The 544,525-nt window shown below is 44.8% G+C and overlaps 1 protein-coding gene across 1 annotated transcript; it reads left to right on the top strand.

Annotated features, from left to right (window-relative positions):
- The first annotated feature begins 90,153 nt into the window (after positions 1-90,153).
- Positions 90,154-440,107, top strand: LOC138645862 (uncharacterized). The gene is made up of 14 exons (XM_069735368.1): positions 90,154-90,224; positions 110,448-110,469; positions 114,366-114,434; positions 145,423-145,553; positions 149,293-149,395; positions 351,772-351,887; positions 373,043-373,121; positions 377,347-377,490; positions 394,097-394,139; positions 420,557-420,621; positions 431,675-431,785; positions 433,968-434,055; positions 435,843-435,924; positions 439,647-440,107. Exons 1-14 carry the CDS (start codon positions 90,160-90,162, stop codon positions 439,765-439,767), a joined length of 1,239 nt encoding a protein of 412 aa, XP_069591469.1. The 5' UTR covers positions 90,154-90,159; the 3' UTR covers positions 439,768-440,107.
- The last annotated feature ends 104,418 nt before the right edge of the window (positions 440,108-544,525 follow it).

The raw sequence follows: 544,525 nt of genomic DNA, 5'->3' as shown, positions 1-544,525 counted from the left end.
GGTATGTGCGTTACATTGCGTTTTTACTACTTAAAAACGAGTCCGTTAGACGGACACACCTAGCGCAATGTGAACCCAGCCTAAGCCAAAACCAGGAGTGGATGATAAATGCAGAAGTGGTGACATGTTTCTATTATACTTTTCCTCTAATTGTTCCACTCCTGGTTTTGGCTTACAAATACTGATGTAAAATACTGACCAAATTCTGCTAGTGTGACGGCAGCCTAAGAGGTAACTATCCATGAATTTTTTTTAATTAAGTGAACCGCTATAGCAGAAGACTCAGGAGTACCCCACTTCTGGCACAAAGAAATTAAAAAGCTAGACTGCAGACTGCCAAAATGTGCATGAGAAAGTCAAAATCCTTCTGGGAAAGCAACTTGTGAACAAATGAGACCATGATTGAGCTTCTGGTAAAGCACATCATTCTACTGTTTACCAAAAACACAAAGAGGCTTACAAAGAAAATAAAACAGTACCTGCAGTCAAATATGGTGGAGGTTAAAATGTATTTTGGTGTGATTTTGGTGTCTCTGGCACTGGCTGTCTTGACTGTGTGCAAGGCATCATGAAATCTAAATATTATTAAAGTATTTTGGGTCGCAATGTTGCGCTCAGTGTCAGAAAGCTGGGTTTGCGTCCTAGGTCTCATGGGTGTTCCAGAGGGACAATGTCCCCAAACACACTTCAAGAAGCACCCAGAATGGATGGAAAGTTCTGGAGAGTGCTGTAGAATTCTGAAGCGGCCAGCAATGAATCCAGATTTAAATCCCATTGAAAACCTGTGGAAAGATCATAACATTGTTGTTGTAAGAAGGCACCCTTCAAGTATTAGAGACCTAGAGCAGTTTGCAAAGGAAGAGTGGTCCAAAATTCCAGTTTAGAGATGTCAGAAGCTTGTTGATGGTTATAGGAAGCGACTGACTGCACTTATTTATTCCACAGATCGTGCAACTAAATATTAGATTGAGAATGCCAACAATTTTGTCCGGCCCATTTTGGGAGTTTTTGTGCGAAATGTTATCCAATTTGTTATTTTTCTCTTTCTTTGTGTAGTTCCAATACACACAAAGGAAATAAACATGTGTATAATAAAACATGTGCAATTGGAATAATTTTCTGGTAGAAATACTTCATTTTCTGGAACAATTTCAGTGGTGCCAATACTTTTGGCCATGACTGTGTGACATTTTTCTGATTGCTGAGCACTGTATAACCCAACACACACTACTGATTTACAGCTTTCTGTGAACACTGTGCATAGGCAGAAAGCTGCCAATCATTGCTGGGGGCAGGATTATACAGAGTTCATGAACATGGAGGAGTATGTGGCAACAGGTTTACTAGTCTACAATGATAAGATTCTACTGATAAAACTGTGATTTTATCAAAACTATAGCAAGCAAGCTACCCAGTAATTGACACATCTCTAGAATCAGAGTGTCTGCCTTAACATTATCCTGCTCACAGATTATGTGGCATAACCTGGTGACAAAACCCTTTAAATAAAATGAGTGTGGTTAATTATACCATTAAATAATTCTGGTCAAATATTACTTAAATGCTGTTATTTATGACCGCACCCCAATTTATATATTGTGTGCAGAATTATTAGGCAAGTTGTATTTTGATCACATGATACTTTTTATACATGTTGTCCTACACCAAGCTGTTCAGGCTTGAGAGCCAATTAAGTAAATCAGGTGATGTGCATCACTGTAATGAGGAGGGGTGTTGTCTAATGACATCAAAACCCTAAGGTGTGCCTAATTATTAGGCAACTTCCTTTCCTTTGGCAAAATGGGTCAGAAGAGAGATTGGACGGGCTCTGAAAAGTCCAAAAATTGTGAGATATCTTGCAGAGGGATGCAGCAGTCTTGAAATTGCCAAACTTTTGAAGCGTGATCACTAGTGTTGAGCGATACCGTCCGATACTTGAAAGTATCGGTATCGGATAGTATCGGCCGATACCCGAAAAGTATCGGATATCGCCGATACCGATATCCGATACCAATACAAGTCAATGGGACACCAAGTATCGGAAGGTATCCTGATGGTTCCCAGGGTCTGAAGGAGAGGAAACTCTCCTTCAGGCCCTGGGATCCATATTAATGTGTAAAATAAAGAATTAAAATAAAAAATATTGATATATTCACCTCTCCGGCGGCCCCTGGACATCACCACGGGTAACCGGCAGGCTTCTTTGTTTAAAATGCGCGCGTTTAGGACCTGAGGAATGACGTCGCGGCTTCTGATTGGTTGCGTGCCGCCCATGTGACCGCCACGCGACCAATCAGAAGCCGCAACATCATTCCTCAGGTCCTAAATTCCTAGAATGAGGAGTTTAGTGCCTGAGAATGACGTCACGGCTTCTGATTGGTCGCGTGGCGGTCACATGGGCGGCACGCGACCAATCAGAAGCCGCGACGTCATTCCTCAGGTCCTAAACGCGCTCATTCTAGGAATTTAGGACCTGAGGAATGACATCGCGGCTTCTGATTGGTCGCGTGGCGGTCACATGAGCGGCACGCGACCAATCAGAAGCCGCGACGTCATTCCTCAGGTCCTAAACGCGCGCATTTTAAACAAAGAAGCCTGCCGGTTACCCGTGGTGATGTCCAGGGGCCGCCGGAGAGGTGAATATATCAATATTTTTTATTTTAATTCTTTATTTTACACCTCACTATGGATCCGATACCGATACCACAAAAGTATCGGATCTCGGTATCGGAATTCCGATACCGCAAGTATCGGCCGATACCCGATACTTGCGGTATCGGAATGCTCAACACTAGTGATCACTAAACAATCAAGCGTTTCATGGCAAATAGCCAACAGGGTTGCAAGCAGCGTGTTGGGCAAAAAGGCGCAAAATAATCGCCCATGAATTGAGGAAAATCAAGCGTGAAGCTGCCAAGTTGCCATTTGCTACCAGTTTTGCCTTATTTCAGAGCTGCAATGTTACTGGAGTAACAAAAAGCACAAGGTGTGCGATACTCAGGGACATGGCCAAGGTAAGGAAGGCTGAAAAATGACCACCTTTGAACAAGAAACATAAGATAAAACGTCAAGACTGGGCCAGGAAATATCTTAAGGCTGACTTTACAAAGGTTTTATGGACTGATGAAATGAGAGTGACTCTTGATGGGCCAGATGGATGGGCCAGAGGCTGGATCAGTAAAGTGCAGAGAGCTCCACTCCGACTCAGATGCCAGCAAGGTGGAGGTGGGGGTACTGGTATGGGCTGGTATCATCAAAGATGAATTTGTGGGACCTTTTCGGGTTGAAGATGGAGTGCAGCTCAACTCCCAGACCTACTGCCAGTTTCTGGAAGACAACTTCTTCAAGCAGTGGTACAGGAAGAAGTCTGTATCGTTCAAGAAAAACATGATTTTCATGCAGGACAATGCTCCATCACATGCCTCCAACTACTCCACAGCGTGGCTGGCCAGTATAGGTCTCAAAGAAGAAAAAATAATGACATGACCCCCTTGTTCACCTGATCTGAGCCCCATAGAGAACGTGTGGTCCCTCATAAAATATGAGATCTACAGGGAGGGAAAACAGTCCACCTCTCGGAACAGTGTCTGGGAGGCTGTGGTGGCTGCTGCATGCAATGATGGTCGTAAACAGATCAAGCAACTGACAGAATCTATGGATGGAAGGCTGTTGAGTGTCATCATAAAGAAAGGTGGCTATATTGGTCACTCATTTTTGGGGGTTTTGTTTTTGCATGTCAGAAATGTTTATTTCTAAATTTTGGGCAGTTATATTGGTTTACCTGGTGAAAATAAACAAGAGAGATGGGAATATATTTGGTTTTTATTTAGTTGCCTAATAATTCTGCACAGTAATAGTTACCTGCACAAACAGATATCCTCCTAAGATAGCCAAATGTAAAAAAAAAACCACTTCAACTTTCAAAAATATTAAGCTTTGATATTTATGAGTCTTTTGAGTTGAATGAGAACATAGTTGTTGTCCAAGATTTATTAGAAGCTGGCGCACTCTGATATTAAGTATTCATATAAGAAAAAATGGGGGTGCGAACCCAAGTGGCAAAGATAATATTAAAACAAACAGAAAAAGGCGCCACTAAAATATATTCGCACACCACCAATAATATATATAGAAAAGGAACAACTTTATTGGAAGCATAGTTAAAAACAGTTAAAACCAATACAATCACCAGCTGCCTCCCCCCCACACATGAGGCCTGTACACCACTACATATGCTGCAGATATAACACCAAAATAATAGCAAATACAAAGAATATCACTATTAGGACACACTGTAAAGGATCCAAATATACACTGATATAAGGTAATAACCACAAATAAGGAACATCAAAGCTCCGTTATATATACATGAATGGTACTTTGAACCCCTAACTGATGCATAAATTAAAGCCAAAAATTGGCACACCATTAGGGAACAGAGTAAAGAATGAAGCGAATGTAATCCATGCCACCTTCTGATAAAGGCAGGAAGCAAAGTGGTCTCAAGGGGAGAAGGTACCCCAAACAGAGCAGTGTGCCGCCCAATCACCCAATAATCACCTGTAATAGGGAGGGTGAAAACAGCAGCCAAAAGTAGCAGCCAAGAGTGTGACAGGCCCGGGAGGCAGCTGCTGTTTTCACCCTCCCTATTACAGGTGATTATTGGGTGATTGGGCGGCACACTGCTCTGTTTGGGGTACCTTCTCCCCTTGAGACCACTTTGCTTCCTGCCTTTATCAGAAGGTGGCATGGATTACATCCGCTTCATTCTTTACTCTGTTCCCTAATGGTGTGCCAATTTTTGGCTTTAATTTATGCATCAGTTAGGGGTTCAAAGGACCATTCATGTATATATAACGGAGCTTTGATGTTCCTTATTTGTGGTTATTACCTTATATCAGTGTATATTTTGATCCTTTACAGTGTGTCCTAATAGTGATATTCTTTGTATTTGCTATTATTTTGATGTTATATCTGCAGCATATGTAGTGGTGTACAGGCCTCATGTGTGGGGGGGAGGCAGCTGGTGATTGTATTGGTTTTAACTGTTTTTAACTATGCTTCCAATAAAGTTGTTCCTTTTTTATATATATTATTGGTGGTGTGCGAATATGTTTTAGTGGCGCCTTTTTCTGTTTGTTTTAAGAACATAGTTGTTGATCAATAATAAAAATAATCCTCTAAAATACAACTTGCCTAATAATTCTTGACACAATGTATGATTCTCCAAGTATCTAATTTACATTTTACTTCAGGAGTCAGACTTACTACAAATTTGCAAATCCTGGTTATGCTATGGTAATGCACCAGTTTTGAGTGGAGCTTATAGTATGTTGATTCTTTATTGCTCTATTATCATTTGCAGTGGCTTGTAAAAGTATATTAACCCCCTTGACATTTTCATGTTTCACTAAATCGCAACCTGTGAATTTCACTGTTTTTTTAAGGTTTGCATCAGTTCATGTGAAGAACATGTCTACAACTGCGAACATTTGGTTTTCTTTTTATTGTGAAACAAACAACAAATAGGACAAGATAACTCAAAACTTCAACGTGCATAATTATTCACTCCTCCTAAAGTCAATACTTTATAGAACCTCCTTTTGCCTCAATTACAGCTGCAAGACACTTTGTGTTTTCCACATCTTGCCACTGGGATGTTTGCCCATTCCTCAAGGCAAAACTGCTCCAGCTCCTTCAAGTTAGATTTTTTTTTCTGGTGAACAGCAATCTTCAAGTCTGATCACAGATTCTCAATTGGATAAAAGTCTAGGCTATGGCTAGGCCACTGCAAAACATTTATACATTTTCCCTTAAACTACTTGACTGTTGCTTTAGCAGTATGCTGTGAGTCATTATCTTGTTGGAAGGTGAACCTCCATCCCAATCTCAAATCACTGAGACTGAAACAGGTTTTGCTCAAGAATTTTCTGTATTTCACACTATCCATCATACCCTTGAGTCCCACCTTTTCCCCTGCCCCTGCTGCCGAAAAGCATCCCCACAGCATGATGTTGCCACGACCATGTTTAACTGTCGGGATGTGTTATTGGGGTGATGAGCTGTGTTGGTTTGGCCCCAGACATAGTGTTTACCTTGATGGCCAAATGATCAATTTTAAATTCTCAAATTTTCAATCTGATGACAGCACCTTCCTCCATACATTTAGGGAGTCATTTACATGTCTTTTGGCAAACTCAAAACAAGACTTACAATTATTATGTGTAAGGGTACCGTCACACTATACGATTTACCTACGATCACGACCAGCGATATGACCTGGCCGTGATCGTAGGTAAATCGTAGTGTGGTCGCTGGGGAGCTGTCACACAGACAGCTCTCCAGCGACCAACGATGCCGAGGTCCCTGGGTAACCAGGGTAAACATCGGGTAACTAAGCGCAGGACCGCGCTTATTTACCCGATGTTTACCCTGGTTACAAGCGTTAAACTAAAAAAAACAAACAGCACATACTTACATTCTGGTGTCCGTCAGGTCCCTTGCAGTCTGCTTCCCGCACTCAGTGACTGCCGGCCGTAAAGTGAAAGTGAAAGCACAGCCGCTGTGCTCTGCTTTCACTTTACGGCCGGCAGTCACAGTGCGGGAAGCAGAGATGGCAAGGGACCTGATGGACACCAGAATGTAAGTATGTGCTGTTTGTTTTTTTTTAGTTTAACGCTTGTAACCAGGGTAAACATCGGGTAATTAAGCGCGGTCCTGCGCTTAGTTACCCGATGTTTACCCTGGTTACAAGCGAACGCATCGCTGGATCGCATCGCTAGATCGCTAGATCGGTGTCACACACACCGATCTAGCGATGACAGCGGGAGATCCAGCGATGAAAGAAAGTTCCATACGATCTGCTACGACGTACGATTCTCAGCAGGATCCCTGATCGCTGCTGCGTGTCAGACACAGCGATATCGTAACGATATCGCTGGAACGTCACGAATCATACCGTCGTAGCGATCGAAATGTTATAGTGTGACGGTACCCTAAGTAATGGCTTTTTCTGCCCACTCTTCCATAAAGACACCTCTAGAGACTGTACTGCTTATTAAGTTGTATGGAAAGATACTCCAGTTTCTTCTTGGAAACTCTGCAGCTCATTTATGGTTACCGTTGATATCCATGCTGCCTCTCTGGTTAATGCCTTCCTTGCCTGGGTTGAGAGTTTTGGTGGGCGGCCCTCTCTTAGTAGGTTCATTGTGGTTCCATGTTCCTTCCATTTGATGATAATGGATTTGATGGTGTTCTGGGAGGATCATCAGAGATTGGGATTTTTTTTATAACCCAATACTGACTTGTGCTTCTCATCAACTTTGTCCCTGACTTGTTTGGAGATCTCCTTGGTCTTCATGGTGTTGTTTGGCTAGTGGTCCCTCTTGGTTAATGGTGTTGCAGCCTCTGTGGCCTTTCAGAAAAGGTAAAGTGTATATACTGACAGACCATGTGACACTTAGGCTACGTTCACATTAGCGTTGCGCCGCCGTGCGTCGGCGACGCAACGCGCGACGCACGCTAAAACGCACGCAAACGCGCGCAAAAACGCGCGCGTTTTGCGACGCGTGCGTCGTTTTCCGACGAAAATCGGACGCACAGAAAATGCTACATGTAGCGTTTCCTTGCGTCCGACACTAGCGTCGGAAACGACGCACGTGGCGAAAAACGCCACCAAGACGACGCACGCGTCCCCTATGTTAAACATAGGGGCGCGTCGCCGCTGCGTCGCCGCTGCGTCGCCGGCGCAACAGCGACGCACATTGGCGGAACGCCAATGTGAACGTAGCCTTAGATTTCACACAGGTGGTCTTCCTTTCTCTAAGCAAGTGACTTATGAAGGGAATTTCTTGCACCAGGTATTTTTAGGGACTTCATCACAAAAGGGGTGAATACATTTGCACATGCTAATTTTTAGTTATTTAATTCCATAAATTTATTTTTTACATATATTTTTGCCATTCAACTTCACCAACTTAAACAAACCTTATAAGCCAATCATTATACTTATTTTTTCCTCAAAAATATCGAGAATATACTTTTTTTTCTACAGTTTTTATAATAATATAATTTGCAAATATATGTTACATGTTCATTATTTAATACCTCTGAGGGTTAACTATCAGTAACAGGTGTTGTGGTCTTCACTCACCTTTTAACCAGAAGTTTTGCAAATTTGACTTATGACTAAGAGCCTAGTTCTGAGGCTTGAAGCACTTAAACCTCAAGGGTGATTTTTGTACTATGAATTTTAGCGTGACCAAAAATTTTTGTCTGCTTTTAATGTTGGAAAAGTGCCAGAATGCCATTGCTGAACCTATCTAAAATGAGGCCGTAGCACTGTCCAAGCACCATTAACCTATTATTATTGGGCTGAAACACTTTTCTTTCCAATTTTTTATAGAAGAACTTTAGCATGGGGGCACCATTAGACATTTAGCACTGGACTACTATTATTTTAAGATATACCCTGTCTTGTCTTGATGCCCTGGTCATGGGGACTAATGTTACACTACTCTTCGTAGGACCAACTTGGTTATTTTCTTGACACTGTTGTACATTGAGATTTTACTGTATATGCAGTTCTCATTTATGGAAACTTTCAGAAATACAGTATCTTGGGCAACAGATGACCATTAGTGTTGAGTATTCCGATACCGCAAGTATCAGGTTTCGGCCAATATTTGCGGTATCGGAATTCCGATACCGAGTTCCGATACTTTCAGTATATCGGTTACCGGAATCGGAAGTTCCTATAATTCAAAGAGCCAGAGTTCAGCCAATGAGGAATCATTAGAAGTGTGGGCACATCCTGTTCTGCATGTTAGGCATGTAACTACTGGCATGGCTGTGATTGGCTGCTGAAATGATGTCATGATGCACTATAAAAGTCGCCGCCGTCATTTTGGGTTCACTCTGCTGTGAATTCAGTTAGGGACAGGACGCTGTGTTCTGACTGAGGGCCAGTTTTGAGATAGCGATTTGCTTCATTGTGCTTTACCCAGGCTAATTTAGCAACCGCTGTGTGGGAACCTTGTTTTTGCCTTGCAGCGCTGTTCACAGCTGTCTGCAAGGTCTCTGTGTGAGTGCAGCTCACGCTGCTGTTTGTTCTACATCCACCGATGGTTGTAGTCAGCTCAGCGTGCGTTACTGCCTCATACTGCAGCACATTTTTCCTGTTTTTCTCCTATTAGTGGATTTCCATCTGTATCCTGCTAGATTGTGGAAAAACACTATATAGGTTTACAAAGAGGAGCTTTTTTTGGCCTTGCAGCGCCATTCACAGCTGTCTGCACGGTCTGTGTGTGAGTGCAGCTCACTCTGTAGTCTGTTCTGCCGCCACGCCGGTTGTAGTCAGCTCAGGGTGCATCACTGCCTCATACTGTTCCATTGTCCTTTTTTCAAGTAGTGCTGCCTGCTGCACATTTTTTCAAATTTATCCTATTAGTGGGTTTACATCCGTATCCTGCTAGATTGTGGAAAAACAGTATATAGGAATAGATAGAGGAGCTTTTTTTTGGCCTTGCAGTGCCGTTCACCGCTGTCTGCACGGTCTGTGTGTAAGTGCAGCTCACTCTGTAGTCTGTTCTGCCACCACAGCCAGTTGTAGTCAGCTCAGGGTGCATCACTGCCTCATACTGTTCCATGGTCCTTTTTTCAATTAGTGCTGCCTGCTGCACATTTTTTCAAATTTATAATATTAGTGGGTTTCCATCCGTATCCTGCTAGATTGTGGAAAAAAACTATATAGGAGTACATAGAGGAGCTTTTTTTTGGCCTTGCAGCGATTGTTCACGGCTGTCTGCACGGTCTGTGTGTGAGTGCAGCTCACTCTGCAGTCTATTCTGCGAAAAAAACAAAAAGTTAATAAAGTTCACCAAACACTCTACTTTACAGTTGTGTAGGCCACATTAGCTCATATTAAAGTCTAGTCCACACTTTAGAAAATTAGTGTTTCTTATACCTCTTAGGAGCTGTTCAGGAATAAGCACACTAAGCCCTTAGTACTTTTCTACCTATCTTTATCAGTCTACCAAAATGAAGAAGGCAGGGAGTAAGGCACGTGGTCGTGGAGCAGGGAGAGGACGTGGGGATTCTGTGCCTGCTGCAGGCACCGGTGACTCATCATCCCCCAGTTTCTGCAGGGAACAGTCCTTCATGCGCAGCTTTGTAGGAGATCGCCGTACCCCGCTGCTGCGGGATGAACAAATTGAAGCCATTGTCGGATTGGTGGCAGCTAACGCATCGACTTCGATTATTGCCACATCCTCTCAGGCACAGAGCACTGAAGAGCACCCATCTGTCTCTTCACCATCTGCCAAATTGCCCAGGCAGTCAGAGAGTCCAGGACAGGAGCCATCTCTACTTCTGTTCTCTGAATCTTTTGGCTTGGAAAGAGGAGGCCAGCCAAGCAGCATTCGAGAAATGGAAGAAGAGGCAGTGTGCAGTGATGCCCAACAGCTTTGACACTCTGAATCTGAAAAGGTGGGTGGGCCAGTGCCTCCGGTCAGCACACCTCAGTACGCATCTGATGATGAGACCCAGGAGAAGCAGTTGGTGGAAGAGGGTAGTGTAGATGATGAGGTCCTTGACCCATCATAGTGTGAGGTACAGGAAGGTGGTGGGAGCAGCTCTGAGGAAGAGATTCCCCGAACGGCCCAAAGAGGGAGAGGGAGGGGGAAGACTGCGTTGCCTGTAGCCTCCACTTTGGCTTCCATTAGGGGCATGCCTCTTCCAAAAGCCAAAACGGGTGCTCCCAAGACTTGCAGTGCCTGGTCCTTTTTTGACATAGCTGCAGATGACATTTGCTTTGTCAAATGCAAGCTGTGTCATCAGAAAGTCAAAAGAGGGAAAAGTGTCAGCAACCTCAATAACACAAATAAGTGGAAACATGTGCGGACCAAGCACGTGGTGGAGATACAAAAACATACTGAAGACCCAGGCCAACCAAAAAGCGGCACCTAGCACCTCTTCAACTCGTGTTTTAGCCATTCCCCCAAGCTCACACACAGCTGGTTCGGCTTCCTCACAGGATCGCCATGGAAGAACCTCTGGCACTGTTGTCCAGAGACCCAGTGTAATTCCATCCACAGCACCATGTTCCCAGTCATCCTCACACTCCCAGCCCAGTCTACAGCCATCGGTAACACAGGCATGGGAGAAAAGGCAGCCATTCTCGGCAAACCACCCCCGAGCACAGGCTCTGAATGCTGGCATTGCAAAACTACTGTCCCTTGAAATGCTGTCATTCAGGCTGGTGAAGACTGACAACTTCCGTAACTTAATGGCATTGGCAATCCCACAATACAACGTGCCCAGCCACTTTTATTTCAGCAGGCAAGCCGTCCCTGCCCTGCAAAAGCATGTGGAAGGAAACATTAAGCATGCGCTACTAAACGCCATCAGTAGCAACTTCCACCTTACCACCGATGCGTGGACCAGTCACCATGGACAGGGACGATACCTTTCCCTCACTGCCCATTGGGTCAATGTTGTGGAGCCGGGTACAAATCATGTGAGTGGTGCTGTACGTGTTCTGCCAACTCCAAGGATTGCAGGAATCCAGTCTGTACACATTGCCTCCTCCTCATACTACAGTTCCTCTGAATCATCGCTGCAGGAGCTGTCACGGTCTACCTCCACCTTGACCCATGAACACTTACCTGTTATGACCGATATGAGCATAGCCATGGCCAAATGTCAACAGGCCGTACTAAAATTAATTTCTTTGGGGAATCGAAGCCACACAGTGCAGGAGCTCTGGAATGCCATCAAGCAGGAGAGCGACGTGTGGTTTGTGCCAGCGAATCTCCGGCCAGGCATGGTAGTGTGTGACAATGGCCGAAATCTAGTGGCAGCTCTGGGCCTAGGCAACCTCACTCACATACTATGTCTGGCACATGTGCTCAACTTGGTCGTGCAGAGTTTTTTGAGGGACTATCCGGATCTTGATGCACTGCTGCACAAGGTCCACCTAGATTGCGCTTACTTACGGCATTCCAGCATTTCAAGATTGCGCCTTGCAGCTCTGCAGCGCCTGATTCTGCCTTCCAGAATATCGCATCATATGTGACCTACCCACCAGGTGGAATTCAATGTTGCATATGTTGGAGCAATTGTGTGAGCAGCAGCCAGCAGTAATGGAGTACTAGCTGAATCAGGCGCAAAGAAGTCGCACTGCGCACCGTTCAGACTTCACAACCACTGAGTGGGCCACTATGAAGGACATATGCCAGGTTTTGCATGCCTTCGATGATTCCACGTGAAAGGCGAGTGCAGATGATGCACTAGTCAGCATGACTGTCCCCCTTATCTGCCTGTTTGAAAGAACACTATAAGCGCTAAGGGATGAGGTTGTGGAAGAGGTGGAGGATGAGGAGTCACAAATGCCATCTGCTTCTGGACAGTCTGCGCGACGTGGTTCCTCACAAAGGCCTAAGCAGGGGACACTTTGTGAGGAGGATGAGAAGGAGGCAATGGAGGAGGTAGACATCTGTCCAGAGGAGGGAGTTACACAATGCTCCAGTAGTCAGTATGTAGGGCGAGGGTGGGGTGATGCAGAGCAGGCAGAGATCACGCCTCAAGCAGGGGACAGCGTTTCTTGGCCAGTTGGCAGTCTGCAGCACATGGTTGATTTCATGCTGCAGTGCCTGAGAAACGACCGCCGCATCGCCCACTTTCTCAACACGGCTGATTATTGGGCGTACACCCTCCTAGATCCACGCTACCGGGACAACTTACAAAGCCTCATAACACCGTTGAACTGGGAGTGTAAAATTCGGGAGTACTAAGACACACTGGTGCATTCCATCATTTTCTCCAGTCCAACTGAGAGCAGAGCTGTTAGTGGAGGAAGCTCAGCACAAACAGGGAGCAGAAGCAGTGCCTCAGGACAGAGCAAGACCAGTATGACCCAACTGTGGCAAACTTTTGTGTGCCTGCCACAAATGTCTACACTAGGGTTGAGCGACTTTTCTTTTTATAGGATCGGGTCGGGTTTCACGAAACCCGACTTTTTCAAAAGTCGGGTCGAGTGAAATCAGCCGATCCTATAGAAAAGTCGGGGTCGGGGTCGGCCGAAACACGAAACCCAATGCAGTGCATTGGGTTTCTAATGGTTCCCAGGGTCTGAAGGAGAGGAAACTCTCCTTCAGGCCCTGGGATCCATATTTAAGTGTAAAATAAAGAATCAAAATAACAAATATTGATATACTTACCCTCGGACGCGCCCTGGTTCTCGCCAGCAGCCTTCCTTCCTAAGAATGAGCGCCTGAAGGACCTTCGATGATGTCGTGGCTTGTGATTGGTCACGTGAGCGGTCACATGGGCGTCACACGACCAATCACAAGCCGCAATGTCATCTAAGGCCCTTCAGGCGCTGATTCTTAGGAAGGAAGGCTGCGGGTTAGAACCAGGGCGCGTCCGAGGGTGAGTATATACCTATTAGGAATATACTCACCCTCGGACGCACCCTCGGATGCTTCCTTCCTAAGAATTAACGCCTGAAGGACCTTAGATGATGTCGCGGCTTGTGATTGGTCGTGTGACCGCCCATGTGACCGCTCACGCGACCAATCACAAGCCGCGACATCATCGAAGGCCCTTCAGGCGCTCATTCTTAGGAAGGAAGGCTGCCGGCGAGAACCAGGGCACGTCCGAGGGTGAGTATATCAATATTTTTTTATTTTTATTCTTTATTTTACACTTAAATATGAATTCCGATACCGATTCCCGATATCTTAGACATATCGGAACTCGGTATCGATATTCCGATTCCAGATCAGAGGATCGCCGACCTTATGGCCGACCCCACACAGGGGTCAGGTCGGGTTTCATGAAACCCGACTTTGCCAAAAGTCGGCGACTTCTGAATCTGGCCGACCCGTTTCGTTCAACCCTAGTCTACACCATCACAGCTCCAGTCAGCAGGGGGCAACGTTTCCGTCAGATGGTGACAGACTACATGTCTTGCCCTCTCAGTGTACTCCTTGGAATAAGCAATGAAATAGGGCGCACTACCAAAATATAAACCTAATGTAAAAAATATATCCATAAATACGGGGTGCAAGCGAGTGAGAAAACGACTAAATTTAACCAGCAGAAAGAAAAGTATCACTCCAGTTATGCACACCACGTATAAAAAATGAAAACATAATGTAGGAAAAAACACAAGATTTTATTGACACACAACATAATAAAACATACCGTATATACTCGAGTATAAGCCGACCCGAGTATAAGCCGACCCCCCTAATTTTGCCACAAAAAACTGGGAAAACCTATTGACTCGAGTATAAGCCTAGGGTGGAAATGCAGCATTTACCAGTGAATTTCAAAAATAAAAATAGATCATTATTGCCCCATAGCTGTGCCATATAGTGCTCTGCACCGTTCATATTGCCCCATATCTGTGCCCTGTATGCTCTGCACCGTTCAAACTGCCCCATATAGTGCTCTGCACCGTTCATACTGCCCCCATATCTGTGCCCCATATAGTGCTCTGCACCGTTCATACTGCCCCCATATCTGTGCCCCATATAGTGCTCTGCACCGTTCATACTGCCCCCATTTCTGTGCCCCATAGATGCTCTGCACCGTTCATACTGCCCCCATATCTGTGCCCCATAGATGCTCTGCACCGTTCATGCTGCCCCCATAGATGCTCTGCACCATTCATACTGCCCCATAGATGCTCTGCACCGTTCATACTGCCCCCATAGATGCTCCGCACCGTTCATACTGCCCCCATAGATGCTCTGCACCGTTCATACTGCCCCCATAGATGCTCTGCACCGTTCATACTGCCCCCATAGATGCTCTGCACCGTTCATACTGCCCCCATAGATGCTCTGCACCGTTCATACTGCCCCCATAGATGCTCTGCACCGTTCAAACTGCCCCCATAGATGCTCTGCACCGTTCATACTGCCCCCTTAGATGCTCTGCACCATTCATACTGCCCCCATAGATGCTCTGCACCGTTTATACTGCCCCCATAGATGCTCTGCACCGTTCATACTGCCCCCATAGATGCTCTGCACCGTTCATACTGCCCCCATAGATACTCTGCACCGTTCATACTGCCCCCATAGATGCTCTGCACCGTTCATACTGCCCCCATAGATGCTCTGCACTGTTCATACTGCCACCATAGATGCTCTGCACCGTTCATACTGCCCCCATAGATGCTCCACATAAATCTGTGCCGCTGCTGCAATAAAAAAAAAAAAGAAAAGCCATACTCACCTCTCTTGATTGCAGCTCCCGGCGTCTCATTCCGGCTTCCGGTCCCGGCGTCTCTGCTCTGACTGATCAGGCAGAGGGCGCCGCGCACACTATATGCGTCATCGCGCCCTCTGACCTGAACAGTCAGAGCGGAACGGAGCGACGCCGGGAAGATGGAGCGGCGCCCGGCGGCTGGAACGGGGACAGGTAAATATGACATACTTACCTGGTCCCGACGTCCGGCTCCCTCTGCCGTCCCACGGTCTCCGGGTGCCGCAGCTTCTTTCTCTATCAGCGGTCACCGTTACCGCTGATTAGAGAAATGAATAGGCAGCTCCACCCCTATGGGAGGTGGAGCCGCCTATTCATTTTTCTAATGAGCGGTCCCACGTGACCGCTGAAGAGGGGAAGAAGCTGCAGCACAGAAGACCCGTGGGATGGCAGGGGGAGCGCCAGGATCGCTGGGACTAGGTAAGTATACCTCAGCGCCCTCACCCCCTCACCCGCCGCCCCTGCCACCCACCTTGACTCGAGTATAAGCCGAGAGGGGCATTTTCAGTCCAAAAATTTGGGCTGAAAATCTCGGCTTATACTCGAGTATATACGGTACTTAAAAACAGAAAAGCAAGGCCCTGTCCATAACACTCAGTAAATACAGAGTACAATGATATATATAACCCATAATAAACATACTGATAACCAATGCTTTAAGCCTGCCTGTACCCTAGGACTAGATGCAGATCATACGTGGCCAGCTCACAGGACAAACTAACCAACCAAGGCGGATGTATACAAAATCCTAAGTGGCCAGTAAACACCCAAATAGTGCATTTAGCCCAGACGGCTCATGGGACAAAAATATCTACCCTAAGCCAGTAAGGCAACAGAATCCCAAAATAACAGTGGGAAAAAAAAGCCCTGGAACCGCAAGGAAAAACCTCAGAGCACTAGAAGAAGGGGTTACCCAAGTGGTGATCAAAACGGAGTCCATGGGCAGCCAGGCAAGCAAGCAAGCAGGACAGGGACCAGGGCAGCCCCACGCGTATCGCCCTTCAAGAGAGGGCTTCGTCAGGGCGTCCTGTGGACCTTCTGCTGCCTATCTGAGTTCCAGCACTATTACCTGGTCCTTAGGAAGACAATCTTGAATAGGTCCCCCTGGATCCAGTACCGTCAGCTGGTTCCAGGCAGAGCCTTTGGCTTAGGTGCCTCCTTCTGGGTATCCGAGTTCCACCAACGTCAGGTGGTCCTTGGTAGTGCTTTTTTGCACGGGTACCTCCTGCTTAGTAACCGAGTTCCAGTACCGTCAGCTGGTCCTCGATAGTTCCATTGGCTCTTGTACCTTCGGCTACCATTCCGGGTTCTAGTACCATCAGCTGGTTCTCGGCAGTGTCTTTGGCTCTTGTACCTTCTGCTCCCCATCCTAGTTCCAGTACCGTCAGCTGGTTCCGGGCAGAGCCTTTTGCTTAGGTGCCTCCTTCTGGGCATCCGAGTTCCACCAACATCAGGTGGTCCTTGGTAGTGCTTTCAGGCACGGTATCCTGCTTAGTAACCGGGTTCCAGTAACGTCAGCTGGTACTTGGTAGTTCCATTGGCTCTTGTACCTTCGGGTAGCCATCCGGGTTCTAGTACCGTCAGCTGGTTCTCGGCAGTTCCTCAGCCTTCTTGTACCTTCTGCTACATTTCCAGGTTCAAGACCCTAAAGACAACAACCCTGAAGACCACCTCGAAGAAGACGAAGACCCCAGAGACGATGACCCTTGAGGCGAGGACCCTGGAGATGACGACCCTGAAGACCACCCCGAAGAAGACGACGACCCAGGAAACGATGACCCTGGAGACGACGACCCTTGAGACAATGACTCTGAAGACCGAGAAGCAGAAGAACAAGAAGCTGCAGAACAAAGAGCAGAAGAACATTAAGCATAAGACTAAAAATCAGAGCAAAAGATATTATCTAAATTATAAGCAGAAGAAGACTAAGCAGTGTATGGGGGTGAGTCCGTTCCTCCTCGTGGTGCCCCTGGAAAAAGCCTGCTTCTGCAGGCCAAGCTGAACGCGGACAAATCCTGTTGTAACTCTTTTGTGACAGGCAGAACGGAAGGTGTAATCTTCAAACTTTTAGAGATAACAACTACAGGAATGTCTGTCACAAATAAGAACATGATGAAGAAGAAGAATATGAAGAAGATGAAGAAGTAGAATATGTAGAAGAATAATAGTTGAATAAAAAGAATATGAAGAATGTAAAAAAAAAGAATAGGAAGAAGGTGAAGAAGAAGATGAATAAGGTGAAAAAGAAGTTGATGAAAAACATGCTGCTGCTGAGGATGATGAAGAAGAAAGTGTGGGAGAAGTAAAAAAGAAGGTGAAGAGCATGGAATTAGTGAAACATAAATATCTGACAAAATATAAAAAACTCTTAACATAGTCAATATCTTTGTAACTCCGAACGTCTGAAAAAAAGATTTAATTCCAGCTATTCCATTTGATTGGGCTAAACCTCTAGGCACTTAATGTCTCCTCCACCTCCCCCAATACATACTACATTATTCTTAGTTGTTTGCCTTTATGTAGAATTTAGCTACAAGGAAATAAAGGGTTTATTTTAATTCCGATATTTTTGTCCCATTGACTTGCATTGGTATCGGGTATCGGTATCGGCAATATCCAATATTTTTTGAATATCGGCCGATCCAATCCGACACCGATATTTCCGAATATCGGAAGGTATCGCTCAACACACTAATGACCATGTATCTCTTTGAGGCACAGCTCAGACTCTTGGATCAATGTACAATTTGTAATTGAGTCCTATCCATCATGTAACCATTTATAATTCTTGTGTCTTCTTATGTGAGATAGGAATCTTCAGGAACTTTTAGGTACCAGGGTTTAGCAGCGACTGCTACCTTTTCACCCTTTATTGCTAAGCTCCTTATTCTGCCTCAGATCACAATTTCTCCAGTTTGATCTTTCTACTAGAATTCATAAAGCAAAGCTACTTAAGAGCAGATACCAACAAAAATAGTGCTCGATTCATTAACATCCAATGCACAACTAAGTTGTCTTGTTGCATTAGCCTCTAAGACGTCCAAATGATGATTCTTCCGAAGACTTGTCTGAACTTTTTGAACACCTGGTGAATTCAAGATTTCTTTTTACTTCAAAAAATATTTGTTCTTCAACTTTTTCCTTTTTTACTTTCATGCAAGTATGTTTTATGTCAGAACCTGTATGATGCACATCGTACAACTTATTGTATACATTCAGATATTTCTATAGTGGGTATTCATAGAAGTATCAGCTAGGTTCCATATGAGAGGCAGAAAATAATGTTGCTGAAATAATGATCCGTCCAAAACATGTTATAAGAATCTTTCTGAACACCAAATGAGAGAGGATGAGATCCTTGTTTCGAGCTCCAAGCAGCTGCTGTCGGCCCTTGAACTGCGCAGTAGTCCTCTCTGATAATGGAAGCTGATATTATACCAAGGACAATCCAAGCTCTGAATAAAGCTAATGTTCTCTAATTACACCCCAAAGTGCTATCGCTCGGCAGACTGTGCCAGATACCCACAGCTGCAGGTGCCAGCCTCTAACACAATCAGCCAGATAAAGCTTCCTAATTACACTCAACATTACGTTGCTGCTAATGGGATGCCATTGACTCACATCACTTGTTCTGTGTTTCCCTGCTTTGTTTCTCGGGTTTATGCTGCTTGCATGTGAGCATCGCCAGCTCGTATCCTGCTCCCACACAAAGAGACTTAGTTCCGCAAATCTAGTAGGGCATGAAACACAACTGAAGATAGGCTTAGGCCACCTGGAACCAGTTCACCCCTAAAAAGAAAATCCTTGTTATTTAACCTATACCGAAAAAGAGTGTTTCAAATGTCTAATCAGATTAATCTAAAATTTACTGTAAAATTAATTGGTATAGTTTATTGTATTCCCATAATCACTGTGGGGTATCAATAGGGTTTATGAAAATAGAAATCACAGCCATGTGATTCACAGCCATGATCCACCACCTAACAGAATATTAGTGCGCTGCGGTCAATTTCCATATGTTGGATGCTAAGAATATACTTGTGTCAGACCCAGATATAGACTAGGCTAATGATGAATATTTCACCTTCATATGTCAATTAAGTTTTACTCAGTGTCATATTAACCCATTATCTTCCAATGTCCTTTTTTTGGGACGCCTAATCTTTAGCGTCCTGAAACTAAGATTTTATAATTTTAATAATTAGGTCCAATTTTTTGTGTTGTGTTTGTAAAATGAATGTTTGTTTCTGATTCATTAGGACCCAAATCATTAAAAATCTGTCATAAAAAAATGAAAATTGCTAATTTGGCAAGTAATGGGTTAATAAATTAGATCACTATAAACAAAATGGTGGACACTTAATCACTTTTGCTCTAATATCTGCTGGTTACTGTAATACTGTCATTGAAATTATAGTGATTCTCAAGCTCAGCTAATAAAACGGCTATGGATAACTAATTCAAAGCCACCATATTTGGTGCCCTGTTTTTGTTCCCTATTGCTGAAGTTTCCAATTACTGGGACTGCTTCCTCTTTGGGATTAAAATGGCCCAATAAAACAAACGCAAGGGTGATGTCTGCAGATTACAATATTTTGTGTGCAAAATCAGCTTTCCTGCTTTTTATTCCAACAACAGATTAAATCTATATATATAAGAGGCATCGTGATTACTCGCTAATCCCACCCCCTGCACAGAAGCTCTGCCTCCCACCACATTACCACAAACAATCCCGCCTCCACCACATCATTGCACATAATCCTGCCCCCCACCACATCACCACACATAATCCCGCCCCCCACCCCATTACCACACACAATCCCGCCCCCCACCCCATTACCACACACAATCCCGCCCCCCACCCCATCACCACACACAGTCCCGCCCCCCACCACATCACCACACATTATCTCGCCCCCCACCCCATAACCACACACAATCCTGCCCCCCACCCCATTACCACACATAATCCCGCCCCCTACTCCATCACCACACACAATCCTGCCCCCCACCCCATTACCACATATAATCCTTCCCCCACCACATCACCACATGCAATCCTGCCCCCCACCCCATCACCACACATAATCCCGCCCCCCACCATATTACCACACATAATCCCACCCCCACCTCATTACCATGCATAATCCTACCCCTACCACATTGCCACACAGTCCCGCCCCCACCACATTACCATGCATAATCCCGCCCCCTACCACATTACCACACATAGTCCCACCCCCTACCACATCACCACACATAATCCCGCCCCCCCACCACATTACCACACATAATCCCGCGTCCCACCACATTACCACACATAATCCTGCCCCACCACATCATCACACATAATCCCGCCCCCACTACATCACCACACATAATCCCGCCCCCCTACCATATTACCACACATAATCCCGCCCCCACCACATTATCACACATAATCCCCCCCACCACATTACCACACATAATCCTGCCCCCCACTACATTACCACACACAATCCCGTCCCCACACATTAAATTGTACCTGGTAGAAGTCAAGGAAAGATCTTTGAAAATGACGAAAATGACTATACATTTAATTGTGTTTACAGAGAAATTTTAACTTAATTTATGTTTCATTATGAAATTTGGTTAGATGCTGGAATGAATAAAAAACGCACATCTTACTGAATCCTGTTTGTATTTTACTTTACACTGGGAATAAAAAGTATTATTAGTATTATTCATATTTTTAATGATTATTATTGTTATTAACTTCATTTTAAGTTAATTTACCACCTGCATAAGCGCTATTGAATGTTGTCATTATTTTCTTTAGTTTAATCACCAGCAGCGTTAATTAGATGGCAATGAGCGTGCCGAGCGTTAGCTGGCTGGAAACAGCTAGTCTCTAGATAAAATGGCAAAGACTGCCTCTTTAAACACTCATGATGTAGCGACCTCTAGTGACAATAGTGGTGGTCTCTCTTCTCACCTCACTTGCTACCTGCAGCAGGCCTCCAAATCTGACTAGCATGTCCTAACAGAATAGTCCATGTTGAAAGAGTTAATATCGGCACTTAACCAAAAAACATTCTTCCACATACACTGAGGTGGTGCTCAGCAAGATAGCAAAATAAACTTATTTCCAAAAGAAGAGAGAGAATGAATATGTGGCACTCACCCATATAAAAAAATTCAGCACCGAGCAAATGCTTCTTCCTAGACTGAGGGAATGCCACATATCGATTCTCTCTCTGTCAAACAGAATGATGCCAATGCAAACTAATCCAAGCTGATGTGACTGCAATATTTTCATATGAAAGAGTGCAACAACATACTAGGTGTGCTAGTATTCAAGATTTTCTAAAAATTCCATAATCTGTAAAATAGTTATGAAATCTTGAAAACATGACATGTTGCTGGCCCTTGAGGACTGGAGTTGGGAAACACCGAAATAGCATGCACTTATATAACTTTGGTATTTAGAGCGAGAATTGGCCAATCGGTGTGCTCACCAGCCATGACAAGGTGCACCTTTCTCTCAGGTAGGATACAACACTTATGAAAGACAGCCTTCACCTGATGGGGGAGTGTTTTGCCAATCATGGAGGCAGTCACTACCTCCAATTGCATCCTAATTGATTGAAGCAAATGTGAACAAGTACATGCTGCTCTGACTACAATATCTACATACCAATGAATACACCAGCACACTGGGTATGCAGGGATATCTGCAAACTTTGAATATAGGAATTTAAAACTGCACTACCGTCATATAGACTGTACTTATAAAATTAATGTATGCAGCACAAAATTTAGCCGATAGATGTGTGCCCATCAGCCACAACAAGGAGCACCTTTCTTTCATGAGACTCTAGCCCTTTTAACCAGACATTTCACTACCAGGCCACAGCCAGCAAATTTAAAGGTAACCGGTCATGTGAAAAATGCTATTAACCTGCAGATATGTGGTGAATCTGGGGGCTACTACCGTTCTCAACCTGCCCAGTGGCAGCATTTTGAGCCCTGCTGCCTGGAGGACATTAACTTTATTCCTCAAGGCAGTTTTGGGTTTCAACAATGGGGGTGGCGCCGGCGCGCGTTCAGTGAATGCTCTGTACATAGAGATCAACGGCTGTAACAGCGCCCCTTGCACTGACTGGCAAACGGCTCATCATTAATGCTATTTTCTCTTGGAAACTGGGCTCAAAGTGTCAGCACCACAAGGTGTGAGATATGACGGAGTGTGTGATAGAGCAGGTAGGGACAGCAGGCTGGTGGACAACCCAAAAGAATATCCAAGGAGAATATCTCCAGATAGGCAACTCATCACCCCAACCACAAACATTGCTTGACCCTAAAACCAAACTCCAATTCTACACTTGCTTTTGGGATATTCCTCCATTGACCTTCAGCTAATTTAATGGTAATCCCGTGGCTGTTTTGCCTCTTGCCGAACCACTCTGGGGTCAGCTATGGTGAGAAATGCCCCAGAGTCACTAAAAACAAGGTCTCTAAGACTGTCCAGCCCAACCTCCTGTAAGTGTTTTCTTTGATGATTAGAGGAACTTGTGGATGTGGCCCACATGCCATAAACCCCTAGTTGTTGAACATGGGTGTCTGAGTCATTAGGAAAGTCAACTTGGAGGAGTGACATCTCTTCATCCATTTTATTTGGCTGTAAATAATTAATAGGTTCATTTGGCACAGGGTCTTTCCTCATTGATCAAAGGGGCAGGTATCTTGCAGATACCTAGACTGCCAACATCTGCGCTGCATCACGATCCATCCTATTTGCAGTCTGGGGCAGGAGGTAAGGGAACCTGGAGGCTGGTTTTGAGGATGAGTCTCTGCTTATATCACCCACTTGCAATTAGATGGTGACTTATAAACACTTAAGGTACCGTCACATTAAGCGACGCTGCAGCGATATAGACAGTGATATAGATCGCTGCAGCGTCGCTGTTTAGGTCGCTAGGAGACGTCAAACACGGCAACAGCAGAACGATGCAGGAGCGATCCAGTGACGTACTTATCGTTCTCGCTGGTTGTTCGCTCCATGAAAAAACATTGCTGGCATCGTTGCTTTTGCTGTCAAACATGACTAATCACGCCGACCTAATGACCAAATAAAGTTCCGGACTTCTAGCTCCGACCAGCGATGTCACAGTGGGATCCTGATCTCTGCTGCGTGTCAAACACAACGAGATCGCTATCCAGGACGCTGCAACATCACGGATCGCTGTCGTTCTCGTTGTAAAGTTGCTCAGTGTGAAGGTACCTTTAGGTATGCTAAGGAAGGAAGCAGGTGAATGCAAATCACTTGACCACAGATTATTGGATCAGCAGCTGTCTCACATGAAAAAACACATTAATATATTGCCCTTTGTGGCACCCCAGGGCTATCCCTCGTCATCCAACTACTTTGCCAGTAATACTGCATAGTGCTCAGCGCCAAGCGCTGTCTTTTTCATTCACACTTTTGTTGCTCCCAATTGCTTGTACTACATTCAACCCCCATCTAATGCATCAACAGTTACCACAGTATAGCATTAGGTAGCAAATATTAACATTGAAATAGCATGAAAATACGGAGATATGCCAATCTTGCAAAGCCAACATTGGCTAGAGTCAATTCGACATGGACATTGGACTGAACTTTCAAATTGTGTGCTCTCTTTCTAACTTAGTAAGAGAGTCGTGAATCTTATTTCAACCACCTTACAATATGACTTCATGTACTCTAAACTAATAAAGACACAAAACCCAAAAGTTAATTCTGATATAAAGTAGACCTGTAAGTAAATTCAGACCACAAACTGGACCTCCAAATAAATACAGATCTCAGAGTAGGTCTCTAAATTAAGACTGTGAAAAAATAATAGACACTACATCTTTCACGAGCCAGTGTCAGCACACCACCTCCAAGGATCGGCACATATGGCCTCTTCATTGCTTAAACAGGCTTTGCTGCTGAACTGTACGGATGGCCTTTGCCTTGTAATACAGATGTGTCCGCATGTCACTGTGTCAATGCAAAAAATGAATTCTTCATTAGTGCCTTACTGATTAAACATTGGTAGCCTTTCCTTAAAATAGGCTAATAATGTTTAAGTCCAAGAAATGCATATTTAAATGAAGAAAATATATCGTAAGAAACGCTGAACTTTTGCAAAAGTGTAAAACCCCTGCTTGAAAAGCCAAAGTATACAGGAGTCATTCAACTCTACTCACTTCTGCATCAAGAAATGAGCGGGGCTGGTGACTTCACATCTGCAGATATCTGCCGGGTCGAGTGCACAAGCGGGAATTATGTGCACTTATTTTACGCATTAGAGTAGGACGTATATCCAGTGTTGAAGTGAGTGGAACTGAATTTCGCCTTTTATTTTACATGGCCCAAACAGAAGCAATGGAAAGAGTTACAGACTTTTCATTGACAAAAATGTTATTTAGAAAGTATGCAGAACTCTATCACACTTGAACTTCTCTAGCCTCCTTGGCTTTTTGCCTGTTAGATGTTCTTTGAAGAGGTTTGAGATCCTCTAAATTAAAGCAAGTGCCTATCGATTTGTTTTCCTGGTTTATTTTTACCTCAAACAGCAAAATGCACACTTCTGTTGTTTCCTGCTATCAGGAACTACATTTCAAAGTTCTATAAGAGTAGTTTTCTATTCTTATTAAAGTCTCCAAGCTAAAAACAATATAAAATTTCATTGCCTGATATACTCCCTTGCCTTACCCGTTACCTCTCCACTCACTCCCTCCTAGACCTTTCACAGTCCGGTTTCTGCCCCCTACATTCGACTAAAGCTGCACTCATCAAAGTGACCAATGACCTTCTGACAGCAGAACGTAATGGTGACCACTCTCTGCTCATTCTTCTCGATCTTTCTGCAGCTTTCGACACTGTTGACCACCCTCTCCTACTCTCTAGGCTACAGTCATTAGGCATTAAGGACACTGCTCTCTCCTAGTTCTCTTCCTACCTTTCTGACCGCTCCTTCAGTGTTCTGTTCTCTGGCTCCACTTCCTCTCCTCTTCCTCTCACTGTCGGGGTACCTCAGGGCTCAGTCCTTGGCCCCCTTCTATTCTCCCTCTACACAGCCCCAATTGGACAGACCATCAGCAGATTTGGCTTTCAGTACCATCTTTATGCCGATGACACACAACTATACACGTCATCCCATGGCCTTACCCCCGCTGTACTACAGAACGCCACTGACTGTCTGTCTGCAGTCTCTAACATCATGTCCGCTCTCTATTTGAAACTCAACCTCTCCAAAACTGAACTTCTTCTGCTCCCGCCGTCCACTAACCTCCCTAAATCTGACATTTCCTTCTCCGTGGGTGGCACCATAATAACAACCCAGCAGCAGGCGCGCTGTCTGGGTGTTACCTTTGACTCCGATCTCTCCTTCACATCCCATATACAATCTATTGCCCGCTTGTGCCGCTTTACACCTAAGGAAGATCTCTAGAATCCGCCCTTTTCTCACCATGGAAACAACAAAAACCCTCACTGTCGCCCTGATCCACTCCCACCTGGACTACTGTAATGCTCTATTAATTGGCCTCCCCCTCACACGACTTTCCCCTCTCCAGTCCATCCTTAATGCAGCAGCCAGGGTCGTCCATCTGGCTAATCGTTACTCGGACGCTTCCGCTCTTCGCCAGTCATTACACTGGCTGCCCATTCATTACAGGATACAATTCAAAGTACTTGTTCTCACCCACAAAGCTCTCCACAATGCGGCACCCCCATACATCTCCTCCCTCATTTCTGTCTATCGGCCTAACCAACCACTGCGCTCTGCAAATGACTTTCGACTAACCTCTGCACTAATCCGTACCTCCCACTCCCGACTCCAAGACTTCTCCCGTGCTGCGCCAATCCTCTGGAATGCTTTACCCCAAGATATTAGGACCATCCACAATTTGCATAGTTTTAGGCGCTCGCTCATAACACATTTGTTCAGAGCGGCCTACCACATTCACTAATCAAAGTCATTTTATGTTTGTGTGTAGCCCATTCACTATCTCCATCTATCCCCCACCCCCTGAAGATGGCTGGACCATCATTGTAAATACATCATTGTAAATACACACCTGTGCTTTGTATCTCCCCCACCTCATTGTAGATTGTAAGCTCTCACGAGCAGGGTCGTCTTATTTCAGTTTAATTATTGTATTGTTAACATTGTTACTTATGACTGTTGTGTTTGAAACTGTTAAACTGTAAAGCGCTGCGGAGTATGTTGGCGCTATATAAATAAAGATTATTATTATTGCCAGCTTTATCCCTTGAAAATCCTTTTCCCCAGCAACTATCTAACCCTTTTCCAGTGAAGCCTCTTCTCACCTTCCTGACTAGGCAAAATTTTTCAAATGACTTGTTACTTTATGTGGAAATAACACTGGAATGTTTTTACATATCTCAGTGATTGTGAGACTGTTTTTTCATGACACATTGTACTTTATGTTCTTGATAAATTTAGGTCAATGTGATGGGCGTTTACTTATGAAAATATCGGAAATTTGCTGAAAAGTTTTGAAAAATGTTACATTTTAGAAATGTGAGGTTTTATGTCCTTAAAATGCAAAATGGGTAAAAGATAACATTTACCATATATAAATTTTATTTTTGCATATTTGTTTTATTTTTAAAATTTAGCAGCAATTTTCCATTTTTTTAACTAAATTTACAAAGCCTATTTTTTGGGGACCACTTCACTTTTGAAGCGACTTTTTGGAACTTATTTCTCAGAAAAACTCCAAGCAAGACCCAATTTTAAAAACCGCATCTCTCAGTGTAATGAGAACTCCATTTCTGCAGTTGTTCTTTATGCCTTCAGGTTTTTCATAAGAATCAACGTAAAGTGAAATGAAAAACATTAAAAAATGTCTTTTTTTCCACAACAATGTTACTTTAGCGCTACATTTCTCATTTCAACAGGTTATCATGAGAAAATGGGATATATAATTTGTTGGTCAATTTCTCCAGAAAATACTGATGAAACCTATATGTGGTTGGAAGCTATTGTTTGGGCACAGCGCAGGGCTCGGAAGGGATGGGGCACTATTTGACGTTTGGAGTGCAATTTTCGCTGAAATAGACTGTAGATGCCATATTGCATTTTAAGAGCCCCTGAAGAGTCAAAATAGCAGAAACCCTCAAAACTTGATCTCATTTTAGAAACTAAATCCCTCAAGAATTATTATAGTAATGTGGTAAGCATTTTGGTTCCAGGGTACTTCACAATGGTTTTTTTTATAACATTGGGATGTCAAAATAAACATTTATTTTTTTCTATGAAAATGTGGCTTTAACCAGCAAATTCTCATTTTCATAAGGGTAACAGGAGAAAATGGACCCCCAAATATGTTTTACAATTTCTTCTGAGTACACATATACTTCATAAGAGGTTGGCAATTACTGTTTGGGTACACAGCAGGGTTCTGTAGAAAAAGTAGCGCTATTTGACTTTTGGCTCTCAATTTTGGCTGGTTAAGGACTCCATCTCATATTTGAAGATTCCCTGAGGTGCCAACACAAAACATAAACCCAAAAATAAGTGACATCAGTTTGGATATTTACCCCTTTAAGCATTCATATAGGGTGTGGTGAGCATCTTGAACTCACAGATGCCTCACAGAATTTGATAATATTGGCCCAGGAAAATGAAAAAAACATACAGTATTTATTCCACTAAGATTTTGGCTTAGCCCCAAGTTTTTCATTTTTTGAAGGGAAATGGAAAAAGTAGACTGCTGAATATTTATTACAATTTCTCCTGAGCACACGGATACCCCAAATGTTGATGGAATCTACTTTATTGGCAAACGGCAGCGTTCAGAGGTGAAGAAGTGCTATCTGACGTTTGGCTAGAATTAGTGTTGAGCATTCCGATACCGCAAGTATCGGGTATCGGCCGATACTTGCGGTATCGGAATTCCGATACCGAGATCCGATACTTTTGTGGTATCGGGTATCGGTATCGGATACATAGAGATGTGTAAAATAAAGAATTAAAATAAAAAATATTGATATATTTACCTCTCCGGCGGCCCCTGGACTCAGCGCGGGTAACCGGCAGGCTTCGTTGTTCAAAATCAGCGCTTTTAGGACCTGAGAATCACGTCCCGGCTTCTGATTGGTCGCGGGCCGCCCATGTGACCGCCACGCGACCAATCACAAGCCGCGACGTCACCGCAAGCTATTAACGCGCTCATTTTTAAAAATGAGCGCGTTAATGGCTTTCAAAGACGTAGCGGCTTGTGATTGGTCGCGTGGCCGCGACCAATCACAAGCCGCGACGTCACCGCAAGCTATTAACGCGCTCATTTTTAAAAATGAGCGCGTTAATGACTTTCAAAGACGTAGCGGCCTGTGATTGGTCGCGGCCACGCGACCAATCACAAGCCGCGACGTCACCGCAAGCTATTAACGCGCTAATTTTTAAAAATGAGCGCGTTAATAGCTTGCGGTGACGTCGCGGCTTGTGATTGGTCGCGTGGCGGTCACATGGGCGGCCCGCAAAAAATCAGAAGCCGGGACGTGATTCTCAGGTCCTAAAAGCGCTGATTTTGAACAAAGAAGCCTGCCGGTTACCCGCGCTGAGTTCAGGGGCCGCCGGAGAGGTAAATATATCAATATTTTTTATTTTGATTCTTTATTTTACACATCCCTATGGATCCCAGGGCCTGAAGGAGAGTTTCCTCTCCTTCAGACCCTGGGAACCATGAGAATACCTTCCGATACTTGATGTCCCATTGACTTGTATTGGTATCGGATATCGGTATCGGCGATATCCGATATTTTTCGGGTATCGGCCGATACTATCCGATACCGATACTTTCAAGTATCGGACGGTATCGCTCAACACTAGCTAGAATATATTGCGGATGCCATGTTGCATTTTTTTTCCTGAGGTGCCAAAACAGCAAAAATGTTTAACAAATTAGTCTCAAGGAACCCACCTAAGGGTGCAATAACCATTTTGGAGGTTACAGGTGCTTCACAAAAGTTCATAAGGCTGAAACTAGAAAAATGAAAATTTCATTTTCTCCACAAGAATGTAGATTTAGTCCCAAATGTCTTATTTTAATAAGATATTAAAACCAAATGGGAAAAAGAGTGGTAATTCCCAGCTGCCCTAGAGTGAAGACTAGGGTGTACGTTCTCTGGATCTTTATTCATTCATACAACACGTTTTGAAGTCTGGTTGACTTCTTCATCAGGTATAGTATATTATACAGAGCCACCTACCTTATATATGGGAGGGAAGAAACTTCTACACATCTTAAGACAATATATAATTAAAGCTAACAATTTACAGTATAAAAGTCACATATGTAAAATTTGCAGCAAAGAACCATTTGTTGTATTTAAAACTTAATTATGTTGAGTATGTAACATGTCTTAAAAATGTTATATAAAAGATAAAAAAAAAAACTATTTAAAAGAATTGCTGGCAATGACTCTGGCTGTTGCTGCTCAAGCTTAGCTCCTGACCATGAGATAACGATACATCATAATATGAGAACCCTTTCCCGATCTTAGCTCGATAGTTACTGTTTTAAAAAGACACATGTCCATCAAGTCCAATCAGGAGATAGGAAAGGATAAAGGGTAGGGTTATATATACAGTGGGGCAAAAAAGTATTTAGTCAGTCAGCAATAGTGCAAGTTCCACCACTTAAAAAGATGAGAGGCGTCTGTAATTTACATCATAGGTAGACCTCAACTATGGGAGACAAACTGAGAAAAAAAAATCCAGAAAATCACATTGTCTGTTTTTTTAACAATTTATTTGCATATTATGGTGGGAAATAAGTATTTGGTCAGAAACAAACAATCAAGATTTCTGGCTCTCACAGACCTGTAACTTCTTCTTTAAGAGTCTCCTCTTTCCTCCACTCATTACCTGTAGTAATGGCACCTGTTTAAACTTGTTATCAGTATAAAAAGACACCTGTGCACACCCTCAAACAGTCTGACTCCAAACTCCACTATGGTGAAGACCAAGGAGCTGTCAAAGGACACCAGAAACAAAATTGTAGCCCTGCACCAGGCTGGGAAGATTGAATCTGCAATAGCCAACCAGCTTGGAGTGAAGAAATCAACAGTGGGAGCAATAATTAGAAAATGGAAGACATACAAGACCACTGATAATCTCCCTCGATCTGGGGCTCCACGCAAAATCCCACCCCGTGGGGTCAGAATGATCACAAGAACGGTGAGCAAAAATCCCAGAACCACGCGGGGGGACCTAGTGAATGAACTGCAGAGAGCTGGGACCAATGTAACAAGGCCTACCATAAGTAACACACTACGCCACCATGGACTCAGATCCTGCAGTGCCAGACGTGTCCCACTGCTTAAGCCAGTACATGTCTGGGCCCGTCTGAAGTTTGCTAGAGAGCATTTGGATGATCCAGAGGAGTTTTGGGAGAATGTCCTATGGTCTGATGAAACCAAACTGGAACTGTTTGGTAGAAACACAACTTGTCGTGTTTGGAGGAAAAAGAATACTGAGTTGCATCCATCAAACACCATACCTACTGTAAAGCATGGTGGTGGAAACATCATGCTTTGGGGCTGTTTCTCTGCAAAGGGGCCAGGACGACTGATCCGGGTGCATGAAAGAATGAATGGGGCCATGTATCGTGAGATTTTGAGTGCAAACCTCCTTCCATCAGCAAGGGCATTGAAGATGAAACGTGGCTGGGTCTTTCAACATGACAATGATCCAAAGCACACCGCCAGGGCAACGAAGGAGTGGCTTCGTAAGAAGCATTTCAAGGTCCTGGAGTGGCCTAGCCAGTCTCCAGATCTCAATCCTATAGAAAACCTTTGGAGGGAGTTGAAAGTCCGTGTTGCCAAGCGAAAAGCCAAAAACATCACTGTTCTAGAGGAGATCTGCATGGAGGAATGGGCCAACATACCAACAACAGTGTGTGGCAACCTTGTGAAGACTTACAGAAAACATTTGACCTCTGTCATTGCCAACAAAGGATATATTACAAAGTATTGAGATGAAATTTTGTTTCTGACCAAATACTTATTTTCCACCATAATATGCAAATAAATTGTTAAAAAAACAGACAATGTGATTTTCTGGATTTTTTTTTCTCAGTTTGTCTCCCATAGTTGAGGTCTACCTATGATGTAAATTACAGACGCCTCTCATCTTTTTAAGTGGTGGAACTTGCACTATTGCTGACTGACTAAATACTTTTTTGCCCCACTGTACAATCAAAATGCATGATCCAGTTTGCCCTATAAGAGATAATTTTTCCCTCCCTATTCTAACTGTTGATCTACTGAACTAAACTTTCAAAAACTAACTGTACACAGTTATGTGAACTGAACTATATGTTCCTGATATGTGTGTATTAATGCTTTGTAATGGGGTGGTATAAAATCCCTTTCATACTTCTTTCAATGCATGACAATATCCGGATAACCTAAGAAACTGCTGACTGACACAATCAGTAGTCTGGTCTACAAGTACACCCAGATCCTTCTCTTCAAGTGACTCCTCTAATTTGTCTCCCCGAGAGGATATGAAAAGTCAAATGTTGGTAAGGTATTAAGATTAAATTAAAAAGACTCATTAAATCAAAAATTTAACTGCATTCTAAGAAGCTTTGTAGTGACTGCTTAGACCTAATTCTTTTACAAAAAGTACTCAGCTAGCGCACAATCTATTATTGGACCAGTCATCAAAATACCAGACACTATTTGCAGTAATCAGGAAAATATAAAGAATAATTGTACATTAGGGGTGTGAATTCTAAATTACATATTGATGCAAAAAGCAGGACTGTATAGTGGTTTACTCTGCAAAATATGTTAACAAATTTGGCTTTGCTACACGTAGTATTTATATATATATATATATATATATATATATATATATATATACAGTGGGGCAAAAAAGTATTTAGTCAGTCAGCAATAGTGCAAGTTCCACCACTTAAAAAGATGAGAGGCGTCTGTAATTTACATCATAGGTAGACCTCAACTATGGGAGACAAACTGAGAAAAAAAAATCCAGAAAATCACATTGTCTGTTTTTTTAACAATTTATTTGCATATTATGGTGGAAAATAAGTATTTGGTCAGAAACAAACAATCACGATTTCTGGCTCTCACAGACCTGTAACTTCTTCTTTAAGAGTCTCCTCTTTCCTCCACTCATTACCTGTAGTGATGGCACCTGTTTAAACTTGTTATCAGTATAAAAAGACACCTGTGCACACCCTCAAACAGTCTGACTCCAAACTCCACTATGGTGAAGACCAAAGAGCTGTCAAAGGACACCAGAAACAAAATTGTAGCCCTGCACCAGGCTGGGAAGACTGAATCTGCAATAGCCAACCAGCTTGGAGTGAAGAAATCAACAGTGGGAGCAATAATTAGAAAATGGAAGACATACAAGACCACTGATAATCTCCCTCGATCTGGGGCTCCACGCAAAATCCCACCCCGTGGGGTCAGAATGATCACAAGAACGGTGAGCAAAAATCCCAGAACCACGCGGGGGGACCTAGTGAATGAACTGCAGAGAGCTGGGACCAATGTAACAAGGCCTACCATAAGTAACACACTACGCCACCATGGACTCCTGCAGTGCCAGACGTGTCCCACTGCTTAAGCCAGTACATGTCCGGGCCCGTCTGAAGTTTGCTAGAGAGCTTTTGGATGATCCAGAGGAGTTTTGGGGGAATGTCCTATGGTCTGATGAACCAAACTGGAACTGTTTGGTCGAAACACAACTTGTCGTGTTTGGAGGAAAAAGAATACTGAGTTGCATCCATCAAACACCATACCTACTGTAAAGCATGGTGGTGGAAACATCATGCTTTGGGGCTGTTTCTCTGCAAAGGGGCCAGGACGACTGATCCGGGTACATGAAAGAATGAATGGGGCCATGTATCATGAGATTTTGAGTGCAAACCTCCTTCCATCAGCAAGGGTATTGAAGATGAAACGTGGCTGATTCTTTGAACATGACAATGATCCAAAGCACACCGCCAGGGCAACAAAGGAGTGGCTTCGTAAGAAGCATTTCAAGGTTCTGGAGTGGCCTAGCCAGTCTCCAGATCTCAACCCTATAGAAAACCTTTGCAGGGAGTTGAAAGTCCGTGTTGCCAAGCGAAAAGCCAAAAACATCACTGCTCTAGAGGAGATCTGCATGGAGGAATGGGCCAACATACCAACAACAGTGTGTGGCAACCTTGTGAAGACTTACAGAAAACGTTTGACCTCTGTCATTGCCAACAAAGGATATATTACAAAGTATTGAGATGAAATTTTGTTTCTGACCAAATACTTATTTTCCACCATAATATGCAAATAAATTGTTAAAAAAACAGACAATGTGATTTTCTGGATTTTTTTTTCTCAGTTTGTCTCCCATAGTTGAGGTCTACCTATGATGTAAATTACAAACGCCTCTCATCTTTTTAAGTGGTGGAACTTGCACTATTGCTGACTGACTAAATACTTTTTTGCCCCACTGTATATATATATATATATATATATATATATATATAGTGTGTACAAGCTCTTTACAGTAGTTGTCTTTGGTCTGTACCATTGAAGTTTCTTTACATACTATCTGTACTTTTCTATTATTTGTATGTAATTGGGACTTAAGGTCCTTACATCAAAGTACATACTTAGGTGGGTACTATGGAAAGCAGAACAGAATATGAGGTTCTCCGTGGCAGGTACACTGTTTTGGTGCATCTGCATTCAACATACAGTTATAGAGGCTCTAGAATAAAGTGCTGCTGATACAACAAGGCTTGTATCGTACACCCTCTGTGTACTGCCAAACAAGCTTCATTGGGCAAAACCTCTGTACAGCATCCAGTGAAGCAAGCCACAAATTATTTTCTGTCAAATTTGGAATTCCCCCCAAAAACCTTCTGTATAGCTCTCTGAATATCAGAGGCATACAAAGGTACAATGATGGCTTTATGTAGCTTTACACCAGCTCTATTACACTCCATTTCCTTGTAAAAGGGGGAGTCTTCTATTAATCTCAAATAAATGTGGCCAATTGGCCATACACATTAGATGACTGTTGACCAACTTTAAATTTTTAAGGGAGATAAATGGTGTAGAGGTTTGTACATACTTGGCTGCAGTTGAGGTAATCACCTTTGACATAAATGGAGTCTGTTGGTCTGTCATTAGGCAACCACTTTCTAAAAAAGATATGGACCATCTCTAGGGTGATACACTTGGTGGAGGAATTATGTAGTGGAACGGCCTCCGGATACCGTGTAGCATAGTCCAATACCACTAAGATATGCTGGTGCATTCTGACAGACTTGACCAGGATTGCCACTAGATCCATGGCTATGCGATCAAATGGAACCTCAATGATGGGCAATGGCACTAAAGGGTTACGGAAGTGAGCAACCGGGGAGGTCAGCTGGCAGGTGGGACATGACCTACAGAAACTCACAATATTATGGTGAAAACCAGACCAGTAGAACCTCTGGAGAATCCGTTCCTGTTTTTTTTTTTACCCCTAGATGACCACCTAACACATGGGTATGGGCCATATCTAATACATTGTGTTTGTACGGCCCTAATACTAGTAGCTTCTCTATTACACCCCCTCTCAGCTTGGTGATCATATATATTAATTCCCCATTCACGGCAAAACATGAGTATCGGGTGTCAGCTCCAGGCTCTTGAGCAACACCATTAAGTACAATCACGTTATCAAGCACCCCTTTTAAAGTTAAGTCTATAAGTTGGGCTGCTCCAAAGTTTCTCACGGACACCTCCAGCTCAGGGATGATGGCCTCTGGAGATTCTGCCTCATCCTCATCACCAACAAGAACAAAAAACTGAAACCTGTCAGCTGTGGCCTGCAACAAGGTTTCTTGAGGAGCAACCTGGCTGTTGAGCAGGCAACCAGATGACCTCCTTTTGCCCCACAAGTCCCCAAATAATGCAAAGTCCATCCCTATTATAATAAGGTGCAATAGGTCCTTCACTACACCCACCTCATTGGACTTGATGCCACAGTTTGTGTTTATGACAACTCAAGCCACAAGGTAGTCTTTAGCGTCTTCATAGATACAGGGGAGAATAGAACTATCTGAGGACTTGAGAAACAAAACTGTTGAAAAATATCAACAATATCAAGGTTACAAGTCCACCTCTAGAGATCTTGATGTTCTTTTGTCCATAGTGCACAAGATAATCAAGAAGTTTACAATCCATAGCTCTGTAGCTAATCTTCCTGGATGTAGATGGTAAAGAAAAATTGATGAAAGGTTGCAACGAATAAACAGCCCTAGTCAAATTCCAAAGAAATTCAAGTAGCTCTGCAGGCTCAAGGTGCATCAGTGTCAGCACGAAGTATCCGTCGACATTTGAATGAAAGGAATCACTATGGCAGTAGACCCAGGATGACCCCATTGTTTATACAGAGGCATAAAAAAGCAATACAGCAGTTTGCTAAAATGTATGTGAGTAAGCAAAAATCCTTTGGGGAAAGCGTCTTGTGCATAGATGAGAACAAAATAGAGCTTTTTGGTAAAGCACATCATTCTACACTTTACCGAAAACCGAATGATGCTTAAAAAATAAATTACACAGTACCCGCAGTCAAATATGATGGAGGTTCAAAGATGTTTTGAGGTTGTTTTGCTGCCTTGGGTGCATCAGGAAATCTGAAGATTACCAAAGGATTTTGCGCTGTAGTGTAGTTTACAGTGTCATAAATATAGGTTTGCGTCCTAGATCATGGGTCTCAAGCGGGACAATGACCCCAATCATACCTCAAGAAGCACCTAGAAGTGGTTGGAAACAAAGTGCTAGAGCATTCTGAAGTGGCCGGCAATGAGTCCATATCTAAATCCCATTGAATATCTGTGGAGAGATCTTAAAATTGCTGTTGGGAGCAGGCACTCTTCCAATATGAGAGACCTGGAGCAGTAAAAGAACAGTGGTCCATGATTTCGTTTGGGAGATATAAGAAGCTTGTTGATAGTTATAGAAAGTGACTGATTGCAGCTATTTATGCCAAACTAGATTGTGGCCCAATTCTAACACATCGGGTATTCTAGAATATGTATGTATGTATATAGCAGCCACATAGTATATAGCACAGGCCATGTAGTATATAGGAGTACTACGTGACCTGTGGTATATACCATTTGGCTGCTATATACATACATATTGTAGAATACCCGATGTGTTAATATAGGCCACGCAGTAAATAACACAGCCAACGTAGTATATAACACTGCCCACACAGTATATAGCAGCCACGCATTATATAGCAGCCACGCAGTATATAACACAGCCCACGTAGTATGTAACACTGACCACTTAATATATAACACAGACCATGTAATATATAGCACAGCCCACATAGTATCTAACAGTGGCCATGTAGTATATAGCACGCAGTATAGAACACAGCCACGTAGTATATAACACTGCCCACATAGTATATAACAGCCATATAGTATATATCGCAGCCCACGCAGTATAGAACACAGCCCACATAGTATCTAACACTGGCCAGGTAGTATATAGCAGCCACGCGGTATCTAACACAGCCCACGTAGTATTTAGCAGTGTGGGCACCAAATACCTGTCACCCGCCGGGATCCAGCATAGATCCAGCAAACCTCTGGCGATGGGCATGGCTGCCGTCATCTTTCGTTCCCAGGATGCATTGCGAAATTACCCAGATCACTTAGCGGTCTCGGAAGGTGAGAATAGCAAGTTTTTTGCTTTCTTTTTATTATTTTTAACATTAGATCTTTTTACTATTGATGCTGCATAGGCAGCATCAATAGTAAAAACTTGGTCACACAGGGTTAATAGCGGCGGTAACGGAGTGAGTTACCTGCGGCATTACGCGGTCTGTTACCGCTGGCATTAACCCTGTGTGAACGGTAACTGGAGGGGAAGTATGGAGCGGGCACTGACTGCGGGGAGTATGGAGCAGGCGCCTGGCACTGACTGCAGTGGAGTAGTGTGGGAGTAATTGGACTGTGGCCGTCGCTGATTGGTCGCGGCAGTTATGACAGGCAGCTGGCGAGACCAATCAGCGAATTGGATTTCCATGACAGACAGAGGCCGCGACCAATGAATATCCGTGACAGACAGACAGACAGAAGGACAGACAGAAAGACGGAAGTGACCCTTAGACAATTATATAGTAGATATTAAGTTGAGGGTGCCAACAATTTTGTCAGGACCATTCTTGGAGTTTTGTGTGAAATTATGTCCATTTTGATTCTTTTTCTCTGGTTTTTTTTGTGTTGTTCCAATGCACATAATGGAAATAAACATGTGTATAACAAAACATGTGTAATTGTAATAATTTTTCTGGGAGAAATACTATGATTTCTGGAACAATTTCAGTCACACACGATCCATGTACTGCAGTCTAAAAGCGGACTGGATTCCACGGACTTCTCTGAGTCGTAAAATGCTCTACAAAATTTGTGGGATATACTGATAAATTAGCTTAAAGCTATTCATTTGTGATTCCAAAGAACCTTTCAGGAAATAATCTCTCCATGATGCCTAAGGGTACCGTCACACTATACCATTTCAATCGCTACGACGGTACGATTCGTGACGTTCCAGCGATATCGTTACGATATCGCTGTGTCTGACACGCAGCAGCGATCAGGGATCCTGCTGAGAATCGTACGTCGTAGCAGATCGTTTAGAACTTTCTTTCATCGCTGGATCTCCCGCTGTCATCGCTAGATCGGTGTGTGTGACACCGATCTAGCGATCTAGCGATGCGATCCAGCGATGCGTTCGCTTGTAACCAGGGTAAACATCGGGTTACTAAGCGCAGGGCCGCGCTTAGTAACCCGATGTTTACCCTGGTTACAAGCGTAAAACTAAAAAAAAACAAACAGCACATACTTACATTCTGGTGTCCGTCAGGTCCCTTGCCGTCTGCTTCCCGCACTGTGACTGCCGGCCGTAAAGTGAAAGCAGAGCACAGCGGCTGTGCTTTCACTTTCACTTTACGGCCGGCAGTCAGTGAGTGCGGGTAGCAGACGGCAAGGGACCTGACGGACACCAGAATGTAAGTATGTGCTGTTTGTTTTTTTTTAGTTTTACGCTTGTAACCAGGGTAAACATCGGGTTACTAAGCGCGGTCCTGCGCTTAGTAACCCGATGTTTACCCTGGTTACCCAGGGACCTCGGCATCGTTGGTCGCTGGAGAGCTGTCTGTGTGACAGCTCCCCAGCGACCACACTACGATTTACCTACGATCACGGCCAGGTCGTATCGCTGGTCGTGATCGTAGGTAAATCGTATAGTGTGACGGTACCCTTAGCGATACTTAAATTGCATGTGTTTTTTTTACAGTAGAAAGAATCAAAATTTCAATAGATTCTAATATTAAATAAATCAAGACATTTTCAATCTCAGCATTTTTAATGCCACATTAGTAAGTCCGATCGTGCTTGATCTGTTAAGTCTAAACCAGAGGTAATTACTCTGGAAAAACAACTTATTGAAAAGAAAGACAGTAGGAAGGAGGCAGCGAGATAGAGGAGAGGCGGGGCGGCCTGTGTTTCTCCTTATCTGCACAAGAAGACTGGAAGTGTGCTATGCTATCTACAATCATGAGAGAAAAAAATCCTATTAACATTAATTGGAGGATTTTAGCTCCTCAAAGAAACGGTAATTGAATTGCATTGTCTTCTAAGTGATTAGGATTAATTGCTTCCGCCGTATCACTTTTCTGTTCATTATCTTCTGTAAGTGGGACAATTTTCTTGTTTCCCAGAGTTCATCCATCTAATACAAACCCTCCTGCTGGCCATGTGCCGTCTGCCAAGGCAACAGTAACTGTGTCTGTCCAAGGCCTGCGGGAGACTCACTAGTGGTTCTGTATAGTGCTGCCAGTTACTTACTGGGGAATAGGGTCTGCCATTAGAGTGGCTGGTTTGTTTTTAGAGGCACTGTTATTGAGGAATTGTGTATTTTCTCCCTTTCAGCATCATCTTTAAATAAGGGGTTAGCTAAAAAGATTGAAAAACTGATATTTCATAACTACTTAGTGTAAATAACAGAGATGAGCAAATCAGACGAAATTTGAATTTCGCAAATTTGCCTGAATTTTGGTAGCAAAATTTGATTAAAATCAAAGTGTCCTGGTTGCCACTAAAATATGCTTATTATACTCTGAGGTCTTTTCAGACCCCAGAACTTAACAAATGGAGGGCTTAAAAAATATTATACATGATCAGTCTTCTGTCCCACTATCACCGCTCCCCGCACTGTCATACTTTGGCCACCATTAGACAGTTGAGGAGCGAGGTGACAATAAGATTTTATTTTATTTTTTTACCTACTTTCTGACTCTAAAAAGAATACATAAATATGGTGACTGCCTGATTTGAACAAATCAACATTTTAGATAAATTTGCAGCAAGTTTAGTTTGCTTAGAACAGATTAACTCATCTCTAGTGAACATGCAAACACGGGATGAAATGCTCTGTGCACATCAATGTAATAAGAGTCCATATAAAATAGAGACCTCTGCTTTCTCCTACTAAAGAACATTTGTTATTCTTTGGTAGTATTGAATGTGTATGCGGAGAAGGACAAGATGGATGTTAGTTGGATAGGAAACTTATCAAGAAAGGGCAAAAGAATGAATAACAAACTGACAAGGTGATATTGGTCTCTGTGTTGTTGTTTTTGCTGTAGCTGTGGAAGTTCAGATTCCTGGTGCTGTTTTCTATGCTGCTGTGGAGCTTGGCAGCACAGCCTGAAGCTGAGTATTGCCCCTTTTTCTCAGTCTGTCTTGTGTTTGTCTCTTCCCCTGTGTTTTAATATCCACAGTGGTGAGGCTACCATCCTTGCTGGCCAGTGCACTAGCCAGGGTACATTGTGGAGACAATCGGGGACAAGACACGTGATGGCGGGGGGAAGAAGTGAGGAGGACCCACTTAGGGCATTAGGGGAGTTTAGTGACAGGCACAAGTTGGTGTCAGGAGGTGTCCATTCCATTGCTCCCTACCTTCAGGGCCTCCTCTCCCTTTTTCCATCCCATTCATCCCGTCATAGTTGTATGTTGTGTCATCCGCTAGACTTACCCATGTCCAAGTGAGTCTTTAGTAATATTTAATTATTGTAAATATGATTGGTGTGATGGGCAAAACTTTTTATTCAATTGTATTAAAAAATATGTTGAAAAAAAGTTGCAGACATTATTAATGAACTTTTTCAAAATCTGCCATCAACAATCTCCTGTATTAGTGTTGAGTAGACATTGGATTGATCAATCTTTTCATAATATTACTCTATTGTGTATTGGCGATTAGCTAATTAAAGGAGCACTCCAGGCAAAAATGATAAACTGCTTTATGCCTGGTGCAGTGCCTGAGGTGACAATGCGTGACTTAAGGATTCAAAGAACACCAGAGAATCCCGGTGCTGTGCTCCCTCTCTTAGGACCTGTACTAGGCACAATAAAGTTTTGCCTGCAGTGTTCCTTCATCTCCAGTTTATGATCAGAACCGACCATTTTCAGTAAAAATATGCACAATCTGTAGAACATTTAAAACACTGATGTATTGATCACATATTATATTGATTTTTGTCTCTTTAAATGCAATGCTTATTTGTAGATTTGTTTTGCACCTGACAAACTATCACCCATTTTCCCTCTACCTCCTTCTGGGTGTTGTATATGTTAGACCAGATGTTAGATAATCGAAGCTAATTATCTTTACATCTGGGTTTCATGGAGATTGATTTCCTAGCATTTCCACCTCAACCAATTCTCTTTGTTCGCTTTTTTTTTTTTTTTTGCCGTACATCTTTTCTTTCCTTGTATTTTGTTCATTTCAAGAGCATTCTAAGTGAGAAATTCAAATAATCTGTAGAAAAAGGCCAAGTTTGAAATAAATTTTTGGTTTACTAACTGTGTCCTTGGTGTTAAAGGGACTTTGTCAGCTCATCCTATCCTTTCCAAACCAATTACGTGTGTGTAAGAACACATGTGAATCCATTTCTTTATTATCAAAAAACGTTTTGCTCTGTTAAAGAGACATTTACTTCCTAAGTAATATGCAAATTAGGCTTCAAGTGTTCTGGGAGGGACAAAGCACTTCCACTACTTCAGCACCTAGCTCCATTCTCAGTAATAGGGCAGGTGTACACTACTGTAGATTCTCTCATCCTATTATGCAAATAACATTGATTAAACTCTGATCAGAACGTCAGAATAGTGCGATCTAATTCTCTCGTATGAGGAGAAAATGTAGAAAATAAATTCTACATCTTTTCTATTTGATGTCATTCAAGTGCAGTACAATGTTTTCCACGGACTCATTGACTAGCCAAGTGCAATCTGAATATCGAATCAAACTCGAGCATGCAGCGATTTTTTTCCTTGGATAGTTTCTGTCCAAGGAAAAAATAGAACATGTGCATGACCCCACAGACTAACATTGGTTTTGGTGTGATCTGATATTTTGTTGAATTGCACTCACACCGAAAATGTGCTCATCTGCACAGGCCCAACTCCACAATTTTATAGGGGTACTGCATTATAAATAGAAAAATAATATATATAATATGTTTTACCTACGCTATATGCTAAAGGCACATCATTCAAACAATCTCAGCATGTGTTTACCTGTTAGGTGAGGGACGTAATCAAATTGCTCAATGAAAAATGTGTACAATTCTCAGACCAGATCGAGTGGAAATAGAAACTGTGATTAAAAAAGAGAAGAAAAGGTGGTCTCAGTTAATGCTTTCTTTTTAAAATATAGCTAGGATACTACAGTGACACTTCCTTATGCTCCAGGAAGTGCCGTGACGCTGCTTGTTAAAAAACTATCTAAAAAAAATAATATAGAGATACAATCCTGTGATTAGGAGGTGTCTTAACTAATATAACACCAGTGGACTACCCAAACTGAGCCCAGGTAGTATACCAAGCAGGTGAGTATATTTGGATGTGGACGTTCTGATTAAATATGTAGTCTCAGTTGGATACCTGTAATATCAATAAGTGCTTAACAATTGTCCATAGTTCCTAGGAAGTAGTATTGCAGGTTACTTAGCTTTAGGAAGATGTTGCTGGTGGCTTCCCGGCGGCTTATGCGAGCACCATCCCGGTCGGTGACGAGTGCTCGCGCGGCCTATGCGTGAAGATCCTAATGCGATGCTTTGCAGGACCTGCGGTGACGTTCGGGTTACATGATCATCAGTCATGTGGTGCCCCTGAAGATACTACGGATCGCAGTGGGAGCCAAAAAAACAATTTACCTGCAGCTGCTCATATCCATTCGCACTAGCGCCGCTTCTTCATATACCCCCTACTGCATTATAAATAGAGGCTATTTATAGGGTCATTGCAGTCTAGAGGGGCGCTGCATACTGTCAAATTTTTTCAAGTTCAAAATTATGTTGTTCCAGAAAAAAATATGTAAAACTTAAAAAAATACAAAGGAGGAAGTGGAAAAGCTTATTTGGCAAAAATGGCCTTAGGATCATTGTTCATATTGTCAGGTTGTTTTGTCAGTCTAAATCTTCCTACAAGGTGACATTACAACATAGCAAATCCCCTTTGGCAGTTCTTAGAGCCTTAAGGTACCGTCACACTAAGCGACGCTGCAGCGATACCGACAATGATGATGATCGCTGCAGCGTCGCTGTTTGGTCGCTGGAGAGCTGTCACACAGACAGCTCTCCAGCGACCAACGATCCCAAAGTCCCCGGGTAACCAGGGTAAACATCGGGTTGCTAAGCGCAGGGCCGCGCTTAGTAACCCGATGTTTACCCTGGTTACCGTTGTAAATGTAAAAAAACAAACACTACATACTTACATTCCCGGTATCTGGTCATGTCCCTCGCCGTCAGCTTCCCGCACTGACTAAGCGCCGGCCGTAAAGTACAGCGGTGACGTCACCGCTGTGCTTTACGGCTGGCCGGCGCTCACCAGTCAGTGCGGGAAGCTGACGGCGAGGGACCTGACCAGACACCCGGTATGTAAATATGTAGTGTTTGTTTTTTTACATTTACAACGGTAACCAGGGTAAACATCGGGTTACTAAGAGCGGCCCTGCGCTTAGTAACCCGATGTTTACCCTGGTTACCAGTGAAGACATCGCTGAATCAGCGTCACACACATGTCAGCGGGAGATCCAGCGACAAAATAAAGTGCTGGACTTTCCCCAGCGACCAACGATCTCCCAGCAGGGGCCTGATCGTTGGTCGCTGTCACACACAACGATTTCGTTAACGATATCGTTGCTACATCACAAAAAGCAACGATATCGTTAACGATATCGATATGTGTGACGGTACCTTTACTCACAAAACCCCAACCTCCTTGTTCCCCTATATGCCCCCTTGCTGCTTAATTTATCATTTGGTCTTTATTTACGTGTGCAATTATTTAGCAGTTGAGTCCATACAATGATTCTCTGCACTTGGAAAACTCTGTTAATATACTAGTAAACTAATAGACTTCTTGTCCTTCAGTGCTGTGCACAGAATACTCAGTTTATTGTATGAGATGCAGATATGGAGGGATTTGGACTGTCTTACCCTGTTCATGCCATCTGAATACCATCATGCAGTTTTATATGTGATAGTAACGTGTGTCTAATGTAATATATTATGGTGATGTACAGTATAAGGTAGTAATGCGTAATGTAAATATAGCATACTAGCTATTGAACCCGTTCTGCGCCCGGGTGGCGAGCATTTATATTGGTATATGGTCCCCATTCTGTCATGTGCTGCTCCCATCCTGCGCCCCCATTTTAATCAGTGATGGCAACAGACACTGTGGTGGTATTGAGTTGAAAGTGGCTGCCTTGCTCCACAGACGTGTGTTATATATTCTTTAGAAAGTTACTTGGTAGCTTTGCTGACGTATTGTATAGTGTAGATATTCTTACACATGCTCCTGATATCTGTAACAAAATCATTAATGTGGGCGGAAATGCCACGACATCATGAGAGGGCGGGATTGTGACGCAGTAATCGGCGCATGCGCAGTCCGCGCAGCAGTGTCTCTTCAGATGTATGTAACTAATGTCAGGAGGGCGGGATCGTGTCCACCGTGTCCCCACGGCCCCTGATTCCAGCCCATAAATGTCCCCCTGCTCCCTGAATCGGCGCCTGTGCAGTCTGCGCTTTCCGGCACCATTTTCTTGAAGACACACTGCAGTATCCAAGAAAATGGCGCCAGAAAGTGCGGACTGTGCAGGCGCTGATTCTGGGAGCAGAGGGACATTCATGCCCTGGAATCAGGGGGCCTAAGTAAGTAATTGCTGTGGCATGAACTGCCACAACGTCATGAGGGAGGGATCGTGTCCACTGTGTCCCCACGCCCCTTGATTCCAGCTCATAAATGTCCCCCTGCTCCCGGAATCGGCGCATGCACAGTCCATGCTTTCCAGCGCCATTTTCTGGAAGACACACTGTAGTATGTATTCAATAAAGCAGGGGGACATTCATGCGCCGGAATCAGGAGGCGTAAGTAATTGCTGTGGCATGATCTGCTGCAACGTCATTAAGGCGGGATCGTGTCCACCGTGTCCCCATGCCCCCTGATTCTGGGAGCAGGGGGACATTTATGGGCCGGAATCAGGGGGTGTGGGGACACTGTGGAGGTGGAAACTAAGTGATATGGGCGGGATTGTGACACAAATTTTAGCGCCAGCGTAGTCTGCACTTTCTGGCGCCATTTTTTCTTGAATACGGACACTGTGTCTATAATCTAACGTTAGGAGCGTCACGCTTGTGCAGTCTATAAAGGCTTCGGACAGAGTGACGCTCCTACCATTATATTATAGATGGATAAGCTTAGAACAGCATGGAATATTGCATAAGGATAATAGGTTGGCATGTAAGTTAGGAAGTGGTTAAGATTAGGATTAACTCTGTGGATTGGCACTGGTGCTGATAGGAAGGGGTACTTCCTGGTTATAGAGAGTTCAGTGTCAGCTAGTGAAATGTATAGTGGAGTTTAAGTTCAGATAGGGTGAGTTGCTAGAGGCAGTATCCGCCAAACTTTCAAGGCAGTGGGAAGCAAAATGGAGGTCCCTGAGGGACAATCCAACAGAATCTAGAGCCTAGGACTTGGGCCAGGTACCACATGCAGCCCTGCTCTTCTGACATCACAAGGTCGGTGGTCGTGGACCAACGTGTGGGGGGCGAGTGGTCAGTACTGGGTGCACTGCCAGAGTGGACAATGAATCCCTGAGGCTGATGCAGACAGCGGGCTGGGGGACAAATGGATGGCAAGACAAAGAGGAGTTGTACTAAGGAGGAAGGAAATGCAAATAGCTGTGCCATATCCCACTTGTGCCCACTTTATGAACTTGGACTGTTTAGTAAAATTTTGACTGTTACAAAAAACTTGGTGTCCCATGCATTGTGTGTGGCGGCTCCAGAGGACGTGAATGTTGTGCACCCCTCACACTACAGCACACTGGAACTCACCTTGTCTATAAAGTACCAGAGCACAACCAAACAGCAACTCTGTCGCAACTACCGCTCTCGGAAATTTACAGATACACACACAAGTAAGAGCTGACAGGCAGAAACCACAAGCAGGAGTCATGAAAGATAACCTAGAACAGCAACTGAGACTCTACAGTTTAAGGGGACAGCGGTTTTATATTACTGATGCATCACTGGCTACCCTAGACAAGCAAGAGCAATGTGATGAGACTCATAAATAGAATGGGAAGACTAAATGAAGATGGCAAACAACTAAAATGAGACATCAACGAAAACAGGTTACTTTACACAAAGCATAAAAATAAGCGTCACCATTATATGTCAAGAAAAAAAATTGCTCCCAAAGGTGTCCAAATCCTAAAATGTACCTATTAAGATCATTTAAGAAATTACAAAACTTTCTTGTCTTCTTCTTAGGTTTCTTCACACAAGGCATACACACAAGCCTCTATATTGCACAGTACTTTAATAGCTAAATCATGGACCATATTTGTTGGATTCTAAGAAGCACTTTTATTCCCCAAAATTTTGAGGGAAAATCGGGGTGTATCTTATAATCTGTATGGGGGGGGGGGGCAGCTGCTGCGAAGCAGGGTCCCAGTAGGCTTTGTTGTCAGCGGCAAGAGTAGTGCATGCCCCAGGATGGGAGTGGAGGGTGTTCATTGGTACGAGACTGCATGGGCTCTGGGTTTTCTTAAAATGTAATTTTCCCTCCTTTGCACCTCAGTGAACTTCGGGAAAATGGCTGCCTTCAGCAGCGCATTCTCTATCATGAGAAGGTGTCTTCCATTCTCAATTGGCAATGTCCAGATGGCATTGAGGCTATACAGCGGTTCCAAGGATTTGCCAATTATTACCGCCAGTTTATTCTTTATTACGTGGCCCGGAGGGTTCTCATATGTGTCCAGCTAACAAGAGCGTCAAGGCAGATATCCACTCTAGGATCTTTCAATCTCTTGACCAAGGGGAAGAACCCCTGCATATTATTAAACCCTCCAGGATGGTGACTGTGGCTCCGGTGAACTTGTCTAGGATTCCTCCCTGGAAGACTTTAGTGCTGAAATCTGATAAGAAGCGAATTCTGCAGTGAGAGCACGCTTCAAATTTGGATTGTCATGCCGGTCAGAGAAAAACTACTCAACTCATTTCTCATCATTATTGATGGCCTATGATGAGAAAGAATATTCTTGAATATGTTTCTGCCTGCCCTTCCTGTGCTTGTAACAAGACCCCCCAAGTATCTCCTGTTCGGGCATCATCTTCTTCTTCCTCCTCTTCCTTCAGCTCCGTTGCAGCACACTGCAAAGAACTTTATTACAGATTTGCATGTGACCTCTGGTTGCTCCTTGATTTGGGTCATGGTAGACCGCTTCTTGAAAATGGCTCACTTTTCTCCATTGTCTGGTCCTCTGTCTACTGCCAAGGTCGCTGAGAGGTTTATATACAGTACTGATCAATGCCATTAGCACCCCTTCATTTTTTTCATAGACTGTACAATATCTTCAGAAATAAATGAAAATGTACCAAAGTTATACACAGTATATACGGCTCTGGCAAAAATTAAGAGACCACACATCAAAACCCTGTCATGGGCAGCCCAATCTTCAGACCTAAACCCCATTCAAAACCTCTGGAATGTAATAAAGAGGATGATGGATAGTCACAAGCCATCAAACAAGAAATGCTTAAAGCTGTGATTAAAAATCACGGTTATTCCAAAAAATATTGATTTTTGAACTTTTCCTGAGTTAAAACATTAGTATTGTTGTTTCTAAATGATTATGAACTTGTTTTCTTTGCGTTATTTGAGGTCTGAAAGCACTGGATTTTTTTTTTTCAATTTTTACCATTTCTCCTTTTCCGAAAAAAATACAAAATGTATTGCATGGAAATTTGGAGACATGTTGTCAGAAGTTTATAGACTAAAAGAACAATTTGCATTTTACTCAAAAATATGATGATAGCCTCCAAATGTTTCTTGTAGCCATCAATAAACTTCTTGCACTTCTCAGCTGGCATTTTCTCCCACTCTTCCTTTGCAGTTTGTCCAAGCTCTTGAATGTTTGAAGGGTTATTTTTGCCAATGGCAGATTTCAGGTCACCTCAAAGATTTTCAATGGGATTGAAGTAAAAACTCATTGCTGGCCATTTTAAAGTAGTCTATTTTTTCTTTGTCAGCCATTCCTGTAAACTTTTGGATTTGTGCTTTGGGTGATTGTCTTGCTGGAGGACCCATGATCTTCGATTCAAACCAAATTTTCTTAGAAAGGGTAGAATATTTAATTCTAAAATCTTTTGATAATTCTCTGATTTCATGATTCCTGTGATATGGTCAGGGCCACCATTACCAGATGCAGCATTATGGATCTTCCGCCATGCTTAACTGTTGATAGGGTGATCTTTTCCTTACAAGCTTCATTGTGTTATATGTAAACAAACTGTTGATTTGCATTGCAAATATATTCTATTTTATTCATTATTAATATTATTTTATTTTATTTCATCAGTCCACAGAACATTTTACCAGAAGGATTGTGGTTTGTTAAGATACTTTTTGGCAAAGATCAGTTGTTCCTTTTTATGTCTTTTCTTCAACAATGATTTCCGCCTTGGCCTTTTCCCATAAAGTTCTGCTTGGTTTAGTGTGTGGCATATGGCACTTGTTGAAAACAAGACCCCAGAGAGTTAAAGGTTGGACTTCAGGTCTTTGAATGTTTGTTTTTTTACACCATTTGCACCAATTTTCAAAGACATCTCTTGTCAATTTTCCTCTTTCCCCCACATCCGGAAAGGTCACGCGACCACGACGTCACAGAGGTCCCTTGCAGTGTGCAATACATCCTTGTGAATGGAAGCCGCTTCATGCATCGCGGAGAGTCGGGAGAACTCCGGGGGCCGTCGGAAGGTAAGTATATCCATATTTTTTATCTTTATTCTTTTTTTTACACGAATATGGATCCCAGGGCCTGAAGGAGAGTCTCCTTACCTCCAGACCCTGTGAACCATCCGGGACCGCTCCCTTCACACGCCGTATAAGACAACACTCAGTGTATAGGATGACCCCAGAAAAGTTGTGGGTCATCTTATATGCCCAGTTGTCTTATACGCTGAGAAATACGGTAGTTTATAGGGAAAGTTTGTCCCCTGGCCCAGTATAGTGTTAGGGGCATAGTGTCCATAATTGGCCACTAGAGTGGGGCACTATAGTATATAGTTAGAGAAGGAGGGGCACGGTGGGAATAAGAATAGTTAAGCTTCCTGGTTTTAGTCGGTTGGGACCTGGGCGCCCGTGTAGCTCACAGGGCTGCCTGGCCAGAAGTAGCACAGAAGCGCTGCGGATGTGGCTGATAGAAATCTGTCCCTATAAAGAGAGAAGACAGGTCAGCACGGGTAGTACACATAAGATGTGGCAGATCTTTGCCTTGGTGGCAGTTCTTGGAACCGGGGCAAAGCGGTGTAGGACTCCCCCATGTGAGGCAAGAATTCAGGATGGATCAGATTCTGTGGGACTGGAAGATACTGTCCGACCTGGGGCTGAGAATAGTGAAGGAAAGGACAGAGAACAGAGAAAGGACAGAAAGGAAGAAATCAACCGGGGAGTGGCACATCCAAGAGACGGCAGCACCACAGGTAATACCTGCTCCAGGCCCATTACTTTCTAATATGGACTATTAAATTTCATGTGTTAACATTTGTGGCCTGTATCTACTCTGCAGGTACCTGCACCTACTCATATGTTACCAGCACAACTGTTGGTGGCCTCACATTTGCACCTTATATTTATATATATTTATATCTTGGCTGCACTTTTTAGCACTGGTTGCACTTTATGCCGGTGTATTTAAAAATTACACATATTTTTCAAGGCATTTGTTATCCCTTTTTATAGTGCACCTTAGCCCATTCAGTATCTCAGGCCATTTCTTAAAGGTGCACTGCCATGTATGATATATTGCACCTTGTTTCTTTTCTTTTGTGCAATTTATTTTCTTTTTGGTGTACATAATTTTCAGTTCTGTAGGGTTATATATATACATATTTAAATCTGTACCACTCTTTCATCATATTGTAGCAGGACTGTTTATTGCCCCGTCTTCTTGGTATTGTGCCTTCTTTTTGGTTTTCTTTCCCCCCTACCATTTGGTGTACTTACTTAAAAAATAAATTTATTTAAATTTATCATTTGGGCATTAGTTCGGTTTTTGTGTTCTTTTTTCTTTTGCATATTTTCTTCCGATTTATCCTCTATTTCGTCCATTATGGGATACATATAAACCATATATGCAAATTGTATATTTTATATCTACTATTACACTAAGAGCATTAGGAATTTACGTATACCTTGCCTTGAGTCTTTATTTAATTCTATTTGCTGTGTTTCGCACAGGTGTTTTTCTCTCCGGCTATGGACTTCAAAGCCAAGGAACAATCCTGGCTGGGCCGTATTAATCAACTATTTGGTAGTGGTGGGTCTGATTCCAATGGCCCTGGTGGCCTAGGATCTACTGATTTTAATACTTCTATTAAGAGATTGTTACACAAACGTACGCGTTTGTGGTGGCACAAAGCGTTTCTACAGAATTACATCACTAAAGACCTAATTCCTAGGGGTCTAAGGGTCAAAGTGATACCCTCGCTCCCTATAGAAGATGATGAATTCATAAAATGTTGGGAGGATGTTTGTAACAATACATCTAAAAAGTTCATGGAATTTTTAATCAATTTAAATACCAAGAGTATCCAGTCCATTGACCAACAATTGGAGAATACGTACACTTTAGCAAAAACTCAATTATCAACAGATGATTTCCAATTAATTAATCTGGCCATGGATAAGGAGTTGGACATTTGGGTAAAAGAAATCCAGGACAATCATGCTAGTAAACTATCCCGGGATCAAAAAGACGTTCAAATGAATAGAGTATATAGATGGAAAAGACCTTCTACCCTCGATCCTCCTCGTACTCGGATCACATCTATATCATCCACTCCGTCGTTGAGTGAGTACTCCGACGCTTCAGCTTCATCATCAACATCGTATAAGGATACGTCTAAACGTAAATGACATTTGCGCAATACACCCTACAACACAATTTTGACTACTCAGATGACAACTGTTTAAAGGTAATTAACCTTAGTACCCATTCCTTGTCCCAAATCGATCTCAATGTATTACATAAAGGTCTTTCATTTTGCCCTGATTCTCAATTTGATCCGTTTTCTGCAATAAAGGACTTGCACATTTTTGCAAGATCCATTATGTTCAAAAAGTATTTTCATGATGAGGCTACTTATGAATTATTCCCTATAGACTCAGAACAAACGGCATTACAAGCCCTAAACGAATTGGCTCAAGAGAACTCTTTACCAGAAGGAGGTAAGATTCCACCGTGTATCGCACCACGCTCAAAGAAATTTCCCCCTTTCATTATTTGTTCGAACATTGACTTGTTCATCAAAATTGTCAGTGAAAAATTAAAAAAGATTCCCCGTCATATTGTCAATGGGAACTTAAATTTTGAAGAACGTAAAAGCCTTAGGAAATTGAGTAGTTTACCTGGGGTCGTAATAAAACAGGCAGACATAGGGGGCAATATCGTCATCTGGCCATCCACTATGTATGAAGCAGAGGCTTTCAGACAGTTAAAAAATAAAACCTGTTACAAAAAACTCACCTTCAACCCGCTGTCTACCTTTATATCAGAGTTAAATTCCATTTTGAATAAGGCCAATAGTGAAGGTATTATATCTATTGAACTCTGCCAAGCCCTCATTGTCAAGGAACCATGTATACCCACATTGTACCTACTTCCAAAGGTGCATAAAGACCCTGAGTCACCTCCTGGTAGACCTATCGTCTCCGGCAATCGTAATTAAGTAGAGAATGTGGGCAAATTTATTGATTGCAAACTTCAACCTCTTGTGGAATGTCTACCTTCTTTCACACGTGATACAGGGGATTTTTTGAAAAAAATCGACGGTCTACACATCGAAGATGATACGATTCTAGTCATGTGTGACGTTGAATCCCTATATACCAGTATAAAACACACAGACGGCATACATGCAATGAAATGGTTTCCTACTACATCTGACTACCCTGCCACTGTGAATGATTTCATTATTGAAATTTTGGAATTCAGTCTGAAACACAATTTTTTTATTTTTAAAGAGTCCCTCTACCTACAGCTCCAGGGTACCGCAATGGGCGCAACATATGCGCCTGCATATGCAAATCTATTTCTGGGGCTGTAGGAGAGGGACCTATTTATGTCAGACAGTCATCAATATATGTGCCGTGTCCTATTTTGGACAGGGTACATTGATGACATTTTTTTCATTTGACAAGGGAACATTGAATTGCTGGATTCATTTATTTCTCACCTCAATGACAATAATTTGAATATCCAGTTGACATATCATCATCACAAATCTCAAATTGAATACTTGGATGTAATAGTAAAACGGGATAGTGATAACATTCTGCAAACCGATATATTTCGGAAATAGACCTCTACCAATTCACTATTACATGCCTCATCTGCCCATCCAAAATCCTTAATCAAATCGATCCCGGTAGGTCAATTCTTAAGACTTAGATGCCTATGTTCCACGGACAAGGATTTTGAAATTCGGGCACAAGAATTGAAATCTAGATTTTTGGATCGTGGCTATAGTCATCGTAACATAAAAAGAGCTTATAATAGAGCCAAACATTCATCTAGAAATGATCTTCTCTATTCAATCCCCAAACCATCTAACATCATGAATGTACGCTTTATTACTGACTACCACTCAGAAAATCAAAAAATGAGACAAGTATTAGAGAAGGCGTGGCCTATCCTACTTGCGGATGAAACACTCTCTAAATATCATAATGAGCAACCCAGCATTACATTCCGTCGATCAAAAATATTAGAGATACATTGGTAAGAAGTCATTATGAGAGTAGTCCTAAAACTTTTCTTTCACAGATCAAACCAAGGAAAGGATCCTTTCAATGCGGTCATTGTAACGCATGCCCCAATATAGAAAAAACCGATACATTCAGCGACTCTTCAGGGACGAAACAGTTCACTATTAGACATTTCATCAATTATGAAACTAAGGCAGTGGTGTATTACGCCACATGCCCTTGCCCAAAAATTTATGTTGGCCTTACCACCCGCCAATTTAAGGTGAGGGTACGAGAACATGTCAATGGCATAATTGCCGCACAGAATAATGAAATTGATCCGTGTACCCTTAAAACCATTCCAAAACATTTCAGGCAGTTCCATAATTGTGATCCATCTGGCTTAAAATTTAGAGGCATCGATAAAATCAATCCATCCATGCGCGGAGGTAATGTTAGCCAGAAGCTGGCGCGAATGGAATCTAGATGGATCTGGTCACTTAATACAATACAACCCCATGGTCTAAATGAAAATATTAGCTTTGTTCCATTCTTATAAATAAATATTTATTATTTTTGATACCTTGTTCCACCATGTTATTCTACGCAGAGTTTTATGTGTAACTTATTTAGATGTATTCTTATATATATTTTTTAATTGTTGTTTTTATTAATAAACTTTATTCTTTTTAGCTGTTTTTAAAGATTTTAAGGTAGCACTTATTGTGTGTATGTATGTATATATATATATATATATACATACTTGTTATGGTTTTGGTGTTCTACTTTTTTTCACAGGCATGTTCCTACGCTATTTATTATTTATTGCCTCATACTTACGGTATTTATTATTGTTTCAGTTATCTTTTAGTCACCACTCACCTAAAATTCCATTGTAAAAGGTCCGACATGCAGGGCAGTTTTCGTCATCGAAGATCATGGCCATATTCGCCCATTCGTATATCCTCATTACGGTTGGAGAAGACAATCGGCGGATTTTTCCCGGCTCTCTGTGATGAAAAAAGAAAAGGAAGAAAAATATATGGACTATTGAAATTATTCACTTATTGCACTACTGTAGTCTTATTTGCTATTTTTGTGCATCAACAATAATATATAATATGTTTTTGTATATATTTTTGTGTATATATTTTTTCTATATATACATACATGCATATATTTATATTTTCTTTACATTTTTATTTTTATTTTTATTCATTTATTTATTATTTATTTATTTATCTCAATTTACTTATTATTTATTCATTTTTTATTCATTTATTTTTTATCATTACTATTCTTCATTTTTAATTATTTATTATTTTTTTTATCATTTTTCATCTTTTTATTTATTTATTTATTTATTTATTTATATTTAATTATTATTATTATTTTTTTTTTATTTAGTTATTTTTTATTTATTATTTTTTATTCTAATTAGTTGTTATTTTTTACTATTTCTTTAGTATGGTTTTCTATTATTTATTGTTGTTGCCACAGCTTTTATATCACGATATATACATATATTTTTTCATGTATTTTTTCATCTATTTTTTCATTATTTTTATTTTTTCTCTTGTCTCACATGACCCCGACCCCGACTAATATATATCTTTATATATATCACTATTGTATATGTCCATTATGCACTCCTTTGTGACATTCATCCTGTTTTTTTATACATTTGTATTCATGGTTTTTCATTCTTTTTGGTTTTTCACTTACACATGTTTATAGTCATTTACACACATTCCTGGCATTTCTTCTTTTTGCCCCACTCTTTATTCACATATACATACACATACACATTCTTACACTTTTATAATTATATCTATCCATATTCTTATTTTATTCCATGCTTATATCTATCCATATTCTTATTTTATTCCATGCTTTTATTACCATTTTCTTTTCTTATTTAATTGCTAGTTCTCATATTAGTTTTCTCTCAATTACCCAGATTTACAGCATGCCCGCTTTGTTATATTATCTCCAGGACCTTTTGCTTGTCATTTTCCTTTACTTTTTAGGACCTGCGGGTCCCATGTCCTTTTTCAACCAATGATGGTGGGCGGGGTGGTACGCGCATTGCTGTTGGTTCCCTGGCGTCCTTGCTTTCCGGCTCCATGTCCCTCGGCGCTGCATCATATGTACGCGGCGTCGGGGATCACATGGGCTGGCGGCGGGGGTTGCCATGGAGATTTCTAACAGCGGTGCGCGTCGCCACACACCCACGCCCTCTGTTCATTGGCGTGCTTCACCTATTTATACCTCTCCTCTGCTGGATGACGCCACCCCCTGACGAAGGCTGATGCCGAAACGCGCGTCGGGGAGTGGCACATCCAAGAGACGGCAGCACCACAGGTAATACCTGCTCCAGGCCCATTACTTTCTAATATGGACTATTAAATTTCATGTGTTAACATTTGTGGCCTGTATCTACTCTGCAGGTACCTGCACCTACTCATATGTTACCAGCACAACTGTTGGTGGCCTCACATTTGCACCTTATATTTATATATATTTATATCTTGGCTGCACTTTTTAGCACTGGTTGCACTTTATGCCGGGGTATTTAAAAATTACACATATTTTTCATGGCATTTGTTATCCCTTTTTATAGTGCACCTTAGCCTATTCAGTATCTCAGGCCATTTCTTAAAGGTGCACTGCCATGTATGATATATTGCACCTTGTTTCTTTTCTTTTGTGCAATTTATTTTCTTTTTGGTGTACATAATTTTCAGTTCTGTAGGGTTATATATATACATCGCTTCACATTTGATTTTTCTCAAATCTTTGGCAGTTATTGTGTGCTTTTATTTCTACATCCACGCCACGCCATCGACTGGAATGGGCAATTGATTGGCAGCCATTAACTTTATCATGGGGCCGCACTCAGGCCGTCCTGCTTCCGGAAAATGTTGCTGAAAATAAGTTTCTGGCATCGTAGTCACCTGTGAGCCTGTGTCTACCAGGCAACGCACTGCATGACCATCTATTACAGTCCAGACCAAAGGGCACTTTGACACTAGATTTATGGGACTGTTATGATTAGGTAATTCAGTACCACAATGGACATAGAAGTCAGAGCACATACAGTGACCTGACAATAACCCAAAAACATAGAACGAGCTCTGAGACGTGGGAACTCTGCTGACCGCAATCCCTAATCCTCTCCAACCACACTAGAGGCAGCCGTGGATTGCGCCTAACGCTCCCTATGCAACTCAGCACAGCCTGGAAACTAGCTAGCCTGAAGATAGAAAATAAGCCTACCTTGCCTCAGAGAAATACCCCAAAGGAAAAGGCAGCCCCCCACATATAATGACTGTGAGTTAAGATGAAAAGACAAACGTAGAGATGAAATAGATTTAGCAAAGTGAGGCCCGACTTTCTGAACAGAGCGAGGATAGGAAAGGTAACTTTGCGGTCAACACAAAACCCTACAAACAACCACGCAAAGGGGGCAAAAAGACCCTCCGTACCGACTAACGGCACGGAGGTACACCCTCTGCGTCCCAGAGCTTCCAGCAAGCAAGAAAAAACAAATACGCAAGCTGAACAGAAAAAACAGCAAACAAAAATAATACAAGAGCAACTTAGCTATGCAGAGCAGCAGGCCACAGGAACGATCCAGGAGGAAGCAAGTCCAATACTAGAACATTGACTGGAGGCCAGGATCAAAGCACTAGGTGGAGTTAAATAGAGCAGCACCTAACGACTTCACCACATCACCTGAGGAAGGAAACTCAGAAGCCGCAGTACCACTCTCCTCCACCAACGGAAGCTCATAGAGATAATCAGCCGAAGTACCACTTGTGACCACAGGAGGGAGCCCTGCCACAGAATTCACAACAGTACCCCCCCTTGAGGAGGGGTCACCGAACCCTCACCAGAGCCCCCAGGACGACCAGGATGAGCCATATGAAAGGCACGAACAAGATCGGCAGCATGGACATCAGAGGCAAAGACCCAGGAATTATCTTCCTGAGCATAACCCTTCCACTTAACCAGATACTGGAGTTTCCGTCTTGAAACACGAGAATCCAAAATCTTCTCCACAATATATTCCAACTCCCCCTCCACCAAAACCGGGGCAGGAGGATCAACAGATGGAACCATAGGTGCCACGTATCTCCGCAACAATGACCTATGGAATACGTTATGGATGGAAAAAGAATCTGGAAGGGTCAAACGAAAAGACACAGGATTAAGAACCTCAGAAATCTTATACGGACCAATGAAACGAGGTTTAAACTTAGGAGAGGAAACCTTCATAGGAATATGACGAGAAGACAACCAAACCAAATCCCCAACACGAAGTCGGGGACCCACACAGCATCTGCGATTAGCGAAACGTTGAGCCTTCTCCTGGGACAAGGTCAAATTGTCCACTACATGAGTCCAAATCTGCTGCAACCTGTCCACCACAGTATCCACACCAGGACAGTCCGAAGACTCAACCTGCCCTGAAGAGAAACGAGGATGGAACCCAGAGTTGCAGAAAAACGGCGAAACCAAGGTAGCCGAGCTGGCCCGATTATTAAGGGCGAACTCAGCCAAAGGCAAAAAGGACACCCAGTCATCCTGATCAGCAGAAACAAAGCATCTCAGATATGTTTCCAAGGTCTGATTGGTTCGTTCGGTCTGGCCATTAGTCTGAGGATGGAAAGCCGAGGAAAAAGACAAATGAATGCCCATCCTTGCACAAAAGGCTCGCCAAAACCTCGAAACAAACTGGGAACCTCTGTCAGAAACGATATTCTCTGGAATGCCATGTAAACGAACCACATGCTGGAAGAACAATGGCACCAAATCAGAGGAGGAAGGTAATTTAGACAAGGGCACCAAATGGACCATCTTAGAGAAGCGATCACAAACCACCCAAATGACTGACATCTTTTGAGAGACGGGAAGATCTGAAATAAAATCCATAGAGATATGTGTCCAAGGCCTGTTCGGGACCGGCAAGGGCAAAAGCAACCCACTGGCACGAGAACAGCAGGGCTTAGCCCGAGCACAAATCCCACAGGATTGCACAAAAGAACGCACATCCCGCGACAGAGATGGCCACCAAAAGGATCTAGCCACTAACTCTCTGGTACCAAAGATTCCAGGATGACCAGCCAACACCGAACAATGAACCTCAGAGATAACTTTATTCATCCACCTATCAGGGACAAACAGTTTCTCCGCTGGGCAATGATCAGGTTTATTAGCCTGAAATTTTTCCAGCACCCGCCGCAAATCAGAGGAGATGGCAGACACAATTACTCCCTCTTTGAGAATACACGCCGGCTCAGATAAACCCGGAGAGTCGGGCACAAAACTCCTAGACAGGGCATCCGCCTTCACATTTTTAGAGCCCGGAAGGTACGAAACCACAAAGTCAAAACGGGCAAAAAACAGCGACCAACGAGCCTGTCTAGGATTCAACCGCTTGGCAGACTCGAGATAAGTCAAGTTCTTATGATCAGTCAAGACCACCACGCGATGCTTAGCTCCTTCAAGCCAATGACGCCACTCCTCGAATGCCCACTTCATGGCCAGCAACTTTCGATTGCCAACATCATAATTTCGCTCAGCAGGCGAAAACTTCCTGGAAAAGAAGGCGCATGGTTTCATCACCGAGCAATCAGAACTTCTCTGCGACAAAACAGCCCCCGCTCCAATCTCAGAAGCATCAACCTCGACCTGGAATGGAAGCGAAACATCTGGTTGACACAACACAGGGGCAGAAGAAAAACGACGCTTCAACTCTTGAAAAGCTTCCACAGCAGCAGAAGACCAATTGACCACATCAGCACCCTTCTTGGTTAAATCGGTCAATGGTTTAGCAATACTAGAAAAATTGCAGATGAAGCGACGATAAAAATTAGCAAAGCCCAGGAACTTTTGCAGACTTTTCAGAGATGTCGGCTGAGTCCAATCATGGATGGCCTGGACCTTAACAGGGTCCATCTCGATAGTAGAAGGGGAAAAAATGAACCCCAAAAATGAAACCTTCTGAACACCAAAGAGACACTTTGATCCCTTCACAAACAAAGAATTAGCACGCAGGACCTGAAACACCGTTCTGACCTGCTTCACATGAGACTCCCAATCATCCGAGAAGACCAAAATATCATCCAAGTATACAATCAGGAATTTATCCAGGTACTCTCGGATGATGTCATGCATAAAGGACTGAAACACTGATGGAGCATTGGCAAGTCCGAATGGCATTACTAGGTACTCAAAATGGCCCTCGGGCGTATTAAATGCAGTTTTCCATTCATCGCCTCGCTTAATACGCACAAGATTATACGCACCACGAAAATCTATCTTAGTGAACCAACTAGCCCCCTTAATCCGAGCAAATAAATCGGATAACAGCGGCAAGGGGTACTGAAATTTAACCGTGATCTTATTTAGAAGGCGGTAATCTATACAAGGTCTCAGCGAACCATCCTTCTTGGCCACAAAAAAGAACCCCGCTCCCAATGGCGACGATGACGGGCGAATATGCCCCTTCTCCAAGGACTCCTTCACGTAACTCCGCATAGCGGCGTGCTCAGGCACAGATAAATTAAACAGTCGACCTTTTGGGAATTTACTACCAGGAATCAAATCGATAGCACAATCACAATCCCTATGCGGAGGTAGGGTATCGGACTTGGGCTCATCAAATACTTCCCGGTAATCAGACAAGAACTCTGGAACCTCAGAAGGGGTGGATGACGAAATAGACAGAAATGGGAAATCACCATGTACCCCCTGACAACCTCAGCTGGACACAGACATGGATTTCCAATCTAATACTGGATTATGGACTTGTAGCCATGGCAACCCCAACATGACCACATCATGCAGATTATGCAACACCAGAAAGCGAATAATCTCCTGATGTGCAGGAGCCATGCACATGGTCAGCTGGGTCCAGTACTGAGGCTTATTCTTGGCCAAAAGCGTAGCATCAATTCCTCTCAATGGAATAGGACACTGCAAGGGCTCCAAGAAAAACCCACAACGCCTAGCATACTCCAAGTCCATCAAATTCAGGGCAGCGCCTGAATCCACAAATGCCATAACAGAATAAGATGACAAAGAGCAGATCAAGGTAACGGACAAAAGAAATTTTGACTGTACCGTACCAATGGTGGCAGACCTAGCGAACCGCTTAGTGCGCTTAGGACAATCAGAGATGGCATGAGTGGAATCACCACAGTAGAAACACAGCCCATTCTGACGTCTGTGTTCTTGCCGTTCAACTCTGGTCAAAGTCCTATCGCACTGCATAGGCTCAGGTTTATGCTCAGATAATACCGCCAAATGGTGCACAGATTTACGCTCACGCAAGCGTCGATCGATCTGAATGGCCAAAGACATAGACTCATTCAGACCAGCAGGCATAGGAAATCCCACCATGACATCCTTAAGGGCTTCAGAGAGACCCTTTCTAAAAATCGCTGCGAGCGCACCTTCATTCCATTGAGTTAGTACGGACCACTTTCTAAATTTCTGACAATATACCTCTATCTCATCCTGACCCTGACATAGAGCCAGCAAATTTTTCTCTGCCTGATCCACCGAATTAGGTTCATCGTACAGCAATCCGAGCGCCAGGAAAAACGCATCAATATTACATAATGCAGGATCTCCTGGCGCAAGAGAAAATGCCCAGTCCTGAGGGTCGCCACGTAAAAAAGAAATAATGATCCTAACTTGTTGTACTGGGTCACCAGAGGAGCGAGGTTTCAAAGCCAGAAATAGTTTACAATTATTTTTGAAACTCAGAAATTTAGTTCTATCTCCAAAAAACAAATCAGGAATAGGAATTCTTGGTTCTAACATAGAATTCTGAACCACAAAGTCTTGAATATTTTGTACTCTTGCCGTGAGCTGATCCACACATGAAGACAGACCTTTAATGTCCATCGCTACACCTGTGTCCTGAACCACCCAAATGTCTAGGGAAAAAAAAAGGCAAAACACAGTGCAGAGAAAAAAAAATTGTCTCAGAACTTCTTTTTTCCCTCTATTGAGAATCATTAGTACTTTGGGCCTCCAGTGCTGTTATGATTAGGTAATTCAGTACCACAATGGACATAGAAGTCAGAGCACATACAGTGACCTGACAATAACCCAAAAACATAGAACGAGCTCTGAGATGTGGGAACTCTGCTGACCGCAATCCCTAATCCTCTCCAACCACACTAGAGGCAGCCGTGGATTGCGCCTAACGCTCCCTATGCAACTCGGCACAGCCTGAGAAACTAGCTAGCCTGAAGATAGAAAATAAGCCTACCTTGCCTCAGAGAAATACCCCAAAGGAAAAGGCAGCCCCCCACATATAATGACTGTGAGTTAAGATGAAAAGACAAACGTAGAGATGAAATAGATTTAGCAAAGTGAGGCCCGACTTTCTGAACAGAGCGAGGATAGGAAAGGTAACTTTGCGGTCAACACAAAACCCTACAAACAACCACGCAAAGGGGGCAAAAAGACCCTCCGTACCGACTAACAGCACGGAGGTACACCCTCTGCGTCCCAGAGCTTCCAGCAAGCAAGAAAAAAAAAATACGCAAGCTGGACAGAAAAAACAGCAAACAAAAATAATACAAGAGCAACTTAGCTATGCAGAGCAGCAGGCCACAGGAATGATCCAGGAGGAAGCAAGTCCAATACTAGAACATTGACTGGAGGCCAGGATCAAAGCACTAGGTGGAGTTAAATAGAGCAGCACCTAAAGACTTCACCACATCACCTGAGGAAGGAAACTCAGAAGCCGCAGTACCACTCTCCTCCACCAACGGAAGCTCATAGAGAGAATCAGCCGAAGTACCACTTGTGACCACAGGAGGGAGCCCTGCCACAGAATTCACAACATGGGACTTCCACTACTCCTTCGTACCTATTGTGGCTCCGGAGCCTTCTAGTTAACAGACGTCAGGGTAAAATCCTTCCCTGGTGTGTACACTCCCGCGCTATGTGTCCATTCTCGCCACAATTAAAACAAGTGAGGGATCTCGGCTGCCGAAACATCCAGGTATCACGGCGGGACTCTGGGCTTTCCTTAGCTCCTGGTGGATTTGCGGTATCCTCCATCTTCTTTTTGACATCAGTCAGTTATCCCTTAATATTCAGAAGCTCTCTTCTCAATTCTTCCACCCACTGGGGTTCAGTGATTGTAGTCATGGACACCTCCGCGCTCCAAAACTTCCCGACGGGACTGTCACCCTCTGCTCCTGTTCACGCATGCGCGCTTCACTTCCGATCTCTGAGAAAGTCATACAAAGGTTTACCCACACATGCTCCCGCATTCGTCAGTGCGTCCCGCAAGCCAGTCACTAAAAGGACATGCAGCATTATGTCCAAAGGGCCTATACCAATATCATCTTTTCTAACAATCGTAGTATGTAACTCCTGCAGTTCGTTCATATATTGTGTCACAGTCTCCCCCTCCCTCTGCATTCGGCTAAAGAGACATGTCTTCAGTTCCCCCAGGTCTGTGGGGGCTCCATGGGGGGCCATAACATAACTGAGTCCCTGGCTTCTCCATCTAATGCCATGATAGCCACCTCAGTTTCTAATGCAGGGGTCATGGGGTGCATTCTCATCATACCCCTTATGCGTTCAGTCCAGCTCCTCAAACATGGTGCTATTTCCCATAAACTTTGGTAAATTGCTCAACATTGTCCCCAGGGAAATACTGGACCTGGGGCCACCCCCAACTGCTTGATCTGCTGCCTCCATGCTGTTAGACTGCATCCTGCCCACTGCGCCAAAAGTAATGTATTAGCAGGAACGAGGGTTGCAGTGACAGGCAGGAAACAGAGCAAGAGTTAATGGATTCTTTATAATTAACCAATTCAGCATTTACTCTCTACACAGGGAGAATGGGGAAACAATATGTAAACAACACAAAAACGATAACGACAGCAGGGTTATAGCAGAGGGTCAAGTGACAAGTTAACTTATCAGTCTCTGGTTCCTGGACTGTGGAGAGTGGAAAATCCCACGATGGCGCCGTAGGTGGAGCGAGCAAGGGGCCACAGCGTTGGGGATCCTGACTGCCACTTATTGGGTAAGGACTATGGGCGCACTTGTGTTCAATAGTGAGCTTTGAATGCTGTTTTCCGGAGCCTTTGCGCATGGCCCGGAGTACCTGGTATAGTATTTGACATGTATTATGGAAGCATTACAGAGCCTTGTTCCTAGGCCCATTTACTAGTTGCACTATGCACTTTAAGATAGTATTTTTTGGCATCGGATGTATCCACGCTGTGTGTTTGTTCCATCTGGTCGCTACCTTCATCCCTCCTTTTCTCTTATATTCTGTATATTTAAATGTGATTTGTTCATATTATAGTTAGGTTGTTTTTGTGTATATCAGTAAAAATTGTTAACATTTATGGACATGAACTCCAATTTTTCGTTATTATTGGAGCGAGCAAGTTTGTAGCACTGCTGGTGAAGTGCATAGTACAGGAGAGTAGACTGCAGTCTCACTCCTGTACTCAGCGTGCACCGCGGGATCGGTACTGCACGGTACATCTACAGTTGTCAGAGGCACAGTCGGGTAAGCACTCTCGGGGTCAGAGGGCGGCATGTAAATTTTCCTTTCGGAAACAAGGTCTGTCTGAGCAGGGACCGTAGTCAGATCATGCGGCCCTGTCAATTAGCGTCCGTCAGCGGAGAGGGAGTCAACCTTCTCTTGTCGCACATGCTGGGTACCCCCCAAAAGCCCCGTTCTCTCGCACTCAGTCCCTTTTATACCCGATCTGCCCCATCAGTCAGATGCCAAGGTCTGCTCCAGTCAGGAAGTCTTTTCCCCGGCAACAATGGTGACAGCCCCGACAGTTTCGGCCCGGACCCACAAGAGAGACCACTAGCTCGATCCATCTTGCTACAAATATAGGGCCCTCCCCAGCATAATAAGACCAGCTCACAGCTGTCTGCTTTCCCTTGGCTGGTTATTAAAACTAGGGGTGAACCCACGTCCTTTTTTTCAATGTACTTATTTATTAACAAGTACAGTTAAAGGCACTGCTACCTTCCTCCACTTGGACCTTCAGCTCCTGGTTCAAGATTATTATTTTTTTATTCTTTGTTATTTTAAGTAATTTCCCTATGCAGATTTGTTTGCAGGGCAATTGTCCTGCTCAAATCCTTATTTGGTTTCCTTTTGCAGCTTTTTACTATGACTATTGTAGTTATTTATAGTACCAAAGTTCTGGTCCCCATTGGATTCTATGGGATTTGGGTTCATGGTCAAGTTCAAGTGAAGTTCTGTTCTGGTACTCGAACAAACTTTGGACTAAAGTACGGCTGAACCAGATGAACCCTAGAGATGATGGTTGCTACTGATGAGATTCTATGTAGATGAAGTGGTAGGAGGATGGAGAAGTTCTTGCATGTAGCTCCTTTCTTCCTCTTCCATCCACATAGAATCTCATTAGCAGCAACCATAATCTCCTATCTCAGTAATAGGAAAGTCTCTATTCACTGATGACAGATTTTACCAGGGAATTTAAAATTTGTAAAAAAGAATGATCAGTCCAGGAACACGGTACCAAGATATATTTCTTTCCAGTCCAGGAAGAGAACTAATTGGATTTCTCTGACAAGAAATATTACAAAGTTTCTTATTTTCATGTGTGCCACTGATTTATGAAATAAAAATTAAAATGACAGTTACTTTAAATAAAAATACCGTACTCTATATCAACAAATCCTAAGCATGGCTTCCCATAATTTTATGAGGTGTTCACCAGAGGACAACATTTCAGCCTCAAACAAAAGAGGTGTAATGTAAAATGACTGCAAGATTACACTATAAAGGTTCTTTTTGCTTTCTATAACCATGGATACACACAGGTCTGCATAGGAGCTATAGACAATAAACGGCAGGATTTTTTTTACAAGCCATAAAAATAATTGGTTGCACAACAGGGTTACCCTATTGTGTAAATAAGCTCCAAATTTTCTGTACGACTAATGTCTTTCTTCTTGTTTTAAATCCTATTGATGTGGTTAAAAGTCCCTGTCTACCCCACCTTAACAAGATTTCCATTTATTCAGTTCTTCCTGTAAATTGATAAGGTGATATTATAACTTGGTACAGATGGGAAAAATGCTCCCTCAGTATATTAATGTGGACTAAAGGCAATTGCCTAATCACTTCTGTCAGAATCTATTCAGATGAGTCGTTATTAATCTATTAGGAGCCAACAGGGCTCTACAGACCTTCGCAATGGAAAGTAATTACTTTGACTTCACAAGGAACAGATTCTTTGTGGCACTTAGTATTTACAGTTACATTGCAATGCCATTTTACACACTGTGTACAGTACTTGTATGTAGCGTCTTTATTTGTATGTAATGTATATGTATGTAAATTGCCACAGGTACAGATTGGACTCCAGTGCAGATATTTAGAGAAGACACATCCTAATAAAAAAGTTGATACATCTATGTCTGATCTCATAGAATATGATGATGAGTCTTATTGCACAGTGTATAGGAAACAATATCACTTCATCATTCACTTACATGAGAGTTCACATCGCGGCAGTAATTCACACCCAATGCTATCATTGGCCGGGAGAAAATGTATTGAATTGCAGGGAGCTTTGTAGACATCAAATGATGTGAATGAATCATAAAAATAAATGATTTTGATCTTAGGATGGGAGAATTAATGAGTCCTTATTTCTCTGCTGAAGAAGAAATAGACGTGAGCACTACTTTAAGGGTGCACAGGTAGGTTCCCACACCATGTGTAATACAAAAAGAACCTGGCACTCAACTCCGCATTTTTATTGTAGTACAAAAACGTTTCGGTCTGAGAGACCTTCCTCAGTTGCATACTTAAAGTTAGAGGCGGGAATACTGCTCCTTGGTCACAGTGTGTCATACAGCACCTGTTCTTAGGTGGCTTTTACGTAAGTATAACCTTCCAGACTGATAGTAAGGAATGGAAGGTCGTAAGTGGCTTAGCTTGCTGTGGGTCCTGTTAACGACGCGGAATCTACCGCTTGTCGGTCAGGTGAGAAGTATGTTATGACAGGAATAGGTGCTGTATGACACACTCTGACCAAGGAGCAATATTCCGAGCCTCTAACTTTAAGTACGCAACTGAGGAAGGTCTCTCAGACCGAAACGTTTTTGTACTACATTAAAAATGCGGAGTTGTTCACACTTAAGTTGAGTGCCAGGTTCTTTTTGTATTACTTATTTCTCTGCTGTCATTGTTTGTCTCTTATCATTCGTGGTTTGCCACCAAGTGTTCCACCATATTTCTTGTGCTATCACAATCTTATTGAGTTATTGTTTGAATGTAACACGTATACAAATCTCTAATTAAGGCGTTCAAATTACCAAAACAGGATAAAAACATGTTTAAAAATTTGCTGCGCTGCTGGAAAAAGACTCTTGCTTTGATATTCTTTGATCAGATTTTTATCCTTTTTTGGTAACTTCCATCTGGCAGACTTTTCCCCCAGCCATGGGGCTGTGGCAGCTGGCTATTTAAGCCGTTGTAGTGGTTGTGTCTTGAGATAACCACCCAAGGTTTGCAAAACTATTTTTACAATCTCCAGTGACACTAGTGTCTGCTCAATGTGACGCGTGTCACTACTTACAGTCTTGCCGTGAGGCAAGACAGTCAAGACGTCCGGGGTCATTAGCAAGGGTGCTCATTATAGACAAAGGGAAAAGAAAAAAGCATTGTCAGACTCAGACCACAGTCCAAGGTCAGAGTATCAGGAATGTAGCGAATCAAGAAAAAGGAGTAATTCAAGCAGATGGTCAGAAGTATAATATTTTCCTCCAAGACCTGGTTCCTGTCAGGTTCACCATAAATTAACCTTAATGCAGTAAAATGGCATTAACCAAAAACTGTTCTGGTGCTTGTGGAGAAAAGAGAATGCTCAAGTTTGAGGGCTTCCTCGCAGTAGTAACATGATTATTTTCACCCACTGGGACTCATCCCCTGAAGACTGGGGTTTAAAGATGCAAAATAACCTACAGCTATCCCTGAACACCCTGAACTGATCTTTCTCCCAACTATTCATCAGAAGGTACAGCTGTCATAGCTACTGCCGGCAGTGGAGGATTCTAAGTAGCATCCATCATGCTACAAAACTGACCCTGGAGCTGAGACTGTGACACTTCAAATTTCTGATACTCCCTGGCCAAATCCTGAACCACCTGGGTCAGATTTGTCACCAGATTGCAAAATGTGCAAATTATATCAATACTGATAGGAGATAGAGAAAAAAAATTATTTGGTCCAAATGGAATGTGACTCTAGTCATTACTCAATGAGACACTAGTCACTACTCACGGACTTCCAGTGAGGCAGGACAATTAAGAGGTCTGGGGTCAGTACTAAGGCTGCTTTCGCACATCAGGTTTTTGCCATAAGTCACAATCCGTTGAATGTTGAAAAACCTGGATCCGTCGCAGATTGCGAAAAACTGATGCCGTTTTTTTGACGGATCTAACTAGCTGATCCGGCTAATTGGATCCCCAAAAAATCAGAGCATGCTCAGTTAAAAAAATGGAATCCGTCTCCGGATTCTGTCATTTGATGGATCTGGCGCCATAGGGTTCCATTCTAGCAAACGAGTTAGTTGCTAACAAGTGTCTTTATACTTGCAGATCCAAACAGGGACCAGGCCAGCCAGCAAGGACCAGGCCAGCCAGCAGGGAGCAGGCCAGCATCAAAACTCCTGATGTAAGTATTAAAGGACACAAAGCTTTACATATAATTTGTATAGTTGCTAACAAGTGTCTTTATACTTGCAGATGTAAAAACAGCCATTATGTCTTCTTCTGGGAGCCCTCCTTCACAGCGTCGGTGAATTGAGGTAATTGAAAAATTTATTTTTTTATTTTTGTTCTAGGTAAAATTTTTGGTTAACACTATATGCACTAATTATGTTTTCACAGGAAGCTGAAGCAGCAGAGGGCCTCCCAGAAAGAGACCGGGTGGGTAGAGAAATGCCCAGAGCGGCAGAGTGTATGCTTTTCAGAAGCAGTCCCTACAGACATCACAGTGCACCCAACACATAAAAAACACATCATCATACATCAAAGTACACACAAAACATATGCCTACATCCAACATAATGTTTTTTTTCTAGTCTGCTGCACATTCTGGCCATCGCCGTCAATGTCCTCCCAGCACCCCCCAGGGTCGGCGTCGTGATCGCCGCTGCGGTCAGCCTACAGTAAGTAACCTTATTTTTTTATTATATGTGGATTTCAGTTTAATTTTTTCTGTTTTGTTTATTTTTAACAGTCTTCACAGCGTGCTCCCGACTCGGATGGAGATGAGTGGGGTCTGGAGGGGGACCGCCTCATCGAAGAAGTACGCGAGCGGGAGCTGCTGTGGAAGATAGCTGACCGCAGCCATGCTGATCAATTCATCACCTGTCGGCTCTAGGAGCAAGTATGTTTTATAGTTGTGGACAATTGGGAGGACCTTGAACCTCGGCAGCAGACTCAAGCGCATAGGTATACACATTTCAGGAATTTAGGTTGCAGGACGGAATGTGTTATAACCAAAATGTGTTTTTTCACTTTCCAGGTGAAAGGGTAATGAAGCCGTGGCAGTCACTCAGGGATCGCTTCAAGAGGGAGTCCAACAAGGAGATGCAAGCCCCGAGTGGATCAGGAGAACTCAGGAGCCACTACAAGTACGCAAGAACCCTGTCGTTCCTTCAGCTGACGATGGTGAGCAGAAGGTAAATATTCCACAACCCATTTATGAAGTCACAATGTTTACATATCTAACCTTATTTTTGAGTTTCAGCCAGGGCTATGCAATATCAATATATTAATTTTTTGTTTTCTTTTCCTTGACAGCACCGTCTGCAGCACTGGGGAGCCTGCTGCTGAGGTGGACCCCTCTGGAGCGATCTGACAGGAGTCCGCCACCCGGGACCATGTAGATAGACCCGATCCCTCTGACACTTCGTCTGACCCTTCCCTCACTTCTGGTCCCTCAGCCCCATCCACCAGCGCTGGAGCATCATGTTAGACTTCGTCACATGAAGCTGCTGGTGACGAGTTAGCTTTCCCTTTACTCCATCCCTCTGACACTGCCGCCACCTCTAGAACACCTGTAGGTTTTGGGAGGCAGCACCCGAGTTCTTGCATCTGAATGCGAATGCAGCCTTCCAGAACTCGATCAAATTTTTGGCCGAGCAAATGACTGCTGGGTTCAACATGTTGAACAAAAGCATCCTTGAACTCGGCAGTCACCTGGATAGGATGCATTCAGGTGCAAGTAGGTCGCTGAATGATATTTTTTTTCTGGCAGTCCTCACACGCTTGGAATATCTAACTCCTGACCAGCAGATGCATGTAATTCAAGGCTGTTGTTTTGCTCTAGCGCAGGCCACCTCCCAAGCCCCTCCACCTACCCTGGTAGATGGACTGCGTTACACCATGGCATAACGCGATGTAACGTAGTCCATTAATGCTGCCATTAACCCCAATTATCAGGCGCATCGCCAACGCATGCCATAATCGGCATGCGCTAGCAATGTGCCGTCATCCTGTGACGGACCCTTGGACGCAAGCTGCAGCGTTTCCGGGTCTGTCACTGCTAGCACAGATAGAGCATCTGTGCTAGCACGATCGCATAACGTGATCTTTTTCGGCACTTGCGTTAACGCAGTCCATTTAACGCATGCGTTGAACGGATTGCACTAACGCAATGTGAACCTAGCCTTAGACCTCTTTCACACTTCTGTCTTTCTTTTTCCATTACAATGGTTCGTTTTGTGAAAAAAACGGATCCAGCAAATGTTTCTGCTGGATCCGTTTTTTTCTCATAGACTTGTATTAGCCATGGATTGTGATGGATGGCCTTCCGTTTCATCCGTCGTGCTCTGGATCCGTTGTAAAATTGCTGTCCGTCGGGCGGAGACAACGCACAGAGGAACATTTTTTCTGTATGTTGGAAAATCGCTCAGCGACGGATCCTGCGCTGTCCGTCATTGGCTATAATGGAAGCCTATGGACGCAGGATCTGTCGCTGACTGTCAAAAGCAGGAATCCAGCGATGGATGCTGTCTTTTGAAACTGAGCATCCGTCAGGGAAATTCTTTCTCACTCTCTTTCTCTCTTTTTACTATTGATACTGCCTATGCAGCATCAATAGTAAAAAGATATAATGTTAAAAATAATTTTAAAAAATTAAAATCGTGATATTCTTACCTTCCGGCATCCCCGCAGCTTTCCCGTGGCCTTCCCAATGCTCGCGATGCTGCCGGAAGCTCACGTTCCCAAGAATGCCTTGTGAAATGACCTGATGATGTAGCGGCCTCGTGAGACCACTACGTCATCACAGGTCATTGCTCGCAAGGCATTACTGGGAACGTGAGCTGCCAGCAGCATCACAAGCATTGGGAAGGCCAAGGGAAGGCAGCGGGGATGCCGGAAGGTAAGAATATCACAATTGTTTTTTATTATTATTCTTAACCTGAGTTGTGTTGTGTATACGTTTTCACAGCGGAAAAATGCGACGAAGACGCATACACAACGTGTGCACATAGCCTCGACGGATCCGTCAAAAAAACGGACCCAGTGCACCCGTTTTTTACAATCTGCACATGATCCGTCTTTTCAACATTTTGACAGATTATGACAGATTGTAAAAAACGGAAGTGTGAAAGAGGCCTCAGAGGGCTTGAAATGGACACAGGGAAAATACAAAAGAGTAGTCAGGCCACAGTCTGAAGTCAGAATATCAAGCAGTGGATAAAGAAAAAGGGGTAAGATAAACAGATGATGGCCAAAGGTAAATCCAAGGTCACCAATAGAGATCAGAATACAACTTGCAGAGCACAAGAGCATAGAGCAAACACACACCACTTGAGCAAAGCTACAATTGGCAATAGTCTGGCCATTGTCAGAGTACTAAATAGTCCTGCAATCACCAAGAATGGATGAAATTTGGAGGAAATCCCACAGACCCAGCCAGATAGGACACCTGAGTTGTCGTTCACAATACTCCTACCTCAGCCTCAGATTGGGCGGTTGAGCTGTCACTCACAATCCAGACAGCTCAGCAAGCCCTTGATCCAATATGGTGGCAAAACTGTAATTCACAGTTTCCATAGGACACTGTCACTGGTGGAAACAGTAAGGCATTGAAATGTCACATCCTTTTTAGCCCCTTTCCTGACTGGAAGGCTTTTCTTTAGGCCAGGATCACACATGCGAGAAACACGTCCGTGTCTCGCATGTGAAATCCAAGCTCTGGCGCTGGCAGTTCGGAGCGGAGCGTGCGGCCGCATAGGAACACATGGAGCCGCACGCTCCGCTCCCAAGTGCCGGCGCCAGAGCTTGGATTTCACATGCAAGACACGGACGTGTTTCTCGCATGTGTGATCCCGGCCTTATTGTGTTTTTGTCTTTCCTAACCCTTGTTCCAAAATCTATGCTTTTATTTATTTTTCAATCATCATAGCCCTATGAGGTTTTTTTTTACAGGGCGAGCTGTATTTTTCAATTATACCATTCATTTTGTCATATAGTGTACTGAAAAAAATGGGAATAAAATACTAATTGAGGAAAAATTGTGAAAAAAGACAATTCCACCATCGTTTTTTTTTTGCTTTAAAATCTGCAGCATATTATTTCTTTCAGTGTTTTTGCAGTGTTTTTCACCTATTCAAATGAATGAGACAAAATCATAAAAAATGCACATATTTTATGCATCTTTTCCTGCCAACACTCCTGTATTTGTAGCAGATTTTTCTGTTGCAAACACTGAACCTGTGCACATACCCTGATATGAGTTGCCATGACTGTAGAATATAAAAAAAAATCTTATTGTAGTTTGATCGTGCAATTAAAGAAGATCTTTCACCAGTTTTATCATGTTAATCTGTCTACACCATAAAGTGACAGCTGCTTTTTATCTTTTAATTTCTCATCTCTGCTGTAGAGATATTAGCATGTACAGGTTAGGTAATAATTTGCAATTTACAAGATTGATTTGTCATAATTTACTATTTGTGATAAGCACAACTGGGTGTTACCAGAGATTCTTCTTCAGGGGAAATGTGTTTTTGCATGAGGTTAATTAATCAAAAGCAGGAGGCATCATGGAGAAAAAAGAGCATGCCCTACTATCAGCCATAGTAGCTGCAGAGATCAGGGCTGGGGGCAAGGCGTGTTCTTCTTACACCTGCATGACATTTCCTGCATAAGATTGGTCAACATCACATAGGGAACAAAGTACACTCCCCCAGAGCAGACTCTCTGGTAACACCCAGTAATGCTTGTCATAAACTATTACCTAAACTGGACAAGCTAATATCTCTGCAGTGGAATGGGGCAATTAAAAAAATAAAAGCTACGTTTTACTCATCTATTTCATGTTGTGGAAGGTTTAACATGATCAAACTGATGCTAGGTCTTCTTTAAGTGTTATTAACTGATTACCTTCTATATGCCTCTTACTGTATGCAAATTGCCAAGAACAGGGTGTAGATGGAAGAAAGTAAAACACGACTAAAATAAAACTACACAGCATTTATTTGGTCTTTAATAGTGATGAGCGAACGAGCTTGGATAAGGTGTTATCTGAGCATGCTCGTTGCTAACAGAGTGGCTTCGGTGTGCTCGAATAATTTGTTCGACTCCCTGCAGCTTCATGTCTTGCTGCTGTTCGACAGCCACAACACATGCAGGGATTGGCTAACAAACAGGTAATCCCTGCATGTGTTGAGGCTGTCAGACAGCTATGAAACATGCAGTCGCAGGGACTCAAACATAGTATTCAAGCACGCGGAAGACACTCTGTTAGCACTGAGCATGCTCAGATAACACCTTATCCAAGCTCGTTCGCTTATCACTAGTCTTTAACTAGGAAAAGATCTGAATAGAAGCAATATATAATAATGTAAGCTATTTTTTAAAGGGATCTGTCACCAAGTTTTTGCTATGTAATCTGAGAGCACCATTATGTAGTGGAAGAAAGCCTAATTTCAGACTATGTTACTTGCTGGGCTGTGTTTTCCTGTTTCAATCAGTGTTTTATCAGCAACGGATTATCACTACAGGACTAGCTGCCTTATGCCTCATAGTCCAACCATGACCCCAACACTGATTATCAGTTTTATGTCACTATACAATGTCCACAGAAAGCTGCCAATCAGTGGTGTGGGTGGGGTTATACAGGGCTCAGCATTCTGAGCTCTGCAAAATCTGCAGCAGAGAAAACTGTGATTCATTACAATTGCCACACCCATTAAACTAAGTAATACATCACTGGAGTCAGCACCACTGTCTCTTCCTCAGATTGCATAGCAAAAATCAGCTGAAAAATTAATCAAGCCAATTTGCAAATCTGCTTGTTATAAGTGGATTAATTATAATAATAGTAAACTAATTTGTAGTGATGTATTTTCACCTTGATAATAGTCTTTTCCTTTTGACCAGTATCAAAAACCTAAACCATTTGCTATGTACAATGTAAACCATAACATGCATAAATAAAGGCTAATTAGTGATGAGCAAAATTTCTTGGATGACGTGTCATCTGAGCATGCTCGTGTGTTAACCTAGTGTGTTCGGCGTGCTTGAAAAATATTTTTGAGTCCTCGGGGCTGCATGTCTCGCGGCTGTCCGACATCCACAATATATGTAGGGATTGCCTAACAAATGAGCAATGCTTACATGTGTTTTGGCTCTTGACCAGTCATGAGACATGCAGCCGCCGGGACTCGAACATATTTTTCGAGCACGCCGAAGACACTCGGTTAACATACGAGCATGCTCAAATAACACCTTATCCGAGCATGTTCACTCAACACTAATGCTAATCTCTTACCATCCCGTGAAAGATTTTTTCTTCTTCACGTACCTCAAACTCTAGAACATGTCCGGTCTTTTCAACTCTCAGCTGGAAAAGAAATATTGAGCTTATTCGAAAAGTAGCAAATCTATCAAAAGTCAAATAAAAGTTTGACATAAACCTTTTCTTACCTTTCGTATTCTATTAGATTCTGCACAGCTAAAGAATTCATTGCGGCCTTGGTTGTATTAATACACTGAAAGGATTGAGCGCTGAATGGATTTTCCAAGATCAGATGTTCTCTTACTGCCCACACAGGTGACTTAATAACTGAGACGGCTTGAGCAAATATAACCTCTACCAGGTAAAGTATGCAGTGCAGCAATTTTTCCTTTTTTTGATAATATTAGAGCCCTACTTGTACAGTAAGTAACGAGAATTAATGCTCTTATGCACTTTTTACTTCTGGTTCACATATTGGCATCTTCACAATATTTGAAAACATCGCATAGGAGTCTCTGTAATTTCATTTCATTTGATATTTATAGAGGAACTGTTATAAGACAGACTTTTTGCTGTGAAGGGAATAAACGCTACCGAGGAAAATTGTGCTTATGCTGTAAATTACGCCTCTAACCAATTACTAACCACAAATGATCCACAGGGACCCTTACCTGGGATTTATTCATTGTATGGTAGAAATGAACTCGAATTATTATTCTTTAGCTCAGTATGATTATAGCAATATCAAACTTATATAGTTTATTATTTTATTGGTTAAAACAATTATGAATTTTGTAAAAATAAATAAACGATTTGTTACCGCCATTTTCTTAGACCTATACATTTTGGTTTATTTTGGCAATGGCGCTGTGCGAGGGCATTTTTTTTTTGGCATAGTAAGTTGGCGTTGCTGTCAATCCCATTTTGAGATACAGTACAGAGCAAAAGTTTGGACACACCTTCTCATTTAAAGATTTTTCTGTATTTTCATGACTATCAAAATTGTACATTCACACTGAAGGCATCAAAACTATGAATTAACACATGTGGAATTATATACTTAACAAAAAAGTGTGAAACAACTGAAAATATGTCTTATACTCTAGGTTCTTCAAAGTAGCCACCTTTTGCTTTGATGACTGCTTTGCACACTCTTGGCATTCTCTTGACGAGCTTCAAGAGGTAGTCACCGGGAATGGTCTTCCAACAATCTTGAAGGAGTTCCCAGAGATGCTTAGCACTTGTTGGCCCTTTTGCCTTCACTCTGCGGTCCAGCTCACCCCAAACCATCTCGATTGGGTTCAGGTCTGGTGACTGTGGAGGCCAGGTCATCTGGCATAGCACCCCATCACTCTCCTTCTTCGTCAAATAGCCCTTACACAGCCTGGAGGTGTGTTTGGGGTCATTGTCCTGTTGAAAAATAAATGATGGTCCAACTAAACACAAACGGATGGAATAACATGCCGCTGCAAGATGCTGTGGTAGCCATGCTGGTTCAGTATGCCTTCAATTTTGAATAAATCCCCAACAGTGTCACCAGCAAAGCCCCCCCCAGACCATCCCACCTCCTCCTCCATGCTTCACGGTGGGAACCAGGCATGTAGAATCCATCCGTTCACGTTTTCTGCGTCGCACAAAGACACGGTGGTTGGAACCAAAGATCTCAAATTTGGACTCATCAGACCAAAGCACAGATTTCCACTGGTCTAATGGCCATTCATTGTGTTCTTTAGCCCAAACAAGTCTCTTCTGCGTGTTTCCTGTCCTTAGCAGTGGTTTCCTAGCAGCTATTTTACCATGAAGGCCTGCTGCACAAAGTCTCCTCTTAACAGTTGTTGTAGAGATGTGTCTGCTGCTAGAACTCTGTGTGGCATTGACATGGTCTCTAATCTGAGCTGCTGTTAACATGCGATTTCTGAGGCTGGTGACTTGGATAAGCTTATCCTCAGAAGCAGAGGTGACTCTTGGTCTTCCTTTCCTGGGGTGGTCCTCATGTGAGCCAGTTTCTTTGTAGTGCTTGATGGTTTTTGCCACTGCCCTTGGGGACACTTTCAAAGTTTGCCCAATTTTTCGGACTGACTGACCTTCATTTCTTAAAGTAATGATGGCCACTCTTTTTTCTTTACTTAGCTGCTTTTTTCTTGCCATAATACAAATTCTAACAGTCTATTCAGTAGGACTATCAGCTATGTATCCACCAGACTTCTACACAACACAACTGATGGTCCCAGCACCATTTAGGCTGTGTGCACACGCTGTGGATTTTGCTGCGGATCCGCAGCGGATTTGGCCGCTGCGTATCCGCAGCAGTTTTCCCAAAGTTTACAGTACCATGTAAACCTAAGAGAAAAAAAAAACTCTGTGCACATGCTGCGGAAAAAGCCGCACGGAAAGGCTGCAAATTATTTTCCGCAGCATGTCAATTGTTTGTGCGGATTCCGCAGCGGGTTTCAACCAGCACCAATAAGAAAGTGCTGGTGAAAACCCGCAGAAGAATCCGTAGAAGAAACCGCAAGAAAATCCGCAGTGAAAGCCGCAGTGGTTTTGCACTGCGGATTTTCCAAATCAGCTGCGGAAAAATCCGCAGGAAAATCCGCAGCGTGGGCACATACCCTTATAAGGCAAGAAATCCCACTTATTAAACCTGACAGGGCACACCTATGAAGTGAAAACCATTCCCGGTGACTACCTCTTGAAGCTCATCAAGATAATGCCAAGAGTGTGCAAAGCAGCCATCAAAGCAAAAGGTGGCTACTTTGAAGAACCTAGAATATAAGACATATTTTCAGTTGTTTCACACTTTTTTGTTAAGTATATAATTCCACATGTGTTATTTCATAGTTTTGATGCCTTCAGTGTGACTTTACAATTTTCATAGTCATTAAAAATCTTTAAATGAGAAGGTGTGTCCAAACTTTTGCTCTGTACTGTTCATATAACATTTTAATAACTTCTATTGCATTTTTGAATAGAGGGTCTGCAAACAAAAAATGGCAGTTTTTCTTTACACCGTTGGGTTAATAACTTTTATGTATTGAGGGATCAGACTGTTATGGACATGGTAATTCCATGTATGTTTTTTTATTTATTTTAAAACAGAGAAAAGGAGGGGTGATCCGATTTTTTATATTAAAAAACAACATTTTTTTCATCTTTTATTTTATTTGTCAGTTCCCTTAGGGTGCTTGAAACTGTGGTACTTTGATTTCTAGTTCTATGTTCCGTAATACCGCAGTATTACAATATATACCGTAGATTAAATCATGGTCTCCTATGACGTAGCCGTAGCCGGTCTTCTCAAGAGTACCAATATTACAGCCCTAGAGGCCTACTTCAGACCCCTGGCTGCCATGTCAACCAATAGACACTGGTGATCTCTCCATTTGACTGTCACTGTCAGTGATTGGCAGAGATATAAAAATGATTGAACAGCAGCGATGAGAGCTAGCTGTGGTCGCTGCTGTTACAGGCAGAGCCGGCCTCTTCCATGTGGAGCGGACACAGCTCCAGAGCTCACCTCACACATGTGCACCCTAATGTGGACGCACAGACACATCCATTTGAGATAAGGTGCTTCCAATTAATTAATAGCAATCATCTATTTTTTAAGGTTTCTTTGTGTCCTGTCCTGATATTTTTACATAATATGATGATGTATTTTGACCATGTATTCACAATCATTAAATATTTTTCAAAGATCAATTGGTCGTAATTGAGTGCAGTTTACAGTTCTAGTAATTTAGTGGACACAGACAAGAACAATATTTGGCCCCATTGCGGTATAAAAACTCATCATAATGCACAATTTCACCTGAAATGAGCCCTCTTACCCTGCGGCTGCACAGGTTGCACAGTTGGTATGTCTGCCCCTTTCTTAGCCAGGTATTATGCATTTCTGCCTACGGTTTGCAGTCATGCTCAGTATAGCTATTTAGTCTGAAAATGTCATCTTTTCCCAAACATAATCCTGGCCAATGTTCTACATATGCGTAAAATTATGAGAAATGAGATTTTTTCTGCAAAAATTATGTTTGTTACAATTATTAACCGTTTTCATTTTTTCTTTCCAAATGTTACTCCATATAAGACAGCCTTTTAAAGGCCATTTTCATGCATCTGTTTGGTAGACTTGTAAACCAGAACAGTTGGTGCTTCTATATAGAATGGTTAATATAATTTCACTTCACGTATGGAATTTATAGGGAGCAATGATGGAACTTAGAAGCTCATGACGTCACTGGTTGATGGAAAAAAAAGAACCCAAACAGACGTGTGTAGTTAGGAAGATAACCAGAAGAGGGAGACATTGTAGTCATAAGAAAAATAAATCTTTAGTGTTGTTCCCTTCTGTTCTGCCGACAGATTCTATTATGTAGTTATATTTCCTTGTATACTATCATGAGTGCATCTTATAACTGCATATTAAACTAAACTCCAATTGAATTCAACATGTTGCCTGTACGCATAGTAGGGACAAGGGAGGATTATACAGGTATGTGTACACATGGTACACGCTGTATATATGTAATCTATCAGATATGAGCTTCTCAGATATGTTCAGTCCTATAGATCACAGCTGGCTTTTAGCAATATAAATTCATTGTTTCCTTGCAATGGTCTTAATTGTTTCCAGATTACCCAATTGCAGCTTATGTTCTCATCAAAGCACACTAAGGGCTTATTCATTTGGCCTGTTTGTGGAATATCGATTTGGTAGTGAAGGAGTTGATGAATGCATGCCATTTTCCTCCTCTCTATTTGCATGTTCATCAATGTATGATGATTGAGAGTGGGCGGTGTAAGTGTATCTTAGAGTAGCATATTATGATAAGCCAACAAAAATCTGCACTGAAATTCCTTTAGTTTTCTTTCATTTCTTTCTTCGATGTCTAAAGTGTAATCAGAATCGGACTCGCAGTAAGCATTTTTGACTAACGACGTGCAGAGAATAACGGAGAATGTCTTGTGCGGATACCTGGGGCAGATAACATTCCTCTATGACCACCTTTCTTATCAACAACCTCAAAAGCTACAGTTCTGTCTTCAGTTCACTACTCAACCAAATGCAAATACATCAGGTATTATACACGACGTACTGGCATGATTAGTGAGGCCACACATTTACAGATTGATGGCAGCAAGCCAGCAGAATTTAGGAAACTGAGACCTTCAATAAGGGAAAGCAACATGAAAGAAATAGGCAGGTAAAAACTGTCAATGACTGCAATAGAAAGGCAAAGAGTCACACACATGCCACAGTACCTACTGGCTCAATGAGATGTTCAAACGTAATATTTTTTTTATATGACCCATCTCCATATTAATGCACATGTATTTTAAATGGGATGACAAAATAGCTCGTGTAGGTGTAATGTGAATGTGTCCGGAGTCCCAATACTTTTGGCTCTATAATGATTCTATCTATCTATCTATCTATCTATCTATCTATCTATCTATCTATCTATCTATCTATCTATCTATCTATCTTGATACCCTTAACATTGTTCCAAAAATATTGCAATTACACATGTTTTGTTATTCACATGCTTATTCCTTTGTGTGCATTGAAAAAACACAAAAATAAGAGAAAAAAAGGCAAATAAGACATAATATCACTCAAAACCCCCCAAAATTAACCGGATAATACTGTTGGCATCTCTCCAAAATTGTTAGTAAACAACTTTGTTTCGAGTATGGGATGCACTTTCAAACTCATCTGTTGCAAGTAACAGGTGTGGACAATACGAAAATCACACCTGAAAACAAATGAAAAGGGGAGAAGTTGATTCAATCTTTGCATTATCTGTGTGTGCCACACTAATCATGGAGAATAGAAAGAGAAGAGAACTGTCTGAAGACTTCATACCCAAAATTGTTGAAAAATATCAACAATCTCAAGGTTACAATTCCATTTCCAGAAATCTTGATGTTCATTTGTCCACAGTGGGCAGCAAAATCAAAAAGTTTGCAACGCATGTCAATGTAGCTAATCTCCCTTGACTGGATGACAGAATAAAATTGATGAAAGGTTGCAGGGCAGGCTAGATCAGTGTCAGCGCAAACTATCCATCGACATTTGAATGAAATGAAACACTATGACAGGAGACCCAGGAGGACCTCACTGCTGACACAAAGACATTAAAAAAAATAGTTTGCAAAAATGTATATTAGTAAGCCAAAACCCTTCTAGGAAAGCATCTTGTCTATAGAGCTTTTTTGTAAACCACATCATACTGTTTACTGAAAACTGAAGGGGACCTACAAAGAAAGGAGCACAGTACCTACAGTAAAGTATGGTGGAGGTTCAAAGATGTTTTTTTGGGATTGTTTTGCTGCTTTTGGCACAGGGTGCCTTGACTGTGTGCAAGGCCTCATGAAATCTAAAAATTACCAAAGGATTTTGCGTTGCAATGTAGAGCACAGTGTCAGAAAGCTATTTTTGCGTCCTAGGTCATGGGTGTTCCAGTAGGACAATGACCCCAAACATACTTCAAGAATTACTCAGAGATGGATGTAAAAAAGTGCTGGAGAGTTCTAAAGTGACCAGCAATGAGTCTGGATCTAAATCTCATTGAACACCTATGAAGAGATGTTAAAATTGCCATCGGGAAAAGGCACCAGTATAATATAAGGGTATGTGCACACGTTGCAGATTTCCTGCGGATCCGCAGCCTTTTTTGCCATGCAGAAACGCTGCAGATCTGCAAGTGATTTACAGTACAATGAAAATCAATGAGAAAAAAAATGTTGTGCTAATGGTGCGGAAAATTCCATGTGGAAATGCTGCGGATTAAAAGAAGTAGCATGTCGCTTCTTTTTTGCGGATCTGCAGCGTTTTTGTACCCATTCCATTATAGAAATCCACAGGGGTAAAAAATGCAAGAAATCCGCACAAAATCCGCAGTAAATCCGCAGCAAATCCACACAAAATCTGCACAAAAAATGCGACAAATCTGCACCTGCGTTTTCTGCCAAGGGATGCAGAATCCGCACAAAAAATTTCTTAAGCTAATCCACAACGTGGGCACATAGCCTAAAGAGACCTGGAGCAATTTGCAAAAGAAAAGTGGTCCAAAATTCAACTTGAAAGGTGTAAGAAGCGTGATTCTTGTTATAGGGAGCAATTGATTGCAGTTATTTGTTCCAAAGGGTGTGCAACCAAATATTAAGTTGAGGGTTTCAACAATTTTGTCAGGCCGATTTAAGGTGTTTTGTGTGAAATTAAGTTCAATTTACCTGTTTTTCTCATTTTTTTTAGTTTTGCTCCAATATACACAAGAGCAATAAACATATGTACACCATGTTCCAAATTATTATGCAAATTGGATTTAAGTGTCATAAAGATTTAATTGTTTTGTTTTTCAAATAATCTCGTGGATGATACTGTGTCTCAGAGCTCAATGGATCACTGAAATCAATCTTAAACACATGTGATAATAGTTTTCCAGGTGATTCTAATTAAATGAAAACTACTTAAAAATGATGTTCCACATTATTAAGCAGGCCACAGGTTTCAAGCAATATGGGAAATAAAAAGGATCTCTCTGCTGCTGAAAAGCGTTAAATAGTGCAATGCCTTGAACAAGGTATGAAAGCATTACATATTTCACGAAAACTTAAGAGTGATCATCATACTGTGAAGAGATTTGTGATTGAAACAGAGCACAGACAGAGTTCATGCAGATAAAGGCATAATGAGGAAGGTTTCTGCCAGACAAACTCATTGGATTAGGAGAGCAGCTGCCAAAATACCATTACAAAGCAGAAAACAGTTATTTGAAGCTGCTGGTGCCTCTAGAGTCCCTCAAACCTCAAGGTGTAGGATCCTTCAAAGGCTTGCTGTGGTGCATAAACCTTCTGCTCTGCCACCCCTAATCAGTGTTCACAAGCAGAAACAGTAGCAGTGGGCCAAGACATACATAAAAATTAATTTTCAGTCTTGTTTGCTGATGAGTGTGGAGTAACCCTGGATGGTCCAGATGGATGGAGTAGTGGATGGTTGGTGGATTGCCACCATGTCCCAACAACGCTGCAACGTCAGCAAGCAGGTGGAGAAGTCACGTTTTGGGCCGGAATCATGGGGAAACAGTTGGTAGGGTCTTTTAAGGTTCTTGAAGGTGTGAAAATGACCTCTGCAAAGAATATAGAGTTTCTGACTGACAACTTTCTTCCATGGTCTAAAAAGCAGAAATGTGCCTTCAAGAGCAAAATCATCTTCATGCATGACAATGCCCCATCTCATGATGCAAAGAATACCTCCGAGTCATTGGCTGCTATGGGCATAAAAGAAGATAAGCTCATGGTGTGGCCACCATCTTCCCCTGACCTCAACCCTATAGAGAACCTTTGGAGCATCATCAAGCAAAAGATCTATGAGGGTGGGAGGCAGTTCACATCAAAACAGCAGCTCTGGGAGGCTATTCTGACTTCATGCAAAGAAATACAAGCAGAAATTCTCCCAAAACTCAAAAGTTCAATGGTTGCAAGAATTGTGAAGGTGATATCAAAGAAGGGGTCCTATGTTAACATGTAACTTGGCCTGTTAGGAGGTTTTGGAGTTAACCCTGCTGTTCTGTTTAGATTTCACATACACTTGTACTGTTCCCGGTCATTTTTGACCGTCCTTATAAAATAATCATTTTTAGCTAATCTAAGTGGTTTTTTTAAATAGTTTTTGCACTATTATATTGCTTGTGAAGATGGTTGTTCAAATACCAGAAAAAAATAAATACAAAGCTTGTTTTATATTTTTTTATATCCAAAAGGGAACATGGTATTTTTTCGATTTTTGTAAAAATTGATTATTTTTGCAGATAAAAAAAAAATCTTGATCTAAATGTTAACTATAAGTAATAATATCAAACATTATGTAGATATACTTTCTTCAAAGGCAAAAAAAAAAAAAAAAAGCTTTTTTCTCTATAAAATGGCAAAAAACGTTGTTTTTTATACACTTATACTGTTCCCGGTCATTTTTGACCGGACCTAACAAAGTTGTGATTTGTACCTAATTCAAGTGTTATTTGATTACCTGTTGCATTGTTTTACTGTATGTGAACATGGTTTTCAATAATCAGATGAAAAATTAAATCAAAAACTTTTATTTTTTGAATCAAATAAATTAACATTTTTTGCAATATTTGCTTCATATTGCACATAAAAACTTTTCTTTATTCTAAACTATATACAAACTTTTCAAAAAAAAAGGTTTTTTGTCAAAAACAAATGATAAATGCGATCAATGTATTACTTGCATTGATCACATGTATAATTTACATGACGCTTGCACAAGTATTTTGCACATTTGCAACACATAATATTAGATTTATGGTTACTGGACGTTGGACAGAATGAGCATCTTTTTCGCTTGCAGCTGGTTGCGATGGTGGAAGCCGTTTCAGTATCAGTGGTGGTCGAAGCTGTTGGCTCGCCGTCTCCACCATGCTCTCGAATTTGTCGGGCCACTTTTTCTGCACTCTCATTTCTTGGATTTCGTGGCCGTGTTTTTATATATGGATTAGTGAGAGACTTCCCCAATTCCTCAATAAAAAGCCATCGTTTGTGTAATTTTTTTTCTTGCCATTTGGGGTTTATTTCCCGCCACAATACAAAGGCATTATAGGCAGATACATCGATCAGGTTGTAAAAGAGAATCATAGGCCACCTATTTGTTTTTCTTTTACATGTATACGTGCCTACAAGCTGGTCTAATGTGTCAACAGCACCTTTAGTGGCGTTATAGTGAAGAATCATGTCTGGCTTTCTGTCATCTCTCTCACTTATTTTTGCATCATGGTGCATGGTGCTCATGAGGATAACTTGTTTATTTTTTTTTGGGAACGTACGACACTACCGTAGTGTCCTTTGTAAAATAAAACATTGAACTGTGTACGTCTCTCTTATTGAGGATACCCTGTGGAAGTTCAGGTTTATTTTTTCGTACAGTACCCAGCATAGTTATATTGTTTTTTTGTAACATCTGCCCCAATTGGTAGGATGTGAAGAAATTGTCACAGGTAACGTTTCTCCCTTTGAGTCCATGGGTCAAGTCCAAAACTACCCTCATGCCTTGGTTTTTTTCAGGTCTTTCTAGAGGGTTTTTTCCAATATATACTTGAACATTTGCAGCATATGATGTTTTACTGTCACACAGAGTCCAGATTTTTATACCGTATTTTGCTGGTTTACTTGGAATGTATTGCCTGAATGGGCACCTGCCTCTAAATGACACCAGCTGCTCATCAACAGTGACATTTTCTACGGTATTATAACATTTTGGGAGTATCTCGACCCATTTACTCCACAAATCCCTAATTGGGGCAAGTTTATCTGTGCTTCTTCTTTCAGATCTATCCGTTTTGTCATCAAACCGTAGAACTCTGGAAATTTCGTGGAATCTTTCTAAAGACATGGTGGCCCTAAATATATGGCGCCCCGTTTCCGAATTCCACAAACTTTTAGTGGACTCTCCATATGATTTGTATACTCCAGCTAATAGAAGTAACCCGATGTAAGCATTCATAGCCGTCACATCGAAGTTCTTCCATTTATCGCCATAAACCTTTTTTCCCTCAATGTTTGTCATTTGGATAAGTATATTTTGCATGGCTATATTTATGAATAATAGGAATGCCGATTGAATGTCATCAATTCTAGCAATTGCATATCTAGTGGGACCTGGAGTATCTGTGATGACATTTGATGAAGACCTTCTACCAGTCGGAGCAGGAGGCTGCAATTTCCAAACGACATCTTTGTTTTTTGAATTGATTTCTTGCGTCAGACCGGTTGTCGGGGTTTCCACATCAGATTCACCCTCAGAATCCGAGTTCTCGGCAATATCTTCATCCTCACTAATGTTGTCCTCCTCTTCGGAGACATTTTCAGGTGGGACATCCTCGTCTGTATCGGAGTCGTTTATAAACTCCTCCAATTCAGCTTGGGTGAAGTGTCTTCTTCTCATGCTGTAAGGCATCACTGTTGAATGAAAAAATAAAATATATCCATAAACAATGAATGAAAAAAAAAATCAAAACAATTTCGCAACAATACACACCTTAACATCCCGTCACACATTGAGATATGCCCTGTGATTATGGTGCTGGAGCGTCGCAAACAAAAATGAGGCATGCACTCATTCTATCACAGCAGTGAGAATATGTACTCATAAGCAGACATTGAGTCTACACAACCCTAATGCTAACCCCCTATCATCCATTCTATCACAGCAGTGAAAAATATGTACTCATAAGCAGACATTGAGTCTACACAACCCTAATGCTAACCCCCTATCATCCATTTTATCACAGCAGTGAGAATATTGAATAATTTTAGAATAAAAGAATAATTTATCTGTAACATACCTGTAAAAATGGGACTTCAGAGCTCTGACGTCTGAAACTCTGCTCACTCTGTGTTGTCTCCAGCTGAACTGAAACTCTACACTGCTATGTTATCTGTCTACAGATAAGATCAGAGCAGACACCACCCTGCAGCAGGAAAAAGCTCACAGTACAACACTTTAGGTGAATTCTGCTTAGGACAGCATTGCACAGTGTAATACTGTACAACCAGCAAACACATGGAAAATCAGAAAATCATGATTTACAATATGAAATGTTGACAACTGAATGGAACTAGATCTATATGAACAGCAGGGTAAATAAAAACCAGTGAAATAAATTGCGCATAGCTATACTGGAAGCGAATCCGTCGGCTGTATCGCAACTTGAAAATGTTGGTATGTGTAAATCTTTTCTGACCAAAAGTAGTCAGATACATTGATAAATAGTAGTAGATGCAATATATAGTTCAAAATGAGGTGATAGCACCTTTATTTTTGTCAAAAATTGTCTGGAGAGCTGAATAAAGGCCTATCGGTCATTTTTGACCGAACAGTACAAGTGTAAAAAAAATTGTACCAAATAAAGTAAACAAAAATTAAAAAAAAAAAATTCCCACAGAGAGTACCCCCCTAATGACGAAAAGTCAGGGAGCCTCAAGTCTCAGAATCACACGCTGAATTTTTATAACATTATAGAATTTCAAAAACGGTCATTTTTGACCTAACAGAACAGCAGGGTTAAATAGCTTTTTTGTTCAGTGAATGTGACCTCCTAATGCTGCAAATTCCATAAATGAGCATTTTCAGTTCTTTAAAACATTTCAATGGTTTAGAAATTCTACTGGGCCTAATAATTTTGAACAGCACATTTTAAGTTTTTATTCATTTTGGAGATTATACTGTTATCATTGGGAGGTTTCTTCAATAAAATTCAATGTATAATCTAACGGGTGATGGCTTTTATTAGACTTGTATTAGGCTGACTGTCATTTGACATGAGCCTTTGCCGAAACATTGCCACAGCATGTGGGTTTGAAATAAAATCACATTTTTTCACCTTTAAGCTATGGAGTGCTGCCTGCATTTTTTCCTATATCTGGATTGAGGAAAGTCTTGGATATTTTGTCTGGGAGGCGTGCAGCCACCTATTGGTAAAGTGCTGTTCCAATTTTCTATGTTTATCTATCTATCTATCTATCTATCTATCTATCTATCTATCTATCTATCTATCTATCTATCTATAATAAATAATCTTTATTTTTATATAGCGCTAACATATTCCGCAGCACTTTACAGTTTGCACACATTATCATCCCTGTCCCCCTTGGGGCTCACAATCTAAATTCCCTATCAGTATGTCTTTGGAATGTGGGAGGAAACCGGAGTACCCGGAGGAAACCCACACAAACACGGAGAGAACATACAAACTCTTTGCAGATGTTGTCCTTTGTGGGGCTTGAACCCAGGACTCCAGCACTGCAAGGCTGCTGTGCTATCCTATAACAGAGAGATGGAGGGCACCATCCAACACAATAGCAAAAAACAGGGGTTCAACCCACAGCATGACCTATAGTAAGATCCGTAAACACCAAAAAGAAGATGTCATGCTATATAGAGGGGACCACCAAACAATAACAAAAAATATAGAAATAACTTCAAATACTTTATTATGTCGACCAAAAAACACACAAAACAACACACTACAATTTTAAAAACATTTAAAAACACACAAATGTGACATCATAGATTTCAATAAGGAACCTCCCCCTGGACATGTAATATGATAAAGGTTCAACTAATTGTTTTATTCATGGGTACAACTGTCCTAAACACATATTGAAGATGGTAAAGCTAAACATGGCATAGCCAGCTTATAGTCACACAAATCAGTACATAATGAAAATAGTGAAAGTTTGTACCTGGCCCAGCTCGCAGCATTAAATATCAAGCACTAATACACAAAAATGTGGTCCCGTTATTGTAATGGGCAACTGCTATATATACATGTATAACAAATATGAAGATAAGAGATGCAAAAAGATATATATATATATATATATATAAGCCTAAAGAAAAACCAGTAGGCTATCCTGCTATAGCATGAGCAAAAACCAAAGCCCATATATAGCAAGTATACCCATATACACAAATAATGACCATATTGCCGGAATAGGCCAGATAAGATGTCGTATTTTTAGGTAGGCAAATACCCAAATATGTAAGTAAGAGATGTACCCCTATTAGACATATAATAACCAGAATAAAATGAAAATAATTAGGTAATGTCTCAGACTAAGGAGGTACATCTACATTAAGCGCCCATATTGTGACCCACACATATATAGAATGAAATGGCAGCCGAAAGATAATGAGCCCCCAATGCTGAGATTCATATAAGGTGCAATTGCATTTGTCCCGTATACACAAAGACCATGTCTGGGTGTCGGAGTGACCGTCAAACCGGGCATACAATCCTAGGGGAACCCAGCATATAATGTTATATGCAGCATTTAGAGGAACAAAAGCCCACTATAGAGGGCAAAATGCTACCATCTCCATACAAATATAAAGTGGTGACGCTAATAGAACATGACCATAATACCCATCCATACAGAGGTCCAGGGGGCAAAGGCCCAACGCGTGTCGCCACCGAAGTGGCTTCGTCAGGGGCAGGTGCCAAAGTATGCGGCCGACTGCTATATATACACATAAAAAGCTTACCCTAATGAAAAAACTCCCATCAGCTGTGGCACAGCGGCAAAATGTTACAAACTGGACGTGGAGTATCGGCGTTCCCAGCGCCGGAAGTGGCGCCGCACGCAAGCGCTTCCGGGAGTACCAAGATGGCCGTATAGGCACTAAGTGCGCATGCCCAGGTCCCATATCAGAAGATAGGTAGTGAAAACACTTCGGAGCACCAAGATGGCTGCGATATGCGCGCTGTGCTATCCACTGCGCCACCGTGCTGTTGATATCCTTTTTCACTTGGTATTATAGATTTGGTCACATGAGTCGCCCGTCAGGGCAGTGGGGTACCCGGTACCGGGTCCGGTGTTCACAGGGGGATGTCACGGTGGCGACCCGGTGCGTGGCCCTGGGCGCCCATGTAAAAGGAAGATTGTCTTTAAAGGGATTTCGTGAATAAAGTTTATGTTCGTGACGCCACCTGTGGTATTCGGTCAGTGGGGACCGACGCTGCTTTAAGGGGTCCTCTGGGGTGATGCTATGGCAGCTAGATGGTATAACTTCCCACAGGTGAAGTATATCCCCAAGGCTCCCGGTGTGTAGATGGAAGATGATAGTGAAGGGTGCAGTAAAGAAAGAGGACACAGGTTTGCAGTCTCTTTACCTGGTTTACTGAAGACTTCAGGCAGCCACAGTCCAGGGCACCAGATTACAGGGCAGGCAGGGTCCGGCCGGCTTGGACACAGGTTTGCAGTTTCTTTACCTGGTTTACTGAAGACTTCAGGCAGCCACAGTCCAGGGCACCAGATCACAGGGCAGGCAGGGACCGGCCGGCTTGGAAGCGAATCCAGAGTTCTCCTTTACCAGGTAGAGTTAAAAGCCTTCCTCTAGCGTGGTGGTGGTGTTGTAGTCCCTTACTGCCTATGACTTCAGATAAGGTCCTCACAGTTCTTCTCTCTGTCCCCCATATAGGATAGGACAATACCTGTATGACAGGTAACTCAAGCCTTTTTACAGGGACTCTATCACGCCCCGGGCTCTATGTGTTACTGTGTCTTCAGGTGTGTGTGGCGGACAGGTAACTTGCAGTTCAGCTGTCCTGACGGTCTTTACTGTAAGTCATAGAGTCCCTTACAACCTCGGTGTTCCGGCTATCGGTGATCTACGCATCAGAGGGAGATAGTTCATTCGCAGCTGATCTCCCCTGATATCACTCTCCTGTGGTTTGCTCTCCTGCATGCTCACTGAACATTGTCATTTCCTTCTTATTTCTCTTTCTCTAGGAGCTGTAGCAACTATGGCTACATGGCTCTTTTTGTCTCTCCTCTTTCCTCTTTCCTCCAGGAGCTGCAGACCCCCACGTCTATTTATACTGCAACACTTCTTGGCATGATTTGATGTGCTTTGTGTATAACATCCCGGCTGTTGCAAGTTACTCAGTTACATCTCTATATAGCATTGTTGCCACTCCATTTCCCTGCTATTCAGTGTGCTTTGATTGCCAATTTTAGCCCTTTGTCTTGCCTTGACTTTTTTGTATTTATTAATAAATTTTGTAATATGCATTTAAACTATGGACTTCTGCAGTGTTTTTTCTTTTGTGTTTTTTCTAGTTTTCTATTCAGTGTGTCCCACACTTCCACTAATTAGGGCTCTAATACTTATATAATCATGACTAGATATTTTGTTTTGAGCCTTGTATGCTTTCCGTGTTTCAGTCTCTCTCTCTCTAGCACATCTTTCTGCTTCCTTCCCCTCTGTCTCTCTGACAGGAACTGACTACTTTTTCCCTCCAGACCAGAATGTAGGTAAGTTCCCCTTAATCTTGGTTCAGAGCTCCCCCTTCTGGCCTGGAGTGTGAACATGTTGTGTGCATGGTGATTATTACCTGATAAAAGACATCCTTCATCGCTTCCAAATGTAACATCACTCTCACCGTGAGGAAAGCAACGTTACTGTGACGACCAGGACCCTGGGGCGCCACACACAGCTTTCACTTCTCCGGGCACGCCTTTAGCCGCCCAGGTGAGATAGTTACAATCCTCCTCCTTACCACATATTGAATCATAACTATTATAAATAAAGTAAAATAAAGGGAAATAAATTCAATATGATAGCAAAATACTCAGATATAAATATCTGTGTGTAAAACATGCATCAATGTCTTCACTATGTGAATATAAAATTCCTTAATACAGACAAAATGTTCCATAACATAGTATAATAACTTAATTATACAGGACAGGTGTAGTTAATATTATACAGGTGTAATTACATAATATAATTATTACGATATGGCCTGAGGATGCATTACTGTGTTAAATTTATGCATAAATCTAGTAGACAGTAGAATTAAGCTGGACGCAGCAGCGTATTAAGCATTTCTATTACATTTACAAGTGCAAGAATCTTTCTCGGAAAATGTAGAAACTTTGTATACAAATATTAATGTTAATGATTAGTAGAATGGGTTTTCCCTGGTTGAAGCAGGATTGGAGAGTAAAGCATACAATTAAATTGTGTTCTGCAGCCCTGCCCACAGCTCCTAGGAGACATTAGGCAAACACTCAGCTTCTTGGAGATCCTCCACGCAGCAACAATAGTAGTGTGTTTCCTCATTTACATTTGTCAGTTCTGCAAAACTATGAGCTGCAATGTTCAACATGAATTTCCACAGCAATCTGGACATTACAGTGTGACTGATCTCAGGTGAGAGCTGGTATATACCCCGCGATTATACAAAAAAATGTGTGACTCTGGATATCTGTCCTCCTAACCATGTTTCCAAAGAGAACCAATTAGTAAATGTTTTTTTAACATGAACTTTTACAGTACTTTCACAATACTCTCTTGATGGATATGTCAAATATGCATATTAAAATGTATTTGTCCACTGCTTGCTTTCTTCAAAAGTCTAGGCACAGAATCAATGAGTTCTGTCATCTTGACCCGCGGAATGTTGGCTCACAAAAATTCTACAATCTCTGAACAGAAAGCCGGTTTTCATGAATATGAACTTTATTCCACATTCAAACAAACCTAAGACATGTTTTATGGAATTCATATCTAGGGACCTACTGGCCCATAGAAGCTTCATAGATGTTTTGTTCAGTAGCTTACACTGATGATTTCAGGTCATCTTCCATTATTCGTACGTGACCTTCTAAACAAAACATCCACTCTCTTCCTGGAAAATGGAGCTATTTGCCAAACTACTAAAAAGTCTCAATTGGCAGGCAAGAAAGACATCTGGAAGGTTTCATGGACTAGTTAGTCACCTGACATGAATTCCACAGAACATGCTTGGGCTACGCATAATCATGCAGTAGATTTTGTGAGCTTTGGGACAATATTCCACAGGTAAAGGTAGAAGAATTGATTGATTCTCTGATCAACTGGGTTAAGATTTTGAAGAAAGTAAATGGTGGGACAACTGCATTAATATGCATATTTGACATTTGCATCAAGTGTATTATAAAAGAGAAGATGCAAAATCATTGAATCTCTTATGTGTTGTCTCTAGGTAATCTATGGTATTTTAGATTACTTTTAGAATAACTGTCTACTTTTAGTGCCATATAGTGATTTATGTGTAACGATAACGTATGCAGATTGGCAGACACAGACTGTCATAAAATAGATGTGCTTTCTGACAATATGACAAGGAAAATGTGTGGAATGTGAATTAGGCACTGTTCACAAAACATTTATTGTGGATGCTTTTGAGGCGTATGGCAAGAAAGTCCCAGCCCAGATATATGCAACTGTATACCACACAGCTGTATACTTAACTGTGAACAGAAGAGAAATCTAGACCATTTTTTGTCTTCAAAACAGCATCAATTTTTCTAGGTCCACTTGTACACAGTTTTTGGAGGGATATTTGGTCCAAATATCTTGGAGAACCAACCACATATCTTCTGTGGATGTTGGCTTATGCAAATTCTTCTATCTTTTCAAGTAATTACAGACTGACTTGATGATGTTGCGTTCAGAGCTGTGTGGGGGGCATATCATCTCTTCCAGGATTCCTTTGTCTTCTTTAAGCAGGGGTCACACTTGCGAGTGCAATGTGAGAAACTCGCGCGAGTTTCACGCATCAATACCCGACACTGCCGCCAGTACTTGGGACCGGAGTGTGCGGCTGCATGTATTTCTATGCAGCTGAACGCTCTGGTCTGAACCGCCGGTGGCAGTGCCAGGTATTGATGCGAGAGACTTGCGCGAGTTTCTCACATTACACATGCAAGTGTGACCCTGGCCTTACACTGAAAATATTTCCTGATGACATGGATTGTATGTTTGGGGTTATTGTCATACTGCAGAATAAAATTTGAAGCCAGTCATATGCCTCCCTCATGGTATTATATGGATAGGTATCTTCTTATGATTCTCAACATGGTGGGCACCAAGAAATGGGCAAAGTTGAGGAATGTATAAGCACTGCTTGGTCATGAAAATGTTATGCAGCAGATAAAAGGCACAACATGCTTAGTTGCCTTCAAAAGAACAAGATGTCCAACAGTGCCACGAGCTCAGAACTGGCAGCAGCTAGTGGCACCCATCTTCTGTTCAGAGAACTGTGGCCAAAAAGCCATAGCTTCAATATGTAAACAAGGCCAAGAGACTCAATTATTCACAAAAGCCTAGAAGCTAGGCTGCAGAAAAGTGGCAGCTGGTGCTCTGGACTTATATAAGTCAAAATGTGAAATATTTGGTGGTAACAGGGATGGAGAACAGTACAATAGTTAGTGTCTGCAAGCAACAGTAAAGAATAGTGGAGATTACATGGAAGTTTAGGACTTGCAACATTTGTCTGAGGCCACAGCCTCAAAAGGCTGCCTGAAGCAGACTTGGCACAAGCCACACCATCCAGCTGACTCCAGATAAATCCCAATACTCTTTAAGCCCTGTACGAGGATTTGGTGTTACAATAGTACAGGGTCAAATGCTTCCTTAGAAGGGCTGCCGTCTAGAAGAAGGAATGGTCAGCCAGAGGCCACGTCAAAGACAAAATCAGTCTAGAAAAAAGACGACTGAGGGGCGATCTAATAACCATGTATAAGTATATAAGGGGACAATACAAATATCTCGCTGAGGATTTGTTTATACCAAGGAAGGTGACGGGCACAAGGTGGCATTCTTTGCGTCTGGAGGAGAGAAGGTTTTTCCACCAACATAGAAGAGGATTCTTTACTGTTAGGGCAGTGAGAATCTGGAATTCCTTGCCTGAGGAGGTGGTGATGGCGATCTCAGTCGAGGGGTTCAAGAGAGGCCTGGATGTCTTCCTGGAGCAGAACAATATTGTATCATACAATTATTAGGTTCTGTAGAAGGACGTAGATCTGGGGATTTATTATGATGGAATATAGGCTGAACTGGATGGACAAATGTCTTTTTTCGGCCTTACTAACTATGTTACTATGTTACTATTAGGGTTGAGCGACCTTTACTTTTATAGGATCGGGTCGGGTTTCACGAAACCCGACTTTTTCAAAAGTCGGGTCGAGTGAAATCGGCCGATCCTATAAAAAAGTCGGGGTCGGGGTCGGCCGAAACCCGAAACCCAATGCAGTGCATTTGGTTTCCTTGGTTCCCAGGGTCTGAAGGAGCGGAAACTCTCCTTCAGGCCCTGCGATCCATATTTTAGTGTAAAATAAAGAATTAAAATAAAAAATATCGCAATACTTACCCTCTGATGCGCCCTGGTACTAACCGGGAACCTTCCTCCTTCGAATCAGCGCTTCCAGGACCTTGCGGTGACGTCGCGGTGACGTCGCGGCTTGTGATTTGTCGCGCGGCCGCCCATGTGACCGCTCGCGCGACCAATCAGAAGCCGTGACGTCACCGTGACGTCACCGAAGGTCCTGCAAGCGCTGATTCTTAGGAAGGAAGGCTGCCGGAAAGAAGCAGGGCGCGTCCGAGGGTGAGTATATTCCTATTAGGTATATACTCACCCTCGGACGTGCCCTGCTTCTTTCCGACAGCCTTCCTTCCTAAGAATCAGCGCTTGAAGGACCTTCGGTGACGTCACGGCTTCTGATTGGTCGCGCGAGCGGTCACATGGGCGGCCGCGCGACCAATCATAAGCCGCGACGTCACCGCAAGGTCCTGGAAGCGCTGATTCGAAGGAGGAAGGTTCCCGGTTAGTACCAGGGCGCGTCAGAGGGTAAGTATTGCGATATTTTTTATTTTAATTCTTTATTTTACACTTAAATCTGAATTCGGATACCAGTTCCCGATATCTTAAACATATCGGGAATCGGTATCGGAATTCCGATTCCAGATTCAAAAGATCGCCGACTTCATGGCCGACCCCACACAGGGGTCGGGTCGGGTTTCATGAAACCCGACCTTGCCAAAAGTCGGCGACTTTTGAAAATTTTTGACCCGTTTCGCTCAACCCTAGTTACTATGTTACTATGTTAGGATCGGTAAGAATAGTCAGAAAAAAGCCAGGGTCAAAACAGGAATACACTTAACGAACCAGGAGCAGAAGACACACACCTAGCCAGGAAACCCTATTCTATATCTAGCAGCTTCCAGCAGTAATCCAGAAGCTTTATTAGAGTGTGGTGCTCTCCAATTGGCTGGAGCAGGAAGCTGACAGCTTTAGCTCGAAGCACCCACCCATAGTGCCTGACTGGATGGCACTACAGGTCCCAGATACTCTAACCTTAGTGGTTGGACAGAGCTTGCCATCATGTGCTTCTGGTTATGACATTTCTATCACCAGCGCTGCCTGCAAAGTGAATACCGTGGAGCCTGGCGACAGAAGCAGAATTCAAAGGAGCAGGCTCTAGTGGAGATGTGAGAGAGCTGCATTTCTGTAAATGAAGCTGGAAATATGGTCAGGATTGATGTCGTCTTCAATTTTGACAAATACCAGCAGATGCTAATGCATCATGCAATTCCATCAGGGAGGCGTCTGACTGGCTCCACATTTATTATGCAGCAGGACAATGGCAATAAAAACTATTAGAAATGATCTAAATGTTTTGATATGAATTGAATTTGAGTGGAATTTTATGAAATTTTCCGATCCCAGCAAAATCCAACAATTTGAGATTGCAGAATGTTGCATCAGTCACAGAAGACTGACGTGACCTCAGATACGACTGTGTAGGCTTCTCTGTAATGCCTTGCAGCTGTCACATCACATATTATAGCACAGTCCATCAGGAATAACTATTGTACCCTGTAAAAAAGCATAAGCAATGATTGCAGCAGTCATGTTAGGGTAACTTTAGGATAGTGTGTCAGAGTTCACCGCTCAGTAATATAGACAAGAAGAGAAAGCTCTTCAAGGGACTCTGTCACCTGAATTTGGAGGGAACAATCTTCAGCCATAGAGGCGGGGTTTTCGAGTGTTTGATTCACCCTTTCCTTACAAGCTGGCTGCAAGCTGGCTGCAATATTGGATTGAAGTTCATTCTCTGTCCTCCATAGTATACACCTGCGCAAGGCAAGATTGCCTACCTACATAGGATTTCTTATTGTGGGTTTTCATTAAAGGCATAGGTATAGATGGACACAGCCAGTGTTTCTCAGGGGGATGGCCGGATCCGGCGGTTTGCCTTCTGTGATCTAGAGCCTGCGTGTCCGGTCAGTGGAGGACGCGGTATCCACGGCAAGTTTTTAATGAAAACCCACAATCTTTTTGGTCAACCAGCTCCCATTCACGATCAACTATTGTGACTGATGAAGGTCCGGTTATAGGACCGAAACGTTTCTTCTGCTACTTAACGTGGACACCATTAAATCACTTATCTGATTAAGTTAAGTCTGAGTGCCGAGTCTTTTGCTATAACTCATGGTATTGGAACCTACTCTGGCACCTCTTAAACGGCTGTGCACGCATTTATTCTTATACAAACATATACTTTCAAATAAATGCTGTTGTAAAATGGCCACACATAATAGCTATGATTTGAATAAGACAATATGCGTGCATTGAATATGATATTTATTTTTTGGACTGAATTTATCAAATTTAACAAAGGTAGGGGAGGGCAAGGTAAATAAATACAATGTTTAGCCCCTTTAAAAGTTTTATCAGCACATAATGGGACTTTGGTCATGTCCACTGTAATATATACTGAAGGCGTACACTGAATAGGAAACTATGGAGTCTCATTGACTTCCTAAGCCTAATGATCAAGGAAAATTTCTGTTTTCTTCTTTGCTCTTTTTAGATGATGCCGCGTGTCCACTGCAGTAAACAAACATACACAAATGTGACATATGTAACCATCACATATCTATTAATATATATTAAACTGCCCCTGAGTTTTTAGCATTCTCATAATTAATGTAGAACATATCTGATGGTACAGAGAGATGTATTTTACTAGTGGAGCAGAAAAATTGAAGTTGGTAAAATAGGTGATCGGGATTAGTAGAGATTTTGATGTGAAATTTCTTTAGAAGACCTTTACTATCCATGCGGGGATCTTTAATAATTAGTCACTTGAGAGACTAAGAAGGGAATGAAAATAAGAAAAAAACATTAAGAAAAATACCTAATTACAGCCTTTAAACTTCATTTTATGTCCTGTATTTCAGAAAAAATAAGTACACGTTTAACAGCATTTAAACGCAATAACAAAGTATAAAAATATCTGATTTAATGATACAAAGTTATGGCTAACTTATATCCGAAAGATCATGGAAAGCTTTTTGTAACTATAATTTCTGCTCTAGAAAACCTGCTTAAACGCTTAAAAATATATTTCTCCCCTAATACAATATGCTAATATATACATTGAGTATATGTGAAACGTAATAAATGATATGTATGTGGTATATTACTATACATTGCCTAGGGCAGGTGATAAAAATGGATGAACATGACAAATTATGCTCATATTTTCCACATCTGTCATCTAAGTAGAATAATGGTTTGGATGACAACATTTCTTGATACTATGTATTCTTAATAGTGAGTGGGTGTTCATTTTGTTTTCTGTTTTCTCTATAAGATAAAGGCAGTACAGTGGCTAAAGCTATTAAAATCCTGTATCAATCCTGTAAGTTATCAAAATAATGTATTTGGCTTACATAGGCTGTTTGACAGGACAGGTATAATTTGAAGGTTTACAATTATTCTGGGGTCTTCAACCCACTTCTGCTAAAAGGCATCCATATCTCTATTCATAACCTAATGTTAAAAAAGAAAGTCAGAGAGAACAGTGGCGTAAACACGGTTTTTGAAGATAAAGTTAACACAATGGACACTTAAGGACTTCAACGAATACTGGTCATTATTCAAGGTAAAAATATTGTGGCATTGCAGGGTGAGAATATTGTGGTATTGCAGGGTGAGAATATTGTGGCATTACATAGTGAGAATATTGTGGCAGTGCAGCATGAGAATACTGTGGCAATGCAGGGTAAGAATATTGTGGCATTGCAGGGTGAGAATATTGTTGCATTGCAGGGTGAGAATATTGTGGCATTACATAGTGAGAATATTGTGGCAGTGCAGCGTGAGAATACTGTGGCAATGCAGGTTAAGAATATTGTGGCATTGCAGGGTGAGAATATTGTGGCATTACAGGGTGAGAATAATGTCGCATTACAGGGTGGGAATATTGTGGCATTACATGGTGAGAATAATGTGGCATTGCAGGGTGAAAATATTGTTTCAATGCAGGGTGAGAATAATGTGGCATTGCAGGGTGAGAATATTGTTGCATTGCAGGGTGAGAATAATGTTGCATTGCAGGGTGAGAATATTGTGGCATTACATGGTGAGAATATTGTGGCATTGCAGAGTGAGAATATTGTGGCATTACATGGTGAGAATATTGTGGCATTACAGGGTGAGAATAATGTCGCATTGCAGGGTGAGAATATTGTGGCATTGCAGGGTGAGAATATTGTGGCATTGCAGGGTGAGAATATTGTGGCATTACATGGTGAGAATACTGTGGCATTGCAGGGTGAAAATATTGTGGCATTGCAGGGTGAGAATATTGTTTCAATGCAGGGTGAGAATATTGTGGCATTACAGGGTGAGAATAATGTGACATTGCAGGGTGAGAATAATGTCGCATTGCAGAGTGAGAATATTGTGGCATTACGGGGTGAGAACAGCGTGGCAATGCAGAGTGAGAATATTGTGGCATTGCAGGGTGAGAATATTATGGCATTACAAGGTGAGAATATTGTGGCATTACGGGGTGAGAACAGCGTGGCAATGCAGAGTGAGAATATTGTGGCATTGCAGGGTGAGAGTATTGTGGCATTGCAGGGTGAGAATATTGTGGCATTGCAGGGTGAGAATATTATGGCATTACAAGGTGAGAATATTGTGGCATTACAGGGTGAGAACAGTGTGGCAATGCAGAGTGAGAATATTGTGGCATTTCGGGGTGAGAATATTGTGGCATTGCAGGGTGAGAATATTGTAGCATTGCAGAGTGAGAATATTGTGGCATTGCAGGGTGAGAATATTGTGGCATTGCAGGGAGAGAATATTATGGCATTACAAGGTGAGAATATTGTGGCATTGTAGGGTGAGAATATTGTAGCATTGCAGAGTGAGAATATTGTGGCATTTCGGGGTGAGAATATTGTGGCATTACAGGGTGAATATATTGTAGCATTGCAGAGTGAGAATATTTTGGCATTACAGGGTGAGACTATTGTGGCATTGCAGGGTGAGAATATTGTGGCAATGCAGGGTGATAAGATTGTGGCATTGCAGGGTGAGAATATTGTGGCAATGCAGGGTGATAAGATTGTGGCATTACAGGGTGAGAATATTGTGGCATTGCAGGGAGCCAATATTGTTGCAATGCAGGGTGAGAATATTGCGCCAATGTAAGTTGAGAATATTGTGGCATTACAGGGTGAGAATATTGTTGCAATGCAGGGTGAGAATATTGCACCAATGTAAGTTGAGAATATTGTGGCATTACAGGGTGAGAATATTGTGGCATTGCAGGTAGAGAATATTGTTGCAATGCAGGGTGGGAATATTGCACCATTGCAAGTTAAGAATATTATGGCATTACAGGGTGATAATATTGTGGCAATACAAGGTGAGAACATTGTGTCAATGCCAGATTAATATATTGTGGCATTACAGGGTGAGAATATTTTGGATATAACCTAGTAATTCCTATTTTAGCACAAGGAACACAATAAAATGTCAAGTGATGGGAAGTGCCGATGTGACTAAAAAAGGAAAAGGAGGGTTTAAGTAGCTTTTGATAAGGCTAAGTTCACATTGGCATTTGGGGCTTTTCTGAGGGCTGTGTATGTCCTCCTTTAACCCCCACCTACTTTCGCATACTTCTGCATGCGTCCTGCGTACCTATCTTTAACATTGGGTATGCAGGACATGCAGATGTATGCTGATGTGTCCGCTCCGCATGCATCATTTTGACACTGCGCCGAACTGCGTTAAACGCAACGTGTTACATTTTGCTGCGGTCGGCGCTGCGTGACACATGCGGACGCATCTGCATATATTCTCATTGCCTGTGTACCCAATGTTAAAGATAGGTACGCAGGATGCATGCAGACGTAGACAAAGCTGAATGGAAGAGGTGCGGCAGTGGGCAGGGCTTAATGGAGGAAATACACAGCCCTCCGCAGCTCTGCCCAATGCAAATGTGAAATCACCCTTAATAAACCAAAGGAAAGTAGGTCCTTGCAATAGATTGTCTGTGCCCTGATGACAACATAAATCTCCTCCCAAGGAGCCAAAATATGAATTCCAAAAAATCAGAAACAAAATGCAAATTGTTTTAACAACCGGATATACAGAAAAGCTTTATTAGGAAAAATTTGATACAAATAGGGGACAGGGCCTATTGATGTCACCCTACACTCACCCTGTTGAGTGTCCCTACCTTGCCATGGAGGTTGGCACCCTAAATAATTGCGCAAAGTGGCGCCCCTGCTCAACGTCGGCTGCCCCTCACTTGCCCTTAATAATAGCCCCTCTATTTTTCCACAATTATGTGTGGATAATAGGTGTGCTAGAAAGACAAAAAGGGAGGGCAAGGTGTGAAAAGCTCAGATTTAAGAATGATAGAAATAATAAATAGGCCCAAGTTTAATAATCACTCAGCGATACGCTTAAGGCCGGCTTCACACTCAGCGTATGAAAATACGGTCCATATATTACGGCCGTAATACGCTGAAATGTCCCGAAAATAGTGGTCCGTAGCTCCTCCGTAGGCAGGGTGTGTCAGCGTTTTTTGCGCATGGCATCCTCCGTATGTAATCCGTATGGCATCCGTACTGCGTGGTTTTCTCGCAGGCTTGCAAAACCAACATACCGCTATAGAAATGATCCATGTGTCCCAAAAAGAAAAAAAAATATATATATACTGTCTATATATATATATATATATATATATATATGTATATACAGTGGGGCAAAAAAGTATTTAGTCAGTCAGCAATAGTGCAAGTTCCACCACTTAAAAAGATGAGAGGCGTCTGTAATTTACATCATAGGTAGACCTCAACTATGGGAGACAAACTGAGAAAAAAAAATCCAGAAAATCACATTGTCTGTTTTTTTATCATTTTTTTTGCATATTATGGTGGAAAATAAGTATTTGGTCAGAAACAAACAATCAAGATTTCCGGCTCTCACAGACCTGAAACTTCTTCTTTAAGAGTCTCCTCTTTCCTCCACTCATTACCTGTAGTAATGGCACCTGTTTAAACTTGTTATCAGTATAAAAAGACACCTGTGCACACCCTCAAACAGTCTGACTCCAAACTCCACTATGGTGAAGACCAAAGAGCTGTCAAAGGACACCAGAAACAAAATTGTAGCCCTGCACCAGGCTGGGAAGACTGAATCTGCAATAGCCAACCAGCTTGGAGTGAAGAAATCAACAGTGGGAGCAATAATTAGAAAATGGAAGACATACAAGACCACTGATAATCTCCCTCGATCTGGGGCTCCACGCAAAATCCCACCCCGTGGGGTCAGAATGATCACAAGAACGGTGAGCAAAAATCCCAGAACCACGCGGGGGGACCTAGTGAATGAACTGCAGAGAGCTGGGACCAATGTAACAAGGCCTACCATAAGTAACACACTACGCCACCATGGACTCAGATCCTGCAGTGCCAGACGTGTCCCACTGTTTAAGCCAGTACATGTCCGGGCCCGTCTGAAGTTTGCTAGAGAGCATTTGGATGATCCAGAGGAGTTTTGGGAGAATGTCATATGGTCTGATGAAACCAAACTGGAACTGTTTGGTAGAAACACAACTTGTCGTGTTTGGAGGAAAAAGAATACTGAGTTGCATCCATCAAACACCATACCTACTGTAAAGCATGGTGGTGGAAACATCATGCTTTGGGGCTGTTTCTCTGCAAAGGGGCCAGGACGACTGATCCGGGTACATGAAAGAATGAATGGGGCCATGTATCGTGAGATTTTGAGTGCAAACCTTCCATCAGCAAGGGCATTGAAGATGAAACGTGGCTGGGTCTTTCAACATGACAATGATCCAAAGCACACCGCCAGGGCAACGAAGGAGTGGCTTCGTAAGAAGCATTTCAAGGTCCTGGAGTGGCCTAGCCAGTCTCCAGATCTCAACCCTATAGAAAACCTTTGGAGGGAGTTGAAAGTCCGTGTTGCCAAGCGAAAAGCCAAAAACATCACTGCTCTAGAGGAGATCTGCATGGAGGAATGGGCCAACATACCAACAACAGTGTGTGGCAACCTTGTGAAGACTTACAGAAAACGTTTGACCTCTGTCATTGCCAACAAAGGATATATTACAAAGTATTGAGATGAAATTTTGTTTCTGACCAAATACTTATTTTCCACCATAATATGCAAATAAAATGTTAAAAAAACAGACAATGTGATTTTCTGGATTTTTTTTTCTCAGTTTGTCTCCCATAGTTGAGGTCTACCTATGATGTAAATTACAGACGCCTCTCATCTTTTTAAGTGGTGGAACTTGCACTATTGCTGACTGACTAAATACTTTTTTGCCCCACTGTATATATATGTCATTAGACACATATATGTATATATATTAATATTTATTCCAGCGCTATACAGCTTGAAAGCCGGTAATTCAATTACCGGCTTTTTCTTTCTCCTTCCTAAAAGCCGACATGATTTGAGACATGGTTTACATACAGTAAACCATGTCTTCTCTCCATTTTTTTTGCAGATTCCACACTACTAATGTCAGTAGAGTGTATCTGCAAAATTTGGCCGTTCTAGCTCTTAAAATAAAGGGTTAAATGGCGGAAAAATTGGCGTGGGCTCCCGCGCAATTTTCTCCGCCAGAGTAGTAAAGCCAGTGACTGAGGGCAGATATTAACAGCCTGGAGAGGGTCCATGGTTATTGGCCCCCCCCCCTGGCTAAAAATATCTGCCCCCAGCCACCCCAGAACAGGCACATCTGGAAGATGCGCCTATTCTGGCACTTGGCCACTCTCTTCCCATTCCCGTGTAGCGGTGGGATATGGGGTAATGAAGGGTTAATGCCACCTTGCTATTGTAAGGTGACATTAAGCCTAATTAATAATGGAGAGGCGTCAATTATGACACCTATCCATTATTAATCCAATTGAATGAAAGGGTTAAATAAAACACAAACACATTATTTAAAATTATTTTAATGAAATAAAAACAATGGTTGTTGGAGTATTTTATTCTACGCCCAATCCAATCACTGAAGACCCTCGTTCTGTGAAAGAAAAAACATAATAAACCAACAATATACTTACCCTCCGCAGATCTGTAACGTCCAACGATGTAAATCCTTCTGAAGGGGTTAAAACATTTTGCAGCAAGGAGTTCCGCTAATGCAGGCTGCTCCTCGCTGCAAAACCCCGGGGAATGAGTCTAAATATAGATCAATGAGCTATATTTAGCTTCATTTGCGGTGAGGCGCCCTCTGCTGGCTGTTTATAGATCGTGGGAACTTGCCTAGAAAGCCTGGGAGCTTTCTAGGAAATTTCCCACGATCTATGAACATCCAGCAGAGGGCGCCTTACCACAAATGAAGCTAAATATAGCTCATTGATCTATATTTAGACTCATTCCCCGGGGTTTTGCAGCGAGGAGCAGCCTGCATTAGCAAAGCTCCTTGCTGCAAAATGTTTTAACCCCTTCAGAAGGATTTACATCGTTGGACGTTACAGATCTGCGGAGGGTAAGTATATTGTTGGTTTATTGTGTTTTTTCTTTCACAGAACGAGGGTCTTCAGTGATTGGATTGGGCGTAGAATAAAATACTCCAACAACCATTGTTTTTATTTCATTAAAATAATTTTAAATAATGTGTTTGTGTTTTATTTAACCCTTTCATTCAATTGGATTAATAATGGATAGGTGTCATAATTGACGCCTCTCCATTATTAATTAGGCTTAATGTCACCTTACAATAGCAAGGTGACATTAACCCTTCATTACCCCATATCCCACCGCTACACGGGAATGGGAAGAGAGTGGCCAAGTGCCAGAATAGGCGCATCTTCCAGATGTGCCTTTTCTGGGGTGGCTGGGGGCAGATATTTTTAGCCAGGGGGGGCCAATAACCATGGACCCTCTCCAGGCTATTAATATCTGCCCTCAGTCACTGGCTTTACTACTCTGGCGGAGAAAATTGCGCGGGAGCCCATGCCAATTTTTTCCGCCATTTAACCCTTTATTTTAAGAGCTAGAACGGCCAAATTTTGCAGATACACTCTACTGACATTAGTAGTGTGGAATCTGCAAAAAAAATGGAGCGAAGACATGGTTTACTGTATGTAAACCATGTCTCAAATCATGTCGGGTTTTAGGAAGGAGAAAGAAAAAGCCGGTAATTGAATTACCGGCTTTCAAGCTGTATAGCGCTGGAATAAATATTAATATATATACATATATGTGTCTCACTGACATATATATATATATATACCTATTCTATGTGTACACATTTATTCTACCTATTGGACTGTAAGCTGTCAGTGTGATTTTACTGTACACCGCACTGAATTACCGGCTTTTCTCTCTAACAGCGCTGCGTATTTCTCGCAAGTCACACTGCTTGTCCGTGTGAAATCCGTATTTTTCACGCTTCCATAGACTTTCATTGGCGTATTTCTTGCGCAGTACGGTGACAAACGCAGCATGCTGCGATTTTGTACGGCCGTAGAAAGCCATATAATACTGATCAGTAAAATACGGCAGATAGGAGCAGGGGCATAGAGAATAATTGTGCCGTATTTTTTGCGAGTTTTACGGACGTAGTTTCTGCGCTCTTACGTCCGTAAAACTCGCAAGTGTGAAGCCGGCCTAAGGGATGTATCGGTGATATAGTGCTGTGTGCCAGGGGCGGACACACACTGCAGTGGGCCCCTGTGCAAGAAATCTTCACAGACCCCCCCTCCATAGCGCAACAAAGTTATGTAAACTTATAGGTTGCAATATTTATCAGTTTAGAACACAACTATCAACTCTAAATAATAAATTTAAGTTCCATACTTAACAACTGAATATAACACAAAGCAGTCATGCAATTGATGTCATATCTGCACAGAAGACACTTGCAGATCATCCTGTCATCCAATCACAGATGTGCTTGTAAGGCAGTGTGTGATTGGCTGAGAGATAACCATGCACAAATGTCACTGTGCACTCCATATAACCTTAAGCATGTACCAGGTGCTCTGCAGATCTTTATCCCCATCCACCCCCTATATAGTGGATCGATCATTTTACTACATTTATTCCAGGGGGGCCGGCCCTTCCCCTACCTAGACCAGTGATTATTTAATTCCTCCACTCACCCTCCCATTTTCATGTGTAATGTAAAGACCCAGTCCCGCAGATCACTGAGGCTCTGTGAAGAGTGCATGAACTACTGCCCATGCACAGCAACAGTGAGTCACAAGCAGAGCAAGCAGGGGTGGCATTCAAATTTTTAACCACAGGTTCTGTGTTTGTATGTAGGAAAACCACATCCATTTTTAACCCCTTTACCCCCAAGGGTGGTTTGCATGTTAATGACCAGGCCAGTTTTTACAATTCTGACCACTGTCCCTTTATGAGGTTATAACTCTGGAACGCTTCTACGGATCCTGGTGATTCTGACAATGTTTTCTCGTGACATATTGTACTTCATGATAGTGGTAAAATTTATTTGCTATTACCTGCGTTTATTTGAGAAAAAAATGGAAATTTGGCGAAAATTTTGAAAATTTTGCAATTTTCCAACTTTCAATTTTTATGCAATTAAATCACAGAGATATGTCACACAAAATACTTAACCCTGCTGTTCTGTTCGGTCTGGGGAGACCTATTTTGAACTTTGGTATTTTTTGGGGTGTTCAAGATGCGGTTCTGAAACTTGTGGTTGATTGACTTAAATGAGGATGGGTCGGTCGGCCACGGGTTTCAGAGCCGCATCTTGAATATTTTAAAGAATATTGAAGTTCAAAGTCGGTCATTTTTGACCAACAGAACAGCAGGGTTAATAAGTAACATTTCCCACATGTCTACTTTACATCAGCACAATTTTGGAACCAAATTTTTTTTTGTTAGGGAGTTATAAGGGTTAAAACTAGTGTTGAGCGATACCTTTCGATATTCAAAGGTATCGGTATCGGATGGTATCGGTCGATATCCAAAAAATATCGGATATTGCTGATACCAATACCCGATACCAATGCAAGTCAATGAGTCAATGGGACACAAATATCGGAAGGTATCCTGGATGGTTCCCAGGGTCTGAAGGAGAGGAAACTCTCCTACAGGCCCTGGGATCCATATTCATGTAAAGAATAAAAATAAAAAATATGGATATACTCACCCCTCCGAAGGACCCTGGCTGTCACCGCTGCGAGTGTCTGCCTCCGTTCCTAAGAATGCAGTGAGTGAAGGACCTTCGATGACGTCGTGGTCAGGTGACCGGTCACGCCGGAGGGGTGAGTATATCCATATTTTTTATTTTTATTCTTTATTTTTTACATGAATATGGATCCCAGGGCCTGAAGGAGAGTCTCCTTTCCTCCAGACCCTTGGAACCATACGCACCGCACACGCCGATTCCGATTTCCGATATCGCAAAAATATCGGAACTCGGTATCGGAATTCCGATACAGCAAATATTGGCCGATACCCGATACGTGCAGTATCGGAATGCTCAACACTAGTTAAAACTTGACCAGCAATTTCTCATTTTTACAACACCATTTTTTTTTAGGGACCACATCTCATTTGAAGTCATTTTGAGGGGTCTATATGATAGAAAATACCGAAGTGTGACACCATTCTAAAAACTGCACCCATCAAGGTGCTCAAAACCACATTCAAGAAGTTTATTAACCCTTCAGGTGTTTCACAGGAATTTTTGGAATATTCAAATAAAAATGAACATTTAACTTTTTTCACAAAAAATGTAATTAAGCAATTTGTTTTATTTTACCAAGGATAACAGGACAAAATTGACCCCAAAAGTTGTTGTACAATTTGTCCTGAGTATGCTGATAGCCCATATGTGGGAGGGACCACCGTTTGGACGCCTGGGAGGGCTCGGAAGGGAAGGAGCGCCATTTGGAATGCAGACTTAGATGGAATGGTCTGCAGGCGACACATTGCGTTTGCAGAGCCCCTAATGTACCTAAACAGTAGAAACTCCCCACAAGTGACACCATTTTGGAAAGTAGACCCCCTAAGGAACTCAACTAGATGTGTTGTGAGAGCTTTGAACCCCCAAGTGTTTCACTACAGTTTATAACGAAGAGCCGTGCAAATAAAAAATATTTTTTTTCCACAAAAATTATTTTTTAGCCCCCAGTTTTGTATTTTTCAAAGGGTAACAGGAGAAATTGGACCCTAAATATTGTTGTCCAATTTGTCCTGAGTACGCGCGTTTAGGACCTGAGGAATGACGTCCCGGCTTCTGATTGGTCGCGTGCCGCCCATGTGACCGCCACGCGACCAATCAGAAGCCGTGACGTCATTCGCAGGTCCTAAATTCCTAGAATTAGGAGTTTAGTGAATGAGAATGACGTCGCGGCTTCTGATTGGTCGCGTGGCGGTCACATGAGCGGCACGCGACCAATCAGAAGCCGGGACGTCATTCGCAGGTCCTAAACGCACTCATTTTAAACAAAGAAGCCTGCCGGTTACCAGCGTGATGTCCAGGGGCCGCCGGAGAGGTGAATATATCAATATTTTTTATTTTAATTCTTTATTTTACACATCCCTATGGATCCGATACCGATACCCGATACCACAAAAGTATCGGATCTCGGTATCGGAATTCCGATACCGCAAGTATCGGCCGATATCTGATACTTGCGGTATCGGAATGCTCAACACTACTTATAGTACTTAGGGGTCCTGTTATCAATTTAGCAGTGGGGCCAGAAACTGCAAGCAACCCCTTGGGGTTTATTGGTTACAATCAGCAAATACACATGTAATGTGGAGTCTACTAAATGCAAATGACAGATAACATTTGCCATTTTGGATTACTATTTGCAAATTTCCAATCACTTGTAACAAAAATTATCCAGTGTAAATGAAGAAAAAGAAAAGTTATAGGGTATGTGCAGACATTCAGTAATTGGCAGCACTTTGGACGCAGCACCAGAGGCGTAGCTAGGGTTTTGGTTCAGGAGGGGTGAAGCTTCTGAGTGGGCCCCTAACCAGGTAACCTTGAATACAACTCGGTGACGTGCCTTAATAGTGGAGGAGAACCTCAGCAGATGATTGCGCTGTTACTGAAGATAATTTCTATATAAAGACCAACATGGATATTACCGCCATATGGTCAGTGGTAAATACCAGTCCTTCAGAACATATAAGAGATCACAGCACAGTTACAGATAATGTCTTACCGCTGACGTTCTTTCTGATGGAATTGTTCACTTTTCCTGTCTTTCCATCTGGTCCAGATCGACATGACAACTTCTTCCACCCAGAACTCAGCTGCAGAAAATATAACAAAGACACATTTCACTTCTCACATTCCAGCCATCACCATCTATTCCCAACCTGCACAAACTCCTCATCCTGCTGATACCCCAATACTGAGCCTCTGCTGCCACCGTATGTGACCCTATTACTGCCCCTGATATCCCAATACTGAGCCACAGCTGCCATATGTGTCCCTTTTACTGCACCTGATACCCAAATACTGAGCCGCTGCTGCCGAATGTGTCCCTATTACTGCACCTGATACCCCAATACTGAGCCGCTGCTGCCGTATGTGTCCCTATTACTGCACCTGATTCCCCAATACTGAGCCGCTGCTGCCATATGTGTCCCTATTACTGCACCTGATACCCCAATACTGAGCCGCTGCTGCCATATGTGACCCTATTACTGCTCCTGATACCCCAATACTGAGCCGCTGCTGCCATATGTGTCCCTATTACTGCCCCTGATACCCCAATTCTGAGCCGCTGCTGCCGTATGTGACCCTATAACTGCACCTGATACCCCAATACTGAGCCACTGCTGCCGTATGTGTCCCTATTACTGCCCCTGATACCCCAATACTGAGCCGCTGCTGCCGTATATGTCCCTATTACTACACCTGATACCCCAATACTGTGCCTTCTAAGCTCTATAATATTGTAATGCCGGGTGCAAGTGCCCTAAAAAACAGTACCCATATTTTGCCCCCTAGAAAGTAATATTGCCCTTTGTGCCCCTTTGAAAGTCACAGTAACCTGAGTTCCCCTATAAATGTCCACTTTACATTTAATAATGTCCCGAGTCTCCCCCCCTGTACAGCTCCCCTATACACAGTATGATGCTCTCTTATACACAGTATAATGACCCCTCACTGTATAGTACCACACACACAGTATACTGACCCCTTAGTAGCCTCCAAACTGCTTGATGGATCCAACACAGTATGATGGCCCCCTCACTGTAATCCCCACACTGTACGATGGCCCCCTCACTGTAATCCCCACACTGTACGATGGCCCCCTCACTGTAATCTCCACATTGCATGATGGCCCCCTAGATAGCCTCCATATGGTATAATGCACCAGATAGTCATAAATGTAGTATAATGCACTCCCCATAAGCCTTCATATAGTATTATGCACTCCCCATAGGCAAACTCTATACTGTATAATGCATCCCCCACAGGCAGACTCTATAGCACAAGGCAGCAGCACCCATAGGCAGACTCTGTAGTATAATGCACCACCCCTATAGGCAGATCCTGTAGTATAAACAGCACCCCTATAGGCAGACCCTGTAATATAAGGCAGCACCCCTATAGGCAGATCCTGTAGTATAAGACAGTAGTCCTATAGGCAGATTCTGTAGTATAAGGCAGCCCCCTATAGGCAGATCCTGTTGTAAAAGGCAGTACCCCTATAGGCAGATCCTGTAATATAAGACAGTACCCCCATAGGCAGATCCTGTAGTATAAGGCAGCCCCCCTATAGGCAGACCCTGTAGTATAAGGCAGTACCCCTATAGGCAGATCCTGTAGTATAAGGCAGCCCCCCTATGGGCAGATCCTGTAGTATAAGGCAGTACCCCTATAGGCAGATCCTGTAATATAAGACAGTACCCCCATAGGCAAATCCTGTAGTATAAGGCAGTACCCCTATAGGCATATCCTGTAGTATAAGGAAGCTCCCATATAGGCAGACCCTGTAGTATAAGGCAGTACCCCTATAGGCAGACCCAGTAATATTAGACAGTACCCCCCCCATAGGCAGGTCCTGTAGTATAAGGCAGTACCCCTATAGGCAGATCCTGTAATATAAGACAGTAACCCCATAGGCAGATCCTGTAGTATCAGGCAGTACCCCTATAGGCAGATCCTGCAGTATAAGGCAGCCCCCCTATAGGCAGACCCTGTAGTATAAGGCAGCACACCTATAGGCAGACCATGTAATATAAGACATTACCCCCCATAGGCAGATCCTATAGTATAAGGCAGTACCCCTATAGGCAGATCCTGTAGTATAAGGCAGCCCCCCATAGGCAGATCCCGTAGTATAAGGCAGCCCCCTATAGGCAGATCCTGTAATATAAGGCAGCCCCCTATAGGCAGATCCTGTATTATAAGGCAGCCCCCTATAGGCAGATCCTGTAGTATAAGGCAGCACCTGTAGTATAAGGCAGCACCTGTAAAAAAATAAATAAATACTCACCTTTCTTCCTCTGCAGCTCTGGGCGTCTGCTCATCTCCTGACAGCGGGCACCAGCTAGTGACGTAATCGCGCCCCCTGTCAGTGTCTGCGTCGGTGACGTCAGATGCTGAGAGGGTTATGATGGGAGAAGGAGAGCTGCGCCCGGGGCGCACCCTCTGCCCCCCCAGTAGCTACTGCGCAGCACATGTCCGCTGCATCCAAAGCGCTGCCAGCTATTGAACACAGGGGAATCCACATGTGTTCATTGAACCATGCGGAATCATTGCACCCAATACATTGTATGGGTGACATTTATCTTGAGGCTCCGCAAGATAAATAGACATGCTGCAGTCTGGAAAGACATATCCTTCTCCGCATATAAGCTGCGGGCATTTCTGGACACATAGTGGACTTGCAATTTCCAGAAATCCCATTCACTATGCTGCATCTGGACGTTGGGAGCTGGACGCTTTCAAGTACGCAGAGTCCAACCTGCAGCATTAACTGACCGTGTGCATCTAGCCGTACATGATAGTTTTTAACCTATTTATCTTTGTTCCTCAGGTATCAATGATATCACTGGAACAAATGTTAAATGCTAGGGATAATGCCACTTGTAACAAGATTTACTGTACCTGGCTGTCTACCTCACTAGGGACTCATTTGACTTTTCTAACCAAGAATCAATTTGGATTTGAAAAGTTTTTTTGTAGAACGGGTCATAAATTATGTACTTCACATGTTCTAGTGAGAACATTTAACCTTAATGCTGTAGACATTTATAAAAATGTAAAGGATCAATAACATTTTTTTTCTTTTTTTCTATTTTAGGAGGCTAGCATCTGCACTTGGAGTAAGTATAATAATAAGTATAATAAGTATAATCATACGAGTCCATAGCAGTAGCCCACCTTCACCATGCTGGCATCTGAGTCAAATTGGAAATCTGTGCCTATTACTGATCCAGCCACAGGCCCATTCTTCTGGTCCTTCAAGAGTCACCTTCATCTCATCACTCATAAAATCCTTTGAAAAATCTGACTTCAGATATGTCTTGGCCCAGTATTGAAATTTCCACGTCGGGCTCTTGCTCAGTGGTGGTCGGGTTTCAGCCTTCCTTACCGCCTGTGAACACCTTGTATTTGTGGGAACTCCATGGAGATTACAGTTCTGGAATATGACAACACTAGATGATAATGGCTTCCTGGAGGCTTCACATTTGATTTTTCTCAAATCTTTTTTTTTAGTTAATCGGCGTCTTTTTTTCTCAGCACATTTTTTGTGACCCTGTTGACTATTTGCAACAAAACTTAGCAATGTCAACAGTGCTGAATCCCTCTAAGACTTTTGCCAATTTTTTTACTTTTCAGAGTCAATTAATCTCTTTTTTGTCAGTTTGCCAAATTTCAACTACACATTATCTGATATGCGTCATCCAATAAGAATTCAAGATTTTACAGCGCAGAGTTGGAAAATCTGCAGAAACATGACGATATGGTCAAAATACTCATTTACCTAATCATTGCGCAGTGTTAGTCACAATCAATAATGATTTCTACCACATTACCAGGACTTAATCAGATTCATTTAAGCCCTATAAAAGATTCTAATCAACCTAGAGACACTATTGGGAGAAAATATTTGCCTCATCATTTTGTGGGTTGTCATTTGCTGAAGACCTATCTACCTATCTCTATCTACTATGCCTTTCATTTAGGGTATTTTAAGTGTTGCACTTTCAACAAATGTAAAATGAGAAAGCCAGATAGGACTCACCATCCCCAATGTAAACCTTACAAGCTGCAGGGCTCAGTGATTGGCTGCAGCATTGATTTCACTGCTGCGGCCAAAATACACAGACTGCAGCAACAGTGGGGAGCTGGTGATGGACACAGGGAGGATGAGAACTCTCAGATCTTATAATTTTACATAACTGCCAGTAATTGGGGCCCACGTTGTTGGAAGTTCAACCCCCTTTAATATGCTTCCTCATCTTAGATAACGGTTTGCCAAAAGCTATCTCTCCTGACTTTCCCACACACTTGAATATTTGACCAAGTGTTCATGTGTTCTCTATAGGGAGAGCAGCATAAGAATATGCCGAAATCGCTGGGTTGGGCGAACTTTAACCCAATGTCTGTAGGGGCATTTCAATAGCCCATTTTAAAGAAATTTGTGCACGAAACTGAGTCCTTATAGTTTAGCATTATAAAGGTTGAAGTTGCCTAGTTTTAATAAATTAAGGTACAAGATGTGACAAAGCTCGCTCTTTGCAGAAAAATAGTTCTTGATTTACTGCAGTTTCAAATTATAGTAATCCAGACTCCTGTATGCTGCTACAATTGTTTCACACATTCTCAAAGCAAAGTGGCATTTCTTAGTTATGACAAACCAATCATTCTCTTAATAATATATGATTAACTGTGAAATGTATTTTCAGAAATTCTACATGTGAAAGATCACACAGAATCCTGCCGCTGACACCACATGTGACGAACCCGAACCTCACCCCTTGCCTGATGTCACTATTATGTCAGACGGATCATGTAATGCGATCTTCCCACTATCATCAATGTGACATTCTGTACCCCCTGGGGACATGTAAGGTCAGCTTGGTACAGTTTTACAGAGACAACCCATGTCCACACAGGCCCAAGGAGCCACAGGGAGTGAGATGTGGCCCACGCAGTCACTGACGCGGCACATACTGGCTCACAACCCTGACAGGTTAAGAGGCCCCTTTCACTACCACCATTGACACAGCACTGCCAGTCCGGTAGGACTGCCACCAGTTCCTCGTTAGTTATAAGCCCAGTCCATTAATGGGATTATATCAGGTCAGAAACCAGCCCCATTAGCATAGAAAGTTAAGCCGAGAAATGGACATGTGGATTCATGGATCAAGATAAAGGAGCAGCCCAGGGTTAAATTATATATTTAATTGCCTTAAGGGCACACTAGACAATACACTCTATACACGATGGTTACACATATGCAATGGTCAGATATGCAAATACAGAAAGTGTTAGGACAAAAGATATAAGCAGAATATATGGGTCAGTTACCAGTAGATAAAAAGCTTTGTTTTCGGGGGAGGGGCTGTCATATGGGAGGCTTGTGGTCCCCTCTGTTCATTGATTTTCTCCCCACAAAATATGTTGTTGCGACCTCCCCAGAGAAAAAGCAATAGACCACGATTTACACAAGCATTTAACCCTTTTAGGTTGCTCCCCTCCTTCCCTCTGGGTTGAACTTAAATAACCTCCCCATGCCTCTGGCAGTAAAAAAAAAAACCTAAGATGAGCCATAACTCTGTAATGAATGGTCCTATCCAGGCGGTTTTATTGCCATTGGATCTGTCTGGGCCCATGCTACACGTTAAGACCAAACACAAGAAACCCCCTTTCAAAATTGTGTAGATCATAGAAATAGGTCAGAGAGTATAAAAATAGGTTAAAGATTATTAATAAAAAAAAAAATTTTTTAACATACGCATCAAGTCATTGTAGCACAAATGAGCAGGGATTTTTAGGGGTAATGAACACATGAGCATTACATTATTATATATATAATTCTAATAGAACAACATATGCAAGGCATGTATAGAAGTTATTAACCACTCCATAATCAAATGGTGTCTCCCCAATAGCAATAATATATCAAGCTGTCTAAAAAATGGGATCATGCAAAGAATAAAGTGCAGTGATGTGCACTTATGCAACTGGGCAACAAGATCTAAATGCATGCACACATAAAAGCAAAGTTAGAATATCTCTTATTATATTATGTAAAGCTGTCTCATAAGGGGTCATGAATAGGAGATCAGGCTGTAAAAATTACAGTAAACCTGTACCGGAAAGTGCAATCTGCAAGTAAGCGATCAAAAATCTAAGTGCATATGTTAAGAGCTGTAACTCACATGATTGTAGTAGTGTGGACCCCAACCTGTGGCTCCAAAGCACGTTTCACCGGTCTTCGTTAAGACCAAAGACTGCTTTGCTATCTAGTTTGTACTGGCTGTTCTATGTATCTCCATACCCTGGGTGCTAGAACGTGTCAAGACCTAGACGGGCGTTCTCCGTGTTCTGGGGATCTCGTAAATATACACAATGTATGGCTAGGATGTATAGTATCTCAATAACTTCTTGTGGAATCATAGCTGACTCAACAGAGCAGTTTAGACCACATGGTATCCACATGACAAGCAAGCCTTTTGTTCTGAGCTTAGCTGGCTCAAGGTGTGAGATCTGTCACTCACAACCTTTTGATGCTTGACCCACCCCCTGCTGCTGCTAGCTATACACTGAAGGGGGTCTAGATCTTCTGTTACATCTGCACACTGAAAAGGGGTTTTATAACCCCATACAAACATAGGATACAAACGATTGGCATGAAATTATATCTCCAATATTCTTCACACTATATATGAAACATTTTCGAAGATCCTAAAAATATTAAAACATTTCCTTATATCTCATTATGAGATTATCTCCTATTAAAGTAGCACAATAATTATGCTCAGTAACATACTCTTTCGAAGGAGCTGCTAAGTAAATTAACTGTTTCTTCTGGGATATGTAAAATTACTTATTGCTTTCCTAAATCCCTTTTTAATTTAGTTGCAATTTTCTGTTTGTGTTATTACTAAGTAGGAAAATGTATTAGTTACATCACAAAAAGCCATGCTTTTCTATAAAACTCTACTTGTATCAGGGCAATTAATATTACAGTTTTTGTCTACAACTTTAGTTTCCAAGTAATTCCCTGGAGAACTGTCTACCTTCTGGATCATTCCATAAAGGGGCTATTAACTCCAAGGTAATGTTGATATCTTCCTCTTTTCCCCTGATGGCAAACTGCGCACTCACATTCACACATTTACAATCTTTCACAAACTTATCCAACTCTTTTACAGTATCACTCAGTACTAGAATTTAGTTTCTGAGTGCACAAAGTGCCCCACAGCCAGAATGACTGAAAATTCAAAGGGCTAATTAGGCGGACTGGCTTACTGTCCTATCACAGAAGCTTGGTCAACAGATCAATGAGGGTTTTATTTGAATGCCTATAGAAACATCTGGCAGTTCTTCTGAGTATACCCTGGATGTCCTCATTGGTTTGACTATTGGACTACCTGACTCCTTTCTGCTTATTTTGTTGGTGAACCTCCTGTATTCTGACCTAGTTATCCTCAACTATGCATTCGGATTTTAGCAATTTTGTTCAATTTTGTCTGTTCAGCAGCTACTCCGCTAATGACACCTAGGGCCCTGCTGTGAAATCCAAATACCTGTATAAGAGCTAAAGGGTGAAAATCAGTGAATTCTTTTACTCTGCTATGAGAGTGTGTAGCATCAAACCTGGCCATAGAAGCCTGTTTTAAGATGATTGTTTTACAGCCTATTTTTATCATAACCGATTTCACCAATTCCTGATGTTTGGGGCATTTTAGTCTTCATCACTGCAAGATATGGAAACTATATTTACTAAGATATGGAAACCATAGCTTTATGGAGAAAGGGATTTGGAGGTCTTACTCCTAGATATGTTACAAGATTAGGGGTAGCGGTAGACAACCTCAACACTGGGATTGCCTGTTTGTTTGGCAGTTTCCGCATGTGTTGCAGTTGTCTACAGACACAAAACATGCAGTTGCAGGGACTCGAATATATTATCCGAGCATGCCCAAGATACTTGGATAACACCCAAATATGTGTAAAGGGGACGACCAGACCACGGGTACACGCGTGCCGGGTCCAGAACTGAAAAGGCTGCATCCCTTTTTCAATTGGAGAAGCTTTATGGAGGCGGACCTTCCCCTGTTTCCTGGGGAGACTTTGGAGAGCCAGGCCTTCCTGCGGACAGAGAGAGGCATAGTTCTATGAAGGGGAGAGAGCACGCAACAGCGAGGAATTTGGCGCCAACCCCAGGCAGCGCGCAGTCAAGTGAGCGGCACGCCCTGTCCTCTCCACAGAGCCACAGCGCCGTGATAGGCCACACTGAGAGGGTCCCCGGTCGACTGCAGAGGTACCGCTGTGCTGAGGGGAGCCGTGCACTCAGCTGCAGCTCAGAGAGAGGCTTTGCGGGAACAGATAGTGACTAGTGAGTGCTGTGGCCCCAGCAGGGACTAGCGAGTGCTGTGGTCCCAGAGCATCCGTACAGCGCAGGCCCATGCCAAGCATCACCACCGCCACCACTGACAGAGACTGTGTGGAGAGGCGTGCAGGGTGCCTGTTGGTCAACACAGAGCAAGGTGTGGAACATTCCGGGCTAGTGAGTACTGTGTGTGTGCTGCCAGAGAGAAATTGGGTGCAGTATCCGGCCAGAGAAGCAGCACGCCAGAGGTTGTCGGGGCTTCAGTCTTGGCAAGAACAGGCAGCGTGTAAGGGGGTGACTAGGTACATCACGTGCTTCCCCCACCTTTATTGCTGTACACATGTAATACATGCGGCACCCTGACGCTTTATTAATGTGAAAGCTATATAACTATGTGTGTACCTTAATGTAACTGTATTTGTCCTGTGTTGTGCCTAGATTTAGGGACAACATAGAGGTTTGCATGGGATAATAGTGGGGTTAGTTTAGGGAGGGCACATTAGAATAAGGAATAGATAGGAGAGGGTTAATACAGACAGGCAGCACAGGGGTTAATATAAGTGGGAGATACAGCACAGACCAGGGATATAGTGAGGATGCTTCCTGTTTAGAGAGAGTTTTAGCCTGGGCATCTTGCCCAAGGGCAGGGAGCATACTGCTGATGGGACAGCCTCAGGCTGTGAAGAGAGAGCTGCTTGGAGGAGAGGGGCCTCAGGCCTTGGGACAATGTGAGTGGGCACCAGCTTAGTGGAACCATCTCCAGGAAAGATCTGGAGTCTATGACCAGGACAGGAGCAGCTATGATAGTGCTCCTGACACCTTTTCCTATGGAAGACAGACAAGGGGATTTTAAGAATCTGGTGACAGAGAAAGGACAGATGGGACAAGAATGGTCCACAGAAGCAGCTGGGATTACTGAAGGTATGAAAGGAGAGGTCACAGAAATAATGAAGTTTGCCTGGAAGCCAGGGAGAGAAAAGGATATGAAACTCTATGAACTGTGCTGCTGAAGTGACATGTGCCTGTATTTTCAGTAAAGTTGATATGTTTGCAAAGGACTGTGACACCTCAGTGATTCTTGGAACTTGGGAGCCTGAAGTCAGAATGGTAGAAACCGTAAGTGCTATGCACCTAAAGGAACTTTGAATGAAATACAGAGAAAAAGGAGTATATAGGTAAAAAGATACTTTATTAATAGGTATAGAAAAGTAAATAATAAATATAGACTATAAGAACACAGGATAAAGTGCGCAAAGATAATGCTGAAGGATAACCGATGCTGTGCACCCGCCAACAGTAAACAGTGAGCGTTTATCTAATAAGATCAATAGTAGCAGTAATTGTGACCAAAAAGTTCAAAAATAGTATAAATAGATGAGGATAAATAGCACTTACCAGTATATAAGTTGGAGGATTAGCAGCACCGGACAGGACCCGAAAAAACAACCCAACGTATGTTTTGCTTTTTGTACAGATGCTTTCTCATCCCCTTGGCGGGTGCACAGCATCGGTGATCCTTCAGCATTATCCTTGTGCACTTTATCATGCATTTTTATTGTCTATATTTATTATTTACTTTTGTATACCTATTAATAAAGTATCTTTTTACCTAAAGTAGAAGAAAGGAAAAGGGAATATCCAGCACGTCCATCCAGTGTAAGTAAAATATCCAAAATTTATTGAAGCATTTTAAAAAACAATATTAAAAAAGAGAGAGGGAGACTCTCTCTGCCTGACGCGTTTCTGGCGCACCACGGCGCCCTTAGTTCCTATGACTAAGGGCGCCGTGGTGCGCCAGAAACGCGTCAGGCAGAGAGGGAGACTCTCTTTTTTAATATTGTTTTTTAAAATGCTTCAATAAATTTTGGATATTTTACTTACACTGGATGGACGTGCTGGATATTCCCTTTTCCTTTCTTCTACTTCAGCTGAAATCACCAGCAGGTACGGCACCCACCAGTTACATTCATTTGCAACGGCTTACAGATGCATATCTCGGCGTGTCAAGCTCCTAACTTTTCCTCTCCCCCCCCTCCTCTTTTCTTGAATGTTTATCTTTTTACCTATATTCTCCTATTTCTCCATATTTCATTCTTATTATGGAGTTGGTATATTTTCTGGTTTGGGGTCCTGTTTGCACAATTTAGTGCTTCCCGTCAAACCGTCATGTTGCCTGGTTCGTGTCTCACCTAAAGGAACTTTATATTTCACCTGTGAGGCACCAGGGTGAGAGAATGCTAACCCCTGTTGCCAAGGCTATCACCCTGGTCCCCTTATAAGCATGCAGCATAGACAGAAAAGTACAGCGCGCCCAGTAGCTGACAGAGATCAAGGTGCCTGTGCTTCATGACCGTCAGTACAGCACACTTGCCGCAACGAGAGAACTGAGTACTGGATAAACTTGCGTAACCCACCTTACCAGCTCATACTTTCCCGCTCACAGGAGACCCTGACTTCAGCAGTGTATATTTGCAGAGCCACGTTAGGCTCGTACAGGACTGTGGCCCACACCCTTGTCAGCCACCACAGCATATGGACTAGGGGTAGGGGAAGGTACTAGAGACCAACCGCTACCGCCAGAAGATGAGGCATTGTTGCCAATAGGAGCACATGAAAAGACCCCGAGACTGTCCTTGTCAGCGCTATGGACTTCATCGTCTGAGTGACCACCGACTTGTTAACAGTATTCACCGGAATCACCGTTACCTGATTCTTTATCCTTGAACTCTGCATATCCTTTTGCAATTAGACTGTTTATGCCCCTGTTTAACTCATTGCCTCCCTGCGTGGAGTATTCCCCTGTTATTAAACTCGTTAACCCTTGCTCTGCCTCCTGTCCGTCACTGCATCCCGCAACCTGCTCACACATGCTCGGATAATATGTTATCCAAGCACATTCGCTCATCACTAGTGTTGAGCGATACCTTCCGATATCGGAAAGTATCGGTATCGGTTTGGATCGGCCGATATTCAAAAAATATCGGATATCGCCGATACCGATACCCGATCCCAATGCAAGTCAATGGGACCAAAATATCGGAATTAAAATAAACCCTTTCTTTCCTTGTAGGTTCATTCTACATGAAGGAAAACAACTAAGAATAATGTAGGATGTATGGGGGAGGTGGCGGAGACATTAAAGGCAATGAGGATTAGTCCAATCAAATAGAATAGCATGATTTTTTTTTTTTTTAAAGACGTTCGGATTGAAAAAGATATTGACTATGTAAATTTTTTTTATTTTGTCAGATATTGATGTTTCACTATTCCACGACCTTCCCCTTCTTTTTTTTCCTTTTCCCACACTTTCATCTTCATCATCATCAGCATCTTTGACATCAACTTCTTCACCTTATTCATCTTCTTCTTCATCTTCTACCTATATTTTTTTTTTTATTACATTCTTCATATTCATTTTCTTCAACTATTATTATTCTTCCTATTCTACATATTCTTTTTATTCCACTGTTATTATTCTTCCTATTCTACTTCTTCATCATATTCTCATTTGTGACAGGCATTCCCGTAGTTGTTATCTATAAAAGTTGGAAGATTACACCTTCCGTTCTGCCAGTCACAAAAGTTACATTTGTCCGCGTTCAGTTTGGCCTGCAGCATCAGGCTTTATCCAGGGGCACCACGAGGAGGAACGGACTCACCCCCATACACTGCTTAGTCTTCTTCTGCATATAATTTAGATAATATCTTTTGCTCTGATATTAAGTCTTATGCTTAATGTTCTTCTGCTCTTTGTTCTGCAGCCTCTTGTTCTTCTGCTTCTCGGTCTTCCATGTTGTCGTCTCCAGGGTCGTCGTCTCCAGTGTCGTCATCTCCGCCGTCGTCGTCTCAGCCGTCGTCGTCTCCGCCGTCGTCGTCTCCGCCGTCGTCGTCATCGGGGTGGTCTTCCGGGTCGTCGTCATCGGGGTGGTCTTCCGGGTCGTCGACGTTAGGGTCTTCAACTTGGAAATGTAGCAGAAGGTACAAGAAGGCTGAGAAAATGCCAAGAACCAGCTGATGGAACTGGAACTCGGATGGCTACCCGAAGGTTCAAGAGCCTATGGAACTACCGAGGACCAGCTGACGTTACTGGAACCCGGTTACTAAGCAGGAGGTACCCGTGCTAAAAAGCACTACCAAGGACCGCCTGACGTTGGCGGAACTCGGATACCCAGAAGGAGGCACCTAAGCCAAAGGCTCTGCCCGGAACCAGCTGACGTTACTGGAACCAGGATGGGGAGCAGAAGGTACAAGAGCAAAAGACACTGCCGAGAACCAGCTGACGGTACTGGAACCCGGATGGGTAGCTGAAGGTCCAAAAGCCAATGGAACTACCAAGGACCAGCTGACGTTACTGGAACCCGGTTACTAAGCAGGAGGTACCCGTGCCTGAAAGCACTACCAAGGACCACCTGACGTTGGTGGAACTTGGATACCCAGAAGGAGGCACCTAAGCCAAAGGCTCTGCCCGGAACCAGCTGACGGTACTGGAACCAGGATGAGGAGCAGAAGGTACAAGAGCAAAAGACACTGCCGAGAACCAGCTGACGGTGCTGGAACCAGGTGGTGGACCCGAAGGCCCACAGGAGAGGAGAGAACAGCTAGGCCGTGAGGCAGCCGCAGTTACCGAACCCCAACAGTCCTACAGGGGGAGCTGGGCCTACTGGCACTACAGAACCAGCCTTGACTACCAGTTCACGCAGCCCACATAGGAAGCTCCTAAACTGGAGGCACCCTGGAGTTGGCTAACTCGACCGCACCACGACGGGGCAAGCATAGGCGTCTCAGTGAAGTTGACACAACCCGGAAACAGCTGACGGTGCTGAAACTAGGCTTGGCACGAGGGAGTACCTGTGACAAGAACACTGCCGAGAACCAGCTGGCGGTGCTGGAACCCGGATGCGTTGCCCCAGTGTGCAAGAGCCAATGGCACGACCGAGGACTAGCTGACGGTGCTGGAACCCGGTTACTAAGCTGTAGGTGCCCGCGCTTAAAAGCACTACCAAGGACCGCCTGGCGTTGGCGGAACTCGGATACCCAGGAGGAGGCACCTAAGCCAAAGGCTCGGCCCGGAACCAGCTGACGGTGCTGGAACCAGGTGGTGGACCCCAAGGCCCACAGGAGAGGAGAGAACAGCTAGGCCGCGAGGCAGCCGCAGTTACCGAACCCCAACAGTCCTACAGGGGGAGCTGGGCCTACTGGCACTACAGAACCAGCCTTGACTACCAATTCACGCAGCCCACATAGGAAGCTCCTAAACTGGAGGCACCCTGGAGTTGGCTAACCCGACCGCACCACGACGAGGCAAGCATAGGTGTCTCAGTGAGCTTGACACAACCCGGAAACAGCTGACGGTGCTGAAACCAGGTTTGGCACGAGGGAGTACCTGTGACAAAAACACTGCCGAGAACCAGCTGGCGGTGCTGGAACCCGGATGCGTTGCCCCAGTGTGCAAGAGCCAATGGCACGACCGAGGACTAGCTGACGGTGCTGGAACCCGGTTACTAAGCTGTAGGTGCCCGCGCTTAAAAGCACTACCAAGGACCGCCTGGCGTTGGCGGAACTCTGATACCCAGGAGGAGGCACCTAAGCCAAAGGCTCGGCCCAGAACCAGCTGACGGTGCTGGAACCAGGTGGTGGACCCCAAGGCCCACAGGAGAGGAGAGAACAGCTAGGCCGCGAGGCAGCCGCAGTTACCGAACCCCAACAGTCCTACAGGGGGAGCTGGGCCTACTGGCACTACAGAACCAGCCTTGACTACCAGTTCACGCAGCCCACATAGGAAGCTCCTAAACTGGAGGCACCCTGGAGTTGGCTAACTCGACCGCACCACGACGGGGCAAGCATAGGCGTCTCAGTGAAGTTGACACAACCCGGAAACAGCTGACGGTGCTGAAACCAGGCTTGGCACGAGGGAGTACCTGTGACAAGAACACTGCCGAGAACCAGCTGGCGGTGCTGGAACCCGGATGCGTTGCCCCAGTGTGCAAGAGCCAATGGCACGACCGAGGACTAGCTGACGGTGCTGGAACCCGGTTACTAAGCTGTAGGTGCCCGCGCTTAAAAGCACTACCAAGTACCTCCTGGCGTTGGCGGAACTCGGATACCCAGGAGGAGGCACCTAAGCCAAAGGCTCGGCCCAGAACCAGCTGACGGTGCTGGAACCAGGTGGTGGACCCCAAGGCCCACAGGAGAGGAGAGAACAGCTAGGCCGCGAGGCAGCCGCAGTTACCGAACCCCAACAGTCCTACAGGGGGAGCTGGGCCTACTGGCACTACAGAACCAGCCTTGACTACCAGTTCACGCAGCCCACATAGGAAGCTCCTAAACTGGAGGCACCCTGGAGTTGGCTAACCCGACCGCACCACGACGAGGCAAGCATAGGTGTCTCAGTGAGCTTGACACAACCCGGAAACAGCTGACGGTGCTGAAACCAGGTTTGGCACGAGGGAGTACCTGTGACAAGAACACTGCCGAGAACCAGCTGGCGGTGCTGGAACCCGGATGCGTTGCCCCAGTGTGCAAGAGCCAATGGCACGACCGAGGACTAGCTGACGGTGCTGGAACCCGGTTACTAAGCTGTAGGTGCCCGCGCTTAAAAGCACTACCAAGGACCGCCTGGCGTTGGCGGAACTCGGATACCCAGGAGGAGGCACCTAAGCCAAAGGCTCGGCCCGGAACCAGCTGACGGTGCTGGAACCAGGTGGTGGACCCCAAGGCCCACAGGAGAGGAGAGAACAGCTAGGCCGCGAGGCAGCCGCAGTTACCGAACCCCAACAGTCCTACAGGGGGAGCTGGGCCTACTGGCACTACAGAACCAGCCTTGACTACCAGTTCACGCAGCCCACATAGGAAGCTCCTAAACTGGAGGCACCCTGGAGTTGGCTAACCCGACCGCACCACGACGAGGCAAGCATAGGTGTCTCAGTGAGCTTGACACAACCCGGAAACAGCTGACGGTGCTGAAACCAGGTTTGGCACGAGGGAGTACCTGTGACAAGAACACTGCCGAGAACCAGCTGGCGGTGCTGGAACCCGGATGCGTTGCCCCAGTGTGCAAGAGCCAATGGCACGACCGAGGACTAGCTGACGGTGCTGGAACCCGGTTACTAAGCTGTAGGTGCCCGCGCTTAAAAGCACTACCAAGGACCGCCTGGCGTTGGCGGAACTCGGATACCCAGGAGGAGGCACCTAAGCCAAAGGCTCGGCCCGGAACCAGCTGACGGTTCTGGAACCAGGTGGTGGACCCCAAGGCCCACAGGAGAGGAGAGAACAGCTAGGCCGCGAGGCAGCCGCAGTTACCGAACCCCAACAGTCCTACAGGGGGAGCTGGGCCTACTGGCACTACAGAACCAGCCTTGACTACCAGTTCACGCAGCCCACATAGGAAGCTCCTAAACTGGAGGCACCCTGGAGTTGGCTAACCCGACCGCACCACGACGAGGCAAGCATAGGTGTCTCAGTGAGCTTGACACAACCCGGAAACAGCTGACGGTGCTGAAACCAGGTTTGGCACGAGGGAGTACCTGTGACAAAAACACTGCCGAGAACCAGCTGGCGGTGCTGGAACCCGGATGCGTTGCCCAAGTGTGCAAGAGCCAATGGCACGACCGAGGACTAGCTGACGGTGCTGGAACCCGGTTACTAAGCTGTAGGTGCCCGCGCTTAAAAGCACTACCAAGGACCGCCTGGCGTTGGCGGAACTCGGATACCCAGGAGGAGGCACCTAAGCCAAAGGCTCGGCCCGGAACCAGCTGACGGTGCTGGAACCAGGTGGTGAACCCCAAGGCCCACAGGAGAGGAGAGAACAGCTAGGCCGCGAGGCAGCCGCAGTTACCGAACCCCAACAGTCCTACAGGGGGAGCTGGGCCTACTGGCACTACAGAACCAGCCTTGACTACCAGTTCACGCAGCCCACATAGGAAGCTCCTAAACTGGAGGCACCCTGGAGTTGGCTAACTCGACCGCACCACGACGGGGCAAGCATAGGCGTCTCAGTGAAGTTGACACAACCCGGAAACAGCTGACGGTGCTGAAACCAGGCTTGGCACGAGGGAGTACCTGTGACAAGAACACTGCCGAGAACCAGCTGGCGGTGCTGGAACCCGGATGCGTTGCCCCAGTGTGCAAGAGCCAATGGCACGACCGAGGACTAGCTGACGGTGCTGGAACCCGGTTACTAAGCTGTAGGTGCCCGCGCTTAAAAGCACTACCAAGGACCGCCTGGCGTTGGCGGAACTCGGATACCCAGGAGGAGGCACCTAAGCCAAAGGCTCGGCCCAGAACCAGCTGACGGTGCTGGAACCAGGTGGTGGACCCCAAGGCCCACAGGAGAGGAGAGAACAGCTAGGCCGCGAGGCAGCCGCAGTTACCGAACCCCAACAGTCCTACAGGGGGAGCTGGGCCTACTGGCACTACAGAACCAGCCTTGACTACCAGTTCACGCAGCCCACATAGGAAGCTCCTAAACTGGAGGCACCCTGGAGTTGGCTAACCTGACCGCACCACGACGAGGCAAGCATAGGTGTCTCAGTGAGCTTGACACAACCCGGAAACAGCTGACGGTGCTGAAACCAGGTTTGGCACGAGGGAGTACCTGTGACAAAAACACTGCAGAGAACCAGCTGGCGGTGCTGGAACCCGGATGCGTTGCCCCAGTGTGCAAGAGCCAATGGCACGACCGAGGACTAGCTGACGGTGCTGGAACCCGGTTACTAAGCTGTAGGTGCCCGCGCTTAAAAGCACTACCAAGGACCGCCTGGCGTTGGCGGAACTCGGATACCCAGGAGGAGGCACCTAAGCCAAAGGCTCGGCCCGGAACCAGCTGACGGTGCTGGAACCAGGTGGTGAACCCCAAGGCCCACAGGAGAGGAGAGAACAGCTAGGCCGCGAGGCAGCCGCAGTTACCGAACCCCAACAGTCCTACAGGGGGAGCTGGGCCTACTGGCACTACAGAACCAGCCTTGACTACCAGTTCACGCAGCCCACATAGGAAGCTCCTAAACTGGAGGCACCCTGGAGTTGGCTAACCCGACCGCACCACGACGAGGCAAGCATAGGTGTCTCAGTGAGCTTGACACAACCCGGAAACAGCTGACGGTGCTGAAACCAGGTTTGGCACGAGGGAGTACCTGTGACAAAAACACTGCCGAGAACCAGCTGGCGGTGCTGGAACCCGGATGCGTTGCCCCAGTGTGCAAGAGCCAATGGCACGACCGAGGACTAGCTGACGGTGCTGGAACCCGGTTACTAAGCTGTAGGTGCCCGCGCTTAAAAGCACTACCAAGGACCGCCTGGCGTTGGCGGAACTCGGATACCCAGGAGGAGGCACCTAAGCCAAAGGCTCGGCCCGGAACCAGCTGACGGTGCTGGAACCAGGTGGTGAACCCCAAGGCCCACAGGAGAGGAGAGAACAGCTAGGCCGCAAGGCAGCCGCAGTTACCGAACCCCAACAGTCCTACAGGGGGAGCTGGGCCTACTGGCACTACAGAACCAGCCTTGACTACCAGTTCACGCAGCCCACATAGGAAGCTCCTAAACTGGAGGCACCCTGGAGTTGGCTAACTCGACCGCACCACGACGGGGCAAGCATAGGCGTCTCAGTGAAGTTGACACAACCCGGAAACAGCTGACGGTGCTGAAACCAGGCTTGGCACGAGGGAGTACCTGTGACAAGAACACTGCCGAGAACCAGCTGGCGGTGCTGGAACCCAGATGCGTTGCCTTGCCTATTAAAGATTGTCTTCCTAGAGCCCCAACTAGCGGTGTTGGAGCAAAGGGTAAGCAGGGGGAGATGAGTGTAGGCCGAAGCCTGCACTGGAGGCAGCTTTGTGTCTGCGTTGCGTTTGCAGGACACTTTGCCGGCTACACACTGGGGGAACAGCTGGCGTTGCTGAACCCCACTAACACAATGGCGTGTGTTTTTCTCTGTGCAGCTAGCACTTGCGGGCAAAAACTAGCGATGTTAGAGCCCGTGTTGAAGCAGGAGGAGGAGGAGAGGAGCAGAGTGTAGGCCGAAGCCTAGTTGAACCAATTTCAAAGGAAACCTTTAACCCCCCCTCAGGTGTTACAAAGTACAAGAGACACACCTTGTGCAGTATTAATGCTGCACAAGTGAAAGGTTGCTCTATTAATTTGTCTACTTGCACACGCTGAATGAAAGACATACACAATTTACCCCATTCTACAGTCAAACTGTAGTGGATGCGTGACTTGGTTTTTTGATGAGACACAGCACAGGTGTCCAAAATAACGCCTTGGTGCTTGGCGCAGCTTCCTGAGCGTTGTTATTTGCTGTACAGGAGTCTGCGCTCTTGTGTTATCCCTTGGCAATGCCCTGTTAGCGCTGCCCATCTTATGACATCATTTCATGTTGGCCCGTGCGGTTAACGATGGCCATAAATCCCAGACCCCAGTGTCTTTTCATAAAGCCACACTGCGGTGCTGGGATTCGTGGCCTTGAGCAGTAAATATTTTGGCCGCTCACACACGTCCTTACACCTGCTTCAGACTGGGCGGCCTCTGCTGATCCCTTCTCGCATGCCGCGGCCATGAGGCTGCACAGTCTGAAGAAGGCGGAAGGAGATGAGTTAAGACAGGCGAAGATATGCACTGCTCGTGCCCATCAATCACACCCTCGCAGTCAAAATAATTAAGACAACGAGGAGCATTTTATTCAGGCAGGGCGGACGAACAGGCGCAAGTAGCCAACCAATGATGTCAGAAGACGGGAAGCGCTACCAAGGGGGGTGCTGCGTATCATTAGAAAGGAAAGTCACACCTCAGGGACAGTGGAATGGTCTCAAAGAGACACATTTTGTACGTGTTGAGTTCCACGTGGGCAAGGAGAAAACATCAGCCACCTTGTACAAATGCAGCAGTACTGCTGTACAAGGTGGCTGTTATACATAGAAACACCTGGGGGTGGGGGCCAGGCTCCCTTCAATTTCAGTTCATGTGCCTGCGTGGCGTTTGCAGGTCACGTTGCAAGCTGCACAGCAGGGGAACAGCTGGCGGTGCTGAACCCCACTAACACATTGGCTGGTGTTTTTCTCTGTGCAGCTAGCATTTCCGGGCAAAAACTAGCGGTGTTTGAGCCCAAGGTCAGCAGGAGGAGGAGGAGAGGAGCAAAGTGTAGGCCGAAGCCTGCACTGGTGGCAGCTTTTGGTCGGTTGTGCCAGCGTGGCTTGTGCTGGACACGATGCCGGCTACACAGCGGGGGAACAGCTGGCGGTGCTGAACCCCACTAACACATTGGCTGGTGTTTTTCTCTGTGCAGCTAGCATTTCCGGGCAAAAACTAGCGTTGTTAGAGCCCAGGGTCAGCAGGAGGAGGAGAGGAGCAGAGTGTAGGCCGAAGCCTAGTTGAACCAATTTCAAAGGTTACCTTTAACCCCCCCTCAGGTGTTACAAAGTACAAGAGCCACTCCTTCTGCAGCATTAATGCTGCACAAGTAAAAGGTTGCTCTATTAATTTTTCTACTTGCACAAGCTGAATGCAACACGTAGACTATTTAACCCATTATACTGTTAATCAGTAGTGGAGGCGTGACTTGTCTTTTTAAAGAAAAGCAGCACAGGTGTCGAAAACAACACCTTTTTGCATGGGCGCAGCTTCCTGAGCGTTGTTAGTTGCTGTACAGGAGTCTGCGCTCTTGTGATCCTTTGGCCATGCGCTGTGAGCGCTTCCTGTCTTATGACCTCATTTCATGTTGGCCGTTGCGGTTAGCGATGGACATGAATCCCAGACCCACAGTGTGTTTTTAAAAAATCACACTGCGGTGCTGGGATTCGTGCCCTGGTGCACTAAATATGTTTGCCGCTCACACATGTCCTTACACCTGCTTCAGACTGGGCGGCCTCATCTGATCCCTTATCGCCTGCCGCGGCCATGAGGACACCCAGTCTGAAGAAGGCGGAAGGAGATGAGTGAACACAGGCAAACATATGCACTGCACATGCCCATCAATCACACCCTCGCTGTCCAAAAAAATAAGACACCGAGGGGCGTTGTTTCGAGCAGGGGAGATGCACAGGCGCAGCCAGCTAACCAATGATGTAAAAAGACGGGCAGCGCTAACAAGGGTGGTGCTGCGTGTCATTACAAAGGAAAGTCACACCTCAGGGACATTGTAATGGTCTCTAATGAGACACATTTTGTACGTGTTGAGTTCCACGTGGGCAAGGAGAAAAAGTCAGCCACCTTGTACAAATGCAGCAGTACTGCTGTACAAGGTGGCTGTTATACATAGAAACACCTGTGGGTGGGGGGCAGGCTCCCTTCAATTTCAGTTCATGTGCCTGCGTGGCGTTTGCAGGTCACGTTGCAAGCTACACAGCAGGGGAACAGCTGGCGTTGCTGAACCCCACTGACACATTGACTGGTGTTTTTCTCTGTGCAGATTGCATGTCCGGGCAAAAACTAGCGGTGTTAGAGCCCAGGGTCAGCAGGAGGAGGAGGAGAGGAGCAAAGTGTAGGCCGAAGCCTGCACTGGTGGCAGCTTTTGGTCGGTTGTGCCAGCGTGGCTTGTGCTGGACACGATGCCGGCTACACAGCGGGGGAACAGCTGGCGGTGCTGAACCCCACTAACACATTGGCTGGTGTTTTTCTCTGTGCAGCTAGCATTTCCGGGCAAAAACTAGCGGTGTTTGAGCCCAGGGTCAGCAGGAGGAGTAGAGGAGCAGAGTGTAGGCCGAAGCCTAGTTGAACCAATTTCAAAGGTTACCTTTAACCCCCCCCTCAGGTGTTGCAAGGTACAAGAGCCACACCTTGAACAGCATTAATGATGCACAAGTCAAAGGTTGCTCTATTTAATTTTGCTCCTTGCACACGCTGAATTAAACACGTACACTATTTAGCCCATTATACTGTCAAACAGTAGTGGAGGCGTGACTACTAGTCTTTTTAAGGTGACGCAGCACAGGTGTACAAATTTACACCTAGGTGCTGTGCGCAGATTCCTTACCGTTGTTATTTGCAGTACAGGAAACTGCGCTCTTGTGTTATCCCTTGGCAATACCCTGTTAGTGCAGGCCGTCTCATGACCTCATTTCATGTTGGCCGGTGCGGTTAACGATGGCCATAAATCCCAGACCCACAGTGGCTTTTCCTAAAGTCACACTGCGGTGCTGGGATTCGTGGCCTTGTGCAGTAAATATGTTCGCCGCTCACACATGTCCTTACACCTGCTTCAGACTGGGCGGCCTCAGCTGATCCCTTATCGCATGCCGCGGCCATGAGGCCGCACAGTCAGAAGAAGGCGGAAGGAGGGGAGTGAAAACAGGGGAACATATGCACTGCTCGTGCCCATCAATCACACCCTCGCAGTCAAAATATATGAGACAACGGGGGGCGTTGTGTCGGGCAGGGGGGACGCACAGGCACAGCCAGCCAACCAATGATGTCAGGAGACGGGCAGCGCTAACAATGGGGGTGCTGCGTGTCATTAAAAAGGAAAGTCACACCTCAGGGACATTGTAATGGTCTGTAATGAGACACATTTTGTACTTGTTGAGTTCCACGTGTGCAAGGAGAAAAAGTCAGCCACCTTGTACAAATGCAGCAGTACTGCTGTACAAGGTGGCTGTTATACATAGAAACACCTGGGGGGGTGGGGGGCAGGCTCCCTTCAATTTCAGTTCATGTGCCTACGTGGCGTTTGCAGGACACGTTGCCAGCTACACAGCAGGGGAACAGCTGGCGGTGCTGAACCCCACTAACACATTGGCTGTTTTTTTTATCTCTGTGCAGCTAGCATGTCCGGGCAGAAACTGGCGTTGTTTGAGCCCAGGGTCAGCAGGAGGAGGAGAGGAGCAAAGTGTAGGCCGAAGCCTGCACTGGTGGCAGCTTTTGGTCAGTTGTGCCAGCGTGGCTTGTGCTGGACACGATGCCGACTTCACAGCAGAGGAACAGCTGGCGGTGCTGAACCCCACTAACACATTGGCTGGTGTTTTTCTCTGTGCAGCTAGCATGTCCGGGCAGAAACTGGCGTTGTTTGAGCCCAGGGTCAGCAGGAGGAGGAGAGGAGCAAAGTGTAGGCCGAAGCCTGCACTGGTGGCAGCTTTTGTTCTGTTGTGCCAGCGTGGCTTGTGCTGGACACGTTGCCGACTACACAGCAGGGGAACAGCTGGCGTTGCTGAACCCCACTAACACATTGGCTGGTGTTTTTCTCTGTGCAGCTAGCATTTCCGGGCAAAAACTAGCGGTGTTTGAGCCCAGGGTCAGCAGGAGGAGTAGAGGAGCAGAGTGTAGGCCGAAGCCTAGTTGAACCAATTTCAAAGGTTACCTTTAACCCCCCCTCAGGTGTTGCAAGGTACAAGAGCCACACCTTGAACAGCATTAATGATGCACAAGTCAAAGGTTGCTCTATTTAATTTTGCTCCTTGCACACGCTGAATTAAACACGTACACTATTTAGCCCATTATACTGTCAAACAGTAGTGGAGGCGTGACTGCTAGTCTTTTTAAGGAGACGCAGCACAGGTGTACAAATTTACACCTAGGTGCTGTGCGCAGATTCCTTACCGTTGTTATTTGCAGTACAGGAAACTGCACTCTTGTGTTATCCCTTGGCAATACCCTGTTAGTGCAGGCCGTCTCATGACCTCATTTCATGTTGGCCGGTGCGGTTAACGATGGCCATAAATCCCAGACCCACAGTGGCTTTTCCTAAAGTCACACTGCGGTGCTGGGATTCGTGGCCTTGTGCAGTAAATATGTTCGCCGCTCACACATGTCCTTACACCTGCTTCAGACTGGGCGGCCTCAGCTGATCCCTTATCGCATGCCGCGGCCATGAGGCCGCACAGTCAGAAGAAGGCGGAAGGAGGGGAGTGAAAACAGGGGAACATATGCACTGCTCGTGCCCATCAATCACACCCTCGCAGTCAAAATATATGAGACAACGGGGGGCGTTGTGTCGGGCAGGGGGGACGCACAGGCACAGCCAGCCAACCAATGATGTCAGGAGACGGGCAGCGCTAACAATGGGGGTGCTGCGTGTCATTAAAAAGGAAAGTCACACCTCAGGGACATTGTAATGGTCTGTAATGAGACACATTTTGTACTTGTTGAGTTCCACGTGTGCAAGGAGAAAAAGTCAGCCACCTTGTACAAATGCAGCAGTACTGCTGTACAAGGTGGCTGTTATACATAGAAACACCTGGGGGGGTGGGGGGCAGGCTCCCTTCAATTTCAGTTCATGTTCCTGCGTGGCGTTTGCAGGAAACGTTGCCAGCTACACAGCAGGGGAACAGCTGGCGGTGCTGAACCCCACTAACACATTGGCTGGTGTTTTTCTCTGTGCAGCTAGCATGTCCGGGCAGAAACTGGCGTTGTTTGAGCCCAGGGTCAGCAGGAGGAGGAGAGGAGCAAAGTGTAGGCCGAAGCCTGCACTGGTGGCAGCTTTTGTTCTGTTGTGCCAGCGTGGCTTGTGCTGGACACGATGCCGGCTACACAGCGGGGGAACAGCTGGCGGTGCTGAACCCCACTAACACATTGGCTGGTGTTTTTCTCTGTGCAGCTAGCATTTCCGGGCAAAAACTAGCGTTGTTAGAGCCCAGGGTCAGCAGGAGGAGGAGAGGAGCAGAGTGTAGGCCGAAGCCTAGTTGAACCAATTTCAAAGGTTACCTTTAACCCCCCCTCAGGTGTTACAAAGTACAAGAGCCACTCCTTCTGCAGCATTAATGCTGCACAAGTAAAAGGTTGCTCTATTAATTTTTCTACTTGCACAAGCTGAATGCAACACGTAGACTATTTAGCCCATTATACTGTTAATCAGTAGTGGAGGCGTGACTTGTCTTTTTAAAGAAAAGCAGCACAGGTGTCGAAAACAACACCTTTTTGCATGGGCGCAGCTTCCTGAGCGTTGTTAGTTGCTGTACAGGAGTCTGCGCTCTTGTGATCCTTTGGCCATGCGCTGTGAGCGCTTCCTGTCTTATGACCTCATTTCATGTTGGCCGTTGCGGTTAGCGATGGACATGAATCCCAGACCCACAGTGTGTTTTTAAAAAATCACACTGCGGTGCTGGGATGCGTGCCCTGGTGCACTAAATATGTTTGCCGCTCACACATGTCCTTACACCTGCTTCAGACTGGGCGGCCTCATCTGATCCCTTATCGCCTGCCGCGGCCATGAGGACACCCAGTCTGAAGAAGGCGGAAGGAGATGAGTGAACACAGGCAAACATATGCACTGCACATGCCCATCAATCACACCCTCGCTGTCCAAAAAAATAAGACACCGAGGGGCGTTGTTTCGAGCAGGGGAGATGCACAGGCGCAGCCAGCTAACCAATGATGTAAAAAGACGGGCAGCGCTAACAAGGGTGGTGCTGCGTGTCATTACAAAGGAAAGTCACACCTCAGGGACATTGTAATGGTCTCTAATGAGACACATTTTGTACGTGTTGAGTTCCACGTGGGCAAGGAGAAAAAGTCAGCCACCTTGTACAAATGCAGCAGTACTGCTGTACAAGGTGGCTGTTATACATAGAAACACCTGTGGGTGGGGGGCAGGCTCCCTTCAATTTCAGTTCATGTGCCTGCGTGGCGTTTGCAGGTCACGTTGCAAGCTACACAGCAGGGGAACAGCTGGCGTTGCTGAACCCCACTGACACATTGACTGGTGTTTTTCTCTGTGCAGATTGCATGTCCGGGCAAAAACTAGCGGTGTTAGAGCCCAGGGTCAGCAGGAGGAGGAGGAGAGGAGCAAAGTGTAGGCCGAAGCCTGCACTGGTGGCAGCTTTTGGTCGGTTGTGCCAGCGTGGCTTGTGCTGGACACGATGCCGGCTACACAGCGGGGCAACAGCTGGCGGTGCTGAACCCCACTAACACATTGGCTGGTGTTTTTCTCTGTGCAGCTAGCATTTCCGGGCAAAAACTAGCGGTGTTTGAGCCCAGGGTCAGCAGGAGGAGTAGAGGAGCAGAGTGTAGGCCGAAGCCTAGTTGAACCAATTTCAAAGGTTACCTTTAACCCCCCCCTCAGGTGTTGCAAGGTACAAGAGCCACACCTTGAACAGCATTAATGATGCACAAGTCAAAGGTTGCTCTATTTAATTTTGCTCCTTGCACACGCTGAATTAAACACATACACTATTTAGCCCATTATACTGTCAAACAGTAGTGGAGGCGTGACTACTAGTCTTTTTAAGGTGACGCAGCACAGGTGTACAAATTTACACCTAGGTGCTGTGCGCAGATTCCTTACCGTTGTTATTTGCAGTACAGGAAACTGCGCTCTTGTGTTATCCCTTGGCAATACCCTGTTAGTGCAGGCCGTCTCATGACCTCATTTCATGTTGGCCGGTGCGGTTAACGATGGCCATAAATCCCAGACCCACAGTGGCTTTTCCTAAAGTCACACTGCGGTGCTGGGATTCGTGGCCTTGTGCAGTAAATATGTTCGCCGCTCACACATGTCCTTACACCTGCTTCAGACTGGGCGGCCTCAGCTGATCCCTTATCGCATGCCGCGGCCATGAGGCCGCACAGTCAGAAGAAGGCGGAAGGAGGGGAGTGAAAACAGGGGAACATATGCACTGCTCGTGCCCATCAATCACACCCTCGCAGTCAAAATATATGAGACAACGGGGGGCGTTGTGTCGGGCAGGGGGGACGCACAGGCACAGCCAGCCAACCAATGATGTCAGGAGACGGGCAGCGCTAACAATGGGGGTGCTGCGTGTCATTAAAAAGGAAAGTCACACCTCAGGGACATTGTAATGGTCTGTAATGAGACACATTTTGTACTTGTTGAGTTCCACGTGTGCAAGGAGAAAAAGTCAGCCACCTTGTACAAATGCAGCAGTACTGCTGTACAAGGTGGCTGTTATACATAGAAACACCTGGGGGGGTGGGGGGCAGGCTCCCTTCAATTTCAGTTCATGTGCCTACGTGGCGTTTGCAGGACACGTTGCCAGCTACACAGCAGGGGAACAGCTGGCGGTGCTGAACCCCACTAACACATTGGCTGTTTTTTTTATCTCTGTGCAGCTAGCATGTCCGGGCAGAAACTGGCGTTGTTTGAGCCCAGGGTCAGCAGGAGGAGGAGAGGAGCAAAGTGTAGGCCGAAGCCTGCACTGGCGGCAGCTTTTGGTCAGTTGTGCCAGCGTGGCTTGTGCTGGACACGATGCCGACTTCACAGCAGAGGAACAGCTGGCGGTGCTGAACCCCACTAACACATTGGCTGGTGTTTTTCTCTGTGCAGCTAGCATGTCCGGGCAGAAACTGGCGTTGTTTGAGCCCAGGGTCAGCAGGAGGAGGAGAGGAGCAAAGTGTAGGCCGAAGCCTGCACTGGTGGCAGCTTTTGTTCTGTTGTGCCAGCGTGGCTTGTGCTGGACACGTTGCCGACTACACAGCAGGGGAACAGCTGGCGTTGCTGAACCCCACTAACACATTGGCTGGTGTTTTTCTCTGTGCAGCTAGCATTTCCGGGCAAAAACTAGCGGTGTTTGAGCCCAGGGTCAGCAGGAGGAGTAGAGGAGCAGAGTGTAGGCCGAAGCCTAGTTGAACCAATTTCAAAGGTTACCTTTAACCCCCCCTCAGGTGTTGCAAGGTACAAGAGCCACACCTTGAACAGCATTAATGATGCACAAGTCAAAGGTTGCTCTATTTAATTTTGCTCCTTGCACACGCTGAATTAAACACGTACACTATTTAGCCCATTATACTGTCAAACAGTAGTGGAGGCGTGACTACTAGACTTTTTAAGGAGACGCAGCACAGGTGTACAAATTTACACCTAGGTGCTGTGCGCAGATTCCTTACCGTTGTTATTTGCAGTACAGGAAACTGCACTCTTGTGTTATCCCTTGGCAATACCCTGTTAGTGCAGGCCGTCTCATGACCTCATTTCATGTTGGCCGGTGCGGTTAACGATGGCCATAAATCCCAGACCCACAGTGGCTTTTCCTAAAGTCACACTGCGGTGCTGGGATTCGTGGCCTTGTGCAGTAAATATGTTCGCCGCTCACACATGTCCTTACACCTGCTTCAGACTGGGCGGCCTCAGCTGATCCCTTATCGCATGCCGCGGCCATGAGGCCGCACAGTCAGAAGAAGGCGGAAGGAGGGGAGTGAAAACAGGGGAACATATGCACTGCTCGTGCCCATCAATCACACCCTCGCAGTCAAAATATATGAGACAACGGGGGGCGTTGTGTCGGGCAGGGGGGACGCACAGGCACAGCCAGCCAACCAATGATGTCAGGAGACGGGCAGCGCTAACAATGGGGGTGCTGCGTGTCATTAAAAAGGAAAGTCACACCTCAGGGACATTGTAATGGTCTGTAATGAGACACATTTTGTACTTGTTGAGTTCCACGTGTGCAAGGAGAAAAAGTCAGCCACCTTGTACAAATGCAGCAGTACTGCTGTACAAGGTGGCTGTTATACATAGAAACACCTGGGGGGGTGGGGGGCAGGCTCCCTTCAATTTCAGTTCATGTTCCTGCGTGGCGTTTGCAGGAAACGTTGCCAGCTACACAGCAGGGGAACAGCTGGCGGTGCTGAACCCCACTAACACATTGGCTGGTGTTTTTCTCTGTGCAGCTAGCATGTCCGGGCAGAAACTGGCGTTGTTTGAGCCCAGGGTCAGCAGGAGGAGGAGAGGAGCAAAGTGTAGGCCGAAGCCTGCACTGGTGGCAGCTTTTGTTCTGTTGTGCCAGCGTGGCTTGTGCTGGACACGTTGCCGACTACACAGCAGGGGAACAGCTGGCGTTGCTGAACCCCACTAACACATTGGCTGGTGTTTTTCTCTGTGCAGCTAGCATTTCCGGGCAAAAACTAGCGGTGTTTGAGCCCAGGGTCAGCAGGAGGAGTAGAGGAGCAGAGTGTAGGCCGAAGCCTAGTTGAACCAATTTCAAAGGTTACCTTTAACCCCCCCTCAGGTGTTGCAAGGTACAAGAGCCACACCTTGAACAGCATGAATGATGCACAAGTCAAAGGTTGCTCTATTTAATTTTGCTCCTTGCACACGCTGAATTAAACACGTACACTATTTAGCCCATTATACTGTCAAACAGTTGTGGAGGCGTGACTTGTCTTTTTAACGAGACGCAGCACAGGTGTCAAAATTTTCACCTAGGTACTGGGCGCAGATTCCTGAGCGTTGTTATTTGCTGTACAGGAGTCTGCGCTATTGTGATCCCTTGGCCATGCGCTGTGAGCGCTTCCTGTCTTCTGACCTCATTTCATGTCGGCCGTTGCGGTTAGCGATGGACATGAATCCCAGACCCACAGTGTGTTTTCAAAAAATCACACTGCGTGGCTGGGATTCGTGGCCTTGTGCAGTAAATAGGTTTGCCGCTTACACATGTCCTTACACCTGCTCCAGACTGGGCGGCCTCAGCTGATCCCTTATCGCCTACCACGGCCAGGAGGCCGCACAGTCTGAAGAAGGCGGAAGGAGATGAGTTAAGACAAGCGAACATATGCACTGCTCGTGCCCATAAACCACACCCTCGCTGACAAAATAAATATGACAACGAGGGGCGTTGTTTCTAGCAGGGCGGATGCACAGGCGCAGCCAGCTAACCATGATGACAAAAGACGGGAAACGCTACCAAGGGGGGTGCTGCGTATCATTACAAAGGAAAGTCACACCTCAGGGACAGTGGAATGGTCTCAATGAGACACATTTTGTACGTGCTGAGTTCCACGTGGGCAAGGAGAAAAAGTCAGCCACCTTGTACAAATGCAGCAGTACTGCTGTACTAGGTGGCTGTTATACATAGAAACACCTGGGGGGGTGGGGCCAGGTTCCCTTTTAATTTCAGTTCCTGTGCCTGCATGGCGTTTTCAGGTCACGTTGCCGGCTACACAGCAGGGGAACAGCTGGCGTTGCTGAACCCCACTAACACATTGGCTGGTGTTTTTCTCTGTGCAGCTAGCACTTCCGGGCAAAAACTAGCGGTGTTTGAGCCCAGGGTCAGCAGGAGGAGGAGAGGAGCAGAGTGTAGGCCGAAGCCTGCACTGGTGGCAGCTTTTGTTCTGTTGTGCCAGCGTGGCTTGTGCTGGACACGTTGCCGACTACACAGCAGGGGAACAGCTGGCGGTGCTGAACCCCACTGACACATCACCTAGTGTTTTTTCTGTGTAGACAACACTTCCAGGTGGCAACTGACAGTGTTGAAACCCAGAGAATCAAAGAGGAGCAGAGTGTAGGCCGAAGCCTGCAGTGGAGCAAGTTGAAAGGGAACCTTTAACCCCCCCCCCCCCAGGCATTTGTTGCTGAAAGAGCCATCTTGTACAGCAGTAATACTGCACATGGAAAATGGTTGTTCCGAAAATTATGCTCCTTGCAAACGCTGAAGTACACACTCATATAATGTGTCCCCTCACACCGTCAAACCATCCCGGAAGTGGGACTTTCCTTTGTAATGTGACACAGCACAGCCGTCATTCCAACCCCCTTGGTGCCGGGAGCCACCTCCTCAACGTTGTTTGGTTCTGTCACGGAGCCCGCGCTGTAATGTTATCCCTTGGCCATGCACAGTTAGCGGTGCCCGTCTTCTGACATCATGTAGGTGTCAGGCTGGCAGTGCCTGTGCGTCCAGGCTGCCCGAGATCCAACCTTGCAGTGTCATCTAATGTAGTCCCACTGCGGGCCAGGGATGCATGGGCATGCGCAGTGCATATCATCGCCTCTCACTCACCTCCTTCCTGCTTCTTCAGACTGTGCGGCGTCACGGCCGTGGCATGCTATTAGGGATCAGCTGACGCCGCCTAGTCTGAAGAAGCGTGAAGACGGGGAGTGAGAGGCTAGTATATGCACTGCGCATGGCCATGGATACCAGGCCCACTGTGTAGACGACACTGCGAGGTGTGATTTCGGGCAGCGTGGACGCACAGGCGCAGCCAGGACGACAACAAATGATGTCAGAGGACGGGCAGCGCAAACTGTGCATGGCCAAGGGATAACATAACAGCGCAGGGTCCATGACGGAATCAAACAACGCTAAGGAGGCAGCGCACGGTGCCAAGGGGGTAGCAATGACGGCTGTGCTGCGTCACATTACAAAGGAAAGTCCCACCTCCGGGACGGTTGGACGGTGTGAGGGGACACATTACATGAGTGTGTAGTTCAGCGTTTGCAAGGAGCATAATTTCAAGAGCGACCTTTCCCTTGTGCAGTATTAGTGCTGCACATGGTGGCTCTTTCAGTAACAAACGCCTAGGGGGGGGGGGGGGACAGGTCCCCTTACATTTTAGTTGTGCCAGCGTGGCGGTCGCATGACACGTTGCCGGATACACAGCTGGGGATCAGCTGACGTTACTGAACCCCAATAACAGAGGAGCGACTGTTGACTGTGCACACAGCACTTCCAGGCACCAACTGGCGGTGTTAGAGCCCAGGGACAGCAGGAGGAGCAGATTGGAGGTATTGCCGCACACACAGCTGGGGATCAGCTGACGTTACTGAACCCCAATAACAGAGGAGCGACTGTTGACTGTGCACACAGCACTTCCAGGCACCAACTGGCGGTGTTAGAGCCCAGGGACAGCAGGAGGAGCAGATTGGAGGTATTGCCGCACACACAGCTGGGGATCAGCTGACGTTACTGAACCCCAATAACAGAGGAGCGACTGTTGACTGTGCACACAGCACTTCCAGGCACCAACTGGCGGTGTTAGAGCCCAGGGACAGCAGGAGGAGCAGAGGAACAGAGTGTAGGCCGAAGCCTGATTGGAGCAAGTTGAAAGGAAACCTTTAACCCCCCCCCCCCAAGACGTTTGTAGCTGAAAGAGCCATGTTGTGCAGCACTAAGGATGCAAAAGGAAAAGGTTGCTCTTTTAATTATGCTCCTTGCAAACACCGAAGTAAACACTAAAAATGTGTCCCTTTATACCGTTAAACCGTTCCGGAGGTGCGAATTTCCTTCGTAATGGGACACAGCACAGCTGTCATTCCTATCCCCTTGATGCCGTGCGCTGCCTCCTCAGCGTTGTTTTAAGCTGTCACAGAGCCTGCGCTGTTCTGTTAGCCCTTGGCCATGCCCAATTAGCGCTGCCTGTCTTCTGACATAATTTGGTGTCAGGCTGTCAGTGCCTGTGCATCCACACTGCTCCAGATCCCACCTCGCAGTCTCATCTAACGTAATCCCACTGCGGGCCTTGGAACCATGGGCATGCACAGTGCATAACCTCGACTCTCACTCCCCTCCTTCCCTCTTCTTCAGACTGTGCGGTGTCACGGCCGTGGCATGCTAGGGATCAGCTGACGGCGCACAGTCTAAAGAAGGCGGAGGGAAATGAGCGAGAGCCCGAGGGGAAGATATGCACTGCGCATGCCCATGGATCCCAGGCCCGCAGTGTGACTCAATCAGAAGACACTGCGAGGCGGGATCTCGGGCACCGCGGCCGCACAGGCGCAGCCAGCCTGACACCAAATTATGTCAGAAGACAGGCAGCGCAAATAGGGCATGCCCAAGGGATAACAGAACAGCGCAGGCTCCGTGACAGCTTAAAACAACGCTGAGGAGGCAGCGCATGGCACCAAGGGGGTAGGAATGACGGCTGTGCTGCGTCACATTACGAAGGAAAGTCCCAGCTCCGGGACGGTATAACGGTATCAGTGAACACATTTTATAAGTGTTAAGTTCTGCGTGTGCAAACAGCTAAAAAAAAAAAGCTACCTTTTCCTTGTGCAGCATTACTGCTGCACAAGATGGCTCTTTCAGTAACAAACGACGGGGGGGGGGGGGACAGGTTCCCTTACATTTAGGTTGTTGTGCCAGCGTGGCGGTCGCAGGACACATTGCCGGCTACACAGCTGGGGATCAGCTGACGTTACTGAAACCCAATAACACTGGGTCGTATGTTTTTACTGTGCAGCCTGCACTTCTGAGCCGCAACTGGCGGTGTTGGAGCCCAGGAATAGCAGTTCAGGTGGTAGAAAGATGAACACAGCAGGAGACCTGGATGACACCCAATTACTTAATCAGGCAGAGGAGTGGCAAATTCCTGCGAGATCCAGGCCTGGTTCATTTTCAGGAAAGTAAGCCGGTCAACGTTATCGGAGGATAGTCGCATGCGACGGTCTGTTAGTACACCACCTGCGGCACTAAAGACACGTTCCGATAAGACACTAGCCGCAGGGCAAGCCAGCACCTCCAATGCATACTGGCTTAGCTCTGGCCATGTATCCAGCTTAGAGACCCAAAACTTGAACGGGGAAGAGCCGTCTGGGAGTACAGTAAGAGGGCAAGCCATGTAGTCTGTCACCATCTGACGGAACCGTTGCCTCCTGCTGACTGGAGCCGCCGGTGATGGTGTAGACATTTGGGGCGGGCACACAAAAGTGTGCCAGAGTTGTGCCATACTGGGCTTGCCTTGGGCAGAGGCACTGCTTCTGCTCCTTCTTTGGGCAGAGCCTCCCCCACTGCCTCGACGCACTGAGCTGCTTTGTAAAGCACTAGCAGCACTCCTCTCAGTTGGACAGGAGAAGATGATGGAATTCACCAGTGTGTCGTGGTACTCCCGCAATTTACGCTCCCGGGTCAACGCAGGGATGAGGTTTTGGACGTTGTCCCGGTAGCGAGGATCGAGGAGGGTGAACACCCAATAATCAGGCATGTTGAGAATGTGGTCGATGCGGCGGTCGTTTCTCAGGCACTGCAGCATGAAATCCACCATGTGCTGCAGAGTGCCAACTGGCCCAGAAACGCTGTCCCCTGCTTGAGACATGATCTCTGCCCGCTCGTCATCACCCCACCCTCGCTGACCACTGGACAATTGTGTCGCTCCCTCCTCTGGACGGAGCTCTTCCTCCTCCATTGACTCCTCCTCATCCTCCTCACAAATTGGCCCCTGCGTACCCCTTTGTGAGGAACCACGTGGCGCTGACTCTCCAGAAGCTGATGGAAAAGGTGACTCCTCATCCTCCACCTCTTCCACCACATCATCCCTTAACCCTTGCAAAGTTTGCTGAAGCAGGCAGATAAGGGGGACAGTCATGCTGACTAGTGCATCATCTGCACTTGCCATCCGCGTGGAATAATCAAAAGGACGCAAAACCTGGCAGACGTCCTTCATAGTGGCCCACTCTGTGGTTGTGAAGTCTGATCGACGCTGACTGCGACTTCTTTGCGCCTGATGCAGCTGGTACTCCATAACTGCTTGCTGCTGCTCACACAACCGCTCCAACATATGTAACGTGGAATTCCACCGGGTAGGTAGGTCACATATGATGCGGTGTTCCGGAAGGCGGAATCGGCGCTGCAGAGCAGCAATGCGGGATCTGGCCAAGCTGGAACGCCGCAAGTGAGCACACTCTAGGCGGACCTTGTGCAGCAGGGCATCAAGATCCGGATAGTCCCTCAGAAAACTCTGCACAACCAAATTGAGCACATGTGCCAGACATGGGATGTGAGTGAGGTTGCCAAGGGCCAAAGCTGCCACCAGATTTTGGCCATTGTCACACACTACCATGCCTGGCTGGAGATTCGCTGGCAGTAACCACACATCGCTCTCCTGCTTTATGGCATTCCAGAGCTCCTGCGCTGTGTGGCTTCGATGCCCCAATGAAACTAGTTTCAAGACGGCCTGCTGACGTTTGGCCACGGCTGTGCTCATGTCGGTCATAGGTAAACGTTCACGGGTCCATGTGGGGGTGGACTGTGACGGATCCTGCAGAGAGGAATCAGAGGAACTGGTGTAAGAGGAGGAGTCGATGCGTACAGACTGGATTCCTGCAATCCTTGGAGTGGGCAGGACACGTCCTGCGCCACTCGCACGATCTGTACCTGGCTCAACAACATTAACCCAATGGGCAGTGAGGGAAACATATCGCCCCTGTCCATGCTGACTGGTCCACGCATCGGTGGTGAGGTGGACCTTGCTACTGACGGCGTTCAGTAGCGCATGTTTTATGTTTGCCTCAACATGCCTGTGCAGGGCAGGGACAGCCTGCCTGCTGAAGTAAAAGCGGCTGGGCACCTTGTACTGTGGGACTGCCAATGCCATCAAGTCACGGAAGCTGTCAGTCTCCACCAGCCTGAACGAGAGCATTTCCAGGGACAACAGTTTGGCAATGCCTGCATTCAGAGCCTGTGCTCGGGGGTGGTTGGCCGAGAATGCCCGCCTTTTCTCCCATGCCTGTACTACCGATGGCTGTAGAGTAGACTGGGAGTGTGAGGATGACTGGGAAGGTGGTGCTGTGGGTGGAATTACACAAGGTCTCTGGGAGGAAGCCAAACCAGCTGTGCGTGAGCTGGAGGAAGAGGCAACACGAGCTGAAGAGGTGGTAGCTGCCGCTGTTGGTTGGCCTACATCTTCAGTGTGTTTCTGTAACTCCACCGCGTGCCTGGTCCGCACATGTTTCCACATATTTGTGGTATTGAGGTTGCTGACATTTTTCCCTCTTTTTACTTTATGATGACACAGCTTGCATTTGACAAAACAAATGTCATCTGCAACTGTGTCAAAAAAGGACCAGGCACTGCAAGTCTTGGGAGCGCCCTTTTTGGCTTTGGAAAGAGACAGGCTCCTAACGGGTGCCAAAGTGGAGGCTACAGGCTCCGCAGTCTTCCCCCTCCCTCTCCCTCTTTGGCCCGTAAGAGGAAGCTCTTCCTCTGAGCTGCTACCACCACCTTCCTGTTCCTCACGCCACGATGGGTCAAGGACCTCATCATCTCCACTACCCTCTGCCACCAACTGCTCCTCCTGGGTAGTCTCAGCAGCACAGTACGCACGAGAAAGCGGCACCTGAGTTTCATCATCAGATGCGTACTGCGCTGTGGTCACCGGAGGCACTGGCCCACCTGCCTCTTCAGAGTCAGAGAGAAAAAGGTGTTGGGCATCACTGCACACTGCCTCTTCTTCCATTTCTCCAATGCTGCTTGGCTGGCCCCCTGTTTCCAAGCCAAGAGATTCAGAGAACAGAAGTAGAGACGGCTCCTGTCCTGGGCTCTCTGACTGCCTGGCCAATTTGGCAGGTGGTGAAGAGACAGATGGCTGCTCTCCAGTGCTCTGTGCCTGAGAGGATGTGGCACTAACTGAAGTCGATGCCGAGGCGTTAGCTGCCATCCACCCCACAACGGCTTCAATTTGGTCTTCACGCAGCAGCGGTGCACGGTGCTCTCCGACAAAGCTGCGCATGAAGGACTGTTCCCTGCTGAAACTGAGTGACGACGAGTCACCGGCGCCCGCAGCAGGCACAGAATCACCACGTCCTCTCCCTGCTCCTCTCCCTGCTCCGCGCCCACGCCCACGTGCCTTACTCCCTGCCCTCTTCATCTTGGTTGACAGATAAAGATAAGCAGAAAAGTACTAAGGCCTTAGTGTGCTTATTCCTGTAATGCTCCTCCTAACAGGTGTAAGAAACACTAATGTTGTAAATTGTGGACTAAACTTTATTATTTTTCAAATGTGGCCTACACAAGTGTTAAGTTGTGTTTGGTGAACTTAACTTTTTTTTTGGTGCAGATCGGGCTACAGAGCTAGTTTAAATCACACGGAGACCGTGCAGACAGCCGTAAACGGCGCTGCAAGGCCAAAAAACCCTCCTCTAGGTTATCCTATATAGTGTTTTTCCACTATTTAGCTGGATACAAGTGGAAAGACACTAATAGGAATTTTTTTTTTCAAATTTTAAACTGGCTGCACTATTTGAAAAAAAGGAAATTGTTTTTCAAGGTATGAGGCAGTAACGCACCCTGAGCTGAATCCAACCGGCTATGGCTGCACACAGACTACAGGGCGAGCTGCGCTCACACAGAGACCGTGCAGACAGCCGTAAACGGCGCTGCAAGGCCCCAAAAAAACCCTCTAGGTTATCCTATGTATTGTTTTTCCACAATTGAGCTGGAGACTGGTGGAAAGACACTAATAGGAATTTTTTTTTTTTCAAATTTTAAACAGGCTGCACTATTTCAAAAAAAGGAAAATTTTTCTCAAGGTATGAGCCAGTAACGAACCCTGAGCTGAATCCAACCGGCTATGGCTGCACACAGACTACAGGGCGAGCTGGGCTCACACGGAGACCGTGCAGACAGCCGTAAACGGCGCTGCAAGGCCAAAAAACCCTCCTCTAGGTTATCCTATATAGTGTTTTTCCACTATTTAGCTGGATACGAGTGGAAAGACACTTATAGGATTTTTTTTTGTCAAATTTTAAACAGGCTGCACTATTTGAAAAAAAAGGAAAATTTTTCGCAAGGTATGAGCCAGTAACGAACCCTGAGCTGAATCCAACCGGCTATAGCTGCACACAGACTACAGGGCGAGCTGGGCTCACACGGAGACCGTGCAGACAGCCGTAAACGGCGCTGCAAGGCCAAAAAACCCTCCTCTAGGTTATCCTATATAGTGTTTTTCCACTATTTAGCTGGATACGAGTGGAAAGACACTAATAGGAATTTTTTTTTTCAAATTTTAAACAGGCTGCACTATTTGAAAAAAAGGAAAATTTTTCTCAAGGTATGAGCCAGTAACGAACCCTGAGCTGAATCCAACCGGCTATGGCTGCACACAGACTACAGGGCGAGCTGGGCTCACACGGAGACCGTGCAGACAGCCGTAAACGGCGCTGCAAGGCCCAAAAACCCCCCTCTAGGTTATCCTATGTAGTGTTTTTCCACAATAGAGCTGGAGACTGGTGGAAAAACACTAATAGGAAATTTGAGAAAAAATGTGCAGCAGGCTGCACTAAGAGCAAAAAAGAACAACTGTGTGAGGCAGTGTGAACCCCCCCTGAGCTGAATACAACCGGGTATATGGCTGCACACAGACTACAGAGTGAGCTGCACACACACACACACAGAGACCTTGCAGAACGCTGTTAAAACAGCGCTGCAAGGCAAGAGCAAGGTGAACAGTGAAGAACACACAGCGTTTTGCTAAATTAGCCTTTGGAAAGGAAAATAAAGCAATTAGCAAGCTCAACTGGCCCTCAGTTAGAACACAGCGTCCTGTCCCTAACTGAAATCACAGCAGAGTGAGCGCAAAATGGCGGCAGCGCTTTTTTATAGTGCAGAGTGACATCATTTCAGCAGCCAATCCCAGCCTTGCCAGTACTTACATGCCCACCATGCTAAACAGGATGTGCCCACACTTTCATTCATTCCTCATTGGCTGCTGCGTTCAATTTGAATTCTGGGAACTTCCGATTCCGGTATCCGATACGCGGGAAGTATCGGAATTCAGTATCGGAATTCCGATACCGCAAATATCGGCCGATACCCGATACTTGCGGTATCGGAATGCTCAACACTACTCATCACTAATTGTTATCTTATGTGTGCACTGCAGCCAATCATTAGCCGCTAATTGTCTGCTTTGCTCACATTTCTCTGGAAAAAATATTGGTAGTCCAAGAGATGTGTGAGCGCTGCAGTCCATAGGCAGATATTGATACTCTTCAGGAAAATCGGCACTGTGTCTCCCTGTGCTCATGTGAAATGGTCATGCTGCTGCATATTAGCTATCACTGATAGGCTGCAGCTTCCACCATTTCAAGTATGAAGGCTGCGGCCAATCAGCAGCCTCTGATTGGTTGCAGCGCTCAGGTGATATAATGTCACGTGAGGATAGGGAGGCACATAGTTGACATCACAGGAGAAGGCTCTGGTCTGTTTTTTTAAGAAGACTTAGTTAGTCATTAACATTGCCGATAAAGTAACTTTAAGAGAACTTATTGATCTAAGTTTAGTTTTAAATCAGGACTAGATGAGAAATCTGATGCTTCTTATCTAAAATGAACATGTACTCCCAACAGGAACTACACAGCCTATTGGATCTTGGTTATTTTACGTCTGCTTTGCATTTCACCTTCAACATGAAAAGCGGCTTGTATAATGTCAAGCTGATCTTAAAGTGCCTTGATCTACTGGATAGAAGCGCTCTCAGGTATGTTATACTTGAGACTGAAGACCTTCTCTAACTCCTTGGGTCTTGTCATGCAACAAATCAATTATGCATTTCTGATATTAACATCTATACTTCTCATGTTGGTGCCTGTCAGAAGCATAGTTTTTCAGGAAAGGGTCAGATCTGGTAATTATTCTTTCCTACAGATTATAATGTAATGTTTCTGGTGTGTCTATTAAACTGTTATTGGAGGAGTCAAATAGCTTTGAAGACAACATTCACTACTGTGACTCACAATTGTACTGAGGTGATGTAGAGATGTATTGAAGACCTCCATACATATTAGATTAAAGGAAATCTGTCAGTAGGTTTTCGCTGTGTAACCTGAGACAGCACAATGTAACTGAATTTGGTGATGTGTCACTCATCAGGCTGTGTGCTATTGTCCACTTACAATGAAGGTTTCACCATTAGGACATTATCATTGCTGGGACTAGCTGCCTGGTGCCAAGTCGTCGGACCACCGCCTCTTGTGATAAGTTACTTACTGTGAATAGGCAATGTATACAGAAAGCTGTGATGTGGGTGGGGTTAGCTTTCTGAGCTCTGCTTTATCATACATCTAAGAACTCTGTTTGGGTGACAACTGCGGCACCCAGTAAACTCAGTGATATATATTTGGAACAGGATTTCTTTTCATATATTATGCTGCTCTCAGATGGTGTATTAAAACCCTATGACAGATTCACTTTAAAGTCAGCTGACCATCTCTTTTGTATGGGAGCCTCCTGATTCGCCACAATATCTGATATTGTGAGAGAGAAGTATTCATTCAGCAGTTATTTTTAATAATCAAATACTTTTGTTCTCAGAGTAGATTCGCCACTGCCAGAGGTGTCACTGTCGGCCATTTTTTGACCAATCCTCACAAATTGGATCTCAAAGTATATGAATTTACAGGGTACCTTTGACTCAAAGTCGTTTCTTCGTGGATCAATCCACTTATCTCTGCCTTTGGTCATTTCCGCAGACCTAGTTTGAATAACAATTCAGTTCTTTAAAGAAAATTCCCACACAGGTTTTATTAAACAATTCAACTTTAGACCATTTCTTTCCCATTCCTAGATTTTAGGAATTATTTTTTTTTTTGCATTCAGATATTAAAATAATATTTGCTTATTTTTTTCAAGAGATGTGTGGCTTAATTGTTATGTTATTTTCAATGTTTTTCTGCCTATATATGGTGATACAGTATATGGGGAAAAAAACAAAATCATTTTTATTTTCCCCTTAAAAAATTGCTTGTGTGTATACTGCGATCAGGAATGCAGAGATCGTAATGAGCCATTTCTGCCTTCTCTGTGGGGACCCAGCCATCTAACAGCCAGCTCCCTGCTCCTAAAGCGGTACGATCTTGTGCAACTGCTTACTCTGCAATGAAGTCTTAGAACATCATTGCAGAGTAATATGCGGACCACACAATTTTTAAGTCATGTTGCAGTCCAAAAATTAATCTAACACCTAAATGGATACAACAATGAGGGCTGTGATCCCTTTCTCCAAATATGACACAGCAGGATCATAGTCTAATTCTAGGATACATACTGTTAGGGCTGGCGGAATGCACCGAGTAAATAGAGAGATGTTATTTGGTGCGTTCGAAGCCCGGGGTCCACCGTGCAGCAGAGAACCTGCTGCTGGCAAATGGCGGCCCTATATGGCAGTAGAAGCGAACTCTGTTACTTCACAGAGTCGCCTAAAGAAAGCACTGTGTCCTGTTTAACTCACAGGAGTACACAGCAACTGCCGAACAGATAGCAGTTTGTGGTTACGCAATCATACAATCTCCTCACCGGAGGAGCCGGTATTCTAGGGGCTTATTTCAGCCAGGGCCCTGAATCCATACACACAATCTCCTCACCGGAGGTGCCGGTATTCTAGGGGCTTATTTCAGCCGGGTCCCAGAATACATATACATGTAACCACACTGGCACAAAGCACATCACTTAGATTTGATACTAGCACATGGCCGTGCCACCATGCGAACCTTTTATAGCTGCAGCAAGTACAGGACCTTCCTAGAAGGACCAATGAGAGGCTGCCATAGAGCCTGAGCAACTTCAGGACCTTCCTGGAGAACCAATGAGTTTTGCTGCAGTATCTAAGCATGTGACCCTTGATCTCCAATGACAGATCTTACCCCGGCATGCTCAGAAGGGGAAAAGCAGGACTTAGTCCCAAAAGCGTCTGCTCGCCGCTGCCCAGCACTGGCTTCAATGGCAGAAGCTGGAAAAGCAGCAGTAATCCTTTTCACAGAGTGAGACTGAGCAAGACGCTGAGACTGAGCAAGACGCTGGGACCGATGTCTCTGCTGAGCAGGCTCAACTGCGGCAGGAGAAGAATGGGAGACCGCAGCGGAGATGGCCTGAGATTCCCCCTGTGCAGAGGTGGGACCTTGACCCCTAACACATACATCCCTGCTTCTAAGAGAAGCACTAAATAGAAAAAATATAATTTGTAAGTAGATGAGAATCCACAATCTTCCGATGTATAAGGACTAGAGTTGATCGAACCTGTCAAGATTCAAATTCACCAAATGATACAGATTTTACAGGAGAATTTGATTTATGTTAATAAATGTTTATTGAATTTTCCTTATTCTGTTCTGGGGTCCTTCAGAACCCAGACGGTAATAAACATAGGATATAAAAAAAGAAATGAATAAAGAAATAAAAGACGAAAGAAAAAAGATAATACCTCACCACTCACCAGTCCCACCGTCCCTGTAGCTCACCACCCGGTCCTCCGTGTCTTATTTCAGCCCTTTCCCTTATCACATGCATCCTCCTTCAATCTCTTTACTTCAGGCCTTGACTTATGGCTTGACCAGGCCTCTGAATTCAATGGGTGCTGCGCTGTTATTCAGGCGGAAAGCGTGGTAATAACTTGCCTATGCTGCAACAGCATGCAGTGACATCTGAGGCCTCGTCAAACCGGAAGCCACAGTCTGGAGTGAAGAGGCAGAAGCGGATGTACACGACAAGAAGGAAAGAAGTAGGCAGGACTGAACTGCAGGCTGTTAGGCCAGTGGGATAGGTGAACAAGCAAGTGAGTATTATTATAATATTAATATCATAGTATTAATTTTGTAACCTTTTGCCTGGCCCACTACAGTTTACTAAAATGTTGGTGGCAGCTAGCACCTTTTTGCTGAATTTGTGAGGAGCAAATGTAAAAAAATCTGTATTATGGAGAAAATGATTTTTTGAAAAATTCAAGGATAATTCAATTCACTAGAATAAACTTGTTCATCTCTAATAAGGAACATTCAGGAACAAATCTACAAATGAGCATACAGAACAATAAGAAACCAACATCAGAACGTCCTACACCAAGCTGTGACATGAACTTTCAAAGTCTTCTCTTTGGCGTTTTTAAATGTCATAAAAAAGTAGTTGCTTTCAATGGTTATTTAGCGGCTGCTGAATAGTTGAAATACAATCGGCTAAAGGTCTAAGAGAACGTCAGTGTCACATCACTCCAGCTTAAAAAAAAAATGTTTTAGTGGTTTACTCTGCCTGATGCAAAGGAAGAACAGGCTCACATGCTGGGGCTTTGCAAAAGGGCAAAGACATCTTCCTTAATAATAATTTTGAGCTATTTAGCTGTTTGATATTTTGTACAAATGCATGGATTTTGTACAAAACAATGGATTGCTATGAACAACTTAAATGTATTCAACAATTCCATCACCGCTAATGTTAATTTTCTCAAATAGTTTTTCTGCCATTCAAGAAGCAAACCTGGCGTTTACTGCATATGAGCATCTTGACCAGAAAGGGGTGAAAGCAGAGACCAATATGCTGCTTAGAGCTGTCAAGGTAGGATGAATGTGATAACACAAAAAATGTAAAAAAAAATACAATTCAACGTTTGAAATTTCTCTTTCCCAGCATGAGTAACTTTTTTTATTTAGATGTCAGAGTTTTAGCGGTGTGTTTTTTATATTATACAGTATATTATACTAGGATATGACAACACTTTATGATTGTTAGGGGGTTTGCCTTATAGCATCTCCACCGATCCTTAAAATGGAGACTTGTAGCACTGGTGTAGTTTTGCATCCCCTTTTAAGTTCTGCACAAAGGTTCCAAAGTATAGACAGATTTAAGGCCACATCAGTCTGGAAAAGGATGGTCGGGAAGGTGCATCAGTGATGGGATGTCACAAACAAGAACAGAATTGTCAAACAGAAAAGAAGTCTACATACAGTTGAAACTAAAAGTTTACATACACTATATACACTATACAAAAAGACACATATGCATGTTTTTCTCAATATGTGACATGAAATTAGAATAAACCTTTCCCGTTTTAGGTCAACTAGGAATACCTTAATTATTAGAGATATACCATTGTAGGAAAGAAAAAGCACAGATAGTGTCTTATCTCACGATTTAAAGGAAGATTCGCCAGTAATGTAACTGCTCACCTGATGAAGAAGATTCATAGGCATATAGTGCCGGATGCCGCAGATCCACAGGTCGACACGCGACCGTAGCTAAATCGCTGAATAGGTGGATTTGTGGGTTATGATCCGTGCTGCCAGCTCATCCAGAAACAGACAAAGTGTACAATTGAACAGTGGTATTTTCCTGAAGAAGAAGTCATATGTACTCCGAAACTCGTAGAATAAACCACTGTAGGTGGTAGGATTAGACGACTGCTGAATGTGCTCTTCTGCTTCAAGAACAGCTCGTATAGTGGGTGTGTATTAATGTTCATTACAGCCCTATACTTCATCTGAATCCTATCTTCCACTACCTTCTCAAAAGAGTCAAGATGGAAGCCAACAGCTGCGCTTGCCCTCTTTATAATTTTGTTGAGCTTATCTCTGAATATATACCAATTTTGAAAAACGTCTGGCTCAAACGGCATCACAATATTTTCATAGTGACAACCCAGATGTAGTAAATACTGCCTTCCACACATCTCCTTCTCTTATATACTGTAGATCAGATTATATGCACCCCTGAGATTAAGTTTGGTGAACCAATGGACTCCCAACAACGGATTATAGAGATCAGATATGAGTGACAGAGGATACTGAGTCTTTACAGTAATTTTTGTTAAATTCTTGTTAGTCAATACATGGTGTCAGACCTCAATCTTTCTCACCAACAAAGAAGAAAACTGCATCTGTTACTGATGTGTAACGTCAAAAACAGCGGTGTGTCACCAGTCAAAAAATTGTATCAAAGCAGGGTGTGACTAATAATAAAAATTAACTTTTAATATATATAAGGCTAAAATCGGTATAATCAACCACATATAGGTAAACAAACATGTGTAACGTCTACTAAATCTTTTTTGCTGACTGTCAACTATATAATCTTTCATGGCCTGATGTGTTGGACCCAAAAGTGTATATATTTTACTCCAGGGAAGGTGAAAATTAATTTCTACCAAATCACATGAACATTTTAAAATCCAATGTGGGCAATTTTTCAGATTCTAATGCAGAAAAAAAATCAGAAAAACTATCAAATACTTCAGGTAAACCAGTGAGTAAAGCTTTTGAAAAATTTACAGACAAGGACATTCATTTGTTCTGACACTCAAGGCTCCAGTGTACAATATCGCCCTGATGCCAGTCAATAACCAGGCTATGTTTAAGTAACCAGGGTCACAGCCAAACCACAGTTGGAGACATATTTTCAAGAGCAAACAACTAAATGGATTCACAATGTAGAGTCAGAAAGCCAATAAGCAGGGACACCGACCTAAGTGACATACTGCACTTCACCATACTCTGGGTTACAGGTGCATTATCAATAACAGTGACTTTCACAGGAAAACGTAATTTTAGCAAGAATAATCAAAGCTCTTTAGACACATTGGCTTCAACAAAATTAGATGTGGAACCAAAATCAATAAAGAATTTCAGTCAAACAGTGAACAATAATTTAGCAGAATCATAAGGAAATATCTGTTAATTAATAGTGATGAGCGAATATACTCGTTACTCGAGATTTCCCGAGCACGGTCGGGTGTCCTCCGAGTATTTTTTAGTGCTCAGAGATTTAGTTTTTTTCACTCCAGCTGGACGATGTACAGCTACTGAGCAAAAAAAGGGGAGAAGCCAGCGCAGCCTAAGGTTAAGACGCAATACATAAAGTGCAAATGCACATATTAATTTCTAACTGTATTTTCAAAATGAGACATTTAGCAAACAATTGATCAATTCTCTGAGCCACCCCGCCTCTTCACGGCAATCTCATATGGGGACAGTCCTACACTACGTTTTTTATATTCGCTGTGCCATAAAGGCCTCCTAAATGAACTAAATGCAAGACCACATTAAAAACATGCTGTACCTGGAGCATATACTGAGTCACCCCCATGGCGCCAGAGTAGGCAAGCGAGGATAAAGGTTGACCAGGTCCAGACAGACATTTCGGATCCAACCTCCACACTGCCCATCCAGAGCCACAGATGAAGAGTGAAACAGGCTGAGGAACAGGTGCATAATTAAACAAAGCCTGAGGCAGGGCAGGGCTGCTGTGTGTGGACAGCAGCCTATTAATCACTGAGACACAGAAAGAATGGCGCACATAACCAGGCGCGGCGCATGGCAACAGTGGTGGTCAGCCACTTACCAATAACAGAGCAAAAAAAAGGGGAGAAGCCAGCGCAGCCTAAGGTTAAGACGCAATACATAAAGTGCAAATGCACATATTAATTTCTAACTATATTTTCAAAATGAGACATTTAGCAAACAATTGATCAATTCTTTGAGCCACCCCACCTCTTCACGGCAATCTCATATTGGGGCAGTCCTATACTACGTTTTTATATTCGCTGTGCCATAAAGGCCTCCTAAATGAACTAAATGCAAGACCACATTAAAAACATGCTGTACCTGGAGCATTGTTCTGAATAGGTAATTCAGAACCACAATGGACCTTGAAGTTCAGAGCACACAAGTGACCTGACAAAAACCACAAAACATAGGATGAGCTCTGAGACGTGGAAACTCTGCTGACCGCAATCCCTAAACCTATCAAACAACACTAGAGGTAGCCGTGGATTGCGCCTAATGCTCCCTATGCAACTCGGCACAGCCTGAGAAACTAGCTAGTCTTGAAGATAGAAAAATAAGCCTACCTTGCCTCAGAGAAATTCCCCAAAGGAAAAGGCAGCCCCCCACATATAATGACTGTGAGTAAGATGAAAATACAAACACAGAGATGAAATAGATTTCGCAAAGTGAGGCCCGACTTACTGAATAGACCGAGGATAGGAAAGATAGCTTTGCGGTCAACACAAAAACCTACAAACAACCACGCAGAGGGGCAAAAAGACCCTCCGCACCGACTAACGGTACGGAGGTGCTCCCTCTGCGTCTCAGAGCTTCCAGCAAGCAAGCAAAACCAAAAAAGCAAGCTGGACAGAAAATATAGCAACAAAAGAAAACAAGCAGAACTTAGCTTATGCTGAGCAGACAGGCCACAGGAACGATCCAGGAGGAAGCAAGACCAATACTAGAACATTGACTGGAGGCCAGGATCAAAGCACTAGGTGGAGTTAAATAGAGCAGCACCTAACGACTTAACCTCATCACCTGAGGAAGGAAACTCAGAAGCCGCAGTACCACTTGTGACCACAGGAGGGAGCTTGACCACAGAATTCACAACAGTACCCCCCCCTTGAGGAGGGGTCACCGAACCCTCACCAGAGCCCCCAGGCCGACCAGGATGAGCCATATGAAAGGCACGAACAAGATCGGCAGCATGGACATCAGAGGCAAAGACCCAGGAATTATCTTCCTGACCATAACCCTTCCACTTAACCAGATACTGGAGTTTCCGTCTCGAAACACGAGAATCCAAAATCTTCTCCACTATATACTCCAACTCCCCCTCCACCAAAACCGGGGCAGGAGGATCAACAGATGGAACCACAGGCGCCACGTATCTCCGCAACAATGACCTATGGAATACGTTATGGATGGAAAAAGAATCTGGAAGGGTCAAACGAAAAGACACAGGATTAAGAACCTCAGAAATCCTATACGGACCAATGAAACGAGGCTTAAACTTAGGAGAGGAAACCTTCATAGGAATATAACGAGATGACAACCAAACCAAATCCCCAACACGAAGTCGGGGAACCACACAGCGTCTGCAATTAGCGAAACGTTCAGCCTTCTCCTGGGACAAGGTCAAATTGTCCACTACATAAGTCCAAATCCGCTGCAACCTGTCCACCACAGTATTCACACCAGGACAGTCCGAAGACTCAACCTGCCCTGAAGAGAAACGAGGATGGAACCCAGAATTGCAGAAAAACGGTGAAACCAAGGTAGCCGTGCTGGCCCGATTATTAAGAGCGAACTCAGCCAACGGCAAAAAGGACACCCAATCATCCTGATCAGCAGAAACAAAACATCTCAGATATGTTTCCAAGGTCTGATTGGTTCGTTCAGTCTGGCCATTTGTCTGAGGATGGAAAGCCGAGGAAAAAGACAAATCAATGCCCATCCTAGCACAAAAGGCTCGCCAAAACCTCGAAACAAACTGGGAACCTCTGTCAGAAACGATGTTCTCTGGAATGCCATGTAAACGAACCACATGCTGGAAGAACAATGGCACCAAATCAGAGGAGGAAGGTAATTTAGACAAGGGTACCAAATGGATCATCTTAGAGAAGCGATCACAAACTACCCAAATGACTGACATTTTTTGAGAGACGGGGAGATCCAAAATAAAATCCATAGAGATATGTGTCCAAGGCCTCTTCGGGACCGGCAAGGGCAAAAGCAACCCACTGGCAGGATTAGCAGGGCTTAGCCCGAGCACAAATCCCACAGGACTGCACAAAAGAACGCACATCCCGCGACAGAGACGGCCACCAAAAGGATCTAGCCACCAAATCTCTGGTACCAAAGATTCCAGGATGACCAGCCAACACCGAACAATGAACCTCAGAGATAACTTTATTCGTCCACCTATCAGGGACAAACATTTTCTCTGCTGGGCAACAATCAGGTTTATTAGCCTGAAATTTTTGCAGCACCCGCCGCAAATCAGGGGAGATGGCAGACACAATTACTCCCTCTTTGAGAATACCCGCCGGCTCAGGCAAACCCGGAGAGTTGGGCACAAAACTCCTAGACAGGGCATCCGCCTTCACATTTTTAGAGCCCGGAAGGTACGAAACCACAAAGTCAAAACGGGAGAAAAACAGCGACCAACGAGCCTGTCTAGGATTCAACCGTTTGGCAGACTCGAGATAAGTCAAGTTCTTGTGATCAGTCAAGACCACCACGCGATGCTTAGCTCCTTCAAGCCAATGACGCCACTCCTTGAATGCCCACTTCATAGCCAGCAACTCTCGATTGCCAACATCATAATTTCGCTCAGCAGGCGAAAACTTCCTGGAAAAGAAGGCACATGGCTTCATCACCGAGCAATCAGCACCTCTTTGCGACAAAACAGCCCCCGCTCCAATCTCAGAAGCATCAACCTCAACCTGGAACGGAAGCGAAACATCTGGTTGACACAACACAGGGGCAGAAGAAAAATGACGCTTCAAGTCTTGAAAAGCTTCCACAGCAGCAGAAGACCAATTGACCACATCAGCACCCTTCTTGGTCAAATCGGTCAATGGTTTAGCAATACTAGAAAAATTACAGATGAAGCGACGATAAAAATTAGCAAAGCCAAGGAACTTTTGCAGACTCTTCAGAGATGTCGGCTGAGTCCAATCATAAATGGCCTGGACCTTAACAGGGTCCATCTCGATGGTAGAAGGGGAAAAAATGAACCCCAAAAATGAAACCTTCTGAACACCAAAGAGACACTTTGATCCCTTCACAAACAAAGAATTAGCACGCAGGACCTGGAACACCATTCTGACCTGCTTCACATGAGACTCCCAATCATCCGAGAAGACCAAAATATCATCCAAGTATACAATCAGGAATTTATCCAGGTACTCTCGGAAGATGTCATGCATAAAGGACTGAAATACTGATGGAGCATTGGCAAGTCCGAATGGCATAACTAGGTACTCAAAATGGCCCTCGGGCGTATTAAATCCAGTTTTCCATTCATCGCCCCGTTTAATACGCACAAGATTATATGCACCACGAAGATCTATCTTGGTGAACCAACTAGCCCCCTTAATCCGAGCAAACAAATCAGATAGCAGCGGCAAGGGGTACTGAAATTTGACCGTGATTTTATTTAGAAGGCGGTAATCAATACAAGGTCTCAGCGAACCATCCTTCTTGGCCACAAAAAAGAACCCTGCTCCCAATGGCGATGACGATGGCCGAATATGACCCTTCTCCAAGGATTCTTTTACGTAACTCCGCATAGCGGCGTGCTCAGGTACAGATAAATTAAACAGTCGACCCTTAGGAAACTTACTACCAGGAATCAACTCGATAGCACAATCACAATCCCTATGCGGAGGTAGGGCATTGGACTTGGGCTCATCGAATACATCCCGGTAATCAGACAAGAACTCTGGGACCTCAGAAGGGGTGGATGATGAGATAGACAGAAATGGAACATCACCATGTACCCCCTGACAACCCCAGCTGGACACAGACATTGATTTCCAATCTAATACTGGGTTATGGACTTGTAGCCATGGCAACCCCAACACGACCACATCATGCAGATTTTGCAACACCAGAAAGCGAATATCCTCCTGGTGCGCAGGAGCCATGCACATGGTCAGCTGGGTCCAATACTGAGGCTTATTCTTGGCCAAAGGCGTAGCATCAATTCCTCTGAATGGAATAAGACACTGCAAGGGCTCCAAGACAAACCCACAGCGCCTAGCAAACTCCAAGTCCATCAAATTCAGGGCAGCGCCTGAATCCACAAATGCCATAACAGAATAGGATGACAAAGAGCAGATCAAAGTAACGGACAAAAGAAAATTCGACTGTACCGTACCAATAGTGGCGGACCTAGCGAACCGCTTAGTGCGCTTAGGACAATCGGAGATAGCATGAGTGGAATCACCACAGTAGAAACATAGCCCATTCTGACGTCTGTGTTCTTGCCTTTCAGCTCTGGTCAAAGTCCTATCTCACTGCATAGGCTCAGGTTTATACTCAGATAATACCGCCAAATGGTGCACAGATTTACGCTCACACAAGCGTCGACCGATCTGAATGGCCAAAGACATAGACTCATTCAGACCAGCAGGCATAGGAAATCCCACCATGACATCCTTAAGGGCTTCAGAGAGACCCTTTCTGAAGATTGCTGCCAAAGCACATTCGTTCCATTGAGTGAGCACAGACCACTTTCTAAACTTCTGACAATAAATCTCTATCTCATCCTGACCCTCACACAGAGCCAGCAAATTTTTCTCTGCCTGATCCACTGAATTAGGTTCATCGTACAGTAATCCGAGCGCCAGAAAAAACGCATCAATATTACATAATGCAGGATCTCCTGGCGCAAGGGAAAATGCCCAGTCTTGAGGGTCGCCACGTAATAAAGAAATAATGATCTTAACTTGTTGAACTGGGTCACCAGAGGAGCGAGGTTTCAACTACAGAAACAGTTTGCAATTATTTTTGAAACTCAGAAATTTAGCTCTATCTCCAGAAAACAAATCAGGAATAGGAATTCTTGGTTCTAACATAGAATTCTGAGCCACAAAGTCTTGAATATTTTGTACTCTTGCAGTGAGAAGATCCACACATGAAGACAGACCTTTAATGTCCATCACCACACCTGTGTCCTGAACCACCCAAATGTCTAGGGGAAAAAAAAGGCAAAACACAGTGCAAAGAAAAAAAAATGGTCTCAGAACTTCTTTTTTCCCTCTATTGAGAAGCATAGTACTTTGGTCCTCCAGTACTGTTATGAATAGGTAATTCAGAACCACAATGGACCTTGAAGTTCAGAGCACACAAGTGACCTGACAAAAACCACAAAACATAGGACGAGCTCTGAGACGTGGAAACTCTGCTGACCGCAATCCCTAAACCTATCAAACAACTCTAGAGGTAGCCGTGGATTGCGCCTAACGCTCCCTATGCAACTCGGCACAGCCTGAGAAACTAGCTAGTCCTGAAGATAGAAAAATAAGCCTACCTTGCCTCAGAGAAATTCCCCAAAGGAAAAGTCAGCCCCCCACATATAATGAAAAAAAAAAAATGGAGAGAAACCAGCTCACCTACTAGGCATTTGTTGTGGGGGAAGCCCGGATGCCGTGCAGTCTTCACGTGAAACAATAGAACAAAATAGAAGAGAAAATCCAGCTTCCAAAAATATCCAATTTATTAAAGTTAAAATCCAAGGTCCAAAAACATGGTTCACAGGAGAGGAGATAGCAGCATGCTACGCGTTTCGAACACTAGGTTCTTTTTCAAAGCAGCTTTGAAAAAGAACCTAGTGTTCGAAACGCGTAGCATGCTGCTATCTCCTCTCCTGTGAACCATGTTTTTGGACCTTGGATTTTAACTTTAATAAATTGGATATTTTTGGAAGCTGGATTTTCTCTTCTATTTTGTCCCCACATATAATGACTTGAGTAAGATGAAAATACAAACACAGAGATGAAATAGATTTAGCAAAGTGAGGCCCGACTTACTGAATAGACCGAGGATAGGAAAGATAGCTTTGCGGTCAACACAAAAACCTACAAACAACCACGCAGAGGGGCAAAAAGACCCTCCGCACCGACTAAGGTGCTCCCTCTGCGTCTCAGAGCTTCCAGCAAGCAAGCAAAACCAAAAAAGCAAGCTGGACAGAAAATATAGCAACAAAAGAACACAAGCAGAACTTAGCTTATGCTGAGCAGACAGGCCACAGGAACGATCCAGGAGGAAGCAAGACCAATACTAGAACATTGACTGGAGGCCAGGATGAAAGCACTAGGTGGAGTTAAATAGAGCAGCACCTAACGACTTAACCTCATCACCTGAGGAAGGAAACTCAGAAGCCGCAGTACCACTTGTGACCACAGGAGGGAGCTTGATCACAGAATTCACAACAGAGCATATACTGAGTCACCCCCATGGCGCCAGAGTAGGCAATCGAGGATAAAGGTTGACCAGGTCCAGACAGACATTTCGGATCCAACCTCCACACTGCCCATCCAGAGCCACAGCCAAGTGGTCTTGCATTTAGTTCATTTAGGAGGCCTTTATGGTACAGCGAATATAAAAAACGTAGTGTAGGACTGCCCCAATATGAGATTGCCGTGAAGAGGAGGGGTGGCTCAAAGAATTGATCAATTGTTTGCTAAATGTCTCATTTTGAAAATACAGTTAGAAATTAATATGTGCATTTGCACTGTATGTATTGCATCTTAACCTTAGGCTGCGCTGGCTTCTCCCCATTTTTGCTCTGTTATTGGTAAGTGGCTGATCACCACTGTTGCCGTGCGCCGCGCCTGGTTATGTGCGCCATTCTTACTGTGTCTCAGTGATTGATAGGCTGCTGTCCACACACAGCAGCCCTGCCCTGCCTCAGGCTTTGTTTAATTATGCACCTGTGCCTCAGCCTGTTTCACTCTTCATCTGTGGCTCTGGATGGGCAGTGTGGAGGTTGGATCCGAAATGTCTGTCTGGACCTGGTCAACCTTTATCCTCGCTTGCCTAATCTGGCGCCATGAGGGTGACTCAGTATATGCTCCAGGTACAGCATGTTTTTTATGTGGTCTTGCATTTAGTTCATTTAGGAGGCCTTTATGGCACAGCGAATATAAAAAACGTAGTGTAGGACTGCCCCAATATGAGATTGCCGTGAAGAGGCGGGGTGGCTCAAAGAATTGATCAATTGTTTGCTAAATGTCTCATTTTGAAAATACAGTTAGAAATTAATATGTGCATTTGCACTTTATGTATTGCGTCTTAACCTTAGGCTGCGCTGGCTTCTCCCCTTTTTTGTGATGTACAGCTACTAGCCAGTTTGATTAATTACATGTGGGGATTCCCTAGCAACCAGGAAACCCCCACATGTACTTATGCTGGCTAAAAACTGTAAATCATTCAGCTGAGGCGATGAAAACTAAATCTCCGAGCACTAAAAAATACTCGGACGACACTCGAGCATACTCGGGAAATATTGAGTAAGAGTATATTCGCTCATCACTATTAATTAATAGTCATCCGTCGTTCTTCCATTTGAAACAGATCAGTTTTTGCTTACTGGAGATGAAAAAATAAATATTTAGCATACAGTATATTACTTGGCATGTCAACTTTCAATAATCATCTATTTCAAACTGATCCAGCTAGCACAAAACTGATTTGTTTTAAATGGGAAAATAATGGATAACTAATTAATGGATCTGTTTTTGATAGATTTCAATGTAAAAAATGGATTCAGCTGAAATCAGTTATTTTAAAATGAGCAAAAAAGTTGTGTCTGCACAACTTTTTTGCCAACGGATTGCTGCTGGATCCGTTTTAACCGATAATTACTGGACATGTGAACGTAGCCTAAATCGGGTGTTCAAGTCTGCGCTTCCACTGTCGCCTATCAGTATGGATAGCAAAAGACATGAGTCTAGGGATTCAAGACTAGAAAACTGCACTAGCGAGTCTTTAACCCCTTAATGACAGAGCCAATTTGGTACTTAATTACCAAGCCATTTTTTACAATTATGACCACTGTCACTTTATGAAGTTATAGCTCTGGAACGCTTCAACGTATCCCACTGATTCTAAGACTGATTTTTCATGACATATTCTACTTCATGTTAGTGCTAAAATTTCTTCGATATAACTCAATTATAGCACAATTTTGGAAACATAATTTTTTTTGTTAGGACGTTATGAGGGTTAAAAGTTGACCAGCATTATCTAATTTTTCCAACAAAATTTAAAAAAACATTTTTTTTAGGGGCCACCCCACATTTGAAGTGAGTTTGGGGGGTCAATATAACAGAAAATACTCAAAACTTACACTATTCTAAAAACGGCACCCCCTCAAGGTGCGCAAAACCACAGTCAAGAAATTTATAACCCTTCAGGTGCTTCACAAGAACTAAAGCAATGTGGAAGGAAAAAATTAACATTTTACTTTTTGTCACAAACAAATTTACTTTGAAACCAAATTTTTTTATTTTCACAAGGGTATCAGGAGAAAATGGACCACAAAGTTTGTTGTGCAATTTCTCCTGAGTACGCCAATACCCCGCATTTGACTTTTTGAATGTAAAATTGGCAGGAATCAATGGTGGCGCCATATGGGGTTTGGAGACCCCTGATGTACTTAAACAGTGGAACTCCCCAATTCTAACTCCAACCCTAACTCCAACACACCCCTAACCCTAATCCCAACTCTAACCATAATCCTCACCACAACCCTAACCTCAACACACCCCTAACCGTAATACCAACCATTACCACAACCCTAGCCCTAGCTCAACCCTAACTTTAGCCCAACCCTAACTTTAGCCCAACCCTAATCCTAGCCCCAACCCTAACTTTAGCCCAACCCTAACTTTATCCCAACCCAAACCCTAGCCCCAACCCTAACCCAAGCCCCATTATGAAATCTAGCCCCAACCCTAACCCTAGCCCAACCGTAACCATAGCCCAACCCTAACCCTAACTTTAGGCCAACCCTAACTTTAGCAAAACTCTAACCCTAATGGAAAAATGGAAATACTTTTTAAATTGTATTATTTTTTTTCTAATTTAGGGGGTAATAAACGTGGGTTTGATTTGCTATTTTTTTATTTTGATCACTGTGGTAGGGTCTATCACAGTGATTAAAATAAACCAATAGGACAAATTTCCAATTGTTGCCAGGTGCCGACCGGCAGATCTCGGTGAGCACACTGCGCATGGGCGGCCATTTTCTTCCCAGAAGAATATGTCGCCGGCCTGGGGACTTCACAGGGGTTTTCAGGGACACCAGAAGTACCAGGTACATTTAAGTAACCCCATTTTTTCTCCTCTGATGTGTGATCACATCAGAGAGAGAAAATAAATGGCAAATCAGACTTTTTTTTTGCGGTTGCCGTTATTCCATTAATAATGGTGATCGCAATACTGGGGTCGGTAAAAACCAACCCGAATCATGTTCTCTGGGGTCTCAGCTACCCCTGGTAGCTGAGACCTCAGACAAATTTCGAAGCTGGGGGGCGATATACACCTATTTCTGAGAACTGTTAAAAAGCGGCACTGAGGCATAAGCACCCTTATTAACTGCTGCCGTTAAAAGGTGTATCGGCGGTCATTAAGGGGTTAATTTTGTTGGAAAGTCCAAAACATAATTGATAATGAAGGGTCCAGTCATTTCATTCAGAGCCAACGGCCCAGCACCGAAACTCACATTACACCTCACCTGAACATCATCTCTGGCACAGGAGCATACGTTTACTCTCTGCAAATGTTGCCTGCTAAGGGTTAACTTACAAGGGACCCAAGGTCTCAAAGAACGAGTTGAGTGAGAAGACTCAGGGTCGTCTGAAGATAGGGAAAATGTCCAAGATTGGGGAGAACCTTGCAGTAAGAATATAATGTGTCCCATGCGCTGACTCTTGGAGTCAGATGATTGTGGGAAGAGTCTAAAGTATAATTTACTACTTTCCTCAAAGCTGAATAAAATTTTACTATCGTTAGAAAAACAATCAGTTAAATTCTCTTTAGGTTCTGTAATAAATAAACACCTATAAACAAAGGCACCACACATTGGTACTATAAAAGATCACTTTATTAGTAGAAAAAAGACCACAGCCTGATCTATATTAAAAAAGCCATAACAGGCATACTGGTAAGACATAACAAACACAGAACGGGTAGACACAACCTGGTAGATAACAACAAATCATTATATATATGCACTAAGTGTGACAATAAAGGCTCTCATTACATAACATACATGCTATATATAGCAATAGGGCAATTATGGAGTCACTTTATTAACTCCAGGACAGTACTATAGTCACTGTCCACCAAGTACAGGTGTACATATCTAATGGTGCTGGAGTAAACAAAGTGAGTCCACATATATTACATCTGACTCATTGGAACAAATCAACATACGTTGTAACGTGAGATTAGCTAGGCCAAAGACACCTAATATGCACAATATCAGAAAAATACCAGAACATATGCCCTGCTACAAAGTATATACATAAAACATGTGTTACCCGTGTACAGGAGAGAGAGGAACCAGGAGTCTACCACACCCTGCCAGACTTGCAATAGAGATTCGGTCTTGGGTGGTTTCATGATGTTAGATCCACAATGCCAGGGACTACATCTGTTTGACTATGACTTGTATTTGATTCATATTTATAGGCCAATTATACTGTCTCAAAGGCTCTGTGCAAGGCAGGTCTGAATATTGCCCTATAAGCCATAAGCCTGTACCAGTATGAAAAAGAATTGTTGTAAGTCTGCGTCGAGATGTAAGGCACCAAAAAAGGATCATCAGGTAGAAGAGGAGTCAATATACAGGCCGATGTCAAGGTACAGGAATCAAATATATAGTGTCGATGTAATAACAATATCAACAAGGAAGCAAAGCTTATAACAGGCAACCATTGATGAATGCCTGGGACTACATAGTGTAAGCACCGCCCATGCTCGTAGAAAAGAGCATCAAAAGAGAAACAGGAACAGAGGTAAAGAACATGAAAGTGGGCACAACAATACCCTTCTCTTGAGAAGTGAAATTTACTGACCAGCTTATCACCATATCTGACACCAAGATCTTTCTTCCACTGCTTAGCAGTGCCTGTATATTAGTCATGACATGACAACCAAAGCATGAACAGAGAGAATGAACATGAAAGTGGATGCAATACTACTTCCTTTCTTATACAAGACCTTTGGACCCCTATGATCAATGCTTATCAGGAAATAATTCAGATGCTTCTCACAAAATTAGAATATCATCAAAAAGTTAATTTATTTCAGTTCTTCAATGCAAAAAGTGAAACTCATATATTATATAGAGCCATTACAAACAGAGTGATCTATTTCAAGTGTTTATTTCTGTTAATATTGATGATTATTGCTTACAGCCAATGAAAACCCAAAGTCATTATGTCAGTAAATTAGAATAGTTAACAAAAAACACCTACAAAGGCTTCCTATGCATTTAAAAAGGTCCCTTAGTCTGTTTCAGTAGGTTCCACAATGATGGGAAAGACTGCTGACTTGACAGATATCCAGAAGGCAGTCATTGACAAACTCCACAAGGAGGGCAAGCCACAAAAGGTCATTGCTAAAGAAGCTGTAGAAAATAGTAATAACGATCCAAGGAGCGCTGGAAATGAGACCAAAACAAGGATTTTATTATTGAAGCACAATGCGTTTCAAAGGTTAAACTGTCTTCATCTCTGATGAAGACGGTTTAATCCTTGAGGTTCAGCACTAAAATCCTTGTTTTGGTCTCATTTCCAGCGCTCCTTGGATCGTTATTACTATTTTCTACTGCATTTTGTATCCTCCTAGAAGGTTAATGGCTGGAGCTGCGGTGGACCTTTTGCATTCAATTTTAACTGTGACCCTCACAGCGCTCCCTAGTGACCGCTTTCTTTTCCCTTGAATTTCATTGTTAAAGAAGCTGGCTGTTCACAGAGCTCTGTATCAAAAAATATTACTGGAAAGTTGAGGGAAGGAAAAAGTGTGGTAGAAAAAGGTGCAAAAGCAACCGGGACAGCCACAGCCTTGAAAGGATTGTTAACAAAAGGCAATTCAAAAATTTGGGGGAGATTCGCAAGGAGTGGACTGCTGCTTGGATTATTGCTTCAATAGCCACCACACATAGACGTATCCAGATCATGGGCTACAAGTGTCACATTCCTTGCGTTAAGCAACTCATGACCAATAGACAACGGCAGAATCGTCTTACCTGGACCAAGGAAAAAAAGATCTGGACTGTTGCTTAGCGGTCCAAGGTGTTGTTTTCAGATGAAAGTAAATTTTGCACTTCATTTGAAAATTAAGGTCCCAGAGTCTGGAGGAAGAGTGGAGAGGCCACAATCCAAGCTACTTGAGGTCTAGTGTGAAGTTTCTACAATCAGTGATGGTTTGGGGAGCCATGTCATCTGCTGGTGTAGATTCACTGTGTTTTATCATGACCAAAGTCAGCGCAGCCATCTACCAGGAAATTTTAGAGCACTTCAAGTTTCCCTCTGCCGACAAGCTTTTTGGAGAGGAAAATGTCATTCTCCAGCAGGACTTAGAACGTGTCCACACTTCCAAAAGTACTAATACCTGGTTTAAAAACAACAATATCACTGTGCTTGATTGGCCAGCAAATTCGCCAGACCTTAACCCCATAGAGAATCTATGGAGTATTGCCAAGAGGAAGATGAGAGACACCAGACCCAACAGTGCAACAGGCTGATCACCTCCATGTTACACCGCATTGATGCAGTAATTGATGCAAAAGGAGCCCCGACCAAGTATGGAGTGCATTTACTGAACATGCATTTTAGTAGGCCAACATTTCGAGTTTTAAAGGGGTTGTCCACTACTTTCAATTAACCCCCCAATGTATCCCCCTGGGGCCCCTAATGAATTTTGTAAATACCTTCTGTTGCCATTTTAGCCTGTGAACGGCGCTATGCCAGCAGCTGAGTCCGGGTCCCGTAACCTCCAGGCTGCAGCCACCGCTAATTTCCGCCGACATCACGTCAATTTCCAGACTCTGGAAATTGACGTGATGTCATCTGCAGGAGTGACCCAGCCTCCACAGACAGCGGTCCCTCATCAAAAGTGACTGGGCTGTGGGCAGTGCTGGGGTCTGTGGGGCTGTGCTGGGATCTGCGGGTGGGGCGGTCTGCTGGCTGTGCTGGGAGCTAGGCGGTGCTGGGATCTGTGGGCGGTGCAGGGGGGTCTGCGCAGTCGGTCTGCTGGTGGTGCTGGGATCTGTGGGCAGAGTGGGGCAGTCTGCGTGGTGGGTTTGCTGGCAGTGCTGGGATCTGCGGTGCTGGGGTGTGCTGGTGGTGCTGGGGTCTGTGGGCGGGGGGTCTGCTGGTGGTGCTGGGATCTGCGGTGCTGGGGTGTGCTAGCGGTGCTATGGTCTGCGGGCGGGGCAGGGGGGGTCTGCGGGGCTATGCGGTGGGTCTGCTGGCCGTGCTGGGGTCTGCTGACAGTGCTGGGATCTGCAGGTGGTGCGGTCCTGGGGTCTGCTTCGGGCGGGGGGGTGATTGGTGTGTGTGTCTCTATGTGCAGTCATCGTCCGATGGGAATACAAGTCCCATTCAGCTATGCCTGCTACAGTGACAGTGAGTGACACATTAGCCAATGATGGGACAGTAGTAGTCCTATCATCTGGCTAATGTGTTGAATGTAAAACAAAAAAAAAAAAGACATACACACATACAGTACATACATACAACATACAGTACATACAACATACAACATACATACAGAACATAGTTTGGAATTTTTTTCACCACTTAGATAAAACATAACCTAGACATGTTTGGTGTCTATGAACTCGTAATTACCTGGAGAATCATAATGGCAGGTCAATTTTAGCATTTAGTGAACCTAGCAAAAAAGCCAAGCAAGAAACAAGTGTGGGATTGCACTTTTTTTTGCAATTTCATCGCACTTTTAATTTTTTTTCCCGTTTTCTGTTATATGACATGGTAAAACCAATAGTATCGTTTAAAAGTACAACTCGTCCCACAAAAAATAAGCCCCCACATGGCCATATTGATGGAAAAATTATGGCTCTGGGAAGAACGGGAGCGAAAAACGAAAACGAAAAAGGCTCCAGCGGTGAAGGGGTTAAGAAACATGGATATGGACATAACTATGGAAATATATAGAAATAGATATATAGACAGATATTTCTGTATGTATCAATCTATCCATCCCATATCTATCTATTTATCTATCTATCTGTCTATCTATCTGTCTGTCTGTAATGGAGTGTGGGTTGGACAAATGTAAAAGAGGAGGTTGGACAAGAAATGACATCACAAATCCTTTTGAAGATAGAGGAGGGAGAGGAGGGAGGGGTTTGGGTGTGTTTTGGAGTGGGTGTGCTAGGTTAGGGCTTAGAGGCCATTGCAATGCATCATGGAACTTGTAGTATTAGAGCACAATAAGGCAGGAGAAAGGAAGTTGTCGATTAACCCCATGAGAGCTGCATCCAGAACTGAGGATGTGCTGCAACAGCATGATAAAAGGTAATATTGCTAAAATAAACACAGTGGATGTTTTCAGTGGCACATAATAGCAAGATTTATGAAAAAAAAGTTAGAATAGTGGACAACTTCTTTAAAATAATTTTTCAAGCTGGTGTTATAAAGTATTCTAATTTACAGAAATAATGACTTTTGGGTTTTCATTAGCTGTAAGCCATAATCATCAACATTAACAGAACGAAACACTTGAAATAGATCACTCTGTATGACTGATGACTATATGTATAATACATGAGTTTCACTTTTTGTATTGAAGAACTGAAATAAATTAACTTTTTGATGATATTCTAATTTTGTGAGAAGCACCTGTAGGTGAAATTTCCTGATCAGCTTACAGTATCTCCATATCGGACACCCAAGATTTTCTTCCGTCTTTCAGCAGCACCTGCATAAGTGTCATGGCACAGCAACAGAAGCACGAACAGAGGGAATGAACATGAAGGTGGACCCAACATCACAGTAGAGCCTGAAAAATTGACTGCAGAATTAATATTGATTAGCAACATATTCACTTTTTGTTAAGTAGGTTAGGCATGAGAATTTTTTTTTGTAAAGCAAAAAGTTACTGTATGTGACAAAGGCTTAGTTATCATGTGATGCCTAAATTTATTCAACCACATGGCTGTAAACTCATGGCATGAGTCAAGCACAGACTCAACAGCAGAAATTTAATGGCTAATATAGACCTACTCTGTGGTATACAGTTGAAGTGTTGACATTAGTGCTGTTCTTAGGTCAGTGATAAGGTCAGCAAAAACACCTTCCATAATTATTAGTGAAAAGAATGCATGCACCCGGATATAGACCATGTTTCTTACTGAAAAACATCTACTGAAGTGTTTTTTTGACAAAAGTAAGTCAATCTCAGGTTATCACACAAGTTTGCTTAAATGGCTTTTCCAGCCAAAGACATGTAGCGTTCATATACGCGTAATCACTGCCATGGCAGCAGGTTTAAAAAGTAGATGAATACTTTTCTTTGGCCACACAAGGGGTTAAACTCAGAAAAATTGGAAAAAAGCTTTCTGAGCTACATCTATTTTATGTGCCAGTGCCAAAACTTTAAAATCACAGTGTAAAAACAATTTCATTGACGTCAACCATAGTTTTTCTAATGCTTCTGCGTCTATGTAATCTTAGATGACTCTCTTTAAATTGCCTTGTCTTCTTAATGTCCAAATAAAAGTTTTTTTTTGTTTTCCTTTTAAGAAACAGTTCTGAGCTTGTTAATTGCCTGTGTCTGGCAGTGCAACTTTTCACTCGAATGGCAATTTTCTGCAATGCTAGACACAGCCTATAGCCCGGGCATTTAAAAAAAGAAAACGTTTACAATCCTAAGAAAACCTTTTAACCCCTTTTTATGTAATATACATGTAGCAAATAAAATAATGTAAAAATATTTAAATACCACAGTTAACCCATACCCTATGTAGGATACAGTAGTACATGCTATGCTGAGTTCACATGTATAGAGCTGGTTCAAAGGCTGAACCCGCACATAAATCAGTAGATACCGGCTGTGTTACACAGCCGGAATTTGCCTGTGAGAGCAATTACATGAGCTAGGAGCGATTGATGCCAATAAAATGCTGCTGTCAATCACTGATTTTGGAGTTTAAATGTTGTGATTGCTTATGCATGTTTGACTAGTTCCTATGTTGATGGGTATAGCTGGTTCCCACTGGTTGATGCCAGTTCTGAGCTGATGGCACTGCTGACTTCTTCTAATTTCAAAGGGAAGTATGATGTGTCTTTCATCTGCTGCACTAAGTTTCCTTGCCAGACCAAGGTCTATGGTCCTTGATGTTGCTAACGTCTTTGGAGTGTCTTCCATAAAGTTTGAATACCATTTCTTGAAACCGAAAACCACTTTGCCTGGGAGAGACCTTGCTGATTCAGTATAACTGACTTGTGTCTTGTTGGTGTACTTAGTCTTTCCATGGTATATGGCCTGTGACATGAAAATATCTTGCACAACCACATCATAGTAGCAGAATTTGGCTGTTCCTAACCCAGTTTAAAGTCTCCCACATAGCTGTTTTTGTTTTAGTTAATGACTGTATTTTAACCTATGTATAAAAATAATGATCATACCATATCATACTTCTTTAAAAGCAAATCTTGATTTCTCTTTTGTACATGCACTTTTTCATTTTATATTTTCTGAATTGATAAAATAAGCTATTATGACTTCTAGTTCTGAAAGCATTTTACTTTGCAGCATTTTTGCACATTTCGCTAAAACTTTTGCATGGTACTGTATAATATTAATCATACACTAAAAGTTCCAAATAGACTTTTGATTTTGTAAATCTGATCTGGCCATTAGTATGATAAATAATGTGTGTTTTTCATAGTTTAAACTGAGAATATCTCAAAATTTAAGGAAATTGTTCTATGAACAGTATTTATTACGTAAATACAGGATAGGCAATAAATTGAATTGATGGGGCTTCTACTTGTGTTATCCAAACTAATCCTGAGAACAGGAGTTCTGTGTCTCTCATGTGAATGGAGTGGTAATGTCACGAGATATCGCAACAGTGTGGAGCCAGAAGACTGCAGCATCTGATTGCTACTACTCCGGCGCTGAGAAGAAGCACTTCTTCATTTTAAATGTGTTTCTTTCTTCTGGCAGAACAGGGGTAATCGGTCATGTTGGAAATCCCTGTGCTCACAGCTTAGCTCGGTTAGCCACTCCCTTCCCACTTATAATCTGGGCTCTGTTACAAATCCTTGTCAGAGCTAGCATTTGCTGCATGGCTAACGGAGGGACAGGAGCACAAATGAGAAGGAGAGTTGGAGGAGTTATCTGTGACTGTTGTTTGGTTTGTATGTGTGGTAATTCCCTATCCGTCTCTATTTTGGTTTATTTTCCTACTTCCACGCCCCGGTGCATTCCTCTGTTATATGTGAGTGAATATTTTGTATGCCTGGAGTTTTCTGTTAACCCTTGTTTGTGTTGCCTTGGTCTACTATGGTGCACAGTAGCACCCCCTCTTCTGTGAGTGGGGGAAGAGAACAGACAGAGGCTAACTCAGGAGATAAGGCAAGGGAGGGGGCCCCGGCATCTTCGCCATCTGAACTACCCAGGAATCAGGGGAGCTAGTGTTAGAAACAGGGAAGGAGCCCCTGGTCCCAGGTCACCCGACAGCTGTGCCTTGACAGGTAATGTGCACTGCTACCTGATTCTCCATTCACTTCTAAGGGTCTATGTGATTGGTATTGTGGCTGCATCATCATAGCACCGTTGCAACGTAATTTACTTTTTCTTCTTCTGACGAGACAACATTGTCATTTTGAGTTCAGGTATTAATTGAAGCTCTTGGGACCCAATGCAATATGTGTAATGACTTAAAACTATGCTGTGCCCTTTCTCACAGCAAGGTATTCGTATATAGCCAAAAGGCCTTCTAAACCAGTATGACTATGATTTGACTGCAAGCTCTGTACCCCCTATAGCTTGGCCTGCACTTTTCAGTGTTTTTACTTTTGGCAAAGCAGTAAATCAAACAACCTTTGAAAAGCAAGAACATGTCACAGCAGCTAGAGTAGGGATAAACCTCATTGATTTCCTTCTCTAGCTGTCTGGTTGTATTTTTAATACTGCCTGAAATGTCTGTCACTAAGTGTAACAGCAATCCATGGCCTCTTTCTAACATGTCAAACAAACCACAGAACAATTACAGAGTTTCTACATTTGTTGTCTTTCTCTGGCAGAAGGCAGCACTCAGATCACAGCAGGCCTGCAGCTTTTTTATACAGCTTTCTTTGGAAAAATAAAATATTCATTTGTGAGACATCAAGGGCACCCCCAGAGCTGGGAGCCTTGAAATTTCCCATGTAGATTTTGCTTGCTGCTGCTTTGAAAAGTAATAGGCTTTTGCTTGTCCACATTCTTTAAAGCAGCATTTTTCTGCTCCTAGGACTCACAAAGATCACCTTTCCTTAAAAAATTGATTTTCGCTATGAAAAATCTAAAAAATGTATAGGGGTTTTGCACAGATCCATCCTGTTTGTATTATGTACACATATAATATTTAAAGAGTAGAAACTATAACTCATTTCCATTTAAAATGTAAATGGGACAAGGCAACATTAATTTATAGTTGGAGAATTAGGAGCAATTAAAAAACCTAATTGGTGCACTATGGGCAATTTAAAAAGTCCAGATGGACGCATGTGTGTATTTATTGTGCATTTCATTAATTTGCATTGATCATTACTGAGCAAACGTGCTCAGTGATACTCAGATATCACTTGAGTATCTGGTGCTAAGAATGTGCTCGGCACTCATTGAGCACTGGCTGGTGCTTGGTTTGAATGCTCAAATCCCCGCCCCGCATGTTTGGCACCTGTTACACAGCCAATAAACATGTGGGATTCCTGCCTGCTGCATGTGACCATATTTCTTTTTTTGGGGGTAAAAAAATTGACCATATTGTCATCCATATAGTTTAACATGCTTTGTGCAAAATTTCGGTGGTTTACAATTTGTAAACATTGCTTTGCCTACTACAGTTAACATTTTTTGCTACAAAAATTGCTATTGTCATTCATACAGTTTAACATGCTTTGTGTACAGTTGAACGTGCTTAGTGGAAATTAACAGTGGTTTAAAATATGTAAAAAACGCTTGTTCTGCTACAGTTCACAAAAATGTTTGTTCCAAAAATTGACTATTGTCATCCATATAGTTGAACCTTCTTTTTGTAAAATTTCAGAGGTTTAAAATTTGTAAAAACCAATTGACCTTCTATAGTTTTTGACCCAAAAATTGACTATTGTCATCCATACAGGTGAATGTGCTTTGTAGAAATTAACAGTGGTTTAAATTTGTAAAAACCGCTTGTCCTGCTACAGTTCACTACATTTTTTGTTCTGAAAATTGGCTATCATTATCCTTACAGTTAAACATGCTTTGTGTAAAATTCCAAAGTTTCAAAATTTCTAAAAGTTGCTTGGCCTGCTACAGTTCACACATTTTTTGCTACAAAAAAATGACTATTGTCATCATACAGTTGAATGTGCTTTTTGTAAAATTCTGGTGGTTTAAAATGAGAAAAAACTACTGTCCAGCTACAGTTCACTGGCATGTTTCAAGAGGGGCAAGACATGCTTTTTTAGTTAAACACAAAACTTATAGAATGACACTGGGGAAAGGCAAGTTTTGTATAAGGAAATAGATGATTTGACACAGTTGCCGATAACTCAGTTTGTTGCTAAGTCACCAAGTCAGGAGGACCAGGGTGCGGCACTGGAAGACGAGGTTGTGGATGACGAAGTCACTGACCCGACCTGGGAATTTGGCATGCAGATCAAAACTAGCAGCACTGAGGGGGATGGATTGGCAGCACCAATACAGGCAGGAAGAGGCAGTGTGGTGACCAGAACGAGAAGGCAGGCAACTGCTGCACAGAGTATTGGCACTTGTGAATTTTTCTGTCAGTGTTAGGTGTTCCCCAGTATGGGACTTTTTTAAAGAGACTTTTGAGAGAAAAAATGGTAATTTGCAACCTGTGGCATGTCAAGATCAGCACGGGCCTGACCACTAAGAGCCTAACCACCACCAGCATGATCAGGCACATGTCATTTAAGCACCCGACTCAGTGGTCCGAATGCCCTGGTCCACAATTGGTGCCAGCAGGTGACACCACCATGTCTTTCTCTGTCCTAAGTGTTTGCCCATCTACTGTCCATGACACTGGCACATATGCCTCCCACCCTGCACCTGTCCTTCCACATTCTAGGACACCATCATCAAGCGCTTCCAAATCCTTGTTCCAGCACAGCGTTCAGTCATCCTCATCCCAGGCCTTTTAATGAAAAAGAAAATTTCCAGCCACCCTCCCACATGCTCAGAGGCTAAACAGGCACATTTACAGGCCGCTTGCTGTGAAATTTTTCTGTTTAGGCTTGTAGACATGGAGGATTTCTGCCGACTAATGGCGGCAGCCATCCCTCTGTACTTGATCCCCAGCTGTCACTATTTCTCCCACTGTGGCATCCCTGCTCTGTACCAGTACATGTCCACGAACATCACCCTTGTCATTACCAGTGCACTTACTTGGATTGTCCACTTTGTGACCAACACGTGGGCCAGTGCTGGTCAGGGATGCTACATTTCCCTGACGGCACACTGGATGAACACTGTGGAGCTGTGCTGGGGCCAAGTCCCACCCTGGCAAGGCACATTGTTCTACCAACACTGAGGATTGCTGGCCCTACTTCCGCTCTTTCTCATCCTTCATCTCCAATGTATTATCTCACAGCACATCGTCCACATCAACCAGAAGCTAGAAGCTCTGCAGCACTGCCTCAGCGAAGTGGCAAAATGCTGAAGCTAATTTGTCTAGGAAACAAACTGCAGAGTTGCTGAAAGGAAACATAAACCAGACAGATCTGTGTCTGTCACTGCTGAACCTAAAACTAGGCAAGGTCGTATGTGATGGCCATAACCTGGTGGCAGCTGTGACGCTTGGCAAGCTCACACATGTACCATGTTTGGCCCACGTTCTCAATGTGGCAGTTCAGCGGTTTCTGAAAACTTACCCAGATTTGCAGAGCTTCTGGTCAAGATACGCTGTGTCAGCACCCATTTCCGCAAGTTAGCTACAGCTTCTGCCACTCTGCCAGTTCTGTAGCAGCGAATGCAAGTGACAGCTCACCAACTATGTCCACGTGCTGCAACTCCACACTGCACATACTGGCAAGGTTTTGTGAGCAGCAAAGACTGTTTGTGGAATTCCAGCTCCAACAGGCTCGTCTATATTCTGGTCTGCTTCTGCACAGAACAACTTTAGAGTGGGCACGATTGTCTGATATTTGTGCCATTCTTCAAGACTTTTTTGGACTTTACAAAGATGGTGAGTGGTGATGATGCCATATTCAGGGCAACAATCCCGCTTCTATGTCTACTTAAACAGTCGCTGCTCACAATTAAACCTGAAGCTTTGTAAGCAAATCAGGTGAAGATTGAGGAAGACATGAGACAGGGCGATACTATCCAGCTGAGCCTCATCTCATCTGCTCATTGCAGATTGAGTAAAAATTTGGAAGTGACGGTTGTTGTTGAGGAGGAGGAAGAACAGGAGCTCGTTGCTAGTGCAACAGAGGCTAGTACCCACACAAGCTTTGTCCCATCTCTCCTACGTGGATGGGCTTAGGATGGGAATAAGTAGAAAGAGAAGGAGGAAATGGAGAGTTGTCATTATCATGGAGATGGTTGGCTGTAGGAAACTAGACACATATGGTGGAATTTATGTACCGCTGCCTTTTTCCCAAGACCCTAACGTTATATTCTTCATGGCTAAAAAAAGAGTACTGATTGTTTACCCTGCTAGACCCACGCAACAAGGATAACCTTGCATCTCTCCTTCCTGAGATCTACTAAAATGGCGCCATAATGATAAAAATGAATAATGCTTGGATTAGCCCCAACTTTTCCACACCACCAGATGACAGCAAGACATAAAGTGTTTTTACTCTTCAATATTTGAATGAGGTCCTCCATTTGTAGCATTCAAGGTAGTATGGATGATCCTACTTATAATTTTTTTCTGGCTTTGCATTGTGTGCAGAGCTCTTATGAGTGTAGAAGTACCAGAATTACCTTTCTTATTTTTTTATGAGGTACTCCAGTTGTTGCTTTCAAGGGTGTATGATTTACCCTCTTATAATTATTTTCTGGCTTGGCACTGTGTGCAGAGTCTCTATGAGTGTAGAAGTACCAAAACTATACTTTCTTTCTTAACATTTGAATTATGTACTACAGTGGGTGCCTTCAAGGGTCTATGGATGACCCATCTTGTAATGTTTAGCAGACTTTGAACTGTGTGCAGACCTTCTGTGAGTGTGGCAGTACCACAACTACACTTTGTTCACAATATTTGAATAAGATAATACAGTTGGTGCATTCAAGGGTGTATGGATGCATAACCTTTATGAGTCTAGGAGTACCACTACATGATAATTTGAACAGAATGAGGCACTCCTTTATGTCTAATATAGGGTGTAGCTGAGTCCCTCCATCAAATTTTTGACGGTTCTTGCTTCCTTCATAAATTACACTGAAATTTCCAACTTTTTATTAAACATTTCAATTTTTGTTTACTTAAATTATTATTTTTTAAAATCCTATTTAAATGTTGCCTTATATACAAGTCATTACACAGGAGAAAATGTTTTTGAATTTTTTTTTCCTGTAAACTCCAGTTTCTTATTGATTTTGAATGTTTTATTGTCAGCCTTCAATGTGGAGTAAAAGTGTGACACTATTGTTTTCAGCAGTGACCTGGGAGTCAGAGATGGTTCCAGGGGTCCTCCCCATGCTGTTCTCCTTCCATTCAGCACTGTTTCCATCCATTTAAAAGTTTTCACTGTCCCTCAGACCTCCTTGTAGAGTCTCCTGGAAAAATGCTCGCATTTCCCTTTGACTCCCATTATACTCGTTACTCGAAATGAGCATGCGAGCATTAGGAATTGCTTGATTCAAGTAATGCGCATCTGAGCATTTTTGTTGCTGGCTCATCTTTAACCATTTTATCTTCCCTGTATTATTGTACATAACTGCATCTCACTTTCCACTGGTCATGACTAAAAACAACCAGCAAGCTAATTGAGTGATTGCAAACAAAGCTAAACTGCATTACTGCATTAATGAAATAGCAAAGCTAGTTTTCCTCTACCAGATTACTTCATAGTGCCTAGTCTAAAAACTGAACTTATGAGATTGCATATCTGAGATACGTAATGCTGGGAGATTTCAGCTGTGAAGCTTGCAGAGTTGCCAATACTGCTCTGAATTATAACCCTGATTCAGAATTATAATTTGATAAGCAATGCAATGTGATTTCATTTACTAATAAGTTATTGCACAGATAGTGGTGGCATATTGCTTGGATATAGCAATACTTTCATGTTGATGGGGATTTAAAGGTGTGTTCCCAAGTTCTTAAATTGCTTTAACTAGTTAGACAGAATGAAAAAAGCAAGCTGGCAACTGACTTGCTTATTCTACTTGCTGTCATTTTATTGTAATGAAAGCTTTTGTCTTTCATAGTGCAAAGATCGTTTCCATGGAGTCTGGCCATTAGAGCCTGGCCAAGAATGTGCAGAAGTTACATTCATGGAAAGGGGTTAACTCTTAACATCCCAGCCACCTGTCTCCATCCCATTTATTTCTATCCAGCAGTTTTGATCTCACCTCCTTCCCCTCCCTCATTTGCAACATCACCATGCCACAGTTTTCTGATCAGATCTAATCATGGCTCTCTTATCTCTCTGTGTGCTGGTTCAAATTCCCTTTTATCTTTATGTGTAAAGAAAGTAATATCAAAGTAGACTTAGAAAAACCATTGGTGGCTCAATGCATTACAGCAGAAATTGTGCTAAGCTTTATAATTCTATGAATACTACGGTTTTACCCTTCACCATATTTGTCACTCAAGGATGACAGACTGCCCTGCTAGAAATCAGGAAATAAGGAAACTGCACTGCTCTTAGCTGATCTAGAGACAACTTGAGAATACCCCTTTAACTGGCTGGATGTCCACTCATATTGATGGGGCCATCAATCTTCATTAACACAGCATACTTTGCAAAGATATTACTTTTATAATGGTTGCCTGGGTTTACTGTCTGTACAGTGTACAGTAGGCAGCACAATCCTGTTCTCTTGAATGGAACTCTCCTGTAGTTTTCTGTTCAGTGTTTGGTCAAGATCAGCTCTATGCATGAAAAATTTTGATAGGGATGCAACACCAAGGCATTAATACAGCTCTTAAATCCAATGATCAGTGGCTGTCCAAATGATCAGTGATGGCATATTTTCAATAAGTGTTGATACAGTTTGTGATTGGAGTAATTATAATCGTCAGATGAAGCTAGAATGGCACCCGAAAATGGACATTTATTTCATACTGGCCACCTGATGTTAGGGCTAGCGGAACGCACCAAATAATAAGACAGATAGAGTATGGTGCGTTCGCAGCCCGGGGTCCACCGTGCAGAGATGGAACCTGCTGCCAAGTAATGACGGACTATATGGCGGTACTCATAAGTATACACACGTGGGTTAAACTTCACCCAGCGTGAAGGAAGCGATCCTGTTGCGTCACAGGACCGCGGTACCGCACATAGAGCGCGAGCAAGTAGTCAGCAAACTCAACCCCAGCTAGGATTGAAGTCCGATTAGACCCTTTCTGGCACAACACCGCAACTGGGTGTGTAAGGAAACTGAATAACAATATTAAGGCACAAGAGTGCATGCGGTGCCGCACTGACGAACGCCACTAACCACCCAGGCTTGGGTAAGGAAAGCACAGAGGAGGTGCACGGCGCCGTACTGGCGGTCACAGCAACTGGACGCTGTAATGTGTGATTCGTGCTGTAGGATAAGTCGGGCGCTAGATAGCAACCATACACCTTCCGCGAACAGACATTCAATAGGGTAGGGGTATCCAAGGACGAAGGTTTTTCCACCAACATAGAAGAGGATTCTTTACTGTTAGGGCAGTGAGAATCTGGAATTGCTTGCCTGAGGAGGTGGTGATGGCGAACTCAGTCGAGGGGTTCAAGAGAGGCCTGGATGTCTTCCTGGAGCAGAACAATATTGTATCATACAATTATTAGGTTCTGTAGAAGGACGTAGATCTGGGGATTTATTATGATGGAATATAGGCTGAACTGGATGGACAAATGTCTTTTTTCGGCCTTACTAACTATGTTAATATGTTACTATGTTACTATGACTTGCACTCACAACATACACACATTAACAATTGTACACTAGCGCATGGCCGTGCGGTCATGTGCAGTTTATATAGTTGCAGCACAGGAAGTGGCCACAGAAACTTTGCCCTTCCAAGACCTGCCAAGAGGACCAATGGAATGTGCTGCAGAGCCTGAGCACATGACCCTCGATCTCCAACGGGAGATCTTGCCCTGGGCATGCTCAGTGTGTGCAGACAAGGACTTAGTCCCAGAGAAGTACGCTTGCTGCTGACCAGCACTGGCTTTAATGGCAGAAGCTGAAGAAGCAGCAGTAACTCTCTGTACAGAGTGAGACCGAGCAAGACGCTGGGACCGACGTCCCTGCCGAGCAGACTCCACTGCGGCTGGATAAGAATGGGAGACCACAGCGGAGATGGCTTGAGATTCCCCCCGCGCAGAAGCGGGAACTCGAGACCCAACACCTGAGATATAAAAGTGTTGTCTGCGGCCTCATACATTCAGCATCATTGTGATATAGATGGGTAAATGTTTTGCCTTTAATTGCATTTTGCCTTTCATAGCTAGAATTGCTAGAATGTATTCTTATGATGCTGTCGTCTGGTAGTCTCCTCTTCAAGGATTGTATACTTCTTATCTTATATGTTTTCAATAGTCAGCAAACAGCATGTTCTGGGTACGTGGGAAATAAAGGTCAGCATGACCAAGGGTAACAGGGGGGACAGCTACATGAATTACATTGAGAATTACATTTGTTGTAAATGGTATAAAATACTGCCTCTTGCTTCATTAGATCAGACTTTGCTCACAGCACTGTGCGGTTTACTTTTTCTCCAAGCGTGCTTGTCAATGAAGGGTGTAACCTCCTGATTTGGCCTCACTGGTGAGACCCAATGTCAGACATTCTACCTGCTTTGCCCATCCACCCTCAGTGTGGACACTCACTTCGCCCATCAGCAGTGGTTATCTGAGGTCTATGACACACTATGGAAGGCTCAGCCTTAGATTCCTTCCATACACATACACTATTTAATAGCTTATGTAATGCATATATTAGCGCTTTTATAGCTACATACAGCAATAAACAAAACAATAAAACTTGCATGCAAGTCTGTAAAATACGAAAAAATCCATCCCGCTAGTCCACTAAACCAATTGGCTGGATTTAAAAAGGAGTCTCTGTATTGCATTAGTCTCATTAAGAACCTCAAGGAACCTAGAAAATCTGAGTCTAAAGGTACCGTCACACTAAGCGACGCTGCAGCGATACCGACAACGATCCGGATCGCTGCAGCGTCGCTGTTTGGTCGCTGGAGAGCTGTCACACAGACAGCTCTCCAGCGACCAACGATGCCGGTAACCAGGGTAAACATCGGGTTACTAAGCGCAGGGCCGCCACCGCTCTGCTTTCCGGCCGCTGTGCTCACAGCCAGAGCAGAGAAGCAGAGCGCGAAGGACAGACAGCGGTAGGTAAGTATGAAGCGTTTGTTTTTTTTACTTTAACGATGGTAACCAGGGTAAACATCGGGTTACTAAGCGCGGCCCTGCGCTTAGTAACCCGATGTTTACCCTGGTTACCAGCGAAGACATCGCTGAATCGGCGTCACACACGCTGATTCAGCGATGTCAGCGGGAGATCCAGCGTCAATATCGCAAGGTCCTGGAAGGCTGATTCTAAGGAAGGAAGGTTCCCGGTTAGTACCAGGGCGCGTCAGAGGGTAAGTATTGCGATATTTTTTATTTTAATTCTTTATTTTACACTTAAATCTGAATTCCGATACCAATTCCCGATATCTTAAACATATTGGGAATCGGTATCGGAATTCCGATTCTAGATTCAAAAGATCGCCGACTTCATGGCCGACCCCACACAGGGGTCGGGTTTCATGAAACCCGACCTTGCCAAAAGTCGGCGACTTTTGAATATTTTCGACCCGTATCGCTCAACCCTAGTCTCTACAGTTTTCTTTGTGCTTCAGCATACATGACAGGTCGTCTTATTGTCCTGGTTTGTTCAACTCCTTTAGCCACTTTCAGAAGGTCTTTTGGATCTACATTTCTCCATTCAGGTCTGGCTTTCTGTACTGTGTCTCGTAAGCATTTGTTCATAAGTCAATAACTGCATTTACCAATATTTTAACATCGAGTGGGTTTATGGGACTGTACCCCATGTCTGCCCATCTCAGCTGTAACCATCCAAAGTGCATCTCTCCTTTTTGCTGTGTCACGTCAGTCAGGAGTACAGACTGCTCTGATTGTTTCACTAAAGCCCATTCTTTTAGTGATTCTCAGTATGTCGCCCCAGACTGTGCAGATTTATCATCCATGCCCCATGCTTGATCCTTTGTCACATTTGTGTGTGTCTTAATTATGTGTCCTAGTACATCACCTGCCTTTGCACACTCACCAAACTCTCTAGGTCTGCCCAGGTGCACTTATACATCTGTTGTATTGTCTTTATTTGTCTGTAAAATGGGAAAGGTTGATTCTCTGGGTCAGGCAACTGTTTTATCTGTCTTACCCTACTCACCCTTCTTGGTCCTGATGTGGTTGGTTCTCTGGTAATGGGTCTGGTGGTGGAGGTGACTGGATGATCGGTTGGGGTGACATGCTATTCTACAACTTCCTTCCCAAAAGGATTACTATCAGCTTACTCCCAAAAAGTCAATGTCCCCACTACCCACTAACCACCTTCCTGTGTCAGCTTCTTATGTCACTACATGTGATCTTGTCTGGACAGGTTTTAGTGCAATTCACTTAGGTCGGGTTGCGGCACAGGTCATACAAGTGTTTCTCCATTCTGGGTTTGTCTGACCACAGTATTTACAAGTCCATTTGTCTTGTCTGGGTCTCTGGTAATTAAATTTTCCAAATAATATATACTGAGTTTATATTAATATCATTAATCATAAATATTTCCCATAAAACTCGATTTTTTATTAAGACTCATTAAAATGCCACGAACCTGTGGCTACTGACACATTAAATCACCGTGGAAAAACAAAAGTGCAAACAATGGTGAAAAAAAAAACAGGTGAAAATAACACTGGTTGGGGGATGATTTTGCTGTATCCTATTATGGTACCTATACTGATGCCTACCTAGCTGCGGGGGTTGGCACCCTAGGGGGAGCGTTGTGGTGCCCCCGCTCACCAATGGCTTACCCTAGGGTCATTAGATATACCCTACAGTGAATGTTACCCTTCTACCCAAGATACAGTTCTGAAGGGTCCCCTGATATCTATACAGAGATCAATCCTATAACTAAGAAAAACCTCATCCCCCAATCCTATTAAAAACAATAAAGAACATGTATTACGGCAAGGGTCGGCAAAATGTCCAAGTTTTGCATATTCCTGATTATTTCTCCTGTATATATATAATCACATGATATCAGTACAAATATCTCTGAGCCACAAAATCACAGAGTCATCCCTAGCACCTTAATCCCTCACTATTTGATATTGCAGGGATTTTCACAGCAGTAATTCCTTATGGTGCAGGGTATCATAACCGGCTCATGAGTCTATTCAATAGTAGTGATACTCATCATTAGGCCGTAAGCCGCGCCGCCCGCCTTCTCTTGCCTCAACGCGTTTCGCCCCTCTGGCTCATCAGGAGGCCCGATTCTAAAGCATGTGTCTCGATATGAAGTGATACATTACTGAACTGTTAACTAACCTTGGTTTAAGAAGACCCGCTCATGTGTGCACGGTGCTCTTCCGCTTCCTGTTGCTTGAAAGGAAGGTTACTTTTCCAGGTGCATTTTGGGTATACAGCCCGAGCTGCGCCTGGTCTGAATGGAATGCAGCCCTGCTGACTGCGTTCCAACATGATGAGACTTAGTGCGCCTGCGCCGCTCAGCTCACCCATTGCATGTACTGCGTCTGTGTTCTAATCTCAGGTTCCGAGTGGAGTATGTTCAAAGCGCTCCCACCTGCGCTCTAATCTCACATTGCTATTGTGCATGTTCCAAATGGAGCGCTGTGCTCCCACCTAATGCAGCTGAGCGCGCCTGTGCAGCCCACACTGCCCTACGTCTACGCTCTGATTCATGATCACTCTGCACTTATTCCTGGTTGGACGCCTCTTAGTCTATTGCGTTCCAATCTGGAATAACCTTAGGTAGATTCCTCCTATCTACACATACTAGAAATAGAAACCCTCCTTCCTTTTACTCCCACCCTATGGGTGGTGCATTATAATACATGCATTGATCTCTCAGCAGTGCGTTATCATTACACAGTACATTATCTTCGGGTACCCCTGCTTACTGTATTCTGTGCAGAGCGAACAGGTTGTACTATATCTTGCCCCTAGGGGCCTGGATAAGTTGTATATTCTATCCAGTTTAGGTTAGTGAGCTGCCAAGATGCACCGGGTCAATAAACTCAAGGATTATTTTTTATTAGAAAATTATTATTATTTACAGTAATCTGTATATCCCTCTACGACCGGGTCTCTGGTTATACAAAGGTGTGTGACGGTAGCAGCAATGTTTTGGTCATAGTCGGACTTTTGAACATCAAAACATTCATAATACACCTTACTTCCGGACTGCTGCACTTTCTCGGACACCATTTATTTACTTGCTATTTTTCCTCCCTTGTCTGTGCCTTTTTTGTACATCCAAACATCCAAGCTCTGGCATGTTTGCCTTTTTCAATAGGTGTGATACAACATTTAGGCTGGTTTCACATTTGCGTGTATTCCTATCTTTAACATTAGGGAAGCAGGTGTCTGCGATTGTTTGCGTTTTGCCGTGTTTGACGACGCATGCGTCGTTTCGTCGTCTGCGGCTTGGCACGGTAAATGCTACATGTAGTAATTTTAGAGGCTTCAATTTGCTGCCTAGAAACGTATGCAGTTGTTAGTGGGAGGAATGCGGCAAAAAAACGCATTATGGTCTATGCAAATGCATGCGTTTGCAAGCACTGCGTTTGCTTGAGTTTGTGAGCATATGCGTTGCACCACAGGAAAACATGTCTAGACACTGATTAGCCACCCCCCACATACAAACTGATAAAAGGAGGGAGTAGGCATTTGCAGTCCACAACTCAGCAGGCTGGGAACAAGAGCAGACAGACACAGGAACCTGGGAGGAATCAACACTCTGAACTATGTGAGTATCAAAGCCAATTTCTTGATTTTCTATTTTCTTTCTCTATATGTCCTAATTTCTGCCATGTTTGTCTTTCTGCATGCATCAGAATGTCATCTTCTTCTTCTGAGGAGTAACGGCCTGGGCCTGCACAAGCAGAAAATGTCAGTGAAGTGAGTACTTACCTCTTCAGATTGGTAAGAATTCACTGTCACATCTACACGTGACAATTTTTTTTCCTTTTTTTAGAGCAGTTCTTCCACTGCAGCAGAGGTTGAGCAGGAGCAGCGTGGACATGGTCGGGTGGCAAACCGGCAGCGTGTACATATACCTGGCTGACTGTTTATTGTATCCTGACTTTACAATTCTTGAATGTTCATTTCTTTACTTTCCTCTTTCTTTACCTTTTTCTTCTTGACTACTTTTTTTCCTTGACTTTCAATATTCATGCCAGTTTTCTGTCTCTGTTTTCTTTCTTTTCCTTATGTTAATGTCTCCAACATTAATGTCTTTATTTATTTTTTAGGTTCCAGAATGGGATGAGGACCTCATTGAAAATGTCCTCCTAATCTCCCTGGTCCATGAGTGAGTCCCGTTGTGGGACACCCGATTCCGCAGCACTCGGACAACATGACGATCCGGCGGCTATGGAATGAGGTGGCCAAAGCGATGTGTGATGGCTGGGACAACGCCCCGACTCAGGTCCAAAATGGATTTTGTAAGTATAGCAATGCCGTGTGCTGCATCAGTGACCTTGGCCAGGATCACACAACTGTGTGTGATGAGAGAAACTCTCAGGAGTTTCTCACATCACACACAGTTGTGTGATCACGGTCAAAAGTGCATTGTCTAACCATTATTTATATTTTTCAACAGTGCTCAAAGTCAAAACATGTTGCCGTTCAATGAAGGATTGCTTCAACAAGGACCTTCGTCAAGAGAGCTGGGTTCCTAGTGGTTCTGGAGCATGGATCCGCAAATACAAATATCACCACATCCTTGCTTTTTTTAGACAGGTCCTTGCCCAGAGAACATAAGTATATTTTGTGGTGTAATGGGTTATGTTGGATTGCCTAATCTGTATTTTTTTATTCAACAGGAGTTGGCGCTTTACTATAGTAAATGTTTTGTATTAATGTAATTTTTTCTTCTTTTTTCACAGCACATGGAGCAGCACTCTTGACCCTGGTTTTGGAGTGGTCGTTCATCAAACAGCCACGGACCCGTCCCAGCCTTCCAGCAGCGCTGCAGTAAGTGGGCCTGCCACACAGACTGGAGACCAGGAAGCTGGTCCATCAGGTGTTCCCCTGTCCCAGTCCTCTGACTCTTTATTTTTGGGCTCTTCCCGGCAGTGGCAGAGGGCCTCGGACAGGTTACTCATGCCCGAGTTTTTGCACTTGAGTTCGGTCTTTCATGATGGTCTCAAGTTGATGGGTGACCAACTGGATAGTGCCATAAGCCATATGAATACACTTATCCAGGAGGTCACTAAAAGCCTTGACCAAGTGAAAGCCGACCTCCAGAGGCCAGCACATCATTTTTCAATCAAATAGAGAAGGGCATGTCGGAACACCTTACTCCTGATTTCCAGCTTAGTGTCATGCAGGCCTGCAATGCTGCTTACGTGCAGGCTATGCAGCAGAGTCGGTATTTTCAGTAGACAGTGGTGGCATATTCACCTGTGCCAACACTGTCATGCTTGACCTCAATGCCGAGCTCTGCTACATACCACTGCACGGCCACCTCCATTCCAAGCACTACCGGACACCACTACAGCACTAACACCATGCCGAGTGCTGTTGGACAGCCCACCGCCACCACCATGACAACTGCTGCTCCAGCTTGGACCTCTTCCACTGCCACCACCATGCAGCAGCCGGACCCTGGCATGGCCTCTCTCTCCACCACCATCACGATGCAGCAGGTCCCAGACATGGCTTTCCCCACCACCATGCAGCAGCAGGACCCTGGCATGGCCTTCCCCACCACCACCACCACGATGCAGCAGGACCCAGGAATGGCCTTCCTCACCACCATGCAGCAGTAGGACCCTGGCATGACCTTCCATTCCACCACCACTATGTTGCAGCAGGACCCTGGCATGGCCTTCCGCTCCACCACCACCACCACGATGCAGCAGGACCCTGGCATGGCCTTCCACTCTACGAGCACAATGGACTTTGGCATGGCCTTCCAATCTATGAGCACAATGGACTCTGGCATGGCTGTCTGCTCTATGAGCACAATGCAGCAGCCAGACCCTGACAGGTCGCCCACCACGACCAGGCCGCAACAAATGAGCCCACCGAGGCTTCCCAGACCACGTATATCCCAAAAAGGGAAAAGAAATAAAAAACAGCATACTATTTGTATTCCTCCCCCATCACCTCCCAATGTGTCTGTAATGTCAGGTTTGCCTCAGGCCTCTCATGTGTCAAGCCCCATCCCCGAACTTCCAGACCCCACTACTTTAATTCCCTTCTCCTGCCACCCCTGCGTCGTCCACACTTAGCCAGGCCTCACAGCTACACACGCCCAGGTCCGTCACTCTACTCCAAGCAGGCACAGCTAATTTTTTTTCGTTAAAAAATAAATAATAATGTTTTTTGTTCCCAATAATGATTGGTTACTTTTGTATTTCGCCGCCAGCAACACACACCGTGAGCCTAATAAAACACTGCGCCGCACACTATATTTTTTTGCCAACTCATAGCTCCAGTAGTTATTAAGTACAACACTGCAGCTTTGTGTGTTTGGCATAGAGCTATGAGGTGGCAAAAAAAATATAACTTGTATTTTCTCCATAATCTCTTCAGTCTGATTAATCTATGTTGCAGACTGAAGAGAAAATGGCGGTAATACAAAGCAGAACTATACTCAACAGGTCATGTGTCATAAATAGTGAGTTCATGATGCACAAAACTCTGTGTCTTGAACTCATTATTTTTGACACCTGACCTGGTGAGAAGAGAACTGCCTTGTATAACCTCCATTTTTTCTTCAGGGTATGTAATCTATTTCACACAAACTGAAGAGACGATGGAAGTCATTCAAGGCATATCTATACTCACCTGGACATGTGTCAGAAATAGTGAATTAATGAGGCTGTTATTTGTGCATCATGAATTCATTATTTGACACCTGACTTGATGAGTGTAGATCTGCTTTGTATTATACCTCCATCGTCTCTTCAGTCTGCATCCAATAGATACTGCAGAACAGATTCAGGAAGTAATTACGTCAACTACCTTATCACTAGCAACCTAAGTGGTTTTTAGAGGAAATACATAGTTGACTCGGTCAAGATATCAAAACACAAAGTTTATTAACAAAAATATTAGTAACATTTAAAACATAACTGGTACAGACACAAACCCAACAGGACATTTTACACAATATTGTCTTGCCATGCCACACATCCAATATCAGAATCAAAATAGGCAGCAACTTGGTCCCGCATGTGGCCAACTTCAACAGTTGACCGCAGAGGGTGATGCTGGTAATCCGGCAATGGGTTTGCAACTGGTTCATCCAGTTCAATGTTGGGTCACTCCTTAGCCATTATGTAATTGTGTAGAACCATACAGGCTTTGACCACCTCATCAACTGTCTCCATATTTATATAAATGGCTGTCCCAAGAATGCGCTATTTTGAGACTAGAATCCCAAAGGTACACTCTACTTTTCTTCGGGCCCTGGTCAGTCTGTAGTTATAAATCCTTTTAGTGTGGTTAAAGTCCAGACTGGAATATGGCTTCAGTAGGTTTTCACAAATCTGAAAGGCCTCATCCCCAACTATAACAAATGGCATTGGTGGGCCTTGAGTGCTTGGGAGAGGTCGTGGCAGTGGAAAATTAAAATTTTTGCCATGCACACGTCGGTCCATATCAGAGTTCTTGAAAGTCTGTGAGTCATTGCCACGGCCAAAAGCTCGAATGTCCACAGCGATGAAGCGACAGTCCGCATCTGCTATTGCCATGAGCACAACAGAAAAATGTTTTTTTGTAGTTGAAGTACTCCGATCCAGTTCTGGCGGGTTTGATAATGCGTATGTGCTTTCCGTCCACCGCTCCCAAACAGTTGGGGAAATCACACACACTCCAGAATTTTTCTGCAATTTCCATCCACATGTCCTCCGTGGGTAGTGGTATAAATTCATCCCGGAGAACGTTCCGTAAAGCCCGTCAGGTGTCCGCAACTATTCCAGACAGGATGGAAATTCCAAGCCGGTACTGAAAGTGGAGGGATGATAAGCTCTCGTCGGTTGCCAGAAATCAGAAATAAAATAAAAAAATAAAATTACAATCAATTCCATTTATGGTGGTGTTTAGCTAAATACATAAAGGAAAGTACAAATAATACATGGCAGACCAACAATAATTATGCCAGCCATTTGTTTAGAATTATTACGTACCTTAATGTAACCAAGAGACGATCCTCTGCTGGAATCGCTCTACGGAGCTGGGTGTCCTGTCTCCGGATGGCTCCTTGGACACAACCAAGCACATCCCGAAAAGAGTCTTGAGATATCCTACTATATTCCGGGAATTTGTCCGGGTTGGCATTAAGCTCGCCATATAGTGTGTGATAGGCTACACGGCTCTCCCGGAGTTCAATAATGGGGGGTCTCCAAAAACGCCTACGCCGTGTCCTTCTCTGACGTTCTCTATTTCTGTGTTGCTCCCAAGCAAACGCACAGGTAAGAAACAGCTTGATGTTTAAATCCAGGTTGAAATAAAAGCTCTCCATGTGAAGATCCATCATGACACAGGATACAGCAGCAAACTGTTAAGATTTCAGCAGTCCAAGGGTCTATATATAGATATCCCATAATACACACCCACTGTAGTCCCATTGGCGGTGTCTGTTTATCTAGATATTTCTCCTGTTAAATTTTCCACCATGTGCACTGAAAATGCAAACGCATGCAAAGCACATAAAAAAGCGTGTAAACACTGCATTTTTTTAACCGCATGCGTTACCTTATGCGTCTAAAAAACGCTGGGTTTGTACGCATTTGCAAGTGGTTTTTCGTACGTTTGAGGTTGCGGATTAAACGCTGCGGTTTGTAACGCAAATGTGAAACTAGCCTTATATTAGTACTTACTTAATTTTTTAAGCCTTCATCTGTCAGGAGATTATTTAACATGAGTAATTTTTTTCAAACATGCTGGGTTTTTTAAGAATTAACCATAACGAATCTTTCCTGCATGGATGTCTTTAGAAGAAATATTAATCTCCCATTGTTCTTCTGTGTTCTTAATGTACAGTACAGACCAAAAGTTTGGACACACCTTCTCATTTAAAGATTTTTTCTGTATTTTCATGACTATGAAAATTGTATATTCATACTGAAGGCATCAAAACTATGAATTAACACATGTGGAATTATATACTTAACAAATAAGTGTGAAACAACTGAAAATATGTCTTATATTTTAGGCTCTTCAAAGTAGCCACCTTTTGCTTTGATTACTGCTTTGCACACTCTTTGCATTTTCTTGATGAGCTTCAAGAGGTAGTCACCGGGAATGGTTTTCACTTCATAGGTGTGCCCTGTCAGGTTTAATAAGTGAGATTTCTTGCCTTATAAATGGGGTTGGGACCATCAGTTGTGTTGAGCAGAAGTCTGGTGGATACACAGCTGATAGTCCTACTGAATAGACTGTTAGAATTTGTATTATGGCAAGAAAAAAGCAGCTAAGTAAAGAAAAACAAGTGGCCATCATTACTTTAAGAAATGGAGGTCAGTCAGTCCGAAAAATTGGGAAAACTTTGAAAGTGTCCTCAAGTGCAGTTGCAAAAACCATCAAGCGCTACAAATAAACTGGCTCACATGAGGACCGCCCCAGGAAAGGAAGACCAAGAGTCACCTCTGCTTCTGAGGATATGTTTATCCGAGTCACCAGCCTCCGAAATCGCAGGCTAACAGCAGCTCAGACTAGAGACCAGGTCAATGCCACACAGAGTTCTAGCAGCAGACACATCTCTACAACAACTGTTAAGAGGAGACATTGTGCAGCAGGCCTTCATGGTAAAATAGCTGCTGGGAAACCATTGCTAAGGACAGACAACAAGCAGAAGAGACTTGTTTGAGCTAAAGAAAAAGGAATGGACATTTGACCAGTGGAAATCTGTGCTTTGGTCTGATAAGTCCAAATTTGAGATCTTTGGTTCCAACCATCATGTCTTTGTGCAACGCAGAAAAGGTGAGCGGATGGACTCTACATGCCTAGTTCCCACCGTGAAGCATGGAGGAGGAGGTGTGGTTGTGTGGGGGTGCTTTGGTAGTGACACTTTTGGGGATTTATTCAAAATTGAAGGCTTACTGAACCAGCATGGCTACCACAGCATGGCTACCACAGCATCTTGCAGCGGCATGCTATTCCATCCGGTTTGCGTTTAGTTGGACCATCATTTATTTTTCAACAGGACAATGACCCCAAACACACCTTCAGACTGTGTAAGGGCTATTTGACCAAGAAGGAGAGTGATGGGATGCTACGCCAGATGACTTGGCCTCCACAGTCACCAGACCTGAACCCGATTGAGATGGTTTGGGGTGAGCTGGACCGCAGAGAGAAGGCAAAAGGGTCAACAAGTGCTAAGCATCTCTGGGAATGCCTCCAAGATTGTTGGAAGAACATTTCCGGTGACTATCTCTTGAAGCTTATCAACAGAATGCCAAGAGTGTGCAAATCAGTCATCAAAGCAAAAGATGGCTACTTTGAAAAACCTAGAATGTAAGATATATTTTCAGTTGTTTCACACTTTTGTGTTAAGTATATAATTCCACATGCGTTAATACATAGTTTTGATGCCTTCAGTGTGAATTTACAATTTTCATAGACATGAAAATACAGAAAATTCTTTAAATGAGAAGGTGTGTCCAAACTTTTGGTCTGTATTGTACATGTATCAGTGTTTTCACCCAGTATTGCAATTACTATGCTTAGAGTTTGCAGAGAAACTTCTGATTGCAAAGCTTAGCTGTTCAGCAGAATATTTTAGTTGATAACTAAGCATGTGTCTTTAAGTCTTAGCAGAGGAAATATACAGTGCCTTGCGAAACTATTCAGCTCCCTTGAACTTTTTAACCTTTTCCCACATGCTTCAAACATAAAGATACAAAATGTAAGTTTTTGGTGAACAATCACCAACAAGTGGAACACAATTGTGAAGTTGAACAAAATTCATTGGTTATTTTACATTTTTGTGGAAAATAAAAAACTGAAAAGCGGGGCGTGCAATATTATTCGGCCCCTTTACTTTCAGTGCAGCAAACTCACTCCAGAAGTGATGATAAATATAATCCACCTGTGTGTATTCAAGTCTCCGTGTAAATGCACCTGCTCTGTGATAGTCTCAGGGTTCTGTTTGAAGCACAGAAAGTATCATGTAGACTAAGGAACACAACAGGCAGGTCCCTGATACTGTTGTGGAGAAGAGTAAAGCCAGATTTGGAAACCAAATGATTTCTAAAACTTTAAACATCCCAAGGAGCACTGTGCAAGCGATCATATTGAAATGGAAGGAGTATCATACCACTGCAAATCTACCAAGATCCGGCCGTCCCTCTAAACTTTCATCTCAAACAAGGAGAAGACTGATCAGAGATGAAGCCAAGAGGCCCATGATCACTCTGGATGAACTGCAGATATCTACAGCTGAGGTGGGACAGTCTGTCCATAGGACAACAATCAGTCGTACAATGCACAAATCTGGCCCTTATGGAAGATTGGCAAGAAGAAAGCCATTTCTCAAAGATATCCATAAAAAGTGTCACTTAAAGTTTGCAACAAGGCACCTGGGAGACACACCAAACATGTGGAAAAAGGTGCTCTGGTCAGATGAAACCAAAATCAAACTTTTTGGCAACAATGCCAAACAATGTGTTTGGTGTAAAGGCAACATAGCTCATCACCCTGAACACACCATCCCCACTGTCAAACATGGTGGTGGCAGCATCATGGTTTGGGCCTGCTTTTCTACAGCAGGGACAGGGAAGATGGTTAAAATTGATGGGAAGATGGATAGAGCCAAATACAGGACCATTCTTGAAGAAAACCTGTTGGAGTCTGCAAAAGACCTGAGATTGGGACAGAGATTTGTCCTCCAACAAGACAATGATCCTAAACATAAAGCAAATCTACAATGGAATGGTTCACAAATAAACGTATCCAGGTGTTAGAATGGCCAAGTCAAAGTCCATACCTCAATCCAATCAAGAATCTGTGGAAAGAGCTGAAAACTGCTGTTCACAAATGATCTCCATCAAACCTCATTGAGCTCGAGCTGTTTGCCTAGGAAGAATGGGCAAGAATTTCAGTCTTTCGATGTACAAAACTGATAGAGACATATCCCAAGCGACTTGCAGCTGTAATCGCAGCAAAAGGTGGCGCAATAAAGTATTATGTTAAAGGGGTCGAATAATATTGCACGCCCCACTTTTCAGTTTTTGATATTCCACAAAAATTTAAAATAACCAATAAATTTCATTCAAATTCACAGTTGTGTTCCACTTGTTGTTGATTCTTCACCAAAAATTTACATTTGGTATCTTTATGTTTGAAGTATGTTATGTGGGAAAAGGTTGAAAAGTTCCAGGGAGCTGAAAACTTTCGCAAGGCACTGTATGAGCACACTGTTCGCTCATTTCAATATGAAACTTCAAAGACATTGCAAGTTCTCGGGGGAGAGTCTCCAATTTTTAGCACAAACACCAGATCTAGCTTGGATTTCACTTGCCTTATTTGCAAATCTATATACAGTTTATGAAGATATGAATCTATTAACGGTTACATTCTTTTCATGAGAAAAAACTCAGAGCAATTTATATCAGAACAGTCCTGGTCCAAATAGTGGGTAATGTTCTGATCTGAGATCAGAGGGTCCTGATCCTGAACCTAGTGCATAAAAAGACGAATCTTTCATAGTGTATCTCTCACCAATAAATATCCCAAGCTTTCTGTTTCAGTTACATTTTTCTAAAGAGTGCTCAGTTTTAACCTGGACATCTGCAATAAAATAACCATAAAGCCTCAGCTTATTGAGTAATAAAAGTCTTAAAGCTTAGTAGTAAAAAAACAGTGTCCATTGTACAGAAAATTGTCAGATAATTCACCATTGGATGCATCTATTTCTATTTTTTTTTTAAAGTTATAAACTAAAGAATGTTCGCTTTGTCCTTGGTTTTGAACTTTTCCTGTTGATTCTTAATGGGATCATTAGACGTTATTGTCACTACAACTGAAACTATTAGTGGCATATATTGACCCTATATGGACAAATACAGAAAATGACCCTTATGCACTGGCGGACACAGACAGAAAAGGGCCCCTTGTGCAAGAATAATATATGGGCCCTTTGCAGCCCAAGAGCTCTTAAAAATGATAATTGCACCTGCTTTTGAGGTAGAAATGGGCCCCCTTACCTCTTGAGCCTCTGTGCTACCGCACAGGTTGCACTAGTGATATGTTCGCCCCTGCCCTAATGTATGCAGTGGATCTGTAGCTTCTGCTGTACGTGTAAAAAAATATAGCAGGATAGTACAAAACAAAGCACATAATAGTTTATGTGTTTCAAGTGCATTTACTTAACCAAGTTATTTAACACCTAAATCAACATGTGCCATTAAGGCAGTGTTTCTCAACTAAAGTCCTCAAGACTCACCAACAGGTTATGCTTTCAAGATTTCTTTAGTATTGCATAGGTGATAGAATTGATGCTTGAGCAGGTGTTGAAATTATCCCAGGATATATGAAAACATGACCTATTGGTGGGTCTTGAGAACTGTTGAGTTAAGTTAAGAAAAACTGCCTTAAGGTGTGTTTAAATTACATTGTCAAATTACTTTATTTTTTAATTTTTTCTTTGCATAAAATAATGTATGTGATGTGTGAACACCCCAAAATCAGAACTGGCATTTCAACGAACTGCATAAATCAAAAGGACAAGCTTATAAAAGAAAATGTCTCCATTTCTCCACATGAGCTACTTTATCTTCTCCTAGTGTCATCTGAACTACTCATTTACTCTAAGATAGAAATCTGATAAATTCCATCTTAATCTAGACAACAAGGACTGCCAGCTAACTGAGGGGTCAGATTACAGCTACCTATTTAAGTTTATGTTGCGAGGGAAAGTGGAAGAATAAGGAGTGTCAGTGAAATAGAGAAACATATGGGCAGTTTCTGTGAAAAGGGGCTTTCTCACAAATAAAGTACATTTTAATTAATAGATCTTGGAATAATAATAAATTCCACAATTGGACATGTTTAAAAAAATGTATGTATATGTGGCGAGTGCTATGTAGTTTTTTGGGGGCATAGGAATTATTTTCCATGTTGCCAACCATCAAATCTTTTATAGTATCCAGGATTAATAGCAGGAAAATAATCCTTGAATCTTTTGGCTTAAGTAAAGTGAGAACAAAGGTTTTGCATCACCAGCATAATCTTCTCATGTGGGAAAGGTAACATGTTGGTCAGCAATATGACTAACGGTACCTTCACACTGAACAACTTTCCAACGAGAACTACAGCGATCCGTGACGTTGCAGCGTCCTGGATAGCGATCTCGTTGTGTTTGACACGCAGCAGTGATCAGGTTCCTGCTGTGACATCGCTGGTCGTCGCTGAAAGTCCGGAACTTTATTTGGTCGTCAGGTCGGCGTGATTCGTCATGTTTGACAGTAAAAGCAACAATGCCTGCAATGTTTTTTCATGGAGCAACAACCAGCGAGAACGATAAGTACGTCACTGGATCGCTCCTGCATCGTTCTGCTGTTGCCGGTGTTTGACGTCTCTACAGCGACCTAAACAGCGACGCTGCAGCGATCGGCTCGTTGTCTATATCGCTGCAGCGTCGCCTAATGTGACGGTACCTTAAGACTCAAGTTGGCTTCCCATCACTCTTCCTCTAACTCATTTTTCTGGTAGCTAGGCTGCATTCTCAAGTAATACCTGGTTTGTGTCTTCATCATCATCTATTGCTTGTCATACTCAACTACTTATCCTTCTCTGTTTCATCATCGGGTATCTATACTTAATTGTGTGGCCAAGAAATAACCATCCACTTGTGTTTCAACTCAACTCCCACCTGATCAAGTTGCCGAATTGTTCAGTAGCGTCTATATCATTTAGTGGACTTCACTGCCTTTTGAGAAATGATGGTATGGACTCAGTCTCACTGCCCCTTATTTCTCGCAAAGAGGGGTGCCCACTCTGTTCTTTCACGTACAGGAGAATAAGGAGCAGCAATTATGGACACCACTGCAACCAGGATAATAATAATAATAACATATTCCGCAGTGCTTTACAGTTTAACAGTTTCAAACAATATGGATAAGTGGTGAAGCCTTCATGGTTGGATGTTAGGTCTGGTTATAATGTCAGGTGGTAAGTAATCACAGAGGAAAATGGGGGAGATTCAGCTCACCAAACTGACGATCTTCAGGTACACACTGGAGCGATGATGGATGGGTGCCAGTCCTGCTGGTGTAGTACAGCCAGTAAAGTAGAGGGAGTGGAGGAGAATGGCACATCCATCCAAACTGTGAAATAAAAATTCTTTATTGAAAAATCATTAAAAACTGAGGGATTTGCAATATCTGGTTAAAACTTGATGTGTTTTTTATGTAGAAACCGCCCTTAAGTATAGGTAATTACTCACATTGTCCTTCACTTACTCAGCATCTTCCTCAATGGACAGAGCACTATCACTAACTGGAACAGTGCAGAATTTTTCATCCACATCTCTACTGCAGTCGTTCTGTTCTTATAAACTTTAATAGGTATTCCCATCTTCAAGATCCTATCTCAATATGTAGTAGGTGTAATAATAATAATAATATTAGTAAATACCTCCAATTAGAAATGTTTTGTTTTTTTTATTCCGTGTCTCTATCCTCTTGTACAGGCATTGCAGGTTGTTAATGTAGTGGACAAACTCTTTGAGGTGATTGCACAACGTGTTTGTTGGGTTCAGATGAACACTTTAAGATGGACATCTAAAAATGATATTTTTGTTCTTAGATGAAGCCTTTTCATGGCGTAGTATATTCTAATAAGCTTACTGGTAGCACAGTGTCATCTCTGTTTGTGTCAAAATATTTTAAACTTTTCTTTGGTTCTTCATAGGGCAATAGTATTGTAAGATTGTAGAAACTTCACTGGCTTTTCCACGTGGATAATGTCACCACCATTCATTATTATTGACCAGCGCTGCCTTGAACCACCAGTGCATGAATGAATGATTTGGTTTTGATGGCATTTGGTTGGTTTCCTTTTGTGTGAAAACTGTATATGAGCTTCCTAGCGGAGTTAAATTATTATGATAGTTTAACTGCTTAGTTTATCCTTCACGATGTGTCATATACCCATGATTGAATACCCAGGAATTCTCCATAAAGTTAATAGAACGGGTGTCAGTAGAAGAGAATTGCTCAAATACTCAGTTTGTCAGGACATTCATAGTTTTTTCCTCTTTTAAAGGACCTTTCTCCAATCAATCATCTTACTTTGCACTGAACAGTCTTTCAAAGTATCATGTGATCTGTCTTTGAATTAGTAAGTTACGTCAGAAACACAGTTTGTCTCTGGGTTTGCTGTATGGAAACTGAGTAATTGCCTATGGATTTGTCCATGACTCTCTCGATATCTATGTTACACAGTATTTTCAGTTATGTGTTATGCATTTAATTGTATTAAGATGCTCATTGTAATACTGAAGGGTGGACTGACCTGTACTAGAGGATCCTCTAGGGGGATTAGACTCTGACACAATAGGACCTGACCCCACTAGGGTATATTTCTTATAAGTTGATGTTTTGTATTGATGGAATATAGGATCTGGAATATTTTTTTCTGTTAGGCTCAAGGTAGCTCTGTCTTAAGGCTGAATGTATTAAATCACTTTTTTTATTTTAATGTATGATCTAATTCTAGCTGTATTCTCATAGGCTGTGAAAACCTTCATATGATGATGAATGCATTAGAGTTACGATAATAATTTTCAGATTTTCACAATGCCCTAAAGAAGTCATTTTACATGTTTAACTGGACACATGATGTAATAGTGGCTTCATAGCAGAATAAAACATTTTTGCTTGTTTCTAATTTTGCTTTTCTGTTGCAGAGATATTAGCGATCCAATTATTAGGCACTTGATGAGTAAACTTTAGTGTTAAGGCCAAGTGGGTGTTTTCACTGGAGGCATGTACTTCTTCTCCCTGTATGAGTTGTTATCTGATGACAACAACCATTTGGAATTAACCAAAGGTGAACTCATTAGGTGCCAAAGACTTTGATCACTGATAGATATGAAAAGGAGAAGAGAAACTAAAAAACAAAAACAAAGAACAAAAAACATTTTATTCTGCTCTGCAAGGATTATTACATCTTGTCAAGCTCAACATGGAAAATTTCATGAAAGGTCCTCTTTAATTACATGACCCTCTTTTCACTAAATCCATAGTTTTTTTACGGCTAACATTTCATAATTATTAACACCTTATGTTTAGGATTTTACAATTTTATCATTTTAGGATTATATATTATTTTTTACAAACTGTCATTTCATGAATGTATTGTTAAAAAGGTCTTCAGTGAATGGTGAACCTTTCACAATATTTAACTGTTTACATGTATACTTTTAGAAACTTTTACATTTTATGACCATTCCAATAAATTTTTTATAATATTATGACTAGCGATGAGCGAGTGTACTCGTTGCTTGGGTTTTCCCGAGCATGCTAGGGTGGTCCCGAGTATTTGTGACTGCTCAGAGATTTAGTTTTTGTTGATGCAGCTGCATGATTTACAGCTGCTAGCCAGCCTGAGTACATGTGGGGGTTGCCTGGTTGCTAGGAGACTCGGAGACCACCCGAGTGTGCCCGTGAAAACCCGAGCAACGAGTATACTCGCTCATTACTAATTATCTCCTTAGAAGCACAATCTCTACAAATTTTTCACCATGCAATCACAATTTTATTCATCTACACTGTAATATCAAATTCTACATAATTTTATGACTATACAGTGAGGGAAATAAGTATTTGATCCCCTGCTGATTTTGTAAGTTTGCCCACTGACAAAGACATGAACAGTCTATAATTTTAAAGGTAGGTAAATTTTAACATTGAGAGATAGAATATCAAAAATAAAATTTTGAAAATCACATTATATAAATTATATAAATGAATTTGTATTTTGCAGTGAGAAATAAATATTTGATCCATCTGGCAAACAAGACTTAATACTTGGTGGTAAAACTCTTGTTGACAAGCACAGCAATCAGACTTTTTTGCAGTTGATGATGAGGTTTGCGCACATGTCAGGAGGAATTTTGGTCCACTCCTTTTTGCAGATCATCTCTTAATCATTAAGATTTTGAGACTGTCACTTGGCAACTCGGAGCTTAAACTCCCTCCATAAGTTTTCTATTGGATTAAGGTCTGGAGACTGGCTAGGCCACTCCATGACCTTAATGTGCTTCTTTTTGAGCCACTCCTTTGTTGCTTTGGCTGTATGTTTTGGTTCATTGTCTTGCTGGAAGACCCAGCCATGACCCATTTTTAATGTCCTGGCGGAGGGAAGGAGGTTGTCACTCAGGATTTTACGGTACATGGCTCCATCCAGTCTCCCATTGATGCGGTGAAGTAGTCCTGTGCCCATAGCAGAGAAACACCCTCAAAACATAATGTTTATACATAATACCAAATAGCTCAATTTTTGTCTCATCTGACCACTGTACCTTCTCCCAATCATCCAGGTGTTCATTGAAAAACTTCATATGAGCCTGCACATGTACCTTCTTGAGCAGGGGGACCTTGCGGGCACTGCAGGATTTTAAACCTTTATGGATTAATGTGTTACCAATGGTTTTCTTGGTGACTGTGGTCCCAGCTGCCTTGAGATCATTAACAAGTTCCCCCCATGTAGGCTGATCTCTCACCTGCATCATGATCAAGGATACCCCAGAAGGTGAGATTTTGCATGGTGCCCCAGATCGATGTCGATTGACAATCATTTTGCATTTCTTCCATTTTCTTACTATTGCACCAACATTTGTCTCCTTCTCATCCAGCATCTTAATTATGGTTTTATAGCTCCTTTCAGCTTTGTGCAGGTCTATGATCTTGTCGCTGACATTCTTATAAAGCTCTTTGGTCTTGCCCACATTGTAGAGGTTAGAGTCTGACTGATTAATTGAGTCTGTGGAGTCTTTTATAAAGGTGACTATGTAAGCCAGCGGTCTTTAATGCCGGTAACAAGATGATTAGGAGCGTCTAACTGGTCTGTAGGAGCCAGAACTCTTAACGCTTGGTAGGGGATCAAATACTTATTTCTCACAGCAAAATGCAAATACATTTATATAATTTATACAATGTGATTTTATGGATTTTATTTTTGATAATCTCTCTCAATGTTAAAATTAACCTACCCTTAAAATTATAGACTGTTCATGTCTTTGCCAGTGGGCAAACTTACAAAATCAGCAAGGGATAAAATACTTATTTCCCCTACTTTATTATAACAATATCCGTCTTTTCTTGCTCTAATTTATGTTTATTGATTTTCAAATAAAGGACAATTAAATCAATGGAAAAGTACATGAAAAATACAGACTACAAGTGAGAATAATAATTTGTCATACAGATGCTGAACCTCACAATGTATTGCTTTTCTTGCCCCAATTTGAGAAAAGAAAAACTTTCAAAGCTCAGTGTTTGGATTTAAAGCTTCTCCATTCAAAAATTAGTTTTCTGCCATAGCATAATTTTACTGAGTGTCGTAAATCCTTAATATTTCTGTAATTTCACATCCATAATCATTATCATTCTCTGACAATCTTTTCTGAATCTACAACTATGAATCCCAAAATTCACTGTCATCACACAATCACATTAGTTGTCATAATTGTCTCACTGTACTATAGCAATCTCAATTATTTTATAGAAACACTTGTACAATCTTTGTAAGTTATGACTATATTATCGCAATCCCCTCATTTTATAGTCCTTTTTTTGCAATTTCAAAATTTCATATGCATATTAGTTGTGAACCTAAACCCAGGGGAAAGAGACAGCGCTTCAATGAAAAACCTTTCTGTAATACAGTAAATGTGTTGTTTCAGGTAACACAGTGTTAGGGCTAGCGGTTCGCACCAAATTATAAGAGAGATGGTATAAGGTGCGTTCGCAGCCCGGGGTCCACCATGCAGAGATGGAACCTGCTGCTGAGTAATGACGGACTATATGGCTGTACAATGTGGATACACACACGGGTTAACTTCACCCTGTGTGAAGGAAGCAAACCCTGTTGCGTTACAGGGCCGCAGTACCGCACCAAGAGCGCAAGCAAGGGGTCTCAGGACTCTATCCCAAGACACAGGATTAGAGTACGTTCAGACCACTTGTGCTCGACACCGCAACTGTGGTGTCAGAGTAACAGAAAATATAAATTAAAGCACAAGAGTGTGCGCTGTGCTGCTTTAGCGGACGCCACTAACCACCCAGACTTGGAATAGGAAAGCGCTCTATAAGCGCACGGCGCCGCACTGGCAGTTACAGCAATAGACGCTGTATCATAGTAACATAGTAACATAGTTATTAAGGTTGAAGGAAGACTTTAAGTCCATGTAGTTCAACCCATAGCCTAACCTAACATGCCCTAACATGTTGATCCAGAGGAAGGCAAAAAAAAAAACATGTGGCAAATAGTAAGCTCCACTTTGGGGAAAAAAATTCCTTCCCGACTTCACATACGGCAATCAGACTAGTTCCCTGGATCAACGCCCTAACAAGGAATCTAGTATATATACCCTGTAACATTATACTTTTCAAGAAAGGTATCCAGTCCCCTCTTAAATTTAAGTAATGAATCACAACATCATACGGCAGAGAGTTCCATAGTCTCACTGCTCTTACAGTAAAGAACCCGTGTCTGTTATTATGCCTAAACCTTCTTTCTTCCAGACATAGAGAATGCCCCCTTGACCCTGTCTCAGGTCTATGATTAAAAAGATCATCAGAAAGGTCTTTGTACTGTCCCTTCATATATTTATACATTAAAATAAGATCACCCCTTAGTCTTCGTTTTTCCAAACTAAATAGCCCCAAGTGTAATAACCTATCTTGGTATTGCAGACCCCCAGTCCTCTAGTAACCTTGGTCGCTCTTCTCTGCACCCGCTCTAGTTCAGCTATGTCTTTCTTATACACCGGAGACCAGAACTGTGCACAGTATTCTAAGTGTGGTCGAACTAGTGGCTTGTATAGAGGTAAAATTATGTTCTCCTCATGAGCATCTATGCCTCTTTTAATGCATCCCATTATTTTATTTGTCTTTGTAGCAGCTGCCTGACACTGGTCACTAAATGTGAGTTTGTCATCCACCCATACACCAGGTCTTTTTCATTGATGGTTTTGCCCAGAGTTTTAGAATTAAGCACATAGTTATACATCTTATTACTTCTACCCAAGCGCATGACCTTACATTTATCCCCATTAAAGCTCATTTGCCATTTATCAGCCCAAGCTTCTAGTTTACATAAATCATCCTGTAATATAAAATTGTCCTCCTATGTGTTGATTACCCTGCAGAGTTTAGTGTCATCTGCAAATATTGAAATTCTGCTCTGAATGCCCCCTACAAGGTCATTAATAAATATGTTAAAAAGAAGAGGGCCCAATACTGACCCCTGTGGTACCCCTCTGCTAACCATGACCCAGTCCGAGTGTGCTCCATTAATAACCACCCTTTGTTTCCTATCCTTGAGCCAGCTCTTAACCCACTTACACATATTTTCCCCTATCCCCATTATTCTCACTTTAGGTATCAACCTTTTGTGTGGCACCGCATCAAAATCTTTTGAAAAGTCCATATACACTACGTCCACTGGGTTCCCTTGGTCCAGTCCGGAACTTACCTTTCATAGAAGCTGATCAGATTAGTCTGACATGAACGGTCCCTAGTAAACCCATGCTGATACTGGGTCATGAGGTTATTCCTCTTCAGATACTCCAGTATAGCATCCCTTAGAATGCCCTCCAGGATTTTACCCACAGTAGAGGTTAAGCTTACTGGCCTATAATTTACGAGTTCAGCTTTTGTCCCCTTTTTGAATATTGGTACCACATTTGCTATATGCTAGTCCTGTGGTACAGACACTATTATTATGGAGTCTTTAAAAATTAAAAATAATGGTCTATCAATAACTGTACTTAGTTCCTGCAGTACTCGGGGGTGTATCACTTCCGGGCCCGGAGATTTGTCAATTTTAGTGATTTTTAGACGCTGCTGTACTTCCTGCTGGGTGACATTTAATGGGGAATTTTTGTTATCATTAATCATTTTGTCTGCCATGGGATTTTCTTGTGTAAATACTGATGAAAAAAAGTCATTTAGCATATTGGCTTTTTCCTCATCCTCATCCACCATTTCACCCAGACTATTTTTAAGGGGGCCAAAAGTATCATTTTTTAATTTCTTACTATTTACGAAGTTAAAGAATATTTGGGGATTAATTTTACTCTCTCTGGCAATGAGTCTCTCTGTCTCAATATTTGCTGCCTTGATTTGCTTTTTACAAAATGTATTTAATTTTTTGTGTTTATTTAATGCCTCCTCACTACCTACTTCCTTTAATTCCCTAGCAACCAGGCAACCCGCACTTGTACTTATGCACTTGTACTGATGCTGGCTAACAGATGTAAATCATTCAGCTGTGGCAAGAAAAACTAAATCTCCGAGCACTAAAAAATACTCAGAGGACCGCAGAGCGTGCTCGAGAAATCTCGAGTAAAAAGTAAATTCGCTCATCACTAATCCTTTCCCAATTGTACAAATGTTTTTCTATGATTTTGATCCCAAGTTACAACCCCATATCCAGAAAATAAACTTTACAAATAAACAATTCCTAGAAAAACATGTCACCTCATTTATCAAAACTAAATTCCCCATTGTGCTTTAATTCAAACAGCTGAAGCAGGTTCACATTATAAGTCAACCCTTTAAAGGGAACCTGTCACCTGAATTTGGTGGGACCGGTTTTGGGTCATATGGGCGGAGTTTTCGCAAGATTGCCTTGCGCTGGCGTGTACTACGGAGGACAGAGAATGAACTTCAATCCAATATTGCGGCCAGCATGCAGCCAGCGGATAAGGAAAAGGTGAATCAAACACTTCAAAACTCCGCCCATATGACCCAAAACCAGTCCCGCCAAATTCATGTGACAGGTTGTTAGGGTTGGCGGAACGCACCAAATATATAATTTATTAAATGGAATTGGTGCGTTCGCAACCCGGGATCCACCGTGCAGGAAAGCACCTGCTGCTAAATAATGGCGGCTCTATATGGCGGTATATACCAACTCTGTTAGCTTCACAGAGTAACCGCGAGAGGAAAGCTCTGTGCCCTGTTAGACTTTCACAGAGGCACAGGCCAACTACCCAGATGTGAGCAGTGAGTGGTCATGCATGCATACAAAACTCCTCGCCGGAGATGCCAGCATTCTAGGGGCTTATTTCAGCCGGGTCCCTGAACACACTTAAACACAATCTCCTCGCCGGAGGTGCCAGCATTCTAGGGGCTTATTTCAGCCGGGTCCCTGAACACATTCAAACACATGACCACATTGGCGCAAAGCATATAGCATAAGACGATACTAGCGCATGGCCGTGCGGTCATGCGCAGTTTATATAGTTGCAGCACAGGAAGCTGCTACTGAAGTTTTTGCCCTTTCAGGACCTTCCAGAAGGACCAATGGAATGTACTGCAGCACCTGAGCATGTGACCGAACACGTGGCCCTCGACCTCCAATGGGAGACCCTGCCCTGGGCATGCTCAGTGTGAGTAAACAAGGACTTAGTCCCAGAGAGGCTCGCTCGCCACAGATCAGTGCAGGGTACCATAGGAAAGCCAGAAAAGGCAGTAGTGACCCTATGCACCGAATCAGCCCCAGCGAGACGCTGGGAGCGACGTCTCCGCTGAGCAGAGCCCACTGCGGCCGATACCGAATGGGAGACCGCAGCAGACACGGATCAAGATTCCCCCTGTGCAGCAGAGGAAACTCGACTCCTAACATTACCCCCCCTCCTAGGGCCCCCTCCTCCTTGAGCCTCACTATGCTCAAAAGCTGCGATAAGCAGGGGAGCCCGAATGTGCTCCACAGGCTCCCAGGTGCTATCCTCTGGGCCGTGACCCTTCCAGTCCACCAGATAAAATTTCTTGCCACGTACCACCTTGCACCCCACAATAGCATTCACCTCAAACTCATCCGTGGATGAACCCGATGTCCCAGCAGATGACTCGGAAAACCGGGACAAATGAATGGGCTTTAAGAGGGAAACGTGGAAAGTATCGGTGATACCAAGGCGTGGAGGAATAGCCAAACGGTAGACCACATGGTTGACCTGTTCCAGAACCTTAAACGGGCCAATGTAGCGAGGAGCAAACTTAGTGGACTCAACTCGCAGCCTGATGTTACGGGCGGAGAGCCACACTAAGTCGCCAGGAGCAAAGACCGTAGCGGGACGCCGGTGTGTATCAGCCGAAACCCTCATTCTCTCCTTGGAGGCCCGGATGGCATCCTGTGTGCGGTCCCAGATGTCACGTGCCTCCACCGCCCAGTCTGCCACCCTAGAATCGGTGGATGACACGGGCATGGGCACAGGGACACGCGGATGCTGGCCGTAATTAAGGAGAAAAGGAGTTTGACCAGTGGAATCGGCTATGGCGTTGTTCAGGGCAAATTCCGCCCAAGGTAGCAAAGATGCCCAGTCATCCTGCCTAGCAGAGACGAAATGTCGCAAATATGTCACCAGAGTCTGGTTGGTTCTCTCCACCAACCCATTCGTCTCGGGATGGAATGCAGAGGAGAGGTTTAACTCTATGCTGAGTAAACGGCAGAGCTCTCTCCAAAACCGAGGTGCGAACTGGGGACCCCGATCGCTGACAATCTTATCAGGCATACCATGCAAACGGAAAATGTGTTTAATGAACAACACCGCCAAGGCCCGTGCTGAGGGTAACCGAGGAAGCGGCACCAAATGCACCATCTTGGAGAAATGGTCGGTGACAACCCAAATAATGGAGCAGCCACGCGACTTGGGTAGACCCACCACAAAGTCCATCCCGACCATCTCCCAGGGCCTGTCTGCCACCCGTAGAGGGTAAAGCAACCCAGCAGACCGTTGCCGAGGAGACCGATTCTGGGCGCAAGAAAAGCACGCCTGAATATAGTCCTTGACATCTCGGGCCATATGCGGCCACCAGTATGTTCTCGCCAGAAGCTCAGATGTCCTCTTGGTCCCAAAATGCCCACCCACTCTGGAGGAGTGAGCCCAAGAGAGAACCTCCGGTCGCAAGTTAGCTGGTACGAAAGTCTTGCCCGGGGGCACAGACTCTAGCGAAACTGGAGCTACAGTTCTCAGGCTCTCAGAAGGGACAATAAGCCGAGGCTCCTCCTCCTCCGATGACACCACGGAGCGGGAGAGAGCGTCAGCACGAACGTTCTTCTCCCCGGAGAGGAAATGGAGAGTAAAATGGAACCGGGAGAAGAACAGGGACCATCTAGCCTGGCGAGAATTCAGCCGCTGGGCCGTTTGCAGATACACCAAGTTCTTGTGGTCAGTGAAGACTTGGAAGGGAAAGCGAGCTCCCTCCAAGAGATGTCTCCACTCCGAAAAAGCCAACTTCATGGCCAGCAACTCCCTGTCCCCGATGGAATAATTCCTCTCCGCTGGTGTGAAGGTCTTGGAGAAGAAGAAGCAAGGATGCTTCCGACCTTGAGCATCCTTTTGGAAAAGGACTGCTCCAGCACCAACGGATGAGGCTTCCACCTCCAAGATAAATGGCTTATCAACATCGGGGCGATGTAGGATGGGAGCGCTAGCGAAGTGTGACTTGATCGAGAGAAAGGCTTTGGAGACCTCCTCTGACCACAACTTGGGATTTGCTCCCTTCTTGGTGAGGGCAACCAAGGGAGCTACCAAAGTTGAGAAGTGTGGAATGAACTGGCAATAGTAATTAATGAACCCCATAAAGCGCTGCACCGCTTTAAGAGAATGGGGTTCCTGCCAGTCCATTGCAGCCTGTAGCTTGGCAGGATCCATAGCCAAACCCTGGGCAGAGATGATATAACCAAGGAAAGGCAAGGACTCCTGCTCAAACACACACTTCTCCAACTTGGTGTAGAGGGAGTTTGCCCGTAAGAGGTCGAAGACTTTGCGAACATCTCTCCAATGGGAGTCAATATCTGGAGAGAAGATGAGAATATCATCCAGATAGACTACGACCGAGGTGGTGAGCATAACCCGGAAGATGTCGTTCACAAAGTCTTGGAAAACGGCTGGGGCATTACAGAGCCCGAAGGGCATCACCAGATATTCATAGTGCCCATCCCTGGTGTTAAAAGCCGTCTTCCATTCATCCCCCTCACGGATGCGAATCAGGTTGTAAGCACCCCGCAGATCTAACTTTGTAAATACCCTCGCTCCCCGTAGCCTATCAAACAGCTCAGATATCAGGGGTAGTGGGTACTTGTTCTTAACGGTGATGGCGTTAAGACCCCTGTAGTCTATGCATGGACGTAAGTCTCCAGTCTTCTTCTGTACGAAGAAGAACCCTGCCCCTGCCGGTGACACTTACTTCCTAATGAATCCTCTTGCCAGATTCTCCTGGATGTACTGGGACATTGCCTCCGTCTCCGGGAGAGATAACGGATAGACTCGACCCCGGAGAGGCTCAGCACCAGGCAAGAGGTCAATAGGACAGTCATAGGGGCGGTGAGGCGGAAGGGTCTCCGCAGCTCTTTTGGAGAACACGTCTGCATAGGGCCAATAGTGCTTGGGGAGAGAGGAAAGATCTGCGGGTACCTGTGTAGTAGCAACCTGAACGCACTCCCTCAGACATCTACCCTCGCAAGATTTACTCCAACCCAAAATTCTCCCAGAGGACCACTCAATATGAGGAGAATGGTAGCGAAGCCATGGTATCCCCAACAGGACCTCATCAATTCCCTCAGGAATGACTAATAGGGAGATTATCTCCTGATGTGATGGAGACACAGATAGCGTGAAAGGAATGGTTTGGTGGGTAATCTGTGAAGGTAGTGTTGACCCATTTACCACTCGAACGGTTACCGGCTTGGCGAGCATCACCAAGGGTATTGCGTGACGCTGGGCAAAAGCGGAAGACATAAAGTTACCCTCTGCCCCAGAATCCTCGCATAGCTCGACCATAAGAGTGGATGGGCCTATGGTAATTGTCCCCTTGAAGGACAACTTTGAGGCAAACGTCGCCGTGTCTAGTGTACCTCCTCCAACTGCCACTAGACGCTGACGTTTCCCCGACCGCTGAGGACCCTTGGAGGCAAGGTGTCCTGACTGCTGGCAAACATGACGGACCTTATGTGCACGGGCAGACTGAGACTTGGATCCCGCTCGTGTCACCTCTAAGGCCTCATGTGACTCGGATGCCTGGACTGGAGATTCCAAAGGTTTGGCGAAGGTGGGAGCCAGCCGAAACCTCTGCCTACACTGGGCTCGCTCCAACCTCCGCTCGTTAAAACGGAGGTCAATACGAGTAGATATGGCTATGAGCTCCTCCAGTGTGGCGGGAATCTCCCTAGTGGCCAAAGCGTCCTTCACATGGTCAGCCAGCCCCCTCCAAAATACGGGAATGAGGGTTTCATCTGGCCATTCCAACTCAGACGCTAATGTCCGGAAGTGAACAGCAAAATGGCTGACCATGGTTGAACCCTGAGTCAAAGCCAGCAGTTGGAGCGCCGTATCATGGGTGACTTGAGGTCCTAAAAAGACCTGTTTCAGAGTGTCCAGAAACCTAGGAACACTGCGCACCACATGATCGTTGTGCTCCCACAGCGGCGTAGCCCACTCCAACGCTCTGTCCGACAGGAGAGAGATTATGAATCCCACCTTTGCCCGCTCAGTAGGGAAACGTGCAGCCAGAAGCCCGAGGTGTATACCACATTGGCTCACGAAACCCCTACAGGACTTACTGTCCCCAGAGCATCTCTCAGGCAAAGGAAGGTGAGATAGGGTCGGAACAGAGGTGGCAGTGGGTAAAGCTGCTGCAGCCACGCTAGCAGCCTGAACAGCTATTGCGGTAACATCCACCGCCGAGGTTGCATGCTCAAGAGACGCCAACTGGCCCTCCAGCAGCTGGATGTACCCCTGCAATCGCTGTTCATGCACCATTACTTAGCCAGATCCTGGCGCTAGTATACTGTTAGGGATGGCGGAACGCACCAAATATACAATTTATTAAATGGAATTGGTGCGTTCGCAACCCGGGATCCACCGTGCAGGAAAGCACCTGCTGCTAAATAATGGCGGCTCTATATGGCGGTATATACCAACTCTGTTAGCTTCACAGAGTAACCGCGAGAGGAAAGCTCTGTGCCCTGTTAGACTTTCACAGAGGCACAGGCCAACTACCCAGATGTGAGCAGTGAGTGGTCATGCATGCATACAAAACTCCTCGCCGGAGATGCCAGCATTCTAGGGGCTTATTTCAGCCGGGTCCCTGAACACACTTAAACACAATCTCCTCGCCGGAGGTGCCAGCATTCTAGGGGCTTATTTCAGCCGGGTCCCTGAACACATTCAAACACATGACCACATTGGCGCAAAGCATATAGCATAAGACGATACTAGCGCATGGCCGTGCGGTCATGCACAGTTTATATAGTTGCAGCACAGGAAGCTGCTACTGAAGTTTTTGCCCTTTCAGGACCTTCCAGAAGGACCAATGGAATGTACTGCAGCACCTGAGCATGTGACCGAACATGTGGCCCTCGACCTCCAATGGGAGACCCTGCCCTGGGCATGCTCAGTGTGAGTAAACAAGGACTTAGTCCCAGAGAGGCTCGCTCGCCGCAGATCAGTGCAGGGTTCCATAGGAAAGCCAGAAAAGGCAGTAGTGACCCTATGCACCGAATCAGCCCCAGCAAGACGCTGGGAGCGATGTCTCCGCTGAGCAGAACCCACTGCGGCCGATACCGAATGGGAGACCGCAGCAGACACGGATCGAGATTCCCCCTGTGCAGCAGAGGAAACTCGACTCCTAACACAGGTTCCCTTTAACACTGACTGAAATATCCTTCCCAACTATTACATCTGTGTTTCTATTTGCCTAATGTCTGTATCTGATTCACAGCAGCTATTGACTTCCTCCAGCCCTAAATAAGCAAAATTTGGATTTAAGAATCCCATTGCAAGAAATGGAAAGAAGCAAAGGGTGGAAAAGCAATAGAACAGCAGACACCTCATTAGAGATATTAGAAGACTTTCATGAGGTTTGTTGTAAGACAATCCCTTTAGAATTTACAGATCTGAGGTTCCTGGTGAAAACAAGGCTGGATCAGTAACAAGACTAATATCTTATAGGAGCTGTGTACAAACTTAATCAGCCACGGTGAACTGCTTAGTGCCAGCAGAGTGTATTGACACAGAATACAATCAAGGAGAAATAGAATTGAATATAGCAACACTCCCTGGCTGTTAACAGCTCTCTGCTCTGGTTATATTGCATGATTAGTATTGATCCGTGGGGAATAAGAAAAACAGCCTCTCTTGTTCCCAGATCAAAAGCAAGATGTACACTTTTATCCGCTGCCTTCACTCTTTATTAAGACGCCAGTGTTGGTGGTGGATTTAACTGCACAGACTGTGTTTATTTATCGCTCTTGTTTATTCTCCCAGTGGGAACGCAAAGCAAATCCGCAATCCATATACTGACTGATCCTGGCCACATCATAACCAGTATTGAATGGGTGTCTTCACTATTTATCTGGCCTGAGAGTTTATCTATGAGTAGATGGTGCTGTTTAATGCTCAAGTGCAGGTACTGTTCTTCTCCTTTGTGAGAGGTGATTAAAAAAATTTAGATTTAAAGGGGTTGTCCACTACTTTCAGTTAACCCCCCCCCCACGTATCCCCCCGGGGCACCTAATGAATTGTGTAAATACCTTCCGTTGCCGTTTTCGCCTGTGAGCGGTGCTATGCTGGTGGCTGAGTCCGGGTCACGTGACCCCCAGGCTGCATCCACCGCTAATTTCTGCTGATGTCATGTCAATTTCCAGACTCTGGAAATTGACGTGACGTCAGCAGCAGGCATGACCCAGCCTCCACAGACAGCGGTCACTCATCAAGAGTGACTGGGCTGTGGGCGGTGCTGGGGGCTGCAGGGCTGTGCTGGGGGCAGGCGGGACTAGGCAGGGATGTGCGCTGTGCAGGTGCCGGGGGTCTGCGTGCCGGGGGCCAGGATGTGCGGGCACCAGGGGTCTGCGTGCCGGCGCTGGGATGTGCAGGCATCGGGGATCTGCATGCCGGTGCCGGTATGTGCGGGCACCGAGGGTCTGCGTGCCAGTGCCAGAACATGCGGGCACTGGGAGTCTGCGTGCTGACATCGGGATGTGCGGGCGCCGGGGGTCTGCGTGCCGGTCCCGGGATGTGTGGACGCCGGAGGTCTGCGTGCCAGCGTTGGGGGTCTGTGTGCCGGCGCTGGGATGTGCGGGCGGTGCTGGGGTCTGCGGGTGTGTGTGGTGGGTCTGCTGGCCGTGCTGGGGTCTGCTGCGGGTGAGGAGGCGGTCATTGATGTGTGTGTGTGCCTCTGTGTGCAGGCATCGTCCTATGGGACTACAAGTCCCATCAGGCTCTGCCTGCTACAGTGACAGTGAGTAACACATTAGCCAATGATGGGACAGTAGTAGTCCCATCATCTGGCTAATGTGTTGAATGTAAAAAAAAACACATACACACATATACAGAACATACAGACATACAACATGCACCATGTGATATGCATCATGTGACATGTAACATGCGAAATCATGCAACATGTGACATCATGCGACATGCAGCATGCGACATTTGACAACATGCGATGACATGCGACATGCACCATGCGATAACATGCGACATGTGGCGACATGCAACATGTGACATGGAACATGCGACATGTGACAACATGCGACATACGACAACATGCAACATGTTACATGTGACATGCAACATCATGCGACATGCAGCATGTGACAGGCAACATGCAACCACATGCGATGACATGCTGCATGCAGTATGCAACATGTGACAACATATGACATGCAACATGCACCATGCAATGACATGCGACAACATACAACATGTTACAACATGTGACATGCTACATCATACGACATGCAGCATGTGACATGCAACATGCGACGACATGCGACATGCAGCAGGTGACATGTGACAACATGCGATGCCATGCAACATGCGACATGCACCATGCGCGACATGCGACGACGAGCGACATGCGACGACATGCACCATGCCACATGCGGCGACATGCGACATGTGACAACATGCAACATGAAACATGCTACATGTGACACGCAACATGCGACATGTGACAACATGCAACATGCAACATGCCACATACAGTACATACATACATATAGACATACAGTACATATAACAGAGTACACACTCACCATCACTTGTCACTTTGATCCCCGAAGCCAGTGTCATATTAAAATAATAAGCAAAGACTATACTCCCTGGTCCGCAGAAATCCAATTAAAATGAGTGTCCCACGACAATATTCCATGGAGAGCAGCAGCATCAGCTGATGTGACTGCTCTCCAGGGGTTCCAGGAATACAATGATGGAAGGTATCCTTCCTCAATGTTTTCCTCACAATGTATTCCTACGCCCCTGTGAGAAAATAGTCCCTAGTCTCACTTTTGGCATTGCTGTGTGATAAAGTTCCCATGCAGCAATTGCCATAAAGTGAGACCAGTGTACTATAGTAACCTCTCAGTGATGCACTGCAGGAGCCATTGTCTCCTGTCAGTGTGTCCCTGAGGGTCCTATAGAGCAGTGACATCACCCGATATCACTTTTGTATAGGGGAGATCGTCATGGGACCCTCGTTATTAATTGGACTATGGCGGACAGATAGTATACGGTTTATTATTTTACGTTTTTTGCAGGCGCTGAAGTATGGTAAGTATGGTAAGTATGGTTAAATTAAGAATATTAAAATACTTTTTTCTGGCTGTGTCTTTTATTTTTCATTAACTCTTTCACTACTATAGGATTAATAATGGACAGGCATCATATTGACGCCTCTCCATTATTAACCCGGCTTAATGTCACCTTACAATAGCAACCCCTTATTAGCCTATATCCCACCGCTACTCAGGAGTGGGAAGAGAGGGGCTAAGTGCCGGAATTGGCGCATCTCACAGATGCACCATTTCTGGGGCGGCTACGGACTGGTATTTGTAGCCAGGGGTGGCCAATATCCATGGCCCTTCTCTAGGCTATGAATATCAGCCCGCAGCTGTCCGTGTAGCCTTTCTGGCTATAAAATATATGGGAACCCCACGCCATTTTTTTGGGGGGGGTCCTCCTATTTTAATAGCCAGTAAAGGCTATGCAGACAGCTGCGGGCTGATATTCATAGCCTGGGAGGGGCCTTGGGTATTACCCCCTTCCCAGGCTACAAATATTGGCCCCCGGCCGTCGGCTTTCCCCCTCTGGTGCAGAAAATTGTGAGGGAGCCCATGCCATTTTTTTTTTTAACTGAAACATATTGTTCATTAACCCCTTTCTGCCAGCTGACGAAATACTACGTCAGCTGGCAGTATCCCCCGCTTTGAGATGGGCTTCGGCGATGAGCCCACTTCAAAGCTGCAACATGTAAGCTGTTTTCAATACAACAAAAAATTTACATGATCGCTAAACAGCGTAGCGAGAAAAAAAAATCAAAAGCCAAAATTATGTTTTTTTGGTCGCCGCGACATTGCATTAAAATGCAATAACGGGCAATCAAAAGAACGTATCTGCACAAATGTGGTATCATTAAAAACGTCAGCTTGGCACGCAAAAAATTAGCCCTCACCCAACCCAATATCTCAGAAAATATAGACGCTACGGCTATCGGGAAATGGCACAATTATTATTATTTTATTTTTTTTAGCAAAGTTTGGAATTTTCTTTCACCACGTATATAAAAAAAAACCTAGACATGTTTGGTGTCTATGAACTCGTAATCACCTGGACAATCATAATGGTAGGTCAGTTTTAAGCTGTGAGCACACGTTGCAGATTTGGGTGCAGAATTTTCTGCACAAAATCTGCATCTCCTTGCAGAAAACACAGCGGCGTTTTTGCTGTATATTTTTCACGGTTTTTGTGCGGTTTTGATGCTGTTTTTTTGTGCGGTTTTGATGCAGTTCTTGGTGCAGTTTTTGGTGCATTTCTTGCGCAGTTTTGATTCAGTTTTTGCTGCAGTATTTGGTGCGGTTTTTTGTGTGGTTTTGTTTCAGGTTTTTGATGCTTTTTTTATGCAGATTTTGGTGAAGTTTTGATGCAGTTTTTGGTGCAGTTTTGATGCAGTTTTTGGTGTGGTTTTGATGCAGTTTTTGGTGCCGTTTTGATGCAGTTTTTGGTGTGGTTTTGATGCAGGTTTTGCTGCAGTATTTGGTGCAGTTTTTTGCATGGTTTTGATTCAGGTTTTTGATGCTTTTTTATGCAGCTTTTGGCGAAGTTTTGATGCAGTTTTTTGTGCAATTTTGATGCAGTTTTTGGTGTGGTTTTGATGCAGTTTTTTATGCAGTTCTTGGTGTGGTTTTGATGCAGTTTTTGATGCAGTTTTTGCTGCGGTTTTGGTGCAGTTTTGATGCAGTTATTGGTGCGGTTTTGATGCAGTTTTGATGCAGTTTTTGGAGTGGTTTGATGCAGTTTTTGGTGCAGTTCTTGGTGTGGTTTAGATGCAGTTTTTGGTGCAGTTTTGATGCAGTTTTTGGTGCAGTTTTTATGCAGCTTTTGGTGCGGTTTTTATGCAGATTTTGGTGTGGTTTTGATGCAGTTTTTGGTGTAGTTTTGAACAGTTTATGGTGCAGATTTGATGCGTTTTTGATGCAGTTTTTGTTGCGGTTTTGAAGCAGTATTTGGTGCGGTTTTGATGCAGTTTTTAGTGCGGTTTTTTGTGTGGTTTTGATTCAGATTTTTGCTGATTTTTTAAGCAGATTTTGGTGCAGTTTTGATGCATTTTTTGGTGCGGTTTTGATGCAATTTTTGGTGTGGTTTTGATGCAGTTTTTGGTGCGGTTTGGAAGCAGTATTTGGTGCAGTTTTGACGCAGTTTTTTGTGCAGTTTTGATGCCGTTTTTGGTGCGGTTTTGATGCCGTTTTTGGTGCGGTTTTGATGCAGTTTTTGGTGCGTTTTTTTGCAGTTTTTGGTGCGGTTTTGATGCAGTTTTTGGTCTGGTTTTTGGTGCGGTTTTGATGCAGTTTTGATGCATTTTTGGTGCCGTTTTTGGTGCATTTTTTGCACGGTTTTGATGCATTTGTTAATTTTTTGTGCAGTTTTTGTGCGTTTTTGTATGCGTTTTTGAAAGCTAAATAAAGAATTATTATTGAACAAAAAAAAGATTTGTTATGTCATTATTGTCCAACCTCCTCTTTTACATTTGTCCAACCCATACTCAATTACACACAGATAGACAGATAGATGATAGATAAAAAGGATAGACAGATCTACATATAGAGAGATCTATAGATGCATACATCTATCTATTCATATATCTATCTATAGATATATCTGGATAGATATATCTATTGATAGATGTATGGCTAGAGTAGGGTGCGTGTCCACTTTCCGGATTACATCCAAATTAGCTGCAGATTGAATGCTGCATACTTGTAGTCCCATTGGATGATGCCTGCACTCACACCCCAAAAGACCCCCTGCACAGCCCCACACACACCCGAACAGTCCCGCACACACCCAACCAGTCCCGCACACACCCGAACAGCCCCTCACACACCCGAACACATCCGAACAGTCCCGCACACACCCGAACAGCCAGGCACACACCCGTGCAGCCCCGCACACAACCGAACAGTCCCGCATACAGCCGAACAGCCAAGCACACACCCGCACAGCCCTGCACCCACCCGATCAGTCCCGCACACACCCGAAGAGTCCCGCACAGCGCTGCACACATCCAAACAGTCCCGCGCACACCCGCACACATCCGAACAGCCCACATACCCCGCCTGCACACACCCGAACAGTCCCGCACACATCCGAACAGCCCGTAGACCCCGCCCACACACACATACATGCACACAGTCACCGCCCACACACTTCCCTCCTCCCGAACTTCAGCATTTCTCAGACCCCATCCGCAGCAAAACTGCAGATCTTTTTTACATCTGCAGTTTTGCTGCGGATGTGCCCTACTCAATGAAAGTCTAAGGGGGCAGAAATGCTGCAGTTCGGCACAAAAGAAGTAACATGCTGCGGAAAAAAAAGCTGCGTTTCGGTGCGGCTTTTTCCGCAGCATGTGCACATCAAGTCTGCGGCTCCCATAAACTTACATTGGTTGTTGTGCACTACACTTCGGATTTGATGCAATTCTGTGCAGCAAAAAACCCTGTGGATCTGGAATCAAATCCGCAACGTGTGCACACAGCCTTAGCATTTAGTGAACCTAGCAAAAAAGCCAAGCAAAAAAACAAGTGTGGGATTTGCACTTTTTTTGCAATTTCATCACACTTTGAATTTTATTTTTTTCACATTTTCTGTTACACGAAATGGTAAAACCAATGGTGTCGTTCAAAAGTAGAACTTGTCCTGCAAAAAATAAGCCTCACATGGCCATATTGATGGAAAAATTATGGCTCTGGAAAGAAGGGGAGCGATAAACGAAAAAAGCTCCACGGGTGAAGGGGTTTAGAAACATGGATATGGACATATCTATTGAAATAGACATAGATATACAGATACATATCTATCTCTGTGTGTATTGGAGTGTGGGTTGGACAAATGTAAAAGAGGAGGTTGGACAGAAATGACATCACAAATCTTTTTGAAGATAGAGGAGGGAGAGGAGGGAGGGGTTTGGGTGTGATTTGGAGTGGGTGTGGTAGGTTAGGGCTTAGAGGCCAGTGCGATGCATCATGGAACTTGTAATATTAGAGCACAATAACTCAGGAGAAAGGAAGTTATCAATTAACCCCATGAGAGCTGGATCCAGCACTGAAAATGTGCTGCTACAGCATGATAAAAGGTAATATTGCTAAAATAAACACAGTGGATGTTTTCAGTGGCACATAATAGCAAGATTTATGAAAAAAAATTTTTTATTGTAGTAGACAACTTCTTTAACACATAAAAGGTGATTAAGGGTGATTGGAAGATAATTTCTATGCTGTATTTTACCAGTCATGTTATATCTGTATTTATCATTTGTTTCTATATTTAAATATCTGTTTATTTATTTGAACATTTACTTGCAGTCCTATGTAAGCCGGTAATAACTCAATGTAAGGTCTCATTCATATGTCGTGTTTAATCATGAACGTGAAAATAATGGTCGCGGTGTCATCTGTGTTTTGGATCAGTCTCATAGATAGTAAGATTGCGTGTAGGGCCCTCATTCCTCTTGGTATCTGTTTTTGATCTATGTGTTTATTGTGATGCTGTAATGTCTATTGTCTGTACAAGTCCCCTCTAAAATGTAAAGTGCTGCGGAATATGTTGGCGCTATAGAAATAAAATTATTATTATTATAATTATTAGTGTGTCATCCATGTGCCCATTTTTCTCATCAGTGGATAAAGAAACAAAGAAATAAATTAAAAAGCTTCTCTTATACTTTGGAATATTAAACACAGACAGCATGGAGATGGCACGTTTATGCCATCCGTGTACTATATGGGTTTTACACATATTCATAAACGTGTATTGGTCCTTGTCATCCACGATATCATTAAAAAAAACCTAGATTATAATTAGTGATGAGTGAATATACTCGTTACTCGAGATTTCTCGAGCACGCTCGGGGGTCCTTCGAGTATTTTTTAGTGCTCGGAGATTTCGTTTTTCTTGCCACAGCTGAATGATTGACATCTGTTAGCCAGAATAAGTACATGTGGGGGTTGCCTGGTTGCCAGGGAATCCCCACATGTACTTATGCTGGCTAACAGATGTAAATCATTCAGCTGCGGCAAGAAAAACTAAATATCCGAGCACTAAAAAATACTGGGAGGACCCCTGAGCGTGCTCGAGAAATCTCGAGTAACGAGTATATTCGCTCATAACTAGATATAATGGGTACGTATTGTATCTGTGAATAAAATGGATAGAAGAGCATGGACAGCTCAGTGGTTAGCTCTAGTGATGAGCGAACGTGCTCGGAAAACGTGTTATCCGAGCATGCTCAGGTGTTAGCAGAGTAACTTGGGGGTGCTCAGATAATATATTTGAGTCCCTGCGGCTGCATATTTGTAGCTGTAGACAGTCACAAAACATGAGTAGATTGCCAAACCGGCAATTCCTACAAGTGTGTTGGATGTATACCGCCACAAAACATGCAGCCGCATGGATTCGTATTATCCGAGATAGTCGGATAACACCTCAGCATGCTCAGATAACATGTTTTCCGAGCACGTTCGCTCATCACTAATTAGCACACTTGCCTTGCAGTGCTGGGGTCCTAGATTCAAATCCATCAAGGACAACATCTGCAAGGAGTTTGTATGTTCTCCTTGTGTTTGTGTGGGTTTCCTCCGGGTTCTCCGATTTCCTCCCACACTCCAAAGACATACTGATAGGGAATCTAAATTGTGAGAACCAATGGGGACAGTGATGATAATGTCTGTAAAGCGCTGTGGAATATGATGGCATTATGTAACTATGAAAACTAAAATAATAAATATACATGTTACTCATGGGCTATACATATGTGAAGATCTAATAGATCTCACAGGACATTTAATTTTACACTAGGACATCTATTTCACCAAACCCTATTCCCCATGTGAAATTTGCCATATTGCCATCAATTTTGCAAATAATCTGTACCCTTTGATGTAAGTGGTGTTTCCAAAAATCTGTTCACATGCAACAGAAAATCTCTAGGTGAATTTTTGGTGCCACAGCTGAAAAAATTCTCATATTGTGCAGAAACCAAAAAATGTAACTTGCTAAATAACAGCAACTCTAATCGTCATGCGAGTCGGATGAATGTTTTAAAAAGATGGTAATACAGTGCATATTGTAGGAGGTATTAGGAGGATACTTTAATGACTTCAGGACCACCTATTGATGTTAAACATACCCCACGGTTCACACATTATATTAACATAACAATCAAAAATGTCATTGCATAGTAAGCAGTTGCACAGAGATATCACAGCTGCAGGAGCTAGAAGTTGGCAGACAGACAGCGCTTGAAATTTCATAGAGAAGGCAGAGATGGTTTCTGTCCTCCTGTTCTTTGTATAAACTGTTCTGGACTAGCGCGGTGAATACAGATTAGGAAGCTGACAGCATTTCCTTTTCTGGTCCCAGTGTTCATGTGATTGCAAGGTGTCGGAAGGGAGCAGCTCTAAAGGCCTAAGATAAGCTCTAGATTGCAGCCACGGTGTTGTTAAAGGAAATCTGTCACCCCATTTTTGGTCTATAAGCTGCGGCCACTGCCATCAGGAGCATATTTACAGCATTCTGTAATACTATAGATAAGCCCCCGATGTAGCCTGAGAGATACGAATAACAAGTTGGATTATACTTACCCAGGGGCGGTCCAGTCTGATGGGCGTAGCGGTCCGGGACCGGCGCCTCCCATCTTCATTTGATGACGTCCTCTTCCTTGCTTCTGTCCCGGCTCCTGCGCAGGTGTAATTCTCTGCCCTGTTGAGGGCAGAGCAAAGTACTGCAGTGCGCCGGGCCTCTCTGACCTTTCCCGGCGCCTGCGCACTGCAGTACTTTGCTCTGCCCTCAACAGGGCAGAGAATTACACCTGCGCAGGAGCCGGGACAGAAGCAAGGAAGAGGACGTCATCACATGAAGATGAGAGGGGCTGGACCCAGACCGCGACGCCCATCAGACCTGAATCGAACCGGGACCGCCCCTGGGTGATTATAATCTAACTCGTTTTTCTTATCTTTCAGGTTACATCGGGGGCCTATCTACAGCATTACAGAATGCTGTAGATGAGCCCCTGATGGCGGTGGCCTTAGCTTATAGGCCAAAAATTGGGTGACAGATTCCCTTTAAATAGATAAAAAGAGCAAACAAATAAATAAATATAGAATAAAAAAAAAAGCAAGTCAGTCCGAATTGCGGTTTCTTACCCTGCCCCCATAAAAAGCACACACATGACTGATATATGAATATAATTGTTAAGAAAATGGGAGCACAATTTAAAATGTATTTCAGTGGACCTTTACAGTCATAAAAAAGTGAAAAACACACGTATTTTTTTTTATATTTTACCAAATTATAAAATGAAATAAAAAGAGCTCAAAAATGTAATAAAAATTAGGCCACACCACACAAAAAAGAGGCAAAACTTGAATATCCAAACTAGAAAAAATATTAGAATTCTTAAATTCACATGTATCAAACCCCCCCAAAATGTGCCTGGTCATGAAAATGGGAAAATGGTCTGGCTTTGAGCTATAAAAAATGAGTTAGTCCAACACCTGCACAGTATGTTCTTTGAAGATGATATAGATCTGTTCTCAGTGGGGTGAGAATAAATTGCCGCTTGGAACTGCAGTAAATGGCTATTGAATATAAGAATAGCAAGAAAGACTCATTTCAAAGCCAGAAATGAACTCTGACAAATACATAGTAGGGGAGTGCAACTAAGATTCCAGTTATGTTGTATCATTGGCAGAAGCCACCCTGACTGAAGATGAAGCAGCACAAGGTCCAACTCATCTTGGTGTTAAAATCCAGGTGTAGTCTGAATATTTTCACTTAGGGAACAGTGCGCTTCATGCCTCTCCCAGGTGTATACTTTCTACAGTTTACTTTGCTCAATATTCTTCTAAAAACTCAGCTGTATGTCAAGTTCATATCACTGACCAATTTGGACGATAATACATTATCTGGCTGAGCTGCTGTAATAAAGAATTGTTAGCTGCTACTGGTTTGAGGTGGGGGATGATCTCCTCCAGGATAGTTGGTCAATTTGGGCGATAATGCTGGACTACCGTTTTTTTCAAGTGAAAAAATGTGGAATCTTTTTTTTTTCACTTGTAAAAGATGCTAGTCTTGTCTTGAAACGCGTTGCGGAAATAAAAACCGTTAAACTCATCTTGTTCCTAAGAATTCTTTATTACAGCAGTGCAGCCGGATATCGCGTTATCGCCTAAATGGGTCAACTATCCTGGAGGAGATCATCCCCCAGCCACAAGGCAGCAGGAGCTGATATCTTCAGGTGTTCATAGGAGTTGTGCCTGTACAAAACCTGCTCAGGTCAGCACTTTCCTTTTCAGCTAAAAGGGTATCACCTGATGGTCTTGTGCACTTATGTTCCCCTACAGTTTTTCTGCTAAGTTCATATCACTGTAAGACCAAGGGTTATTTCTCATTGATTTGCAGATGTAAATACTGTATATACTTTGACTGTAAGAAATTGAAAATGGTATCTCAGTTTGTGGAAGATCTTCACTTTCCACCTCCCATATTTTACAAAAGTACAACATTTTGTGGACTATAATTTTACTTACTAGCAGTAGCAAGGTATGAAAAACCAACGTCAGCTTGGAGCTTGCTAAATTAGGCAGCAGAATCTAAGGTTAACTTCTTACCAATGTAATGGTATGTCATATGTTGGCTCCTTGATTTTGATACTGGCTCAGGAACTGAGCCTGCATCTTACCCAGTGGATGATTGCTCAGTTATTCAGCCATCACCTGTCTCTGATGGCCTAAAAAGATGTACTATAGTACACAATGTAACTCCATCTGCGTCATCACTGCCACTGGCCCTGTCAGCGCATATGCCTGAAATCCTAGCGAAGCCACTGAAGCTAGGGTAAAATGCTGTGTGAACATAGCCTTAAATCATAAAACAATTTGTAAAGAAGTCTAAGTTTCCCTCTGCTGTTCCATTTTCCTTCACTTAGTGTTGTCTTAAATTCCGCACCAAAGAGAGCAGCAATGGGAAGTGTGACAATGTAATTTGTCCAACAGCTTAATTGTAGAAATTGCAGTAAATTTTATTTTGCTTTTTTAGTTACATAGGTTGAAAAAGACTCTGATCCATCAAGTTCAACCTTTCTTCACCAAGTATACATTCTTTGTCACAAAATTATCTATATCCCAGATTGCCATTTCTGCTGAGTAAAATATCCACGCCTTTTTAAAAAGCTGTTATAGTGTCTGCCGTTAGTATCCCTTGTGGTAGGGACTTTCACAGTTTGACTGTTGTTACTGTAAAGAACCCTTTCCTATTTAGCTGCTTGAATAGGAAAGGGTTCTTTACAGTTACAACAGTCAGACGGTGTGATTTATAGGGCTAACAAATTGTGCAAGTGTACCTACAGGAATTGACTCTGTTTTGGGTTATCACACCAAATATAGTTTTGATTTCAATTTCTACTTTTTTTTAATTTACTGTAAATATTCTAAAAACATTTGTGCTTTTTGATATTTTTTCCACACCTGCTTAAAACTTTTGCAAGGTGCAGCAGACACAGTTTTTACTTGAATGTGCAATCAATATCACTTCATAGATGATGAGGTGAACAATGTGAAACTTTGTTTACGTGGTATTCTAGCAGATCATAGTAAAAGAAACACAAGGGGGGATTTATAAAAGTCTGTGCTTCAGTTTTATGGTGCAAAAAAAGTTTAAAATAGTGGCACATATTATTTCTGCTTTAAAATATGTAACTTTTTGTGTTATCTTGCTCTCCTCGTGTTTGAAACTGAATAGGAAAAGTTTACAGGCATTTAGGTGCAGAGCAAAATTTTGATTTAAAACTTTTAAAAAATGTGCAATAAAAATTTGAAGTGTTTATTCTATTTCTTTAAACAGAATCATTAATTTCAAAAGTTTCTGCAAATATAGCAAACACAATGCAATACTTTTATAAATGTTGTGCAAACAATGGCAACTCATCCATCAAAACTCACTTTAAAATTCTGCACGGGATAAATATCCCCTATGGTATAGAAAAGCAAATTCATAGAGCTTTTATCACTTTTTCATACTTTTTTTTATCTTTTCTTTAAAGAGCAGCAAAATAGCTGTGCAGCACCAAGGTCTCAACAGGTGGATGAGTCAAAAAAAGATGAAAAGTGAATGTACCTTGCTGTGTAAAACAGCATCTAACAAACAAGAGAGGACACATGACCCCCTAAAAATATCTGGAAAAAATTATTAAGTGGAACTCCACTATAGAAGAAAGAAAATAAAATGTTATGCAAATATACATTGTAATTAATTCAGTCAATTAGAGCCTGGACACTTCTCTGCTTTAATTCCAAAAAACCTAATTGAATAAGCAGCTGGAGAAATTGATGACATATGTTGTCATTAAATAACAGTACAATACAGTTAATAAATAATTTATTAAATTATATAATATATATTTTAACATTTTGAACAAGTTGTTTTATAGGAGAGGTTAATGCACTCAGGTAATATGACTTACACAAGGCCAAACTGATAAAGAAAAGTGATCATCCGAAAGTAGTCTGCCGTTTAACCCCTTTACCCCCGAGGGTGGTATACACGTTAATGACCGGGCCAATTTTTACAATTCTGACCACTGTCCCTTTATGAGGTTATAACTCTGGAACGCTTCAACGGATCCTGGTGATTCTGACACTGTTTTCTCGTGACATATTGTACTTCATGATAGTGGTAAAATTTCTTTGATATTACTTGCATTTATTTGTGAAAAAAACGGAAATTTGGCAAAAAAATTGAAAATTTTGCAATTTTTATGCCCTTAAATCACACAGATATGTCACACAAAATACATATTAACCCTTGTCAGGCTGCATAATTTTACAACCTTAACAGGCTGCATAGGTACAATTGTACCTTCACATATACCTCCACTGTGGGAAGACTTTACTTGGTTTCAGAAACTAAAGTTCATTCAGCTACAAATGTTATGCTGATATCTATTGTTCAGTGTTGTTACTGGTCACTTATGTTGCTGTCAATTAAGTTAATTCAAACTGGGAGTGGCTTCTACTTGTCTTCCTGCCTCCCTCCTCTCATTAGCCATTTTGCTGTTCATCTCATTGCTGTGAGCACACATTTCTAGGCTTGTGAAGTCTTCAATTTCTTGGAAACGAAGGTAGGAAAGTCTCACAGCATCTAACAGCCAGTTATACCTTTATTCTCATTATGTGGGGACAGAACAGTCAAATTGTCTTTCAGCCTGGACTTGGCTTACATATATTTTGTATGAAACTTATCACTATAGGTATAATTTTTATACGAAAAATGGATAATAATTAGTATCTACATATTGTTTTACGATGTTTTATTTATATTCAGCACAAAATACGAAGCCAAAATTCATCTAGCAAGTCATCATGAGTGATAGTAATGCTGGATCTAGTTTCCGCCATAATCCAAGAAAACGTGTTTGCAGGTTAGTATAATTTTGTGAAAAGCCAATAATGTAGTATTTCGGAAAATTATTTATTTTACATTTTTTCATATTTACAGATTTACGTCTGACGAAATAATGCGAATGCTAGAAGAATCTGATTCTGAGCATGAGGATGAACCATATGTTCCATCTGATGATGAAAACTATGTACCACAAGTGGATGTTACTGAAGAAGATTCAGACATTGAACAAGAAATGGTCATAGAGCATGAAAATGAATACGAATCAGACGAAAGTGTTGAGGATGATTCTGTGCCTCAAAGTGCAGGCGACATTTGGACTGCTAAGGATGAAACTCAATGGTGCAGTAATCCACTGCCAAATGCACAAACAAAATCTCGTAATGTCCTACGACAAAGAGGTGGCCCTGCAGCAATCAGCAACCTATATACAGCAAAAGAGCTATTCAAGTCCATCATGACTCCCGAGATGTGTGACATCATATTACGGGAAACAAATCGAAAGGCCAAGAGAGTTTGTGATGCTTACAACAACGAACTGGTACAACGTTTTCCTGATTCTTCCAAACGGCCACCACAAAAAACATTCAAGCAATTTACTGAAACTGAACTTCATGCATTTTTGGGCATACTGATTGCTGCTGGTGTGCACAGAGCCAACAAAGAGAATCTGGAGGAAATGTGGAATGTTGCTGCTCTGCCTCTTATACGTGCAGCCATGTCTCGTGACCGCTTCAAGATGATACTCAGATTTATCAGGTTTGACAACGAAAATACACGTGCAGAACGTGTGCAAACAGATAAAGCTGCACCAATACGGGACATCTGGACAATGCTGAACAGTAATCTGGAGAGAGCCTACAAGCCATATCATTGTATCACCGTCGACGAGCAATTATTTCCATTTAGAGGTCATACTAAATTTACCCAGTATATACCTTCAAAACCAGCTAAATATGGCATAAAGATTTTCTGGGCTTGTGACTCATCAAATGCCTACCCTTTACAAGGTCAGCTCTACACTGGGAAACCAACTGATGGTCCTCGACAAGTAAACATTGGAGAACGAACAGTATTGGACCTAGTGAGCTCGTATAAAGGCTCTGGAAGAAATGTCACCACCGATAACTTCTTTACAACCATGGAACTAGCTAAGGTATTGAACTCCTGGAACATGACACTAGTTGGTACAGTGAGAAAAAACAAAAGGTTCCTACCTAACAACATGCAGCCTGCCAAAGAAAGGCCTGTATACTCGACAAATTTTGCCTACAATCCTGATGCAACAGTCCCACATGTCTACTTTACATCAGCACAATTTTGGAACCAAATTTTTTTTTGTTAGGGAGTTATAAGGGTTAGAAATTGACCAGCCATTTCTCATTTTTACAACACCATTTTCTTTTTAGGGACCACATTACATTTGAATTCACTTTGAGGGGTCTATATGATAGAAAATACCGAAAAGTTACACCATTCAAAAACATGCACCCCTCAATGTGCTCAAAACCACATTCAAGAAGTTTAGTAACCCTTCTCAGGAATTTTTGAAATGTTTAAAAAATGAACTTAATTTAACTTTTTTTCACAAAAAAATTACTTCAGATCCAATTTGTTTTATTTTACCGAGGGTAACAGGAGAAATCGAACCCCAACGTAGTTGTACAATTTGTTTTGAGTACGCCGATACCCCATATGTGGGGGTATACCACTGTTTGGGTGCATGGCAGAGCTTGGAAGTGAAGGAGCGCCGTTTGACTTTTCAGTGCAAAATTGGCTGGAATTGAGATCGGACGACTTGTCGCGTTTGGAGAGCCCCTGATGTGCCTAAACATTGAAACCCCCAAAATTGACACCATTTTGGAATGTAGACCCCTAAGGAACTTATCTAAGTGTGTGGTGAGCACTTTGAATCCTTAAGTGCTTCACAGAAGTTTATAATGTAGAGCCGCAAAAATAAAAAATCATATTTTTTTCACAAAAATTATGTTTTTGCCCTCAATTTTGTATTTTTCCAAAGGTAACAGGCGACATTGGATGTCAAAAGTTGTTGTCCAATTTATCCTGAGTACGCTGATACCCCATATGTGGGAGAAAACTACTGTTTGGTCACATGGTGGGGTCGGAAGGGAAGTAGTGATGTTTTTGAATGCAGACATTGATGGAATGGTCTGTGGGCATCATGTTCCATTTGCAGAGCCCCTGATGTGTCTAAACAGTAAAAAAAATATAAATGACATTATTTTGGAAACTACACCCCCAACGAACTTATCTAGATGTGTTGTGAGAACTTTGAACCTCCAAGTGTTTCACTAAAGTTTATAACGCAGAGCCGTGAAAATAAAAAATCTTTTTTTCCCCCAAAATGATTTTTTTAGTCCCCAAATTTTTATTTTCCCAAGGCTAACAGGAGAAATTGGACTAGAAAAGTTGTAGTCCAATTTGTCCTGCGTACGCTCATAGCCCATATGTGGGGATAAACCACTGTTTGAGTGCACAGCTCAAAAGGGAAGGAGCACCGTTATACTTTTTCAATGCAGAATTGGCTGGAATTGAGATTGGACACCATGTCACATTTGGAGATCCCTGATGTGCCTAAACAGTGGATACCCCAATTCTAACTCCAACCCTAACCCCAACACACCTCTAACCCTAATCCCAACCCTAACCAAAACCACATCCCCTAACTCGAACACACCCCTAACCCTAATCCCAACCCTAACCACAACTCTAACCCCAACACACCCCTAACCCCAATACACCCATAACCTTAATCCCAACCCTAACCACACCCCTAACCCGAACACACCGATAACCCTAATATCAACCCTAACCATAACCTTAACCCTGACACACCCCTAACCCAAATCCCAACTGTAATCCCAACCCTAATCCTAATCCTAGCCGTAAACGTAATCCAAACCCTAACCCCAACTCTAGCCCCAACCTTAACTTTAGCCCCAACCCTAACCCTTACTTTAGCCCTAACCCTAACTTTAGCCCCAACCCTAACCCTAACCCTAATGGGAAAATGGAAATAAATACATTTTTTAATTTTATTATTTTTCCATAACTAAGGTGGTGATAAAGGGGAGTTTGATTTACTATTTATAGCGGGTTTTTATATCGGGTTTTTATGTTTGGCAGCTGTCACATGCTAAAAGACGCTTTTTATTGCAAAAAATTGTTTTTGCATCACCATATTTTGTGAGCTATAATTTTTCCATATTTTGGCCCACAGAGTTATGTGAGGTTTTGTTTTTTGCGGTACGAGTTGACATTTTTATTGTTACCATTTTCGGGTACATGACATTTTTTGATCGCTTTTTATTATGATTTTTGGGAGGCAGAATGAACAAAAGTCAGCAATTCATTAATTTCTTTTCGGTGGGGCGTTTATACCTTTCCGCGTGTGGTAAAATTGATAAAGCAGTTTTATTCTTTCGGTCAGTACGATTACAGCGATACCTCATTTATATAATTTTTTATGTTTTGGCACTTTTTTAGAATAAAACTATTTTATATGAAAAATAATTGTTTTTGCATCGCTTTATTCTGAGAGCTATAACTTTTTTAATTTTTCACTGATGGTGCTGTATTGTGGCTAATTTTTTGCAGGACAAGATGATGTTGTCAGCAGTGCCATGTTTATTTATATCTGTCTTTTTGATCTCGTGTTATTCCATTTTTTGTTCAGCAGTATGATGATAAAGCATTGTTTTTTGCTTAGTTTTTAATTTTTTTACAGTGTTCACTGAAGGGGTTAACTGGTGGGACAGTTTTATAGATCGGGTTGTTACGAACTCGGGGATTTTTTAATTTACATAAAGAAATGCATTTATTGGGACACTATTTATTTATTTATTTTTTTACGAATTTAAAAATATATATTTTTACACAGTATAATATTTTTTTAAAACCTTTTTTACATTGTCCCAGGGTGGAGCATCAGTGTATAAAGTCAGATCGCTGATCTGACACTTTGCACAGCACTGTGTCAGATGAGCAATCTGACAGGTAGTGAATCAGGCTTCTCAGGTCCTGCTCTCAGCGGGCACTGAGAAGTTACCTCCCTGCAAGACCCAGAAGGACCCCGTGGCCATCATGGATTCGGGGGCCTGCAGTGAGGAGACTAGAGGAGACCCTTGGAACAACGCGATCACATCGCGCTGTTCTAAGGGTCTCAATGAAGCACGCAGGGACCCCCTCCCTGCATGATGCTACTCTATGCCACCAGAACGCTGCCATCTTGTTTGATCGCAGTGTAATGGGGGTTAAAGTGCTGGGTGTCAGCTGTGATAATCAGCTGACACCTGGCCATGATCGGCCGCGCTTCCCCCGTGAGCGCGGCTGTTCAGTTATGATGCACTATCCTGTCGATGATCATACGGGCCCAGGTCGCCTCGACGGGATAGCACGTCTGATGCCAGAAAGGGGTTAAAACATATTTTTGAATTCCTGTTATTTTTTCATATCACGCTGTTTAGTAAATAAAACTAGTAATTTTGCAATGTTCTCACTGGTCATTTTTTTTAGACTCTTTTTATCCTTTCAGTAAGAGTTTTGAGCAAGACCTCTTGTCAGCAGAGGCACACTTACAATAACAAGTAACGCCGCTATACACAGGTGGTTACACAGAATCCGCCAATCATAATAGAAAATGTCACAATTCCCCCTGCTCCCCCTCCTTTCACAATGTAGTTTGCACATGTTCATCAGATGCCTCAGTACAAAAGATAAAATCTTTTACTCTGCTCATTGTGGCAATGTACATGTGTTGTTTCTTGACACAACAGGAAGTCTATAAAAGCCCTGGTGGTTAGTGTGAAAGTTGCAAGATTTCTTTTGATCTTTATTTAATGCAGATTATCATATATAAAAAATATCATCAACAATTTAGAAAATATACATTCAACATCAAAATCTTATTTAACCAAAGTGTAATTTTCTGATGATAGCTTTTCTTTTAGAAAGTGCCTAGCAATATGAAAGCTATTCACGTAGAAGTGCTGTTCCAGTGCATATCAAATGGCAATCATATTGAATGCTGACCCATTCAAATCAATGGACCAAATCACATGTGCTATTTTTCACATTTGCATTCAATTTGTGCAGAGAAAATCTTGACATGCACTAATTTTGACAGGTCTTCCCCACTCAAAATCTATGAGCGAAACATAGAAAGCTTTCTGGCACAAAACTGAGATGGAGAATCATATTTTCTTACTAATAAAACCGACTCCTTTTTCATTGTCCATCTAAATACAACCTAATTCTGCAGTGGTTTACTTAGCAATATTTCCATCATTCTTAGACCCAATACTACATATAGTCCATAAAAGGAATTAAGCAAATCTTTCAATTGCAGCACTGTGGCTCAGTGGTTAGCATTGAAACCTTGCAGCGCTGGCGTCTTGGATTCAAATCCAATCAAGGGCAACATCTGGAAGGAGTTTGTATGTTCTCCCTGGGTTTTTGTGGGTTTCCTCTGGGTTCCCTGGTTTCCTCCCACACTCCAAAGACATATTGATAGGGAATTTAGGTTGTGAGCCCCAATGGGTACAGTGCCAGTAATGTCTGTAAAGCGCTGTGGAACTAACTACAGTTAAATTACAGTTTGACAGGGATCGTCGAACGGTGTGCTGCCTACCTGGCGCTCGAGTCCGACACATCGCTGATCGGGTGGACAGATTATTGGGAGGGGCTGGTGAGGACCCAGCGGTCATGGTGCACATTGGCACTAATGACAAAGTTAGAGGTAGGTGGAAGGTCCTTAAAGATGATTTCAGGGAATTAGGCTGCAAGCTGAAAGCAAGGACCTCCAACGTGGTATTTTCCGAAATACTGCCGGTACCACGTGCCACGCCAGAGAGGCAACGGGAGATTAGGGAGGTTAATAAGTGGCTCAAGAATTGGTGTAGGAAGGAGGGGTTTGGGTTCCTGCAGAACTGGGCCGACTTCTCAGTTGGCTACAGGCTCTACGCTAGGGACGGGCTGCACCTCAATGGGGAGGGTGCAGCTGTGCTGGGGGAGAGAATGGCTAGAAGGTTGGAGGAGTGTTTAAACTAGGAATTGGGGGGAGGGTATTCATTTTATAGGAGGGGAAGATAGTGCAGACAGAGTCCTGGGCACAAATAAGGAAGTTGGGGGTGGCGGTGGCATGGGGGGTGGGGTCAGAACAGTTAATAATTTAAGAAATAGAAGTACAGAGAGGAACATAAAGTGCATGTATACTAATGCCAGAAGCCTCGCCAACAAAATGGACGAATTAGAACTAATGTTGTTGGAGCATAATTATGACATGTGGGGATATCTGAAACGTGGCTGGATGAGAGCCATGACTGGGCTGTTAACTTGCAGGGCTATAGCCTGTTCAGAAATGACCGTACAGATAAGCGAGGGGGAGGGGTGTGTCTATATGTAAAATCATCCTTAAAACCCATCCTGCGCGATAATATAGGTGAATTTAATGAAAATGTAGAATCCCTGTGGGTGGAGATAAGGGGAGGGGGAAAAAATAATAAATTACTGATAGGGGTTTGTTATAAATCTCCAAAAATAATGGAAGCAATGGAGAATATCCTCGTAAAGCAAATAGATGAAGCTGCGACTCAAGGAGAAGTCATTATTATGGGGGACTTCAACTACCCTGAAATAGATTGGGGAACAGAAACCTGCAGTTCCAGCAAAGGTAATCGGTTTTTGACAATTATGAGAGACAATTACCTTTCACAACTGGTTCAGGACCCAACAAGAAGGGGGGCACTGCTAGACCTAATATTAACCAACAGGCCAGACCGCATATCAAATATAAGGGTTGGGGGTTACTTGGGAAATAGCGATCACAAAATAATAAGTTTTCATGTATCCTTTAAAAATATGTGTAGTAGAGGGGTTACAAGGACACTAAACTTCAGGAGGGCAAATTTCCAACGGATGAGAGAGGATCTTGGTGCAATTAAGCTGGGACGATATCCTGAGACACAAAAATACACAGAGAAAATGGGAGACGTTTATTAGCATCCTGGATAGGACCTGTGCACAGTATATACCGTATGGGAATAAACATACTAGAAATAGGAGGAAACCAATATGGCTAAATAGAGCTGTAAGGGGCGCAATAAGGGACAAAAAGAAAGCATTTAGAGAATTAAAGGAAGTAGGTAGTGAGGAGGCATTAAATAAATACAGAAAATTAAATAAATTCTGTAAAAAGCAAATCAAGGCAGCAAAGATTGAGACAGAGAGACTCATTGCCAGAGAGAGTAAAAATAATCCTAAAATATTCTTTAACTACATAAATAGTAAGAAACTAAAAAATGATAGTGTTGGCCCCCTTAAAAATAGTCTGGGTGAGATGGTGAATGAGGATGAGGAAAAAGCCAATATGCTAAATGACTTTTTTTCATCAGTATTTACACAAGAAAATCCCATGGCAGACAAAATGTCTAGTGATAAAAATTCCCAATTAAATGTCACCTGCTTAACCCAGCAGGAAGTGCAGCGGCGTCTAAAAATCACTAAAATTGACAAATCTCCGGGCCCGGATGGGATACACCCTCGAGTACTGCAGGAATTAAGTACAGTCATTGATAGACCATTATTTTTAATCTTTAAAGACTCCATAATAACAGGGTCTGTGCCACAGGACTGGCGTATAGCAAATGTGGTGCCAATATTCAAAAAGGGAACAAAAACTGAACTCGGAAACTATAGGCCAGTAAGCTTAACCTCTACTGTGGGTAAAATCCTGGAGGGCATTCTAAGGGACGCTATACTGGAGTATCTGAAGAGGAATAACCTCATGACCCAGTATCAGCACGGGTTTACTAGGGACCGTTCATGTCAGACTAATTTGATCAGTTTCTATGAAGAGGTAAGTTCCGGATTGGACCAAGGGAACCCAGTGGATGTAGTGTATATGGACTTTTCAAAAGCTTTTGATACGGTGCCACACAAAAGGTTGATACATAAAATGAGAATAATGGGGATAGGGGAAAATATGTGCAAGTGGGTTGAGAGCTGGCTCAGGGATAGGAAACAAAGGGTGGTTATTAATGGAGCACACTCGGACTGGGTAGCGGTTAGCAGTGGGGTACCACAGGGGTCAGTATTGGGCCCTCTTCTTTTTAACATATTTATTAATGACCTTGTAGGGGGCATTCAGAGTAGAATTTCAATATTTGCAGATGACACTAAACTCTGCAGGGTAATCAATACAGAGGAGGACAATTTTATATTACAGGATGATTTATGTAAACTAGAAGCTTGGGCTGATAAATGGCAAATGAGCTTTAATGGGGATAAATGTAAGGTCATGCACTTGGGTAGAAGTAATAAGATGTATAATTATGTGCTTAATTCTAAAACTCTGGGCAAAACCGTCAATGAAAAAGACCTGGGTGTATGGGTGGATGACAAACTTAAATTCAGTGGCCAGTGTCAGGCAGCTGCTACAAAGGCAAATAAAATAATGGGATGCATTAAAAGAGGCATAGATGCTCATGAGGAGAATATAATTTTACCTCTATACAAGTCACTAGTTCGACCACACTTAGAATACTGTGCACAGTTCTGGTCTCCGGTGTATAAGAAAGACATAGCTGAACTGGAGCGGGTGCAGAGAAGAGCGACCAAGGTTATTAGAGGACTGGGGGGTCTGCAATACCAAGATAGGTTATTACACTTGGGGCTATTTAGTTTGGAAAAACGAAAACTAAGGGGTGATCTCATTTTAGTGTATAAATATATGAGGGGACAGTACAAAGACCTTTCTGATGATCTTTTTAATCATAGACCTGAAACAGGGACAAGGGGGCATCCTCTGCGGTTGGAGGAAAAAAGGTTTAAGCATAATAACAGACACGGATTCTTTACTGTAAGAGCAGTGAGACTATGGAACTCTCTGCCGTGTGATGTTGTAATGAGTGATTCATTACTTAAATTTAAGAGGGGACTGGATACCTTTCTGGAAAAGTATAATGTTACAGGGTATATACACTAGATTCCTTGATAGGGCGTTGATCCAGGGAACTAGTCTGATTGCCGTATGTGGAGTCGGGAAGGAATTTTTTTCCCCAATGTGGAGCTTACTCTTTGCACATGGGTTTTTTTTGCCTTCCTCTGGATCAACATGTTAGGGCATGTTAGGTTAGGCTATGGGTTGAACTAGATGGACATATAGTCTTCCTTCAACCTTAATAACTATGTAACTATGTAAATTTATTGTTGGCCAAGCCATTTGAATATTTTGCCAAATGTATATTCTAGAAGATGTCACAGAAGGAATACTAGAAACAGAACACAGAAGAAACATAACTTTTTACTCTATTGCACTACAGTGTATTGGTCACAAATGGGTTATGTTCCTTTATATCAAACATTTTTTTTTTTCCAATTTAAATCCAGATCAATTTCAAGAAACAGTAGATTTCCTAACAAATGCAATTTCAAAAGGTCAGGACAAGTGAAGGCAGCTTCCGCCTGAGCCCCAGAGAAATGTGCAATATCCAGGCCAAATTACAAGTGCTACTCTGCTAGGTTACTTCAGTCAGCCCCATCCTCTAAACATTTACAGAGGATTCACAAGTGAATTGGATTGTCTGTAAGGGGGCAACTTCATTTTCTCTTTGCCTGTATGTAACTCAGTCACTGAAAAAAAGAGACAAAAGGCTTAAGATCAACTGTTTTAGGTGTCTTATTCTTCTGTGTGTGCATTGCTATTTCTGCTTAAGATCTCGAAATACAGATAACTCACTGCTAAGCACTTAATAATTCATCCATGTCAAAGGGATCTGTATTAGAGTCTTACTCTTTACAATTAGAACAAAGCCAGTTATATTGGAAACTTTGTTGACATCTACATCAGAGGGTTTGTCCACACTATGTACAGCGCTGGTTTACTCTTAAAAATGGTGGAAAACATTACAGAACTTGATGGATCTATTATAAGTCAATAGGGTCTGTTGGGCCTCAGGACGAAGCTGCAGAGGCGGTGAAACGCGCGTCGAGGTGTGCTTTCCTTGGCAGTGCTTATGCAGACTCCTCTTACTATGGCTACAAGTATATTATACTATTAGTGCATAATATGGGCGCTATTACTAGCATTTATCTGTGATTTTGTACAAGGGCAATAGGATATATGTATGTATGGACCATTTATTTAATGCCCATAATTGTGGTTATCTATGATAATAGGTTTGATGTTGCTGCACAATATATCTGCACTATTAATATGATTTGGAAATGGATATTTTTTTGTATAAATGGGAATAATCTGGGGTTTAACCAATAGTAAATTGAGATATAGTATTGACATATCTCATGAGCTCCCATCTAACAATCATATATTGTTTTACTATTTTGTCACTATATTTAATAAAATTGGAATTATTTATAAAGATTTTGATCATTGCTAGTGTTGAGCGATACCTTCCGATATCGGAAAGTATCGGTATCGGATAGGATCGGCCGATATTCAAAAAATATTGGATATCGCCGATACCGATACCCGATCCCAATGCAAGTCAATGGGACCAAAATATCGGAATTAAAATAAACCCTTTCTTTCCTTGTAGGTTCATTCTACATGAAGGAAAACAACTAAGAATAATGCAGGATGTATTTGGGGAGGTGGCGGAGACATTAAAGTCATAGAGGTTTAGCCCAATCAAATAGAATAGCATGTTTTTTTTTTTTTTTAAAGACGTTCGGAGTGACAAAGATATTGACTATGTAAATTTTTTTTTTATTTTGACAGATATTGATGTTACACTATTCCACGCCCTTCCCCTTCTTTTTTTTTTACTTTTCCCACACTTTCATCTTCATCATCATCAGCATCTTTGACATCAACTTCTTCTTCACCTTATTCATCTTCTTCTTCATCCTTTACCTTTTTTTTTTTTTTTGATTACATTCTTCATATTCATTTTATTCAACTATTATTATTCTTCCTATTCTACATATTCATTTTATTCAACTGTTATTATTCTTCCTATTCTACTTCTTCATCATATTCTCATTTGTGACAGGCATTCCCGTAGTTGTTATCTATAAAAGTTGGAAGATTACACCTTCTGTTCTGCCAGTCACAAAAGTTACATTTGTCCGCGTTCAGTTTGGCCTGCAGCATCAGGCTTTATCCAGGGGCACCACGAGGAGGAACGGACTCACCTCCATACACTGCTTAGTCTTCTTCTGCATATAATTTAGATAATATCTTTTGCTATGATATTAAGTGTTATGCTTAATGTTCTTCTGCTCTTTGTTCTGCAGCCTCTTGTTCTTCTGCTTCTCGGTCTTCCATGTCGTCGTCTCCAGGGTCGTCGTCTCCAGTGTCGTCGTCTCCGCCGTCGTCGTCTGCGCCGTCGTCCTCGTCGTCATTATCAGGGTGGTCTTCCGGGTCGTCGACGTTAGGGTCTTCAACTTGGAAATGTAGCAGAAGGTACAAGAAGGCTGAGAAAATGCCAAGAACCAGCTGATGGAACTGGAACTCGGATGGCTACCCGAAGGTTCAAGACAAGAGCCTATGGAACTACCGAGGACCAGCTGACGTTACTGGAACCCGGTTACTAAGCAGGAGGTACCCGTGCTAAAAAGCACTACCAAGGACCGCCTGACGTTGGCGGAACTCGGATACCCAGAAGGAGGCACCTAAGCCAAAGTCTCTGCCCGGAACCAGCTGACGGTACTGGAACCAGGATGGGGAGCAGAAGGTACAATAGCAAAAGACGGTGCCGAGAACCAGCTGACGGTACTGGAACCTGGATGGGTAGCCGAAGGTCCAAGAGCCAATGGAACTACCGAGGACCAGCTGACGTTACTGGAACCCGGTTACTAAGCAGGAGGTACCCGTGCCTGAAAGCACTACCAAGGACCACCTGACGTTGGTGGAACTTGGATACCCAGAAGGAGGCACCTAAGCCAAAGGCTCTGCCTGGAACCAGCTGACGGTACTGGAACCAGGATGGGGAGCAGAAGGTACAAGAGCAAAAGACACTGCCGAGAACCAGTTGACGGTGCTGGAACCAGGAGGTGGACCCAAAGGCCCACAGGAGAGGAGAGAACAGCTAGGCCGCAAGGCAGCCGCAGTTACCGAACCCCAACAGTCCTACAGGGGGAGCTGGGCCTACTGGCACTACAGAACCAGCCTTGACTACCAGTTCACGCAGCCCACATAGGAAGCTCCTAGACTGGAGGCACCCTGGAGTTGGCTAACCCGACCGCACCACGACGGGGCAAGCATAGGCGTCTCAGTGAGCTTGACACAACCCGGAAACAGCTGACGGTGCTGAAACCAGGCTTGGCACGAGGGAGTACCTGTGACAAAAACACTGCTGAGAACCAGCTGGGGGTGCTGGAACCCGGATGCGTTGACCCAGTGTGCAAGAGCCAATGGCACGACCGAGGACCAGCTGACGGTGCTGGAACCCGGTTACTAAGCTGTAGGTGCCTGCGCTTAAAAGCACTACCAAGCACCGCCTGACGTTGGCAGAACTCGGATACCCAGGAGGAGGCACCTAAGCCAAAGGCTCGGCCCAGAACCAGCTGACGGTGCTGGAACCAGGAGGTGGACCCGAAGGCCCACAGGAGAGGGGAGAACAGCTAGGCCGCGAGGCAGCCGCAGTTACCGAACCCCAAAAGTCCTACAGGGGGAGCTGGGCCTACTGGCACTACAGAACCAGCCTTGACTACCAGTTCACGCAGCCTACATAGGAAGCTCCTAGACTGGAGGCACCCTGGAGTTGGCTAACTCGACCGCACCACGACGGGGCAAGCATAGGCGTCTCAGTGAGCTTGACACAACCCGGAAACAGCTGACGGTGCTGAAACCAGGCTTGGCACGAGGGAGTACCTGTGACAAAAACACTGCCGAGAACCAGCTGACAGTGCTGGAACCCGGATGCGTTGCCCCAGTGTGCAAGAGCCAATGGCACGACCGAGGACCAGCTGACGGTGCTGCAACCTGGTTACTAAGCTGTAGGTGCCTGCGCTTAAAAGCACTACCAAGGACCGCCTGACGTTGGCGGAACTCGGATACCCAGAAGGAGGCACCTAAGCCAAAGGCTCGGCCCGGAACCAGCTGATGGTGCTGGAACCCGGATGCGTTGCCCCAGTGTGCAAGAGCCAATGGCACGACCGAGGACCAGCTGACGGTGCTGGAACCCGGTTACTAAGCTGTAGGTGCCTGCGCTTAAAAGCACTACCAAGGACCGCCTGACGTTGGCGGAACTCGGATACCCAGAAGGAGGCACCTAAGCCAAAGGCTCGGCCCGGAACCAGCTGACGGTGCTGGAACCAGGAGGTGGACCCGAAGGCCCACAGGAGAGGAGAGAACAGCTAGGCCGCGAGGCAGCCGCAGTTACCGAACCCCAACAGTCCTACAGGGGGAGCTGGACCTACTGGCACTACAGAACCAGCCTTGACTACCAATTCATGCAGCCCACATAGGAAGCTCCTAAACTGGAGGCACCCTGGAGTTGGCTAACTCGACCGCAACACGATGGGGCAACGCATAGGCGTCTCAGTGAGTTTGACAGTACCCGGAAACAGCTGACGGTGCTGGAACCAGGCTGGGCACGAGGGAGTACCCGTGACAAAAACACTGCCGAGAACCAGCTGGCGGTGCTGGCACCCAGATGCGTCGCCCCAGTGTGCAAGAGCCAATGGCACGACTGAGGACCAGCTGACGGTGCTGGAACCCGGTTACTAAGCTGTAGGTGCCTGCGCTTAAAAGCACTACCAAGGACCGCCTGATGTTGGCGGAACTCGGATACCCAGGAGGAGGCACCTAAGCCAAAGGCTCGGCCCGGAACCAGCTGACGGTGCTGGAACCAGGAGGTGGACCCGAAGGCCCACAGGAGAGGAGAGAACAGCTAGGCCGCGAGGCAGCCGCAGTTACCGAACCCCAACAGTCCTACAGGGGGAGCTGGGTCTACTGGCACTACAGAACCAGCCTTGACTACCAGTTCACGCAGCCCACATAGGAAGCTCCTAGACTGGAGGCACCCTGGAGTTGGCTAACCCGACCGCACCACGACGGGGCAAGCATAGGCGTCTCAGTGAGCTTGACACAACCCGGAAACAGCTGATGGTGCTGAAACCAGGCTTGGCACGAGGGAGTACCTGTGACAAAAACACTGCCGAGAACAAGCTGGCGGTGCTGGAACCCAGATGCGTCGCCCCAGTGTGTAAGAGCCAATGGCACTACCGAGGACCAGCTGACGGTGCTGGAACCCGGTTACTAAGCTGTAGGTGCCTGCGCTTAAAAGCACTACCAAGGACCGCCTGACGTTGGCGGAACTCGGATACCCAGGAGGAGGCACCTAAGCCAAAGGCTCGGCCCGGAACCAGCTGACGGTGCTGGAACCAGGAGGTGGACCCGAAGGCCCACAGGAGAGGAGAGAACAGCTAGGCCGCGAGGCAGCCGCAGTTACCGAACCCCAACAGTCCTACAGGGGGAGCTGGGCCTACTGGCACTACAGAACCAGCCTTGACTACCAATTCACGCAGCCCACATAGGAAGCTCCTAAACTGGAGGCACCCTGGAGTTGGCTAACCCGACCGCAACACGACGGGGCAAGCATAGGCGTCTCAGCGAGCTTGACACAACCCGGAAACAGCTGACGGTGCTGAAAGCAGGTTTGGCACGAGGGAGTACCTGTGACAAAAACACTGCCGAGAACCAGCTGGCGGTGCTGGAACCCAGATGCGTTGCCTATTAAAGATTGTCTTCCTAGAGCCCCAACTAGCGGTGTTGGAGCAAAGGGTAAGCAGGGGGAGCAGAGTGTAGGCCGAAGCCTGCAATGGAGGCAGCTTTGTGTCTGCGTTGCGTTTGCAGGACACTTTGCCGGCTACACAGTGGGGGAACAGCTGGCGTTGCTGAACCCCACTAACACAATGGCGGGTGTTTTTCTCTGTGCAGCTAGCACTTGTGGGCAAAAACTAGCGATGTTAGAGCCCGTGTTGAAGCAGGAGGAGGAGGAGAGGAGCAGAGTGTAGGCCGAAGCCTAGTTGAACCAATTTCAAAGGAAACTTTTAACCCCCCCTCAGGTGTTACAAAGTACAAGAGACACACCTTGTGCAGTATTAATGCTGCACAGGTGAAAGGTTGCTCTATTAATTTGTCTACTTGCACACGCTGAATGAAAGACGTACACAATTTAGCCCATTCTACAGTCAAACTGTAGTGGATGCGTGACTGGGCTTTTTAAGGAGACGCAGCACAGGTGTCCCAAATAACGCCTTGGTGCTTGGCGCAGCTTCCTGAGCATTGTTATTTGATGTACAGGAGTCTGCGCTCTTGTGTTATCCCTTGGCAATGCCCTGTTAGCGCTGCCCGTCTTATGACCTCATTTCATGTTGGCCGTTGCGGTTAACGATGGCCATAAATCCCAGACCCACAGTGCCTTTTCATAAAGTCACACTGCGGTGCTGGGATTCGTGGCCTTGAGCAGTAAATATTTTGGCCGCTCACACACGTCCTTACACCTGCTTCAGACTGGGCGGCCTCTGCTGATCCCTTCTCGCATGCCGCGGCCATGAGGCTGCACAGTCTGAAGAAGGCGGAAGGAGATGAGTTAAGACAGGCGAAGATATGCACTGCTCGTGCCCATCAATCACACCCTCGCAGTCAAAATAAGTAAGACAACGAGGAGCATTGTTTCAGGCAGGGCGGACGCACAGGCGCAACAAGCCAACCAATGATGTCAGAAGACGGGAAGTGCTACCAAGGGGGGTGCTGCGTATCATTAGAAAGGAAAGTCACACCTCAGGGACAGTGGAATAGTCTCAATAAGACACATTTTGTACATGTTGAGTTCCACGTGGGCAAGTAGGAAAAGTCAGCCACCTTGTACAAATGCAGCATTACTGCTGTACAAGGTGGCTGTTATACATAGAAACTCCTGGGGGTGGGGGGCAGGCTCCCTTCAATTTCAGTTCATGTGCCTGCGTGGCGTTTGCAGGTCACGTTGCCGGCTACACAGCAGGGGAACAGCTGGCATTGCTGAACCCCACTAACACATTGGCTGGTGTTTTTCTCTGTGCAGCTAGCACTTCCGGGCCAAAACTAGCGGTGTTTGAGCCCAGGGGCAGCAGGAGGAGGAGAGGAGCAGAGTGTAGGCCGAAGCCTGCACTGGTAGCAGCTTTTGTTCTGTTGTGCCAGCGTGGCTTGTGCTGGACACGTTGCCGACTACACAGCAGGGGAACAGCTGGCGGTGCTGAACCCCACTGACACATCAGCTAGTGTTTTTTCTGTGTAGACAACACTTCCAGGTGGCAACTGACAGTGTTGAAACCCAGGGAATCAAAGAGGAGCAGAGTGTAGGCCGAAGCCTGCAGTGGAGCAAGTTGAAAGGGAACCTTTAACCCCTCCCCCCCAGGCATTTGTTGCTGAAAGAGCCATCTTGTACAGCAGTAATACTGCACATGGAAAATGGTGGCTCCGAAAATTATGCTCCTTGCAAACGCTGAAGTACACACTCATATAATGTGTCCCCTCACACTGTCAAACCGTCCCGGAAGTGGGACTTTCCTTTGTAATGTGACACAGCACAGCCGTCATTCCAACCCCCTTGGTGCCGTGCGCCACCTCCTCAACGTTGTTTGGTTCTGTCACGGAGCCCGCGCTGTAATGTTATCCCTTGGCCATGCACAGTTAGCGGTGCCCGTCTTCTGACATCATTTAGGTGTCAGGCTGGCAGTGCCTGTGCGTCCAAGCTGCCCGAGATCCAACCTCGCAGTGTCATCTAATGTAATCCCACTGCGGACCAGGGATCCATGGGCATGCGCAGTGCATATCATCGCCTCTCACTCACCTCCTTCCTGCTTCTTCAGACTGTGCGGCGTCACGGCCGTGGCATGCTTTTAGGGATCAGCTGACGCCGCCTAGTCTGAAGAAGCATGAAGAAGGGGAGTGAGAGGCTAGTATATGCACTGCGCATGGCCATGGATACCAGGCCCACTGTGGGATCACATTAGACGACACTGCGAGGTGAGATTTCGGGCAGCGTGGACGCACAGGCGCAGCCAGGACGACAACAAATGATGTCAGAGGACGGGCAGCGCAAACTGTGCATGGCCAAGGGATAACATAACAGCGCAGGGTCCATGACGGAATCAAACAACGCTAAGGAGGCAGCGCACGGTGCCAAGGGGTAGCAATGACGGCTGTGCTGCGTCACATTACAAAGGAAAGTCCCACCTCCGGGACGGTTGGACGGTGTGAGGGGACACATTACATGAGTGTGTAGTTCAGCATTTGCAAGGAGCATAATTTCAAGAGCGACCTTTTCCTTGTGCAGTATTAGTGCTGCACGAGGTGGCTCTTTCAGTAACAAACGCCTAGGGGGGGGGGGACAGGTCCCCTTACATTTTAGTTGTGCCAGCGTGGCGGTCGCATGACACGTTGCCAGATACACAGCTGGGGATCAGCTGACGTTACTGAACCCCAATAACAGAGGAGCGACTGTTGACTGTGCAGACAGCACTTCCAGGCATCAACTGGCGGTGTTAGAGCCCAGGGACAGCAGGAGGAGCAGATTGGAGGTATTGCCGCACACACAGCTGGGGATCAGCTGACGTTACTGAACCCCAATAACAGAGGAGTGACTGTTGACTGTGCAGACAGCACTTCCAGGCACCAACTGGCGGTGTTAGAGCCCAGGGACAGCAGGAGGAGCAGATTGGAGGTATTGCCGCACACACAGCTGGGGATCAGCTGACGTTATTGAACCCCAATAACAGAGGAGCGACTGTTGACTGTGCAGACAGCACTTCCAGGCACCAACTGGCGGTGTTAGAGCCCAGGGACAGCAGGAGGAGCAGATTGGAGGTATTGCCGCACACACAGCTGGGGATCAGCTGACGTTACTGAACCCCAATAACAGAGGAGCAACTGTTGACTGTGCGGACAGCACTTCCAGGCACCAACTGGCGGTGTTAGAGCCCAGGGACAGCAGGAGGAGCAGAGGAACAGAGTGTAGGCCGAAGCCTGATTGGAGCAAGTTGAAAGGGAACCTTTAACCCCCCCCCCAAGACGTTTGTAGCTGAAAGAGCCATCTTGTGCAGCACTAAGGATGCAAAAGGAAAAGGTTGCTCTTTTAATTATGCTCCTTGCAAACACAGAAGTAAACACTAAAAATGTGTCCCCTTATACCGTTAAACCGTCCCGGAGGTGCGAATTTCCTTCGTAATGGGACACAGCACAGCTGTCATTCCTATCCCCTTGGTGCCGTGCGCTGCCTCCTAAGCGTTGTTTTAAGCTGTCACGGAGCCTGCGCTGTTCTGTTATCCCTTGGCCATGCCTAATTAGCGCTGCCTGTCTTCTGACATAATTTGGTGTCAGGCTGTCAGTGCCTGTGCGTCCACGCTGCTCCAGATCCCACCTCGCAGTGTCGTCTAACGTAATCCCACTGCGGGCCTTGGATCCATGGGCATGCACAGTGCATATCCTCGACTCTCACTCCCCTCCTTCCCTCTTCTTCAGACTGTGCGATGTCATGGCTGTGGCATGCTATTAGGGATCAGCTGATGGCGCACAGTCTAAAGAAGGCGGAGGGAGATGAGCGAGAGCCTGAGGGGAAGATATGCACTGCGCATGCCCATGGATCCCAGGCCCGCAGTGTGATTCAATCAGAAGACACTGCGAGGCGGGATCTCAGGCAGCGCGGCCGCACAGGCGCAGCCAGCCTGACACCAAATTATGTCACAAGACAGGCAGCGCAAATAGGGCATGCCCAAGGGATAACAGAACAGCGCAGGCTCCGTGACAGCTTAAAACAATGCTGAGGAGGCAGCGCATGGCACCAAGGGGGTAGGAATGACGACTGTGCTGCGTCACATTACGAAGGAAAGTCCCAGCTCCGGGACGGTATAACGGTATCAGTGAACACATTTTCTAAGTGTTAAGTTCTCCGTGTGCAAGGAGCTAAACTAAAGGAGCTACCTTTTCCTTGTGCAGCATTACTGCTGCACAAGATGGCTTTTTCAGTAACAAACGATGGGGGGGGGGGACAGGTTCCCTTACATTTAGGTTGTTGTGCCAGCGTGGCGGTCGCAGGACACATTGCCGGCTACACAGCTGGGGATCAGCTGACGTTACTGAAACCCAATAACACTGGGTCTTATGTTTGTACTGTGCAGCCTGCACTTCTGAGCCACAACTGGCGGTGTTGAAGCCCAGGAATAGCAGTTCAGGTGGTAGAAAGATGAACACAGCAGGAGACCTGGATGACACCCTATTACTTAATCAGGCAGAGGAGTGGCAAATTCCTGCGAGATCCAGGCCTGGTTCATTTTCAGGAAAGTAAGCCGGTCAATGTTATCGGAGGATAGTCGCATGCGACGGTCTGTTAGTACACCACCTGCGGCACTAAAGACACGTTCCGATAAGACACTAGCCGCAGGGCAAGCCAGCACCTCCAATGCATAATGGCTTAGCTCTGGCCATGTATCCAGCTTAGAGACCCAAAACTTGAACGGGGAAGAGCCGTCTGGGAGTACAGTAAAAGGGCAAGCCATGTAGTCTGTCACCATCTGACGGAACCGTTGCCTCCTGCTGACTGGAGCCGCCGGTGATGGTGTAGACATTTGGGGCGGGCACACAAAAGTGTGCCAGAGTTGTGCCATACTGGGCTTGCCTTGGGCAGAGACACTGCTTCTGCTCCCTCTTTGGGCAGAGCCTCCCCCACTGCCTCGACGCACTGAGCTGCTTTGTAAAGCACTAGCAGCACTCCTCTCAGTTGGACAGGAGAAGATGATGGAATTCACCAGTGTGTCGTGGTACTCCCGCAATTTACGCTCCCGGGTCAACGCTGGGATGAGGTTTTGGACGTTGTCCCGGTAGCGAGGATCGAGGAGGGTGAACACCCAATAATCAGGCATGTTGAGAATGTGGTCGATGCAGCGGTCGTTTCTCAGGCACTGCAGCATGAAATCCACCATGTGCTGCAGACTGCCAACTGGCCCAGAAACGCTGTCCCCTGCTTGAGACATGATCTCTGCCTGCTCGTCATCACCCCACCCTCGCTGTACACACTGACCACTGAACAATTGTGTCGCTCCCTCCTCTGGACGGAGCTCTTCCTCCTCCATTGACTCCTCCTCATCCTCCTCACAAAGTGGCCCCTGCGTACCCCTTTGTGAGGAACCACGTGGCGCTGACTCTCCAGAAGCTGATGGAAAAGGTGACTCCTCATCCTCCACCTCTTCCACAACTTCATCCCTTAACCCTTGCAAAGTTTGCTGAAGCAGGCAGATAAGGGGGACAGTCATGCTGACTAGTGCATCATCTGTGTTATGTCTGCTAATGAAAGGTGTTATGAAGGCAATCCAGAGACACAGTGTGCCTAGCGATCAGAGCGCACACAGTGATCTGACAAATACCCAAAAACAAAGAACGAGCTCTGAGACGTGGAAACTCTGTAGACTGCACACCTGATCCTATCCTAAATACAACTAAAAGCGGCTGTGGATTGCGCCTAACAACTACCTATGCAACTCGGCACAGCCTAAGAAACTAGCTAGCCTGAAGATAGAAAAATAGGCCTGACTTGCCCCCAGAGAAATACCCCAAAGGAAAAGGCAGCCCCCCACATATAATGACTGTGAGTAAGATGAAAAGACAAAACGTAGGGATGAAATAGATTCAGCAAAGTGGGGCCCGATAATCTTAGACAGAGCGAGGACAGTAAAGCGAACTTTGCAGTCTACAAAAAACCCTAAAGCAAAAACCACGCAAAGGGGGCAAAAAGACCCACCGTGCCGGACTAACGGCACGGCGGTACACCCTTTGCGTCTCAGAGCTTCCAGCAAAACAAAAGACAAGCTGGACAGAAAAAAAGCAACAAAATAGCAAAAAAGCACTTAGCTATACAGAGCAGCAGGTCACAGGAACAATCAGGAGAAGCTCAGATCCAACACTGGAACATTGACTAGGAGCAAGGATAGCAGCATCAGGTGGAGTTAAGTAACGAAGCAGCTAATGAGCTCACCAGAACACCTGAGGAAGGAAGCTCAGAAGCTGCAGTACCACTTGTGACCACAGGAGTGAATTCAGCCACAGAATTCACAACAGTACCCCCCCCTTGAGGAGGGGTCACCGAACCCTCACCAGAGCCCCCAGGCCTACCAGGTGGAGCCGCATGAAAGGCACGAACAAGATTGGGAGCATGAACATCAGAGGCAAAAACCCAGGAATTATCTTCCTGAGCATAACCCTTCCATTTAACCAGATACTGGAGTTTCCGTCTAGAAACACGAGAATCCAAAATCTTCTCCACAATATACTCCAATTCCCCCTCCACCAAAACCGGGGCAGGAGGCTCAACAGATGGAACCATAGGTGCCACGTATCTCCGCAACAACGACCTATGGAATACATTATGTATGGAAAAGGAGTCTGGGAGGGTCAGACGAAAAGACACAGGATTGAGAATCTCAGAAATCCTATACGGACCAATAAAACGAGGTTTAAATTTAGGAGAGGAAACCTTCATAGGAATATGACGAGAAGATAACCAAACCAGATCCCCAACACGAAGTCGGGGACCCACACGGCGTCTGCGATTAGCGAAAAGTTGAGCCTTCTCCTGGGACAAGGTCAAATTGTCCACTACCTGAGTCCAGATCTGCTGCAACCTGTCCACCACAGAATCCACACCAGGACAGTCCGAAGACTCAACCTGTCCTGAAGAGAAACGAGGATGGAACCCAGAATTGCAAAAAAATGGAGAAACCAAGGTAGCCGAGCTGGCCCGATTATTATGGGCGAACTCAGCCAACGGTAAAAAGGACACCCAATCATCCTGGTCTGCAGAAACAAAACATCTCAGATATGTTTCCAAGGTCTGATTGGTTCGTTCGGTCTGGCCATTAGTCTGAGGATGGAAAGCCGAGGAAAAGGATAGGTCAATGCCCATCCTACCACAAAAGGCTCGCCAGAACCTTGAAACAAACTGGGAACCTCTGTCAGAAACAATATTCTCAGGAATGCCATGCAACCGAACCACATGCTGGAAGAACAAAGGTACCAAATCAGAGGAGGAAGGCAATTTAGCCAAGGGCACCAGATGGACCATTTTAGAAAAGCGATCACAGACCACCCAAATGACTGACATCTTTTGAGAAACGGGAAGGTCAGAAATGAAATCCATCGAAATATGTGTCCAAGGCCTCTTTGGGACCGGCAAGGGCAAAAGCAACCCACTGGCACGAGAACAGGAGGGCTTAGCCCTAGCACAAATCCCACAGGACTGCACAAAAGTACGTACATCCCGTGACAGAGATGGCCACCAGAAGGATCTAGCCACTAACTCTCTGGTACCAAAGATTCCAGGATGACCAGCCAACACCGAACAATGAAGTTCAGAGATAAGTTTATTAGTCCACCTATCAGGGACGAACAGTTTCTCCGCTGGACAACAATCAGGTTTATTCGCCTGAAATTTTTGCAGCACCCGCCGCAAATCAGGGGAGATGGCAGACACAATGACTCCTTCCTTGAGGATACCCGCTGGCTCAGATAAACCCGGAGAGTCGGGCACAAAACTCCTAGACAGAGCATCCACCTTCACATTTTTAGAGCCTGGAAGGTACGAAATCACAAAGTCGAAGCGGGCAAAAAATAACGACCAACGGGCCTGTCTAGGATTCAAGCGCTTGGCAGACTCGAGATAAGTCAAGTTCTTATGATCAGTCAATACCACCACGCGATGCTTAGCTCCTTCAAGCCAATGACGCCACTCCTCGAATGCCCACTTCATGGTCAGCAACTCTCGGTTGCCCACATCATAATTACGCTCAGCGGGCGAAAACTTCCTGGAAAAGAAAGCACATGGTTTCATCACTGAGCAATCAGAACCTCTCTGTGACAAAACCGCCCCTGCTCCAATCTCAGAAGCATCAACCTCGACCTGGAACGGAAGAGAAACATCTGGCTGACACAACACAGGGGCAGAACAAAAACGACGCTTCAACTCCTGAAAAGCTTCCACAGCAGCAGAAGACCAATTAACCAAATCAGCACCCTTCTTGGTCAAATCGGTCAATGGTTTGGCAATGCTAGAAAAATTACAGATGAAGCGACGATAAAAATTAGCAAAGCCCAGGAACTTTTGCAGACTTTTCAGAGATGTCGGCTGAATCCAATCCTGGATGGCTTGGACCTTAACTGGATCCATCTCGATAGTAGAAGGGGAAAAGATGAATCCCAAAAATGAAACTTTCTGCACACCGAAGAGACACTTTGATCCCTTCACAAACAAGGAGTTAGCACGCAGGACCTGAAAAACCATTCTGACCTGCTTCACATGAGACTCCCAATCATCTGAGAAGATCAAAATGTCATCCAAGTAAACAATCAGGAATCTATCCAGATACTCACGGAAGATGTCATGCATAAAAGACTGAAACACAGATGGAGCATTGACAAGTCCGAACGGCATCACTAGATACTCAAAATGACCCTCGGGCGTATTGAATGCAGTTTTCCATTCATCTCCTTGCCTGATTCTCACCAGATTATACGCACCACGAAGATCTATCTTAGTGAACCAACTAGCCCCCTTAATCCGAGCAAACAAGTCAGATAACAATGGCAAGGGATACTGAAATTTAACAGTGATCTTATTAAGAAGGCGGTAATCAATACACGGTCTCAGCGAACCATCCTTCTTGGCTATAAAAAAGAAGCCTGCTCCCAGTGGTGATGACGATGGGCGAATATGTCCCTTCTCCAGGGATTCCTTCACATAACTGCGCATAGCGGCGTGTTCAGGCACGGATAAATTAAATAATCGACCTTTAGGGAATTTACTACCAGGAATCAAATTGATAGCACAATCACAATCCCTATGCGGAGGTAGGGCATCGGACTTGGGCTCTTCAAATACATCCTGATAATCAGACAAGAACTCTGGGACCTCAGAAGGGGTGGATGACGAAATCGACAAAAATGGAACATCACCATGTACCCCCTGACAACCCCAGCTGGATACCGACATGGAATTCCAATCCAATACTGGATTATGGGTTTGTAGCCATGGCAACCCCAACACGACCACATCATGCAGATTATGCAACACCAGAAAGCGAATAACTTCCTGATGTGCAGGAGCCATGCACATGGTCATCTGGGCCCAGTACTGAGGTTTATTCTTGGCCAAAGGTGTAGCATCAATTCCTCTCAATGGAATAGGACACCGCAAAGGCTCCAAGAAAAACCCACAACGTTTAGCATAATCCAAATCCATCAGATTCAGGGCAGCGCCTGAATCCACAAACGCCATGACAGAAAATGACGACAAAGAGCATATCAAGGTAATGGACAGAAGGAATTTGGACTGTACAGTACCAATGACGGCAGACCTAGCGGACCGCTTAGTGCGCTTAGGACAATCAGAAATAGCATGAGTGGAATCACCACAGTAGAAACATAGCCCATACAGATGTCTGTATTCCTGCCGTTCAACTCTGGTCATAGTCCTATCGCACTGCATAGGCTCAGGTTTAACCTCAGGCAATACCGCCAAATGGTGCACAGATTTACGCTCGCGCAAGCGTCGACCGATCTGAATGGCCAAAGACAAAGACTCATTCAAACCAGCAGGCATAGGAAATCCCACCATGACATCCTTAAGAGCCTCAGAGAGACCCTTTCTGAACAAGGCTGCCAGCGCAGATTCATTCCACTGAGTGAGTACTGACCATTTCCTAAATTTCTGACAATATACTTCTATATCATCCTGACCCTGGCACAAAGCCAGCAAATTTTTCTCAGCCTGATCCACTGAATTAGGCTCATCGTACAGTAATCCGAGTGCCAGGAAAAACGCATCGACACTACTCAATGCAGGGTCTCCTGGCGCAAGAGAAAATGCCCAGTCTTGAGGGTCGCCGCGCAAAAAAGAAATAATAATCAAAACCTGTTGAATAGGATTACCAGAAGAATGAGGTTTCAAGGCCAGAAATAGCTTACAATTATTTTTGAAACTTAGAAACTTAGTTCTATCTCCAAAAAACAAATCAGGAATAGGAATTCTTGGTTCTAACATAGATTTCTGATCAATAGTATCTTGAATCTTTTGTACATTTATAACGAGATTATCCATTGAAGAGCACAGACCCTGAAAATCCATGTCCACACCTGTGTCCAGAAACACCCAAATGTCTAGGGGAAAAAAAAAAAAAAGTGAACACAGAGCAGAAAAAAAAAAAAAATGATGTCAGAACTTTTTCTTTCCCTCTATTGAGAATCATTAGTTGGCTCCTAGTACTGTTATGTCTGCTAATGAAAGGTGTTATGAAGGCAATCCAGAGACACAGTGTGCCTAGCGATCAGAGCGCACACAGTGATCTGACAAATACCCAAAAACAAAGAACGAGCTCTGAGACGTGGAAACTCTGTAGACTGCACACCTGATCCTATCCTAAACACAACTAAAAGCGGCTGTGGATTGCGCCTAACAACTACCTATGCAACTCGGCACAGCCTAAGAAACTAGCTAGCCTGAAGATAGAAAAATAGGCCTGACTTGCCCCCAGAGAAATACCCCAAAGGAAAAGGCAGCCCCCCACATATAATGACTGTGAGTAAGATGAAAAGACAAAACGTAGGGATGAAATAGATTCAGCAAAGTGGGGCCCGATAATCTTAGACAGAGCGAGGACAGTAAAGCGAACTTTGCAGTCTACAAAAAACCCTAAAGCAAAAACCACGCAAAGGGGGCAAAAAGACCCACCGTGCCGAACTAACGGCACGGCGGTACACCCTTTGCGTCTCAGAGCTTCCAGCAAAACAAAAGACAAGCTGGACAGAAAAAAAGCAACAAAATAGCAAAAAAGCACTTAGCTATAAGGAGCAGCAGGTCACAGGAACAATCAGGAGAAGCTCAGATCCAACACTGGAACATTGACTAGGAGCAAGGATAGCAGCATCAGGTGGAGTTAAGTAACGAAGCAGCTAATGAGCTCACCAGAACACCTGAGGAAGGAAGCTCAGAAGCTGCAGTACCACTTGTGACCACAGGAGTGAATTCAGCCACAGAATTCACAACACATCTGCACTTGCCATCCTCGTGGAATAATCAAAAGGACGCAAAACCTGGCAGACGTCCTTCTTAGTGGCCCACTCTGTGGTTGTGAAGTCTGATCGGCGCTGACTGCGACTTCTTTGCGCCTGATGCAGCTGGTACTCCATAACTGCTTGCTGCTGCTCACACAACCGCTCCAACATATGTAACGTGGAATTCCACCGGGTAGGTAGGTCACATATGATGCGGTGTTCCGGAAGGCGGAATCGGCGCTGCAGAGCAGCAATGCGGGATCTTGCCAAGCTGGAACGCCGCAAGTGAGCACACTCTAGGCGGACCTTGTGCAGCAGGGCATCAAGATCCGGATAGTCCCTCAGAAAACTCTGCACAACCAAATTGAGCACATGTGCCAGACATGGGATGTGAGTGAGGTTGCCAAGGGCCAAAGCTGCCACCAGATTTCGGCCATTGTCACACACTACCATGCCTGGCTGGAGATTCGCTGGCAGTAACCACACATCGCTCTCCTGCTTGATGGCATTCCAGAGCTCCTGCGCTGTGTGGCTTCGATTCCCCAATGAAACTAGTTTCAAGATGGCCTGCTGACGTTTGGCCACGGCTGTGCTCATGTCAGTCATAGGTAAACGTTCACGGGTCCATGTGGAGGTGGACTGTGACGGCTCCTGCAGAGATGATTCTGAGGAACTTGTGTAAGAGGAGGAGTCAATGCGTACAGACTGGATTCCTGCAATCCTTGGAGTGGGCAGGACACGTCCTGCGCCACTCACACGATCTGTACCTGGCTCAACAACATTAACCCAATGGGCAGTGAGGGAAACGTATCGCCCCTGTCCATGCTGACTGGTCCACGCATCGGTGGTGAGGTGGACCTTGCTACTGACGGCGTTCAGTAGCGCATGTTTTATGTTTCCCTCAACATGCCTGTGCAGGGCAGGGACAGCTTGCCTGCTGAAGTAAAAGCGGCTGGGCACCTTGTACTGTGGGACTGCCAATGCCATCAAGTCACGGAAGCTGTCAGTCTCCACCAGCCTGAATGAGAGCATTTCCAGGGACAACAGTTTGGCAATGCCTGCATTCAGAGCCTGTGCTCGGGGGTGGTTGGCCGAGAATGCCCGCCTTTTCTCCCATGCCTGTACTACCGATGGCTGTAGAGTAGACTGGGAGTGTGAGGATGACTGGGAAGGTGGTGCTGTGGGTGGAATTACACAAGGTCTCTGGACAACAGTGCCAGAGGTTCTTCCATGGCGATCCTGGGAGGAAGCCAAACCAGCTGTGCGTGAGCTGGAGGAAGAGGCAACACGAGCAGAAGAGGTGGTAGCTGCCGCTGTTGGTTGGCCTACATCTTCAGTGTGTTTCTGTAACTCCACCGCGTGCCTGGTCCGCACATGTTTCCACATATTTGTGGTATTGAGGTTGCTGACATTTTTCCCTCTTTTTACTTTCTGATGACACAGCTTGCATTTGACAAAACAAATGTCATCTGCAACTGTGTCAAAAAAGGACCAGGCACTGCAAGTCTTGGGAGCGCCCTTTTTGGCTTTGGAAAGAGACAAGCTCCTAACGGGTGCCAAAGTGGAGGCTACAGGCTCCGCAGTCTTCCCCCTCCCTCTCCCTCTTTGGCCCGTAAGGGGAATCTCTTCCTCAGAGCTGCTCCCACCACCTTCCTGTTCCTCACGCCACGATGGGTCAACGACCTCATCATCTCCACTACCCTCTGCCACCAACTGCTCCTCCTGGGTAGTCTCGGCAGCACAGTACGCACCAGAAAGCGTCACCTGAGTTTCATCATCAGATGTGTACTGCGCTGTGGTCACCGGAGGCACTGGCCCACCCGCCTCTTCAGAGTCAGAGAGACAAAGCTGTTGGGCATCACTGCACACTGCCTCTTCTTCCATTTCTCCAATGCTGCTTGGCTGGCCCCCTGTTTCCAAGCCAAGAGATTCAGAGAACAGAAGTAGAGACGGCTCCTGTCCTGGGCTCTCTGACTGCCTGGCCAATTTGGCAGGTGGTGAAGAGACAGATGGCTGCTCTCCAGTGCTCTGTGCCTGAGATGATGTGGCACTAACTGAAGTCGATGCCGAGGCGTTAGCTGCCATCCACCCGACAACGGCTTCAATTTGGTCTTCACGCAGCAGCGGTGCACGGCGCTCTCCGACAAATCTGCGCATGAAGGACTGTTCCCTGCTGAAACTGAGTGACGACGAGTCACCGGCGCCCGCAGCAGGCACAGAATCACCACGTCCTCTCCCTGCTCCTCTCCCTGCTCCGCGCCCACGCCCACGTGCCTTACTCCCTGCCCTCTTCATCTTGGTTGACAGATAAAGATAAGCAGAAAAGTACTAAGGCCTTAGTGTGCTTATTCCTGAAATGCTCCTCCTAACAGGTGTAAGAAACACTAATGTTGTAAAGTGTGGACTAAACTTTATTATTTTTCAAATGTGGCCTACACAAGTGTTAAGTTGTGTTTGGTGAACTTTACTTTTTTTTTTTTTCTGCAGATCGGACTACAGAGCAAGTTTAACTCACACGGGGACCGTGCAGACAGCCGTAAACGGCGCTGCAAGGCCCAAAAACCCTCCTCTAGGTTATCCTATGTAGTGTTTTTCCACTATTTAGCTGGAGACAGGTGGAAAGACACTAATAGGAAATTTTTTTTTTAAATTTTAAACAGGCTGCACTATTTGAAAAAAAAGGAATTTTTTTTTCAGGGTATGAGGCAGTAACGCACCCTGAGCTGAATCCAACCGGCTATGGTTGCACACAGACTACAGGGCGAGCTGCGCTCACACAGAGACCGTGCAGACAGCCGTAAACGGCGCTGCAAGGCCAAAAAAAACCCCTCTAGGTTATCCTATGTAGTGTTTTTCCACAATTTAGCTGGAGACGGGTGGAAAAACACTAATAGGAATTTTTTTTTTTTAATTTTAAACAGGCTGCACTATTTTAAAAAAAGGAAAAATTTTTTCAAGGTATGAGGCAGTAACGAACCCTGAGCTGAATCCAACCGGCTATGGCTGCACACAGACTACAGGGTGAGCTGGGCTCACACGGAGACCGTGCAGACAGCCGTAAACGGTGCTGCAAAGCCCAAAAAACCCCCTCTAGGTTATCCTATGTAGTGTTTTTCCACAATTTAGCTGGAGACGGGTGGAAAAACACTAATAGGAAATTTGAGAAAAAATGTGCAGCAGGCTGCACTATGAGCAAAAAAGGACAACTGTGTGAGGCAGTGTGAACCCCCCCTGACCTGAATACAACCTGGTATATGGCTGCACACAGACTACAGAGTGAGCTGCACACACACACACACAGAGACCTTGCAGAACGCTGTTAAAACAGCGCTGCAAGGCAAGAGCAAGGTGAACAGTGAAGAACACACAGCGTTTTGCTAAATTAGCCTTGGGAAAGGAAAATAAAGCAATTAGCTATCTCAACTGGCCCTCAGTTAGAACACAGCGTCCTGTCCCTAACTGAAATCACAGCAGAGTGAGCGCGGCAGTGGCGGCAGTGTTTTTTATAGTGCAGAGTGACATCATTTCAGCAGCCAATCACAGCCTTGCCAGTACTTACATGCCCACCATGCTAAACAGGATGTGCCCACACTTCCTTTCATTCCTCATTGGCTGCTGCGTTCAGTTTGAATTCTGGGAACTTCCGATTCCGGTATCCGATACGCGGGAAGTATCGGAATTCGGTATCGGAATTCCGATACCGCAAATATCGGCCGATACCCGATACTTGCGGTATCGGAATGCTCAACACTAATCATTGCCCCTTCTTTTTCTCCACTTTTGTGATCTGCTGGGCTCTAGTTGCATCTATTTTGCAATGTATCCAACACTATGCCATAGTTTCTGCTGTAAACTATGTAAATGAAAGCCATGTAATCAGAACCTTAATCATTAAGCAGACCTTTTCTGTCATCTTATATACAATTGTCTAAGGGTCACTTCCGTCTGTCTGTCCTTCTGTCACGGTTATTCTTTCGCTGATTGGTCTCGCCAGCTGCCTGTCATGGCTGCCGTGACCAATCAGTGAAGGGCACAGTCCGGAAGAAAATGGCCTCTCCTTACTCCCCGCAGTCAGTGCCTGTCGCCCGCATACTCCCCTCCGGTCACCGCTAACACAGGGTTAATGCCAGCGGTAACGGACTGCGTTATGCCACGGGTAACACACTCCGTTACCACCGCTATTAACCCTGTGTGTCCCCAACTTTTTACTATTGACGCTGCCTATGCGGCTTCAATAGTAAAAAATGTAATGTTAAAAATAATTTAAAAAAAACAAAAACCTGCTATACTCACCCTCCATAGACCCTCGCGCCGGCCGCCATCTTCCGTTGCAGGTTCCGGTGGCAAAGATGGTATGGGAGAAGGATCTGCGATGACGTCACGGTCATGTGACCGCGACGTCATCACAGGCCCTGCGTGAGAAGGACCTGCCATGATGTCCTGCGCTCATACCAACCCTGGAACCGGAAGCTGCCGTGGACTACAAGGGGCCCTCAGAAAGGTGAGTATATGTTTATTTTTTATTTTTTAACCTGTGACAAACCTGGCTGGGCAATATACTACGTAGCTGGGCAATATACTATGTGGCTCTGTGCTGTATACTACTTTGCTGTGCAATATACTACGTGGCTCTGTGCTGTATACTACATCACTGGGCAATATACTACGTGAATGGCCAATATACTACGTACCTGGGCAAAATACTACGTGGCTCTGTGCTGTATACTACGTCACTGGGCAATATACTATGTCACTGGGCAATATACTTCGTGGCTGCGCAATATACTATGTCACTAGGCAATATACTACGTAACTGGGCAATATACTACGTGGCTGGGCAATATACTACGTGGCTGGGCAATATACTACGTAACTGGGCAATATACTACGTTGCTGCGCAATATACTACGTCACTAGGCAACATACTACATAACTGGGCAATATACTACGTGGCTGGGCAATATACTATGTCACTGGGCAATATACTACGTGGTTGAGCAATATACTATGTAACTGGGCAATATACTACGTCACTGGGCAATATACAACGTGGTTGGGCAATATACTACGTCACTGGGCAATATACTACGTCACTGGGCAATACACTACGCAGCTGGGCAATATACTACGTTTCTGGGCAATATACTATGTCACTGGGCAATATACTACGTTTCTGGGCAATATACTATGTGGCTGGACAATATACTATGTGACTGGGCAATATACTACATGGCTGGGCAATATACTATGTGGCTGGGCAATATACTACATGGCTGTGCAACATAATACGTCACTGGGCAATATACTACGTGGCTGGGCAACATACTACGTGGTTGGGCAATATACTACATGGGCTATGCAATATACTACGTGGACATGCATATTCTAGAATACCCGATGCGTTAGAATCGGGCCACCATCTAGTATATTATATTTTACAGTGCTGTGCAAATTAATTGGGACAAAGCATTTTTTAAACAAAATCATAAGTTGGTTACCAGTCAGTGACTCAAACCAGTTTTAATATATAATAAATAAATCTTGGTCAACTAGCCAGTTGAAAAAGGTAATATTCAGAATTAGTATGTAACAGTGCATTATAACATTTTTTTTTTTTTTGCTTTGTCCCAATGAATTTGCACAGCACTGTAAGTAGTAACTCCATAGTTATGTCTGCTTCCATGATTGATTGATAGGTTATGGAGGGCAACATGCAGCCTTGCAGTGCTGAGGCTTTGCGTTCAAATCCCACCAAGGACTATAATTACAAGGTAATAGAAAATTATCAAATCTCATCCGGCATTATTCACATAAGTGGACACCATCGAGAGTTATAGGTAGTGTTGAGCGATACCTTCCGATATCGGAAAGTATCGGTATCGGTTTGGATCGGCCGATATTCAAAAAATATCGGATATCGCCGATACCGATACCCGATCCCAATGCAAGTCAATGGGACCAAAATATCGGAATTAAAATAAACCCTTTCTTTCCTTGTAGGTTCATTCTACCTGAAGGAAAACAACTAAGAATAATGTAGGATGTATGGGGGAGGTGGCGGAGACATTAAAGGCAATGAGGATTAGTCCAATCAAATAGAATAGCATGTTTTTTTTTTTTTTTTAAAGACGTTCGGATTGAAAAAGATATTGAGTATGTAAATTTTTTTTATTTTGTCAGATATTGATGTTTCACTATTCCACGCCCTTCCCCTTCTTTTTTTTCTTTTTTTTTTTTCTTTTCCCACACTTTCATCTTCATCATCATCAGCATCCTTGACATCAACTTCTTCACCTTATTCATCTTCTTCTTCATCTTCTACCTATTTTTTTTTTTTATTACATTCTTCATATTCATTTTCTTCAACTATTATTATTCTTCCTATTCTACATATTCTTTTTATTCCACTGTTATTATTCTTCCTATTCTACTTCTTCATCATATTCTCATTTGTGACAGGCATTCCCGTAGTTGTTATCTATAAAAGTTGGAAGATTACACCTTCCGTTCTGCCAGTCACAAAAGTTACATTTGTCCGCGTTCAGTTTGGCCTGCAGCATCAGGCTTTATCCAGGGGCACCACGAGGAGGAACGGACTGACCCCCATACACTGCTTAGTCTTCTTCTGCATATAATTTAGATAATATCTTTTGCTCTGATATTAAGTCTTATGCTTAATGTTCTTCTGCTCTTTGTTCTGCAGCCTCTTGTTCTTCTGCTTCTCGGTCTTCCATGTTGTCGTCTCCAGGGTCTTCGTCTCCAGTGTCGTCATCTCCGCCGTCGTCGTCTCAGCCGTCGTCGTCTCCGCCGTCGTCGTCGTCGTCGTCATCGGGGTGGTCTTCCGGGTCGTCGTCATCGGGGTGGTCTTCCGGGTTGTCGACGTTAGGGTCTTCAACTTGGAAATGTAGCAGAAGGTACAAGAAGGCTGAGAAAATGCCAAGAACCAGCTGATGGAACTGGAACTCGGATGGCTACCCGAAGGTTCAAGAGCCTATGGAACTACCGAGGACCAGCTGACGTTACTGGAACCCGGTTACTAAGCAGGAGGTACCCGTGCTAAAAAGCACTACCAAGGACCGCCTGACGTTGGCGGAACTCGGATACCCAGAAGGAGGCACCTAAGCCAAAGGCTCTGCCCGGAACCAGATGACGTTACTGGAACCAGGATGGGGAGCAGAAGGTACAAGAGCAAAAGACACTGCCGAGAACCAGCTGACGGTACTGGAACCCGGATGGGTAGCCGAATGTCCAAGAGCCAATGGAACTACCAAGGACCAGCTGACGTTACTGGAACCCGGTTACTAAGCAGGAGGTACCCGTGCCTGAAAGCACTACCAAGGACCACCTGACATTGGTGGAACTTGGATACCCAGAAGGAGGCACCTAAGCCAAAGGCTCTGCCCGGAACCAGCTGACGGTACTGGAACCAGGATGGGGAGCAGAAGGTACAAGAGCAAAAGACACTGCCGAGAACCAGCTGACGGTGCTGGAACCAGGTGGTGGACCCCAAGGCCCACAGGAGAGGAGAGAACAGCTAGGCCGCGAGGCAGCCGCAGTTACCGAACCCCAACAGTCCTACAGGGGGAGCTGGGCCTACTGGCACTACAGAACCAGCCTTGACTACCAGTTCACGCAGCCCACATAGGAAGCTCCTAAACTGGAGGCACCCTGGAGTTGGCTAACTCGACCGCCCCACGACGGGGCAAGCATAGGCGTCTCAGTGAAGTTGACACAACCCGGAAACAGCTGACGGTGCTGAAACCAGGCTTGGCACGAGGGAGTACCTGTGACAAGAACACTGCCGAGAACCAGCTGGCGGTGCTGGAACCCGGATGCGTTGCCCCAGTGTGCAAGAGCCAATGGCACGACCGAGGACCAGCTGACGGTGCTGGAACCCGGTTGCTAAGCTGTAGGTGCCCGCGCTTAAAAGCACTACCAAGGACCGCCTGGCGTTGGCGGAACTCGGATACCCAGGAGGAGGCACCTAAGCCAAAGGCTCGGCCCGGAACCAGCTGACGGTGCTGGAACCAGGTGGTGGACCCCAAGGCCCACAGGAGAGGAGAGAACAGCTAGGCCGCGAGGCAGCCGCAGTTACCGAACCCCAACAGTCCTACAGGGGGAGCTGGGCCTACTGGCACTACAGAACCAGCCTTGACTACCAGTTCACGCAGCCCACATAGGAAGCTCCTAAACTGGAGGCACCCTGGAGTTGGCTAACTCGACCGCCCCACGACGGGGCAAGCATAGGCGTCTCAGTGAAGTTGACACAACCCGGAAACAGCTGACGGTGCTGAAACCAGGCTTGGCACGAGGGAGTACCTGTGACAAGAACACTGCCGAGAACCAGCTGGCGGTGCTGGAACCCGGATGCGTTGCCCCAGTGTGCAAGAGCCAATGGCACGACCGAGGACCAGCTGACGGTGCTGGAACCCGGTTACTAAGCTGTAGGTGCCCGCGCTTAAAAGCACTACCAAGGACCGCCTGGCGTTGGCGGAACTCGGATACCCAGGAGGAGGCACCTAAGCCAAAGGCTCGGCCCGGAACCAGCTGACGGTGCTGGAACCAGGTGGTGGACCCCAAGGCCCACAGGAGAGGAGAGAACAGCTAGGCCGCGAGGCAGCCGCAGTTACCGAACCCCAACAGTCCTACAGGGGGAGCTGGGCCTACTGGCACTACAGAACCAGCCTTGACTACCAGTTCACGCAGCCCACATAGGAAGCTCCTAAACTGGAGGCACCCTGGAGTTGGCTAACTCGACCGCCCCACGACGGGGCAAGCATAGGCGTCTCAGTGAAGTTGACACAACCCGGAAACAGCTGACGGTGCTGAAACCAGGCTTGGCACGAGGGAGTACCTGTGACAAGAACACTGCCGAGAACCAGCTGGCGGTGCTGGAACCCGGATGCGTTGCCCCAGTGTGCAAGAGCCAATGGCACGACCGAGGACCAGCTGACGGTGCTGGAACCCGGTTACTAAGCTGTAGGTGCCCGCGCTTAAAAGCACTACCAAGGACCGCCTGGCGTTGGCGGAACTCGGATACCCAGGAGGAGGCACCTAAGCCAAAGGCTCGGCCCGGAACCAGCTGACGGTGCTGGAACCAGGTGGTGGACCCCAAGGCCCACAGGAGAGGAGAGAACAGCTAGGCCGCGAGGCAGCCGCAGTTACCGAACCCCAACAGTCCTACAGGGGGAGCTGGGCCTACTGGCACTACAGAACCAGCCTTGACTACCAGTTCACGCAGCCCACATAGGAAGCTCCTAAACTGGAGGCACCCTGGAGTTGGCTAACTCGACCGCCCCACGACGGGGCAAGCATAGGCGTCTCAGTGAAGTTGACACAACCCGGAAACAGCTGACGGTGCTGAAACCAGGCTTGGCACGAGGGAGTACCTGTGACAAGAACACTGCCGAGAACCAGCTGGCGGTGCTGGAACCCGGATGCGTTGCCTTGCCTATTAAAGATTGTCTTCCTAGAGCCCCAACTAGCGGTGTTGGAGCAAAGGGTAAGCAGGGGGAGATGAGTGTAGGCCGAAGCCTGCACTGGAGGCAGCTTTGTGTCTGCGTTGCGTTTGCAGGACACTTTGCCGGCTACACACTGGGGGAACAGCTGGCGTTGCTGAACCCCACTAACACAATGGCGTGTGTTTTTATCTGTGCAGCTAGCACTTGCGGGCAAAAACTAGCGATGTTAGAGCCCGTGTTGAAGCAGGAGGAGGAGGAGAGGAGCAGAGTGTAGGCCGAAGCCTAGTTGAACCAATTTCAAAGGAAACCTTTAACCCCCCCCTCAGGTGTTACAAAGTACAAGAGACACACCTTGTGCAGTATTAATGCTGCACAAGTGAAAGGTTGCTCTATTAATTTGTCTACTTGCACACGCTGAATGAAAGACATACACAATTTACCCCATTCTACAGTCAAACTGTAGTGGATGCGTGACTTGGTTTTTTGATGAGACGCAGCACAGGTGTCCAAAATAACGCCTTGGTGCTTGGCGCAGCTTCCTGAGCGTTGTTATTTGCTGTACAGGAGTCTGCGCTCTTGTGTTATCCCTTGGCAATGCCCTGTTAGCGCTGCCCATCTTATGACCTCATTTCATGTTGGCCGGTGCGGTTAACGATGGCCATAAATCCCAGACCCACAGTGTCTTTTCATAAAGCCACACTGCGGTGCTGGGATTCGTGGCCTTGAGCAGTAAATATTTTGGCCGCTCACACACGTCCTTACACCTGCTTCAGACTGGGCGGCCTCTGCTGATCCCTTCTCGCATGCCGCGGCCATGAGGCTGCACAGTCTGAAGAAGGCGGAAGGAGATGAGTTAAGACAGGCGAAGATATGCACTGCTCGTGCCCATCAATCACACCCTCGCAGTCAAAATAATTAAGACAACGAGGAGCATTTTATTCAGGCAGGGCGGACGAACAGGCGCAAGTAGCCAACCAATGATGTCAGAAGACGGGAAGCGCTACCAAGGGGGGTGCTGCGTATCATTAGAAAGGAAAGTCACACCTCAGGGACAGTGGAATGGTCTCAAAGAGACACATTTTGTACGTGTTGAGTTCCACGTGGGCAAGGAGAAAACATCAGCCACCTTGTACAAATGCAGCAGTACTGCTGTACAAGGTGGCTGTTATACATAGAAACACCTGGGGGTGGGGGCCAGGCTCCCTTCAATTTCAGTTCATGTGCCTGCGTGGCGTTTGCAGGTCACGTTGCAAGCTGCACAGCAGGGGAACAGCAGGCGGTGCTGAACCCCACTAACACATTGGCTGGTGTTTTTCTCTGTGCAGCTAGCATGTCCGGGCAGAAACTGGCGTTGTTTGAGCCCAGGGTCAGCAGGAGGAGGAGAGGAGCAAAGTGTAGGCCGAAGCCTGCACTGGTGGCAGCTTTTGTTCTGTTGTGCCAGCGTGGCTTGTGCTGGACACGTTGCCGACTACACAGCAGGGGAACAGCTGGCGGTGCTGAACCCCACTAACACATTGGCTGGTGTTTTTCTCTGTGCAGCTAGCATTTCCGGGCAAAAACTAGCGGTGTTTGAGCCCAGGGTCAGCAGGAGGAGTAGAGGAGCAGAGTGTAGGCCGAAGCCTAGTTGAACCAATTTCAAAGGTTACCTTTAACCCCCCCCTCAGGTGTTGCAAGGTACAAGAGCCACACCTTGAACAGCATTAATGATGCACAAGTCAAAGGTTGCTCTATTTAATTTTGCTCCTTGCACACGCTGAATTAAACACGTACACTATTTAGCCCATTATACTGTCAAACAGTAGTGGAGGCGTGACTACTAGTCTTTTTAAGGAGACGCAGCACAGGTGTACAAATTTACACCTAGGTGCTGTGCGCAGATTCCTTACCGTTGTTATTTGCAGTACAGGAAACTGCGCTCTTGTGTTATCCCTTGGCAATACCCTGTTAGTGCAGGCCGTCTCATGACCTCATTTCATGTTGGCCGGTGTGGTTAACGATGGCCATAAATCCCAGACCCACAGTGGCTTTTCCTAAAGTCACACTGCGGTGCTGGGATTCGTGGCCTTGTGCAGTAAATATGTTCGCCGCTCACACATGTCCTTACACCTGCTTCAGACTGGGCGGCCTCAGCTGATCCCTTATCGCATGCCGCGGCCATGAGGCCGCACAGTCAGAAGAAGGCGGAAGGAGGGGAGTGAAAACAGGGGAACATATGCACTGCTCGTGCCCATCAATCACACCCTCGCAGTCAAAATATATGAGACAACGGGGGGCGTTGTGTCGGGCAGGGGGGACGCACAGGCACAGCCAGCCAACCAATGATGTCAGGAGACGGGCAGCGCTAACAATGGGGGTGCTGCGTGTCATTAAAAAGGAAAGTCACACCTCAGGGACATTGTAATGGTCTGTAATGAGACACATTTTGTACTTGTTGAGTTCCACGTGTGCAAGGAGAAAAAGTCAGCCACCTTGTACAAATGCAGCAGTACTGCTGTACAAGGTGGCTGTTATACATAGAAACACCTGGGGGGGTGGGGGGCAGGCTCCCTTCAATTTCAGTTCATGTGCCTGCGTGGCGTTTGCAGGTCACGTTGCAAGCTACACAGCAGGGGAACAGCTGGCGTTGCTGAACCCCACTGACACATTGACTGGTGTTTTTCTCTGTGCAGATTGCATGTCCGGGCAAAGACTAGCGGTGTTAGAGCCCAGGGTCAGCAGGAGGAGGAGGAGAGGAGCAAAGTGTAGGACGAAGCCTGCACTGGTGGCAGCTTTTGGTCGGTTGTGCCAGCGTGGCTTGTGCTGGACACGATGCCGGCTACACAGCGGGGGAACAGCAGGCGGTGCTGAACCCCACTAACACATTGGCTGGTGTTTTTCTCTGTGCAGCTAGCATGTCCGGGCAGAAACTGGCGTTGTTTGAGCCCAGGGTCAGCAGGAGGAGGAGAGGAGCAAAGTGTAGGCCGAAGCCTGCACTGGTGGCAGCTTTTGTTCTGTTGTGCCAGCGTGGCTTGTGCTGGACACGTTGCCGACTACACAGCAGGGGAACAGCTGGCGGTGCTGAACCCCACTAACACATTGGCTGGTGTTTTTCTCTGTGCAGCTAGCATTTCCGGGCAAAATCTAGCGGTGTTTGAGCCCAGGGTCAGCAGGAGGAGTAGAGGAGCAGAGTGTAGGCCGAAGCCTAGTTGAACCAATTTCAAAGGTTACCTTTAACCCCCCCCTCAGGTGTTGCAAGGTACAAGAGCCACACCTTGAACAGCATTAATGATGCACAAGTCAAAGGTTGCTCTATTTAATTTTGCTCCTTGCACACGCTGAATTAAACACGTACACTATTTAGCCCATTATACTGTCAAACAGTAGTGGAGGCGTGACTACTAGTCTTTTTAAGGAGACGCAGCACAGGTGTACAAATTTACACCTAGGTGCTGTGCGCAGATTCCTTACCGTTGTTATTTGCAGTACAGGAAACTGCGCTCTTGTGTTATCCCTTGGCAATACCCTGTTAGTGCAGGCCGTCTCATGACCTCATTTCATGTTGGCCGGTGCGGTTAACGATGGCCATAAATCCCAGACCCACAGTGGCTTTTCCTAAAGTCACACTGCGGTGCTGGGATTCGTGGCCTTGTGCAGTAAATATGTTCGCCGCTCACACATGTCCTTACACCTGCTTCAGACTGGGCGGCCTCAGCTGATCCCTTATCGCATGCCGCGGCCATGAGGCCGCACAGTCAGAAGAAGGCGGAAGGAGGGGAGTGAAAACAGGGGAACATATGCACTGCTCGTGCCCATCAATCACACCCTCGCAGTCAAAATATATGAGACAACGGGGGGCGTTGTGTCGGGCAGGGGGGACGCACAGGCACAGCCAGCCAACCAATGATGTCAGGAGACGGGCAGCGCTAACAATGGGGGTGCTGCGTGTCATTAAAAAGGAAAGTCACACCTCAGGGACATTGTAATGGTCTGTAATGAGACACATTTTGTACTTGTTGAGTTCCACGTGTGCAAGGAGAAAAAGTCAGCCACCTTGTACAAATGCAGCAGTACTGCTGTACAAGGTGGCTGTTATACATAGAAACACCTGGGGGGGTGGGGGGCAGGCTCCCTTCAATTTCAGTTCATGTGCCTGCGTGGCGTTTGCAGGTCACGTTGCAAGCTACACAGCAGGGGAACAGCTGGCGTTGCTGAACCCCACTGACACATTGACTGGTGTTTTTCTCTGTGCAGATTGCATGTCCGGGCAAAAACTAGCGGTGTTAGAGCCCAGGGTCAGCAGGAGGAGGAGGAGAGGAGCAAAGTGTAGGCCGAAGCCTGCACTGGTGGCAGCTTTTGGTCGGTTGTGCCAGCGTGGCTTGTGCTGGACACGATGCCGGCTACACAGCGGGGGAACAGCAGGCGGTGCTGAACCCCACTAACACATTGGCTGGTGTTTTTCTCTGTGCAGCTAGCATGTCCGGGCAGAAACTGGCGTTGTTTGAGCCCAGGGTCAGCAGGAGGAGGAGAGGAGCAAAGTGTAGGCCGAAGCCTGCACTGGTGGCAGCTTTTGTTCTGTTGTGCCAGCGTGGCTTGTGCTGGACACGTTGCCGACTACACAGCAGGGGAACAGCTGGCGGTGCTGAACCCCACTGACACATCACCTAGTGTTTTTTTCTGTGTAGACAACACTTCCAGGTGGCAACTGACAGTGTTGAAACCCAGGGAATCAAAGAGGAGCAGAGTGTAGGCCGAAGCCTGCAGTGGAGCAAGTTGAAAGGGAACCTTTAACCCCCCCCCCCAGGCATTTGTTGCTGAAAGAGCCATCTTGTACAGCAGTAATACTGCACATGGAAAATGGTGGCTCCGAAAATTATGCTCCTTGCAAACGCTGAAGTACACACTCATATAATGTGTCCCCTCACACCGTCAAACCATCCCGGAAGTGGGACTTTCCTTTGTAATGTGACACAGCACAGCCGTCATTCCAACCCCCTTGGTGCCGGGCACCACCTCCTCAACGTTGTTTGGTTCTGTCACGGAGCCCGCACTGTAATGTTATCCCTTGGCCATGCACAGTTAGCGGTGCCCGTCTTCTGACATCATGTAGGTGTCAGGCTGGCAGTGCCTGTGCGTCCAAGCTGCCCGAGATCCAACCTTGCAGTGTCATCTAATGTAGTCCCACTGCGGGCCAGGGATCCATGGGCATGCGCAGTGCATATCATCGCCTCTCACTCACCTCCTTCCTGCTTCTTCAGACTGTGCGGCGTCACGGCCGTGGCATGCTATTAGGGATCAGCTGACGCCGCCTAGTCTGAAGAAGCGTGAAGAAGGGGAGTGAGAGGCTAGTATATGCACTGCGCATGGCCATGGATACCAGGCCCACTGTGGGATCACATTAGACGACACTGCGAGGTGTGATTTCGGGCAGCGTGGACGCACAGGCGCAGCCAGGACGACAACAAATGATGTCAGAGGACGGGCAGCGCAAACTGTGCATGGCCAAGGGATAACATAACAGCGCAGGGTCCATGACGGAATCAAACAACGCTAAGGAGGCAGCGCACGGTGCCAAGGGGGTAGCAATGACGGCTGTGCTGCGTCACATTACAAAGGAAAGTCCCACCTCCGGGACGGTTGGACGGTGTGAGGGGACACATTACATGAGTGTGTAGTTCAGCGTTTGCAAGGAGCATAATTTCAAGAGCGACCTTTCCCTTGTGCAGTATTAGTGCTGCACATGGTGGCTCTTTCAGTAACAAACGCCTAGGGGGGGGGGGGGACAGGTCCCCTTACATTTTAGTTGTGCCAGCGTGGCGGTCGCATGACACGTTGCCGGATACACAGCTGGGGATCAGCTGACGTTACTGAACCCCAATAACAGAGGAGCGACTGTTGACTGTGCACACAGCACTTCCAGGCACCAACTGGCGGTGTTAGAGCCCAGGGACAGCAGGAGGAGCAGATTGGAGGTATTGCCGCACACACAGCTGGGGATCAGCTGACGTTACTGAACCCCAATAACAGAGGAGCGACTGTTGACTGTGCACACAGCACTTCCAGGCACCAACTGGCGGTGTTAGAGCCCAGGGACAGCAGGAGGAGCAGATTGGAGGTATTGCCGCACACACAGCTGGGGATCAGCTGACGTTACTGAACCCCAATAACAGAGGAGCGACTGTTGACTGTGCACACAGCACTTCCAGGCACCAACTGGCGGTGTTAGAGCCCAGGGACAGCAGGAGGAGCAGAGGAACAGAGTGTAGGCCGAAGCCTGATTGGAGCAAGTTGAAAGGAAACCTTTAACCCCCCCCCCCAAGACGTTTGTAGCTGAAAGAGCCATGTTGTGCAGCACTAAGGATGCAAAAGGAAAAGGTTGCTCTTTTAATTATGCTCCTTGCAAACACCGAAGTAAACACTAAAAATGTGTCCCTTTATACCGTTAAACCGTTCCGGAGGTGCGAATTTCCTTCGTAATGGGACACAGCACAGCTGTCATTCCTATCCCCTTGATGCCGTGCGCTGCCTCCTCAGCGTTGTTTTAAGCTGCCACGGAGCCTGCGCTGTTCTGTTAGCCCTTGGCCATGCCCAATTAGCGCTGCCTGTCTTCTGACATAATTTGGTGTCAGGCTGTCAGTGCCTGTGCGTCCACGCTGCTCCAGATCCCACCTCGCAGTCTCATCTAACGTAATCCCACTGCGGGCCTTGGAACCATGGGCATGCACAGTGCATAACCTCGACTCTCACTCCCCTCCTTCCCTCTTCTTCAGACTGTGCGGTGTCACGGCCGTGGCATGCTAGGGATCAGCTGACGGCGCACAGTCTAAAGAAGGCGGAGGGAAATGAGCGAGAGCCCGAGGGGAAGATATGCACTGCGCATGCCCATGGATCCCAGGCCCGCAGTGTGACTCAATCAGAAGACACTGCGAGGCGGGATCTCGGGCACCGCGGCCGCACAGGCGCAGCCAGCCTGACACCAAATTATGTCAGAAGACAGGCAGCGCAAATAGGGCATGCCCAAGGGATAACAGAACAGCGCAGGCACCGTGACAGCTTAAAACAACGCTGAGGAGGCAGCGCATGGCACCAAGGGGGTAGGAATGACGGCTGTGCTGCGTCACATTACGAAGGAAAGTCCCAGCTCCGGGACGGTATAACGGTATCAGTGAACACATTTTATAAGTGTTAAGTTCTGCGTGTGCAAAGAGCTAAAAAAAAAGAGCTACCTTTTCCTTGTGCAGCATTACTGCTGCACAAGATGGCTCTTTCAGTAACAAACGACGGGGGGGGGGGGGGGACAGGTTCCCTTACATTTAGGTTGTTGTGCCAGCGTGGCGGTCGCAGGACACATTGCCGGCTACACAGCTGGGGATCAGCTGACGTTACTGAAACCCAATAACACTGGGTCGTATGTTTTTACTGTGCAGCCTGCACTTCTGAGCCGCAACTGGCGGTGTTGGAGCCCAGGAATAGCAGTTCAGGTGGTAGAAAGATGAACACAGCAGGAGACCTGGATGACACCCAATTACTTAATCAGGCAGAGGAGTGGCAAATTCCTGCGAGATCCAGGCCTGGTTCATTTTCAGGAAAGTAAGCCGGTCAACGTTATCGGAGGATAGTCGCATGCGACGGTCTGTTAGTACACCACCTGCGGCACTAAAGACACGTTCCGATAAGACACTAGCCGCAGGGCAAGCCAGCACCTCCAATGCATACTGGCTTAGCTCTGGCCATGTATCCAGCTTAGAGACCCAAAACTTGAACGGGGAAGAGCCGTCTGGGAGTACAGTAAGAGGGCAAGCCATGTAGTCTGTCACCATCTGACGGAACCGTTGCCTCCTGCTGACTGGAGCCGCCGGTGATGGTGTAGACATTTGGGGCGGGCACACAAAAGTGTGCCAGAGTTGTGCCATACTGGGCTTGCCTTGGGCAGAGGCACTGCTTCTGCTCCCTCTTTGGGCAGAGCCTCCCCCACTGCCTCGACGCACTGAGCTGCTTTGTAAAGCACTAGCAGCACTCCTCTCAGTTGGACAGGAGAAGATGATGGAATTCACCAGTGTGTCGTGGTACTCCCGCAATTTACGCTCCCGGGTCAACGCAGGGATGAGGTTTTGGACGTTGTCCCGGTAGCGAGGATCGAGGAGGGTGAACACCCAATAATCAGGCATGTTGAGAATGTGGTCGATGCGGCGGTCGTTTCTCAGGCACTGCAGCATGAAATCCACCATGTGCTGCAGAGTGCCAACCGGCCCAGAAACGCTGTCCCCTGCTTGAGACATGATCTCTGCCCGCTCGTCATCACCCCACCCTCGCTGTACACACTGACCACTGGACAATTGTGTCGCTCCCTCCTCTGGACGGAGCTCTTCCTCCTCCATTGACTCCTCCTCATCCTCCTCACAAATTGGCCCCTGCGTACCCCTTTGTGAGGAACCACGTGGCGCTGACTCTCCAGAAGCTGATGGAAAAGGTGACTCCTCATCCTCCACCTCTTCCACCACATCATCCCTTAACCCTTGCAAAGTTTGCTGAAGCAGGCAGATAAGGGGGACAGTCATGCTGACTAGTGCATCATCTGCACTTGCCATCCGCGTGGAATAATCAAAAGGACGCAAAACCTGGCAGACGTCCTTCATAGTGGCCCACTCTGTGGTTGTGAAGTCTGATCGGCGCTGACTGCGACTTCTTTGCGCCTGATGCAGCTGGTACTCCATAACTGCTTGCTGCTGCTCACACAACCGCTCCAACATATGTAACGTGGAATTCCACCGGGTAGGTAGGTCACATATGATGCGGTGTTCCGGAAGGCGGAATCGGCGCTGCAGAGCAGCAATGCGGGATCTGGCCAAGCTGGAACGCCGCAAGTGAGCACACTCTAGGCGGACCTTGTGCAGCAGGGCATCAAGATCCGGATAGTCCCTCAGAAAACTCTGCACAACCAAATTGAGCACATGTGCCAGACATGGGATGTGAGTGAGGTTGCCAAGGGCCAAAGCTGCCACCAGATTTCGGCCATTGTCACACACTACCATGCCTGGCTGGAGATTCGCTGGCAGTAACCACACATCGCTCTCCTGCTTTATGGCATTCCAGAGCTCCTGCGCTGTGTGGCTTCGATGCCCCAATGAAACTAGTTTCAAGACGGCCTGCTGACGTTTGGCCACGGCTGTGCTCATGTCGGTCATAGGTAAACGTTCACGGGTCCATGTGGGGGTGGACTGTGACGGATCCTGCAGAGAGGAATCAGAGGAACTGGTGTAAGAGGAGGAGTCGATGCGTACAGACTGGATTCCTGCAATCCTTGGAGTGGGCAGGACACGTCCTGCGCCACTCGCACGATCTGTACCTGGCTCAACAACATTAACCCAATGGGCAGTGAGGGAAACATATCGCCCCTGTCCATGCTGACTGGTCCACGCATCGGTGGTGAGGTGGACCTTGCTACTGACGGCGTTCAGTAGCGCATGTTTTATGTTTGCCTCAACATGCCTGTGCAGGGCAGGGACAGCCTGCCTGCTGAAGTAAAAGCGGCTGGGCACCTTGTACTGTGGGACTGCCAATGCCATCAAGTCACGGAAGCTGTCAGTCTCCACCAGCCTGAACGAGAGCATTTCCAGGGACAACAGTTTGGCAATGCCTGCATTCAGAGCCTGTGCTCGGGGGTGGTTGGCCGAGAATGCCCGCCTTTTCTCCCATGCCTGTACTACCGATGGCTGTAGAGTAGACTGGGAGTGTGAGGATGACTGGGAAGGTGGTGCTGTGGGTGGAATTACACAAGGTCTCTGGGAGGAAGCCAAACCAGCTGTGCGTGAGCTGGAGGAAGAGGCAACACGAGCTGAAGAGGTGGTAGCTGCCGCTGTTGGTTGGCCTACATCTTCAGTGTGTTTCTGTAACTCCACCGCGTGCCTGGTCCGCACATGTTTCCACATATTTGTGGTATTGAGGTTGCTGACATTTTTCCCTCTTTTTACTTTATGATGACACAGCTTGCATTTGACAAAACAAATGTCATCTGCAACTGTGTCAAAAAAGGACCAGGCACTGCAAGTCTTGGGAGCGCCCTTTTTGGCTTTGGAAAGAGACAGGCTCCTAACGGGTGCCAAAGTGGAGGCTACAGGCTCCGCAGTCTTCCCCCTCCCTCTCCCTCTTTGGCCCGTAAGAGGAAGCTCTTCCTCTGAGCTGCTCCCACCACCTTCCTGTTCCTCACGCCACGATGGGTCAAGGACCTCATCATCTCCACTACCCTCTGCCACCAACTGCTCCTCCTGGGTAGTCTCAGCAGCACAGTACGCACGAGAAAGCGGCACCTGAGTTTCATCATCAGATGCGTACTGCGCTGTGGTCACCGGAGGCACTGGCCCACCTGCCTCTTCAGAGTCAGAGAGAAAAAGGTGTTGGGCATCACTGCACACTGCCTCTTCTTCCATTTCTCCAATGCTGCTTGGCTGGCCCCCTGTTTCCAAGCCAAGAGATTCAGAGAACAGAAGTAGAGACGGCTCCTGTCCTGGGCTCTCTGACTGCCTGGCCAATTTGGCAGGTGGTGAAGAGACAGATGGCTGCTCTCCAGTGCTCTGTGCCTGAGAGGATGTGGCACTAACTGAAGTCGATGCCGAGGCGTTAGCTGCCATCCACCCGACAACGGCTTCAATTTGGTCTTCACGCAGCAGCGGTGCACGGCGCTCTCCGACAAAGCTGCGCATGAAGGACTGTTCCCTGCTGAAACTGAGTGACGACGAGTCACCGGCGCCCGCAGCAGGCACAGAATCACCACGTCCTCTCCCTGCTCCTCTCCCTGCTCCGCGCCCACGCCCACGTGCCTTACTCCCTGCCCTCTTCATCTTGGTTGACAGATAAAGATAAGCAGAAAAGTACTAAGGCCTTAGTGTGCTTATTCCTGTAATGCTCCTCCTAACAGGTGTAAGAAACACTAATGTTGTAAATTGTGGACTAAACTTTATTATTTTTCAAATGTGGCCTACACAAGTGTAAGTTGTGTTTGGTGAACTTAACCTTTTTTTTGGTGCAGATCGGGCTACAGAGCTAGTTTAAATCACACGGAGACCGTGCAGACAGCCGTAAACGGCGCTGCAAGGCCAAGAAACCCTCCTCTAGGTTATCCTATATAGTGTTTTTCCACTATTTAGCTGGATACAAGTGGAAAGACACTAATAGGAATTTTTTTTTTCAAATTTTAAACTGGCTGCACTATTTGAAAAAAAGGAAATTGTTTTTCAAGGTATGAGGCAGTAACGCACCCTGAGCTGAATCCAACCGGCTATGGCTGCACACAGACTACAGGGCGAGCTGCGCTCACACAGAGACCGTGCAGACAGCCGTAAACGGCGCTGCAAGGCCCCCAAAAAAACCTCTAGGTTATCCTATGTAGTGTTTTTCCACAATTGAGCTGGAGACTGGTGGAAAGACACTAATAGGAATTTTTTTTTTTTTCAAATTTTAAACAGGCTGCACTATTTGAAAAAAAGGAAAATTTTTCTCAAGGTATGAGCCAGTAACGAACCCTGAGCTGAATCCAACCGGCTATGGCTGCACACAGACTACAGGGCGAGCTGGGCTCACACGGAGACCGTGCAGACAGCCGTAAACGGCGCTGCAAGGCCAAAAAACCCTCCTCTAGGTTATCCTATATAGTGTTTTTCCACTATTTAGCTGGATACGAGTGGAAAGACACTAATAGGAATTTTTTTTTTCAAATTTTAAACAGGCTGCACTATTTGAAAAAAAGGAAAATTTTTCTCAAGGTATGAGCCAGTAACGAACCCTGAGCTGAATCCAACCGGCTATGGCTGCACACAGACTACAGGGCGAGCTGGGCTCACACGGAGACCGTGCAGACAGCCGTAAACGGCGCTGCAAGGCCCAAAAACCCCCCTCTAGGTTATCCTATGTAGTGTTTTTCCACAATAGAGCTGGAGACTGGTGGAAAAACACTAATAGGAAATTTGAGAAAAAATGTGCAGCAGGCTGCACTAAGAGCAAAAAAGAACAACTGTGTGAGGCAGTGTGAACCCCCCCTGAGCTGAATACAACCGGGTATATGGCTGCACACAGACTACAGAGTGAGCTGCACACACACACACACACACACAGAGACCTTGCAGAACGCTGTTAAAACAGCGCTGCAAGGCAAGAGCAAGGTGAACAGTGAAGAACACACAGCGTTTTGCTAAATTAGCCTTTGGAAAGGAAAATAAAGCAATTAGCTAGCTCAACTGGCCCTCAGTTAGAACACAGCGTCCTGTCCCTAACTGAAATCACAGCAGAGTGAGCGCAAAATGGCGGCAGCGCTTTTTTATAGTGCAGAGTGACATCATTTCAGCAGCCAATCCAAGCCTTGCCAGTACTTACATGCCCACCATGCTAAACAGGATGTGCCCACACTTTCATTCATTCCTCATTGGCTGCTGCGTTCAATTTGAATTCTGGGAACTTCCGATTCCGGTATCCGATACGCGGGAAGTATCGGAATTCAGTATCGGAATTCCGATACCGCAAATATCGGCCGATACCCGATACTTGCGGTATCGGAATGCTCAACACTAGTTATAGGATAAACATAAGGGATGGGTGAAAGTAAATTGTGAATAAAATGTATCTTTTATATATGTATTTTATTATAAATTAAGTTATGTAAAAGAAATATCATACATCTAATTGACGATGTAGAATTCTCCAGAATCCGACCTTTTCTCACCTTTGAAACTGCTAAGACTTTTACTGTCACTCTTATTCATTCTCGTCTGGACTACTGCAACTCTCTTCTGATCGGTATCCCGCTTACCAAACTTTCTCCTCTCCAATCCATCTTGAATTCGGCAGCCAGGGTCATATTTCTGTCCAGCTGCTTCACCGATGCCTCCATCTTCTGCCAGTCATTACACTGGTTACCCATTCGCTACAGGGTCCAGTATAAACTCATCTCTCTCACCCACAAAGCTCTCCACAGTTCCGCACCATCTTATATCTCCTCTCTCATCTACGTCTATCGCCCTACACGTGCCCTCCGTTCTACAAATGACTTAAGGCTAACATCCCCCGTAATCCGAACCTCGCACTTCCATCTCCAAGACTTCTCTTGTGCTGCGCCAACTCTCTGGAATGCACTTCCCCAGACGATCAGAATGATACCTACTGTAGCCCGACCTATTCACGCACGCTTTGAAAACCCATCTCTTCAAACAAGCCTACCACATCAACTACTCAGTAAACTAACTTTGTCCTGTTCCCTTCTTCCAAATATTACTCTGAATCTGCACCCTACTATTCATCTGTCTCCACACCCTCCATGCACACGATAACTGCACTTGATACTTGACTATTGCACTTAAACACACGGGCTGATGACCGGATCATGCACCTTTATATGAAAATCCCTATTTATTATAATTGACAGACCTGAAATGACAAGCACTTTTCACCTATTGTGTCCACCCCATGTCCTTGTAGATTGTAAGCTTGCGAGCAGGGACTTCACCCCTAATGTCACTGTTTAAATTGTTTTAATTTGTATTGAATTTATTGTTTGTACATGTCCCCGCTTAATTGGAAAGTGCTGCGGAATATGTTGGTGCTATATAAATAAAAATTATTATTATTAAGATGTACAGGGTGGGCCATTTATATGGATACACCTAAATAAAATGGGAATGGTTGGTGATATCAACTTCCTGTTTGTGGCACATTAGTATATGGGAGGGGGGAAACTTTTCAAGATGGCTATTGCGGCCATTTTGAAGTTGAAGTTAGCCATTTTGGATCCAACTTTAATTTTTCCAGTGGGAAGAGGGTCATGTGACACATCAAATTTATTAAGAATTTCACAAGAAAAACAATGGTGTGCTGGTCAAAAGCAGAGCTGAATTAGTTTACAGCTAGGCCAAGTGCAAGAACATGGTAGCAACATGTGCTTACTACCTGAATACTCAGGTGGGGTACAGCTGCCTGTACCAGCCTTAAAGGACTTTGATAATAACATAAGAGGTGCAATAAAGGTTACCATACTAACTTGATGCACACCAGAGGAGAGAAAAATGGCCAGTCAAGAAGGAAGATGTGCGGACCTTTGCTGGAGTCATGACAGGTGAGTAAAATATGGTTACTGATATGTAAATCTGACTATGTTTATATTATAAAGACCATGTTAAAATGAACAACACTGAGAATTTACTCAAGCCAAAATTAAAATAAAATTTGATCCAACATATAAATTAGGTAACAACAGTTGGCGTAGTTCTTAAATGTTATAATACTACAGTACATTGTAAAAATGTACAAAAAAAATTGTAAAATGTTCCATCTATGCCATCTTGAATTATTGGAATAGTCGCATCTCTAGTAGACACCAATTACCATCACATTAGATGATTTTTATTAACGTACACAAAAAATAATGCTGCAGTTTCGATTTGTGCACCAAATATACAGTAGGTAGAATTAGTGCATTTACATTATGTTATTTGTTATTATATTCTGTCTTTTATGCTAATAATGGGCTCCATACATTTGTTATGCACTGTCACAATGTTCTTTGTATTCTGCACTGGTGTGTAGAATATTTATTGTGATTCACAAAGATGCTTTTTATAGCATGTGATTATTATCTTACTCAAAAGAATAAACCTTTTTATTAGAAAACTCTGGATGAGCTAGATAGGACTGCACTGCATTTGATGTATTTAAAAAAAATTGAGCTAATGTCATTATATATTGTATTTTTTGAACTATAAGACGCACTGGACTAGAAGACGCACCCAGGTTTTAGAGGTGGAAAATAGGGAAAAAAATATTTTAAGCAAAAAAGGTGGTAAAATATTTAATAACATAAACATACTATTATATGTGTTGCTATTATATATAATAGTATGTTGTTATGTTGGAAGCTGCGGGTAGAAGATGGTGCTGTGGGACCAGTGTGGTGGCTGTAAAGTACTGTATGAAGATGCTGGAGAGTGAGTATAAGAATGGGGGCACAGGGCTTATATTTAAAGCACCACTCCAGCACTGAAAATTAACACTGGAGTTATAGATCCCATTGGGAGAACTATAACTCCCAGCATGTCCTGCAGAACCTATGGCATGCTGGGAGTTATAGTTCACCACAGAAGTGGCAGAGTGCTTTATTGTGTGTTGTAGTGACTAACATTTTAATTGTGGAAGCCAGCCACACTGTGGTGAGGTAAAATGCTGGAGCATCCCATCCCATGACACCACAGAGCGCTCCCTCTTGTTGCCTCTCCACAGCACAGGAATAAGCTTGCAGATTGTAGTGTGGTGTATGCAGGACCTGTGATGACATCAGAAGAGGGAGGGCTCTGTGCTGCCATGTGATGCTCCAGCCCGCCCTCTTCATGACATCACACAGGTCCTTGTGCTGGAGCACTCAGCATCCATCCAGCACAGCCCCGGCAGGCAGGTATGCAGCGATCTTGTCCCCTCTGGCCCCTGCTGCTGCCTCCTCCTCCGGACACACAGATCTCACCAGCTGCTACAGGAATCCAGCGCTGGGGAAACCATGTGTGTCCCTGTGAAGGAGTATTCATTTGCTGCTCCCCACTCACTGCTCAACTGACAGGTGGGCGGGGAAGCAGCTAATGAATATTCACTGCACTGTAATGATCAGGACCATGTGGTTTCCCCAGCACTGATTCCTGAAGCCTGTAGGGACATTTTTCTGCCTCCTGTCTCCCAGTGCAATCCCACTCGCCGCTGCCCCCTCCCCACGTTATATCCCTACCATAAGATGCACCCACACTTTCCTCTCAAATTTGGAGGAAAAAAGTGCATCTTATGGTCAGAAAAATACGGTATTTTTTTTAACCAAACCAGTATCAGGGCACTCATAGCAGATGTTTTTGATCATGAGTCATAATCTGCCTTATTCTATCTCTCAGGTAATTGATCTGATCTGCGAATTAATAAATATAAAGTTTAGTGCTAAAAAATATTTACCAGGAGTACATTGAAATAACAGGTGAAATAAATGCAATGCCAATTACTTGTGTAATAATGAGTAAACATCAAAATATTCAGATCATTTAGTTATGTGAAACAAGAATTTCAGAGAAAAGTTAACGTGATCTGATATTTCAACTTTTTCCCATTTTTATTCTATTTTGCGCTACATGTAAATACAGATGATAAACTTGATTCAATGTGTCGAACTACAGTATATGAAATTCACAGATCCTGGCAAATTCAAACAATTTATGATTAGATTTTTAGGAATCACAAAAAAAATACCTGCAGACAACTTAAACTTATGTGTGACCACATGGGTACATGGGTTTCCTCCTATATTCTTGCAGTTATCACTGCATATAAAAGTCAAGAAGGACGATAGTAGCCTGTATAAAGACAATGGCAAGGAATGCAGCAGATATTTTGTCATAGCTCACAGCTCAGCAATAGAGATAGGGGAATAAAGCTCTAAAACACTGGACAAATATTCCAGACAGTAATATGTTGAGGAACTGCTGCAGTGACGATGATTGCAGTAGTCTGCGAATGAGGCCAGGTGCAGACAACTTTTTGGTCCTGGTGTGAGCCAATGAAACATCAGATTACACTAGGGCAAATGTTTGTCTACGAGGCCGTGCTCATGTCCAATGAAAAATCGCTGCCTGTCTCAGCTTGGTCTGATATTGTGATTGCAAGTCAATCAGTGTGTGGAAACCATCGGACCACACATGGATGATATCTGACTGCAGTCCAATTTCCACGGACTGACACAATGGAGAAGATGGAGAAAATCTGAGGTCTCGGATCCTACTATGCTCCCACTCTGATCACAGTTTGATCAGAGTGGCATTTGCTGAATCTACCGGATTCTCTCGGATGAGAGACTCTACAGTCGTCTGCACCTGCCCTAATTCAGATATTCAGGTGAAGAGGGGAGGTAGACATAGGGGAGGTGACACCAGCCATGCCTTGCTCACTGTGTATAGCTGGCATCTGTCCTGTTGCATTTGAGTTACCAGAGCACATTTACTTTCTATATTCTTAATGAATTAAAAAGTTGAAGCAAGATAATTCTTACAAAAATACATTTTTGTGAATGGGGGAATAAGAGTTTGTTTCTATTTATTTTTTTAAAATGCAAAACAAATTCTCCAAAACACAGAGAATTCTGTCACTGTCTACCTCACAAAGTGTGCGTGTCTAAAACTCATTTTTGTTGCACATCCGCTTCATTAGTCAAATTTAATATTTGTATATGTCACATTAATAGTGATCTTTTGCAGGTACTTGCTTTTGGTGTGTGTACTGTTGTGAATTCCGTTCTTGGGCTCCCTCCGGTGGTTGTAAATGGCACTTTTGTGAATTCTGCCCTTGGGCTCCCTCTGGTGGTTTTGAGTGGAACTGCTGCTCCTTGGGTTTAGCTGTAGCAGCTGCTTTCACTAATCGTCTCTCCTGGCTCTGCTATTTAACCTGGCTCTAGTCTTCAGCCTATGCCACTTGTCAATGTTCTCTGGCTGGATTCACATCTCTGCTTGGATTCTCCTGGTTTCCTGACCAGTTCTGCAAACATAAGTTCTGGCTTTGCTCTTTTCAGTTTCATGTTGTGGACTTATTGTTCTGTGCATTCTATTTTTGTCCAGCTTGTCATTATGGATTTTTTCTGTTAGCTGGAAGCTCTGGGAAGCAGATTTACCCTCCACACCTTTAGTCAGGTGTGGAGATTTTGTAAACTCTGTGTGGATTGTTTTGTAGTTTGTATACTGACCGCACAGTATCCTTTCCTGTCCTATCTATCAAGCTAGACTGGCCTCCTATGCTAAAATCTGATTTCATCTCTGCGTATGTTATTTTCCCCTCCTCTCACCGTCAATATTTGTGGGGGGCTATCTTTCCTTTGGGGATTTTCTCTGAGGCAAGATAGGTTTCCTGTTTCCATCTTTAGGGGAAGTTAGATCTTAGGCTGTGCCGAGGGATCTAGGGAGCGTCAGGTACCCCCCACGGCTATTTCTAGTTGCGCTGCTAGGTTCAGGGTCTGCGGTCAGTACAGATACCACCTCCTTCAGAGCTTGTCTCATGTTGTTCCTAAACCACCAGATCATAACAGTGTACTTTTTTATTATTATTTATTATGCATTGTTTATATTGTGCTATAATATTCCTCAGCGCTTTACAGACATTATCATTGATGTCCCCAATTGGGGATCACAATCTACATTCCATATCAGTATGTCTTTGGAATGTGGAAGGAAACCGGAGAACTCAGAGGAAACCCATGCAAACATGGGGAGAACATACAAACTCCTTGCAGATGTTGTCCTTGGTGAGATTTGAATCCAGGATTAGTGATGATGAGCGAATTTGTTTGGAAAACGATCACCATAAATTTGGTACAAATATGGCACATTTGGATTTGTGATCGGAAACACGAGCAAAATTTTATAAAATCGGAAAAAATCGGTAACATTTGGTAACAGTGCGGGAAAATACTTGCGTTGCCACAAAAATATTTTCAGCACTTCAGCAACGATAATGGTGGTGTATCATGAGTGTTTGGCACGTGTTTGATGAGGGGGGGTTGTAGAGCTCAGAGACGCGGCGTTCTTGTAAACAGTCATTTTTTTCCCTAACTTCGTGTGCACATTCCGGCTAACCAATCAGGGCACAGGAAACATCCACAATGTCCTGACACAGTGGCTTGTGTCAATGGCTGCTGAAATCATATGTTCCTCTCCATATACTGTAAATAGCGGAAATCTTGTTTTAGCGCCATTTTGACACTGTAACAGTGCAGAGAAGCTGCTCCTGACGCTGCCACTGTTAGCAGCAAGATTTTAGCTAGTTAGTTAGGCAGTGGTATATCAGTCAGATAATGTAGCTACCTAGTGTCCAGTGTAGCTGTTAAATTTACATTCCAGCATTTTTTTTCGCCATTACTGAGGTCCACAGACAAAGCCGCCAGGGCACATTTCATACAAGTGTGTTGTGCACGGCTTCTATTGTGCTCCAAGCACAAGTATAGCATTCTAATTAATATTTTTTCACTAGCTAAATGTGAAACAGCCTGCTCTATCCCACCTTGTCATTTTGTACTGTGGTGATATGAAACTGTCTGCAGACCTAAGGTACATTAAAAAATATATATAATTTTTCAGTTGCAAAAAGTTAGACAACCCACAGTATCCCACTTTGTCATTTTGTTCTGTTGAAATTAAGCTATAGAGGCCTGATCCAGAGGCCACAAAAAATCTTCTGTTCCTAGTGTCATACAGTCACAAGGATATCGGAAAGATATATAAGGGGAGACAAGGGGTGCAGAATCTAAGTGTAGGTGTGTATTCACAGCAAAAAAAGCCACCACTGTGGCTGTCTGATCATTTATACAGTATATATACATGGGAAAACAAAGGTATTTTCATTATACGTTTGTAGTACCCTGGTTGATATTTATGCATATTTTATTAAAAGTTAAGTTATATTATAACTCACATTACATTGATAAACATGTGAATGTTGGGAGAACTGAAGGTTTGACCAGGGCCTGGTCGCCCTTTGTGTCTTCCACTTTGTCATTTGCTTACAGTGGGGAAAAAAAGTATTTAGTCAGCCACCAATTGTGCAAGTTCTACCACTTAAAAAGATGAGAGAGGTCTGTAATTGACATCATAGGTGGACCACAACTATAAGAGTCAAAACGAGAAAACAAATCCAGAAAATCACCTTGTCTGATTTGGCAAGATTTATTTTGCAAAATGTGGTGGAAATAAGTATTTGGTCACCTATAATCATGCAAGACTTCTGGCTCTCGCAGACCTGTAACTTCTTCTTTAAGAGGCTCCTCTGTCCTCCACTCATTACCCTGTAGTAATGGCACCTGTTTGAACTTGTCATCAGTATAAAAGACACCTGTCCAAAACCTCAAACAGTCACACTCCAAACTCCACTATAGTGAAGACTAAAGAGCTCTCGAAGGACACCAGAAACAAAATTGTAGACCCCGCACCAGGCTGGGAAGACTGGATCTGCAATAGGCAAGCAGCTTGGTGTGATAAAATCAACTGTGGGAGCAATAATTAGAAAATGGAAGACATACAAGACCACTGATAATCTCCCTCCATCTGGGGCTCCACGCAAGATCTCACCCCGTGGGGTCAAAATGATAACAAGAACGGTGAGCAAAAATTCCAGAACCACATGGGGGACCTAGTGAATGATCTGCATAGAGCTGGGACCACCATCACCATCAGTAACACACGACGCCGCCAGGGACTAAGGTCCTGCAGTGTCAAACGTGTCCCCGTGCTTAAGCCTATATATGTCCGGGCACGTCTGAAGTTAGCTAGAGAGAATATGGATTATCCAAAAGAGTATTGAGAGAATGTAATATGGTCTGATGAAACCAAAGTAGAACTGTTTGGTAGAAACAAAACTTGTCATGCTTGAAGGAGACAGAAGGCTGAGTTGCATGCAAAGAACACCATACCTTCTGTGAAGCATGGGGGTGGCAACATCATGCTTTGGGGCTGTTTCTCTGCAAAGGGACCAGGACGACTGATCCATGTACATGAAAGAATGAATGGGGCCATGTATCATGAGATTTTGAGTGCAAACCTCCTTCCATCAGCAAGGGCATTGAAGATGAATCAGGGAAGTGTCTTTCAGCATGATAATGATCCCAAGCACACTGTGAGGGCAACGAAGAAGTGGCTTGGTAAGAAGTATATGAAGGTCCTGGAGTGGCCTAGCCAGTCTCCAGATCTCAACCCATAGAAAACCTTTGGAGGGAGTTTAACCCCTTTCTGTCATTGGACGTACTATTCCATCCATGTGGGGTGGGCCTTAATTCCCATGGACGGAATAGTACGTCCAGCGCGATCGGCCACGCTCACCGGGGGAGCGCGGCCGATCGCGGCTGGGTGTCAGCTGCCTATCGCAGCTCACATCCGGCACTATGTGCCAGGAGCCGTCACGGACCGCTCCCGGCACATTAACCCCCGGCATGTTTGATCGCGGTGTGCTGGTGGTACAGGGAAGCATCGCACAGGGAGGGGGCTCCCTGCGGGCTTCCCTGAGACCCCCACAGCAACGCGATGTGATCGCATTGCTGCAAGGGTCTCTTACCTTCCTCCCTGCAGCAGGTAAGGGAGGGAGGTGGCTTACCAAGTGCCTGCTCAGAGGAGGCGCTTGGTAAGCCTGCAGCACTGCAACTCAAATTGCTGATCTGACAGAGTGCTGTGCAAACTGTCAGATCAGCGATCTGTGATGTCCCCCCCGGGGCAAAGTAAAAAAGTCAAAAAAATTTCCACATGTGTAAAAAAAAAAAAATCCTAAATAAAGAAAAAAAATATTATTCCCATAAATACATTTCTTTATCTAAATAAAAAAAACTATAAAAGTACACATATTTAGTATCGCCGCATCCATAACGACCCAACCTATAAAACTGTCCCACTAGTTAACCCCTTCAGTAAACACCGTAAGAAAAAAAAAAAACGAGGCAAAAAACAACGCTTTATTATCATACCGCCGAACAAAAAGTGGAATAACACGCGATCAAAAAGATAGATATAAATAACCATGGGACCGCTGATAACGTCATCTTGTCCCGCAAAAAACGAGCCGCCACACAGCATCATCAGCAAAAAAATAAAAAAGTTATAGTCCTCAGAATAAAGCGATGCAAAAATAATTCTTTTTTCTATAAAATAGTTTTTATCGTATAAAAGCGCCAAAACATGAAAAAAATATAAATGAAGTATCGCTGTAATCATACTGACCCGAAGAATAAAACTGCTTTATCAATTTTACCAAGCGCGGAACGGTATAAACGCCTCCCCCAAAAGAAATTCATGAATAGCATGCCCGAAAATGTTACCAATAAAAACGTCAACTCGTCCCGCAAAAAACAAGACCTCACATGACTCTGTGGACTCAAATATGGAAAAATTATAGCTCTCAAAATGTGGTAACGCAAAAAATATTTATTTGTTAATGTCAACTTTTAACATTTTGATATGCAATAAAGATATTTTGTTTTACCCAGTTCTTTGTACGTTTTTTTTTCTCTGTTGTTTTTATCCTAAAAGGTGTTGATCCATTTGATTAAACTGTGCTTTCACATGGGTTGTCTGTCGTAGATAACTTATTTTTTTAAATTCTGTTAAAGAATATATAGGTAGATAAGGGGTCACTGTTGAAGATTTAACTATACTGGAGTAACCAGCAGGCATAGATTACATGGACAGTGTACTGGTTTCACTGACAATTGGCAGGTATATATTTTATGGGGAGGACTACATTAAAGATTGGTGATTAAGCCGCTTTACTCCACTTATAGGAAAAGGGAACATATCTTACATCATGAGATTTAGTTTTATTGTCCAGGTCAACGCACTTTTTCCTTGATGGTAATTTTCTTAATATTTGAAGATATCACCTTCCTGGCTACAGGAAGCTGGTACTAAAGTCAGTGGCATAACTAGGGAGCGCTGAAGACCATGAAAAACTTTTTATTGACCCTTCCTACCAAGAAGTTCATCTCCCAGGATTAAACCCCTTAATCAAACCAAACCCCAGATAGGACAAAATAACATTTAGTTATGCCTCATTGCTTCTGTCTTTTCTTGTCTTTAAGGCTGTAAAGCATCTGGGCCTAGTGTGAGCTTCATCCTAGATTGCTGAGTCAGTACTTTGTGTGTCGGGCCTTGAGGGCGATATGTGGCACAAATGAATGTGAACCCCCTAGACTGAGGGTTCTGGCTGAAACCGCTCGTGCAGCCATTCCAAGAGTTACGCACTGCCTAAAGTTGTGCAATTGACATGACATCTTTACAGGAGTTATCCGGGACTATTTAATTTTTTATTATGGGCCTAAAAACTTACAGGCAGTTAGTTGCTAGCTACCTGCTTGATGTGTCCAGCTCCTATATCTGCTGGCTCAGAGCAGTTATATACCACTTTTTCCAATGATTCTGCAGCTTCCACTGATGTCATTTCGACAAAGCAGATTCTTCTCTTTTGCTCTGCTCTGATGACGAGGTATGACTACCGATGTCATACTGAATGACAGCCAGCTCCCTGTTACCTGACTGTGGGAAAGCAGCTGTCCATCAGCATTATGTCAGAAGTCACACCCTTTCAACAAAGCAGCCTGGAAGGGGAAAAGCTGCTCTGTTGACGTGAAGCAGCAGAATCGCCATCAGGGGTGGTCCTTGACTGATCTGAGCCAGCCCCTGGCAGAATAGGCAGGTAGTTAGCATAGTAAAAAAAAAAACCCTCTAAATAGTATACACAATTTGTCTATAGTTGTCAAGTCCAGTTTTTCATAGAGTTTAGGTTAGTGATATTTCAACAATATGGCATTATAACATTTCAATACTTTCCAATGTTTAACAATTTATAACCATTCATGGATTCTGGCAAGACGCTCTGTAGCACCTATATAGCTGTGTATCGACTTCAGATCATGTTTCAAACATAGTTACAAGATCTAGGTTGGTTAATATTTGATAGGCAACTTTGTGAACTGTGGTCCATCTGTTTGCTTCAATTCTCTTAGTTAAGGCTCAAGAAGTTAAGTACAAATTTTCTTCAGATTCTTGAGTTTGAGGAGTAATGTTTCTCCTTATGCTGAGTGACAAGCCAAGCCTGGCTTGTCAGAGTGAGGAGATTTATAAGTCATTCATGCTTCTCTGGCAAATTAAATATTCAAATTGTCTCTTCAGAGAGGAAGAGGACTGGAACTTTAGCACCACCTAGCCAAATCATATCTCATACTTTGCACTGATGAGGGGCACACACCAAAACACAGTGTCTGAAAATTTTAATTCTGGTTTCGCTTTTATCCTAAGTCATATTGCAAGCCTCGTTAAAGAGTCGATATTGACCTATTAGGATTGATGCTTCTTGACTTAAAATCTTTAGATTAATTGAAAAAAACTTTTTGTACAGTATGAAGTCTAGAAATACTAAAAGAAGAAACTATTCTTATGCAAACAAACGTGATTTCAATCATTGTTATAGTCTTCTTACATTTAAATCTTATAATCTACATAATTATTCAACTGCCACAAAGTGTCTCCTTCCACCTAATTAAAGACAAGTTATTTTTGCTATCCATTCATGAAGGTCTATGTCTGCTGGTCGAAAATGAATAGGTTAAATTTGTATCTGCCTTACTCACACATTGTATTATTTCAGCTCCAGCCCTGCATTTACATTTTCTTTAAATTAATATATCTTAAATCTTAATTACCCAGCACAATGTAACAGCCACCATATCAAGACCTCAAAGATCTTTGTAGGTGGAATGTGCTCTCTATATAAAGCTTAACGTATAAAGGCCATTTTGCATAATGTCGCACACTGTCATTTACTATTTGTGCAAAATTACCACTTGGTAAAAAGGCTTTGTCAGCATAATTGCAGTGGAAAAAAAATATTCACCCCAATAGAAGGCATAATTATTTTCTTTGTAATTAAAATATTCTTTTATTGTAAATGATATGAATGTTCTTCTCATTGCCTTGGGCTTTTTTTTTATGCAAAGCTTATCTATGATTGTCAAGAGGAGACAATGATTTCCATTTTTACACTGCAGTTTGGGTTTCTTTTGTTCTGAGTTTTCTCTTTTTCTTCTACTTTTCTCTGGCATCCGGAGAAGGAGGAACCTATTTGGATCATATCTGACAGAGGTAGCTTTATTGTAAAGACAGCTAAACTAGAGGGAATTTTGTTATCCTCCAAATGACACGTAAAGACTGAAAAGGTTTTACCCTTGAAAGTCTAGACTGCGTGTTCTGTAATAGCATCTTATTGATGATTTGCTCATGCGATTACATTTATGCAATGTAAAACATGTGAAGACACCGCTCATCTGTATGAGGTTCTGTTGTGGTATGGCAATTATTTGGTTGGTCCTAACTGTAAGAAAATCTTCTAGTGATTAAATATTGCAGTCCATTTATTTTCTCTTTGTTGAACAGGCATGCAATGAGTGTAGGCCAAAAGTGCTTCAAAGGTATAAGTGAACTGCCTCTTTACTACATACATAGCAGGCATTTCACAATCATAGAACATCCATTTTGAATTCAGGAGATTATCATGGTAAACTTTATTTTATACACTAAGAGTGGTCCACAGGATGCATTACCTGAGATACCAGGCGCAATATATCTTGGAAACACACTTACAGGAAGGTCTCCTGTTGCATGCCATAGCCCAACTAATTTCAGGTCAAAGCATCCTCAACGTTTCACACTAGGGTGGAACTTGTTATCACAGACCATATTATCTCTCATTGTGTTTGCCACAGACTTTCAGTAATGCACATGCCTCAGCTGTGCTGGGCTCTGCTTCCTTTCCCTTTGGCAACCATGGTTTGCTGTGCTGCACACCAGGTTTTACAAGTTGTCTGGCATATTAGGATATGCATATTAGCATATTAGGTTACACCTTCTACAAAGGGCTTCTAAAGGTACCTTCACACTCAGCGACGCTGCAGCGATACCAACAACGATGTCGATCACTGCAGCGTCGCTGTTTGGTCACTGGAGAGCTGTCACACAGACAGCTCTCCAGCGACCAACGATCCCGAAGTCCCCGGGTAACCAGGGTAAACATCGGGTTACTAAGTGCAGGGCCGCGCTTAGTAACCCGATGTTTACCCTGGTTACCATCCTAAAAGTAAAAAAAACAAACTGTACATACTTACCTAACGCAGTCTGTCCACGGCGCTCTGCTTCTCTGCACTCCTCCTGCACTGGCTGTGAGCACAGCGGCCGGAAAGCAGAGCGGTGACGTCACCGCTCTGCTTTCCGGCTGACCGACGCTCACAGCCAGTGCAGGAGGAGTGCAGAGAAGCCCAGCGCCGGGAACAGACAGCGGTAGGTAAGTATGTAGTGTTTGTTTTTTTTACTTTTACGCTGGTAACCAGGGTAAACATCGGGTTACTAAGCGCGGCCCTGCGCTTAGTAACCCGATGTTTACCCTGGTTACCAGTGAAGACATCGCTGGATCGGTGTCACACACGCCGATCCAGCGATGTCTGCAGGGAGTCCAGCGACAAAATAAAGTTCTGGACTTTCCTCAGCGACCAACGATCTCCCAGCAGGGGCCTGATCGTTGGTCGCTGTCACACAGAACGATTTCCTTAACGATATCGTTGCTAAGTCACAAAAAGCAACGATATCGTTAACGATATCGTTATGTGTGAAGGTACCTTAAGGACCAGTTAAACACACTGCTGTGTATGAGTATTAAGACAATACTTTGGTTAGCTGCCTTATGTTGAGCTCTGTCAATATCCAGATTCTCTTGTTAATGCTATCTCTTCAGACGTCTGTGATTTCTGCTAACCCATTGTTTGCCTTAAGCCTCACAAAGTGTTTTTAGAGTTTGTTCACATTACCTGAATCTGCTGCTGGTTGTGTGCTGCTAGCATCCCAAACTGTTATGAGAAACTATTCTACAGAATGTTACAATCTTGCTGTGGGTTTCATTACTTGCATCTGTTTCTGTTTAACCCATTGTGTGCTGTTAGCATCATGAACTGTTATTAGAGTCACTTCACATTACATCACTAACTTCAGTGGACTTTCCACCTACATCTATTGCCACTCCACACAGGTTGTTTTATTTTGCATCTGCTCTCTTGGTTTGCTGACTTCCCTTGTCTTGCTTTGCTTGTTTGTCTGCCATTCAGTATAGCCTTTTGTTCAAGTCCTTGCCATTTCACGTGCCTTACAGCTTGCTGTACCAATGCTATGAGTCTGTGTGTCTACCCTGACCTGCAACTTCATGAATCCATCTCAGCAGGTGACCCTAACACTGCCTCGCTCTTTCAGGCCATGTTATCTTACCGCAGACACAGAACACTATAAAACAGGAGCTTTTTGTTAGGGGATGTGACATTAACTCTCTGATAAATGCCCCTTTACTCCACTGTGACACTCAGATGTGTATATTTTTAGTTAACAAGAGACCTTCAATCCAAACAGAAATATGGGATCAAATCAAAGTCCCTAATTCCTAACTTCCACCCTGGTTTATGTACATCCGTTGCTGTTATTGGGACAAATCTGGAAATATCAGAATAGGTTTATCACCCCATATACAGCCCTGGCAAAAATTAAAAGACCACCACATCAAAACCCTGTCATGGGCAGCCCAATCTCCAGACCTGAACCCCACTGAAAACCTCTGGAATGTAATCAGGAGGATGATGGACAGTCACAAGCCATCAAACAAATAACTGCTTACATTTTTGTGCCAGAATCAGAGTGAAAGACTGGTGGAAAGCATGCCAAGACACATGAAAGCTGTGATTAAAAATCATGATTATTCCATAAAATATTATTGATTTCTGAACTCTTCCTGAGTTAAAACATTAGTATTGTTGTTTCTAAATGATTATGAACTTGTTTTCTTTGCATTATTTGAGGTCTGAAAGCACTATTTTTTATTTTGACCATTTTTCTTTGTCAGAAAAATATACAAAAATCATTACTTGGAACTTCGGACATATGTTGTCAGAAGTTTAAAGAATAAGTGAAAAATTTGCATTTTACTCAAAAATATACCTATAAAGAGAAAAATCAGACAAACTGAAAATTTTGCAGTGGTCTCTTAATTTTTGCCAGAGCTGTATTTGTGGGAAAAAGTAAAATTTTAATTTTTCCTTTCCACATTGCTTTTATTCCGGGGAAGCATCTGAAGGGTTAATAAACTTATTGAATGTGATTTTGATAGTTACAGTTTTTAAAATGGTGTCAGTTTTGGATATTTTCTGTCATATAGGCTACTCAAAGTTAATTCAAATGTGATGCGGTGCCTAAAAATATGGTATTGTAAATTTTTGTTGGAAAAATAAGAAATTGCTTATAAACTTTTAACCCTTCTAACTTACTAACAAATAAAAGTTATGTTTTAAAAATGATGTTGTAAATTGAACATATGGTACATGTTATCGATTAGCTATTTTGTGTGATATAACTATCTGGTTTAACCCCTTCCCGACCTGTGACACAGCGTATGCGTCATGAAAGTCGGTGCCAATCCGACCTGTGACGCATATGCTGTGTCACAGAAAGATCGCGTCCCTGCAGATCGGGTGAAAGGGTTAACTCCCATTTCACCCGATCTGCAGGGGCAGGGGGAGTGGTAGTTTAGCCCAGGGGGGGTGGCTTCACCCCCTCGTGGCTACGATCGCTCTGATTGGCTGTTGAAAGTGAAACTGCCAATCAGAGCGATTTGTAATATTTCACCTAAAAAAATGGTGAAATATTACAATCCAGCCATGGCCGATGCTGCAATATCATCGGCCATGGCTGGAAATACTAATGTGCCCCCACCCCACCCTACCGATCTCCCCCCCAGCCCCCCGATCTGTGGCCCGCTCCCCTCCGTCCTGTGCTCCGCTCCCCCGTCCTCCTGTCCGCTCCCCCGTGCTCCAATCACACCCCCCCGTGCTCCAATCAAACCCCCCCGCACTCCGATCCCCCCCCGTGCTCCGAACCACCCCCCCTGCACACCGATCCCCCCCCCCTGCACACCGATCCACCCGCCCGCACACCGATCACTCTCCCCCTTGCTCCGATCCCTCCCCCCCCGTGCTCCGACGCCCCCCCGTGCCCTGATCTCCCCCCCCTGTGCCCTGATCTCCCCCCCTTATACTTACCGATCCTGGCGGGGTCCGTCAGTCTTCTTCCCCGAGCGCCGCCATGTTCCAAAATGGCGGGCGCATGCGCAGTGCGCCCGCCGAATCTGCCGGCCGGCAGATTCGTTCCAATGTGAATTTTGATCACTGTGATATAATCTATCACAGTGGTCAAAATAAAAAAACAGTAAATGACCCCCCCCATTTGTCCCCCATAGATAGGGACAATAATAAAATAAAGAATTTTTTTTTTTTTTCACTAAGGTTGGAGTTAGAACTAGGGTTAGGGTTATGGTTAGGGTTAGGGTTAGGGGTAGGGGTAGGGGTAGGGGTAGGGTTAGGGTTAGGGTTAGGGTTAGGGTTAGGGGTAGGGTTAGGGTTAGGGGTAGGGTTAGGGGTAGGGTTAGGGTTAGGGGTAGGGTTAGGGTTAGGGTTAGGGTTTCGGTATGTGCACACATATTCTGGTCCTCTGCGGATTTTTCTGCAGCGGATTTGATAAATCCGCAGTGCTAAACCGCTGCGGATTTATGGCAGATTTACCGCGGTTTTTCTGCGCATTTCACTGCGGTTTTACAACTGCGATTTTCTATTGGAGCAGTTGTAAAACCGCTGTGGAATCCGCAGAAAGAAGTGACATGCTGCGGAATGTAAACCGCTGCGTTTCCGTGCAGTTTTTCTGCAGCATGTGTACAGCGATTTTTGTTTCCCATAGGTTTACATTGAAATGTAAACTCATGGGAAACTGCTGCGGATCCGCAGCGTTTTCCAAAGCGTGTGCACATACCTTTAGAATTAGGCTATGTGCACACGGTGCGGATTTGGCTGCGGATCCGCAGCGGATTGGCCGCTGCGGATCCGCAGCAGTGTTCCATCAGGTTTACAGTACCATGTAAACCTATGAAAAACCAAATCCGCTGTGCCCATGGTGCGGAAAATACCGCACGGAAACGCTGCGTTGTATTTTCCGCAGCATGTCAATTCTTTGTGCGGATTCCGCAGCGTTTTACACCTATTCCTCAATAGGAATCCGCAGGTGGAATCCGCAGGTGAAATCCGCAGGTAAAACGCAGTGCCTTTTACCTGCGGATTTTTCAAAAATGGTGCGGAAAAATCTCACACGAATCCGCAACGTGGGTACATAGCCTTAGGGTTAGGGTTGGGTTGGAATTAGGGTTGTGGTTAGGGTTAGGGGTGTGTTGGGGTTAGGGTTGTGGTTAGGGGTGTGTTGCGGTTAGGGTTGTGGTTAGGGTTACGGCTACAGTTGGGATAAGGGTTAGGGGTGTGTTGGCGTAAGAATTGAGGGGTTTCCACTGTTTAGGCACATCAGGGGGTCTCCAAACGCAACATGGCGCCACCATTGATTCCAGCCAATCTTTTATTCAAAAAGTCAAATGGTGCTCCTTCCCTTCCGAGCCCCGACGTGTGCCCAAACAGTGGTTTACCCCCACATATGGGGTATCAGTGTACTCAGGACAAACTGGGCAACAATTACTGGGGTCCAATTTCTCCTGTTACCCTTGAGAAAATAAAAAATTGCTTGCTAAAACATCATTTTTGAGGAAAGTAAAATGATTTTTTATTTTCACGGCTCTGCGTTGTAAACGTCTGTGAAGCACTTGGGGGTTCAAAGTGCTCACCACATATCTAGATAAGTTCCTTGGGGGGTCTAGTTTCCAAAATGGGGTCACTTGTGGGGGGTTTCTACTGTTTAGGCACACCAGGGGCTCTGCAAACGCAACGTGACGCCCGCAGACCATTCCATCAAAGTCTGCATTTCAAAACGTCACTACTTGACTTCCGAGCCCCGACATGTGCCCAAACAGTGGTTTACCCCCACATATGGGGTATCAGCGTACTCAGGACAAACTGGGCAACAATTACTGGGGTCCAATTTCTCCTGTTACCCTTGAGAAAATAAAAAATTGCTTGCTAAAACATCATTTTTGAGGAAAGAAAAATGATTTTTTATTTTCACGGCTCTGCGTTGTAAACGTCTGTGAAGCACTTGGGGGTTCAAAGTGCTCACCACATATCTAGATAAGTTCCTTGGGCGGTCTAGTTTCCAAAATGGGGTCACTTGTGGGGGGTTTCTACTGTTTAGGCACACCAGGGGCTCTGCAAACGCAACGTGACGCCCGCAGACCATTCCATCAAAGTCTGCATTTCAAAAGTCACTACTTCCCTTCTGAGCCCCGACGTGTGCCCAAACAGTGGTTTACCCCCACATATGGGGTATCAGCGTACTCAGGAGAAACTGGACAACAACTTTTGGGGTCCAATTTCTCCTGTAACCCTTGGGAAAATAAAAAATTCTGGGCTAAAAAATTATTTTTGAGGAAAGAAAACGTATTTATTATTTTCACTGCTCTGTGTTATAAACTTCTGTGAAGCACTTGGGGGTTCAAAGTGCTCACCTCACATCTAGATAAGTTCCTTTCGGGGTCTAGTTTCTAAAATGGGGTCACTTGTGGGGGGTTTCTACTGTTTAGCCACATCAGGGGCTCTGCAAACGCAACGTAACGCCCGCAGAGCATTCCATCAAAGTCTGCATTTCAAAATGTCACTACTTGACTTCCGAGCCCCGACATGTGCCCAAACTGTGGTTTACCCCCACATATGGGGTATCAGCGTACTCAGGAGAAACTGTACAACAACTTTTGGGGTCAAATTTCTCCTGTTACCCTTGGGAAAATAATAAATTGCAGGCTAAAAAATCATTTTAGAGAAAATAAAATTTTTATTTTATTTTCATGGCTCTGCGTTATAAACTTCTGTGAAGCACTTGGAAGTTCAAAGTCCTCACCACACATCTAGATTAGTTCCTTTGGGGGTCTAGTTTCCAAAATGGGGTCATATGTGGGGGATCTCCAATGTTTAGGCACACAGGGGCTCTCCAAACGTGACATGGTGTCCGCTAATGATTGGAGCTAATTTTCCATTTAAAAAGCCAATTGGCGTGCCTTCCCTTCCGAGCCCTGCCGTGCGCCCAAACAGTGGTTTACCCCCACATATGGGGTATCAGCGTACTCAGGACAAACTGGACAACAACATTTGCGGTCCAATTTCTCCTATTACCCTTGGCAAAATAGGAAATTCCAGGCTAAAAATCATTTTTGAGGAAAGAAAAATTATTTTTTATTTTCATGGCTCTGCATTATAAACTTCTGTGAAGCACCTGGGGGTTTAAAGTGCTCAATATGCATCTAGATAAGTTCCTTGGGGGGTCTAGTTTCCAAAATGGGGTCACTTGTGGGGGAGATCCAATGCATAGGCACACAGGGGCTCTCTAAACGCGACATGGTGTCCGCTAACAATTGGAGCTAATTTTCCATTCAAAAAGTCAAATGGCGCGCCTTCCCTTCCGAGCCCTGCCGTGTGCCCAAACAGTGGTTTACCCCCACATATGAGGTATCGGCGTACTCGGGAGAAATTGCCCAACAAATTTTAGGATTCATTTTATCCTATTGCCCATGTGAAAATGAAAAACTGAGGCGAAAAGAATTTTTTTGTGAAAAAAAAAGTACTTTTTCATTTTTACAGATCAATTTGTGAAGCACCTGAGGGTTTAAAGTGCTCAATATGCATCTAGATAAGTTCCTTGGGGGGTCTAGTTTCCAAAATGGGGTCATTTGTGGGGGAGCTCCAATGTTTAGGCACACGGGGGCTCTCCAAACACGACATGGTGTCCGCTAACGATGGAGATAATTTTTCATTCAAAGAGTCAAATGGCGCTCCTTCCCTTCCGAACCTTACCATGTGCCCAAACAGTGGTTTACCTCCACATGTGAGGTATCGGTGTACTCATGAGAAATTGCCCAACAAATTTTAGGATCCATTTTATCCTGTTGCCCATGTGAAAATGAAAAAAATTGAGGCTAAAAGAATTTTTTTGTGAAAAAAAAGTACTTTTTCATTTTTACGGATCAATTTGTGAAGCCCCCGGGGGTTCAAAGTTCTCACTATGCATCTAGATAAGTTCCTTGGGGCGTCTAGTTTCCAAAATGGGGTCACGTGTGGGGGAGCTCCAATTTTTAGGCACACGGGGGCTCTCCAAACGTGACATGGTGTCCGCTAAAGAGTGGAGCCAATTTTTCATTCAAAAAGTCAAATGGCGCTCCTTCCCTTCCAAGCCCTGCCGTGCGCCCAAACAGTGGTTTACCCCCACATATGAGGTATCAGCGTACTCAGGACAAATTGGACAACAACTTTCGTGGTTCAGTTTCTCCTTGTACCATTGGGAAAATAAAAAAAATGTTGCTAAAAGATAATTTTTGTGACTAAAAAGTTAAATGTTCATTTTTTCCTTCCATGTTGCTTCTGCTGCTGTGAAGCACCTGAAGGGTTAAAAAACTTCTTGAATGTGGTTTTGAGCACCTTGAGGGGTGCATTTTTTAGAATGGTGTCACTTTTGGGTATTTTCATCCATATAGACCCCTCAAACTGACTTCAAATGTGAGGTGGTCCCTAAAAAAAATGGTTTTGTAAATTTCGTTGTAAAAATGAGAAATCGCTGGTCAAATTTTAACTCTTATAACTTCCTAGCAAAAAAAAATGTTGTTTCCAAAATTGTGCTGGTGTAAAGTAGACATGTGGGAAATGTTATTTATTAACTATTTTGTGTCACATAACTCTCTGGTTTAACAGAATAAAAATTCAAAATGTGAAAATTGCGAAATTTTCAAAATTTTCGCCAAATTTCCGTTTTTATCACAAATAAACGCAGAATTTATTGACCTAAATTTACCACTAACATGAAGCCCAATATGTCACGAAAAAACAATCTCAGAACCGCTAGGATCCGTTGAAGCGTTCCTGAGTTATTACCTCATAAAGGGACACTGGTCAGAATTGCAAAAAACGGCCAGGTCATTAAGGTCAAAATAGGCTGGGTCATGAAGGGGTTAAGGGCATAAAAATTAAAAGTTTGAAAATTGCGACATTTTCAAAATTGTTGCTAAAATTTCAATATTTTCACAAATAAACGCCAAACATATCAGCCTGAATTTGCCACTGACATAAAGCACATTGCGTTATAAAAAAAAAACATTCTCAGTAACACAATGTACTTTCTCAGTGACATGCTATGTTACTATGTTAGAATCAGTGGTATCTGTTAAAGTGATCCAGAGTAATTACATCATAAGGCCTCTTTCACACTTGCGTTGTTTGGCCTCCGTCGCAACGCGTCGTTCTGTGCAAAAAAACGCATCTTGCAAAGTTGCCCGCAGGATGCTTTTTTTGCCCATAGACTTGTATTGCCGACGGATCGCGACGTATGGTCATATGTCGCGTCCGTCGTGCACTGGATGCGTCATGTTTTGGCGGACTGTCGTATCGAAAAAACGTTCAAGGGAATATTTTTTCGTACATCAGATCCTGCATTTCCTACCGCGCATGCGCGGCCGGAACTATGCCCCCTCCTCCCCGGGACTTTACAATGGGCAGCGGATGCATTGAAAAACTGCATCCACTGCCCACGTTGTGCCGAATTTTCACAACATCTGTCGGTACGTCGCACCGACGCTTAGCGATGGCCCCGTACTGACGGAAGTGTGAAAGAAGCCTTAAGTGACACTGGTCAGAATTGTAAACTTTGATATGGTCAGGAAAGTGAAACAAGGGGGTTGAAGGGTTTTAATGCCATAATGTTATAAATGTGGTTCAATTTTGGAAGCTTATGTTATTTTAGATTAAGGTGGTTCTCTATCTCTACAGGTAAATACTGCCGAAAAAAAGGAGTCACAATGAACATACAATGGGTGCAGCTATCCGAATAGTTTATGAGAGTTACTGAACACATAGGAGTGAGAGAGGGCAAGGGAGCTGTTTCAGATGGAGAATTTTTACTTTTTAAATAAAATGTAAAAGTGAGAAAACAACCTAAGGATAACTTTTTCCCAATAGCCTGGCTTTGGATTATATTAAACTACTTTCACAAATTGCACTAAAGCAAAAAATATTGTCAATACTTGCCAAGAGTATGACAAAACGTTACTTTTATATTAATCTCTTATTATAAGATTTCTTCATATACCGGGGAGACTCAATATATAGAAATGTGATTTGACATACAGGGTCAGTATTGTTTGCTTTAGTGCAATTTGTGAAAGTAGATGTAGAAATGCACACTACAAAAAAGCTGAGCTTTATTATTGCACATTGAATTAATATCCTACTTGGTCAATGCCAAGGTGCCAAAAGGTGGACAGAATGAATAGATCATAAAGTCTCTAATGTGTCACTGTAACTTTATTATCAGGTGAGGGCGGACAGGAGCGGGTCCAGACTCAATGAGCTATGTGTCCTTTTAGCCTTTTTGTTATATTGACGTTTTTCTGCTATTGCCCGAAGAAGTGGCCTAGCATACAGATGACCACCGAGAGTCATCAAAGCTCTCAGGAGTATAGAAAAATACAGAAATATAGTGCAGTATTGTCCAGCTCATAATAACTACAAAGAACTGCCAGGAATAAAAAAATGTTTTATTTTATTGATAGGTCGCTCTTTGTATGTTATTAATATTTGTTTGTGTACCTTTGACCTGTTTATATAGTAAAGAAAATCATAAAATATAAATGTAATAATATCAATGAAGGCAAAAAGAAGCATCTGAAAAAAAGACCCAGGAATATTTTAAGTATTACGCTGCTAGGGTTAAATGTGTTAAAAGAGTTTCCCACTAAATATATACAGTCATGGTCGAAAGTGTTGGCACCCTTGAAATTGTTTCAGAAAGTAAAGTATTTTTGCTAGAAAATTATTGCAATTACATGTTTTGTTATACACATGTTTATTTCCTTTGTCTGTATTGGAACAACACAAAAAAACAAAGAAAAAAGGCAAATTAGGCAAAATTTCACACAAAACCCCCCAAATGGGCAAGAGAATGTTGGCATTCTCAAACTAATATTTGGTTGCACACCCTTTGGAATAAATAACTGCAATCAATCGCTTCTTCTAACCATCAACAAGCTTCCTACACCTCTCAACTGAAATTTTGGACCACTCTTCTTTTTCAAACTGCTCCAGGTCTCTCATATTTGGAGGCACCTTCTCCCAACAGCAATTTTATTATCTCTCCACAGGTTTTCAATGGGATTTAGATCCAGACTCATTGCTGGCCATTTCAGAACTCTCCACCATTTTGTTTCCATCCATTTCTGGGTGCTTCTTGAAGTATGCTTGTTGCCATTGTCCTACTGGAAGAACAAAAAGACCCAGGGCGCAAAAGCACTGGGCACTTCATTGCAACCCAAAATCCTTTGGAAGTCTTCAGATTTCATGATGCCTTGCACCCAGTCAAGGCAGCAAGTGCCAGAGGGAGAAAGACAACCCAAAACATCTTTGAACCTCCACCATATTTTACTGTAGGTACTGTGTTCGTTTCTTTGTAGACCTGATTGCATTTTAGGTAAACAGTAGAATGATGTGCTTTACCAAAAAGCTCTATCTTGGTCTCATATGTCCACAATACGCTTTCCAGAAAGATCTTGGCTTACTCACTTACATTTTGGCAAACTGCAGTCTAGCTTTTATATGCCTCTGTTTTAGCAGTGGGATCCTTCTTGGTCTTCTGCCCTAGTGTTTCATTTTTTTCCAATGCCATTGGTAGTTCGTGCTGACAGTGATGGACCCGGAACCTGCATAATAGCTTGAATTTTTTTGAAACTTGATTGGGGCTGCTTATCCACTATCTGGACAAGCCTGCATTGCAACCTTTTATCAAGTTTTCTCTGCCATCCACATCTAGGGAGATTAGCTACAGTGCCATGGGTTGTAAACTTCTTAATTATGTTACACACCTTTGGCAAAGCGACATCATGATCTCTGGAGTTGAACTTCTAACCTTGAGATTGTTGATATTGTACAACAATTTTGGTTCTCAAGTTTGCAGACAGTTCTCTTCTCTACCTACTATTCTTCATGCTTAGTGTGGCACACACAGACACTCAGTGCAAAGATTGAGTCAACTTCTCCCTTTTTTTTTATCTGGTTTCAGGTGTAATTTTCAAATTTACCACATCCAATTGAATGAGCATCACATGATTGAAACAAAGTTGTTTACCCACAATTTTGGAAATGTGCCAACAGTTTTGACCGTCACATTTTTAGTGTTTTATGTGAAGTTATGTCCAATTTGCATTTTTTCTCTGTTTTGTGTGTTGTTCCAATACAAAGGAAATAAACATCTGTATAATAAAACATGTGTAATTACAATATTTTTCTTTGAGAAATTACTTATTTTGCAAGATAAGTGATAAATATATGATTACTGAGAGGTCTGACTACTGGGGTGCTCATTATTCCCAAGAATGGGGGATTTAAAGTCCCCTGTGTCAATGGAATGGTGATGTGCATGCTCAACTATCGCTCCATTCACTTCTATGGGACTGATGGAGACAGCTGTTTCTTTCGTTCGGGTTTCACTCTTCTCTGTAAAATAGTTCAGTGATTAAGAGCTATCACAAGAGAACAAATTTTGTTCATTTATATATTTTTTTTATTGTTCCAACATGTTCATAAAGTAATTTGCCATAATACTGGCGCAGCGTCTTATGATGAGAACCTATAAAGAGAAATAAAAATTAAAATGGTAGACAGGAATAGGGCTGTGAACATTGCTTACTGTCTGTACAGAAGTTTATCAAGCAAGGGAATATTTATTCTGCCATATCACAGCCATGGTGAGTGACATCAGTATTTATTATTTTAGCAATGTTTTCTCTAAGATGAAACCATAACTTCCTCTTTAGAAGTAAAAAAAATTAGTACACCATTGTACTGCGGTGACATGACAGCCTATTTTCATTGTAACTGCATCTCTGTGATCAATTAACTGTCTGTTCCAATTAGCAAAGCAAGAAATCACCAAGTGTCCTGGTCTCAAGGTGTCCTTGGAATGTGCTGCCACCTACAAGAAAGGGCTATACGTAATCCTTGCCACAGTACCTGTAATTCTGGAAACCAGTGCTATCCAACATAAGGATGAAACACTTTGTGGGCAGTGATTGTTGGCAGAAGGAAACTCTGTTGGTTCTCCATTATGAAGGGACTGCTGACTAACTACCTTGATGAGGAACATGATGGACTGATATCGTGTATTAGTAAAATTTCTTGTCTTTGACATCTATTAGTAGCAGGTCATTTATTGTAGAATTCTTGTAGCCCTTAAAGGTACAGTAGCAGTGAATTTTGTATATGTTTTACTAGTATTGTGCACATGGTGTGGATGTGATATCTAATGTCTCACATTGTCACCATAAGCTGAATCTGTATTGTTAATGGGATTATCTTGAGTTCATTGAAAAACAAGTAACTTTAAAAATCATCTCTGTTCTTAAACGGATTGGCAATTATTTTTTAATTATTTCTTACTGATGCTTTCCTCACAAATTGACCAGTACTAATGTCCATAAAATGGCTGCTCATGGAGGAGCATGTGACTAGACCTTTCCATCAGCCAGTTGTAAAACATCTGTCAGCTTCAGCAAGGATGGTTATCATGAATAGAGGGGGACCCACACTGTATTTTCTAATTATTTAATAAATAAAAAAACAGCGTGGGTTCCCCCCCATTTTTTACAACCAGCCAAGCTAAAGCAGACAGCTAGGGGCTGGTATTTTCAGGCTGGTAAGGTGCCATGAATATTGTCCCCCTCAGCCTAAAAATAGCAGCCGGCAGCAGCCCAGAAAAGGTGCATTTATTAGATGTGCCAATTCTGGTGCTTTGCCTGGCTCTTCCCACTTGCCCTGTAGTGGTGGCAAGTGGGGTTCACATGTGTGGGGTTGATGTCACCTTTGTATTGTCAGGTGACATCAAGCCCACCGATTACTAATGGAGAGGCGTCTATAAGTCACCTATCCATTACTAATCGTATAGTTATGTAGTAAGTGAAGACAACAAGAATAAAGTCTTTTATTTGAAATAAAACAAAACACTTTTACTTTTTTAATTAAAGATAACAAACACAGTTATACTCACCTAACGCCTAATTCCACTGAATCCCTCGTCTCCTGTAATAAAACAAAGATAAAAAAACAACAATATCCCTCACTTGTCCGTCATTCTGCCCCTTGCCGTAATCCATATCAGGGGGATAAGCAGTTTTCAAATTGGACGGTGCCTGGATGTGACCGTCCAGGCTGAGAACCACTGGTGAATGAGCTGCTGCGAGACAAATATCAGTGACTAGCAGTGACTAGCTGTGACGTCAGGTTACTGCCGGTCACTGAGGCTGCGTTCCCAGCTTGGCTGGCCCGGGAGAATTTCACTGCGGTGAATTTGAACTGTGGTGAACTCGCCTCTGCGCAGTGAGACTTTCTCACGATGCTTGCAGGGATCTCACTGAGGACACCACAGTTCAGCATGGCTGGGAGCGCAGCCTCAATGACTTAAAGTAACTTTGATGACATCACTGCTAGTCACTGATGTTGCGCTCACAGCAGCTCAATCCTCAGTGGTTCTCAGCCTGGATGGTTGCATCTTGGTTAAAAACCCCAAATATATGAACCCAACTTGCCACTGCTACAGGAGAAATAGGAAGAACTGGGCAAAGCGCCAAAAATGGCACATCTAATAGATGCGCCTTTTCTGGGCGGCTGCAGGCTGCTATATTTAGGCTGGGGTGGTCAATATCAATGGCCCCTTATCAGTCTGAGAATGCCAACTACCAGCTGTCTGCTTTAGCTTGGCTGGTTGTCAAAAATGGGGGGACCCCACTACATTTTTTAAAATGATTTATGTATATAATTTAAAAATATAGTGTGGGGACCCCTCTATTCTTGATAACCAGCCCTGCTGAAGCTGATAGCTAAGGGTTTGAGCCCTCAGATGGGTGTTTTGCCTGACTAGTTATCAAAAATACAGGGGAACCCACGTTGTTTTTTAAAAAAATATTTTTTTTACAGCACATTTACTCCCATCAGCTGCTCCTGCTCTCATTGCTATTAGTGGCAGCAGGGAGTAGCTGATGGGAGCTGTAGTCCCATCAGCTGACACCATTGACCTGAGGTAAACTTTATACCTCCAATCAAAGCTGCATGCTCACGCTGTCTTTTGACAGCCTGGGAACCGCGGCTGTCTGACTGGCAGTGATGACTTTACTGCTGATCAGAAGCGGTGTTTGCCTCACTGTCATGCACATGGCAGCACTGCAAACACTGGATGTTCGGGCCCCCCATGGCAGTGAATGGGGTCTGGGTTCGGGTACAGGTCCAGGTACTGTTCTGGTACCCGAACTTTTTGTTACAGTTCTGTCGAACTCACCGGACCTGAACATCCAAGTGTCTGCCCAGCTCTAGTTTTCAGTTGTCTTTGGATAGAACAAGACCGTATTTGTTTAGTAGAGCTTTCAGCAACATTACAACTTAACCCACATACATGTCAAACACCAATCCTATCCTCCTTCCACCATGACCTCACTTTTTCCCCACTCATGTTAGATATATCCTTACCCTCTTTTATCCAGATGTTTCACAACCCTAGGCCCAGGCCTGTCAGTCACTTGCAACTCAATTAACAGTCAGTATTTGTTTTCTGAGAGAGTGTGCCTGCACAGCAATATTAGCCCCAACTATTTTCATTAGGAAATGTGGCCAACTGCCTGCACAATACTATTAGCCCAAACGATTTTGATTAAGAAATGGGGCCTATTGCCTACACCCAAATATTAGCCAGAACTATTTTGATTAGGAAATGTAATTTCCTGACTGCAACACAGTATTTTCCCAGATTATTTTGATTAGGAAATGCAGACTCTTGCCTGCATTCCAATATTAGCCCAAATGATTTTGATTAGGAAATTTGCCTGGTGTGTGTGGAGTGCTCGCCAGGGCCGTGGGGTACTCGGAACCAGACCGTTCTTAAAAGAATGTGTCATGGTTAGTGTTGAGCATTCCGATACCGCAAGTATCGGGTATCGGCCGATACTTGCGGTATCGGAATTCCGATACCGAGATCCGATACTTTTGTGGTATCGGGTATCGGATACATAGAGATGTGTAAAATAAAGAATTAAAATAAAAAATATTGATATATTTACCTCTCCGGCGGCCCCTGGACTCAGCGCGGGTAACCGGCAGGCTTCGTTGTTCAAAATCAGCGCTTTTAGGACCTGAGAATCACGTCCCGGCTTCTGATTGGTCGCGGGCCGCCCATGTGACCGCCACGCGACCAATCACAAGCCGCAACGTCACCGCAAGCTATTAACGCGCTCATTTTTAAAAATGAGCGCGTTAACCCCTTAAGCCCCGAGGGTGGTTTGCACGTTAATGACCGGGCCAATTTTTACAATTCTGACCACTGTCCCTTTATGAGGTTATAACTCTGGAACGCTTCAACGGATCTTGGCGATTCTGACATTGTTTTCTCGTGACATATTGTACTTCATTTTAGTAGTAACATTTATTCGATATAACTTGCGTTTATTTGTGAAAAAAACGGAAATTTGGCGAAAATTTTGAAAATTTCGCAATTTTCCAACTTTAAATTTTTATGCCCTTAAATCACAGAGATATGTCACGCAAAATACTTAATAAGTAACATTTCCCACATGTCTCCTTTACATCAGCACAATTTTGGAACCAAAATTTTTTTTTGTTAGGGAGTTATAAGGGTTCAAAGTTGACCAGCAATTTCTCATTTTTACAACACCATTTTTTTTTAGGGACCACATCTCATTTGATGTCATTTTGAGGGGTCTATATGATAGAAAATACCCAAGTGTGACACCATTCTAAAAACTGCACCCCTCAAGGTGCTCAAAACCACATTCAAGAAGTTTATTAACCCTTCAGGGGTTTCACAGGAATTTTTGGAATGTTTAAATAAAAATGAATATTTAACTTTTTTTCACACAAAATTTATTTCAGCTCCAATTTGTTTTATTTTACCAAGGGTAACAGGATAAAATGGATGCCAAACATTGTTGTACAATCTGTACTGAGTACGCTGATACCCCATATGTGGGGGTAAACCACTGTTTGGGCGCATGGCAGAGCTCGGAAGGGAAGGAGCGCCATTTGACTTTTAAATGCAAAATTGACAGGAATTGAGATGGGACACCATGTTGCGTTTGGAGAGCCACTGATGTGCCTAAACATTGAAACCCCCCACAAGTGACACCATTTTGGAAAGTAGACACCCTAAGGAACTTATCTAGATGTGTGGTGACCACTTTGACCCACCAATTGCTTCACAGAAGTTTATAATGCAGAGCCGTAAAAATAAAAAATCATATTTTTTCACAAAAATGATCTTTTCGCCCCCAATTTTTTATTTTCCCAAGAGTAAGAGAAGAAATTGAACCTCAAAAATTGTTGGCCAATTTGTCCTGAGTACGCTGATACCCCGTATATGGGTGTAAACCATTGTTTGGGCGTATGGCAGAGCTCGGAAGGGAAGGAGCGCCATTTTACTTTTCAATGCAAAATTGACTGGAATTGAGATGGGATGCCATGTTGCGTTTGGAGAGCCCCTGATGTGCCTAAACATTGAAATCCCCACAAGTGACACCATTTTGGAAAGTAGACCCCTTAAGGAACTTATCTAGAGGTGTGGTGAGCACTTTGACCCAACAAGTGCTTCACAGAAGTTTATAATGCAGAGCCGTAAAAATAAAAAATCATATTTTTTCACAAAAATAATCTTTTCGCCACCAATTTTTTATTTTCCCAAGGGTAAGAGAAGAAATTAGACCACAAAAGTTGTTGTGCAATTTGTCCTGAGTGCGACGATACCCCATATGTGGGGGTAAACCACTGTTTGGGCGCATGGCAGAGCTCGGAAGGAAAGGAGCGCCATTTGACTTTTAAATGCAAAATTGACTGGAATTGAGATGGGACGCCATGTTGCGTTTGGAGAGCCCCTGATGTGCCTAAACATTGGAACCCCTCACAAGTGACACCATTTTGAAAAGTAGACCCCTTAAGGAACTTATCTAGATGTGTGGTGAGCACTTTGACCCAACAAGTGCTTCACAGAAGTTTATAATGCAGAGCCGTAAAAATAAAAAATCTTATTTTTTCACAAAAATGATCTTTTCGCCCCCAATTTTTTATTTTCCCAAGGGTAAGAGAAGAAATTAGACCACAAAAGTTGTTGTGCAATTTGTCCTGAGTGCGACGATACCCCATATGTGGGGGTAAACCACTTTTTGGGTGCATAGCAGAGCTCGGAAGGGAAGGAGCGCCATTTGACTTTTCAATGCAAAATTGACTGGAATTAAGATGGGACGCCATGTTGGTTTGGAGAGCCCCTGATGTGCCTAAACATTAAAAACCCCCACAAGTGACACCATTTTGGAAACTAGACCCTCTAAGGAACTTATCTAGATGTGTTTTGAGAGCTTTGAACCCCCAAGTGTTTCACTACAGTTTATAACGCAGAGCCGTTAAAATAAATTTATTTTTTTTTCGCAAAAATTTTTTAGCCCCCAGTTTTGTATTTTTACAAGGGTAACAGAATAAATTGGACCCCAAAAGTTGTTGTTCAATTTGTCCTGAGTACGCTGATACCCCATATGTGGGGGGGAACCACTGTTTGGGCTCATGGCAGAGCTCGGAAGGGAAGGAGCGCCATTTGGAATGCAGACTTAGATGGATTGGTCTGCAGGCGTCACGTTGCATTTGCAGAGCCCCTGATGTACCCAAACAGTAGAAACCACCCACAAGTGACCCCATATTGGAAACTAGACCTCCCATGGAACTTATCTAGATGTGTTGTGAAAACTTTGAACCCCCAAGTGTTTCACTACAGTTTACAACGCAGAGCCGTGAAAATAAAAATCCTTTTTTTTCCCACAAAAATGATTTTTAGCCCCCCAAATTTTTATTTTCCCAAGGATAACAAGAGAACTTGGACCCAAAAAGTTGTTGTCCAATTTGTCTCGAGTACGCTGATACCCCAAATGTTGGGGTAAACCCCTGTTTGGGCGCACGGGAGAGCTCGGAAGTGAAGGAGCACTGTTTTACTTTTTCAATGCAGAATTGGCTGGAATTGAGATCGGACGCCATGTCGCGTTTGGAGAGCCCCTGATGTGTCTAAACAGTGGAAACCCCCCAATTATAAATGAAACCCTAATCCAAACACACCCCTAACCCTAATCCCAACTGTAACCCTAACCACACACCTAACCCTGACACACCCCTAATTCTAATCCCAACCCTAATCCCAACCGTAAATGTAATCCAAACCCTAACCCTAGCCCCAACCCTAGCCCTAACCCTAACCCTAACCGGAAAATGGAAATAAATACATTTTTTTTTAATTTTATTATTTTTCCCTAAGGCTAGGTTCACATTGCGTTAGGGAAATCCGTTTAGCACTAGCGGATTGCGCTAACACAATGTCTTTTTAGGTGTCGTGTTTAGTGGTCGCGTTAACGTCCCCGCTCTGGAAGATCGGGGATCGGACCTCGGGCGCGCCGCGGACGCTGCAAGCAGCGTCTGAGGCGCGCCACAAAAGAATGGCACCTTGCTAGCGCGAGCCGAAAATGGCACGCTCTAGCGATGCGCTACACCTGAAAATCACATTGCTGTCAATGGTTGTGCTAACGGACCCGTTGCACGGCGTTAATTGTGACATTTTCGCCGTGCAACGCTGTCCGTTAGCGTTAACCCATTAACGCAATGTGAACCTAGCCTAACTAAGGGGATGATGAAGGGGGGTTTGATTTACTTTTATAGCGAGTTTTTTAGCGGATTTTTATGATTGGCAGCCGTCACACACTAAAAGACGCTTTTTATAGCAAAAAAGTTTTTGCGTCTCCACATTTTGAGACCTATAATTTTTCCATATTTTGGTCCACAGAGTCATGTGAGGTCTTGTTTTTTGCGGGACGAGTTGACGTTTTTATCGGTTACATTTTCGGACACGTGACAGTTTTTGATCGCTTTTTATTCCGATTTTTTTGTGAGGCAGAATGACCAAAAACCAGCTATTCATGAATTTCTTTTGGGGGAGGCGTTTATACCGTTCCGCGTTTGGTAAAATTGATGAAGCAGTTTTATTCTTCGGGTCAGTACGATTACAGCGACACCTCATTTATATCATTTTTTTTATGTTTTGGCGCTTTTATACGATAAAAGCTATTTTATAGAAAAAATAATTATTTTGGCATCGCTTTATTCAGAGGACTATAACTTTTTTATTTTTTTGGTTATGATGCTATATGGCGGCTCGTTTTTTGCGGGACAAGATGACGTTTTCAGAGGTAACATGGTTATTTATATCCGTCTTTTTGATCGCGTGTTATTCCACTCTTTGTTCAGCGTTATGATAATAAAGCGTTGTTTTTTTGGCTCGTTTTTTTTTTTTTTTTCTTACGGGGTTCACTGAAGGGGTTAACTAGTGGGCCAGTTTTATAGGTCGGGTCGTTACGGACGCGGCGATACTAAATATGTGTACTTTTATTGTTTTTTTGTTATGTAAAGAAATGTATTTATGGGAATAATATTTTTTTTTTCTGCTTTATTTAGGAATTTTTTTTTTATTTTTTTTTTTACAAGTGTGGAAATTTTTTTTTTTACTTTTTCACTTTGTCCCAGGGGGGGACATCACAGATCACCGATCTGACAGTGTGCACAGCACTCTGTTAGATCGGTGATCTTACATACAGCCGGGCAGGATTAGAGCTGCAGCTGCAGCCTGATCCTGACCCGGAAGTGCTCCCTGCAGGACCCGGATGCAGCCCGGCGGCCATTTTGTATCCGGGGACTGCAGGGAGAAGACGCTCGGTACACGGTGAGCACATCACCGTGTACCGATCGTCTCAGGGAAGCCCGCAGGGAGCCCCCTCCCTGCGCGATGCTTCCCTGCACCGCCGGCACACCGCGATCATCTTTGATCGCGGTGTGCCGGGGGTTAATGTGCCGGGAGCGGTCCGTGACCGCTCCTGGCACATAGTGCCGGATGTCAGCTGCGATAGGCAGCTGACACCCGGCCGCGATCGGCCGCGCTCCCCCCGTGAGCGCGGCCGATCGCATATGACGTACTATCCCGTCCATGGGAATTAAGTCCCAGGTCACCTGGACGGGATAGTACGTCATATGGGATTAAGGGGTTAATGGCTTTCAAAGACGTAGCGGCTTGTGATTGGTCGCGGCCACGCGACCAATCACAAGCCGCTACGTCTTTGAAAGCCATTAACGCGCTCATTTTTAAAAATGAGCACGTTAATAGCTTGCGGTGATGTCGCGGCTTGTGATTGGTCGCGTGGCGGTCACATGGGCGGCCCGCGACCAATCAGAAGCCGGGACGTGATTCTCAGGTCCTAAAAGCGCTGATTTTGAACAACGAAGCCTGCCGGTTACCCGCGCTGAGTTCAGGGGCCGCCGGAGAGGTAAATATATCAATATTTTTTATTTTAATTCTTTATTTTACACATCCCTATGGATCCCAGGGCCTGAAGGAGAGTTTCCTCTCCTTCAGACCCTGGGAACCATGAGAATACCTTCCGATACTTGATGTCCCATTGACTTGTATTGGTATCGGATATCGGTATCGGCGATATCCGATATTTTTCGGGTATCGGCCGATACTATCCGATACCGATACTTTCAAGTATCGGACGGTATCGCTCAACACTAGTCATGGTGGCAGTGACCAGATCCGTGGCCCTGGGCATCCAATACAAGGGAAATAAAGTTTATGAATGTGTTCGTGACGCCACCTGTGGTATTCAGTCAGGGATAACCGACGCTGCTTATAGGGGTCCTCTGGGGTGATGGTTCTGCAGCAGGGATGGTATGACTTCCCACAGGTGAAGCTTATTCCCCAGGGCTCCCAGTGTAGAAGGCTAGTATGTGTAGAAAAAGAAAAATTCAGCTCACCCCTATGACTACTTTCATGGTCCTTGCAAGGAATCCGGGCACGGAGCATTTCTGCTTTACGCTGTAGACTGGTGCAAAAAGACCAAAGGGTTTCCAGCTCCGGAAATAAAATAAAAAAAACCTTTATTCCATAATATTAAAAGAAGAGAGATTTAGTTGTTAGACATGAACCGGTGTATGCCGGAGGAAGATGCCGTTGTATCACTGAACTCGTTTCAAACACGTATCGTGTTCTTAGTCCTCAGTGTTTGAAACGCGTTCAGTGATTCAATGGCATCTTCCTCCGGCATACACCGGTTCATGTCCAACAACTAAATCTCTCTTCTTTTAATATTAGTAAAAAAGTTTCTTTTTTATTTTATATCCGGATCTGGAAACCCTTTTGTCTCTTTGCACTAGAAGGCAAGTATGACAGATGGTGTAGTGCCAGAAATAATTAGAGGACACAAGGTTGCAGTCTCTTTACCTTTTACTGGTGATGAAAAGCAGCCACAGTCCAATTTGGATCACAGGTGATGATGCAGTCCGGCCAGCCTGGAAGCGATCAGAGATCCCCCTAGTCAGGTGGGGTTGGAAGCCTTCCTTACTTCCCAGTGTTGTAGTTCCTTGCTGCCTAAGGCTTCACACAAGGTCCTCACTTTCTCTCTCTCCCTTTAGGTAGGACACTACCCGCATGGCATGCAACTCAAGCTTTTTTTTACAGATGTCTCTAAGATGACTCCGGGCTCTATGTGTTGCTGTGCCTTCAGGTATAATGGTGGACAGGCGACTTGCATTCTCCTGCCCGCCGGTTTCTGCTGTGGGGCATACTGTTACCCCCACAACCTCGGTCTTCTGGAAACTGGTTTCATGCACTTCAGCATGGAGGAAGCTCAGTCGTAGCTCCCCTCCAGCTCTTCACTTCTCCTTTGCTCCTTCCTCCTTCACACTCTCTACAAACTGTTCTGTTCCTCTCTTTCTTTTCCAGGAGCTGCAGAATCTCGTGTCTGCACAGCCCCAGCTTTCCTCTCAGGAGCTGCAGATCCTCGCGTCTGAACGGTCCCTCTCTCTTCCTGACTCTCTCAGACTGAGCTCAATCTCTTCCTCCAGCAAGAATATATATAGAGGAGCCACTCACAAACTGGATCAGAGTTCCCCCTTCTGGCCTGGAATCAGAACAGTGTTGTATGTATGTGTTAACTGCCAAAGGGATCTTCCCTCGCTACCAGGCATGGCATCATCCTCCCCGTGAGGAAGGCAATACCACTGTGATAGCCGAACTCCTGGGGTGTCACACCTGCACAACAATATTAGCCCAATCTATTTGGATTAGGAATTTTGCCTGGTGCTTGCACAACAATATTAGCCCAAATAATTTTGATTATAAAATGGGGCCTGGTGCTTGCAAAACAATATCAGTTCAAACAATTTTGATTAGATAATGGGGCCTGGTACCTGAAGCACAATATTAGCCCAAATGATTTTGATTAGGAAATGTGACCTCCTGACAGCAACACAGTATTAGCTAAAGCGATATTGATTAGGAAATGTGGACTCCTGCTTGCCCAACACTATTAGCACAAACTAATTAGATGCTGGAAGGGTCTATATGACAACTTGCAGCAGCAGCATTAGCAGCCTCTGTGCTGTTACGCTGAAAAAAATGGCGTCAGGAAAAAAAGTCTGCTTTTTATATGGAGAGGGAAATGTGACTTCGGCAGAAAATGACAGAAGCCCCTGCATCTGAACGTTGTGGATGGTTTCTGTGCCCTGATTGGCTGCTGGAATGTACATATATTAAGTTATTTTAAAAAAAGCAGTCTGCTGCTCTGCTGACCTATACCCACTTCCTCCCCTCATAAAGCACCCTTGCCCATCATACAGCACTTTTATCCTAGCCACAGTCTTAACAAAAGCATTAGCGGAAACACGATCATTTACCGAACTGCACCCAAATTTACCTGACTTTGAGTAAAAATGCTCAGGATACCGAACATGATCAGGGAAAGAAGGAAGTTATTCCGAAATGTGTGTCGGGGTGCGCGGTGACGGAACGTGGCAACCCTTCAAGGTATATTATACATATTTGCAGCGCTATTTCTTTTTTGCACCCGGAACTTTATTGATTTGTATCAATTGTTGTGGCCATATTGGTCTGCGGATTTTCCAGGTTTTGCACTGTTTTTTGCTTCACACTGTGCAGATTTCTTGGCACAATTTTGCAATTATCAGTTTATAATTTTTATATAGTGATTGATTTTTTAACATTGCACATTTTTTCCACATCGATCTTGTTCATCACTTGATATTTTAAGCTTTTTATTAATATACTAGATGGCAGCCCGATTCTAAAGAATCGGGAGTCTAGAATCCATATATACTTTATTTATTCAAATGTAAGAATAATACAATTAATAAATAATAGTAAGAAAGAACAAAAATAATAGGCAGTATATGGAGAAAACACCAAACAAAAGTTCAAAATTGGTGTGAAAATGTCACTGAACCACTTCACAACTAAATATATATAGTTTTGGTAAATGGTATTATCATTTTTTTGACGAAATTCGGCAGGAGCTTGAAGAGCAACGTCACTGGGCCCGCCTCCACGCAGTAGAAACTTGCTGTGAGGTAAAAATTCAAAAATCACAACAAAATGTCGGGCGGAGTGTGTCACAGTACGGCACGTTTCTGATTGGTCGCTCGCAGCAGGCGGCAACCAATCAGACACTGGACACTGTTGACGTCACTTATCTCCGGACATTAGCTCCGGACATTAGCTCCGGACATTAGCTCCGGACAGGAAGTTGGCACAAATTGCAGGAAGTAGTATTCTAGGCAATTATATATTAGATATATCAGCTTTTGCTTTTTTGGTATGCACTAATTGGGAATATAACTGCAAAATAACATATTTGGGTCCACCACTTTATATCTGATATAATTTTTATTATATTATATATACATATTTGTAATCCTGTCCTGATACGCGTACATATATTATTATTAATTATTTTATTAATTGCCATTTTTACCCAATAAAGGCATTTTTTTAAACTATTTTCTGCTTGTGATACACTCTTTGGCTATCCATGTTTCTGGTTGGTGTAGTTGGTCTATCTATATTATTATTATTATTAATAATAATTGATTGACCTATATGGGCATAGAGGTCACTGGAAGTGGAAAAAAATGATATCTTGATATCTGCGATCTGATGTCTTCTTCTAGAGAAAGCTATATTTTTCTTATATGTAAATAAGCTGTTAAGATCTATGGGCTGGACACATTTTGCATGACAGGTGGTGTTACCAGTGTGATGTTTGCTCTCTTCATCTCACTTCAGAGCTGTGTGTGATTATAAGGCAGGAGTCACAGGGCCATCAATTCTCTTATGAGACAAAATCAGAGAAGATAATGCAAATACTCTTGGATCAAACTCTTAGATCAAACTCTGATCCTAGTGATAGTGCACTTTGCTCCTATTTTCTCGTATGAGAAAGTAATTTCTCCCTCTTCTCCATTGCCTGTGTCCACGGCACTCACATTGCAGTCGGATGACATCTGAGTGCATTCCGATGTTTCATACTTACCTATAGACTTACATTGGTGCATGTGAGCAGAGTCTCACAGCCAAGTGCAGTATGGAGCGATTGTTTTCTCATGCCGAATCTTCATGAGAAAAAAAATCGTAGATCTGACCTGCCCCTTAGAATATCACTCGGCCGTGTCATACACTCAAGTTAGTGAGCCCTAACTAACACTAATGCACTAAATTGTTATATTAATCCCATCATGACCTTTGAGGTACATGGACATCAAAGGTCAGAAGTCATGTCTCATGCTAATTCTGCATCTTTCACGGCAGATGATGGCTGATTTATTCAGCCATCAGGTGCTTTTAACAGCTGCAGTTGGGGTGGGCTGTTAACCTCTTTAATGCTGCTCTCAATCTTTGAAGGCGGCATTGCACACATGCCAGCAGGGAGCACATCATTCCACGCTCTCTTCGTGATGTGATTTGATAAAGACCACCGTGCTTGTTATGACAATCCAGTGAAATCCAGCGTTTATCTGGTGTTCATAGGAGATCATGATATTAGCTATATATGTATAGTAAAAGCGATCAGATGAGCGCAGCTTAAGGTCCCCTAAGGGGACTCTTACATATAGTAAGATGGGGAAAAAAGTTTAAAAAAAATATGAAGAATATTTTAAAAAGACACACATTGCTTAAATCGACCCTTTTCCCCCAGAATATTTTGGCAGCTGCAACATAAAATTAAAATGCAATAAGGGGCAATAAAAACATCATATCTATCCCCAAATCCTATCAGTAAAAACATTGGCTCAAGAGGCAAAGAATAAGACTGCCGTCACACTAGCAGTATTTGGTCAGTATTTTACATCAGTATTTGTAAGCCAAAACCAGGAGTGGGTGATAAATACAGAAGTGATGCATATGTTTCTATTATACTTTTCCTCTATTTGTTCCACTCCTGGTTTTGGCTTACAAATACTGATGTAAAATACTGACCAAATACTGCTAGTGTGACGGCAGCCTAAGCATTTACACAGCTCAATATCATGAAAAATGAAAATGTTACGTGGCTCGGCAATATTTTTTTTTCTTTTTACAAATTTACAATTTTTTTTCTCCACTGAAGTAAAAAAAAAAAAAACTATATATGTTTGTTATTGGTTTACTCGCATTGACCTGGATAATGATTATTGCCAAGTCAATCTTACCATATGATGAACATCAGGGGTGTCAAACTGCATTCCTCGGGGGCCGCAAACAGGTCATGTTTTCAGGATTTCCTTGTATTGCACAGGTGATAATTTAATCACCTGCACAGAATGATTCCAGCACCTTGTGTAATGCAAAGGAAATCTTGAAAACACGCATGGTCTGAGGCCCTCGAAGAATGCAGTTTGACACCCCTGATGAACATGGTAAGTAAAAACACCAAAAAGCAATTGTGGAATTGCACTTTTTATGCAATTCCAACACACTTGGAATTTTTTCCCTGCTTTTCAGTGGATCACATAAAGTGAATGATGTAATTCAAAAGTAAAACCCGTCTTGAAAAAAAACAAGCATTAATATGGTGGTGTAGATGGAAAAATAAAAAAAAAGTTATGGTTCTTTGAAGAAGGTGAATAAAAAAGGAAAATAAAAAAAGGAAAATCGCCCTGGGGTGAAGGGAATAAAATGTATCCTATTGCGTTGTTAATCTATATTTCCCTTAATAACTATACAGTTGGGAAGAATTAGAAAAAAGCAGCTTTTTTTTCCTGCTGACAGCGCTATGCTTATCCAAAGACACAGCCCTCGAGCAAAAGTAATGCTGTTTAAGGGGGAAAAAAATCCTTTTTCTAATTTTTTACAAACCCTTGGTTAGTTCCGTAGTTAGCAGCGCTTTCTATGCATTTTATTCTCTTTATTTTTTTTTTGTAAGTGGTGCCCTGTAAATTATCTCCTTTTCAAAGTCATCCTGCACTTGTCAGGTAATACATTTCAGAGATGCTCTTCCCATTCCTATTAGTGGGACAGTTTTGTTAACGCAATGACGTTGAGCTAACTTAACCTTCAATCCATAGCTGGCAGACACAGGAAGTAAGAAGATAAATTAACATTTCTTCCCATAGCTCTCCGGCCTGTCTGTAATCGGGATATTGAGATTGATGTGCGTATTCTAGATATTCACTGCACAGGGTATAACCTGTCTATCCCGCCTTTAGTATAAGGAATTGATATTCCTTGGTTCTAAAAGTGTTAATCGAACACCAAATACATTTTCCGTTCCCCAAATAGTCAAAGACCAGCGCCTTGGGCAGTACAAGTTAGACTGAAAAAAGGCAATGTTATTTAGCAATCAAGTAAAATTGTCACCATCTAATTGACCTAACCAACTTCATCAATTCCAATTATATGGCAACCAGAGGCATTTAATGTTAGGTAGGGCAAGCTAATTAAATTGCAATAAATATTAGTTTGCATTCTAGTAACAGCTAGCGTCTAATGAATTAACTGCTAATAGCTCATTTATTATATGCCAATTACATGCTGCTAGCAGACAATTTGAAACTAATAGGAAAACTTTGTCCTTTTGTGTTATAAGAAATGTCCTCCAACTTTGTCCCAATGTTTATTACATTTCATTAACATGTCCAGTATGTGAAGTATGTTGTGCAGGCTAGCATTTGATGCTGCTTTATTGTCGTAGCAAATATTCTTACAAAACCGTAAAAGCTTAAGACCAGGCATAAGGCTTTATGTTCCTCTGTTTCTCTTCGGGGATATTTTCCAAATGATATCGTTGACAATTACGTGCTCATGAATTTTCCGAGGGCTATGCATATAAAAAGCTAACCTTCTGGCAAGTACTACAATGGTGTTTCCATGTGGTAATGGTTGACATGTATCACTTATCCATAGAATAGATTATAATTTACATGACCATGGACCCCACTGAATACTAGAACGGAGGTCAATCCTATGTGATGTAGAGGAACTGCTCTGAAAAGGGCTACTGCGCTCTTAAAGCCAATAATTACCCTATCACATCGTACATAGTCTTAATGTTTTAATATCACAGCAAAATGTGCAATGGCAGCCTACAAAATGGACTGCATAGCAAATAAACAAAATTTTTAAAAATGTATATAGGAAAGTTAATGATGCTCTTTTCTCCGTTTTGTCAAGATGTAATCACCATAAAAAACATCCTAAAGGTTCACAAGAATTAGGAGCTGTCTCAAAATTTAGTCACTTTTCTCAAGTTTCAAAGTTATCCTCTATATTCAAAAGCTTCATCAGACTATCAAAACACCAAAGTTACTAAAATGTTAAAAATAGTGGAGTGCTGTAGTGATATGAATATAAATCAAATGTGCATGAAGTATATATCCACGGTCCCTATTAGATACCTGTCTGGATTTTTGGTCAGCATATTGTCTTAGCTTGGTTGGGGATTCAATCCGCTGACCTGTTGCTGAGTGGTCAATTCCAATGTCTGCTGACCTCTTGCCTTTTCTTCCCTGTCCAAATGCTGATGGTTTTAATTGTCTTTTTTCCCCTTTCTTGGTTTGCTCCTCTCCAGCTGTTTTCCATTTTCCCATTTTGGTTTGCCCTATCACATTCTGGGTTGGATTTTATATGTTCACCCTTCACTACACTTCCTTGCTGTCTATATCTCTAATTAGACTTGGGTTTAAGAGTTCCAGCCCTTCAGCTAAGGAGTTTAACTTACTTCAGTGAGTCTGATTGTTTTCCTTCCCAGTTCCTCTTACTTTCACCTCTTTATGTTTCTAGGAGGTTATACTTGTTCTATTGACTCTCCTTAGCTTTTCCTCTCTACCTGTCATTATCCAAGCCGGGTATTGGTTTTTGGTTTTGTCTTTCCTTTCCCAGTCTGATCATGTCAGGGACCTCGTCCCGTGTCTCGTCTGCTATATCTTGATGCTGCAACCTGTGTGCAGTGCCAATTATATTGATTGCCTTCGGCATGCTTGCTGGCTCTGGTGAGTTCCTGATCTGTCCTGCTGTGTTTTTCTGACCCGACCCGTGTCTGTTTACCTTCCTCCTACCTGTCGCTGCTCCTTTTCCATTGTGTGTTTAGATTCACCGGTATTGACTTTAGCTTGGCTCTAACGTGATTCTGTCTTTCCTTTTTGGTATCTCTGCTACTGACCGGTACTGATCTTTTTGCTCTCCTCTTACTCTGCTTCTAGGTTTTCCTTTTGATACTGTGTTAGCTTCTGGTATTGACTCGGCTCTCTGACTACTCTGCTGCTATCTAGTGGTAGCTTCGCTGTATTACTGTGGGTCTGCTTCATAGCAGGATATTCAGCTCACTCTCCACTCTGTTGCCATCTAGTGGCGTCTGTGTTACTCTGCATTAACCCTCAGTACTACAGCATGACACTACCCTTTATGAACGTGTTTTAATCTTCTCAGCCTGTGTTTTATATCTTTCTGCATACTTTCCACTCGTCTTGTTGGCAGTGTGTTGCAGCCTTTTCCTCTGTTTCCTTAGGAGGTACTAGAAACCCCATAATCGCATTTTAGGGAGCCAGGTCAGAGGTGGTGTTTTTGAGTTTTTAATTTGTGTGTCTGGGGTCTTTCTAGTCTGTACAGAGACAAGTTTGGTGTGGGTTCAGCATTTCCCTGTAGTAGGTTATCCCTTTTTCCTTTACTCATGAGTGAATGTGTGTATTTCAATAACACATATCCAGATAAGCATTCAGCATCTCTGTCAATGCATGGGCAGTGCTGCTACTTGGGTAAAAATATCTACATAGTCGACATAGCTAAGGTAACATTTCTTTTATTGGAATCTTCAATTGGACAGAATCAACTCCAATAATAACATTTGATCAATATTATGAAAAACATTTAATACTGTTTTTTTTCCCACAAAATCGCAAACCTTCCCCATCAATGGAAAAGGTAATATCTTGCTGATTGCTGAGGTACCAACTGCTCTGTCAAGGCCCTTCTTGAATGGAAACCTATAGAAAGGGCAATCAGAGTAAATGCTCCGCCATAATTAATCTAATAGATAACCAAGAAAAAGATTACATAGTTAGTTATTAAGGTTGAAGGAAGACTATATGTCCATCTAGTTCAACCCATAGCCTAACCTAACATGCCCTAACATGTTGATCCAGAGGAAGGCAAAAAAAACCCATGTGCAAAGAGTAAGCTCCACATTGGGGAAAAAAATTCCTTCCCGACTCCACATACGGCAATCAGACTAGTTCCCTGGATCAACGCCCTATCAAGGAATCTAGTGTATATACCCTGTAACATTATACTTTTCCAGAAAGGTATCCAGTCCCCTCTTAAATTTAAGTAATGAATCACTCATTACAACATCACACGGCAGAGAGTTCCATAGTCTCACTGCTCTTACAGTAAAGAATCCGCGTCTGTTATTATGCTTAAACCTTTTTTCCTCCAACCGCAGAGGATGCCCCCTTGTCCCTGTTTCAGGTCTATGATTAAAAAGATCATCAGAAAGGTCTTTGTACTGTCCCCTCATATATTTATACATTAAAATAAGATCACCCCTTAGTCTTCGTTTTTCCAAACTAAATTGCCCCAAGTGTAATAACCTATCTTGGTATTGCAGACCCCCCAGTCCTCTAATAACCTTGGTCGCTCTTCTCTGCACCCGCTCCAGTTCAGCTATGTCTTTCTTATACACCGGAGACCAGAACTGTGCACAGTATTCTAAGTGTGGTCGAACTAGTGACTTGTATAGAGGTAAAATTATATTCTCCTCATGAGCATCTATGCCTCTTTTAATGCATCCCATTATTTTATTTGCCTTTGTAGCAGCTGCCTGACACTGGCCACTGAATTTAAGTTTGTCATCCACCCATACACCGTCTTTTTCATTGGCGGTTTTGCCCAGAGTTTTAGAATTAAGCACATAATTATACATCTTATTACTTCTACCCAAGTGCATGACCTTACATTTATCCCCATTAAAGCTCATTTGCCATTTATCAGCCCAAGCTTCTAGTTTACATAAATCATCCTGTAATATAAAATTGTCCTCCTCTGTATTGATTACCCTGCAGAGTTTAGTGTCATCTGCAAATATTGAAATTCTACTCTGAATGCCCCCTACAAGGTCATTAATAAATATGTTAAAAAGAAGAGGGCCCAATACTGACCCCTGTGGTACCCCACTGCTAACCGCGACCCAGTCCGAGTGTGCTCCATTAATAACCACCCTTTGTTTCCTATCCCTGAGCCAGCTCTCAACCCACTTGCACATATTTTCCCCTATCCCCATTATTCTCATTTTATGTATCAACCTTTTGTGTGGCACCGTATCAAAAGCTTTTGAAAAGTCCATATACACTACATCCACTGGGTTCCCTTGGTCCAATCCGGAACTTACCTCTTCATAGAAACTGATCAAATTAGTCTGACATGAACGGTCCCTAGTAAACCCGTGCTGATACTGGGTCATGAGGTTATTCCTCTTCAGATACTCCAGTATGGACACAAGAGCTAAAATTAACAATTTTATTGAGAAGACTCTAAAATATTACATATAAATACAACAATAAAAACCAGAGTAAAAAAAGAAGATACAATGGAAAAAAGAGAGGCAAACCTAGTGCCACGCACGGATACAACAATCAGATGAGGAGCAAATCAGCAATCATAAGTATACCAAAAAACATATATATAAATATATATAAACATGTAAGGATGTTACAAATAGGTAAAGATGTTAGCCCAACATACAATCTAATCATGGAGAGTAATTATACCAATAGGTGGGCAACTGCACCAAAGAGAGAGCTCCTGAATAATTAGCAAACAGCAGGGAGGTTTAGAAAATAAATAACCATATAGACAAAGTGTCCAATGCAGGCGTTATATAGTGACTCACCCCTAATGGCTCACCAACACAAATACAGTGGGGCAAAAAAGTATTTAGTCAGTCAGCAATAGTGCAAGTTCCACCACTTAAAAAGATGAGAGGCGTCTGTAATTTACATCATAGGTAGACCTCAACTATGGGAGACAAACTGAGAAAAAAAAATCCAGAAAATCACATTGTCTGTTTTTTTTATCATTTTTTTTGCATTTTATGATGGAAAATAAGTATTTGGTCAGAAACAAACAATCAAGATTTCTGGCTCTCACAGACCTGTAACTTCTTCTTTAAGAGTCTCCTCTTTCCTCCACTCATTACCTGTAGTAATGGCACCTGTTTAAACTTGTTATCAGTATAAAAAGACACCTGTGCACACCCTCAAACAGTCTGACTCCAAACTCCACTATGGTGAAGACTAGGGTTGAGCGAAACGGGTCGTTCATTTTCAAAAGTCGCCGACTTTTGGCAAAGTCGAGTTTCATGAAACCCGATCCGACCCCTGTGCGTGGTCGGCCATGCGGTACGCGACTTTCGCGCCAAAGTCGCGTTTCAATGACGCGAAAAGCGCCATTTCTCAGCCAATGAAGGTAAACGCAGAGTGTGGGCAGCGTGATGACATAGGTCCTGGTCCCCACCATCTTAGAGAAGGGCATTGCAATGATTGGCTTGCTGTCTGCGGCGTCACAGGGGCTATAAAGAGGCGTTCCCGCCGACCGCCATGTTACTGCTGCTGATCTGAGCTTAGGGAGAGGTTGCTGCCGCTTCGTCAGAAGCAGGGATAGCGTTAGGCAGGGTCCATTAACCACCAAACCGCTTGTGCTGTAGCGATTTCCACTGCCCAACACCACCTTCGGTGTGCAGGGACAGTGGAAGCTACATTTTTTTTTTCCCCCCTCAGCGCTGTAGCTCATTGGGCTGCCCTAGAAGGCTCCCTGATAGCTGCATTGCTGTGTGTACGCCGCTGTGCAAACCAACTGCTTTTTTCAAAGCACAAATCCTCTTGTTCCTTCCTTTCTGCACAGCTATCTTTTTGGTTTGTACACACTTTTTATTTAATTTGTGCATCAGTCCACTCCTTATTGCTGCCTGCCATACCTGGCTGAGATTACTGCAGGGAGATAGTAATTGAAGGACACTCCCTGTTTTTTTTTTTTTTTTGTGGGAGATTAAGATTGACATTTCTGCTAGAGTGCCATCCCTGTCTGTGTCATCTCGCACTCAGTGGGCCATAGAAAGCCTATTTATTTTTTTGCTTGATTTGGGTTATAATATCTACCTGAAAAAATCACTACATCAATCAGTGGGAGAAAAATATTGGCCTCAGGGCTTGTGTGCCACTCTTGACTCCTGTGTGCATCATCACTCACTCAGTGGGCCATAGAAAGCCTATATATTTTTTTGCTTGATTTTGGTTCTAAAATCTACCTGAAAAAATCACTACTTCAATCAGTGGGAGAAAAATATTGGCCTCAGGGCTTGTGTGCCACTCCTGACTCCTGTGTGCATCATCACTCACTCAGTGGGCCATAGAAAGCCCTTTTTTTTTTTTTTTTGCTTTATTTGGGTTCTAAATTCTACCTGAAAAAATCAATAAATCAATCAGTGGGAGATTAATATTGGCCTTTGGGCTTGTGTGCCAGTCCTAAGCGTGCCATCTCTCTCTCTCAGATAGTGGGCCATAGAAAGCCTATTTATTTTATTTTTTTTTTATTGGGTTTATAAATTTTCCCTGGAAAAAAAAAAAAAGTGGGAGATTAATATTGGCCTCTGGGCTTGTGTGCCAGTCCTGAGCGTGCCATCTCTCTCACAAATAGTGGGCCATAGAAAGCCTATTTATTTATTTTTTTTTGGTTTTATAAATTCTCCCTCAAAAAAAAAAGGGAGATTAATATTGGCCTTTGGGCTTGTGTGCCAGTCCTAAGCGTGCCATCTCTCTCTGTCTCTCAGATAGTGGGCCATAGAAAGCCTATTTATTATTTTTTTTATTGGGTTTATAAATTTTCCCTGGAACAAAAAAAACAAAGTGGGAGATAAATATTGGCCTCTGGGCTTGTGTGCCACTCCTGACTCCTGTGTGTGTCATCTCTCACTCAGTGGGCCATAGAAAGCCTTTTTTTGTTTTATTTGTTTTCTAAATTCTCCCTGAAAAAATCATTTTATTTTCTTTGGTTTCTAAATTCTTCCTGAAAAAATCATTTTATTCTATTTTTTTTTTCCTAAAGTCTCCCTGAAAAAAAAACAAACAAAAAACAAATCAGTGGGAGATTAATATTGCCCTTTCTGCTTGTGTGCCAGTCTTGACTCCTGGGTGTGCCATCTCTCTCTCTCTCTCCAATTGTGGGCCATAGAAAGCCTATTATTTTTTTAGCTTGATTTGGGTTCCAAAATCTACCTGAAAAAATCACTACATCAATCAGTGGGAGATAAATATTGGCCTCTGGGCTTGTGTGCCACTCCTAACTCCTGTGTGCGTCATCTCTCACTCAGTGGGCCATAGAAAGCCTTTTTTTGTTTTATTTGTTTTCTAAATTCTCCCTGAAAAAATCATTTTATTTTATTTGGTTTCTAAATTCTTCCTGAAAAAATCATTTTATTCTATTTTTTTTTTCCTAAAGTCTCCCTGAAAAAAAACAAAAAAAAAACAAATCAGTGGGAGATTAATATTGCCCTTTCTGCTTGTGTGCCAGTCTTGACTCCTGGGTGTGCCATCTCTCTCTCTCTCTCCAATTGTGGGCCATAGAAAGCCTATTATTTTTTTTAGCTTGATTTGGGTTCCAAAATCTACCTGAAAAAATCACTACATCAATCAGTGGGAGATAAATATTGGCCTCTGGGCTTGTGTGCCACTCCTGACTCCTGTGTGCGTCATCTCTCACTCAGTGGGCCATAGAAAGCCTTTTTTTGTTTTATTTGTTTTCTAAATTCTTCCTGAAAAAATCATTTTATTCTATTATTTTTTTTCCTAAAGTCTCCCTTAAAAAAAAAAAAAAAATCAAATCAGTGGGAGATTAATATTTACATTTGTGCTTCAGTGACAGTCCTGCGTGTGTGGCATCTCTCTCATTTGTTGCCACCAACAACAGAGTGTGTAACATTGTGCCTGATTTTCGTTGTGGTCTCACTCACCTGTAAAGGGGTAGCTAAATCATACTGAAGTTATAGCTCACCGTGTAATTTGTGTGACAGCAACAAATACCGTTAGTTTGTTTACGTTTTTAAAACAATGAGGAAGCATGGTGGAAGAGGTCGTGGCCGGGGGCGTTCGTTGTCAGCTGGTAATGAGGGTAGTGGTAGTGGTGGAGCATCAGCTGGTCGTGGGAAAAAAAATATTGCACCTAAGTCTGGAGCTGTGGAGCCAGGTTCGTCGTCTGGCTACACAAGGCCTCGAACGCTCCCTTTTCTGGGAGTAGGAAAACCGCTTTTAAAGCCGGAGCAGCAAGAGCAAGTTTTGGCATATCTTGCTGACTCAGCCTCTAGCTCTTTTGCCTCCTCTCGTGAAACTGGTAAATGTCAAAGCAGCGCGTCGTTAGTGGATGTTCACGGTCAGGGACAAGTCGCTTCCTTGTCCTCTTCAGCAAAAACAACAACAGAGAAGAATGCAGCAGGCGACACAACGGGTTACTCCATGGAGCTCTTTACACATACCGTCCCTGGCTTAGAAAGTGAAGCAGTTAACAGTCCATGCCCATTACAAGTTGAATCTGACATGGAGTGCACTGATGCACAGCCACAGCCAGACTACTATGCTGGTCCTTTGACTCAGACCACAACATTGCCCTCGCAGGGTGCTGATCAAGAATCAGACCCTGATGAGACTATGTTGCCCCATCACGAACGCTATACCACCGACCGACACGGTGACACAGACGAAGTTGCACACGAGCTACAAGAAGAGGTAATAGATGACCCAGTTCTTGACCCCGATTGGCAGCCATTGGGGGAACAGGGTGCAGGCGGCAGCAGTTCTGAAGCGGAGGAGGAGGGGCTGCAGCAGGCATCAACATCGCAACAGGTTCCATCTGCCGGGCCCGTATCTTGCCCAAAACGCGTGGCAAAGCCAAAACCTGTTGGAGGACAGCGTGGCCATCCGGTTAAAGCTCAGTCTGCAATGCCTGAAAAGGTATCCGATGCTAGAAAGAGTGCAGTCTGGCATTTTTTTAAACAACATCCAATTGATCAGCGCAAAGTCATCTGTCAAAAATGTTCAACTACCTTAAGCAGAGGACAGAATCTGAAAAGTCTCAATACAAGTTGCATGCATAGACATTTAACCACCATGCATTTGCAAGCCTGGACTAACTACCAAACGTCCCTTAAGGTTGTAGCACCCTCGGCCAATGAAGCTAGTCAGCAACGCAACATCCCTTCCGGCAGTGTAGGGCCACCATTTTCCGCACCACCTGCAGTATCTGTGCAGGTTTCTTTGCCAGGCCAAAGCAGTCAGGGTCAGGGAATCACCAGTTTCGTAGTAGGAAACACTGCATCTAGGGCACCGGCGGCAACAATACCATCTCCCACCGTCTCTCAGTCTGCCATGTCCACCGGCACCCCCGCTAGTTCCACGATCTCCAGCACTCCAGTCCAGCTCACCCTACATGAGACTATGGTTAGAAAAAGAAAGTACTTAGCCTCGCATCCGCGTACACAGGGTTTGAACGCACACATAGCTAGACTAATCTCGTTAGAGATGATGCCCTACCGGTTAGTTGAAAGCGAAGCTTTCAAAGCCCTGATGGACTACGCTGTACCACGCTACGAGCTACCCAGTCGACACTTTTTTTCCAGAAAAGCCATCCCAGCCCTCCACCAGCATGTTAAAGAGCGCATCGTCCATGCACTCAGGCAATCTGTGAGCACAAAGGTGCACCTGACAACAGATGCATGGACCAGTAGGCATGGCCAGGGACGTTACGTGTCCATCACGGCACACTGGGTAAATGTGGTGGATGCAGGGTCCACAGTGGACAGCAAGTTTGGGACAGTTCTGCCTAGCCCACGGTCTAGGAAACAATTGGCTGTAGCCGTTCGCACCCCCTCCTCCTCCTCTTCGTCCTCCTGCAGAAGCGAGAGCTCGTCCACAGACCGCAGTCGCACAACCACTCCATCCGCAGCTGCCACTGTTGCACACCAGGTCTCCCATTATGGGGCAGCTACTGGCAAACGTCAGCAGGCTGTATTGGCTATGAAGTGTTTGGGCGACAACAGACACACCGCGGAAGTTCTGTCCGAGTTCTTGCAGAAAGAAACGCAGTCGTGGCTGGGCACTGTAGATCTTGAGGCAGGCAAGGTAGTGAGTGATAACGGAAGGAATTTCATGGCTGCCATCTCCCTTTCCCAACTGAAACACATTCCTTGCCTGGCTCACACCTTAAACCTGGTGGTGCAGTGCTTCCTGAAAAGTTATCCGGGGTTATCCGACCTGCTCCTCAAAGTGCGTGGACTTTGCTCACATATCCGCCGTTCGCCCGTACACTCCAGCCGTATGCAGACCTATCAGCATTCTTTGAGCCTTCCCCAGCATCGCCTAATCATAGACGTTGCAACAAGGTGGAACTCAACACTGCACATGCTTCAGAAACTGTGTGAACAGAGGCGGGCTGTTATCTTTTTGTGGGAGGATACACATACACGGGCAGGCAGTAGGATGGCAGACATGGAGTTGTCAGGTGTGCAGTGGTCGAAGATTCAAGACATGTGTCAAGTCCTTCAGTGTTTTGAGGAATGCACACGGCTGGTTAGTGCAGACAACGCCATAATAAGCATGAGCATCCCCCTAATGCGTCTGCTGATGCAAAGTTTGACGCACATAAAGGATCAGGCGTCTGCAGCTGAGGAAGAGGAAAGCCTTGATGACAGTCAGCCATTGTCTGGCCAGGGCAGTGTACAGGACGAGGTAGCGGGCGAAGAGGAGGAGGAGGACGAGGAGGATGATGGGGATGATTATATTTTTAATGAGGAAGCTTTTCCGGGGCCACTGGAAATTGGTGGCGCGGCAAGGCCGGGTTCTGTTTTTTTGAGGGACACAAGTGACGTGGATTTGCCTGAAACTGCCCCTCAACCAAGCACAACCGCAGATTTGAGAACTGGAACTTTGGCCCACATGGCGGATTATGCCTTACGTATCCTCAAAAGGGACACACGCATAACTAAAATGATGAATGATGACGATTGCTGGTTGGCCTGCCTCCTTGATCCTCGCTATAAAGGCAAATTGCAAAATATAATGCCACATGAGAACTTGGAACTAATATTAGCAACCAAACAATCAACTCTTGTTGACCGTTTGCTTCTGGCATTCCCTGCACACAGCGCCCGTGATCGTTCTCACACGAGCTGCAGGGGCCAGCAGACCAGAGGAGTTAGAGGGGCAGAAATCAGAAGTGGCGTTGGCCAGAGGGGTTTTCTGACCAGGTTGTGGAGTGATTTTGCTATGACCGCAGACAGGACAGGTACTGCAGCATCAATTAAAAGTGACAGGAGACAACATTTGTCCAGTATGGTTACAAACTATTTTTCATCCCTTATCGATGTTCTCCCTCAACCGTCATTCCCATTTGATTACTGGGCATCAAAATTAGACACCTGGCCAGAATTGGCAGAATATGCATTGCAGGAGCTTGCTTGCCCGGCAGCTAGTGTCCTATCAGAAAGAGTATTCAGTGCTGCAGGTTCAATACTAACAGAAAAAAGGACTCGTCTGGCTACCCAAAATGTAGATGATCTAACCTTCATTAAAATGAACCACAACTGGATTTCGAAATCTTTTGCCCCACCTTGCCCGGCTGACACCTAGCTTTCCTATGAAAAGGTCTTGCCTGTGGACTATTCTGAATGCCTTTTCCAATCTCGTAATTTTCTGCACCTGATTGTCCAGCATACAACATGTTTACACCTCACTAAATGGCCAAACTCCCCACACGGGGCCGTGGTATCGACACTTGGCGACAGCACCCGTGAGAGTGCAGTTTGTCTGAAGAGGTGGGTGAGCCCGCTTTTGGTCGACGGCACTGCCACTGGGTCCCTCCTAGTACAATAAAGTGTCTCTGGCGGTGGTGGTGCGCACCCAACTTCAGACACACCGTTGTAATATGAGGGGCCCTGGGCCTGTACCGCCGGCCACAAGACAGTTTCCCCCCACCCCAGCTCAAACAGTGCTCTACCACTTGCAAAATTATCTCACAGCTCCACCAATGTTTAGTCTATGCGTTGACATCCTTCAATGCCTGCCACTGACAATACCATTGTATTGACATTTTTGTTATGTTAGGCCTTCGATGCCTGTCTGTGGTAACTCCTTCCACTAGGCCTCCACTGACCACACCACTGCTGCCCGTGTACCCCTGTAACCAATTTAAAATTGCCTACAGCCATGTGTTATTATTTTAGGCCTTCGATGCCTGTCTGCGGTCACTCCTTCCACTAGGCCTCCACTGACCACACCACTGCTGCCCGTGTACCCCTGGAACCAATTTAAAATTGCCTACAGCCATGTGTTATTATTTTAGGCCTTCGATGCCTGTCTGCGGTCACTCCTTCCACTAGGCCTCCACTGACCACACCACTGCTGCCCGTGTACCCCTGGAACCAATTTAAAATTGCCTACAGCCATGTGTTATTATTTTAGGCCTTCGATGCCTGTCTGTGGTCACTCCTTCCACTAGGCCTCCACTGACCACACCACTGCTGCCCGTGTACCCCTGTAACCAATTTAAAATTGCCGACAGCCATGTGTTATTATTTTAGGCCTTCGATGCCTGTCTGTGGTCACTCCTTCCACTAGGCCTCCACTGACCACACCACTGCTGCCCGTGTACCCCTGGAACCAATTTAAAATTGCCTACAGCCATGTGTTATTATTTTAGGCCTTCGATGCCTGTCTGCGGTGACTCCTTCCACTAGGCCTCCACTGACCACACCACTGCTGCCCGTGTACCCCTGGAACCAATTTAAAATTGCCTACAGCCATGTGTTATTATTTTAGGCCTTCGATGCCTGTCTGCGGTGACTCCTTCCACTAGGCCTCCACTGACCACACCACTGCTGCCCGTGTACCCCTGGAACCAATTTAAAATTGCCTACAGCCATGTGTTATTATTTTAGGCCTTCGATGCCTGTCTGCGGTCACTCCTTCCACTAGGCCTCCACTGACCACACCACTGCTGCCCGTGTACCCCTGGAACCAATTTAAAATTGCCTACAGCCATGTGTTTTTTTTTTAGGCCTTCGATGCCTGTCTGCGGTGACTCCTTCCACTAGGCCTCCACTGACCACACCACTGCTGCCCGTGTACCCCTGGAACCAATTTAAAATTGCCTACAGCCATGTGTTATTATTTTAGGCCTTCGATGCCTGTCTGCGGTGACTCCTTCCACTAGGCCTCCACTGACCACACCACTGCTGCCCGTGTACCCCTGGAACCAATTTAAAATTGCCTACAGCCATGTGTTATTATTTTAGGCCTTCGATGCCTGTCTGCGGTGACTCCTTCCACTAGGCCTCCACTGACCACACCACTGCTGCCCGTGTACCCCTGGAACCAATTTAAAATTGCCTACAGCCATGTGTTATTATTTTAGGCCTTCGATGCCTGTCTGCGGTCACTCCTTACAATATGCCTCCACTGACCACACCACTGCTGCCCGTGTACCCCTGGAACCAATTTACAATTGCCTACAGCCAGCCCAATTTTTTTACTTTAGGCCTTCGATGCCTGTCTGCGGTCATTCCTTCCACTAGGCCTCCACTGACCACACCACTGCTGCCAGTGTACCCCTGGAACCAATTTAAAATTGCCTACAGCCATGTGTTATTATTTTAGGCCTTCGATGCCTGTCTGCGGTGACTCCTTCCACTAGGCCTCCACTGACCACACCACTGCTGCCCGTGTACCCCTGGAACCAATTTAAAATTGCCTACAGCCATGTGTTATTATTTTAGGCCTTCGATGCCTGTCTGCGGTGACTCCTTCCACTAGGCCTCCACTGACCACACCACTGCTGCCCGTGTACCCCTGGAACCAATTTAAAATTGCCTACAGCCATGTGTTATTATTTTAGGCCTTCGATGCCTGTCTGCGGTGACTCCTTCCACTAGGCCTCCACTGACCACACCACTGCTGCCCGTGTACCCCTGGAACCAACATCAGAAAATATAAAAATAAGTATTTTGCTTATAAAAAAGAAAATACTGGAGAGATATCAAATGCAGACATTTTAACATTAAAAACAAACACATACAACAAAAATCTGGTACAGTACTAAAAATGGCCACCAGCTACAATAACTTTCTCCTGCAAGTAGTTAACTGAAAGTTTTTTTCAATTTAAAACACAGATATGGCATCCACCGAGTGTTGTCCTGTCGCGTCTTCTTTATATTATTGCCAAGAAGATGCAAAACAATGAACATAATAAAATCATTATTTACCAAAAAAATAGAGTAAGTCAAAACCACATTGCAAATAAACATTCATTACAAATAAACAAGCAGGGCGCGTCCGAGGGTGAGTATATACCTAATAAGAATATAATCACCCTCGGACGCGCCCTGCTTCTTTCCGACAGCCTTCCTTCCTAAGAATCAGCCCTTACGTGGTGTAGAGAGAGGGTTTGTTACACTCCAAGGTGTTCCCCAGGTTGCCTTTCCTGAGCTTCGATCTTCATGCTCTCGTTTAGTAGTTGTCGGAAAGTAGGCTGCATTAGGCCTACAAATTGGGTATGGGGTGGAGAGAGATGGTGTGTTACACTCCAAGGTGTTCCCCAGGTTTCCTTGCCATTGCTTCGGTCTTCCGACTCTCGTTTAGTAGTTGTAGAAAACTACACTGCTTTAGGCCTACAAAATGGGTATCGGGTGGAGAGAGATGGTTTGTTACACTCCAAGGTGTTCCCCAGGTTGCCTTTCCTGAGCTTCGATCTTCCGGCTCTCGTTTAGTAGTTGTTGGAAACTACACTGCATTAGGCCTACAAATTGGGTATGGGGTGTAGAGAGATGGTGTGTTCCACTCCAAGGTGTTCTCCAGGTTGCCTTTCCTGAGCTTCGATCTTCCGGCTCTCGTTTAGTAGTTGTTGGAAACTACACTGCATTAGGCCTACAAATTGGGTATGGGGTGTAGAGAGATGGTGTGTTCCACTCCAAGGTGTTCTCCAGGTTGCCTTTCCTGAGCTTCGATCTTCCGGCTCTCGTTTAGTAGTTGTTGGAAACTACGCTGCATTAGGCCTACAAATTGGGTATGGGGTGTAGAGAGATGGTGTGTTCCACTCCAAGGTGTTCCCCAGGTTTCCTCGCCAATGCTTCGATCATCATGCTCTCGTTTAGTAGTTGTTGTAAACTACGCTGCATTAGGCCTACAAATTGGGTATGGGGTGTAGAGAGATGGTGTGTTCCACTCCAAGGTGTTCTCCAGGTTGCCTTTCCTGAGCTTCGATCTTCCGGCTCTCGTTTAGTAGTTGTTGGAAACTACGCTGCATTAGGCCTACAAATTGGGTATGGGGTGTAGAGAGATGGTGTGTTCCACTCCAAGGTGTTCCCCAGGTTTCCTCGCCAATGCTTCGATCTTCATGCTCTCGTTTAGTAGTTGTTGGAAACTACGCTGCATTAGGCCTACAAATTGGCTATGGGGTGTAGAGAGATGGTGTGTTCCACTCCAAGGTGTTCTCCAGGTTGCCTTTCCTGAGCTTCGATCTTCCGGCTCTCGTTTAGTAGTTCTTGGAAACTACACTGCATTAGGCCTACAAATTGGGTATGGGGTGTAGAGAGATGGTGTGTTCCACTCCAAGGTGTTCTCCAGGTTGCCTTTCCTGAACTTCTATCTTCAGGCTCTCATTAAATTGTGGTTAAACGGAACAACTGCATTTGGCGTACTAGTTGGTTTGGGGCCTACTATCGGTGTCTGCCACTCCTTGCTGTTCTCCTGGTTTCCTGTCCTGAAATTCCGTTTTCAGGCGCTCGTTGAGTAGTTGTTAATGTTAGACTGCATTTGGCCTACTAGTTGGGTTGGGGCCTACTATCGGTGTGTGCCACTCCTTGCTGTTCTCCTCCACTGAACAAAGCTGTGCCGCCTGTTTACTACGGTTGCCAATTTTGAACTGCATTTCGACTACTTACTGATTTGGGCCTACTCTCTGTGTCAGCCTCTCATTCCAGTTGTCCTCCACTGCAATGCCCCCTGGTTATTCCTGTGTTACCAATTTTGAACTGCATTTAGCCAACTTTATTCTTTGGGCCTATATCTGTGTTTCCTCCTCATCCTGCCCATTGCCCAGCCAGTGATAGATGAGTCTGCTGGTACATTGACCCATAACGCAACATTCCCCGTGCACGCTACACAACAACATTGTGACCCTGCTGAAAGTCAGGTTGCTCTTCCCGCATACCATACCACCTTACACGGGGACAAAGAGGAAGGTGCAGATGAAAGTGCAGGTTCCTTCATCAGGTGGGGGGAGGAATACTAGTTGGCGACGTCACTGGCACAGGGCCTCTCATAGTACGCAAAAGTGTTGCTGCCGGTGGGAGGCGCCCCCGCCGTGCAAACACACCACTGTACTTTGAGGGGCCCTGTGCCAGTGCCAATGCCAACGAGTGGGCCCCCCCTGCTTGCTCAGGTTCACAGCACTTGCAAAGTTGAAATACTTACCTCTCCCTGCTCCACTGCAGTGACGTGGTCCACATTTCCTGGGCCCACTAATTATTTGAACCAGCCCTACCCACCACAACTTTAGCCAAATGACCCCCAATTTCAAATGCCTTCCAATTATTATAAGGTAAATTACGCTTGACAAGCTTCATTAAGAAGAATGGATGGTTTTGACATTAAAATGGGCACTCTAGGTGTTTTCCTGGCCCCCACTCACTGCCGACTATGCTGCCCCATTGACTTGCATTGGGTTTCGTGTTTCGGTCGATCCCGACTTTACGTCATAATCGGCCGATTTCACTCGACCCGACTTTTGAGATAGTCGGGTTTCGCGAAACCCGGCTCGACTCTAAAAAGGTCAAGGTCGCTCAACTCTAGTGAAGACCAAAGAGCTGTCAAAGGACACCAGAAACAAAATTGTAGCCCTGCACCAGGCTGGGAAGACTGAATCTGCAATAGCCAACCAGCTTGGAGTGAAGAAATCAACAGTGGGAGCAATAATTAGAAAATGGAAGACATACAAGACCACTGATAATCTCCCTCGATCTGGGGCTCCACGCAAAATCCCACACCGTGGGGTCAGAATGATCACAAGAACGGTGAGCAAAAATCCCAGAACCACGCGGGGGGACCTAGTGAATGAACTGCAGAGAGCTGGGACCAATGTAACAAGGCCTACCATAAGTAACACACTACGCCACCATGGACTCAGATCCTGCAGTGCCAGACGTGTCCCACTGCTTAAGCCAGTACATGTCCGGGCCCGTCTGAAGTTTGCTAGAGAGCATTTGGATGATCCAGAGGAGTTTTGGGAGAATGTCTTATGGTCTGATGAAACCAAACTGGAACTGTTTGGTAGAAACACAACTTGTCATGTTTGGAGGAAAAAGAATACTGAGTTGCATCCATCAAACACCATACCTACTGTAAAGCATGGTGGTGGAAACATCATGCTTTGGGGCTGTTTCTCTGCAAAGGGGCCAGGACGACTGATCCGGGTACATGAAAGAATGAATGGGGCCATGTATCGTGAGATTTTGAGTGCAAACCTCCTTCCATCAGCAAGGGCATTGAAGATGAAACGTGGCTGGGTCTTTCAACATGACAATGATCCAAAGCACACCACCAGGACAACGAAGGAGTGGCTTCGTAAGAAGCATTTCAAGGTCCTGCAGTGGCCTAGCCAGTCTCCAGATCTCAACCCTATAGAAAACCTTTGGAGGGAGTTGAAAGTCCGTGTTGCCAAGCGAAAAGCCAAAAACATCACTGCTCTAGAGGAGATCTGCATGGAGGAATGGGCCAACATACCAACAACAGTGTGTGGCAACCTTGTGAAGACTTACAGAAAACGTTTGACCTCTGTCATTGCCAACAAAGGATATGTTACAAAGTATTGAGATGAAATTTTGTTTCTGACCAAATACTTATTTTCCACCATAATATGCAAATAAAATGTTAAAAAAACAGACAATGTGATTTTCTGGATTTTTTTTTCTCAGTTTGTCTCCCATAGTTGAGGTCTACCTATGATGTAAATTACAGACGCCTCTCATCTTTTTAAGTGGTGGAACTTGCACTATTGCTGACTGACTAAATACTTTTTTGCCCCACTGTATATGTTAAATAATATCCAAGGAGGTCCCATATATATATGTGAAAAAGACCGAGCCCAAGCTATGCCTGCCAAATGGGCGCCCGCGAGGAAGCAACATTTGCAAAACGCGCGTCGGGGCCTCTCCTTCCACGCACGGCGGCAACAGCTTGGTGTACCTTGCATCTCATGTTCCCCATCTCATCCCCATCTGCCATTTGGCAGGCATAGCTTGGGCTCTGTCTTTTTCACATATATATATATGGGACCTCCCGGGATGTTATTTAACCCCTTTACCCCCAAGGGTGGTTTGCACGTTAATGACCAGGCCAATTTTTACAATTCTGACCACTGTCCCTTTATGAGGTTATAACTCCGAAACGCTTCAACGGATCCTGGTGATTCTGACATTGTTTTCTCGTGACATATTGTACTTCATGATAGTGGTAAAATTTCTTTGATAGTACCTGCGTTTATTTGTGAAAAAAACGGAAATTTGGCGAAAATTTTGAAAATTTCGCAATTTTCAAACTTTGAATATTTATGCAATTAAATCACAGAGATATGTCACACAAAATACTTAATAAGTAACATTTCCCACATGTCTCCTTTACATCAGCATAATTTTGGAACCAATTTTTTTTTTTGTTAGGGAGTTATAAGGGTTAAAAGTTGACCAGCAATTTCTCATTTTTACAACACCATTTTTTTTTAGGGACCACGTCTCATTTGAAGTCATTTTGAGGGGTCTATATGATAGAAAATGCCCAAGTGTGACACCATTCTAAAAACTGCACCCCTCAAGGTGCTCAAAACCACATTCAAGAAGTTTATTAACCCTTCAGGTGTTTAATAGGAATTTTTGGAATGTTTAAATAAAAATGAACATTTAACTTTTTTACACAAAAAATTTACTTCAGCTCCAATTTGTTTTATTTTACCAAGGGTAACAGGAGAAATTGGACCCAAAAAGTTGTTGTCCAATTTGTCCTGAGTACGCTGATACCCCATATGTGGCAGTAAACCACTGTTTGGGCGCATGGGAGAGCTCGGAAGGGAAGGAGCGCTATTTGACTTTTCAATGCAAAATTGACAGGAATTGAGATGGGACGCCATGTTGCGTTTGGAGAGCCACTGATGTGCCTAAACATTGAAACCCCCCACAAGTGACACCATTTTGGAAAGTAGACCCCCTAAGGAACTTATCTGGATGTGTGGTGAGCACTTTGACCCACCAAGTGCTTCACAGAAGTTTATAATGCAGAACCGTAAAAATAAAAAATCATATTTTTTCACAAAAATTATATTTTTGCCCCCAATTTTTTATTTTTCCAAGGGTAAGAGAAGAAATTGGACCTCAAATGTTGTTGTCCAATTTGTCCTGAGTACGCTGATACCCCATATGTGGCAGTAAACCACTGTTTGGGCGCATGGGAGAGCTCGGAAGGGAAGGAGCGCAGTTTGACTTTTCAATGCAAAATTGACAGAAATTGAGATGGGACGCCATGTTGCGTTTGGAGAGCCACTGATGTGCCTAAACATTGAAACCCCCCACAAGTGACACCATTTTGGAAAGTAGACCCCCTAAGGAACTTATCTAGAGGTGTGGTGAGCACTTTGACCCACCAAGTGCTTCACAGAAGTTTATAATGCAGAACCGTAAAAATAAAAAATCATATTTTTTCACAAAAATTATATTTTTGCCCCCAATTTTTTATTTTTCCAAGGGTAAGAGAAGAAATTGGACCTCAAAAGTTGTTGTCCAATTTGTCCCGAGTACGCTGATACCCCATATGTGGCAGTAAACCACTGTTTGGGCGCATGGGAGAGCTCGGAAGGGAAGGAGCGCCGTTTGACTTTTCAATGCAAAATTGACAGGAATTGAGATGGGACGCCATGTTGCGTTTGGAGAGCCACTGATGTGCCTAAACATTGAAACCCCCCACAAGTGACACCATTTTGGAAAGTAGACCCCCTAAGGAACTTATCTGGATGTGTGGTGAGCACTTTGACCCACCAAGGGCTTCACAGAAGTTTATAATGCAGAGCCATAAAAATAAAACAAAATTTTTTTCCCACAAAAATTATTTTTTAGCCCCCAGTTTTGTATTTTCCCTAGGGTAACAGGAGAAATTGGACCCCAAAAGTTGTTGTCCAATTTGTCCTGAGTACGCTGATACCCCATATGTGGGGGGGAACCACCGTTTGGGCGCATGGGAGGGTTCGGAAGGGAAGGAGCGCCATTTGGAATGCAGACTTAGATGGAATGGTCTGCAGGCGTCACATTGCGTTTGCAGAGGCCCTAATGTACCTAAACAGTAGAAACCCCCCACAAGTGACCCCATATTGGAAACTAGACCCCTCAATGAACTTATCTAGATGTGTTGTGAGAACTTTGAACCCCCAAGTGTTTCACTACAGTTTATAACGCAGAGCAGTGAAAATAAAAAATCTTTTTGTTTTCCCACAAAAATTATTTTTTAGCCCCCAGTTTTGTATTTTCCCAAGGGTAACAGGAGAAATTGGTCCACAAAAGTTGTTGTCCAATTTGTCCTGAGTACGCTGATACCCCATATGTTGGGGTAAACCCCTGTTTGGGCACACAGGAGAGCTCGGAAGGGAAGGAGCACTGTTTTACTTTTTCAACGCAGAATTGGCTGGAATTGAGATCGGACGCCATGTCGTGTTTGGAGAGCCCCTGATGTGCCGAAACAGTGGAAACCCCCCAATTATAACTGAAACCCTAATCTAAACACACCCCTAACCCTAATTCCAACGGTAACCCTAACCACACCTCTAACCCTGACACACCCCTAACCCTAATCCCAACCCTATTCCCAACTGTAAATGTAATCTAAACCCTAACCCTAACTTTAGCCCCAACCCTAACTGTAGCCCCAACCCTAACCCTAACCCTAGCCCTAACCCTAGCCCTAACCCTAGCCCTAACCCTAACCCTAGCCCTAACCCTAACCCTAACCCTAGCCCTAACCCTAGCCCTAACCCTAGCCCTAACCCTAACCCTAGCCCTAGCCCTAACCCTAGCCCTAACCCTAGCCCTAGCCCTAACCCTAGCCCTAACCCTAGCCCTAACCCTAACCCTAACCCTAGCCCTAATGGGAAAATGGAAATAAATACATTTTTTTTTATTTTTCCCTAACTAAGGGGGTGATGAAGGGGGGTTTGATTTACTTTTATAGCGAGTTTTTTAGCGGATTTTTATGATTGGCAGCCGTCACACACTGAAAGACCCTTTTTATTGCAAAAAATATTTTTTGCAATACCACATTTTGAGAGCTATAATTTTTCCATATTTTGGTCCACAGAGTCATGTGAGGTCTTGTTTTTTGCGGGACGAGTTGACGTTTTTATTGAAAACATTTTTGGGCACGTGACATTTTTTTATCGCTTTTTATTCCGATTTTTGTGAGGAAGAATGACCAAAAGCCAGCTATTCATGAATTTATATTGGGGGAGGCGTTTATACCGTTCCGCGTTTGGTAAAATTGATAAAGCAGTTTTATTTTTCGGGTCAGTACGATTACAGCGATACCTCATTTATATCATTTTTTTATGGTTTGGTGCTTTTATACGATAAAAACTATTTTACAGAAAAAATAATTATTTTTGCATCGCTTTATTCTCAGGACTATAACTTTTTTATTTTTTTGCTGATGATGCTGTGTCGTGGCTCTTTTTTTGCGGGACAATATGACGCTTTCAGCGGTACCATGGTTATTTATATCTGTCCTTTTGATCGCGTGTTATTCCACTTTTTGTTCGGCGGTATGATAATAAAGCGTTGTTTTTTGCCTCGTTTTTTTTTTTTTTTTCTTACGGTGTTTACTGAAGGGGTTAACTAGTGGGACAGTTTTATAGGTCGGGTCGTTACGGACTCGGCGATACTAAATATGTGTACTTTTATTGTTTTTTTTTTTTTATTTAGATGAAGAAATGTATTTATGGGAATAATATTTTTTTTTTTTTTTCATTATTTTGGAATATTTTTTTTAATTTTTTTTACACATTTGGAAAATTTTTTTTTTACTTTTTTACTTTGTCCCAGGGGGGGACATCACAGATCAGTGATCTGACAGTTTGCACAGCACTCTGTCAGATCACTGATCTGATAGGAGTGCAGGCTGCTTCACAGTGCCTGCTCTGAGCAGGCTCTGTGAAGCCACCTCCCTCCCTGCAGGACCCGGATCCGCGGCCATCTTGGATCCGGGGCTCGAGCAGGGAGGGAGGTGAGGAGACCCTCGCAGCAATGCGATCACATCGCGTTGCTGCGGGGGGCTCAGGGAAGCCCGCAGGGAGCCCCCTCCCTGCGCGGTGCTTCCCTGTACCGCCGGCACATCGCGATCATCTTTGATCGCGGTGTGCCAGGGGTTAATGTGCCGGGGGCGGTCCGTGACCGCTCCTGGCACATAGTGCCGGATGTCAGCTGCGATAAGCAGCTGACACCCGGCCGCGATCGGCCGCGCTCCCCCCGTGAGCGCGGCCGATCGGCTATGACGTACTATCCCGTCCAGGGTCAGATAAGCCCAGGGCACCTCGACGGGATAGTACGTCTAAGGTCACAGAGGGGTTAACATATATTTGTGTTGGTGAGCCATTAGGGGTGAGTCACTATATAACGCCTGCATTGGACACTTTGTCTATATGGTTATTTATTTTCTAAACCTCCCTGCTGTTTGCTAATTATTCAGGAGCTCTCTCTTTGGTGCAGTTGCCCACCTATTGGTATAATTACTCTCCATGATTAGATTGTATGTTGGGCTAACATCTTTACCTATTTGTAACATCCTTACATGTTTATATATATTTATATATATGTTTTTTGGTATACTTATGATTGCTGATTTGCTCCTCATCTGATTGTTGTATCCGTGCGTGGCACTAGGTTTGCCTCTCTTTTTTTCCATTGTATCTTCTTTTTTTACTCTGGTTTTTATTGTTGTATTTATATGTAATATTTTAGAGTCTTCTCAATAAAATTGTTAATTTTAGCTCTTGTGTCCATCTTTTTCTTGGTTATCTCCTTCTTGAATGGATTAGCAGTGTAAATGCTCAACCTCCAATCCATTTACTGTTCAGAGGTACTGCTGGAAATAACAAAGTGCTGTATTCAGCTTTTTCAGGCAGTGCTATATTCAATGAAAAAAACGTAGGCTAAATTTGGGCACCTCTGCTCCTTTTAAAGTCAGGCCTCTGTACTGCATTGGTCTATGGATAAGAAAAAGCTTGCTTGAGTGTTATACATGCAGTAATTGAGTCTTATACAGTACATGCAATATCACAGACATTGCATAATTAGCCAAATAGTTAATTGAAATAATAAAATTACAGCATTTTATCCTTTTTTTGTATAATGGTGCGAGATCTGTCCACTTGTATGTAACCAAACTCAGCTAAAAGAACATATGGATGCCACAGAGTATAATGCCCTGCTCAAGATAGCTCTTTATCAGCCAAGGGGTTCTATATACAGACAATCAATCTTGCCTATGTTTGTTGCATCCAACTACCCTTTAAAACAAAGAGAACTTTGCCAAGTATCGCCATCACATAAGACATATACAGCTCTGGCAAAAATTAAGAGACTACTGCAAAATGTTCAGTTTGTCTGACTTTTCTCTTTATAGGTATATTTTTGAGTAAAATGTAAATTGTTCTTTTATTCTATAAACTTCTGACAACATGTCTCCGAATTTCCAAGCAATAAATTTTGTATTTTTTTTTCTGAAAAGGAGAAATGATCAAACTTTTAAAAAAACAAAACAGCGCTTTCAGACCTCAAATAATGCAAAGAAAACAAATTCGTAATCATTTAGAAACAACAATACTAATGTTTTACCTCAGGAAGAGTTCAGAAATCAATATTTTGTGGAATAACCATGATCTTTAATCACAGCTTTCATGCGTCTTGGCATGCTTTCCACCAGTCTTTCACACTGCTTCTGGCGCAAAGATTTAAGCAGTTCTTCTTTGTTTGATGACTTGTGACTGTCCATCATCCTCTTGATTACATTCCAGAGGTTTTCAATGGGGTTCAGGTCTGGAGATTGGGCTGCCCATGACAGGGTTTTGATGTGGTGGTTTCTTCATTTTTGCTAGAGCTGTATATCAAGTAATATACAAGTCAGCTGCAGATTAGTTATGTGACATAATGATTTAATATTAATATTGTTTACCAAATTTGAAGACCATAATGAAATTCCAGTTTGAAATAATTTGCAGAAGGATCTTCTGTGGATGCTCAGCAAGCTGGATTTGCAGACCATTGGGTGCATTGATTATTATGTTAGTATGATGCAGAGTTAATGATTTAAAGGGTAAATGTTAGTCAATTCCTGGAAAGAAATAGATTTTTTTCATGCATTGACACCCAAATTATTGATGAACATGATTGATACATTTTTCAACTTTGACAGGTCTGAGATATTTTGTGTGATATATTTTAAGGTTGCATTATGTCCAATTCAGATATAGGTGAATAAAAAATATGTCTGCAAATGAAAGGGGGCATGTCATGTCAAAAAATGATATTACCCTGCAGATGTGGCATTCTGAAGAAATGCGGCCTCTGCACTGAAAGCCCAGGTGCTAGATGGAAATTAACTTTATTCCTCTCGCCAGCCTCGGGCTTTCAGTCATAGGGGTGCAGCCATTATAGCTTCAGTCATAGCACAGTACATGGTGAGCAGTGTCTGTAACCATGCCCCGGCACTGACTGAAAGCCAGCTCAGTAGTGCATCATTACAGAGTTGGCTGTCAGTCAGTACCAGAGTGTGGTTACAGACACTGATCACTGTGTACTGAGCAGTATCTGAAGTCACATTGGCTCTATGACTGAAAGTCAGAGGTGGCCGGAGGAATAAAATTAAATTTCTATTGGGAACCGGGCTTCCAGTGCTGCGGCTGCACGGCTTTAGAAAACAATCAACCTGCAGATTTACTCTATATCTATAGGTTAATAGCATTTTTTGACATGACAGGTTCCCTTTAATACTAAAACACACTTTAAAAAAGAGAGAAACTCTTTGTAATGTTCATGAATAATAAATAAGCTGTTTGTATGACTTTAAACATAAGACCATGTTGTAATTTTATATGTGCTTCATACTGAAACCTTGGACCTCTTCATGCAATACCAGGACTTACAAAATGTACTCTAAGCCTGGAACGTGCTTGTGTATGCACATCACAAGGGCTTGATGTTGTGTTTTTACTAGTGATGAGCAAGTGTGCTCGTTACTCGAGTTTTCCGAGCATGCTTGGGTGTTCTCCAAGTATCTTGGGCGTGCTCGTAGATTATGTTTGAGTTCCCGCAGCTGTATGATTTGCAAACTGAGCCCATTCAGGGATTGCCTGTTTGTTAATGAATCCTCACATGTATTCAGGCTGTTTATCAGCCACAAATCATGCAGCTGCTGGGACACAAACATAAATTACGAGCACACCCAGGATACTCGGAGAACACCCGAGCATGCTCAGAAAACGCTAGTAACGAGCACACTCGCTCATCACTATGTCTCACTACTTGCACCATAATATTACAATGTTCATGTGCACAGAGGTCACAGGCCTGGTCAAGTATGGAAGTCCCGGTCTAACATAAAGAGACCTGGGGTATCAGCATGCATCGGCAGTAAGAAGAGGCTTTAAGGACCTGATGGATGACAGCAAGCAGTGGCGTGGGCTGAGAAGGTATTAGTTTTTTTTTCTACATCTCATATTTAGTATGTTCTGGGGACAATGTCTATGACTGCCATAAAGTGTTATATGTTTCTTGCTATGGCTACTGCACAGAAAATAACTGAGCAGTCAAGACCTGCACATTCAGGCAGCATTAGCCAGTAATGGTTGTTTATTCTTTTGATAAACCCCAATTTTTGTAGTGGCTTCTGGAAAGCACATGTGTCGTCAGCAACAAATTTACCCTATGACAACAGCCAAACCTTATTGGGTATTAATTAGTATTATTATATATAATGAAATTGTGTTTGGTAGGTATTATATTAGACTCACAATTTACCCTAAATAAGTAATAAAACTAAAATAATACAAAAGATTAAAATGATCTACACAACTGCAAACAATATGAGCTCAGAGGAAAAAACTGTCTATGGAGAGGATAATTAATCAAGCTAAGTAACTCCCAGATATGCTTACAAAGCATTTTTCCACTTCCCTAATTAAAGCTGGTCACTAAAATCTGTTGGAAATTACCCCGCTAGCATGTACAGCGTTTGCAAAATTCACTTTCTCAGGCAAGCTGAGATACATTTTTTGCATGCATGACAACAAAGCAAATGAAAGGCGACACTTCCAGTCTTGCCGCTTATATCCTGGCCTCAGCGTAGTGGTTTATCAATAACTGGTAGCTGAGAATACTGACAAATTAATGGAAATTTTACAATTTATTACAGCTCTAGCAAATTTGAATGTGAACCCTTTCATGGCATTGTTAAATTGTTATTCCAAAATAATTTGCTATGCCTATGGATAGGGACTAACTTACTGATTGCTATGGATCTGACCTTTGGAAAAATTAGGTTCTGGAACCCAGGAACCTGATGCCTCAGAACCCTGATTTGAGTGGAGCAGGATTGACCATGCTCGGCCTCCGCTACATTCATTATCAATGTAACTGCTGGAAAAAGCGTAGTGACATACAGTACAGACCAAAAGTTTGGACACACCTTCTGTATTTTCATGACTATGAAAATTATACATTCACACTGAAGGCATCAAAACTATGATTTAACACATGTGGAATTATATACTTAACAAAAAAGTGTGAAACAACTGAAATGATGTCTTATAGTCTAGGTTCTTCAAAGTAGCCACCTTTTGCTATGATGACTGCTTTGCACACTCTTGGCATTCTCTTGAGTGGGGGCAACATACTGTTGGTGGAAGCTGTGGGACAGCATAATATGTATGGGTGTTGGGGGTACATCATATTACGTGGATTGATGTGGTGATGTAATACTTTGTTGAGGAATATGTGGGCATCATACTGTGTGTGTGTAGGAATTTAATAGAGAATGTGGGCTTCATACTGTGTGTGGTGGCTGTGTGGATATCATACTGTGTGTGGGTGCTGGGGGGCATTATTTTGTGTGCTGTGGGCTGAATTATAAAGTGTGTGGGAATTTACTGTGTAGGTATAATACTGCATGTGTAGGAGAAACTGTGAGGGGCTTCATACTCTGTACTGTGAGGGTGCCGTTAAATGAAAGCTTTACTATGTGAAAGCATTAATGAACTTCACTAGTGTGGGCAAATATCAGAGACTGGGCAATATTAGGGAAGTGGCTTAGCATAAAATAGAATTTGCCATCGCGCGCTACACTGTGTGTCACTTTATCCTGTCTTCTTTTTATGTTAGGAGGTACACATAAACTAAGCCAAAAGTTCTTTACAAGAAAGGCAAATTTATCCATCCTGAGATTAGGGCTACAATAAAACTATTACAATGATGAGATGTATAGTAGAAGAATAAAGGAACACTGGTGTAGAAAGTCTCAATATTAGCTCAGTCTATATGTAAGTTTGATCCATCCGTTTATATTTCCGTTGGATTTAAGTGGTTCTTTAAACAATCTCACTTAGTCAATGTCACTTAGTCTTCGTAATCGCTGACTAAATGGAAATTCATTTTCTTGCTTATGGATTGGACGTTATATCTATGCTTATTTTGCGTTAGGACTAGATTCAAAGGATAATGTAATATTTTGGTTGATACGTCTTAGTCCCTTTGATTAATATCCACATTTTCAGAAATATTTTTTTTACAATTTATTTGAGATTTAGCTCTCAGAACAGGTTTAACTTCAATCTCATGTCACAGCCATGGATCTCCGCATTGGCGTCTGCTCACCGCAGGCTTCTACCAATTACATTGTACAAACATTGTCTTCCCTGTACAATTATGCAGAGGGTTATAACACAATGCAGGCAACTGTACTTAATGCTTAATTCATGCCTACATAGTATAGCTTTTGTCATTTCACATCGGAAAGGTAAAAACACATTTTTAAAATGGAATAAAACATATAATGAGAATTATCTAGTGTTTGCAATCATTATGGAGCTTTACTTAAAAGCATTACTTTGTTGCAAAAAGAAATCATTTACTTGGAAGTCAGACTAAGTAACATTTATATCAATAAACGAGAATTATAATGTAACCGCGACAACTCCACTTACGTGTCTTATTAGAATTTATACTAAAGGACAAAAATATTGGGACACAATTCTTAATCATTGATTTCATTTTTTCATTCAATTCCATTGCCAAAAACATACAAAATCTAGCACCTAGTCATGAAGTCTCCTTTTACAAACACTTTTAGAAAAATGGATCGCTGAATTCAAGTCTGGTCCTGTAATAGGATATTACCACTGCAACAAACCGCTTCATTAACCCCTTCATGACCCCAGCTTTTTTAGGTTTTGCGCTTTTGTTTTTCGCTCCCCTCCTTCCCAGAGCCATAACTTTTTACTTTTCCATCAATTTGGCCATTTGAGGGCTTATTTTTTGCGGGACAAGTTGTGCTTTTGAACGACATCATTGGTTTTAGCATGTAGTGTACTAGAAAACGGGAAAAATATTCCAAGTGCAGTGAAATTGCAAAAAAAGTGCAATCCCACACTTGTTATGTTGTTTGTCTTTTTTGATAGGTTTACTAAGTGCTAAAACTGCCCAGCCATTTTGATTTTCCAGTTCATTACGAGCTCATAGACACCAAACATGACTAGGTTATTTTTTTATCTAAGTGGTAAAAAAAACTTTGCTAAAAAAAAAATAATAATTGCGCAATTTTCCGATACCCATAGCGTCTCCATTTTTCATGATCTGGGGTTGGGTGAGGGCTTATTTTTTTTGCGTGCCGAGCTGACATTTTTAATGATACCATTTTGGTGCTGATACATTCTTTTGATCGCCCGTTATTGCATTATTAATGCAATGTCACGGCAAATATGTGTATATTTGATTTTTTTATTGTTTTATTTTGAATGGGGTAAAAGGGGGTTGATTTAAACTTTTATTTTTTTTTTTTTCATATTTCTTAAAACATTTTTTTTTACTTTTGCCATGCTTCAATAGCTTCCATGGGAGGCTAGAATCTGGCATAGCCTGATCGGCTCTGCTACATAGGAGTGATGCTCAGATTGCTCCTATGTAGTAAAATTGTTGCATTGCTATGAGCGCCAACCACAGGGTGGTGCTCACGGCAATCCAGCATCAACAACCATAGAGGTCTTCAATAGACCTCTGGTTGTCAAGCCAACGAATCCCTGAACCCCAATCATGTGATGGTGTCAGCAATGCATGCATTTCTGGACCAATGGCCGGAAGCGCTAGTTAAATGCCGCTGTCAGCGTTTGACAGCGGCATTTAACTAGTTAATAGCTAAATTGTACAAAACAGATAACATGTCCCAGCTTTGATGCGGGATCACCACCGGAGGGGATACATTTCTTACCTCCTAAATATTCTGTGATATTATTGAAAAATAAAAAAGTTTAGGAACCGCAGTAACTTGGTCATGAAGTGGTAGACACCCAAAAGTTACAGAGTGGGAGTCAGATAGTACAGTACATTAACAATGACAGCGATCTGCTGATTAAATAACTGCAGAGTTTAACCCCTTTACCCCCTAAGCCTGTTTTCACCTTCATGACCAGTGTTATGGACCTGGTGGTTAGGAGCCCCCGAAATGACCTGATGGTTAAACCGATACAGGACAAGCTCTGGGAAGTGGGAACTCTGCTGACCGCAATCCCTAATCCTATCACACAACTAGAAATAGCCGTGGAGCGTACCTGACATGGCCTAGATGCCTCGACACAGCCTAAGAACTAGCTAGCCCTAGAGAGAGAAAATAAAGCCTACCTTGCCTCAGAGAAATTTCCCCAAAGGAAAAGGCAGCCCCCCACAAATATTAACTGTGAGTAAAGATGAAAGTCACAAACACAGAAATGAAACAGGTTTTAGCAAAGGGAGGCCAGACTAACTAAACAGACAGAGGATAGGAAAGGTATCTTTGCGGTCAGCACAAAAAACTACAAAAGACCACGCAGAGTGTGCAAAAAGACCCCCGCACCGACTCACGGTGCGGAGGTGCCACTCTGCATCCCAGAGCTTCCAGCTAGCAAAGCAAAATCATAAAAGCAAGCTGGACAAGAGAACAATGAACAGAAAATAACAATCGGGGACTTAGCTTCTTGCAGGAAGAGACAGGTCACCAGAAAGATCCAAGAGCATACTGAACCAGTACAGGAACATTGACAGCTGGCATGGAGTAACGATCTGAGTGGAGTTAAATAGAGAAGCCAGCCTAAGAATAACCTAGGTCACCTGTGGAAGGAACCTCAGAACCAGCAACTCCACTCACAGCCACCAGAGGGAGTCCATGGACAGAACTCGCCGAAGTACCATTCATGACCACAGGAGGGAGTTCGATAACAAAATTCACAACAGTACCCCCCCCTTGAGGAGGGGTCACCGAACCCTCACCAGAACCCCCAGGCCGATCAGGACGAGCCAAATGAAAGGCACGAACCAGATCGGCAGCATGAACATCAGAGGCAACAACCCAGGAATTATCTTCCTGAGCATAACCCTTCCACTTGACCAGGTACTGGAGTTTCCGTCTCGAAATTCGAGAATCCAAAATCTTCTCCACCACATACTCCAACTCCCCCTCGACCAACACCGGGGCAGGGGGGTCGACGGAGGGAACCATGGCGCCACATATCTCCGCAACAACGACCTATGGAACACATTATGGATGGCAAAAGAAGCTGGAAGGGCCAAATGAAATGACACAGGATTGAGAACCTCAGAAATCTTATAAGGGCCAATGAACGAAGGCTTAAATTTAGGAGAGGAAACCTTCATAGGAACATAACGAGACGACAACCAAACCAAATCCCCAACACGAAGTCAGGGACCAACACAGCGATGGCGGTTAGCAAAACGTTGAGCATTCTCCTGGGACAATGTCAAATTGTCCACTATGTGAGTCCAAATTTACTGCAACCTGTCCACCACAGAATCTACACCAGGACAGTCCGAAGGCTCAACTTGCCCTGAAGAAAAACGAGGATGGAAACCAGAATTGCAGAAAAAAGGCGAAACCAAAGTAGCCGAGCTGGCCCGATTATTAAGGGCGAACTCAGCCAAAGGCAAAAAGGACACCCAATCATCCTGATCAGCAGAAACAAAGCATCTCAGATATGTCTCCAAAGTCTGATTGGTTCGTTCGGTTTGGCCATTTGTCTGAGGATGGAAAGCCGAAGAAAAAGACAAATCAATGCCCATCTTAGCACAAAAGGGCCGCCAAAACCTTGATACAAACTGGGAATCTCTGTCCGAGATGATGTTCTCTGGAATGCCATGCAAACGAACCACATGCTGGAAAAACAATGGCACCAAATCGGAGGAGGAAGGCAATTTAGACAAAGGTACCAAATGGACCATCTTAGAGAATCGATCACAAACCACCCAGATGACCGACATCCTTTGAGAGACAGGGAGATCTGAAATAAAATCCATGGAAATATGCGTCCAGGGCCTCTTCGGGACCGGCAAGGGTAAAAGCAACCCACTGGCACGAGAACAGCAGGGCTTAGCTCGAGCGCAAATCCCACAGGACTGCACAAAAGAACGCACATCCCGTGACAAGGAAGGTCACCAAAAGGATCTAGCCACCAAATCTCTGGTACCAAAGATTCCAGGATGACCAGCCAACACCGAACAATGAACCTCAGAGATAACTCTACTAGTCCATCTATCAGGGACAAACAGTTTCTCCGCTGGACAATGGTCAGGTCTATCAGCCTGAAACTTCTGCAGCACCCGCCGCAAATCAGGGGAGATGGCAGACAAAATTACCCCCTCTTTGAGAATACCAGCCGGCTCAGGAACATCCGGAGAGTCAGGCACAAAACTCCTTGAAAGGGCATCAGCCTTCACATTCTTAGAGCCCGGAAGGAATGAAACAACAAAATTGAAACGGGAGAAAAACAGCGACCATCGAGCCTGTCTAGGATTCAACCGTTTGGCAGACTCGAGATAAGTCAAATTCTTGTGATCCGTCAAGACCACCACGCGATGCTTGGCTCCTTTAAGCCAATGTCACCACTCCTCGAATGCCCACTTTATAGCCAACAACTCTCGATTGCCAACATCATAATTGCGCTCAGCAGGCGAGAACTTTCTAGAAAAGAAAGCACATGGTTTCATCACCGAGTCATCCGAACTTCTTTGAGACAAAACAGCCCCTGCTCCAATCTCAGAAGCATCAACCTCGACCTGAAATGGGAGCGAAATATCTGGCTGACACAACACAGGGGCAGTAGAAAAACGACGCTTCAACTCCTGAAAAGCCTCAACGGCCGCAGAGGACCAATTGACCACATCAGCACCTTTCTTGGTCAAATCAGTCAATGGTTTAACAACACTAGAAAAATTAGCGATGAAGCGACGGTAAAAATTTGCAAAGCCCAGGAACTTCTGCAGGCTCTTCACAGATGTAGGCTGAGTCCAATCATAAATGGCCTGAACTTTAACAGGGTCCATCTCGATAGTAGAAGGGGAAAAAATGAAACCCAAAAATGAAACCTTCTGAACCCCAAAGAGACATTTAGACCCCTTCACAAACAAGGAATTTGCACAAAGGACCTGGAACACCATTCTGACATGCTTCACATGAGACTCCCAATCATCCGAAAAGACCAAAATATCATCCAAATATACAATCATGAATCTATCCAGGTACTTTCGGAAGATGTCATGCATAAAGGACTGAAACACAGATGGAGCATTAGAAAGCCCGAATGGCATCACCAGGTACTCAAAATGGCCCTCGGGCGTATTAAATGCTGTTTTCCATTCATCGCCCTATTTAATACGCACAAGATTATACGCCCCTCGGAGATCTATCTTGGTGTACCAACTAGCCCCCTTAAACCGAGCAAACAAATCAGACAGTAGCGGCAAAGGGTACTGAAATTTGACCGTGATCTTTTTAAGAAGGCGGTAATCAATACAAGGTCTCAAAGAACCATCCTTCTTGGCCACAAAAAAGAACCCTGCTCCCAACGGTGATGACGACGGGCGAATATGCCCTTTCTCCAAGGACTCCTTTATATAACTCCGCATAGCGGCGTGTTCTGGCACAGATAAATTGAACAGTCGACCCTTAGGAAACTTACTACCAGGAATCAAATTAATAGCACAATCACAATCCCTATGAGGAGGTAGGGCACCGGATTTGGGCTCCTCAAATACATCCCGGTAATCCGACAAAAACTCCGGGACTTCAGAAGGAGTGGAAGACGAAATTGACAGCAATGGAACATCACCATGTACCCCTTGACAACCCCAGCTGGACACAGACATTGATTTCCAATCCAATACTGGGTTGTGGACCTGTAGCCATGGCAACCCCAAAACGACCACATCATGCAGATTATGCAACACCAAAAAGCGAATATCCTCCTGATGTGCAGGAGCCATGCACATGGTCAAATGAGTCCAGTACTGAGGCTTCTTCTTGGCCAAAGGCGTAGCATCAATTCCTCTCAATGGAATAGGATACTGCAAGGGCTCCAAGAAAAAACCACAGTGCCTGGCAAACTCCAAGTCCATCAAATTCAGGGCAGCACCTGAATCCACAAATGCCATAACAGAATAGGACGACAAAGAGCAAATCAGAGTAACGGACAAAAGAAATTTAGACTGTACAGTACCAATGGTGGCAGACCTAGCGAACCGCTTAGTGCGCTTAGGACAATTGGAAATAGCATGAGTAGAGTCACCACAGTAAAAACACAGCCCATTCTGACGTCTGTGTTCCTGCCGTTCAGCTCTGGTCAAAGTCCTATCGCATTGCATGGGCTCAGGCCTGTGCTCAGAGAGTACCGCCAAATGGTGCACAGCTTTGCGCTCACGCAAACGCCGATCGATCTGAATGGCCAAGGACATAGACTCATTCAGACCAGCAGGCGTGGGAAATCCCACCATAGTATCCTTAAGGGTTTCCGAAAGACCCTTTCTGAAAATTGCCGCCAGGGCACACTCATTCCACTGAGTAAGCACAGACCACTTTCTAAACTTCTGACAATATACCTCCGCTTCATCCTGACCCTGACACAAAGCCAGCAAGATTTTCTCTGCCTGATCCACTGAATTTGGTTCATCATAAAGCAATCCAAGCGCCAGGAAAAACGCATCAACATCACGCAATGCAGGATCTCCTGGCGCAAGGGAAAATGCCCAGTCTTGAGGGTCGCCACGCAAGAAAGAAATAATAATTTTCACTTGTTGAACGGGATCACCAGAGGAGCGTGGTTTCAAAGCAAGAAACAGTTTACAATTATTTTTGAAATTCAAAATCTTAGATCTATCCCCAGAAAACAAATCAGGAATTGGAATTCTAGGTTCTAACATCGGATTCTGAACTACAAAATCTTGAATGCTTTGTACCCTTGCAGTGAGATGATCCACGCAAGAGGACAGACCTTGAATGTCCATATCTACACCTGTGTCCTGAACCACCCAAATGTAAAGGGGAAAAGAGATACAAAACACACTGCAAAGAAAAAAAAATGGTCTCAGAACTTCTCTTATCCCTCTATTGAGATGCATTAACACTTTTGGCCAGCTGTACTGTTATGGACCTGGAGGTTAGGAGCACCGGAACTGATGGTTAAACCGATACAGGACAAGCTCTGGGAAGTGGGAACTCTGCTGACCGCAATCCCTAATCCTATCACACAACTAGAAATAGCCGTGGAGCGTACCTGACATGGCCTAGACGCCTCGACACAGCCTAAGAACTAGCTAGCCCTAGAGAGAGAAAATAAAGCCTACCTTGCCTCAGAGAAATTTCCCCAAAGGAAAAGGCAGCCCCCCACAAATATTAACTGTGAGTAAAGATGAAAGTCACAAACACAGAAATGAAACAGGTTTTAGCAAAGGGAGGCCAGACTAACTAAACAGACAGAGGATAGGAAAGGTATCTTTGCGGTCAGCACAAAAAACTACAAAAGACCACGCAGAGTGTGCAAAAAGACCCCCGCACCGACTCATGGTGCGGAGGTGCCACTCTGCATCCCAGAGCTTCCAGCTAGCAAAGCAAAATCATGAAAGCAAGCTGGACAAGAGAACAATGAACAGAAAATAACAATCGGGACTTAGCTTCTTGCAGGAAGAGACAGGTCACCAGAAAGATCCAAGAACAAACTGAACCAGTACAGGAACATTGACAGCTGGCATGGAGTAACGATCTGAGTGGAGTTAAATAGAGAAGCCAGCCTAAGAATAACCTAGGTCACCTGTGGAAGAAACCTCAGAACCAGCAACTCCACTCACAGCCACCAGAGGGAGTCCATGGACAGAACTCGCCGAAGTACCATTCATGACCACAGGAGGGAGTTCGATAACAGAATTCACAACAGACCAGGCCAAATTTTACAATTTCTACCAGTGTCAATTTATGTGGTAATCCCTCTCATTAGACCCCAATGGTTCCGAGATTGTTTTCTTGTGACATAGTGTACTTCATAATAGTGGTAAAATTTGTTCAATATGACTTGGAATTATTTGAGAAAATATTGGAAATTTGGCAAAAATTTCACAATTTTCAAACTTTTAACTCTTATGCCCTTAAACAAGAGAGATGTGTCACACAAAATAGTTAATAGATATCATTTACCACATGTCTACTTTACATTTGCATAATTTTTGAAACATTTTTTTTGTGTTAGGAAGTTAGAAGTGGTAAATGTTGATCAACAATCTCTAATTTTTACAACAAAATTTACAAAACAATTTTTATAGGTACCACATCACATTTTGGGCACCACATTTAACCCCTTTCTGACATCGGATGTACTATCCCGTCCATGTGGGGTGGGCCCCTATGACCATGGACGGGATAGTACGTCCAGCGCGATCGGCGGCGCTCACGGGGGGAGCGCCGCCGATCGCGGCCGGGTGTCAGCTGCCTATCGCAGCTGACATCCGGCACTATGTGCCAGGAGCGGTCACGGACCGCCCCCGGCACATTAACCCCTGGCACACCGCGATCAAAGATGATCGCGATGTGCCGGCGGTATAGGGAAGCTTCCCGCAGGGAGGGGGCTCCCTGCGGGCTTCCCTGAGCCCCCCGTAGCAACGCGATGTGATCGCGTTGCTGCGAGGGTCTTACCTCCCTCCCTCCCTGCTCGAGCCCCGGATCCAAGATGGCCGCGGATCCGGGTCCTGCAGGGAGGGAGGTGGCTTCACAGAGCCTGCTCAGAGCAGGCACTGTGAAGCAGCCTGCACTGCTATCAGATCGGTGATCTGACAGAGTGCTGTGCAAACTGTCAGATCACCGATCTGTGATGTCCCCCCCTGGGACAAAGTAAAAAAGTAAAAAAAAAAATTTTCAAATGTGTAAAAAAAAAATAAAAAAAAATATTCCAAAATAATGAAAAAAAAAAAAAATTATTCCCATAAATACATTTCTTTATCTAAATAAAAAAAACAAAACAATAAAAGTACACATATTTAGTATCGCCGCGTCACGTTAACCCCTTCAGTAAACACCGTAAGAAAAAAAAAAAAAAACGAGGCAAAAAACAACGCTTTATTATCATACCGCCAAACAAAAAGTGGAATAACACGCGATCAAAAAGACAGATATAAAGAACCATGGTACCGCTGAAAACGTCATCTTGTCCCGCAAAAAACAAGCCGCCATACAGCAACATCAGCAAAAAAATTAAAAAGTTATAGTCCTGAGAATAAAGCGATGCCAAAATAATTATTTTTTCTATAAAATAGTTTTTATCGTATAAAAGCGCCAAAACATAAAAAAATGATATAAATGAGGTGTCGCTGTAATCGTACTGACCTGAAGAATAAAACTGCTTTATAAATTTTACCAAACGTTAAACGGTATAAACGCCTCCCCCAAAAGAAATTCATGAATAGCTGGTTTTTGGTCATTCTGCCTCACAAAAATCAGAATAAAAAGCGATCAAAAAATGTCACGTGCCCGAAAATGTTACCAATAAAAACGTCAACTCGTCCCGCAAAAAACAAGACCTCACATGACTCTGTGGACCAAAATATAGAAAAATTATAGCTCTCAAAATGTGGTAACGCAAAAAATATTTTTTGCAATAAAAAGCGTCTTTCAGTGTGTGACGGCTGCCAATCATAAAAATCCGCTAAAAAACCCGCTATAAAAGTAAATCAAACCCCCCTTCATCACCCCCTTAGTTAGGGAAAAATTAAAAAAATGTATTTATTTCCATTTTCCCATTAGGGCTAGGGTTAGAGCTAGGGTTAGGGCTAGGGCTAGGGTTAGGGCTAGGGTTAGGGCTAGGGTTAGGGCTAGGGTTAGGGCTAGGGTTAGGGTTAGGGCTAGGGTTAGGGCTAGGGTTAGGGCTAGGGTTAGGGCTAGGGTTAAGGCTAGGGTTAGGGCTAGGGTTAGGGTTAGGGCTAGGGTTAGGGCTAGGGTTAGGGCTAGGGCTAGGGTTAGGGTTAGGGCTAGGGTTAGGGTTAGGGCTAGGGTTAGGGCTAGGGTTAGGATTAGGGTTAGGGCTAGGGTTAGGGCTAGGGCTACAGTTTGGGTTGGGGCTAAAGTTACAGTTAGGGTTTAGATTACATTTACGGTTGGGAATAGGGTTGGAATTAGGGTTAGGGGTGTGTCTGGGTTAGAGGTGTGGTTAGGGTTACTGTTGGGATTAGGGTTAGGGATGTGTTTGGATTAGGGTTTCAGTTATAATTGTTGGGTTTCCACTGTTTAGGCACATCAGGGGCTCTCCAAACGCGACATGGCGTCCGATCTCAATTCCAGCCAATTCTGCGTTGAAAAAGTAAAACAGTGCTTCTTCCCTTCCGAGCTCTCCCGTGTGCCCAAACAGGGGTTTACCCCAACATATGGGGTATCAGCGTACTCAGGACAAATAGGACAACAACTTTTGGGGTCCAATTTCTCCTGTTACCCTTGGGAAAATACAAAACTCGGGGCTAAAACATATTTTTGTGGGAAAAAAAAAGATTTTTTATTTTCACGGCTCTGCGTTATAAACTGTAGTGAAACACTTGGGGGTTCAAAGTTCTCACAACACATCTAGATTAGTTCCTGGGGGGTCTAGTTTCCAATATGGGGTCACTTGTGGGGGGTTTCTACTGTTTAGGTACATTAGGCGTTCTGCAAACGCAATGTGACGTCTGCAGATCATTCCATCTAAGTCTGCATTCCAAATGGCGCTCCTTCTCTTCCGAGCTCTGCCATGCGCTCAAACGGTGGTTTCCCCCAACATACGGGGTATCAGCGTACTCAGGACAAATTGGACAACAACTTTTGGGGTCGAATTTCTCCTCTTACCCTCGGGAAAATACAAAACTGGGGGCTAAAAAATAATTTTGGGGGAAAGATTTTTTTTTTTAATTTTCACGGCTCTGCGTTACAAACTGTAGTGAAACACTTGGGGGTTCAAAGCTATCACAACACATCTAGATGAGTTCCTTAGGGGGTCTAGTTTCCAAAATGGTGTCACTTGTGGGAGGTTTCTACTGTTTAGGTACATTAGGGGCTCTGCAAATGCAATGTGACACCTGCAGACCATTCCATCTAAGTCCTCATTCCAAATGGAGCTCCATCCTTTCCGAGCCCTCCCATGCGCCCAAACAGTGGTTACCCCCCACATATGGGGTATCAGCGCACTCAGGACAAATTGGACAACAAATTGTGGGGTCGAATTTCTCCTGTTACCCTCGGGAAAATACAAAACTGGGGGCTAAAAAATAATTTTTGTGGGAAAAAATTTTTGTTTTATTTTTACGGCTCTCCATTATAAACTTCTGTGAAGCCCTTGGTGGGTCAAAGCGCTCAGCACACATCTAGATAAGTTCCTAAGGGGGTCTACTTTCCAAAATGGTGTCACTTGTGGGGGGTTTCTACTGTTTAGGTACATTAGGGGCTCTGCAAACGCAATGTGACACCTGCAGACCATTCCATCTAAGTCTGCATTCAAATGGCACTCCTTCCCTTCTGAGCGCTCCCATGTGCCCAAACAGTGTTTCCCCCCACATATGGTGTATCATCGCACTCAGGACAAATTGGGCAACACATTTTGGGGTCTAATTTCTCCTGTTACCCTCAGGAAAATACAAAACTGGGGGCTAAAAAAATAATTTTTGTGGGAAAAAAATTTTGTTTTATTTTTACAGCTCTGCATTATAAACTTCTGTGAAGCACTTGGTGGGTCAAAGTGCTCACCACACCTCTAGATAAGTTCCTTAGGGGGTCTACTTTCCAAAATGGTGTCACTTGTGGGGGGTTTCAATGTTTAGGCACATCAGTGGCTCTTCAAACGCAACATGGCGTTCTATCTCAATTCCTGTCAATTTTGCTTTGAAAAGTCAAACGGCGCTCCTTCCCTTCCGAGCTCTCCCATCCGCCCAAACAGTGGTTTACCCCCACATATGGGGTATCAGCGTACTCAGGACAAATTGTACAACAACTTTTGGTGTCCAATTTCTTCTCTTACCCTTGGGAAAATAAAAAATTGGGGGCGAAAAGATAATTTTTGTGAAAAAATATGATTTTTTATTTTTACGGTTCTACGTTATAAACTTCTGTGAAGCACTTGGTGGGTCAAAGTGCTCACCACACCTCTAGATAAGTTCCTTAGGGGGTCTACTTTCCAAAATGGTGTCACTTGTGGGGGGTTTCAATGTTTAGGCACATCAGTGGCTCTTCAAACGCAACATGGCGTCCCATCTCAATTCCTGTCAATTTTGCTTTGAAAAGTCAAACGGCGCTCCTTCCCTTCCGAGCTCTCCCATCCGCCCAAACAGTGGTTTACCCCCACATATGGGCTATCAGCGTACTCAGGACAAATTGTACAACAACTTTTGGGGTCCAATTTCTTCTCTTACCCTTGGGAAAATAAAAAATTGGGGGCGAAAAGATAATTTTTGTGAAAAAATATGATTTTTTATTTTTACGGTTCTACGTTATAAACTTCTGTGAAGCACTTGGTGGGTCAAAGTGCTCACCACACCTCTAGATAAGTTCCTTAGGGGGTCTACTTTCCAAAATGGTGTCACTTGTGGGGGGTTTCAATGTTTAGCCACATCAGGGGCTCTCCAAACGAAACATGGCGTCCCATCTCAATTCCAGTCAATTTTGCATTGAAAAGTCAAATGGCACTCCTTCGCTTCCGAGCTCTTCCATGCGCCCAAACAGTGGTTTACCCCCACATGTGGGGTATTGGCATACTCAGGACAAATTGTACAACAATGTTTGGGTTCCATTTTCTCCTGTTACCCTTGGTAAAATAAAATAAATTGGAGCTGAATTAAATTTTTTGTGAAAAAAAGTTAAATGTTCATTTTTATTTAAACATTCAAAAAATTCCTGTGAAGCACCAGAAGGGTTAATAAACTTCTTGAATATGGTTTTGAGCACCTTGAGGGGTGTAGTTTTTAGAATGGTGTCACACTTGGGTATTTTCTATCATATAGACCCCTCAAAATGACTTCAAATGAGATGTGGTCCCTAAAATAAAATGGTGTTGTAGAAATGAGAAATTGCTGGTCAACTTTTAACCCTTATAACTCCCTAACAAAAAAAAATTTTGGTTCCAAAATTGTGCTGATGTAAAGTAGACATGTGGGAAATGTTACTTATTAAGTATTTTTTGTGACATATCTCTGTGATTTAATTGCATAAAAATTCAAAGTTGGAAAATTGCGAAATTTTCATAATTTTCACCAAATTTCCATTTTTTTCACAAATAAACGCAGGTACTATCAAAGAATTTTTACCATTGTCATGAAGTACGATATGTCACGAGAAAACAATGTCAGAATCACCAGGATCCATTGAAGCGTTCCAGAGTTATAACCTCATAAAGGGACAGTGGTCAGAATTGTAAAAATTGGCCCGGTCATTAACGTGCAAACCACCCTTGGGGGTAAAGGGGTTAAAAAAAGACATCAACAAACTGGAGCGGTCTGCAAACCATGTCCTATGAGGAACAGTTAGTGTCCCAGATCGTGTCCCACCGCTGTGCTCTGCTTTACGGCCGGCGCTGACACAGTCAGTGCGGGAAGCTGAAGGCAGGGGACGTGACAGACATCGGAATGTGAGTATGTAGTGTTTTTTTTTACTTTTACAATGGTAACCAGGGTAAATATCGGGTTACTAAGCGCGGCCCTGCACTTAGTAACCCGATGTTTACCCTGGTTACCCGGGGACTTTGGCATCGTTGAAGACAGTTTCAACGATGCCGAAGTCTTTCCCCTGATCGTTGGTCACTGGAGAGAGCTGTCTGTGTGACAGCTCTCCAGCGACCACACAACGACTTACCAACGATCACGGCCAGGTCGTATCGCTGGTCATGATCGTAGGTAAGTCATTTAGTGTAACGGTACCTTAAAGCTTGCAATGAAATGACCCTGCTGCCATCTCAACACCACCAGAGCTGTCATCTCAACACCACCGGAGATGCCTCAATCCCCCAACCTACTGTCTCCTTTCCAATAACCCTGTAGATTGTAAACCCGCCAAGGCAGGGATCTCTTCTCTTTGTTCCAGTCTGTCATTGTTAGCTTGTTAATTGTAATTTATATTTGTATGTAAGCCGTTTTCACATGAACAGCACCATGGAATCAATGGTGCTCTAAAAATAAATACTAATATGTTTAGAAAGAAACAGGAGTATTTTAAGTCAATTTTGCTTGTGGCTTTGTTGCTTTCTTACTATTGGAATAAAAGTGTTATATGATGTTTGATACATTGAATGCATCTTTAAAAATAATACTCTAGTTCTTCTCTCTACAGCAGTTTCCATAATAAAGTGAAAATTTACTTTTTAAAAAATGTCATCATTCTTAATCTTTAGCCCTATTTATACAGCTAATCATGCCCACTTTTCCAGCCACATTTTAAAAGTAACAAGAATAACCTAAAATTATAATTGTTACAAATTTTGCACAAAGCTGTCATATAACAAAATATGCAACTTTTTGTCGTCAGAAAACTGGCACACATTTTGATAAATCCTGCCTTTTGTTCTTTTCTTATTAAACAGAAAAATAAGCAATTTAACATGAAATTTGTTATCATTTTAGAAAACTCATATAATGAGAATGCAAATATTATAATAGTTAGTGAAACACCAGAATATATAGTAAATGTGCAGTGCAGAAACATTAATGATTGATCTATTTCTTACAGATGTGTGGCTGTGCCATCTCCCCTCAGAAAATATCTTTGTATATGAGGCAGAAAAGATCGAGCTTTGTGGAACCTGGAAGAGTTCAGCTTTATGAGTTCCTGGATTTGCTTGAAACGTACGTCCTCGTTTTTATCTGCTTAATGCAGAGATGTAGTGGAGCAATGTTTGTCAACTGTGCTGAGCTGAATAAAAAAGTTTTGGCTCTTGGAATAAGGGGAGGATAAAACAAAAGTGCAAAAATAATAAATTGCAAGGTTATGTAGGGGTTAAAAACTGACAAACTGGATCGCTCTATGAAGGAAAAGGAAGCCTGTGTGCGTCATAAGTCACTGCAAAAGTCCACGGCAGTGGGGAGTGGCTGGGTCCGGAGATGAAGAGGGGAATGATTTATACAGGGAACGAGAGTTTCTGTGTTTACATAGAGCAAAGAAAAGAGAAGAATTAGCTGGGTAGAAAGGCAAAATGAGCAATTGCAAGAGCACAGTGCTGGATAATATGATGATTGCAATATATTATTATATAAGAGGATAAACACTTTGATGGGAAGAGTGCTTTTTTATTATGTCAATTGTTGATGTAAATAAGTAAACACTAATTTTGTTTTAAAGGATTTTCAGAGATTTTATTAATGATAATCAAACTTTAGTAAATGTTTATCGATATATGATTGGTATTGGTCTTATGTTTCGCCACTACAATGATCAGCTATTTGAAGGAATTGTTGTGCAACAGGAGTTGTCCAGTTCTGTTCATTGCGTGTGGTCCTAAATGGTGCTCCAAAGTCTTCTCCAAGTAATTGTTCATAGCTCTTCAAATAAAATGTATAGTTGTCAGATTATATGTTCAACAGTAAATTCAATCATTGCTGAAACGACATTGATTAAAGTCAGCTCTGTCTTTTGATGTTTATTATTTATTTGGTGTAAATCTGCATTGTGACTTATCACAGTCAATAAGTGCAATAATTTAAAAAAATAGGTCACCTGAAGGAGTGTTGGATGGTGGGAGATAAGCATGTCATGGATACCCTAATTAAATAATTCTAGATTCACTTACAGTGCCCAAAGGAGAAGGAAATGTGAAAACAGGTCTGAAATGAGTTATTTTAGATATTTCATCTTGTTACACATTTCAATGCCTGTCTGGAGTATCCTTCGGTTGATCACAATGATTCATCACAATGCTTCAACCCTTACTTTGATCTGTACTCTACTATCTGAACCTTGCCCTCTCTCACAATATACAGTGGAGGTGATGCTTGGGTTGCAGAGTTGGGTCCAGCTAATGAAGTGATTAGCAACATGATAAGTTGAAGAAGAGCTATAATGAGAATATATGAATGAGCTAACAGCTGAAAACCACTGAACTTCATAGAGTTGTAAATAGTTAACCTTGCAACTTGTTCTGCAGAGCTAGAAGAAATGTATTAATTGATGATGGATAGAATGTAATGGAAAAATTAGCACAAAATGTTTCATATACTGTAGATTGGAACAGATACAATGAAAAACATACCACCATCCATAATTCAAAGCAGTGACACATAACAATTCCATAATTATATATATATATAATCAGAAAATGAGGTTTGGTTCAGGTAAATCATACATCTTTCACACTCTTTTTGGAACAAGAGAATTTCAGTAAAGCACCATTCCGCTTTTTTATTGCAGCTCTGGAGTGGTGCTACTAAACTAAGTTCCCTTAATGGCCTTACACTTTCCAGCCGTTATCTTCATCTGTTCTCGGCGCTGCTCTGGATGGTCTTCTTCAGTTTGCCACCTGCCAGATTGCTCCAGTGTTTGCTGGGTGATCCGAAAGTCCCTACTTAATGTAAGTGTACGAGAAGCAGTACGAGGACAGAACAAGGCTCTCATAGACTTACATTGGGAGCTTTTTACCATTACCATTAACTTCCAATCAGTCAGAAGTTGCATTTACAAGATTGTAGCGCTGGAACGGAGAGTGGAGAGAACAGCTGAAGACAACGGCTAATAAGCATAACACTAGAGTCAGAGGACTTAGATTAGAAGCACCACTACAGTGCTGAAATAAAAAAAAAAAAACCTGGAGAGGTTCTTTATTATGGTTTTCTCGTGTAAACTGTTATACCCTGTCCAAACAAAAATTCTCATCCTCAAATATACAGATGGATCTGAGCTAATAAAACAGTAGGATAGTCTTTTCAAAAACTATTGCTATGAGGGGAAAAGGGGAAAGTATCTTCTAATATGATAGGTGATACGACTTGGTAGACTTACACCCATCTGATCCCTACTCGAACAAGTGTCTGGAAGCGGAATTAGCAGAATTCTAGGACTTGGTAACTTTCCTACACGATACATCCATACCCAATATATCAAACTTCTGACTTTTGTCAAATCATCTGTATTGTTGAGGGAAGTATTATCACATGGGAGAAAGTCTGAAAGTTTTTATTATTCCCCACCCTTTATAAAATCGTAATCCTTTTTAAGGCGTATATAGTGTTTTCACTGCAGACATTGAATTACTCAAAAATGTAAACCTACATGAGGTTTCTTCTTTTCTAAAAGCCTCCTTGCTCAGTCTGAAAAAAGAAAGTGATAATTTATAGTTTTGATGATATCCTGAGACCAGCTACCTATATTAGGGATATAACCTTAAAAAATCCAACATAGTCTCTAAGTACATAATTTATGATAAATAGGAGAACACCTCTCTACTTCATGTACTAAACATTTTGTTGCACATTTTTATTGCATTTGTGCCATATTTGATTTTTAAAAGCCTAGCTATTTATGACATTGTCATATTTACACCATGATTTGAAACTTTTACCTCTTCTTACATCACTTTTCTAAATAGGTGGGTATCTGTGCAAGGGACAGTGCAAATCTATGCATGATTAAAGGGAACCTGTCACCCCGTTTTTTGAGATTGAGATATAAATACTGTTAAATAGGGCCTGCGCTGTGTGTTACTATAGTGTATGTAGTGTACCCCGATTCCCCACCTATGCTGAGAAATACGTTACCAAAGTCGCCGTTTTCGCCTGTCAATCAGGCTGGTCAGGTCGGGTGGGCGTGGTGACATCGCTCTTTTCTTCCCCAGCTTTCCGTTGGTGGCGTAGTGGTGTGCGCATGTCCAGAGTTCCGAATCCCCTGCGCGCACGTGAAGCAAAAGCGCGCGTTCTGCGCTATTGCCCCTGTCATCGGTGGGGGCGGCCATCTTCCTGGGGCCACGCGTGCGCAGATCGAGTACTCTGCTGCACGGGGCTTCAGGAAAATGGCCGCGGGATGCCGAGCGTGCGCATTAGAGATTGCGGCGGCCATTTTCCCAAAGCCAAGATGCAAACTCGGCTTTGGAAAAATGGCCGCCGCGATCTCTAATGCGCACGCGCGGCATCCCGCGGCCATTTTCCTGAAGCCCCGTGCAGCAGAGCACTCGATCTGCGCACGCGCGGCCCCAGGAAGATGGCCGCCCCCACCGATGACAGGGGCAATAGCGCAGAACGCGCGCTTTTGCTTCACGTGCGCGCAGGGGATTCGGAACTCTGGACATGGGCACACCATTACGCCACCAACGGAAAGCTGGGGAAGAAAAGAGCGATGTCACCACGCCCACCCGACCTGACCAGCCTGATTGACAGGCGAAAACGGCGACTTAGGTAATGTATTTCTCAGCATAGGTGGGGAATCGGGGTACACTACATACACTATAGTAACGCACAGCGCAGGCCCTATTTAACAGTATTTATTAGAGTTGAGCGACCTTGACCTTTTTAGAGTCGAGCCGGGTTTTGCGAAACCCGACTATGTCCAAAGTCGGGTCGAGTGAAATCGGCCGATTATGACGTAAAGTCGGGATCGACCGAAACACGAAACCCAATGCAAGTCAATGGGGCAGCATAGTCGGCAGTGAGTGGGGGCCAGGAAAACACCTAGAGTGCCCATTTTAATGTCAAAACCATCCATTCTTCTTAATGAAGCTTGTCAAGCGTAATTTACCTTATAATAATTGGAAGGCATTTGAAATTGGGGGTCATTTGGCTAAAGTTGTGGGGGGTAGGGCTGGTTCAAGTAATTAGTGGGCCCAGGAAATCTGGACCACGTCACGGCAGTGGAGCAGGGAGAGGTAAGTATTTCAACTTTGCAAGTGCTGTGAACCTGAGCAAGCAGGGGGGGCCCACTCGTTGGCATTGGCACTGGCACAGGGCCCCTCAAAGTACAGCGGTGTGTTTGCACGGCGGGGGCGCCTCCCACCGGCAGCAACACTTTTGCGTACTATGAGAGGCCCTGTGCCAGTGACGTCGCCAACTAGTATTCCTCCCCCCACCTGATGAAGGAACCTGCACTTTCATCTGCACCTTCCTCTTTGTCCCCGTGTAAGGTGGTATGGTATGCGGGAAGAGCAACCTGACTTTCAGCAGGGTCACAATGTTGTTGTGTAGCGTGCACGGGGAATGTTGCGTTATGGGTCAATGTACCAGCAGACTCATCTATCACTGGCTGGGCAATGGGCACGATGAAGTGGAAACACAGATATAGGCCCAAAGAAGAAAGTGGGCTAAATGCAGTTCAAAATTGGTAACACAGGAATAACCAGGGGGCATTGCAGTGGAGGACAACTGGAATGAGAGGCTGACACAGAGAGTAGGGCCAAATCAGTAAGTAGTCGAAATGCAGTTCAAAATTGGCAACCGTAGTAAACAGGCGGCACAGCTTTGTTCAGTGGAGGAGAACAGCAAGGAGTGGCAGACACCGATAGTAGGCCCCAACCCAACTAGTAGGCCAAATGCAGTCTAACATTAACAACTACTTAACGAGAGGCTGAAAATGGTATTTCAGGACAGGAAACCAGGAGAACAGCAAGGAGTGGCAGACACCGATAGTAGGCCCCAAACCAACTAGTACGCCAAATGCAGTTGTTCCATTTAACCACAATTTAATGAGAGCCTGAAGATAGAAGCTCAGGAAAGGCAACCTGGGGAACACCTTGGAGTGTAACACACCATCTCTCTCCACCCCATACCCATTTTGTAGGCCTAATGCTGTGTACTTTTCTACAACTACTAAACGAGAGTCGGAAGACCGAAGCAATGGCAAGGAAACCTGGGGAACACCTTGGAGTGTAACACACCATCTCTCTCCACCCCATACCCAATTTGTAGGCCTAATGCAGCCTACTTTCCGACACCTACTAAACGAGAGCATGAAGATCGAAGCTCAGGAAAGGCAACCTGGGGAACACCTTGGAGTGTAACACACCATCTCTCTCCACCCCATACCCATTTTTTAGGCCTAATGCAGTGTACTTTTCTACAACTACTAAACGAGAGTCGGAAGACCGAAGCAATGGCAAGGAAACCTGGGGAACACCTTGGAGTGTAACACACCATCTCTCTCCACCCCATTCCCCATTTTTTAGGCCTAATGCAGCCTACTTTCCGACACCTACTAAACGAGAGCATGAAGATCGAAGCTCAGGAAAGGCAACCTGGGGAACACCTTGGAGTGTAACACACCATCTCTCTCCACCCCATACCCATTTTGTAGGCCTAATGCTGTGTACTTTTCTACAACTACTAAATGAGAGTCGGAAGACCGAAGCAATGGCAAGGAAACCTGGGGAACACCTTGGAGTGTAACACACCATCTCTCTCCACCCCATACCCAATTTGTAGGCCTAATGCAGCCTACTTTCCGACACCTACTAAACGAGAGCATGAAGATCGAAGCTCAGGAAAGGCAACCTGGTGAAAACCTTGGAGTGTAACACAACCTGTCTCTACACCCCATACACAATTAGTAGGCCTAATGCAGCGTAGTTTCCAACAGCTACTAAACGAGAGCCGGAAGATCGAAGCTCAGGAAAGGCAACCTGGGGAACACCTTGGAGTGTAACACAACCTCTCTCTACACCACGGAAGGGCTGATTCTTAGGAAGGAAGGCTGTTGTAAATAAGCATTGCGCGTCCGAGGGTGATTATATTCTTATTCGGTATCTACTCACCCTCGGACGCGCCATGCTTCTTGATTTGTAATTAATGTTTATTTGCAATGTGCTTTTGACTTACTCAATTATTTTTTTAATTATTGATTTTATTAAATTAATAGTTTAACATCTTATTGGAAATAATTTAAAGGAGACGCGACAGGACAACACTCGGTGGATGCCATATCTGTGTTAACAACTCCAAAAAACTTTCAGTTAACTTCTTGCAGGAGAAAGAAATTGTAGCTGTTGGACCTTTGTAGTACAGTTCCAGATATTTGTTGTGTGTTTGTTTTGATTGTTAAAATGTCTGCATTTGAGATCTCAACACGATCTTATTTTTTATAATCAAATTAATTTTTTAAATATTTTATTAGGTTGGTTCAAGGGGTACACGGGCCGCAGTAGACAGGTCAGTGGAGGCCTAGTGGAAGGAGGGACCGCAGATGCGCCACTGTTTCACCCATACACAATTAGTAGGCCTAATGCAGCGTAGTTTCCAACAGCTACTAAACGAGAGCCGGAAGATCGAAGCTCAGGAAAGGCAACCTGGGGAACACCTTGGAGTGTAACACAACCTCTCTCTACACCACGGAAGGGCTGATTCTTAGGAAGGAAGGCTGTTGTAAATAAGCATTGCGCGTCCGAGGGTGATTATATTCTTATTCGGTATCTACTCACCCTCGGACGCGCCATGCTTCTTGATTTGTAATTAATGTTTATTTGCAATGTGCTTTTGACTTACTCAATTATTTTTTTAATTATTGATTTTATTAAATTAATAGTTTAACATCTTATTGGAAATAATTTAAAGGAGACGCGACAGGACAACACTCGGTGGATGCCATATCTGTGTTAACAACTCCAAAAAACTTTCAGTTAACTTCTTGCAGGAGAAAGAAATTGTAGCTGTTGGACCTTTGTAGTACAGTTCCAGATATTTGTTGTGTGTTTGTTTTGATTGTTAAAATGTCTGCATTTGAGATCTCAACACGATCTTATTTTTTTTAATCAAATTAATTTTTTTTATATTTAATGATGTTGGTTCAAGGGGTACACGGGCAGCAATAGACAGGTCAGTGGAGGCCTAGTGGAAGGATTGACGGCAGACAGGCATCAAAGGCCTAACATTGGGCTGGCTGTAGGCAAGTTAAAATTGGTTCCAGGGGAACACGGCCATCAGTGGCCTGGTCAGTGTAGTTGTAGTTGAAAGAACGGGACGCAGACAGGCTTCGAAGGCCTAACATAATAACATAGGGCTGGCTGTAGGCAAGTTAAAATTGGTTCCAAGGGAACACGGCCATCAGTGGCCTGGTCAGTGTAGTTGTAGTTGAAAGAACGGGACGCAGACAGGCTTCGAAGGCCTAACATAACAAACTTGGGCTGGCTGTAGGCACTTTTAAATTTGTTCCAGGGGTACATGGGCAGCAGTGTATGGTCAGTGGAAGTCTAGTGGAAGGAGTGACCGCAGACAGGCTTCCAAGGCCTAACATAACAAACTTGGGCTGGCTGTAGGCACTTTTAAATTGGTTCCAGGGGTACACGGGCAGCAGTGGTCTGGTCAGTGGAAGTCTAGTGGAAGGAGTGACCGCAGACAGGCTTCCAAGGCCTAACATAACAAACTTGGGCTGGCTGTAGGCACTTTTAAATTGGTTCCAGGGGTACACGGGCAGCAGTGGTCTGGTCTGTGGAAGTCTAGTGGAAGGAGTGACCGCAGACAGGCTTCGAAGGCCTAACATAACAAACTTGGGCTGGCTGTAGGCACTTTTAAATTGGTTCCAGGGGTACACGGGCAGCAGTGGTCTGGTCAGTGGAAGTCTAGTGGAAGGAGTGACCGCAGACAGGCTTCCAAGGCCTAACATAACAAAATTGGGCTGGCTGTAGGCACTTTAAATTGGTTCCAGGGGTACATGGGCAGCAGTGTATGGTCAGTGGAAGTCTAGTGGAAGGAGTGACGGCAGACAGTCTTCGAAGGCGTAACATAACAAAATTGGGCTGACTGTAGGCACTTTTAAATTGGTTCCAGGGTAACACGGCCAGCAGTGGCCTGGTCAGTGTAGTAGTTGTAGAAAGAAGGGACCGCAGACAGGCTTCGAAGGCCTAACATAACAAAAATGTCAAAACAATGGTATTGTCAGTGCCAGGCATTGAAGGATGTCAGCGCCTAGACTACACATTGGTGAAGCTGTGAGAGATAATTTTGCTAGTGGTAGAGCACTGTTTGAGCTGGGGGGGGGAACTGTCTTGTGGCCGGCGGTACAGGCACAGGGCCCCTCATATTACAACGGTGTGTCTGACGTTGGGTGCGCACCACCACCGCCAGAGACACTTTATTGTACTATGAGGGACCCAGTGGCAGTGCCGTCGACCAAAAGCGGCCACACCCACCTCTTCAGACAAACAGCACTCTCAAGGGTCCAAGCGCAAAGTGGCGATAGCACGGCCCCGTGTGGGGAGTTTGGCCATTTCGTGAGGTGGAAACATGTCGTATGCTGGACAATCAGGTGAAGAAAATTACGAGATTGGAAAAGTCATTCAGAATAGTCCACAGGCAAGACCTTTTCATAGGAAAGCTAGGTGTCAGCCGGGCAGGGTGGGGCAAAAGATTTTGAAATCCAGTTGTGGTTCATTTTAATGAAGGTTAGATCATCTACATTTTGGGTAGCCAGACGAGTCCTTTTTTCTGTTAGTATTGAACCTGCAGCACTGAATACTCTTTCTGATAGGACACTAGCTGCCGGGCAAGCAAGCTCCTGCAATGCATATTCTGCCAATTCTGGCCAGGTGTCTAATTTGGATGCCCAGTAATCAAATGGGAATGACGGTTGAGGGAGAACGTCGATAAGGGATGAAAAATAGTTTGTAACCATACTGGACAAATGTTGTCTCCTGTCACTTTGAATTGATGCTGCAGGACCTGTCCTGTCTGCGGTCATAGAAAAATCACTCCACAACCTGGTCAGAAAACCCCTCTGGCCAACGCCACTTCTGATTTCTGCCCCTCTAACACCTCTGGTCTGCTGGCCCCTGGAGCTCGTGTGAGAACGATCACGGGCGCTGTGTGCAGGGAATGCCAGAAGCAAACGGTCAACAAGAGTTGATTGTTTTGTTGCTAATATTAGTTCCAAGTTCTCATGTGGCATAATATTTTGCAATTTGCCTTTATAGCGAGGATCAAGGAGGCAGGCCAACCAGTAATCGTCATCGTTCATCATTTTTGTAATGCGTGTGTCCCTTTTGAGGATACGCAAGGCATAATCCGCCATGTGGGCCAAAGTTCCCGTTGTCAAATCTGCGGTTGTGCTTGGTTGAGGGGCAGTTGCAGGCAAATCTACGTCACTTGTGTCCCTCAAAAAACCAGAACCCGGCCTTGCCACGCCACCAATTTCCCGTGCCCCCGGGAAAGCTTCCTCATTAAAAATATACTCATCCCCATCATCCTCCTCATCCTCCACCTCCTCTTCGCCCGGTACCTCGTCATGTACACTGCCCTGACCAGACAATCGCTGACTGTCATCAAGGCTTTCCTCTTCCTCTGGTGCAGACGCCTGATCCTTTATGTGCGTCAAACTTTGCATCAGCAGACGCATTAGGGGGATGCTCATGCTTATTATGGCGTTGTCTGCACTAACCAGCCGTGTGCATTCCTCAAAACACTGAAGGACTTGACACATGTCTTGAATCTTCGACCACTGCACACCTGACAACTCCATGTCTGCCATCCTACTGCCTGCCCGTGTATGTGTATCCTCCCACAAAAACATAACAGCCCGCCTCTGTTCGCACAGTCTCTGAAGCATGTGCAGTGTTGAGTTCCACCTTGTTGCAACGTCTATGATTAGGCGATGCTGGGGAAGGTTCAAAGAACGCTGATAGGTCTGCATACGGCTGGAGTGTACAGGCGAACGGCGGATATGTGCGCAAAGTCCACGCACTTTGAGGAGCAGGTCGGATAACCCCGGATAACTTTTCAGGAAGCACTGCACCACCAGGTTTAAGGTGTGAGCCAGGCAAGGAATGTGTTTCAGTTGGGAAAGGGAGATGGCAGCCATGAAATTCCTTCCGTTATCACTCACTACCTTGCCTGCCTCAAGATCTACAGTGCCCAGCCACGACTGCGTTTCTTGCTGCAAGAACTCGGACAGAACTTCCGCGGTGTGTCTATTGTCGCCCAAACACTTCATAGCCAATACAGCCTGCTGACGTATGCCAGTAGCTGCCCCATAATGGGAGACCTGGTGTGCAACAGTGGCAGGTGCGGATGGAGTGTTTGTGCGACTGCGGTCTGTGGACGAGCTCTTGCTTCTGCAGGAGGACGAGGAGGAGGAGGAGGAGGAGGGGGTGCGAACGGCTACAGACAACTGTTTCCTAGACCGTGGGCTAGGCAGAACTGTCCCAAACTTGCTGTCCCCTGTGGACCCTGAATCCACCACATTTACCCAGTGTGCCGTGATGGACACGTAACGTCCCTGGCCATGCCTACTGGTCCATGCATCTGTTGTCAGGTGCACCTTTGTGCTCACAGATTGCCTGAGTGCATGGACGATGCGCTCTTTAACATGCTGGTGGAGGGCTGGGATGGCTTTTCTGGAAAAAAAGTGTCGACTGGGTAGCTCGTAGCGTGGTACAGCGTAGTCCATCAGGTCTTTGAAAGCTTCGCTTTCAACTAACCGGTAGGGCATCATCTCTAACGAGATTAGTCTAGCTATGTGGGCGTTCAAACCCTGTGTACGCGGATGCGAGGCTAAGTATTTCCTTTTTCTAACCATAGTCTCATGTAGGGTGAGCTGGACTGGAGAGATGGAGATCGTGGAACTAGCGGGGGTGCCGGTGGACATGGCAGACTGAGAGACGGTGGGAGATGGTATTGTTGCCGCCGGTGCCCTAGATGCAGTGTTTCCTACTACGAAACTGGTGATTCCCTGACCCTGACTGCTTTGGCCTGGCAAAGATACCTGCACAGATACAGCAGGTGGTGCGCTAAATGGTGGTCCTACACTGCCGGAAGGGATGTTGCGTTGATGACTAGCTTCATTGGCCGAGGGTGCAACAACCTTAAGGGACGTTTGGTAGTTAGTCCAAGCTTTCAAATGCATGGTGGTTAAATGTCTATGCATGCAACTAGTATTGAGACTTTTCAGATTCTGACCTCTGCTTAAGGAAGTAGAACATTTTTGACAGATGACTTTGCGCTGATCAATTGGATGTTGTTTAAAAAAATGCCAGACTGCACTCTTTCTAGCATCGGATACCTTTTCAGGCATTGCAGACTGAGCTTTAACCGGATGGCCACGCTGTCCTCCACCAGGTTTTGGCTTTGCCACGCGTTTTGGGCAAGATACGGGCCCGGCAGATGGAACCTGTGGCGATGTTGATGCCTGCTGCGGCCCCTCCTCCTCCTCTGCTTCAGAACTGCTGCCGCCTGCACCCTGTTCCCCCAATGGCTGCCAATCGGGGTCAAGAACTGGGTCATCTAATAACTCTTCTTGTACCTCCTGCGCAACTTCGTCTGTGTCACCGTGTCGTTCGGTGGTATAGCGTTCGTGATGGGGCAACATAGTCTCATCAGGGTCTGATTCTTGATCAGCACCCTGCGAGGGCAATGTTGTGGTCTGAGTCAAAGGACCAGCATAGTAGTCTGGCTGTGGCTGTGCGTCAGTGCACTCCATGTCAGATTCAATTTGTAATGGGCATGGACTGTTAACTGCTTCACTTTCTAAGCCAGGGACGGTATGTGTAAAGAGCTCCATGGAGTAACCCGTTGTGTCGCCTGCTGCATTCTTCTCTGTTGTTGTTTTTGCTGAAGAGGACAAGGAAGTGACTTGTCCCTGACCGTGAACATCCACTAACGACGCGCTGCTTTTACTTTTACCAGTTTCACGAGAGGAGGCAAAAGAGCTAGAGGCTGAGTCAGCAAGATAAGCCAAAACTTGCTCTTGCTGCTCCGGCTTTAAAAGCGGTTTTCCTAATCCCAGAAAAGGGAGCGTTCGAGGCCTTGTGTAGCCGGACGACGAACCTGGCTCCACAGCTCCAGACTTAGGTGCAATATTTTTTTCCCCACGACCACCTGATGCTCCACCACTACCACTACCCTCATTACCAGCTGACAATGAACGCCCCCGGCCACGACCTCTTCCACTAGACTTCCTCATTGTTTTAAAAACGTAACCAAACTAACGTTATTTGTTGCAGTCACACAACTTACACGGTGAGCTATAACTTCAGTATGATTTAGCTACCCCTTTACAGGTTGGTGAGACCACAGCGAAAATCAGGCCCAATGTTACACACTCTTTTTTTGGTGGCTGCAAATTAGAGAGATGCCCCACACGCAGGACTGTCACTGAAGCACAAATGTTAATATTAATGTCACACTATTATTTTTTTTTTATTTTTATTTTTTTCAGGAACACTTTAGAAACCCCCCAAAAAAAAAAAAATAGATTTTTGCAGGGAGAATTTAGAAAACAAATGTAACAAACTATATGCTTTCTATGGGCCACTGAGTGAGAGATGACGCACACAGGAATCAGGAGTGGCACACAAGCCCAGAGGCCAATATTTTTCTACCAATGATTGATGGAGTTATTTTCTCTGGTAGATTTTGGAACCCAAATCAAGGAAAAAAAATATAGGCTTTCTATGGACCACAATTGGAGAGAGAGAGAGAGAGAGAGAGAGAGATGGCACACCCAGGAGTCAAGACTGGCACACAAGCAGAAAGGCCAATATTAATCTCCCACTGTTTTTTTTTGGTTGTTTTTTTTTTTTTTTTTCAGGGAGACTTTAGAAAAAAAAATAATAAAAAAAATATGATTTTATCAGGAAGAATTTAGAAACCAAATAAAATAAAATGATTTTTTCAGGGAGAATTTATAAAACAAATAAAAACAAAAATAGGCGTTCTATGGCCCACTGACTGAGAGATGACGCACACAGGAATCAGGAGTGGCACACAAGCCCAGAGGCCAATATTTTTCTACCAATGATTGATGGAGTTATTTTCTCTGGTAGATTTTGGAACCCAAATCAAGGAAAAAAAATATAGGCTTTCTATGGACCACAATTGGAGAGAGAGAGAGAGAGAGAGAGAGATGGCACACCCAGGAGTCAAGACTGGCACACAAGCAGAAAGGCCAATATTAATCTCCCACTGTTTTTTTTGGTTGTTTTTTTTTTTTTTTTTTCAGGGAGACTTTAGAAAAAAAAATAATAAAAAAAATATGATTTTATCAGGAAGAATTTAGAAACCAAATAAAATAAAATGATTTTTTCAGGGAGAATTTATAAAACAAATAAAAACAAAAATAGGCGTTCTATGGCCCACTGACTGAGAGATGACGCACACAGGAATCAGGAGTGGCACACAAGCCCAGAGGCCAATATTTTTCTACCAATGATTGATGGAGTTATTTTCTCTGGTAGATTTTGGAACCCAAATCAAGGAAAAAAAATATAGGCTTTCTATGGACCACAATTGGAGAGAGAGAGAGAGAGAGAGAGAGAGAGAGAGAGAGAGATGGCACACCCAGGAGTCAAGACTGGCACACAAGCAGAAAGGCCAATATTAATCTCCCACTGTTTTTTTTTGGTTTTTTTTTTTTTTCAGGGAGACTTTAGAAAAAAAAATAATAAAAAAAATATGATTTTATCAGGAAGAATTTAGAAACCAAATAAAATAAAATGATTTTTTCAGGGAGAATTTAGAAAACAAATAAAACCAAAAATAGGCGTTCTATGGCCCACTGACTGAGAGAGAGAGAGAGATGGAACGCTTAGTACTGGCACACAAGCCCAAAGGGCAATATTAATCTCCCTTTTTTTTTCCAGGGAGAATTTCTAAAACCCAAAAAAAAAAAAAATAGGCTTTCTATGGCCCACTATTTGTGAGAGAGATGGGACGCTCAGGACTGGCACAGATGGCACGCTCAGGACTGGCACAGAAGCCCAGAGGCCAATATTAATCTCCCTTTTTTTCTGGGAGAATTTATAAAACCAAAAAAATATTTAAATAGGCTTTCTATGGCCCACTATTTGTGAGAGAGATGGCACGCTCAGGACTGGCACAGATGGCACGCTCACAACTGGCACACAAGCCCAGAGGCCAATATTAATCTCCCTTTTTTCAGGGAAAATTTATAAAACCAAAAAAAAAATTAAATAGGCTTTCTATGGCCCACTATTTGTGAGAGAGATGGCACGCTCAGGACTGGCACAGATGGCACGCTCACAACTGGCACACAAGCCCAGAGGCCAATATTAATCTCCCTTTTTTCAGGGAAAATTTATAAAACAAAAAAAAAAATTAAATAGGCTTTCTATGGCCCACTATTTGTGAGAGAGATGGCACGCTCAGGACTGGCACAGATGGCACGCTCACAACTGGCACACAAGCCCAGAGGTCAATATTAATCTCCCTTTTTTTCAGGGAGAATTTATAAAACCAAAAAAAAAATTAAATAGGCTTTCTATGGCCCACTATTTGTGAGAGAGATGGCACGCTCAGGGCTGGCACAGATGGCACGCTCAGGACTGGCACACAAGCCCAGAGGCCAATATTAATCTCCCTTTTTTTCAGGGAGAATTTATAAAACCCAAAAAAAAAATAAAATAGGCTTTCTATGGCCCACTATTTGTGAGAGAGATGGCACACTCAGGACTGGCACACAAGCCCAAAGGCCAATATTAATCTCCCACTGTATTTTTATCAGGGAGAATTTATACATCCCACAAAAAAAAATACAGAAAAATGAAAAGGCTTTCTATGGCCCACTATGTGAGAGAGATGGCACACACAGGGATGGCACTCTAGCAGAAATGCCAAATTGCCAATCTTAATCTCCCACCAAAAAAAAAAAAAAAAAAAAAAAAAAACAGGGAATGTCCTACAATTACTATCTCCCTGCCTGCAGTAATCTCAGCCAGGTATGGCAGGCAGCTACTATCTCCCTGCCTGCAGTAATCTCAGCCAGGTATGGCAGGCAGCAATAAGGAGTGGACTGATGCACAAATGAAATAAAAAGTGTGGACAAACAAAAAAGATAGCTGTGCAGAAAGGAAGGAACAAGAGGATTTGTGCTTTGAAAAAAGCAGTTGGTTTGCACAGCGGCGTACACACAGCAATGCAGCTATCAGGGAGCCTTCTAGGGCAGCCCAATGAGCTACAGCGCTGAGGGGAAAAAAAAAAAAAAAAAAACTTCCACTGTCCCTGCACACCGAGGGTGGTGTTGGACAGTGCAAATCGCTGCAGCACAAGCGGTTTTGTGGTTAATGGACCCTGCCTAACGCTATCCCTGCTTCTGACAAAGCGGCAGCAACCTCTCCCTAAGCTCAGATCAGCAGCAGTAAGATGGCGGTCGGCGGGAACGCCTCTTTATAGCCCCTGTGACGTCGCAGACAGCAAGCCAATCACTGCAATGCCCTTCTCTAAGATGGTGGGGACCAGGACCTATGTCATCACGCTGCCCACACTCTGCGTTTACCTTCATTGGCTGAGAAATGGCGCTTTTCGCGTCATTGAAACGCGACTTTGGCGCGAAAGTCGCGTACCGCATGGCCGACCCCGCACAGGGGTCGGATCGGGTTTCATGAAACCCCGACTTAGCCAAAAGTCGGCGACTTTTGAAAATGTTCGACCCGTTTCGCTCAACCCTAGTATTTATATCTCAATCTCAAAAAACGGGGTAACAGGTTCCCTTTAAGACCGTGTAGGTTGAAACATTCATTCCTTGCCCTGGGATTGCCCATATCTGCATATCTGTGCTTTTTAAGATGATGATAAATAAATGTCAAGTCTTAAGAATCATTTATCCTGTGGTCACTGGAGACAACTTTTCTTGCCCATTAAATTCAATTGGTGACCAAATCAAACGTATACACAACACCTTAAGGGGTGACAAAAAGCTTCCCAAGCAGCTAAAATTAGGGGCAGACATGATGGAAAGTGGCATCAATTGACCCACATTATAAATTTGCTAATGTCACAACAGCAGTCAGCCATGGGCCATGCATGAGGTATCAGGGTCTGGTTCAACATTTACAGCTTTGAATTGAAGTTTCAATGAAAACCTGGTGGTTAAGGGAGTGGTGTGAACCTTCCTTGCTGTGAGCCCTTACACCTCAACAGCTCCAATTTTATTTTTTCCAGATACACTGAAATGGTACAAAAATCAGTTTCATAGTGTACTATTGGTAGAAAAATGTAAGGAAAGTAGCACAGGTAGCTGAGAGAAAGTAAGTGCAGTCCTGCATGTCTGGGAACTCTATGTCTACAGGCAACACACATGAAGTAGACCCAATTTAAATTCTCCACAATTAAAAAAATTATTGTCATGCACCACTACAATGGCATCAATTTCCACAGAGTAGAAACAAGATAATAGGCCTCTGATACACCTTCCACTACAGATAACCCACAAGATGGAAAACCAACTTGGAGTCTCCACATTTCAAGAAATTGTTTGTAGCATCAGCAAAAGTAGGAAAAGCAGGCATAGAAGCCAAGACAAAGGTGGCACAGACTGCATTAATGTGAGATCAATATATGACACTAAAAAGGATTCTGTCGCCTAGTCTGCCCAGTCTGCAACTGGAGTGCAAAAGTCATTGCAGATTCATGACTTCATTCATTTTGATGAAAGTTAGGCGGTTTACACTTTCAGGGGACAGCTGGATGTGCTTATCCATCAGAACACCACCAGGACACCATTCAGCGGTACTGAAGAACAGGTTCTGAGAGAACACTGGCAGCCGGGCATGACAAAGGCTTCAAGGAGTGTCAGGCAAGCTCTGGCCACTCTTCTATTTTTGAAGACCAAAATGCAAAACCATCCGCTACAGTCATTCACAATGTGTCAGACTTGTACTATGTTCTGCTGGTGCACGGGTTGGTTTAAAACAAGTGTGAAATGACTCACAGAAATTGCTTATGCCACTTACAGTGCTGCTGCTAATGTTTTTGTGATGATGCCTTGACATTACTGGGGTTGGAAGTCTAGAACTATGATGCACACTGGGTGCGTCACTGCTGTTTTGGGGAAAACCACTCTTGAGATTGTCTACAAATGTGTATGCTTCCCTTGCCGGGAGAAGCATCTGGCAAAATGTACTCTTGTACTATGGATCTAACAGAGTGTCAAAACTAGTCATTCAGCACTATTTCTAGCCCTAAAAGTAAAGGCATCATGTTGAAGATAGTGCAGAAAGAAGGAACTCATGTGTTGAGTGCTTACATGAGGTCCAAGTCCATGATGTGTTGGTGGTGGGGTAACACCCAAGGTGGCTTTCTCCATCCCCTCCTCCAACCACGGACAGCAGAGAGGGGACCAATATCCACTTCTGTCTGCTGTGCGCCCATCAACTCTTCCCCCTAGCTCTCCTCAATTTGTTCATCAACTCCTGCACCTTCATTAACAGTTTCTCTGGTACCTTGAGCTTCCTCAATTGCTGTAATCCACCCTCCCATGGCACCCACCTGTGCGACGACAGTCCGAAATTTAGAGATATCGTTATCCCTTCTCCTCTGCTTCTAACTCTTCCTCTGGAACCACCACCTCCTCATGCAGACTATTCAAAGTGCGCTGCAGCATGTAAATGACTGGAATAGTGATACTGATGATGGCAAACATGATTTACACCATGTTCGTACTGCGTTGGCCCAGGCTATGCAAAAGGACATACTGCACTAGTGTTCATTGCGGCTGCCACAGTCGATTCAACATGTGCAGACTGGAATGCCACCATGTCATAAAATCGCAAATCAAATGGTTAGCCATTAGGTCAAAAGACATCTGTAGCAATGCAAGTCGATTACCTGCGGGGTGCGACCATCGGAAGTGACCACACAGCGACTGTGCATTCTACAGCAGGGCATCCAGGCTGGGATAGTGATGGAAAAATTGCTGTACCACTAGGTTGAGGACAAGAGCCATGCAAAGCAAGTGTGTGAGATGGCCAGGCGTAGGGCCACCACCTGGTTTGCATCATTATCGCACATGGCTTCCTTGGTTCCAGGATAAGTGGAGACAGTCATTGCTCTAACTCGGCCTGGATAGTTGTCCACAACCTTTGGGCTGTGTGACTGTGATCTCCATGACATATTAATCTTAACACTGCCTGATTGCGGTGAGCCATGGCCAGAATGTACACATACAGTGGGGCAAAAAAGTATTTAGTCAGTCAGCAATAGTGCAAGTTCCACCAATTTACATCATAGGTAGACCTCAACTATGGGAGACAAACTGAGAAAAAAAAATCCAGAAAATCACATTGTCTGTTTTTTTAACATTTTATTTGCATATTATGGTGGAAAATAAGTATTTGGTCAGAAACAAAATTTCATCTCAATACTTTGTAATATATCCTTTGTTGGCAATGACAGAGGTCAAACGTTTTCTGTAAGTCTTCACAAGGTTGCCACACACTGTTGTTGGTATGTTGGCCCATTCCTCCATGCAGATCTCTTCTAGAGCAGTGATGTTTTTGGCTTTTCGCTTGGCAACACGGACTTTCAACTCCCTCCATAGGTTTTCTATAGGGTTGAGATCTGGAGACTAGCTAGGCCACTCCAGGACCTTGAAATGCTTCTTACGAAGCCACTCCTTCGTTGCCCTGGCGGTGTGCTTTGGATCATTGTCATGTTGAAAGACCCAGCCACGTTTCATCTTCAATGCCCTTGCTGATGGAAGGAGGTTTGCACTCAAAATCTCACGATACATGGCCCCATTCATTCTGTCATGTACCCGGATGAGTCGTCCTGGCCCCTTTGCAGAGAAACAGCCCCAAAGCATGATGTTTCCACCACCATGCTTTACAGTAGGTATGGTGTTTGATGGATGCAACTCAGTATTCTTTTTCCTCCAAACACGACAAGTTGTTTTTCTACCAAACAGTTCCAGTTTGGTTTCATCAGACCATAGGACATTCTCCCAAAACTCCTCTGGATCATCCAAATGCTCTCTAGCAAACTTCAGACGAGCCCGGACATGTACTGGCTTAAGCAGTGGGACACGTCTGGCACTGCAGGATCTGAGTCCATGGTGGCGTAGTGTGTTACTTATGGTAGGCCTTGTTACATTGGTCCCAGCTCTCTGCAGTTCATTCACTAGGTCCCCCCGTGTGGTTCTGGGATTTTTGCTCACCGTTCTTGTGATCATTCTGACCCCACGGGGTGAGATATTGCGTGGAGCCCCAGATCGAGGGAGATTATCAGTGGTCTTGTATGTCTTCCATTTTCTAATTATTGCTCCCACTGTTGATTTCCTCACTCCAAGCTGGTTGGCTATTGCAGATTCAGTCTTCCCAGCCTGGTGCAGGGCTACAATTTTGTTTCTGGTGGTCCTTTGACAGCTCTTTGGTCTTCACCATAGTGGAGTTTGGAGTCAGACTGTTTGAGGGTGTGCACAGGTGTCTTTTTATACTGATAACAAGTTTAAACAGGTGCCATTACTACAGGTAATGAGTGGAGGAAAGAGGAGACTCTTAAAGAAGAAGTTACAGGTCTGTGAGAGCCAGAAATCTTGATTGTTTGTTTCTGACCAAATACTTATTTTCCACCATAAAATGCAAAAAAAATGTTAAAAAAACAGACAATGTGATTTTCTGGATTTTTTTTTCTCAGTTTGTCTCCCATAGTTGAGGTCTACCTATGATGTAAATTACAGACGCCTCTCATCTTTTTAAGTGGTGGAACTTGCACTATTGCTGACTGACTAAATACTTTTTTGCCCCACTGTATTAAGTTATTACAGAACAAAAAAATGACCTCCTCCTCTGACCTAGACACCACCCCTCCCTTCATCAAACATGTCCCCCCATTTCCCACTCCCATCATATAGCACCACTATCCTAGACAAGGTCAAAACAAAATTATTAGAGGAAACGCAATCATTTTCCGAATCTGACAGAATTTTGCCAACTTTGAGTAAAAATGCTTGGGAAACTGAACATGAATCCGAATGTGCTGCATTCGTGCCAAATTTGAGATTGGAGAATGTCTTCCGAACAGTTGGCTCATATCTAGATAGGAGTGGTGCCAGTAAAAGCAGAAGATGATGGCTGGTAAGTATATTGCTAGGAGCATGGATTAGCGAGATCACTGCAGTGGTGAAACAGCAAAAAAAAAACCTGGAGTGGTGGTTTAAGACCTGTAAGAAAAACTCCCCCTTTGTTTTGTACGCTGTCTTCCTCCACTGCTTACCCAAAATGTAATACCCTTCTTTTCTGCCTTTGCCATGTTTTTTTGGTTCTGCATGCAAATCTAAAATTTCTAGATCCCTGTGTTTTGTTGCATAAAAATTATTGAGATGTCTCATTTGCCCTAGAATCTCGGGTTCTCTCGTATTATCATATGGGCTGGGCTAGTAAGGTCAAAATTCCCCTTAACTACATTACTTATAGCAATGGGTACCATGATTGAAATTGAAAATTAATGACTTGATTAGAATCATAAAATCATAGAATGATAGAGTTGGAAGGGACCCCCTGCGTCATCTGGTCCAACCCCCTGCTCAAAGCAGGATTCACGAAATCATCCCAGACAGATGTCTGTCCAGCCTCTGTTTGAAAACTTCCACAGAAGGAGAACTCACCACCTCTCGTGGCAGCCTGTTCCAGTCATTGATCACCCTAACTGTCAAAAAGTTTTTTTCTAATATCTAATCTGTGTCTCCTCCCGTTCAGTTTCATCCCATTGCTTCTAGTCTTTCCTTGTGCAAGTGAGAATAAAGATGATCCTTCTACAATGTGACAGCCCTTGTGATATTTGTAGACAGCTATTAAGTCTCCTCTCAGTCTTCTTTTTTGCAAGCTAAACATTCCAAAATCCTGCAACCGTTTCTCATAGGACATGGTTTGCAGACCGGTCACCATTCTGGTCGCTCTTCTCTGAACTTGCTCCAGTGTGCTGATGTCTTTTTTAAAATATGGTGCCCAAATCTGGACACAGTATTCCGGGTGAGGTCTGACCAAAGAGGAGTAGAGGGCAATAATGACTTTGCGTGATCTAGACTGTATGTTTCTGTTAATTCATCCCACAATTGTATTTGCCTTTTTTGCTGCTGCATCACACTGTTGACTCATGTTCAGTTTATGATCTATTAGTATACCCAAGTCTTTTTCACATGTGCTGTTGCTTAGCCCTAATCCTCCCATTCTGTATACTGTATTTTCATTTTTATTGCCCAGATGTAGTACTTTGCATTTTTCCTTGTTAAAAGGCATTCTGTTAGTTGCTGCCCACTGCTCCAGTTTATTTATATCCTTTTGATTAGAGAACATATGGCTTTTATATTTCAGTTGTGAACCGAGAAAGAAGTTTTCAATATTAGAAGAAAGAGTGCCAAGTACTGACAAAACAGGTAGAGGTTTATACCAGGTGAGACAACTGAAATTCAATTTAGTATTGCATTTCTGTCTATTTGTCTGCATGTCGTGCCAGCAAAAGATTTTGGAATCATACAAAGGATTTTTGTGGATATTGTCCACTCTGCTGAACAAATGGAGATCTGGACGTATTGGTGAAAAGGAATGGTGGTTTTATTCAAAGCGTTTCGAAGTCTATATATGACTTCTTCCTCAGGAAATACCGCACACATCAGTGCCGCACTCCTGGCACTGACTGACAGCAGCTCAACGTTAGGTATGGCTGTCAGTCAGTGCTACAGGTGCCCTCACACAGTCACCACTCTATGTACAGCTCTATGAACCCACTGTTAACACCATCTCTGTGTCTGAAACCGGAATATTATTGGGAGCAATAAAGTTCATTTCCTCCTGGCAGCAGGGGTGCAAGTGCTGGCACCAGGCAAGTTCAGTACTCTATTAACCTGCAGATTAACCTCATATCTGCAGGTTAATAGCATTTTTTCATGTGACAGGTTCACTTTCAGGCAATAATTTAGAACAGCTTACTATCAATAAAGACTGTTGTGATAGGCTGTTCATCATAAACACTGACTAGGCATGAGTAAGTTGATTTGAAACATATGCTGAACCCAGTAAATTCGAACAATTTGTGATTTGATTTTCATTAATTGCCAAAAATGATCACCAGCATTTCACACAACGAAGAAGATTTCATCAGCCAGAGAAGACTCATATAACCTCAGAAATGGCAAAGTGGGCTTCCTCATAATGCATTGCAGCTATTATTTCACATGATGTAGCTCAACCAATCAGGAAGGACTATTATAGCCTATATAAAAGCCAAGGCAGGGAATTAATTTTACAGTGAATCTGGATAGTGACATAAGCCCTGATGAAGTCACTGTAAGTGAGGTAAAACATGCTGTGAAAATTGCCTTATTTTAATAACTCACATAGGAGAGAGTAATTAACCCCTTAAAGATGCAGCCAATTATGGTTTTTTCATTTTTATTTTTCCTCTCCTTTTTCAAGTGGCCATCACTTTTTATTTATCCATCAACCTAGACCTTTGAGGGTTTGTTTTTTTGCAGGATGAGTTCTAGCTTTGAATGTCACTTTTCACTTTACCAGATAGAGGGAAAAAGTCAAAAGAATAATAAGTGCAGTGAAATGGTGTTTTGGAGCTGTACGTAATTTATAGAGTTAATTGTGCAGTAAATAATAAGATGACCTGATAGCATGATTCTCCAGGTCAGTATAATTACAGTAATATTAAATGTATACTGTAAAATTTCACTATCTAGGAGGCTTTAAAAACTTTAGAATGTTTTAAAAAAAAAATTTTTGTTCCCTATTTCCGAGACCCGTAACTTTTTTTTTTCCATCAATGGAGCTATGAGAGGGCTTCTTTTACTGCATGGTGAACTGATATTTTTAGTTATACATTTTTGGGACTACATACTATGCTTTAATTAATTTTAAGGTATTTTTTCATTGGCAGTATAGTAACAAAAAATGTCAGTTTAACAGTCTTGATTTATTTTTCTTTACAACAATTGACGTAAGACTTTAACAGTTCTGACTTTTATAGATGCTGTGATGCCAGATATTTATATATATTTTTTTAATTCTGAAAAGTTTATGCCTTGAGCTGAAATCTACATAATGCTAAAAATTGATACACTGACCATAATTAACAGACACAAATACATAAGGAAAGTATTGTTTCCGTCAATTGAATACCCCTAATAGGCACTGATAAATTCCCCTCTAGTGTGGTTAGGGTGCACTGGAAAATAGTTTTGTAGTTCACTGGGGTGGAATTAAATGAATGTCCCTGCAATAGAGTCCCAAGTTGAGAATCCAGAGGAAAACCTTAAGAGATCTTCAAACTGTTTTTGAACTAATAAGGGTTCAAGAGTTCAGGAAAAATCTTCATGCAGATGGTCGTGCTCCAGCCGTGGCCGGTAGCTTGCTCCAGCCGGGGCCGGTAGCTTAGTTCATGGAGCTAAGAATGTGGACAAGGGAATCCTTGCATGTGACGTCACAGTGAACAAGAAGACAGTAACATCTGGTGGTCAGAATACTCAACTTTCCTGCGCATTTCGGCAAACTTTGGCTTACTTCATCAGGGAGTGAGGAGACTCGGTTGTTGTTTATGACCATTATCTCAACTGATAACCCTATGTTTACTCCTGGTATTCTTTTGCATGGAAACAACAACACCAACCTGATTCTCTGCCCCCCAAAAACCCTGGGTAATCATCAAGAACATAATATTAAATATAAAATATAATACTTAAAATTCTATTATCTTTATTCCTATTTATTAAAACCTTTTGATTCATCAATACAATTAAAACTCCTTGACACTTACCTAGATGGATAAATGTATAAATCAATTCATACATAAAATTAAACTGGTCAAAATAAATTAAAATATTAACCACCCTGGTATGTGTATAAGGATTGTGCATACATATACCGTACATACTCCCCACACACCTAATACACTATGGTGCAATACTCTTTCCTAAACAAGCAATAGAATTTTAATACTGGGAAAAAATATATAAAAAGTAAATAGAATTAGATAATATGAGACTATGAGCCAAGGTGAGAAGTAAAAAAAATAATTTGGACAATATTGTAACCTCACTTGGCAAAGGTTAGATACTACACTATTATTCCTTGATCCCTTTCTTCTTTGATGGAGATTACATGATATCATTAAAAAGCAAATAGCACAATTTCACTATGTTTATTCCATATTCCACAATGTATAGTTTTCACATTACTTTATTTTTAACTGGGAAATAGGGTGATTTTAATCTTTTTTTTTGTAAATTAATTTACAAATGAGACTAAACGGTCTGATTGATCACAAAAGTCTAAGAAGGATAATTTATTGACTGTTTTATAAATTGTAAAAAGCATGACAATTCTGTCAATGCAGTGTGTTATTAACGAGCTGCTAGTTAGTATCAGTTACCATCTGTTAATATGGTGAAGTCACTTGGACATAAAGCTGTGTTGGTATTAAAAATCTCGATAAAGCGTTGAATACAGTCATAGAAGATCTCAGAGTGTTGCACGCCTATTTTTCAAAGCAATTGAAGGCTTTACACATTTTTGTGATTTGCAGTGAATCAATTCACTGTGAATCAAATTTTGAGGAAAAATTTGGCAAAGCAGGTGAATTCTAATCTCAAAAGATTCATTGATGTCTAAAGGCCCCGTCACACATAGCGACGCTTAAGCGATCCCGACAACGATACGACCTGTCAGGGATCGTTGCTGCGTCGCTATGTGGTCGCTGGTGAGATGTCAAACAGTGAGATCTCCCCAACGACGCAGCAGCGATGCGGCGACCTGTAGCGACCTGTACAACGATGCTATTTCATGACGATTCAATGGGACGTCCTGTCAACGAGGTCGTTGGTAAGGTGTCAAACACAGCGATGTGTGCTACCCAGCGGGACCTCAACGATCAAAAAATGGTCCAGGCCATTCCGACACGACCAGCAATCTCACAGCAGGGGCCTGGTCGCTGCTACGTGTCACACATAGCGAGATCGCTACTGAGGTCGCTGTTGCGTCACAAAACTTGTGACTCAGCAGCGATCTCGCTAGCGATCTCGCTATGTGTGACGGGGGCTTAAGGCTGACTATTATAAGAACATGCAGATTGCTTTAATGACTATACCTGCAATGGCTTTTACTATCCCATTGGTCGGGGTTTATTTAAAGCACCTGCTAATTCAGTTCTGTAAAATAATATTTAAGTCAACTGGAGTTTCACTTTAAACTATAAGAAAGATACATGTAGAGTTAAATTCCTTGAGCTCTTCTGTATGCTAGCATAAATGATGTCAGTGCTATTAGTTGGATGTGAATTTCATATTAAAAATGACCATCCTCCATGTATCAGTATTAGCATCAGATTTATGCTTGATGGGTCCTCTTGGAAATATTACACAGCGTAGCATGTCATTGTCAATTGATCTGGACGCAACATGTTACGGCATTGTCACTTTGTCCTTTCGTTTAATACCCTAGTGTAACATTAGCTTCGAAAGACCCTGTAGTTGTTATTTTATTGCATCCTGACCAATTCCATAGCGGCTGTGAACAGTGAATTTTTCACTTAACTTAATCTTAAGATTCCTGCATTGTCAACCTCACAATACCTGTGGCCATCCCTTTAATCAATCTTGTTTCTCGTGTGGCCATAGATGGATGACATGAGAACTTTGATGTTGACCCCAGATGAGAAACTGGCCCGTCATCTAAACCGGAGGTTCCAGCATGTAGACAGCTGGATCCTGCCACAAGACACCACGGAAACATCATTACCCCTTTCCAGAAAATGCCAGCCGGTAAGATGTTCTTTATCTCTGCCACATCTTTATCTTATGACACAGTTGAAACTAAAGTAGTGTATGGTCAGACTTTTTTTTATTTTATTTACACTGTAACACAATCTGGGGAAAAATGCAAAATGCATATAAAAACAATCAAGTTTGTAATGTACTAGTCATCAAAATTCTCTCCGTTCTCATGCACAAAGGGATTTTTAATTCTATAGTGTCCTGCTCATTGCCTAGGTTACAGCTACCTCTGTAATTTATCAGAGTTGGCTGGATGCTTGCTTACAAGCTCATTACTGTAGAGTTTGTATGTGCGGCTCAGAATCTACCAGGATCACTAGATCAGGCAAAATTCTGTGCCCCTGTGCTTCTTTGATGCTGTAGAGGCAAAGCTGCCTCTGTTAGTAGAATTAGAGAAGGCACAGTTTGGACCAAACAATCAGCAGCACTGACTCTATCGTGTCAGCAAGTGCTAAGTGTTGGGCCAGATTCACAAGCCACAGTTTTCGTTGCCAAAACTATGACTGAATAAAAAAATGAGTTCCCCATATACAGTGGGGAAAATAAGTATTATTTGATACATTGCCAATTTTGCAAGTATTATCACCTACAAAGAATGGGGAAGTCGGAAATTTCTATCTTAGGTACACTTCAACTGTGAGAGACAGAATCTTTAAAAAAAAGAAATCCAGAAAATCACATTGTATTATTTTTACATAATTAAATTGCAAATAAATAAGTGTTTGATAAAATAGAAAAACAGAACTTAATATTTGGTACAGAAACCTTGTTTTGCAATTACAGAGGCCTGACATTTCCTGTAATTCTGCACACACTGCAATAGGGATTTTGACCCACTCCTCCGTACAGATCTTCTCCAGATCTTTCATGTTTTGGGCTGTCACTGGGCAGCATTCAGTTTCACCTCCCTCCATATATATTCTATTGGGTTCAGGTCTGGAGACTGGCTAGGCCACTCCAGGACCTTGAAATGCTTTGTACGGAACCACTCCTAAGTTGCTTTGGCTGTGAGTTTGGGGTCATTGTCATGATGGAAGACCCAGCCACGATCCATCTTCAACGCTCTTACTGAGGGAAGGAGGTTGTTGGCCAAAATCTCGCAATAGATGACCGCCTACATCCTCCCTTCCATACGGAGCAGGCATCCTGTCCCCTTTGCAGAAAAGCACAACAAAAGTATGATGCTTCCCCACCATGCTACACGATTGGGACAATGTTCTTGTGGTTGTACTCAACCTTCTTTCTCCAAACATAGCGAGTGGAGTTGATACCTAAAAGTTCTATTTTGATCTCATCTGGTCTCCACCTTCTCCCATGCCTCATCTGGATCATCCAGATGGTCATTGGCGAGCCTCAAATGGGCCTGGACATGTGCTGACGTGAGCAGGGGGACCTTGCGTGCCCTGCAGGATTTTATTCCATGATGGCGTAGTGTGTTACTAATGGTAATGTTTGATACTGTGGTCCAAGCTCTATTCAAGTAATTGACCAGGTCCTCCATTGTAGTTCTGGGCTGATTCCTGACTTTCTCCAAATCATTCTTACTCCACGAGGCGAGATCTTGCATGGAGCCCCAGACCAAGGAATATTGACAGTCATCTTGTGTTTCTTCCATTTTCTAATAATTGTGCCAACAGTTGTTGCCTTCTCACCAAGCTGCTTGCCTATTGTCCTATAGTCCTTCCCAGCCTTGTGCAGATCTACAATTTTGTCACTGGTGTCTTTAGACAGCTGTTTGGTCTTAGTCATGGTGGAGTGGTTGGAGTGTGTTTTATTGAGTGTGCGGACAGGTGTCTTTTATACAGGTAATAATGAGTTCAAACAAATGCAATTAATACAGGTAATGAGTGCCGAGTAGGAGGGCTTTGTATAAAGAAAAACTAACAGGTCTGTGAGAGACAGAATTCTTGCAGGTTGGTAGGTGACCAAATACTTATTTCATGCAAAAAATGCAATTTAATTATTTAAAATTCATGCAATGTGATTTTCTGTTTTTTATATTTAGATTCCATCTCATACAGTTGAAGTGTACCGACGATAAAAGTTACAGACCTCTCCAAACTTGCAGAATCAGCAGTGCATCATATACTTATTTTCCCCACTGTACATTGGTTTACGGTCAATTTGAAATCTATTAAAAATGTACACTCAGCTGAGCAAAATTTATGCATGCTTTTAGGGATGCTGGGATGATAGCAGGAGCAGAAGAGTGCATTGAATTTAGCTTGAGATATTCCATATTTATTTGATTTGGAAAAAAAGCACAGATGTCAACCAACATTTTGACCTATTCAAAGATCTCTTTCAAGGACATCTGTTGAGATTAAGAGCTGGACTAGATGGTGGCAGATGTGTCTCGGTACTGAGATTCAGTGCCACTCTAAAGGAATACCTCTGGCACCAGCTAGTCCGGCTTTTATCTTCCACAATTGTCCTTGAAAAAAACTTTTTATAGGTTGAAACAGTGAACGGTATCTGTTCTTCTTGCCATATCAAATAAAGAATAAATATCTCAAGTATAACCTAGTGTACTCTTGCTCTTAGGTAGTCATAATGACTTTCTTGCCAATAGGCACTTTTCAGCTAAGAGTGATGGCGAAAACCACGTATATAAAATGATGATTATTTTTTTTTTCATGAGCAAACTCGATCCATTAACAGATGACACAGATGAAAAGAAGGCAGTGGAGTTGATGAACATTGAAAGCAATGTTGTAAGCAATGTATTGATAGTTATTGGGAATACTTTATGTGAAAAGTTATGTTGGATGGAGTTTTCGTATCTGTATAGATTGTATATATAACATTTTAGTGTTTTTGTAGTTGGATAACTTCCCGTGTTCCGCCTGGTTCATATACTGGGACATTTTGCTTTGATTTCCCAGCTGTGCATTTTGCAGACATCTGACTACATGTGATTAATCACTCTCCGAGCGTTCTCCTGCCTTTGGGCCATTTTATGTCTTAGGAGGCTAAGCACTGAAATCTTCCTCACCAGTTTTGTAATGATCATGAAATATTGGGACTCATTGTAAAAAAAAAAAGAAAAAAGAAAGTGTTTGTTTATGAAAGTAGCACAGTTTTTATCAATCAAGTTTCCCTTTTAGGAAATCCCTACTTTTCACCTTGATTTTAACAAAATAAATAGATACACAATGAAATTTCTGTATTGCTCAGGAAAATATCTGTGTTTTGTACCCATACATTACTCCTTAAGTTGATTAGTAGTTTATACTTTGATGCCATTTAGACCTTAAAAATGTCTATATTTAGGTGATTCTTGTTGTAAAGTGTAAATTAAATTGTTACTTGCTCAAAATAACTAAGTTAACTACTTTGTAAAAATTTCTAAACTGCCTTGATTCTGCTGCTCTTTTTTGTTTTGTGTTGTGTCACTCCATTAATAATAATATTAATCTTTATATAGCGCTAATATATTCCGCAGCGCTTTACAGGTTGCACACATTATCGTCGCTGTCCCCATTGGAGCTCACATCTAAATTCCCTATCAGTATGTCTTTGGAATGTGGGAGGAAACCAGAGTACCCGGAGGAAACCCACGCAAACACAGAGAGAACATACAAACTCTTTGCAGATGTTGTCCTTAGTGGGACTTGAACCCAGGACTCCAGCTGTGCTATCCACTGCACCACTCCATTGCAGAGACATTCATATTTGTTGGTTTGAGAGCGCAGTATGTGAAATCTTTGCTTTGCAGTTCTACTGGGCGTTTCTTCAGAGTCTTCTTTGGGGGCGTGCACTTTCACCCCTCCCTCCAAGATGCTGTCAATCACAACTTGGCAGTCCAGCATTCTCAGAGTCTTCTCCACACCAGCCCAGGGTGGGTCAGTCACAGATTGACAATAGATCCAGCAGCCTCAGGCGACCCTGATCTGTGATTGACAGCATCTGACAGGGTGGGGTGAAAAGTTATACCCCAGAGAAGACTCTGAAAAAACGGCCAGTTTCTATGGGAAATGAAGTAGTCAATTCATCAAAGTGACACACTTTAAAAAGTCACAAAAACGTTTGCTCATTGCTTAGTTGTGCAAAAATTGTGTGACTTTTGGCAATTGCATGCCAGCTTTGGGCAGCTCTACTAAAAGGGCAAAGCTGGGGAGCAGTTGGGCAGGAATGGGGTCTTTCTTGTGCTAGAAATGTTACTCAAGTCCCTGCCACTCATAATGTGCACTGATTTCATTAAACGACACAAAAAATGGATAACAAGTATCCAAAAAACACCACTCAAAAAAGAGGAGTAATAGAAATATAAATCAAATAAATACATTTTAATGACAAGTTATATAAAAAAATAAAAAACATGAATCAATAATAACCATGACACATGTAAGAGGTGTGCTTTCTCAAGGGGAGTGTTACTCCAGTCCCTGCCACTCATAATATGCACTGAATTAATTAAGTAGCATGCACCCATGAATTTGGTGCATCTTATTGCTGCTTGCCGCTCATTAAGAAGAGCGTACAAATCGCAAATTTCGACAAATCTGATTCTACAAAAATCGCTGACAGCACAAAACGGCATTTATGTAAAGCATCTTTAAAGAGAGAATTAGCAAGTTACCACATACATTACATATTTGATATTGGTGGGTTCAGCAGCGATTCATTTGTCTATAGGAGTCTTTTGGTACTTTATCCCGGGAAGTATCTGCAAGTTTGAGACAAGGTTGTGTACTTTTTGCTCTTATAATCCAGACCAAAGGAATTACCTTTTAAATTAAATCTAAGAAACACAATTTCTTTTTGTTCCTCAACCCCCTATTTAAGTCATAGAGCAGTTCGAACAATTCATATATGATCCATGTAATGAAATATTTCCAGAGAAAACTGTGTCTTAAATGTCATGCTTGGACCATATTTGTGGATTTCTTGCGAGAATTGATGGGAACTCCATATATATTCCTTTTTACTTGTTGTTTTACATTATTGGGAATTCCTTATACATTCCTTTTTGCTTGTTGTTTACATTTTTTGGGAATTCCTTATATATTCCTTTTTGCATGTTGTTTTACATTATTGGGAATTCCTTATGCATTCCTTTTTGCTTGTTGTTTTACATTATTGGGAATTCCTTTTGTATTATTTTTTGCTTGTTGTTTTACATTATTGGGAATTCCTTATATATTACATTTGCTTGTTGTTTTACATTATTTTTTAAAGGAATGCTCTCCCACACTTATGAGATTAAAAAGAGAAGTAGTAGGGTCATTTGTTATCTGTCTGCATGTATTGACAAATAGTAATACATATGTCAATTCTACTACTTCTTTTACTTTATTGTGCTGCTCTCTGGAAAGAAGGAGTTAAGTTTGAAAGCCGACATTTCCAATTAAGCCTATACTCCCTACCCCTCCCTTCATTGGTTTCCATGTTTTAAATACCAGGGCACGGACCCCACATGGGTGCTAATTTCCACATTCTTGTTTTTTATTAAACAGAAAGGTCAGATGCATGAAGTGACGGACCTCTGGAGACGAATTATTTAATAAAGCTCAAACACCGAGATGTGATATGATTATTTAATAAACTTCATTAGGCTCTACAAAGCAATGGGGTAAAATCCCAGCTATAAAGTGAATGTAAACTTCATTTTACTAATGTCTAAAATTATATGATGGTAGATTTACATAATGACTGATTCTATATCTAAGCAGTGCCAAACTGGCACTGGCCAATGCAGTTCTGTATAGTTTATTAGTGTGGCCTAACTATAAATATTGTCCGAAAACCAGTAAATCAACAGAATATTATCAACATGTAGAGATATATAGAGGTAGAAAGGTGGAACAAGGACAGTATTACAAACAACCTCTGGTAGGGAGAGCAGGACAGAAAACACTTGACACTATAGAAATAATAAACTGTACTCAAACTACGGCCCCTTCACACATCAAAGGACCAGTTAATTACATATATAATCTTATTATGTGGTGTCAATCTCAATCTTGCTGTTCTCCTGAATCTGGCGTTATTTTTATTTTTTGTTCCTGTATCTGCCTGTTCCTGAAATATTGCCCCCTTTTTCTGAATTTAGTCTTAGACAGTTAGGCTGGGTCCTTGTATCCATTTTTTTCATGGATGCCACGTGTACCCATTATAATATGTATTGTTGTGGATATGTCCATGTTTTTACATGGACCAGGTGTCTGTGTAAATGGCAATACGGAAGATAAGGGCCAAAAGAAGTCTATGGGTCGGTGAAAAACACGTACAGCACATGCATGGCTTTGCTGATTTTGTAAGTTTGCCTTCTGACAAAGACATAAACAGTAGGATTGAGTGAAACGGATCGGACAAATTCAAAAATCGCCGACTTTCAGCAAAGTTGGGTTTCATGAAACCCGACCCGATCCTAGTGTGGGATCAGCCATGAGGTCACCGATCTGCGTGCAAAAGTCGCGTTTCATATGACGATTTCAGCACCATTTTTCAGCCAATGAAGGAGGACGCAGAGTGTGGGCAGCGTGATGACATAGGTCTCAGTCCCCACCATCTTAGAGAAGGGCATGACAGTGATTGGCTTGCTTTCTGCGGTGTCACAGGGGCTATAAGGGGTGTGCACGCTGACCGCCATCTTACTTCTGCCGATCTTAGCATAGGGAGAGGTTGCTGCAGCTTCATCTGAAGAAGAGATATAGTTAGGGAGGGAAGATTAACCCCCAAACTGCTTGTGCTGTAGCGATTTCCTCTGTCCAACACCACCAATTTTTTGCAGGGACAAAGGAGGCTATATTTTTGTGCATCAGCTCTGTAGCTTATTAGGCTGCCTTATAAGGCTCCCTGATAGCTGCATTGCTGTTTGCACGCTGCTGTGCAAACCAACTGCTTTTTTAAAAGCAAAAATCCTGTTGCTCCTTTCTGCACAGTTATCTTCTTTGTTTGTCCACACTTTTGTGTGCAGCAGTCCTTTTTATTGCTGCCATACTTTTCCTGAGATCATTGTAGGGAGATTGAAATTGTACTACAGTCCTTGTATTTTTTCATATATCTTCCAGCCACTTTCTGCCACTTACATTGTGTAGTTTTATACACTGGGCCTGAGTTTTGGATCAGTCTCCCCGCAAAAAAGGGAGATTTAAATTCTCACAAAGTGGATATACTTCAGTCCTGTTAGTTTGTCGTATATCAGCCAGCCACTTTCTGCCACTTACATTGTGTTGTTTTATGCACAGGGCCTGAGTTTTGGTTCAGTCTCCCCCCCAAAAAGGGAGATTTAAAATAATGGTTGTTCTTTTGGTTAGATTTTCCAAAAAATGAGGAAGTCTGGTCTGGTGGAAGAGCCCATGGGCGGTGGTTGCCAGCTGGTGCTGATGGTGGTGGTGGTGGTGGTGCATTTGGTGGTAGGGGCAAAAGCACAATAGCACCTAAGGCTTGAGGTGTTGAGCCAGCGTCATCATCAGGCTACACAAGGCCTCGAAGGCTCCCTTATCTGGGAGTAGGAAAACAGCTTTTAAAGCCAGAGCAGCAGGAAAAAGTTTTGGCTTTCCTTGCTGACTCAGCCTCTAGCTCTTTCGCCTCCTCTTCAGAAAGTTCCAAATATAAAAGCAGCGAGTCTTCAGTGGATGCTCCCAGTCAGGAACAAGACACTTCCTTGTGTCCTTCACCCAAACCAAAAGTGAAGGATGCGTCAGGCGACACTACAGGTTACTCCATGGAGCTCTTTACTCATACCGCACCTGGCTTAGAAAGGGAAATTGTTAACTGCCCATTACAAGATGAATCGGACATGGAGTGCACTGATGCACAGCCACAGCTAGATTATTATGCTGTTCCATTGACTCAGATTACTACATTGCCCTTGCAGTGTACTGAGCCAGAATCTGACCCTGATGATACTATGGTGCCCCGTCCCGAACGCTATAGCACCATACACGGTGTGACACAGAGGAAGGTGCACATGACATTGAAGAGGAGGTGATAGATGACCCAGTTGTTGACCCAGATTGGCAGCCATTGGGGGAAGAGGGTGCCGCTGCCAGTAGCTCAGAAGCAGAGGAGGATGATCCACAGCAGCCATCTACATCGCAACAGCTGTCATCTGGCAGGCCCATATCAGGCCAAAAACGGAAGAGTATAGTGTGGCAATTTTTTAACCAAGATCCGAATGATCAGTCAAAAGTTATCTGTAAGAAATGCTCAAAAACCTTTAGCAGAAGGAAGAATCTTCAAAATTTAAATGCAACGTGCATGCTTAGACGTTTAACCAGCATGCACTTGCAAGCCTGGACTAACTACCAAACATCCCTTACCGTTGGTGCACCTGCTCAGAATGAAGGTAGTCAGCAATGCTACATTGCTTCCCTCACTGTAAGCCCACTGGTTAGGACACCACCAGCAGCAAATGTGGAGGTATCATCGCAAGGCCAAAGCAGTCAGGGAATCACAAGGTTATTGGTAGGAAACACTGTATGTAGGCCAACATCAAGAATACCATCACCAACCCTCTCTCAATCCGCCATGTCCACCACCACCACTGCTAGTTCCACCATATGCAGCTCTCCAGTCCAGTTCACCCTACAAGAGACTCTCGTTAGGAAAAGAAAGTACTCATCCTCTCATCCGTGTACACAGGGATTGAATGCCCACATTGCTATACTAATCTCGCTAGAGATGATGCCCTACCGGTTGGTTGAAAGTGAAGCTTTCAATGACCTGATGGCCTACGCAGTACCACGCTATGACCTACCCAGTCAGAACTTCTTTGTGAGAAAAGCCATCCCAGCCCTCCACCAGCATGTCAAAGACCGCATTGTCCATGCACTGAGGCAATCAGTCAGTGGAATGGTGCACCTCACAACAGATGCATGGACCAGTAGGCATGGCCAGGGACGTTACGTGTCCATCACGGCGCACTGGGTTAATGTGGTGGATGCAGGGTCCACAGGGGACAGCCATAGTGGGACAGTTCTGCCTAGCCCACGTTCTAGGAAACAGTTGGCTGTAGGCCTTCGCCACCCCTCTTTCTCCTCCTTCAGAAGCGAAAGCTCGTCCACAGAGCGCAGTCGCACGACCACTCCATCCGCAACTGCCAGTGTTGCACACGAGGTGTCCCATTATTGAACAGCTAGTGGTAAGCGTCAGCAGGCTGTGTTACAAATGAAGTGTTTGGGTGACAATAGACACACTGCGGAAGTACTGGCTGAGTACTTGCAGCAACAAACTCAGTCATGGCTGAGCAGTGTACATCTTGAGGCAGGCAAGGTAGTCAGTGATAACGGAAGCCCTTTCAGAAAACATACCTTGCCTGGCTCACACCTTGAACCTGGTGGTGCAGTGCTTCCTCAAAAATTATCCGGAGTTACCAGCCCTGCTCCTGAAGGTGCGAAGACTTTGCTCGCACATCCGCCGGTCGCCTGTACACTCTAGCCGTATGCTGAACTATCAGCGATCGCTGAATCTTCCCCAGCACTGCCTAATAATCGACGTTGCAACAAGGTGGAACTCCACACTGCACATGGTTCAGAGGCTGTGCGAACAGAGGCGTGCTGTAGTTAATTTGTGGGAGGATACACATACACGGGCAGGCATTTGGATGGCAGACATGGAGTTGTCTGGTGTGCAGTAGTTGAAGCTCCAAGACCTCTGTCAAGTCCTTCGGTGTTTTGAGGAATGCACAAGGCTGGTAAGTGTAGATGATGCCATCATAAGCATGAGCATCCCACTAGTGCGTCTGCTGATGCACATCAAGGAGCTGGCGTCTGCAGCCGAGGAGGAGGGAAGCCTTGATGACAGTCAGCCATTGTCTGCTCAGGAAACTCTCCTGGACGAGGTGGCGGATGAAGAGGAGGAGGAGGAGGATGATGGGGATGAATATTTATGGGAGGAGGATGCTTTACAGGGGGCAATAGAAACTGGTGGCGTTGCAAGGTCAGGTACAGGGTTTCTGCAGGACACAAGTGATATTGATTTGCAAGAAAGTGCTCCTCAACCCAGCACAAGCAGTGAATTGACATCTGAAACATTGGCCCACATGGCCGAGTATGCCTTGCGTATCCTAAAAAGGGACCCCCGCATTATCAAAATGATGACCAATGACGATTACTGGTTGGCCTGCCTCCTGGATCCATGATATAAAAGAAAATTACAAAATATGATGCCACATGAGAACCTTGAGCAAATATTGGCTACCAAACAAGCAACTCTTGTAGACCGTTTGGTTCAGGCATTCCCAGCACACAACGGCGGTGATGGTTCTCACACGAGCCGTAGGGGGCAATATGGCAGAGGTGTTAGAGGTGCACAAATCCAAAGTGGCGTTGGACAGAGGGGTTTTATGACCAGGTTGTGGAGTGATTTTGCAATGACCGCTGACAGGACAGGTACTGCTGCATCGATTCAAAGGAGACAGCATTTGGACAGGAGACAGCATTTGTTCTCCCTCACAGGTCATTCCCCTTTGATTACTGGGCATCTAAAATAGACACCTGGCCTGAACTGGCAGAATATGCATTACAGGAGCTCGCTTGCCCTGCTGCTAGTGTGCTATCAGAAATAGTCTTCAGTGCTGATGGTTCAATACTGACCAAAAAAAGGACACGTCTGGCTACCCAGAATGTTGATGATCTAACCTTCATTAAAATGAACCAATCATGGATTTCAAATTATTTTGCCCCACCTTCCCCTGCTGATACGTAGCCTGCCTGAAAAATGTCTTGCTTTTGGCCTCCTCTTACTGACTTCTCCAATTCCTCCATTTGCAGCTGCTGAATGTCCACCATAGGCCATTTTTATACCTCCCTAAATGGGCTGACTCCCCCCACAGGGAAGTGGTCACCACCTGGCGCAAACACCCTGCAAGTGCCGTTTGCCTGGACAGGTGGGTGGCCCACTCTTGGGTGACAGCACTGGCACAGGGTCCTTCATAGTACAATGAAGTGTCTCTGATGGTGGTGGTGGTGCACAACCAACGTCAGACACACCGTCGTAATATGAGGGGCCCTGTGCCAGTACCGCCTCCCACGAGAGAGTGTTCCCCCCAGCTCGAACAGTGCTCTACAACTTGCAATACTTACCTCTCCCTGCTCCACCACTGTGATGTCTGTGCTGTTAAATCCTTCAATGGCACTGCCAATACAAATTTGATGAAATGATAGATGATAGTTAAAATATACAGGGGCCCTGGCCTCCATTTAGACCAGTTAATACTTTGCGCCTACTACCACTGTCTGCTACTCAGCAGAGGAGCCCACCCCTGTACCTAGCTATGCCACCTGTTTTTTTTTGGCAGACATTTAGCCCACTTTATTATTTGGGCCTACTAACTTAGTCTGCTACTCATTACAATTTTCCGACACTGAGCAAAGCAACGTCGCCTGTTTATTTATGAAAAATTTGTTGGCAGACATTTAGCCCACTTTATACACAACTAACTGTGTCTGCCACTCATTACAGTTTTCCTCCACTGAACAAAGCAATGCCACCTGTTTAGTCCTGTTACCAATTTTGAACTGCATTTAGCCTACTTTATTATTTGGGCCTATATCTGTGTTTCCTCCTCATTCTGCCCATTGCCCAGCCACTGCTAGATGAGTCTGCTGGTACATTGACCAAGACCACTACATTTCCCTTGCACTCTACACAGCCAGAATCTGACCCTGCTGAAAGTCAGGTTCCCCTTCCCGCATACTATACCACCTTACACGGGGACAAAGAGGAAGGTGCAGATGAAAGTGCAGGTTCCTTCATCAGGTTGGGGGCATACTCGTCAGAGACATCACTGACACAGGGCCTTTCATAGTACGCAAAAGTGTCTCTGCCAGTAGGAGGTGCCACCCACCGTCAAACACACCGCTGTACTATGAGGGGTTCTGTGCCAGTGCCAACGTGTGGACCCCCCGCTTGCTCAGGATCACAGCACTTGCAAAGTTGAAATACTTACCTCTCCCTGCTCCACCGCCATGACGTATTCCGCGTTTCCTGGGCCCACGGAAATCTTGAGCCAGCCCTACCCCCCACAACTTTAGCCAAATGACCCCTAGTTTTCAATGCCTAACTATTATTATAAAGTAAATTAAGATTGACAAGTTTAAGTAATAAGAATTGATGCTTTTGGCATTAAAATGGGCACTGTAGGTGTTTTCCTGTCCTCCACTTACTGTCGACTTTGATTCCCCATTGACTTGCGTTGGGTTTCGTGTTTCAGTCGGCCCCCGACTTTTCGCAATAATCTGCCGATTTCACCTGACCCGACCTTTGACAAAGTTGGGTTTTGCGAAACCCGACTCGATCCGAAAAAAGTAAAAGTCGCTCAACCCTAATGAACAGTCTATAATTGTAAGGGTAGGTTAATTTTAACAATGAGAGATATAATATCAAAAATAAAATCCAGAAAATCACATTGTATAAATTACATAAATGTATTTGCATTTTGCCGTGGGAAATAAGTATTTGATCCCTTGTTGGCAAGCACAGCAGTCAGACATTTTTTGTAGTTGATTATGAGGTTTGCACACATGTCAAGAGGAATTTTGGTCTATTGCTCTTTGCAGATCATCTCTAAATTAAGATTTTGAGGCAGTCACTTGGCAACTCGGAGCTTAAACTCCCTCCATAAGTCACTCCATGACCTTAATATGCTTCTTTTTGAGCCACTCCTTTGTTGCCTTGGCTGTATGTTTTGAGTCATTGTCTTGCTGGAAAACCCAGCCACGACCCATTTTTAATGTCCTGGCAAAGGGAAGGAGGTTATCAGTCAGGATTTTATGGTACATGGCTCATTCCATTCTCCCATTGATGCTGTGAAGTAGTCATGTGCCCTTAGCAGAGAAAACCCCTTAAAAGATATTGTTTCCACCTCCATGCTTGACAGTGGGGATGGTGTTCTTTGGGTCATAGGCAGCATTTCTTTTCCTCCAAACACGGTGAGTTGAGTTAATGCCAAAGACGTCAATTTTTCTCTCATCTGACCACAGCACCTTCTCCCAATCACTCACAGAATCATCCAGGTGTTCATTGCAAACTTCAGATGGGCTTGCACATGTACCTTGTTGAGCAGGGGGATCTTGCGGGCACTGCAGGATTTTAAACCTTTACGGCGTAATGTGTTACCAATGGTTTTCTTGGTGACTGTGGTACTAGCTGCCTTGAGATCATTAACAAGTTCCTCCTTGTAGTTTTAGGCTGATCTCTCACCTCCTTCGTGATCAAGGATACCCCACAAGGTGAGATTTTGCATAGTGCCCCAGATCGATGTTGATTCACAGTCATTTTCTATTTCTTCCATTTTCTTACTATTGCACCAACAGTTGTCTCCTTCTCACCCAGTATCTTACTTATGGTTTTGTAGCCCATTCCAGATTTGTGCAGGTCTATGATCTTGTCCCTGATATCCTTGTAAAGCTCTTTGTTCTTGCCCATGTTGTAGAGGTTAGAGTCTGACTGATTTATTGAGTCTGTGGACAGGAGTCTTTTATAAAGGTGACTATGTAAGACTATTGTCTTTAATGCAGGTAACGAGTTGATTAGGAGCTTCTAACTGGTTTGTTGGAGCCAGAACTCTTAATGGTTGGTAGGGGATCAAATACTTATTTCTCACTGTAAAATGCAAATACATTTATATAATTTATACAATATGATTTGCTCAATTTTATTTTTGATATTCTATCTCTCAATGTTAAAATTATCCTACCCTTAAAATTATAGATTTTTCATGTCTTTGCCAGTGCGCAAAGTTACAAAATCAGCAAAGGATCAATTAATTATGTCCCCCAATGTATGTCACAAGTAAGTAAAAATGCACAAATGTTTAGGTAACAATAATTACTGGCAGCACTCTTACTTAGTCCTCATGTAATTTCCTTTGGATTTTGCTACACTTGCACTTGCCTGCTACCTATTACATGCTTCAATTTCCCATGTATTTGCACTTTAGAACATCGTTTTTTCAATTTTTGTGAAACATTCCTTGTTGACCCTTTGTGTGTATTCACACTTATTATGGCTGTCTACAACAATTGATGCCTTGTTTGTGGTAGCCTCTTATGTTCATGGACCTGTATGCAATATCCAAAAAAAATTTCATCTCTTTTCTTCATATATTTTTTCATTTTTTCTATTCTTTTTTTCTATTCAATTTCTGTATTTTATACCAGTTATACTAGTGCACTGCCTCTATACAAGCACCTCATTGCTTGATCTCGAGTACCGCATATTTATATTGACCACTTAGTCCACTTGGAATTCACTTTGTCTTTATGATATATACTCATGTGGTTATGTGGTTATCATTACCTAAACATTTGTCCATCTTTACTTACTGGTGACATATGTTACATCAATAAATTTGGCTGTCCTGGATTCACTCTGTCTTTGTTCCATACCCTTATAATAAATTAGTTTGTGTCTTAACTTCATTTAAATCTGATGAATCAACAAATATTTTTGATTTTACTTGGGTTTTTGTACTTCCCTATTTTTGGATATATTGTTTGTTTAGAAATGGCATCGCTATATTGGGAAGGTGACATACAGAGCAAGGACAGCAGGGCACAGGGGGAGGGATCTTCAGCACCACAACAGGCAGGAAGAGGCTGTGGGGTGGCCAGAAACACAATGTGGGCAACTGTTCCCCAGAGCACTTATATGGATGGAGTTGCCAAGCCAAGGGCTAGGTGTTCCCAAGTCTGACCTTTTTTAAAGACTGTCCAGTTAATCCAAAAAAGGTAATTTGCAACATCTGCCATGGCAACATCAGCAGGTGCAACACAACTACCAGTCTGACCATGACCAGTACACTCAGGCACATGCAAGCAAAGCACCCGACTACTTGGGCCTAACACCAGGGTACAGAAACAGTGTCTGCGAGTGACACCACTGCCTCTTCCCCATTATACCTGCACGCCAATCCCCTGTTCATGATGTAGGCGAAGCTGCATCCCATTCTGCACCTGTCATTGCACCATTGCAACCACAGTCAGCAACTACATCCAGCTTCTTGTCCTCCTTGGAATGCAATAGTAAATACGCCGTCACCCATCCACAGGGCACAATACTAAATGGCCACATTTCAAGACTGCTTTCCCTGGAAATGTTGCTATTTAGGTTTGTGATGACGGAAGCTTTCTGTAACCTCATGGTAGGGGCCATCCATTGGTACTTGGTCCCCAGCTGCCAATATTTCTCCAGGTGTGCAGTCCCCACCTTACATGTCCTATACCATCAGCCATGCCCAGACCAATACTGTTACTGGGACGATCCACTTAACCACGGACACCTGGACAAGTGCTTCTGGCCAGAGATGCTACATTTCACTGATGGCACACTGGGTGAACATTGTGGAAGCTTGGACCCAGTCGGACAGGGGACGGAACACGTGCTACTGACAATGAGGATTGCGGGCTCTGGTTCAATCAGGGTTGCCCCCACCTTCTACAGCAGTTCCTGCACCTCTTCCTCACCATCTATCTCAGAAACGTTAACATCAGTCACAAGCTGGAAGCACTACAGTACTGCCTCGGCCAGGTGTGAACAAGCTCTGCTGAAACCAATCTGCTTAGGTTACAAACTGCACACCACCACAGAGTTGTTGAAAGGTCTAGAAGACCAAACTAATCTGCGACTCTCACCCCTGAAGCTACAACAAGGCATGGTTGTGTGATATTGGCCATAACCTGGTGGAAGCTCTGAAACTTGGCATCCTCGCATAGCATAGCAACATTTCTCTGAGAGCTGCTAGTAGGTTTTTCAGAGAGGCAAATCAGAACCCTTGCTTGACTGCAAAAGACTTTGAGAAAGATTTAGCAGACTATAGAGTTATGGTACATTGTTCTACTGTTCTGAAACACCTTCACAAATATGGCCTTCATGAAAGAGTTATCAGAGGAAAACCTCTCCTGCATCCTCACCATAAAATTCAGGAATCTCACAGAACTGGAAGAATTTTCCATGGAAGAATGGATGAAAGTCCCTTGAAGAATTGAAAGACTCTTGGCTGGCTATAAAAAGCATTTACAAGCTGTGATACTTTTAAAAGGGGGAGGTACTAAATACTAACCATGCAGGGTGCCCAAACTTTTGCATTGTCCCATTTTCCTTTTTGTAATTTTTAAAATGTAAAACATGAAAATATATTTTTTTGCCTAACATTCAAAGGAAATGTATCATCTTTTACTCTAGGCCTTTTAGAAATCAATTAATCTACAAGTTGCTTAATTGTTCACAATAACAGTACTTTCGAACAGGGGTGCCTAAGCTGTACGCTGATTACTTTACATTGAATCATAGTGTTATATCTTCAGTGTTGTCCCATGAAAAGATACAATAAAATCTTTACAAAGATGTGATGGGGTGCACTTACTTTTGTGAGATTCTGTAAGATACTGTAAGTGCCATGCCATGAACATGGTTGCAATATGATTACAATGACATTTGTAAAATTGTCCCCATTCCCAATAACCAATCTCCACTTATTGACCGTCTTATGTCAGGATGACTCTAAATACATAGCACATTGTTCTCTAACAGCCTGACAAATGTGGCACAGGAGCTAACACAGTGTGTAACTTCACTCAGATATCCACTTAATGCAATAAATTACCTGTAACCACGCTGGGTGCATTATTTTTTTCTTTTTCAGACTGAAAGCTATAATGGAACTAGACCACCACCTCCACAAAACCGTAAGTTAAATTATTTACCCGCAGCCATTTTCCTCCACTTTATTATCACATATATTCACTATTTGGAAATGTTACTCTTTCTATGCTGTGGAACGTTATGCAGTGATAATGACATTGAAGAGCTGATAGACTTAACAAAGGGCAAATTATTTTATTTTTGCACAAAAAATGTTTGTTTAATGGAAAATATTTCAATTCTGTTTCGTGTTTGGACCTACAATAATTATTTTAATTGCAGTGTTGGAAAGCCAAGGTGTGAAGATTGTAAATTTTGTGAAGGCAAACAAGAGATTACATTTTTTGTATTTTGTGTGTATTTTGGGCCAATTTCACTATACGTGGACCACTATAAAAGAAGGATACATAAAGGACCAATGATTTCTGCAGTTACATGTTGTGTGTTATCAGAGGGTCTTTCAGTCTGCTTATTAAAAATTCTACTATTCTAATTTTTGTAATTGGCATGACTCCTAAAGGTATGTGCACGCAGAGTTTTTCGAAGAGTCTTTTGGAGTGGGTCAAGTCTGAAAACTTGCAGAAAAAAAATAAACTAAAAAATTTGCTTAAAGAGACACTGTCACCTGAATTTGGAGGGAACAATCTTCAGCCATGGAGGTGGGGTTTTTGGGTTTTTGATTCACCCTTTCCTTACCCGCTGGCTGCATGCTGGCTGCAATATTGGATTGAAGTTCATTCTCTGTCCTCCGTAGTACATGCCTGTACAGTGTAATCTTGCCTTGCACAGGCGTGTACTATGGAGGACAGAGAATGAACTTCAATCCAATATTGCAGCCAGCATGCAGCCAGCAGGTAAGGAAAGGGTGAATCAAAAACCCCCAAACCCCGCCTCCATGGCTGAAGATTGTTCCCTCCAAATTCAGGTGACAGTGTCTCTTTAAAAGACTCTTCCTATACAATTCTGTTGTAGAATGAGTCACTGGTCACATGTTCAGTCTTTTGAGCATTTTTTTCCACTTCAGGTATGGAAAGATGCCAAGTGTTTAACAGAAGTGACCTGTCGATTCCTTTGGCGCTTTCTGCCATGAAGCAGCTCCATGCTTTACAATAGAATTCAATGGGCAGGCTGCAAAAATGACACTGAGATCTCTTTTAGCATTTTGTAAGCAGTTTAGGGCATTTTTTAATTAACATTTTATTCACTGCTTAATAGATTTCCAAAAACATTTTAAAATTGTCCACAGAAAAAATTTAATATGCCAAAAAAAATAAAAAAAACATTTATGAAAAACACATTAAGAATAATATTAACCCCTTTACCCCCAAGGGTGTTTTGCACATTAATGACCGGGCCAATTTTTGCAATTCTGACCACTGTCCCTTTATGAGATTATAACTCTGGAATGCTTCAACAGAACCTGACGATTCTGACATTGTTTTCTTGTGACATACTGTACTTCATACAGTCAAAAGCGGCGCACTCGCTATAAGTTGGTGCTCAGAGGTAAAAAATGATCATGTAATAGAAAAATAACCTCTAGCACTCCAAAGTAATTCAACACTTATTTCTTTCTTGAGAAAAATATTATTTATTAATCTTCAACATTCAGCCGATATTTGACATAGGCATCAGAAATATCCAACGTTTCGGCACATTAGTGCCTTTCTCAAGGAAGTCTACAATATTAGAAAAACAGCAATGTAAATAGTGGCACATATGGTAATCAACAACATAGGTTGAGAAGGGAAAAAGAAAGTAAGCAAGTCCACCCAGGACGTGAAGAAAAAATAAACAAAGGAAAAAGGAAAAAGGTGTATGATAAATGGAAACCCAAAGGACCAAGAGTCCTGGTAATACTTATAGAGGTAACCAGTGCAAAGAGAAACATAATCTACACCAACTCAAGCAAGACCCCATCTTATAAACCGCCAGGAGGTGCATCCTATTAGAAAATGTGACTGCGAGGAAACCACATGCAACACCATGTTATAACCACAACAATGCAGCGGAAAAGCCATATCTACCTATTCCACAGGGATAAGTTGCCAAAAAGAACCCCGGAGCCGTCAGGCTCATCTATAAACTGGCACTACATGAAAGAATAAGGCACCAAAAAATCACTGATGAACAGGGGAACTCCATTCCAATATGCACAAACACTGAGGAACAAACTAAGACATACCTGTAGTAATGTACGGAATCGGCGTGTGTCACAAGAAGACAGGAAGTAACGTGCAGTAAGTAGCTGCCCCGCGGCATATAAATGCTAGGAGAACGCTGACGTCACATCCGGTATACGCTCGCTACAGGGCACGGAAAGACCCGACGAAAAACGAAAGTGCGCACCTGCGCAGATCACCGCTGAGGGAAAAGAAAGCCCGGAGTCCTGATAGTACCGGAAGCACATACAGCGCGTGCGCAATGCGCCGCAAAGCTCTCCTTATAAACCAGATTACCGTGTACCAAGTATATTAATAATCATAAATAAGTATCGTTCAGAGAACACTCAAGGAAACAATCTATATACTGGGCAAATGAAATAGGTAAACAGAGAGCTAGCGAACACGTATACCCTGCCATCAAAAGAATAAACACGAAGAAAAAAAGGGGGGGGGGAGGGAAAGAACCAGCAGCCATATACAGGGCAGAATAAACAATCCCCAATGTAAAAGGCACTCAGGGCTACATATGTACTAACATAGACCCAACAAGGGAGATATACATGTCATGATATTCTATATATATATATATATATATAAACATACATATAAAAGACATGGAGAATCTTTATTATATATAAAAAACAGAAAAAAAGGGGAAAAAAACACATGACAATATTAGGAATCATTCCATCGATAGATCTCTACGCTGCACAGCCGATAGGAATAAAGGAAGAAGGAAAGGGGTGTCACCCAGTAGAAGAACCACCTTGAGGAGAAGTATTAGTGTCATAAAGGCATCTATAAAAGAAAATCAAAATATATACAAAGTTAGTATCATATAAAATACAACAGAACTACATTACTATATATTCATCTATGTAAGGCATCATATTCTCTATTCATCCCATATGGGTGAAGTGTCTGAAGTGTGTATATCCAAAAAGCTTCCCGCTCCTTCAACTTCTGGACTCTGTTACCACCACGTCTGGAAACGGGAATACATTCAAGTACCTGAAATCTCAGTTGGGCAACTGTGTGCCCCGCTGAGATAAAATGAGCAGGGACAGGTAATAGCGTGCGTTGGCATCTAATGGTCGATTTGTGTTGAGAAATGCAGTCCCGGATATGCTGAGTAGTTTCCCCTACATACCCGAGACCACATGGACATTTGATCAAATAGACCGCAAATGTAGAATCGCACGTATAAAAACCTTTTATGTGGAAAAGTTTCCCAGATCTTGGGTGAGAAAAAGTATTCCCCTTAGTAATATTGGAACACTGGGGGCAATGTAAACAAGGGAATGTACCACATTTCTGAGTCGCCAAGAGGGACTGCCGTTGCGTCATCCGAGATGAACCAATATCGGCTCTTACCAACGTATCCTTTATATTTTGAGGCCGCTTGTAACACCATAGAGGAGGGAGGGAGAATTCAGGAACAGAGGGATAAGCTTTGCCCAATATGGGCCACTGTTCAAGTATACACTTCTTAAAGAAATTCGTATAAGGATGGTATGTAGTAACGAATGCTACCCTCTTAGAACTCTCCACACGCCGAGGCGTATCTTGTAAGGCTTTTTGTAAAACCGATGATGGGTAACCGCGGTCTGAAAATTTATTGGTCATCTCTATACTGCGTTGAAGTTTCAATCCAGGGTTAGTAACAATACGTTGGACTCGCTGTACCTGGGATTTGGGTAATGACTGTTTAACGTGAGTAGGATGACAACTAGAAAACAGTAACAGGTTATTTCTATCAGTAGGTTTGGTATACAAGTCAATATCCAAAAGGCCATTATCTTTAATTGTCACCAATGTATCCAAAAAGTTAACACTTTGTTGACTCTTAGAGATCGTAAATGTCAAATTAGGTATCTGAGTATTCATATCCTGAAAAAATTGAGTTAAGGAGACCTCATCTCCCCCCCATATGAAAAACACGTCATCGATGAATCTCTTCCAGTACAACGAATGTCTCTGGAACAAGGTATGAGTATAAACGCAGTTTTCCTCGAAAAAAGCCATAAAGATATTGGCGTAAGGTGGCGCCACATTCGACCCCATAGCGGTCCCAACTTTTTGAATAAAAAATTGATCAGAAAAAAGAAAAAAATTCTTGGTAAGAATAAGCCGTAGTAATGTCAAACAAAAATTGGTCTGAATAGATGAAAAATCGGTATATGTATTCAAAAACCAATTAACAGCCTCAAGGCCTCTGTTATGCTCAATATTAGTGTACAAACTGTTTACGTCCATCGTTACAAGAAAACACCCCTTAGGTAGAGTACCCAATGAATTAAGTCCGTCCAAAAAATCTGGAGTGTCCTTAATAAAGGACACTATATGGCCAAGGAGGGGAGTAAGGATTTTCTCGACCGTTTTTGCTAGTGGTGACAATAGTGAATCTGTCGACGCCACAATAGGACGTCCCGGAGGTAGGGTCTGATGTTTATGAATTTTAGGCAGTGCGTAAAAGACAGGAACCACTGGATGTGTATTTATCAAATATTCAGCCAATTTGGAGTCAATAACATTCTGTTCCTTAAAGGAATCTACTAGCTGTTTGATCTCCTGGGTTATCTCCCTCGTGGGATCTCTGTCCACTGGCATATATGTATTCACGTCATCCAAATGTTGGCAGACCATAGAGATATAAAATGAAGTGTCCATAACCACCACCGCTCCCCCTTTATCTGCCGGTTTTATAGTAATAGACTTATTACTCCTAAGATCTTCCAGGGCCCTCTTTTCAATTGTATGTCTCGTCTCTGTATGTCATGTGAGACGAAAGAAATATATGTCTCCACTGGGTGGTAAGTCTTTGGGGGATTGTAATTACTAGATATAGCCAGATTAAGCTCTTTAAGACTGAAGACACTCCTATCGGAGACTGAGATAGAACTCGAGTGGACAGCACCAGAATCGACAGTAGCAAAGTGTGCCTTCAACCTCAGGTTCCTAAAAAACCTTTGGAGCTCCTGATCTAATTGGAATTCTCTAAAAGATGGTGTAGGACAAAATGAAAGGCCCTTTTGCAATACCGTCAATTCTGGTGGTGAGAGGTTGTAGGATGAGATGTTGTAGACCAGCATATCCCATACTGCACTTCATGACATGGTAAAATTTCTTTGATATTACCTGCATTTATTTGTGAAAAAAATGGAAATTTGGCAAAAATTTTGAAAATTTTGCAATTTTCCAAATTAGAATTTTTATGCCCTTAAATCAGAGATCTGTCACACAAAATACTTAATAAGTAACATTTTGCACATGTCTACTTTACAGCAGCACAATTTGGGAACCAAAATTTTTTTTTGTTAGGGAGTTATAAGGGTTAAAAGTTGACCAGCAATTTCTCATTTTTACAACACCGTTTTTTTTAGGGACCACATCATATTGGAAGTCACTTTCAGGGGTCTATATGATAGAAAATACCCAAGTGTGATAACATTCTAAAAACTTCACATCTCAAGGTACTCAAAACCACATTCAAGAAGTTTATTAACCCTTCAGGTGTTTCACAGGAATTTTTGGAATGTTTAAAAAAAATGAACATTTATCTTTTTTTCACAAAAAATTTAATTCAGCTCCAATTTGTTTTATTTTACCAAGGGTAACAAGAGAACTTGGACCCCAAAAGTTGTTGTACAATTTGTCCTGAGTACGCTGATACCCCATATATGGGGGTAAACCACTGTTTGGGTGCATGGCAGAGCTCGGAAGGGAAGGAGCGCCATTTAACTTTTCAATGCAAAATTGACAGGAATTGAGATTGGGCACCATGTCGCATTTGGAGAGCCCCTGATGTGCCTAAACATTGAAACACCCAAAAGTGACACCAGTTTGGAAAGTAGACCCCCTAAGAAACTTATCTAGATGTGTGGTGAGCACTTTGACCCAACAAGTGCTTCACAGAAGTTTGAAATGTAGAGCCGTAAAAATAAAAAATCATATTTTTTCACAAAAATGATCTTTTCGCCCCCAATTTATTTTCCCAAGGGTAAAAGAAGACTCTTGACCACAAAAATTGTTGTGCAATTTTTCATGAGGACGCTGATACCCCATATGTGGGGGTAAATCACTGTTTGGGCGCATGACAGAGCTCGGAAGGGAAGGTGTTGTGAGTTCCGTTCTGGAGCTCCCTCCTGTGGTTGCTAAAGGTATTTTTGCGAGTTCTGCCCTTGGGCTCCCTCTGGTGGTTTCAAGTGGAACTGCTGCTCCGTTAGGTAGCTGTAGCAGCTGTCTTCACTAATCGCCTTGCCTGGGTTTGTTATTTAAACCTGCTCTGGGCGTTAGTCCATGCCTGCTGTCAATGTTCTTGGTTGGATTTGATTCTTCCCTTGGATTTCTCATATGGCCAGTCCTTGTCTGCAAAAGATAAGTTTTGCTACCTTTGTTTGTCCATTTGTGTGGACTCTATTGCTTTGCATTTTGTCTCTTTTGTCCAGCTTGTCACTATGTCGTATTCAGGCTAGCTGGAAGCTCTGGGAAAGCAGATTTGCCCCTCCACACCGTGAGTCAGTGTGGAGTTCATTTTTGTAAACTCTGCGTGGATTTTGTAGTTTTTAATACTGACCGCACAGTATCCTTTGCTCTCTGTCTATCTAGTTTAGTTTTGGCCCCCCTTTGCTGAAATCTAATTTCATTTCTGTGTTCGTCATTTCCCTCTCCTTTCACAGTCAATATTTGTGGGGGGCTATCTTTCCTTTTGGGGGTTTCTCTGAGGCAAGATAGCTTTCTATTTCCTTCTTTAGGGGTAGTTATATCTGAGGCTGTGACGAGGTGTCTAGGGAGTGTCAGGAACATCCCACGGCTATTTCTAGTTGTGTTGTTAGGATTAGGAACTGCGGTCAGTAGAGATACCACCTTCTCAGAGCTCGGTCCATGTTGCGTTTTAGCCACCAGGTCATTTCAGTGTGGCCTCTTAACAACCAGGTCATAACAGGAAGGAGCGCCATTTGACTTTTGAATGCAAAATTGATTGAAATTGAGGAGGGACGCCATGTCGCGTTTGGAGAGCCACTGATGTGCCTAAACATTAAAACCCCCCACAAGTGACACCATTTTGGAAAGTAGATCCCCTAAGAAACTTATCTAGATGTGTGGTGAGTAGTGTTGAGCGATACCGTCCGATACTTGAAAGTATCGGTATCGGATAGTATCGGCCGATACCCGAAAAATATCGGATATCGCCGATACCGATATCCGATACCAATACAAGTCAATGGGACATCAAGTATCGGAAGGTATTCTCATGGTTCCCAGGGTCTGAAGGAGAGGAAACTCTCCTTCAGGCCCTGGGATCCATAGGGATGTGTAAAATAAAGAATTAAAATAAAAAATATTGATATATTTACCTCTCCGGCGGCCCCTGAACTCAGCGCGGGTAACCGGCAGGCTTCTTTGTTCAAAATCAGCGCTTTTAGGACCTGAGAATCACGTCCCGGCTTCTGATTGGTCGCGGGCCGCCCATGTGACCGCCACGCGACCAATCACAAGCCGCGACGTCACCGCAAGCTATTAGCGCGCTCATTTTTGAAAAATGAGCGCGTTAATGACTTTCAAAGACGTAGCGGCTTGTGATTGGTCGCGGCCACGCGACCAATCACAAGCCGCGACGTCACCGCAAGCTATTAACGCGCTCATTTTTAAAAATGAGCGCGTTAATGACTTTCAAAGACGTAGCGGCTTGTGATTGGTCGCGTGGCCGCGACCAATCACAAGCCGCGACGTCACCGCAAGCTATTAACGCGCTCATTTTTAAAAATGAGCGCGTTAATGGCTTTCAAAGACGTAGCGGCTTGTGATTGGTCGCGTGGCCGCGACCAATCACAAGCCGCGACGTCTTTGAAAGCCATTAACGCGCTCATTTTTAAAAATGAGCGCGTAAATAGCTTGCGGTGACGTCGCGGCTTGTGATTGGTCGCGGCCACGCGACCAATCACAAGCCGCTACGTCTTTGAAAGTCATTAACGCGCTCATTTTTCAAAAATGAGCGCGCTAATAGCTTGCGGTGACGTCGCGGCTTGTGATTGGTCGCGTGGCGGTCACATGGGCGGCCCGCGACCAATCAGAAGCCGGGACGTGATTCTCAGGTCCTAAAAGCGCTGATTTTGAACAACGAAGCCTGCCGGTTACCCGCGCTGAGTCCAGGGGCCGCCGGAGAGGTAAATATATCAATATTTTTTATTTTAATTCTTTATTTTACACATCTCTATGTATCCGATACCGATACCCGATACCACAAAAGTATCGGATCTCGGTATCGGAATTCCGATACCGCAAGTATCGGCCGATACCCGATACTTGCGGTATCGGAATGCTCAACACTAGTGGTGAGCACTTTGACCCACCAAGTGCTTCACAGAAGTTTAAAATGTAGAGCCGTAAAAATAAAAAATCTTATTTTCTCACAAAAATTATCTTTTCGCCCCCAATTTATTTCCCCAAGGGTAACAGAAGAAACTTGACAACAAAAATTCTTGTGCAATTTGTCCTGAGTATGCTGATACCCCATATGTGTAGGTAAACCACTGTTTGGGCGTATGGCAGAGCTCGGAAGGGAACAAGTGCCATTTTACTTTTCAATGCCAAATTGACTGGAATTGAGATGGGGCACCATGTCGCATTTGGAAAGCCCCTGATATGCCTAAACATTAAAACCCCCCTCAAGTGACACCATTTTGGAAAGTAGACCCCCTAAGAAACTTATCTAGATGTGTGGTGAGCACTTTGACCCAACAAGTGCTTCACAGAAGTTTGAAATGTAGAGCCGTAAAAATAAAAAATATTTTCTCACAAAAATTATCTTTTCGCCCCCAATTTATTTTCCCAAGGGTAACAGAAGAAACTTGACCAGAAAAATTCTTGTGCAATTTGTCCTGAGTATGCTGATACCCCATATGTGTAGGTAAACCACTGTTTGGGCGTATGGCAGAGCTCGGAAGGGAACAAGCGCCATTTTACTTTTCAATGCAAAATTGACTGGAATTGAGATGGGACGCCATGTCGCATTTGGAAAGCCCCTGATGTGCCTAAACATTGAAACCCTCCACAAGTGACACCATTTTGGAAAGTAGACCTCCTAAGGAACTTACCTATATGTGTGGTGAGCACTTTGACCCACCAAGTGCTTCACAAAAGTTTATAACGTAGAGCCGTAAAAATAAAAAATCATATTTTTTCACAAAAAAGATTTTTCACCCCCAATGTTTTATTTTCCCAAGGGTAACAGAAGAAACTGGACCCCAAAATTTGTTGTGCAATTTGTCCTGTGTACGGCCTCTTAACCACCAGGTCATAACAGGAAGGAGCGCCATTTGACTTTTGAATGCAAAATTGATTGGAATTGAGGAGGGACGCCATGTCGCGTTTGGAGAGCCACTGATGTGCCTAAACATTAAAACCCCCCACAAGTGACACCATTTTGGAAAGTAGATCCCCTAAGGAACTTATCTAGATGTGTGGTGAGCACTTTGACCCACCAAGTGCTTCACAGAAGTTTAAAATGTAGAGCCGTAAAAATAAAAAATCTTATTTTTTCACAAAAATGATCTTTTGGCCCCCAATTTATTTTCTCAAGGGTAACAGAAGAAACTTGGCCCCAAAAATTGTTGTTCAATTTGTCCTGAGGACGCTGATACCCCATATGTGTGGGTAAACCACTGTTAGGGTACATGGCACAGCTCGGAAGGGAAGGAGCACCGTTTGACTTTTCAATGCAAAATCAACTGGAATTGAGATAGGACACCGTGTCGCGTTTGGAGAACCCCTGATGTGCCTAAACATTGAAACCCCCCACAAGTGACACCATTTTGGAAAGAAGACCCCCTACGGAACTTATATAGATGTGTTGTGAAAACTTTGAACCTCCAAGTGTTTCACTACAGTTTATAACGCAGAGCTGTGAAAATAAAAATTATTTTTTTTCCACAAAAATTATATTTAGCTCCCAGTTTTGTATTTTCCCAAGGGTAACAGGAGAAATTGGACCCCAAAGTTGTTGTCCAATTTGTCCTGAGTACGCTGATACACCATATGTAAGGGGAACCACCTTTTGGGTGCATGGCAGAGCTCGGAAGGGAAGGAGCGCTATTTGGAATGCAGACTTAGGGTACCGTCACACTATAACATTTCGATCGCTACGACGGAACGATTCGTGACGTTCCAGCGATATCGTTACGATATCACTGTGTCTGACACGCAGCAGCGATCAGGGATCCTGCTGAGAATCGTACGTCGTAGCAGATCGTTTAGAACTTTCTTTCATCGCTGGATCTCCCGCTGTCATCGCTAGATCGGTGTGTGTGACACCGATCTAGCGATCTAGCGATGCGATCCAGTGATGCGTTCGCTTGTAACCAGGGTAAACATCGGGTAACTAAGCGCAGGACCGCGCTTAGTTACCCGATGTTTACCCTGGTTACAAGCGTTAAACTAAAAAAAAACAAACAGCACATACTTACATTCTGGTGTCCGTCAGGTCCCTTGCCGTCTGCTTCCCGCACTGTGACTGCCGGCCGTAAAGTGAAAGCAGAGCACAGCGGCTGTGCTTTCACTTTCACTTTACGGCCGGCAGTCACTGAGTGCGGGAACCAGACTGCAAGGGACCTGACGGACACCAGAATGTAAGTATGTGCTGTTTGTTTTTTTTTTAGTTTAACGCTTGTAACCAGGGTAAACATCGGGTAACTAAGCGCGGTCCTGCGCTTAGTTACCCGATGTTTACCCTGGTTACCCAGGGACCTCGGCATCGTTGGTCGCTGGAGAGCTGTCTGTGTGACAGCTCCCCAGCGACCACTGTTATGGCTGGCAATCAGGCAACACAGCGTGCAGTAATCAGCGCACATACAGAGATCTGGCAATAACCCAAAACAATAGGACGAGCTCTGAGACGTGGAATCTCTGTAGACTGCAGTACCTGATCTATCCTCACACAACTGGAAGCAGCAGTGGATTGCGCCTATCAACTACCTATGCAACTCGGCACTGCCTGAGGAGCTGACTAGCCTGAAGATAGAAATACAAGCCTGACTTACCTCAGAGAAATACCCCAAAGGAATAGGCAGCCCCCACATATAATGACTGTTAGCAAGATGAAAAGACAAACGTAGGAATGAAATAGATTCAGCAAAGTGAGGCCCGATATTCTAGACAGAGCGAGGATAGCAAAGAGAACTATGCAGTCTACAAAAAACCCTAAAACGAAAACCACGCAAAGGGGCAAAAAGACCCACCGTGCCGAACTAACAGCACGGCGGTGCACCCCTTTGCTTCTCAGAGCTTCCAGCAAAAGATAATAACAAGCTGGACAGAAAAAACAGAAAACAAACTAGAAGCACTTATCTAGCAGAGCAGCAGGCCCAAGGAAAGATGCAGTAGCTCAGATCCAACACTGGAACATTGACAAGGAGCAAGGAAGACAGACTCAGGTGGAGCTAAATAGCAAGGCAGCCAACGAGCTCACCAAAACACCTGAGGGAGGAAGCCCAGAGACTGCAATACCACTTGTGACCACAGAAGTGAACTCAGCCACAGAATTCACAACAGTACCCCCCCCTTGAGGAGGGGTCACCGAACCCTCACCAGAACCCCCAGGCCGACCAGGATGAGCCACATGAAAGGCACGAACAAGATCTGGGGCATGGACATCAGAGGCAAAAACCCAGGAATTATCTTCCTGAGCATAACCCTTCCATTTGACCAGATACTGGAGTTTCCGTCTAGAGACACGAGAATCCAAAATCTTCTCCACAATATACTCCAATTCCCCCTCCACCAAAACAGGGGCAGGAGGCTCCACAGATGGAACCATAGGTGCCACGTATCTCCTCAACAACGACCTATGGAATACATTATGTATGGAAAAGGAGTCTGGGAGGGTCAGACGAAAAGACACCGGATTGAGAATCTCAGAAATCCTATACGGACCAATAAAACGAGGTTTAAATTTAGGAGAGGAAACCTTCATAGGTATATGACGAGAAGATAACCAAACCAGATCCCCAACACGAAGTCGGGGTCCCACACGGCGTCTGCGATTAGCGAAAAGCTGAGCCTTCTCCTGGGACAAGGTCAAATTGTCCACTACCTGAGTCCAGATCTGCTGCAACCTGTCCACCACATAATCCACACCAGGACAGTCCGAAGACTCAACCTGTCCTGAAGAGAAACGAGGATGGAACCCAGAATTGCAGAAAAATGGAGAGACCAAGGTAGCCGAGCTGGCCCGATTATTAAGGGCGAACTCAGCCAACGGCAAAAATGACACCCAATCATCCTGGTCAGCGGAAACAAAACATCTCAGATATGTTTCCAAGGTCTGATTGGTTCGTTCGGTCTGGCCATTAGTCTGAGGATGGAAGGCCGAGGAAAAAGATAGGTCAATGCCCATCCTACCACAAAAGGCTCGCCAGAACCTCGAGACAAACTGGGAACCTCTGTCAGAAACAATATTCTCAGGAATGCCATGTAAACGAACCACATGCTGGAAGAACAAAGGCACCAAATCAGAGGAGGAAGGCAATTTAACCAAGGGCACCAGATGGACCATTTTAGAAAAGCGATCACAGACCACCCAAATGACAGACATCTTTTGAGAAAGGGGAAGGTCAGAAATGAAATCCATCGAAATATGTGTCCAAGGCCTCTTCGGGACCGGCAAGGGCAAAAGCAACCCACTGGCACGTGAACAGCAGGGCTTAGCCCTAGCACAAATTCCACAGGACTGCACAAAAGCACGCACATCCCGTGACAGAGATGGCCACCAGAAGGATCTAGCAACCAACTCCCTGGTACCAAAGATTCCTGGATGACCGGCCAGTACCGAACAATGAAGTTCAGAGATAACTTTACTAGTCCACCTATCAGGGACGAACAGTTTCTCGGCCGGACAACGATCAGGTTTATTAGCCTGAAATTTCTGCAACACTCTCCGCAAATCAGGGGAGATGGCAGACACAATGACTCCTTCCTTGAGGATACTCGCCGGCTCAGATAACCCCGGAGAGTCGGGCACAAAACTCCTAGACAGAGCATCCGCCTTCACATTTTTAGAGCCCGGAAGGTATGAAATCACAAAATCAAAACGAGCAAAAAATAACGACCAACGGGCCTGTCTAGGATTCAAGCGCTTGGCAGACTCAAGATAAGTAAGGTTCTTATGATCAGTCAAAACCACCACGCGATGCTTAGCACCCTCAAGCCAATGACGCCACTCCTCAAATGCCCACTTCATGGCCAGCAACTCTCGGTTGCCCACATCATAATTACGCTCAGCAGCAGAAAATTTCCTGGAAAAGAAAGCACATGGTTTGAACACTGAGCAACCAGAACCTCTCTGTGACAAAACCGCCCCTGCACCAATCTCAGAAGCATCAACCTCGACCTGGAACGGAAGAGAAACATCAGGTTGACACAACACAGGGGCACAGCAAAAACGACGCTTCAACTCCTGAAAAGCTTCCACGGCAGCAGAAGACCAATTAACCAAATCAGCACCCTTCTTGGTCAAATCGGTCAATGGTCTGGCAATGCTAGAAAAATTACAGATGAAGCGACGATAAAAATTAGCAAAGCCCAGGAATTTCTGCAAACTTTTTAGAGATGTCGGCTGAGTCCAATCCTGGATGGCCTGAACCTTAACCGGATCCATCTCGATAGTAGAAGGGGAAAAGATGAACCCCAAAAATGAAACTTTCTGCACACCGAAGAGACACTTTGATCCCTTCACGAACAAGGAATTAGCACGCAGTACCTGGAAAACCATTCTGACTTGCTTCACATGAGACTCCCAATCATCTGAGAAGATCAAAATGTCATCCAAGTAAACAATCAAGAATTTATCCAGATACTCACGGAAAATGTCATGCATAAAAGACTGAAAAACAGATGGAGCATTGGCAAGTCCGAACGGCATCACCAGATACTCAAAATGACCCTCGGGCGTATTAAATGCCGTTTTCCATTCATCTCCCTGCCTGATTCTCACCAGATTATACGCACCACGAAGATCAATCTTAGTAAACCAACTAGCCCCCTTAATCCGAGCAAACAAGTCAGAAATCAATGGCAAGGGATACTGAAACTTAACAGTGATCTTATTAAGAAGGCGGTAATCAATACACGGTCTTAGCGAACCATCCTTCTTGGCTACAAAAAAGAACCCTGCTCCCAATGGTGACGACGATGGGCGAATATGTCCCTTCTCCAGGGACTCCTTCACATAACTGCGCATAGCGGTGTGTTCAGGTACGGACAAATTAAATAAACGACCCTTAGGGAATTTACTACCAGGAATCAAATCGATAGCACAATCACAATTCCTATGCGGAGGAAGGGCATCAGACTTGGACTCTTCAAATACATCCTGAAAGTCCGACAAGAACTCTGGGATGTCAGAAGGAATGGATGACGAAATAGACAAAAATGGAACATCACCATGTACTCCCTGACAACCCCAGCTGGTTACCGACATAGAGTTCCAATCCAATACTGGATTATGGGTTTGTAGCCATGGCAACCCCAACACGACCACATCATGCAAATTATGCAGTACCAAAAAGCGAATAACTTCCTGATGTGCAGGAGCCATGCACATGGTCAGCTGGGCCCAGTACTGAGGCTTATTCTTGGCCAGAGGTGTAGCATCAATTCCTCTCAACGGAATAGGACACCGCAAAGGCTCCAAGAAAAATCCACAACGTTTAGCATAATCCAAATCCATCAGATTCAGGGCAGCGCCTGAATCCACAAACGCCATGACAGAATATGATGACAAAGAGCACATTAAGGTAATGGACAAAAGGAATTTGGACTGTACAGTACCAATAACGGCAGAGCTATCGAACCGCCTAGTGCGTTTAGGACAATTAGAAATAGCATGAGTAGAATCACCACAATAGAAACACAGTCTGTTCAGACGTCTGTGTTCGTGCCGTTCTACTTTAGTCATAGTCCTGTCGCACTGCATAGGCTCAGGCTTACTCTCAGACAATACCGCCAGATGGTGCACAGATTTACGCTCGCGCAAGCGACGACCGATCTGAATGGCCAAGGACATAGACTCATTCAAACCAGCAGGCATAGGAAATCCCACCATTACATCCTTAAGAGCTTCAGAGAGACCCTTTCTGAACAAAGCCGCTAGTGCAGATTCATTCCACAGAGTGAGTACTGACCATTTTCTAAATTTCTGACAATATACTTCTACATCATCCTGACCCTGGCATAAAGCCAGCAGATTTTTCTCAGCTTGATCCACTGAATTAGGCTCATCGTAAAGCAATCCCAGCGCCTGGAAAAATGCATCAACATTACTCAATGCAGAATCTCCTGGTGCAAGAGAAAACGCCCAGTCCTGTGGGTCGCCGCGCAAAAAAGAAATAATAATCAAAACCTGTTGAATAGGATTACCAGAAGAATGAGGTTTCAAGGCCAAAAATAGCTTACAATTATTTCTGAAGCTCAGGAACTTAGTTCTGTCACCAAAAAACAAATCAGGAATCGGAATTCTTGGTTCTAGCATCGATTTCTGATCAATAGTATCTTGAATCTTTTGTACATTTACAACGAGATTATCCATTGAGGAGCACAGAGCCTGAATATCCATGTCCACAGCTGTGTCCTGAAGCACTCTAATGTCTAGGGGAAAAAAAAGACTGAAGACAGAGCTAAGAAAAAAAAATGATGTCAGGATTTCTTTTTTCCCTCTATTGGAAATCATTGAATGGCTCCTTGTACTGTTATGGCTGGCAATCAGGCAACACAGCGTGCAGTAATCAGCGCACATACAGAGATCTGGCAATAACCCAAAACAATAGGACGAGCTCTGAGACGTGGAATCTCTGTAGACTGCAGTACCTGATCTATCCTCACACAACTGGAGGCAGCAGTGGATTGCGCCTATCAACTACCTATGCAACTCGGCACTGCCTGAGGAGCTGACTAGCCTGAAGATAGAAATACAAGCCTGACTTACCTCAGAGAAATACCCCAAAGGAATAGGCAGCCCCCACATATAATGACTGTTAGCAAGATGAAAAGACAAACGTAGGAATGAAATAGATTCAGCAAAGTGAGGCCCGATATTCTAGACAGAGCGAGGATAGCAAAGAGAACTATGCAGTCTACAAAAAACCCTAAAACGAAAACCACGCAAAGGGGCAAAAAGACCCACCGTGCCGAACTAACAGCACGGCGGTGCACCCCTTTGCTTCTCAGAGCTTCCAGCAAAAGATAATAACAAGCTGGACAGAAAAAACAGAAAACAAACTAGAAGCACTTATCTAGCAGAGCAGCAGGCCCAAGGAAAGATGCAGTAGCTCAGATCCAACACTGGAACATTGACAAGGAGCAAGGAAGACAGACTCAGGTGGAGCTAAATAGCAAGGCAGCCAACGAGCTCACCAAAACACCTGAGGGAGGAAGCCCAGAGACTGCAATACCACTTGTGACCACAGAAGTGAACTCAGCCACAGAATTCACAACAGACCACACTACGATTTACCTACGATCACGGCCAGGTCATATCGCTGGTCGTGATCGTAGGTAAATCGTATAGTGTGACGGTACCCTTAGATGGATTGGTCTGCAGGTGTCATGTTGCATTTGCAGAGCCCCATATTGGAAACTAGACCCCACAAGAGACTTATCTAGATGTGTTGTGAGAACTTTGAACCCCCAATTGTTTAACTACAGTTTACAACACAGAGCTGTGAAAATAAAAAATCTTTTTTTTTCCACAAAAATTATTTTTTCGCCACTGGTTTTGTATTTTCCCAAGGGTAATAGGAGAAATTAGACTCAAAAAGTTGTTGTCCAATTTGTCTTGAGGACCCTGATACCCCATATGTTGGGGGAAACACCTAAACCTAATACTAACCATAACCCTAACCACACCCCTAACCCTAATCCCAACCCTAATCCCAACCATAAATGTAATCCAAACCCTAACTTTAGCCCCAACCCTAACCCTAACCCTAACTTTAGCCCCAACCCTAACGCTTTACTTTAGCCCCATTACTAACCCTAACTTTAGCTCCAACACTAACCCTACCCCCAACCCCAACCCTAACTGTTACCCCAACCCTAACCCTAACTTTAGCCCCAAGCCTAACTTTAGCCCCAACCCTAACTTTAGCCCCAACCCTAACCCCAAACCAAACCCTAACTTTAGCCCCAACCCTAACCCTAACTTTAGCCCCAACCCTAACTTTAGCCCAACCCAACCCTAACTTTAGCCTCAACCCTAACCCTAACTCCAACCCTAACCCCAACCCTAACTTTAGCCCCAACCCTAACCCTAACTTTATGCCCAAGCCTAATTTTAGCCAAACCCAACCCTAACTTTAGCCCAAACCCTAACCCTAACTCCAACCCTAACTTTAGCCCCAACCCTAACCCTAAATTTAGCCCCAACCCTAACCCTAACTTTTGCCCCAACCCTAACCCTACCTTTAGCCCCAACCCTAACCCTAACTTTAGCCCCAACCATAATCCTAATTTTAGCACCAACCCTATCCCCAACCCGAACCCTAACCCTAACTTTAGCCCCAACCCTAACCCTAGCCCTAATGGGAAAATGGAAATAAACACATTTTTTTTAATTTTATTATTTTTCCCTAATTAATGCAGTGATGTAGGGGGTTTGATTTTCTTTTATAGCCGTTTTTTTAGTGGATTTTTATGATTGGCAGCCATCACACACTAAAAGAAGCTTTTTATTGTAAAAAATAGTTTTTGCGTCTCCACATTTTAACCCTGCTGTTCTGTTCGGGTCATAGTGACCCGAACAGACTTTTTGCGGCCCTGTAGATTTTTTTCTGTAAGTCTCTAAAACTTGAGACTCCTTGACTTTTCCTCATTTGGGGGGACCTACCTATGAGTATTTATTTATTTTTTTTTCCGTTTACTTTTTGCTACACGCAAAAAGTTACACTTGTTGTGTTCGGGTCATAGTGACCCCACATCGTTTTTTACAGCTGTGAGGCCATATTTTCAGTGAAATAAAGGAGTTATAACCTCAGTTGGGTCTATTTATTGCATCTACTATTGTATATCAATTGATTTATTTCCTAAATTATTTCAATGGGGTCGTACACGCGCTCTACCGGGGGTATGCATTGAGATCTGCGCACCATAAAAATGGCTTTATATTGATTATTTTTGGTGCGCAGTCTATTCTAAAATGTAGAGTGCATCTGGAGAGATCACTAGGTGTGCACTACACGTGTATATTATGCGCAGAACGGACTGCTCAGAACGCGCTGTCTAAGACGTTTTTTTTTGTAAAGCTGAGCTGTAAAGTCTTGCAAATAATTTTTTTTTGCTAAGTAAGTCTGTCTTCCTGGTCTTATCTGCTTGTTTTCAGAAGGGTTCTTATCTTCTCTGCTCTTATCAGTACACATATGCTAGCCCAGACATGTTACCTTTCAGTTTCTTTGGAGAGCAGCTGTGTGCTTCTACCCCCATGGCCTCTTCCGGCATCAAAAGAAAAAGATGCAGCTATTGCCCTTCTACTTGTGACAACAAGACGAATATAACATGTTCTGGCTGTAAAACATTTCTATGCAAAAATCATGTGTATTGTTTTTCATGCAAGAATCCGTAAATTTATATGATCATGTAAATATATTCACATTGTAATGTTTATTATCTTTAATTTTTTAATCACAAAATGTTTGATTTGATTGTTTTGTCTTTTTATTTTTTACAAAATATGTGTAGTTTTCTATTTTCGTTTTGCTCATTGGGTGGATCTGTTTTTTCAGAATAAAAACAAAAAAAAAAGATTTCTAGTTCATTTTTCTTTTTTTTTTTTACTACCAAACATGTTCACAAACAGTCTAGTAAGCAAAAAGTATAAAAAAAATGGAGTTAGAGTGTCTAAAATCAAGGTTTAATAAGCCGGGTCATAGTGACCCGGAACACTACAAGTGTATAGTAAATGCGAACAAAACAGCAGGGTTAAGAGCTATAAAATTTACGTATTTTGGTCCACAGAGTCATGTGAGGTTTTGTTTTTTTGCGAGACGAGTTGACGTTTTTATTGGTGACATTTTTGGGGACGTGACATTTTTTGATCGCTTTTTATTCTGATTTTTGTGAGGTAGAATGAACAAAAACCAGCTATTCATGAATTTCTTTTTTTTTTTGGGGGGGGGGGCGCGTATATCGTTTCACGGTTGGTAAAATTGATAAAGCAGTTTTATTCTTTGGGTCAGAACGATTGCAACGATACCTCATTTATATCATTTTTTATGTTTTGACGCTTTTATACGATAAAAACTATTTTATATAAAAAATAATTATTTTTGCATTGCTTTATTCTGAGGACTATAACTTTTTTATTTTTTCGCTGATGACGCTGCATGGTGGCTCGTTTTTTGCAGGCCAAGATGACGTTTTCAGCGGTGCCATGGTTATTTATATCCGTCTTGATCGCATGCTATTCCACTTTTTGTTTGGCGGAATGATAATAAAGCGTCGTTTCTTGCCTCTTTTTTTTATGGTGTTCACTGAAGGGGTTAACTAGTGAGACAGTTTTATAGGTCGGGTCGTTATGGACATGGCGATTCTAAATATGTGTACTTTTATTGCTTTTGTTTTTATTTAGATAAAGAAATGTATTTATTGGAACAATATTTTTTTTTCTTTATTTAGGAATGTATTTTTTTTTTTAACTTTTTTACATTTCCACAGGGGGGGACATTATGCTATAGTGTCAGATCGCTGATCTGGCACTTTGCAGTGCATTGTGTCAGAGCAGCGATCACACAGACACTGCAGGAGGCTTGCCGGTTGACAGCCACCTCCCTGCAGGACCCGGAAGGCCCCCTGTGGCCATTTTGGATCCGGGCCTGCAGGGAAGAGGAGGTAGGAGACCCTCAGAGCAACACGCTCACATCGCGTTGCTCTGAGGGTCTCAGGGAAGCACGCAGGGAGCCCCCTCTCTGCGCGATGCTTCCCTGTGCCACCAGAATGCTGCAATCATCTTTGATCGCAGTGTGCCGGGTGTTAATGTTCCAGAAGCGGTCCGTGACCGCTCCTGGCACACAGTGCCAGATGTCAGCTGTGATAGTCAGCTGACACTTCGCCTTGATCGGCCGTGCTCCCCCATGAGCGCGGCTGATCGGTATTGACGCACTATTCCGTCGGTGGTCATACGGGCCCATACCACCTCGATGGAATAGTATGTCAGATGTCAGAAAGGGGTTAATAGGGGAAGGAAGAATAAGGAACCTCCAGTACAGTGACATACAAATAGATATCTAAATTGAGCTGCAGCTTAAAACAACTGTTTTATCTCACTCCAGTGCAGGATTCACAGCCACACTGCTCAATACTGCTGTGCAATGTACTCAATGCTTCTGACACTTCTGCCTGTCCGATACAATGATAGAAGAGCTGGAGTCCCTGATGCCTGTGTGTACTGTGTATGGAAAACATCATAGCAGCTAGTCACCACTTTCTAGGTCAGAGGAAACTGAAGTTTAGGCTATATTCACATGTTCAGTATTTGGTCTGTATTTTTCATCAGTATTTGTAAGCCAAAATAAGGAGTTGAACAACCAGAGGAAAAGTATAATAGAAACACGTCACCACTTCTCCATTTTTCACCCACTCTTGGTTTGGGTTTACAAATACTGATGAAAAATATGGACCAAATATTGAACGTGTGAATGTGGCCTTAGAGAGAGTGAGACTGCAAAAGGAAACCTGGGGAAAAATGCCAGCCGGTCATATAGTGGCTGAAAGAAACAAAAATAGTGTTGTTCCTCATGTACACACATTTGTTTGTAAAAAATGTGGTCAATTTAACCCCTTAGCGACCGCCGATACGCCTTTTAACGGCGGCCGCTAAGGGTACTTAAACCACAGCGCCGTTAATTAACGGCGCTGTGGAAAAAGTGAATAGCGCCCCCCAGAGTCGGATTTTCTCCAGGGTCTCGGCTGCTGGGGGTAGCCGAGACCCCAGAGAACATGATTCGGGGGGTTTTTAACCCACCCCGCATTTGCGATCGCCAGTAATTAACCGTTTACCGGCGATCGCAAAAAAAAAAAAAAGCGATCTCTTTTTAATTTCTCTGTCCTCCGATGTGATCGCACATCGGAGGACAGAGAAAAGGGGTCCCAGGTAGCCCCCCAATACTCACCTATCTCCCCCGATGCTCCTCGTGTCTCCCGGTGGGCGTCGCCATCTTCAAAATGGCGGGCGCATGCGCAGTGCGCCCGCCGGCCGGCCCCGCGAGAATCTTTGGGGTCTCGGCTGCCGGGGGTAGCCGAGACCCCAAAGAGCATGATCGGGGTCGGTTTTACCGACCCCTGTTTTGCGATCGCCGGTAATTAACTGTTTACCGGCGACCGCAAAAAAAAAAAAGTAAAGTGTAATTCTCTGTCCTCTGATGTGATCGCACATCAGAGGACAGAGAAATAGGGGGATTCGGGGACCCTACAATACTCACCTGTGTCCCTGGATCCTCTTGCTGCTCCTCCTGGCCACCGGCAGAAGAAAATGGCGGGCGCATGTGCAGTGCGACCGCCATCTGTCTCCATCTGCCGGCCGGCAGGAGAACAGCAGTTGGGGCTAAAATTAGGGTTAGGGGTAGGGTTATGGTTAGGGGTAGGGTTAGGGTTAGGGCTAGGGCTAGGGTTAGGGCTAGGGTTAGGGCTAGGGTTGGGGCTAAATTTAGGGCTAGGGTTGGGGCTAAATTTAGGGTTAGGGTTGGGGCTAAATTTAGGGTTAGGCTTCTTTCACACTTACGTCGGTACGGGGCCGTAGCAATGTGTCGGCCCGACATACCGACGCACGTTGTGAAAATTGTGCACAACGTGGGCAGCAGCTGTAGTTTTTCAACGCATCCGCTGCCCAATCTATGTCCTGGGGAGGAGGGGGCGGAGTTACGGCCACGCATGCGCGGTCAGAAATGGTGGATGCGACGTACAAAAAAACATTTCATTGAACGTTTTTTTGTGCCAACGGTCCGCCAAAACACAACTGATCCAGTGCACGACGGACGCGACGTGTGGCCATCCGTCACGATCCGTCGGCAATACAAGTCTATGTGCAAAAAACGCATCCTGCGGGCACATTTGCAGGATCCGTTTCTTGTCCAAAACGACGGATTGCGACGGAATGCCAAACGACGCAAGTGTGAAAGGGGTTAGGGTTTGGATTAGGGTTGGTATTAGGGTTAGGGTTGACATTAGGGTGACGTTTGGGATTAGGGTTAGGTTTGGGATTAGGGTTAAGGTTAGGGTTGTGATTAGGGGTGTATTGGGATTAGGGTTAGGTTTGAGGTTAGGGTTGAGATTAGGATTAGGGGTGTGTTGGATTTAGGGTTTTGATTAGGGTTATGGTTACGGTTGACATTAGGGTTGTTTTGGGGTAAGGGTTGTGATTATGGTTAGGGTTAGTGATTAGGATTATGGATCAGGTTGGGATTAGGGTTAGGGGTGTGTTGGGGTTAGGGTTGGAGCTAGAATTGGGGGGTTTCCACTGTTTAGGTACATCAGGGGGTCTCCAAACACGACAGCCAATTTTGCGCTCAAAAAGTCAAATGGTGCTCCCTCCCTTCTGAGCTCTGCCGTGCACCCAGTGGGTTACCCCCACACATGGGGCATCAGCATACTCGGGATAAATTAGGACAACAACTTCTGGGGTCCAATTTCAATTGTTACCCTTGTGAAAATAAAAACTTGGGGGCTACAATATCTTTTTTGTGAAAAAAAAATATTTTTTATTTTCACGACTCTGCATTCTAAACTTCTGTGAAGCACTTGGGCATTCAAAGTTCTCACCGCACATCTAGATAAGTTCCTTGGGGGGTCTAGTTTCCAAAATGGGGTCACTTGTGGGGGGTTACTACAGTTTAGGTACATCAGGGGCTCTGCAATCGCAACATAATGCCCACAGACCATTCTATCAAAGTCTGCATTCCAAAAAGGCGCTCCTTCCCTTCCGAGCTCTGCCGTGCGCCCAAACAGTGGTTTACCCCCACATATGGCGCATCAGCGTACTCGGGATAAATTGGACAACAACTATTGCAGTCCAATTTCTCCTGTTACCCTTGTGAAAATAAAAACTTGGGGGCTACAATATCTTTTTTGTGGAAAAAAAAATATTTTTTATTTTCACGGCTCTGCATTATAAACTTCTGTGAAGCACTTGGGCATTCAAAGTTCTCAACACACATCTAGATAGGTTCCTTGGGGGGTCTAGTTTCCAAAATGGGGTCACTTGTGGAGGGTTTCTACTGGTTAGGTACATCAGGGGCTCTGCAAACGCAACATAATACCCGCAGACCATTCTATCAAAGTCTGCATTCCAAAACGGCGCTCCTTCCTTCCGAGCTCTGCCGTGCGCCCAAACAGTGGTTTACCCCCACATATGGGGTACCAGCATACTCAGGACAAATTGGACAACAACTTTTGGGGTCCAATTTCTCTTGTTACCCTTGTGAAAATAAAAACTTGGGGGCTAAAAAATCTTTTTTGTGGAAAAAAAATATTTTTTGTTTTCACGGCTCTGCATTATAAACTTCTGTGAAGCACTTGGGCATTCAAGGTTCTCACCACACATCTAGATAAGTTCCATGGGGGGTCTAGTTTCCAAAATGGGGTCACTTGTGGGGGATTTCTACTGTTTAGGCACATCAGGGGCTCTCCAAACGCGACATGGCGTCCGATCTCAATTCCAGCCAATTCTACATTGAAAAAGTAAAACGGCACTCTTTCTCTTCCAAGCTCTGCGGTGCGCCCAAACAGTGGTTTACCCCCACATATTGGGTATTGACATACTCAGGAGAAATTGCACAACAGCTTTTGTGGTCTAATTTCTCCTGTTACCCTTGCGAAAATAAAAATTTGTGGGCAAAAATATCATTTTTGTAGAAAAAATGCAATTTTTTTTTTCACGGCTCTACGTTATAAACTTCTGTGAAGCACATGGGGGTTCAAAGTGCTCGCCACACATCTAGATAAGTTCCTTAAGGGGTCTAGTTTCCAAAATGGTGTCACTTGTGGGGGGTTTCCACTGTTTAGGTACATCAGGGGCTCTCCAAACGCGACATGGCGTCCAATCTCAATTCCAGCCAATTCTACATTGAAAAAGTAAAACGGCACTCCTTCTCTTCCAAGCTCTGGGGTGCGCCCTAACAGTGGTTTACCCCCACATATTGGGTATCAGCGTACTCAGGAGAAATTGCACAACAACTTTTGTGGTCTAATTTCTCCTGTTACCCTTGTGAAAATAAAAATTTGTGGGCAAAAAATCATTTTTGTAGAAAAAATTCGATTTTTTTTTCACGGCTCTACATTACAAACTTCTGTGAAGCACATGGGGGTTCAAAGTGCTCACCACACATCTAGATATGTTCCTTAAGGGGTCTAGTTTCCAAAATGGGGTCACTTGTGGGGGGTTTCCACTGTTTAGGCACATCAGAGGCTCTCCAAACGCGACATGGCGTCCAATCTCAATTCCAGCCAATTCTACATTGAAAAAGTAAAACGGCGCTCCTTCACTTCCAAGCTCTGCGGTGCGCCCAAAAAGTGGTTTACCCCCACATATGGGGTATTGTCGTATTCAGGAGAAATCGCACAATAACTTTTGTGGTCTAATTTCTCCTGTTACCCTTGTAAAAATAAGAATTTGTGGGCGAAAAGATCATTTTTGTGTAAACAAAAGCGATTTTTTATTTTCACGGCTCTACGTTATAAACTTGTGTGAAGCACTTGGGGGTTCAAAGTGCTCACCACACATCTAGATAAGTTCCTTAAGGGGTCTAGTTTCCAAAATGGTGTCACTAGTGGGGAGTTTCCACTGTTTAGGCACATCAGGGGCTCTCTAAACGTGACATGGCGTCCAATCTCAATTCCAGTCAATTCTGCATTGAAAAAGTTTCTAAGTTCTGCGGTGCGCCCAAAAAGTGGTTTACCCCCACATATGGGGTATTGTCGTATTCAGAAGAAATTGCATAACAAAATTTATAGTTAAATTTCTGTTTTTATACTTGTGAAAATAAAAAAAATGGTTCTGAATTAAGATGTTTGCAAAAAAAAGTTAAATGTTCATTTTTTCCTTCCACATTGTTTCAGTTCCTGTGAAGCACGTAAAGGGTTAATAAACTTCTTGAATGTGGTTTTGAGAACCTTGAGGGGTGTAGTTTTTAGTATGGTGGGACACTTCATTATTTTCTATCATATAGACCCCTCAAAATGACTTCAAATGTGATGTGGTCCCTAAAAAAAAAATGGTGTTGTAAAAATGAGAAATTGCTGGTCAAATTTAACCCTTATAACTCCCTAACAAAAAAAAATTTTGTTTCCAAAATTGTGCTGATGTAAAGTAGACATGTGGTAAATGTTATTTATTAACTATTTTTCGTGACATATCTCTCTGATTTAAGGGCATAAAAATACAAAGTTTGAAAATTGCAAAATTTTTAAACTTTTCGCCATATTTCCATTTTTTTCATAAACAATCGCAAGTAATATCGAAAAAATGTTACCACTAACATGAAGTACAATATATCACGAAAAAACAGTCTCAGAATCAGCGGGATCCGTTGAAGCGTTCCAGAGTTATAACCTCATAAAGTGACAGTGGTCAGAATTGCAAAAATTGGCCTGGTCATTAAGTACCAAATTGGCTCTGTCACTAAGGGGTTAAGGAGCGCTATGGCTATAGAGCACACTGCAATAGATTAGTGGTAAATAAACCTTTTATTGAACCACTACGCGTTTCGGCAGCGGACTGCTATCTTCCTCAGGTGGTGCAGTGTGCTCTATAGCCATAGCGCTCCTTAAATTGACATTTTTTCCAAAAAAAAGTTTACATTTCCCTTGAGGGATTGTGGCTGGAGCAGCTTGGGGCCATAGAGCTCATCTCCAGGCAACAGGACCTAAAGTGAAGTCACATCCTGTGAAGTTGCATCATGTGACTGGATCTTGGGTCCAAGTGAGCAGACCAGGAAGCACAGCATAGGAGCAGTCTCAGAGCAACAGAGCAGGGTTGCACGGAGAGGTCCGCTACTGGAGTAGTGCAGGGGTGCACAACCCCTCCAGGTAAGAGGCTAATCCCCCCACCTTCCATTGCAAAATCACAATAAAACCACCTGGTGCTTCTCATGCTGCGCTTTTCCATGTTTATTGTCTCATGTACACACATGGAAGCTTATTCTGATAAGTTAGGCTTTAAACTATCTGTATGGTTATTTGAGTATTTCGTTTTAGCTCTAGATTTTTACTTTTTCCATCATTTTTGGTGTTAATTGTTCATTTGATTTATTTAATACCAGGAATGAAATCCTCTGATGAAGGAGTAACAGATGAAGCCTGGACACTCGTAACTCCTGTCCCTCAGGTTAGAAGTATGATGGGGATGTTTCAGATGGAAAATTAATTCAAATCAAATTGAAAACCTTTCATAAGATTCAATAAAGTAAATATTAGGTGTCAAGTTCCCGCCTCTGCACAGGGGGAATCTCGAACCATCTCCGCTGTGGTCTCCCATTCTTCTCTAGCGACAGTGGAGTCTGCTCAGCAGAGTCGTCGGTCCCAGCCTCTAGCTAAGGCTGATACTGGGCAGGGTCCTCTCTCCTCCTGTACCAGTTGTGACTTGTATTGTTTAAGATTATTGTACTTGTTTTTAAGTATACCCCTCCTCACATGTAAAGGGCCATGGAATAAATGGCGCTATAACAATAAATAATAATAATAATAATAATACTGGACAACTGGTTATTACTGCCCTTCCAGGCTCTGTCCTTGTAGCCAACAATGTTCAGCAGCGAGCAGGTCTTTCTGGGACTAAGTCCTGCTTTTCACATACTGAGCATGCCCAGGGTAAGATCTCTCGTTGGAGATCAAGAGTCACATGCTTAGATACTGCAGCAAACCCCATTGGTCCTCTAGGAAGGTCCTGAAGGTGCTTAACTTCTGTGGCAGCCTCCCATTGGTCTTTCTGGGAAGGTCTTGTACTTGCTGCAGCTATAAAAGGTTTGCATGACCGCACTGTCATGTGCTAGTGTATACTTGAAATCGTGTGTGTGTGTTGATGTGTGAAAGTCGCTCATTAATCATCCCCTCCCTTGCGTATGACTGCTCATGTAAGGTGGATGTTTGCTGTCTAGCAGCCGACAGAGCCATCAGTACTAAACACACGATACAGCGTCAATTGCTGTGACCGCCAGTGCGGCACCATGCGCTATTAGAGCGCTTTCCTATCCCAAGTCTGGGTGGTTAGTGGCGTCCGCCAAAGCGACACTGCACACACTCTTGTGGATTTAAATTATATTTTCAGCTACTCTGACACCCCAGTTGCGGTGTCGAGCGCAAGTGGTCTGAACATACTCTAATCCTGTGTCTTGGGATAGAGTCCTGAGACTCCTTGCTTGCGCTCTTGGTGTGGTACCGCGGCCCTGTGACGCAACAGGGTTTGCTTCCTTCACACAGGGTGAAGTTAACCCGAGTGTGTATCCGCATTGTACCGCCATATAGTCTGTCATTACTCAGCAGCAGGTTCCATCTCTGCACGGTGGACTCCGGGCTGCGAACGCACCTTATACCATCTCTCTTATAATTTGGTGCGTTCCGCTAGCCCTAACAGTAAATATAACTAAGTACTCTATTCAGTACACTGTTTTGTGTATCATTGATTTTAGGTTTCAGCATTTGCAGATATCTTGAATTGTTACTTACCTTTGGGCTATACTTTTTACTAAGGCCGGCGTCACACTAGCAAATTTTACGGACGTATGAGAGGCGCAGAAAATACGCATTGCACACGGACCAATGATTCTCTATGGCCCAGCTCCTATCTGCCTTATTTTACACATCCGTATTATACGGTCTTGTACAGCCGTAGAAAATCGCAGCATGCTGCGTTTGTCAGCGTATTGCACAAAAAATCCGCCAATGAAAGTCAATGGGGGCGAGAAAAATATGGATTACACATGGACCAACAGTGTGACTTGCGAGAAATACGCAGCGGTGTTCTAGAGAAAAGCCGGCAATTCAGTGCGGTGTACAGTAAAATCACACTGACAGGTTTTATTAGAATAGATAGAATAAATGTCTACACATAATATAGGGGTATATATATATATGTCAGTGAGACACATATATATATATTTATATTTAATACAGCGCTAGATAGCTTAAAAGCCGGTAATTCAATTGCCGGCTTTTGCTATCTCCTTCTCAAACACGACAGGATATGAGACATGGTTTACATACAGTAAACCATTTCATATCCCTTTTTTTTTTTTACATATTCCTCTTTAGTAATGTTAGAAGTGTATGTGTGTACAATTTTGGGTATCTAGCTGGTAAAATAAAGGGTTAAATCGCGGAAAAAACTGGCGTGGGCTCCCGCGCAATTTTCTCCGCCAGAGTGGTAAAGCCAGTGACTGAGGGCAGATATTAATAGCCTAGAGAGGGACCATGGTTATTGTTCCCCTCCTGGCTTTTATATATATAACCCTACAATATTTAACCTACAGTATATACTTTAGATTCAGTATAGAATGGAGTATATCATGCAATTACTGATCTCCTATGCCAAAGGATGATGCAGAGTCTCCTACTATGGCATCTGTTATGAACAGGTAATTCAGAACCACAATGGACCTTGAAGTTCAGAGCACACAAAGTGACCTGACAATTACCAAAAACTAAGGACGAGCTCTGAGACGTGGGAACTCTGCTGACCGCAATCCCTAATCCTATCCAACCACACTAGAGGTAGCCGTGGAGCGCTCCTGACCAGTCCTATGCGCCTCGAGCACAGCCTGAGAAACTAGCTAGCCCTAAGAAAGAAAAATAAGCCTAGCTTGCCTCAGAGAAATACCCCAAAGGAAAAGGCAGCCCCCCACATATAATGACTGTGAGTTGAGATGAAAATACGAACGCAGAGATGAAATAGATTTAGCAAAGTGAGGCCCAACTTACTGAACAGACCGAAGATAGGAAAGATAGCTTTGCGGTCAACACAAAACCCTACAAACAACCACGCAGAGGGGGCAAAAAGACCCTCCGCACCGACTAACGGTACGGAGGTGCTCCCTCTGCGTCCCAGAGCTTCCAGCAAGCAAGAAAAACCAAAATAGCAAGCTGCACAGAAAAAATTGCAAACAAAAATAACACAAGCAAAACGTAGCTTATGCAGGAAGACAGGCCACAGGAACGATCCAGGAGGAAGCAAGACCAATACTAGAACATTGACTGGAGGCCAGGATCAAAGCACTAGGTGGAGTTAAATAGAGCAGCACCTAACGACTTAACCTCATCACCTGAGGAAGGAAACTCAGAAGCCTCAGTACCACTCTCATCCACCAAAGGAAGCTCATAGACAGAACCAGCCGAAGTACCACTCACGACCACAGGAGGGAGCTTGGCCACAGAATTCACAACAGTACCCCCCCCTTGAGGAGGGGTCACTGAACCCTCACCAGAGCCCCCAGACCGACCAGGATGAGCCACATGAAAGGCACGAACCAGATCGGCAGCATGGACATCAGAGGCAAAGACCCAGGAATTATCTTCCTGACCATAACCTTTCCACTTAACCAGATACTGGAGTTTCCATCTCGAAACACGAGAATCCAAAATCTTCTCCACTATATACTCCAACTCCCCTTCAACCAAAACCGGAGCAGGAGGATCAATAGATGGAACCACAGGTGCCACGTATCTCCGCAACAATGACCTATGGAACACGTTATGGATGGAAAAAGAAGCTGGAAGAGTCAAATGAAAAGACACAGGATTAAGAACCTCCAAAATCCTATGTGGACCAATGAAACGAGGCTTAAACTTAGGAGAGGAAACCTTCATAGGAATATAACGAGATGACAACCAAACCAAATCCCTAACACGAAGTCGGGGACCCACACAGCGCCTGCGGTTAGCGAAACGTTGAGCCTTCTCCTGGGACAAAGTCAAATTGTCCACTACATGAGTCCAAATCTGCTGCAACCTATCCACCACAGTATCCACACCAGGACAGTCCGAAGACTCAACCTGCCCTGAAGAGAAACGAGGGTGGAACCCAGAATTGCAGAAAAACGGCGAAACCAAAGTAGCCGAGCTGGCCCGATTATTAAGGGCGAACTCAGCCAAAGGCAAAAAGGACACCCAATCATCCTGATCAGCAGAAACAAAACATCTCAGATATGTTTCCAAGGTCTGATTGGTTCGTTCAGTCTGGCCATTTGTCTGAGGATGGAAAGCCGAGGAAAAAGACAAATCAATGCCCATCCTAGCACAAAAGGCTCGCCAAAACCTCGAAACAAACTGGGAACCTCTGTCAGAAACGATGTTCTCTGGAATGCCATGTAAACGAACCACATGCTGGAAAAACAATGGCACCAAATCAGAGGAGGAAGGCAATTTAGACAAGGGCACCAAATGGACCATCTTAGAGAAGCGATCACAAACCACCCAAATGACCGATATTCTTTGAGATACGGGGAGATCCGAAATAAAATCCATAGAGATATGTGTCCAAGGCCTCTTCGGGACCGGCAAGGGCAAAAGCAACCCACTGGAACGAGAACAGCAGGGCTTAGCCCGAGCACAAATCCCACAGGACTGCACGAAAGAACGCACATCCCGCGACAAAGACGGCCACCAAAAGGATCTAGCCACCAAATCTCTGGTACCAAAGATTCCAGGATGACTAGCCAACACCGAACAATGAACCTCAGAGATAACTTTATTCGTCCACCTATCAGGGACAGACAGTTTCTCTGCTGGGCAACGGTCAGGTCTATTAGCCTGAAATTTTTGCAGCACCCGCCGCAAATCAGGGGAGATGGCAGACAAAATTACCCCCTCTTTGAGAACACCCGCCGGCTCAGGCAAACCCGGAGAATCGGGCACAAAACTCCTAGACAGGGCATCCGCCTTCACATTTTTAGAGCCCGGAAGGTACGAAACCACAAAGTAAAAACGGGAGAAAAACAGCGACCAACGAGCCTGTCTAGGATACAACCGTTTGGCAGACTCGAGATAAGTCAAGTTCTTGTGATCATTCAAGACCACCACGCGATGCTTAGCTCCTTCAAGCCAATGACGCCACTCCTCGAATGCCCACTTCATGGCTAACAACTCTCGATTGCCAACATCATAATTTCGCTCAGCAGGCGAAAATTTCCTGGAAAAGAAGGCGCATGGTTTCATCACCGAGCAATCAGAACTTCTCTGCGACAAAACAGCCCCTGCTCCAATTTCAGAAGCATCAACCTCGACCTGGAACGGAAGCGAAACATCTGGTTGGCACAACATAGGAGCAGAAGAAAAACGACGCTTCAACTCCTGAAAAGCTTCCACAGCAGCAGAAGACCAATTGACCACATCAGCACCCTTCTTGGTTAAATCAGTCAACGGTTTAGCAATACTAGAAAAATTATTGATGAAGCGACAATAAAAATTAGCAAAGCCCAGGAACTTCTGCAGACTCTTCAGAGATGTTGGCTGAGTCCAATCATAAATGGCCTGAGCTTTAACAGGGTCCATCTCGATAGTAGAAGGAGAAAAAATGAACCCCAAAAATGAAACCTTCTGAACACCAAAGAGACACTTTGACCCCTTCACAAACAAAGAATTAGCACGCAGGACCTGGAACACCATTCTGACCTGCTTCACATGAGACTCCCAATCATCTGAGAAGACCAAAATATCATCCAAGAATACAATCAGGAATTTATCCAGGTACTCTCGGAAGATGTCATGCATAAAGGACTGAAACACTGATGGAGCATTAGAAAGCCCGATTGGCATAACCAGGTACTCAAAATGGCCTTCGGGCGTATTAAATGCTGTTTTCCATTCATCGCCCCGTTTAATACGCACAAGATTATATGCACCACGAAGATCTATCTTGGTGAACCAACTAGCCCCCTTAATCCGAGCAAACAAATCAGACAGCAGCGGCAAGGGGTACTGACATTTGACCGTAATTTTATTTAGAAGGCGGTAATCAATACAAGGTCTCAGCGAACCATCCTTCTTGGCCACAAAAAAGAACCCCGCTCCCAATGGCGATGATGACGGGCGAATATGACCCTTCTCCAAGGATTCCTTTACATAACTCCGCATAGCGGCGTGCTCAGGTACAGATAAATTAAACAGTCGACCCTTAGGAAACTTACTACCAGGAATCAAATCGATAGCACAATCACAATCCCTATGCGGAGGTAGGGCATTGGACTTGGGCTCATCGAATACATCCCGGTAATCAGACAAGAACTCTGGGACCTCAGAAGGGGTGGATGATGAGATATACAGAAATGGAACATCACCATGTACCCCCTGACAACCCCAGCTGGACACAGACATTGATTTCCAATCTAATACTGGGTTATGGACTTGTAGCCATGGCAACCCCAACACGACCACATCATGCAGATTATGCAACACCAGAAAGCGAATATCCTCCTGGTGCGCAGGAGCCATGCACATGGTCAGCTGGGTCCAATACTGAGGCTCATTCTTGGCCAAAGGCGTAGCATCAATTCTTCTCAATGGAATAGGACACTGCAAGGGCTCCAAGACAAACCCACAGCGCCTAGCAAACTCCAAGTCCATCAAATTCAGGGCAGCGCCTGAATCCACAAATGCCATGACAGAATAGGAAGACAAAGAGCAGATCAAAGTAACGGACAAAAGATACTTCGACTGTACCGTACCAATGGTGGCAGACCTAGCGAACCGCTTAGTGCGCTTAGGACAATCGGAGATAGCATGAGTGGAATCACCACAGTAGAAACACAGCCCATTCTGACGTCTGTGTTCTTGCCTTTCAGCTCTGGTCAAAGTCCTATCGCACTGCATAGGCTCAGGTTTATGCTCAGATAATACCGCCAAATGGTGCACAGATTTACGCTCACGCAAGCGTCGACCGATCTGAATGGCCAAAGACATAGACTCATTCAGACCAGCAGGCATAGGAAATCCCACCATGACATCCTTAAGGGTTTCAGAGAGACCCTTTCTGAAAATAGCTGCCAGCGCACATTCATTCCATTGAGTGAGCACGTACCACTTTCTAAACTTCTGACAATAAATCTCTATCTCATCCTGACCCTGACACAGAGCCAGCAAATTTTTCTCTGCCTGATCCACTGAATTAGGTTCATCGTACAGCAATCCGAGCGCCAGAAAAAACGCATCAATATTACATAATGCAGGATCTCCTGGCACAAGGGAAAATGCCCAGTCTTGAGGGTCGCCACGTAATAAAGAAATAATGATCTTAACTTGTTGAACTGGGTCACCAGAGGAGCGGGGTTTCAAAGCCAGAAATAGTTTACAATTATTTTTAAAATTCAAAAACTTAGCTCTATCTCCAGAAAATAACTCAGGAATAGGAATTTTAGGTTCTAACGTAGGATTCTGAACCACTAAATCATGAATATTCTGTACATTTATAGCGAGATTATCCATCAAAGAGAACAGACCCTGAATGTCCATGTCCACACCTGTGTTCTGAACCACCCTGATGTAAAGGGGAAAAGAAAGACAGAACACAGTGCAAAGAAAAAAAAAATGGTCTCAGAACTTCTCTTTTCCCTCTATTGAGAAGCATTAGTACTTTGGGCCTCCAGTACTGTTATGAACAGGTAATTCTGAACCACAATGGACCTTGAAGTTCAGAGCACACAAAGTGACCTGACAATTACCAAAAACTAAGGACGAGCTCTGAGACGTGGGAACTCTGCTGACCGCAATCCCTAATCCTATCCAACCACACTAGAGGTAGCCGTGGAGCGCTCCTGACCAGTCCTATGCGCCTCGAGCACAGCCTGAGAAACTAGCTAGCCCTAAGAAAGAAAAATAAGCCTAGCTTGCCTCAGAGAAATACCCCAAAGGAAAAGGCAGCCCCCCACATATAATGACTGTGAGTTGAGATGAAAATACGAACGCAGAGATGAAATAGATTTAGCAAAGTGAGGCCCAACTTACTGAACAGACCGAAGATAGGAAAGATAGCTTTGCGGTCAACACAAAACCCTACAAACAACCACGCAGAGGGGGCAAAAAGACCCTCCGCACCGACTAACGGTACGGAGGTGCTCCCTCTGCGTCCCAGAGCTTCCAGCAAGCAAGAAAAACCAAGATAGCAAGCTGGACAGAAAAAATAGCAAACAAAAATAACACAAGCAAAACTTAGCTTATGCAGGAAGACAGGCCACAGGAACGATCCAGGAGGAAGCAAGACCAATACTAGAACATTGACTGGAGACCAGGATCAAAGCACTAGGTGGAGTTAAATAGAGCAGCACCTAACGACTTAACCTCATCACCTGAGGAAGGAAACTCAGAAGCCGCAGTACCACTCTCATCCACGAAAGGAAGCTCATAGACAGAACCAGCCGAAGTACCACTCACGACCACAGGAGAGAGCTTGGCCACAGAATTCACAACAGGCATCCCATTTGCTTTTTTGCGATCTTAACAAAAGGGAAGGGGGCATGGGGCATTGAAAAGATATTGTGTGTAGCATTGCAATGGATAAACAGTAGTGATGGGAGCTTGATCCAGCTGAATAACATAGCCTGGCGCTTGCCGTTCCTATGTTAGGAAGAGGTTTAAGGGGCTTTTCCATCAAATAAAGAGATGGCATCTCAGTTTAAATCACTTCTTTATGATCGTTAGGGCAGGGATAGACATATTATTGGTGCAATATTTGTAGCCACACAGGAGCCCAAAAGGTAAGGGGACAATTTCCCCTCCAAAGCAGATGGAATTGTGCATTATGATGAGCTATTTGGCTGCAAAGTGCCCGATTCCTGTTCTTGCACAGCGGCCCGTTTCTGTCTGTGTCCACCAGTGTGTTCGGGATTTAACTTTTCCCCACTGCAGCGCTTTATTGCTGCAAGCTTTTCACGGCTATTAACGCACAGCAGCATGTAGGGTCATCCGTTTTGTAGGGTACCGTAACACAACATGAAGTAACACATGATGAAAATAGTATTTTAATTAATTATATTAAATACCCCTTAATCTCTTGAGAATGCAAGTGCATACATTAAAAAAACAGATCATTCCTGTACATGAGCAGTAGAAAAACACTTTTCTTTGTATAGAGAAGTAAAATATCTGCATATATCTACCATGAAACATATAACCGGTATCTTTCTGAGAATTAACTGCATCCAATGGAACGAACAGTTATTGTAAATGATAAAGAAAAACAACTTTTTCAGCTTTTAAGGATCATCCTGCTCTGGCAAATGGTGTAAAAGGAACATCACTTGGAAATACCCACGTTTATTGATTATTAGAAAATGAACATGCAAATAACATTGTCCGACCCTTGCATTCTCCTGTTCTCCTGATGTAGCTTGACAAATTGGAGCTCCCACAGTGACTGCCAAGTAATCAGACTGTGACAAATGCCTTACTACCAGCAATTTGTTTTCATTTTACTGAAAATTTCCTGTGCACAACGGCCGCCTCAACAATACATGCTTATTATTTAGTTGACTTTTTTTTATGAGCAGTCTGGTTGAATCACAGCATGTCTGGGTATTCTTGAAATGTATTCCTACTCCATAATTTAACCGTAAAACTCCAATAAATAACAATCAAGAATGTAGAAATGCTAACGGAATCTCCAAACTGATCAAATTCTGGAAAAGCAACAAGATATTCAACATAATATCTTCAATAGTAGATGTAAATAAATTATAAATGCTCTCTTCTATTCCTCTCTTTAAACAAATATTAAAGCGGTTTTCCAGGCAGGGCGGTGCCAGATGTATTTGACTTGCGGAAGAGGGTCTTGATGCGGCAAGGGGAATGTGATACTGTACTGTCTTGCCATCCATCACAAAAGAACTGGAGCCACCTGTATACCTTGCAGTATCATTTTTTTTATGTAGTGAACTAGGGCACATTGATCTGTTTTCATCCTCTTCCAGAATGTTACAGGGTAGACCAGTTACAGATGACGTATGAGCAGGGGCGCCATTAACGTATATCTTCATAGGGGGCCAACCTCTGCAGATAGGAAGCGGTGCATTACGTTATAATAGGGACAGAGTACCCTTCTATCACTTTAGATATTTAGCTTTATATGTGTGCACTGGTTTACTTTTACGTATGCACTTTATTTACTTTGGTACTACAACTGGTTCTGATTACTCAATTTTAGAAATTACCTAATAAAGGTTATATTTAAATAAGGTTTTCTTGTAAGTCTGGTTTGATACCCTTTTGGCAAATCAAATCTTCTTGCCTGGGTGGGAAAACTGGCAAAATCGTTGTGTATCAATTACCCCAAGTTTCCTTGATTAATTCAAAATATATATTTTTTTTTATTGAAACAAAGTGTGGTCACTTGTGGCAGGCCAAGGTTTTTTTTTTAAAATTTCAAATCACTTAATTTCACACAGAGCATGTTAAACTGTATGGATGACAATAGTGAATTTTTGGACAAAAAAAATAAACATGGTCACCTGCAGCAGCTATATACAGTATTTAGTAACGGCCTGCAAAGCCCCAAGCCCTGCCTAGAGGCTGTATTAAGCCATTCTCCCTGCTCCACCAGCTGCTAAATGCAGAATGTATCCCATAGAAAAAGCAAAGCATAAGATTAGCCCTTAAAATGACTTTTAGCAAGATGGTTCAGCAAAGTAACACCACTAGAGAACAATGATTCCTAAAACTGTGCACACAGGCCTGGACAACTTCTCTCTCCCTCCAATCAGAACTGTCCCTGAGTTGTGCAATGGTGTCCGTGTGCTAAGCATGGTGGCGCTGGTTCTTTCATAACCTCTGATGAGGTAAGATGGCCAGCCAATCACAGTAAAGGTGCTATGGCATTACAGTGACTGGGATGCAATCCCCGCATGTTTATTTTCTGTGTAACAGGCCCCAAAAAATGCAGGGTGGGGATTCCAGCATTAAATCTAAGCACCAGCCAATTCTCCAAAAAAAGTTCCGAGCACATCCGAACACCGAGATACTCGAGTGATATCCGAGTATCACCGAGCATGTTCGCTCATCACTAGTGGCAATGCCTTCTCAAAGGATAAACATTTGCTGATAGTAATTCCTGTTCATGATACAGAATAAATCTCACTGGATGCAGTTATAACAACCAAAAAAACATTTTCATTCATACATTCAGAGAACTGTACTCGATAGAAAAAATTTGTGCAAGTTAAAAAATATCTTTTTATTTTAATATTAAGTATCAAATACAGACAAACGAATGGCACTCTCCAGGCTAATTTTTCAGCCTTTATTGCAGCATCTTCTGCGGGAGAATGGGAACTGGGGTGCGTGAATGACGACGATCGCAAGTGCGCTTCAACTGGTCAATTTAATATTAAACACATTAAGTTATTAAAATCATGAAAAACATAGATATTTAGAACTTCTTTAAATGTTTTTGTTCCTTATAGCTGCGATGTATCTGTTACACACCGAGGAGGGAAAAGCCCATACTCAGCGATCAAGACATTCAGACAACGAAGAACAATATAGAAGAACTCTTGTATGAAATGGAAACTTTGGTAGGTTTTTTTTTATATAGAAAACAGATACAAGAAAAAACGGCACCAACCAGTCAACGAATCACTGGTTAATATAAGGCATACCACTTAAATATAGGAATGGTGGTGCATGCAAAATGGGATGAAGTATAATGAAAATTTTTTTAAAAAAACAGCACTCACCATTCCTTAAAAAATCATTTCCTTTATTTCATGTGGTGGGACCCACACAAGCAGGTCCTACCACATGGCTCAGTTTGCTTGGACTTGCAGAAGCGCTGGGATAAGCACAAAACAGCTGTTGTCCTTGTCCACTTCCTGGCTCCCCCTGTTTTCTAAAGGCTGTCCCACCACATTAAATAAGAAACGTACTTTTTAAAGGAATGGTGAGTGCTGTTTTTTCTGCAAGTTTTTTTTTATATTTCCACAGTCAGAAACAAGTGAGTTTTCAAGATATATTTAAGTTACAAATTGCAACTGATTAAATATAGAGAGCGAAGGAAAGATCTGAATCAAACAGTAAATGCACCTCCCTGGAGTTTTGGTAGTACCACATACTGATATAGAAACAGCAGGCTTAGGTCATAGATTCATAGAATCATAGAATGGTAGAGTTGGAAGGGACCTCCAGGGTCATCTGGTCCAACCCCCTGCTCAAAGCAGGATTCACTAAATCATCCCAGACAGATGTCTGTCCAGCCTCTGTTTGAAAACTTCCATAGAAGGAGAACTCACCACCTCTCGTGGCCGCCTGTTCCACTCATTGATCACCCGCACTGTCAAAACGTTTTTTCTATTAACTAATCTGTGTCTCCTCCCATTCAGTTTCATCTCATTGCTTCTAGTCTTCTAGGGCATTTGTCAGGGAGTGTTTTGTGAAAAAAGTATTTTTGTGTATGCTTTTTACCTTTTCTTACTGGGTTAGTAATAGTATGTCAGACTCCTCTCCATTATTTACCATAGGGGTTGATGGCAGCTGTAAATTTTGACAAATCATACTTGTCACCAGCTCCAAATCCCACTAGCCTGGCCACCAATCGGGGAAAGCTGAGACATGGTGACAAAATTGGCACATCAAATTTGATGTACCACTTCTGGCGCTGTTGCGAGCTGGTATTTTTAGGCTGTAAAAGGGCCAATAACCATGGAACTTACCAGCCTGATAATATCAACCTACAGCTGTCTGCTTTGCCTTAGCTGGTTAATAAAAATAGGGAGGACCCCACGTCAGTTATTCAAAATTATTTATTTATTTATTTATTTATTGTTAAAAACGACAAGGAAATACAGTGAGAGATGGCGTTTGTTTGTTTGTTTTTTCTTCTCTTTTTTTATTTTGCTTTATATAGAAATCATTATCCAGCAAAAATGAATGAATGTTTCCTAACATTTTTTTCCTGTAAAATCCATTTTATCTTCGGTTTTGTATGTTTTATTGTCAGTTCGCAAAAGTAGCGTAATACTCTGACAACATTGTGACCTAGGAGTCAGACATGTGTCTTGCCCATGCTGTTTCCATTCCAATGCAGCAGTGTTTCCATCCATTTCAACAATTTTTCCAACCCTCCAGATCTCCTGGTAGAGTGTACTGGAAAATGCTCTAGTTTCCCATTGACTTCCATTATGCTCGTTATTCAAAGCGATCATTAGGGTTTGCTTGATTCGAGTAGCAAGCATCCAATTAGTTCTCACCCATCACTAGTTAACACCACTCTTGAGCTTTCTGTCAAAGGTTTACACCATGAGAAGTTTTGATGTATACTCCAGGGCCGAAATACTTAAGTCTCAGTATGGATTTGTAGCCCTTTTTTAGGCCTTTATTTAGAATACTTTGCCTAACTAGTCATTTTTAAACAGTTGAACAAAATCTTATGGCTCAGTGGTTGGCAGCCTTGAAGCACTAGGGTTCTGGGTTTAAATCCCACCAAGGACACCATCTGCAAGGAGTTTGTATGTTATCCCCGTGTTTGTGTGGGTTTCCTCTGGGTGCTCTGGTTTCCTCCCACATTCCAAAGACATACTGATAGGGAATTTAGATTGTGTTCCCCATCGGGGACAGTGATGAAAATGTGTGCAAACTGTAAAGCGCTGCAGAATATGTTAGAGCTATATAAAAATAAAGATTATTATTATTATCTTTCTGGTGCAACCCCATCATTATATACTGTATATTTAGTGATATTGTGTGTCTTTGAATGTCCAGGGAGCGAGAAGTAGGTGGAATCTCAACTGGAAACTGGATTACTATTTACCAGGATACAGAGAACGCTCTTCATCTAGACATTTACGAGGTAGGTAATATTCAAAAGAATATTTTCTCATTTGTTTGGCCTCACGTCTTGATGGATGACAGAAGTTGTGGCAAAACAGGATCAGGCATGTTGACTTTGAACATGCCAGATCCTTCATTGTTAAGGGAGATTATCTATGCCAGGTAATAAATAAATTAGCTTCCTAATTCAATATAAATTCTGGCAGCATGTATGAAAAGAAAACCAATACACTGTTTCCTTAAAGCGAACCTGTCAGCAGCATTTTGCTAAGTAAACTACAGGCATTGTCAGGTTGGTGGTGTTAAAATGATTAAAATGATATCTGGGGTGAAGAAATACATCTTGTGGTTCTTGTGGAATCAGTGTTAGAAGTTTTTAGTTAATGATATGCCAATGCTCTGGGGCGCAACTGTAGGCAGAGTCTTATTTTCCTGCTCTAAGCCAGAGAAACCAAGGAAATACCTGCCCACAGGCCATCCCAAAGTACAAACTTGTGTCTCATCAGAGAGACAGAGAGAGAAACAGACTGTTTATGCTTTAGGGCAGTCCTGTGGGAAGGTCTCTCCATTGTTTCTCTGGCTTAGAGAAGGAAGATAAGACTCTGCCTACAGTCCCGCCCTGGAGCATGGGCATATCATTAACTTAAAACTTCCAACACTGATAACACGAGAACCATAAGACGAATTTCCTCACCCCAGATATCACTTTAAACATTGTAACAGCGCCAACATTACAATGCCTGCAGTTTACTTATCAAAATTCTGGTGACAGGTTCACTTTAAGTCTCACATACACATTAGACAAATGTCAGCCAAAGCACCAATATTGACAGGATCGTCCGACAGCCTAATGTTTGTGGGAGCCTCCCTCCTCCCCCTTGACAGTTGATGTTTAGAAAAGAATGATCTTGCATGTGGGTTTACTGATCCTTTTGCTCTCCAGGAGAAGATAACCAATGTCAAAGCAGTTTCTGTGTGTGGGAAACTTGGGAGCAATAGCAATCGGCCAAATGTTTGTTCAGTTGACAATTATCTATTGTGTATGAAATACTTTGGACGCAGAAATATAGTTTAATTATAACAGTGTAGCTGCTTGCTGGCACCACTGAGTGTAACTCATTGCATGTGAATTCCCTCATCTCTCCCTGAATTCACAATGTAAGATGTAAGTAGCTCTCTCTAATGGCAACTGTAGGCTAAATGAGCAATTGCCAAAATTTGACTTATATATATGTTTTACTTACATGTTTGCATTTTACAGCCAGTAATGAAGTAAGGCTTGCCAGGGTGACCAAAGGCAGTAAAAAGGATTTTGGGGGTATGTCACAAGCAAGAGAAAAGTAAAAGATGCTATAGGATTTTTACAGGATGAAAAGGGTAACGTGGTCAAAAATGATGTTGAGAAGGCAAAACTTTTAAATTCCTGTTTTGCATCTGTGTTCTCTAAGAAACCAATTGTAACATCAACTGATCTTCACAGTGCCATTGAAGAAATTAAAAGAATCCACACCATCTATAAACAGAGAGATGGTGAGGGAACATGTAAATAATTTAAAAGAATTTAAATTTCCTGGTCCAGATGAATTACATCCTAGGGTAATGAAAGAGTTAGCAGAGGAAATTGCAGAACTTTTAACCAAAATTTCTGAAAAATCCTGGAAAACAGGAGAAGTCCCAGATGATTGTAGAAAGGGCAAATGTTGGCCCCATCTTCAAAAAAGGAAAGAAGACAGAGCCAGGAAATTACAGGCCAACCATTCAAATTTTTCTTAATGTAAGCATGCCTTTATTTTTTTTTAATTTTAGCTGATCCACAGCCTCCAAAATCAGTAAAAAAGAAATGCTGTAAAGATGATGTTTTTAAAAGGTTGTCAGCACCAAGAAAGAGGTAAGCGGTACCACATGGTAACATTATACCAATAACAGTTTATATGCATCTTGAGTAACTCTATAATAGTTTTATTTGCAATTTAACTAAAAATTGCTTGATCACATGAAGGTCAACTTTTTGAGCATTAAAAACTATATAATATTTTTTGTGTTAAATTTCAAAGATGTACCTTTACAGTGTCTGTCACTTGACAAGTATAAAGTCAGTATGTAACAAATTAGACATTATTATTATTATTTATTATTTAGAATATTTTTACTAATTGATGGGTTTGCCCCAATTAACTTCTGGGTCTCTAAATTGGAAACATGGCCTGAGCTTGTCCTTTATGCCTTGGAGGTGTTGGCCTGCCCTGAAGCAAGTGTACTATCGGAATGTGTGTTTAGCATGGCAGGGAATGTCATCACAGACAAGCTCATCTGCCTGTCCACATCCAACGTGGGAAGCTAACATTACTTAAAATGAACCAGGTGTGGATCCCACAGGACTAGTCAATACTTTTCCATGACTAGACAACTATAACAGCTGCACTCAGCCTGTCTTCAACCTTATTTGCCTTTCGTTTCATTTGGGGCTTCCTCCCCCCCCAAAAAAAATTGGTTACCTCCTCCTCCATCTCTTCCACTTACACCACCACATCCATCACCTTTTCCAGTTGGACCTTTGCCCTCTTGCTGTAGCTTGTTATTTTATTTTTGTTTCATTCTTTCTTTGGTTCATTCTATGTTCTTTGTAGTCATTTCCCTAAAAAAAATGTTGGGTTACTTCTCCATTGCCTCTTCCACCTATACAGACACATCAACCTCACTTGGACCTATGCCTCATGGTTCTAGATTCCTAGTTTTAATTTTGTAAATTATTTGTTGTTTTAAGTGAGTTAAATTTAAAAAATAATAATAAAAAAATCATGAAAAAAGTGCAAAAAAACAAAAGCAACCAGTGCTGGATTACTGCTCCCTTGACTCTTCATTTATTTATTTATTTTACTCAGTTATATAGCGCATTCTTTGCAGACATCATGGGCACTTTCCCATTAGAGCTCACAATCTAATTTCCTTATCAATAGGTTTTTAGAGTGTGGGAGGAAACCAGAGTACCAAGAGGAAATCCATGCAAGCACGGGGAGAGCATACAAACTCCTTACAAATGTTGTCCTTGGTTGGATTTGAACCCAAGACCCCAGTGCTGCAGTGCTGACCTCTGAGCCACCTTGCTGCCCTGCCTCTTCCACCTATACCGCCATGTCCATCTCCTCCACTTGTACCTGTTCCACCTGGTTCAAGATTCATATTTTTCATTTTCACTTTGCGTTTTTTTTATCTAGCCCTGGAGTGGCATTTTAAATCTAAGCTCCATGCCCCCATTCTTATACTCACCTTCCGGCGGATTCACTTCCTACTGACGCCGCTCTGGTCCTGGGGCGCCATCTTGTGCCCATAGCTTTTGACTGTCCAGAAGTCAGAAGTTATGTTGCAAGCTCTCAATACAAGTCTATGAGAACCAGAAGGAGGCTCTCATAGAATTGCATTAAAAAGTGACCTCCGATGCACTCCTGCAGACATTGGCGGGCGCCGGCAAGTCATTTTTCACTGGAGACCGACTGGAGCTAGGCTGGAAAAGAATGAAAGGGTTGACAGGTGAGTGTGAGATAGTGGAGCAGGGAGCTTACATTTAAAGCACCCATGTAGGGGTGCAATAAAAAAACGCTGTACTGGTGATTAAAGCATGTTCACACGCAGCGTTTTTACCTCATATTCTCTGCTCATTATTTATTCTGAAAAACATAGCCTTTTACAGAACCTGCAAAATTAATAAGCTTTCTGAAATCACATGCACTAATCGCTTATTTTTTCTAAGCATTTTTTTTTTCATGTCTGCAGCATGTTCATTCTTGTAGTGTTCAACTGAATGGAAAAAAATGCATGTATAAAATGCATCAAAAGCCACACTAAGGGCTAACTCACACATGCAATGAAATCGGATGAGTGCAGTCCGATAAAAAAATTGGATTGCACTCGGCCCTATGTTATACTATGGGGCAGCTCACATCTGCGATTATTTTTCCATGCCCATTCGGCACGCGAAAACAATTGCTGCATGCTGCGACTACATCCAAGAATCAGATCGCTTCCAGCCATGCAAGTCTATGGTTCTTTGTGAAACATTGTACTGCACTGGGATATTACCTGAGTACAGTGCGATTCCTGCTATTGCCGCCAATGGAGGAGATGGAGAAATTACTTTCTCCGTCTCCTCCGCACCTGTGCACCGATTCTAGCATGAGAGAGACTGACATTTGGCTCCAGATCACAGCAGAGCAGGAGCCGAGGGTCATTAGCATATTGCATCCAATGCTCTCACATCGGATGCTATACACTAATGTGACACAGAATATCAAATAAAGTGTCCTATTCTCAACAGGGTAAGGTAGGGTACAGATTGTTGGCCCTATAGAGAATTGGTGCACTCTGTATCTTTATTAGCAGCCATACGTGTTTTTAGGTCGTGTATGTTGTACTGTTTTATTATATTTAGTAAATGTTAAGTTTTATTGGTGTCATTTACTGTACCTTTAGTAGTGTCATATATCGGTGAGCTATACACTAATGTGACCCTGGCCTAAGGCTACGTTCCCATGATGAGTTTTGGTGCATTTTTGGCATTGCATTTTTTTTCTTTAAAAATGCAGCTTCTTACAGTTCCAGGAAAATGGATAGGATTTATATAAATCTTCTGCTCCTTGGGCTTCTTTATTTACTCAGCATGAATTGACATGTGGTACATGTTTCAAATCCGCAGCATATCAATTTCTCTTGAGTCTTCTGTGCGGATTTTCCCCATAAACTTGCATTAGTTTCCGTGGCAGAACCATGTTGAATACACATGTAATCCGCACCTAAGTATGTCACTAAAGTTTTGTCAAAGCCAAACACCAGGAAGTATCAAAAATAAAGTACCGTAGCTTTATTTAAAGCATGACACACCAAAAAGAGACAAAAAGACAGAGTCAGAAACACGACAAAAACTCATGTTAAGAAAACGCATGCAAAATTGCAATGAAAAAACGCACGTAACCTAGGCGCAGAAATACTGCAGCTTCAGAAGCTTATGGGGAGAACTGAGCCTAAAACGCTGAAAAAAATGTGTCAAAAACGCGCATATTTTAAAAGGTGTTTTTCCTGCCAAAGCTCAGGGTTTTGATACACAAAAATCTACTGCAAATAGTCAATTTGCGTACATACTATTAAGCCACAGTCACGCATGCAGGATATTACATCAGTATTTGTAAGCTAAATTGAGTGGTGGAACAGTCAGAGGAAAAGTATAATAGGAACATGTCACCACTTCTGGATTTATCACCCACTCCTGGTTTTGGCTTATAAATACTGATGTAAAATACTGAACGTGTGAACAAGGCCCAAGACATAATTATTTTGCTGTTATAAGGTTAAAGGGGGTATCCGGGACTTTATGAAAAACAAAAAAATGTACCTAAGCACTAAGAGGCAGGTAATTGCATTTTACCTGCCTGTTGTGCACGGACCGTTCTTCCCCAGCACAGAGCGGTCACATCTACAAAGCGGAGGCTTCATTTCCGCTCTGTTCTGTCTATGGGGTGGGACTTCTGATGTCATGAGGTAGGAAAGAGTTGGTCCAGTGCTCTAACAGTCCACATTAAAGCACCATCTTATAACTATGTTTGTTTTTGCTTGTTTTAGGATGCCATCTCCTTCTCATGCCACATCTTGTGATGCTTTCAAGCTGGGAATTGCTGACAAGATCCAGAGAGAAAGACTAAAATGTACCACTGCTACACTTCATGGAACTAAAAAGAAATAATTGAATGCCCCCCAATCCCACCCAAAAAAAACCTTTTTTCCTATATAATATGTTTTCTTAATAAAAAGTAGAAAAATGGAGACCTAATTGGTATCTCCATGTTTGTAATTATCTGAGCAACTTAATACAGTGTTTAAATGATGAATGTGGTAAGGGAAATAGAAAGTAACAATAAAATAAATAGTATTAGACAATCCACAACTACAAATACAATATAGGGCTTTGCAGTTAACCTGAATATTAGGGATGACACTTCCCCTTTGAATCACAACACACACTTCTAACTAATACTGATTAAACTATAAATGGCTACAGCAATGGAAACAAGAAAATTCAATTTGGGGACTTGGTTGCCATGGGTGATGGTGCACTTTCAGAGTCCGTTGGTGCGCATAATGCCTTAGGAGAAAGATCTCCTCCATGGCTAGCCCTATTATAACTAAAAGTATGTTAAACCAGAAGTTCCAGCAATACTCTTTTATAGATAGCTCTTATATACTTATCCCCATTGCAACCACAAGTCTAAGGAGCTACTCACTCCTTAATGTGGTAGTTCTGCAATTACAGCCTGGGACTTTAGGATTCAGTAGGAATGGAAGGTAGAGTTATTTTCCTTGATGGGAAACCAGGAGGAGGTGGGCAACCCTGGGCAACCTGGCAGATATGTAAATGTGGTGCTGCTCCAAGGCTCATTGTCCTCTAACATGGAGCTGCAGAACTGTCAGTCCACACACTGTGCTGTCCTGGTTCACTGCTATATTCTCTCAGTATTCTCTGCCTCCTCCTCCCTTGTACTCCAGCTTGCTCAGCCAATCAGTCCTGTCCTCTGCTGCTGTTTCTACTCTTCCAGGTTGACAAGGCAATGCAGCTAATGTCTCTTAGGGTACTTTCACACTTGCATCATTTGGCGTACGTCACAATGCATCGGTTTGGTGAAAAAACGCATCGTGCAAATGTGCCCGTGGGATGCATTTTTTCTCCATAGACTTGTATTACTGACGCATTGCGACGTATGGCCACACGTCGCATCCGTCGTGCAACGGATGCGTCATGTTTTTGGCAGTCGCGACGCACAAAAAACGTGCAATGTGACTTTTTTTGTGCGTCGTCTCCGCCATTTTCGACCGCGCATGCGCGGCTGAAACTTCGCCCCCTTCTCCCCGCTCATCGCAATGGGCAGCGGATGCGTTGTAAAACTGCATCCGCTGCCCACGTTGTGCTACATTTAACACATTGTCCGTCGGGCCGACAGTTTGCGACGGCCCCGTACCAACGCAAGTGTGAAGGTAGCCTAACTGAGAAACACTGTCTGCTCCTATCAGCCTCAGTTTCTGTACACCAGTCTTCCCCCAACAGGGGTTATATTTGTATGGGGAGCATGTAAAGAAAAATACATAAAAAAATGCTAACATTTTAGATTTTTCTTTAAACTTACATAAAAGTAACCAAAAAGTCATATGGTAAAACAATGATGTCACTGAAAATGTTGTCTCGTACTGCTAAAAACAAGTCCTCATCTGACTATCTGCAGAAAAAAATTAAAAAGTTAGAGTTATCAGAATATTATCACTTTTACCACATGGAGAATGAGGTGAAAAATATAAATAAAAACATTGCTGGCTTTTGCTCACTCTGCCACAATTATGTAGTAGTAATGTAGTAGTTAAACCTTGTCTCATTGCAAACACATTTGAAGTGATGTCAGCTCGGCTGCACTGGCCCTCCACCCAACACTGGCTGCCTATGAGAATGGAACTGAAGCACTAGTGTACCCTAAATTTGGGGATTACATTAATGTTTTCATATCACATGTGTAACCATCAAGCTTTTTGTAATTCCATTTGCAATGATGAATCTACTGCTTTTTAAAATAAAGTTTATTTCTGTGTGACTAAACCCCTCTTGCAGCTCCAGTTTCCTCTCTACACCACCACCATGGGGTGAGCCACTGACCATACAGCCATGAGGGAGCAGTAATATGTTGCCCGCGCACATTCATCACCGTGGGACCATGACTACATGAGTGCGCTAGGCACTGGGCATGGCCACCACCGACGATTTCAAGTATCAGATGTACAGGGTTCTTTACGCACTGCACTATGAGACGACACCTGCAGTGCAAATGTGTTACTAGTACAACAGATGTGAAATTTGCCTTATTACAGTGTTAGCTCTGCTGCACTTTGTTAGCTTTGCTGTACTGTGTTACCTCTGACCTTAGGCTATTTGAACAAGTTCAGGATTTTTCACGTTTTTTCGCAGTTTTTCGCTATTAAACGCGATAAAACTGCGAAAAAAACGCATACATTAAGCATCCTATTATTAGAATGCAATCCGCACTTTTTGTGCACATGTTGCGTTTTTTTCCACGGTGGAATCGCATTCCGGAAAAAATGCAACATGTTCAATCCTTGTGCGGAATCGCGGGGATCCCGCCCACATAGGAATGCATTGATCCCCTTATATCCCGCATGCAACCTGTCAATCAGTTTTCCAAGCGATGCTACAGATCGCTTGTAAAACGCTAGCATTCTGCAAGCTAATTACGCTTGTAAAACACTAGTGTCTAGCAGGAAATTCCGCATGTGTTTTACCCGCGGCACAGTTGCGGAATTGCAGATGAAATTTCCGCTGCAAATCCGGACATGTGCACATAGCCTTACTGTAGCGCTGTGTGAGATTATGAGTGTCAGTCAATACATGTCTCACACTTTCATTAAAAAGGTGGAATAAAGCAACCCTGTACATGGCCGCTGCCAACTACTTTATCTCTCATTGAAGTGAATGTACTGCAGTACTCAACTGTTGTCACTAATTAATGCACAATGCTGCTATGTTCCACTCGTACATCACTTAGTTCTAGACACTGATGGAGCAGTTTTAAGCTGATCGTTGGGGTGTTGGATCTCTACCGATTTCATGTTGAGATAGGTCATCAATTAAGTCTTGGACAACCCATTTTCCAATTTTTTTGGGTGAGCGTCTCCAGAAGCCCAACTGGACATTATGTATTGGGTATTAAAATGATATATTTGTACATTTTGGAAAATGCCAGTATGATCAAAATAGTCACTACACATTTAGATTAATTCCCTGAGTGTAATTTGCAAACTGAGGTCACTTTTTGGAGATTTATGCCACACAGAAGTTCACCAGAAGTTCTGCAAATGGCTCCCACCTACTACTCCAGGAACATCTGTGCCACAAAAGCCAAGTGTTCCTCTTTTTTATCTGAGTCCTGCTCAGCAGTGTATGACCTTATTTAGGATATTGCCATACTGTATTTGGGAGGAAGCAGTATTAATTTACAAATGTAGTTTTTTGTTTTCACAAAAGCCTATGATAAGTACTGTAAAACACATGTAGCAAAAATGCTCATTACACCTTTGTATACATTTCAAAATGACTGTCATTTCCAAAATGGGGTCATTCGGGGTGTCTTTTTCCAAATGGCACCAACAAACTATTCCTGATGAATTTGCTTGCCAAATAGCATTGCTTTGCGTCAGAGTCCAGTCATGTTCCCAAACATACAGTGCTTGGGAAAGTATTCAGCCCCCTGGAACTTTTCAATCTTTTCCCACATATCATGCTTCAAACATAAAGATACCAAATATAAATTTTTGGTGAAGAATCAACAACAAGTGGAACAGAATTGTGAAGTTGAACAAAATTTATTGGTTAATTTAAATTTTTGTGGAAATTCAACAACTGAAAAGTGGGGCGTGCAATATTATTCGGCCCCTTTAACTTAATACTTTGTTGCGCCACCTTTTGCTGTGATTACAGCTGCAAGTCGTTTGGGGTATGTCTCTAACAGTTTTGTACATTGAGAGACTGAAATTCTTGCCCATTCTTCCTTGGCAAACAGCTCGAGCTCAGTGAGGTTTGATGGAGATCGTTTGTGAACAGCAGTTTTCAGCTCTTTCCACAGATTCTCGATTGGATTGAGGTATGGACTTTGACTTGGCCATTCGAACACCTGGATATGTTTATTTGTGAACCATTCCATTGTAGATTTTGCTATATGTTTGGGATCATTGTCTTGTTGGAAGACAAATCTCCATCCCAGTCTTAGGTCTTTTGCAGACTTCAACAGGTTTTCTTCAAGAATGGTCCTCTATTTGGCTCCATCCGTCTTCCCACTTTCAGGTTTTGAATTTCCACAACAAATTTAAAATAACCAATAAATTTTGTTCAACTTCACAATTGTGGTCCACTTGTTGTTGATTCTTCACCAAAAATTTACATTTGGCATCTTTATGTTTGAAGCATGATATGTGGGAAAAGGTTGAAAAGTTCCAGGGGGCAGAATAGTTTTGCAAGGTACTGTATACCCAGCCGGCGCGACCAATCAGAGACATTGCTGCGGGATTTAAATCAGCGATGGCACGGGATCTAATGTTAAAAATAATAATTAAAAAAATCATTATATACTCACCTTCCGGATCCAGCCCAGGCATTTCCCGCTCCTTGCGACGCTCTGGTGACTGGTCCATGCATTGCAGTCTTGTGAGATGACGTAGCGGTCTCGCAAGACTGCTACGTCATCATCTCGCGAGACCGCAATGCACTCTTGGGACTGGAGCATCGGTAAACGTCTCGGCTGGACCCGGGGGGCCGACAGAGGGTGAGTATATAACAATTTTTTATTTTAATTCTTTTTTTAACAGAGATATGGTGCCCACATTGCTATATACTACATGGGTTGTGTTAGATACTGCGTGGGCTGTGGTATATACTACATCTCTGTGCTATATACTATGTGGCAGGGCAATATACTACGTGGCTGTAGTATATATTACGTGGCTGGGCAATATACTACGTGGCTGGGCAATATGCTACGTGGCTGGGCAATATACTACGTGGCTGAGCAATATACTACGTGGCTGGGCAATATACTACGTGGCTGGGCAATATACTACGTGGCTGGGCAATATACTACGTCACTGGGCAATATACAACGTGGCTGGGCAATATACTATGTCGCTGGGCAATATACTATGTGTTTGTGCTAGTTACTACTTGGCCTGTGCTATATACTACGTGGGCTGTGCTATAAACTATGTGGGCTGTGCTATATACTACATGGCTGTGCTATATACTACGTGGCTGTGCTATATACTACGTGGCTGTGCTATATACTACATGGGCTGTGTTATATACTACATGGCTGTGCAATATACTACGTGACTGGGCAATATACTATGTGGCTGGGCAATATAGTACGTGGGCTGTGCTGTTTACTACGTGGGCTGTGCTATATATTATGTGGCTGGGCAATATATTACGTGGCTGTGCAATATAGTACGTGGCTGGGCAATATAGTATGTGGGCTGTGCTATTTATTACGTGGGCTGTGCTATATACTATGTGGCTGTGCAATATACTATATGGCTGTGCTATATACTACGTGGCTGTGCTATATACTATGTGGCTGGGCAATATAGTATGTGGCTGTGCTATATACTACGTGGGCTCTGCTATATACTACGTGGGCTGTTATATGCTAAGTGGGCTGTGCTATATTTCTCTGCTGTATCTGTGCATCATGAATCGTGGTATGTGTTAAAGAGGGGGGGACCACTGAGACTCTTTCGCCCGGGGCCCTCAAAAACCTGGAGCCGGCCCTGGCTTCACTGATTGGTCAGGCCCGGCCGTGATCAATCAGCGACAGTCGCAGTTCGCCCGCAAATTGGCGCAGAATTTGAACCACGCTTCGCTAATTGGTCGTGGCCGGCCGATTCCTGTGTATAAATTGCATTATTCTGAAAACTTCATAAATAAACTACATACATATTCTAGAATACCCGATGCATTAGAATCCGGCCACCATCTAATAGTTTTATAATCTGTAACATGTTAAAATCAGGCAAGTTGCAAAACAGTTATGACTCAGGTCTTTTATCTACTCCTCAATGAAAGTCAACAGGTCGTCAATAATACTGTAGCTCTCTACAATTTAATGACTAGAAGAGAACTATGGTTGCCATTTAGGGCCACAAGACATTGCACAGCACTGTTCTAGTGTGATATAACCCATTCAATCAGCTGATTGATGGGGGTGCTGGGAGTCAGGCGACCCCCGCCAATCTGATATTAATGGCCATTCCAGGGATAAGTCAACATTATAAGGCTCCCATTGAACCCTTGTAACTGAAAGTGATACTCAACTTCATTATTACCGTATATACTCGAGTATAAGCCGAGATTTTCAGCCCAAATTTTTGGGCTGAAAGTGCCCCCCTCGGCTTATACTCGAGTCACGGTAGCGGTGGGGTCGGCAGGTGAGGGGCTGAGGGCGCTGAGGCATACTTACCTAGTCCCAGCGATCCTCGCGCTGTCCCTGCCGTCCCACGGGCTTCTGTGCTGCAGCTTCTTCCTCTCTTCAGCGGTCACGTGGGACCGCTCATTACAGAAATGAATAAGCGGCTCCACCTCCCATAGGGGCGGAGCCGTTTATTCATTTCTCTAATCAGCGGTGCCGGTGACCGCTGATAGAGAAAGAAGCTGCAGCGCCGAAGACAGGAGGGGACAGCGCGAGGATCGCCAGGACTAGGTGAGTATGTTATATTCACCTGTCCTCGTTCCAGCCGCCGGGCGCCGATCCATCTTCCCGGCCGGCGCCTCCATCTTCCCGGTGTCTGCGCTCTCTGACTGATCAGGCAGAGGGCGCGATGACGCATACAGTGTGCGCGGCGCCCTCTGCCTGATCAGTCAGAGCAGAGACGCCGGGAAGATGGAGGCGCCGGAACGAGACGCCGGGAGCTGCAATCAAGGGAGGTGAGTATGTGTTTTTTTTTCTTTATTGCGGCAGCGGCGGCACAAATTTATGTGGAGCATCTATGGGGCACAGTGAACGGTGCAGAGCACCGTATATGGCACAGCACAGCTATGGGGCACAGTGAACGGTGCAGAGCACCGTATATGGCACAGCACAGCTATGGGGCACAGTGAACGGTGCAGAGCACCGTATATGGCACAGCACAGCTATGTATGGGGCACAGTGAACGGTGCAGAGCACCGTATATGGCACAGCACAGCTATGTATGGGGCACAGTGAACGGTGCAGAGCACCGTATATGGCACAGCACAGCTATGGGGCACAGTGAACGGTGCAGAGCACCGTATATGGCACAGCACAGCTATGTATGGGGCACAGTGAACGGTGCAGAGCACCGTATATGGCACAGCACAGCTATGTATGGGGCACAGTGAACGGTGCAGAGCACCGGATATGGCACAGCACAGCTATGGGGCATAGTGAACGGTGCAGAGCACCGTATATGGCACAGCACAGCTATGTATGGGGCACAGTGAACGGTGCAGAGCACCGTATATGGCACAGCACAGCTATGGGGCACAGTGAACGGTGCAGAGCACCGTATATGGCACAGCACAGCTATGGGGCACAGTGAACGGTGCAGAGCACCGTATATGGCACATCTATGGGGCACAATGAACGGTGCAGAGCACCGTATATGGCACAGCTATGGGGCACAGTGAACGGTGCAGAGCACCGTATATGGCACAGCTAGGGGGCACAATGAACGGTGCAGAGCACTATATGGTTCACACCTATGGGGAAATATGAACGGTGCAGAGCACTATATGGCACAGCTATGGGGAAATAATGATCTATTTTTATTTTTGAAATTCACCGGTAAATGCTGCATTTCCACCCTAGGCTTATACTCGAGTCAATAAGTTTTCCCAGTTTTTTGTGGCAAAATTAGGGGGGTCGGCTTATACTCGGGTCGGCTTATACTCGAGTATATACGGTAATTATGTGTTCGACGTGAAAATATGCATGACATAGAAATAGTAATACACCTCCATCACTGTGATGCTGTCATACTGTCAAAAATATAATTATGATCTGGTCTGCCATTAGGTCATTAGTGAATTCATTGTAATTCATTTTGTCATAATATCAGTCAGATAATTAAGATTTAGTCTGCTGTCTTATTAATCATTTAGATTAGGGTACGCATCCTTGAAAATGTGAATGTCTGCTGTAATATTGTATAAAATACTTAATTCAAATAAACTATTTTTTATGTTTCTATCACAAATGAATGCCATTTGTTATTAATTTTAATTTGCAATTAGCATTTTCTGAGAGGAAGAGGACCATAACACTGGTGCCATTTGGAGGTAGCAATACTAAATGTCAATGTTGACTCTTTAAAGATCCTTGCCACATGACAGGTTTACAAGACAAATTAAAAATTCTATTTCCAGACTTGTGTTTCAGGGTTTTGTCCCTGGTCAGTGCAAAGCAGGTGAACTGGTTGGCTAGGTTGGAGACCTTAGACATGGTATCTAAAAAGTATAAGGCTCCTTGTGAAAAGTGCTCAGAAAAATTCATAGGGAGACTCATAGGCCATGCAGTCACAAGTGCAACATGTAATTAAAAAGCAATGAAATTAAAACAATTTATAGAACACTACCATGGATCCAGCTTTACAAAAACGTTTGGCTTCCACACTCATTTGAGGCACAGATTATTCCCTGTACCTTTACATGCAAAGTAGTGATGTTACTTCAGGTGGTATTCCCACCTCCAAGATCCTATCTCAATATGTAGTAGGTGTAGTGGTGTAATAATAAAATTAGCAAATTACTCCAATTAGAGTGTAGAATAGGTCTTCTGATTCACTATGTCGCTTACACCATGTGCAGTACATTGCAGTTGCTTATGTTTCCATGGTTACTGTATGACTGGTTGTAACCATAGATGCCTAAGCAAGCAATGCCCTGCACATTTCCAATCAGAGGTATTTGCTATTGTTATTATTATTATTATTAATAATATTTTTATGCCTACTACTTTTTGGGATAGGATCTTGGAGATGGGAATACGCCTTTAATGGTTTGGGATTATTTAAAGAAGCAATAAACAGTTGAGTAGCCTTCTCTCTCACACATCCAGGAAATATCAAATAGTTATACCTCACATGACCTAGTCCTAATCTTTTAGAGTTCTCATTTTAAAGCTGGTCACTTTCCTCTCACCACTTGACTCTGTTTCCCTAATATTTATTGGTAGAACTTGCTCTCAAGTGTTTAAAGTGAATCTATCAGCAGGATTTTGCTAAGTAAACTACAGGCATTGTCAGGATGACAGTGTTAAGGTACTGTCACACTAGACGATATCGCTAGCGATCTGTGACGTTGCAGCGTCCTCGCTAGCGATATCGTCCAGTGTGACAGGCAGCAGCGATCAGGCCCCTGCTGGGAGATCGCTGGTCGGGGAAGAAAGTCCAGAACTTTATTTCGTCGCTGGACTCCCCGTAGACATCGCTGAATCGGCGTGTGTGACACCGATTCAGCGATGTCTTCGCTGGTAACCAAGGTAAACATCGGGTAACTAAGCGCAGGGCCGCGCTTAGTAACCCGATGTTTACCCTGGTTACCATCCTAAAAGTAAAAAAACAAAGACTACATACTTACCTACAGCCGTCTGTCCCCGGCGCTGTGCTCTGCACTCCTCCTGCTCTGGCTGTGAGCGTCGGTCAGCCGGAATGCAGAGCGGTGACGTCACCGCTCTGCTTTCTGGCTGCCCGGCGCTCACAGCCAGACCAGAGAAGCAGAGCGCCGAGGACAGACGGCTGTAGGTAAGTATGTAGCGTTTGTTTTTTTACTTTTTAGGATGGTAACCAGGGTAAACATCGGGTTACTAAGCGCGGCCCTGCGCTTAGTTACCCGATGTTTACCCTGGTTACCGGGGACCTCGGGATCGTTGGTCGCTGGAGAGCTGTCTGTGTGACAGCTCTCCAGCGACCAAACAGCGACGCTGCAGCGATCCGGATCGTTGTCGATATCGCTGCAGCGTCGCTATGTGTGACGGTACCTTTAAACTGTAATCAGTGTTAGAAGTTTTCAGTTAATGACATTCTCGTGCTCCAGAGCAAGACTGTAGGGAGAGTCTTATCTTCCTGCTCTGCGCAAAAGAAACAAAGGAAAAACCTGTCACAGCCAAAAACATGTTCCTCATCACAGAGACAGACTGCATGTGCTTTTCGGAGGGGGCCTGTGGTCAGATCATTCCTTGGTTTCTCTGGCTTAGATAAGACTGTGCCTACAGGCCCGCCCCAAAGCACGAGAATCTCATTGACTGAAAACTTCTAACAATGATTAAACAAGAACCAAAAAACTGGTTTATTCACTGTATGTATCCTTTTAGTTAGTTTAACACTGCCAACCTGACAATGTCTATTAAAATCCTACTGACAAGTTCAAATTAAGCTCTATCATACCCTGGACTCGTTTTCAAGACCAACTGCTTTGACAGCTTTCAGTTTTGGGGACAAACACCTATGCCACATCTCAGGGCACCAGATAACTATGCTTCCACTACAGCTAATTTCAAGCCCCTAAAATATTGGCTTACTGAACAGTCATGCCTAGAATAAGACAAGATGATTTGAGCTCAATTCCGCTTACCTCTTCCGAATTCACCTTCATGCTGACCTACGTCTACAGTTACAGGAGTCCACCTTCGAGCTAAATTCACTCAGTCTAAAAGTACACTAATGTCCCGAATACATTAAGCTTTAACATTTCTTACTCCAGTCTTAATGATAGTCTTGCTGCAATAAAATGCGCTGGATTAATTGAGGGTCGCATGCCACTTAGTTTAACGCATGTTCTCTGTGGTATACCCCTACATGTACCTTGCCAATCATTGAATTAAGTAACATTTCTGTCACAAGAAACACTGCCTGTTTTGAAGAGTTTGATAGGCAGTCACACCTTGTCCTGCAACAGTTCCTCCTCAGTTTTGCCCATTTTGATTCTGATGGAGCTGGCCGAAAATAGCATCAAAACACAAACTATTGCTAATTTTTATGCAGCTACACATTGACTTTTCTAAGTGATTTATGGCATTTTTCTATCATAAACACTTTCATTGTTCAGGGGCCGGGACCTTCATCAACAGCGCATATTGAGCACTTGCAAGTTACCTACTTCTTTTGGCTACCCTCCCTAGTACCCATAATCCATAGCAGATTTTAATATTTAGGTCAGTGTCTGCTCCATGACAACAAGTCTACCATTGGAATTTAAGCCAGCATTGGCTTCTGGCATAAGGCAATCATTCCGGTTTTATCACACTTGAGGCCTAACTCGTTTGCATATAAACTAAAATTCCAATAGGTACTAACTGCTGATAGCTGGCTCAGCACTGTAACACTACCCTGCAAGCTGTCAGTCAGTGCTGGGACTTTGTTGCAGCCACCACTCTCTATGGACCTAGCGGTGACTAAAGCTGTGCCGCATGAACCTCTATGACTGAAAGCAGAAGCTGCCGGGAGGAATAAAGTTAATTTCCTCCCAACAACCGGATTTCCAATGTGGCAACCACACAACTAAAGAACCTCATTAAAGGCATTTTAACCCTATATCTGCAGGTTAATAATTAGTGATGAGCGAATGATTTACAGCTACTAGCCTGCTTGATTACATGTGGGGATTCCCTAGCAACCAGGCAACCCCCACATGTACTTAGCATGGCTAATAGCTGTAAATCATTCAGCTGCGGCGATGAAAACTAAATCTCCGAGCACTAAAAAATACTCGGAGGACACCCAAGCGTGCTCGGGAAATCTCGAGTAACGAGTATATTCGCTCATCACTAATAATAATGTTTTGTGTGCCACGACAGATGCGTTGAAATAATATTTGAACCACACTCCTTTCTCCACAGCTGTAGTGTCATTGTGTCTTTTACCCATTAGAATCTTTTGTTAGAATCTTCTGAATTACACCTCAGGTGTCAGACCACTAACTTTTAGTGATGAGCAAACGTGCTCAGTGATACTCGGATATCACTCGAGAATCTGGGTGCTCGGATATGCACCTCTTACACAGCCAATAAATGTGCAGGGATTGCCTGCCAGTCACTGTATTTCCTTAGCCATCTTGGTAGTGGCATTACTGTGATTGGCTAGCAGCATTACCCTGCCAGTCACTATAATGCCATAGCCATCTTGGTAGTGGCATTACTTTGATTGGCTAGCCTCATTACCTCATCAGAGGTTATAAAAGGACTAGCACCACCACGCTCGGCTCACTGACACTATTGCACAGCTCAGTGATTGGAGGGAGAGAGTAGTTGTCTAGGCCTATGTGTGCACAGTTTCATTAATCAGAGTCTTCTAGTGGTGCTACTAGTGCTGATGCTGAACTTTCATACTAAAAGTCCTTAATAAGGGCTAATCTTGTTCTTTTTCGGTTTCATTGCAATACATTCTGCATTTAGCCTGCAGACAACTGCTGAAACAAATAGAGTGGCAAAATACAGCCTCTAGGCAAGGCTTAGGGTATGTGCACACGTTGCGGATTCTCTGCGGATCCGCAGCGTTTTTTGCAGTGCAGAAACGCTGCAGATCCGCAATTGATTTACAGTACAATGTAAATCAATGAGAAAAAAAAATGCTGTGCACATTTTGCGGAAAATCCTCTGCGGAAATGCTGCGGTTTAAAAGAAATAGCATGTCACTTCTTTTTTGTGAATCTGCAGCGTTTTTGTACCCATTCCATTATAGAAAACCGCAGGGGTAAAAAACGCAGCAAATCCGCAAGAAAACCACAGCAAAAACGCACAAAAAACACTGCGGAACTGCACAAAAAATGCGACAAATACACATGTGCATTTTCTGCCAGGAGAGGCAGAATCTGCACCAGAAATTCCCTAGCCTAATCCGCAACGTGTGCACATAGCCTAAGGGTTTTGCAGTCCATTGCAAAATATATAGCTGCTGCAGGTGACCACATTTTGTTGGTTGAATAAATTGACTGTACTACCTCTTGGATTGCTACAGTTCACAAAATTTTTTGTTCTAAATATTGACTATTGTCATCCATATAGTTTAACGTGTTCTGTGTAAAATTAAGGTGACTTAAAATTTTTTAAAACCTCTTGGCCTGCTACAGTTCACAACATTTTTTTGTTACAAAAATGAATATTGTCATCCATACTGTTTTACGTGCTTTGTTTAAAATTGCAGTGACTTAAAGTTTTTGAAAACCGATTGGTCTGCTACAGTGCACAAGTTTTTTTGTTCAAAAAATTGACTATTGTCATTCATACAGTTTAACGTACTTTGTTTGGAATTACGATGGTTTGACATTTTTAAAAACTGCTTTGCCTACCACAGGTGACAAAATGTTTGGTTACAAAACTTGATTTCCAGCGATAGCAATTACAAAATGCATAGGGTGTGTGATAATGGATAGGGTAGTGCTGAAGATGGCGCATGCAGATGGCGAGGACATGGGGCAGGTGCGTCTGTGCTTGTTGCTGGATTACAAGTAATATGTCCATCCAAGATACAAAGTTTCCAGTCCCACTTTACAGAGAGGCACGGGACACCACTTCTGAAGCTACACCAGTGTGAACAGGGGATTGGTTGGATAGCAGATAATGCTTCCAGCATGCTTGCCAGCACCACCCAGTCTTTCACACAGTCCAATCTCACCTCACAAGTCTCGATCACTTAATCCTCACCCTGATCCTCTTCCTTCCACCATGTTGAGCCCCAAGGGACCAGTGATCCCACACTAGGTTTTTCTGAGAGCACTTTACATCATCAATTCATGATTGTGGCCTCTCACAGATGTTTCCAGATGGACAGAAGGACATGCTGTTTAGTGATGCACAAAACTTAGAGCAGCTATGGTCACGACTCACAAGAAGTTGATGGTGGGGAATGGCAAATTTTGTCTAAGTGTGTAGATGATGTTAAGACATAGTTGCTGATAAGTCAGGTTGTTATTAAGTCATGAATTAAGGAGGATCAGGGTGCTGTGGTGGAAGATGAGTTGGTGGATGACGAAGTCACCGACCCGACTTGGGAAGCTAACAAGTAGAGCGATTCCAGCAGTGCTGAGGAGGAAGAGATCAGCAGCACCAAAATAGGTAGGAAGAGGCAGTGAGGTGACCAGAGGGAGAAAGCATGCAAATGTTTCAGCACCGACACTCGTGAATTTCTCTGTCAAAGAGTTAGGTGTTCCCCCATCTGGCATGCCAAGATCAGCAGTGGCCTGACCACTAAGAACCTAAGCACAAGCATGAACAGGCACATGTCATCTAAGCACCTGACTTGATGGGCCAAATTCTTGAGTCCTCAATTAGTGCCATCGCGTGACACCACTGCCTCTTCCCCTGTGCTAGGTGCTTGCCAATCTCCTGTCTATGACACTGGTGCAGATGCCTCCTGCCCTTCAACTGTCCTTCCACAATCGGAAGCACCATTCAGCTGTCCCTACTCGAGGCATCTTAATGAAAAAGAAAGTTCACAGCCACCCTCCCACAGGCCCAAACGCTAAACAGGCACATTTCAGGCTGCTTGCAGTGGAAATGTTGCCATTTAGACTTGTAGACACTAAGAATTTCCATCGACTCATGGTGGCAGTTGTCCCTCTGTTCTTATTCCCCAGCTGCCACTATTTTTCCCAGTGTGGTGTCCCAGACTTGTACCTGCACATGTCCAGGATCATCACCTGTGCCCTTACCTCACTTAATGACCAACACGTGGACAAGCACTTGTGGCCAGGGATGCTTCACTTCCCTGATGGCACATCGGGTGAACACTGTGGAGGCCGGGGCTTAGTCCGACAGGTGACTGGGCACATGGTCTACCGACACTGATAATTGCTGGCCCCACTTCTATCAGGGTTTCATCCACCTCCTAAATGAGTTCCTGTACCCCCTTCTGCTTCTCTTTATTCTCTATCTCTGATGTGTTATCGCATAGTATGCCGTCCACATCAGTTGGAAGCTGGAAGTTCTGAAGCGCTGCCTCTGCAAAGTGGCAACAGGCTCTGCTGAAGCTAATTTTTCTGGAAGAGAAACCTCACACCACAGCAGAGTTATTCAAAGGGATAACAGACCAGACAGATCTGTAACTCTCACTGCTTACCTGTCAACCAGGCATGGTTGTGTGTGATAATGGCTGTAACCTGGTGGCGGCTGTGAAGCTTGGCAAGTTCACGCACATTCCATGCTTGGCCCACATGCTCAATTTGATAGTTCAGTGGTTTCTGAACACCTACTAGGTTTTTCAGATATTCTAGTGAAGATATGCTGCTTCAGCACCCATTTCTGCAAGTCATCTACATCTGCCACCGTTTGCATTGCAGTGCATTCAACTGCCAGATCACCAACTGGTGTGCAACATCACCACATGCTGGGACTCCACACTATAGATGTTGGCAAGCCTTTGTGAGTAGCAGAGGCCAGTTGAAGATTACCTTCTCCAACACATCCATCCATTTTTAGGTCAGCCTCTGCACATAACATCTGAAAAGTGGGCATTGTTGTTTGACATTTGTGTGGTTCTCCAAGACTTTGATGACTCCACAAAAATAGTGAGTGGTAATGATGCCATAATTAGTTCAAGAATCCCACTTCCGTACCTACTTAAAGAGTTGCTGCTGACAAAAATGAAGCTTTGCATGTGGATCAGGTGGAGATAGAGGAAGACATGAGACAGGAAGATACTACTCAGCCAAGCCTCATCTCATCTGTTCAGTGTGGATTGGGCAACAAAGAGGAGGTGGAGGCTGAGGAGCAGGAGGAGCTGATTGCTAGTGCAACAGAGGCTATTACCCACACAAGCTTCGACCGCCTCTCCTATATTGATGGGCTGAGGAACAGTATGAGGAGCCAGAGAGGGAGGAAAAGGGAGGAGGAGGTGGAGAGTCATCATCATGGTTGAGACAGGGAAGTGTTGGCTGTGAGGACCATGGCACATATGGACAACTTTATGTACTGTTACCTTTCCAGTGTCTCATGCATTATATTTATCTTGGGCAAACAAATTCTGGTTGTTCACCCTGCTAGACCCACGTTACAAGAAGAACCTTGCATTTCTCCTTCCTGAGGTGGAGAGGTCTAACCAACCAAGAAGGAGAGGCAAGGGAGACACACACCAGGTAAAGTAGAAGAAGGGGTACACTGTTAAAGGCCTGGCCCAGTTTCATGACAGCCTCCCAGCATCCATACCATGATGACCGGGTATTTTTGAGAAGGAAGGAAATGTTTTTAAACATGGTGAAGCACTACCTAGTTGACCAAACCAATGTACTCACTAATTCCTCTGCGACCTTCAACTATTGAGTCTCAAAACTGAACACCTGGCATAAGCTGTCCCTCTTTGCCTTGGAGGTGTTGTGCTGCCCTGCCGCTAGCGTCTTGTCATCACATCAAGAATCAATGTACCAGTAGTTAATCAGCGCTCTTGGTGGCTGGTACCATCTACACAGGCAGAGATCTAAGCTCAGTGATTGGCTGCAGCACTGTTGACTTGACATAAGTGCTGAAGGCAAACAACAGAGAGTGAGGCAATGTTGGAAAGCTGGTGCTGGACTTTGTAAGGGTGAGTATTACTAAGTTTGTTTGTTTTTTTAGAATAAGCACAGTTTATGACAGAAATTTTTATGAAATGGGACAACTCCTTTAAGTAGAATGCAAGACATCATGATGTGGGGGTATTGTTTTGGGCATGTTTAGTGATATCATTGTTAATATCGATCTGTACAATGTTATCCAAGGATATTCAAGGTGTAACCTTCCTAGGTAGGTTTTAATCTGGGCAGAAAAGACAGTATTTTGTCTTATAAATCTGGATTGCATGTTCGACAGGTCAGACATGGCCCAGAGCATGTTCCTTATGATGTAATTGTTTGAGAGACATTTATGATGAATTATGAGACATTTTTAAAGAATATCTCACAGACATCACTCATTTTTTTTGTGTCAATGCCCTGAATGAGAAATTGTCCTTCTTATTGAACTTCCTATGATTTGATAATTTAGCTTTTTCCTAACCTCAATCTTACCTGTATTTTCTTTATATAAATTATCAATCACCTAAACATTATTATCATTACCTAACCAAAAGAATGGAAAATAATCTGAAAATGTAAAAAAAAATACCTTGTCATATACTAAATTCCAATTGTCATTCTCTCATATTCAATAGCCCTCTTTTACCTTACCAACAGCATTTTCCAGACATGAATGTCTGTACCATATCAGAATATCTAAAATATTATATGCGCAAGTGTCTGCATTCTTCTTGTTACATCTGACCATAACACAATAGATCTGTTATTGTTACATTTTGCATTTACAAGATAAGACAAGCAGCTATTTAGAGTTAAAGGCTAAAGATTTTAGGAAGGATTTGAGTATGTAGCTTACAATATAATTCCTATTATGAAGTCTTAGAAATGTAATTCCTCATGTGTTTCTTAACGTGATGGTAGTTAAGACTGTTCCCTGTGCCGATGAGGCATAGCTGAACATGACTTGTTTGCCCAGCGTTATGATGTCACTTCTGAGAGGAACTGCTGCACGGTCACAATAATGAAGAAGAATGGAGGCATTTGCATTTAATTGCTGTAATTTCATTAATGAATGTTTGAATAATTGTTAGGTTTCTTTCTGTTGCAATTCGGAAGATTTCATTTTATGCTTTTTTAATGTGGAATGCAAGGCTAATTACTTTGTTTTTCTGAGCAGTGCGGAATCTTTAGGAGAAAATGATGGTGAAGAGGGAGAGCTGTACAGGACTATGGACACTTACTGGAGGGATAGATGAAATATTACCATTGGAAATTAGATTCAAAAGTGATACACTGTATGTTTATAGGAGGCATAATCGTCAAGAAACTGGTAAAATATATAATTACTTTGCAATATCTAATAAAAAATGCATTACATCTGTAAACTGTCAGGAGATGCAAACCATACAGGTGGTATATCAAAGGCTGGAAGTAAACACAGCGAATATCAAAGTTGTATCTAGGGTTTATGGCACACGGGGCAAGGATTCATTTTGGTGCCCCCACCCCAAGGACATATGCAATTTGCACACTGTTAGGGACTGGCGGAACGCACCAAGAATCAGATGTTATGGCATTAGGTGCGTTCGCAGTCCGAGGTCCACCGTGCAGGTAAAAGACCCTGCTGCTAGTAAGACGGACTATATGGCGGTACTAAGTATACACACATTGGTTAACTTCACCCTGCGTGAAGGAAGCGATCCTGTTGCGTCACAGGACCGCAGTACCGCACATAAAGCGCGAGCAAGAAGTCAGCGGACTCAACCCCTACACAGGATTGAAGTCCGATTAGACACTTGCTGGCACAACACCGCAACTGGGTGTGTCAGAGGAACATAAATAATAATATTAAGGCACAAGAGTGCGTGCGGTGCCACACTGACGGACGCCACTAACCACCCAGGCTTGGGTCAGGAAAGCGCAGAGCAAGCGCACAGCGCCATACTGGCGGACACAGCAACTGGTAGCTGTAATGTGTGTTTCGTGCTGTTGGATAAGTCGGGCGCTAGATAGCAAACATACACCTTCCGCGAACAGACATTCAATAGGGAGAGTTATTTAAAGAGCGACTTTCACTCACAACACACACACATATTTACAAGACAATACTAGCGCATGGCCGTGCGGTCATGCGCAGTTTATATAGCTGCAGCACAGGAAACAGCTACAGAAGTTTTGCCCTTTCAGGACCTGCCAAAAGGGCCAATGGGATGTGCTGCAGTACCTGAGCATGTGACCCTCAATCTCCAACGGGAGATCCTGCCCTGGGCATGCTCAGACAGAGAAAAGCAGGACTTAGATCCAGAAACGTCCACTTGCCGCTGCCCAGCACTGGCTTCAATGGCAGAAGCAGGAAAAGCAGCAGTAACTCTTCGCACAGAGTCAGACTGAGCGAGACGCTGGGATCGACGTCCCTGCTGAGCAGACTCCACTGCGGCTGGAGAAGAATGGGAGACCGCAGCGGAGACGGATCGAGATTCCCCCTGTGCAGCAGAGGAAACTCGACTCCTAACATGGCCCCCCCTCCTTGGGCCTCGCTACGTTCGAAGGCAGCAATGAGCTGCGGGGCCCGAATGTCCTCGGGGCCATAACCCTTCCAGTCTACCAAATAAAATTTTTTGCCACGTACCACCTTGAACCCCAAAATAGCGTTCACCTCATAATCGTCCGTAGACGAACCCGATGTCCCAGCAGATGACTCGGAAAACCGGGACATATACACGGGTTTCAAGAGGGACACATGAAAGGTGTCGGTGATACCCAGGCGTGGCGGAAGGGCCAAATGATAGACCACAGGATTAACCTGCTCGAGGACCTTTAATGGGCCCAAGTAGCGGGGAGCAAATTTAGTGGACTCAACTCGCAGCCTGATGTTACGGGCGGAGAGCCACACTAAATCGCCAGGAGCAAAGGACGGGCAGGGCGCCAATGTGCATCGGCGGAGGACCTCATTCTCTCCTTCGAGGCCCGAATGGCATCCTGAGTGCGGTCCCAAATGTCCCGTGCCTCCACTGCCCAGTCTGCCACCCTGGAGTCAGCAGAGGACACGGGCATAGGCACAGGAACCCGCGGATGCTGGCCGTAATTAAGGAGGAAAGGAGTCTGACCGGTGGAGTCGGCTACAGCGTTATTAAGGGCAAACTCTGCCCATGGTAATAAAGATGCCCAGTCATCCTGCCTGGCAGAAACAAAATGTCGTAGATATGTGACCAGAGTCTGATTGGCCCTCTCTACCAACCCATTCGTCTCGGGATGATATGCGGAAGAGAGATTTAACTCAATGCTGAGAAGACGACAAAGCTCTCTCCAGAACCGAGACGCAAACTGGGGACCCCGGTCACTGACAATTTTGTCTGGCATGCCGTGTAGGCGGAAGATGTGTCTTATGAACAACGCTGCCAAGGCCCGTGCAGAAGGTAACCGTGGGAGCGGCACCAAATGCACCATTTTCGAGAAATGATCGGTAATAATCCAAATGATGGTACAGCCGCGAGACTTGGGCAAACCCACTACAAAGTCCATCCCGACCATCTCCCAGGGCCTGTCTGCCACCAGCAAGGGATAGAGTAACCCAGACGGCCGTTGTCGAGGAGACATATTTTTGGCGCATGAGACACACGCCAGAACGTAATCTCTGACATCTCGGAGCATATGCGGCCACCAGTACGTCCTCGCCAGCAGCTCAGATGTCCTTTTTGTCCCAAAGTGTCCACCCACCCTGGAGGAATGAGCCCAAGAGAGAACCTCCAGTCGCAAATTTACGGGCACAAAAGTCTTGCCCGGAGGCACAGACTCAAGCGACACCGGAGCCACGGTTCTCAAGCTCTCAGAAGGAACAATAAGCCAAGGCTCTCCTTCCTCCTCCTCAGATGACACAACAGAGCGAGAAAGAGCATCAGCTCAAATATTCTTCTCCCCAGAGAGATAATGGAGGGTGAAGTGGAATCGGGAGAAGAATAAGGACCATCTGGCCTGGCGAGAATTTAGCCGCTGGGCTGTTTGCAAATAGAGCAAATTTTTGTGGTCTGTAAAAACTTGAAAGGGAAAACGAGCCCCCTCCAAGAGATGTCTCCACTCTGAGAAAGCCAATTTCATCGCTAGCAACTCCCTGTCCCCGATGGAATAATTCCTCTCTGCTGGTGTGAAGGTCTTGGAGAAGAAGAAGCACGGATGCTTCCGACCTTGAGCATCCTTTTGGAAGAGGACTGCTCCAGCACCAACGGAAGAGGCATCCACCTCCATTATAAACGGCTTATCGACATCAGGACGATGTAGGATGGGAGCGCTAGCAAAATGAGACTTAGTAGAAGAAAAGGCCTTGGAGACCTCTTCAGACCACACTTTGGAATTTGCTCCCTTCTTGGTGAGGGCTACCAAGGGAGCCACCAAAGTTGAGAAATGGGGAATGAACTTGCGGTAATAATTAATGAACCCCATAAAGCGCTGCACCGCTTTAAGTGAATGGGGTTCTTGCCAGTCCATCACAGCCTGTAGTTTGGCAGGATCCATAGCCAATCCCTGGGCAGAGATGATATAGCCCAGGAAAGGTAAAGACTCCTGCTCAAACACACACTTCTCCAACTTTGCGTAAAGAGAGTTTGCCCGTAAGAGGTCGAAGACTCTGCCAACATCTCTCCGGTGGGAGTCAATATCTGGAGAGATGAGAATATCATCCAGATAGACTACGACCGAGGTGGAAAGCATATCCCGGAAGATGTCGTTGACAAAGTCTTGGAAAACGGCTGGGGCATTACAGAGCCCGAAGGGCATCACCAGATACTCATAGTGCCCATCTCTGGTGTTAAACGCCGTCTTCCATTCGTCCCCCTCACGGATGCGAATCAAGTTATAAGCTCCCCGCAGGTCTAATTTGGTAAATACCTTAGCTCCCCGTAGCCTATCAAAAAGCTCAGAAATCAGGGGTAGCGGGTACTTATTCTTAATGGTGATGGCGTTAAGACCCCTGTAGTCTATGCAAGGACGCAACTCTCCATTCTTCTTCTGTACGAAGAAGAACCCTGCCCCTGCTGGTGATACTGACTTCCTAATAAACCCTCTTGCCAAATTCTCCTGGATGTACTGGGACATAGTCTCCGTTTCCGGGAGAGAGAGGGGATAGACACGTCCCCGAGGAGGTTCTGCCCCAGGCAAGACATCTATAGGACAGTCATAGGGACGGTGAGGTGGAAGGGTCTCCGCGGCCTTTTTGGAGAAGACGTCTGCATAAGACCAATAGTATTTGGGGAGAGTAGAGAGATCTGCGGGCATCTCAGTGGTGGAAACTTGAACGCACTCTTTCACACATCTGCCCTTACAGGATTCACTCCAACCCAATATCATAGTAACATAGTAACATAGTTAGTAAGGCCGAAAAAAGACATTTGTCCATCCAGTTCAGCCTATATTCCATCATAATAAATCCCCAGATCTACGTCCTTCTACAGAACCTAATAATTGTATGATACAATATTGTTCTGCTCCAGGAAGACATCCAGGCCTCTCTTGAACCCCTCGACTGAGTTCGCCATCACCACCTCCTCAGGCAAGCAATTCCAGATTCTCACTGCCCTAACAGAAAAGAATCCTCTTCTATGTTGGTGGAAAAACCTTCTCTCCTCCAGACGCAAAGAATGCCCCCTTGTGCCCGTCACCTTCCTTGGTATAAACAGATCCTCAGCGAGATATTTGTATTGTCCCCTTATATACTTATACATGGTTATTAGATCGCCCCTCAGTCGTCTTTTTTCTAGACTAAATAATCCTAATTTCGCTAATCTATCTGGGTATTGTAGTTCTCCCATCCCCTTTATTAATTTTGTTGCCCTCCTTTGTACTCTCTCTAGTTCCATTATATCCTTCCTGAGCACCGGTGCCCAAAACTGGACACAGTACTCCATGTGCGGTCTAACTAGGGATTTGTACAGAGGCAGTATAATGCTCTCATCATGTGTATCCAGACCTCTTTTAATGCACCCCATGATCCTGTTTGCCTTGGCAGCTGCTGCCTGGCATTGGCTGCTCCAGGTAAGTTTATCATTAACTAGGATCCCCAAGTCCTTCTCCCTGTCAGATTTACCCAGTGGTTTCCCATTCAGTGTGTAATGGTGATATTGATTCCTTCTTCCCATGTGTATAACCTTACATTTATCATTGTTAAACCTCATCTGCCACCTTTCAGCCCAAGTTTCCAACTTATCCAGATCCATCTGTAGCAGAATACTATCTTCTCTTGTATTAACTGCTTTACATAGTTTTGTATCATCTGCAAATATCGATATTTTACTGTGTAAACCTTCTACCAGATCATTAATGAATATGTTGAAGAGAACAGGTCCCAATACCGACCCCTGCGGTACCCCACTGGTCACAGCGACCCAGTTAGAGACTATACCATTTATAACCACCCTCTGCTTTCTATCACTTAGCCAGTTACTAACCCATTTACACACATTTTCCCCCAGACCAAGCATTCTCATTTTGTGTACCAACCTCTTGTGCGGCACGGTATCAAACGCTTTGGAAAAATCGAGATATACCACGTCCAATGACTCACCGTGGTCCAGCCTATAGCTTACCTCTTCATAAAAACTGATTAGATTGGTTTGACAGGAGCGATTTCTCATAAACCCATGCTGATATGGAGTTAAACAGTTATTCTCATTGAGATAATCCAGAATAACATCCCTCAGAAACCCTTCAAATACTTTACCAACAATAGCGGTTAGACTTACTGGCCTATAATTTCCAGGTTCACTTTTAGAGCCCTTTTTGAATATTGGCACCACATTTGCTATGCGCCAGTCCTGCGGAACAGACCCTGTCGCTATAGAGTCTCTAAAAATAAGAAATAATGGTTTATCTATTACATTACTTAGTTCTCTTAGTACTCGTGGGTGTATGCCATCCGGACCCGGAGATTTATCTATTTTAATCTTATTTAGCCGGTTTCGCACCTCTTCTTGGGTTAGATTGGTGACCCTTAATATAGGGTTTTCATTGTTTCTTGGGATTTCACCTAGCATTTCATTTTCCACCGTGAATACCGTGGAGAAGAAGGTGTTTAATATGTTAGCTTTTTCCTCGTCATCTACAACCATTCTTTCCTCACTATTTTTTAAGGGGCCTACATTTTCAGTTTTTATTCGTTTACTATTGATATAGTTGAAGAACAGTTTGGGATTAGTTTTACTCTCCTTAGCAATGTGCTTCTCTGTTTCCTTTTTGGCAGCTTTAATTAGTTTTTTAGATAAAGATCCTCCCAGAGGTCCACTCAATATGTGGGGAGTGGAAACGGAGCCAGGGTATTCCCAGCAGAATCTCATCCATTCCCTCGGGAAGGACAAGAAGGGAAACAATCTCCTGGTGGGATGGGGACATGGCTAACGTCAAATGGACAGTCTGATGTGTGATCTGTAGCGGAAGTGTCGACCCATTCACCACTCTAACGGTTACTGGTTTGGCAAGCATAACCAGAGGTACTGCGTGGCGCAGAGCAAAAGCAGAAGACATAAAATTTCCTTCTGCTCCTGAATCCACACAAAGCTCTACTGTAAGAGTGGATGTGCCTAACAGGATTTTCCCTTTAAAGGACAATTTGGAGGAAAATGCCGCTGTGTCCAGTGAACCTCCTCCAATGGTCACTAGACGCGATCGTTTTCCCGACCGCCGTGGACATTTATTAGCGTAATGTCCCGGTTGGTGGCAATTTTTACACACCACAGGTACTCGAGCGGTCTGAGACCTAGGTCCCGCTCGAGAAACCTCCATGGCCTCATGGGAGTCAGACGCCATAACAGGAGATTCTAGAGGTTTGGCAAAGGTGGGAGCCAGCCGAAACCTCTGCCTACACTGGGTCCGCTCCAACCTCCGCTCGTTAAAACGGAGATCAATGCGGTTAGCTATAGTAATAAGCTCCTCCAGTGTGGCGGGAATCTCCCTGGTGACCAAGGCGTCCTTTACATGATCTGCCAGTCCTTTCCAGAACACCGGAATAAGGACTTTATCCGGCCATTCCAGCTCAGAAGCTAGAGTCCGGAATAGGATGGCGAACTGGCTGACCATGGACGAAGCCTGAGTAATTGCCAACAATTGGAGCGCGGTATCGTGGGTGACACGGGGTCCCAAAAAGACCTGCCTCAGAGCGTCCAGGAAGATAGGAGCACTCTGTACTACACGATCACCAAGTTCCCAAAGCGGCGTTGCCCACTCCAACGCCCTGCCCGACAAAAGAGACAAGATGAATCCCACCCTCGCCCGTTCCGTAGGAAAACGTGCAGCCAGCAGCTCGAGATGTATGGAGCACTGGCTCACGAATCCCCGACATAGCTTACTGTCACCAGCAAACTTGTGTGGAAGCGGGAGACGAGATAAGGTTGGAGCAGGGGTGGCAGCGGACAAACTGGCTGCAACTGCACTTGCAGCCTGAACAGCGACAGCAGTAACGTCCACATCTGAGGTTGCACGCTCTAGAGCCGCCAACCTACCCTTCAGCTGTTGGATGTACCGCTGTGAACGCTGATCGTCGTCATTACTAGCCAGACCTTGGTGCTAGTATTCTGTTAGGGACTGGCGGAACACACCAAGAATCAGATGTTATGGTATTAGGTGCGTTCGCAGTCCGAGGTCCACCGTGCAGGTAAAAGACCCTGCTGCTAGTAAGACGGACTATATGGCGGTACTAAGTATACACACATGGGTTAACTTCACCCTGCGTGAAGGAAGCGATCCTGTTGCGTCACAGGACCGCAGTACCGCACATAAAGCGCGAGCAAGAAGTCAGCGGACTCAACCCCTACACAGGATTGAAGTCCGATTAGACACTTGCTGGCACAACACCGCAACTGGGTGTGTCAGAGGAACATAAATAATAATATTAAGGCACAAGAGTGCGTGCGGTGCCACACTGATGGACGCCACTAACCACCCAGGCTTGGGTCAGGAAAGCGCAGAGCAAGCGCACAGCGCCGTACTAGCGGACACAGCAACTGGTAGCTGTAATGTGTGTTTCGTGCTGTTGGATAAGTCGGGCGCTAGATAGCAAACATACACCTTCCGTGAACAGACATTCAATAGGGAGGGTTATTTAAAGAGCAACTTTCACTCACAACACACACACATATTTACAAGACAATACTAGCGCATGGTCGTGCGGTCATGCGCAGTTTATATAGCTGCAGCACAGGAAACAGCTACAGAAGTTTTGCCCTTTCAGGACCTGCCAAAAGGACCAATGGGATGTGCTGCAGTACCTGAGCATGTGACCCTCGATCTCCAACGGGAGATCCTGCCCTGGGCATGCTCAGACAGAGAAAAGCAGGACTTAGATCCAGAAACGTCCACTCGCTGCTGCCCAGCACTGGCTTCAATGGCAGAAGCAGGAAAAGCAGCAGTAACTCTTCGCACAGAGTCAGACTGAGCGAGACGCTGGGATCGACGTCCCTGCTGAGCAGACTCCACTGCGGCTGGAGAAGAATGGGAGACCGCAGCGGAGACGGATCGAGATTCCCCCTGTGTAGCAGAGGAAACTCGACTCCTAACACACACTTAGTCAAGTACCGACGAGCTCCTCTCCCCAATGCTCTCAATATTCAGTAAAAAACTGAGAGAAGCTCGTTGTCACAGCACGATAAGTATGAAAATCGCATGTGAGTGAAGTGTCCATGTGACGACTACTGGATAGTGTTGCGCATTCCGATACTGCAAATATCGGTTATCGGATTTCCGATACTGAGTTCCGATACTTTTAAGATATCAGATACCGGAATCGGAAGTTCCTATAGTGCAATGATGCACTTTATGTAAGTGATGGTGTCTCGCAGTTTAAAACCAAGCTCTGGCACCGGCACTCCAAAGCGGAGCGTGCGGCCGCATAGCAATACATGGAGCCGCACGCTCCGCTCCAGAGTGCCGATGCCAGAGCTTGGTTTTAACCTGAGAGACTCCACACTCCTTTGTTTTACACATTGGCAGCAAAGCCAGCCCTGCTGCATAGTCAGTCATATGTACCCCATTACGCCTTGGAACACACATACTGGATATGACCATGAAAATACACTTCATAATATGCATTTTGTACTCCCATACTCCTTTGTTTTACACATTGGCAGCAAGGCCAGCCCTGCTGCATAGTCATATGCACCCCATTAGGCCTTGGAACCCACATACTGGATGGGCCCCTGAAAATCAACTTCACAATATGCATTTTGTACTCCGGTACTAACTGAAAAAAGATAATAAAATATACTAACCAGATGCAATTTTCTGTCCAAAAGGACTAAATGGTGTAGGGCTTCAGTTTATTCATGGAAGAAAAGGCTGTACTAGTATATAGAGACCTATAAGGACCCTGTAACGTATAGTGTGTATAGTATATCTAGAAAATAGGGTACTTAGGTGTCTTACCTAGTATCTATAACTTGGCGTGGACGTTACAGAGGAGATTAGAGGGGTATACCCTAAAACGTATCTATAACATACAATAGAGTGAGTATCCAGTATGAATAAATGAGTGTAGATAGTATAGTGTGCAGCTCACCTAGTCAAAGTAGCTTGATGAAGAGGTCACAGGTAGTTAAATGAGCACACCTATAGTAAATATTTATAAGTTACCACTTATATAAAGAATAGAATTCAGTGCTGGTGGAATATAACTTACCCAAGTGTAGTTAGGGGGTATCGTATCTAACGCGGTGTCCACCGCTGGTTAGACAGTGTTTGTGTCTCATATGCGCGCTTAAATGAGCTGGGGGCGGGACTATGGAAAATGCCGAAACCGGAAGTGCATCATTGGCTGTGACGCGTACATCCGGTAACGCGGTATGTGCTCTGTAGTCATAGTTACCAGGGATTGCGGTGCAGGGAGGAACAAAGTACATGACCAAACGTGATCATATGATCGCTATGAACTGCGATGTTGTTGAATGCCGCTTATACAAAGAGCCATTTAGAAAACCAATGATAGAATAATGAAGAGGGGCTTGTAAAGCGATGTGCTGGGGGGTTGAGTGTATATGAGAGGAACAAGCTGCATCAATAGGGGTGTACAATTGTAAGGTATATAAACTAAAGAGTAGCCGGGTAGGAAAAAGGGGGGAAGAAGAGTCCAAGGGGAGGGAGGGATCGGGAGGTGATTTCCAAGAAGATAACAATAGAGGCGACTCTGTAAAAAGAGACAAATAGATTAATATCACAGCATAGGCAAAAGGGCTGGTACTTTGCAGGAATACATATCCATGTGCACGAGTACATAAGGCACAAATCTGTATATAACACTGTACATCATAGATAAATGGTATGGTAAAGAAGTGACATGGCAGCTAGAAAAATAAAAAAATAAAAAGATAAAATAATAAGGCAATGAAGGAAGCAGGAACCTCTGTAGGGATATGTATTTATGAGTAGTGTTGAGCGATACCTTCCGATATCGGAAAGTATCGGTATCGGATAGGATCGGCCGATATTCAAAAAATATCGGATATCGCCGATACCGATACCCGATCCCAATGCAAGTCAATGGGACCAAAATATCGGAATTAAAATAAACCCTTTCTTTCCTTGTAGGTTAATTCTACATGAAGGAAAACAACAAAGAATAATGCAGGATGTATTTGGGGAGGTGGCGGAGACATTAAAGTCATAGAGGTTTAGCGCAATCAAATAGAATAGCCTTTTTTTTTTTTTTAAAGATGTTCGTAGTGACAAAGATATTGACTATGTAATTTTTTTTTATTTTGTCAGATATTGATGTTTCACTATTCCACGCCCTTCCCCTTTTTTTTTTTTTACTTTTCCCACACTTTCATCTTCATCATCATCAGCATCTTTGACATCAACTTTCTTCACCTTATTCATCTTCTTCATCTTCTACCTATTTTTTTTTTATTACATTCTTCTTATTCATTTTCTTCAACTATTATTATTCTTCCTATTCTACATATTCATTTTCTTCAACTATTATTATTCTTCCTATTCTACTTCTTCATCATATTCTCATTTGTGACAGGCATTCCCATAGTTGTTATCTATAAAAGTTTGAAGATTACACCTTCCGTTCTGCCAGTCACAAAAGTTACATTTGTCCGCGTTCAGTTTGGTCTGCAGCATCAGGTTTTATCCAGGGGCACCACGAGGAGGAACGGACTCAACTCCATACACTGCTTAGTCTTCTTCTGCATATAATTTAGATAATATCTTTTGCTCTGATATTAAGTGTTATGCTTAATGTTCTTCTGCTCTTTGTTCTGCAGCCTCTTGTTCTTCTGCTTCTCGGTCTTCCATGTCGTCGTCTCCAGGGTCGTCGTCTCCAGGGTCGTCGTCTCCGCCGTCGTCGTCTCCGCCGTCGTCGTCTCCGCCGTCGTCGTCGTCATCGGGGTGGTCTTCTGGGTCGTCGACTTTAGGGTCTTCAACTTGGAAATGTAGCAGAAGGTACAAGAAGGCTGAGAAAATGCCAAGAACCAGCTGATGGAACTGGAACTCGGATGGCTACCCGAAGGTTCAAGAGCCTATGGAACTACCGAGGACCAGCTGACGTTACTGGAACCCGGTTACTAAGCAGGAGGTACCCGTGCTAAAAAGCACTACCAAGGACCGCCTGACGTTGGCGGAACTTGGATACCCAGAAGGAGGCACCTAAGCCAAAGGCTCTGCCCGGAACCAGCTGACGTTACTGGAACCAGGATGGGGAGCAGAAGGTACAAGAGCAAAAGACACTGCCGAGAACCAGCTGACGGTACTGGAACCCGGATGGGTAGCCGAAGGTCCAAGAGCCAATGGAACTACCGAGGACCAGCTGACGTTACTGGAACCCGGTTACTAAGCAGGAGGTACCCGTGCTAAAAAGCACTACCAAGGACCACCTGACGTTGGTGGAACTTGGATACCCAGAAGGAGGCACCTAAACCAAAGGCTCTGCCCGGAACCAGCTGACGGTACTGGAACCAGGATGGGGAGCAGAAGGTACAAGAGCAAAAGACACTGCCGAGAACCAGCTGACGGTGCTGGAACCAGGATGTGGACCAGAAGGTCCATAGGAGAGGAGAGAACAGCTAGGCCGCGAGGCAGCCGCAGTTACCGAACCCCAACAGTCCTACAGGGGGAGCTTGGCCTACTGGTACTACAGAACCAGCCTTGACTACCAATTCACGCAGTCCACATAGGAAGCTCCTAAACTGGAGGCACCCTGGAGTTGGCTAACTCGACCGCAACACGACGGGGCAACGCATAGGTGTCTCAGTGAGTTTGACAGTACCCGGAAACAGCTGACGGTGCTGGAACCAGGCTGGGCACGAGGGAGTACCTGTGACAAAAACACTGCCGGGAACCAGCTGGCGGTGCTGGAACCCGGATGCGTGGCCCCAGTGTGCAAGAGCCAATGGCACGACCGAGGACCAGCTGACGGTGCTGGAACCCGGTTACTAAGCTGTAGGTGCCTGCGCTTAAAAGCACTACCAAGGACCGCCTGACGTTGGCGGAACTCGGATACTCAGGAGGAGGCACCTAAGCCAAAGGCTCGGCCCGGAACCAGCTAACGGTGCTGGAACCAGGTGGTGGACCCGAAGGTCCACAGGAGAGGGGAGAACAGCTAGGCCGCGAGGCAGCCGCAGTTACCGAACCCCAACAGTCCTACAGCGGGAGCTTGGCCTACTGGCACTACAGAACCAGCCTTGACTACCAATTCATGCAGCCCACATAGGAAGCTCCTACACTGGAGGCACCCTGGAGTTGGCTAACTCGACCGCAACACGACGGGGCAATGCATAGGTGTCTCAGTGAGTTTGACAGTACCCGGAAACAGCTGACGGTGCTGGAACCAGGCTGGGTACGAGGGAGTACCCGTGACAAAAACACTGCCGAGAACCAGCTGGCGGTGCTGGAACCCGGATGCGTTGCCCCAGTGTGCAAGAGCCAATGGCACGACCGAGGACCAGCTGACGGTGCTGGAACCCGGTTACTAAGCTGTAGGTGCCTGCGCTTAAAAGCACTACCAAGGACCGCCTGACGTTGGCAGAACTCGGATACCCAGGAGGAGGCACCTAAGCCAAAGGCTCGGCCCGGAACCAGCTGACGGTGCTGGAACCAGGTGGTGGACCCGAAGGTCCACAGGAGAGGAGAGAACAGCTAGGCCGCGAGGCAGCCGCAGTTACCGAACCCCAACAGTCCTACAGGGGGAGCTTGGCCTACTGGCACTACAGAACCAGCCTTGACTACCAATTCATGCAGCCCACATAGGAAGCTCCTAAACTGGAGGCACCCTGGAGTTGGCTAACCCGACCGCAACACAACGGGGCCAGCATAGACGTCTCAGTGAGCTTGACACTACCCGGAAACAGCTGACGGTGCTGGAACCAGGCTGGGCACGAGGGAGTACCCGTGACAAAAACACTGCCGAGAACCAGCTGGCGGTGCTGGAACCCGGATGCGTTGCCTATTAAAGATTGTCTTCCTAGAGCCTCAACTAGCGGTGTTGGAGCAAAGGGTAAGCAGGGGGAGCAGAGTGTAGGCCGAAGCCTGCACTGGAGGCAGCTTTGTGTCTGCGTTGCGTTTGCAGGACACTTTGCCGGCTACACAGTGGGGGAACAGCTGGCGTTGCTGAACCCCACTGACACAATGGCGGGTGTTTTTCTCTGTGCAGCTAGCACTTCCGGGCAAAAACTAGCGGTGTTAGAGCCCGGGGGCAGCAGGAGGAGAGGAGCAGAGTGTAGGCCGAAGCCTAGTTGAACCAATTTCAAAGGAAACCTTTAACCCCCCCTCAGGAGTTACAAAGTACAAGAGACACACCTTGTGCAGTATTAATGCTGCACAAGTCAAAGGTTGCTCTATTAATTTGTCTACTTGCACACGCTGAATGAAAGACGTACACAATTTAGCCCATTCTACAGTCAAACTGTAGTGGAGGCGTGACTTGGCTTTTTAAGGAGACGCAGCACAGGTGTCCCAAATAACGCCTTGGTGCTTGGCGCAGCTTCCTGAGCATTATTATTTGCTGTACAGGAGTCTGCGCTCCTGTGTTATCCCCTGGCAATGCCCTGTTAGCGCTGCCCGTCTTATGACCTCATTTCATGTTGGCCGGTGCGGTTAACGATGGCCATAAATCCCAGACCCACAGTGCCTTTTCATAAAGTCACACTGCGGTGCTGGGATTCGTGGCCTTGAGCAGTAAATATTTTCGCCGCTCACACACGTCCTTACACCTGCTTCAGACTGGGCGGCCTCTGCTGATCCCTTCTCGCATGCCTTGGCCATGAGGCCTCATAGTCTGAAGAAGGCGGAAGGAGATGAGTGACGACAGGCGAACATATGCACTGCTCGTGCCCATAAACCACACCCTCGCTGACAAAATAAATAAGAAACCGAGGGGCGTTGTTTCGAGCAGGGCGGATGCACAGGCGCAGCCAGCTAACCAATGATGTCAAAAGACGGGAAGCGCTACCAAGGGTGGTGCTGCGTATCATTAGAAAGGAAAGTCACACCTCAGGGACAGTGGAATGGTCTCAATGAGACACATTTTGTACGTGTTGAGTTCCACGTGGGCAAGTAGAAAAAGTCAGCCATCTTGTACAAATGCAGCAGTACTGCTGTACAAGGTGGCTGTTATACATAGAAACACCTGGGGGTGGGGGGCAGGCTTCCTTCAATTTCAGTTCATGTGCCTGCGTGGCGTTTGCAGGTCACGTTGCCGGCTACAGAGCAGGGGAACAGCTGGAGGTGCTGAACCCCACTAACACATTGGCTGGTGTTCTTCTCTGTGCAGTTAGCATGTCCGGGCAAAAACTGGCGGTGTTTGAGCCCAGGGTCAGCAGGAGGAGGAGAGGAGCAGAGTGTAGGCCGAAGCCTGCACTGGTGGCAGCTTTTGGTCAGTTGTGCCAGCGTGGCTTGTGCTGGACACGATGCCGGCTACACAGCAGGGGAACAGCTGGCGGTGCTGAACCCCACTAACACATTGGCTGGTGTTTTTCTCTGTGCAGCTAGTACTTCCGGGCAAAAACTAGCAGTGTTTGAGCCCAGGGGCAGCAGGAGGAGGAGAGGAGCAGAGTGTAGGCCGAGGCCTGCACTGGTGGCAGCTTTTGGTCTGTTGTGCCAGCGTGGCTTGTGCTGGACACGATGCCGGCTACACAGCAGGGGAACAGCTGGCGGTGCTGAACCCCACTAACACATTGGCTGGTGTTTTTCTCTGTGCAGCTAGCACTTCAGGGCAAAAACTAGCTGTGTTAGAGCCCAGGGTCAGCAGGAGGAGGAGAGGAGCAGAGTGTAGGCCGAAGCCTAGTTGAACCAATTTCAAAGGTAACCTTTAACCCCCCCTCAGGTGTTGCAAGGTACAAGAGCCACACCTTGAACAGCATTAATGCTGCACAAGTCAAAGTTTGCTCTCTTAATTTTGCTCCTTGCACACGCTGAATAAAACACGTACACTATTTAGCCCATTATACTGTCAAACAATAGTGGAGGCGTGACTTGTCTTTTTAAGAAGACGCAGCACAGGTGTCAAAATTTACACCTAGGTGCTGGGCGCAGATTCCTGAGCATTGTTATTTGCAGTACAGGAGACTGCGCTCTTGTGTTATCCCTTGGCAATACCCTGTTAGTGCAGGCCGTCTTATGACCTCATTTCATGTTGGCCGGTGCGGTTAACGATGGCCATAAATCCCAGAACCACAGTGCCTTTTCATAAAGTCACACTGCGGTGCTGGGATTCGTGGCCTTGTGCAGTAAATATGTTCGCCGCTCACACATGTCCTTATACCTGCTTCAGACTGGGCGGCCTCAGCTGATCCCTTATCGCCTGCCACGGCCATGAGGCCGCACAGTCTGAAGAAGGCGGAAGGAGGGGAGTGAAGACAGGCGAAGATACGCACTGCTCGTGCCCATCAATCACACCCTCGCAGTCATAATATATGAGACAACGAGGGGCGTTGTGTCGGGCAGGGCGGACGCACAGGCACAGCCAGCCAACCAATGATGTCCGAAGACGGGCAGCGCTAACAATGGGGGTGATGCGTGTCATTAAAAAGGAAAGTCACACCTCAGGGACAGTGGAATGGTCTCAATGAGACACATTTAGTACGTGTTTAATTAAACGTGGTCAAAGAGAAAAAGTCAGCCACCTTGTACAAATGCAGCAGTACTGCTGTACAAGGTGGCTATTATACATAGAAACACCTGGGGTGGGGGGCAGGCTCCCTTCAATTTCAGTTCATGTGCCTGCGTGGCGTTTGCAGGTCACGTTGCCGGCTACACAGCAGGGGAAAAGCTGTCGGTGCTGAACCCCACTAACACATTGGCTGGTGTTCTTCTCTGTGCAGCTAGCATGTCCGGGCAAAAACTGGCGGTGTTTGAGCCCAGGGTCAGCAGGAGGAGGAGAGGAGCAGAGTGTAGGCCGAGGCCTGCACTGGTGGCAGCTTTTGGTCAGTTGTGCCAGCGTGGCTTGTGCTGGACACGATGCCGGCTACACAGCAGGGGAACAGCTGGCGGTGCTGAACCCCACTAACACATTGGCTGGTGTTTTTCTCTGTGCAGCTAGCACTTCCGGGCAAAAACTAGCGGTGTTTGAGCCCAGGGGCAGCAGGAGGAGGAGAGGAGCAGAGTGTTGGCCGAAGCCTAGTTGAACCAATTTCAAAAGTTACCTTTAACCCCCCCTCAGGTGTTGCAAGGTACAAGAGCCACACCTTGTGCAGCATTAATGCTGCACAAATAAAAAGTTGCTCTATTAATTTTGCTCCTTGCACACGCTGAATAAAACACGTACACTATTTATCCCATTATACTGTCAAACAGTAGTGGAGGAGTGACTTGTCTTTTTAAGGAGACGCAGCACAGGTGTCAAAATTTACACCTAGGTGCTGGGCGCAGATTCCTGAGCGTTGTTATTTGCTGTACAGGAGTCTGCGCTCTTGTTATCCCTTGGCCATGCGCTGTGAGCGCTGCCTGTCTTCTGACCTCATTTCATGTTGGCCGGTGCGGTTAGCGATGGCCATGAAACCCAGACCCGCAGTGTCTTTTCTTTAAGTCACACTACGGGGCTGGGATTCGTGACCTTGCGCAGTAAATTTTTTCGCCTGTCACTCATGTCCTTACACCTGCATCAGACTGGGCGGCCACAGCTGATCCCTTTTCGCATGCCGCGGCCATGAGGCCGCACAGTCTGAAGAAGGCGGAAGGAGATGAGTTAAGACAGGCGAAGATATGTACTGCTCGTGCCCATCAATCACACCCTTGCAGTCAAAATAAGTAAGACAACGAGGAGCATTGTTTCAGGCAGGGCGGACGCACAGGCGCAGCCAGCCAACCAATGATGTCAGAAGACGGGAAGCGCTACCAAGGGTGGTGCTGCGTATCATTAGAAAGGAAAGTCACACCTCAGGGACAGTGGAATGGTCTCAATGAGACACATTTTGTACGTGTTGAGTTCCACGTGGGCAAGTAGAAAAAGTCAGCCACCTTGTACAAATGCAGCATTACTGCTGTACAAGGTGGCTGTTATACATAGAAACACCTGGGGGTGGGGGGCAGGCTTCCTTCAATTTCAGTTCATGTGCCTGCGTGGCGTTTGCAGGTCACGTTGCCAGCTACACAGCAGGGGAACATGTTGTGAATTCTGTGGCAGAGCTCCCTCCTGTGTTCACAAGTGGTACTTCGGCTGATTCTCTCTGGGATCTTCCGTTTGTGGAGGAAAGTGGTACTGCAGCTTCTGAGTTTCCTCCCTCAGGTGATCTGGTGAGCTCGTTAGCTTCTTCTCTACTTACCTCCACCTGATGCTTTGATCCATGCTTCCTGTCAATGTTCCAGTGTTGGACTGGTTTTTTCCCTGGATCATTCCTGTGGCCTGCTGCTCTGCAAAGCTAAGTTTTGCTTTTGTTATTTTGTTGCTATTTTTCAGTCCAGCTTGCTTTATTGGTGTTTTTCTCGCCTGCTGGAAGCTCTGAGACGCAGAGGGACGACCTCCGTACCGTTAGTCGGTGCGGAGGGTCTTTTTGTCCCCTCTGCGTGGTTATTTATAGGTTTTTGTGCTGACCGCAAAGTTATCTTCCCTATCCTCGTTCTATTCAGCTAGTCGGGCCTCACTTTGCTAAATCTGTTTCATCTGTATGTTTGTGTTTTCATCTTACTCACAGTCATTATATGTGGGGGGCTGCCTTTTCCTTTGGGGAATTTCTCTGAGGCAAGGTAGGCTTATTTTTCTATCTTCAGGCCTAGCTAGTTTCTCAGTCTGTGACGAGGCGCCTAGGTTCTGGTCAGGAGCGCTCCACGGCTACCTTTAGTGTGGTTGGATAGGATCAGGGATTGCGGTCTGCAGAGTTCCCACGTCTCAGAGCTCGTTCTATTATTTTGGGTGTTTGTCAGACCACTGTATGTGTTCTGACCGCTATGTCCATTGTGGTACTGAATTGCCTTCATATCAGTTTTCATAACAGGAACAGCTGGCGGTGCTGAACCCCACTAACACATTGGCTGGTGTTCTTCTCTGTGCAGCTAGCATGTCTGGGCAAAAACTGGCGGTGTTTGAGCCCAGGGTAAGCAGGAGGAGAAGAGTAGCAGAGTGTAGGCCGAAGCCTGCACTGGTGGCAGCTTTTGGTCTGTTGTGCCAGCGTGGCTTGTGCTGGACACGATGCCGGCTACACAGCAGGGGAACAGCTGGTGGTGCTGAACCCCACTAACACATTGGCTGGTGTTTTTCTCTGTGCAGCTAGCACTTCAGGGCAAAAACTAGCGGTGTTAGAGCCCAGGGTCAGCAGGAGGAGGAGAGGAGCAGAGTGTAGGCCAAAGCCTAGTTGAACCAATTTCAAAGGTAACCTTTAACCCCCCCTCAGGTGTTGCAAGGTACAAGAGCCACACCTTGTGCAGCATTAATGCTGCACAAGTAAAAGGTTGCTCTATTAATTTTGCTCGTTGCACACGCTGAATAAAACACGTACACTATTTAGCCCATTATACTGTCAAACAGTAGTGGAGGCGTGACTTGTCTTTTTAAGGAGAAGCAGCACAGGTGTCCAAAATAACACCTTGGTGCATGGGCGCAGCTTCCTGAGCGTAGTTATTTGCTGTACAGGAGACTGCGCTATTGTTATCCCTTGGCCATGCGCTGTGAGCGCTTCCTGTCTTCTGACCTCATTTCATGTCGGCCGTTGCGGTTAGCGATGGACATGAATCCCAGACCCACAGTGTGTTTTCAAAAAATCACACTGCGTGGCTGGGATTCGTGGCCTTGTGCAGTAAATATGTTTGCCGCTCACACATGTCCTTACACCTGCTTCAGACTGGGCGGCCTCATCTGATCCATTATCGCATGCCGCGGCCATGAGGCCACCCAGTCTGAAGAAGGCGGAAGTAGATGTGTGAACACAGGCAAACATATGCACTGCACATGCCCATCAATCACACCCTCGCTGTCCAAAAAAATAAGACACCGAGGGGCGTTGTTTCGAGCAGGGCAGACGCACAGGCGCAGCCAGCTAACCAATGATGTCAAAAGACGGGAAGCGCTACCAAGGGTGGTGCTGCGTATCATTAGAAAGGAAAGTCACACCTCAGGGACAGTGGAATGGTCTCAATGAGACACATTTAGTACGTGTTTAATTAAACGTGGGCAAGGAGAAAAAGTCAGCCACCTTGTACAAATGCAGCAGTACTGCTGTACAAGGTGGCTGTTATACATAGAAACACCTGGGGGGGTGGGGGCTGGTTCCCTTTAATTTCAGTTCAGGTGCCTGCATGGCGTTTGCAGGACATGTTGCCAGCTACACAGCAGGGGAACAGCTGGCGGTGCTGAACCCCACTAACACATTGGCTGGTGTTTTTCTCTGTGCAGCTAGCACTTCCGGGCAAAAACTAGCGGTGTTTGAGCCCAGGGGCAGCAGGAGGAGGAGAGGAGCAGAGTGTAGGCCGAGGCCTGCACTGGTGGCAGCTTTTGGTCTGTTGTGCCAGCGTGGCTTGTGCTGGACACGATGTCGGCTACACAGCAGGGGAACAGCTGGTGCTGCTGAACCCAACTAACACATTGGCGGGTGTTTTTCTCTGTGCAGCTAGCACTTCCAGGCTACAACTGGCGGTGTTATAGCCCAGGGTCAGCAGGCGGAGGAGAGGAGCAGAGTGTAGGCCGAAGCCTGCACTGGTGGCAGCTTTTGGTCTGTTGTGCCAGCGTGGCTTGTGCTGGACACGATGCCGGCTACACAGCAGGGGAGCAGCTGGCGGTGCTGAACCCCACTGACACAATGGTGGGTGTTTTTCTCTGTGCAGCCAGCACTTCCGGGCCCCAACTGGCGTAGACTGGCCCAGGGTCTGCAGGAGGAGCAGAGTGTAGGCGGAGCCTACTTGAACCAATTTCAAAGGTAACCTTTAACCCACCCTCAGGTGTTACAATGTTGAAGAGCCACACCTTGTGCAGCAGTAAAGCTCCACAAGTTAAAGGTTGCCCTTTAAGTTTTGCTCATTGCACACGCAGAATGAAAGACGTACACAATTTAGCCCATTGAACAGTAGTTCAGTTCTGTATTGGAGGCGTGACTTGTCTTTTTAAGGAGACGCAGCACAGGTGCACATAAATAACGCCTTGGTGCTGGGCGCAGCCTCCTGAGCGTTGTTATTTGCTGTACAGGAGTCTGCGATATTGTGATCCCTTGGCCATGCGCTGTGAGCGCTGCCTGTCTTCTCACCTCATTTCATGTTGGCCGGTGCGGTTAGCAATGGCCATGAATCCCAGACCCGCAGTGTGTTTTCCACAAATCACACTGCATGGCTGGGATTCGTGGCCTTGTGCAGTAAATATGTTTGCCGCTCACACATGTCCTTACACCTGCTTCAGACTGGGCGGCCTCAGCTGATCCCTTATCGCCTACCACGGCCATGAGGCCGCACAGTCTGAAGAAGGCGGAAGGAGATGAGTTAAGACAGGCGAACATATGCACTGCACATACCCATCAATCACAACCTCGCAGCCAAAATATATGAGACAACGAGGGGGGTTGTGTCGGGCAGGGCGGACGCACAGGCACAGGCAGCCAACCAATGATGTCAGAAGACGGGCAGCGCTACCAAGGGGGGTGGTGCGTGTCATTAGAAAGGAAAGTCACACCTCAGGGACAGTGGAATGGTCTCAATGAGACACATTTTGTACGTGTTGAGTTCCACGTTGGCAAGGATAAAAAGTCAGCCACCTTGTACAAATGCAGCATTACTGCTGTACAAGGTAGCTGTTATACATAGAAACACCTTGGGGTGGGTGGCAGGGTCCCTTTAATTTCAGTTCATGTGCCTGCATGGCGTTTGCAGGTCACATTGCCGGCTACACAGCAGGGGAACAGCTGGCGGTGCTGAACCCCACTAACACATTGGCTGGTGTTTTTCTCTGTGCAGCTAGCACTTCCGGGCAAAAACTAGCGGTGTTTGAGCCCAGGGGCAGCAGGAGGAGGAGAGGAGCAGAGTGTAGGCCGAAGCCTGCACTGGTGGCAGCTTTTGTTCTGTTGTGCCAGCGTGGCTTGTGCTGGACACGTTGCCGACTACACAGCAGGGGAACAGCTGGCGGTGCTGAACCCCACTGACACATCAGCTAGTGTTTTTTCTATGTAGACAACACTTCCAGGTGGCAACTGACAGTGTTGAAACCCAGGGAATCAAAGAGGAGCAGAGTGTAGGCCGAAGCCTGCAGTGGAGCAAGTTGAAAGGGAACCTTTAACCCCCCCCCCCCCAGGCATTTGTTGCTGATAGAGCCATCTTGTACAGCAGTAATACTGCACATGGAAAATGGTGGCTCCGAAAATTATGCTCCTTGCAAATGCTGAAGTACACACTCATATAATGTGTCCCCTCACACCGTCAAACCGTCCCGGAAGTGGGACTTTCCTTTGTAATGTGACACAGCACAGCCGTCATTCCAACCCCCTTGGTGCCGTGCGCCACCTCCTCAACATTGTTTGGTTCTGTCACGGAGCCTGCGGTGTAATGTTATCCCTTGGTCATGCACAGTTAGCGGTGCCCGTCTTCTGACATCATTTAGGTGTCAGGCTGGCAGTGCCTGTGCATCCAAGCTGCCCGAGATCCAACCTCGCAGTGTCATCTAATGTAATCCCACTGCGGGCCAGGGATCCATGGGCATGCGCAGTGCATATCATCGCCTCTCACTCACCTCCTTCCTGCTTCTTCAGACTGTGCGGCGTCACGGCCGTGGCATGCTATTAGGGATCAGCTGACGCCGCCTAGTCTGAAGAAGCGTGAAGAAGATGAGTGAGAGGCTAGTATATGCACTGCGCATGGCCATGGATACCAGGCCCACTGTGGGATCACATTAGACGACACTGCGAGGTGGGATTTCGGGCAGCGTGGACGCACAGGCGCAGCCAGGACGACAACAAATGATGTCAGAGGACGGGCAGTGCAAACTGTGCATGGCCAAGGGATAACATAACAGCGCAGGGTCCATGACGGAATCAAACAACGCTAAGGAGGCAGCGCACGGTGCCAAGGGGGTAGCAATGACGGCTGTGCTGCGTCACATTACAAAGGAAAGTCCCACCTCCGGGATGGTTGGACGGTGTGAGGGGACACATTACATGAGTGTGTAGTTCAGCGTTTGCAAGGAGCATAATTTCAAGAGCGACCTTTTCCTTGTACAGTATTAGTGCTGCACAAGGTGGCTCTTTCAGTAACAAACGCCTGGGGGGGGGGGACAGGTCCCCTTACATTTTAGTTGTGCCAGCGTGGCGGTCGCATGACACGTTGCCGGATACACAGCTGGGGATCAGCTGACGTTACTGAACCCCAATAACAGAGGAGCGACTGTTGACTGTGCAAACAGCACTTCCAGGCACCAACTGGCGGTGTTAAAGCCCAGGGACAGCAGGAGGAGCAGATTCGAGGTATTGCCGCACACACAGCTGGGGATCAGCTGACGTTACTGAACCCCAATAACAGAGGAGCGACTGTTGACTGTGCAGACAGCACTTCCAGGCACCAACTGGCGGTGTTAGAGCCCAGGGACAGCAGGAGGAGCAGATTGGAGGTATTGCCGCACACACAGCTGGGGATCAGCTGACGTTACTGAACCCCAATAACAGAGGGGCGACTGTTGACTGTGCAGACAGCACTTCCAGGCACCAACTGGCGGTGTTAGAGCCCAAGGACAGCAGGAGGAGCAGAGGAACAGAGTGTAGGCCGAAGCCTGATTGGAGCAAGTTGAAAGGGAACCTTTAACCCCCCCCCCTCCAAGACGTTTGTAGCTGAAAGAGCCATCTTGTGCAGCACTAAGGATGCAAAAGGAAAAGGTTGCTCTTTTAATTATGCTCCTTGCAAACACAGAAGTAAACACTAAAAATGTGTCCCCTTATACCATAAAACCGTCCCGGAGGTGCAAATTTCCTTCGTAATGGGACACAGCACAGCTGTCATTCCTATCCCCTTGGTGCCGTGCGCTGCCTCCTCAGCGTTGTTTTAAGCTGTCACGGAGCCTGCGCTGTTCTGTTATCCCTTGGCCATGCCCAATTAGCGCTGCCTGTCTTCTGACGTAATTTGGTGTCAGGCTGTCAGTGCCTGTGCGTCCACGCTGCTCCAGATCCCACCTCACAGTGTCGTCTAACGTAATCCCACTGCGGGCCTTGGATCCATGGGTATGCACAGTGCATATCCTCAACTCTCACTCCCCTCCCTCCCTCTTCTTCAGACTGTGTGGTGTCACGGCCGTGGCATGCTATTAGGGATCAGCTGACGGCGCACAGTCTAAAGAAGGCGGAGGGAGATGAGCGAGAGCCCGAGGGGAAGATATGCACTGCGCACGCCCATGGATCCCAGGCCCGCAGTGTGACAGGCAGCGCAAATAGGGCATGGCCAAGGGATAACAGAACAGCGCAGGCTCCGTGACAGCTTAAAACAACGCTGAGGAGGCAGCGCATGGCACCAAGGGGGTAGGAATGACGGCTGTGCTGCGTCACATTACGAAGGAAAGTCCCAGCTCCGGGACGGTATAACGGTATCAGTGAACACATTTTATAAGTGTTAAGTTCTGCGTGTGCAAGGAGCTAAACTAAAAGAGCTACCTTTTCCTTGTGCAGCATTACTGCTGCACAAGATGGCTCTTTCAGTAACAAACGACAGGGGGGGGGACAGGTTCCCTTACATTTAGGTTGTTGTGCCAGCGTGGCGGTCGCAGGACACATTGCCGGCTACACAGCCGGGGATCAGCTGACGTTACTGAAACCCAATAACACTGGGTTGTATGTTTTTACTGTGCAGCCTGCACTTCTAAGCCACAACTGGCGGTGTTGGAGCCCAGGAATAGCAGTTCAGGTGGTAGAAAGATGAACACAGCAGGAGACCTGGATGACACCCAATTACTTAATCAGGCAGAGGAGTGGCAAATTCCTGCGAGATCCAGGCCTGGTTCATTTTCAGGAAAGTAAGCCGGTCAACGTTATCGGAGGATAGTCGCATGCGACGGTCTGTTAGTACACCACCTGCGGCACTAAAGACACGTTCCGATAAGACACTAGCCGCAGGGCAAGCCAGCACCTCCAATGCATACTGGCTTAGCTCTGGCCATGTATCCAGCTTAGAGACCCAAAACTTGAACGGGGAAGAGCCGTCTGGGAGTACAGTAAGAGGGCAAGCCATGTAGTCTGTCACCATCTGACGGAACCGTTGCCTCCTGCTGACTGGAGCCGCCGGTGATGGTGTAGACATTTGGGGCGGGCACACAAAAGTGTGCCAGAGTTATGCCATACTTGGGCAGAGGCACTGCTTCTGCTCCCTCTTTGGGCAGAGCCTCCCCCACTGCCTCGACGCACTGAGCTGCTTTGTAAAGCACTAGCAGCACTCCTCTCAGTTGGACTGGAGAAGATGATGGAATTCACCAGTGTGTCATGGTACTCCCGCAATTTACGCTCCCAGGTCAACGCTAGGATGAGGGTTTGGACGTTGTCCCGGTAGCGAGGATCGAGGAGGGTGAACACCCAATAATCAGGCATGTTGAGAATGTGGTCGATGCGGCGGTCGTTTCTCAGGCACTGCAGCATGAAATCCACCATGTGCTGCAGACTGCCAACTGGCCCAGAAACGCTGTCCCCTGCTTGAGACATGATCTCTGCCCGCTCGTCATCACCCCACCCTCGCTGTACACACTGACCACTGGACAATTGTGTCGCTCCCTCCTCTGGACGGAGCTCTTCCTCCTCCATTGACTCCTCCTCATCCTCCTCACAAAGTGGCCCCTGCGTACCCCTTTGTGAGGAACCACGTGGCGCTGACTGTCCAGAAGCTGATGGAAAAGGTGACTCCTCATCCTCCACCTCTTCCACAACATCATCCCTTAACCCTTGCAAAGTTTGCTGAAGCAGGCAGATAAGGGGGACAGTCATGCTGACTAGTGCATCATCTGCACTTGCCATCCGCGTGGAATAATCAAAAGGACGCAAAACCTGGCAGACGTCCTTCATAGTGGCCCACTCTGTGGTTGTGAAGTCTGATCGGCGCTGACTGCGATTTCTTTGCGCCTGATGCAGCTGGTACTCCCTAACTGCTTGCTGCTGCTCACACAACCGCTCCAACATATGTAACGTGGAATTCCACCAGGTAGGTAGGTCACATATGATGCGGTGTTCTGGAAGGCGGAATCGGCGCTGCAGAGCAGCAATGCGGGATCTTGCCAACCTGGAACGCCGCAAGTGAGCACACTCTAGGCGGACCTTGTGCAGCAGTGCATCAAGATCCGGATAGTCCCTCAGAAAACTCTGCACAACCAAATTGAGCACATGTGCCAGACATGGGATGTGAGTGAGGTTGCCAAGGGCCAAAGCTGCCACCAGATTTCGGCCATTGTCACACACTACCATGCCTGGCTGGAGATTCGCTGGCAGTAACCACACATCGCTCTCCTGCTTGATGGCATTTCAGAGCTCCTGCGCTGTGTGGCTTCGATTCCCCAATGCAACTAGTTTCAAGACGGCCTGCTGACGTTTGGCCACGGCTGTGCTCATGTCGGTCATAGGTAAACGTTCACGGGTCCATGTGGAGGTGGACTGTGACGGCTCCTGCAGAGATGATTCTGAGGAACTTGTGTAAGAGGAGGAGTCAATGCGTACAGACTGGATTCCTGCAATGCTTGGAGTGGGCAGGACACGTCCTGCGCCACTCGCACGATCTGTACCTGGCTCAACAACATTAACCCAATGGGCAGTGAGGGAAACGTATCGCCCCTGTCCATGCTGACTGGTCCACGCATCAGTGGTGAGGTGGACCTTGCTACTGACGGCGTTCAGTAGCGCATGTTTTATGTTTCCCTCAACTTGCCTGTGCAGGGTAGGGACAGCTTGCCTGCTGAAGTTAAAGCGGCTGGGCACCTTGTACTGTGGGACTGCCAATGCCATCAAGTCACGGAAGCTGTCAGTCTCCACCAGCCTGAATGAGAGCATTTCCAGGGACAACAGTTTGGCAATGCCTGCATTCAGAGCCTGTGCTCGGGGGTGGTTGGCCGAGAATGCCCGCCTTTTCTCCCATGCCTGTACTACCGATGGCTGTAGAGTAGACTGGGAGTGTGAGGATGACTGGGAAGGTGGTGCTGTGGGTGGAATTACACAAGGTCTCTGGACAACAGTGCCAGAGGTTCTTCCATGGCGATCCTGGGAGGAAGCCAAACTAGCTGTGCGTGAGCTGGAGGAAGAGGCAACACGAGCTGAAGAGGTGGTAGCTGCCGCTGTTGGTTGGCCTAGATCTTCAGTGTGTTTCTGTAACTCCACCGCGTGCCTGGTCCGCACATGTTTCCACATATTTGTGGTATTGAGGTTGCTGACACTTTTCCCTCTTTTGACTTTCTGATGACACAGCTTGCATTTGACAAAACAAATGTCATCTGCAACTGTGTCAAAAAAGGACCAGGCACTGCAAGTCTTGGGAGCGCCCTTTTTGGCTTTGGAAAGAGACAGGCTCCTAACGGGTGCCAAAGTGGAGGCTACAGGCTCCGCAGTCTTCCCCCTCCCTCTCCTCTTTGGCCCGTAAGGGGAATCTCTTCCTCAGAGCTGCTCCCACCACCTTCCTGTTCCTCACGCCACGATGGGTCAACGACCTCATCATCTCCACTACCCTCTGCCACCAACTGCTCCTCCTGGGTAGTCTCGGCAGCACAGTACGCACCAGAAAGCGGCACCTGAGTTTCATCATCAGATGCGTGCTGCGCTGTGGTCACCGCAGGCACTGGCCCACCCGCCTCTTCAGAGTCAGAGAGACAAAGCTGTTGGGCATCACTGCACACTGCCTCTTCTTCCATTTCTCCAATGCTGCTTGGCTGGCCCCCTGTTTCCAAGCCAAGAGATTCAGAGAACAGAAGTAGAGACGGCTCCTGTCCTGGGCTCTCTGACTGCCTGGCCAATTTGGCAGGTGGTGAAGAGACAGATGGCTGCTCTCCAGTGCTCTGTGCCTGAGAGGATGTGGCACTAACTGAAGTCGATGCCGAGGCGTTAGCTGCCATCCACACGACAACAGCTTCAATTTGATCTTCACGCAGCAGCGGTGCACGGCGCTCTCCGACAAAGCTGCGCATGAAGGACTGTTCCCTGCTGAAACTGAGTGACGACGAGTCACCGGTGCCCGCAGCAGGCACAGAATCACCACGTCCTCTCCCTGCTCCTCTCCCTGCTCCGCGCCCACGCCCACGTGCCTTACTCCCTGCCCTCTTCATCTTGGTTGACAGATAAAGATAAGCAGAAAAGTACTAAGGCCTTAGTGTGCTTATTCCTGAAATGCTCCTCCTAACAGGTGTAAGAAACACTAATGTTGTATAGTGTGGACTAAACTTTATTATTTTTCAAATGTGGCCTACACAAGTGTTAAGTGGTGTTTTTTGGTGAACTTTACTTTTTTTTTTCTGCAGATCGGACTACAGAGCAAGTTTAACTCACACGGGGACCGTGCAGACAGCCGTAAACAGCACTGCAAGGCCCAAAAACTGTCCTCTAGGTTATCCTATGTAGTGTTTTTCCACTATTTAGCTGGAGACGGGTGGAAAGACACTAATAGGAATTTTTTTTAAAAATTTTAAACAGGCTGCACTATTTGAAAAAAAGGAAATTTTTTTTCAAGGTATGAGCCAGTAACGCACCCTGAGCTGAATCCAACCGGCTATGGCTGCACACAGACTACAGGGCAAGCTGCGCTCACACGGAGACCGTGCAGACAGCCGTAAACGGCGCTGCAAGGCCCAAAAACCCTCCTCTAGGTTATCCTATGTAGTGTTTTTCCACTATTTAGCTGGAGACGGGTGGAAAGACACTAATAGGAAATTTTTTTTTTTAATTTTAAACAGGCTGCACTATTTGAAAAAAAGGAAATTTTTTTTCAAGGTATGAGGCAGTAACGCACCCTGAGCTGAATCCAACCGGCTATGGCTGCACACAGACTACAGGGCGAGCTGCGCTCACACGGAGACCGTGCAGACAGCCGTAAACGGCGCTGCAAGGCCCAAAAAAACCCTCTAGGTTATCCTATGTAGTGTTTTTCCACAATTTAGCTGGAGACGGGTGGAAAAACACTAATAGGAATTTTAAAAAAAATTTTTAAACAGGCTGCACTATTTGAAAAAAAGGAAATTTTTTTTCAAGGTATAAGGCAGTAACGAACCCTGAGCTGAATCCAACCGGCTATGGCTGCACACAGACTACAGGGCGAGCTGCGCTCACATGGAGACTGTACAGACAGCCGTAAACGGCGCTGCAAGGCCCAAAAAAACCCCTCTAGGTTATCCTATGTAGTGTTTTTCCACAATTTAGCTGGAGACGGGTGGAAAAACACTAAGGGTATGTGCACACGATGCAGATTTAGTGCAGAACTGCAGCAGATTTTTCTGCAGCAGAAACGCTGCAGAACTGCACTGTGATCACAGTACAATGTAAATCAATGTGAAAAAAAAAGCTGTGCACATGGTGCAGAAAAATCTGCGCAGAAACGCTGCAGATTTCAAAGAAGTGCCTGTCACTTCTTTTGTGCAGTTCTGCAGCGTTTCTGCACCCCTCCATAATAGAAATCTGCAGGTGCGTTTTTTATGCGTTTTTGATGCGTTTTTTGTGCAGATTTGTGCTAAAAAAAACTCATCAAAAACGCATAAAAAAAACCGCATCAAAAACGCATCAAAAACGCATAAAAAACGCACCTGCAGATTCTGCCAGGAGATGCAGATTTAGTGCAGAACTGCAGCAGATTTTTCTGCACCAAATCTGCATCGTGTGCACACAGCCTAATAGGAAATTTTTTAAAAAATTTTAAACAGGCTGCACTATTTGAAAAAAAGGAAAGTTTTTTTCAAGGTATGAGGCAGTAACGAACCCTGAGCTGAATCCAACCGGCTATGGCTGCACACAGACTACAGGGCGAGCTGCGCTCACACGGAGACCGTGCAGACAGCCGTAAACGGCGCTGCAAGGCCCAAAAAAACCCCTCTAGGTTATCCTGTGTAGTGTTTTTCCACAATTTAGCTGGAGACGGGTGGAAAAACACTAATAGGAAATTTGAGAAAAAATGTGCAGCAGGCTGCACTATGAGCAAAAAAGGACAACTGTGTGAGGCAGTGTGAACCCCCCTGAGCTGAATACAACCGGGTATATGGCTGCACACAGACTACAGAGTGAGCTGCACACACACACACAGAGACCTTGCAGAACGCTGTTAAAACAGCGCTGCAAGGCAAGAGCAAGGTGAACAGTGAAGAACACACAGCGTTTTGCTAAATTAGCCTTGGGAAAGGAAAATAAAGCAATTAGCTATCTCAACTGGCCCTCAGTTAGAACACAGTGTCCTGTCCCTAACTGAAATCACAGCAGAGTGAGAGCAAAATGGTGGCAGCGTTTTTTATAGTGCAGAGTGACATCATTTCAGCAGCCAATCACAGCCTTGCCAGTACTTACATGCCCACCATGCTAAACAGGATGTGCCCACACTTCCAATCATTCCTCATTGGCTGCTGCGTTCAGTTTGAATTCTGGGAACTTCCGATTCCGGTATCCGATACGCGGGAAGTATCGGAATTCGGTATCGGAATTCCGATATCGCAAGTATCGGCCGATACCCGATACTTGCGGTATCCATAGGGATATATTCTATCACCTGAAATTTAAGTTGTGATATGCTATGTCCTTGTGAAATGAAATGGTATGGGAGTGGTAACAGCATGTTCTTACAACGGATAGTCGACTTGTGTTTGGAAATGCGATCCTTGATTGATTGGGTGGTTTCCCCAATATAAAGAAGGCCGCAAGGACACTTGATTAGGTAAACAACAAATGTGGTGTCGCAAGTTGAAAAATTCTTAATCTTTTATTCCTTACCTGAATGTGAATGAGAAAAGGAATCACCCCTGATAACATTATTACACTGATTACAGTGTAAGCACGGGAAAGTACCGTGCTTTGGTTTGCTAAGAAATCGTTGAGTAGTATCATGACTCTTGCCACCAAAGTCGGCTTTGACCAGAGAGTCCCGAATATCAGGAGGACGTTTGTAGCACGGTAGGAAATGTTCCAGAAAATCTGGGATATCAGGATATGCAGTATGGAGCATATTCCAGTGCCGCCTAATTGTATGGTGTAAAATATATACATATGGATGATACACATGGACAAATGGAATTCTCTTGTTAAGGCCGGAGTCACACTACAGCGCGATACGGCCGAGTCTCGCAGGTTAAAAACAAGCTCTGGCATCGGCACTCCGGAGCGGAGCGTGCGGCTCCATGTATTGCTGTGCGGCCGCACGCTCCGCTCTGTAGTGCCGGTGCCAGAGCTTGGTTTTAAACTGCGAGACTGTATCTCGCTGTGTGTGATCCCGGCCTAACTGGTGAACGTGGTGTTGTCAGGGGATTGATGGCATCAGCCAGCAAATTCAGAGGATAACCACATTCCTTAAATTTGTTGTACATTTCATCAGTTCTGGTCTTGATGAGAGTGGTTTCTGTCACGATCCTTTGTTCTCGTTTAAATTGGGAACGGGGGATCGATTTCTTGGTAGAGAGGGGGTACTTTTTCTACATACATTTTGATGTATCCTTTTTGAATTTTGTCTCTTGTACAATATGTTGGATGCAGTTTACTGAGGAAGGTTGTGTTTAGACCGAAACATTTATTTATTTTTGACTGCAATAAAATACCACTTTCTAAGCAACAGATGCAAATAAGTTGAGTGCCAATTTATTATACAATATACTCACTGGTTTGGGGAACCTATTTTGTGCGCCAACACAACTGTGCCACAATATACTTCACTGCTGCATAGTCAGTCATATGCACCCCATTACGCCTTGAAACCCACATACTGGATGTGCTCATGAAAATACACTTCACAATATGCATTTTGTACTCCCGTACTCCTTTGTTTTACACATTGGCAGCAAGGCCAGCCCTGCAGCATAGTCAGTCATATCCACCCCATTAGGCCTTGGAACTCGCATACTGTATGGGCCCCTGAAAATCCACTTCACAATATGCATTTTGTACTCCCATACTCCTTTGTTTTACACATTGGCAGCAAGACCAGCCCTGCTGCATAGTAAGTGATATGCACCTCATTACGCCTTGGAACCTACTGAAATGAAATGAAAATGAAAATCCACTTGTATTTTTTAATGGTATGATGGTTCCCTCTTTGCACAATTATTTACAGCAGAATTTGGCAATTTTATTTGCCATGTTTTTAACACTAAGGTTGAGATACAGATTTAAATAAGGCTAGTACTTGCAATGCAACACAATTTTTTTGCAAACTACAAAATTCAAGGAATAGTATGATTGAATAGTGTGAGTGCGTACACTTTTGTATATGTTAACATACAAAGGTTAATAAGTACATATATGGATTAGATACATTTAGTGATTACGTATGTATATATGAAGATTAATTACATACAGTATACTTACATCATCCACAAGTGGCTTTTAAACATCATCTGTCTGGAATATCAGAGAAGCAAGACCAAGACAGAGAACCCATGGAAGATTACCTGTTGTGAATTCTGTTGTCGGGCTCCCTCCTGTGGTCATGAATGGTACTTCGGCTGGTTCTGTCCATGGACTTCCTCTGGTGGGTGTTTCTGAGTTTCACAGGTGACAAGGTTAATTCGTTAGCTGCTGCTCTATTTAACTCCACTTAGATCTTTGCTCCATGCCACCTGTCAATGTTCCAGTATTGGTCTAGTTCACTCCTGGATCGTTCTTGTGACCTGTCTTCCCATCAGAAGCTAAGTTCCAGCTTGTATTTCTTTGGTTTGCTATTTTTCTGTCCAGCTTGCTATTTAATTTGTTGTCTTGCTTGCTGGAAGCTCTGGGACGCAGAGGGAGCGCCTCCGCACCGTGAGTCGGTGCGGAGGGTCTTTTTGCGCCCTCTGCGTGGTCTTTTTGTAGGTTTTTGTGCTGACCGCAAAGTAACCTTTCCTATCCTCGGTCTGTTCAGTAAGTCGGGCCTCACTTTGCTAAATCTATTTCATCTCTGTGTTTGTATCTTCATCTTTACTCACAGTCATTATATGTGGGGGGCTGCCTTTTCCTTTGGGGAATTTCTCTGAGGCAAGGTAGGCTTTATTTTTCTATCTTCAGGGCTAGCTAGTTTCTTAGGCTGTGCCGAGTTGCATAGGGAGCGTTAGGCGCAATCCACGGCTATTTCTAGTGTGTTTGATAGGTTTAGGGATTGCGGTCAGCAGAGTTCCCACGTCCCAGAGCTCGTCCTTATTATCAGTAACTATCAGGTCATTCCGTGTGCTCTTAACCACCAGGTCCATTATTGTCCTGACCACCAGGTCATAACAGTACAGGTGGCCCAAAGTACTAATGCATCTCAATAGAGGGATAAGAGAAGTTCTGAGACCATTTTTTTTTCTCTGCAGTGTGTTTTGTCTCTATTTTCCCCTTTACCTCTGGGTGGTTCAGGACACTGGTGTAAACATGGACATTCAAGGTCTGTCCTCTTGGATGGATAATCTCACTACAAGGATACAAAACATTCAAGATTTTGTGGTTCAGAATCCGATGTCAGAGCCTAGGATTCCAATTCCTGATTTGTTTTTTGGTGATAGATCTAAGTTCTTGAATTTCAAAAATAATTGTAAATTGTTTCTTGCCTTGAAACCTCGCTCCTCAGGTGACCCTGTTCAACAAGTAAAGATCATTATTTCTTTGTTACGTGGTGACCCTCAAGACTGGGCATTTTCCCTTGCGCCAGGAGATCCGGCATTGTGTGATGTGGATGCGTTTTTCCTGGCGCTTGGATTGCTTTATGACGAACCTAATTCAGTGGATCAGGCAGAGAAAATCTTGCTGGCTCTGTGTCAGGGTCAGGATGAAGCGGAGATATATTGTCAGAAGTTTAGAAAGTGGTCTGTACTCACTCAGTGGAATGAATGTGCCCTGGCAGCAATCTTCAGAAAGGGTCTCTCTGAAGCCCTTAAGGATGTCATGGTGGGGTTTCCCATGCCTGCTGGTCTGAATGAGTCTATGTCCTTGGCCATTCAGATCGATCGACGCTTGCGTGAGCGTAAAGCTGTGCACCATTTGGCGGTACTATCTGAGCATGGGCCTGAGCCTATGCAATGTGATAGGACTTTGACCAGAGCTGAACGGCAAGAACACAGACGTCGGAATGGGCTATGTTTTTACTGTGGTGATTCCACTCATGCTATCTCCGATTGTCCTAAGCGCACTAAGTGTTTCGCTAGGTCTGCCACCATTGGTATGGTACAGTCTAAATTTCTATTGTCTGTTACTCTGATTTGCTCTTTGTCATCCTATTCTGTTATGGCATTTGTGGATTCAGGCGCTGCCCTGAATTTGATGGACTTGGAGTATGCTAGGCGCTGTGGTTTTTTCTTGGAGCCCTTGCAGTATCCTATTCCATTGAGAGGAATTGATGCTACGCCTTTGGCCAAGAATAAGCCTCAGTATTGGACCCAATTGACCATGTGCATGGCTCCTGCACATCAGGAGGATATCCGCTTTCTGGTGTTGCATAATCTGCATGATGTGGTCGTTTTGGGGTTGCCATGGCTACAGGTTCATAATCCAGTATTGGACTGGAAATCTATGTCTGTGTCCAGCTGGGGTTGCCAGGGGATACATGGTGATGTTCCATTTTTGTCTATTTCGTCTTCCACTCCTTCTGAAGTTCCAGAGTTTTTGTCGGATTATCGGTATGTATTTGATGAGCCCAAAGCCAGTGCCCTACCTCCTCATAGGGATTGCGATTGTGCAATTAATTTGATTCCTGGTAGTAAGTTTCCTAAGGGCCGATTGTTCAATTTATCTGTGCCAGAACACGCCGCTATGCGGAGTTATATAATGGAATCCTTGGAGAAAGGCCATATTCGCCCGTCATCATCACCATTAGGAGCAGGGTTCTTTTTTGTGGCCAAGAAGGATGGTTCTTTGAGACCTTGTATTGATTACCGCCTTCTTAATAAAATTACAGTCAAATTTCAGTATCCTTTGCCGTTGCTGTCTGATTTGTTTGCTCGTATTAAAGGGGCTAGTTGGTTCACCAAGATAGATCTTCGAGGGGCGTATAATCTTGTGCGTATTAAACAAGGCGATGAATGGAAAACAGCATTTAATACGCCAGAGGGCCATTTTGAGTACCTGGTTATGCCATTCGGGCTTTCCAATGCTCCATCAGTATTTCAGTCCTTTATGCATGACATCTTCCGAGAGTACTTGGATAAATTCCTGATTGTGTATTTGGATGATATTTTGGTCTTTTCGGATGATTGGGAGTCTCATGTGAAGCAGGTCAGAATGGTGTTCCAGGTGCTTCGTGCGAATTCCTTGTTTGTGAAGGGGTCAAATTGTCTCTTTGGAGTTCAGAAGGTTTCATTTTTGGGGTTCATTTTTTCCCCTTCTACTATCGAGATGGACCCTGTTAAAGTCCAGGCCATTTACGATTGGACTCAGCCGACATCTGTGAAGAGCCTGCAAAAGTTCCTGGGCTTTGCTATTTTTTATCGGCGCTTCATCGCTAATTTTTCTACTGTTGCTAAACCGTTGACTGATTTGACCAAGAAGGGTGCTGATGTGGTCAATTGGTCTTCTGCGGCTGTAGAGGCTTTTCAGGAGTTGAAGTGTCGTTTTTTTTCTGCCCCTGTGTTGTGCCAGCCAGATGTTTCGCTTCCATTTCAGGTTGAGGTTGATGCTTCTGAGATTGGAGCAGGGGCTGTTTTGTCGCAAAGAAGTTCTGAGGGCTCGGTGATGAAGCCATGTGCTTTCTTTTCTAGAAAGTTTTCGCCTGCTGAGCGTAACTATGATGTTGGTAATCGTGAATTGTTGGCCATGAAGTGGGCATTCGAGGAGTGGCGTCATTGGCTGGAAGGAGCCAAGCATCTCGTGGTGGTCTTGACAGATCACAAGAATTTGACTTATCTTGAGTCTGCCAAACGGTTGAATCCGAGACAGGCTCGATGGTCGTTATTTTTCTCCCGTTTTGATTTTGTGGTTTCGTACCTTCCGGGCTCTAAGAATGTGAAGGCTGATGCCCTGTCAAGGAGTTTTGTGCCTGACTCTCCAGGTGTTCCTGAGCCGGCGGGTATTCTCAAAGAGGGGGTAATTTTGTCTGCCATCTCCCCTGATTTGCGCCGGGTGCTGCAAAAATTTCAGGCTGATAGACCTGACCGTTGCCCAGCGGAGAAACTGTTTGTCCCTGATAAATGGACTGGTAGAGTTATCTCTGAGATTCATTGTTCAGTGTTGGCTGGGCATCCTGGAATCTTTGGTACCAGAGATTTGGTGGCTAGATCCTTCTGGTGGCAGTCTTTGTCGCGGGATGTGCGTTCTTTTGTGCATGTGGTTCGTTTACATGGTATCCCGGAGAACATCGTTTCTGACAGAGGTTCCCAGTTTGTTTCAAGGTTTTGGCGATCCTTTTGTGCTAGGATGGGCATTGATTTGTCTTTTTCCTCGGCTTCCCATCCTCAGACAAATGGCCAAACTGAACGAACTAATCAAACTTTGGAAACATATCTGAGATGCTTTGTTTCTGCTGATCAGGATGATTGGGTGTCTTTGCCGTTGGCTGAGTTCGCCCTTAATAATCGGGCCAGCTCGCCTATTTTGGTTTCGCCGTTTTTCTGCAATTCTGGTTTCCATCCTCGTTTCTCTTCAGGGCAGGTTGAGTCTTCAGACTGTCCTGGTATAGATACTGCGGTGGATAGGTTGCAGCAGATTTGGACTCATGTGGTGGACAATTTGACATTGTCCCAGGAGAAGGCTCAACGTTTCGCTAACCGCCGGTGCTGTGTGGGTCCCCGACTTCGTGTTGGGGATTTGGTTTGGTTGTCGACTCGTTATGTTCCTATGAAGGTTTCCTCTCCTAAGTTTAAGCCTTGTTTCATTGGTCCGTATAAGATTTCTGAGGTTATCAATCCTGTGTCATTTCGTTTGGCCCTTCCTGCTTCTTTTGCCATCCATAATGTGTTCCATAGGTCGTTATTGCGGAGATACGTGGCGCCTGTGGTTCCATCCGTTGATCCTCCTGCCCCGGTGTTAGTTGAGGGGGAGTTGGAGTATGTGGTGGAGAAGATTTTGGATTCTCGTGTTTCGAAACGGAAACTCCAGCACCTGGTCAAGTGGAAGGGTTATGGTCAGGAAGATAATTCCTGGGTTTTTGCCTCTGATGTTCATGCTGCCGATCTGGTTCGTGCCTTTCATTTGGCTCATCCTGGTCGGCCTGGGGGCTCTGGTGAGGGTTCGGTGACCCCTCCTCAAGGGGGGTGGGGTACTGTTGTGAATTCTGTTGTCGGGCTCCCTCCTGTGGTCATGAATGGTACTTCGGCTGGTTCTGTCCATGGACTTCCTCTGGTGGGTGTTTCTGAGTTTCACAGGTGACGAGGTTAATTCGTTAGCTGCTGCTCTATTTAACTCCACTTAGATCTTTGCTCCATGCCACCTGTCAATGTTCCAGTATTGGTCTAGTTCACTCCTGGATCGTTCTTGTGACCTGTCTTCCCATCAGAAGCTAAGTTCCAGCTTGTATTTCTTTGGTTTGCTATTTTTCTGTCCAGCTTGCTATTTAATTTGTTGTCTTGCTTGCTGGAAGCTCTGGGACGCAGAGGGAGCGCCTCCGCACCATGAGTCAGTGCGGAGGGTCTTTTTGCGCCCTCTGCGTGGTCTTTTTGTAGGTTTTTGTGCTGACCGCAAAGTAACCTTTCCTATCCTCGGTCTGTTCAGTAAGTCGGGCCTCACTTTGCTAAATCTATTTCATCTCTGTGTTTGTATTTTCATCTTTACTCACAGTCATTATATGTGGGGGGCTGCCTTTTCCTTTGGGGAATTTCTCTGAGGCAAGGTAGGCTTTATTTTTCTATCTTCAGGGCTAGCTACTTTCTTAGGCTGTGCCGAGTTGCATAGGGAGCGTTAGGCGCAATCCACGGCTATTTCTAGTGTGTTTGATAGGTTTAGGGATTGCGGTCAGCAGAGTTCCCATGTCCCAGAGCTCGTCCTTATTATCAGTAACTATCAGGTCATTCCGTGTGCTCTTAACCACCAGGTCCATTATTGTCCTAACCACCAGGTCATAACAATTACCTACACTGCATGGGCGTCCCCAATTATGCAGGTATTAGCACACTGTATATGTACAGGTACCCCAGTTTTGACATCTGTCTTAGTCATGTTTCTCTGTCCTTATTTAGTGAATAACACTATGTATTAACTCTAGTTTCACCCAAACCTTCACGTGGCCAGCTTTCAAGGTTGTATGAAATTGAAATAGCATGGAGTCATCAGATGAGGGGCCATAAACCCCTAAAAATATAAGCCACAAGGATTTAGATCAAACCACCACAGGCAGAGTTTCAAACCTTAATGTTTTACAATGACAAACAGCAAACATATGGAGGCTTAGAACTGTTTGTGAAGCGCATAAACAAACATTTCTCAAGATTGTGTCACTGAGCATTGTCTGTCACATCTGTAAATGTTTTGCAAGAAATGCAGCTATGTGAGTGTCTGAATGTATTTGGTATACAGTATTTTAATCTGGATTCCAAATCGCCATTTTTATATTCGCCAAAGTTATGGCTCTAAAGGAGAGAAACTAATATAGTCGACAAATAAATATTTGTAATGAACTACTGAGCCAAACTAAAGGTACCGTCACACTAGACGATATCGCTAGCGATCCGTGACGTTGCAGCGTCCTCGCTAGCGATATCGTCCAGTGTGACAGGCAGCAGCGATCAGGCCCCTGCTGTGCTGTCGCTGGTCGGGGAAGAAAGTCCAGAACTTTATTTGGTCGCTGGACTCCCCGCAGACATCGCTGAATCGGCATGTGTGACACCGATTCAGCGATGTCTTCACTGGTAACCAGGGTAAACATCGGGCAACTAAGCGCAGGGCCGCGCTTAGTAACCCGATGTTTACCCTGGTTACCATCCTAAAAGTAAAAAAAACAAACACTACATACTTACCTACAGCCGTCTGTCCTCCAGCGCTGTGCTCTGCTCTCCTCCTGCACTGACCGTGAGCGTCGGGCAGCCGGAAAGCAGAGCGGTGACGTCACCACTCTGCTTTCCGGCCGCTGTGCTCACACAGCCAGTACAGGAGGAGAGCAGAGCACAGCGCTGGAGGACAGACGGCTGTAGGTAAGTATGTAGTGTTTGTTTTTTTTACTTTTAGGATGGTAACCAGGGTAAACATCGGGTTACTAAGCGCGGCCCTGCGTTTAGTTACCCGATGTTTACCCTGGTTACCGGCATCGTTGGTCGCTGGAGAGCTGTCTGTGTGACAGCTCTCCAGCGACCAAACAGCGACGCTGCAGCGATCCGGATCGTTGTCGGTATCGCTGCAGCGTCGCTAAGTGTGACGGTACCTTAACAGCATTGCTTTATCAAATTTATATGAAGTGTATTGTGTCCAATGTGAGCAACCAGGCAACACAAAAAGGAGCTAGCTATTCAAGTGAGCTCTTTAAGGTACACAAATGTTGTGAAGTCTTTACCAACAAGGATGTGGCTTCACCAATGGGGGGGTACCGTTTTTAAAAATATACTATTGCCATCACATCCCCCCTTGCTCAAAATTCTGAGGCTTATAAAAGTACAGAACACGTTCACCCAGGTCATGTCATAGGAGATAAAGAAGAGACATTGCAGGAAACAGAGTTAAGAAGTAGGCCCAATGTAGGGGTGTGGGTCTCTGAGACTTGTAATGGAGGGCATGGGCTGACAAACAATTCCCCAATGTGGGGTCCTTTTTTTACTAAATAAAATAGGGCCATCAAAGCCCCCTTGCCCAAAATGTACCGTACAGAGCACGTTCACCTTGGTGATCTAGTGGTCTAGTGGCAGTTAAAGGACACAATGCAGGAAACAGAGTTAAGAAGTAGGCCCAATGTAATGTAATGCCCAATTCCCCAATGTGGGGTCCTTTCTTTACTAAGTAAAATAGTGCCATCACAGCCCCCTTGCACGAAATTCACCATACAGAGCATGTTCACCCTGGTGATCTAGTGGCAGGTAAAGGACACATTACAGAAGACTGAGTTAAGAAATAGGGCATTTGCTTATGGGGGGTAAATTTTATAAAAATATTACATGTGTATCATAGACACCCTTTCCAAAAAATTGACTGTCTGTAGCAGCACAGAGCATGTGTACCCTGGGGATCTATTGGTGGAGAATGAAGAGAAATTGATGAAGGCCTCATTAAAACCTAGACCCAATGTAAAGGATTGTGTCTCCTACACTTGTAATGACCATACAGTAAGTGTATAGGCTGACTAACATTTCCCCAAGGGGGATACATTTATTAAAAACATAGTATGGCCATCCTAGACACCCTTGCCCAAAAATTGACTGTCTGTAGCAGCACCGAACACATGAACCCTGGTGATCTAGTAGTGGAAAATGATGAGAGGTGGAGGAAGGCCTCATTAAAAAGTAGGCCCAATGTCAATGAGTGGGTCTCCTTGACTTGTAATGCCCATACTCCAAGTGCATGGGCTGTCAAACATTTCCCCATGGGGGGGTTATTTGAAAAAAAAATTATTTACGGGCATCATAAACACCTTGCAAAACTGTAAGTGGATTCCTACACAGTTGCTGCTGGGAAGTCACATTTTTTTTCTTAAAAAAAATAGCGGACGAATCGTTGGATGAAGTGATCATGAAAAGGGGCATGGTGATGACAGGAATGGGAACGTAAATGATTAATAACAGCGGTGGCTATGGGAGGTATGAGATCCAGGATACAGCCTACAATGATTATTTGTTTATCCACCACCAATTACCAGAATGAGTTTCATGCCCATTAGAAGATCGGTGTAACAGATGCGCGTGTTTGACTCGGCTTACAAAATGCCTGTCACAAATATGTTGCCAAGGACGCACGTGTCTGTCTAAAGGGCAAAGTGCAACATGTTCGTGAAATGCTGAATTAGAGATAGCAGATCAGTGTTGGAGGAAAACCAAACAAACTGATCGATGCTTGTGAAAAAATAAGTTTAAAGAGGAGTGCACCGTCCGTAACTATAAACACACCCGTGGCACATCTTCATCTTCACCCATACATATTACCAATAATATCCAAATGTCACAGTTTAAAATTATTTGTTATAGTGTAACGAACACTATTGAACGTAGATAACCAGTACCCTGGGAAGCACCAGATTTCTTCTTTACAAGATATGTACGATGATGGTATTGATGACGACTTTGAGATTTACAACATCCACACCAAGAAGATAAATATCACAGCTTCAAAACATGTGCAAAAAAGGCCGGGAATGTCTGGAAAATCATTTTCTCTTGGGCAAACTTTCCCTCTTCCTAAAGTGGTACCGAATGATGCATACACAGCTCTCATGTCTATTTAGCGTGAGATGGTTGAAAGATGACGTATTCTGTTTTGTCCATGTCCACTTATTGAAAGCGAGCAGAAAAGAAGGATGAAATAGCGTGAAGACGTGTGATTTTAGTCAATAAGGAGGTGATGTCAGGTACAGATAGGTAGATCTGCATGTCATCGGCGTACTGATGATATAGCAAACCGTGCCATTACATCAGCTCCCTCAGGCCAAAGGTGTAGATGGAGATGAGTAGGGGTTGTAGAACTGAGCCTTGTGGAACACAGAAAGACCAGGGTCAAAGTGCGGAGGTGGTTTGGGAGAGGGAGACACTGAATGTCCCTGTAACAGCCTGATTGTTTTTTAAAGACTGTGCCGATAAACCCAAAAAGGCAGTTTGCACCATTGGCCATGCCTGCAGCAGCAGGGGTAGCAAAAATCCCATTCTAACCACCACAAGCATGATCAGGCACATGACAGCAAAGCACCTGACTTTGTTGGTTGAACACAAGGCTCCATGAACAGTGTCTGCGGGTGATACCACTGCTTCTTCCGATGTTGTGCATGCAAGCCAATCCATTGTCCATGGTGCATTTTAAGATGCCTCATGCCCTGCATCTGCAGTTGCACACTAACTGAAATAGCACCATCAACAAGCACGTCCACGTCCTTGTCCCAGAGCAGCGTTCAGTTGTCCATACCACAGTCCTTGGAATGCAAGCCGAAATATGCAGCCAACGCCACAGTACTAAATTCACACACTTATCATCTGCTTGCACTGGAAATGTTGCATTTTAGGCCCGTGGGAGACATAGGCTTCCCGCAACCTGGTGGTGACCATCACAAGGTACTCTTTACCCAGCGGCTACAATTTTTCGCGGTCTGCTGTCACGACATCACACAAGAAAGCACGTGTCCGACAACATTACCCGTTTCCTCCACAATGCTGTTATTGTGAAAGTCCACCTAACCACATACACGTGGAAAAGTGCTTGTGGTCAGGGAGAGTACATCTCACTAACGGCACACTGGATTAACATAGTGGAAGCCGGGACCTAGTCCGACCTTGGGATGGTGCATGTCCTCCAAACCTCGAGTATTGCAGGCCCTACATCAATCTGGGTTGCCCCCACAGTCTACAGCTCCTGCACCTCCTCCTCCTTCACGTCCTCTTCAGCCTCCATCTCCAAAAGTAACACATCAGTCACAAGCTGGAAGCACTGCAGCACTGCCTCAGCCAAGCGGCAACAGGCTGTGCTGAAGGTAATATGCTGTGACAAGCTGAAGAATGATGAAGAGTTGTGGACAGCTCTGAAAGAGCAGGCAGATCTGTGGCTAACACCGCTCAACCTACAGCCAGGCATAGTCGTGTCTGACAATGGCTGGAACCTGGTGGCTGCTCTGTGTCCAGGCAAGCTCACACACGTGCTATGCCTGGCCCATGTGCTTAAACTCATGGTTGAACGTTTTCAGAAAAGCGACAGGGAGGTGCCAGACCTGCTAGGAAAAGAACAAGGCTCTGCGTACCCATTTTAGAAAATCAACTAGAGCTTTATCTGCCCTTGCCGTGATTCTGCAGCACTTGCAGCTTCTCGCTTACCGACTGATGTGTTATGTTCTCCCCATGCATTTGAACTCTACACTGCATATTTTAGAAAGGACCTGTGAGCAGAAGAAGGCATTTGTAGACTACCAGCATCAACAAGGCTGTCGGTATTCAGTTCTGACTTCACACATAAGATCTAAGGAGTGGACATGGATGTCAGACATATGTACCATCCTCCAAAACTTTGAGGAATTCACCAAGATGGTGATCGGCAATGATGCCATAATTAACATCTCCATCCTTCTTCTCTGTGTTCTAATATTAATATTTAGAGTTATTTACATTGCGTCATCATATTTATAGTTTCCAACACAACAGTCCTAAGTAACAATGATAACAATACAATAATTAAACAGAAATCAAACTACCCTGCTTGTGACAGCTTACAATTTACGCTAAGTAACAACAATAACAATAATTAACCCCCCCAAAAAAACCTGCAACAAACCTGTGACAACTTACAATCTACAATGATGTGGGGGGGGGACTACAGGGGAATGTATTTACAGTGATGTATTTACAATGATATTACTGAGGTTTGTCAAAAGTTGTGGAGGCCTGAAGAAAAGGTGGAGGAAACGATGGTCAGTTGTCCTCTTGGTGAGAACATGGAAGTATCGACTGTTAGCAGTCTTGCACGCATGGCAGAGTTTATGTTACACTGCCTTTCACATCACCCTCGCGTTCTTAAAATTTTAGGTGACAGGCAATACTATTTGTTGACAATCCTAGACCCACGCAACAAGGAGAACTTTATATCGCTTATTCCAGAGGTAGACAGGAGTACTACAATGTTGGAGGACCATAGGGCCCTTCTTGCTGAATTATTAAAAAAATTCCCATCTGAAAACACTGGCAGAAGAGGTCACAGTTCATTGGCCAAGCAAGGAGTACAGGTGACAGAGACACAACTCCAATCCAGCAGAGGCAGTGGAACACTGACAACATTCAGGGAGAGTTTTCTCAGACTCTCCTATCTCCCTGGCCCTGAGGCGTGGGGGACTCTCACAAGGAGTGCTTTGTTTGGGAAAATGCTGCGGGAGTACCTTGCTGACCATACCAACATCCTTGGTCATTCCTCTGTGCCCTTTCATTATTGTTTTGCAAAGCTGAACACGGAGTATGAACTGTTTCTCTCTACTGTGAATGTGCGCTGTACTCATGGTCATGGAGCACACGGTGCCTCGCTCTCTGGCAGTCACTGTGAACATGGCTCTCGCTTTCTAGCAGCACCGCTTTTATTGGTGGGAGCAAACACCTTCGTAATACAGAGACAGAGTACAACACCGCCCAAGCGTTCATACTCTGCTCCTCAGACATTCCATGTGCGCAGTGACTGCCTCTAGGCAGAAGATGATGATGGTGGTAGTAGTAGTTGGAGCTTTTAGCACAGTCATGAAGCAGCCATAACAACTTGAAAGAGAAGTATTTTTAACGAGATACCACACTGTTCAATATGTGGACTGTATTTTTTAATTTTTTAAACTAAAATAGTGTACCAAACTAGGGTAACAGACAGCAAATAAAGCTGAATGTAGGCCTGAATTTCCACAATTTGTAGGCCATAAATACATCAGACGTCTGACAGCGATAATACACTGCCAAATATGTGGCCTGTATTTTTTTAAATGCAAAAGAATCCTGTATATAAGTAGAGTAACAGACAGCAAAAAACGTGGTACACCAGCCTACAATGCCCAAACTTGAAGCATGCAGATATATGAGGGCTGTCACAGAAAATACCACACTGACAAATATGTGGCCTTTTTATGCATTTTTAAGCTAAATAGTGCTGTATATAATTAGAGTAACAGACAGCAACAAAAGTGGTTCACCAGCCTACAATGCCCAAACTTGGACCATGCAGATATAAGAGGGCTGTCACGGAAATACCACACTGGCAAATATGCGGCCTTTTAAAAAAAATTATGCTAAATAGTGATGTACATAATTAGAGCATCAGCCAGCAAAAACAGTGGTACACCAGCCTACAATGCCGAAACATGGAGCACGCAGATATATCAGGGCTGTCACGGAAATACCACACTAGCAAATATGTGGCCTTTTTATATTTTTTGAAGCTAAATATTGCTGTACTAGATGGTGGCCCGATTCTAACGCATCGGGTATTCAAGAATATGCATGTCCACGTAGTATATTGCCCAGCCCACGTAGTATATTGCCCAGCCACGTAGAATATTGCCCAGCCACGTAGTATATTGCCCAGCCACGTAGAATATTGCCCAGCCACATAGTATATTGTCCAGCCATGTAGTATATTGCCCAGCCACGTAGTATATTGCCCAGTCATGTACTATATTGCCCAGCTACGTAGTATATTGCCCAGTCACGTAGTATATTGCCCAGTCACATAGTATGTTGCCCAGTCACATAGTATATTGCCGAGTCACGTAGTATATTGCCCAGTCTCGTAGTATATTGCCCAGCCACGTAGTATATTGCCCAGAGATGTAGTATATTGCACAGCGACGTAGAATACAGCACAGAGCCACGTAGTATATTGCCCAGCCATGTAGTATATTGCCCAGACACATATGTAACAGGTTAAAAAAGACTTAAAATAAAAAATAAACATATACTCACCTTCCGAGGGGCCCCTTGTAGTCCTGGCGCCTGTGTGTGGTGCACGCGGCAGCTTCCGGTCCCAGGGTTGGTATGAGCGCAGGACCTGTGATGATGTCGCGGTCACATGACCGTGATGTCATGGAAGGTCCTTCTCACATAGCATCCTTGGCACCGGAGCCTGCCGCTTGCACTGACGAGGACACCACGCACGTCGGAGGGTGAAAATAACATTTTTTTTATTATTATTATTATTATTATTATTTGTAACATTAGATCTTTTTACTCTTGATGCTGCATACGCATCATCAATAGTAAAAAGTTGGTCACACATGGTTAATAGCTGCGTTAATGGAGTGCATTACATCGCGGCATAATGCGGTCCATTAACGCTGCCATTAACCCTGTGTGAGGGCTGACTGGAGGGGAGTATGGAGTGGTCACTGACTGCGGGGAGGAAGGAGCGGCCATGTTGCCACTGGACTGTGCCCGTTGCTGATTGGTCGTGGCAATGGTTGTGGGCGTTTTGCCACGACCAATCAGCGACTTGGATTTCTATGACAGACAGAGGCTGCGACCAATGAATGTCTGCGACAGAAAGAAGGACAGACGGAAGTGACCCTTAGACAATTATATAGTAGATGTAATTAGAGTAACAGACAGCAAAAAAAAGTGGCACACTGGCCTACAATGCCCAAACTTGGAGCACGCAGATATTCTGTATGAGGGCTGTCACGGAAATATTAAACTGGCAAATATGTGGCTTTTTTAAATTTTTTATGCTAAATAGTGCTGTATATAATTAGAGTAACAGACAGCAAAAAATGTTACACTGGCCTACAATGCACAAACTTGGAGCATGCAGATATATGAGGGCTGTCACGGAAATACCACACTGGCAAATATGTGGCCTGTTGTTTTTTTTTAAATGCCAAATAGTGCTGTATATAATTAGAGTAACAGACAGCAAAAACATTGGCAAAATAGCCTAAAATGCCCAAACTTGGAGCACGCAGATATACACCGGCCTACAATGCACAAACTTGGAGCACGCAGATATATGAGCGCTGTCACGGAAATACCACACTGGCAAATATGTGGCCTTTTTATATTTTTTAAGCTAAATAGTGCTGTATATATTTAGAGTAACAGACAGCAAAAAATGGTCCACCGGCCTACAATGCCCAAACTTGGAGCACGCAGACATGAGTGCTGTTATGGAAATACCACACTGGCAAGTATGTGGCCTGTTGTTTTTTTTTAAATGCCAAATAGTGCTGTATATAATTAGAGTAACAGACAGCAAAAACAGTGGCAAAACGGCCTAAAATGCCCAAACTTGGAGCACGCAGATATATGAGGCCTTTTTTGGTGAATTTAAAATGCAAAAAAAAAAAACAGTGGCACAAGGCTAGCACACACAACTATGCTGCGTGTGCCTGAAAAACTATGATTTTTAAACAGGCCTCTGTCTGACAGAACACACTGTATATTTTTTGAGGGGGGATTAATTTTTTGGGAAAAACAAATTGCAACTAGGTATATAGTAAAGAAGCTGCAGCAGCAGCAGCAGACAGTTATGGAGCTTTGGGAGGGATGCAGTGGGAGCTATGAACCCACATACAGTGCCTGCAGGCCTTGCACTGATGTGGATATGCCGTTCCCCGCCTACCTAGTGCTGCAATATCGGGACCCACAAATTAGCCCTAAAAAGGACTGCTGGTTTCTCAGGAGTTGTGGATTTAGGAGTTGCAGACCTACACTAACTATAAAAATCACGATTCTGACCCCATCACAGCAGCAGCTCCCTTACTCTCACTGAATCCGGTGAGCAGGGCGGCACCAGGTCTCTTATACTCACGATGATGCTGTGCAGCCAAGCCAATCACTGCATGACCACAACAAAGATGGCTGCAGCATTTCATGGCCTGCCAAACTTTCCCTGCAGCATGATTGGGTCTCTAAAGTCCACCAAAAATGCTGGGTGGAGACAGCAGTTGCCGCCAAATAATCCCGGAAATGCTGGGTGCTCTACGAGTACACCGAGTACACTGATACTCAGGCGAGTAACGAGTAGTTGCAAGCACGTTTGCTCATCATCACTAAATGTACTCCAAATGTTGGGGTGGAAAAAAGATTTATATAAGATGTAGGCCTGTCTTATAGTCCGAATTAAAGGTATCTTACCTGGGGGCTGGTGGCGGTCGATTGGGGTCACAGGAGGCATGGTCTCTTCTTCAGAAAGCCAGTGGCAGCAGAAGTAGGGCAATGCTGCCGGCCCTGGGTGGGAGGAGGGGGTATCCCAGAGGCACAATGCAGTGTGGGAGGTGAGGCACAGCAAAGTGTGTTGCATGCAGCAGGGTAAATGTGGTGATACTGAAGCCTGGTGTCGGCTGTGAGCAGAGTGCATCATTGGATTCTCGGTGGCCATTTTCCTGAAGCCATGGGCCACCGGAGGCCATTTCCCTGATACTCACAGCCTCAGGAAGGTTCAAGATCCTAATCTGCTCACGAGATCTCAGCCGGAGGCTGCCAACGGCTTCAGGGAAATGGCAGCCGCAACCCCCGCAAGCCTGCATTTGGACTATAAGATGCACCCCCCATTTTCCTCCCAAATTTTCATGGAAAAAAGTGTGCCTTATAGTCAGTAAAATACGGTATATTGCTCGGCCATAGCCTATTCCATGGTCTGGAGTAAATTTCCTTAATATATAACCTTCAAAAGTGCATAGCCTTTATGAGTTTAGGAATACCAATGTCATGGGGTTACCGCCACAGTGTGGAGCCAGAAGACGGCAGGGTCTGATTGCTCCTATTCCAGCTCTGAGAAGAAGCACTTCTCTTTATTTAAAATTTTCAGTTTTTGAATTTCCACAAAAATGTAAAATAACCAATAAATTTCATTCAACTTCACATTTGTGTTCCACTTGTTGATTCTTCACCAAAAGTTTACATTTGGTATCTTTACATTTGAAGCATGATATATGGGAAATGGTTGAAAAGTTCCAGGGAGCCGAATGCTTTCGCAAGGCACTCTAGGTGCTGCACCTATTGCCGAGCAGGATACCTAACCCCTGCCTGACTCTGGCTATAAGCCCTGCATAGGGAAGGACAGGATAATAACTAGTCAATCCCCACTACTACTAAAGACAGATGGTATACACAAACAAGGGGAACACTTAGCTAGAGTAGACTCAGAGAGAAACACAGACGTCCTCCAAATACCAAGGAGGAAGATAGCTGACTGCTATAGCTGCAAGCCTCAACATGAAAATGGAAATATCACTGGCAACTCCTAGCAGCAAGCTGGGAGTTATAAACACCCCGGTCCAGGTGTGTCAACTAGAGCGGGGGAGGTTTCACTGAGTCCTAAAGTCAGAAGGAGTAGGATGGAGTCTGCAAAGCCTACTGCTGAGACCTCCTGCTTTTAGATGCAGTGCGGCTATCTGCAACCTCTGACACACCCATGACAGTACCCCCCTTCTACAAGTGGCCTCCGGACACTCAGGACCAGGGTTCTCAGGACAAGAGGTATGAAATGAATGAACCAGCTTGGGGGCATTCAGTTTTGATTCCGAGGCCCATATCCCTTCCTCTGGGCCATAAGCCTTCCAGTGCACCAGGTATTGTAGGGAACGACGTTGGAGGACAGAATCTACAATCTTCGAAATCTGAAACTCCAGATTTCCATCTACCATTATTGGGGGTGGCGGTATAGGTGAGAGCTCGAGAGGTTACACATATTTCTTGAGTAACTACATGTGGAAGACATTGTGGATTTTAACCCCTTCATGACCTAGGGATTTTCCATTTTTTCGTGTTCGTTTATCGCTCCCCTCATTCCCAGAGCCATAACTTTTTTATTTTTCTGTCAATATGGCCATGTGAGGGCTTATTTTTTGCGGAAAGAGTTGTACTTTTGAACGACAATATTGGTTTTACTATGACGTGTACTAGAAAATTGGAAAAAAATTCCAAGTGCGGTGAAATTGCAAAAAAGTGCAATCCCATGCGTGTTTTTTGTTTGGCTTTTTTGCTAGGTTCACTAGATGCTAAACCTGTTAGTTCATAGTTCATAGACAACAAACATGTCTAGGTTATTTTTTATCTAAGTGGTGAAAACAAATTCCAAACTTTGCTAAAAAAAAAAAAAGGCGCCATTTTCCGATACCCCTAGCGTCTCCATTTTTCGTGATCTGGGGTCGGCTTATTTTTTGCATGCCCAGCTGTTGTTTTTAGTGATACCATTTTAATGCAGATACGTTCTTTTGATCGCACGTTATTGCATTTTAATGCAATTTCACGGCGACCGAAAAAACCTAATTTTGGCGTTTTGAATTTTTTTCTCGCTACGCCGTTTAGTGATCAGGTTAATCCTTTTTTTTATTGATAGATCGGGTGATTCTGAATGCGGCGATACCAAATAAGTGAATATTTTATTTTATTTTTATTGTTTTATTTTGAATGGGGCGAAAGGGGGGTGATGTAAACTTTTATATTTTTTTATTTATTTCATATTTTTTTAAACATTTTTTTTTACTTTTGCCATGCTTCAATAGCCTTCATGGGAGGGTAGAAGATGGCATAGCCTGGTCGGCTCTGCTACATAGCAGCGATCATCAGATCGCTCCAATGCATCTAAATTTGCTATGAGTGCCGACCACAGGGTGGCGCTAACAGCAAGCTGGCATCAGTAACCATAGAGGTCTCAAGGAGACCTCTGGTTACTATGCCGACGCATCGCTGACCCCTGTGACGGGGTCGGCGATGAGCGCATTTCCAGCCGCATGAATGCCGCTGTCAGCGTTTGATAGTGGCATTTAACTAGTTAATAGCGGCGGGTGGAGGGCGATTCCACTCGCCGCTATTGCGCGCACTTGTCAGCTGTTCAAAACAGCTGACATGTCGTGGCTTTGATGTGGGCTCACCGCCGGAGCCCACATCAAAGCAAAGGATCTGACCTCTGACGTACTATCCTGAGCTAAGTCCCAACTTCCAGAAAGGAACCTTCAACCTGATATTCCTGGTAGACAACCACACAAAGTCATTCACATTCAGGTCTAGACCTGACATGCGTTTTCTGTCAGCCATACGTCTATACCTGTCTCCTATAATCTTGAAATTACTCAGAAACCCCCGCCGCCACACTAAGGAGAGCGATGAAGCAAAATCTTCAAAAACTCCTGAATCCCCTCCCTGCAAAAAGTATGAGGATGGTAACCATATGCACCAAAGAACGGTGACCTGCCAGTAGATTCCTGATGGTGATTATTAATAGCAAATTCTGCCAGCGGTAAGTAGGATGCCCAATCTTCCTGATTTTCAGCGACAAAACACCTAAGGTAGGTCTCCAAATTCTGGTTAACAAGCTCGGTATGTCTATTAGTCTGGGAATGGTAGGCTGAGGAAAAGGACAGCTGCACCCCCAGTTGAGAACAGAAAGCCCTCCAGAACTTGGAAACAAATTGGGTCCCCCTGATCTGACACCACATCGGAGGTAACCCCGAGAAGCTTCATGATCTAACTTATAAGCACCTGAGCAACAGTCTTGGCATTCAGAAATGCAACAAAATAGACCATTTTACTGAACCTATCAATGACCACCAAAACCACAGTCTTGCCAGCAGACACTGGTAGGTCAGTAATAAAATCCATGGACAAGTGCATCCATGGTCTGCTAGGAATAGGTAGTGGAAGAAGAGTACCAGATGAATGGTTATGTGATACTTTGTAACCTGCGCAGACACTACAAGCAGATACTTGTTCAATCACATCGTGATGCAAACCCGTCAACCAAAAACAACGAGAAAGGAGGTCGACGGTTGCCTTACCACCTGGATGACCAGCAAGCACAGAGTTGTGATGTTCCTTTATTACTTTGCGGCGCCGATTTGGTGGTAAAAATAACCTTCCTGGAGGGCAAGATGCATCGACATCCCCCTGGGCCTCCAACACCTCACCCTCCAGCTCAGGTTACAATGACTAAATGACTACCCCCCATTCTGCAAAATTGGGGAAGGGTCCTCTAGGTCACCACCACCATGGAAGCTCCAGGACAAAGCATCAGCTTTGTAATTTTTCCTTGTATGGAAAGTGACCACGAAATTGAACCTAGTAAAAAACAAGGACCATCTAGCCTGCCTAAGGTTGGGACGTTTAGCCGATTGAAGATATGACAAGTTTTTATGATCAGTGATATCAGTAAAAGGATGGACAGGCCCCTCCAAGCAATGTTGCCATTCTTCAAATGCCAACTTGATTGCTAAAAGCTCCCTATTACCCATGTCATAATTTCTCTCAGCTGAAGAATTTTTCTTTTAAAAGAAGGCACATGGATGCCATTTACCAGGGGACAGACAATAAGACAACATAGCCCCAACCCCCACCTCCGGCGCATCAACCTCTACAATAAAGGGTTGGGAAACCTCGAGTTGAATAAGTATAGGAGCTGTGGGGAAACAGCTCTTTAGGGAGGAAAAAACCTGCAGGGCAGCATTCGACCATTTGGAAAAGTCAGAACCCCTCTTTGTCATGTCAGTAAGGGGTTTCACAATTACTGAATAATTCCTGATCAATTTCCGGTAAAAAATAGTAAAACCCAGAAAACGTTGTAAGGTCTGAATATGTGTTTGTGTGTATATACTTTATCTGTTTGTACACACTGTATGTGTCTGTATACTGTATATACAGTATACTGTGTATGTTTCCATATTTATAAAGTATATATATCATGTGTGTATATGTATAGTGTATATCTGTGTATACAGTATGTGCTGCATATATAGTTCTGTAATTGTAATGTCGTCATAATAGGGATCAGCAGTTTATGTCTAATGCCTGTGTTTTACATTAGGGCCTTTTCACGCTGTCCTTCTTTACGGTGCCCGGTGGGTTCTGCCTGAATCCCCTGTAGTACCATAGATTGCAATGACAGGAATGGAGTTCAAATGAATTCCACATGTAATTTTTTTTCTGAACGTGTCCGTCTCTTCCAGCAGCCACAGAAAAGTGGACACTTTTAGACGAAAAAGTACAAACAGACTCTGAGGGTATGTGCGCATGATCCGTACTCGCTGTGGGTTGGGCGTTGCGTACTTGTGCAGAGTCCAAATGTTACAGCATAATGGATGGGATTTTAAGAAATTCCATGCAAACTAGGCGTGCACAGACGCCCACGGAGACAAACATGCGGCGCGTCTCTCCAGACCGTAGCATGTCAATTTCTCTTGCTGAGACGTGATAAATCTCACCCGTACAATGTACTGGACGCAGTGAATCCACAAGGTTCAGTGATCACGGAGGATTCACCTGCATTCAATAGCCGGCAGTGGACATTTGATGCTTCCAAAGTGCTGCCAATTCTTGACTGTGTGCCAATATCCTAAGAAAATAAATCAGATGGTCATTTTCAGAAAAAAAAAACAAATTAATTTCAACTTTGCTTGTGTCAGTGCAGTTTGTGGCCATGTCGGGGATTTACGTGAATCCTATTTTAGGATTTTAGGGGGATTCAAGCAGAGCCCCCGGATGCACTGCAAAAGCGCAGTGTAAACAAGGCTTAATATACTATTGTATGGAATAGTGCGGTCTACTATACTATTCCACACTGTCCCAGTACAGCAGCGAGACACGGACACCGGCCAGAAGACATGTTTTTATAGAAATCTGTTTTATAGAAATCTGTTGCTCGTCGTCTTTCAGCATTTCTGCAGCATTTTTTCCCAATTCAAATGAATTGGACACAAAAATGCAAGTGAAAAGGCTGCAAAAAAGCAGAATATTTCCTGCCTACACTGTAGATCAATCCGCAGCAAAAATGGTGCCTGTGAACAAACACTACAGGGGTTTTTTGAGAATGTAAAAATAATTAGCATGAAATGATAAATCCCCTGTGCCTCCAGCACCGATGCTCTGCGGGTCTCCGCCAGTCTTAGCACCTGGCTGCAGTGGTCTTGTGGCTGTTGCAATGTGAATAATAACCATCAGAGCCAACGAACCCTCGGCCCAGAGGGAATACAGCAGCGTAGTTTGGGGGACACGTAGGAATTTTTTATAAACTCTTTTTATTCTGCTGTTTTTGGATGTCGAAAAAGATGGCAATTCTGCCAATGTTTTCAATTATGTGACTCTACGACCCCTTCACACATCCGTGTATCATGTTTTTCACGGATGCCACATGAACCCTATTTAACCTACGGTGCTGCATTCATGTCCATGTTTTTCCAGCAACACAGATGACAAGGGCCAATACAAGTCTATGGGTCTGTGTAAACATGCCATCGGTATGCTGTACATGTGGTGTACGTGTGCCATCCGTGTGCCATACATGTGCTGTATGTGTGCCATCCGTGTTTAACATGGAAAGTATGTGAGAAACTTTGTAATTTCATTTCAAGTATCCATACTGGAAAAACATAGATGGCACACTGAAAATACTGGTGACACCGAAACCGGTGTACATGTTTTTTATGGACATGTGAAGGGGGGCTAACAGTGTTGCTGGTGGAATATTTCAAGATTGGGGGCCCCACTTTAAGTTTTGCCCAGGGCCCCAATATGTCTAAAACCAGCCCTGTCGATGGGTTGGCATGACAACCAGAGGTCTCCTGCAAACCTCTATGGTTGTCAGTGCCAGATTGCTATGAGCGCCACCCGGCGGTCAACACTTATAGCAAGTGAGTAATTCTGCTACATACAACTGATCTGATCATCGCCTGTATGTAGCAGAGCCGATCAAGTTATGGCAGCTTCTAGTCTCCCATGGAGACTATTAAAGCATGCTAAAAGTAAAAAAAAAATATTTTTAAAACTATAAAGAAATAGAAAAAAGTTCAAATCACCCCACTTCCGCCCCATTCAAAAAAAAAAAACAATAAAAAATCAAACATACATGTTCAGAATCGCCCGATCTATCAATAAAAAAGAGTAACCTGATCACTAAATGGCGTAGTGAGAAAAAAAAGACAAAACGCCAGAATTACATCTTTTTGGTGGCCCGACATTGCATTAAAATGCAATAATGGGCGATCAAAAGATCGTATCTGCACCAAAATAGTATAATTACAAAACATCAGCTCGGTACACAAAAAATAAGCCCTCACCCAACCCAAGATCACAAAAAATGGAGACGCTACGGGTATCGGAAAATGGCGCAATTGTTTTTTTTTTAACAAAGTTTGGAATTTTTTTCACCACTTACATAAAAAGGAACATAGACATGTTTGGTGTCTATGAACTCGTAATGACCTGGAGAATCATAATGGCAGGTAAGTTTTAGCATTTAGCGAACATAGTAAAAAAGCAAAACAAAAAATAACTGTGGGATAGCACATTTTTGCAATTTCACCACACTTGGAATTTTTTTCTTGTTTTCCAGTAAACGATATGTTAAAACCAATGGGGTCATTCAAAAATACAACTCGTTCCGCAAAAAACAAGCCCTCACATGCCCATTTTGACCAAAAAATAAAAAAGTTATAGCTCTGGGAAAAAGGGGAGCAAAAAACAAAAATGCAAAAACAAAAATACCTCCTGGGGTTAATTTTAGCCCTTTTAGAGATCATTTCATCTTCAACTTTCTTAACTGTTCACAATAAAAAAAAACTTTTACATGCCACTGTTAGTGTTGAGCATTCCGATACCGCAAGTATCGGGTATCGGCCGATATTTGCGGTTTTAGAATTCCGATACCGAATTCCGATACTTCCCGCGTATCGGATACCGGAATCGGAAGTTCCCAGAATTCAAACTGAACGCAGCAGCCAATGAGGAATGAATGGAGGTGTGGGCACATCCTGTTTAGCATGGTGGGCATGTAAGTACTGGCAAGGCTGTGATTGGCTGCTGAAATGATGTCACTCTGCACTATAAAAAACGCTGCCACCATTTTGCGCTCACTCTGCTGTGATTTCAGTTAGGGACAGGACGCTGTGTTCTAACTGAGGGCCAGTTGAGATAGCTAATTGCTTTATTTTCCTTTCCCAAGGCTAATTTAGCAAAACGCTGTGTGTTCTTCACTGTTCACCTTGCTCTTGCCTTGCAGCGCTGTTTTAACAGCGTTCTGCAAGGTCTCTGTGTGTGTGTGTGTGTGTGCAGCTCACTCTGTAGTCTGTGTGCAGCCATATACCCGGTTGTATTCAGCTCAGGGGGGGTTCACACTGCCTCACACAGTTGTCCTTTTTTGCTCATAGTGCAGCCTGCTGCACATTTTTTCTCAAATTTCCTATTAGTGTTTTTCCTCCCGTCTCCAGCTAAATTGTGGAAAAACACTACATAGGATAACCTAGAGGGGGGTTTTTGGGCCTTGCAGCGCCGTTTACGGCTGTCTACACGGTCTCTGTGTGAGCGCAGCTCGCCCTGTAGTCTGTGTGCATCCATAGCCGGTTGGATTCAGCTCAGGGTGCGTTACTGCCTCATACCTTGAAAAAAAAATTCCTTTTTTTCAAATAGTGCAGCCTGTTTAAAATTTAAAAAAAAAAAATTCCTATTAGTGTTTTTCCACCCGTCTCCAGCTAAATTGTGGAAAAACACTACATAGGATAACCTAGAGGGGTTTTTTTGGGCCTTGCAGTGCCGTTTAGGGCTGTCTGCACGGTCTCCGTGTGAGCGCAGCTCGCCCTGTAGTCTGTGTGCAGCCATAGCCGGTTGGATTCAGCTCAGGGTGCGTTACTGCCTCATACCTTGAAAAAAAAATTCCTTTTTTTCAAATAGTGCAGCCTGTTTAAAATTTAAAAAAAAAAAATTCCTATTAGTGTTTTTCCACCCGTCTCCAGCTAAATTGTGGAAAAACACTACATAGGATAACCTAGAGGGGTTTTTTTGGGCCTTGCAGTGCCGTTTAGGGCTGTCTGCACGGTCTCCGTGTGAGCGCAGCTCGCCCTGTAGTCTGTGTGCAGCCATAGCCGGTTGGATTCAGCTCAGGGTTCGTTACTGCCTCATACCTTGAAAAAAATTTCTTTTTTTCAAATAGTGCAGCCTGTTTAAAATTTTAATAAAAAATTTCCTATTAGTGTTTTTCCACCCGTCTCCAGCTAAATTGTGGAAAAACACTACATAGGATAACCTAGAGGGGGTTTTTTGGGCCTTGCAGCGCCGTTTACGGCTGTCTACACGGTCTCTGTGTGAGCGCAGCTCGCCCTGTAGTCTGTGTGCATCCATAGCCGGTTGGATTCAGCTCAGGGTGCGTTACTGCCTCATACCTTGAAAAAAAAATTCCTTTTTTTCAAATAGTGCAGCCTGTTTAAAATTTAAAAAAAAAATTTTCTATTAGTGTCTTTCCACCCGTCTCCAGCTGAATTGTGGAAAAACACTACATAGGATAACCTAGAGGAGGGTTTTTGGGCCTTGCAGCGCCGTTTACGGCTGTCTGCACGGTCCCCGTGTGAGTTAAACTTTCTCTGTAGTCCGATCTGCAGAAAAAAAAAAAAGGAAAGTTCACCAAACACAACTTAACACTTGTGTAGGCCACATTTGAAAAATAATAAAGTTTAGTCCACACTTTACAACATTAGTGTTTCTTACACCTGTTAGGAGGAGCATTTCAGGAATAAGCACACTAAGGCCTTAGTACTTTTCTGCTTATCTTTATCTGTCAACCAAGATGAAGAGGGCAGGGAGTAAGGCACGTGGGCGTGGGCGCGGAGCAGGGAGAGGAGCAGGGAGAGGACGTGGTGATTCTGTGCCTGCTGCGGGCACCGGTGACTCGTCGTCACTCAGTTTCAGCAGGGAACAGTCCTTCATGCGCAGCTTTGTCGGAGAGCGCCGTGCACCGCTGCTGCGTGAAGACCAAATTGAAGCCGTTGTCGGGTGGATGGCAGCTAACGCCTCGGCATCGACTTCAGTTAGTGCCACATCCTCTCAGGCACAGAGCACTGGAGAGCAGCCATCTGTCTCTTCACCACCTGCCAAATTGGCCAGGCAGTCAGAGAGCCCAGGACAGGAGCCGTCTCTACTTCTGTTCTCTGAATCTCTTGGCTTGGAAACAGGGGGCCAGCCAAGCAGCATTGGAGAAATGGAAGAAGAGGCAGTGTGCAGTGATGCCCAACAGCTTTTTCTCTCTGACTCTGAAGAGGCGGGTGGGCCAGTGCCTCCGGTGACCACAGCGCAGTACGCATCTGATGATGAAACTCAGGTGCCGCTTTCTGGTGTGTACTGTGCTGCCGAGACTACCCAGGAGGAGCAGTTGGTGGCAGAGGGTAGTGGAGATGATGAGGTCGTTGACCCATCGTGGCGTGAGGAACAGGAAGGTGGTGGGAGCAGCTCTGAGGAAGAGATTCCCCTTACGGGCCAAAGAGGGAGAGGGAGGTGGAAGACTGCGGAGCCTGTAGCCTCCAGTTTGGCACCCGTTAGGAGCCTGTCTCTTTCCAAAGCCAAAAAGGGCGCTCCCAAGACTTGCAGTGCCTGGTCCTTTTTTGACACAGTTGCAGATGACATTTGTTTTGTCAAATGCAAGCTGTGTCATCAGAAAGTAAAAAGAGGGAAAAATGTCAGCAACCTCAATACCACAAATATGTGGAAACATGTGCGGACCAGGCACGCGGTGGAGTTACAGAAACACACTGAAGATGTAGGCCAACCAACAGCGGCAGCTACCACCTCTTCAGCTCGTGTTGCCTCTTCCTCCAGCTCACGCACAGCTGGTTTGGCTTCCTCCCTGGATCGCCATGGAAGAACCTCTGGCACTGTTGTCCAGAGACCTTGTGTAATTCCACCCACAGCACCACCTTCCCAGTCATCCTCACACTCCCAGTCTACTCTACAGCCATTGGTAGTACAGGCATGGGAGAAAAGGCGGGCATTCTCGGCCAACCACCCCCGAGCACAGGCTCTGAATGCAGGCATTGCCAAACTGTTGTTCTTGGAAATGCTCTCATTCAGGCTGGTGGAGACTGACAGCTTCCGTGACTTGATGGCATTGGCAGTCCCACAGTACAAGGTGCCCAGCCGCTTTTACTTCAGCAGGCAAGCTGTCCCTGCCCTGCACAGGCATGTTGAGGGAAACATAAAACATGCGCTACTGAACGCCGTCAGTAGCAAGGTCCACCTCACCACCGATGCGTGGACCAGTCAGCATGGACAGGGGCGATACGTTTCCCTCACTGCCCATTGGGTTAATGTTGTTGAGCCAGGTACAGATCGTGCGAGTGGCGCAGGACGTGTCCTGCCCACTCCAAGGATTGCAGGAATCCAGTCTGTACGCATTGACTCCTCCTCTTACACAAGTTCCTCAGAATCATCTCTGCAGGAGCCGTCACAGTCCACCAACACATGGACCCGTGAACGTTTACCTATGACCGACATGAGCACAGCCGTGGCCAAACGTCAGCAGGCCGTCTTGAAACTAGTTGCATTGGGGAATCGAAGCCACACAGCGCAGGAGCTCTGGAATGCCATCAAGCAGGAGAGCGATGTGTGGTTACTGCCAGCGAATCTCCAGCCAGGCATGGTAGTGTGTGACAATGGCCGAAATCTGGTGGCAGCTTTGGCCCTTGGCAACCTCACTCACATCCCATGTCTGGCACATGTGCTCAATTTGGTTGTGCAGAGTTTTCTGAGGGACTATCCGGATCTTGATGCACTGCTGCACAAGGTCCGCCTAGAGTGTGCTCACTTGCGGCGTTCCAGCTTGGCAAGATCCCGCATTGCTGCTCTGCAGCGCCGATTCCGCCTTCCGGAACACCGCATCATATGTGACCTACCTACCCGGTGGAATTCCACGTTACATATGTTGGAGCGGTTGTGTGAGCAGCAGCAAGCAGTTATGGAGTACCAGCTGCATCAGGCGCAAAGAAGTCGCAGTCAGCGCCGATCAGACTTCACAACCACAGAGTGGGCCACTATGAAGGACGTCTGCCAGGTTTTGCGTCCTTTTGATTATTCCACGCGGATGGCAAGTGCAGATGAAGCACTAGTCAGCATGACTGTCCCCCTTATCTGCCTGCTTCAGCAAACTTTGCAAGGGTTAAGGGATGATGTTGTGGAAGAGGTGGAGGATGAGGAGTCACCTTTTCCATCAGCTTCTGGAGAGTCAGCGCCACGTTGTTCCTCACAAAGGGGTACGCAGGGGCCAATTTGTGAGGAGGATGAGGAGGAGTCAATGGAGGAGGAAGAGCTCCATCCAGAGGAGGGAGCGACACAAGTGTCCCGTGGTCAGTGTGTACAGCGAGGGTGGGGTGATGACGAGCGGGCAGAGATCATGTCTCAAGCAGGGGACAGCGTTTCTGGGCCAGTTGGCAGTCTGCAGCACATGGTGGATTTCATGCTGCAGTGCCTGAGAAACGACCGCCGCATCGACCACATTCTCAACATGCCTGATTATTGGGTGTTCACCCTCCTCGATCCTCGCTACCGGGACAACGTCCAAAACCTCATCCCAGCGTTGACCCGGGAGCGTAAATTGCGGGAGTACCACGACACACTGGTGAATTCCATCATCTTCTCCAGTCCAACTGAGAGGAGTGCTGCTAGTGCTTTACAAAGCAGCTCAGTGCGTCGAGGCAGTGGGGGAGGCTCTGCCCAAAGAGGGAGCAGAAGCAGTGCCTCTGCCCAAGGCAAGCCCAGTATGGCACAACTCTGGCACACTTTTGTGTGCCCGCCCCAAATGTCTACACCATCACCGGCGGCTCCAGTCAGCAGGAGGCAACGGTTCCGTCAGATGGTGACAGACTACATGGCTTGCCCTCTTACTGTACTCCCAGATGGCTCTTCCCCGTTCAAGTTTTGGGTCTCTAAGCTGGATACATGGCCAGAGCTAAGCCAGTATGCATTGGAGGTGCTGGCTTGCCCTGCGGCTAGTGTCTTATCGGAACGTGTCTTTAGTGCCGCAGGTGGTGTACTAACAGACCGTCGCATGCGACTATCCTCCGATAACGTTGACCGGCTTACTTTCCTGAAAATGAACCAGGCCTGGATCTCGCAGGAATTTGCCACTCCTCTGCCTGATTAAGTAATTGGGTGTCATCCAGGTCTCCTGCTGTGTTCATCTTTCTACCACCTGAACTGCTATTCCTGGGCTCCAACACCGCCAGTTGCGGCTCAGAAGTGCAGGCTGCACAGTAAAAACATACGACCCAGTGTTATTGGGTTTCAGTAACGTCTGCTGATCCCCAGCTGTGTAGCCGGCAATGTGTCCTGCGACATCCACGCTGGCACAACAACCTAAATGTAAGGGAACCTATCCCCCCCCCCCTGTCGTTTGTTACTGAAAGAGCCATCTTGTGCAGCAGTAATGCTGCACAAGGAAAAGGTAGCTCTTTTATTTTAGCTCCTTGCACACGCAGAACTTAACACTTATAAAATGTGTTCACTGATACCGTTATACCGTCCCGGAGCTGGGACTTTCCTTCGTAATGTGACGCAGCACAGCCGTCATTCCTACCCCCTTGGTGCCATGCGCTGCCTCCTCAGCGTTGTTTTAAGCTGTCACGGAGCCTGCACTGTTCTGTTATCCCTTGGCCATGCCCTATTTGCGCTGCCTGTCTTCTGACATAATTTGGTGTCAGGCTGGCTGCGCCTGTGCGGCCGCGCTGCCCGAGATCCCGCCTCGCAGTGTCTTCTGATTGAATCACACTGCGGGCCTTGGATCCATGGGCATGCGCAGTGCATATCTTCCCCTCGGGCTCTCGCTCATCTCCCTCCGCCTTCTTTAGACTGTGCGCCGTCAGCTGATCCCTAATAGCATGCCACGGCCGTGACACCGCACAGTCTGAAGAAGAGGGAAGGAGGGGAATGAGAGTCGAGGATATGCACTGTGCATGCCCATGGATCCAAGGCCCGCAGTGGGATTACGTTAGACGACACTGCGAGGTGGGATCTGGAGCAGCGTGGACGCACAGGCACTGACAGCCTGACACCAAATTATGTCAGAAGACAGGCAGCGCTAATTGGGCATGGCCAAGGGATAACAGAACAGCGCAGGCTCCGTGACAACTTAAAACAACGCTGAGGAGGCAGCGCACGGCACCAAGGGGATAGGAATGACAGCTGTGCTGTGTCCCATTACGAAGGAAATTCGCACCTCCGGGACGGTTTTACGGTATAAGGGGACACATTTTTAGTGTTTACTTCTGTGTTTGCAAGGAGCATAATTAAAAGAGCAACCTTTTCCTTTTGCATCCTTAGTGCTGCACAAGATGGCTCTTTCAGCTACAAACGTCTTGGGGGGGGGGTTAAAGGTTCCCTTTCAACTTGCTCCAATCAGGCTTCGGCCTACACTCTGTTCCTCTGCTCCTCCTGCTGTCCCTGGGCTCTAACACCGCCAGTTGGTGCCTGGAAGTGCTGTCTGCACAGTCAACAGTCGCTCCTATGTTATTGGGGTTCAGTAACGTCAGCTGATCCCCAGCTGTGTGTGCGGCAATACCTCCAATCTGCTCCTCCTGCTGTCCCTGGGCTCTAACACCGCCAGTTGGTGCCTGGAAGTGCTGTCTGCACAGTCAACAGTCGCTCCTCTGTTATTGGGGTTCAGTAACGTCAGCTGATCCCCCTCTGTGTGTGAGGCAATACCTCCAATCTGCTCCTCCTGCTGTCCCTGGGCTCTAACACCGCCAGTTGGTGCCTGGAAGTGCTGTCTGCACAGTCAACAGTCGCTCCTCTGTTATTGGGGTTCAGTAACGTCAGCTGATCCCCAGCTGTGTATCCGGCAACGTGTCATGCGACCGCCACGCTGGCACAACTAGGCGTTTGTTACTGAAAGAGCCACCTTGTGCAGCACTAATACTGCACAAGGAAAAGGTCGCTCTTGAAATTATGCTCCTTGCAAACGCTGAACTACACACTCATGTAATGTGTCCCCTCACACCGTCCAACCGTCCCGGAGGTGGGACTTTCCTTTGTAATGTGACGCAGCACAGCCGTCATTGCTACCCCCTTGGCACCGTGCGCTGCCTCCTTAGCTCTGGTTGATTCCATCATGGACCCTGCGCTGTTATGTTATCCCTTGGCCATGCACAGTTTGCGCTGCCCGTCCTCTGACATCATTTGTTGTCGTCCTGGCTGCGCCTGTGCGTCCACGCTGCCCGAAATCCCACCCCGCAGTGTCGTCTAATGTGATCCCACAGTGGGCCTTGTATCCATGGCCATGCGCAGTGCATATACTAGCCTCTCACTCCCCTTCTTCACGCTTCTTCAGACTAGGCGGCGTCAGCTGATCCCTAATAGCATGCCACGGCCGTGACGTCGCACAGTCTGAAGAAGCAGGAAGGAGGGGAGTGAGAGGCGATGATATGCATTGCGCATACCCATGGATCCCTGGCCCGCAGTGGGATTACATTAGATGACACTGCGAGGTTGGATCTCGGGCAGCTTGGACGCACAGGCACTGCCAGCCTGACACCTAAATGATGTCAGAAGACGGGCACCGCTAACTGTGCATGGCCAATGGATAACATTACAGCGCGGGCTCCGTGACAGAACCAAACAACGTTGAGGAGGTGGCGCACGGCACCAAGGGGGTTGGAATGACGGCTGTGCTGTGTCACATTACAAAGGAAAGTCCCACTTCCGGGACGGTTTGACGGTGTGAGGGGATACATTGTATGAGTGTGTACTTCAGCGTTTGCAAGGAGCATAATTTTAGGAGCCACCATTTTCCATGTGCAGTATTACTGCTGTACAAGATGGCTCTTTCAGCAACAAATGCCTGGGGGGGGTTAAAGGTTCCCTTTCAACTTGCTCCACTGCAGGCTTCGGCCTACACTCTGCTCCTCTTTGATTCCCTGGGTTTCAACACTGTCAGTTGCCACCTGGAAGTGTTGTCTACACAGAAAAAACACTAACTGATGTGTCAGTGGGGTTTAGCACCGCCAGCTGTTCCCCTGCTGTGTAGTCGGCAACGTGTCCAGCACAAGCCACGCTGGCACAACAGAACAAAAGCTGCCACCAGTGCAGGCTTCGGCCTACACTCTGCTCCTCTCCTCCTGCTGCTGCCCCTGGGCTCAAACACCGCTAGTTTTGGCCCGGAAGTGCTAGCTGCACAGAGAAAAACAACAGCCAATGTGTTAGTGGGGTTCAGCACCGCCAGCTGTTCCCCTGCTGTGTAGCCGGCAACGTGACCTGCAAACGCCACGCAGGCACATGAACTGAAATTGAAGGAAGCCTGCCCCCCACCCCCAGGTGTTTCTATGTATAACAGCCACCTTGTACAGCAGTACTGCTGCATTTGTACAAGATGGCTGACTTTTTCTACTTGCCCACGTGGAACTCAACACGTACAAAATGTGTCTCATTGAGACCATTCCACTGTCCCTGAGGTGTGACTTTCCTTTCTAATGATACGCAGCACCACCCTTGGTAGCGCTTCCCGTCTTTTGACATCATTGGTTAGCTGGCTGCGCCTGTGCGTCCGCCCTGCTCGAAACAACGCCCCTCGGTTTCTTATTTATTTTGTCAGCGAGGGTGTGGTTTATGGGCACGAGCAGTGCATATGTTCGCCTGTCGTCACTCATCTCCTTCCGCCTTCTTCAGACTATGAGGCCTCATGGCCAAGGCATGCGAGAAGGGATCAGCAGAGGCCGCCCAGTCTGAAGCAGGTGTAAGGACGTGTGTGAGCGGCGAAAATATTTACTGCTCAAGGCCACGAATCCCAGCACCGCAGTGTGACTTTATGAAAAGGCACCCTGCCACCCACCCAAAGGTGTTTCTATGTATAACAGCTACCTTGTACAGCAGTAATGCTGCATTTGTACAAGGTGGCTGACTTTTTATCCTTGCCAACGTGGAACTCAACACGTACAAAATGTGTCTCATTGAGACCATTCCACTGTCCCTGAGGTGTGACTTTCCTTTCTAATAACACGCACCACCCCCTTTGGTAGCGCTGCCCGTCTTCTGACATCATTGTTTGGCTGCCTGTGCCTGGGCGTCCGCCCTGCCCGACACAACCCCCCTCGTTGTCTCATATATTTGGCTGCGAGGGTGTGATTGATGGGCATGTGCAGTGCATATGTTCGCCTGTCTTAACTCATCTCCTTCCGCCTTCTTCAGACTGTGCGGCCTCATGGCCGTGGTAGGCGATAAGGGATCAGCTGAGGCCGCCCAGTCTGAAGCAGGTGTAAGGACATGTGTGAGCGGCAAACATATTTACTGCACAAGGCCACGAATCCCAGCCACGCAGTGTGATTTTTGGAAAACACACTGCGGGTCTGGGATTCATGGCCATTGCTAACCGCACCGGCCAACATGAAATGAGGTGAGAAGACAGGCAGCGCTCACAGCGCATGGCCAAGGGATCACAATAGCACAGACTCCTGTACAGCAAATAACAATGCTCAGGAGGCTGCGCCCAGCACCAAGGCGTTAATTATGTGCACCTGTGCTGTGTCTCCTTAAAAAGACAAGTCACGCCTCAAATACAGAACTGAACTACTGTTCAATGGGCTAAATTGTGTACGTCTTTCATTCTGCGTGTGCAATGAGCAAAACTTAAAGAGCAACCTTTAACTTGTGGAGCTTTACTGCTGCACAAGGTGTGGCTCTTCAACACTGTAACACCTGAGGGTGGGTTAAAGGTTACCTTTGAAATTGGTTCAAGTAGGCTTCCGCCTACACTCTGCTCCTCCTGCAGACCCTGGGCACTAACTACGCCAGTTGGGGCCCGGAAGTGCTGGCTGCACAGAGAAAAACACCCACCATTGTGTCAGTGGGGTTCAGCACCGCCAGCTGTTCCCCTGCTGTGTAGCCGGCATCGTGTCCAGCACAAGCCACGCTGGCACAACAGACCAAAAGCTGCCACCAGTGCAGGCTTCGGCCTACACTCTGCTCCTCTCCTCCTCCTGCTGACCCTGGGCTATAGCACCGCCAGTTGTAGCCTGGAAGTGCTAGCTGCACAGAGAAAAACACCCACCAATGTGTTAGTTGGGTTCAGCACCGCCAGCTGTTCCCCTGCTGTGTAGCCGGCATCGTGTCCAGCACAAGCCACGCTGGCACAACAGAACAAAAGCTGCCACCAGTGCAGGCTTCGGCCTACACTCTGCTCCTCTCCTCCTCCTGCTGACCCTGGGCTATAGCACCGCCAGTTGTAGCCTGGAAGTGCTAGCTGCACAGAGAAAAACACCCGCCAATGTGTTAGTGGGGTTCAGCAACGCCAGCTGTTCCCCTGCTGTGTAGCCGGCAACGTGTCCTGCAAACGCCATGCAGGCACCTGAACTGAAATTAAAGGGAACCTGGCCCCACCCCCCCAGGTCTTTCTATGTATACCAGCCACCTAGTACAGCAGTACTGCTGCATTTGTACAAGGTGGCTGATTTTTTCTCATTGCCCACGTTGAATTAAACACGTAAAATATGTGTCTCATTACAGACCATTACAATGTCCCTGAGGTGTGACTTTCCTTTTTAATGACACTCACCACCCCCCTTGGTTGCGCTGACCATCTTCTGACATCATTGGTTGGCTGCCTGTGCATGGGCGTCCGCCCTGCCCGACACAACCCCCCTCGTTGTCTCAAATATTTTGGCTGCGAGGGTGTGATTGATGGGCACGAGCAGTGCATATGTTCGCCTGTCTTCACTCCCCTCCTTCCGCCTTCTTCAGACTGTGCGGCCTCATGGCCGTAGTAGGCGATAAGGGATCAGCTGAGGCCGCCCAGTCTGAAGCAGGTGTAAGGACATGTGTGAGCGGCAAACATATTTACTGCACAAGGCCACGAATCCCAGCCACGCAGTGTGATTTTTTGAAAACCCACTGCGGGCCTGGGATTCATGGCCATTGCTAACCGCACCGGCCAACATGAAATGAGGTCAGAAGACAGGCAGCGCTCACAGCGCATGGCCAAGGGATCAAAATAGCGCAGACTCCTGTACAGCAAATAACAACGCTCAGGAATCAGCGCCCAGCACCTAGGTGTAAATTTTGACACCTGTGCTGCGTCTCCTTAAAAAGACAAGTCACGCCTCCACTACTATTTGACAGTATAATGGGCTAAATAGTGTACGTGTTTTATTCCGCGTGTGCAAGGAGCAAAATTAAGAGAGCAACCTTTGACTTGTGCAGCATTAATGCTGCACAAGGTGTGGCTCTTGTACCTTGCAACACCTGAGGGGGGGTTAAAGGTAACTTTTGAAATTGGTTCAACTAGGCTTCGGCCTACACTCTGCTCCTCTCCTCCTCCTGCTGACCCTGGGCTATAACACCGCCAGTTGTAGCCTTGAAGTGCTAGCTGCACAGAGAAAAACACCCGCCATTGTGTTAGTGGGGTTCAGCAACGCCAGCTGTTCCCCTGCTGTGTAGCCGGCATCGTGTCCAGCACAAGCCACGCTGGCACAACAGACCAAAAGCTGCCACCAGTGCAGGCCTCGGCCTACACTCTGCTCCTCTCCTCCTCCTGCTGCCCCTGGGCTCAAACACTGCTAGTTTTTGCCCGGAAGTGCTAGCTGCACAGAGAACAACACCAGTCAATGTGTCAGTGGGGTTCAGCAACACCAGCTGTTCCCCTGCTGTGTAGCTGGCAACGTGTCCTGCAAACGCCATGCAGGCACCTGAACTGAAATTAAAGGGAACCAGGCCCCACCCCCCAGGTGTTTCTATGTATACCAGCCACCTTGTACAGCAGTACTGCTGCATTTGTACAAGGTGGCTGACTTTTTCTCCTTGCCCACGTTTAATTAAACACGTACTAAATGTGTCTCATTGAGACCATTCCACTGTCCCTGAGGTGTGACTTTCCTTTCTAATGATACGCAGCACCACCCTTGGTAGTGCTTCCCGTCTTGTGACATAATTGGTTAGCTGGCTGCGCCTGTGCGTCTGCCCTGCTCGAAACAACGCCCCTCGGTGTCTTATTTTTTTGGACAGCGAGGGTTTGATTGATGGGCATGTGCAGTGCATATGTTTGCCTGTGTTCACACATCTCCTTCCGCCTTCTTCAGACTGGGTGGCCTCATGGCCGCGGCATGCGATAAGGGATCAGATGAGGCCACCCAGTCTGAAGCAGGTGTAAGGACATGTTTGAGCGGCAAACATATTTACTGCACAAGGCCACGAATCCCAGCCACGCAGTGTGATTTTTTGAAAACACACTGTGGGTCTGGGATTCATGTCAATCGCTAACCGCAACGGCCGACATGAAATGAGGTCAGAAGACAGGAAGCGCTCACAGCGCATGGGCAAGGGATAACAATAGAGCAGTCTCCTGTACAGCAAATAACAACGCTCAGGAAGCTGCGCCCATGCACCAAGGTGTTATTTTGGACACCTGTGCTGCGTCTCCTTAAAAAGACAAGTCACGCCTCCACTACTGTTTGACAGTATAATGGGCTAAATAGTGTACGTGTTTTATTCAGTGTGTGCAAGGAGCAAAATTAATAGAGCAACCTTTTACTTGTGCAGCATTAATGCTGTTCAAGGTGTGGCTCTTGTACCTTGCAACACCTGAGGGGGGGTTAAAGGTTACCTTTAAAATTGGTTCAACTAGGCTTCGGCCTACACTCTGCTCCTCTCCTTCTCCTGCTGCCCCTGGGCTCTAACACCGCTAGTTTTTGCCCGGAAGTGCTAGCTGCACAGAGAAAAACACCCGCCATTGTGTTAGTGGGGTTCAGCAACGCCAGCTGTTCCCCTGCTGTGTAGCCGGCATCGTGTCCAGCACAAGCCACGCTGGCACAACAGACCAAAAGCTGCCACCAGTGCAGGCTTCGGCCTACACTCTGCTCCTCTCCTCCTCCTGCTGACCCTGGGCTATAACACCGCCAGTTGTAGCCTGGAAGTGCTAGCTGCACAGAGAAAAACACCCGCCAATGTGTTAGTGGGGTTCAGCACCGCCAGCTGTTCCCCTGCTGTGTAGCCGGCAACGTGACCTGCAAACGCCACGCAGGCACATGAACTGAAATTGAAGGGAGCCTGCCCCCCACCCCCAGGTGTTTCTATGTATAACAGCCACCTTGTACAGCAGTACTGCTGCATTTGTACAAGGTGGCTGACTTTTTCTCCTTGCCCACGTTTAATTAAACGCGTACAAAATGTGTCTCATTGAGACCATTCCACTGTCCCTGAGGTGTGACTTTCCTTTCTAATGATATGCAGCACCACCCTTGGTAGCGCTTCCCGTCTTCTGACATCATTGGTTGGCTGGCTGCGCCTGTGCGTCCGCCCTGCCTTAAACAATGCTCCTCGTTGTCTTACTTATTTTGACTGCGAGGGTGTGATTGATGGGTACGAGCAGTGCATATCTTCGCCTGTCTTAACTCATCTCCTTCCACCTTCTTCAGACTGTGCGGCCTCATGGCCGCAGCATGCGAGAAGGGATCAGCTGTGGCCGCCCAGTCTGATGCAGGTGTAAGGACATGAGTGACAGGTGAAAAAATTTACTGCGCAAGGTCACGAATCCCAGCCCCGTAGTGTGACTTAAACAAAAGACACTGCGGGTCTGGGTTTCATGGCCATCGCTAACCGCACCGGCCTGTTATGTTTGCTAATGACAGGTGTTATGAAGGCAATCCAGAAACACAGTGTGCTTAGCGATCAGAGCGCACACAGTGATCTGACAAATACCCAAAAATACAAGAACGAGCTCTGAGACGTGGAAACTCTGTAGACTGCACACCTGATCCTATCCTAAACACAACTAAAAGCGGCTGTGGATTGCGCCTAACAACTACCTAGGCAACTCGGCACAGCCTAAGAAACTAGCTAGCCTGAAGATAGAAAAATAGGCCTGACTTGCCCCAGAGAAATTCCCCAAAGGAAAAGGCAGCCCCCCACATATAATGACTGTGAGTAAGATGAAAAGACAAAACGTAGGGATGAAATAGATTCAGCAAAGTGGGGCCCGATATTCTAGGACAGAGCGAGGACAGTAAAGCGAACTTTGCAGTCTACAAAAAACCCTAAAGCAAAACCACGCAAAGGGGGCAAAAAAAAAACACCGTGCCGAACTAACGGCACGGCGGTACACCCTTTGCGTCTCAGAGCTTCCAGCAAAACAAAAGACAAGCTGGACAGAAAAAAAGCAACAAAAAAGCAAAAAGCACTTAGCTATACAGAGCAGCAGGTCACAGGAACAATCAGGAGAAGCTCAGATCCAACACTGAAACATTGACAAGGAGCAAGGATAGCAGCATCAGGCGGAGTTAAGTAATGAAGCAGTTAACGAGCTCACCAGAACACCTGAGGGAGGAAACTCAGAAGCTGCAGTACCACTTGTGACCACAGGAGTGAATTCAGCCACAGAATTCACAACACCGGCCAACATGAAATGAGGTCAGAAGACAGGCAGCGCTCACAGCGCATGGCCAAGGGATAACAAGAGCGAAGACTCCTGTACAGCAAATAACAACGCTCAGGAATCTGCGGCCAGCACCTAGGTGTAAATTTTGACACCTGTGCTGCGTCTCCTTAAAAAGACAAGTCACGCCTCCACTACTGTTTGACAGTATAATGGGCTAAATAGTGTACGTGTTTTATTCAGTGTGTGCAAGAAGCAAAATTAATTGAGCAACCTTTGACTTGTGCAGCATTAATGCTGTTCAAGGTGTGGCTCTTGTACCTTGCAACACCTGAGGGAGGTTAAAGGTAACTTTTGAAATTGGTTCAACTAGGCTTCGGCCTACACTCTGCTCCTCTCCTCCTCCTGCTGACCCTGGGCTCAAACACCGCTAGTTTTTGCCCGGAAGTGCTAGCTGCACAGAGAAAAACACCCGCCATTGTGTTAGTGGGGTTCAGCAACGCCAGCTGTTCCCCTGCTGTGTAGCCGGCATCGTGTCCAGCACAAGCCACGCTGGCACAACAGACCAAAAGCTGCCACCAGTGGAGGCCTCGGCCTACACTCTGCTCCTCTCCTCCTCCTGCTGCCCCTGGGCTCAAACACCGCTAGTTTTTGCCCGGAAGTGCTAGCTGCACAGAGAACAACACCAGTCAATGTGTCAGTGGGGTTCAGCAACGCCAGCTGTTCCCCTGCTGTGTAGCTGGCAACGTGTCCTGCAAACGCCATGCAGGCACCGGAACTGAAATTAAAGGGAACCAGGCCCCACCCCCCCAGGTGTTTCTATGTATAACAGCCACCTTGTACAGCAGTACTGCTGCATTTGTACAAGGTGGCTGACTTTTTCTATTTGCCCACGTGGAACTCAACACGTACAAAATGTGTCTCATTGAGACCATTCCACTGTCCCTGAGGTGTGACTTTCCTTTTTAATGACACGCATCACCCCCATTGTTAGCGCTGCCCGTCTTCTGACATCATTGGTTGGCTGGCTGTGCCTGTGCGTCCGCCCTGCCCGACACAACGCCCCTCGTTGTCTCATATATTATGACTGCGAGGGTGTGATTGATGGGCACGAGCAGTGCATATCTTCGCCTGTCTTCACTCCCCTCCTTCTGCCTTCTTCAGACTGTGCGGCCTCATGGCCATGGCAAGCGATAAGTGATCAGCTGAGGCCGCCCAGTCTTAAGCAGGTGTAAGGACATGTGTGAGCGGCGAACATATTTACTGCACAAGGCCACGAATCCCAGCACCGCAGTGTAACTTTATGAAAAGGCACTGTGTGTCTGGGATTTATGGCCATCGTTAACCGCACCGTCCAACATGAAATGAGGTCATAAGACGGCCTGCACTAACAGGATATTGCCAAGGGATAACACAAGAGTGCAGTCTCCTGTACTGCAAATAAGAACGCTAAGGAATCTGCGCCCAGCACCTAGGTGTAAATTTTGACACCTGTGCTGCGTCTTCTTAAAAAGACAAGTCACGCCTCCACTACTGTTTGACAGTATAATGGGCTAAATAGTGTACGTGTTTTATTCAGCGTGTGCAAGGAGCAAAATTAATAGAGCAACCTTTGACTTGTGCAGCATTAATGCTGTTCAAGGTGTGGCTCTTGTACCTTGCAACACCTGAGGGGGGGTTAAAGGTTACCTTTGAAATTGGTTCAACTAGGCTTCGGCCTACACTCTGCTCCTCTCCTCCTCCTGCTGACCCTGGGCTCAAACACCGCTAGTTTTGGCCCGGAAGTGCTAGCTGCACAGAGAAAAACACCAGCCAATGTGTTAGTGGGGTTCAGCACCGCCAGCTGTTCCCCTGCTGTGTAGCCGGCATTGTGTCCAGCACAAGCCAAGCTGGCACAACCGACCAAAAGCTGCCACCAGTGCAGGCTTCGGCCTACACTCTGCTCCTCTCCTCCTGCTGCTGCCCCTGGGCTCAAACACCGCTAGTTTTTGCCCGGAAGTGCTAGCTGCTCAGAGAAAAACACCAGCCAATGTGTTAGTGGGGTTCAGCAACGCCAGCTGTTCCCCTGCTGTGTAGCCGGCAACGTGACCTGCAAACGCCACGCAGGCACATGTACTGAAATTGAAGGAAGCCTGCCCACCACCCCCAGGTGTTTCTATGTATAACAGCCACCTTATACAGCAGTACTGCTGCATTTGTACAAGGTGGCTGACTTTTTCTACTTGCCCACGTGGAACTCAACACGTACAAAATGTGTCTCATTGAGACCATTCCACTGTCCCTGAGGTGTGACTTTCCTTTCTAATGATACGCAGCACCAGCCTTGGCAGCGCTTCCCGTCTTTTGACATCATTGGTTAGCTGGCTGCGCCTGTGCGTCCGCCCTGCTCCAAACAACGCCGCTCGGTTTCTTATTTATTTTGTCAGCGAGGGTGTGGTTTATGGGCACGAGCAGTGCATATGTTCGCGTGTCGTCACTCATTTCCTTCCGCCTTCTTCAGACTGTGCAGCCTCATGGCCGCGGCATGCGATAAGGGATCAGCAGAGGCCGCCCAGTCTGAAGCAGGTGTAAGGACGTGTGTGAGCGGCGAAAATATTTACTGCTCAAGGCCACGAATCCCAGCACCTCAGTGTGACTTTATGACATGGCACTGTGGGTCTGGGATTAATGGCCATCGTTAACCGCACCGGCCAACATGAAATGAGGTCATAAGACGGGCAGCGCTAACAGGGCATTGCCAAGGGAAAACACAAGAGCGCAGACTCCTGTACAGCAAATAACAACGCTCAGGAAGCTGCGCCAAGCACCAAGGCGTTATTTGGGACACCTGTGCTGCGTCTCCTTAAAAAGCCAAGTCACGCATCCACTACAGTTTGACTGTACAATGGGCTAAATTGTGTACGTCTTTCATTCAGCGTGTGCAAGTAGACTAATTAATAGAGCAACCTTTCACTTGTGCAGCATTAATACTGCACAAGGTGTGTCTCTTGTACTTTGTAACACCTGAGGGGGGGGTTAAAGGTTTCCTTTGAAATTGGTTCAACTAGGCTTCGGCCTACACTCTGCTCCTCTCCTCCTCCTCCTGCTTCACCACGGGCTCTAACATCGCTAAATTTTGCCCGGAAGTGCTAGCTGCACAGAGAAAAACACCCGCCATTGTGTTAGTGGGGTTCAGCAACGCCAGCTGTTCCCCCACTGTGTAGCCGGCAAAGTGTCCTGCAAACGCAACGCAGACACAAAGCTGCCTCCAGTGCAGGCTTCGGCCTACACTCTGCTCCCCCTGCTTACCCTTTGCTCCAACACCGCTAGTTGGGGCTCTAGGAAGACAATCTTTAATAGGCAACGCATCCGGGTTCCAGCACCGCCAGCTGGTTCTCGGCAGTGTTTTTGTCACAGGTACTCCCTCGTGCCCAGCCTGGTTCCAGCACCGTCAGCTGTTTCCGGGTACTGTCAAACTCACTGAGACACCTAAGCATTGCCCCGTCGTGTTGCGTTCGGGTTAGCCAACTCCAGGGTGCCTCCAGTTTAGGAGCTTCCTATGTTGGCTGCATGAATTGGTAGTCAAAGCTGGTTCTGTAGTGCCAGGAGGCCCAGCTCCCCCTGTAGGACTGTTGGCGTTCGGTAACTGCGGCTGCCTCGCGGCCTAGCTATTCTCTCCTCTCCTGTGGGCCTTCGGGTCCACCACCTGGGTCCAGCACCGTCAGCTGGTTCCGGGCCGAGCCTTTGGCTTAGGTGCCTCCTCCTGGGTATCCGAGTTCCGCCAACGCCAGGCGGTCCTTGGTAGTGCTTTTAAGCGCGGGCACCTACAGCTTAGTAACCGGGTTCCAGCACCGTCAGCTGGTCCTCGGTCGTGCCATTGGCTCTTGCACACTGGGGCAACGCATCCGGGTTCCAGCACCGCCAGCTGGTTCTCGGCAGTGTTTTTGTCACAGGTACTCCCTCGTGCCAAACCTGGTTTCAGCACCGTCAACTGTTTCCGGGTTGTGTCAAGCTCGCTGAGACGCCTATGCTTGCCCCGTCGTGTTGCGGTCGGGTTAGCCAACTCCAGGGTGCCTCCAGTTTAGGAGCTTCCTATGTGGGCTGCATGAATTGGTAGTCAAGGCTGGTTCTGTAGTGCCAGTAGGCCCAGCTCCCCCTGTAGGACTGTTGGGGTTCGGTAACTGCGGCTGCCTCGCGGCCTAGCTGTTCTCTCCTCTCCTGTGGGCCTTCTGGTCCACCGCCTGGTTCCAGCACCGTCAGCTGGTTCCGGGCCGAGCCTTTGGCTTAGGTGCCTCCTCCTGGGTATCCGAGTTCCGCCAACACCAGGCGGTCCTTGGTAGTGCTTTTAAGCGCGGGCACCTACAGCTTAGTAACCGGGTTCCAGCACCGTCAGCTGGTCCTCGGTCGTGCCATTGGCTCTTGCACACTGGGGCAACGCATCTGGGTTCCAGCACCGCCAGCTGGTTCTCGGCAGTGTTTTTGTCACAGGTACTCCCTCGTGCCAAACCTGAATTCAGCACCGTCAACTGTTTCCGGGTTGTGTCAAGCTCGCTGAGACGCCTATGCTTGCCCCGTCGTGTTGCGGTCGGGTTAGCCAACTCCAGGGTGCCTCCAGTTTAGGAGCTTCCTATGTGGGCTGCATGAATTGGTAGTCAAGGCTGGTTCTGTAGTGCCAGTAGGCCCAGCTCCCCCTGTAGGACTGTTGGGGTTCGGTAACTGCGGCTGCCTCGCGGCCTAGCTGTTCTCTCCTCTCCTGTGGGCCTTCGGGTCCACTGCCTGGTTCCAGCACCGTCAGCTGGTTCCGGGCCGAGCCTTTGGCTTAGGTGCCTCCTCCTGGGTATCCGAGTTCCGCCAACGCCAGGCGGTCCTTGGTAGTGCTTTTAAGCGCGGGCACCTACAGCTTAGTAACCGGGTTCCAGCACCGTCAGCTGGTCCTCGGTCGTGCCATTGGCTCTTGCACACTGGGGCAACGCCTCCGGGTTCCAGCACCGCCAGCTGGTTCTCGGCAGTGTTTTTGTCACAGGTACTCCCTCGTGCCAAACCTGGTTTCAGCACCGTCAACTGTTTCCGGGTTGTTTCAAGCTCGCTGAGACGCCTATGCTTGCCCCGTCGTGTTGCGGTCGGGTTAGCCAACTCCAGGATGCCTCCAGTTTAGGAGCTTCCTATGTGGGCTGCATGAATTGGTAGTCAAGGCTGGTTCTGTAGTGCCAGTAGGCCCAGCTCCCCCTGCAGGACTGTTGGGGTTCGGTAACTGCGGCTGCCTCGCGGCCTAGCTGTTCTCTCCTCTCCTGTGGGCCTTCGGGTCCACCGCCTGGTTCCAGCACCGTCAGCTGGTTCCGGGCCGAGCCTTTGGCTTAGGTGCCTCCTCCTGGGTATCCGAGTTCCGCCAACGCCAGGCGGTCCTTGGTAGTGCTTTTAAGCGCGGGCACCTACAGCTTAGTAACCGGTTCCAGCACCGTCAGCTGGTCCTCGGTCGTGCCATTGGCTCTTGCACACTGGGGCAACGCATCCAGGTTCCAGCACCGCCAGCTGGTTCTCGGCAGTGTATTTGTCACAGGTACTCCCTCGTGCCAAACCTGGTTTCAGCACCGTCAACTGTTTCCGGGTTGTGTCAAGCTCGCTGAGACGCCTATGCTTGCCCCGTCGTGTTGCGGTCGGGTTAGCCAACTCCAGGGTGCCTCCAGTTTAGGAGCTTCCTATGTGGGCTGCATGAATTGGTAGTCAAGGCTGGTTCTGTAGTGCCAGTAGGCCCAGCTCCCCCTGTAGGACTGTTGGGGTTCGGTAACTGCGGCTGCCTCGCGGCCTAGCTGTTCTCTCTTCTCCTGTGGGCCTTCGGGTCCACCGCCTGGTTCCAGCACCGTCAGCTGGTTCCGGGCCGAGCCTTTGGCTTAGGTGCCTCCTCCTGGGTATCCGGGTTGCGCCAACGCCAGGCGGTCCTTGGTAGTACTTTTAAGCGCGGGCACCTACAGCTTAGTAACCGGGTTCCAGCACCGTCAGCTGGTCCTCGGTCGTGCCATTGGCTCTTGCACACTGGGGCAACACATCCGGGTTCCAGCACCGCCAGCTGGTTCTCGGCAGTGTTTTTGTCACAGGTACTCCCTCGTGCCAAACCTGGTTTCAGCACCGTCAACTGTTTCCGGGTTGTGTCAAGCTCGCTGAGACGCCTATGCTTGCCCCGTCGTGTTGCGGTCGGGATAGCCAACTCCAGGGTGCCTCCAGTTTAGGAGCTTCCTATGTGGGCTGCATGAATTGGTAGTCAAGGCTGGTTCTGTAGTGCCAGTAGGCCCAGCTCCCCCTGTAGGACTGTTGGGGTTCGGTAACTGCGGCTGCCTCGCGGCCTAGCTGTTCTCTCCTCTCCTGAGGGCCTTCGGGTCCACCGCCTGGTTCCAGCACCGTCAGCTGGTTTCGGGCCGAGCCTTTGGCTTAGGTGCCTCCTCCTGGGTATCCGAGTTCCGCCAACGCCAGGCGGTCCTTGGTAGTGCTTTTAAGCGCGGGCACCTACAGCTTAGTAACCGGGTTCCAGCACCGTCAGCTGGTCCTCGGTCGTGCCATTGGCTCTTGCAAACTGGGGCAACGCATCTGGGTTCCAGCACCGCCAGCTGGTTCTCGGCAGTGTTTTTGTCACAGGTACTCCCTCGTGCCAAACCTGGTTTCAGCACCGTCAACTGTTTCCGGGTTGTGTCAAGCTCGCTGAGACGCCTATGCTTGCCCCGTCGTGTTGCGGTCGGGTTAGCCAACTCCAGGGTGCCTCCAGTTTAGGAGCTGCCTATGTGGGCTGCATGAATTGGTAGTCAAGGCTGGTTCTGTAGTGCCAGTAGGCCCAGCTCCCCCTGTAGGACTGTTGGGGTTCGGTAACTGCGGCTGCCTCGCGGCCTAGCTGTTCTCTCCTCTCCTGTGAGCCTTCTGGTCCACCGCCTGGTTCCAGCACCGTCAGCTGGTTCCGGGCCGAGCCTTTGGCTTAGGTGTCTCCTCCTGGGTATCCGAGTTCTGCCAACGCCAGGCGGTCCTTGGTAGTGCTTTTAAGCGCGGGCACCTACAGCTTAGTAACCGGGTTCCAGCACCGTCAGCTTGTCCTCGGTCGTGCCATTGGCTCTTGCACACTGGGGCAACGCATCCAGGTTCCAGCACCGCCAGCTGGTTCTCGGCAGTGTTTTTGTCACAGGTACTCCCTCGTGCCAAACCTGATTTCAGCACCGTCAACTGTTTCCAGGTTGTGTCAAGCTCGCTGAGACGCCTATGCTTGCCCTGTCGTGTTGTGGTCGGGTTAGCCAACTCCAGGGTGCCTCCAGTTTAGGAGCTTCCTATGTGGGCTGCATGAATTGGTAGTCAAGGCTGGTTCTGTAGTGCCAGTAGGTCCAGCTCCCCCTGTAGGACTGTTGGGGTTCGGTAACTGCGGCTGCCTCGCGGCCTAGCTGTTCTCTCCTCTCCTGTGAGCCTTCGGGTCCACCGCCTGGTTCCAGCACCGTCAGCTGGTTCCGAGCCGAGCCTTTGGCTTAGGTGCCTCCTCCTAGGTATCCGAGTTCCGCCAACGCCAGGCGGTCCTTGGTAGTGCTTTTAAGCGCGGGCACCTACAGCTTAGTAACCGGGTTCCAGCACCGTCAGCTGGTCCTCGGTCGTGCCATTGGCTCTTGCACACTGGGGCAACGCATCCGGGTTCCAGCACCGCCAGCTGGTTCTCGGCAGTGTTTTTGTCACAGGTACTCCCTCGTGCCAAACCTGGTTTCAGCACCGTCAACTGTTTCCGGGTTGTGTCAAGCTCGCTGAGACGCCTATGCTTGCCCCGTCGTGTTGCGGTCGGGTTAGCCAACTCCAGGGTGCCTCCAGTTTAGGAGCTTCCTATGTGGGCTGCATGAATTGGTAGTCAAGGCTGGTTCTGTAGTGCCAGTAGGCCCAGCTCCCCCTGTAGGACTGTTGGGGTTCGGTAAATGCGGCTGCCTCGCGGCCTAGCTGTTCTCTCCTCTCCTGTGGGCCTTCGGGTCCACCGCCTGGTTCCAGCACCGTCAGCTGGTTCCGGGCCGAGCCTTTGGCTTAGGTGCCTCCTCCTGGGTATCCGAGTTCCGCCAACGCCAGGCGGTCCTTGGTAGTGCTTTTAAGCGCGGGCACCTACAGCTTAGTAACCGGGTTCCAGCACCGTCAGCTGGTCCTCGGTCGTGCCATTATCTCTTGCACACTGGGGCAACGCATCCGGGTTCCAGCACCGCCAGCTGGTTCTCGGCAGTGTTTTTGTCACAGGTACTCTCTTGTGCCAAACCTGGTTTCAGCACCGTCAACTGTTTCCGGGTTGTGTCAAGCTCGCTGAGACGCCTATGCTTGCCCCGTCGTGTTGCGGTCGGGTTAGCCAACTCCAGGGTGCCTCCAGTTTAGGAGCTTCCTATGTGGGCTGCATGAATTGGTAGTCAAGGCTGGTTCTGTAGTGCCAGTAGGCCCAGCTCCCCCTGTAGGACTGTTGGGGTTCGGTAACTGCGGCTGCCTCGCGGCCTAGCTGTTCTCTCCTCTCCTGTGGGCCTTCGGGTCCACCGCCTGGTTCCAGCACCGTCAGCTGGTTCCGGGCCGAGCCTTTGGCTTAGGTGCCTCCTCCTGGGTATCCGAGTTCCGCCAACGCCAGGCGGTCCTTGGTAGTGCTTTTAAGCGCGGGCACCTACAGCTTAGTAACCGGGTTCCAGCACCGTCAGCTGGTCCTTGGTCGTGCCATTGGCTCTTGCACACTGGGGCAACGCATCCGGGTTCCAGCACCGCCAGCTGGTTCTCGGCAGTGTTTTTGTCACAGGTACTCCCTCGTGCCAAACCTGGTTTCAGCACCGTCAACTGTTTCCGGGTTGTGTCAAGCTCGCTGAGACGCCTATGCTTGCCCCGTCGTGTTGCGGTCGGGTTAGCCAACTCCAGGGTGCCTCCAGTTTAGGAGCTTCCTATGTGGGCTGCATGAATTGGTAGTCAAGGCTGGTTCTGTAGTGCCAGTAGGTCCAGCTCCCCCTGTAGGACTGTTGGGGTTCGGTAACTGCGGCTGCCTCGCGGCCTAGCTGTTCTCTCCTCTCCTGTGAGCCTTCGGGTCCACCGCCTGGTTCCAGCACCGTCAGCTGGTTCCGAGCCGAGCCTTTGGCTTAGGTGCCTCCTCCTGGGTATCCGAGTTCCGCCAACGCCAGGCGGTCCTTGGTAGTGCTTTTAAGCGCGGGCACCTACAGCTTAGTAACCGGGTTCCAGCACCGTCAGCTGGTCCTCGGTCGTGCCATTGGCTCTTGCACACTGGGGCAACGCATCCGGGTTCCAGCACCGCCAGCTGGTTCTCGGCAGTGTTTTTGTCACAGGTACTCCCTCGTGCCAAACCTGGTTTCAGCACCGTCAACTGTTTCCGGGTTGTGTCAAGCTCGCTGAGACGCCTATGCTTGCCCCGTCGTGTTGCGGTCGGGTTAGCCAACTCCAGGGTGCCTCCAGTTTAGGAGCTTCCTATGTGGGCTGCATGAATTGGTAGTCAAGGCTGGTTCTGTAGTGCCAGTAGGCCCAGCTCCCCCTGTAGGACTGTTGGGGTTCGGTAACTGCGGCTGCCTCGCGGCCTAGCTGTTCTCTCCTCTCCTGTGAGCCTTCTGGTCCACCGCCTGGTTCCAGCACCGTCAGCTGGTTCCGGGCCGAGCCTTTGGCTTAGGTGCCTCCTCCTGGGTATCCGAGTTCTGCCAACGCCAGGCGGTCCTTGGTAGTGCTTTTAAGCGCGGGCACCTACAGCTTAGTAACCGGGTTCCAGCACCGTCAGCTTGTCCTCGGTCGTGCCATTGGCTCTTGCACACTGGGGCAACGCATCCAGGTTCCAGCACCGCCAGCTGGTTCTCGGCAGTGTTTTTGTCACAGGTACTCCCTCGTGCCAAACCTGATTTCAGCACCGTCAACTGTTTCCAGGTTGTGTCAAGCTCGCTGAGACGCCTATGCTTGCCCTGTCGTGTTGCGGTCGGGTTAGCCAACTCCAGGGTGCCTCCAGTTTAGGAGCTTCCTATGTGGGCTGCATGAATTGGTAGTCAAGGCTGGTTCTGTAGTGCCAGTAGGTCCAGCTCCCCCTGTAGGACTGTTGGGGTTCGGTAACTGCGGCTGCCTCGCGGCCTAGCTGTTCTCTCCTCTCCTGTGAGCCTTCGGGTCCACCGCCTGGTTCCAGCACCGTCAGCTGGTTCCGAGCCGAGCCTTTGGCTTAGGTGCCTCCTCCTGGGTATCCGAGTTCCGCCAACGCCAGGCGGTCCTTGGTAGTGCTTTTAAGCGCGGGCACCTACAGCTTAGTAACCGGGTTCCAGCACCGTCAGCTGGTCCTCGGTCGTGCCATTGGCTCTTGCACACTGGGGCAACGCATCCGGGTTCCAGCACCGCCAGCTGGTTCTCGGCAGTGTTTTTGTCACAGGTACTCCCTCGTGCCAAACCTGGTTTCAGCACCGTCAACTGTTTCCAAGTTGTGTCAAGCTCGCTGAGACGCCTATGCTTGCCCCGTCGTGTTGCGGTCGGGTTAGCCAACTCCAGGGTGCCTCCAGTTTAGGAGCTTCCTATGTGGGCTGCATGAATTGGTAGTCAAGGCTGGTTCTGTAGTGCCAGTAGGCCCAGCTCCCCCTGTAGGACTGTTGGGGTTCGGTAAATGCGGCTGCCTCGCGGCCTAGCTGTTCACTCCTCTCCTGTGGGCCTTCGGGTCCACCGCCTGGTTCCAGCACCGTCAGCTGGTTCCGGGCCGAGCCTTTGGCTTAGGTGCCTCCTCCTGGGTATCCGAGTTCCGCCAACGCCAGGCGGTCCTTGGTAGTGCTTTTAAGCGCGGGCACCTACAGCTTAGTAACCGGGTTCCAGCACCGTCAGCTGGTCCTCGGTCGTGCCATTATCTCTTGCACACTGGGGCAACGCATCCGGGTTCCAGCACCGCCAGCTGGTTCTCGGCAGTGTTTTTGTCACAGGTACTCTCTTGTGCCAAACCTGGTTTCAGCACCGTCAACTGTTTCCGGGTTGTGTCAAGCTCGCTGAGACGCCTATGCTTGCCCCGTCGTGTTGCGGTCGGGTTAGCCAACTCCAGGGTGCCTCCAGTTTAGGAGCTTCCTATGTGGGCTGCATGAATTGGTAGTCAAGGCTGGTTCTGTAGTGCCAGTAGGCCCAGCTCCCCCTGTAGGACTGTTGGGGTTCGGTAACTGCGGCTGCCTCGCGGCCTAGCTGTTCTCTCCTCTCCTGTGGGCCTTCGGGTCCACCGCCTGGTTCCAGCACCGTCAGCTGGTTCCGGGCCGAGCCTTTGGCTTAGGTGCCTCCTCCTGGGTATCCGAGTTCCGCCAACGCCAGGCGGTCCTTGGTAGTGCTTTTAAGCGCGGGCACCTACAGCTTAGTAACCGGGTTCCAGCACCGTCAGCTGGTCCTCGGTTGTGCCATTGGCTCTTGCACACTGGGGCAACGCATCCGGGTTCCAGCACCGCCAGCTGGTTCTCGGCAGTGTTTTTGTCACAGGTACTCCCTCGTGCCAAACCTGGTTTCAGCACCGTCAACTGTTTCCGGGTTGTGTCAAGCTCGCTGAGACGCCTATGCTTGCCCCGTCGTGTTGCGGTCGGGTTAGCCAACTCCAGGGTGCCTCCATTTTATTAGCTTCCTATGTGGGCTGCATGAATTGGTAGTCAAGGCTGGTTCTGTAGTGCCAGTAGGCCCAGCTCCCCCTGTAGGACTGTTGGGGTTCGGTAACTGCGGCTGCCTCGCGGCCTAGCTGTTCTCTCCTCTCCTGTCTGCCTTCGGGTCCACCGCCTGGTTCCAGCACCGTCAGCTGGTTTCGGGCCGAGCCTTTGGCTTAGGTGCCTCCTCCTGGGTATCCGAGTTCCACCAACGCCAGGCGGTCCTTGGTAGTGCTTTTAAGCGCGGGCACCTACAGCTTAGTAACCGGGTTCCAGCACCGTCAGCTGGTCCTCGGTCGTGCCATTGGCTCTTGCACACTGGGGCAACGCATCCGGGTTCCAGCACCGCCAGCTGGTTCTCGACAGTGTTTTTGTCACAGGTACTCCCTCTTGCCAAACCTGGTTTCAGCACCGTCAACTGTTTCCGGGTTGTGTCAAGCTCGCTGAGACGCCTATGCTTGCCCCGTCGTGTTGCGGTCGGGTTAGCCAACTCCAGGGTGCCTCCAGTTTAGGAGCTTCCTATGTGGGCTGCATGAATTGGTAGTCAAGGCTGGTTCTGTAGTGCCAGTAGGCCCAGCTCCCCCTGTAGGACTGTTGGGGTTCGGTAACTGCGGCTGCCTCGCGGCCTAGCAGTTCTCTCCTCTCCTGTGGGCCTTTGGGTCCACCACCTGGTTCCAGCACCGTCAGCTGGTTCTCGGCAGTGTCTTTTGCTCTTGTACCTTCTGCTCCCCATCCTGGTTCCAGTACCGTCAGCTGGTTCCGGGCAGAGCCTTTGGCTTAGGTGCCTCCTTCTGGGTATCCAAGTTCCACCAACGTCAGGTGGTCCTTGGTAGTGCTTTCAGGCACGGGTACCTCCTGCTTAGTAACCGGGTTCCAGTAATGTCAGCTGGTCCTCGGTAGTTCCATTGGCTCTTGGACCTTCGGCTACCCATCCGGGTTCCAGTACCGTCAGCTGGTTCTCGGCAGTGTCTTTTGCTCTTGTACCTTCTGCTCCCCATCCTGGTTCCAGTACCGTCAGCTGGTTCCGGGCAGAGCCTTTGGCTTAGGTGCCTCCTTCTGGGTATCCGAGTTCCGCCAACGTCAGGCGGTCCTTGGTAGTGCTTTTTAGCACGGGTACCTCCTGCTTAGTAACCGGGTTCCAGTAACGTCAGCTGGTCCTCGGTAGTTCCATAGGCTCTTGAACCTTCGGGTAGCCATCCGAGTTCCAGTTCCATCAGCTGGTTCTTGGCATTTTCTCAGCCTTCTTGTACCTTCTGCTACATTTCCAAGTTGAAGACCCTAACTTCGACGACCAGAAAGACCACCCCGATGACGACGATGAAAACGGCGGAGACGACGACGGCGGAGATGACGACGGCGGAGACGACGACACTGGAGACGACGACCCTGGAGATGACGACATGGAAGACCGAGAAGCAGAAGAACAAGAGGCTGCAGAACAAAGAGCAGAAGAACATTAAGCATAACACTTAATATCAGAGCAAAAGATATTATCTAAATTATATGCAGAAGAAGACTAAGCAGTGTATGAGGGTGAGTCCGTTCCTCCTCGTGGTGCCCCTGGATAAAGCCTGATGCTGCAGGCCAAACTGAACGCGGACAAATGTAACTTTTGTGACTGGCAGAACGGAAGGTGTAATCTTCCAACTTTTATAGATAACAACTACGGGAATGCCTCTCACAAATGAGAATATGATGAAGAAGTAGAATAGGAAGAATAATAACAGTTGAATAAAATGAATATGTAGAATAGGAATAATAATAATAGTTGAATAAAATGAATATGAAGAATGTAATAAAAAAAAAAAGGTAAAGGATGAAGAAGAAGATGAATAAGGTGAAGAAGAAGTTGGTGTCAAAGATGTTGATGATGATGAAGATGAAAGTGTGGGAAAAGTAAAAAAAAAAGAAGGGGAAGGGTGTGGAATAGTGAAACATCAATATCTGACAAAATAAAAAAAAAATTTACATAGTCAATATCTTTGTCACTCCGAACGTCTTTAAAAAAAAAAAACATGCTATTCTATTTGATTGGGCTAAACCTCTATGACTTTAATGTCTACGCCACCTCCCCAAATACATCCTGCATTATTCTTAGTTGTTTTCCTTCATGTAGAATGAACCTACAAGGAAAGAAAGGGTTTATTTTAATTCCGATATTTTGGTCCCATTGACTTGCATTGGGATCGGGTATCGGTATCGGCGATATCCGATATTTTTTGAATATCGGCCGATCCTATCCGATACCGATACTTTCCGATATCGGAAGGTATTGCTCAACACTAGCCACTGTATGAAAGCATTTTCGGCAGAAGTCTGGTGAAAACAATTTGATAAACCAGGGCATTGTTCCCATTTGAAATTGCCCACAAATTTGGGGGCAGAATCACTTTAACTTTATACCAATATTTAGAAAAATAAAGCTAAAAATGTAAAAATGTCTAATACTTGGAATTGTATTGTAAACAAAATCCGTGTTTGTTAGGTTTCCGTTATTTCTGTACTAAACAGTGACTTTTTATCCCATCATCCATAATTACCATTTTTAACCCAAATAATCTGGTCAGGAATAATACAAGGTTAAATATACCTAGCTTTTAACTTCCAGCCGTTTTGCCATCACCAGTTCTTCCTTCCTATGATTTAGCTATACCTACAGTCCATTATTATCCCAGAAGTCAGTCATTGGCACCTCCGGGGATAATCACACCTTACAGCCTTTTGAAAGAATTCGCCTTAGTCTTTTTAGTTTATTGCAGTGTTTTTTAGACACATGCTGTAATTTATATTTATGTACGTATTTGTCTCTCTTTTGAAATATATAAAGCCATTTTTGTGGATTTTTCTTTTGCATGCAGAAATCCCTTTGTGCTATGTGTCTCTAAGTTCTCTCGTAAATTGTAACACATAAAAGGGATTTAGCTTTATGTGCGCTCTGTAGCACGGTCCTCGCTCATTAACGGCATTCAATAGAGGATTTACGGGCACCATAAAGGTTCATTGATACACAGTACACAACAATAACAGGTCTAATTACAAGCAATGTATTAATTACATTTGATCCTTTCCATAATCATTATCACAGTGAAAGTCCATGTTAACTTCTCACTAAACCATCATTGTTAAATGAAAAATCCTTTCATACTGAAAAATACTGTATAATGCAGAAAGATGATAGTATCTACAAAATTATTATGCAAATATGTACAAAATTTTGTGACCATTTTAGTTTAGATTAATTGTTAAAGGGGTATCTCTACTAGGACTTATTAAGTGAATATAGACATCACCGAGGTCAGGTGGCACAAAGTGACCCCTGCTATGGAGGACTCAGTACATGTACAGTATATTACATCATCTTACATTTATTTTAAAGGGCATCATAGAATAGCGTGTTTCTCTGCTGGAAAATGTGCAGCTGACTGTAGCTTCCACTATCCTCATGTTGTCAAGCCAAGGCACTCAGTAGACCACCAGCATCTCTCCTGTTAGGAAAGAGGCTCTTTTTAAGTAGGTAAGAAGGACTGTAAGTGTTCCCCAGCTTACCCATAGGTGGCTTAAGGGGTAATGTTTATCTTTGTGGTGACTGTCAAGTCAACTTAAAGGGAACCTGTCACCCCAAAAATTGAAAATGAGCTAAGCCCACCAGCATCAGGGGCTTATCTACAGCATTCTGTAATGCTGTAGATAAGCCCCCAATGTATCCTGAAAGATGAGAAAAAGAGGTTAGATTATACTCACATAGGGGGCGGTCCCGCTGCGGTCCGGTCCGATGGGCGTCGCGGTCCGGGGCCTCCTAGCTTCATAGGATGATGTCCTCTTCTTGTCTTCACGCTGAGGCTCTGGTGCAGGCGTACTTTATCTGCCCTGTTGAGGGCAGAGCAAAGTACTGCTGTGCGCAGGTGCTGGGAAAGGTCAGAGAGGCCCGGCGCCTGCGCACTGCAGTAATTTGCTCTGCCCTCAACAGGGCAGACAAACTACACCTGCGCCGGAGCCGCAGCATAAAGACAAGAAGAGGATGTCATCGTAAGAAGACGGGAGGCGCCGGACTGGACCACAATGGCCATCAGATTGGACAGTCCCCCCAGGTGAGTATAATCTAACCTCTTTTTCTCATCTTTCAGGATACATCGGGGGCTTATCTACAGCAATACAGAATGCTGTAGACAAACCCCTGATGCCGGTGGCCACATCTCATCTTCGATTTTGGGGTGACAGGTTCCCATTAAGCGAAGGTATCTCACTCAGCCAAATCAGCTCTCCAGCTTTGCCCTGATGAGAGGTACATACCATGAAACATGTATTTGAAAATGGAGTGTGTAGCTCAGCTCCCTATACTAAGTTATATGGCAAGGCTAATTAAAGGGTCAATATGTCCACTCCTCTTACTCTCTGAAAAGCCTATTTTACAACTTTCCCATGCTCATTGTAGAGCGTAATTTCCCAATGCTTATTGGAAGCTGTTATATATGTATATATATATATATATATATATATATATATATATATATATAAAACAATGTTTGAATATTGGAGGTCTAGCTAGTGAAACAGGTATATTCTTCTGTGCAAGAAGCTTTAGCTTATCAAATAACTTGATGAGATTCTAGAGTCTAGAGTATACCTCCCAGATAAGCCAATCTCTGGCTAAATTCTATTGCTCACTTGGAAATTCATCAGCTTAGTCCCTCAAATTCAGCCTAATCTATTCAACAAACTGGTTTATTCCCATAACTATAGCTGATCAATGATATAACAAGTTGATCCGCCCTTGTTTACAGGTTCATTAAAAAGAAAAAATGCAAATGGAAGGGGATGAAAGAATATGATACTTTAGGCCGATGTTGTTTAAATAGTGTCAGCTAACAACAATTTTGTATGCCACATAAAAAATGTGATCAACTACAATAAATGCACTTTTTCATTTTTCAGCTCATCGTCCCTTTTTTTATATCGGCCATTGATTAGCAAGCGAGCCTGAGGGAAATGGTAGCTCACTTACACAGTTTTTTTAGGGTCATATTGGACAATATTACTTGTTAAATGAACACCTAAGAGCTTTATTCCATTATAATGGTAAATATGAAGGACTTCTTACTTTTTGAGGGCACTTAGGAGTCTGTTATGTCACTTAATGAGAGTTATAACATTTTAAAGGGACACTTACTTTGGGGAATTATTACATTATTTTGTGCACTCTGGGCAATATTACTTTACAGGAGTCTGCTGGTGAATGATTATTTTATAAGGGGACATTATTATTTCACCCCTTTCTCTGGAAAGAATGTATCTCATGCATTCTTGTAGAGCATCATCTCAGTAACCAAGGATATATTAGATATATCCTGGCTATTCATGGCCATATCTCAGTTTGGATCACAGCTACAGCAGTGATCAAAAGCTCATTCTATGACAAAGAATCTCACAATCCAGCCCAAGATATCAGGGATTAAAATGAGATCTGCATGTGTTTCTGCAACTCTCACCAGCAACTCTCACTTTAGCTTGTCATATCTAAGATTGAAATGTTCTGCTATTGTTGTGATCCAGACTGAAACACAACCTGTCACATTGCACCCTGACCCCCTTCTGATTTCTGAATGTGAAGGATGAGACGGGACACCACCATATCTGTAATGTTCAAAAAATAGCCTTTTTCCTCTTTTAAGTCTTTTAAACTTTAAGGATGTGCGGTTGATTTGATTCTCTGTTTTGGTTACACTTATACCACCAATTTAATTTTTTATGCATTTTTTGCAAAACATGTCACTTGTGAATAAAGTGGCATTTTTACAATGTGCTAGGTATCTATTTCAAAAAAAATATTTTGCTAAGCTAATTTTATATCATTTTTTATATAATAATGTAGCTTTACTTTGCACAATTTAAAAGTGCAAAAATTGCCCTGGCTTCGGGAGGTCTGAAACCCACTGGCAACAAATTTTAAAAGGAGGCACTCAATGTATTTTTACATTATAAAGAGGTATTCGAGCAAGCTCTCATTTTAAAAGTGACTTACAGGAGGCATTAATACTTTCTAGGGTGCAAATAGAGTGGCACCATTATTTTCTAAGGCTCACACAAAGGGAATTATTATTATCTACTTCTAGGAGACAATTTTATTATCTAGAGAAAACAAAAGAGGCGTTTTATTTTGTAAGTCATGTTATAATGCAATAATGAGCTCAGTAGCACAGTGGCTCAGTGGTTTTCATTGAAGCCTTCCAGCGCTTTGGTATTGCATTGGCAAGTGTTGTCCACTGTGAATTAGTAAAAATACCTGCTGCTATTTTACAGAATGCTGAAGATCAGCCACAGAAGGCTCACATGACTACGTGTGCAATCAGGCTATCTTCCCATTCATTTCAGCTATCATATAATGTACACAGTCATCACATAATATAGCACAGCCTATCATAGCCTGTATAAAAGCCAAGGCAGGGAATGCAGTGATGCAACCATTTTATGGTGCAACTATTTAGTGAAATATATCACAACTTAGCAATAGAAATAGTGTACATGTATGTTTGGGTGTGTGACAAAAAAGCAGTTAAGAATGTTTACCATCTATTAACCCATAGCCATATATGTTGAGCTTATTTTGACTTTATTACTAAGGTTGTCTTGTCATTAAAGAGCTTGAAGGGGGTTGGATATGGTATTTGGAGTTTTCATAGTATTATGTATTTTCAGGGTAACTGGAGTGCCTGT

The sequence above is a fragment of the Ranitomeya imitator genome, chromosome 7 (genome assembly GCF_032444005.1).
Source record: "Ranitomeya imitator isolate aRanImi1 chromosome 7, aRanImi1.pri, whole genome shotgun sequence".
Lineage (NCBI taxonomy): Eukaryota > Metazoa > Chordata > Amphibia > Anura > Dendrobatidae > Ranitomeya > Ranitomeya imitator.
The sequence above is the reverse complement of the archived record's forward strand: the minus strand, read 5'-3'. Positions and strand labels throughout refer to the sequence as shown.

Bases quoted from the DNA above. Each gene is read 5' to 3' on its own strand.
- LOC138645862 (XM_069735368.1), top strand. From the start codon at position 90,160: ATGAGCTGCAATGTTCAACATGAATTTCCACAGCAATCTGGACATTAC. The intron at 149,396-351,771 runs GTAGGATGAATG...TATTTCTTACAG, and splicing joins TGCTGCTTAGAGCTGTCAAG to ATGTGTGGCTGTGCCATCTC. The intron at 394,140-420,556 runs GTAAGTTAAATT...ATTTAATACCAG, and splicing joins ACCACCACCTCCACAAAACC to GAATGAAATCCTCTGATGAA.